Source organism: Zalophus californianus, chromosome 1 (assembly GCF_009762305.2).
Source record: "Zalophus californianus isolate mZalCal1 chromosome 1, mZalCal1.pri.v2, whole genome shotgun sequence".
Taxonomy (NCBI): Eukaryota; Metazoa; Chordata; class Mammalia; order Carnivora; family Otariidae; genus Zalophus; species Zalophus californianus.
In genome coordinates, this window is record NC_045595.1 from 119,920,546 (window position 1) to 120,497,261 (window position 576,716).

At 36.8% G+C, this 576,716-nt stretch overlaps 6 protein-coding genes and 1 pseudogene across 30 annotated transcripts; 2 read left to right on the top strand and 5 right to left on the bottom strand.

Annotated features, from left to right (window-relative positions):
• Positions 1-266: 266 nt before the first annotated feature.
• On the bottom strand, positions 267-119,579 carry ZBBX (zinc finger B-box domain containing). Of its 11 annotated transcripts, none has more exons than XM_027585046.2 (23): positions 119,522-119,534; positions 118,043-118,117; positions 111,746-111,879; positions 109,493-109,552; positions 107,224-107,337; positions 104,376-104,466; positions 97,643-97,691; positions 96,627-96,736; positions 90,175-90,270; positions 57,075-57,233; positions 56,028-56,072; positions 51,881-52,055; positions 44,322-44,442; positions 36,140-36,249; positions 35,655-35,755; positions 34,427-34,506; positions 32,419-32,558; positions 27,219-27,526; positions 23,523-23,676; positions 22,234-22,350; positions 15,321-15,578; positions 2,309-2,447; positions 267-545 (listed from the first exon to the last, which is right to left on the bottom strand). In XM_027585046.2, exons 3-23 carry the CDS (start codon positions 111,811-111,813, stop codon positions 428-430), a joined length of 2,613 nt encoding a protein of 870 aa, XP_027440847.2. In that variant the 5' UTR covers positions 111,814-111,879; positions 118,043-118,117; positions 119,522-119,534; the 3' UTR covers positions 267-427. The 11 variants fall into 11 exon arrangements, with proteins under 11 accessions (XP_027440847.2, XP_027440844.2, XP_027440845.2 ...); XM_027585043.2 differs by lacking the exon at positions 119,522-119,534 and adding an exon at positions 119,446-119,515; XM_027585044.2 differs by lacking the exon at positions 119,522-119,534 and adding an exon at positions 119,446-119,491 and having other exon boundaries at positions 117,974-118,117.
• A 41,919-nt stretch (positions 119,580-161,498) lies between these two features.
• LOC113917685 lies at positions 161,499-161,994 on the bottom strand (annotated as a pseudogene).
• Positions 161,995-167,237: 5,243 nt separating this feature from the next.
• SERPINI2 (serpin family I member 2) lies at positions 167,238-197,657 on the bottom strand. 2 transcript variants are annotated; one of them, XM_027585706.1, is made up of 8 exons: positions 197,204-197,657; positions 191,804-192,034; positions 190,209-190,403; positions 189,934-190,126; positions 178,861-178,958; positions 174,412-174,498; positions 171,219-171,308; positions 167,238-167,497 (listed from the first exon to the last, which is right to left on the bottom strand). In XM_027585706.1, the coding sequence occupies exons 1-8, from the start codon at positions 197,448-197,450 to the stop codon at positions 167,421-167,423; spliced, it is 1,218 nt and encodes a 405-aa protein (XP_027441507.1). In that variant the 5' UTR covers positions 197,451-197,657; the 3' UTR covers positions 167,238-167,420. The 2 variants fall into 2 exon arrangements, with proteins under 2 accessions (XP_027441507.1, XP_027441508.1); XM_027585707.1 differs by lacking the exon at positions 190,209-190,403 and having other exon boundaries at positions 167,288-167,497.
• A 1,253-nt stretch (positions 197,658-198,910) lies between these two features.
• On the bottom strand, positions 198,911-346,534 carry WDR49 (WD repeat domain 49). Of its 9 annotated transcripts, none has more exons than XM_027585699.2 (19): positions 337,663-337,767; positions 337,115-337,342; positions 317,581-318,021; positions 312,289-312,465; positions 311,170-311,344; positions 297,354-297,521; positions 295,539-295,687; positions 283,271-283,504; positions 268,195-268,359; positions 264,773-264,888; positions 253,930-254,060; positions 251,694-251,792; positions 249,896-250,060; positions 247,049-247,236; positions 245,524-245,721; positions 241,737-241,918; positions 226,394-226,503; positions 223,351-223,524; positions 198,911-200,095 (listed from the first exon to the last, which is right to left on the bottom strand). In XM_027585699.2, exons 2-19 carry the CDS (start codon positions 337,274-337,276, stop codon positions 200,076-200,078), a joined length of 3,054 nt encoding a protein of 1,017 aa, XP_027441500.1. In that variant the 5' UTR covers positions 337,277-337,342; positions 337,663-337,767; the 3' UTR covers positions 198,911-200,075. The 9 variants fall into 9 exon arrangements, with proteins under 9 accessions (XP_027441500.1, XP_027441498.1, XP_027441502.1 ...); XM_027585697.2 differs by lacking the exon at positions 198,911-200,095 and adding an exon at positions 204,270-205,569; XM_027585701.2 differs by lacking the exons at positions 198,911-200,095; positions 312,289-312,465 and adding an exon at positions 204,270-205,569 and having other exon boundaries at positions 317,752-318,021.
• An 11,781-nt stretch (positions 346,535-358,315) lies between these two features.
• On the bottom strand, positions 358,316-399,941 carry PDCD10 (programmed cell death 10). Of its 4 annotated transcripts, none has more exons than XM_035722930.1 (9): positions 399,796-399,878; positions 399,253-399,335; positions 382,331-382,437; positions 373,940-373,993; positions 368,694-368,811; positions 367,925-368,051; positions 362,110-362,188; positions 361,733-361,815; positions 358,316-358,940 (listed from the first exon to the last, which is right to left on the bottom strand). In XM_035722930.1, exons 3-9 carry the CDS (start codon positions 382,424-382,426, stop codon positions 358,859-358,861), a joined length of 639 nt encoding a protein of 212 aa, XP_035578823.1. In that variant the 5' UTR covers positions 382,427-382,437; positions 399,253-399,335; positions 399,796-399,878; the 3' UTR covers positions 358,316-358,858. The 4 variants fall into 4 exon arrangements, with proteins under 4 accessions (XP_035578823.1, XP_035578825.1, XP_035578821.1 ...); XM_035722932.1 differs by having other exon boundaries at positions 382,331-382,541; XM_035722928.1 differs by lacking the exon at positions 399,253-399,335 and having other exon boundaries at positions 382,331-382,541; positions 399,796-399,941.
• A 355-nt stretch (positions 399,942-400,296) lies between these two features.
• SERPINI1 (serpin family I member 1) lies at positions 400,297-469,512 on the top strand. 2 transcript variants are annotated; one of them, XM_027587670.2, is made up of 10 exons: positions 400,687-400,826; positions 414,912-415,068; positions 442,703-442,969; positions 444,000-444,230; positions 446,216-446,410; positions 448,190-448,394; positions 454,394-454,491; positions 467,157-467,243; positions 468,869-468,958; positions 469,191-469,511. In XM_027587670.2, exons 2-10 carry the CDS (start codon positions 414,981-414,983, stop codon positions 469,265-469,267), a joined length of 1,338 nt encoding a protein of 445 aa, XP_027443471.1. In that variant the 5' UTR covers positions 400,687-400,826; positions 414,912-414,980; the 3' UTR covers positions 469,268-469,511. The 2 variants fall into 2 exon arrangements, with proteins under 2 accessions (XP_027443472.1, XP_027443471.1); XM_027587671.2 differs by lacking the exon at positions 414,912-415,068 and having other exon boundaries at positions 400,297-400,826; positions 469,191-469,512.
• Positions 469,513-544,294: 74,782 nt separating this feature from the next.
• Positions 544,295-568,846, top strand: LOC113917965. 2 transcript variants are annotated; one of them, XM_027586075.2, is made up of 7 exons: positions 544,295-544,430; positions 551,522-551,663; positions 554,632-554,725; positions 559,068-559,186; positions 561,946-562,088; positions 565,027-565,224; positions 568,650-568,846. In XM_027586075.2, exons 1-7 carry the CDS (start codon positions 544,420-544,422, stop codon positions 568,759-568,761), a joined length of 819 nt encoding a protein of 272 aa, XP_027441876.1. In that variant the 5' UTR covers positions 544,295-544,419; the 3' UTR covers positions 568,762-568,846. The 2 variants fall into 2 exon arrangements, with proteins under 2 accessions (XP_027441876.1, XP_027441877.1); XM_027586076.2 differs by having other exon boundaries at positions 561,967-562,088.
• The last annotated feature ends 7,870 nt before the right edge of the window (positions 568,847-576,716 follow it).

The following is a 576,716-nucleotide window of genomic DNA, read 5'->3' on the forward strand; positions in this document are numbered from 1 at the left end:
GGCTCAATGAACGCTACTGCCAAGTATGAGTTGGCCATTGAATGTATACTCTTATGATGACATCATTATTTAAATATAATTCAACAGTTAAATATTACTTTAAATACAATCATGTTCTAACCTATATAGTAGGTTCCAGAGACACAATTTTAAATGTTATTTTCACAAATTCACAAACTTTTCCTAATATGATCTGCAATGTAGATTAGTGTTTGACATACAATAAATCATTTGGAAGAAAAAGCCCTTAAACTTATAATTTCACTAATTTTATTAGGCTGCAAACCTTGAAATATCAGAAACATTAATAATCAGAATCTCCAGCACCTGGACAGGTAATCACTTGGTCACTTTTTTCAGCTGTTTGCTTTACTTTGGGTACAAAATGGAAAAAGTAATGAACAAATGATCATTATCATGAGGAACTCTATGACCACGGTAGCATGATGACATGTTGCTTCTCAAGAAAATCCTCTTCCTCCTCATCTGTGCTGCTTTCAGAAAGTGTCAGCAAAGACTGAGTTTTAGTATCTCTTTCAGAAGAGCTGGAAATACATTAAAAGATCAATACACAATATACACAACCAAGTTTCAACTCTTCATTTATCTTCTGATCAATACTACATGCATTGAAGTCATTGGAGGCAGGCAGATGTGAGGAGGCTGTCTCAGACTGGGGCCATAATTTTCAATGTGCCCAATATACCAACCCTCCTTTTAATGAGAAATTCTCATCATTCTCCCTCTCCCAAGAAATAAAGCCACAGTGGAACCAAGGGGAGAAGATTTTATGGTCTCTGGTTGTGTCTTTCATTGATGATTCAGAAGGCACTTCAGAAACTTGCAGAGCCTCAGGGTCATCATTAGGAACATTCATCATTACACTGGCTGTTTAATAGAATCCCAATGAATAGACTGCCAGATAAATCACCTCTTTTGTGTACAGTAAATTAGGACTACGTGGATAGCCAGTCAAGATATGACAAAACCAAAATTAATGGCAGCAATTATTTAGTTATTTTATTTTGTTACATTTTATTGTGGAAAGGAACTGGTAGAAACTCTAGCAATAGGTGTCAGCTTTAGGGAAGGAGGTGGTGTGGAGGAACAGTTTGTAAAATTCAGATTTTTTTGTCCAAGTTATCTAGAATTTCAGCCCATGTATGCCACTAAATAATATAAAATACTTCATCCTGTGATGGATTTTTTTTGGATCCTTTTTTATGCCCAACAGAGGCTAAACCAGCAGTTACTAAACTCTTATCTGTGGACCAGGGCAGATCTGACTGAGATAAAAATTTTCACTGGTCTAAGAAGAGAAAATAAGAGCAAGGTAATGACTTTTTCATGACATTTTTAATTTTAAAGAACTGTGCTTTATTCTGTGTGTTCCCCTTATATTTTTAGTATGAAATGTCCTTTCTTTCATGAAATGATGCCGAGGATATGTGGTAAGTTTAGTTACTTTGTTTTAAAAGAGCTTTTTAGGGAAAAAAAATAGCAACTTTATATTGATCCCTCCTTTTAAAAATGTAAGTGGTGTCAGAAATCAAAAATCCAAGGACCACAGCTAAATGATTTTCTCCTTTAGAAAGACAGAGTAATGGACTCTTGATTCCCTTTCACTGCAATATTAGACTTCAAACCAGTCAAAGGAATTTACAATTCAAGAGACTTATATTTTACATTTATCTTAATCCTTCTAGAAAAATCCCTCCTCCTTTTCCAAGAAATTCCAGCATGTCAATAATAGACCAACGTGATAAACTACTTTCTGAAGCATTTATTAGTATAACCCGTGGTCTTTATAGACTGATCATCCCTAAATGTTTTTCATGGGCAGAAAGAATGAAATGATAGAGTTTAAAATATGCTATCACTAACAATCTTAATTTTAAGAAGGAATCTTCTCAGTACTCTATTCTAAAAACCTTATTCACATTGAGTAAGATTCTATTAGTGCAAAGTACTGAAATTTATTAAGTTAATTAACGCAGGTAAAGCCACTGTTTCTCAATATAAGAAGAAAGGCTGAAGGATTATAAAATTCCAAATATCTTTTCATTTTGCTGACACACATTGTGCAGCAGAGAATTAGCTCTTCACGTTAAAGTAACCACTTCATACGACTTTTACTAAATCCTGATAATAATAGGTCAACAAAGGACCCAAACATTTTACAAAGAATGGCCATATAAAGTACACACATGAGGACAATCTTTCTTTATATAGTAAAGGTAATTATTCAGGACTTGTCAAAAATTTCACTATGCCCTATCTTTACATATGGGCTGCAGGCTTAACTCACCTCCATTCCTCAACTGCACAGAGGCGTCTTGCACTGGAGGTCTTACGGAAATCTAGGGTAGTCTGACTTATGTTCAGCGAATGGTTGTTGAAGGCTGGTAACTCTTCTGAGGTTAGGCTGTAAAGCTTTTCTGAAGGATCTGAAACATTTTATTTCATGCACTGTCAACACATAAATTCAAGACACAAATGCACAGCATATGGTACTGAAAGTTTACCCAGTGTAAACTATAGGTGTTACAGGGAAGGTCAGTACAGATTGTTAATCACCTAGATTTTCTAGTACTTGTGGGGTGGGCAGAATACGAAGTAAGCTTGATCTGACCTTCTAAATCAGGGCATCGGTATCAAGTCACTTCAATCATACTGACTTTGTTTTTAGCAGATTCCCCAATTTTTTTCAGCGTTATGGAAATATAACGGACATGTAACATTGTGTGAGTTTAAGGTGTACAATATGTTGATTGCAACACTCATATACTGCAAAATCATTACCACCATAGTGTTAGCTAACACCTCCCTCATGCCATATATATTAGCTTTTTTTGTTTGTAGTGAGAACATTTAAGATCTACTTTCTTAGCAACTTTCAAGCATATAATATTATTAACTATAATCACCATGCTGTACATTACATCCCAGAAGTTATTCATCTTCTAACGGGAAGTTTAAACTCTTTGGCCAGTATTTCCCCATTTCCCCCACTCCCTTAGTTTATGGTAACCACTATTCTAGTCTCTGTCTCTATGTATTTGGCTTTTTTAGATTCCACATATAAGAGATATTATACAGTACTTGTCTTTCTCTGTATGACTTATTTCACCTAACCATATTGGTTTTTAAATATGTTATACTTAAAGTGTCAACTGTCCTGAAAATTTACAATATTGCAAAGAATATCATGGGATCCTCTTTAAAGCTAGAATATTATGCCATTCCTCAATTTGCCTGAATATTAAACACTTTATTGTTTATTTTTGTCTTTTGTCTAAGAAATAAAAGTTTTACCCCCACACAGTCTGAGGCAAAGGTTAGTTCTGGCAAAGCTACCCTTTGTTTTTCTGCTTCCTTGCTTTGTTTGGGTAGATAATAACTGTATGTGAAAGGGGAGAAGCCTTAAATCTCCTTTTACATGAAGCTGGAGTGATTTAGCTCAGGTAAGGAAAAATAGTGCAAGTTAAATAAGCAAATGGACAGCAAACCTATTTTATATAAAATACCAAAAAGTCAAGTACAGAAATAAATGTGATTACTATATTAGAAAGACCATAATGCTTTCTTTTCATCTTTGATAAAGTTGTAAGGGCCATCTAGCTTATACCTAAGGTTATACTGGGATGAGTTTTAAAACTGTTAAAAGTACTGGGTCTTATTCTTCCCTTCCCACTCCTATGAAAGTGTCAAGCAAATAGCCTCCTGATCAGAAGGATCACACACCAAACTACGGGTATAATACACTTCACTGAGAGAATTATTTTAGTATTATTATACTTCTTGGTAGATAGCACTTACTTGAAATTTTTGAGAAAGCAGAGATTCCCCTGCTGGAAGAAACTTCACCTATTCCTGCTGCAAGATAGACCTCAATACATTTACAACTGGAAATATCCTTAAAATTATTTAGGCCAGTGACTTTCAAATTATGATACATGGTGAAGTTCAGAAGCCTTGGGGATAAGGCTCATGTTCCCACCACCCCAAAGCAACCAAGACAGCTTTCACTGGGTCTCATTTAAATGTGGGGCTCTGTATAAGACTAATTTTGAGAAAAACAAAAGATTCCTCAGCTAGAATTTTTTGTCGTATCCCCAGCTGTTTGGAGATTAGGAAATTGTGGGTGCCCAAGGGATTGGTAACTTGGAAGTCACACAACCAGAGTAGAAAAACTGGAACTAGCCCTAAGCTCTTCTAGCTCACCAATATCACCAATCACTATGTTCCAGAGTCTAATTCTTTAGCCAAGGCTTTTATTTTCTCTCCTCTTTTTCCACAAGGAAAAAAAGACAGGTATGCAAGACACCTTTACTTGCCCCAATGATAGGGAGTGTTAGCGGTGAGAAAGCAATCAATTCAGGATTTGGAATTGGTAACACTACAGTACTGAAACCTAATAGTGACTCTTGGGTCTAAAGAACACCGGCAGGAGAGGTATTCAACCTCTGTTAGGCAATTGAGTCCCGACTGAATGAGCACAGAGCTAATTCAGATGGTGCAAACAGAATGGGCCTATTTTTGTATAATTGTACATTCTCAAAATTATTTTTTCGAATACCTGGTGAAGTTAATAGGGGCAAAGGTGACATCACTTGGTTTTCAAGGCAGAAGAAAATAAAACTGCTTATGAAAACCCTATTGTGGGTTAGTGTTAAACCTAAAAGATTAATTGTACAAAAACCTAAGTTTTTCTAATATAAGACCAGGGAAGACTGGATTGACATTTATATTGGAAATTCAGCTGTTATAAATTTACTTTATACCCATCAAGAAAGTGGACTTTTAAGGAATGGATTGAAGTTAAACCTTTCTATCCCTGGAGTAATAGTGTATGTTCTCTGATCATTGAAGAATCTCTTAAATGTAATAATCAAGAATGGCAAAGGGGGGAAATTGACTAAATAGGGACTTTTAAGGTATATTTCTGAAACTCAAGTCACTTAAAACATATACATAAAACTTTATTCTACAAGGAAATGAACATTTAGATGGGTAAAAGAAATGAAGGAAAGAAGAAAGGTAGAACCAAAGAGACGGGTTCAAACTTCAAAGAATGGACACAAAGCAGATAGGCTACTTTCCTATAAGGAACCCAAACCACCACCACCACCACCACCATCTAAAGAACTATCTAGCAGAGCTACAAAGGACATCCCTGTGTTTAGGAGGGTGTGACAACCAGAACACTTGCCCTGTAACCTGTGAGCCCCGCCCCCAACACTTCATACTTTTGTTTTCCTCTCCCTCCATCTCTTCCCTTCTGCCGTTGTGTCTTGCCTTGTTTATCCCTCCATTCCTTCTTCCCTTTACCTTCACTCTGCCCACAACCCTCTGCTTTTTAAGTGGTCACAATACTGATTAGAAGTAAGGATTTCACATTATTTAAGTGGCACTGTGGTAGGGTGGTAAGACAAAGGACTGTGGGGCAGGCTTGCATGGGTTTGTGCCTGGGCTTTTCAGAGCTCCCAGGGAAGACCCCAGGCAGTTACTACGTCACCTAGAGCCTCAGTTGCTAAATCCACAAAGGGGAGATCAAAAATCGTATCCGTTCATTTACCTCACAGAGTAGTTAGTTTTAAAGATCAAATGGAGCAACATTACATATAAAAACAAGTAGTGATTATTATTATTCATTGAATGGCTTCATATTCTTATAGCAGAATTCTTAAAAATAGGTTGATTTGCACTTATATGTGACACTCATTTTTTTTTTCTGAAATTGAAAGGTGACCTAAAGCAAAAAGATTGCCATTCCAGCCCATCTTAACCTGACTGTCTTTATAAGGGTTACTTACTTAATTTGCTAACTATATATCCTGATTAGCCCTTTTAGAGTTTAATATCTTACTTGATGGTCAACCTTTGAACAGAGGCCCCAGTTACTCACTGCCTTACTATTTTTATTTCACCAACAGTATAGCTACATCTGCTAGTATCAGGTAGATTTTTATTCTTTCTTGTTTAAGGAAAAGTACTTTCCTCTCTTTAATTACTTGGCTCAGTTAACTACCTGTGGACTTGTACAAACATAGGATTGCCACAGGAATTTAAGTCTTAAACCGTAAGTCAGAATGAGTTTGAACAAATGGATCATTTTTAACTAATGAAAATGTGAATGCTTTAATGTGCATTATTATTGATATTTTCTCATAATGCATATCTTCTGATATTTCCCCAATTTCTTCAGGTTATAACAATATTCAAAAGTTGACAAAGTGACTAGTTAAGTAAGTTATATTGCCATATTGAGCCCATTAAGGAAGTGACTGTAGCATCATTTACAGAGATATTTGTGGAGGAAATAATTATATGGCATGAACTAACTATACTCTCAAAGTGGCCCACAAGAAAACATGGCTTTAGAATGGAAACAGCTTTTAGATGTTTTTGACTAAAAATTAGACTTACCAAGAGAACCTTACCTGACTGTATGTGGAAAGTACCACTCACTGGTTCCTTACATAATTTAACAGATTTTTTCAGGACTTACTAAGTGCTAGGCAACTAACTCTTGAGAGAGAGAGAGAGTGTGTGTGTGTGTGTGTGTGGAGAGAGAGAGAGAGAGAAAAAGAAATTTTCATAAATATAATATTTAATATAAAATTTAATTCAATCACTGAATAATTTTATGATTGGGCTGATTATTACCCATCTTTCATACACAGAAACTGATGCAAAATCAGATTAAGAAAGTAATTTGCCTAAAGTCATGAAGCTAGTAAGGAGTGGTTTCAAATTTCAAAACCAGGCCCCTGGCCCCAGAGCCTGGGCTTGCAACTACCCTCTTTTGCTGCCCCCTATCTCCTGATTCAGCAGACAGTTGTGTCTGCAAACTGCAACACATCCCCCCGCCTAATCTGCTAGCCTGCCCTGCCTGCCTGCCTCTGAAAAGGCTCTAATATCAGCCACAGCAATCTGAATGAATGGGGAAAACACTTCACTTAACGTTGTTATTTTCTGTCTTTTCTTCTCCCAGCTCCTCAGCACAGTCGTTTTCCACAGAACTTAGAGGAAGTGGATATACCCTAAAGCTGACAGAAAACGAGTCAGGTTTGCTGCTCTCAAAAATTTGGCTTTCACAGGGATGTGAACACATTTACATTTGTATAAGAGTCAAATTGTGTAGCTGTGCTTCTGTGGAACCAAACCTCATGCGGAGTTTTTCCAGGCTCCACCACGAGTAGTGAAATGTGGGTGGAATTTTTCTGCCCATTGATGCTAAACGGAATACAGAAGTCTTGTACAGAAACAGTGAGTTTTCTGGAATAGTGGCTGATTACGCCACAGCATCTGTCACCTCACTGACTGTTGGGTTGATTCAGCTGATGGGCCACCCTTGTCCTTCCTCAGCTCCAGGTGAATGTCTCTAAAGCTGTGCACTCATCCTGAGCCAATCTTCTCAAATAGAAAGAGCTGTTCATGGGTCAAGTGTGTATAAGTGATTCTGTTCTGCTCCTGGACCATCAGAAAAGCCCTGGCAGTTCATAGACCACACAGTGTGTGCTTGCTTTCATATACGAAAAGTTATGCATTCTGGTGAAAATAGTGCTGCCAGCATATGAGAAAATGAGTGGCCCAGAGAAAAAGTGAAGTATGTAAGAACAAAAGTGATAAAGGAAATAGGAAAGCTAAGTGGTTAGAAATAACCACAAGAGGCTATTGCTTGTTAAATGCTGTGTTTCATTTGCAAATAATGGAATTTACCAATTTACCAAAATAAGAAACCCTTCATTTTCTGATTAAAAACTGTATGGTTATCCTTTTTAGATCCAGTTCAGACCTATCATACTTCCTTTTAGAATTGATCTTTAATGTGAGAATTACCTCCAAGGAGATTTACATTTGATTTTTAGTATTTTAGAGTAAGGCAAATGGACGATAGGTACAGATGGATCATAGACTCTCATCCCCCAACCCATAATGAAATGAATAGAAAAAGCAGAAAAAAAAAAAAAAATCAAATCACAAAAGGAGTCAAACAAAGAAAGGGATACAAGTCCACATAATAAACCTGGAAAAGGGGCAACCAAAGAAATAAACAGAAGACTCATTGAGGTATAGCTGGGTGTTACCGCTGTCCACCCACTTTCCTCCCCACCCAGTACACACACCAAACTGGTATCAGGAAAAGGAGAGTCATCTAAAGTACAGGTCTCACCAATACCACACCAATTTGGAGATAACTGGTGAAGGGGAAGTAAGAAGAAATTATTTGAAATACTTTTAAAGCCCCTAAGTACCCACTGTAAGATCTTAGCAGAGGCAAGCAAATTAAAACCTGCAGGTGTTCCCATAGGGACAGAACACACCTGAAAACAGGTGCAATGAAGTTTAATATAATCAAGAAGAAGACTAGAGAGCCCAGGTCCTCCAACAAATTAGGATAAACTCCCCATTCCTTCATCTATCCTCCCATGATTCTGAGCTGGCAAGATACAGAAAACAATGCAATAACTAACCCACACATAGTAGCTCCAAAGAGAAGACTGACACATCTCAGGTGGACAGCATGTTAGGGAAAATGTAGTCTCACTGCATCAGAAAAGACAGAGCATATGAGCAAAGCTGCCCACAGTAAGTATGAACAAGGAAGATACAAAGAAATGACAGCAACTAGCTATGCAGACAAACAAACTAGAATCTAAGAATTCATAGCATGCAAAGAATGATTAAATAAAAGATCAATCTAGTAGAAAACAAATCAAGACCATAAGAAAGGACTCCCCATTAGTCCTTTAGCTACAGAAGAAGTAACGAAAATGACATTTTAAAAAAGTGCAACACTGTGAGGAGCCAGTCCAACACAGTGGTAGAGAAGACTCTGAACTCACCTCCTTCCATGGCCACACTGAATCTACACCTACATACAGAGCAATTCCTCCTGAAGAAGAACTCAAGACTGAATGACTGGCCCTTGCACAATAAGAGAGAGAGGGACCACACAGGGAAGGGTAAGAGATGGAGACACAGTAATGAAGGGAATCCCATCCCTAGTGTGGCAACCTGAAGTGGAGAGGCATATATCACCGAGGGGCCCATGTGCAGAATCCCTCACCCCGGGACACAAAGAAAAAATAGTGATTTAAAGGGAAATTGAATGATAAGTGAAAGAAATCCACTAACCATAAGGTATCTGCCAAATGGCGGGAAACTACTGGAAATCACTCCAGGGTTGGAAGCCCTGGTAAGTGCCATTTTTTATGTTCCCCCTCCACCCTGGTAGCACAGACAAAAGCAGGATCCAGGTACTATAGTTGGCCTGCTAGGGCTAACCTGACAAGCCCCAGGCCCCTAGCTTAGAATAGCTCCAGTCATTTCCCTAAGACAACCCCAGCATGTTGCACCCTGGGCCAATCCCACTCATGGGTATAGAAGGAATACACCTCAACATAAAAAAGACCATACATGGCAAATGCAAAGCTAACATTATACTCAACCATGAAAAGCTGAAAGCTTTTCCTCTAAGATCAGGAATAAAACAAGGATGCTCACTTCCACCACTTTTATTGGACTTCCATGTTTTATTCAACATATTCAACACTAGAAGTCCTAGCCACAGCAATTAGGATAGAAAAAAAAAAAAAAAAAGGCACCCAAATTGGAAAGGAAGAAGTAAAATGGTCACTATTTACAATTGGCATGGCACTGTATACAGAAAAACCAAGACTCCACCAAAAAGCTATAAGAATAAACAAATTCAGTAAAGTCACAGGATACAAAATTAACATACAGAAATCAGTCACATTTCTATACACTGGTAATAAGGTATTAAAATGAGAAAATAATCCCATTTATAATTGCATTAAAAAGGATAAAATACCTAGAAGTAAATTTAAGGAGGTAAAGACCTGTACTCTGAAAACTATAAGACACTGATGTAAGAAATGGAAACAACATAAATAATAAAAAAGATACACAAAGATACAAATGTAGGGATCCGAAGGGGTACATGCACCCCAATATTTATAGCAGCAATGTCCACAATAGCCAAACTGTGGAAAGAGCCAAGATGTCCATCGACAGATGAATAGATAAAGAAGATATGGCATATAAACACAATGGAATATTATGCAGCCATCAAAAGGAATGGGATCTTGCCATTTGCAACGACGTGGATGGAACTGGAGGATGTTATGCTGAGTGAAATAAGTCAATCAGAGAAAGACATGTATCATATGACCTCACTGATATGAGGAATTCTTAATCTCAGGAAACAAACTGAGGGTTGCTGGAGTGGTGGGGGGTGGGAGGGAGGTGGTGGCTGGGTGATAGACATTGGGGAAGGTATGTGCTATGGTGAATGCTGTGAATTGTGCAATACTGTTGAATCACAGATCTGTACCTCTGAAACAAATAATGCAATATATGTTAAGAAAAAAAAAAAGAAGATAGCAGGAGGGGAAGAATGAAGGGGGGGAAATCGGAGGAGAAGACGAACCACGAGAGACGATGGACTCTGAAAAACAAACTGAGGGTTCTAGAGGGGAGGGGGGTGGGGGGATGGGTTAGCCTGGTGATGGGTATTAAAGAGGGCACGTTCTGCATGGAGCACTGGGTATTATGCACAAACAATGAATCATGGAACACTACATCAAAAACTAATGATGTAATGTATGGTGATTAACATAATAAAAAATTTAAAGAGAAAAAAATAAATAAAATCTTAAAAAAGATAGAATAAATATTAGGACCACTGATATTTAAATAAATAAAATAATGAAGTGCCTATACTGAAAACTCTCTATTCAAAGATTATTTTAAATCTGTTTGATAATCACTACATTAAAGAAACCTCATATTCAAAAAAAAAAAAAAGATACAATGTGCTCCTGGATTGGAAGAATAAATATTATTAAAATGTCCATTCTACCCAAAGCAATCCAATGATTCAATGCAAATTCCATCAAAATATCAATGGCATATTTTACAAATCTAGACCAAAGAATCTTAAAATTTGTATAGAGCCATTAAAGATCCCAGTCTCTTCAATAAATGGTGTTGAGAAAACTGACAGCTACATACAGAAGAATGAAACTGTACCACTATTTTATACTATATATAAAAATAAATTCAAAATGGATTAAAGACTTGAAATGTAACACCTAAAACCAGAAAACTCCTAGAAGAAACCATAGGCAGTGAACTCTACAGCATTGGTCTTAGCAATATATATTATTAAATATTCTTGGACCAGTATTCTCAGGCAAGGGTAGCAAAATCTAAAATAAACAAATGGGATTACAGCAAACTAAAAAGCAAAGGAAACCATCAACAAAATGGAAAGGTAACCTGAATGGGAGAAGAATATTTGCAAATCATACAGCCAATAATGGGTTCATATTCAAAATACAAAAAGAACTTATATAACTCAATATCAAAAAACAAACAAACAATGTAATCAAAAACTGGGCAGAGGACCTAAACAGACATTTTTCCAAAGAAGACATACAGATGGCCAATAGGCATATAAAAAAATGCTCTATATCATAATCACCTCGCACCTGTCAGATCGGCTATTATCAATAAGACAAAAAAAAAAAATAACTAGTGTTAGTGAGGATGTGAAAAAAAGGGAACCTTGTACACTGTTGGTGGGAATGTAAATTGGTACAACTACCATGGAAAACAATATATAAGTTACCCAAAAAGTTAAAAATAGAACTACCATACAATCCAGTGATTTTATTTCTAGATTACCTGAAGAAAATGAAAACACCAGTTCAAAGAGATATCTGCACCCCTATGTTCATTGCAGCATTATTTAAAATAGCCAGGATATAGAAGCAACCTGAATGTCCATCAATATATGAATGGATAAAGATGTGAGATACACACAGACACACATAGACACACTCACACACACACACACACACACACACCAGAATATTACTCAGACACAAAAAGAGAATGAAATCTTGCCATTTGTAACAACATGGATGGTCCTAGAGGGTATTATGCTGAGTGAAATAAGTCAGACTGAGAAAAACAAATACCATTTGATTTCACTTATATGTGGAATCTAAGAAAACAAAACAAAACAATTAAACACATAAAACAAAACAGAACAGTTTCATAGATCTAGGAAACAAACTCTTGGTTACCAGAGTGGTAAGGAGTAGGAGGTGAGCAAAACAGGTAAAGGGGATTAAGAGGTACAAACTTCCAGTTATAAAATAAATAAGTCACGGAAATGTAATATACTGCACAAGGGATATAGTCAGTAATACTGTATTAACTGTGTGTGGTGACAGATGGTAAGTAGACTTACCAGGGGAATTACTTCATAATGTATAAACATATTCATCACTCTTATGTACCCTGAAACTAATAGGATATTGTATGTCAATTATACTTCAATAAAAAAATTAATTAATTAAAAAGAGTAAAACTAATCTCAAAGATCAAACAATAGCATGTCAGACATCAAAAAGAAAAAAAAATCCAATGGTCCTGGATTGGATTCTGTACCAGAAAAAAAACAAGAATAATGAACACCATTGAGACAAATTTTAAAAATTAGGTATGTACTGTGGATTAGGGAATCACATTGTATCAATATTAAATTTCCTGATTTTGATTATTATGATTCTTGTTCCTGGGTAATACACATTGAAGTATTTTTTTGATCAAGGGTCATAATCTTTATAACTTTCTCTCAAATGGTTCACAAGAAAGGACAGTGTGTGTGTGTGTGTGTGTGTGTGTGTGTGTGTGTGTATGTACATATCTAAGCAGGGCAAAAGACAGATTAAATAGTGAATTGGATAAAGAGTATACAGGAGTTTGTATTTTCTTGCATTCTTGCAAATTTTCTATAAATTTGAAATTTATCAAAGTAAAAATTTACCAAAAAAAATCAAAACAAAACCTTTAGAGAGCTAATTTATTAAGTCAAATCCATTATTTATTAAATCAATCAATAAAGAATATTCTATAACTATAGCTGAAAATTAAATTTCCAACATAGAACACAAGCTTAAGATAAAGTAGTAAATGCAAAGGAAAATAAAAACTGGTTAAAATAGTTGAAGAAAATATAAGTAAATACATTGTACAAAGAAGATCCAACATAGATAAAATAGGTTTGTCAGCAAGAGAAAGCCAAATGGAACAGAAAAGCAATTCAAACATACAACAGCAGAAAATTTCTCTGAAAATAAGGAGCAATTTATTCTACAGAAAGAAAGAGAGCCCTGTGCTTTAAGAAATCCTCAATTATTGATATTGAAACACATTCCTGGTCCAGTTATTGAATTTCAAAGATTAAGAAAAAAATTCTTCAAACATCTAGTCAGGAAAGAACCCTGTCACATGCAAGAGAGAGAGTGAAGTAAAAAACCAAGGTGACCTCAGACTACTTCATAGCAGAATTCAGACCCAGAAAGCAAAGAATCAGTATGTACAAGGTTTACAAGTAAAATGACCCAAGGAACTTACCCTCAGCTGATTTGCCATTGAATATAAAGGAAGCATGCATTCTCAAACATGAGAGAACTCGAGCAGTAGAGCTACCATGAGCCCTACCTGGGGGCAAAACTATTCGACAATTAAATTTAACCAAACAGAAGTTAAAAGGATAACTTGATGCTAAACTAACTAGCATCGAAAATCATGGACAGAAGACAGTGGAGAAATGTCTGCTAAGTCTAGAGGAAAAAAAATTGTGATCCACTAAATTAATCTAGCTAACTTGCCAATTGACCATAAAGATGAAACAGGCATTCTCAAGAATTCCACAATCAAATCGTCTAGAGATGAATCAAAATAAAAGGCTCAAAAATGGAAAGTCATAATAAAAATGCCAGTACTGATCATTTAATCTAATATGAATTTTCACGTAGAAAAAGAAAATAAAAGGAAACCTTAAAAAATGAAAAATAATAATAAAATAGCAATATGTTCAATTATGTAAATATAATTTATATATAAATATATGTATATTTACATATATATAATTTTTTTATAAATCACATGTGGTTAAAAAAAAAAAAGAACCAGGGGCGCCTGGGTGGCCCAGTCAGTTGAGATTCCTACTCTTGGTTTCTGCTCAGGTCCTTATCTCAGGGTCATGGGATCAAGCCCTGCCTCGGGCTTATCAGCTTAACAGGAGTCTGCTGAAGTTTCTCTTTCCCTCTGCCCCTCCCCTGTGTGCTCTCGCGCACACTCTCTCTCTCTCTCTCAAATTAATGGATAAATCTTTAAAAAAAAAAAGAACAAATGAGTCCTTTAATTTTAGGGATTTAATCGTTATTGTCTAAAACTAAGTCATATATAGTTACAAATGGCCTTCATAACTTAATGTTTCTTTTTTCCTTTTTCCTTAATTTTTAAAAGGATATTTATAAAAAATTACAGGATAGACCATATAAAATTACCAATATCCCACTGTTTCTTGTGTACAAAATGGCAGTTTCATATATTTCAACTTAATATTTTTGTGATGAAAAAATACTTCTCTGAAATGTACAATTTCCTTTGGTTTCATTTCAATTTTTCTTTTGTTAAACTGGGTAAATACATAATTATTTAAAAATATGTAGAGCATAAATATATTTTTATAAAATTTTTACTGTCATTCCTTCAATTTTTCATCCTTCTAACTACGTATTTTTATATGTATACTCATGATGCTCATCAAATAGCATGGTTGTTTTCAGAGGAATAAGATTTTGTGGGGATTTTGGCTTCCTTCTTAGTATTTTTTTTTTTTTTGTATTTCTTTCAAGGATATGGTTATCATTTGCTTGACTGCAACCACTGAGGTTTAGGAAAGAGAATGCACAAGTATAATTTCTCCTTAAACAGGTCTGCCAACCAGCATTGACATCAACTGGGTACTTGTCAGATGTGCAGAATCCTGGGCCCCACCCCAGAATCTGCATTGTAACAAGATCCCCCAAGGCATTTGTATACACACTGAAATTGCACAAATACTGCTTTAAAAGATCTAACAGCTCAATTCTCCAACAGGGGTGTTGGGTGGTGGCTTTCATAAAGCTACAGAGATCAGCCACTCAGAGGGGTTGTAGAAAGGAGAAAAAAATTATTTTGCTGTCCACATGAAGTTCCTTATGCTATATTTTAACTGTGTATTACGTAGGCGAAGGGAGACATCTCTGGTGTGGGCATCCACACGTTTTATAACATTCTCAGGGTGACATCAGGGACATCCAAGGAAACAAATACAAAGGTTGGTGGTTAAATAAGGGAAACGGAAAGCTTGTTTTCTTGGAACATGATTATGAAGAATCAAGCAGAAGGCAGAGTTACATTGTCTATAGTGAAAAAAATAGCATTACCTGCAAAATTTCTCAGCACATTTAATTCTTTTTCCAAACTTTCTAAGGTTTGCTGATCAGCAGTGCCATCTAGGAAAGGCTCAGTGTGGTCAGTAATATCAATATATTCAATTTCTGAAATTTCAGAAGCAGCTCTAGATAATGGTCGAGCAGCCGCACTTCTTGATCGAGGATGGGAGGAGACAAGGCAGCTGGAGCTTTTTTTAACAGAGTTGGAAAGGGGTAAATTTGCTGTTGAAGGTCTCTGTGATATCTGGCCTAAAACAAAAGATAAAAAATTTTTATATCAACCTTTTCAAAAATTCTGAATGAATGCTTAAAGATATAAAATACCAGCCCCCTAAATCTAGAGCAGTTAAGGTCATGCAACAGAGTTTAAGAGAAAGTGGATTTTAAATTATCATGCATTCTGGTTTACCACAATGTTTTAATCCCAAGTTACTTCCCTTATGTCATAAAGAACACTTCTGGGTTATTTTTCCCTTTTTTTTCCTACATTCAGAAAAAGACAAGCTAATTTTAAATTAACTAAAGCAAGACATCTGTAAACCAAGTTAATTCCAGAACAATTCAGTGTCTAATCTTTTTTTTCCCCAATGTCTAATCTTATAACCTATTCCATAAACATCCCAAACTGTGTCGTGTTTCTTAAATTCTAGGATGATACCACACTGTGCCTTGTAAGAGTAAAAACACATAAAATAGACATGGTACCACTTCCTAGTGAATTTTATTTGATGGTGTGTAACATTCTTCTATTAAGACAAATATGGAGACAAAATACTAGTATATGTAAAATCTTCTAGAAAAACACAGGCTTTAAAGATATTGAGATCATATTTCTAATTTTCCTAAATATGAGTTCACTTTCTGCTGCTTTAGAGGGCACTTTAGTGGAAAAGTTCCAGAAACACAGCTCTAACTCAGGTTATTACTTTGTTCCACTAAGTCACTTTGGCAGGCAACTTTGTCTTCACCTATTTCAAAGGTTGGTTTAGTTGGTTTATTCAACATGTGTGTTTCTTTCATAGTAGGAAAAAAACTCTTCAAATCCTACACTAACACAAAATAACTATTTATCTCTCTCTCTCTCTCTCTACATATATCTATCTTATGGTACTGCTCACAAGATTCTTTAATGAAGGCCAAGGAAATATTCAAAGTACAAATTTAGATTCATAGTGTAGGTATATTTTTATATGTACTAAATCACGGTCCTGATTTAGATTAATATATTTATATTAAATATAAATAATTTATAAGATAACCTTGTAGTCCCTTAACACAAATTGGCTTTGTGTAAAATACTGGATTATTTAAAGAAGTGCTATTGTCAATATCATGAAAGTCATGATTTGAATGAACATATTCCATTATAGCATTATGCCCACTCAACTCAAAGGAAAATGTAAGATTCAAAAGAGTAACTAGAAGTAGTTGTCATGTATTAAACATTTAAAAACTACTGAGTTTGTCTTTTTTTTTAACTTAAAAATCTACTTTGAATGTAGCTAGTACCCTAAGAAGCATCTTTAATGCAGTATGTAATTATTTAAGCAATTAAAACTGACTAAGGTAAGTCCCAAAGGGCACCAATTTTAATGAATATTTCAGAAATCAATTTTGAAAACATTTTTTGTTGGAATGAAATTATGAATAAATTAAAATAAGATTCTGACCTTTTTGTCTATGTGCACGGAGACAATTATGAAGAAAAATCACTGACAAAAATGCATCTATGTTTGAAGACATATAAATGTAAATATCCCTATGGATTACTTTAATGGCTAGAATTTGGAAATAATTTCCCCTTTTACCTCTAATACACAAGAGTACATCATATATAAAATACACAAATACATAAAAATACATGATACACAAAAAAGCAACCTTGCCATTCCTACATAATAAAGCAGTAGTAGGAACAGCCATCGTGGAAGCATGTGAGTATAACAATAATTCAACGTATGAATTGAAACTTCTGCATCTGTGGGAGAAAATGAGACCCTTCCATTTGTACTGTGCTCTGTCCCAGTCAAGTAAAATTCAGAGGAATGCAGAACTCTGATTAAAATAAAGCAAGTGGAAGACGTTATGAGGACAAACTGGACTTCTGCCAACACAGACAAATATGAGTTGAGAAAAATTTAGCATAACATAGATGCCCTTCAGAAGATTCAGAAGAGCACAAACACTTGCCGAACTCTTGTGACATCTGGTTGCCACAGTATTAGAGGTTAATTGATCCCAACTGAGAAAAAAGGACCCTGGGGGTGGGGCAGACTTATGCTTAGCATGCAGCAAACAGACCATCTTTTTCATGGAAAATATGTTTAAAGGGTAATTTAAAGTCCCCAAAACATAGAAAGAGACAGAAGAAGCTTCAATCCGGTCCTTGATTTTATTTATTTATTTTGTTTATTTAGGTGAGTATATCATTCTCTCTACAAGCTTATTAATGTAGAAGCTTACTGATGTTACTGCTGGGGTTAAGATTTGAAACACTATTAAGACTGACACTAATGAAAAATGCCATAATTGAAGGGAACATTCCATAATTTTTTTAGAAGTCCCATTTGTAGATTATAAACAGAAGAAATTCCTTTTGGAGTAACTCGTGCCATTTGGCAGTGTAATCTTAGGAAATTACAGATTACCACTGACCGCAGTTATACTCTAAAAATAATGAAAGAAATTGTTCTTGGTATTAGCTAAAGTATATGCTCTATGACTACTAATGAGACCATGTCATATATTGGTAAGATAAAAGAGAAGGGCGCTCTGCACTATATTAATGGGCATAAGAATGCTGACAAGGATATGAAAGTATGAACCACTCACTGGATGGTATTTAGTACAATAACTCTTATTGCTAGTCTAAATAAAAACATTAGAATTGGATGAAACATCAGCAGAGCAACATGCTTTTTGCAGTGTTTTAGTAACAAATAACATCTGATCAAAGGAGCCACTATTGTATTCCTGAATAAAAGTTGAAAAACATCACTGCCTTTTGATATTCTTGTTCTACTGTGTAAATTACTAAGCATTTATACATAAAACATAAAAATGTATTTTCTAAGAGTTCTTAACACATATATGGACGTTTTATTTAGCAGTGTGGGTTAGTAGAAAGAAGGCTAAAGTGGGAAGCACTTGCCCAGTCTCACTGAATTAGAAATTACCTTGTGACCTGAGACATGCAAATTTGTATTTCACCCGCAAAAGTTAGGAGGAATTTAGGGGTTGGACAGAATGATGTCTTAAATCCCCTCCAACTCTGAGAGCCTATGAATTAATACCCAATCCAATTAAATTACAAAATCATTTATCAAATCCTAAAATTGCCAGGCACTCTGTCAGGATCAGGGTACTCAGAAGTAAACGAGACATTGCCTCTACCCTCAAGTTGTACTCCACACTAACACACAGTCCTGCTCTCCTGCTTCACTCCTTCAGACACGCTTGCTAAGTGCTGACAATATGCCAGGCTGTGTTCCATCACTAAGGACGCAACCAAGAAAAGGACAGACTAGGTCCTTGCTTTCTTTCCAACCAAGCGTAGGATGAGCAGAAAATAAACAAGTAAGATAATTTCATATAGTAATAGGTTCTAGGAGAAGGACAAAAGAAGGTAAATGTGTTTGGGGGGGTCTCAGGAGGCTAGCATCAGGGGCACTTGGGTGGCTCAGGCATTAAGCGTCTGCCTTCAGCTCAGGTCATGATCCCAGGGTCCTGGGATCAAGCCCCGCAGTCGGGCTCCCTGCTCGGCAGGAAGCCTGCTTCTCCCCCTCCCACTCCCCCTGCTTGTGTTCCCTCTCTCGCTGTGTCTCTCTGTCAAATAAATAAAATCTTAAAAAAAAAAAAAAAAAGAGAGGTTAGCATCAGGTAGGGTGGTTTCAGAAGGTCTCTCTAAGGAGGCATCATCTGGCTGAGATGGAAAAATGGGAAAGAATCGATCATATGAAAAAGGGTGTGAAGCGGGACAAAGAGGCTACAGACCATCCCAGGTTAGATGGAAGAGCAAATTTTAAAGCTAACAAGCGAGAGCGTGGTCTGTGTGAGGACAAAAAGAAGCCAGCCTACCTGTACTGTGGGAGAGGGTGCGGTTGGCAGTGGGGCAGGGCCAACTCAGTAGTACTGCTCTGTGATGTCTGGTAAGAAATGTTGGGGTTTTTTTCTGTCTTCTATAAGAAGCTATAAAATGCTTTTAAGCAGGAGATTGACAAGATGCAATTTATGCTTTAAGTTTACAGAAAATGTGATGAGCTCCCTATAAACTATAAACAATTTTATGACTATAAACAATTCACTCACTGACTATAAACAATAGAATTTGATGGAAATTACTTTTTGAAACTTGTTTTCAGGAAAGGCAAAAAGTGAAACAGAGACAAATGAGAGATGATGGACAACTGGCTTGGGCTCATCTTAGGCAATGAAGGTAGAAGTGGTCAGATTTGGGATCAGTATTAATGCTGAAATCAGCAGGCTCTAGGGATGACCAGGCTGTGGTGGGTAAGAGAGAGACAAGATGGCTCCTGAATTGGAGACTTACTGACGTTTATATGGTCATGCAGACAGACACGGGAAGATGCGGTGGGCAAGCAGGAGGTTTTGGCAGGGCTTGGGGAGGATCAATGGGCTTGCTGCTAAACACAGGTGTATTTCATAGCTATTGTGTTTCTACATTCACAAACTTAAAAATCTTACAGAAGAATTCCTTTATACACTAGCATCAGTTCAGAAGATAAGATTTTGATAACTTATGACATAGCCAGAAAACTTTTATTTTTATTTCAGGCTACTGAAATATTTCAGAAAGTCCTTTCCCTCTGCTCCTAACTGGTAAATCTTATTAATTCTTTAAGACTCAGCTGAAATGTCACCTGGTCTCTAATGCCTTGGTGACCTACACCTTTTAATGACAAAGCAATCACTTTACCATCTCCATTCCTAAAAAGACTGCACATGTACCTACCTCTAATATAACTGATCATACGTACTATTATTATTAATTACCTATCAGTCTCCAAAAGTATGTTACTCACAGTCCTTTTATAAAATGTGTATTCTATATGGGGTGATTTATGTGTTCATGTATCTATATAGCAGCTTTCCCTAAGTATGATTTTTGGACTGTCTACAACAGCATAACATGGAATTGTTGATAAGATAAATGCAAATTCCTAGACCTTATCTTAACTTTAATAAATCAGAATCTTAAGAGTGAGGTGGCAAAATCCACACTACAACAGGTTTCCCAGGTGGTTATACTCACGCTAACATTCGAGAACCTCTGCACTAGACTATGCTCTTGGAATACAGGGACAGGGGCTGATTTTTGTGTCACCAGTGTCTGGCAGTGCCTGGCCTACAGTAAGTGCTCCTACAAATGTTTTTTATAATAAGTTACTGATTTCAACTGATCACTCCAAATTGATACTTAAAGGCATTTGGCTACTTATTTATAAAGATTTGTCTTAGTAACAGATTTCTCATAGCACCCATGTGAATTTGTTTTCAGCAATATATGGTAACTTAAAACAGTTCCTTTGATCACCTGAGAAGGGAGCTACCAGTAGTTTTGAAGCTGCTTGAGACTTTGATGTGAGAATAGGTATCTAATCATAGAGCCAAAAAACATTTACCATAAACGGATGTTTTTTCTACTAAAAAAAAAAAAAAATTTAAATCTGACAGATTCTCAACAGAAATGCATATGAAAGGGATCTAAGCTAGCCAAGGAGTTTGAATCATAGGATTTAGGGCAAGGGAGACATAAATTTTGCATATTTGGATAAATCATATGTAATTAAATCTCTGGCTTGAAGATGGCCCTCAGACGAAGGCAAATAACCCCTCTGTCAAGTGTTCCTCCTAAACCTGTGTCCTCCCAGAGATCAGGGAACATGACTTATGCATCCCTTTTCCCTCAGGGCCCAGCATCAGGCAAATATACTCAACACATGTCTGTTGAATTGCCTTAATTCACTAGTCATCTACAGCAACTTCACATGAAATTCAGCATAAAGCAAATTTACTGCAGCAGGTATTACTGGATAATAATAATGAACTAATATAACTACTGACTTTAATGATGTCAAAATTCTCTGCATACACTCTCTAGGAAAATATCACAATGAGATTCAACATGTCAAAAGAGTTATCCTGTAGATAATCTTAAGATTATTTTGGTTAGAGAATGGAGTTAATGAATTTAAATCAAGATTCCAGGCTTAACACATTCAGAACTAGGTGTAGAACAGAGGTGTCTCAACCACGGCTACAAGCAGCAATCTTAACCTAAACCATGGCTATGTCTGGGGCGCCTGGGTGGCTCAGTTGTTAAGCGTCTGCCTTTGGCTCAGCTCATGATCCCAGGATCCTGGGATCGAGTCCCACATCGGGCTCCCTGCTCGGTGGGAAGCCTACTTCTCCCTCTCCCACTCCCCCTGCTTGTGTTCCTGCTCTCGCTATCTCTCTCTGTCAAATAAATAAATAAAATCTTAAAAAAAAAAACAAATGGCTATGTCTGATCATAATATGAACCAAATGGATGATATGCAAAATTTAGTAAAAATACACTGTTTGCTGAGAGTGTAATAAAACTGAGTATGTATTTTATAAGGATTGTTTAAAATATACACCATACCCTGAACTACATTACAAAAATATTATTCACTAATACATTGTTGCAACAATAACCAAGACTTAACTCATGTTGTTGAGAAGAACATGACTAGTCTTGCTTTTTTGATTTTGGAAGAAAAATGTAAGGCAGCCAGTTAAAATGAATAAGTTCACATTATGAAACTGCAAAAATTTTCAGGTACCTAGTAAACTGCTCAGAGACAAACTAAAAAACACAGTGAGTCACAGTATGGCACTGTGGCCTTCCAGCTGATCTTACCCATCTTTTGTTGTGTTCTACTCGTTGACGGGTTCTGGGCACTCTGCAGAACACCCAAGGCGACTGCATTATCAGGATATGCACTTATGCTACGGTCTGGGATCCACTCTCTGTCTCCTGAAATGGAAAAATGGTAAACTAATTTAAATTGTTAAAGGAGAGAAATCCATGTTATTGCTTTATTTATTGTCTTACTGGATAATACCTAGCTAAATAAGAAACATTGATAACACATTGGGTAGGGTATGTGCTATGGTGAGCGCTGTGAATTGTGCAAGACTGTTGAATCACAGATCTGTATTTCTGAAACAAATAATGCAAGATATGTTAAGAAAAAAGAAAAAGAAGAAGATAGCAGGAGGGGAAGAATGAAGGGGAGTAAGTCGGAGGGGGAGACGAACCATGAGAGACAATGGACTCTGAAAAACAAACTGAGGGTTCTAGAGGGGAGGGGGGTGGGGGGATGGGTTAGCCTGGTGATGGGTATTAAGGGGGGCACATTCCGCGTGGAGCCCTGGGTGTTATGCACAAACAATGAATCATGGAACACTACATCAAGAACTAATGATGTAATGTATGGTGATTAACATAACAATAAAAAAATTTTTAAAAAGGGGTAAAAAAAGAAACATTGATAACAGTAAGGTATATATTATAAAAGAAATCTCATAATTATACAATAAAAACCATAAAATTTGCATAGCATAATAAAAAGAAATAAACCCTAAATTGCAAAGATATTACACACACACACATTTGAATAAAAACACTTTTTCAAGAATATAACAATATAACATAAAGTATAATAGTTTGTACATGAATAAACACATCTGAATACATGGGAAACCTAAGAATATAGGTGACACCATGACCTATAACTTTAGAAGGAAATTCCTGCTATGTCTCAAAAATCTCACAGATCCTGAGATTTTGAGATTTGCTTTTAAGATGGTATTTAAGAATCATCATACAATACTTAGCAGCTAATGAACTGATTCAAAGAATTTCTATTTCACAATTTAGTAAAGGCTACGTTTCTAAATTCTAAAAATAATCTCTCCTCAGTCTCATTTTACTTATGTTCTCTCACATTCTGAGAGTAGCCTCAAAATTAAATATGTGGCAACTCACACAGGGTTAATAATTTCAGCTGGAGAAGAAGAAAATGACTTTCTTCATTGAACAGAATTGCCCAGTATTTCCTAAAATGAGGATGAGCTGTTTAAAAAAAAGTGTCAGAAAATAATTCGGTTGGTCCACAGTCTGTCTGATTTCATGTCTGAATTTACCTGCAATTGTAATCCTAGTACTGGAATAGCTGCATTCTAAGCTATGAGAAGAAAGGAAGTTGAGCCTTTCATTTTTATCAAAAACAAAGAATCTTTCAAGTCCTTGATATTGTTCAGTTATAGGCTTACTTCTGAGGGCTATTTCTTGTAACAACTAGGAAACAAAACAGTTAACAAAATTAAGTTTATTTTATCTCATCAACACAAAGCAGCACATTCATTCATTGAGCACCTACTATATTCTTGGCACAGATTCTGCCCTCATCAGATTTAGGTTCTAGTAGTGAAGACATAGACAATACCACAACAGTTATATATAGTAAGTTCTGAAAAATATATAAACCACAATTAGGATAATTATCCAAAAGTTGCCATCGATCCAAGGAGGACAGAAGTTCACAAAAGTTCTCCTTTCTCCCTTCTTTTATTTTCCTCCCTTAGTGTCTTTGCACATAAATTACTCTGGAAAACAGAATCTCCCTCATACGTTGTGCTTTTGAATTAGTATCTTCGTCTATACATAAACTAACTTCAAAGATGAAAGTAGAACACCAAGGGAAATAAATCTGGTCATAGACAGAATCCAAGTAAAAATACTCATCATGAAGCAAACATCCATATAGTAAACTGAGGCAAGAGCGAGCTAAGTAATTTGAGAAGTTCATACAATTAGAAACCAGCAGACCTAGGTCTGGCTGATGTGAAGCCTAGGCTTATTTTCCCACCCTATGAATTCATTTTGTGATATGCTTTCATCCCAGGGAAGAATATTAATGGGATTAAAACATACATGAGTCTAGTAAGAAACAGATTAGAGATTCAGACGTGAGAGCTCTAGATGGGCTTAAAATATAATCGGAGTGCTCTCAGTATTTAACAGTTCCCTAATGGATCTAATTAATGCCCAAATGCAGTCTGTTTCAGGGTAGTAAACAATACAAAAAATTATAACTCAATTCAAATTTATAAGACATATAAATGATAAAATATTACAAAACAAAGCTAGTGACTGATAAAGCACCTCCTTCAAAGACAAGTCCAAGTTGGCTCTACTCATGGCATCTTCCCTGGCTGCCCCAGACACTGATTATCAATTTACAGCACCCCTTCAGCTCTACTGCGGCTCTTATTTGTATTAGACAACTGCAAATCTGGAACGTTTTCTAAAAGCATCAGTTGAGAGATAAGAACAAAGAAAGTGCGTTGGTTTGTTTCTCAAACTCACAAAGTTAACTACTGGTGGTGTCGAACCAGAACCAAGAGCCCCTAACTAGTCCATGTTCTTCCTGGCACCCAACCCTACCCCACTGCTGATGCTCTACAACTTGGTACTGAATTCCATAGTTTCCACCTTTATGAAGGACTCAGTTTCTGAAAACTGAAGTGCAGAATGAACTATTGTGCACTCAAGTGCAAGTCAAGTAATTCTACTGCTAAAAATTTCCCCTACTGCTCACTCTTAAATTTTCTACTGTAGCAACATAGATTTTTAAGTAGTCTCTGCTCAAAGAATGGCTTCTACTAGAGCAGGACGAGAATAAACACAGTTCATGTCTAGTCATCACGGATGAAAACAAAGTAGATTCTACAGCTATACATAAAACACCATTCTCTATGACATAATCATTTACCACTTTTTTTTACGATAGTAGTATAAGTAATCAGAATATGGTTAGTAGCTTTGTAATATTTCAAATTCTAATTATGCAATACTTTAAATATGCAGATATGTATTATATATAACATGACTTGATCACACAATTTAATATCAATAATTTAAAATATCTGTTTCATGGGCACCTGGGTGGCTCAGTCAGTTGAATGTCTGACTCTTGGTTTCAGCTCAGGTCATGATCTCGCAGTAGTGGGATTGAGCCCCGTGTCAGGCTCCACACTCAGCATGGAGTCTTCTTCAGATTCTCTCTCTGCCCCTCCCCTACCCTCTTAAATAAATACATACATACATAAATAAAATCTTTAAAAAATATATTTGCTTCAGATATCCATACCAAAAAAATTAGTCTTTAGAGCTAATTGTATTATTGCACTGAAGTAGACATACTTAATTCCAATGCATGTTTTTGACTGTTACATCTGAATGAATCCATAAAAAGTTATAATTGTCTTAAATGTTTCCAAAAATACTGACTTATCGCTATATGTCCTTTTACATTTAAATTTTAATGCCATATTTTTTAAATGTATCCATATCAACAAAAATAGTCCTATGTCATTCATTTTAACTGCTCGATTGCTTTCCATTATACAAATCACCATAGATTACATATCTGCGAGCTTTGGCCAAATGCCTTTATTAGGTTACAGCAGAGAATGTCTCCCCCTAGGGCACAGAACAGGCAGGCTTGCACCCAATATAAAAGAATTGGGGTCCTTCTGCTCAGGATTCCTCTCTCATAACACAGGACACTGCATGAGTAGATTGTCACCTAGCCCTCTTCATGAGGCCACGTGGAAATTGGAAAATTAGAGTTCTGCTTGCAGAAATTCAGTCTGATTGTTTTCTTCACTGGGGGAGGAAGAAGAAAAGCTCATCTGCAATGAGGCTTTGTTTTTGAGATCTATTATCAGCTACATTGTGAGAACATCTTCTACAAGGGATTGGATTTCTTTTGGCAGACACATTAAGGTATCAATAGACATGGATTAAAATTAATGTGAATTTGTTTGCTTGGAGCTTCTGAGCAAGAAATGTATATTTATTTATACCATAACCCTATGTTAAATGAAAGCCCAAGATACCCATTTTTCACGTAAGATATTTTATTGACCTGTCCCAGATCCTCTGCAGAAATCAGTTTCTCTTCATCTTGTTGCATCTGTGAGTATGTCTCCCAGGGTATCCCTTCAGTGACTGAGAACACTTCTAGGGATCAAAAGTTTTTGCAAAGGTCTCAGTTCCAATTTTGCACTTTAGAAAGGAAGAAGACCCATCACAAAGTGGGCCCCAAAATCCAATCCCCCAAGCAGAAGTGGCAGGAGCTCAACAGTCATTCTTCTATGTTTTTGGTCCCACCTTCACTTCAGGCACCATGGAGACTCATTTCAAATGACTTTGAAGGGTTGTTAAAAATTTGACTTGCCTGATTTCCAAAAAAACGTATTAGGTAATCACGATTACCTAAGATTTTTAATATATAGAACAGAGATTCAAATATAGTTTCAAAACTTGGCATTAATGCAACAATGAGCTACTTTACTTTTTCCTCTAAGATGAAATGAAAACTCTACCCCTATTTCTTTATTAGCCATGTTTCTGAAGGAACTACTAAAACCTTATACTTACATTAAGCCACAAAAACCGGTTCTATCTACATATCTGCATTTATTTCATTTTAACCAGTGACTATACAGTAAAAAGCTAAAGATTATATTAAATTATTCATAATAATAAATTTCATTTAGAAAAGTAACAGCTCTCTTTCTATCGTACATGAAAAGTGTTATTTGTCACCTAAAGCCGTTTGTTATAATGGCATTTACCATATTTGAATTTGTCCTGTAGGTCATTAACATTCTTTCCTGTGAGAGTCATTCTTCAACTATCTCATGATAATATAAGGAAGCACATTCTAACTTCAATAGGTAGTAATATTTAAGAATATATGGTGTCAATATAAAATTTCTTATGATGCTTCATATAGAATTTTTAATATAATAAACATAATAGAGATTTACCAGTGGTGACTCTGTAGTTTTAGAATCTTCAAAGTTTGGCCTCTCATGCCGATTGTTAAATTCCAAGGATTCTTTGGTGTCCTGAGACAATTGCTCCTTAATGGAAGGTTTTTTTAAATCTATACTTGGCAAAGAATCCTTGCTCTCAAGTGATACGCAGGAATCACCAGACTTTTGATTACTTTCCATATCTATCTTTTTCTCCTTGAAATTTCTTTCAGAAAAGCTGCTTTCCCCTAATTTCTCAATGGCAGGAGAATAAACATCAGGATCCACAATGATGTCAAATTCTGCATTTGAAGTTCCTGCTGTTGAAAACAATTATTTATGAAAGTTAAATAAACTGATTAAACTGTTAATAAACCAAAACTTCTGTCATATAAACCTTTACCAATAAGCACTATTTTATCAACATTTCTTTACTGAGATCTCAATGTTAAAATACTTTTACTCTGCTTATGTTTATAAATGATAATCATAATTTACTGATGTATTCAAACCTTAATGGACCAGACTCATGGAAGGAGGAAAGATTTTATTTTGTAATAAAATCAAAATTGATGTGTATTTTTATTTCAGCCTGTGGTTCAATTCCCACTTTCCTACATCCTCTCCCACTCAAGTTTTACAACGGCAATTTATGAAAAATATTGCAGAGAGAACCGTATTTCCACATTTCTCTTCTTTTCCTTAGCATGCCTAGTGATGAGGTGAGGGCAAGGGGAAATCTGCAGATGAAAGAGCAGGACCAGTTAGGGGCACAGAAAATGTTTCAGCTGGGACACCTGCCTCTGGAAAGCTACAAAATGAGCAAGATTATATTAGTCACCTCCTCATTATGTTTGCTTTAAATAAATGAGTTGCTTTAGATCATTGGTTTTCAACCTGGGTGCACAATGGAATTATCTGCAGGTACTCTTTAAAATTGGCAGTGTATGAGCCTGACCCCAAACCAATTAAATCAGCTACTGGGAGTGGTATTCAAGCACTGTTTTTTTCCACCTCTCGCCACCAAGTTCTCCAGGTGATTATAATGTGCAGCCAAGGCTGTGAAACATTGGTCTAAATTTTAGGAAGAATAAAAGTTCTTTAACTATTTTTGCACCATACCGCATTCATTTTAAATGAAAATATGTGTATCATTATCCAGATTGAATATCACTTCATCTGATTATCCCTATGCTCTTTCCAATATAAATATCTTATCTCTATAAATAGATGGTGTAAAATAGTAAAGGCTATGACTAAAATACTCTCCAGTGATGTAAATTCTTGCCTTGCTGCCCAAAGGACTTACTCATTGCAATCAAATGTTTGTATAGCTTGGCAATTACACATAGTATTTAGAACCTCCATTTCCAGCAACTATCACCTCTTAAATCACACAAGTACTATGAGAAATACAGTAACTTGTATATCAGAGAAATACTTTTACAAGCAAAACTTTATAAAAGCTATTCAATTTAAGGAAACTTCCATAATAATGCTGTATTTTCCTCCTAAACCTGAGTAGAAATTAGTTGATTTTTTGGTACAAAGAGATGCTATTCCCTATATGTAAATGTCTACAACTAACCTCTGCAATATTTTTGCAAGATTGCAAAACTCCATTATTAGGATCAATTGCTGCTGAAGAGGTGACAAAGGAGCCTTTTAACACTCTTTAAAAATGTGATGCAGAAAGTATAGATATGATTTAGTTTAGTCTGTTCATTGGAAGTCTCATTAAGTCATAAAAATCAGATGTCTTGGTTCAACATTTGAAAATTGATTAATCTAATCTGTCACATCAACAGGCTAAAGAAGAAAATCACAAGATCATATCAATAGATGCAAGCCAGAAATAAAAGGGAACTTCCTCAACTTGATAAAGACTATCTATAAAAAGCCCTAGAGTTAACATCATACTTAAAAATGATAAACTAGATGCTTTAACCCTAAGATCAGGAATAAGTCAAGGATGTCCCCTCTTACAACTCCTTTCCAACATCGTACTACAAGTCCTAGCTAATGCAATAAAACAAGAAAAGGAAATAAGTATACAGATTGGGAAGGAAGAAATAAATCTAATTTTGTTCACAGATGACGTGATTGTTTATGTACAAAATCTGAAAGAATCAACCAAAAAACTCCTGGAACTAATAAGTAATTATTTCAAGGTTGCAGGATATGAAGTCAAGATATAAAAGTCAATCACTTTCCTATATAACAACATGAATAAGTAGAATTTGAAATCAATAACACAATGCCATTAGCATGCAAAAAAATGAAATACTTAAGAATGAACGTAACAAAATATGTATAAGATCTATTATGAGGAAAACTAGAAATCTCTGATGAAAGAAATCAAAGAACTAAGTAAGTGGAGAGATAGTCCATGTTCACAGATATGAAGACTCAATATTGCCAAAATGTCACTTCTTCCCAACTTGATCTATAGATTCAATGCAATCCCAATTAAAATCCCAGCAAGTTATTTTGTGGATATTGATAAACTGATTCTAAAGTATATATGGAGAGGCAAAAGACCCAGAAAAGCCAACACAATATGGAAGAAGAACAATGTCACAGGACTGACACTAGACAACTTCAAGAATTACTAAACAATTATAGTAACCAAGACAATGTGGTAATAGTAAAAGTACAGAAAAATAGATCATTGGAACATAACAGAGACTCTATAGATAGTTCCACATAAATATAGTCAGCTGATCTTTGTCAAACAGCAAAGACAAAATGATGGAGAAAAGACAGTCTTTCAACAAATGGTACCTAGAGCTGGACATCCACATGTCCCAGATTAATCTGGACACAGACCCTCCACCCTTCAAAAAAATTAACTCAAAAGAATGATAGACCTAAATGTGAAATGCAAAACTATAAAACCCTTAGAACATAAAAATCTAGATGATCTTGGGTATGGTGATGACATTTTAAGACACACACCAAGGGCAAGATCCATGAAATAAATAATTGATAAGCTGAATGTCATTAAAATTAAAAATCTGTTCTGTAAAAGACACTGTCAAGAGAATGAGAAGACAAGCCATAGACTTAGGGAAAATATTTGCAAAACACATATCTGATAAAGTACTGTTATCCAAAATATTAAAAGTTCTAAAACCTCAACAGTAAGAAAATGGAGAGCTCAATTAAAAAATGGGTCAACACACTTCATCAAAGAAGGTATAGATGGCAAATAAGCATATGAAAAAGTGTTCAACATCATATGTTATTAGGGACTTGCAAGTTAAAACAACAATGAAATCCACTCAACAATTTTTGGAATAACAAAAATCCGAGAAACACTGACAATACCAAATGCTGGCAAGGATGTGGTGGAACCGGAAGTCTCATTCATTGCTGGTGGGAATGCAAAATGGTACAGCTACTTTGGAAGACAGTTTGGTGATTTCTTACAAAACTAAACATATTATAACCATGTGCTCCAACAATTGCAATCCTTGGTATTTACCCAAATGAGTTGAAAAGTTATGTTCAAGTATACATGGATGTTTATAGCAGCTTTATTCATAATTGCCAAAACTCAGAATCAACCAAGTTGTCCTTTAATAAGTGAATGTATAAATAAATTGTGATACATCCAGACAATAAAATATTATTCAGTACTAAAAAAAAAAAAAAGGAGCTATCAAGCCATGAAAAGACATGGAGTCACCTTTAAGTGCATATTAGGTGAAAAAAGCCAATATGAAAAGATTCCATACTGTATCATTCCAGCTACATGACATTCTGGAAAAGGCTAAACTATTAAGTAAAAAGATCAGTGGTTGCCAGGAGTTCAGAGGGAGGGAGGTAACATAAAAAGGCAGGGCACAGAGTATTTTTAGGGCACTATAATGATTTTTTATGATACTATAATGGTGGATACATGTCATTATAAATTTGTCCAAACCCACAGAATGTACAATACCAAGTGTGAACCCTAATGTGAACTATGGACTTTGGGTGATAACAGTGTATCAACGTTATGTTTGATTGTAACAAATGTACTACTCTGGTTTGGGATGCTGATAGTGGGAGGAACTATGAGTTTGTGAAGGGAGAATGTATATGGGAACAATCTGTATTCCCTGCCCAGTTTTGCTGTGAACCTAAAACTGCTCTAAAAAATAAAGTCTATTTACATAAATCAAGTATCTTTAAAGTAACACTTAATGGGTATTTATTTATATTCAGCATTTTCCTAACGGCAAATGGAACACCATGCTCCAGGTAGGTAAGAAAATATCTTTTGGGAGCCCTGTAAAGTCCTAAAATCCTTGTGGATATAGTTCATAATTGGTCATAATAATTTAGAGCCTTATTAGTTTAAGATGTCAAGGCCAGCAGGATTACCACAAATCATGGTTCTCTACCATCTACTACCCGATCAGAAGGTAATCATCAGTTTTATAACTAGTTATTTTAAATAACGCTCTCAAGTATCTCTCATATCCTTCGTATAAGATATATTTATTAGTTTTTCTGAAAATCCTAAATAGATTAAAAATAATATTTGAAAGGCAGATTAGAAACAATCTAGTTCCTATGTTTTAGTTTAGGAAAATGCGATCTAAGAAAGCAAGTGACATGTTCAAGGTCACAATGATTTAAGGCAGAAATGGAAATGAAATTTGACTCCCAGACCAAGATAACTTATTGTGACTGTCTTTAAATGGTGCTCTTACCACCTGGAAATTGAAACCAGACATTTGCACACAGCATTCTAATCTATAAATTCTAAGAAAACTACTAGTAATAACAATGTAGATATAAACACACAATGATTTGTTTTGGTTTGGTTTTATCACTTATGTGAAACTTTACATTAAATTTGAATATTTTGGGAGAAGATTTAATGCAAGGGAGGGCCACAGGGTGCCAATTAGATTTTCTTCACTAAAAGCCCACCCATGTAACCTTTTAAATGCTAGCTCAGTCCATAATAACTTTTAGAGAGACCAACAAACATTGGCTCCTTTTCTTCTGAATACAAACACTGTTGCCCATTGACTGAAAAGGGTATTTGCTAGAAAATTATATATTTTCAACCAAGTTTTTCTAAGTACTAAATTTTCTGGGTTTAAAGTGAATAGCTTAATAGGTAAAGCTTTTACATACTGCAATACCTACTGGTTTTATTAACTTACCAATATTCATTGTTAATGATATTAATCCACAAGAAAAAAAAAGTTACCTTTTGAGTTATTTTTACAGTAAGAAGAGCTGGTGTTCAGATGAAGATGTGAGAGGTCTGTTTTTCCCTTGGTGAAAACATGATGTTGATGGATGTCAGTTTCATATAGAAATGTATTCTGATAATCATGAAATGTGTAACTTCCATGTTTCGGGATAAGCAAAAGAGAAGAGTTGAAAGAAATGATTTTGAGTTGAAAGAAAGTAGAAAGTCCCATTTTATTAAAACAAATAACAGTAAACCCTTTAGGGAATAGGGTTATTCATATTAAGTCAATATTTTTTTAACCTTACTGTGGGCACATTCTAAACCACAAGTAACTAAATAGTATTGTGAATTTTAAAGAAAGAGGCAACTGGGTCAAATCTGATTTAACTGAACAAAGTCAATTGAAAACTTCTTTTAAAAAAATATTCTGAAATAAGTTTGGTTCTTTATATTCTTTCTTCCAAAAATGGAAAGTTACCTTTAAATCTCATTGAAGTCTGATAAAATCAGGGTTTTATTACTTAAATAAACTTTTTATTTGTTTATCAATGAACTATCAGAGTCAAAAAGCCATATGTGATATTTATTTTCAATTTTTAATGATGGTTACTATATACTAGCATATGTACAATTTAAATAACATTTTCTATGAATTGAATAATACCCAATATTTATGTAAGCTTTACATAGCACCACCATAAAAACTGGATTATGCTCCTGCGTCACTTATGATTCTTTATAGTTCTTCTTAGAAAAGAAGAAACTCAGGGTGACTGGGTGGCTCAGTCCGTTAAGCATCTGCCTTCTGCTTGGGTCATGATCCCAGGGTCCTGGGATAGAGTCCCGCATCTGACTCCTTGCTCAGAGGGGAGCCTGCTTCTCCCTCTGCCTGCTGCTCCCCCTGCTTGTGTTCTCTCTTTCTCTCTCTCTCTCTGACAAATAGATAAAATCTTTAAAAAAAAAAAAAGAGAGAGAGAAAAGAAGAAACTCTACAGGCACCTCCAAACCCAAGATGCAAAACCAGTGCCAAACCATGATCAGTAACTTTCTCTGCCTTCTGTAACACCCTACATGGAGGTCAAAGCAGGACTTGTGATAAGATATATAAAAGAATCAAATTAGAGAGCAGATATGTCATTCATTTCCTTAGGAATACAGTAGTCCTTACAAATCTCTTATCTACTGACTAAAAGGTTATCTCCTGCCAAAAGCACATTTACTGCTAGGTATCTGGGTCTATGTGTCCAAACATGGGGCTTTTCAGGTCCAAGGGCATCCCTTAGGCCCACTGCTATTCCAAACTACTGATAGGACCTAAGTTGATCTAAACATATAAACAAAAAATTGGTGTAGGGGCTACCTAATAGGAACTTCACTCTGCTCTTTACCCAATTCAATACTGTGTAGTCAAAATACATGAAACCCTAGTTAAAGTTTCAACAGCAAAGCAGACCTGGAGTCCTCTTATCATTGTTAACAGATACAGCTAGATACTATTTTTCACTTGGAAATGACAAAATTCTAAGAAAAGTTACAAAGTGAACCATAATACTTCACTTATTTATCACACAGTAAAATCTACCTAGTAAGTTATCTATAGTTTGGGAGTTCTTTTTGTCTCTCAAACTAATCATTAATACATCTGTTTTTATTTAGGGTTGATAGCAAACTAAAATATGAAAAATCCAAAGAGTATCTTTGGAGAAAAGAAGAAAGCTCATATGACATATGTCATCCTTGGTAAGCCATTTCAAATAATAATGTTAAAATCAGAAGTAACTATTAAGTAATCCAGTTATTAGGTAAAAATATAAACATATCATTATAGCCACTCTTCTAATTATTGAATGTTGGCAAATATTAGCAATACTGTACACAAATTTAAACATGGCTTTAGTAAAATATATTCTAACACTGAAGTCACATGTTTTTTACACCATGAATTTCTCATTTAAAGAGATAGATGATTTTGGGGGGTAGGTTTTTAATAAGCATCAAAAGTGAATTAGAAACAGCTTACCTTCGTTGACTGTCTGCATCTGCTAACTCAACTTTGTAGGGAACTATGTCTCCTGGTTCTTCAAATTCCTCTTCATAAGTCTTATTAAATGCATGTAGTATAATATTAGTATGTCCAATAAATGTATTGTACATTAACCAACTAGCTTGTATGCAATATTTAGAGAATTTTCTTCCTACAAACAATGTCATTAGCTTTCTGGCTGTGTGCCGTAGAACATTAGTTCTAGAAGATCTAAACAAATTCAACAACTATTTGTTGAGGGCATTTGCTATGTCAGCCATTTTATCACTTCTATCACACCTAGAAATAACACTAACAGCTGTTTTATTTATGTAACTACTGAGTGCCAAGTAGGCTAGTGACTGAAATGTTTTTAGTTCTCTGGACAGTATGTTATAAGCTTACTCTGTGCATCAACAAAATAATGACAAGCACACACACACACATATGTAAGCACGTGTGCTTATTTGTTCAATATCTTAAGCTTATCCAGAGGAGAATTAAAATGTTTCTAGGCACACACACACAGAGCAGAAGCTATTACCTAAAGAAGAAAGTAGTATTTAAAGGGATACTTCTTCCATTCTAGTCTTTTTCTGTGACAACCACAGGGACAGAAATATTGAGGACAAGTAGTACATTCAGGTACTAGATGACTAGAAAGTCAGAAATGTGCTGAGTTTGTCAAAACTTAAACCTTCAGCATAAGCTCTACTCCTGATTGGCTCAAGCTCCAGTTGATTCTACTTTGCGTCTTCTAGAGGTTTGTATTCAAGTTATTATTATCCTACATTCCTTAAATCCTAGTACTATTTTTCCTTTAAATAGAAAATAATATTAGATGACATTCAAGAAACTACATGTATACAAATTATATTAAATAGATAACATATTAGGAGACTAATTTCTGTTTAAAAAGACTGATAACATAAAGACCTAAATAAAACAAACACTAACCTACATTTCTACAAGTTAAAAGTAGTACATTTCCCACACTACATGCTTCCAAAAATGGCACAATATCAGTACAGCTCACAAATTTACTGCCTACATTAAAAATAATACTGTTTTATTCCTTTCAACATATTTAATTCAAACTCTTATAAATTTCCTTCCCAACAAATTTGAATTATGAAAAAAGTCTTGTTGAAAACAATATGTAGTTGTAATTATATGTTATGAATTTCTCATTTGTTAAGTAATAGAGTAGTCATTATGCACTTACATCATCCAGTTCAACTATTTTTAGAGATGGCTCAGGTCTCTCTATGTTTAATTCTTCTACTGGCAGAAAAAGCTCTGGGTGTTGTGCTTCGGTCTCCTCAACTAGGAAATTAGATTAGCAAATAATATCAAAGAATATACCTAATATCACCTGATAATTCTCTATCTTCAAATAACATGGTCAACAATAAAAGAATAATGTTCTCTTGTGCTTCCACACTAATATGTAAATGCTACCAATTCCCCCACCTCAAGTTAAGACACAGATTTTCTTAACATTCAATGTTTAAACAAATGATTTAATTTAAGGAAAAGTAAATCTATGGAATGGGAAGAGGAGTGTGCTTGATTCTGATCTAGAGACAAAGGGTACATAGTCTAGTTGAGGATAATATAGTAAAAAAAAAAAAAAAAAGCAGATGCTGACTAATGCTTAGTGTGTAAAATTTGAAATAATAAATTAGAAAATGTCAAGTCTGAACTAACCATCACTATCTTCATCACTTTCAATCTGGAAACACTGTGCCTCACTAGCAGTTTTACATTGAGGTATGAATGTATCCGGTAGCATGTTTCGAAGTTGCTCCTGTGGAGTTCTACAAAACAAGAAAGAAGCAATTAAAAGACTAAAATATATTATCTGAAATTTTCCCATACAAGATCTTGATTTATTTCACAAATGAGTGAGTATACAAAATTAATGACAAAACCAAAACTATGCCTCTCATTCACAGAAGAAAGGTATGATTGTATAACAGAATCTTAATCTACTAAAATAATTCTGTAAATCAAATTAACATCACACAAGATTTTACTTTTTCTTAAGACTCTATTTATTTTTTTGAGAGAGAGAGGGCGAGAGAGCACAAGCAGCCAAAGGAGCATAGGGAGAGGGAGAAGCAAACTCCCTGCTGAGCAGGCAGCGGGATGCAGGACTCCATCCCAGGACCCTGGGATCAGGACCTGAGCCAAAGGCAGGCACTTAACCAACTGAGCCACCCAGGCATCCCCACACAGGATTTTTCAATTGTATGTCCTACTATTTTTCGTTTAGGATGAAAATCAAAATAGAAGTCAGCGTTCTTGCAGAAGCTGCATGGAGTCCATGAAACACGCTACACTATTTAAAAAGCTAATTTATGGGGGCCCCTGGGTGGCTCAGATGATTAAGTGGCCGACTCTTGGTTTCAGCTCAGGTCATGATCTCAGGGTCCTGGGATCGAGCCCTGCATCAGGCTCCACGCTTAGCAGGGAATCTGCTTGAGGATTCTCTTTTTTCCCTCTCCCTTTGCCCCTCCCTCCACTCATGCGTTCTCTCTCTCTCTCTCTCTCTCACTTGCTCTCTCTCTTTCTCTCTCAAATAAATCTTTTAAAAAAAGTACTAATTTGATAGGTACTAAGGGAACCAAAAGACATTGTTCTAAACTTTCACCAAGCCAGTAGGGTGATAAAATCTGCTCCCACAATATGAATGTAGCGTGTTCTGGCTGTCACATTTATCACCCAATTAACGAGGTTTGTATGGCCCATCTTGTATAGAAGGCAACAAAACACAGGAATTCTCAGAAGTCAAGATTATGCATCTGGTTCCACAGGATATTCCCAAATTATTGGGAAGGTGGCACTTTTCAATCAAGAATATAAGTAGCTACAGCCCTTCCAGACCATGCCAGCTCATGGAGTCCTCATGTAAAAGTCAGGCCTTCTTAATGATAATAGTATGTAGCATTGATACAAAGCTTAAAATGTACCAGGCTCTATTCTAACTAATCTGGGGTATTAAATATTAATAGGTAAGTTAAATAGGCACCAGTATTATCTTAATTTTACAGATGAGAAAACAGGCACAAAGAAGTAAATCAACATGTTCAAAGTTATTCAGGTAGTAAATGCAGAAAAGGAATTTGAACCTAAGGAGTCCACCTCACCAAGTCAATGTTCTTTTTTTTTTTTTTTTAAGATTTTATTTATTCATTCATGAGAGACAGAGGGAGAGAGAGGGAGAAGCAGAGGGAGAAGCAGGCTCCCAAGGAGCAGGGAGCCCGATGCGGGACTCGATCCCAGGACCCCGGGATCATGACCCGAGCCGAAGGCAGATGCTTAACCATCTGAGCCACCCAGGCGCCCCACCAAGTCAATGTTCTTAACCATTACTCTATATGGCCTCTCTCCCAATTTGCAAAGGCAATAAAATTTGATAATCTGGCCAAGCTCAAAACAAACTGGCACCTAGCCACCAGAAAACTCTTTCCAGTTTGACACAGATTTACTGTACAAAAACTCAATCATAGATGCACATGAATGTACTATTATCCAGGACTCCCTTCTGAAGTAAAAATTTACCTAATTTAATGAGCAAAGCCTTGAAACAAAGGCTTGTAGAATATGGACAACAGAGTACTGGAACTATTGATTGTTTATTCTAAACTCAGTATTTTGCAGATAAAAAAATGTACACCAAGATATTTTACGGAATTTGCCCATGAACAAACAGCTAGTTAGTCAATGAACTAGGTCTGTATTCCAGATATTGGGACCCTGGCACCAATGCTTGCTTGAAAGTTCATGCTACATAAATCAAGGGTGAAATATCTTTTAGAATAAGATCACCTTGCCAGATTTTCCTCAAAATTTAAACAAATATTTATTGAAGACTGACTCATTGACAGGTACACACTACTGAGTTTCATACCTAAAAGACTGTTATGGGCATTACACTTTACAAGAGATATAGACAGCTTGGACAGCAGTCGCATAGGTATAACCAGTATATGAATGAACTTAAAGCCCTGTCAAATAAACCACAAAGGGATACAACTATACACCTATTAAAATGACCACCACCTCTAGAACCCTCAGTTTGATTCCCAGAGCAATTAGAGGGGAGGGGAGTGGGGAGATGGGTGGGTATTAAAGAGGGCACGTATTGCATGGGGCACCGGGTATTATATGCAAACAATGAATCACAGAACACTACGTCACAAACTAATGATGTACTGTATGGTGACTAACATAATAAAAAAATTATTAAAAAAAATAAAATAAAATGACTACCACCAAACAAACAAACAACCCTGAAAATACCATGCACTGGTGAAGATGGAGAGCAACCAGAACTCATACACTGAGGGAAAGGGCATGAACTGTGCAGGTGCTTTGCAGAAATGGTCTGACAGTTTCTCATAAATATCCACTTACCATATGATCTCGCCATCCCAGTCCCGGGTGTTTACTCAGGTAATTAAAAATTATATTCAAACAAAAACCTATTTGCAAATGTTTCTAACAGATTTAGTCATAATTGCCAAAAACTAGAAATCAGCAGGATGTTCTTCAACAGATTAATGGATAAACTGTGCATCAGGATAATGGATATTAATGGATAAACTGTGCACCACAATAAAAAAGAATGGATTTTGATTCACTGAAGAACACAGATGACTCTTCAATGCATTTTCCTAAGGAAAGGACACAAAAGGCTACATATAGAGTGGTATCATTTAAGGGATATTCAGAAAAAAGGCAAATGTGTATGGATGGCAACAGATTGATGGTTGCCATGTGTTGGGGAAGAAGGGTTGAGTAAAAAGGGGAAGAAAAAGGGGGAAAAAAAGGAGCAATGGAATTGAGCTGTTTGGTACTATGGTGAACACTTGACTCCAGGCATTTGTAAAAACCCACAGAATTGTAAACAAGTTTATGCTTGTTTCACTGTAGGTGAAAGAAACTACAAATAAGCAAAGGGAGAACATGATGCTGGTTTGGAGTCAGAGGTATGAGTACACTCATGTTTACTTTAACAGATACTCAGGTAGATAGATACAGAAATAAATTTGGCTGTGTTTATAGTGGGTAAGTATACATACATATATTTCCTAGATGTTCTCTGAGAAGACCTAGGCTCTGTGGTACCTTTGTAGCCATGAGCATACTTATAATCCAGATCTTGGTTTCTGAATACCATTTTCCAAAAAAAAGAAATCAAGATTATTTGGAAAAATTATTTCTGGGCTAGGGCATGGAAATGCATCTTGGGTGCCAGAAAAATGAAGAGATGTTACAAGCAAACCAACCAACAAACAGAAAAGGATGAGACCACATTGAAAGCAGAGAGGAGTCAACCTAAATCAGCTCTCTCGGTGGTCAAGACAAGAACCATCTGAGTCACAAATTAATAACAATAGTATGGGATATTAATCCAAAAAATAAAACACATATTCTGGAGTCTATACAAATAAACAACTAAATAAATAAATGAAAGGGGGAAGGGATATTCTTCCTTGAAGGATTCTAATTAATAAGTATAGAAGAAATGAAGGAAATAGAAAATCCCCAGCTATTCTGCTTCTGGCAAAATCCACTGATACACTAAAATTAGTAGAGTAAAGTTTAAGGAAAAACAGGATTTTGTATCATCTCAAGGTATCTCCCCTAAAATCTTTATTAGTTACTATGATGTGAATATGTCCCCTCCCAAAATTCATATGTTGAGATCCTAACACCAATGTGATGGCATTAAGAGATGGGGGTCTTTGGGAGGTGATGAGGTCATGAAGGTATAGCCCCCATGTGGGACTGATGCCCTTACAGGAGAGGTCCAAAAGAGCAATGTGAGGACACAGCAAAAATACAGCCTCCTATGAACAAGGAGGCAGGCCATCACTAGACTCTGAGTCTGCCAGTATCTTTTTTTTTTTTTTTAAGATTTTATTTTATTTATTTGTCAGAGAGAGAGAGAGAGAGAGCACAAGCAGGGGGAACGGCAGGCAGAGGGAGAAGCAGGCTTCCCACTGAGCAAGGAGCCCGATGCGGGGCTCTATCCCAGGACCCTGGGATCATGACCTGAGCCGAAGGCAGACACCTAACTGACAGCCACCCAGGTGTCCCTGAGTCTGCCAGTATCTTGATCTTGGACTTTCAACCTCCAGAACTCTGAGAAATAACTGTTTGTTGTTTGCACGGCACCCAGTTTATGTTATTCGGTTACAACATCCCAAATGGACAAAGACAGAAATTAGTACTAGAAGTCTGGTGCTGCTAAAAATGTAGAAGCAGCCTTGGAACTCACTGATGGGTAGAGGCTGAAACGTTTAAAGTTCGTACTAGAAAAGAACTATACTGTTATGAAAGAACTTTTAAAGACAATTCTGGTGAGGACTCAAAAAGAGGAGAACTGAGGAAAAGCCTCAATCTTCCTACAGAATACCTAAGTAATCCTGAACAAAGTATCAGTAGAAATATGAATGATAAGCACCATTCTGCTGAGGTAGCAAATGGAAATAAGGAACATATTATTGCATACTGGAGGAAAGGCAATTTTCATTAACAAAGTGGCAAAGAACTTGGCTGAATTGTGTCTATGTCCTGGTGTTTTATTTAAGGTAGAACTTACGAGTGATGAAATTAGTTCTGTGGCTCAGGCAATTTCTAAACAAAGTGTTGAAGGAGAGGCTTGGTTTCTCTTGATTGCTCATAGTAAAATGCAAGCAGGGAGAAATGATTTAAAGACAAAATTACTAATCAAAATATAAGCATGAGAGGACCTATTCAGGAGAGAACAAGAAGTAAATGGCCAAAGGGTCATCTGATAAGGAGATTAATCAGAATCATCTAAATAGAAGTCATGACTTTTATCAGAGACAATGGAAAAATTACCTCCAAAGGCAATTCAAAAATCATCAGGGTTATCCCTCCAATTGCAGGCACAGAAAGCTCCAGGCCACACAGCAGAGAGTACCTGCTGGGGCAATGCCTGGTGAAACTATGGGGGCAAGGAAGCCCCTATAACCCCAAACTAGAAAAGCTCATGATTCCAGCCCAAGGGAGTCACAGGATGTGAGCCCATACAGAGCCATCATAGGAATAGGACCACCACCCAAAGCCATGGGAGCAGAGCCACCCAAAGTCTTGGGAGCCCAGCCCCAGCCCAGCATAGCTGTGGGGGCATCGCCTTAGCGTGTCTGGAAGGCAGGACCCCCACTCTAGTGTGTCTGGAAGGTGGGACCTCCATCCCAGTGGGCCTTGGAGTGCAGAGCATCAATGAAAAGGATAATTCTCAAGACTTAAGGTTTTATAGAATTTGCCCTGTTGGGTTTCAGACTTGCTTAGAACCTGCTACTCCTTTCTTCTTTCCTATTTCTCTCTTTTGGAATGGAAATATTTATCTCATGCCTGTCCCACCATTATATTTTAGAAGCACATAAAATGTTTGATTTCATAGGTTCACAGAGAGCAATTTGCCTCAGAATGAATCACACATTGAATCTTATCCATATCTGATTTAGATGATATTTAGATGAGACTTTGGACTTTAGACTTGAGTTGATAGCTAGAAGAAGTGAAACTTTGGGGGCTCTTAGGATGGAATGAATATATTTTGCATGTGAGAGATTCATGAACCTTACAGGGGCCAGGGAAAAAAGTTCTGTTTGGAATGGTTCATATGTTGCAATCCTAATCCCAAAGTGATAGTATGAGGTGAGCCTTTGGAAGGTGATGGGGTCATGAGGATAGAGCCCTCATGAATGGGGTTAGCGCCCTTATAAAAGAGACTTGAGAGAGCTCCCTTGTCCCTACTACCATGTTGAGGACGCAGTAATAAGATGTCTATCTGTGAACCAAGGAGCTGGCTCTCTCCAGACGCCAAATTTGCTGGCACCTTTATCTTGGACTTCCCATCCTTAAAAATTGAAACATGAATGTTTGTGCTCATAAGCTACCTGGTCTATGGTACTCTGTGTAACAGCCCAAGACATGATTTACAAAGGGAAAAGAGTGAGTGTGCAGTGGAGAAACTCGGTGAGTACCGCATTAACCACAGGCTCAAGATTAACACCCTGGTAATAAGATATACTGACAGGATGATTCTGTGATACCACACACTGAGAAGGGCATATCCATCCTCTCTGCATTATCCTTCCTCAAAATGCACAACCTCAATCTAAGATTATTATGGAAAAAAAAAAAAGACAGATCCAAGTTGAGTATGTTCTATAAAACACCTGGCAAGTACTCTTGAAAAATGTCAGGGTCTGGAAAAACAAGGAAAGACTGAGGAAGTGTTAATGGATAAGGAGCTATGATTAAAAAAAAAAAAAAAAAAAAAAGGGACGAGTGGGTGGCTCAGATGGTTAAGCATCTGCCTTCGGCTCAGGTCATGAACTCAGGGTCCTGGGATTGAACCCCACATCGGGCTCCCTGCTTGGCTGAGAGCCTGCTTCTTCCTCTCCTTCTACTGTTGCCCCTGCTTGTACTCTCTTGCTCTCTCTGTCAAATAAATAAATAAAATCTTAAAAAAAAAGCAATGTGGGATCCTGGGTTGGATCCTGAAGTGGAATAAGGACAACAGTGGAAAAACTGGTGAAATCCAAATAAAGTCCGTAGTTTAGTTAATAATATTGTACCAATGTTAACTTCTTGGTTTTGATACATGCACTATGGTTATGTAAGATGTCGCCATTATGGAAAGCTGAATGAATGATACGTGGGAAATCTTAATACTGTTTTACAACTCTTCGGGTATGCCTTATTTCAAAATTAAAAAAAAAAAAACAACTTAAATCTGCCACATGAAAAACGTTAAAGGGGCACAGGAGTAGATAGTAACCTGTGAAACAGAAGTTTCAAGGAAGATATGAGGGCTGACTTCAAAAATCTAAAGGAATGCCATGGAGAGGAAGAATTCAACTTGCTCTATATTGGCTTAATTGGTAGAGTTGAGACCATGTTTAGAAACCAGTCAGACACAAATTACAGTTCACTAGGAGATACTACGGCAGGCAAAAATTTCCAAAGATGGAATGGGCCATCTCAGGGGACAGTTTTATATGACTGAAGGTGAAGCAAGGGCTGGATGATGACAGTTCCTCAGGTACATTCTAGACAGGTCCTCCAACACATTGCTCCTCAAAATGCAGTTCAGAAACCAGAACTACCCACACTAAGTATCAGCTGGGAGCTGTTAGAAATTCAAAAATGCAGAGTGTCAGGTCCCACCCAGACCTACTGAAGAAGAATCTGTATTTTGCCAGTGATTCACAGGCCCAATAAAGTGTAAGCAGTACTGCTAGAGGGCAAAGTGAGCCTTTAAAGGTAACTCCCAATTCAGATTCTATTTGATCATAGAACTGTGAATGACACTAACATGTACTCAGTCATAATTCTGGTCTGATATTTAATAGTTTAACTGTTAAACAATTTATGAAATGGCACATCTAATGATATAGTCTTTGAATAAAATAACTGAATATTATTAATAAAACTGTAATACTGAAGGTCTAATTAACTTAAAAGTAGATTCTGAAAAGTACAGCCTCAAAAGTTTATTCTAATGTAAAAAGAATGAGAGCAATACCTTTCCAAAGTAATCTTTCATTTATCGCATTATTTTTGCTATTATTCTTAAATTCTATACCATATTTGTGCCTTTTTCTCACATACACATTTGCATTTCTCCTAGCAAACTCTAAATTAATGGTGCATCACATACATAAATAAAATTTAAATTCTTATTAGAACAGTAGAAGCTTCACAGGGATTTAATATTGCTTTAAAATTATGCAAGTGTGAAGCACACATATAAAATTGCTACAAAAAAGCATGTCACACAAGCCAGGAACATAAATAGCTTTTATATTTCTTATTAATAATGCAAAACTTCAGAAAATACCTTCTGTGTTTCTTAAGCCATAATTTTTCCATATAGGATAGACTGTCTTCTTTAAATTCAATATTGAGTGGTTCTCTCCAAATTTTCAGATTAGTTTGTACTTCACATTCTTCCAACGAGTCTATAAAAATAAATATAATGTGCAAAATTAATGTAAATTTATCTATAAATTACATCTCTCAAGATACAAAACTCACCATTTTTGAAGCAAATATGCTTTGATATTTATCTATGCAATCAATAGTTCTAGGCTTAATTAATGCAAAAGTGTTAAATATTAGTGATTTATTAAATGACTATATAGACAGTTTTCTTCAATAATCCCTTGAAATGAAAGAATCTTATGATTCATAAGGTTTTTAAAAGCAACCAATTCTTTTCAATGATAAATACAAACAGATTCATTATATATTCTATAAATGCACACACACATAAAGGTATGTATCATAGCCACTGACAGTAATACTTACACATTATGGGAAACAGAAAATAAATAACCCAGAATGGCACCTGGAGGAAACAACTGTCCTCATGAATTTATATCTACATGGCAATTCACTTCCAGATGCTTAAGATGTTTCTGAAGTACTACTAAATTAAAACCACTATTCAGAGATATTTAAAACTGATGGAGATTTCTGGGGAAAAAAGCAGTGTAAATCCAGGATTACCAGTCTCTCCACCTTGGATACTATCCCTCTCTCCAAACTGACCATCACAGGAGGAGAAAAACTGCTGAAGGAGAAGAAAGGGAAGTAGTAAAGAAGAGAAAAATTATTTTAGAAGACTGAAACTAGAGGATAGTTCCAACTTTATACCACACAGCCTTTAATGAATAGCTTCCAGAACAGCCAAATGCTGGCAATAGAAAGAAACCAAAAGAATTTCAGTCACACTACCCCTATTCTTCCCAAAAAGTAGAGCTGTGTCAAAGAAAGCAATTGGAGGAAGTTCTCAGAAACACCTCCAGAATGCACTAAACTGAAAGAACAGGAGTTAAGGATGTGAGCAAAAGGAGATCCCTCCACCATGGGCCCTCCTTGCCAGTGCAAAACAAAATATTTCTTGATAGGAAAGCTGAAACTAAAAATGAGGACTCACTTTTTTCTCTGTCTAGTCATAAAGCAGAGCTGCTCTGCTTGAGAGATAACCCCCAGATCTATCAGGTGATGAGGAGGAAGAATGTAAAGCAGCTGGCCTGCGATTCACTCTTCTCCCGTTACCAACTGTACATCCCTGGGAAATAAAGATGGCAGGTGACCTGGGTTAATTTGCTTGTGAATATGTTAATAACTGGAACTTCTGGCAAATAGATTAATGATATTAATGGAAGCAGACTCTTACCTCTTTAATGCATTTAACAGGATAGCCCTTATTTACAATTGCTTATAGAAAACAAATCTAGGACACATGGATCTATGAAACATGTCTCCCTGAAAAGTGCCACATAAGCTACATAACTTAGGTTTCGGTTTGCTCCCTTGTTTCATGGGTCTCTGGCTACCTTTTGTGAGAATTTGTGTGAGATGCCCCAATATTCATACTGATGGGATGGTGGGTGTTTTTCTCAATAAACAGTGCCAAAGTCTTAAGGTGAACATATGTTTTGATGTGTTTGAGGAGGTGTTGGAGGAACAGCCAGGTAGTCAGTGTAGCTGAAACAGAACAATCCAGGAGATGAATAACAGGAGGTGAGATCACAGAGATAATGGACTTCAAATTCCATTGAAACTTTTAGGCCATTGTAAGTACCTGCTTTTCACACTGAAGGAAATGAGCCTTTGGAGTTCACTTAAAATGAAATCAAGTTAGAAATCAATAACAAAGGGGCGCCTGGGTGGCTCAGTTGGTTAAGCATCTGCCTTCAGCTCAGGTCATGATTCCAAAGTCCTGGGGTCCAGCCCTGTGTGTCAGGCTCCTTCCTCAGTGGGGAGTCTGCTTCTCCCTCTCCCTCCCCCCTTACCCCTCCCCCTGCTCATGCTCTCTGTCAAATAAAAAAATAAAATCTTTAAAAAGAAAAAAAATAAACCAGTAACAGAAATAACTAGAAAACTTGAAAATTCAAATCATGTTACTAAGCTAAATGGCCAAGAAGCATATAAAAAGATACTCAATATCATTTGTAATGAGTTACACAAAGTAAATAGGCCATTTCATCTCTATCAGAGCAGAAAAAATTTTAAAATCTGACAAAGCATTGATGACAATGGGAGGCCACCAAACCTCTTGTCTACTGCAGGTGGGAGTATAAACTGATACAAATACTTTGGTAAATAATTCAGTTTTATCTAGTATAGTCAAAGACATACACAACCTCTGACCCAGCTAGTCCACACCCAGGAAAAGATATCCTAGAAATGTGTGCATATGCGTACCGGAGACCTATACAGAAATATTCATACCACGATTGTTTGTAATGGCAAAATGGGAATCAACCTCCAAACCCACCAACATTTAAACAGGTAAATGGTGATATTTTCATATTACAGAAGACTATTAAGCAGTTAAAAATGAATAAAATACAACTATGTACATCTTCATGGGTAAATCTCAGTATAATAGTGAGTGAAATAGGTTGCAAAAGAATACATACACTAGCTTTCCACTTACATAATGTTCAAATACAGGCAAATTTAACAACGTATTGTTTAGAGATAAACACATGCAGTAACTACAAGGAAATTTTTTAAACAATGGAAAAATACAAAATCTAGGTTAGTGACAATCTCTTAGAGAGGGGGAAAGAAGAGAGAGACCAGGTGCTTACTGCTTTGTTTTTCTCCAGAATCCACACAAATTTTGTTAATGTTCTTTTGTATCTACTTAATATGTTAGAAAAAGAAAAATATTGACAAAAATATACATATGGTACACACACAGTCATATATATGTATGTAATACTTTGGGGCAAAAAATATCATATATTATCTCAACAGAAGTCCTCATCTTAATTATTTCTCTTCAGCAACCACTGACACAACATTTCTACTTTTAAAAATTTGTTTTAAGGTAATTGTACAATTACACAAAGAGCTAAGATAGTCATTACGACTTATTTTACCATACTGAGAATCAGAAACAAAATATCCATCAATAAAATTCTGATTAAGTAAATCGTGGCATACAGAGTATTATGCAACAGCTACAAATGATGATATATACCTGTATTTATATGGAAAGTTGTCCATGACAGAATCTAAGCAAAAATGTTACAAATAGCTTGTATAGTGTCACTCCATTTATGCTTGTGTTTGTGCAACTGTGTCTATTGAAAAACATGTACCAACACATTAACATTGATTATCTCTACATGGTTGAATTAGGTTATTTTCATTTTCTTCTGGCTAACTTTTTGTTATACAAAATCATGTAAAATAATCACTATATTATTCTTATAATATAGTTATCTCCACTATGAAAAACAAATTTTTTTCTTCCCTGACCTTATCTGACTTATCAAATCAGTCCCTTTACTATTTTAAACACTCTGTCTTTTTTTTTTTTTTTTTTTTTTTTTAGCTCTTTTTTTTTTTTTTAATTTTTTATTGTTATGTTAATCACCATATATTACATCATTAGTTTTTGGTGCAGTGTTCCATGATTCATTGTTTGTTCATAACACCCAGTGCTCCATGCAGAACGTGCCCTCCTCAATACCCATCACCAGGCTAACCCATCCCCCCACCCCCCTCCCCTCTAGAACCCTCAGTTTGTTTTTCAGAGTCCATCATCTCTCATGGTTCGTTTCCCCCTCTGACATACTCCCCTTTTCTTCCTCTCCTGTTATCTTCTTTTTCTTTTTTCTGAAAATATGTTGCGTTATTTGTTTCAGAAGTACAGATCTGTGATTCAACAGTCTTGCACAATTCACAGCGCTCACCGTAGCACATATCCTCCCCAATGTCTATCACCCAGCCACCCCATCCCTCCCACCCCCAACCACTCCAGTAACACTCAGTTTCTTTCCTGAGATTAAGAATTCCTCATATCAGTGAGGTCATGTGATACATGTCTTTCTCTGATTGACTTATTTCACTCAGCATAACACCCTCCAGTTCCATCCACGTCGTTGCAAATGGCAAGATCTCATTCCTTTTGATGGCTGCATAATATTCCATTGTGTATATATACCACATCTTCTTTATCCATTCATCTGTCGATGGGCATCTTGGCTCTTTCCACAGTTTGGCTATGGTGGACATTGCTGCTATAAACATTGGGGTACACGTACCCCTTCGGGTCCCTACATTTGTATCTTTGGGGTAAATACCCAGTAGTGCAATTGCTGGATCGAACGGTAGCTCTAATTTCAACTGTTTGAGGAACCTCCATACTGTTTTCCAGAGGGGTTGCACCAGCTTGCATTCCCACCAACAGTGTAGGAGGGTTCCCCTTTCTCCACATCCCCGCCAACATCTGTCGTTCCCTGACTTGTTAATTTTAGCCATTCTGACGGGTGTGAGGTGGTATCTCATTGAGGTTTTGATTTGGATTTCCCTGATGCCAAGCGATGTTGAGCACTTTTTCATGTGCCTGTTGGCCATTTGGATGTCTTCTTTGGAGAAATGTCTGTTCATGTCTTCTGCCCATTTCTTGATTGGATTATTTGTTCTTTGGGTGTTGAGTTTGATAAGTTCTTTATAAATTTTGGATACTAGCCCTTTATCTGATATGTCATTTGCAAATATTTTCTCCCATTCTGTCGGTTGTCTTTTGGTTTTGTGGACTGTTTCTTTTGCTGTGCAGAAGCTTTTTATCTTGATGAAATCCCAATAGTTCATTTTTGCCCTGGCTTCCCGTGCCTTTGGCGATGTTTCTAGGAAGAAGTTGCTGCGGCTAAGGTCGAAAAGGTTGCTACCTGTGTTCTCCTTTAGGATTTGGATGGACTCCTGTCTCACGTTTAGGTCTTTCAACCATTTGGAGTCTATTTTTGTGTGTGGTGTAAGGAAATGGTCCAGTTTCATTCTTCTGCATGTGGCTGTCCAATTTTCCCAACACCATTTGTTGAAGAGACTGTCTTTTTGCCATTGGACATTCTTTCCTGCTTTGTCAAAAATAAGTTGACCATAGAGTTGAGGGTCCATTTCTGGGCTCTCGATTCTGTTCCATTGATCTATGTGTCTGTTTTTGTGCCAGTACCATACTGTCTTGATGATGACAGCTTTGTAATAGAGCTGGAAGTCCGGAATTGTGATGCCGCCAGCTTTGCTTTTCTTTTTCAGTATTCCTCTGGCTATTCTGGGTCTCTTCTGGTTCCATACAAATTTTAGGATTATTTGTTCCATTTCTTTGAAAAAAGTGGATGGTATTTTGATGGGGATTGCATTGAATGTGTAGATTGCTCTAGGTAGCATTGACATCTTCACAATGTTGATTCTCCCAATCCATGAGCATGGAACGTTTTTCCATTTCTTTGTGTCTTCTTCAATTTCTTTCCTGAGTATTTTATAGTTTTCTGTGTACAGATCCTTTGCCTCTTTGGTTAGATTTATTCCTAGGTATCTAATGGTTTTGGGTGCAATTGTAAATGGGATCGACTCCTTGATTTGTCTCTCTTCTGTCTTGTTGTTGGTGTATAGGAATGCCACTGATTTCTGTGCATTGATTTTATATCCTGCTACTTTACTGAATTCCTGTATGAGTTCTAGCAGTTTTGGGGTGGAGTCTTTTGGGTTTTCCACATACAGTATCATATCATCTGCAAAGAGTGAGAGTTTGACTTCCTCTTTGCCGATTTGGATGCCTTTGATTTCTTTTTGTTGTCTGATTGCTGTGGCTAGGACTTCTAATACTATGTTGAATAGCAGTGGTGAGAGTGGACATCCCTGCCGCGTTCCTGACCTTAGGGGAAAAGCTCTCAGCCTTTCCCCATTGAGAATGATATTCGCTGTAGGTTTTTCATAGATGGCTTTTATGATATTGAGGTATGTACCCTCTATCCCTATACTCTGAAGAGTTTTGATCAAGAAAGGATGTTGTACTTTGTCAAATGCTTTTTCTGCATCTATTGAGAGGATCATATGATTCTTGTTCTTTCTTTTGTTAATGTATTGTATCACGTTGATTGATTTGCGGATGTTGAACCAGCCTTGCAGCCCAGGAATAAATCCCACTTGGTCGTGGTGAATAATCCTTTTATTGTACTGTTGGATCCTATTGGCTAGTATTTTGGTGAGAATTTTTGCATCCATGTTCATCAAGGATATTGGTCTGTAATTCTCTTTTTTGATGGGGTCTTTGTCTGGTTTTGGGATCAAGGTAATGCTGGCCTCATAAAATGAGTTTGGAAGTTTCCCTTCCATTTCTATTTTTTGGAACAATTTCAGAAGAATAGGTATTAATTCTTCTTTAAATGTCTGATAGAATTCCCCTGGGAAGCCATCTGGCCCTGGGCTTTTGTTTCTTGGGAGATTTTTGATGACTGTTTCAATTTCCTTAGTGGTTATAGGTCTGTTCAGGTTTTCTATTTCTTAAACACTCTGTCTTTCAAAGTAGACAATCAAAAGGTATTTTTATAGATTTTTCCCTTTCAGAGTAGAAAAGTAAAAAATACATCAAAATTTGAAAGTTCAAATAAAAAGCACATAAAATAACATAGTGAATGAGAATTATATTAAGATACATGCTACAAAGAGAGTATATAAATAAAATCTTGGAAATATTAATGAAACTGATGTAACATGAACAAGAGTAGGGAAAAATATTTCAAAGAGAACATTATTTAGTAAAAAATCCAATTCCAATTGGAAGATGGCATGGGATACCTTGACGTTAGGAATCATACTGTTATAAAGAATGAATAATCAGGAGAGTTCCTGTGCTGGAAAAAAATGAAGTAAAATAATAAAATTGGATGCTGTCAAAAAAGATACATGATTGAAATTTATTATCTCACATTTTATTTTCAGTGAAAAGCAATTGGAAGTCTCTACAAGATTCTGAGTAATAAAATTAATAAATCAAATAGTTTTAAAGGGATGATATTCCTCAAGAGATTCTGGGAAATGTAAAACAGAGACAGTATGTGCCTCAGTCATCCAACCTTCAATGTCCAGAATATGGGTGCAAAAATCATAAAGGAAAAGTAAAAACAAGAAATATCCCTTCGGACAGGAAAAAAAAAAAATCAATTCTCCCCCTTAAGTTCATAGCAGTCCTTGAACTGTATTTTTTCAAGACACAAAAAAGTTCTTTACTTTTCTATCTCACAGATCCTCTTGTTTTATGTATAAATACAGTTCAATAAAGGAACAGTTGTCCCGATAAAAATTTTCTGCCAGGAGTGGGGGAGCTGAAAGCATCCAATTCTCCATTCATTTGACAGTCTGAATTTACATTGGAGACAAACACAAATCTCCCCAGTGCTCAAGTCAGGGTTCTATAAATATTAAACCACTTACCCCTGGTTGTACAGTGAATGCTCCTTTGAGGAGTTAAGGCAAAATGTTATCCTAATGCTAACAGTTTCTGAACACTGCATTTATATTCACAGAGAATGGAGATAAATAAAATAAATTTGGCTTCATTTTATAACATTCATTTTATAAAAATAGCTGTACCTGCTTTTGCTGCATGTAAGTTCTGTTTCTCGTTGTCATCTTGATGTCCAGTTCTCCATTGATTTAAAGCTTCCTGAAAGGACTGGGCAGAAGCTTCTTCATCAAATGACCCTTCACAGAAGAGCCTATCTTTTGGATTTGAACACTCTGCTCTTTTTGTGGTTGGAACTTCTACCTAAACCAATTAAAAGTGCATCTAAGTGTGCTTTACTAAATTTCCCATATCTTAAAATACAGGTAGCATTAATTATTAGGCATTTTGAATCATACACTACTTTTTAACTTAGAAGTGGAATGTTTTAAAGTTGTACTTATGCATATGCTTTACTGATTTCTTTAAAACCGTATCAACAATTAGAAATGGTCTCTTCAAAAATTATTAAAACTAGAGCCTGCATGACTGAGGATTTATCATCATGTCATTCACCAGTGTTCCCCAGGGGAAGTGGCAATAGTTGTGAATCTAATCCCCCTACTTCTCCAATCTGCTCAGCAGAGAGAGCAGGGTTTTTTGTTGTTTTTTTTTTAACATATGAATCTAATCATGTCACTCCTATGTTCAAAACCTTCCAATGACTCTATGAAACCCCCAGTTCCTACTAGGACCTACCAGGCCCTACAGACCTTGTACTCCCCTACCTTTTTACTTCACTTCCTTCAATTCCCCTCTTCATTCACTGGGCTCCAGCCAAATTTACATTCTTGTAGTGCTGGGAGCCCACGAAGCACATTCTCACACGAGGGCCCTGCGCTAGCCATATCCAATACCTGGAGTGACCCTCCTCCATATTTTCACATAGCTACTCCATTCATTTCAGGTGGTCTGTGTACAACCATCACCTACTCAGTAGGTCATGACCCTACAAATATAGCCCCTTTACCCCCCACCTTCCATTCCCTTACCTGCTATATTTTTCTCTGAATAACATCTCTGTAAATTTATTCTACATGTTTATTTGTGTATTGCCTGTCTCTCCCCATTAGAACGTAAGGAGATCAGGGGTTTTGTCCTTTTCCTCAGGGCCAAGAGCAGCACGTGGCACAAAGTAGGTGCTCATTAAAAGTTAGCTGAATGAATGAACAAATTAATTAATGCATATGAAGCTGCACATGCTTCTCAGCATAATGATAAAGAGGAAAGGATGAATTCAGTACAAAATATAGATCCACTGTGAACGCACAGAAGAAAATAAAGGAAGGATTTGGCAGTTATCCACTAGATCAGAGAAAACGGCCAAATTAGGAAAATAAAGCAAAATGAAGTCCACACCAATGCTGAATTAGCGATGTGGATTTACCTATGCTGATCAAACTGCTAAATCTCCATTGTGTATCTTATAGATACAAAAGTAGAATCCTCTATGTTCACCCCTTAATTGCAAAATAAACAGGCACTGTTAGAGTATAATTGAGAAAAGAGCATTAAATATGTGTCCAAAATTTTGAATATAAACAAAAGCATCTGGGAATGTGAAGTCAATGCGCCAGCTGTTGGCCACAGAAACATAGGTTTAAAAGTCCACAACAGGAACAGGGGCAAGAAACAGGTTATTTAATGCAGATAAACAAGAATTCTATGGGCAAAAAGTGGCAGGGACAGTATTACAGAGAGAGGGAATGGTATATATGCTAAAACATGGAGTCAAACAGCACAGTGGCATGGAGCCCTTAGTAGTTTGCACTGCAATCGTAAAGAGTGGGATATGAGAAAATATAAAGGGTAAAAGATAATCTGGGCCCGATCATGAAGGATACTGCCCATCATACAGAGGAAATTAGACTTACACATAATGGAAACTCAAAGCCACTGAAGGCTCCTACACAGTAGTGTGGGAGAAAGAGAAATTAAGGAATAGTGAGTTTGGATGCAAAGACACCAGTTAAAACATTACAGCTAATTGCTAATATCTAACAACATTACAAACGCATGACATGTGTGTATGTATACACACACACACACACACACACACACAAGGTATATGCATACGTGTACGCAAAACAATACTTTTCAAAATTACTCTTTATACTCTAGTTTGTACTGGCAAAAGATTGAAGTAAAGAAAATGTTGTCAGTGGAAATTTCAAATTTTAAAATTTAAATTTTTATATTTTAAAGTCTTTTCATATCTAATAAATAGGGTGTTTTATAACCACTATATAGAATGAGAAGGCTATAGAATGTACTTATATGAATATCAAAACTATTGTTAAGTATAAAAAGCATATTTGCAGAGCAGCGTTTAACATTAACATTTGTGTAAAGAAATACATACATACAAAACTGGAATTATTATTGACTTCTAGAAAGGGAGAGAATGAAACCCACGTTCTGTGTTATGAACTTTTGCACTTCAAGAAAAAGCTAATTTCCGTATTTGGAAGAGCAATAAGGATAGAAGGGACCAAATATTCAAGCTAGATTTTAGACAGTAGACTGCGTGAGACATGGTAACTAACTGGATGTGCAGAGGAAGAAGAGAGAGGACTACAGAAAATAACGATTCTTGGCTCACCTGAAAAGCAAGAAGATAGGCTGTCAACAACAGTGACATCTATAGATTTTGGAGGAGAGGTAGATTTCGTTTGAAAATACTAAGTAGGGGCACCTGGGTGGCTCAGTCAGTTAAGTGGCCAACTCTTGTTTTGCCTCAGGTCATGATCTCAAGGTCATGGAATCGAACCCCATGTTGGGCTCTGCACAGGGCATGGAGCCTGCTTAAGATTTTCTCTCCCCTTCTCCCTTTGCCCTTCTCCCCTCTACTCATGCTCTCTCAAAAGAAAGAAGAAAGAAAGAAAGAAAGAAAGAAAGAAAGAAAGAAAGAAAGAAAGAAAGAAAGAAAGAAAGAAAGAAGAAAGAAAGAAAGAAAGAAAGAAAGAAAGAAAGAAAGAAAGAAAGAAAGAAAGAAAAAGAAAGAAAGAAAGAAAAGAAAGAAAGAAAGAAAGAAAAAAGAAAGAAAGAAAAAAGAAAAGAAAAGAAAATGCTGAGTTTGTGGGAAGGTATTTATAGGTATCCAGTAATCAATATGATATGTGTATGTATGTATGCTGCACTAATGAAGAAGCACTGAAAACTCAGTGCTTAATACAAAATGGTTTAAGTATGCAGTGATTCCAGCAGGTCTCCAGAGTAGCTCCTTTCCAACCAATGAATCAGAGATATAAAACATCTGCCTTTATAGCTATGCTTTTGGAATACTTGGCTTCCTCACAGCAGTGGCAGGATAGGGAAAGTCAGAGGACTGGACACTGGCTTTTAAATGTTTGAGCCCAGAACTGTCATATGCCACTTCCACTCAGAGCCTAACATGACTCTACCCAGTTCTGAAGGGAATAGGAAATTTGAAAGAGCACATGGAATCCAGTGGATAATATTCATTATCCTTCTAAGCCACATGATATTCCTGCAAGATATGTTTCAATATCCCCATTTTCTAGAAGAAAGGATACACTTTAACAAACTCACCCAGTGCTTCTGATGCTTACTTATTACAGTTGGAGAGCCACTGCTCTTTGGCACTGAATACAGGTGCTCACCTAAGGGTTGATAGAGGTGATATCCAACCAGAATACTCACACCACAGTGACTTAGCAGTTGTTAAAACCACTGGACCTGTGGACCCACCCAAAGAGAGGCTGAATTTGGTCATGTATGTTTCTTTAACATAACAGAACCAGTTGGTTCTGATGTGCACTCCTGCATGAAACCACTGAATTAACAGTTTTTAAGTTAGGACAAGAAGTAGAGAGGGTCTATATGGCATATACAGTCACCTATGGGGACAAAAGGCAGCATTTATTGTAGGGATTAAAAGCACAGGCAAAGGTGTAAGCTTTCTAGTAGGGCTAGTTACTAAATTCCTCTCTGCCTTTGTCATCTGTTAAACAGAGTAATAATAATGTGAAACTTACATGGTTATTGTGATTATTGGATATGATAAGGCAATTAAAGGATTAAGCACAATGCCTAGTGTTAGGTGTTTAACAAGTGTTAGCTGTTGATTTATCACTATTTTCATTGATAAGATAAATAAGATAAAATGGCAGGCAGGAAGGAAGAAACCCTTAAAACCATAGCCTCTGTATAGCGGCTAAAAGCAAACAATTTGGAGTCGTAAAGTCTGGGTTCAAATCTAAGTTTCATTCATACCTTGGCCAATTTATAAAAACTGATCTTTGTCACTAATTTTCTCATCTGGAAAAAGAAGGGAAAAATTAAGAGAGGACAGAAAGAGATAATACATGTAAAATATGTAGGACCGTGTCTGGCACAGAGTCAGTTTTCAACACATTACTATTATAATAACGAGGCCATAACGCATTCAGGGATTCTTCACAATCACCCTTAACAGGTCTATTAGAAAGTGAAATCCATGTAAAAACACTGACTTTCCTGGACAACTCAAGCAGTTTCTTTGCTGCAAAGAGGTCCTACGAGCATAATGCATGTTTTCTTCTTTGCTCCATGAGCATGGGTTAGGAACTCAAGAAACTGAAGTTCAAGCTTGACCCTGTCACCAAGTAACAAGTTGTGTGACTTTGGCCAAGTTTGTTACTCTTTCTGAACTACAGTGGAAAGGTGAGTGGCATCTAAAAGAATGAGGATTAATTACATAGATCAAAATTCGAGGAAGCTTGTCTCTTGCTAAAGAATCAATACAACAAGTCTATTACAAAATATAGACATGAGCTGATGAAAGCTTATCTAGCACATCTTGGGATCAGTAGTCAATCTGAATAACGACCAGAATTTGGTGTAAATCCAATTTTAAATAACTATAAAATTGCCTGTCACCTAAAAAACAAAACAAAAAAAAACCAAAAACTTGGCAAGGTTTTGTATTTTTAGCCTCTCTGAAATTCTGACTAAAATAAAATTGTTATATTGCATTGTGTTATTTTTTTTTCTTGTTTCTCCCAAATACTCATTCATTTCCTGAAATGGTAGCAATGCCCAGAAAACAACATGGTCAAACAATCATTCATAAAAAAAAATAACAGTCTTCAGTGGAATAAAAGCAGTCTCCTTAAAAGGATTTTTACAGTCAAGATGTTTTTGAGTCATAAAAAATAAAATTCAAATATTAAACAACAATGTGATAATCTACAAAACTCTATAGCTCTAGTTAAGTCTATGAATGACAGTCTCCATGATCATGTATGACAGAAAATGTCTACTCTATTTTCCTTAGCTTACCCCAGGGTTGCTCCCCTGTATAAGAAGAGATTTGGGTTTATTCTGACTTTTACTAATCTCTTTTGTAGAATGATTATCCCCGCTGGGTTCATCTGGATTAACTTCCTTGATAAACCGATGGGCAACATCCAATACATTGGATAATATTTGAGATTTTGCCTGTTAAAAAAGAAAGAAAACAGGTCTAAAAAGACTAATATGTCAGTCTAAGTAACTTAGATACATTAAATCATATTTTTATTATTCTATGATTACTAAAATCCAATACATTTTATTTAATATTTCAAAATACAAATTGACATTTATATCAACCAACATAATAGTGATAGCTGCCAGCTATCGAGGAGCTGGTTTGGTCTCACACTACCCCAAGTATCTTAAAAACATATCATTTAATCTTCAAGTCAACTCTAAAGCATTATTATTTTTGTTTTTTTAAAGATTTTTTATTCATTTATTTGAGAGAGAAAATGAGATAGAGAGAGAGAGCATGAGAGGTGGGGAGGGTCAGAGGGAGAAGCAGACTCCCCGCTGAGCAGGGTGCCCAACGCGGGACTCAATCCCGGGACTCCAGGATCATGACCTGAGCCAAAGGCAGTCGCCTAACCAACTGAGCCACCCAGGTGCCCCAGCGTTACTATTTTTGTCTCTGTTTTAAGGATAAAGAAATGAAAGCTCTGATGGTTTAAATAACTTAGGCCTGGTCACATGGTGAGTGGGTGGCAGAGCTGGGAAATGACCCCAGGTGTGTATAATTCTAATGACTCATAGCCTTTCCACTATGTCAACCCCAAATAGACAGATGTGTTATTTTTGTACAACATAGCTAAAGAACTAAATATAGCTGATCTAGTAGGAGGCTGAATAAGCGGTAATGAGTATCCCTTGGTGATCAAACATCTTTAGAAAGCATTAACTATTCAAAAGTGCACATCAGGAAGTGCCTCTACCTGTAGGTTCCTAGTAAACTCCAAGTTGGTCCTCATTTAGTATCTTTGCTCATGAGTTTCACTTACCAGGGAAGCCTTCCCTCCTCTACCATTTTCTTTGCCTGGCAGACTCCTACTTCTCCTAGATTCATCCCAAATTACTCCCACAGGTGTAGGAACCTTTCTTTGTCCTCCTCACTCTGGCTGTGTGAGATGCCCATCCTCTGTACCCTCTTCATACCCAAAGTAGATCTCTAGTAGCCCATACAATATTCATTGTACATCACCTTTTGGTGTCTATCTAGTCCTTTTTTTTTTTTAAGTCTAGAAGGTTTATTGATACTTTGCTTTTACAGTTCACCATATAAGTTCAAAGAAGTTAAAAATCCTGTCTTCTTAAATCTTTCTATGGCTACCACAGTGCCTGGCATATAACATATGGTAAAAATAAGGTGGTGGGGAGGGAGAGGAAGAACTGAAGAATTAAAATAAATGAGAAAAAGAATTCAAAAAACCTCTCCACATGCCTTCAGGGTAGCTGAAAAGGAAAAGGCAACTCTTGGAAAGGGCCTGTTCTTTGAGGGGTCTCCTATCAGCAAATATTCTGATCTGCCCTAGGACTCTGCAGGATTCTGGGTCCCATGTGAGCTTGAACCAAACAACCTACAGGGTGAGATTCTGAAAACCTGATATTAGAAAGACAAGCAATAGGGTGTACTCCTTTAGCAAATGTCCTCAAGACAGAGAATAACTTCAGCAGGGATTAGAAATAATTATTTTGTACTTTTTCATGGAAATATTCCTATTTTTAAATTTTCATCTAGTTACCTAAATAACTAAGATTACACTGAAACTTTCCAGTTACGACCTTTTACAGATCTGTTAAGATTCACTGCAACCTCATTCTGGAATAAACCAGTGAAGATCAAATTAATTAATGTTATTTCATGCTGAATTAATGAATTATCTATGAAAAATGACTACTGTGATCTATGCACTTTTATATATACATATATGTATGCACAGATATCAGTGATATCTGCTCTAAATTTTTCCAGTGATCTATATAATCTATATATCATTATTTCTATATCTATAACCTATATAATCATTATTTTTAAGAGAAATTCAAGCCAATGGTAATGCTTTACCAAAACAAATATTTTTTTTTTTTAAACAGAGTAGTCCAATATAAGCCTGATTTTAAATTCCCTAGAGTAGTGATCTATTGGTTTCAAAGGTGGTTAGAAGGTCTAGTTTCCATTTTACACATTCTTAAAAGTAGTAAAAAACAACAGTATTAGTTTTTCATAAAATTATCAAGATAGAATTATTATTCAAATACATGTTGACTTACATAACACAAATCAAAGATTATTCCTGTCCTAAAATGAATTCTGCTATCAACGTTCCAATTAATTGTTATAACATTTTTAGGTAGTATTTTAAGAGACTCTGAAATGGCACACACACAAAAATGATTTCATTTTTAAATTTACTGCTAAAATATATGATAAACATCATGGATAATTAATAAAATGAAATGCTATAACTGAATATCTTAAAGTTCTATTAATGTGGTATAAACAAAATGCCAATAAATGGGAATTTTCTTTCCTAAAATATCTTACATTTAAATATTACTTTTCTTTTTTTTTTTTAAAGATTTTATTTATTTATTTGAGAGAGAGAGAGAATGAGAGATAGAGAGCACGAGAGGGAAGAGGGTCAGAGGGAGAAGCAGACTCCCTGCTGAGCAGGGAGCGCGATGCGGGACTCGATCCCAGGACTCCAGGATCATGACCTGAGCCGAAGGCAGTCGCTTAACCAACTGAGCCACCCAGGCACCCTAAATATTACTTTTCTTAAATTATTTTTAATTTAAAAAAATATTACTTTTCTCAGTTGTAAGAATGTTAATACATTTTTCTTATTCTTAAAATAAGCATGCAAGGAAAGGGACAGATACTGTGATCCCCATTACATAGACAAGGAAACTCAAGCTCATAAAGCTTAGGTCAAAGTCAAATGGATACAAAATATTGCAGCTTAAGTTAGAACCAAGATCTTCCGTCTCTCAGCCTAATTCCTTTTCCCTACTGAATTACACTAATATAGATAATGTGTTTTACTTTTGATTTCCTGAGACTTAAAATAAATTAAATTTTATCTCCATAGATACGAACATTTTTCCTTCCTTTACAAAAAAATTGTAATTATATATATAATTAATTCTATATATAATTGCTTATGCAGAGATTACGTTGTTTAGTTTTTGTTTCTAACTTAATTCTGCTTATTTTCATGTTTGACTAGGCACTAGCAAACTGAAGGGAGAAGCAGATTCTCCTTTTACTTGTCTCATCTACTACCTGGTGAGGAGGCAAGTGAACTTTGCAAAAACAAAATATTTTTCCTTCCTTTACAAAAAAAAATGTAATTATCTACATAACTAATTATATATATAATTGCTTATGCAGAGATTACATTGTTTAGTTTTGTTTCTAACTTAATTCTGCTTATTTTCATGTTTGACTAGGCACTAGCAAATTGAAGGGAGAAACAGATTCTCCTTTTACTTGTCTCATCTACTACCTGGTGGGGAGGGAAGTGAACTTTGCAAAAACAAAACTTCTGAACAACAAAATTAAAAGTATTCTATAAGAGTAAAATTCTAGAACACACTTAAAATATCTATCTCTTAATTAAGAGATATAAAATTTAACAAAATCATTAAGATTAGAAATTTACCACACTACTATAACTTACTATTTTAAAATACTTATAAGTTCCTAGGTATGTGAAAAATATATCATTTATGTGTTAATGATTTGCAACTTCCTGTTCTCCAGATCCAATCTCCCATGCTTATTCCAGAGAGGAATCTATAATCTGGGTGGAGCTTATGATAGTTTAACAGAATGTGAGAAGTAGTAATGAATTTTACCTCTACTGGCAAGATGGTAAGAAACTACCCCTTTTCCTGTTCAGCAAGCTTGCTAGATGGATGTACAGTGACCTTGGAAGTAACACATCTAAGATAGTGGTGCTACACATTAAAGTCCCCAAATCAAGAGGGAAGGAGATGTTTAAAATAGAGATGTCTTGGGAACATCCATGTTGAAATCTAGGTGAGTAAAAATTAAACTTTTCCTGTTTTAACTCAATGGTATTTGGGGGTTCTTCTTCTACTTCAGCAAGCATTACCCTAATAATATAGCCTCATATTTGGAACTATTCCTAACTGGGTATTCTGTTTCACCTAGGGAAAAAAAAAAATGTTTTAAGGGCATTTCCTATTAAAAACACACATAAACATATTATTCCTATGCCTTGCCAAAGTTTTCCTCTCTACTGGGAAAGGCTAGCTTTCCTGTTATAATTCTATTTATCATTTTAGGCCCAGATCAAATGTTATCCAGTTCTAATGTATCTCAATGGCATTATAAAAAATAGCTCAGAAAGGCAAATTATTTAATCTCTCTGAAACAAGTTTTCTTCTTCAACTAACTGCACCAAAATTTACATATTTTCTTTTTTTGTTGTTGTTTTGTTTTATGTGGCTTATAACTCCTTGCTTACATCAGTACTAGAGCTTTGCTCCTCAATGTGTAATCTATATATCAGCAGCAGCAGCATCAACTGGAAACTTGTTAAAAATACAAAATCTCAGGTCCCACTCAGAACCCCTGAATCAGAATCTGCAGCTTACCATGTAATTTAAATGTTTATTAAGGTTTAAGAATCCTGTGTCCTACCATTCAGTTGCATTACAATTGGTTGAATACATCTGTCTTCCCTTCATGATCATGAATTCCTTGAGAGAGGGGACCATGTCTTATTCTAACTTATCCATGCTTTTTATCACCTTTTGCCTCTCCTTCCTGCAGCCCTATCCTTCATCCTTCACACTTTGCAACTAGAACATTGCTTGACACTGGTTAAGTACTTGAGAAATGTTGGTTGACTCAAATTTCACTGACTTACTGACATAAAAATGACTAAAAATCCTATTTGAACATTCCTTCCTTATACTCAAGCTATCTAAGTCAGTGTCAACACAGACAAAATCAATGGCATTGTTAATAATAGCATAAGGGAAAATCACTTACCTTTCAAAGCCTATAAAATGAAAACCATATCTACCTTACAGAGATGTGAAAAATATACATCCTGTATGAAAATCACCTACCAAATTGATGACACAAAGTAGTGCATCCAAAGGATTGCTACCATTTTATCTAGATCACAATATACTACTTCTCTGTAAGTAAGAGAAATAGTTCAAATTTCCCGAAAATAGGATTCCTATTCAATTCAATAGACAGAGGTAGGACATCTGACTATGGTATAATGAAAAGGTCAGTAAATAATTCTATCCCCATAAAACAAATGTTAGACTGGATAAATTTTTTAAAACTATTTCAGGGCTCTGAAGTCAACCAAAAGTTAACAAGAAGTTGAGAAATATTTACTCAAGAAAAACGAGTATGACATTACTGAAGAACAGCAAAAATCTATGGCTCTTTCTTAGATCTCCCTTCCCAAGTTGGTCAATGTTATTAGGGCAAGACTGAACAAGGAGTGTACTTGATTCCTGGCAGAGGGCAGAATCTTAAAATTATAGTGGCATTAACAGTGAACTAGCAAATTTGGTTATAAATGAATGCAGAAAACGTACAGCTATGAGAGCCTGAGGCTTTGGTCCCAATTAGGGTGAGCAGCAGACTAGTCAAACATTTAATGGGATGATTCTGAAAAGGAGAGGGTGATAGAGGGGCTGCTTTAAAAATGGAAATCATAAAAATGAACCAAATGAAAAATCTTGATTATGACCAAAATAGATTACGAAATATTTGAAATGGAAAAATAATTCAGTGTGCTTGAAGAAAGAGAGAGATAAATTATCTAATTGGAAAAGTAAAAAGTAAAAGTGTAAAGAAAATGAAAACAGCCTTACAGACCTACAGAACCGCATCAAGCATCCCACATACATTTAGTGAGAGTATCACAGAGAAATGAGAAGAAAAATATATATGAAAAAAAGATGGTTCCAAACTTAAAAATTATTACTTTAGAAATCCAAGAAGCTCAACGAGCCCCAAGAAAGATAAATATACAGAGATCCATACCAAAACAACTCATAACCAAACTACTGGAAGTCAAAGATAAACAGAAAATCTTGAAAGGAATGAGAAAAATTACTCATCACATATAAGAAAGGGCACATAAATATGAATAACAAACTGATTTTGTATCTGAAAAAAATTGAGACCAAAAAGCAGTAGAATGATGCAAAGTGCCAAAAGGAAAAAACTGCCAAAAATAAGTCTATATTAGGAAAACTGTCCTTCAAAAATGAAATCAAACATAAAGATACTCCCAAATAGATAAAAGTAAGAGATAATTCATTACCAGTAGATCGGTCTTAACAAGTGCTAAAGAAAGGTTTTAAAGCTGAAAGGTATTAAATCCACCAGAAGAGGGCGCCTGGGTGGCTCAGTCTGCTAAGCATGGGCCTTCTGCTCAGGTCATGATCCCAGAATCGAGACCCACATCGGGCTCCCCGCTCCGTGAGGAACCTTGCTTCTCCCTCTCCCTCTGCCTGCTATTCCCCCTGCTTGTGCTCGCTCTCTGTTAAATAAATAAATAAAATCTTAAAAATACATACATACATACACAAATAAATAAATAAAATCCACAAGAAAGATAGATCCCCAGAAACATAAATATATGGGTAAAAATAAAAGATATTTAAATATTTTGTTTTCTCTTTTTAATTTCTTTTAAAAACATAAAGCTATATATAGCAATAACATTGACACTATATTGTGGATTTATAACATTGATATATAATATATAACCTACACAAAGGAATGGAGAGAAAATAGAGTTAAAATAAAGCCAAGTTATAATATTTTACCACAGTCAGTATTAATGTGAAGTAAAGTGTTATAAGACATATATTGTAATACCTAAAACAACCACTAAATAAACATGTGCACACACATGTGTGCGCACGCATACACACACACACCCCAAAAATTAATTTCAATTGAATGATAAAAAAAATCTTTAACACAGAAGAAAGCAGTAAGAAAGGAAAAAAGGAACAAAAACGACAAAGGCATAAGAAAAACAAATAGCAACATGGAAGATGTAAATCCAATTACATCATTAATTACATTAAATATGAATGGACTAAACCCACCAATTGAGACAGAAATTGTCAGACTTGGTTAAAAAAAAAAAAAAAGCAAAAAAACCCTGCAAGACCCAAATATATGCTGTTGATAAGAGCCTGACTTTAGATCCAAAGACAAATAGGTTAAAAGTAAAAAGATGAAAAATATATACCTTGAAATTAATAATCCTAAGAGTGTTGGAGGGGCTATATTAATAAGGCAAAAAAAAAAAAAAAAAGGAAGAAAGGGGATATTTTATAATAATGAGTCAATATAAAAGGAAGCTATAGTTATATTTATGATCAATTATACCTATAACAATTACATATGTATGTAGCAACAGAACCGCAAAATATTTCAATCCCCTCCTCAGAAATTAATGAAACAGCTAGGCAGAAAGTCAGTAAGGATTTAAAAAACTTGAAAACCACCATGAAGTAATTTAATCTAAGAGACAAATAAAGAACCCCTGACCTCACAACAACAGAATATGAATTCTTTTCAAGCTCATATGGGACATTCTTTAAGATAGACTATATGCTGAAGTGCTAGGCCAAAAACAAACAAACAAAAAAAAGATAGACTATATGCTCCACATAAAATAAGTATTAATAAATTTGTAAGAATTGAAATCACATAAAATATGTTCTCTGACCTCAATAACAACAAAAAATTAGAAATCAGCAACAAATAATTTGGGAAATCATAAAATATTTAGAAATTGAGCAACTTGCTCCTAAATAACCTTTGGATAAAAAAATATATCACAAGGGATATTAGTAAATAATCTTGAATTGATTAAGCATAACAAATCAAAATATATAAGATACAGTTAAAGCAGTGGTTGGACTGAAATTTATAGCTTCAAAAGGTTGTTTTGGAAAGGAAGAAGATCTAAAATCAATAATCTAATCTAATCCTCATTCAAGAAAGTAGGGGAAAAAAATCAAAGAAAAGAAGTCCAAAAGTAGGTAGGAATCAGAAAATAAAGATCAGAATCAATGAAATATAACAAAATTTTTAAAAAATCAATAAAACTAAAATTGGGTTTGTTAAAAAGCCTTGAAAATTTATAAATCTTTAGCTAAACTGACCCCCAAAAAGAAGAGTAAAATACAAATTAGCAAAATCAATAATGAAAGAAAGAACATCAGTATAGACCTATAGATTTTAGAGGATCATAAAGGAATCTAAAAACTTATGCCAATAAATTGGACAACTTAGATTGAATGGATAAATTCAATGAAAAACACAAATCACCTAAACTTACTCATGAACTAATAGAAAATTAGAATAGAACAATAAGGTAAAGAAACTGAACTAATAATTCAAAATCTTTCCATGAAAAAAATTCCAGACTCAGATTGTTTCACTGGTAAAGTCCACCCAATATTTAAGGAAGAAATTATACCAATCTAACACAAACATTTTCAGAAAAAAGAGAAAGAAATACTTCTAAATTCATTTTATGAGGCCAACACAACCCTGACACCAAAGTAGACAAGCACATTCCAGGAACATAAAACTACAGACTAATATCCCACATGAACTTAGATGCAAAATTCCTTCACAAAATATTAGCAAATCTGATCCCCCCAATACATAAATTATGAGTCATGACCAAGTGAAATTATATCCAGTAATGCATTCTTAACCGAACATCTAAAAATCAAGTATTATAAAAAAAGGCATATTAATAAGAGACAAAACAACATGATCATTTCAATAAAAACAGGGAAAAAGAAGCAGGGAATACAAAGGGACTTCCTCATGGTAAAAGCATCTATGAAAAACCTGTAGCAAACATCACAACTATTGGTAAAAAAGATTAAATGTTTTGCCCTTAATCGGGAACAAGGCCAGAATGTAAACACTTGCCATTTCTATTTAAATTTGACTGGTGGCTCTAGCGAACACAATAAGACAAGAAAAAAAAAAAAATTAAAAGCATCTAGATTAAAAAGGAAGAAGTAAAACTGTTTTTTACTTGTAGAGGATATGATCCTGCATGTAGAAAATCCTAAGGTATCTAAAACAAACAAACAAACAAACAAAACAGCTACTATAATAAGTGAATTTATCAAGGTCACAAGACTCAAGATCAATACTCAAAAATCAATTTTATATATATATATATATATATATATATAGCAATGAACAACCCAAAACTAAAATTAAGAAAAGAAGTACTCACAGTAACATCAAAAAGAATAAAATACTTATGAAAACATTTAACAAAAAAAGTATATGAATTTAAAACTAAAAAGTATAAAACATTGATGAGCTAAATAAGATCTAAATAAATGGAACAAAATCATGTTATAGACTGAAAGACTCAATATTGTTAAGATGGCAATTTTCCCAAATCAATCTGTATACTACACAAAATCTTTATCAAAATCCCATCAGGATATTTCTTTGTGACAACTGACAAGCTTACCCTATTATGTATATGGACACAATGAGATGTCATCTCACACCCATTAGGATGGCTACTATCAAGCAAACAAAAGATAACAAGTGTTGGTGAGCAGGGGGAGAAATTAGAACCCTTGTGCGCTATTAATGGGATTGTAAAATAGTTAAGCTGCAGTAAAAAAAAAAAAAAAAAGGAATTTCCTCAAAAATTAAAAATAGACTTAACATGATCTATCAATTCCATTTCTACATACATATTCAAAATAATTGAAAGTGAGGTCTCAAAGAAGTGTCTACGTACCCATGCTCATAGAAGAACTGTTCAGAATAGCCAAGAGATAGAAGTAACCTAAGCATCAATCAATGTATGAATACATAAACAAAGTGTTCATAAATATGATCCATAAAATAAAAAACTGATAAATTAAGGCTTTTAAGAACAAACTTAATCTGTGGATGCCATACATTCTATATCAAAATTCCATCAGGTTTTGCATTTGTTTGGGTTTTTTTATAGTAATTGACAATCTTATCCTAAAATTTACAGCCTTATTCTAAAATGTATATGGAAATGCAAAAAATCTAGAATTAGTATTTTTTAAATTTCATGTAAAAAGTCAAGCTATCTGGATTAGGAGAAAATATTTGAAAATCATGTATCTGATAAGGACCTACATCCAGAATGTATAAAGAACCCTTAAACCTCACTAACACAAAAACAAACCATGCAATTTTAAAATGGCCAAAAAATTTGAATCAACATGTCACCAAAGACATACAGATGGCTAATAAGCAAATGAAAAGATGTTCAACATCATTAGTCATTAAAGAAATGCAATTAGAACCACAATGAGATATTATGACATACATACTAGAATAGCTATAATGCAAAAGACATTTGACAATACTAAGTTTTGGCAAGGATGTGGAGAAAATGAAACCCTCATATATTATTGGTGGGAAAGGTAAAATGTTACAGATATTTTAGAAAACAGTTTGGTATCTCCTTTAAAAGCTAACAAATACTTAACTTGGGAGTCAACAATTCCATTCCCAGATATTTACCTAAAAGTGATGAAAACAGTCTACACAAATTTCTGTACACATAACAGCACTATTCTACAGCGATGCAGGAAACTACTTATCTATTATTTTTTAGTCCAAATTCCTTTTATGTTTTTGTCCAAACTTCAAAACACCAAAAGCCTAAACAATATATATATCCATCAGTTGATGACTGGATAAACAAAATATGATATACCCACACAATGGAATATTATTTAGCATTAATAAGGAATGAACTCCTACAATGAACATGCAATAATGTGGAAGAACTTTATGGTAAGCGAAAGAAGTCAGACACAAAAGATTGCACAGGAATGATTCCATTTATATGAAATTTCTAGAAAAGATAAATCTATACCAACAGAAAGCAGACCAGTAGTTGCCTGGGGCTAAAAGTGGGAGCAGGGGTTGATTGCAAAAAGTACCAGGAAGTTTTTTGTTGTGATGAAAATGTTCTAAAACTCAATTGTGGTGATTGTTGCACAGGTTTGTAAATTTACCTTAAAAAATCATTGAATTGTACACTTACAATGTGAACTTCAGAGTGTGTAAATTAAACCTCAATAAAGAGTCTGGACTAAAAAATAAATCAATAGACAATTAGCTTCCTGCATCACTAGATCTAACTGCAGCGGAGACTTGTATTAAGGTAAATACTCAGTTTCCTATAATGTCCCCTTCTATGTTATTTCTCCCTGACCCACAGTAGTGCTCCTCTCCACCAGTCCCACCATGGGAGACACAATCACTCAACATATTTCTGTCCTCTGGGCCATGGCTCATTGGACAAGAAGTAAGCACCTAGTCTTCATTGAATTCATGAGAACTCAGATTTGGAATCAAGAAAGCAACACTTGTTCTCTCTGTCACGGATGCTCTATAATCTAATTCATAATTTGTTAATTATAAGAAAAGAATAAAGTAGATACACAGAAAAAAAAATAAAGTTGAAAGTGGAGGAAGAAGTCTGCCTTGGCTGTCAACAGCTTTCCAATTTCCAGTCCTGGTTTTGAATATGACTCTGCTGCATCAACCCTACTCCCATACACCGGAAGACATCTTTGAGGCCTTTAGCAACAAGAAACAATTCTTTGTCCCAAACTAGTGCAAAGAGACCTAACTAATATAAGGATCAGTACTTCCTAACTGGGGCAAGGAAATTTGAGAATGTGGGAAGGTGTTTTGGGTTTTCACACTCATTGTAGAGCATTAGTGATATTTAATGGGTGATAACCAGGTTTAATGAGTATTCTGAAATCTGAGGAACGGTGTAGCTCAAGAAAAAAGTTCCTACCCAAAATACTCAAGAGCATCCTTACTGAGAAATAGTTAACATAGACCTAGCCTTCAATTAGCAACATTTTTTAAAAAAATTATAGAAACCCAGTAAAAAATCATAATGCCACATATTAAAAAGTAACAAACAGACATTCCTTCCAATTAATGAGTAGTACTTCACAGAGGTAACCACTATTAACCGGTTGGTATACACCCCTGCAGTCTTTTGTCTCTGCTTAGATGGACACACCTAGATTTGCAACACAAAACACATTATCTTTCACTTAATAGTATACCAACTATCATCTTTAAGTAATAAGTAACCAATGAACAAGAATGTTAAGGTTGTTACAAAACACTTAAAATAGATAACTATGCATATTAAGTACCAAACACTGTACCTTATCTATTAAGATATTATCAAATTTTAACACTCAAAGATAATTATATTTCCATGTTCTAAATATGAAAATTTAGATGTAACAGTACTAATAGGTAGCAACAGGAAAGGGGGGGGGACTGAAAATGAAGAAAGTGACCTGTGCAACTTTTCTACATGCTAAAAATGTTTAAAAATCAAACCAAAACAGCCTTCAGGGAAGATAGTAAATCATATATCTCACTGTAGGATAGAAGCTTAAACTAAAGCCAAAGAATGTGATTTACTGTCAGCATTTCCAGATTCCCCCCCAATCCTTCACTACACTATGTGATGGTAGGATTTCATCTGGTAACTGTTCTAAATTCTTACCTGAACTTTTTTCTCCCTAGAATGATATTATCTTTCAAATTACACTCTAGAAGAATTCATCACTCTGACAATGTATCATTAATCAAAAGTAAAGTGGGTTGATATTTTATAGCATTTTGGAGTGGATGGCACCTTGTAGAAGTTTAGGTCCAAGAGTAAAAGTTTTAGTTTAGTTAGAAAAACGATACACTTTATGGTAGTGTCAGTGCTTCAAAACTCTAAATTCCATCATTATCCCAAACCCTGGCTGTCCAGCAATAAATATTAATACTCATGTTGACAAAGCCATGCCTCCTTATGTGATCCAGAAGTTTCAACTCAAAGAAATTCACACATAATTTATTTATTTATTTTTTTAAAGATTTTATTTATTTATTTGACAGAGAAAGACACAGCGAGAGAGGGAACACAAGCAGGGGGAGTGGGAGAAGGAGAAGCAGGCTTCCTGCTGAGCAGGGAGCCCGATGCGGGGCTCGATCCCAGGACCCTGGGACCATGACCTGAGCCGAAGGCAGACGCTCAACGACTGAGCCACCCAGGCGCCCCTCACACATAATTTAGACCTACATTACTTCCTAAATTCAGAGAAAAAAAAATGCTGGAATGTCTCTTTTCATGGTGTTAACTTCCATTGATTTTCCAGTTGCAAAATTTTAGAAGAGATTTATTGCAACCACAGGCTTTTATTAAAACCTGTTATTTCATTTGTATTTGGTAGGCAAATAGATACAGAAATACACACATATAAACACAGAGAAAAACCGTGTTAAGCAGAACTTAAGAACCATTATGAATTCACTGATTGCAGTGACTGTTGAATATAGGTAGAACTTGGATAGCTGTCAACTATAAAATTATTTCAGAAAGACCAAATTATGCACTAAGGGGAATTAAAAAATTATATATGTTATATGTTATATTATATATATAATTTTTTTGGCCTGGCTTTTGAGAAAACACTTTCCTCCCGTTTTGGGAATATTTCTCACGTACAGCTTGTTCTGGTTTCTTTGATGTGAATTACCTCATATGCAAATGGTAAATAGGGGAATGATGTCAGTAGAACTGTGGTGTTTTATTGATTATTAAGTTTCTCTTTTCCAGCACCTTACTGTTTTGAGACAATCGTGGGCAAGCTGTCTCACAATTAAAACCCAAACCTTAGCAATATAGGAAGACCTTAGGTAAAAAGCTGAAAATCTATAATAAAGCTTCTCCTTTGTGCAGAACTATTTTAATGGATTTAACAACCATGCATTCCACTAAGTGAAGCTATCTGGAAAAAATGTGAGTACAGATGAAGAAGCTGATTTAAAACAATGGATTAATAAAGGAGGCAACAGTTTGATTCTGATTTTTCATTTTGATGAAGATTGATCTCTGTTAGAAGTGAACTGCTCCCAGGATCTACATCACAGAGAAGGAAGCACAAATCCTCAAGGTATGTATGTTAATGGTATGGCAGGATTGTTAACTGTTTTTGTTATGGCTGTGGTTGCAAAGTGCCATAGGATTTGAGTGGCCTTCCCTAAACTCCTAAAATTATCATAGGTCTAGGATAAAATGCAATAAGCCCATTGGGGCACCTGGGATGCTCAGGAGGTTATATATATATATATATATATATATATATGCGTGTGTGTGTGTGTGTGTGTATATATATATATATACATATATCTTCTATTTCTACACAAAATTGTTATTTTGCTTGTCTGATGAATACATCTTTACAGGTTGTTTTAGTTCAAATTTGTTCCCTAAAAACAGGCTTTACCATAGAGTCAACTCTGCTTTTCCTATGAAAGTTGAAGGAAATATCCATAAATGATTTTATCAAAGGTTTCATCTAGTGTTGGGATCAAAAGAAAGAGAAAAAAAAGTTAACTTTAGGGCAACTAGAAAGGCAGAGAAGCAAAGATGGGAATTTCCATATAGTAGGAACTGGAAAAGAAAAACAATTTGGGTAAAAGTTCCCATATAAATACATGAAGAAACAGGAGAAAACTAAATATTTACAGGGTGAAAGAATGTTGCAACAAGGGAACTCACAACAGAATCATGTTTAAATACAGATCTTCTCATCATCTTTCTAAAAACAGATATGGTATTTGCATGAGTGGTACAAAAATATCAATGGATAAAAAAACTGCTTATTGCAAGCTAGATAAAAATCAAATTCTGGAAGTGCAAAATTCATGTGGCTAAAATTTATTGCTTATTCTAGCATCATTTAAGTATAACTTTAAGTAGAACTTAAAGGACCCTTGGATTTACCTTACCTCTAAAAGTTTAATGAAAACCACAGATTCTATTAATCAAAGATTTATGTATTAGTATCCCCCCCTGACACATAAAAAGATAATAAAAATAAATGAGGACCTGGACACATGCTCCCGATCATAAATGCAGTTTACTGAGACAGCCGTTCAAGATGGCTATGTAGGAGGATCCTGACCTCACCTCCCACAACGGACACACCAAATCCACAGCTACATACAGATCAATTCCCTCTAAAAAAGACCTGGAGATCTGAAAACTAGCTGAACAAAGGATAAAAGCACCACATTAAGACAGGTAGGAGAAACAGAGATGCACTACTGCCCAAATCCTCATCTCTGGCATGCTGACCCACTCCTGTAGTCTCACTACAGCCTGCAGGCTGGCCCCACCCTCAGGCTTTCCCACCTACAAGCTGGTGGGCTTGTGTCCTAGACTCATGCTCCCTGTGGCCCCAGTGAAGTCAGTGAGCTTGCCCCGGTGCTAGGTTCTCCTATGGCCCTGCTGAAGCCAGTGGGTGGGTATGCACAGTCCACACAGGGGATGTCCAACACCTGGCTCTCGTGGCCTGGCTCTGTGCTATAGAGCCTCATGGGACTAAAACAATCAAAGACAAAGTTCTTGGCAGGCTATCAGCCCTATGGCACAGAGCAGACTGAAACATGGTCTTTTTGTGAAAAAGCCCTATTTACTCGTCCTGAAGCTTTAGCCTGAAAGGTAGGCTTCAGTTTACCACACATATAGAAGCAATGGAGGAGCTCTCAGGGAATGTAGGCTGGGGGATGTAGCTTTGCACTCTCCCTGGACCTTGCTACAGCTCACTAGTATCTCCCAGAAAGGAGCGTATATATCTAAAGTCTTGATTTTTACAACTGCCATGAAGGGGACAGCTCTGAACTGCCTGGTCTGGAGGCCAGCAGGATTGCAACTGTGGTTCCAAAGGACTGTATATATTTGCATACTTAAAAGCTGCTACTTGAGGGTATGGGTTCAGTAGGCCTGAAACTAGGTGCTGGCTGAGACTCCGCCCTTTGGAACATTGGCAGGGCTGGGAACAAATTCAACAACTGGGATTTATCAGGAACAAATCAGATTGCTTAGATAATCACAATGGTTCAAAAGAACCAAGAACTAAAGCAAGGTTGAACAATAAGGTTCCTCGTCTACACAAGATCACTCAAGGTAGCTGTTTCACCTAGTACACAGAAACAAACACAGAGAAAAAAGCAAGTTGAGGAAACAGAGGAATATGTTCCAAACAAAAAGAATAAGATAAAGCCACAGTAAAACACCCAATGGAACATAAATAAGTAATTTACCTGAAAAGAGTTCAAAGTAATAGTCATAAAGATGCTCACTAAATGCAGAAGAAGAATGGATGAACACATTGAAAATTCAACAAAGAAATAAAAAATAAATAAATAAGAAAGTACCAAACAGAAGTCAAGAACTGAAGAATACAATAACTGAACTGAAAAATACAATAGAGGGGTTCAATAGGAGACTAGATAAGGAAGAAGAATGGATCAGAAATCTGAAAGACAGGGCAGTGGAAACCATCCAAACAGAGCAACAAAAACAACAAATTAGAAAAGTAAAGATAACTTACAGGACACATACAACAACATCAAGCAGAATAACATCCACATTATGGGGTTTCTGAAGGAGAAGAGAAAGACAAAAAAATAGCAGAAAGCTTATTTGAAGAAAGAATATCTCAAAACTTCCCTAACCTGAGAAGGAAACAGACATGTAGGTCCAGGAAGAACAGAGAGTTCCAAAAAAAAAAAAAAATAAGTCCAAAAAAAACCTACACCAGACACACTCTAATTAAAAGGTCAAAAGCTCAAGATAAAGAGAGAATCTTAAAAGCAGCAAGTGAAAAACAACTTGTTATGTACAAGGAAACCCCCAAAAGACTATCAACTACATTTTTAGCAGAAATTTATAGGCCAGAAGATAGTGTCATGATATATTCCAAGTGCTCAAAGGAAAAAACTTCCAACCAAGAATACTCTAACCGGCAAGGCTATCATTCAGAATTGAAGGAGAGATAACAAGAGAAAGCAAATATATAATAAAGTTAGCAGACTAGTCACTTATAAAGCTAGCACAAAGGTTAAAAGATAAAAGTAGTGAATTTGGGGCGCCTGGGTGGCTCAGTTGGTTAAGCAACTGCCTTTAGCTCAGGTCATGATCTCAGGGTCCTGGGATCGAGTCCCGCATCGGGCTCCCTGCCCCACGGGAAGCCTGCTTCTCCCTCTGACCCTCCCCCTGCTTGTGTTCCCTCTCTCGCTGTCTCGCTCTCTCTGTCAATTAAATAAATAAATAAAATCTTTAAAAAAAAATGCTTTGTAAAAAAAAAAGTAGTAAAATTAACTATAACTACAATAATTAGTTAAGAGATATAGAAAATTTAAAAAAATGAAATATATAGCATCAAAAACATAAAATGTTATGGCAGGAGAGTAAAAATGTATAGTTTTTAGAATGCTTTCAAACTTAAGTTGCTATCAACTTAAAAAAGACTATGAAATATATATATGTGTGCATATATATATATAGAGAGAGATACATGCACATATACACACAGATAGACCGTTATCTGTGAACCTCATGTTAAGTACAAAGCAAAAACCTATAGTAGAGATACAAAAGATAATGAAAAAGGAATCTAAACATAACACATAATCAAAACACAAGGGAAGAGAACAAGAGAAGAAGAAAGGAACAGAGAAAAACTACAAAAACAGCCAAAGAACAACCAAATGTCAATAAGCACATACTTATCAATAATCGCTCTAATGTAAATGGACTAAATCCTTCAATCAAAAAACGCAGAATATCGATTGAATGGATTAAGAAAAGACCCATCTATATGTTGCCTACAAGAGACTCACTTCGGAACTAACAACATACACAGACTGAAAGTGAAGGGATAGAAAAAGATATTCCATGCAAACGGAAATGAAAAAAAAAAAAAGTTGGTGTAGCTATACTTATATCAGACAAAACAGATGTTAAAACAAAAACTGTAATAAAATACAAAGAAAGGCATTACATAATAATAAAGAGGAAAATCCAACAAGAAAAGATAATATTTGTACATATTTATAAACCCAACATAGGATATATATATTTATATATTTACCTAAATATACATATATATATTAACAGACCTAAAGGAAGAAATTGACAGTGATAAAATAATAGTAGGGGACTCTAATGCCCCACTTACACCAGTGGATAGGTCATCCAGATAGAAAATCAATAAGGAAATATCAGCCTTATATGAAACATTAGACTAGATATACCTAATAGATATACACAGAACATTCCATCCAAGAGCAACAGGATAAACATTTTTCTCAAGTGCACATGGAACTTTCTCTAGGATAGATCACATGTTAGGCTACAAAATAAGTCTCAATAAATTTAAGAAGACTGAAATCATAACAAGCATTTTTTTTCCCCAACCAAGTAGTATAAAACTAGAAATCAATTACAAGAAAAAGAGAGGAAAAAATCACAAATATATGGAGATTAAAAAGCATGCTACTGAACTGATGGGACAATAATAAAAATCAAAGAGAAACTAAAAAAATACCTTGAGACAAATTAAAATTGAAATAAATATTCCAAAATTTTTGAGATGTAGCTAAAGTAGTCCTACGAGGAAAGTTCATAGTGAGCATAGTGAGGTGTACCTCAAGAAAAACAAAAATTATCAAATAAACAATCTTACTTTTATATCCAAAGGAACTAGAAAAAGAACAAAAGGAGCACAAAATTAGTAGAATGGAGAAAATAATAAAGATCAGAACAGAAACAAATGAATTGAGAAACAAAATTGAAAAGATCAATGAAACTAAAAGCTGGTTCTTTGAAAAGATAAAATTGGCAAACCTTTAGCTAGAATCATCAAGAAAAAGAAAAGGACTCAAATAAACAAAATCAAAAATGAAAGAGAAGATACAACAGATCCACAGAAATAAAGGATCATAAGAGAATACTATGAACAGTTTACACTAACAAATTGGACAACCTAGAAGAAATGGATAAATTCCTAGAAACATACAATCTTCTAAGACTAATCATAAAGGAATAGAAGACCTCAATAGATTACTAGAATAAGGAGACTGAATCAGTAATCAAAAAACTCCCAACAAACAAAAGTCTATGACCAGATGGCTTCACTGATAAACACTACCAAACACTCAAAAAAAAAACAAAAACAAAAAACAAAAAACACAATTTAATACCTATCCTTCTCAAACTCTTCTAAATTACTGAAAAGGAAGGAATACTCTAGATTCATTTTATGAGGTCAGCATCACATGAGGTCATGGTTACCAAAACCATACAAGGATACCACAAAAAAAGAAAATTACAGTCTAATATCCCTAATGAACATAGATGCAAAAATTCTCAACAAAATATTAGCAAACCAAATTCAACAACACATTAAAAGGATCATACACCATGATCAAGTGAGATTTATTCCAGGGATGCAAGAATGGTTCAACATCCACAAATCAATCAACAGGATTCACTGCATTAACAAAATGAAGGATAAAAATCACAATCTTCTTAACAGATGCCAAAAAAAGCACTTGACAAAATTCAGCATCCATTTATAATAAAAACTATCAACAAGAAAGACAAGAAAACTTTATAATAAAACTATCAAGAAAGAAAGAAAGTATCTCAACACAATAAAGGTGATATATGACAAACCCAAAACTAACATCATACTCAATGGTGAAAAGCTGAAAGCTTTTCTTCTAAGATTGGGAACAAGACAAACATGCCCATTCTCACCACTTTTATTCCACAGATCACTGGAAATCCTAGCTACAGCATAGAAAAAGAAACAGTAGGCAATCCAGTTGGAAAGGAAGAAGTAAAATGGTCATTATTTGTAGATGACATAATACTATATATAGAAAACCATAAAGACTCCACCAAAAAACTATCAGAATTAATAAATGAATTTAGTAAAGTAGTAAGACACAAAATCAATATACAGAAATCTGTTTTCTATACACTAATAGCAAACTATCAGAAAGAGAAATTACAAAAGCAATCCCTTTTAGAATTGCATGAAAATGAATAGAAAACTTAGGAATAAATTTAACCAAGGAAGTGAAAGAACTGTACACTGAAAACTATACAACACTAATGAAAGAGTCTGAAGACACAAATAAATGGAAAGATATTCTGTGCTCACGGATTAAAAAAATTAACATTGTCAAAATGTCCATACAACCCAAAGAAATCTACAGATTCAGTGCAATCCCCATCTAAATACCAATGATATTTTTCACAGAATTAGAACAAATAATTCTAAACTTCATATGGAACAACAAAAGATCCTGAATAGCAAAAATTTGAGATTTATCAAAGCATTCTTAAGAGAGAAGAAGTTGGAGATATCATGCTCTCTGACTTCAAACTACACTCCAACGCTAAAATAATCAAAATGGTACAGTACTGCCATAAAAACAAAACTGTTGATCAAATAAAACAGAAGAGAGAGCGCAGAAATAAATCGACACATATATGGTCAATAATTTATAACAGAGTCAAGAATATACAATGGGGTAAGGACAATCTCTTTAATAAATGGTGCCAGGAAAACTGGACAGCCATATGAAAAGAATGAAACTAGACCATTATCTTATATCATACACAAAAATTAACTCAAAATAGATTAAAAACTTGAATGTTAGACCTGAAACCATAAAACTCCTAGTAGAAAAAATAGACAATAAACTCCCTGACATCAGTCTTGGTTTTCATTTTTTGGATATGACTCCAAAAGCAAAGGCAACAAAAGCAAAACTAAATAAGTGGGACTACATCAAACTAAAAACCTTCTGCATAGCAAAGAAGACTATCAGAAAAATGAAAAGGCAACCTTCTCAATGGGAGAAAATATTTGCAAATCATATATCCAATAAAGGATTAATATTTAAAATATATGAAGAATTCAAACAACTCAATAGCAAAAAAATAAAAACAAAAACAAAACCCCAAGGAATCTGATTAAAAAATGGGCAGAAGATCTAAATAGACACTTTTCCAAAGACATACAGATGGCTAACAGGCACATGAAAAGATATTCAACATCACTACCAGGAAAATGCAAATCAAAACCACAATGAGATATCACCTCACATCTGTTACAATGGCTATTATCAAAAGGACAAGAAACAAGCTTTGGTGAGGGTGTAGAAGAAAGGGAACCCTCCTACACTGCTGGTGGAAATTTAAATTGGCATAGCTACTATGGAAAACAGTATGGAGGTTCCTTTAAAAATTACAAAGAGAACTATCATAGGATCCAGATATTCCACTTCTTGGTATTTATCCAAAGAAAATAAAAACACTAATTTGTAAAGATAAATGCACTCTTATAGTCACTGTAACATTATATACAATAGCCACAATATGGAAATCTAAGTGTCTACTGATAGATGAATGGAAAAATAAGTGGTGTATATATATATATATATACACACACACACACACACTCACATATATATATGTATAAGTGTATGTATGTATATATGATATTATACACATACACCATGGAATACTACTCAGCCATGAAGAAGAAGGAAATCTTGCCACTTGTGAAAATATGGATGGACCTTGAGGGTTTTATGCTAAGCAAAATAAGTCAGACAGACAAATACTGCATGATTTCACTCACATGGAGAATCTAAAAAAAGAAAATGAATGAACAAACAAAACAAAACTCATCAATACAGAGAACAGACTGGTGGTTATCAGAGGGAAGGGGGTTGGGTAAAATGGATGAAGGTGGTTAATTGCATGGTGACAGATGATAACTTACTGTGGTGATCACTTTGTAGTGTATACAAAAATGGAATTATTTTGTACACCTGAAACAATATGATGTTACATACCAATTTTATCTCAATTAAAAAATTAAAGTAAATGTGGTTTGCTATTCAATAGATACTAAGTGTCAAATAAAACTAATCTGGACTCAATATTTAATAGTGTCATAAAAAGATGTGAAAATCCTGAAATAAAACACACTTAATGCAGGAAAAATATTTTAAAATAAGGCAATAAAGCATATGTATATAAAAGAAAACATATTGTCAAAAACTTCTAAATCACTTGATACCCAGAAAAATAATAAAATGGGATCTTGGTCTAAACAACTGTGCCTTTCAGGTTTTACTAATAACATATTAAAAATTCTACTTAGAGAGTAATCTTAAAAGTGAGCCAGAATAGCAACAAAAAAATAACACAGGAAATTCACACCTGCAATCTTTCTATTTGCAGTTTTGATGCCATATAATTATGTACTATATTAATTATCTTGGCAAGTACTTACTATTGTTTTCAACTAGTATTACATGTATAATGCATCCAGATGAGTTAGCTGCTTTCAGTAATTACTCATATTTGAGCTACATGAGAAAGAAATGATTTTATATGCAGTGCTCTGAATAACATATTTTTAAGCATAGCAGAATAAACTCCCTAGCAAATAACAATCAATAATTTGTCATAATATTTGGCTTTTATATACAGCAATGCTATTACATCACAATTGAACAATTTTTATCCAGTAAAGACCAATGAACATAAAATACTGTAAAACTTGTCAGATTCCATGAAAAAAACTTTAAGAACATTATTAGCACCTGCAAATTATCAAGGCTCCCCAAATACCCAATAACAATGTGATTGATTAAAGGTTCAGACACGCTGTTAGAATAATAATCTTTATGGACCCCTCCAAAATTGAGATTCTATTATTCTCTATTTGGATAATGAGAGTCTGTATTTCTCTAAAACTTTACTTCACTGGTTTTTCACAAGCCTCCCAAAATATATATTACTATAATGATTTTAAAAATAGCCCTAAAACCAAAGGTAACATTTTCATTAATTCTTTAGATTCATTATCATTAATATACTTTGTTTTCTAGGTTCTAAATTTAGAGAGTGTAGGAATTGTGTTGAATTTCTGCAGTACTATATCCTGACTAATAAAACCTAATATACGGAGCACTTGCTATAAGCAGAATATTTTATATTCGTTGTCATTTAACCTGATCCTCACAACAACCCTGCAAGTTTCTGAGCCTGCATATATGAGTTTTATCTTAAAGACTCCCTCAACATAAATATTACAGAAACACCCTTTCCCTTTGAGATTGATTTGAACCACGTCTGCATTAAACTCTTGCACTGCTTCCACCTTCTCCAGCATATCTATACTCCATCTGTCATTTGATTTTGTAACATACTCCCTAAACCACTTATGTTCTTCCAACTCCTCCCTGATAGTAATAGAAGCCCTACTCTCCCTTTTCCGTACCCCTTTCAAATATCATCTTTCCCTTTTCTTTAGCTTCTTAATACTAGCATTGAACAAGTCATCAGAGATGTGGTTTCACCGAAGTGTTGTCTATTAATTGTCCCATACCTAGGTCTTCTCAAAACTTCTTGTAGGGGCACCTGGGTGGCACAGTCAGTTAAGCCTCCAACTCTTGGTTTCGGCTCAGGGGTGATCTCAGGGTTGTGAGATCAAGCCTCACATAGGGCTCTGCACTGAACACAAAGTCTGCTTAAAACTCTCCTCCTGCCCCTCCAGCCCCACATGTGCTCGCTCTCTCTCTAAAATAAATAAATAAATCTTTAAGAAACAAAGAAAAAAACTTCCTGTCAATATTTCTCCAAAGAACAAAAGTTAAAAATAGAACTACCTTATGATCCAGCAATTACCCTGCTGGCTATTTACCCACAGAATGTAACAACACTAATTCAAAGGGATAAAGGGATAATATGCACCCCTATGTTTATAGCAGCATTATTTACAATAGCCAAGTGTCCATTGACTGATGAGTGGATAAATAAGATGTGGTATATATATACAATGGAATACTACTCGCCATAAAAAGAATGAGATCTTGCCATTTGCAACAACATGGGTGGACCTAGAGAGTAAATGCTAAGTGAAATAAGTCAGTCAGAGAAAGACAAATACCATACGATCTCACTCATATGTGGAATTTAAGAAATAAAACAAACAAACATAAGGGGAAAAAAGAGAAAGGAAAACCCAGAAACAGACTCTTACTTAACTCTAGAGAACAAACTGAAGGTTACCAGAGGGGAGGGGGGGTGGTGGGTGAAATAGGTGATGGGGATTAAGGAGGGCACTTGTCCTGATGAGCACTGGGCGATGTATGGAATTACTGAATCACTCTATTGTACACCTAAACTAATATCACACTGAATTAACTTACTGGAATTTATATAAAAACTTGAAAAAAAGAATGAAATTTTGCCATTTGCAAAGACATGGATGGAGCTAGAAAGTATAACGCTAAGTGAAATAAGTCAGAGAAAGACAAATACCATATAATTTCACTCATACGTGGAATTTAAGAAACAAAACAAACAAGCAAAGGGAAAAAATAAGAGAGAGAAAAAGAGAAAAAGCAAGAAACAGACTCTTAATTATAGAGAACAATCTGATGGTTACCAGAGAGGAGATGGGAAGGGGGATGGGGGAAATAGGTGATGGGGACTAAGGAGTGCACTTGTCATGATGAGCCCAGGGTGATGTATGGAACTGTTGAATTACTAGATTGCACACCTGCAACTAATACAACACTGTATGCCAAAAAAAAAAAAAAAAAAAAAAAGTGAGACAAAAACAAGTGTTGGCTAGGACACAGAGAAATCAGAACTTCCAAACTCTGTTGACTGGGGAGTCAAATGCAGCAGCCACTTTGGAACACCCTCTGGGAGTTGCTCAAACAATTAAAGAGAGTTACCCTATGACCTAGCAATTTCACTAGTAGAGATATAGCTAAGAGAAGTTAAAACCTATGTCCATATAAAAACCTGCACATAAATGTTCATAACAGCATTATTCATAATAGCCACCAGTTGTAAACAACCAAATGTCCATCAAACAATGAATAAACAAAATGTGGTATATCGATATGTACAGTGGAATGTTATTTAGCCATAAACATAAATGAGGTACTGATACACGCTACAACGTGGATGCAACTTGAAAACTTTTTATCTTTTTTGTGTTTCTATGATTTGTTTTTGGTTTTTTAAAATTTTATTTTGTTATGTTAATCACCATACATTACATATTAGTTTTTGATGTAGTGTTCCATGATGCATTGTTTGCGTATAACACCCAGTGCTCCATTCAATATGTGCCCTCTTTAATACCCATCACCAGGCTAACCCATCCCCCCAGCCCCCTCCCCTCTAGAACCCTCAGTTTGTTTCTCAGAGTCCATAGTCTCTCAATGTTCGTCTCCCCCTCCGATTTCCCCCCATTCATTTTTCCCTAGAGCCAAGACATCCATCAACAGATGAATAGATAAAGAAGATGTGGTATACACACACACACACACACACACACACACACACACACACACACACACACACAATGGAATATTATGCAGTCATATAAAATGAAATCTTGCCATTTGCAACAACGTGGATGGAACTGGAGGGTATTAATGCTAAGTGAAATAAGTCATTCAGAGAAAGACATGTATCATATGACCTCACTGATATGAGGAATTCTTAATCTCAGGAAACAAACTGAGGGTTGCTGGAGTGGTGGCGGGTGGGAGGGATGGGGTGGCTGGGTGATGGACATTGCGTAGGGTATGTGCTGTGTTGAGCGCTGTGAATGTTTAAGACTGTTGAATCACAGACCTGTACCTCTGAAACAAATAATACATTATACGTTAAAAAAAGAAAACTTTTTATTTTTACTGAGTAAAAGAAGCCAGTCATAAAAGACCACATATTATACGACTCAATTTATATTAAATATAGACTAATCTACAGAAACAGAAAGTAGATTAGTGGTTGCCAGGAGATTGGCAGAAGGAGAGTATCGGGAGATGGGAGTAGTAGTAAAAGGGTATGGGGTTTCTTTTTGAAGTGATGAAGATGTTCTACAATTAATTGTGCTGATGGTTACACATTATCTGTGAATATACTAAAATCCACTGAATTGAATCAATGAATTGATAGTATGTGAGTTATATATCAGGAAAGCTGTTTTTAGACAAGTACCACGTGATCTCACTGACATGAGGAATTTGAGAAACAAGGCAGAGGATCATAAGGGAAGGGAGGGAAAAGTGAAACAAGACGAAACCACAGAGGGAGACAAACCATAAGAGACTCTTAATCTCAGGAAACAAACTGAGGGTTGCTGGAGTGGTGGGGGGTGGGAGGGATGGGGTGGCTGGGTGATGGACACTGGGGAGGGGACGTGCTATGGTGAGCGCTGTGAACTGTGTAAGACTGATGAATCACAGACCTGTACCCCTGAAACAAATCATACATTATATGTTAATTTAAAAAAGCTGTTTTTAAAATATTCCTGTCAATGATGCTGCACAAGTGTTCTTCATTTATCTTTTGGGTATTGCACCATTTTGTTTTTTGAAACTATAATGCCCATCAAGGAGTCTGCCTGGGTTAACTGAACTTTCAGTCTCACAAGGCTGTCATCTAACCAGTTTTGGCATCGGTCTGCTGAGAAGGATAAGAACAGGGACAGCAGTTTGCTAACAGGACAGTGTCAGTTGTTCTCGGGTGGGAGTCTTGCAGAACTTCATGCACAAGTACAGCTGGAACAGATGAGGACAATACCTGCTTAGAAGTCTTATTTTCCCCCAGAGTGAATCCCCATCTGCATGGCTTCCAGAGCAGCCCCTCCCCCCGCCCCCAGCAGGAGTGACAAATACAAAGCTCACCACACTCAGGGAGCTGGGGCTTACTCCAGGTATTTATAGTTCTCCCATATGGATGCAATCTGCCAATCAGGAGTCATGTTTACCATAAGTATGCTATCTAGGAACACAGTTAACATTAATACCTTTATCTTTTTCCCAGGGAAAGAGTTAGATTAAAGTTCAAACTCTCGGACTTAAAAGGCTTTTGCTAGCCCTTCACCCACAGAACACATTAATATACCATAAATTCCTTTAATTACCCAACCTCTGGTTTTCAAAATTCAGAGAATAATAAAACTTTGCTACTTAAAATACAGTTTCAAATTATTTCAGGAGGTTGATCGTATCATTGGCGACTCATTCATGTTCTCATTCGTTCAAAAATTTGATTTACGTGGGCCAGGTACAATGTTAAGCACTGAGAAGAGTGATGAACAAAATAGAAATAACCCCTTTCCTCACAGGATTTGAAATTTATCAGAAGATATAAAAGAGTGAATAGTCGATAAGAATATAATTAAAAAAAATCCTTTGTAGAGGAAGTACAAAGTGATAATCGGATAGAAGGGCAATAAACGCAAACTTGTAGCATAAGGAATATTTAATACCATTTTTCATATTTAAGAAATAGGAGAAAAACATGCCACGACTCAGTTGTTTATATATATTTTAAGTATTTTGTTTTTTCTTAAGTTTAATATTAACTAATATTTATAAATAGTAAATTTATATAAGACATTTATGTTACCTAGACTCTAAAATCATGAGAATTTATGATAATTCCTTTTTAAGGGGACATTTACTCCTCATCCTTACATATCTATCTTATTGCTGAGACTTTGGGGAAGGAAGTGAGCATGCTCACCTCTGCCCCTTCCGGGTTTTCTCCCTGAGTGCTGCCTGTCCAGAGAAGGATACATTGCAATCTAGATATCCATTAAGAAGTTTTACTGGCAAGCCCTGCCCTGGCAAAGGGAAATGTCTGCCATTTGGGGGTGGGGGTAAAAAAATGTTCAATTCTAGGAAGAATCAGGAAGCTGATTGTGGCAATCAGTAGTTCTAATTGCAGCAATAATAAAATTGTATTTTGATATCTATGTTTTCACTCATATCTATTTCTCACTTGATTCAGAATCTGAAAAATGAAGAAAGAAATGTTATACATTGACCTTCAAAAATTGCAGCACACTCTAAAATTAGTCCAAAAATTATCTATAATTCCACTCTGAATTAGATATTGTCATGGGTCAGGTTCCCAGGAAACAAATTCTGAGATTTGCCTGCCTGATTTTTCGTGGGAAGTGCTCTGAAAAGAACAAGTATGATTGGAAAAAGAGGTAAATTTGGGCAAAGAGGAAAACTGAATTTGATGCAATTGCCAATTCCAGGGAGAAGCTGTGATGGCCTATCAGCTGTTCTCAACTGAGGCAAGGGTCTGCTGCTGGGAACTTGTACCCTCACACTGACCAGATATTGGACCAGAAAATAGCTGCCTCCAGGAATGGAGTGTAAGCTTGGAAGTGGCATTTCTCTTTGGGCAAAAGCAGTTCCTAAGGAGAGACCTAAATATGATCTATCTATAGGCAAACATGCCTGGCAGCTAAGGAAAGGAGTATCTCAATCCTGAAGAGGAGGATCTCGGTGGCACACCATGGCATCTGTAATATGTGTATGCACAGCATTTAAAATGGGTCCATTAAGATCATCCTAGTAACAATGATATTGTCCAAATGACTAGCTATAATCTAAAAATGCTGTATTATTCTTAACATTAACAGAATAATGATAGTATGAGCCTATAAGCTGATATTGGGCATTGTCAACTAAAAGAAAAATTATCATAAAGTCAGTAAGCTTAAATAGTATTCTGATGATAACTGAAGTTCTGCCTGGTGATTATTTTCCTACATGTATGTTCAATCAAACATATATCCCTATTTATATCTATATAGACATAACTTTCTTTGGAGATTAAAAAAAAAGAGGCTGCATATAAATGCTTTATATGAGAAACATAGAAATTCTACCTCAATTATCTCTTCTCTCATTAATAACCACCCCCCTTCCCAAGATCTCTCCTTTCCCGTTAAGAAAAATCTCCATTCCAATTAAGAAAATACACATACCAGAATCTATTAATGATTTACCTAATCCAACCTCCCTTTGTGCATGTCATGTTTCATAAGGGGATATCTTTTGCTTGCTTTCCCCCCCATCTTCTATTATCTCTGATTAATCTTGTCTCATGTTTGTTTGTATGTTGGTAAAGGAAATAGAAATGCCTGATAGATTAAGACCTTATTTTCCATCAATGTGAGGCTTACCCACTGAAGAAAACTTTTGTTTCAATCCTTAAAGTGTTGCAAATCATTCTAAATGTAGAAATAGGATTTTCATCCTTAGTAATTCCCCTCATGCATTTACACTTTATTTTGCAGATAATTAACTATTTAACAGAGATTGGAGAGGTAAAAAAAAAAAAGTGTTAGAATCACTGCCAAGTATAAATCAATCATAAATCAAAAGAAAGGCCCTTTGAAATTATAATGTCAGTCAACATGGAAATGGAATAGTTTGCCTTGAATTTTTTCAAGGATTTATCTCTTAAGTAAAACAAAATATGCAGTACAAAATGGTCCCTATTGACTGTAAACTTTCTAAAGACTCACTGGGCTGTAGGATGGGGGCTTGAACAGTTTACAGCAATCAAATTTGGCTGTGCTTTAAAATAACCAGGAACGTTAGCATAGGTTATTAGAATATAAAAGTGGAGTAGCCATTAGCCTAGAATTCTTGCTTTTTATAGAGTAATGCTTAAAAGTCAGATATCAAATGTCTGCTCTAACTTCTCAAATTTGGTATGAATTCAGCAGTCAATAAAAAAAATCTCATGGCTTTGACAGTTGCCAAAATAGTGGAAATGTAAAAATACTATATGACTGATTAACGAGAACTAAACAGAGAGAGACACCATTCACTACTGACCAGTGGTCCTCAGGCCAGGGAACAGCAGCGTCAAGAACCTTTACTGATAGGGAAAGACCAGGGAGAATGATGGAAACAAGGAGGAAAAAAAAAAAACAAGATGACTGCAAAAAAAATTAAAGGGCTAAACAGAGAACAGAAATAGGAAAAAAATGACAGATAACTAATGTGACAATTGATTAAAATCAAGAAGTGATGGCAGAGAACGAGTGAGACCATGATAAAGAAGAAAAATGAAGTACTAATCAGAAGAGCAAATCTCTTAGGAGGAAGGTGTAGCTCCACCTACTACATCAGCTAGTTGAGGCCTCTTATTAACTGTTGTAATGGCTAGTGGGCAAAACAATGAGCAGGAGTCAACAAAATATAGTGAGACTGTATTCACTGTATTCTTTACTAAGATGGGAGGGAGTATGTTATACATTTTGAAAGTTTCCTTAAAACAAAAACACATTTTTATTTTTTATTTTTTTTATTATGTTATATTAATCACCATACATTACATCATTAGTTTTTGATGCTGTGTTCCATGATTCATTGTTTGTGTATAACACCCAGTGCTCCATGCAGTATGCGCCCTCTCTAATACCCAACACCAGGCTAACCCAACCCCCCACCCCCCGCCCCTCTAGAACCTTCAGTTTGTTTCTCAGAGTCCACAGTCTCTCATGGTTCATCTCCCCCTCCAATTTCCCCCCCTTCATTCTTCCCTTCCTGCTATCTTCTTTTTTTTAATTTTTCATTGTTATGTTTATCACCATACATTACATCATTAGTCTTTGATGTAGTGTTCCATGATTCCTTGTTTGCATATAACACCCAGTGCCCCATGCAGAGCATGCTCTCCTTAATACCCATCACCAGGCTAACCCATCCCCCCACCCCCCTCCCCTCTAGAACCCTCAGTTTGTTTCTCAGAGTCCATCATCTCTCATGGTTCGTCTCCCCCTCCGATTTCCCCCCCCTTCATTCTTCCCCTCCTGCTATCTTCTTCTTTTTTTATTTGTTTCAGAGGTACAGGTCTGTGATTCAACAGTCTTACACAATTCACAGTGCTCACCATAGCAATACCCTCCCCCAAAAACACCTTTTTAAATTTAAATTTTTGTTGAATGAATAAATAGTCAAATTTACCTGATTTATTTGGAAAACATCTTCAAGGTATTTCACTACATAGCAATCCGGGTAAGTGAAATGATGTTATATAAAAAGAGTAACAATATATGTTCAGCTCCCAACATGGGCATTCTCCCCATACTTTTCTCTAAGGTTAGCCTCCTATTTTGATTTCCCCAATAGGCAATGAAATTCCCAGGACTATCTTCAAAACAGCATCAAGTAGCGACTTTTGCCTTCACAGACTGGAGGGCAACACAAGGACTAACATGAATATGGAAAATACATAGTTCTCTATCGGTATTTAACTTTAAAATATATACATAAAGGAACCCCTGTGTTTAAAGAGACCTCTCAAGGATTCCTCATCACTTGCTATGCTCTTTGATTCACACCTGTTATAAAATTCACTTCCATTAACTTTTAGAGATAAATGTGTCTTCCACAACTTGAGATTCACTAGGAACTTAAATACCATTTTACTATTTCTGGCTTACCAAACTTTCCTCCCCTGCAATCAAAGCTAGAAAATGTGATGCTGGCAGGATATAACAACAGTGTATGATACAAAGTACATATTCAAAGTATTAATTCTCTCTTCCCTATCAATTCTACACTTAGAATTACATGAGAATCCCATCTACAAAGATGACATTCTTTTTAAGATATAGAAGACACTGATTTTAATGACATTAATATGGAATAGAAAAATACAATGTTTAGAAAGCATATGCTATGTTGCATTGCTTTTAGTAAGCATGATTTGACCCATATCATATCTGTCTCTGGATAACAATAAGCCATATCACAGCACAGTCTGTCTTTTGAAATTGATTGTGTATATTTGTGTGTGTGTGTGTGCGTGTGTGTGTGTGTGTGATGTGTATGACAGAGAGAGAGGGAGAGAGACATGAAGGAGAGGAAAAGAGATGGGGAGGGAGGCAGGGAGAAGAGAGAATCAGATCTCTATAAGTCTTGAAGGAAGGATCCATGTCTCATTCTTCTCTGTATCTTCCAGACCAGCTAGGCTGTGCCTAGCTCACTGAGCGATAACTCAGAAAATATGCTGAAAAAAAATCACTGGATGGAAAATTCCTAATATGAGCTCACAGGGGGTAATTAGACTCTTTACTCTTAAAGTGGAACGCCTTTAAATTCTACATTACTTCTATATTAACAATTGCATTCACTTTTATAGACATTAATTTTCATTTCTGTAACTGTCCAGTTGTACAAACCTTCCTGAGACAGGAGAGTAACAGGTGGTTGTTTGTTTTGTTTTGTTTTCCCTCATGATTTCTGCCAGGAAGCTCTAAATATTGAGTAGCTGCTCACAAGTAAGTAACTCTGGTAAATACTGATATGAATAAGGTCTATTTTATGTTTTGTGGTTACTATGACTTGGGTCATCAGCATCCTTGAGAGTTATCAATATTTACGTTGAGGTAACATGTAAAAATTGAAATCTTCCGGTGATCTTTCTAAATATAGATCTGATCATCTCCTTCCTTTTGCCTACAAGATATTAAAATCTTTAACCCATTACACAAGGTCCTTGGTTTTCACTTTTATCCTCAGATCCTTAAGAGCAGGATCCTAGTGTATTCATCTGTGTAAGGTACTGCCTAGCACAGACCCTGCTTTCTGAAAGGCATTCAACAAATATTTGTTGAATAAAATGAATGAAATCTATGACAAATCAGTGCACTGTTAAATGTAACCAGCATAATATGTCATATCTATATTAAGCCATATTTATTGTTTAAGTATTAGAATTTTTAAACCATCTGACAGGGTTTGAGGTTGAGCATTTCACAGAACAATGACTATATGAGGAAAAATAAAAGCTTCTACCATGTAGGAGGAAAAGTAAAAACCTGAGAGATAAGCTTATTTAAATGATAATGGGTGAGAACAAATAAAAGATGAATTAAAAAGAAAACATTAGAGATTTCTATTTATAAACTATATAGAAATAATACTTAAACCATGCATTCATTTGAAACCACAATAGATTAAAAATACTGTCTAATTTTTAAATGTCAAGTTCACAGATAAAATGCATGATCTAAAAACTCTAATCAAGCTAATGTCTCAGGAACTATATTAAAACACAGTTTAAATAGCAAAATAGAACCCAGATTAACACTCAGTAAAATAATTTTAAGATATATGTAAAGACTGTACATAATAGAATTTTAGAAATTAATATAAATCATCCTAAATTCTAGATAATTAAACATGTTTTAAATGTCTTTGTGTTGAAACATTTTATAAATACACTACAAGTAAAGCATTTTTAAAAAGTCATACCTGCAAAAGAGTTGTTCTATGGAGCTTCAGTGCCCCCTTCTGGTGAATTTTAGCAAAGCAACCCAAACAATAATCTTCTCCACATTCAAGGCATACCTGAAAAGACATTAAAATATCAGTCTTTAATAATATGACTTTGAGAAAGCATTTGCATAAAGAAGTCATCGTTCTCATCTTTATTTCTCCATTTACATGCCATATGTTATCAGAATTGAGAAGCCCAAGGAAATTGGAATAATTTGACCCGAAAAACTAACCTGTAAACGCTAATTACTCTCATATCAAAATAAATTTAATAGCTTAAAGAAAGTAGCTTTTAGATATATATGTGTTAGATGCATATATGTATCTACAATTCCGAATAAATCATAAAAAACCAGCAACTTCAGACCAAACTTCTTGACCTGGTAAAAACTAAGCAGCATTATCTCTGGGTCAACTTCATTTTTATGAGTTCTTTAATTTTTCTCTATTAATTTACATGGCACAATGCGTATACTATTTGTCTCCAAAAATCCCCACTTCTTTCACTGGCACTAATTCAGTGGTGATTCTCAAAATATGGTGTGAGAATTATTCTTAGAAGATTCCTCAAAGGAAAGAAAGTATAAGATGAAGAACTGGATGGAACCACATCAACATGTGAGCAATTTTTATGACTGGTGAAATGATTATGGACAAGTTTGTATTTATCTTTCAAATTCTCTATGGTGTTAAAATGCGATTTTTTTAAAAATTTGTGGATAAATTGATGGGCTATACCTGTACCTATGATGGCGCCGAGCAAGACAAAGTAAAAAGAAAGAAAAAGTGGAATTTTTACTGCAAGTGAAATTACTACATGCAGTTGTACAGCCACTTTAACATCCTTTACAACATGAAAAAAAGCAGCCCAAATGGCTAAGACCTCTAATTTTCTTGAGTTTGGCCCAGGTTCAGAACACCAGCAGCACAAATAAGTTGCAGGGTCTGGAGAGATGACGTCAGAAAGTCTGCGTCACAGAGCCCACATTCCCTTTGATCCTTTTTCATTTCCTCTCCCTCCACTTCGCATGCCCACCACCATTCTTCCCCTCCTTCCTCTCTCCTCCTGTCAAGGAATCCTATGCAGAAAGCAGCTGGGGCAGACTGGGAAGAGGTTGACCAAGCTCTTCTACCCTACACTGGGGAGTGACTGACTGAAATGTGTGATACAGTGACGAATCCCAAAAGGCACTGTGCATATGAATCACCTGGAATTGTGTTACAATGAAGACTGATTCAGGAAGTCCAGAACGGAGACCTAGATCCTGCACTCTAACAAGCTCCCAGGTAACGTCCACGCAGCTGCTGGTGTGCAGACCACACACCAAGTAACAGGCACCAGAATGTATAGGGTATAGAAAAGTAGAGTGAACGCTTATTAAAAACCCAACAGGAGTCCATTAATTTTTAAAAATTGTATTATAAGTCTCCATGTGATGACAGTTGCCTGCAATAATGTGGCCCGGTTTATTAAATATAAGATGATTAGGACAACACCGACAACAACTACCAAAGGTAAAAAGAGTAAGACATTTTATATAACTAATGAAACTAAAAAGAAAGGCTGGAATCACATAACAGTAACAATATCCACAACATTTACCGAACACTTAATCACTGTTCTAAGGGCTTCTCATCACTGAATCCTCACAACAACCCTGTAAGATTAACATGATCATTGTATATCCATTGCAAAGAGGAAGTAACAAAGGAACATAATGATTGGGAATGTGCCCAGTCACACAGCTAATGGAGCCAGGATTTTAATCCCACAGTCTGGCTCAAAGCTCAAGCTCTAGCCCATGACCCAAATTACTAAAAATCACATTGACCATTAATTACAGCACTAATCATTTATTGAAAAACCTTGATAAAATCTGCAGTAAGATAAAACCCAATGTGTCAAATGACTGCATGGGAGCTATTTATCAAAATCCAAATGTATTTTTTTCAAATGTGATTAGCTATACAGAACTGGATTTTTTGTTTAAGTGAAAGAAAAATAAACACTGTCCCTAATATCAGAACTAGTCCTACCCTTTCAACTCATGTTTCAAGAACAGTCTCTTACAGAAATGATGATTAAAACATTATCTAGATCTATAATTTTTAAGTGCACAAATACAAAGTTATAATTTCACATATATACATGGCAGTATATTTCAAAATGTATTCTGCATAATTTTTATTTAACATAGCTGCTAATATTTTAATAAATTTCTCAGACATATTTGGCACTGTCTTTACAATGTAATGTAGAAGACTGAAAATTAGTTTGAACATTGAATTCTAAGCCAAGTATTTGTTAACAACAGATTTTTAAGGAAAGTAGCCAAACGGATGTTGTAGACTGGAAGATCAAAGCTGGAATTGCAGAGTAAGCTTATATATTTTGTTATACACGCATATTTGGATTTAAATTGGGTTAAAATGACCGCCAACTGGAAAATCTTTTTAGGCAGTTTGTATAACTGGCAGAAACGTACTAAAAATGTAGATAAGGACTCCATTCCACCACAGATGCTTCTTCAATGATGGAATACCCAAGTGCAGTTTTAGCAAATATCTTTTTCATTTGATCAAGCCTAGATCAGTTGTGCTAAGTCTTTAGAATCCCTTTGAGTTTAATTAAATTATCTACATTTGCCAAATTAATATATAATTTTTAACAATTCATTTCACTTTTGCCATGTACAAACAGCCTAAAGCTACTGGAGTTTCTTTTAAAAATAAGGAATTTGGAGATTTGGGGTTTTATTTTTACCATCAATGTATGTGAATGCATCAGGAGATATAAAAATATGCCAACAACAAAACACACAATTTACTGTCTCCTCTCCATGTGCCAGGCACAATGCTAACTATTTCATATGCATTAACCATTATTCTCAGTAACTCTGAGTATAGACTACCATTACCTATATTATCCCATTGTTAACAAATGAGAAAACAGAAATACAGAAGAATTAAACCACTTGCTAAAGGTCACATAGCTAATAAAAGGTAAAGTCAAAATTCAAACCTCCAAAATGCCAAGTACCCCCTACCTCCCATATACAGTTTACCCTGATGATGGCCCTATCATACCATATAAGAAGGTTTTCTCTCACTACATAACAAACATTACCATCTAGAATGATGGATGCTGAGAATACGAGATAACCTTAAGTTTACCATCACCATGGTCTATTTCATTAGATGTGCCTAACTTGAATTTTTAAGTAACTTACCATGGTACTTGACAAATATCATGGGACATTACTTTCATTTCAAATCAAACAACATACTTTCTTAAAATCTTAGCAAAATTCTTTAAGAATGTGTAGGGTCTAAGTCCTGGCTTCTATTTCTAACAGTTTTCAGGCAAATCAGCCTTTTAATCACTGCACACATCATCATTCTTATCTGCTTTCCAGACGAGGCATGTGCCATTTGTCTTGTCTGGGATGTCCTCTTCTTGCTTTTCCTTCTCTTTGGAAAAACAGATCCTTTATTTTCAGGTCCAGTTTATCTACCTACATATGCCATATTGTTCAAATTTCATGGCCTTTAAACAGTGCTCAACATAGAACAGGATTCACAAGAAATATTGACAGCTCCTACATAAATACTTTGTTCAGATCATGAACAGTGGACCTCAACAATTCAAGTGAGCCAGTAAGTACCTTTTAGCTTTCATACTTCCAACTTCAGGAACATTAACATTGTTTGTATTTTTTTAAAGATTTCTGGATAGGTGTAACTTGTGAAGATTTCTTAAATTACTGTCCATCATTACATCAAATAAGAAAATAGCGTGATGTAATAATAAGAGCATTGTACCAAGAGCCAGGGTTTTATATTTAATATTGCTATCAGCTCTTTATTAGACTTACAGTATTCTAACTCTCTTAGACCAGCGAAAACTGCCATGAAATAAGGACAGTTATAGAGTCTCAAATCAGAAATGATGATGGCCAAATTCTCTGAAACTAAAAAATATCATTATAGTAATCTACAAATATTAGTTATAATCATTAAATTCTTTGGGGGAAACTGCATGTCAAGGGTGTGTAATATTTTAAATTATATCAGATATTGGAGTACTTTTAATACTAACTGAAAGCAAGATATATCTGAAGTCTTTATTACAGTAAAAAAAATGCATTCATTCAATAAATATTTGATGAGTGCCTACTAAATTACAGGCATAATTCTAGGTGGTGGGCATACAACAGTGAACAAACGAAATTTACATAGGTAAGTGGAAAATAAACACATAAATACATTTTAAGGGGTAATAAATGCATTGTGGTTGCATGGAGCAGCTCCAAAAAATTCAGGGCTACTCAGCTGTTGCTTGTTTACAAAGGGCTGCAGGGGCAGGGAACATTTGAATTGACCTTTATTCTGAGGAGACTGTGCAAGGGAGAAAATATGTTGGAGAGATACTAAAGGTTCAATTTTGAACATGTTAAGTTAGTGATTATTGTTAGACATCCAAGTAGAGGTGTTGAGTAGGCAGTCTGAGTTGGAAAAGTTCAGGGGAAGGAGATGAGTAAGAGATGTAAATTTGGGAACCATCCATGTAGCTATGGTCTTTAAAGCTGAGAGAGTAGACAAAATTACCTATCAAGAGTAAGTAGATGGATGGGAAGGGGGTTAAGGACTAAGCCCTGTGACAGTCCAACATTCAGGGGTCTAGAATACAGAAAACCAACAAAGACTGAGAAGGGACAGCTAGCAAAGTAAAATGAAACAAAGAGAGGATCATGTCCTAGAGGAAGCCAAGTGAAGAGTCACAAAAGAGGAGAAGAATACTGTATCAAATATTACTGATAGACTAAGATAAGAACTGAGAATTGGCCACTGTATTTAAGAATATGAATGTCACTGGTGACCTTGATAGGAGCAGTTGCTGGACATAGACCCAATCCTGAATGGCAAGGGTTCAAAAGAGAATGGGAATTTAGCAATTCCACTTCTGGGTCTATACTCAAAAGAACTGAAAGTAGAAACCTGGACATATATTTTTATACCCACGTTCATTGCAGCATTATTCACAATAGTCAAAAGGTGGAAACAACCGAAGTATCCACTGATGGATGAACGAATGAACAAAATGTGGAATATACATGCAATGAAATATTATTTGGCCTTAAGAAGGAAGGAAATTCTGACACATGCTACCATACAGATGAACCCCGAAGACATTAAGTAAAATAATCCAGGCACAAAAGGACAAATACTGTAGCCTCCACTTATATGAGGCACCTAGAATAGTCAAATTCATAGAGACAGAAAGTAGAATGAGAAAGTAAAATGATGGTTGCCAGGGGCTGACAGGAGGGGGGGAATGCGAATTATTGTTCAATTAGTACAGTTTCAGTTCTGTAAGATGGGAAGAGTTTTGTGGACGGATGGTGGTGATGGCATCACAACAACGTGAATGTACTTAACACCACTGAACTGTACTCTCAAAATGGCTAAAATGGTAACTTTTAAATTATGGTGTATTTTGCCATATTTTTTTTTAAAGTTCATGAAATCAGCAACAAAGAAAAGTTAGAAAACTGTTGGAAACCATTTTGGGGCTCTTTTTTTTCAATTTCACTTCAAAACTTTTTTTTTAAGGTTTTATTTATTTATTTGACAGAGAGAAACACAGCTACAGAGGGAACACAAGCAGGGGGAGTGGAGAGAGAGAAGCAGGCCTCCCGCGGAGCTGGGAGCCCGATACGGGGCTCTATTCCAGGACGCTGGGATCATGACCTGAGCCGAAGGCAGACGCTTAATGACTGAGCCACCCAGGCACCCCTCACTTCATAACTTTTAAGGAAAAAAAATAAACATCATTTGAGGGAAAAAAAAAAAGACGTGCACATAAATGTCCATGGCAGCCTTAAACACAGTAGTAAAAAACTGGACAGTAGTTGGCTTTGTAGTGGAAATGAATTGGAAAAGGCACAAGAGAACCTTCAGAAGTATTCTATTATATTGATGGGGCTGTATACATTTGTCAAAAGGCATCTAATTGTACATTTAAGGTCTCTCTTTCACAGTAAGTACATTATACCTCAGTAAAAGAGAGAGAGAGAGAACAGGAAGTGAGAATACGATGAGAGCAAGTGTAGATAACTCTTTAGAAGTTTTATTAACAAGGGCCAGAGGGAGATGCAGTGGTCACAGAAGAACTTTTGGTGTAGTTTTGATTTGGAAAGTACTGCAGCATGTTTGTATGCTGACAGGCATGATCCAAGAGCAAAAGGTAGGTGATATCCTTAAACTGGAATGAGAGGGTAAGATGCAGTGCATTGAACAGGGCGGCATGCACACTTCACCTTTAGAACGGCAGCGAAGGAAAAGTATCTGGCTCCCAAAGCAGGTCAAGTTGCGAGAGTGAGGCCATGTGAACATTAAGTTCTAGTATCTTTTTATAGTGCACATACCAGCACAGCAGCTTTGTTCTCACACTGTCCACAAACCTTCCCTTTTATCTTGGATTTTTCACTTTCAGAAGGATTGGCCATCTTATAATTAAGTGGTGGTTTCACTGGCTCTAGAAGGAAAAAAATAAATGTCAGGCCAATCACATTAAAATATAAGGTTCAGTTTTCTGACTGATAAAGTAATGAACTTATGCACATTTCTAAATTCTCAAAGAGTATTTAAATATTAATTGCCCAGTAAGAATGGTGTGCAGCCAAGTCTACTCTTCCCAGTCAATTGTGGAGGCCACAGTCCCCTTCGCATCCCCTTGTGACCTCAGGGCCCATATACCTGCCCACACCCATTCTGCTTAAAACTCACTTGAATCGGACAAGTGAAATCACAGAATGTCAAAAACTACACTCTTGATAGAATCCCTATGGCTTTCTGTCCCATCTCCAGATCAAACTAAATGAAGCTCACAGAGAACCATCTTCTATAATAAATGTTATATAGATTTCTAGAATTTGTTCTACCAAATTATCTTTTCCATTCAAATTAAATGTGCTTATCCTCTATAAAAAATTTATTTCTTTTGGAATTACTGTGAATTCAAAATTGATTCTTGGGTTTTGCTATTGTGAAATAATTTATTAAAATATAAAGCCATTTTCAATATTCTTTTAGATTGCTAGAAGGAAATTTTCAGTATATAATTTTATATGGCTCAATTATCATCCTGGTTAAAAGATTATATAAATAGAATTTACAGAACAGTACTATCAAAGTCCTCACTTTTGAAAACGTTATTATTATATTCATATTTTAACATTTTTTCACATAAAATAAGGCTGCCCCCCCGAAAATAAATAAAATGAATTTGAATATCAAAAGTCTTTTCAGAGTCATCATTTGGGGGTTTAGAATCTTTATACTGCATGAACAATTCTAACACTTCAATTTTCTATGAAATTCAAATGAAAAAGTAAGCAAGTTATATCTTTAGCATCTAATAACACAGTGGTGAACTGTTTACCTTGAAGTTGCTCCTTCAGTAATTTTAATTTCACTTTTCCAGCAGAAAGCTGTATTAATAAAATAGATATTATTTGTCAGGTATACAGTCTCTTATTCAAAGAAAGTTTAAGTTACTAACAAAAATGGTAGAGAGCCATAACGTTTCAGTGCATCTTGAGCAAAACAAACATTTTGAGAGAATAATATAAAATTAATAGAAAATCATGATTAAAGCATACATAGAACTTTTAAGAGAAAATACCAAAAAAAAAAAACTTGGAGACATCTAAACCACTTTTAGAAACATGCCATAAATTATGTTTTGAACAAAAATAATTATATATCATCATGAAATTATTTTAGGAAAGCACTAGTATTCAAATACTTAAAGGCTCAGTAAGCCTTTTCTATCTCTGATCTTTCTGAGACACACAAAGTCTAATATTTGTGTAGACTAAATCTAAACTGAATTCTGACTGAGCCACTGTGCTTACATAACTGTAGAAGCCAATATTATCTTATTTGTCTAATTTGGAGAACCACATGTTTAAGCATCATAGATTTAGCCTTCAATATATTAGCTGTGATCCCTGACTTTCTGAAGTTATAGCCAAAATATTGAGTAAATAAGCTTCGCTGTTAGGTGTTTCAAATAGTCACTTAAAATCCTTGGATCTTAAGATTTTAAGACATAAAACAGATTCACCAACTGTACATACTTGCCTTGGTCTTATTAAAACCAACATTCAAAGTACACAAACGAGCATGTAGGAATGGTTCACATTTATACAGACCCTGTCAATTCATGCCTAGTTTTCAATTTGCAATCTGCATGCTCAATTGCCCAATTTGTACATGAAAATATGAGAACAACATTTGCCTCTATGTCGACGGCTGTACCAACCGCAGTCATCTTTGAAAATTTAGGCATAATTATTCTCAGTGAATCTAGTGGTTTTGCTTCAAAAGGGCATTTTTTTGTTCACATTCTTTGAGTAGCTGTTCAGATGCTATGTACCAAACACAGCAGAAAAGAAAACAGGATTGAAATAATCAATTTTTATGTGAATCACACTTTTATTTTTAAACTGAAAATGTTATACAAGTTACAGATAATTTAATCTCATTTTTTTTCATAATGAAATTATCCAATATTATTACCTTAACGATACATCTGAATTGCAACCTGATCAATGTGGTTATAGGCTAGCTGGGCAGGATGGCAATGCCAAAGCAAATTGAACCCATTATTAGGGAAATTTTATAATTTGCTTTTATTATCGTAAATATTTTTCAGCTCTATAAATATGGCCATATTTACTTCAAATGATTCAAACTGCATAAAAATATTTCAGTGAACAAACTGCTAGCTGCTATATTTAGGCAGATAGAATTTCCTCCTAAATCTGATTTTCATCTGTTTAGTAAAGAGTTGAAGGTCAGGTAGGGTTGGACCATACACACATCACACACACACATGCATGTATATATGTATATGCACATACGTATATATCCAAAACATCAGGAATTTGATATCCTGAAGCCTATGCCTTATTAACCCACTTCAGTATCAGAGGATGCTGAAGAGGTGCCATTAGGGGTCAGGGAAGCTTAGTGGCTGTACCATACAGACACATCACCTGGGCTGTCGGAGTCAGACTATGCTGTCATCAGCCTCCTTGGCATTGACAAATGCCTCCAAACTCCCACCAATGCCCTCATCTGCCATGCTGGGCCCACACTCCTCCCATTAGCCACCTTTCCAAATATTCTTATTCTTAATCCAATTAGCTACATAACCTTTGCCATTTTCTACTGCTTGTTCTTCTATCCTGGTTCCCTGCTAGTCCATAGAGTCCTTATTAAATAGTCATTTATCCCATGCCTTAAACCTTTCCTAAAAATACCTCTTGCAAAAGTTCACATTAACTGGGCCCACCTTTCCTCAGACACAACCTTTTCCAGAGAACTCTCCAGAGGAACTAGCTCCATTTCTACTCCCTTGCACTCACCAGGAGAGAAGAAAATTTTTCTCTCCGTTCGCTCCTCAGTGTTGCTTCCAGAATATTGCTCTGATCTCATCGTTCAGCAAAGATGCCTCTACTGAAGGTCCTCACCATCCACTGACCGCCTTTATCAATATCCGGGATCCTCTTCCACCTGAACTATAGCAATCTGTTCAGTATTTCTCTCCACCACAGTTCTGGGTGATGATCGTGGAGATTGCAATGTCCATGTTCACCTGACACCCTGATGCTGAAAACCCTCCAACATGCTGACTACTGTGAACATCTAAGTGCCTCTTCAGCCACCTGACCATTATGACCAAACCTTAAACCTAAGCAGCAGTCTGAATGGCCACACCTTCAAAAGCCCAGACTCAGAGCTTCTCAGTGCTAACCATGATCACCTTACCTCCTTCCTCTTAGACCTCTACTTCTACCTACCAATGTGATGAAATAATCCTGACTGGGGTCCCCTACAAACCCATGCTCCCATGGCCCTTCAGCAGTCTACTTATTCATTTCGTGCTAAACCTCAATCATGACTCCCACAGTAGCTACTTCAAACTTTCTCCATTCCAAAAGACTCACATTTACCCCATTTCGCCTCCTTATTATGAGCAGATGAGCCTGCCTTCAAATTTTCTACGAATGTTGAGGTCTTCCCATTTAAATCTTTCCACAGCTTTCTGCCTCACCTCCTGTCAAATGCAACCTCTAAAATTTTACCTTTACTGCCACTTGTTTTCTCTTCCATCTTTCTTATCAGATACAATGTGTCTTCCTTCCATTGGTCAAGCCCTTCTTAAGGATCCATCTCTTCAAAGACTACACCCCAGCAACTGGCATCTCTCTCATTGGCATCTTCTATCTTTCCTCCATTAGTGAGTCCATCCCTCAGCTACAAACTGGCTCACATGTTTCTGAGTCTAATAAACAATATACGGTTGACTCTTGAATGATATGGGGGTTGGGGCACCGATTTTGACCCCGAAAAACTTAACTACTGATAGCCTACTGTTGACTGGAAGTCTTACAAATAGCATAAACAGTTGATTAACACATATTTTGTATGTTATATGTCTTATATGCTGTATTCTTACAATAAAGTAAGCTAGGGAAAATAAAATGGTATTAAGAAAGTCATAAGAAAGAAAAAAATACATTTACAGTACATACATTTATTGAAAAAAATCTGCATATTAAGTGGACCTGAACAGTTCAAATCTGTGTTTTTCAAGGGTCAACTGTAATAAAGTCTTTCCTTGATCCTGTTAGATCCTTGAGAGGTTACCTACCGTTCTCATGCTCCCTGTGACATTAGACTTTACTCACTGCCCCCCACCTTTCTTTCTGTAACCACTTTATAATATTTTTCCATCTAACATCAAATTAAATTCAGTGTTTTTTTTTTAATTCTCATTCTCCACAAATTTTTTAATGTGATTTTCAGCCAATGTTACAATTGGTTTCACATGTAAAATCTTAACATTGCTTAAAACTCTATATAAAGTAATAAGCAAGTATTGTTTTGTATGTTTACAAATATGATAACAGAAGCTCAGAAAAGTTGACTTGCCTAAAATCACAGAGGTAATGAAATGAGTCAGAATTTTAATCAATATAGACTTAACATAAGGTTTCTTGACCTTGATACCATTGACATTTTAAGCCAAATAATTCTTTGGTGGGGACGCTGTCCAGTATGTTGTAGGATGCATAGCAGCATTCCTGGCCTGTAGCCACTATCTATCATTAACCAAAACCCAAAACCCTCTTGGTGGTGATAACTAAAAATGTCTCCAGACATTGCCAAATGTCTCTTGGGGGGGCAAAATTAACCCCTGTTGAGAAACACCGGTCTAAAATCATAGTCAAAACACCTTCGCCTTTACTTTCGTTTTCTATGAAATTACATTACTTTGATTCTACAGCTACCACTCTTCCTCTTCTCAGGCTCCCTTTACTGAAGAGCTGGCAAATCACCTGAGAACCAGCTTGAAAGCCTGCATTCCAGATCCTGGCCCTGATGCTTGACCTTGAGCAAGTGAACTTCTCTGATGTTAAATTACTTCATCTGTGGGAATTGGAAAAATAACAACTGTCTCTTAAGAGTGATATAAGCACTTAATGAGAAAAAAAACAGGAAAAGCAGCTAAACTGTTGACTGGTATAAAATAGATAGTGATTATCAATATTAAAGTTCTCTTTTACCTCCATATTCCTTGAGCTTTATCCCTCACATCTGCCCTTTCTGAGCTTTATCCTTTATACCTTTCTTCCTCTTTTTATAAATTCTTAGGAAGCACATTTACTCTCTTGGCTTCAACGAACACATAAGAAGTCAAACAAAACTCTAAATCTTCAAAATTTGCTAGGTAGAACTTAAATGTGAAAGGCAAGTCAAGTCAAGTCAAGGCAAGGCAGAAAGAAAAGAAAAGAGAGAAAGAAAGAAAGAGAGAGAGAGAGAGAAAGAAAGAAAGAAAGAAAGAAAGAAAGGAAGGAAGGAAGGAAGGAAGGAAGGAAGGAAGGAAAGAAAGAAAGAAAGAAAGAAAGAAAGAAAGAAAGAAAGAAAGAAAGAAAGAAAGAAAGAAAGAAAGAAAGAAAGAAAGAAAGAAAGAAAGAAAGAAAGAAAGAAAGAAAGAAAGAAAGAGAAAGGTAAATACGTGAGGTATGGATGTGTTAATTAACCCTATGGGTGAAATCTTTTCACAATGTATCCATACATCAAAACATCATGCTGTACATTTTAAAATATCTTAAAATTTTAACTGTCAATTACCTCAACAAAGCTGGGAAAAGGAGAGGAAGGAAGAAAGGAAAGAAGGAAAGGAGGAAGGAAAGAAGGAGGGAGGGAGGGATTTCTAAATCCCAAATTTTTTTCAGCTTCCTTCTTTATTCTACCTCCTTGTCAATCAATCCAGCCTAATATCAGTTACACATTTGACTTCTTCCTTTCCTTTCTCACTGTTTTTTTGGTTCCATAGTTTTCTTTATATTTCTTCTGCTACATTCTAGTTCAGACACTTCTCATTTGACCTCTAGATTCTTTTACGAGTCTTCTAAATAGTCTCTCTGCCTCTATACTAGTGGCCTCCAAAGTAGCATGTATGCATGCCCAAGGGAGCTCAGGAAAAGACCAGAAAGAAGAAATGAAGTTTATGTCATCCTTAAATAATGTTCACAATTTGTTTTTCAACACACATGATATATTAGTAAACTATCATGTACATAAATAAATTCTATTTATAAATAAATAAAAAATTCATGTATAGAAAAGTCCATGATTAAAATACATTTTTTATTGATGTGGGACATGATGAAACTAGTTTCAATATCATTTGTTCTCTCCTCTGTTTATAAACTCCTAATGCACTGGATATTTAAACAAGATCAGCCATCATAAATCATCACCTTAATCTTGCTATCTTCCTGCTCAAAAGCTGTCAGGGAATTCCACTGTCACAGTGAAAGAGTCAAGACTCTGAACTCTGGTATTCCCTCCTGCTCTGGCTCACTTTTTACGCCCACCTTCTAGAGCTCCCTAAACCCCATGCTTTCACATCTGACTCAATTATGAGGTTCGTGGGGCCTGGCATTATGATTTATTCATTATTTTTTCCTTACAAAGACATCTAGAATACTTTCAACTATTTGCAGAACTAAAGTGTTTTTTTCCCAAACACAGATGGTTCATACACTAAATGGTTATGACCAAAATGACATACTGACTTTTTCTATTCTCATATGTGCATCATCTTTCACATTAGATGAGGATGTCCTTGAGAACAAGGATAATGCACTATGGGACAAAGGAGGCAGTTAATAATTGCTATTGAATAAATAAGTCCATAATCACGAGTCAGCATTTTTAATATATTTCAATAACATCTGAAACATGGAACACTATCTCAGAAAGATCATGAGAAATGGGAAGTAGATTATAAAGAGTTTAATCCAAAAATTAAAGAAACATATATCAGTAAGAGAATGACACTAAAGAATAAAAGGCTTTTTTGAAGCCAAAAAGGTTAGAAGCACCAAGTAAGATGTTTATAGTCACCAACTGGCCCAAAGAAAGTTTAATGATAGGTATATAAAAGAGAAAAAGCTATATAAGTTAAAACTTATAAAGTCATGGATCTTGTACTAAACAATCCAGAAACAAAACAGCTTTCCTTACATAAAGTCACTCATCTGGTTTTAATTTTAAATATAATGTAATGTTTCATTTTATAATACACAGTAAAGATAAAGCAATTCTACAGCTGGGAAACCTGAAAGCATTTTTTCTCGGGTATCTTCACACATGGAATCAATAGCATATGAATAATAATCATTATCCAAGCAAAACATAAACACTATTAAACAAATGTGATACAATAAAAAGGCAGAAAAAAGTTTGTCCTTTGTTATATCAAATAATTTAGTTTTCACCCTAATATAAAACTACATAGTTGTATTTCACATACTTGAAACCAGAATTGAACTGTAAAAAAAAATTCAGTTTAGAAAGATTCTACTCAAGGTGAATTTTTAAAAATCATCTTGCAGATGAAAAATAAAATATATCTGAATAATGAAAGCTACAGATTAACCCATAAAAATTAATCAAAATCCAGTAATATGCAGTTGTTAAAATAAGAATAGTAGGTTCTTAAGTATAGAAGGGAATACAAGATCTGAAAAACTATAATTTATATCCCTTCATTGAGCAAATTCCCTGAGAGCCAAATGATATTTTCCTACCTTAATAATATTTCCTTTATTTTGTGACATCATGAGTGATTGATTACCCAATTTTCCCACTTGTCCAGATTTCCAGTGATATCTACTTGACCTTCAATATATATAAACGGAAGACAAAATGTAATTACTAAATACATTTCTCCTTTTAATGAAAACAAATATATTTTCCCTGTTTCAAGAAATGAAATTCAGTCATTAACATGTAACAGACCACCACCAAATGAAAATGAAATATCAATGATGCCATAATATCCTCAGCAATTCTAAAATATAGCTCTACCATATTTGGAGCTTTTGAGAAGAAACGAATAAAAATAAAATGTCCAAACACAGATGAAGAATTTCCTTTTTTAGACATTTATGATGATTAAAGATAGCTTTACTGATTTATAGTAAACTTTACAGATTGTTGTGCAGTTTTAAAAGCTAAGGGTCTACAAATGTAAAGAGGAAAAGGAAGCAAAACAATACCCAAAATATTCGGCAGATCTAAGCGATGAATTCCGTATTTAAGACTACAAATCAGCTCCCCCACTGAAAGGTAACAGAGATGACAAAGAAGGCAAACTGTTTAATTTCTAGTTTTCAAAGCACTTTTGAGTCTCACAAAATTTTCTGAAGTCAACAGGGCAGAAGTCCAATTCTCACTTAAAAAATGAGACAAAAACTTGCCCAAGGTCACACAGACAATAAATAATAAAGTCAAGGTCAGAATATTGGACTTCTTTCTTCCTGACCAGTGAGTGGCAGGTTCTCATTCCGGCTGTGACATTTACTATCTATGTGACCTTAGAAAAACACTTACCTCTTCTGAAAACTCAGTCAAGCTTTAGAACATTTTTAAAAACATCTACAAAAAGTTCCTCAGCTAATGAAAACCCACTCTTGGGGCTGATTTCAGGAACTCTGATTCACAAATATTTCATGAGCCACTGAGAAGTGCAAACTAAGTTCACTGGATCATTAAAAGAAGAGCAGCATAATATACAATATACTTTGTCACCTGGGATGACATATGACATTGAGAGCCTTGATTAAGTCAATGCTCCGATTATTAGAGAAGGTGTGTATATGTGTCATGAATATTTTTCAAAGAATCAGACTCTATAAAGAGAAATACTACTGGAGCTATAGTAAACATCTGAATCTTCTTTAATGGTTCAGAAGGTATTGCTTGGATATTTGATGATATCACTTGGATATTTGATAAGACCAAACAAAAGCAAATTTAATATACAAAAAGCCTGGCGATATTTAGTACCAGCCAAAGCACATGAGATATGCAGCTATCCTCTGTAGGAGAAAGTTATACATTTTTGAAGCCTATCTGAAAGACAATTTCTCCAATAGCCACCAAAATGTAAACTGCACATACACTTTGACCTAAAATTTCACCCTTTAATATTCTTGCATATGTAAGCAAAAATATACGTAGAAGCATGTTCACAGCAGCACTTATAACTACAATATTGAGAAAATTTAATAAAGGTCTGAAAAATACACAAAGAAATATTATGTGGCCATTAAAAGAATGACATCAATTACATGCTGATGTGGCAAGAGTGCTAAGATGTATTAAGTAAAAAAAAAAAAAAAAATAGGGTGTGAATCATTTTATAACCTCACTTGTAAAAACACATAAGACATGTGAGATTGGGGCGCCTGCCTTGGGCTCAGGTCATGATCCCGGGGTCCTGGGACGAGCCCTGCGTCGGGCTCCCTGCTCGGCGAGAAGCCTGCTTCTCCCTCTCCCACTCCCCCTGCTTGTGTTCCTTCTCTCTCTCTCTCTCTCTCTCTCTCTCTGTGTCAAATAAATAAATAAAATCTTAAAAAAAAATAAAGACATGTGAGATATACACAAACACACATTCATACACATATATATACATAGGTTTATACAAAGCTAAGATATTTGTGGAGAAAAAAAACTTAATTGTTAAAAACAGAGCTGCAAATGGGCTGGGAGTCAGCCTAGAGCTAAGAAGAAATAATTTCTGTTACATAACTATCAGTTGTTTGACTTTTATCATCTACATTTATTATTTTCATAATAAAGGAAAATGCCGGGCACCTGGGTGGCTCAGTTGGTTAAGCGACTGCCTTCGGCTCAGGTCATGATCCTGGAGTCCCGGGATCGAGTCCCACATCGGGCTCCCTGCTCAGCAGGGAGTCTGCTTCTCCCTCTGACCCTCCCCCCTCTCATGCTCTCTCTCTCTATCTCATTCTCTCTCTCAAATAAATAAAATCTTTAAAATAAATAAATAAATAAATAAATAAATAAATAAATAAATAAATAAATAAAGGAAAATGCCCCATAAAATTAGTATAGATACAAAGTACAATATTACAGAGTACTCATTAATAAAATTTCAGCTAAAACACATTTGTCTAAAAATATTTTAAACATACTTGAGGGTTTGAATGGTTCTTACATATGAACATGTAAACTCCTGCCCCCTCAAAGTCTTTTCATAAGTAAAAACGACCTTAAAAGCAATCTCCTATGGGTGGCAGCTTTATGAGAGCAAAGGCCAACTTCTGTATTGCTGTGCTAAACATCCCAGACTTTAATGGTTCAGAAGAGTCATGTAAGAAGAGAAATAAGGAAGTGTAAGACCAAATAAGGTTCAAAGGAAACAGAAGTAATGGTAATTTTAAAAAGCAACATGCCTTATATAAAGGACACAAATAGAAAAAGTAGGAGAAATTTAATACTATTTGTTCATCAGGATAAGCCAGAAATTATTCATTCAGGGCAGATCTTTTGTGGAATGATATATTAATATATGAATTAGTTCTTTACCCAATTCAGTTTATTCCTCTCAAAATCCCTAAAAATGTCACCTACTCTCTTTCTTCCTTTCCTTTGCTCCGAGCTGACTGGAATTCCTGTAGCGTCTTTTCCATCTGTTGGTTCTCCAATTCTAACTGGACCTTCTCCATCCTCAGTTCCTGAGCATTTCTGAGTAAGAGTTAAACATAGAATGTTCATTTGTGGTAAACAAACAACAACAACAAAAAAGGCAAAATAGTTTTATATCATCTTTGGCGTTTAATGAGAATTATGAATAGTGAGTAAGTGATGAAGTATTCTAACTACTTCCTTTGCATTCTGTGAAATATGGTTTCTAAAGTTAGCATTACCTTGCATTAACATTCTCCTTAACGTATGTATCTCTTCCAATCTCAGAATTTTGTTTTTCCTATTACAGTACTAAAAGTTTCAAATCATAATTCACTTTCCATATGAACTCTGCCTTTACATATGCACAAATATCTATGCTATACAAATAGAAAGCAAAAGAAAAAATATTTTCTAATTTTCATACTGTCTTTCCTCTAAAGTATTCAAATAGTTTGAAGCATACCATTTAAAATAACTATTTTTTTCTCTATAGACAGAATACACATTTTTGCTGACCTGATCATCTTAGAACTCTTCAATAAATTTCTACCTCTATGTTGTACAAGCACAATACAAAAAAAAAAAAAAACAAAAAAAAAAAACAAAAAAAAAGAGCAGAGCCTGTTTGGGGCCCATTAAGGGAAAAAGCACCTATTGAGGGTTTCAGTATAGGAGCCATCAAAAGGATTGAATGGGAACTGGGCCAACACCACCTATTGTTTCCTCTGAAGGAAGGCAATAAGAGAGTAACTTTTTTTGAGGACAGAAAGGATCCCTCTTATAGATTCTCGCACAAGAGATTTTGGTGATAATATCTGAAGCTCATCAAACTTTTGACACAAGCCATTTTCTTCATTTTGCAGTTCCGGTTTCTTATCAGTATTAGTCACTGACTCCATCTCCCATAGGTCTACACCAACCTAGTTCTCTAGCTTGTATCATCTATCATGAGTTTAAATCTCTTCCTTTATTACTACATTAGTGTTTGTCTATATACAAGTAGTGTGCGTACCCAGGGATTCAATGGCAAGGCATTGAAAAATAAAAATAATGGAGATCAGAAAAGGGAGCTAATTTATAGAAGCAGTCACCAAAGAGCAAGTGGGCCAAAGATACGTGCCCAAGTGGTCACTATCCAGGGAGCTATATGGAAAGTGAAAGGAGGCAGAGGCTGCCAGAGGGTTCGGAGAAATCGGCAGAGATACCAAGGGGGAGGCACTCTTTTCATTACATGTGCTCCACAGGGAGTATTTCAGCCCCTAGTACAAACAGGCATGGTGGGGACAGGGTATGTGATAGTCGTGATGGGGTACGAGACCCAGTAGAGCTGTCAGTACAGACAGGAACACAGGCATGCCTGAAGGTAACTGAAATACAGTATAGTGGTGCTGCCATTGGAGAAGTACATGCAGGTACCTGAACACACAGAAAGGGCACACAACCAGCCGATGGGCCTGCAAGAGCATTTCGGGGGAAAGAGAAGTCTGAGCTGAGCCCTAAGGGATGAAAGGAAAGTGGTGAAAGCAGCATTCCAGGAAGAAAGAAAAGTGTGGGCACAAGTGGACACGGGTGATGTGTGGGTCAAGGAGCAAGAGGTTCCATGTGACCAGGCATTATGTGCAGGATGGGTAAAGTGGCAAGAAATGGAACTGCTGAGGTGGAGAGTGGCCGGATCATGAAGAGCCATGTAGGCCATGACGAGGATTTGTATTCTATAAGCAATGAGACTTGCCAAAGGACTTTAAGAGAATTGATCAGACTTGCATTTTATTTAGAAAGATCACCCTGACTGCAGAATGGGAAATTAGAGAGTGCAAGGCTGAAAGGCAAGGCAAGGCAGCCGGTTGGGATATTATTTCGGTAATCCTAATAATAGAGAGATGATGCTGGTCCTACTGGATAGAGACAGTAGAGAGAAAAATGGGAGCGTTTGAAAAATATAAGAAAATAAAATTAACTGGACTTGGAGACTGACCAGAAGTAGGCAACTCACAGGGAAGGGACAAGGAAGGAATCTAAGATAATCCTAGGTTTCTTACTTGGGCAACCAGAAGGATAATGATGCCTAGATCACTTTGAGATGGGATGGGGATACAGTTCAGGACTGATACCTGAGCTGGTCTCCCTGCCCAAAGTCTCAATGGCCCACAACACTTTTCACATGGCTTCCAGAGGAAGAGTTCAAGAGTACAAATGTGATTGTGTTACTCACTTGCTCAGAAAACTTTTAATATTTCTGAAGACCCCACTGTGGTAGAGGAAAGGGATGAGACTGAAAAAAAAAAAAAAAAGACTGGCTTACTGACCAAGTGGTCAAGTTGATGGGATGCTATGGGTGTGAAACACAACAAGGGATCCCCCTGGAGACAGCCTCAGACACAGAGCCGGGGGGCAGGCAGGGCCACTGAGGAAAACTAGGGTTGATCCTGCAGAGACCAGGTCCACCCAACAAATCCAAGGGCCAGAAACAACCTCCTGAAATGAGTTGGAAGCTGAGGAAGAGGAAGACAAATGTTGGAGAACACCAATACGTCAGACAAGGTTAAGATAATCGTTAAGACAGTATCAAATGAAAATAGGGGGACAAGGGTAATAAGGAAAGGGGGACAAAGGGAACTCCAGAGCAATTACCACAGAGTGGTTGTTCCTGCCCTAGCTTTTGTAAGTTATTGATCATGGGTGGATCAGGGAGACCTGCAGGCCATAAAACAGTGATCCCCACCTTACCTCCAAAATAAATTCCGAACTCCTTAGTGTGGCATACAAGTTAATTTACTATCTATACAACCCTGCCCTTCTCTCCAACTTTGTTCTATAAATCTCTGTTCGACAAAACACTGGATATGTCTGAAAGTTCCCAAACTATGTGGTCTCTGTGCCTTTGCACAAGTTTCCCCCAGTAACTACCCAACTAACTGCATCATTCAGGTGAAGCTTGGAGACCTCCTCTTACCTGACCCAGTAGTTTGGGCCATGTTCTCATAGCCCCCTGTGCTTTCTCATCACACCATGCTTCACACTATCTCGTAAATGTGATTTTATCTATTCACGTCCTCCACAAACTACCTTAGAGCAAAGATTGTGTCTTCTTACTTTCATATCCACCATTCCCTAGCATAGTGTGTAAAACGTGTGCATTTAATAAATGTTTGGATAAAGGGTTTATAGGTATATAAACACAGACAGGAAATATATGACCAAAAATCAAATTTTGTATGCCCCTTTTTCTTTTTACACATACACACAAAAAACAAAATTGGTAATAGTAGCAATTGGATAGCTCCTCTCCCACCAAAAAATGGTAAAATAAATAAGGCTGATAGTGAACAACAGGGGTTTGAACTGCATGGGTCCACTTACAAAGTTTTTTTGATAAATACAGTACAGTATTGTTGTCTTTTCCTTATGATTTTCTTTTTCCTAGCTTAGTTTATTGAAAGAATACAGTATATAATACCTGCAACATACAAAATATGTGTTATTTGAGAGTTTATGTTATCCATAAGGCTTCGGTCAAGAGTAGGCTACTAGCAGTTAAGTTTTGGGGATGTCAAAAGTTATACATGGACTTTTGACTGTGCTAGGGGGTCAGTGCCCCTAACCCTCATGTTGGTCAAGGGTCAACTGTGCTGAGAATGCCATGTATTTGTGTAACATTTTCCAGTTTACACATGCTCTTACACACAATATCTCAAAAGTGAAGGCAGAATTAGGAAGGCTCTGAAGACACTGCAGGACTACTGATCTGATTCAGGGAACTCAAAGCTCAAATTAAAAGTTGACAGCCCGTCCCTAATCCAAACCAGCTGGAATTTATTGATACTGGAGAGAAAGGCCTTGGGAATTTCCAGTGACCCTAGATGACCTCAAAGGGAAAGAGTGTATTGACACTTCCAGTACTCCTGCCATGTCATGAAATTCCCAGGATACCCAGAATGGCTTGGTTCTAGCTGAATGCATCCACAGGGCAATCCAGGACAGAAGGTACCCCTCCTGAGAAAGGTGAACTTAACATACTGTCCCTTAGTAGGCAAAGGGCTGGGCTAGGTAGCACCTTCTATTCTCTGTTTAAAGATCTCTAGGCCCAATAGTCTCCCAAAATTTCAGTGCCTTTCAGTTTCTTCAGGGTGATTCCTTTTAATTCTGAACAAGCGTCACAAACTATTGGTAACTGTGTTAGATTGCTTTAATAGTCAATAAACCCAAATTTTACTTATAACTTTTCACCTCAAATTTGTGGCATAAGTAATTTTAGTCCTCACTTTAAAAACTATTGTGGATTTATTATATATCCAACCTACTCTCTTATAGACAAAAATACACCAAAGTAAAGAAAATGGAGATAAGAACTCACAAATTTAAGCTCAAGTCTAAACTGTCTCATATAAAAAGAATACTTTAAATTACAACATACAGAAATTTTAGCAATTATTTCTATTTAAGTAGTAAATATACATTCACTTACTTGTATTTCAGCTTTACAGAATTTCCAGGTTTTCCCCATGGAAGAACTACAAAATCTTTGGTGTTCATGATCACTGTCTGTTTTTTCCCACTGTCTTAATATTATATAAAAATCATTGTGATTTGCAAAAACTTCTGAAAAAGTAACAGACAAAAGAATTATGCCAGAGTAAAGCAGGTAAATTACAAATTCAAAACTGCATATAGTTCCGGCAAGTTTTAAAAACAGAAATCATTATGAGGGAAAAAGCTGAATGAAAGGTTAAACAATAAATATATATGTGCTAAATATAAATTTTATATTTATATACTAATAAAGTTATAAATACAGCATATCTGATGGAACTAAAATTTTACCAATAATTATATAGCAAAAGACAATGGAAATAGTCAATTGAAAGTGAAGAATGCACTCATTAAGACAGAGAACATATTACGGATCCTTCTATGGTAAAGACTATCAAAATATCTATCAGGTTTTGTTCCCATCCAAAAATAATATCCATGGCTAAATATAGGAAAAGAAAAGGACTTTCAAGATACAATCCAAACTCAAAACCTTTTTTTGTACATATATGGTAATGAAAATGAGAATTAAGGTATGTAATAATTACCCAAAGGCATTCTAATATCCTCATTCATCAAAGAAAATTTTAATGATGCTCTTTTCCTAAGATCAGAAATTAGTATATTTAGAAAGAATTTTTTAACAAGAAGTGAAACAAAAAAGCTTTTCTGCCCAACTCCTAGTTAACCAGAAAATTAAATTATTCAGAACACCCTATTTCCTGAGTATCCCAATTATTCATGGTTCTATAATAATTTACTCTGTAATGCTGAATTACTGAATCACATGCACAACTATTAGATTTTTATACCAATAAAAATTTCAAATTCTGAATGCTCTTAAAGAAATATAAGAGGCATTACCATAGAGTCCATAGTCTTTTTTTTTTAAGATTTTATTTTATTATTTATTTGAGAGAGAGAGAATGAGATAGAGAGAGAGCATGAGAGGGAAGAGGGTCAGAGGGAGAAGCAGACTCCCCGCTGAGCAGGGAGCCCGATGCGGGACTCGATCCCGGGACTCCAGGATCATGACCCAAGCCGAAGGCAGTTGCTTAACCAACTGAGCCACCCAGGCGCCCAGAGTCCATAGTCTTAAATGGCCAAACCATTTGATATTGTTGGTTTATATATGTGTTCCTATGTACTCACAACCACCATAAATATTTATTAAGTCTCTGCTATATGCAGAGCACTGTGCTGAGAGGCATGAAGGAATCAAGGCCCAGGGAGATTTGTTTTCTGGCTCAATGGCAGAGTCAAAAAGGGCATATCAAACCTATATATAAAAGCCATAAAACAGGATAGAAATTATAAAAGCCATAAAAATAGATGTAATAATATAAGCAGTGAAAGAAAGGAGAAAATTCGAGCTGGCTAGCATTTAAAGGGGGGTTTTCAGGAGAAGGGAGGCTTATATAAGAAGATACGGGGGGCGCTGGGGTGGCTCAGTTGGTTAAGCATCTGACTCTTGATTTCAGCTCAGGTCATGATCTCAGAGTTGTGAGATCGAGCCCCGCAACAGGCTCCATGCATGGAGCCTGCTTAAGATTCTCTCTCTCCCTCTTTCCCTCCCCTTTTCCCCTCACTAAAAAAAGAAAAAAAGAAGAAAGAGAAGAAAGAAAAGAAAAGAAAAGAAAAGAAATTCCCCTCACTAAAAAAAGAAAAAAAGAAGAGAAGAAAGAAAAGAAAAGAAAAGAAAGAAAGAAAGAAAGAAAGAAAGAAAGAAAGAAAGAAAGAAAGAAAAGAAAGAAAGAAAGAAAGAAAGAAAGAAAGAAAGAAAGAAAGAAAGAAAGAAAGAAAGAAAGATATGGACTAGATGAACACTCCACACTATGAGAAAGAACAGCTTTTGAATGGGGACTAATGACTGGTTCCATTTGGTTGATGTGCAGGTTACATGGAGGGGGAAAAGTAGGCATGCGCTTGGAAATACAGGCTGAGGCCCAATAATGAGTGCTTTAAATGCAAAGTCAAGGCATTTGGAATTTATTCTCTAGCTAATGAGAGTCACTGAAAGTTTTAAACAGAAGAATAGAAAATAAATCTAGAAGCTTTGCTCAAAAACTTAAGGAGGGAAGGCATCAAACGGGAGTAACCAAATGGAAGACTATTATAACGTCAAAGTCTACATAATCAAATAAGTAGTTCTTCAGTTTTGTCCTTTGGGACACTCTCTTATAATTTCAATGATGCAACTACTGATCAAAGCATTTTTAGAATGCCTCCTTTGACGGTGTCTGGGTGGCTCAGTTGGTTAAGCGTCTGCCTTCAGCTCAGGTCATGATCCCAGGGTCCTGGGATGGAGCCCCGTGTTGGGCTCTCTGCTCAGTGGGGAGCCTGCTTCTCCCTCTTTCTCTCTGCAGCTCCCCCTGCTTGTGCTCTCTCTCTCTCTCTCTCTCTCTCTCAAATAAATCAATAAAATTTAAAAAAAAGAATGCCTCTTTTGAACCCATCTGCAGAGTCCATCATATACCCAACAAACACACAGATCTACTTTGTTGTGCCCCACTTAAAACTAAAAATGATACTGTTCAGCAAGAGTGACTGCTTTGTTCACCCAAATCTGGTTTCAAGTTACTCTACCTCCAGAAAAATCAAACATAGCCTGAAAGGGTAGATTTTTACTACCTTGGAAAAAATTCTGAAGAAATTTATTCTTTGAAGATAATTCCAAAATGGAATTATACAAAATAATTTTATATTGTAAGCAGTGTAGAGAATGCACTGTAGGACTAAGTGTATTTGTGCCTTCAATAAACATTTAGCTACTCCTTTGTGACTCCTTTATGGGTACCGAAGTTACAATGGTAAGAAAGACATAGCGTCTTCCCTCAAAGAACTCAAAATGAAAGGGACAGCCACACAATGACAAAACCGTGGAACATTCCAACAGAAGGAAATACTTAGGAGGAACATTTAACTCAGACTCCTTTCTCAAGACCCAAGTCCTATCTCTCAAAGCTAAAATCAGGGTCAAAGAAAACTAAAGATACCATTGGAAAATGAAGATTTGGTTTGCTTTGGGGAAGGGAGGATGTATCTATAACCCCCTCTTTGTATGTAAAACCTCTCTCTCACTTAAAGCTACCTTGAAAAACAAAACAAAACAAAACAAAACAAAACAAAAACAAAAAAAAACCTCCAGGAATAATCCTACTCAGAAAGACTCTATATCTCTTTTTGATTATAATCTGGAAATCCAACTGCTGGACCCTAGGCTACTGTGGCTAAGTTTTTCATGAAAAGTTCCATACTGTTATCATTACCAAACAAAAAAGTCAAAAGTTATACATGGATTTTTAACTGTGCGGAGAGTTGCTGTGCCTAATCCCCCACATTGTTCAAGAGTCAACTGCATAGGTACATACGCATAAAACTCAACTAATACACGAAGATTGAAATGAAGAAAAAAAAAAGTCTGTAAATTTCATTAGGATGATATGATTCAGACTTATAGCTCAGCTGATAATGTGATTTAACCAATAAATGGTCTTATTCGGGGGCATTTCACATCACTGAATGCAATTAGTAAGGCTTCTCAGTTAAATGTTTTATCAAGTCATACACATAAGCCAATTTTCTTGTATGAAGGAAAAAGGAAGATTATAATTGTGAGTCATGCTGTTCTGCCTGTTTCCTTTCGTAAAACCAACAAAGATTTAGTCACCTTTCTTGGGACGGCAGGGATAGAACAGTGTCAGCAGGAAGAATAGCAAAGCACAAAACTTTTAGTCACTTAATGGAATCAGGGAACTGCAGATAAACTCCCTACTATGCAAACTTTGTAGCCACCTGTCCTTTGGTGACTCCATTTTTTTTTCCTGATAATTAAATACCCAAAGTTTAATCTTTATTTGGAAAATTTTCTCGTTACCTAATTTATTAGACTGCACCATTTTTTCGTCCCCAACCTTGTTCTTCCCCACACATATACACATACTATGACCCAATGTTGTCCATGATGGTTTGACTCTCCTTCTACGTAAGTTCCTATTCTGGGAATGCAACCCAAGCATCAGGGCTGGCTATCACAGAATGGAAACAAGGAAATTATGATGATTTATAATCCTAGAAACTCGGAGCATTCATCAAGAGTTGCCCTAATCTCCTAAAATTTGCCATGAGACCATTGGCAGGATGGGAGGTTTGGGAAACCACTGTTTTCAAGATGGGACAATTATCTTTAAAAGATCTAATTTATTTATTTGAGAGAGAGAGAGCACAAGCGGGGTGAGGGGCAGAGGGAAAAGCAGACTTCTCGCTGAGCAGCGAGCCCAATGTGGGGCTCGATCCCCAGACCTGGGATCATGACCTGAGCCGAAGTCAGATGCTTAACCAACTGAGCCACCCAGGCGCCCAAGAAGGGACAATTTTTGTAACTGAAAACTTATCTAAGATGAGTTGGTTATTCTAATGACCCAGATCACCTTAGACCTGAGAACTTAAAAGCCAACAAATAAGAATTTTTCCTTACTTTAACACATACTTCAAGGTCCAAAAGCAAGCTCTTTTGGATGGATTAACACATTTACCATAGTACTTAGAAATCAGAGACTCAAGAAAGAAATGTTAAACAAAAATGAATTTAAACAAAAAATAGTAGTTTTAAACTCTTTTTTTTATAAAGATTTTATTTATTTGACAGAGAGAGAGAGACACAGCGAGAGAGGGAACACAAGTAGAGAGAGTGGGAGAGGGAGAAGCAGGCCTCCCGCGGAGCAGGGAGCCCGATGTGGGGCTCGATCCCAGGACCCTGGGATCATGACCTGAGCTGAAGGCAGACGCTTAACAACTGAGCCCACCCAGGCGCCCCTAGTTTTAAACTCTTAAAAGAAGTACACTTTTTATATTTTCACTATCTGATACTATCCATATTCTAAATATATATATGTATTTTAAAATCTTTTTTAAAATCTAAGGAAAAGACTGATAATACCTGATCTCTAGCATAATATCTTGTGCTTGAGTGGCCTACTAAATAAACACATGCCATTTTCTCCTAGTACGGGCCATTAAAGTAAACCAGGTATTGACTTCTCAGCTGCATTCAGTCTTTCAGCCAACCAGCATCTCTGATAAATACTGCCTCGGGGTACTAAATAGTACCCATGTCACCCAGTTTTTACCTTGTACGTGCAGGTTCCCTTGAGAACAATTAAGAAAGTTTGCTTTCAGATATCAAGGGGTGAGGTATCTTTTTAAAATATTTGCCAACTAAAGATGATAAGTAATATTAAAAGATACCAGGTTTAAGTTCAGAGGACCTTTGTGTCAGAGTGGTCTCTGAGCCAGTTTATCGATGTATTAAATCATGAGAATTCCACCCCCCCAAGCCCCCCACCCCCACCTAATTTGCAGGATATCAAACAAAGGGACTCTAATTTGTGGCCTGTAAATCTTCCTTAAGGGCCTTCAGAGAGCTCAGGGTTCAGGGAAGGAGACACTTAGAAACTACCTTGAGAGGGGAATGAGGGAGTATCAAGGCTTTTCTTAAACCACAGCTTCTCTGATTTCATCTGTTTTACATAATGAGCCTCTGGGTCAGATTTACTATAAAGAAACTCCTCTATAGCTTAAAAATATGTTTTTAAAGGCACAACAGTACATCAATATACAACCATTATTAATTCTGTATCAACTGGAAATTTCATATGACTACAAATAGCAATGAGAGCATTAAATTTATAAATCACATCTTTCAGAAACCCAAGCCCTTTTATATGTATCTACCCCATCCATTCTCATAAAATCTACTATTAGCCTAAGTGGTCGCTTACGACTATTTTAGGAATGGGAAAATCAAGGCATCCATCTAAGATTAGTGACAAAGCCAGAAATTACAATTTTATTCCCAGTCCTGTTAGCTCCTCTTAAGTCCTGAAATCTAAATATTGTTCTACATACTTAAAATGATTAATTCATATCATTTATATTCTTCCCCCTTTCATACTCTTAACCTGTCATAAAAAGGAAATTTAGAGAAAGAACTGTTTGGCATCAGGCCATTTTCTAAATTTTACAGCAATATATTTAAACACCATGAAAACCTTTTGGGTGTCAAATTGCTCCCATGTAATACAAGGTAACAGATTTTTGTTTCTATATTTTTTTCCCCATACCCAGAAGAAAAGAAATATTTCTCAGCTGCTCTGTTTGGTACCTTAAGAGCCTCAATTATGCATTCCAGTCTTCCTAAGCATTATACTTTATTTTCCACTTCTCTGCTCACCAAGTTTTATTCTATTTGGTGCCCAGTTGGAAGGCCACCTCTACCACGAAGATTTCTTCCACCAAAAGTGAACTCCTGTAAGGACATCATGGGTAACACACTCATTTGCTATTATATGCTGTCCCGTGTTATTTCTTGCTGCTTTGCTTTTATAGATGTTGCTTCCCTAAGCATCCCAAATATGCCATTGATCTTTGAATCCCCAGCAATTAGAAGAGGGCCTACACATAATGTACTGCCAGTAATAATATGCTAAGTTTTAAATATTTAGTTTTTCCTTACGGCTTTGAATTTATTGCACAACCTTATGAAAAAAATTTAAAGAAACACACCCTCCTTCCCACTTCAACAAATCCTTTTGTTTTCTTTTTTCTACATATCCTACCAAACTTTGATGAACATTCAACAAACATAGGAACACCTCTTCTGTGCCAGGTATCAGATTAAGCACTGAAGAACAAGGTGAACCAAACAGGTATAGCACCAATCCTCAGTGAACTTACACTCCGGTGAAGAAAGTAGGAAAAAAATTAAAAAGCAAATAAAATAATTGGGGAAAGTATTAAGTGTTTTTGAAATAAATAGACAAAAGACTGAGGCACTTTCAAATACATTTGTAACACAACTGAAAATACTATGGGAAGTCAGGACAGGCCTCTGAGAAGCCTATAAAATAAGGTGCTGGAGGGAGGTGGGGGTGTTTTTGTTCTTGTTTCTATTTTCATTTTCCATAAGCATAGTGTTTGCATAGTTTTAATCTTGTGTAGCTTCAAATTTATATGACTTTTTTCCCCCTTGGGGGGGGAAAAACTTGCTAACTCTGGATTTTAAAAATCAGGCTATTAAAAAAAAATAATTACTGAACCTATATATGAGCACCTCTAATGCTAATTTGGGGACAGAAGAAAAAACTCCCACAGCTTCAAATTTCTTAGGAATCTGCCACCCCTCACCCATGACCTTTACTTGGGAGGAGTGACTTCCAGAATACAGCGGGTGCATGTGGCCATCCAGGCAGAAAGCAGCCTCCAAAAGGGGATGTAGTAATGACTTGTCAGGTCACCAAGTTTTTCATAAGGCACCAATGACTTCAAAGGATAAAAGACGGTGGCGTTTGAAAAGGTCAGGCTGTCGAGGAGTTACAATTGACAAGCCCCTGGTTTCCCTGTCTGGGGTTCACTCTCATGAACTCCATTAGCATCACGGGCTCGGAAGTTCTTTGTTTATGGGAAAAAAGAGCTTCAACTCCTGGTCGATGCCGCGTCCCGCAGTCCGTGGGCCTGGCACTGTATCGGGCGCGCGGCAGCGGCTCAGCAAACACCGACTGGGCCGGAGCCTCAGCTCCACCCTCAACCCAGTCTACTTTCCCGCCGTCCCGCCCTGCTCCCCGCACCACCGCAGACCTGACGGCCGCCCAGCCCCGCCATCTCGGAAGCCCTCCGCTGGGCACCGCCCTCCGCAGCCCGCCAGCCGACCCACCTGGAGACCCCCGCCGCCTGCGTCACGGCTGCCGGCTCTAGCCACCCAGAACTTCCGCCTCGGTCTCCTTGGTTACCGCGTTACCTCCGTACCCATAGCAACCAGAACGCTAGGTCCTGCCGCTGTTGACCAGCAGAGGGCACAAAGGAGCCTGCCTAGAGAGGGAAGAGGGGCGAGGAGCAGAAAAGAGAGGAGAGGGAGGAGAGGCGGGAGAGCAGAGACGTGGAGAGAAAGGATCTTCTCAGAAAGGAAAGGCCTGGGATACTCACTAGGCTCCGAAGGCTTTCTGCTGGAGGAGTTCCTACCACATTCACAGCAATGTTCTAAAAGTTTTTGTCTGTAATATTTAATTCATCCTCATAATGGCCCAATTCATGTCTAAGAAAATTAAGGCACAGAAAGTTTGAATAATGACTCAAAATTACAAAGCTAAGCAAATGGCAAACCCAAGAAGAATTAACCCAAGCAATTAAGAGCTCCCACAGGTATGCTCTGTTCAATCGTTTATCAAAGTCACAAGAGGTAAAATTAACACTAGAATTCAGGTCTTAAGAACCCTCTTTTCTTTGTACCAAATATATGACCCATGGATATGTGTGAGTCTAATATATATATATATATATATATATATATATATTAGAGAGAGAGAGGGAGAAATAATCCACCCATGCTTCTCAAACTTCTCAAACTTTTCTGTTTGGGTGTGTGTGAGTCTAACATATAAGAGAGCAAGAAATAATCAGTCCATGCTTCTCAAACATTTCTGTTCCAGTCAACGGTGGTGAACTTATTTTTTGCTTCCTAAATACGCTGTAGTGTGTTTTGTTTTGTTTTTTAATCTCTGTTTTTATATGCTTCAAGTAGGATGTGTGGTTGGTTCTTCAGTCAGGTGGTCTAAAAATGTCTATGCTTATCCACATTGTTATCTATCTTGTTACAAACTAATAATCTCAACTATTATGGTTAAGATACTAACCTTTGCACCATTGTTTTCCACATTAATGTACCTGTCGATACTCATTTTAGAACACAGTGTTTTCCCCTGACAGGTTCAGTTGTACAAGACTTAACTAGCATAGATAAGGAAAAACAATGATAGTCTTACGGCTATGATTGTGGACTTTGAAATGAAGGCAGACCTGAGTCTGAGTCCTGGTCCTACCACAGCTTACCTATCGCATGACCCTGAATGAGATATAAAACCCATTTAATTAGTTAAATGAGATAATAATACACTTAGTCCATACATGGTCTAGCATGGAAGCGTAAATGAAACGATGTCTATTAAGTCTTTAGCACTAAGCCAGGCCCATAGTTGGTGCTTAATAAATGGTAAAAATAAAAAATGGTGTCAGTGCTGTACAGTGATTGGTATCTAAGTGCTCATGGTATAAATTCACCAAGTCCTTCCTTTCAATCTAGTATGATGACAAGTGTCAAATGGACGTGCAATACTATGAGAATTCTCTTATGCAGGACTGTTTTCTAGACATGCTCTTCAAATTACCAGGCAAGGTATTTTCAGTGTGTATCCATTCATTCATTTATTCAATGAATATTTATTGAAAGTCCACTCTCCTACATCTTGAAAATACTGCAGTAGGAAGAAAACATAGCCCTTCCTGCTAGCAAACATATTTTAATAGGGACAGAAAGACAATAAACATATAAATATATGTTAGGTGCTTTGAAAAAAAAAGCAGAATAAAGAAATGGAAAATAATTAAGAGTTCAAATTTAGGCTAGTCAGGAAAGTCCCAGAATGCAGGGAGAGATGAAGGCATGGGCTATTAGGGCCAGGAACATTCCAGACAGAGGGAGGAATAAACAAACTTCGGTTCAGGCCCAATGAATAGGAGTATTTTGCATAAAACCTCTGATTACTTCTGTACAGCACATTTTTACTTGCAAAAGTCATTTTTAAAATGCATTTAGTGGTGCAATAGTAAAATTAAACTCATAAAAATAATGTATAAAATACTCTGGCACTTTTTAAAAGCATTAAAGGGACATTACCTTACTTATACTTAGAGAAGTAGCTTAGCTTACACACAGTTATGCAAAACAAAGCAGAGCCAAAAAATAAGCCCATGCTAAGTTACATAGTAAAATGAAAAATATGAAGAGCTTGCCTTTCAGAACCATGATTAGTGACAAAATGAAATGAAACATGTAAAACCAATGACACCTCTAGAGATAGGATTTCCTCTCTGCTGAAGCAGAGTGCATTTAACTGACACCAGCAAGTCTGCAAATAGTTTACCACGTCTATATCATGAGCACAGTATTCCTGAGGGTTTTTGAAAATTCATGCTTCATTGTGCCAGTATGAAGACAAGATTGGAACGCAAGTTTTCTGAACTAGGGATGTTCAATGTAGAGATAAAAATTACCCATATCAAAGAAACCGAGAGCACAGACTTACTGAATTCAAAGGATAGCTACAAGGTCATGCTTAAAAAGACATTTTCTCTCTCTCTCTCTCCCTCGCCCCCGCCCAGTGTGCGCGCGCGCACGCGCACACACACACACACACACATGCACGCACACACATTTGCACTAAGCAAGCCCCACTCATTAAGTAACCTTCTTTTCTACTTGGTAGGCTGCTGCCTACAGGAAAATTGCACAGGCCTCGGGACTTTCTGGTCACTCACAGGTGATAAAAGTCCTTAGATGAGTAATAAAAATGTCCAGTTCCATATAATTGTCAAAACTTTGCGTGTGGTTTAGTATTAAGTTTTCTCCCCTTCACAGTGGTTGGGGCTTCTGAATGAGGGAGGCCTGAAGTCAAGGACCTGCGAAAAGAGGCTTGTGTTACCATTTCTCATCACCCATGCTTGCTTCAGTCTTATTAATTGCCTACACTGAAATCCCGGAAAAGGAACAGGATTAAAGCAGAAAAGTCCTAACTGGACTGGTACTGAGCCTGCCAGACGTTTAGAGCAGGCCAGTCGCCAGAGACACCCCCCCACACACACACTGAGGACGTCTACCTACATTCCTCTATCTGCAGGTGATGCCTTCACCTAACACTTTTGCTTACTGGGCCGCTAGGCATCAAGTGATTATTCTTGCTTCTCTCTGTGGGGTCTCAGTGATCCTCCCGGACAGAATTTTAAGTGACCCACTTTCTCGTACCTTTTCGCACGTTCCACGTCTGACCCACAGGAAATCCTCTTGCATACGTTGTCCTGCCACCCTGTGCGCGTGCAAGACAGCCAACGTAATCACCTCTCTTCAGCTCCTACACCAGCAGCTTCCAGCTTAACAGCTGCACTTATGACTCCCCAGATGGAAGTCAAAAACCAGTCTGCTGCATCCCCAGTTGCAGGGACCCCACTGATATATGTCTCATCAGGCTTCAAATGAGTCAGGGACCGTTTATAGACATTGCCCAAAACTTGGAAATAAGGTAAAGGAATAACTACACCTCCTTTCAATGCCCCCTCTAAGAGCCCACTCAAAGGTCACCTTATTTTCTAGGAAAATATACCTCTGTGTGATTATCACTTACTATTCTGTACATTAGGCTATGTAAAGTTACATGTTATTTGGTAGGTTTTTTCATCTATAACTTTGCATCTAGATATGCAGATAATTTCTATCTTTTAGATAATATAATGCCAGAGATTGGGGCTTTACTGCCCTATAATACATCAGTCAGTTTGGTATCTAACCTAGAAATCTTATACCAATATTTTTGGTCAATGTCTGTATATAGTTAGCCTCTCAAAATTTTTTGAACCAGCTTTACCAGCCTGGTGGTTCCTTTTGTCATGAAGTAAGTACACTGTGGAACATATACCTTCTATATTTATAGACCATCATGTTCTGACCTACTGAGATTATATTTTGATATTACCAGGACTTCCTCTTTTGAAGGGAGATGGGACACAGCTTACCAGCAACTTTCCAAAAGTACTCTCTCAACCTCCACTCTCCTTAGCTCCTCAAACTCTTTTCTAGGCAGAAGTTGGTGGTCAGTTCAGGACTGAAAAACAAGTTTTCTACCATCTCCACTTTACAAGTCCTGCAATGTAACCTTACTTTGAAACGGAGCGTCTACTTCCTTCATGCCTTGGCAGACACTGAATATAACATCTTATTACATATGGATGGGATTTTTCAAACTGTCAAGGCCAGCTGAGCTTTAGAGGCAACATAAAATTACAAAAAGATTTCACAAAAACCTAAATTAGTGTGATATAAATATATTGAAGTGGCTTCTGAAGGGCTGAACTTAAAGAAGGAAAAGGAAGAAACGTGGTTAGGAGGTGACATTGTCCTTTTATAATTTTTCTCAGTCTTGTAATTTCTGGCTGTCACCAACGACACAGAATTCTTCAGCAAATAAATTTCCATAACACAAGGAAATTATTACTGATGTTTCACAAGTGGAGGAAAGTCATCAGGGCATATGATAAATTTCTGCTTCCTGCTGTGTGCGGTTCTTTCCTGGTTGAGAAATAAATGTACAGGCTTGTTGGACGGGCACAATTTCATTTAATTTGCACCTATTCAACATCTGAATTATATCCCAGGCACTGCCCTAACGGATACAGAAGGACAAAGGTTGTACCTCTGCCCTTGAGGAACCCACTGTCTTTTTTTTTTTTAAAGATTTTATTTATTTATTTGAGAGAGAGAGAGAGAATGAGAGATAGAAAGCATGAGAGGGAAAGAGGGTCAGAGGGAGAAGCAGACTCCCCGCCGAGCAGGGAGCCCGACGTGGGACTCGATCCCCGGACTCCAGGATCATGACCTGAGCCGAAGGCAGTCACTTAACCAACTGAGCCACCCAGGCGCCCCGGACCCACTGTATTTTGAGGGATGTGAGAGTTTACAAATAACTGATATGCCATGTAGCAAGTACCATATTCACCATGCCACAAACATGTCCTGTTTGTGGCATGGCCAGAATTTCTGGGTCCTTCAAACACAGTATATATGGCACAGAGATACAGATAAAAAACAGTGCTGTGGTCAAATTTAAAAGGATCTCAGATAAGACACTACCCTGTTCACAATGGAAACCCCAAAATTGTTTTTAAGACAGAAAATAACCATCTCAGTATGCATATAGCAGCATCTTTCAACGCTGGTGGCAATGTGAGGGTAGAGCAAAAGGAGAAGATGAAGACAAAGGGACAATTTTGAAATACAGTTATGTTAGTCAACGATAGAAATGGTGAGTCTGGAACAAATCAATGTGGAGGTCACAGGTCAAGTGAGATAAATTCAAGAGGATTTCTTGAACTCCAACAGCACTTGGAGACTGAAGACAGGTACTTGTTGGGGAATAAGGAACAGTTCACGGAGAGTGGGGACCAAGAAGGTGGTGAAGAAAGTAATTCACTTTTGAAGGTTTTACTTCTGAGAAAGCAAGAAGAAGGATTAAAAAGGTAACTATAGGTCTAATTATTGGGAAAGTGATGGGGGCTGGTCATATATATTAGGGTGTCATCAGCATGTAGAGAGTAACCAAAGATAAAGAAAGAGTTTACATGCAATTCATGTAAATAGGTCCAGAGGAAGTGAAGTTAGAACCTGTGATGAGGGGCTTAGACAGATACTTTATTTGAACATAACATTATTTTCTTTCATTTTCTTACTACACCTTCTAATATGAGGTTAATATTCCTTGGTTCCATCCAGGGATTGATAAACAACCATGGTGAACACAGCCAGCCTGCTACTCATCCGCCTCCATCTTCCTGGCAGCCATCTGTGAACCTTGGCAGCCATGTTTTCCCACACAACCTAACCCACTCTTATAATGGTTTATTGGACAGGAGTCCAAACTAGACCAGTTAGATTCTCTCTTGCAAGAGTGTGGAATTGAGTCTGAGAGAGAGAAAGTCTTAGGGTCACAATATTTTGTCATTTGGACCACAGGAAGAAGAAAAGGAAGATAAGACAGAAGGAAAAAAAAAAAAAAAAGGAAAGGAGGAGATAATCTGGAGGCTTTCCTGTTCCTGAAGACTAGCTACAGCCTAGTCCTTGGGTTTCAAGGTACACCCCTGTATCCTTAAAATAAATTCTCCTTTGTAACTTAAGCTAACATAGCTGAGTTTTGGTTGTTCAGAACAAAGAAATTTGACTGAAATGACTGCCAGAAGAATTGTAATATAAAGTAACTTTCTGTCAAGTCCAAAGTGTATATTCCCAGAGAATTCTTTCAAACAGCAGTAGAATATTAATCTATGTCTCTCATAATTTTAAATTAATATTCCTACATATGCAAAATGGGAAAGTCATCTGGCATTCTTCTGAAGCCATTCTCTCAAAAAATGCTAAAATCTCTTTGTTTGTTTTTTAATCAGTTTAATTTCTTAGTTTATTTGCTTTAAGTTTAGCTGTGCTAGTTTTGCTAGCAGACAATTATTTATAATTGATGTAGCTTTAGGGAAAAGCTAATCTTAAAAAGAAAAAAGCTGGCATTTCAGAGAAAAAGTCATTCATTTCTGATCCTTGCCAAGTTTTAATAAGTGTATCCTACTGTCTTCTTAAAATTTATGCACTGTTAGCTGTACTTCATTTGGAAAATTTGCATTTTTCTCTTATGCACTCAAGCTGGGAGGCACAAAACAAGAGTTACAAGGTTTGTTTGACATGAGATGTCTAACAGTAATTTTCTTTCATCAACTTTATTCTCTTACAGTTCTGATCCCCAGGGGCAGATTTTTCATCAGATTTTGTGAAACATTTTATAACAACCTTACCTTTGCAGAAGCTGCTTCCAAAACATTCCAAAGGAGCTGTCACAACTCTCCCCACTACACAACAAACTAGACTTACTATTCTTATGCCCACTTTGAGTTAACATGATCTACGCACCCATCTTCACATAAACTCAGAAAACCATATGCGTCTAATGTAGTTAGCTTCTGTGAAGTTTTGGACAATCGCCAAATACTCATGGAGGACCTAATACGTAACAGGTACTTTGATAGATAATGGCTACAAACATAAACAAGACAGAGTGGTATTCTGTCTTTGCAGGAAAAAAAAAAATAGTCTAGATGGGAGATACAGAGAAGAGTCCAGAATAACAACTTCTAAAACTGTGTGAGAACATGATATTGTGGGAGCACAGAGGAAGAACACTAGCCCAACAGTTGAGGCTCAAGAAAGGCTTCTTAGCACAAGTGATGTCCTATCTAGGTTTGGCCCAGATGGTTGAGTAGGAGCTCCAGACTGGTTTTGGTGGGGTGGGTGAAATTAGGGAATTTTCTGGGTAGAACAAAAAAGAATATGCAAAATTCCCCACAGTGAGTTAAAATATGGTATGTTTAAAGAATCTAAAAATTCCCAGCATTACTGAAACATGAAAAGGGCTTGGGAGAAGTAGGTAAGGGGGAAGAAAGAAGAGGGGGTCATGCTCTGGTAAAAAGGAGACTAAGGTTATTTCTGCAGTCTATGAGGTACTAGTGGCCTAGGCCTTGATCTTGATGTAATATTAAAGGAAAGTGAAAAAATCCAATATTTATATTGAAAACCTCATCAGTGGACTTGGAATTGATTAGAGGAGAGGCTGAGAATCAAAGGATAATCCCCGGCATTCATGGAACGGAAGATAAAATGTTTGCATTTATGCTCATGGGATAGTCTGTAGTTTCCTTACAGTGCTTTTGTCTGGTTTTGGTGTCAGGGTAATGCTGGCCTCATAGCATGAATCCGGAAGTACTTCCTCTGCGTCTGTCTTCTCAACAAGATCATACAGGAGTGGTACAATGTCTTCCTTCAGTGTTTGGTAGAATTCACCAGTGAATTCATTTGGGCCTGGTACTTTCTTTTTTGAAGGTTATTAATTCTTGATTCAATTTATTTAACATATACAGACCTATTCACATAGTCCATTTCTTCTTGTATGTTTTAGCACATTGTATCTTTCAAGGGATTAGTCTATTTCGTCTAGGTTATAAAATCTGTGGGCTTAGAGTTGTTCATAGTATTCACGGATTATTCTTTTAATGTCCAATAGATCTTAAGTGATCCTCACCTCTTTCATTTCTGATATTAGTAATCTGTATCCTCTCTCTCTTTTCCCTAGGTAGCCTGGGTAGAGAATTACCGATGTTGTTGATCATTTCAAAGAACCAGCAATTGGTTTTATTGATTTCCTGTGATCAATTTCATTGATTTCTGCTCTCTTATTATTTCTTTCTTATGCTTACTTTGGATTTTTTGATCTTATTGTTCTAGTTTCCTAAGGTGGAAACTGAGATGACTGATTTTAGATCTTTCTTTTTTCTAAGGTATACATTCAGTGTTATAAATTTCCCCCAAAGCACTGCTGCATCCCACAGTTATTGATAAGTTGTGTCTTCTTTTTCATCTAGTTCAAAATATTTTTTTTTCATTTCTCTTGGGATTTCTTTTTTGACCCATGTGCCATTTGAAAGAGTGTTGTTTAATCTCCAAGTATTTGGGGATATTTCCCCAAATATTCATTCTTCATTGATTTTTACTTCCGCTGTGGTCTGAGAGCAGACATTGTATGATTTCTATTCTTTCAAATTTGTTAATGTCTGTTTTATGGCCTAGAATGTAGCCTATCTTGGTGAAAATTCCATGTGATTTTAGAAGAATGTGCATTCTGCTGTTGTTGGATAAAGTAGTCAATAGATGTCCCTTATATCCAGTTGATTGATGGTGTTGATAAGTTCAATTATGTCCTAATTGATTTTCTGCCTGCTGGATCTGTCCATTTCTGATAGAGGGGTGTTGAAATCCCTAACTAATAGCAGATTCATGTATTTTGACTTGCAGTTCTACCAGTATTTGCCTCACATAATTTGTCACTGTTGTTAGGCACATAAATGTTAAGAGTTACATCTTCTTGGAGAATTAACCCCTTTATCATTACATAATGCCCCTCTTTAGTCCTGACTCCTTTCCTTGCTCTGAAGTCAGCTCTGTCTGAATTTAATACTACCGCTTTCCTTTGAGTAATGTTAGCATGTTTTGTATTTTTCCCTTTACTTTTAATCTGTATGTGTCTTTACATTTAAAGTGGGTTTCTTTTAGACAACATTTAGTTGGGCTTTGTTTTTCTTTTTTTCTTTTTTTGTTTTAAGTTTTTATTTTAATTCCAGTTAGTTAACATACAATGTAATGTTAGTTTCAGGTATACAATATAATGATTCAACACTTCCATACAACACCTGGTGCTCATCATAACAAGTGCCCTCTTTAATCTCCATCAACTATTTAACCCATCATCCCACCTACCTACCCTCTGGTAACCATCGGTTTGTTTTTTATCATTAAGAGTCTGTCTCTTGGTTTGCCTTCCTCTTTTTCTCCCCCCTTTGTTCATTTGCTGTGTTTCTTAAATTCTGCATATGAGTAATATCATATAGTACTTGTCTTCTCTGACTTACTTATTTCGCTTAGCATAATACTGTATAGCTCCATCCTTGTCATTGCAAATGGCAAGATTTCATTATTTTTACGGCTGAGTAATATTCCATTATATATATATATATCATATATATATATGGTACACACACACACACACACACATTTTTATGGCTGAGTAATATTCCATTTTGTGTGTGTGTGTGTGTGTGTGTGTGTGTGTATCTTCCTTATCCATTCATCAGTTGATGGACATTTGATCTGTTTCCATAATTTGGCTATTGTAGAGAATGCTGCTATAAACATTAAGATGCATGTATTCTTTTGAATTAGTATTTTTGTATTCTTTGGGTAAATACCTAGTAGTGCAATTGCTGGATCTTAGGGCAGTTCTATTTTTAACTTTTTGAGGAACCTCCATAGTGTTTTCCAGAGTGGCTACGACAATTTGCATTCCCACCAACAGAGCAAGAGAGTTAGGTCATTAATTTGTTACTCTGCTTCTTTCAGCCTGCTGTTCATTGCATTAAGCCTGTTTCCAGTATCATTTATTGCATTCTTCATCTCTGATTCTTTCTTAACTATTTTATCTCTATGGTAAGGATCTCACTGATTTCTTCTTTTCTTAAGCCCAGCGAGTATCCTTATGATTGTTGCTTTAAAATTCTCCATCAGTCATGTTACTTATACTTATTTCACTTAGATCTCTAGCAGTGGCTTATCTTGTTCTTTCATTTGTGTTAAATTACTCCATCTTCGCATTTTATCTAAGTCTCTGCCTTCTTCTGTGTATTAGAAAAGCCTCTTATGTTTCCTGCTCCTTCTTTGATGTGGTCTCTTCTCTCCCTTCAGTCGTGGAATTTGTTCTATCAGTCTCCAAGTAGATTTCTGGGGCATCTAGGATGATTTGATAATTATCTAGTTGTGTTCATGGGATGGGGCAAGCCTAGGGTCCTCCGTGTCTGCCATCATCCTCTCTCCCCAGGTTTTGTTTTTCAATCCTCTCTAACACTCTGTCTTTTAATTGGTACATTTAGGCCACTGACATTCAAAGTGATTATTAATATGGTTGGATTAATATCTATAACATTTGGTACTTCTTAGAATTTGTTACTCTTGTTCTTTACTCTTATTTTTGTTTTCCACTTTGTTTTTGCTTTTTGTAGTGTTAACTGAGCATTTTTTATGGTTCCACTTTCTCTCCTTTCTTAGCTTATCAGCTATACATTTTTTAAAAATGTTTTTTAGTAGTTGTCCTAGTGTTTATAGTACACAGTTACAACTCATCCCAGTCCACTTTCAAATAACACTGTACCATTTGATGGGTAGTATAAGTACTTCATTATAATAATCATAATTCTTCTCTCACTTTCATGGTACCATTGCTGTCATTCATTTCATTTATATATAAGCATATATATATATATATATATATATATATATATATACATACATATATTCTACATATATAAGCATGTGTATACTATAAATAAATTTGCAAAGTTAACTGCTTGCTTTTCACTGTTAAATCATTGCTTTTATCATTTTGAACAAACTGTTATCTGTTAAATCAATTAAGAATAAGAAAAATAAAAATGAAAGTTTTTCTTTTACCATCACTTATTCCTTCTCCTGTGTTCTTTTTTTATGTAAATCTGTTTCTTGCCTATACACTTTCCTCCTCTCTAAATAACTTTTTAAACATTTCTTTCAAGACAAGCCTGCTAGAAACAAATTCCCCAATTTTTGTTTGTCTGAAAAATTCTTTATTTCTCCCTCCTTCTTGAAGGATAATTCTAGGTAAACTCTTTTTTTTTTTTAAGAATATGGTTCTTTCCATAGGCTTTTTTTATTAGTTTCAAGTTTTTATTAAATTCCAGTTAGTTAACATATAGTGTCATATTAGTTTCAGGAGTAGAATTTAGTGATCTATCAGTTACATATAACACCCAGTGCTCATCACAAGTAGGTAAACTCTTAAGAATTCTAAGTTCACCAACTTAGATTTTTTTTTCTCAACACTTTAACTATTTTCTCTCTTCTAGCTTGCATAGTTTCTAAGGAGAAATCAATATAATTCTTGTCCTTGCTTGTCTCTAGGTAAGGTGTTTCTCCCTGTGCCTTGTTTTAAGTTTTTTTTTTTAATCTTTGATTTCTGTAATTTGAGAATGATACACCTAGGTATAGTTGTTGGCATATGCTCTGCTTGGTATTCTCTGAGCTTCCTAGACTTGTAGTTTGGTGTCTGACATTAATTTGGGGAAATTCTCAGTCATTGTTCCAAATATTTCTTCTGTCCCTCTCTCTTTCTTCACGTTCTGTTATTTCCATTACCTGTATCTTGCACCTCCACAGCACTTGGATATTCTGTTCTGTTTTTTTTTTCCAGTCTTTTGCCCATTTGTTTTTCAATTTTAGAGGTTTCTATTGAGATAGTCTCATGCTCAGAGATTCTTTTCTCAGCTTTATGCAGTCCACTAATAAGCCCTTCAAAGTACCCTTCACTTCTGCTACAGCATTTTTGATTCCTAGCATTTCTTTTTGGTTCTTTCTTAGAATGTCTACTGCTCTGTTTACATTGCCCATCTGTTCTTGCATGATGTCTATTTTATCCATTAAAGTCTTTAGTATTTTAATCACAGTTGTTTCAAGTTACCAATCTGCTCATTCCAAAACATGCCCGCCATATCTGAGTCTGGTTCTGATATTTGCTTTGTCTCTTAGAACTGTTTTTTGCCTGCTAGTATCTTGTAACTTTTTTCCTTGGTAGCTGGACATGAGCCACTGGGTAGAAGGAATTGCTGTAAGGCCTTTAGTAATGTGGTGGAACGTGTGGGAGGAAGGCAAACGTTCAAGTCCTATAATTAGATTTCAGTCCTTTATTGAGCCTGTGCCTCCAAACTTTGAACTTCCTATATGTTTCTCAGTTATTTTACCTCCCCTTTAAGTGGGATGAAATGACTAAAGGCAGCTGGGCTTGGGTATTTCCCTTCCCCCAAGTCAGCAGGTTAGACTCTGGTTAAATAATTTCTCCTGCAGGTAGACGTACTTAAGAAGAACAGAATGCTTTTGTGTATTTTTTTAAAAAAAATTCCCCCTCCCCCTACTGGAAGCATGAGGGAATTTTCCTCCAATATTCACTGTGAGAACCCGGTAGAATTTCAAGAGGCAAAATTCACAAAAGTGTGCCATCCTTCCAATAACTGGGGGTGGATAACCAGGGGGAGGTCCCCCTGGAGTTTTTAACTCTGAGTTAAACTCCACCTCCAACAATTCCTCAATTACAGTTCAAGTTTCCTGACCCTCATACTGGTTTCCAAGGAAGTTTCTGTTCCAGTAAGTTGTGGTTCTCTGTATTTGCCTAGAGGTGTTTACAGTTTAGAGGCAGTGGTTTCCCTGTGAGGATACTTTTCTTATAGATCTAAGAAGCATTGTTGATTTTTCAGTTTGTTCAACTTTTTACTTGTTAAAGACTGAATGGTGACTCCCAAGCTCCAGATCAGAAACCAGAATCCTCCTTGTTTTTTCAATAATTGATATGTGAAAATCATCTCTTAAATTTACATTTACTCATAGTGAGTTTGAGCATTTTTTAATGGTCATTTGTATTTCTATTTCTGAGAACTGTTTCTTTTCAACATGATTAACTTTCAATTATTACCATTTAGTTTCTAATGCAAATAAGATTATCTTTCTTTTACCCAACTTTATTGGGGTATTTACAATGTATCTACAATAAATTATACACATTTTAAGTTTATAGGCAATGAATTTTGACACATGTATGTACCTGTATAACTACCACTAAACTCAAGCTATGGAAAAGACATATCATTCCAAAAAAGTTCCTGTCGGCCTCTTTGCAGTAAACATTCCCAGATAACCACTAATCTGCTTTCTGCTACTATGGAATAATTTTTCCTGTATGGAATACTTTTTCCTGTTCTAGAATTCATTATAAATGTAAACATGCAGTTTGTACTCTTTTGTATAAGGCTTCTTTACTCAGCATAATGTTTCTGAAAATTTTCTGTTAATGTGTGCCTCAACAGTTTATTCCCTTTTATTGCTAAGAACTATTCCATTGAATAGATATACCACAATTTATTTATACATTCATCTTTTAATGGACATTTCATTGTGTCTAGTTTTTGTCTATTATGAATAAACCTGCCTTAAACATTTGTGTGCAAGTATGAGAGTCCCATTTGCCATCACTTCTTTTATGAGCATGACCTGGAAATTGCATGTATGGCTTCAGTCTTTATCGAATTAAACAGAGCTTAGTCATGTGACCACATCTGACTACAAGGGAAGCTGGAAAAATAGTCTGTAAACCAAACACCAAGTGCCTATCTAAAACTCAGGGTTTCTATTACCAGTGGAAGAAAGACAAAATGGAAATGTCAGGGATTGACTTCAGGTGAAGGGGAGAAATCAAATCTGGCTTCTGGAGTTTGGGCGGATGTTGGTGCCATTAACTGACTTGACATGCTAAATTTGAGATGTTAGGTGCCCAAGTGGGTAGATGTGTAAACTGTTCACTATACCATTCTGGTATATTTCCATCAAGGATCAAAGCTGAGAATACAAATTCGAAAATAGTCAACGTATGGTATAATTTATTTTATTTTATTTTTTTTAAAGATTTTATTTATTTATTTGACAGAGAGAGACAGCGAGAGCAGGAACACAAGCAGGGGGAGTGGAAGAGGGAGAAGCAGGCTTCCTGCCGAGCAGGGAGCCCGATGTGGGACTCGATCCCAGGATCCTGGGATCATGACCTGAGCCGAAGGCAGACGCTTAACGACTGAGCCACCCAGGCACCCCCGTGTGGTATAATTTAAAGCAATGGGATGGGATGAGATCATGAGGGAGTAAATGTAGTATATGGTTTCCTTCTGATGATGCAATGATTTCACAAGCTGTTTTCAGAAACCAAGCTAAGTATAAATATAACTAACAGAATGCTACTTTGTCTAAAATAAAACAACAAAACATAAAACCTTTTACCCCTTTTCCCTAATAATACAGTAAACCACTTAGGGATTACATTTCCAAGCCTCTCTTAAAGCTGGGCATAGCTATAAGACTAAATTCTTACCATTCAATGGAATGTTAGTGATAGTGTCCCTACCAGTCTGGATGCCCATTTCCAGACTCTTATATTTAAAAAAAAAAAAATTAACTTCTATCTTATCTAAGCCACTGTATGTGATTTTTTTTTAGCAGCTTAAGGCTTAACTGATTCATGAAGCATATCCAATTATTTTTTATGCTCAACTAAACAAATATCCATTGCCACTTATTTTATTCATTTTTATTAATTTTATCAAAATCTTGTTTATTTTTTGGCATTGCTTCTTTAGGTTTAGTTTACAAAAAAATGTTTTAGGTTGCTAGTATTTCTAAACTGCTCCAAGAAATAATGATATTATCTTGCAGAATATTAATGAATATTTTCTTCATGTACTAGCAATTCTTTCCAGTCATTGCCTTAATTAATTCTTGGTGCTAAAGTTTAAAAAAAAAAAAGCTAATATGGTTGTCCTCATTTCACTGAAGAAAACGAAGTAGAGATATTAAATTATTTGCCCATAATAGCAAACCAAGTTAATGGAAAAGGTAGAAGTAAAATGCAATTATATCACTTCTGTTTTTATTGAATTATTAGATTACAAGTCACAACCAATTAAAAACAGGATACAAGAGCTAAGCAGCATAACCTTTTTATCATGGAGACAGCCCCAGAAAACTGCCCATCGGCATTTTGTAAAATATTTCTTACTTTTTAAAAATGTATTTTGCTGAAATTTTTCGCTACTAGGTTTACATATATAAAGATATATAGATATAGACAAACAGATGAAAATGTGGAAAATATTTTAAATATAGAAAATATATTCACTTCAAGTTTTCTGCACATATCAAAAGCTGTTTGTATGTGTATGTATTTTCTTCCAGCCCTGTTTCTAACCATATCACTAGTCATTTAATCTTTACACAATTATGATCAAATAGAAATTCTGATGGCATCTCAGTGTATATATATATATATATATATATATATATATATATATATATATATGCTTTCTCAACACAAGTGAAATTCAACAGAAATCCATTGGGTGGCGTTGTACTATAATTTAACATTTCAAAGTGTTTCTCTGCTTTTTCTTTTTAACTTTTCCCCCAGGCTTGATATAGCTTATGGCTAAGCAATATTTGCTATCTGTAGACTTTAAAAATATTTTATTCCCATTGGAAATTGTTTGGAGATTGTTGGCATGAGCATTATTTTCTTTTCTGATTGTATAAATACAAGCCACATACAAATGGACACAATTTAAGATTTAATAATCCTGTCAAAGAATACAGTTGCTTACTTTCCCCAAAATATGCAGACTAATGAGATTAATTAGAAAATAACAATTGACTTGGTAAAAAAAAAATGCTGCTCTGTCCTTTCATCTCTCAAACTCATGTTGTTTTCTGCCATCAAGAAGAAAAGTAAGCATCTGATATCCCAATTCCTCTGAGACAAAATGCTATGTGCCCCAAACAAGCAACTCTTCCTTAATGTTGATCCATTCTAATAGGTGCTACAGAAAGGTGCCATAAGTTTGACATATACTTAGGGAACTAGCTCCTTGGAAAAAGATCAACACCTGTATACACAATCAAGTTAAGCTCTCTCCGGCAGTCTGGTCTAAGTATCATAAATATCCCATACATGACTCAATCCTAGAAATTCTGATTTAGTCATTCTGAGGTGGACCTCAAGAATCTGTATATTTTATAAGCACCTGCAATGGTAGTTCAATTATCCCTCTAATTTCAATTCATCCTCTGAAGGGAGACTTAAAAATTTCTTGCTGACTCATTAGAGCTCATTCCCCAACCTTCTAAAAAGTACACCAATTACTTATGTCATTTAGAAGAATGAAGGCAATATTGTGGTGGGAAAATGATGAGATACGAGGATTTACAGATTGGACTAGATGGGTGTTTACTTGAGCTCATTAGAAATTACTAAAATCAGAGTGCCTGGGTGGTTCTGTGGTTAAGCGGCTGCCTTCGGCTCAGGTCATAATCCTGGGTCCTGAAATCAAGCCCCACATTGGGCTCCCTGCTCACTGGGGAGTCTGATCCTTCCTCTCCCTCTGTCCCTCTCCCTTAGTCATTCTCTCTCTCTCTCAAATAAGTAAAACCTTTCCAAAAAAAAAAAAAGAAATTACTAAAATCCTTTCTTAAGAGGGGAAAATGTTCTTGAATATTCCACTTTTGATCTCATGTTTTGTATATGATCTTATCAATTTTGGTACTAGCTAGTTTCACTTGCAATACTGGTCTTTTTATGCAGGAATAAAGTAGTGAATTCTCTTCTGCTGGGTTTACAATAAGAACAGACAGGTAGAAAAATCAGAAAGATAAAGAATCCTGAGATCAGAATTTGAATCTTAATTCCACATGCAGTAGCTGAGGAAAAAGGGAGCAGGTTCTAAACATCCATGACTTACATTTGTAAAATATCAATAATAGTGCTTTAATGACTTTATCAGGTTGTGATGAAGTTCAAAATAGAACACATAATAAAAATACTTTGTGAGCTGTGAAATGTTTTGAAAATCACAATAACGTTTTTTCTTTCTTTTTTAAAATTGGTTTCAGAGGTAGAATTTAGTGATTCATCAGTTGCATATAATACCCAATGCTCATTCCATCAAGTATATTCCTTAATGCCCATCACCCAATTTTCCCTTCTTCCAACCCACCTTCCCTCCCCCAACCCTCAGTTTGTTTCCCAGAGTTCAGTGTCTATTATGGTTTGCCTCCCTCTCAGTTTCCATCTTATTTTATTTTTCCTTCCCTTCCCCTAGGTTCATCTCTTTTGTTTCTTAGATTCCACATATGAGTTTATTTTTCTAATGATCCATTTTCACCTCTAAGTCACCATCCAAACACCACTGGCTATAAACTGTGCACATGAACTGAAGGCTGAGAATCTGTCAGATGCTCACCAATGATCAATTTAATCAGCGCTGAACACACCCTCTCTGTTCTCAGTGCAATACTAACTCAGCCACTAGTGATATGTTCCTTGTGGTCCAGGGGATTACAATAGAATTATAGAATATTAGAATTCAAAGACACTTTATGATTGTGTTTCTTGATCATAAGACTCACGTGGGGTACTTGTTAAAAACTCCAATTTCCTGTCCCCCCGTCAGATCTACTGACTCAGCATCTCCAAGGCTCCTGAGAATCTGTATTCTATATAAGAACTTCTGAAACAAATAACGCAACATATTTTAAGAAAAAAGAAAAAGAAGAAGATAGCAGGAGGGGAAGAATGAAGGGGAGTAAGTCAGAGGGGGAGACGAACCAGGAGAGATGATGGACTCTGAAAAACAAACTGAGGGTTCTAGAGGGGAGGAGGGTAGGGGGATGGGTTAGCCTGGTGATGGGTATTAAAGAGGGCACATTCTGCATGGAGCACTGGGTGTTATGAACAAACAATGAATCATGGAATAGTACACCAAAACAAATGATGTAATATATGGTGATTAACATAACAATAAAAAATTAAAAAAAAAGAAATATAAGAAATACAACGATACTGTTATGATCAGAAGAAACCTGGAAAACTGTTCCTAAGCAAACTTTTTTCCAAACTCCTGCATGATGAAAGTATCACTCAGACAATACCCTTTACCACTGATTAAGTTCACATTTTCAAAGGGTAATATATTCCGTTATTGGTATTTCAATCAATAAAGAATTGGGAAGACAAGATTGCATACAAGAAATAGCAGCAAGCCACTATACTTGGTGAGTTTTGTAATGATACACACGGACACTTTGTGCTGGACACCTTTGCTCAAAGTAATGTTGGAAAAGATATACTTAAAATATTAAAGTATCTAATTTCAGGTTACCATTTGGTCTGGATAGCATGACACATCAATGTGCTTCCATAATAATAAACACCAAGAAGTAGGAAGATTTTTACTTTCTTCTTTGATGACACCATCAATTAACCTATGGGTGGCATTTTTAAAGCACATGCCATGCTCAGGCCAGACACTATAGACAGGAATAGGAACCATTATAGGTTGCCTTCCTTCATTCACATGTGCCCTTGAGCTTCCTCAGAACAGGTGCCATGGCTCCTTTTTCTTTGTGCCCCCTTTGCTCTGGCACAGAGAAAGAGATGCCCTTCCTTCCCCACATCCAGAGTGTAGAAGACTATGAGTCATTGTAAAAGGATCTGAGAGCTGAAAGTCAACACGTTGCTTTAGGTGGCCCCCCTTCTCCCTTCTCTCCCACTCAGCACTGGCTGGGCTGAGGAGATGCCAGGGCCTACTCCCTTACGGTGACCCTACCATCCTCTCATCTTTCCTTCACCGTGTGATTGCTAAGTCTCGGTACATGGCCTGCCTGAGTCTCACTCAGGAGGCAGCCTTAGCGAGCCATCTCATATCAGGCACACACTTTTTCTTTCTTTCTTTCTTTCTTTCTTTCTTTCTTTCTTTCTTTCTTTCTTTCTTTCTTTCTTTCTTTCTTTCTTTCTTTCTTTCTTTTTCTTTCTTTCTTTCTTTCTTTCTTTCTTTCTTTCTTTCTTTCTTTCTTTCTTTCTTTCTTTCTTTTAAGATTTATTTGTTTATGAGAGAGAGAGAACTAGGGGCGCAGAGGGAGAGAATTTTCAAGCAGACTCCCCACTGAGCACAAAGCCCAAGCACCAGGCTGATCCCACAACCTAGGAATCCCATGCTCAACCGACTGAGCCATCCAGGCACCCCGGGGCACCCAATTTCTTTATTCTTCTTTATATCTCTGATTCTGGCTCATTTTCCCCTTTTGCCCATATATATCAGAAGTTACAAATTTGGAACAACTAATGCCAAAGTATAGAATGAAGAGAGAAACCATGTGGCCCACTTTGGTTTGAGGGTTTGGCTTACTTGGTATAAAAAGAGTCTTCTGCACAGCTCACCCTCACTTACTGGAGTTCTACTTTAAGGCTTGTGTCCAGACCTCAGTTAAAATAAGGTATTCCTGGGCACCAGGGTGGCTCAGTTGGTTAAGCAACTGCCTTCGGCTCAGGTCATGATCCTGGAGTCCCGGGATCGAGTCCCGGGATGGAGTCCCATGATGGAGTCCCGCATCGGGCTCCCTGCTTCGCAGGGAGTCTGCTTCTCCCTCTGACCCTCATGCTCTCTCTATATATATCCCATTCTCTCTCTCTCAAATAAATAAATAAAATCTTTAAAAACATAAAAAAATAAAATAAAATAAGGTATTCCTTTGTTTTGCTTTACACTTTTATGTCTTACTCAGGGATTACTTGAAGAGGAAGATAGTTGCCATGGCATGATTTCAGAATTCCTTGCTCTCCTGGCAAAATTTCTGCTTAAGGGAGCCCAATCGAATCCATTAAAAAAATACAGTTCCTGAATATATGTAAACTGGTATGGTAACCCTGGGTCTGTTTGCCCTCAGGTCCATCTTTGTCCCCCATTCTACACTGTCATACAGTAGAACTGACTGCAGCAGGATGCATTTCCCTCGCTCTATGTCAGATGCTCCCAACTGCGTTTGATTGTTGAATGTATAAATGAATGACAATGTAAACTAAGTCTGTCTGCATGCTTGTAAGCCAGGGTGATTGAGAGAATCAGGACTACCATGGCACACAACTCCAGGGGACAACATTCACTTTGAAGTATACCTGAATGGCATGTCACAAAATTGTACAGAACGTAGTTTATGTGGCCATTTTCAAGGCATGAGCCAGAAGGCTGTTAGCCCTAGCTGGCAGAGATAGCAATGAAAGGAATAAGAGTTTTAAGGATGATAATCTTACAGGCAGAGTGGAATAGTAGAAAAAACACTAGATTAAAATCACAAAACTGGAATTGTTAATACACAGATGTTAGAGGGAAGTCATCACAGTGGGTAAAATCACTGAGGAAGAATGTATGTATAAAAATTTAACAATGATAAGATTGAACTTGGAGCAAGGCTAATGGCCAGAATAAACAGGAAAAAAAGATAAGTAAAAGCAATGCAGAAGTAGGAGAGATGAATCATCTGATGTAATCCTTTGAAAGCCAAGGAAGAAAAAAAGACCAAATGTGTCTAACAGACAGAGAATGGGGGTCTTCAGATGATGAAAAATGAATGCAGTGCCCAGACAGTAACTGTGAGAGACTGTGGGAAGACCATATGCTTGGCTGTGGTTACAAATTGTTTTGCTCTATAAAGTACTATAATTGACATTAGGTTGCATGGGCTTGTGATTGAGAGCAATGACAATATTTGGATTTATCCAAACGCAACAGTGCTTAAACTTCTTTAGGATACATACGTATCACCTAGGGACTTGTTAGACACGCCAATCCAATCCACCTCACAAGATTCTGATTAAGACTTTCATGAGCCTGCCAACTCAATGCTGTTCCAAGTGTGCTTTGAGGGTGACTGTGAGTTTGCAAACTATTTGTTTCCCTCCTGGAAGAAAGAAGTACAGATAATGAGATAAGGGACTAGAAACTTTCTCAACAGTCTGACACTGATGCAACATCTAAGCCCCATAATTAGTGGACCTGACTCATTGCATAGAACATAGAACAAAATTTCAGTCCTCCAGAGATTAAGAAAAAATAAAATAAAAAAGACCTTTCTCCCACATAGTTTAAGAAGCCCTGATCCAGGTAAGCCTGATGTAGATAGTCCATAAACCAAATTTTGAAAAATGGGCTACTAAGTTCCAAGAAAATCTTAATTTGATCACATTTGAAACATATTTTATGTGTATAACAAAGGAATATTACTTATATATATTTATTTTTATATTAAAATGATATCCAAATGGACTCATATAATTTCAAATAAGTAGGTAAAATTGGGGTTCATGAACCCAGAGATTTTTATTACATTTTTATACTCAGGTTTGACTTACTATTAAGAAGTAGAAGCTCATTTTGTTTTGCTTTGCTTTGTTGAAACTAGTCATGAATGCCTGGCCATGTTACAAATATTTATGATTTATGAATAAGAGTGTGCAAATGTTAAAGTTCTTTCAAAATAAACACAATGATGGTGTTACACTAAAGTCTTTAAGTTTTTGTCAATGAACATTTTAATTGGAAAATAATTACATTAACAATTTTTCTTGCCCTTTTCTTCCTAAGAGCAAAGGGTAATGAAAACTGAGATATAGCAAAATTACTTCGGAAATTTAAACTACCACCATTTGTCTCCGCTTCTCACAGGATTTAAATAAAATATCACAATAATGTCAGATCTGGTTGTTGTTATTGTGAAGACCAGGGAGAAAGGAACTATGCCCTAGCCTCATATGCTAAACATAACAGTTTAACTTTTTTTTTTCTTTCCTGATCATTAAATCCTTGAGTATCTCATTTATAAACATGAAAAACTCAGCTACTGGCTTGCAGAACTGATGAGATATTAGTTAAGCACAGAGATTTCTCAGTGGTAGAAATTTGGCTCCTTTCCATAACCGGCTTCTACTTCTCACTTGTTTTCCCTGGTTCCAATTTCCTTTGCATTTTTCAGGGGTTTTTTTTGTTTTTGTTTTTGTTTTTTCCTTCACCAATTGAATTGCCAAGTTTCATTTGCGTAAGGAAGAGACTGCCTTAGGTTTGCAAAGATGCACAAGTCACCTTACATGGGCTATATGGATGGCCCCAGAATGCTCTTTTAAAAATAAATAAGTTACTCCCTATCCCATTACAACAAATGTACACATACACACTTCTCCATGTCATAGGAAAATGATCAAATAAGTGTTATTTCCTTACTTTATCTTCCTTGAAACACCACCTAGCCTCATATATTAATATTTTATTCCCAAATGTAACATGTCAAAGTGGAGAGCTGTGTTGACCAGCAAGAAGTCGGAAGGAAAGAAATGTCCCTGCTTCCAGGAAAACTATTGTTAGTACAGCAGCCAATAAATAAAAGGGAAAGGGAGGAGGGAGCCTTTTATGCTGAGAGAAATGCAGACGATGACAAAACTTATAAGGCTAAGAAAAAACAAATCATCTTTAGGAGAACTTTCACTAGAAATGGCTTTGCCTTTCCAGAGGAAAAATGCCCTGCTGAATCAGCAGTGTTTAGTGGTGGTGTGGGGAGGGGGGCGGGGGGAGGGGGAAATCTTATGTGGTTTTCAAAATACTAAACTCAAACTCACTGGCAAAAAAAAAAAAAAAAATTGTGTTGCATGTAAAATGAGAATGAGTTTAGGCTCAGCAAACTGCAAATTGCAGATGAGGAAAATCAGGCACAGGGATTGGAGAGAAAAGAAACAAAGTACATTGGGCTGATAGCATCCTGATGTACAGGAGAAAATGTTGGTAGTGTGCCGATTTCATCCCGGCACTTTGTTTCATGAATGTGCTACAAGAAGGGGAAAAAAATGAATAAGCTCTAATTCTTGTTCAGTCATAGAGCTGTTCAGCCAAGCAAGATAGCAGATAATGAATATCTACAGTGAAAAATTGATTTGTGGACTCTCAAATTCTTCATTTTGTTTATGTTTCAGAAATGTATAGATGTGTCAGGTTGTCTTACTGTTTTTTTTTTTTTTTTTCCTTTTCAATATTTTATCACCGTGAGAAGAAATGACTATAACTGAAAAATGCAAATTAATTTTATCTTGAAATGCCAAATAGACCCTTGTCAGCCTACAACAAACATAAAAAAAATAGGTTATCTGAGGAACTGGATAACATAGTCAATAATATGCTTTTACTACGGAAAAGAAAAAATCCCCAATCCTTCAGAAAAATATTCGGTCTGGATTTTTATGAATTTTAAAACTATAGGCCATAAATTGTGATGTGTATGTTGTATTAGTTAGAACATGTTTTCTACATCTAGTGAAATTATTATGAAATATATACATATCAATTATATAAAGATTTAATGAGCATTTATTATCACGACTGGTTGGTGTTTACTACAAACTCTTCTTTTTCTGTCTAAAGAATTATGATAGCACATGAAAAAGGGTTTAATTTTAGACATCTGATATTTGCAAATTTTGAGGATGTAAGACATTATAAATACATTTTTCTTAAACAGGCAGGGTGTTATCACAGGCCAACTTGACTTGATTCAAAACCTATCTAGGAACAGTTAATTGAGAGCCATTGCTAAACTGATGAAAATGAGCAAATCTCAGATACAAGAAAGAAATAGTTTACAGAGATAATCCAAGAAAAAGCTAAAGCTGTTGAAAGTTTAATGAAATCGCTACAGCTATTGTCCATTCACTCACTCACTCAATATTTTGCAAATACTTTATAACAAATATTTTGTTAATACGACACAGTGATAATAAGTGCCATTTATAGAGTGCCAATTACGTGTCAGGCATTGTACCTGGGCAGTTTCAGAAAACTCAAGAAAATAGCTAAAGATTTCCAAACTAACAAAGTACAAACCTGGTCCATGTAAATCCCAGTTCATCTGAAACTGAAGCCAATGTCCTTTCAACCACACTAAGTTATGTCCTTCTACTATCTTCTGTAGCTTGCACTCTGGGGCTGGAGATGAGGACATAATGAAAATTACCATACATTGTGGTATGTTCTCTTAAAGAAGATCAAGACAGTCTGACTAAAAAGAGATTGAGCTGGATGTTGAAGCATAAGCTGGTGTTTCCTAGGTACAGGAAAGAAAGAGAATTTCATCTGATGGGAAAAACCACAAAAAACAAACAAACAACAAAAAAAAAACCCCAGTATATTCAAGGTCAGGGAGGCTATAGAACATATTGTATATTTGACAAACTTGTATTATGTATCTATTGTGAGGCAAAAGCTACACTATTTATTGGCATTAAATGGATAAACAAAATGTGGCCATGGACTCAAATATTTTATGATCTTATAGAGGGATAAATCCTATAAACAACTAGGTACTCTGAAGAATCACAGCTGATACTATAGGATTGAATATAGGAGTCACAATAGAAGAATTAGTTTCAAATGAGAAGTTCTGCAAAGACTTCTAAGAGGTAACACTTGAATAGAGTCTCAAAAAGTACTTAAAAGTTCTCTAGGGACTTTCTGCTTACGGGTAGGACATAGAAGACTTAGCTCCCATGGAAACACCAAAAAATATGGATGATATAAAAATCACACTTCTGTGGGACTATCAAAGAACAGTAGAAACATGAAAGTCTTGATGAACTGATTTCCAGAGACAAGAGTCCTTAATAAGAGAAGAGTGAGTCCTGGATGGTCTGGACGCAGAAAGAGCAGATGGCTTCTCAAGACCCAGAACTTAACTGGGTGGGTACAAAGCCGACTGAGCTACTGGCAATGGTGGAGGCAGATGGGACATTTTGGAGTCTGAATGGCTATCGACACAATAACCTGCTCAACACAACAAATCCTCTCTACCCCATCCTAAATTTACTGAGAAAAATGGAAGTAAAGGCAGGACTGATAAACTGAGAGAAAACATACCATCCCATCTGTCCCATCGCCCACATTTTCCCTATGCCTGAAACTGAGGAATCCAAAAGGGAGTACATGAAGTCCCACATCAAATCCTGGTAAGAACAAAGGGACTAGCCATTCCTTAGGAAACTGGAGGTTGAGGCTTGCACTAACCAGAAGGGAGCTGCAGCTCAGTCCCAGTCAAACGAACTCTTGGTAAAATGTGAATAATGACCTCCTCACCATAGCCAACAGTTGAGAGAAGAAAGTTTCTGGAGGGGAAAAAAAATAGTATTATTTTTCAATTCTCACTTTTCTGAAAAGTAAAGCAGAGAAAGAAAAGAAAAGACAAAAACTATACCAAACAGAAGCATTAGTTGACTTGTGGAACAATATCAAGTAGTCAAATATACATGTAATTGGAGTCCCAGAAGGACAGGAAAGAGAGAATGGGGCAGGACAGAAAAACCTTACAAAATAATGACTGAAATGTTTCCTCATATGTTTAAAAATACATAAACTAAAAACCCTTGAAGTTCAGTGAATCTCAAATATAATAAATTCATAGAAAGTACACCTAGGCATATCACTGTCACACCATTGAAAGCCAAATGTAAAGAGAAAAAATTGTAAAAGGAGCCAGAGTAAAATGTATAACACACACAGAGAACTAACAATCTCATTGAAAGGACGGCAAGGCTGACACAATGGACTGGTATCTTTAAGGTACTAAAATAAAACAACCAGAATATAAAATCAGCTTAGAATCCTATAGCAGGCAAAAATAGCCTTCAAAAATGAAGGTAAATCATATGCATTTTTAGATAAATAAATGCATAATAAATGAAAGCTGAGAGAATTTCTTGCCATCAGACCTGCACCGCAAGAAATGCTGAAAGAAGTTCTTCAGTCTGAAGAGAAATGATACCACTTGGAAATTCAGATCTGCAGAAAGAATTGAAGAATGTTGAAATGGGAAATAAAGAGATAAATATGCCTCTAATTATTTTTCCTCCTCCGATTTTTTTTGAAAAACATCTGACTACTTAAAGCAAAAACAACATTTATATTATGGGATTTATAAGATGTAACGATAATATACATAAGAATTGTAAGAATGATAAAATGGGGATACATGGATTATAATTTGGTGAGCTTCCTACATTATACACGAAGTGAAATAACAATTTAAGGTAGAATATGATAGGTTTGGGGCACCTGGGTGGCTCAGTCGGTTAAGCGGCTGCCTTCAGCTCAGGTCATGATCCCAGGGTCCTGGGATCGAGCTCCGCATTGGGCTCCTTGCTCAGCAGAGAGCCTGCTTCTCCCTCTCCCTCTGCCTGCCTCTCTGCTTACTTGTGCTATCTCTCTGTCAAATAAATAAATAAAATCTTAAAAAAAAAAGAATATGATGGTTAAAGGTGTAAACCTAGAGCAACTGCTTAAAAAAAATAAAATAAAAATCCAGCAAGTTAGATAAAATAGAACATTAAAATACACTGGATTTTTTTTTTTAAAGATTTTATTATTTATATGAGTGGGGGAGGAAGGGCAGAGGGAGAGGGAGAATCAGGCTCCCTGCTCAGGACCCTGGAATCATGACCTGAGCCAAAGGCAGACGCTTAACCCGACTGAGTCACCTAGGCACCCCCTAGATTAGTTTTTTTTTTTTTTAAAGCAGGAAAGTAAGATTAAAGGAAAAACAGAAAAAACAAATGGAAAATAAAAGATGTTAAACATCAAGCAAACCATATCAATAGTTTTGGCATGGAAAAAACATGCCAAAGAAAAAGTGATATTGTCAGAGGTATTAAAAAGGATTACTAATAATAATTAGTGATAGTTAAAACATAATTACTAATACCAATATATGCTCTCTACAAGAATTGCACTTTAAATGCAACATGGATAGGTTGAAAGTAAAAGAACAGAAAAGACATACCATGCACAACCCAATAGGAAGAAAGTTGGTATGACTATATTTATATCCGATAATGTACACTCCAAGACAAAGGGAATTACCAGAGATAGAGATTTTCGTAATGATAACTAGGTCAATTAACCAAAGGTACCTAATTTGTCTAAATGTGCTTGCTCCCAGGGGCTCCTGGGTGGCTTAGTTAATTAAGTGTCTGCCTTCGGCTCAGGTCATGATCCCAGGGTCCTGGGATGGAGCCCTGTATCGGGCTCCCTGCTCAGTGGTGAGTCTGTTTCTTCCTCTCTCTCTGCCCTTCTGCCCACTTGTGCTCTCTCTCTCAAATAAACAAAATCTTAGCAAAATAAACAAATAAAATAAGCGTGCGTGCTCCTAATGGTGGAACTTAAAAGTGAAGCAAAACTTTACAGAAACAAACAAAATATAGACAAATTCACAGGAGACTTCAACATTTTTGCAAAAAGAAATGGATGCATTTATAATTATGGTAGGAAATGTCAACACCCTTCTGCCAATAAATATTAAAACAACTCTTCAATATGGAACTAACAAGATCAGATTTGCATTTTTCACTCTGGTGGAATTGTCAAAGAAGTTTTGAAGGGGGGAAGATACGTAGATAGAGATAGACTATTAATTAGTAATTCTTACAGTGATTGAGTAAGAGATGATGATGGCCTGAATTAGTGAGGAAAGAAGTGGGAGTAGAGAAAAGCTAATAAACTGGAGATATATTTAGTTTCTAAAATTCATAGAAACTGGTCACTTCTTGGATGCTTGGTACAAGTGAGGGGTGGCAACGGGAAGACTCCTAGAATCTTCAAGGATCCTCGCTGGGAGACTGGATGGATGCTTTTCATCAAAATAGTGTGAAGGAGGAGAATCACAACTGAGAGGAAAGGGAATGAATTTGCTTTGGACACTTTTGTGATGTCTAAGAGACATTGTTGGAAGTGTCCAGTCAGCAACTGAACGCATGGGTCTGAGGACAGCAAAGAGGTCAGGTTAGAGATGGCCACAGTGACTGATGTCATTGAAAGGGTTGAAAGATCCCAAGAGACAAGTATAAGGCCACATACAGACCCCTGAACTCCGTCTCAGAAAGGGCAGACGGAGAAAGAGGAAACTGCCATGGGAAAAAGAAGGAAAGGATAGGGTAATAATCAGAAAAAGCTGGTCAAGAAAACCAAGAAGAGAGATGAATTCAAGAAGAGAGAGGATAGCATCCAGAGGAGGTAAATGTGACAAGAAAGTGAAGACTGAGGCACGTTCCTTGCATTCGGAGAATGGACGATTTCTCCCCACTCTAACAGAATGACTTCCATGAAGAGAAGGGATGGAAACCCGACTGCACTCAATGGAAGACTGAATGAGAAATGCAGGTGAAGAAAAAGTTAAGATAGGTTATTCTTTCTGGGATCTTGACTTTTAAGCTGAATAGGAACTCCTGACTTGAAATCAATAACTGGTGTCACCAATAATTAAAAAGTCTACTATGAGCTGTAAGAAAGATGCAGTCGGCACTTTCTTCAATTTCAGTGACCAATAAACTCTTCCCAACTGGAGAGATTATCATAGCTTCTTTTGTTATGTTGGTTTTCAGCCTAAAAGACATCTTCGGAGATAATTAACCCTTAATACTATGTTTTTGATCAACAGCGCTGTCTGTGTGAAGGGTCTAGAAAAGGCATACATTTACAAAGAAGAATGCAATAAACACTTGAAGGCAATTTGGGCAAAAGCTTACTTATATTTTTCACAAAAAGTAGAAAGGTTTAATACACCTTTCTTTGTAATTTATACAATGGAGATATTCTCCAGGGAACTCATGAGATTGAAAGAGTGTGTGGAAAAGAGGTAAATAATAGGGAAATCTAAATTACAGTCCCGTAAATAAAATGTTTCTCCTTCTAACCCCAATTTGAGCACCATGCATACATCTCGGAAAATGTCTTGCAATTCAGGTTGCATTGCAGATTAGTGAGTTCTCTCAATTCTGTACGGTGATCTCTAGAAATGAAGGTGAAGGGAGTGGAAAGGACTAAAAGGAGTGGCAATAAAGAGCCAAACCCCAACTTTATTCCTGAAAAGAAGGGGAAAATGGAAATTGTACAAAGTGGAAAAATCCTAATTTTGTCTGTAGAAATTGGCATTTAAAAAATAAGAAGCTAATTCAAAAGATCAGTTTTCTCTTCTAGTAGCTTCTGAATGGCCTGACTGCCTAGTGACCCAGGAACAGGGAGGACAGGCTGTTTTGGCAGAAGCTTGCCTCGGTCTGCCACCAGGAATGCTTTCCTGTCAGCCCTGTTGTGAGAAGGTAACAAAGTCAATGTTCACTTGGTCTGCTGGGTGGCGCCAGATCATCACATAACTACCAAATCCCAGCAACAACAAGCATTTCAAAAATCTTAAAGGACTACGTATAAATATATGCTAATGATCTTCATTATCTATTTTAAGTTTTTCTTACAAAATCCAAATAAGGATATCAAAAGGGGGGAAAAAAAGGCATGAAATCTCTCAAGTGTGAATACATTAATTTAAAATGATTTTTTCTGATATTAATGCTAAAACAATTATATATATATATATATATACACACATATATATATATATAGAGAGAGAGAGAAATGCCCAAAGGTAATGTCCATAGTTATATGATTTTTCCAGAGAGGCAAGTACAGGTATAATATGGTTTGGGGAAAGTGAATATGTGAGTATTATAATTACCAATGTGCTGGCAGACAGCTCTGGGAAGATCTTGACCTTTTTCTACTACCAGCTCCCCTATGTTCCAAGGGGATCCCTCATAATGTTTCTAAGCTTATCTTAGGCAACTATAGTCTCATCTCCACACTCAATTCACAATCAGGCCCAACTAGCCTGCAGAATCCTTATTAAAAATATTCCTGTTCTACATCCCATAACTTCAAGATTTTACTAAAGCAATAGCTACTTTATTGAGTGGACTATGCAGAACATGCTTATGCTTTGAATGAATCTGTGGTAGAGACTGCTAGTTGTCTATCGAAATCCATACTCCTATTTTTCCATGGGATAGAATCCAAACTGGGTATGGGGCTAGCCAGCTAAAACTACATTTTCTAGCCTCCTTTGCTGCTGTCTCTGGGATGTGACTTAGTTATCACCAAGAAAATATGAGAGGAAGTGGTAAGTGCAATTTCTATTTCACTGGTTTAAAAGAAAATTGCTTGCCCCAACATGTGCTCTTTTCCCTTGCCTTGAGCCAGAATTTGGACATATCGGCAATGTAGCTTGGATCATGCAGATGAAGACATTTCCCAAGAATTGACAGATCTTGTAAAGCCACTATGTTTGGGGCCTACTTTTTAGCCTTTACCTAACTAATATAGATATTAATAAACCAGTGAGTTTTATCCTCCATGTTTGCATTTTTTAACACAGGCAGCAAAGAGACCTAGTTACTCAATGACAAGGAGCACCTTCCCTACAAGAATTCTGCACACCTTGGCAAGTCGACAGTGTCTGCTACTTTTATAGCACTAATGACCTGGAAAGTAAGGACTATGTCTTTCTAGCTCTAGCATTTAGCAAGTGTTTTTAATACAAGGGTAGGTGCAGAGGATGTTTAAAAATATCAGGAATAGGGAGGGTTTGCAGCCTCCAAAATCATGCCTCAGAAGCAGCCAACTAACCCACTTACACACAGGATGAACCCTGCAAAGGTTAGGCTTTATGAGCACTTACATTGCCGCATAGCTGGATATAACATCAAGCTTGAAGACGGACCATATGGCTAATGCTCCCACATTTCGACCTGCCAGAAAACATGGCAGCTGATCGGAAGATCGCTGGCGAATGATATTGACATTGTAAACTGTACTGACAGCTGATCTGTACTCTCAGATTAGGTGTCATAAAATTCCATGAATAGTGAGATACCTAGAGGTTTAACAATAATAAGAAAAAATACTGCAGGATTAATTTACCAGATGAAGGATAATAAGTAATTTGCATTTTTATCATTCATGCTGCTACTTGAACTCCGTGAAAGAGCAATCATGGCTTTGCTGGTGCGTCGTTGAAGGCTGTGTTTGCGTAAGTTAGGGCGCACCTGGGTACACACTGACCTCATCGAAGCATGATTCTCTAAAGGGCACTGCTTGAGAGCATTTCTCAGTCTGTTCTCTGCACAATAATCTTAACTTCAGTTGTATATTTGACCTGCCAAGTCTAGGTGCCAATGTATAACAAGTGATTGAAAGTGATGTTTGTCCTGGACTTAATTATAACAGCAAAAGGAGTCATGGAAGAAAGTATTCAACCTTAGTTTTTTACCCTAATAAGTGCCCAAGAAATACACGTAATATCTGGATGGTAATTTTCAGTCCCTCTTCGCTAAGAAATTGAAGCCCGTGTAGATGGAGGAAATGTCTTATCAGGGCCCATGGTCAGTCTCAGATACAGGAATCCTAGAATAGACTGTGTTAGTCTGATGTTCTCTGAGTCTTAAAGTGAACCCTTTCTCTTCCATTCCCCTTTGTCAGGCATTTCTTTAGATTTACCTTCTCTAGCTTTTGAAGATTGAATATGAAGAGACGAAATGTAGCTCTGAGCTTGAGAGAGACATAAACAAGCTGCTCTGCCTAATCTGATTCCAGTTTAAGTTGCCAGAGGATTTTGCTTTTATCTCTTCCTGTCCAGCTCAGCCTATCAAACAAATATGTTAGAGTTAAGGCAAAAAGTCATATATTAATAAAGCGTTTGCATTTTTCTAGAAACTTCTAAGGATCTGGGCATGCTGATCTCTAGCATTTGTTAGTCCCTGGGAAGAATACAAATGGAGGCCCACATACCATATGTCTAAGTATTTAGAAGTTATAAATCAAGCCAAGAATTTAAAGGAAATGTCTATTCTCTTATTTCGTTAAATAAACCCTCATAATAACCTGAAAGGCCAGGTTTGAATTTAAGATTCTTGAATTCATTGGGCTTCTGTAATAATACCTGGCAGCAAGAGAGCCAGTCCCTTGTGCCTAAAAGGAGGTAACCCATTCCTTTCTCTTCCATTCCTGCTTCTATCCCACTCTAGGAGGGGCCTGGTTGCATGCCCATCCCAACCTGTAAGTCCAAGCTCCATCTGTGTCCCTGAAAACACCAGACCTTTGGTCCTTTCTTGAGTCCTGGAGTGGGCCCTTCAGCTGTGCAATATTTCCTAGAGAGAACACACCTTAGGAATGCCTCACACAAATGTTGAACATAGACTTGGGCTCTTTGGGAAGTGAACTCTGGGATTTCAGGTATCCAAAGCTTGGTCTGGAAGAGAGTCCCAAGCTTTGGATGGACACACCCCTTGGTTTTGCAGACTTTTGGCCCTTTGGAGAGAAAGTATGGTCAGAGGAAGTTTATAACAGGGGACCCAAACCCTTTTGTCTGGTTCTAGGGGTGACATTGAATCTAGGGCAGCAGTAGGTAGCTAGGAGAAGATTTGGGAGTTGGGTTTTAGTCCTGTTTCCTAATACCGCCACCCAATTTCAACACTTGGGAAAGTATTCTTTTGAGGACATCAGTTGTTAGCTATGTTAGATGATGGAAGGAAGTTTGATAACATCAAATCAGGTCCCTAGGATCTGCTAAAGACTAGAAGAAATGATTTCTGGGTACAACCATGATAAGCATTGAGAATGCGGATTTCAAATGAATTGTTTATTAAAAGAATTATAACTGCAGCACATGTCATATTGCCCTAGTTACTAAATTAGCCTAATTGAGGTCTAACTTTCTAGTCTCAAGAGTGGACCTATAGAAGTTATTTTTTTCCCCTTTAATTAGGTGGGTACTTACATAGTGACACACGTAAGACAGTACTTTCAAGACACAGTTGAGCTTGAATTCTAGCGCCAATGTCTCCCATTAAGTAGAGGAATAAAATACATTGTACATAGCCAAAGGGTTAGGTGTTACATTTTCTCAGCATCTTCTAGGTAGGATTCAAAGGGAGTGGGTCTCAGTACTAAGAAAACAGTTCTATTTTTTGGCTGTTCCAGGAGCAGTCCATCACTGCATGTCAGACCATATGGTGAGTGTCCCACTGACTCAGGCTGTAGGGGAGGGGTGGCATTTAGGCCTTCCATTTTATGCATGTGATTGGGCGTCATTCTAACATTACCAACAGTGATAGGGCATTCCAACAAAGAGCATTCTGGACAGAATGCTACTCTAAAAATTGATCGTGGTGCTAAAAGTCAACTCTGTGCTTCCATTGCAGACTTGCATACATCCATAGTTATTTTCTCCCATTTATATATAGGTTTTGATTAATTTAAGTCAGAGTCTTGTGCCCAAAGAAAGAATTTCATTACAGTGTAGCTGTTGCTTAGGGAGCCTCAAGTGTCATAAGGAGAACGGTCCAGGAGATTTCTACCAAAGCAGTCACCTACAAGGATATGTAAAAAAAAAAAGTTTTTACACCAATTACTAAAACTGTGATGATTATGTACTGAATCATGAGGCACTGTGATTACCCAAGTAATTGGCTGGGACACGGGGTAGAGTAACTAAGTTACCTAGAGATAAATAGAAGTATGTTAGATATATTTACATATCACATTTCCAGTGAAAGGCAGGGTTTGTCCAGTTTACAAGGCACTTCTCTGAGAGCTAACATAATTGGGCCAATCAGATTATTCTAAGCATTTGGAATTGGGATAAAATGATGGTAGCTTGGCTTGTAAACATGGGAAATTATGTGAGTCCTATTTAACCACATGCATGATACAGCAAAACCACTGATCTACAGGGACAAATGAGTTCATCAGGATCCCAGAGAGAAGCAAAGATGAGAAACCATAGTGTCTAAAAGGAAGGAAAATAATTTAATAATGTCCTGATGACTTGATGTTGGTCACTTCTAGGTTCTGGTCTCTCCTAAAAATTGTTTGCAGTTTTTCCCTTGCTAACCACAATATCCCTGTATTCTCAAATAAATCCTCTTTCCTGTTTCAGCATAGTGGGTTTCTATAGCAAAAGAACCTTGACTAAACATTACTTGAATTTCTCATTTACCCTGCAAAGAGCTCTGCAAACTGGGAAAATAGAAATGAGTTTCGCTTTTCTATTAATGCATGTTCTCTTCAAAACCATTTTCTATTTTATATTCTCTCAGGAGGGTGATATACACCTCCCCATACACATACCCACATAAACACACACACACACACACACACACACACACACACACACACACACACACACACACACACACACATTATCCATACACATGTATATATTTTTTTAAAATTTGCCTTGATTCTCTATGGCTATATTCTATGGCTAATTCTGCTCTATAGTCCATCTGTCCTGTTGTCATATAGAGGATTTTATAGCTATCCTGTTTCCTTTTCTGGTGTGAGAAAGATATTGGGGAGGTGCTGTTGCACTTGCAATAGTTCTCCACATTGCGCACATATCTCTGACTGTGATGTGTCTATTTCACAATGTCATATCCTCCTGCTTTACCAGACTCATGCTGCCACATCTCCCTCCCATTCATCATCTAGCGTTTTGTTTTGTTTTGTTTTTGCTTTCGTTTTTGGTAATGTTTAACTGTCTTATGCCATTATGGTCTATATGAATATATACTAAGGGTTCTCAAACTTTCTGGTCTGAAGCAATCATTCCACACTTAATCGTTTAGCAGACCAAAGAGCTAGATATTTGCCATATTAGGAAATAAAACTGAGCAATTAGAAATATTTATATTAATTCACTTTAAAATGGCAATAATACAATTATTACATGTTCACATAAATAATGTATTTTTATTTTAAAAACTATGTTTTCCAATTTGAAAAATAAATTGCAGACAAGAGTAGTATCTTTTTATATTTTTCATATTAATTTTATGTCTTGATTAATAGAAGATGAAAGAATCTTCTGTCTCTGCATTTGGTCTGTTGCAATGTCATACATGTTACAGCCTTGGGAAGCTCTGCTGTACACTCACGAGAGACTTAGCGTGAAATGGGCAAATAACTTTATGATATTATTATGAAAATAGTTTGACTTCATAGAGTCTCAGCCACTTGGTGAAGTACTGCCATGCACTACATAATTCCAACATTAACCTAACAATCAAGAAGTAAAAAAGTAAATATTTTAACAAAAAAAGATCTCTTTCCATTGTAGTGTTTAACTGAACCAACCAAAATTATATATTTAGGGCATCCTACACCAATAACTTCTGAAGGGGAAATCACATTCCTATTTTAACTTTGCTGATACATAAAATACTTCAGGGAAATTTAAATTGAATCTGAAAAAGTTTAAATATCAATCCCTATGGTGGATAGCTTTGTTAACTTTTCATTGTCATATGGGTAGAATGAATAAATTAGTAACTGAATTTACTTAAATGTCTTAGATGAATAGCATTATTTTTTCTTTTGAATGCCTACATATAGAAATGGACTATTTCATCATTTTTCAGTTTTGATATAGTTTTCTCTTAACCTACTGGCATAATAAGCATATAAATAAATACACTAGTCAAACTGAAATCCCAGAATTCTACAAATCTCTAAAAGGAAGAGAATGTATGATGAGAATGTATGCTGTTATTTGGTATATCTGAGAAAGCTCAAACACCCAACTTTTAAATTCTTTCTTCAATAATCTCTAGGTACTTTGATCAAATAAAATGTTCTCTCTTACAACCTTTTGAAAATGCACCAGAGCAGAACTCACTTAATCATATTCTGCCTATTCTTAAATGATTATTTCAATGTCACATTCAATATTTACAAAGATATCTAAAGTTTTCTCCTTGTTCTCCTCTCTAGGATGCACATGTATAACCCTTCAAGGTAATATAAAGGAAATCAAATTAAGAAGGAGGCTGCCTGGATTGCAGCAAATCATTGCACAAGGCCATAGGGCAAGGTATCTACACTTTCACTATTGAATTCTAGGTTTTTGCTTCTTTCTTCCAAGAAGTGATGGCAAGGTAGAGACAAGGTGAGAAAATGATATAAAACTAAATAAGTAAGTATTTATACTGACTTTAACAATCATCAGAAAAAGCAATTGGTCAGCAATTTCCAGAAGTTCTTTCAAAACTGAACTCTTTTATATACAAATCATATTCTTCACTTTCATGTTACCATTTTTTTGTATATAGCTGAATTTTCTGTCTTTAACTTCAAAAAGATCAATCTGACCTGCAAGTAATTTTATGGCTGCTAAAAATCTCAACTCTATTTTTTTAAAAAAGGGAAACAGATTTTTTTATAAAGATTTATTTATTTATTTTAGAGAGAGAGAGAATGAGCAGGGGAGGGGCAGAGGGAGAGGGAGGTAACAAGACTCCCAGCTGAGTGGGGACCCCCATCCAAGGCTCAATCCTGGGACCGCTAGATCATGACCTGAGCTGAAACCAAGAGTCAGAAGCTTAACTGACTGAGCCACCCAGGCACACCTCAACTCTCTTTAAAGGCAGATGACAAAATCCAGAATCACAGCAACATACTAACAACAACAACGCCCAGCACCCAATCACAATGCTACACATTTTAAAAAGCAGAAATGTGATCCATAAATAAAAGGAAAATCAATCAATTGAAAAACAGACTCCAAAATAACAGTGATTATAGATTTAGCTGACAAGGACTTAAAATAGCTATTATAAATATATTCAAGAATTTAAATTAATATATTAAGAATTAAACCTAAATAAAATTTGGAGAAAAATGGAAGACTTTTTAAAAATGAATCTTCTACTGCTAAAAAATATAATAACTAAAATGAAAATTTTACTGGATGGAATGCAATGAATTAGACCCTGCAGAAGAAACGATTAAAGAACTCAAAGACATTACAATGGAAACAATGCAAACCAATGCATACAGAAAAACATGAACAATGCTGTGGTGTCCTGTGGAATGATGTGATGCAGTCTACCATACCCTTAATTCAAGTCCAGAGGAAGTGGGGAGAGGAAAGAAAAATGTTCTGAAGAATAATGGCCAAAAATGTCCAAATCCGATATTAACTCTTAGCCCATTGGTCCAATAAGGACAACAACCCCCAGCAGGATAAACACAGTGAAAATAACATCACAGCACATTATAATCAAATTGCTGAAAAGCAGGTAGAGAACAGGGTCACATTACCTAGAGAAGACACCTTGACTGCAGATTTCCCAGCTTCCAGAACTGCGAGAATTAAGTGTGTTTCACTCACCCAATCTCTGATATTGTGTTGTAGCAGCCCAAGCTAAGACACAACACTATAGGCATAGAGCCATGGAACCCTTATTTCAGCCATGGATTGACAACCTCCAAACTTCTTTTACTTGACAGAGAAATAAACTTTTGTCATTTCTTAAGCCACTTTTTCTTCGTCACTGTTATAGTTAAAACATGCCCTACTTTATTCAATTATCTACAACTCTGGGACCTCATATAGACTGATAAGGCAAACATATATCTGAATTGGTGGTTCTAACAAAGTTCTTTATTTATTTCAATTCGATGACTCCTCATTGAGTAACTGCCAGGATGCAGCTGAGTCCTAGTTCCTATGGGAAACATAAAGATGAATAAGACTTCATTATGGTGCAATTAAAAATACACAACTCTTCCTGGGCCCACTGTTACATGAGTAGCTCAAACAAAGAATTATTATGATATAGGGGGAGAGTGTTGGTGGAAGGAAGTAGCAATTGAGAGAAACTTGGATGACATTTTTAGAAAGGAAATATTTGAACTAGGTCTTGAAGCAAAATCAGAGCTTTGACATCCTTGTGTTGTCCCTAATCTTAAGAGAAAAAGGTTTCAGGTTTTCACCATTGAGTATGATGTTAGCTGTGGGCTCATCATATATGGCCTTTATAATGTTAAGGTACATTCCTTCTACTTATAATTTGCCAAGAATTTTTATCATGAAAGGATGTTGAAATCTGTTAGATGCTTTTTCTGCATCTATTGAGATCATATGATTTTTTCTTAAGGTAGACTCCATACCCAGCATGGATCCCAACACAGGGCTTGAACTCACGACCCTGAGATCAAGACCTGAGCTAAGATCAAGAGTTGGATGCTTAACCAACTGAGCCACCCAGGCACACTGAGATCATATGATTTTTATCCTTCATTCTGTAATATCATATATCATGTTTGCTGATTTGTATATATTGTATATATCGAACCATATATTGATAAATCCCACTTGATTATGGTGTATGATCCTTTTAATGTGTTACTGAATTTGGTTTGCTAATACTTGGCAAAGCATTTTTGTGTTTTTATTCATCAAGGTTATTGGCCTGTAATTTCCTTTTCTTGCAGGTCCCTGTCTGGCTTTGGTCTGAGGGTAATACTGCTTCAAAAAATGAGTTTGGAAGTGTTTTCTCCTTTTCAATTTTTTGTAAGAATTAGAGAAGGACTGGCATTAATTCTTATTTAAATGTTTAGATAGAATTCATTTGTGAAGCTATCTGGTCATGGGTTTTTCTTTGTTGGGAGTTTTTGATTCATGTCTCAATTTCCTTACTCACTATGGGTCTGTTCAGATTTTCTATTTCTTCATGGTTCCGTCTCAGTCAGTTGTATGTTTCTAGGTATTTATTAATTTTTCTGGATTATCAATATGATGGCTTATAACCGTTCATAGTAGTCTCTTATGGCCCTTTGTGTTTTTATAATATCAGATGTAATGTTTCCTCTGTCATCTATAATTTTATTTGAGTTCTTGCTCTTCTTTTCTTGTTTAGTCTAGCTAAAGGTTTATCATTTTGTTTATATTCAAAAACCCAATTCTTAGCTTACTGATCTTTTCTATTGTCTCTCTTATTCAACATAGTGCTGGAAGTCTTAGCCAGAGCAATTAGGCAAGAAAAAGAAATAAACCACCTGATAGGCTAGCAGAACCTTGGCTCAGGGCCTGATGGTCACTTTTTGATAATCAGACATCATTAGTCTTCTATCTCAGAATATATCTATAACTGTACTATTTCATATTAGTTGAAGGTCAGCTAGAGAGAAAAAATACTAATAAATTCTCTAATTCCTAAGCAGAATAGTAAAATTTATAAGCCTTAAGAAATTGAAGTAAAGTTGTATAATATGAAATCGAGAAATATTCACTACCTTCAGTTTGTATTTATCCTAGAGATACACGGTAGGGGTTGAACATGATGCTAAGTTATAACAAATATGTTTTGGTCATTTGACTAAGCAAAAATAAATAAAATCACTTTCTCGATCTTGTTTGATAAATTCATGCCACTTCTATTATTGAAACACATTTTAATTTTGTATAACCAGACAATAAACTATAAACCTTAGAACTCTGCAGACTTATTTAGATATTCTTATCTGACCATAATGCTAGTAAGAGGATTCATTTTCCAACAACCAAGGCCATTTCAGGTGTTTATGAATTTCTCTTGGGGGTTACAGGTACTGATAAATATAACCATTTTAAGGTACATATTGTAAATGATAGTATTTTTCCTGTTGGCATAAGACAACCACATTTTAGCGAATTCATATGTTAGTAAACCTAAGTTAAATAATGCCATATAAGATTTTCATTCTGTGGGCTGATAATGAATGTGTTTTACTGAAAGATGACAGAGCATTTTTATAATCCCTGCCATTGGCCCCATAATAAGGAGAGTGTTTTTCTCTTCATAATAAATTCCTCTCTCAGCACAAAAAAAAAAAAAAAAAAAAAAATTAGGGCTTTGACAGACATTTTGCAGGAGGGGAGAAAAGAACATTTCCAGGCAGAGGAAGCAGATTTAACAGTCACTCACCCAAAGTGAGAGATTAGAGATGTGCTATATAACCAAGCACCAATGAGTAAAGATTAATCTAGAAATGTGGGGTTAAATTATGGAAGACCCTGAATACTGGCTGCAGAGTTTTGCTTTTATTCTTCAGGCAATAAGGAGAAATCATCTTTATAATTCACTTACCTTTTTTATTTGGATTTTTAAAATTTATTTATTTATTTGAGAGAGAGAGGGTGGGAGCACAAAAGGAGAGGGAGCGAGAGAATCTCAAGCAGACTCCCTGCTAAGGGTGGAGCCCAACATGGAGCTTGATCCCAGGACCCTGAGATCTTGACCTGAGCTGAAATCAAGAGTCAGCTGCTTAACTGACTGAGCCACTCAGGTGGATTTTTTAAAGCCACGCTTTATTTGGATTTTTAATGTAATCTTTTCTCATTGGCTTCTTTCCTCATTGAATCTTGTATTTTGGTAGCTTCTTTATTATTTTATTGATTATCAGGTCATTCTGAGCATAGCAAAGGAACCTTCACAGAACAGAAGCAGTATGCCTTATTTCAGGGGTTCTTAGAGTAGAGTTCCCTGACTGGTATCATCATCACCTGGAAACTAAACTTGTTAGTATGCAAATACTCAGGACCCAACCAAGATCTACCAAAGCAGAAACTTTGGAGGTGGAACCCAGCAATCCTTTTTAACAAGCTTTCCAAGTGATTCTGATGCATGTCAAAGATGAGAATTATTGGCTTAGTGATTAAGAGGTGGGGTTGGAGTCAGAGAATCAGAGTTCAAATACCAGTTCTACCATTTATACCCTATGGGTGCCTTTGAGCAAAGTCCCTTCACCCTCTGGTTCCAGATTTCTTGTTTCATAAAGTGTGTGATAGAGATAGGGGGATAACATAAGATACTGTATATGCACTACATGGTGATAGTAAGATCTCTATAAATATAAATTGTTAATACAAAATAGGAACTTAATTGCCCCCAATTTTTCTCTGTATACTTTCATGGATACAAGAATATGAATAATGTGATACAAGTTATGACAAACCAAATAATTCAAAGTTAAAATGCATACATAACCCAAAAGAAAAATCTGTTGAGAAAAAAAATGCCTGTTGAGAACTGCACAGACCAGTTTTTCTTCTGTCATTTTCTGTGAAGCATTGAGCACATGCTTTTAAATATCATTAGCAATCGTATGCCCTCATCCCTTACACGTAGGTATAATTTTTATATCAGTCAGTAGTCTGTTTAGGACAAATCTTTAAAGATGATACCTTCAATCTTTACTCCTCCACCCCCCCCACCCCACACACAGAGTAACTAGAAGTTAAAGGCTGCTTTTTTTTATTATTGAAAGAAAGATTCTCAATCAAGACAGCCAACAAGACAGCTGTCTGGCAGCCAACAAAGCAATCCATTAGTGGGCTTTCTGAATTTTACATCCTTTACTCTCTTTTGGTGAAGATAGATTTTTCCCATGAAGCTGAGCAATTTGCATGGTAAAATGCACTGGAACATCAATCCTCAAGTTCTTTCACAGAATTAGGAAAACTGAAATAGCATACCAGCACTTTGCCTTACCAGGTGTCAGGCACTAGGATGAGAAAACATACACCACAGGTTAATACATGGAAAACATGCATAAAGAACATAGTTGTATTATTTTGCTGAGCACTCGCTCCCTAGTTCCTATGACCTAACACTATATGGTATATCTCTTGCTCCTAGTAGAGTCCATCATGGGAATCCCTGGTCAGTATTGGCAGCAGAGAATAAGATGGATGTGATCCACACAATCATTTGGAAACCCAGGCTGATGGGGCCTCTGCCATCTTCCAGATGCCTTATAAGGTTTCCGTGGTCACCCTTAATGTTGGTGTACAGCAACAGAGTGAACAAAAGAGAAAGAAAAGTAGACAAACGTGCCTCATAACCACTGCAGCCAGAAGTAACACATGGCATTTCTGCTCATATTCTATGTGGTGAGAACAGGCCAAGGAGTCCACCAAGTTCACGAGAGATGTGGATGTAGTCTCTGGCTGGGTGTTGGGTTGGTACGCACATGGTCTACTTTTGAAGTTATCGCAGGCAATGACTGTACCAACTATTTCCACAGCTTAACAAACTCTCCTGTCTTCCAGCCTGCTACATCTGTGTTGCTGTTGCTACTGCTCCCAGCTTCAAATTACACCACATATTTTGGGTTTTGCTATAGAAGCACCCCATTAAAAATATCAAGTTAACCTACTATTGTCACTAATGCCCCCTTAAATTTCAATGAAACTGTAACTCTTGCTCATGTCACAGTGCAATGCCAGTGGGTGTTCCTGGTGGCTTTGGCAGCAGAGAGGATCTGCGACACACGGGGACAGAGGCACCCAGGCTAACAGGGGCTCTGTCACTTTCTTTTCCTTTTTTTTTTTTTTTGTGGAACAAAAACCAAGTTTATTTGTTCATTTCTTGCACTTGAAGTATTCCTCAATGACATCCTTCGCCTGAGACTCTTTGCCATAGTCCTTAACCACCACACAACTGCAACCAATCATTTTATGGGGTTTTTCCCTCTCTGTCAATTTTACAGAGGCCTACCCATTCCCCTAGTTTCTTGTCGTCATCAACCTTGATTAGGTTGATTTGGTGTTCGGCACAAAGGGCCTCCACCAACTTGACATACATAGGCTTATCACAGTTGGATGCAAGCACACAAAGATGGGCCTGGCGCTTGTCTAAGGCTTTGGCAGCTTCGCGAATTCCACGTGCTAGGCCATCGTGGATGAGGGCAGTCTTCAGCACCTCTTGTAAAGCAGTATTAACATCCATTACACCTCCAGCAGCAATGCCTTCCTCGGCCATGGCGGTGGATTACGAGTGTAGCCGAATCTTGACTGCACGCGACCTTCCGCCTCCGTGCGACTCAGGGGCGGCAGGGAAAGAGCTCTGTCACTTTCTAAAGAGAGCTTCCAAGGTCAGTGCTTGACCTCTTCAGCATCGATGGCTCTGTGGTATGGGAGAGAGAGCAGTTCAAGAGGGACACTTGTTTCTTCATCATGTGGGCTCACAAGTGGCGCACTCACCTCCACTCCAACTCCGTGGATGAGAACTAATTGCCAGGCTCCACTCAGATAAATACAATGACAGATGAAATGACATCCCTAGCTAGGTCACCACTGCCCAGCAGCAGCTCTATCCTGAGGAAGCAATCGTCAAAAATCTTCATGACATAGAGGTATCTGCCACAAGAGTAAAATTATATATGTGTGTGTGTGTGTGTGTGTGTGTGTGTGTGTGTGTGTGTGTGTATATATATATATTCTGTTTTTAAAATTGAATCTCAGGGGCACCTGGGTGGCTCAGTCGGTTAAGCATCTGCCTTCGTCATGATTCCAGGGTCGTGGGATCGAGGCCCACATCGGGCTCCTTGCTCAGTGGGGGCCTGCTTCTCCCTCTCCCTCTGCCTGCCATTCTTCTTGCTTTCTCTCTGTCAAATAAATAAAATCTTTAAAAAAATATAATAGAAAAATTGAATCTCAAACCTATAAAAAGACAACTGTAAATACATTAAGGATAATGTAATAGACCAAGATCCAAGTGAGAGGCACATCCTGGAATTTTTGTTGGTTTTATGAAAACATACTGTTTATGGATAATGGTGACTCAAAAAACATTATTCCAGAAATGTGTCTTTGATGAGAAGTCCAAGATTTACAAACATAGGACTTTGGAATGGAGACTTAAAATAAGATTTGTTCAACCCTTCAGTGTACTAGTAAGGGCACTGAAGCCCCAGAGAATTGAGGTGACAAGCCAAATATATAATTTTAGACCGTGAAAAATGTCTCATCTTTCACTTTCTTTATACCATCAGGGTGGTCACTCGAGGCATCAAAAAGAGATAGAAAAGAAAAAAACAGATTTTGGCCTCTAGAACTTCAAGCTTGGTTTAGAGTTGATCACATAAGGAGCCAGGAAACACACACACACACACACACACACACACACACACACACACACACACACGAGAAATACAGGGGAAAAACAGATTATAGTATGCTAACTTTTCCACCCTATGCAGAGTCAGTCTCAGTATCCACACAGCTCAGAGGGCAGCCCCTCACTGGATGTGTCTCAATGGTGCAAGGCCTTCCTGTGAGAAAATATCTTACTTCCAGAAGTCCAAACCACTGACTTCTAAAGAAATCTGCCTAATTTTTCTGTGTCTTTCAAGATTTCCAAATCATTATTACCCAATTCAGGAAATTCTATAATCTCACCCCAAAAAAGAAATCTTAGGTCTTTGACCCTCTAGGTCCCACTGCCTGATGTAGCAGACTCTCTGCTCTAGAGTATGCCATGAATTATAATTGTGTGAAGTCAATAAACCCAATTCCAAAGTTTCCAAAAAATACTACTCCTTTGATGGCCATTTTATCTCAAGGAAGAAAAAAAATGTATATGTGATATGTATATGATGGATTAGATTTTTTCAAAGGATATTCATGTGACAATATTTTTATCCCACATAGATTATGTACTGTTGTGATCTTAAAGATTTCATATAGCCTAGCAAAGAAAATTATTTCATATTTATTTTATTTCATATCTTATTTTATATATGTTATAAATATATTCCAGAAATTTTTTTTTAAAGATTTTATTTATTTATTCATGAGAGACTGAGAGATAGAGGCAGAGGGAGAAGCAGGCTCCCATGGAGCAGGAAGCCTGATGCGGGACTCGATCCCAGGACCCTGGGATCATGACCTGAGCCGAAGGCAGATGCTTAACTATCTGAGCCACCCAGGTGCCCCATATTCCAGAAATTTTTAAACTTTGTGATATGGAGCTCTAGTAACTACTGAGTTAATTTCACTGAAGGTGAAGATTAAAGGTTTTAATCTTGAAAGTGCTTTGGCAGCTATGTTTCTTGAACAGGGGGAGGGGGATTTTCAGCTTGAACCCATACCAGAAAGCTACATTTTCTTCTTTTTTTTAAAAGGATTTTATTTATTTATTTGAGAGAGAGAAAGAGCATGAGCAGAGGGGGAGGGTTAGAGGGAGAGGGAGAATTAGATCCCTGCTGAGCAGGGAACCTGACACTGGGCTCCAACGGCTCCAGGATCATGACCAGAGCCACAGCAGATACTAAACCGACTGAGCCACCGGGGTTCCCCTGCCCTCTCTTCTATGAGGAGCTTAAACACTCTCCTTTTGCAAGGCAAGTAACACCTACCAGGTGCAGAGCATGACATCAGAGAAGAAAAACATGTGACAGTGAGAAGTCAGGCTCCATAGCAGGGAAACTGAAGCAGATGTTTAGCAGATCTTAGTGAAGAAAAGCAAATATATAAGGAACATATTATGAAAAAAACTACTTAAAGTGAAACTTGGGCAGTCTCCTTATTACACTGTCTCATTTATACAACCCTTCTTGGGATGCTTGGGTGGCTCAGGTGGTTAAGCATCTGCCTTCCGCTCAGGTCATGATCCCAGGGTCCTGGGATCGAGTCCCAAGTCAGGCTCCTTGCTCAGTGGGGAGTTTGCTTCTCCCTCTGCCTCTCCCCCCTGTGTGGGCTCTCTCTGTCTCTCTTGAATGAATGAATGAATAAATTAAATATTTTAAAAAAATATATAAAGCCCTTCTTAATTCCTTATCCTGTTTTATTTGTTCACTGGTTATTGTTCTTCTGCCACCAGTAAAATGACAGCTCCATGAAGGCAGAGACCCTGTCATATTTGTTCACTGCTATATCCCTGATCTCTACAGCAGTGCCTGGATCATGGTGGAAGCTCAATATTTGTGGAAAGAATAAATAAATCTCCAGAGCAAACTCACATGTTACACATGGAAGAGGATCCTAAGACTCAAGCAATCCAACGGAAACAGGAATTCGGAGAGACCTGAATAAAACTACTATCCTCTTAACAGCCTATTATTCCTCTTCTTCCTGAATTGAGGAAGCATATTTTTAAACCCGTTCCATGATGAGCAACAAACTTGTGGTATATCATTAACATATAGATTAGCATTTGCTGTGCTATAGCTAAGTAAGCTCAAGTTGACCGTCTAGAAAAATGAATATTGCTTTCAATTACGTTATGGTTTTAAGCAATCATAATTAATTATAAAGTTGTTTTCATAATGTCTTGGGTATTGTTCTAGGTTTTTCTGTAGACAGAAATCTAGACTTTGGAGACTAGACAGCACAATGTCTCAGGGGAAGACCTGCACTACTTTAAATGATTTACACAGGGGGGCGCCTGGGTGGCTCAGTCGGCTAAGCAGCCAACTCTTGATTTTGGCTCAGGTCATGATCTCAGGGTCCTAGGATCAAGCCTCGCATCAGGCTCCATGCTCAGTGGGAGTCTGCCTGAGGATTCTCTCTCTCCTTCTCCCTCTGCCCCTCCCCCGCTCTCTCTCTTTCTCTCTCTCTCAAAATAAATAAATAAATCCTAAAAAAAAAAATAAAGGATTTAAGTAGAAGGGATTATAACTCAGAGATTATGGTCACAGACTTCTCACTCAGATAGTCTTGGCTTCAAACTTGGAAATACTGTGAAGATCGCCATATTTACTTGCTATGTGTCCTTAACTAATTTATATGACATCTTTGAGCCTCCATTTTTTCATCTGGAAGGTGGGTAATATTATCCCACAGAGTTTTTAGTATGTTTAACATAATGTAGATAAAGTGCTTACTTCAGTGTGTGACACATAATTAGAGCTCAACAATGGGTAGCCATTATCATGAAATTCTCTGCGAAGACTTGCCAGACAAACCAACCAAAGGATACTCTACATCATTAACATGAAAACAGAAAAACTGTGAAACGTATTGTATCAAGTCATTGGAATGTAGTATTCTTTTGAATATTTGGATCTGACATTTCCGAGTATTCAGAGAAAGGGTTCTGCATTTAATCTTTACAGATTACAGTCTTGGCTCTAACACTTTCTTAGTCCAGTGTTATAAAATCTTGGAAGGTCAGCTTCCTAAATCACACTAATTGAGCTGTCACTTTCATGCATGGGAAAATGTTTAATAAACATATTATAAACATGTTATACATGTTTAAAGCATAAATCAGAAAATAGATATGTCCCAAAAGGTATTAAAACAATGGCAAATATTAAATGTTAATATATGGAGTTAAGATTAGGTTAAGATTTTTCCCTTTGCTCATTTGTTTTGTTTCTTAAATTCCACATATGAGTGAAATCATATGGTATTTCTTTTTCTCTGACTCATTTCACTTGGCATGATACTCTAGCTCTATTCATGTTGTAGCAAATGGCAAGACTTCATTCTCTTTATGGTTGAATAATATTTCACTGTATATATATATATTTCTCACATATATATGTGTATATTTATACAGTGAAATATTATATAATATATATCTTATATAATATATATTATATAAGATATATATAAGATATATATTATATATATATATCTCACATATATATGTGTATATATATACAGTGAAATATTATTATATAATATATATATTATATATATATCTCACATATATATATGTGAGATAGATATATATATCTATCTCACATCTTCTTTATCCATTCATCAAAAGAGAGAGAGAGAGACAAACCAAGAAGCAGACTCCTAACTATAGAAAACAAGCTGATGGTTACCAGAAGGGAAGTGGGTGGGGGGATGGGTGAAATAGGTGATGGGGATGAAGGAGGGCACGTGTCATGATGAGCACCAGGTGATGTATGGAAGTGCTGAATCACTATATTGTACACCTGAAATGAATATAACACTGTATGTTAACTAATAGGAATTAAAATAAAAACAAAACAAAAGATTAAGTTAAGATTAGTAAAATACTCAAAGCTCATCTACTGTCATGGATACTAGATCTCTCTATCTTAAGTGGCCCCCAGAGAGACACATACCACGCCCACTCTGTCTCTTGACCTTACTTCTGCGTGGTCTGGATAATGCTGCTATGCCTGGGGGTCAGATGGCCCAGTTTTTTAGGAATACAGACACTTTGATATCTAAGATAGAAATTTGGTGTCAAAATATCTTAGACAAGATTGTTCTAACATATTAATAGTAATATTTTATGTAAGTTCACTGCTTTTGATTCATATAGACTATATAAAATATAAGGACCAGAAACAATAATGAATAAATTCATTTATTAATAATTTCACTTATTCATTAATACAGGTCTATATCAGTACAGATTAATACAGGTACAGTTAAAACAGAAAAAGATGTGTAGAAAATACTTGCACGATGATGCTATTTTGCCCATCAACTATTTTTCAGGAATCATCTTATATTCTGAGGCTGTTCTTTTCAATCACAGTGAATCTAAATCTCTTCCCTTCATCTTTTGGGTGTCAGGATTTGTCACCCTTCCCATAAACAAAATTGATTCTAGGAAAAGAAAAAAAACACAACTAGGAATTTCTGGAGAAAAAAGTTGACAATAATTAGTCTTTCTGAATATTTTAAGAGCTCATTTAGTCTTTTTCTCCGTATAAGATAAACAGGCAACGTCTAACAGCAAAACCCTCTCCTTTGTCTAAAATACATAATTATATCATTATTAATCATTTTCTGGTAATTTATGAGGTAAATTAACACCGACAACAGCTTGTCATGGAAAATGCATTAGTCCTGTTTTTCATATAGGAAGGCAAAAATAAAGTGGCAGGGAGGTGTTCTTCTAAATATAGAGACTCGGGCAAACACAGCATAATGAAATGGTGATGAACTTGGTGGAGTTATAAATTTAAGGTATCAGCAGTCATTGTTTTATGCCTGTAACATAAGCCCTTAGGGTTAAAGTAGCAGCTTCTCAGATGTCCTCTCTGAGCTCTGAAGCAAAGCTTACAGCAAAAGACAATATTTTCTATTGCTAGTGCTTTCCAAATCCTCACTGAGGTGATATTGTATACAGCAGAAATATAAACACCTGAATCCAGCCATTCTGTGTTTGCGAGTGAAAAGGAACTAACAACTAGAGGACAAAACAGAAATAAAGGATGTGTCAAAATCCATTCACCTTTCTTTTCAACTAGAGTAAGAGAAGTGGCTTGAATGGATCAATGCCAAGGGTTGCCTTGACTTTTACGTTCCTTACAGATATATGTAATAAATGTGAATTTCAAAAGTGATAAAATAAATTTTACATCGTTTTAAAGCTAATGAAAATTATACTGAAATGTACTTGTAATAATTATTAGAGTCCTTTTTCATTAACTCTTTACTGTTCGGCCCAGAGACAGATCGTCCTAGAAGAGCCAGTAACATGGAAATAGACATAATCTCCAGCAGATTTTTGCTTTTAATGATTATAATCAATAATATTTTGCCTCAAAAATCTCAGAATAACTTCAAGAAAAAGAAACCATATTCTCCTGTTTTTCAGGTAGATGGGGACCCACAAATAACTTTCCCAAGATGTATATTGCCTTTTGTCACAATAGGAATCAGTAATGACTGTTGTCTATTTATTATTCTATGGCATTAAAATGCTTATTGGAATTGTTTGGGAAAGTCTTTAAGTGACTTTTATGGAAACTGAACTCATAATTGAAGACAAGAGTTTAAAATTTTAAACACTCAGAAGTGTAAGACATCACACAAAAGCCATTTGTCCCCGTCTTTTCAATCTGTTTCTTTGACCAAGGAGTAGCACGTTTTGAATGGAGTCCTTATGCAGTCACCAATCTACTCTCCATTAAATTGGATGGATTAGTGAACTCTCCCTGGACATAACAGCAATGGATAGAGAGGTAGGCTGAAGCAGAAATCACTATTGTTTCCATTTTTCTCTACATTCCCCCTTCTCAAAGAGGTGTCCTCCATATTTAACCAATATATGTCTACAACTTTTACTTCCTAATATTAAAATACACTAGCATAACCAAAGCCAATAGCCTAGAAGAAAGATTTCTTAATGTATATCCTGCAGTCTGCTTCTTCTTTCAACCCAAAACCATAAAGAGTTTTAAACGCTGTTTGTTTTATTGTGTGTGCAGTACTGTCAGTTTCAGAATCATGATTCATTTTCTGAGAAATTGCACATTTCATATAGCATCTTTCACAATTTTGTTTGGAAGTCTCCAACACTGGCCTACCCCCTCAGCCTGAAAGTAGAAAAAAATGTTCTTCATTTCCTTAGAAGTTCAGCTTAGTAAGAGGTTTGGGTAAATATACTGAAATATAAAACTAACATGGTAGAAAAATACAAATAATGTTTGGATTTTGCCCAAGAGACTGTTTGACGAAAAGAAAATTTTAAATCTGATAAAAATTGATTATACTAAATCTAAAATCATTCACCCTCTTACTTCAGTAATGGTCAAATGAATATATTTTACGTAAAGCATTAAGCCACTTAGTTGTTTACTATGCTATGCTAAGGCACCATTTTCGTCAATCACAGTGATTTCCTCAGTTCATTTGTGAGAGAAAAATAAATAAACCACCCAATGTGTATCGTCTTAAGATAATGGCCCATTCTACATTTTATATGGCAACAACATACAGCCCCCGATAAATGAGTAGCCATTTGTTTTAAACAATACTTTAAGGGAGTAACCCTAGTTTAGAAAGTCTCATTACAATAAAGATCATGAGACAGTAGAAATTGTCATTAAGGTCTGATAGTTAAGCATTATCACAGATAAATAAATAAATGGATTATTTGGGGATTAGAATTTTCACTGCTGTTTAACTGGTAGCAATTACATGGCCTTGGTCATCAACTTGGTAAACAGAGTCAAACAACATTATTCTAAATGCCATTATTTCCTTGTGCATTGATGTCCAATGCAGCTTCATTTCTTTCAATTCTCCATACTTGATAATTACATACTAATTGTAAGAAATTAGAGTTATCCAAAGGTTAAGGATGCATAGATCAAATGACACACTCAGAATATCCTTTAACACTGGCACGTCCACCGTTGGAATTGAAGTTGTGTTAATGCAATCTCAGCATATCTAAAACTATCTCATTGTTTCCAAGATGTAACTTTCAGTAGGGTCACTCAGCACTGGTTTCATGGAGCCTTAAAACAGAGAGTGGTATATCCTTCAGGAGGCCAATAATATCAGCACCATTAGCTAATCTAACAGATTCAGATCTAAAATTAACTATGTCTCTTTTCCATGTAACCCAACTTATACAAACTTCTCCATTTTCCTTCCTTCCTTCATGTATTTAATCATTCCCTCATTCATAATTATTGATTTATTCATAATGATCAGTACGTGCCAGGCATGGTTTTACAGCCTTCATATATTCTTTTAACTCTGAGAGATTAGTACTAATACTATGTTTAAATAGGAGGTGGAGAAAATAGGGCTTAGAAAATATCATTGACTTGTCTTACAACCATTAGTTAACAGAGCTGGGACTTGAGCCAAGTCTAACACCCAAGTTCACACTGTCAGTCTCTAGGGATGCTGATATTGTGTGCAGAGCACATGGCCAAATACTCCACATGTTGCCTTTGTGTCAGATGCAGTCCAATCCACACCCACCTTTTGTAGCTAACTGCATCATCTTTCATCAACTGCCCACACTGGAGATTTGTAATTATATTTGACCTCTCCCTCCCACTCAGAGAATATAGCTAGTCACTTGTTCTTTTGGAATCTACCTCTGAAACCTTCACAACTGTGCAACTCCCCATTTCTATTCCTCTTGCAGCACCATGGAGAGTTGACTTCTGAAACAAACAGGTGCTATTTCCACTCCGCCACTCTCCAACCATATGACTTTAGACAAATTATATAACCTCTCTCTGAGCTTCTATGTTGTCATTGGTCAAATAGCTAACCTGTTGGAATGGTGTTAGCTTTAGAGATAGGTATTTAAAATCGCTAGCATATAATAATAACTGTGTTGGCAGCTATTACTACCACTGCCCTATTTTAGGCCCCTGTCACCTCTTAAAATACAATGCCTGGAATAAAAAGAGGCATACACTAAATAGCCCACTGAAAGAATAAATTGAAAAATGGAAACAGATTCAATACATTGAAAGGATAAATGGTCTCAGATATGTAGATTACAAATAGCAACTAGAACTAGGTCTGTTTGACTCAAGCAGTTCCCCCCAGAGAATACTAGAAAAGATACCTGTTGGGTTATTCTTCACAATAAACAGAAATGGATGATTTGCTATAAATTTGTTTTGAGCCAGACTCATGATCACAGGAATGTGCATGCCTATGAAATAGAGACAATACTTATTTAGATGTGCACATTAAAGGATGAAAAAAGAAAATATATCCACAATACTTTTTGTAGACAGGAAAAGTCATTTCATTTGATGAGTTAACATGGAGAAAAATAATCATTTTCCAAAATACAGAGATATCTGGAATAAATTTAAAATCAAAGAGCAGAAGAATAAATAGTGGATTGTTCAAGGAATAATTCTAACTTCACATTTACGTTCAATGAAGAAGAAAGTCAGATACTAGATTCAATTTAGTGAAAGCAGTCGAAAAAGTTCTTCTTTTAAACAGTAATTTTCTGCTTACTTTTTATTTACTTTATATGATTTATTCCTATAATATTTCAACTCTTAATTCCATCCAGATATGTTTGCATTTCATTTCTATTCTCTGGGCTTGTGGTAATCACATCTGAGTTCAAATTTATTTTTTTTAACTTTTCCAAAATTATGCTGTGGGCTCAGAACTTTTAGGATTTGTGCTGTGAATGATTATGGGATTTTTATTATGTGGTTAGAAGAAGAGATTTGTTGCCTTAATAATTATTTACTATAATAATTTATATCATGTGGCTCCATTGTAGAACTTGCCAACATTTAAGAGTGGATAAACTTAAATGGCTGAGTTTTTTTTTTCTTTTTAAATTAAATATTTCTACACTCAATTCAGATGTTTCCTTTACCAATAATGCAATGATTTTGTACAATTTTTTTCAGACTCATGAAAAATCATTTTAAAAAATGCAACAGGAGTGATCAAAACTGAAGAATAATGGTAGAGAAGGAAAAATATTCTCTACACTCTTTGTTTGTGACTGGGGTATGCAAATTAAACTGACAAAAGCTAGATTAACAGAAGAAATGGTTTATTCTATATCCCCAAAGGAACTTCACAGAAAAGAAGTAAATATCCCCCCGCCCCCGCCTCCCGGCAAAATGTTAGGCTTGAGAGCTTATCTACCTTTTTAACAAAGGGTAGTAAATTGTGGAGAAGTGACTAGACCAAAAAAGGGGCAATAAATTGTGGGAAGGTAAATATATGGGAAAAATTAATAGTATAAGAGGGTTATTTAGTAAGGTTTGTTATGTAGACTCATTTCAGTGCCAACTTTCATCTCTTGTGATAAAGGTTATTCTCTTTCTGATACGCAAGAGAGGAGGAGAGACACCTTCACAAGGGAAATTTATGCCCTGCTTTTAGGCAGATTGTGGGAGAGTAGAGAGCTCTTATTTTTTTCCTGTGCTGTTTCTCCATCTTTTTCAGCTCACAACAACGCTTCGGACAAAGTGGCTTATCTGGGGGTGACATATTCTGATCGCTTTCAGAATCAAGCATAACCTTAGTAATATAAAATGCATGGCACTCTCCTACCTGCAATATCAGGGCTATGATGCCCAAATTACCAGTGAATAGAGACTTATATCTGAATTGGTGAGAGAATACAAAAAACCATAGTCAGTGTCATTCCCATTCTCACTTGGGTGAACACTTGAGATTTTTTTTATTCTTGAGCATCCACTGAGCAGATGCTGAAAGTCAAAATACTCACACTGAAAACTATTCTGATGTGTAACACATCAGGGTCACTGCTGTTCCCTTAATGATTATTAGCCCCTCTTAGAGAACTCTAGACTTAAATTAGAGGCAGTGGGTGATAGTCAAAAGAGCTCTGAACCTGAAGTCAGAGAACCTGATTAGAGTACAAACTCAGCTGTCAATTAATAGTATGACCGTAGGCAAACCACTTCATGTCGTGGGCCTCTTTCTTCACCAATATAATGAGAGAATCAGACGATGATCTGTAAAGACTCTTATGTAAAAGCAGCTGGAAAACTTGTCTACATAGACCAACAACTTCATCCAATGCAACTTTTTTGTTTCTCCAAGATTGAAATAGCCCATGCTCTCCAATCTAAGGTCCTTGAGCACAGTAACGCCAAGTCCTTTGGGAGATGACAGAACAGTAGCGGGAGTCCAGTGTGACCCACCCACGTGTCAAAATCCATTGACACTACATAGTATTACAAATTAACCGAGAAATTAACAACACGGATATACATTTATAGAAATTTATCAATAAGACCATTTAAAGGTGCATATCTTTTACATATTGGCTAAAATCACAAGAGTCTAAAGAATTAAAATAGACTTATGAGACATTCATTAAAGTTGCTTTTACATTTCTAATTAAATTTCCTCCAATTATTTTTTGAGGATTACTTGTATGCAGCATAGATACTATTCAAAATGCCATTTATTCAAGGAAATCTATCATAAAGGAGTGGATCGCTAACTGTGAAATTGTGCACAAATCACCTAGGAACCTTGGAAAAAACAGATTCTGATTAAGTAGGTCCGGTGTTGGGTCTGAGGGTTGGCATTTCTAAGAAGCTTCCAAGTGATGTTGCTGCCACGTCTACACACTATATTTGACTTGCAGTAGTGAGGACGGGCCGCAAGCCACCGCAGAGCCCTAGTTCTCGACCTTGGACGTACATGGAAATCACTTAGGGAAATGTAAGAAAATGCTAGAGTCTGGATTTCACCTCCAGAGATACTAATTTAATTAATTTACTAATTTAATTTTGGGGGATAGACTGTGCATAGGATTTTAAAAAGCTTTCCAGGTGATTCTAATGGGCAGCTAACTTTGAGAGCCACTGGTGTATAGATAATGACAAAAACCGTATTAGAAAAGTAGGGGCCTACCTGGTGTAATAAAAGAAGGAAATTAATACAATTACCTAAGAGTAAGCATTCCTGAATAATAATGATTTCATGTTTGAACAGGAAGTTTCCTCCACAGGTCCTATCTCCTGATTGGCAGGTAAAATGCAATTTACAAATAAGGCAATATTAGTAGGTAAGCCTCAAGTCCTAATCAAATCCCTTCCCTGGCTTTTTTTATTAAGCAGCACCTGCAGAGATGCAAAAATAGCTTATACAATCAATTTCTCTTTTCTTCCTACAGTGTAGTGGACAGTAGGAAGGAAACAGGAGGTCAGAGTCATGCAGAAATGCCGATGCCCTAACGCTGCACATTTCCACCCCCAGTCTTTCCTCTTGGCTGGTTGTGAAACCATTTGTCCTACCAGTCGATGTTGCGGCTTCACTGCCGTCTTCATTTATCTCAAAAAAAACATGTTGCATGACTTGGGAAACAAACACTTCAGCTGAATCTGTTGGAAAATAGGAAAGTGTATTTAAGGATTAGAACTCAGAGCCATTACTTATTAGGTCCCAGGTTAATTACATTTTCAAGTGAACAAAGAAATTTCTAGGAAAAAAACAGTAACAAATTCTTCCCAAGTTAGTTAATTTGCTAGAGATGGAAGGTAGTTTAGCTCTTGCAGAAATGATACAGAGACCCAGAGAGAGAGATCAAGTTTAGCCCAGATACAAAAGCAAAGATAGAAGGGGATAAGCCTCAAATCAGGTATCCCACTAAGTGAAATATTTGTATGAACAGAAGGTTTTGCCCCGCTTCGCCATGGTCTACAGACAAGATGAAAAAGGCTTTACAGATTTGAATTAATCCCACCCTATGTATTCAACCTCAAAGCCAACTTGCCTTTTGAATTCTGTATTAAGTTTTGATCTGACTTTAAAACAAAATTTACTTTTTTTCAAGACTGGTGAGGCTATGAAAGTCTAAAGAGCTTTTGTGTCATCTGTTACCAAATCACTTCAGAGCTATGCTTTAAAATGTGTCAAATTCCTCATGTCAGATAGTGTCTTACAACATTCTGTTCCAGTGTGGATACAAGCTGAGAGAACATGCTCCTCTTCTCCCCTTGGTGGAACTGCTGTATGTGTGAAGCGTTTCTGATCTTGTGACCTGCGGGGATAGTCTCCTTGAGAAGGGGAAAGTGAAGCCAGGAGTTCAGAAGCCATCAGCCACTCCCGCTGTGTCAGGACCACTCAGATCTGACAGTGTGCCTCAAAGAGACAATAAAGACATGCTCACGGGTTCAGTGGTGGCCAGAAAGTGGAGGAAGGACGATGGGCCTGGAAACTTGAAGAGAAAGAATAAAAAAGAGCTTTGTTTCTCTTGGGAGAGAAAGCTGATGGGACCAGGCAGACTCCACCAAAACCACCAGATTTACAAGGATTCGGGAAGAAATTCCTTACAATAGAGGGGAACCAGCTCTGGCACCTCACAGAGAAGTAAAGCCCCTCAGGCAAGAGAAAGAGAACTCTCCAAAGGGATATTTGCATAAAAAACGGCTTCCTGGGGCGCCTGGGTGGCTCAGTCGTTAAGCGTCGGCCTGTCTGCCTTCCGCTCAGGCCTGGGATCAAGCTCCACATCGGGCTCTCTGCTCAGCAGGAAGCCTGCTTCTCCTCTCACTCCCCCTGCTTGTGTTCCCTCTCTCGCTGTGTCTCTCTCTGCCAGATAAATAAATAAAATCTTTAAAAAAAATGGCTTCCTAAAAATAAACTCCAAATTGCTTGTGATCACTTTATCTGGGCCCCCGAATACCTCTTATCGTCATCTGCTACCTTCCTCTCCTCATCCAGTAGCTCCAGCTTAAGGTCAAGTATCAAGGCCTTAGCCCTAACTCTCCTTCTGCTTAAAACCCTCTTCCCCAGAACTTTCCCTGACTGGCTCCATTGTTCTTTAGGTCCCAACAAAAATGTTAACTTCCCAACCCAGTCTTCAAATTCTGCCTGTATCTGACCTAATCACCATTTATTCCATGATGCTGTTTTAGTTCACTTACAGCATCCATCACCTCTGCATTTAATTAACTAATTGCTTATTAATTATTCATCAGCAGATGTAAACTTCACTAGAAGCAGAACTTTTGTCCATTTTATGCATCCCTACAAAACTGCCTGGCATGTAGTTGGCTTCCAATAAATATTTGTCAAACAAATAAATCATGGATATGAATATGTCCAGCGACAGAAACAAATAAGATGGAGAAAAGGGAGAAGAGGTATGTGTGTGGAGAAGATGCCCCCTCTTCTCCACACACATACAAGAGAATGGTGTGCTACAGGATCAGGCAAGTAAGCATGTTCTTTCCCGAGGACTGCGCGAATAAGACAGGATTCACATATGGAGCCCAGAGTAGCTGACCTAGAGACCCATACCAAGCCAAGAGTGAAGAATAAAAAGCATGTTGGGGTGCAGTGGAAAATTTCACCCAGTTTAGCACTGATACCAGGTCAAGGGACTCCATGGCTATCAGACTGAGCCTCTGGTCTCAAGTATCTGGTCTTACCACGAAGAGGACCTGATCTTGGGAAAAGAATGGGACCTGACAGCTAATAGACTGGAACAAGGAATCTGGACTCCATAAAGCCACCGATTTCTTCAGGTTTGTAATAATTTTTCTCCTTTTCTATGAAAATTCCAAGTATGTCTCTGTCAAATTAAGAGGACAAAAACCTTCTACAGCTTTGCTAGAAGATGTTCAAGTAAATATTAATGTGCCATAGACCCACTTGTTTTTTTTTAAATATATTTACCATTTAGTTAGTATATATTATGTGCCAGATATGGAACAAGGTGACCTACATACATTCTTTCATTTATTTTCATCACAATTTATCTCATTTAACAAATTAGAAAGCTGAGGCTCAGAAAGCTTAAATATTTTACTAAAGGTAACCACAAGAAGTAATAGCAGTGTGAAGCCAAATATTCATCTCCAAGTTTCCAAAAGTAACTGTCTGAAAACATTTCATTCAAAGCTTGTGAATTATAGGAGTATAGGATAGTAGCTCCTGTGTAAATATCCCACAGCACTAGTGTTAGCCTGGTTCACAGTAGCTTTTAGAGAATGTTTACTGCATGAGTGATAAATAGGGATAGCAGGGAATTTACTGTTCTCCTAATGACCAGATGTAGTACCAGTGATGGCCCTGGCTATTTTATTTCTGGCAGGAAGATAGAACCAAAGTAGTTAAAGCAACTCAAATAGGCAACTCAGGAGAGAAAGAGCAGAAAATGTTGGACGTTTGTTTTTTGCTGTTTGAAGATATTCTCTTGCACAAATTCTCTTATAAAGAATTTTGGAGGGGGGCACCTGGGTGGTTCAGATGGTTAAGCCTCTGCCTTCGGCTCAGGTCATGATCCCAGGGTCCTGGGATCAAGCCCCACATCGGGTTCCTGGCTCAGCGAGGAGCTTGCTTCTCCCTCTGCCTCTCTCCCTGCTCATGCTTTTTCTCTCTCTCTCTCTGTGTATCTCTGTGTCTCAAATGAATAAATAAAATCTTAAAAAAAAAAACCCAACCTTTAAAAAAAAAGAATTTTGGAGGTATTTTTGTGATAAATCTGCCTATAAAAGGAGATTTTATAGAAGTCACCAGTTGCTGGAGATTTGTAGAGCGAGTGGCTGCTTGAAATGCCTGCTGTATAGTGAGTGAGCATCTGAAGGCCAGAAAGAAGGCTAACAGGAAGAAGTACTTGAAAAATGGGTTGGTTGATTTTAGGTTGGCGAGATGGCTGTGTTCCAGAGTACAATTAGATAGTGTGCTGTTGCAGTATTTAATGTTGACTGCCTCATTCCTGATGCCGATGAAATTGTCAGAGAAGTCAGATATCTCTGTCAGCGTGCAAACAAGTAGCTAAATCATGTGTGAAGGTAATAATGAACATCTGTCACCAGTGTACCCCACCCACCTCCTCCATCAGGAAAGCTCATTCTATTCGTTTACCCACATAATTGATGAGTGAATAAATTAATGAATACTTCTCCAAAGCCCAGATACTTATATAGGAATACACAATATTTCTATGTTATGATACAAAACCCCATCAGACAGACAGGCTTGCATTGTCAGGCCCGTTTTTGTTTTTGTTTTTTTTTTAATAAAACAGAAGACTGCATTTAAAAGAGGGTAAGGAACTTGGGGACAAATTGGCCCTCTTTGTCTATCATTTTTTTTTCTCCTTAGTTAGATATTTTTCAACAAGTGGGTACTGCCAAGACAAGAAAAAATAAAACACTGTCTTGGGCTTTGTTGTGTGAGTGAGCATCTTAGCCATGTGGTGTTTCCCAGGTGTGAGTTAGCATAAAAGCTCCATCTCCTCAGATGTGTTGTTAGTCTCAAGCTAAATCTTCAAGCTGTGGCATTACAATTTCTGGATTGTGTTCATCATCCAGCAGCTTGTTGATGCCTATTTCATGGGCTCCAATATTACCAAATTAACATTTGCAAATTGGTTTATAAGAGTTTTATTAGCTCTGCATAGATGAGAGCCTCAAAGTTGTAATTCCCATTATTCAGATAAAGAAATCCAAACAGGGCTGAAATAAAAGCCCGTATACTACTTAACCTACATAGTTTTATTACAAGAATGTTTAGAAGGCTTATCTAACATTCTAAAATGCTTTCTGACTTTCTTTAAGGAAAGTGACTTAAATACAAAATGAAGTGCTTGTTTACAGAGAGCTCAACATGACTCTGACATTTAGTCACTGGGTGTGTATATATTTTCTGGGGCCGAATGCTCTTTCAGATCAGTCAGTTGACAGAGTTACTAAGAAAACATATTAACATAATAATATAAGAATTATTTATCACACTACCTGTTATTCCAGAAAGGTCACAGCCACCACTAAATATCTCAGTTATATTCAAAGAATACAAAGCTTCTTTGAAGTCTAATTTTTGTTCTACTTTAAATCTGTTAAAAAAAAACAAATGAAGAGGAAAATTCTTGAAAAACTGTATACATTTGCTACCAAAATGTTTGCTACAAAATGGATGACTTGGAAGAAATTATAATGTGAAATCTTTTGTTTTTATTATCCAATTACATTTCCTCATATATATAATACCATTTTCCCCCAGCTCCACTGAGAAGTTCTGAAGTTGCTAATAACTTGCTTCCCAGTTAAATGGTTGGTGGGAGGAGGGAAGAAAATACTATATTTTCTGAAGTTATAATTATCTAACAAAACAGGGTGAGAGTTCTTAGTTTTCAATTGCTTGGCTCCTTCCCTAGAAAAGTAGTTTCCCTCCAGCAACTGTATATACTCTGGTTTTTCACACCATCAAAGATGGTTCCTGGCGTACATCCAAAATACTATGGAAGGGGAAAAGAAGTCAACAGCCCTTGGAGAAGATTGTTGGCTACTGAAGCACAGGGAGACGTTAATAATCTGCTATCCTTCCATTGTCACAGCTGATGTGACTTCTTTCAATTTATGGACATACCTACTATCTTCCCAATAGGTCCTGTAAAAAGGGTAAAAGAAAGGGAATTAAATTTCTTAAAACAAAATAAAAGATAAAAACTTATAGGAGGAAAAAAAAGGTGCTGGCCACTACTTCTTATGCAGGGCCCGAAGTTAGGACTCTAGCTTCCACTCAAATCTTCAAACCTCAATTTACCTGACTTGAAGACCCTAACCAGAGAATCTCAAAGACTCTCACAGGCTGATCTATGATTCCAAGTTAACAGAATACTGAATCTATTTATCATTTCACTAAAAAGGAAGAAAAAAGAAAAGCTAGTACTTACTGACTTTATAGATGCCAGAAGCATCAATGTGCTTTTTAAAACCAGATTGGAAACTTTATGAAAGAAAAGAACAGGGAGTTCTGTATATTTCCTCCATCAGTGAAATTCCAGGACAAGCCCTGCCTAAGGAGCTCAGTCTGTGAACTGATGGGCATTTGCCCCTGTGCTCTCCAGACAAGGCTGGTCAAGGACAGGATCCTTGCTTAGCTCAGAGCTAGGCCCATACCCAGGGCTGGAAATTAGCTCGAGCAATCAGTCCAATTAGATCACTGTTTTCGTTGCCAAATATTGAACAAGCTTTTTTTTTTAATGTTATGTTAGTCAATATACGTTACATCATTAGTTTTTGTTGTAGTGTTCCATGATTCATTGTTTGCATATAACACCCAGTGCTCCATGCAATGTATGCCCTCTTTAATACCCATCACCAGGCTAACCCATCCCCCCCGCCCCTCCCCTCTAGAACCCTCAGTTTGTTAATTATAATTCTTCAAAAAAAAATGAACATGCTATGGCAGAGATTTACCGGGCCTGAATTATATCTTGGTAAAATACTATGTACTTTTGGAAAATATTAACTTATTCAGAGCCCTGAGGATGGACACAACATGGGCATTAAAATCTACTGGTAGTGAAAATAGTTTGCTTTATTCCACTGTTTTCAACTTCTTTCTTTTCACTTCCAGCTAAGAAAGATAATGCAGCCTGATGGTTTTGACATCTTTCCACTTTTTTCCCTGTTTTTATTACTACACTCTTTTTTAACAACTAAATGGAGTGTAGGCATGTAAAAGGTGGAAAATAAATGTTCTAGTTCACCTAAAAATTGGCTATTTTTGGCAGAATAGTTTTAGGATAATGAGAAGAATACTGCAAGACTTATTACAACTTTTAATAATGCCTAATTATCAGTGGAGAGTCATTTAAGCTACAGTCCTGCTCATAATGTAGTCCAGCGAAACCTATAGCAACAGAAACTCATTCAACCATTTAATGAAAGTATAATATACAGCCAATTTCTAATTATCTGCAATTACTGGAGTCATGAATTGCCAGGTGTGTGAAGTAGTACTTCCATGTGTTAGACACTTAATACAGATTGTAGTTTTTAATCTTCACAAAAACCCAGGGAAGTTAGCATTATTCCCATTAATTAAGAAAGTAGAAGATTGAGGAGGTTGATTTCCAGGCTCAAGTTCAAGATAGGAGACAAAGCTGGGATTCAAATTCAGGACCATTCCAAGTCAAAGTTAACGTGCTAACCCACATTGCCTTCTACTCAAAATATAATTTGAAATCATAATCTCAATCAATATATACACAATGTTAATTATGTGCCTCTTTCAAATTTTGTGAGACTTAATATTTACTTTAGATGTGGTTCATTTCCCCTTTTCCTTGACCCTCATCTAAAATTGTCTAAAGAATACATCTAAAGATAAAAGAATAATCAGCAAAGAGACTGAATAGACAATTAACAAGTAATCATAAAATGAATGTTTTAGCATATGTATACAGTATCTATTATCAGTTTACGGCCATATGGAACCACTGCGCTTAAAGGGGTTTAACACAGGTAACAGGTGCAGAAAATGAAGACAACAATTTAGAATTTCCATTTTAAGATGGAGCCACTCCTGGTCTGTAGGCCCTATTGCGGATTGGTGTTGCCTGTTCCTTCCCCTTTATACCCAGGACTCTTACTTATTGACAGAAAGTCTTGGGTGGGTCTCCCTCGGGGTCCCTATCCTTAATACTTGGAATCCTGGTTTTGATTCAGTGGGCTTGAGTCATCCTTGGAACGTTCAGGTTTAGAGCCAACAAAACCAAATCTTAGGTCTGCCCATGAGGATAAAAATGTAACACAATCCCTGACAGTGGTGGACCTAGACTATTACATGAGTACATAGTAGTTTTTGGTCACTTTCTGACAAATTACCTGGAGTGTGTTTGTATATATGTATCTATATGTGTGTGTGTGCGTGTGTGTGTGTGTGTGTGTGTATGTAGGAAAAACTCTGTTAGCCTCAATGGCTGAGCTAAAAAATGCTTTCTGTCCCATACGAAACATATCTGGACACTGTTTAATGTAAACTCGATTCCAGTTTGTATCAGTGACCAATAGGTTGAAGTAAGTGAACATTTTCTAATCACTACTGCAGCTGGTCATGACATTTCTATTCTCATATTCAGCTTCATTTACCCTGAGATCACTTTTCTCCCCACCCATACACAGTTCACATTCAGTTGTTTAGAGAACCAAAGCTGGCCAAACCTGGGATTGATTTCTAGCCCAGTAAGAACATACTTCAGATCCTCAGGAAGGTGTTCTCTCTTTTCCAAAGTCTCTTTGGCACTGCTGCTTCACATCTCTTGCTGCTCATGTGTCACTGACACTTGCTCTGTTCTGTGCTCTCCCTCATGCCTGCCTACATTGCATCTGTTTTCTGACTCTTGCAATGTTGGCTCTGCCATGTGTTAGCTGTGTAAGCACGGGCAAGGTATTTACCGGTCTCTACCTCATCCATAATGTGTGTATAGAAGTTGATCTCTATCAAATTTATTTGGCAAATTAAAGGCTCTGTGGTAAAGAGAAGCAGCATCTAGAACACTGTTGGCACTCTAATGGATGCTTAATACATGTTAGAACTGAGTGAGAATAATAACAAAAATAATAAGAGATACTATTGAGTACTAAAAATGTTATAAACAGTACTTCATATAACCTTCACAATAACTCCATGAGGCACATATTATCATTGTCCCATTTAACAGTTTTAAAAAATCTTAGGTAAGTTGTTTAAAGTTATACAGCTTGGTCTTCAATATCATGCTCTATTTTCCATGATCTTGTTCAACAGTTGTTAAAGATACTGTGAGACGCCATATCAGTCAATATTTTTAAAAAATGATATCTCTCAGAAAGGCTATGGCTGTTGTTTAGTTATTACTATACCTTTGAATAGAACTGTAGCATTTAACAAATGTAAAGACCAGACCACTGAGAATTCATTGGCCACTATGAAGCCTCTCCGAAGGAAAATAAATATAAGACCTTACATATATAAACTTGCTAATAGTTTCAAGGGCTTCAAGGACTCTCTGAAGTCTACCACAGAACTTTCTAGAAGTCCAAAGTGCCCAGCTAAGGACTGCCACAAAAGAATAAGAAATCACAGTCTTCTCATTTTCCTAGTAAGTCAAATTTAGAACCTCCAAACAATCTATTTCTTTGTAACCCATATCTCGTTAGTCAATACTCCAATAAATGTCTTCCTATTTCACCAGTTCCTTACTATTCCCAGGGAACTTGTTCCCTTTAAACACTCCCTACTTCGTGCCAAATTACTGCAGGGGTTTCTTAACTGATCTTTTGGGCTTCATTCTTTCCCTCTTTAACACATCTTGGACATCACAACTCTTCAGATTAGAGCAACAATTGTTCAGTGAACAACCACTATTTTTCAGATTCATGCTTTGTGCTGGGGTCACGGAAAGGAAATATGCATAACTCTGACTGCAAGAAGTTTATTGTCCACTGAGGAAGATGAAATAATAATGTTAATATAACTGCTGTGCAGAAATAAACACAAGGTGCAAGGAGAAGTTTTCCCAGCAGGGAAAAGGGAAGATGTTATGTTATCTTCTTTTTTTAAAAGATTTTTTATTTATTCATTTGAGAGAGAGAGAGAGTGCGTGCATGAGAGTGAGAGCACAAGCAGGGGGCAGGGTCAGAGGGAGAGGGAGTAGCAGACTTCCCGCTGAGCAGGGAACCCAACTCAGAGCTTGATCCCAGGACCCCAGGATCATGACCTGAGCCAAAGACAGATGCTTAACCCACTGAGCCACCCAGGCGCCCCAGATACTGTGTTATCTTGAATGAAAAGACCAGAAAAGCTTTCTGAAACCCAAACTTGGTTTTAAGGACCAAAAGAAGTTATACAGAAATATGGGGATGGTGGTGGGAAGTGGGGAGAGTATTCAGACAAGTTATCCATCATGAACAAAGGCATTGTGACTACCAAATATATCTCTCTAAAACACTGCCTTAATCATTCCACTATCTTACTTGGAAATTTTCAACAATTCCCCTTTCCATATGGGACTTAACCCTCTTGATTCTTTTAAAGCCCTGTTCAAGTTCTTCCTCTTCCATAAAGCCCTTGTTTACAACTCCAGTTTCTAGTGTTCCCTGTCCCCTCTCTTTTTTTTCATGAATCTCCTAGTACTTACTGATTGTAACTTTCTTTTAATATTTACTGTCTACTGCTGGATATTGTTAGTAAATTTCTTGTGCAAATCTTGCACCACTCCATCTAGGTGGTAACCATCTTATCAGTAGGGAGCATGTATGTCGTTTTACATCTGTTTCAGTTCCTTGTCCATAGTGGGATCCCAATCAATCTGTGCTTTTCAACAGGCGATAACATTTCTAGGAAGTAGCAAACCAATAAAAGCATAAAGCTGTAAGACAGTAGACATGAGAGCTAATTCTGTTTCCCAACACTTAGTTGAATGTTGATCAATTCACTTTTTGAGTGACTCAGTTTCCTTCTCTGTGAAATGCAAGATGTAACCAAGTCAGACTGTAGAACCACAACATTAGTATTAAAATACTTTAAATTAAATGCTTTACAAAGTTAAACTGCTATATAAATGAAAGTTACTTCTTTATCTTCTTTGCATGTATTAAATAATCACTTTTGCCCATACACATAATCATAAAACATGTTCTCAGAGTGTTTCTTATATAGAGAAGATATGATATACAGAAAGTATGTGTCGGACTCTTCCACCTGAAGAATTTTGACTACTATGTTTCCAGGATCCCATATTACATTGAGACAAAGTAACATGATTATTTTAGCTGCTATCCAACATGGGTAATGTCCAAATTAGATATCTGGTATGTTATAAATAATAAACTCTAGAAAGCACTCTAGTATTTTTAGACTATATATACTCTATCTTATGGGCCTGATTCTAAACTAGGCCTACATCAAAGGGAGAGAAGAAATGTTTCTTAAACAGTAACAAAAATCTAAATAGGCACTCACATGTTCCTTCCTAGTGTTACTAATATAGAAGCATTCTTATGATTAATTTTTCTCTCTTTGGCATGCACTAAATTTTGCTACCAAAGAGGCTTTTATTTTGTTTTACATTAACAGAATTTAGAATAGTGGGGGTTACAAATTGAATTGTGCCCCCCACTACCCAAATTCATATGCTAAAGCCCTATCTCTCAGTACCTCATGATGTGACCTTATTTGGAAATAGGTCATTGCAGGTGTAATTAGTTAGGCCAAGGTCATAATGGAATACAGGGGGCCCTTAATCCAATATCATTGGTGTCCTTATAAGAAAAGAGAATGCCATGTGAAGAGAGATGGCCACATGACAACAGAGGCAAAGACTGGAGTGGTGCGTCTAAAAGCAGAGGAACACCAAAGATGATTGATTGCCACCAGAGGCTGAGTAGAGGCAAGGAAGGATTCCACACAGTCTGGGAGAGAATGGCCCTGCTGACACCTTGAGTTTGGACTTCTAGCCTCCAGAATTATGAGAATGAATTCTGTTGTTTTAAGCCCTAGGAAACTAACACAGCTGATTAAACTGTTTGGTTTTACTAAAATCTTTAGTTATCATTTTGAAAGCCTAATGCATTCATCCAGATATGAAAGAAACACAGCATTGAGTAATAAAACTGAAAACTGTCAGTCCACTCTAAAGTATTTACTCAGCCTATATAGCTTTCCCTCTCTGTACCAAACACAGATTTTAAATGGGTATTTTTCCGTTGTAAGGAAATTATTCATTTAGGGGAAAAGGTACTTCAGAACTTTCAATCCATGATCTTACTGCTCAGGAAACTAAATTCAATAAATGTGTCCTGATGGACTAAAATTGCCTGTGAACTTAACACATAAGCAAATCATTCCTTTAATAAATTAGAAAGCTCATCCTCTTGTGAGAAGTGAATACATTTTAAATATAATATTGTGTTAATGTGATTGAATAATTGATAACAAAATTTTCAGTCTTGTGAATTTAAAAATCTCATGTTTATTTCTCTAGAGAGGTTTCCAAGAAAATGGTTGATGTCCTGTCTTTCATTATGCTGCATGTATGGGAAAGTTTCATCAGGATCCTCACAGGGAATGAATTAAAATGTGACTGGAAGGTTGAACTCTGATTTTGGGGGTATTTAAAATTAATAAGGGGAAACAACATAGAATTGTTTTCTTTGAAAATATTTATATAATGTAATTCAACAGTATTTGTTTGGCACTTACGATGTGCCACGAAATGTTGTAGGGACTGTGGAAACCAAAATAAAGGCGACATAACCCCCTGTTCCAGAGCTCACATCTTAATAGGATACACAAGAACGTGAGCAAGAGATGGAAATGTAATGTAACAAGTGCCATATGTAAATTTGTATGAAATGCTCTAGAAATAAAGATAAGGGATAGTTGATTCTAACTGAGCATGTTGGGGAAAAGTATACCGAAGAGTTAATTGTGAGGAGACATTGAAGGATGAATGAGAATTTACTGATTAGACACCGAGAAGAAGGAAGGGCCTTCCAGACAGGGGATAGGCAAGAGAGAGGAAGTCAGAGAATACTTTCTACTTTGGGATTGGCTGGGCAGTGATCTTAAAGATTTGTATGTATGTGTGTATGTATGTATGTATGTATGTATGTATGTATGTATGTATGTATTTAGAGAGAAAGAGAGTGAGAGAGAGAGCATGAGTGGAAGGGAGGGGCAGAAGGAGAGGGAGAAGCAGGCTCTCCGCTGAGCAGGGAGCCCGATGCGGGACTCGATCCCAGCACCGTGGGATCATGACTTGAGCAGAAGTCAGACACTTAACTGACTGAGTCACCAAGGCTCCCTGGGCAGTGATCTTAACAGAGAAAGAAAATAGCCATTACTTTTGAAAGAAAAATAGATATCACTTTTTTAGCACCTTCTATTTGCTACATTTTGTGCTATGAATGGAAGTATGTAATGAGGTACAGTAATTGAAACTGCCATCAAATTTTTAAAATATCTTTGGTGCCTGGAATTTGTTTGAGAAAAGGAAGTACAACTGCCAATTAATATTTCTGTTTTCATAACACTGAAGATTCAAATTCATCTTAGGACAAAGTGCTCATTTGTTGGGAAAAGCAACACAATGAACTTTTCATTATGCAAATAGAACCAGTGGGACAGAGATAGTGAAGTTTGAAATGATGAGGGTATAATCTATTCTGGATGAAATGAAAACGTTTCTACGGAGGGTCAGAATCTGCCACTATAGATTCTTATCATGACCAGGAATCTGGCCTTAAAGGGCATGGGGAAAAAAATGTGTGTTACCTTCTTTCTGTGCTGGGAAAATTTGGAGACCTCAGGATGCTGGGTAGGAGGGAGATAAAAAAGACTTGGGGTGAGGGTGGGTTCTGGCACCAGGACAGCAACGGACCAGACAAGACTCCCTGGTTACAAGAAATGGCCTAAACTCCAGGAACACTCATCCCTGGCACCTGGTTTTTAAATTACTTTCCACCTTATAAACCCCTTTTATTAACATAAAGTTTTCAGTAAAATGTGGTTAAACATTGAAATTGTTCTTACTCCTATTAGTTTGCCAAGGGCTACCTCAAAAAATTACCACAAACTAGGTGGCTTAAATAACAGAAATTTATTGTCTCACGATTGTAGCAGCTAGAGGTCTAAAATTAAGGTGTGGGTAACATTGGTTCCTTCTGAGGACTCTGAGGTGTGTTCCAGGCCTCTCTCCTTGGCCTGTAGATGGCCATCTTCTCCCTCTGTCTCCACTTAGTCTTCCTGCTACCTATACCAGCCATGGTGGACGAGGGCTCACCCTAATGACTTCACTTGAACTTGATTACCTCTATAAAGACTCCGTCTCCAGAAAAGGTCACATTTTGGGGTAATGGGTTAGGACTTCAACATATGAATTGGGAGGGACATAAATCAACCCATAATCATTTTTCTAGGAGGAATTAAAAGAGAAGTCTGTGTCCATACTGTGAGAGAAGTTGTATGAGAAATGTGGCCACAGTTTGGAGAAGCTGATAATAAGACCAAACAGTTAGGAAAAGCTGTCCAGACTGCAGTAGCCCGGAAGGATTTGTGGGCCATGCAGCATTCTTGAGGAGATTCCTAAAATGTTGGAGACGGGAATTCTGGCAAAAGGCTGTATTTACTGTTGCCAATTGAGTTTAGGACTTATGTATTATTATCTAGGCATTGGTTAACTGGGCTGATGATGCCAGAGCTACCTTGACCACAAGTATCACTATTCCACACTCAAGTGACTCTCCTAAGACCCCACTGCTAGTTTATGGCATGAACAGTTTTCAAACTCAGTGTTTTTGACCCCAAATAGTGACCTTTCCAAAGGAGAGAGAGAGAGAGAGAGAATGAAATTTGAAAATAAACAAGTTAATCCCCCAAATTGTTATTTCTGTTATTAGAAGATAAACTGTCACATCATTCGATCTCCAATGTTTCACATGTAGTAGTATTCAGTCTCATTGAAAGACTGAATAACATCCAGGTAGAGATATACAGATGCTGAGAAATTGGAAGAGAGGTTGGGGGGAAAGATTCAGATTTTAGAGACATGAAGAATAAGGGACAAAAGAGAGTAAGAAGAAGAAAATTTTGAAGACGAAATTCTAGTAAACATTAGTTGGGAGCAGAAAGAAAAAAAAAAGTAAGTCAGGGAGCAGGAAAATTTTACAGAGGAGAGAACAATAAACAGAAGCGAATAGTGCTCCAGGAGTTAAAAAATTCTAGATTTTCAAGAAAAGGGGGAGGGTCAATAGTATTAGGATCAAGAACCTAGAGTTAGGGTGAGAAAACATAGGATACCTCATTCTCCAGGATGTCAAGGAAGGTAAAAGATCTTCAAAGATGTACATAAATTTTGAGGTGAAGGGTAGAGAGGCAGGTTCGCTTAATGATAGGTTTTCTTTAAGGAACAGGAAGTTGAGGCACAAGTTGAGAGTAAGAGAAATCATCATAAAGTAGCACCTGGGGAATAGAAGTCAAGTTTTCGTGTGGTGTGTGTGAGTTTTAAAGAAGAAAGTTGAAGAAAAGTAAGGAGCCCCCCAGCTTAGCCTCAATGAGGCTAGAAGGGACTGCTTTCTGGGTTTTTGCTTAAGAAAATCAATAGTTGGGGAGCAGGAGTGGCTTTATGAGTAGACTGGGGGTTGAGGATGATTAGGGAGAAATTAGAGCAGGTTGAAGACCAAGTAACAAAAAACATTAAAAATATTTGGTGAGAATATGATTGAAATGACTGACTGGATCCCAGCTAAGTGGAAAAGGAAAGAAAAGCCAAGAGGTTTAAGTGACAAAAGCCCTGGAAGAGGGGTGTACAAACCACACAGGCTTTGATGAGTTTGCAGGAAAATTTAGAAATGAAAAGGACAGAATTATCATCTATTAAACATCTGTTTCTTTAAAAAGTTGAAGCAGAGTGTGAATTGAGTTATGTGGGCACAACTTACTCTGAAGTTTCTCCTGTCGGCCAGAAGCATGATACCAAGAAATTAGCGTCGATAATTATTGTTTCCTGAGATAAACTTTGCAATTTCCACTTTGTATTAACTATCTAAACTTGACTGTAGGATTCCCTATTTGTCATTCAATGACCATTGGAGCACCAGCTGTCAAAGTTGATTTAACATATCTTTTAATTGTCTGGTAGCATAAGTGGTTTTTTTTTTTGGGGGGGGCGGTTATTTTCTTGAAACGGAACAGAAGATAGATATTTAAAATTCCAATTAGGAAAAAGAATTAGAAAAAGATAAGATTATATAATAAAACGAACAAAAATTCTTTTTCATCTCAACATTCTAGCTTGCAGACTTACATTTCTTCATCTATTTCAGAGAATAGTGAGCCCTGAAATTCAGTTCTCCTCCTGGCAAATCATTGCTGGCAATGTTCAGACTTGCTTTTGTATCCATAAAGTGGAGTTACACTTCCAAATGCATTTTTTCTTCCCGTCGATAGCCTTTTCAAGTATCTGCTATCTTTCAACCAGCTATTCAAATGTCTCCATAAGTGAAAACATAAGAACCAAATAATAAAATGACATTACCAACCTAGGGAGGCCTACTTCAACTTCATCTTCTTGCATCTCGGAGAACCATTTCAGGATTTGATGAGCAGTAATTTGCTTTTCCATTTCTTCTATGTTCACATCTTCTGCAGGAAGTATGATGATTAAACTAAACTCATCACTTTTATAAGGTAATTCCAAAACCTGGTAGTTCATGGAGGATTCCGAAAAATAACCTGGAACAGAGAAAGAAAATATTAAATAAATATCCCTGTCAATTCCCAAAATCAGGCTTCAGAGGGTGATTTTTCATATTACCATATTTTGTTCTCACAAGAGCCTTCATCATTGGGATTTTGACTGCCACACCATCTTTCTTAGTAAAATTCATTAACTGTGTCTTCTCTTTTGTGAATTTCTGCTTCCAGTCGCCCTTGAAATAAACAGCATTCACCAGGACAAGCCGAGTCAGAGGGCCAAAGTCTTCCCCTGAAAACATGTCTTTAATTTTCCCTGTGATGCCGATGGAGGACAAAGCCGGAAGAGATACACAATAGTGGTTCAGAGGGACTGCTTTCTATAGCATTGAAACAAAAATTTCTTTTGCAGATCCGTTATAAACAAGGTGCTTTATCCTCTAACCTTGGCAATTCTGAGAGTAAAGAGGAGCACTATTAAACATTTCACTTAGAAACAGGTACAAACAGATATCACTAGGAAACAGAGATACAAGACTGTCTGAAGCCAATTTGGACAGACCTACTAATGGACTCTCTTCAGCAAGATTATTTGTGTAAATTGTTTTTCAGCCAGAAAGAACAAAAACTGAATGTCTCTTCCTGCATACTTACTGATGTTTTTCAAACTTCCTTTCAAGTTTCTCCACCAGGTCATGAGTTAACGGTACACTCAAACCTTCTACTCCCGTGGCTGGTGCCACTGACCACTGGGGAAGGGTCAAGAACGGAGCTGCTAGCACGATTTTCTTCTTCTAAACAACGAGCCTGCTATTCCTGTCTGCTGGCCATTCCAGTTAAGAGATAAAAGCATGACTGGGTGCCATGGAGCTGTCTAGGGATGTGCATTATGTGTCCCATTAATGATACTTTCCAGTGAAACTGCTCAAAACACCCATCTCACATTCTCAACTATGCCTCCATGTATGAGGCTTCCTATAAAGAATATGGTAACCACTTATGCCATCATAATTTTTTGTAGCAGAATGAATGAACAAAGAAACAAACTACTGTTAAACAAGGACCTGATACATGTTGGTTATTTCACATACATTATTATCAAACCTTCTAATAATCCTGAAATGTTTTAATAGTATCCTCATTTTAGGTAGGTCATAGCTTAGAACTGGGTGGCATTTGAACTCGGATCTGAATGACCTGAAGCTTGTGTTCTTTCTACAGTGTCACTCCATAGCCCCTGAAGGATTTTGGCTAGCTTGTACTGAAATTAAAGTTTAGATTATCATGCTTATGATAGGACTATCAACATTTCTTATTAAACATTAACCCATCCAATGAAGATGTGTTAATTATTTACAGTAATATGTGGGAAAGAAGGCACTTGAGGTTGACAGATCTAATTTTTACCTGGCCAAAGATATTATTTCTGTTGCCATAGATTAAAAACCTATGCTTAAACAAAAATTATTATTAAAGGTTTTCCATTAAAAATTCTATGAATAGATGTCTCTCATAAAATCTGTATGCTTTTCAAAGCAGCTTACAGTCTGTCTCAATTTTACAACTTAGTATTAATTTGAATAACAGGGAAGCAAAATGGGAGACTCCTCTGAGCCACAGTTTAGTAGGAAAAGATTCAACCATTCTTTACTTTAGGATATTAAAAACCGTGACTACAATGGCAAATAATGAGTTTATGAAAATGGGAAACTTTACCATCTGTTTTGCTTTCTACCCAGGTACTTATTGTCTCTGCAGAAGTCTTTGCATCCTGAAAATCCACCAGTTTTATGGCACTCTGAAGAAAGGCCTTGTTGCTATGGAGATACTGTTCTTTCACAGTGAATCCTTCTTGAAGGTAGAGGGCATTGGCAAGATTAAATGTAAATTCTTGCTTTTTCTCTGAGATGGCAGAGAAAAATGACTTCAGCACAGAAAATTCTTCTCCTAAAAAATAATTATAATGTAGACTGACATATTGAACAACATAAAAACAACAGCTTTTCAGCTTTGCTTCTAAGCGCTGATTCATATCACCATTTTTTACACACTTAGGTATAACTAACCGTCCTTTCTGAGGTAGTATAAATATTTTAAGCATTTATCTTCATAGAATATGCATTTTGTAAAGAACTTAGTTCATATATAGGAAGAAAGAATGTCCGTGTAAATTTGAAATTTGTCAAAAACAAGAATGTCCATTTAAACAGGCTGAAGGAAATTCCCTCTTTTTAGTCAAATTTAGCTCATTCTTACTTGTTGGAAATTTATCTTTAGAAACTCATTCTTTGTATAACATGCTATATTGATGGAAGGAGACTACTAATGAATACTGATGGGGGGACGACAGTGACGAGCAATCCTTTTCCATATTGCTTTTATTTCAGCTTAAGAATTGCTCTCTTGTGAGTGATGGCAACTGTCCAAGTTTTGAAATTTATGAAGTAACCCCTATGATCAGCTCTAGAGATGCACAAGAATCAGAATTACCTATTTCTTCAGGTTTGTGAATGTATATACTTTGGCTGTTACATGAACAATAAAGATCTTTAACCATTCCAACTATTGTCACTAGCCAAATGAGGCCACCAGAGTCAGCTAAGAATCACTGCTGGCCTATTATTTATTGTTGGCTCATTCTGACCAACTGTTGTTGGGAAGGTATATGTGCCTAGGAGAGAATTCAGCTTTGATCCTTGTTGAGGAGCTTCCTATTCATGACCAAAGGTATCGATGCTTTTCATTCCCTTCTGGCGTAATCCTGGGACTCACTGTATCTCAAATCAAAGCTTCTTTCAGGGCCTTTGTTATATTTTGAGTTAAATACTTAAAAAGGCCACTTTTATAACCTAAAAGTTGAGTATATACAATTAATCCTTATTGATGAAAACATAAATGGTTCATCATTAGAAGATGCCCACTGAATAAAGAGAGAAGTTTTAATGAGAACTTGCCTTGAGTTGTCCATTGGAAATAAGGCATCTGTGTGTGTGCGTGCGTGTATATGTGTGTGTGTACATTTTATCGGAGAGCTAGCAGCTATAGGCATCTTTGTGCAAATAAGAATATGTTCCCTTCCTGGCGGGGGAGGGGGAGGGCTTCAGCCCCATGACCTCTCATCTTGTCCAGCTGAGGGGAGCCCTCATTTCAGTCCCCACTTGTCTCCTTGTCCTCCCTCCCCTGTTCTCATGCAGGTACAACCCACATAACAATAACAGAGGCTCTGGGAAGTATATTTCATTATATTTCACACTCCATGGGGATTCTCCATTCTTGGGAATATAGATATGGACATAAATAATCTCAGCCATAAGAACTTACTGCCCTATGGTTGGATTTGAAGAATTTCAGTAAGTCTTTACAATCCTAGAATTCTTACATAAGGAAGGGAAGAAGGTTAATCTATTTTACTTGTTTCTGCAATGATTTTAGAGGCAATCATTTGCTCTTTGAAGCTGAGGGAACTATCTCAATTAATGGGAGGCCATAAGAAGACTTTCTGAGTGAAGACATGTAAGTGTTTTCAGAAGAATTAAATAAGGTCAGAAATGAAGTGGCAGAATTTGAAACTAATCTTCAGAAATGTGTAATTTATGAGCATCTTTAAAGGAATGGGGGAAAAAGGAGAGGGGGAGAAAAATAGTTCCAACTCATTTGTCAGAGCAAATAGATTTATGTCAAGTACTTAAGGTCTAAGACTGTGTGACAGTCAGTTGCCCTTTGATAAATCACTGGACTCAGAAGTCAATGAAAAATGTCATCAAGTAGCACAAGTTTGGAGGAGAATATAAAGTTATCTGCCTTATAAATTTGATTTAATTTACAGATTAATAACCTCTTTTAGTACAGATCAAAAAGAATATGTATACATGACTCCTAGTAAGTAATGAGAATAAATTTATTTCATTTCCTAAAACAGAGCCATAGGAAACCTATAGGTCATGGGGTGAATGTAACTTTTGGTTTGACTGTACTGGACCTCCAGAAAATGTTCCAAAATTCAGTACATGTTTACTTCTCCTGCATTTAAGACCCAAAGGCCAATTGTGTGTGAAATGTTAGAGATCCAAAGATGAAAACAAAGGCAGTCATAGGATTATAGATTATTTTCGCCGAAAGATCCATATAAATCACTTATTCAAACTTTTCTTTTTATAATGAGGAATCTAAAGTCCAGACAGATACAGTAACTTGAGAGGTGCCAGATCATAAGGTTATTTGGTTGCAGAGCTCGGACTGGAATTCATGGCCGGTTCTCTTTCCATTATGCTCTTGGAATAAGGAAGCACCTCCGTTAGTCTTTGATTAGTAAGCAACATATTAAAGGCAAAGCAAAAATGGAGCATTATCAGATGCTCAGTGGATTGGAGAAGGTAAATTCTGAGCAGATGTTTCGACAGTGGGGGAAAGAAGAACTGAGGACACCGAGAGCCCTGTGGGGATAGGATCCCAGGAGGTGTATGCCCATCTGTGGAACAAGGCAGGGGTTCACATAAAACAACCTGATGGCAGGAAACGTAAAATATAGACTACTTGAACAGATAGCACCTTTGATAATCATTGGGAATGGAAGGCAGGGTCAGGATGAAGATGAGTCAATGGGGGGACACTTATGTTGGGCATAAAATTTAAGGAGATGCCAACAGATTCCATAATCAAGAAAATATTTTGCTGTGATACTTTTTTAAATCAGTTTTAACACAAAGAAATCCATGAGGAACAAAATATAAAAATGTTAAATAAAGACAGAATAATTACTAGTGATTTTCCTTTGCATCGTGAGTTCCAATATGGCCCTACCAGGCACCACCTTCTGATCTGTCATACCCTTTGTCCCCCCTTAACACCATTTTGCTCTTCTTTCTCCAGACCCCCTGGGCCGTGTCTCCATTTCCTTGCCCTCTTCCACTCTGTTCCCTACCTTAACTGTCTCCTTGTTCCTTAATTCCCTCCTCTTTTTTATTTTCCAGAGTTTATTTTTCATATTTTCTCTCTCTGGCTCATCTTTCTTTTCCTTTTACAATTATCTTCCATCTGTGTCCCTCTCTCTCTCCCTTAACGAAGCATAATAGAAAGCAGCTTTAGTAGATTTCTGTTACACGTGTTAACATACTAATATTTCCTTGTCCATGTATATATTCTCCCAAGGAAAATGTAATATATTGCCCTTATGATCTATAATCCTCACTGAATCATTTTTGGAATTCATTCGAGACAGTTTGCTGAACTTTTCTTTGCCTCATCTAAGTAGCAGGGTTATGTCTACCTCACAGAATAACTGTGAAGATTGAGATAGTGGATACCAAGCACAGAAACAGTGACTGCTATACCATATATAGGATTGATACTGTCATCTTCATTATTACTATGATTAGCATTACATTCACAATCCAGAGTTCTTAAGATTTCTGTGTTTCTCTACAAGATATATCCATGTAGAGTAATTTAGATTTCAGAGGCTCTAATTTTGCTAATTTATCATAGAATCAACTTTACATATCTTTATAAATGCTTTATTACTTTTCAAAGCAGTATTGTGTGATTTAAATGTTTCTGAGATTGTGTAGTGGGATTTGCTGAAATTAATATAAACAGTCAAGACTAAATTTAGAACATAGTGGCTTCATTTTACATTATTCACCAAGGAAAATTCTTGCAATTAACTTCACCATCACCAACTTCTTTTCTACATAAAATTGCCTTTATTTAAAACAAAGCAAACAAGACCTTCTAAAAAAAAAAAATCCCTAAAATATTCTGTTCCGAGACAAACATACTGAAGTTAGTTATAGTAATTAAATTTCCATATCAAAAATCTGGAAATTTCCTCTGATGGTTAGGACATATTACCTGACTGTGATGTAAAAGTTTAAAATTAAGGGCACCTGGGTGGCTCAGTCGTTAAGCCTCTGCCTTCGGCTCATGTCGTGATCCCAGGGTCCTGGGATCGAGCCCCGCATCGGGCTCCCTGCTCAGCGGGAAGCCTGCTTCTCCCTCTCCCACTCCCCCTGCTTCCGTTCCCTCTTGCGCTGTGTCTCTCTCTGTCAAATAAATAAATAAATAAATCTTAAAAAAAGAGTTTAAAATTAAAATCATTATGGAAATTGAGAACACAGGTTAGCCAGAGAGGTGGACAACTACCCTTTTTCTTTTTAAAGATTTTATTTATTTACTTGAGAGAGAGGGCTGAGGAGGGGAAAGGCAGAGGGACAAGCAGACTCCCCCCTGAATGCTAAGCCCGACATGGGGGCCAACGCAGGGCCTATCCCAGGACCCCAAGATCATGACCTGAACCAAAGGCAAGCACTTAACCACCTGAGCCACCCAGGCACCCCAACAGGATGACAGCACTAAGGCTGGGTGACTCCAAAACAACCACCCTTCACACGCAAAAAGGCCTCAGATAGGTTATAGAAGTGCTTTTTAAAAAAGATTTTCTTTAAAAACTACTAACCAAACAAGCTTTGAAAATGTATGTGTACATTACTGCTTTTTCTTGGTCTCCATTAGGTGAAAAAGTTAAATTTTAATTAGAAAACGAATTTTAAAAAGCTAATAAAATAACAAACGAACAAAATAATGAGAGATGCACACAAAGGTTTCTGGGTGAGGATGCTCACTGCGTTTTTTATAAGAGAAATACTGGAAACCACCTAATAAAGAGAGGTTAAGTAAGTAACGGTATTTCCATAAGAGGCAATAAAATGCAACAATTAAAAACTATATTCTGAGGCTGATATGAGAAAATGATCACAACATAGTGAGAGTGGAAGAATAAACAAACAAGCAAACATACATACATACACATGCTCATGCACACACAACATAATCTCAATTAAAACTGGCTGAAACAGGCCAGGGGAAAATCTACTGGCATATTCACAGTTTTATATCTCTTTAAAAACATCTGTATTAAAAATAATACATTCTTTCTAATTTTCATTAGAAAACAATGAAAATGAATATTGTTTAAAATTTTCCATTTTATTACAAGTTTACACTTTTGATAACATCTTCCATGTATTTAAATTCTGGGACCCTGAGCTTCTCTCTAATTTGCAAAATAAACTTGGCCAGATCTTACCCAGTATAAATAATTATATGTAAGAATCTCACCAGCTGTGGTTTCCTGCAGTTTTAAAGTTTGTCTTATCTGCTCTTGTGCTTTTCCTTTCGCTCCCAGTTGTACCATCCCAAGACCCAACGTTGTTCCAAGGGGGGAGAATATGATGTTGTTCTTATGAGATAAACAAATGGCTTGATAAAGATCCACTGCAAATTCCATATTTCTTTGAGCCAACGGTCTTGAGGCTTGACTTCCAGAAAAAATCAACAGGAGACTCCACAACAAGATCTTATCCATTTTGACCTCTGTGCATTAATTCAAAATTCATTAGTTTTCAAAATAATCAGAGTTGACCAATAGTAAGTTTCCACAGAAAACTTCCTGCCTGGGGCACCTGGGTGGCTCAGTCGTTAAGCGTCTGCCTTCGGCTCAGGTCATGATCCCAGAGTCCTGGGATCGAGCCCCATATCGGGCTCCCTGCTCAGCAGGAAGCCTGCTTCTCCCTCTCCCACTCTGCCTGCTTGTGTTCCCTCTCTCGCTGTCTCTCTCTGTCAAATAAATAATTCTAAAAAAAAAAAAAAGAAAACTTCCTGCCTATTAGAACAGACTATTGTAAGAAGACTCTCATGCCAGTTTTCAGACAAAGCACCATCTATTAGGAGAAATAAGCCCTGTGCTCATGGCATTTTTATATTCCTTCAAGAACTAGACCAAAATATAAAGCAGTCGTCTAAAATCAAAGGAGAAATTGTAATTCTGGAACACTATCAGTAAGCAATACTGTCTCTAAATAGCTGCATGATACTTTTTCCTATTTTTCCCATGATTTTAAAGGGATTACCTCTAACTCTTTATCAAGGGAATCCTCTGTCCACTCTACTCTAAAACGGTTTGTAGATCAAAAGAGAAATGGAATAAAAAATGGAGACACTCTAATGTGGTTTTGAACCTATAATATTAGGAAGTTAATGTATTCTAAATCAGTGTGAGTAATCTGGCAAAGTCTTTGCAGTAGGAACTTTCACACTTTATGGAATCTCACTTCTGGAGGGTGAAATACCCCTAAATCTGCCTTGTATTTTTTTTCAAAGTGAGGAAAAACAAACTCGGAAAAATCATAAAGAAACACAATTACAATCAAATATACCTGGTGCAATAATAACAGAGGAAGAAAGCAATTTAAAAAAGAAAAAAAGAAAATTTTGACAAATTAACACATATAAGAAAGCTGTAATTGAAAAGTTTGGACAATTCACAACACTAATGACACCCTATTGAAGTGTTCTCCGCTAAAAGCGCAGGAAATTCAGCCATCTGACTACATCTTGACAATGAGTTTCTCAATATTACCACAGACTTCACGAAATACTGATTCTGAAATCCTTACAAATTTTAGTGACACTAATTTTACCTTACAAAAACTACATCTTAGTAACCCTTAATAACTCCTAGTTTAATAGGCTACTAAGAAATAACCATTCATGGGGGGTAAAGATGAAAGCCTCCAGAACAATGTATTGTTAGCTTTAAAAAATGAAGAACTATATTTCTGAAGTGTTTTACAGACCATTAGGAGGGTCATCACAACCCATAAGTGGGCTAAGAGTCACTATTACATATAAAGATTACTAATAGTCAGATATTCTCAAAAACTAAGATATGGAGTCATTAGCCAGCTATTTCAAATTGCTTTCTAATATTTGTAGTTAAACTCTGCTGAGATAGTCAATTTGCAAAGGAAAAAGACCTCAAAATGCAATAAAAAATGATTGTTAAAGAAAAACACAATTGTTTTGTTGTATACTATCAAACAAATGTTTTATTGAGGATTAAATTAGTACATAAGGTGGTGAGTGACAGTGCAACAATAGGAAAAGCCAGTAAGAGAAGTTTTATGTGCAAAATATATTTCCATGTATCATTTTCTAACATATTCAAAATCTCAGAAGATTTCTGATTAGAAACATCAGTTCGTAGACATATAAGTAGTCAAAATGTTATTAGTACTTTTAAGTCATCAAGTGGCAATTCATTAGGCACATCTTTATGTATTTGGTTTGTATCAGAATAATAATAAATAATATTGTGAAGGATACAATTTTTCCCTTATAGTAGATCTGAGGGGTATCCTCTCATTATTATTAATAATCTTAATAACTAAAATTTACATTATTTGAGCATCCAATTCTCCCAGAAAATTTCTAGGCACTTAATAAATTGTAAGTTCACACCAAAAAAAAAGGTCCTAAAGATTCACTTACCTCATTGGGTTTTGTATCCTATTTCATTAGAAAGCATGAAGTACTGGTGAACTTAACAACATGATGAATAGTCCTATAAGAATTTGACTTTCAAATTTATAATGACATCATGTAAGGAGAATAAAAGTAATGTGTTAATTTGATAAAAGTAAATAATATCTGTATCAAAGTGAATTGAAATGCCATTCCCCTACTCCATTAAACACTCATGATCAATATTATTGCATATGTACTTCATTCAAAAGCTATTTAATTTTAAGGTACTTACTCCAAATTGGCTTCTATATTCACTGTAATGTTCTAACTGAAATGTGCCTGCTGGGAAACCCTAGTACACAAAAGACCTGATCAGTCAAGGCCAACTTTATTTATCTTGAACACTGTATGATTAATTCCTCTAAACCCAAAGCAGGTGTGTTCACTATATTTGTATAAAAGGACTAACACAATCAGGTTAATGATCAATGATGCAACTGGCAAGAATTGAGAGAGAAAACCATAACAGTTTTTTAAAAAATCATTAAGCTTATAATATTTCATCCATTATTCCACTTCTTTTATAGTAGAATCTAGAAGAATGTACCAGGGTTTGTAAATTTGCTAGTAATTAGTTCTCTTTGTTTCTCACAGGACTCGAACATCAGATTACCAGTGTATGCCATCATAAATACTGCAGAATGCCTATGAGAAAAAGAATAAAGCTAAATCGAGTCCAGAATGCAGAGACAAATTGCTGCATTTACAGAGTTCTCAACAATTCATCAAATTATACAATTGTCACAGGAATTTCCTGTGGTTACATTTTAATCCTTAGGAAAAAGAGCGGATACTGAGAAATACACTTTGTTGAACAAAAAGGCTGTATTAGGATTATTGATTTACCAAATTATATGAATACTATTAAACATAGGTAATTTGATAATAAACATCGATATTACTTTTATATGCCTTAAACTTCTACATGGTTTTCTCTACCAACAGTTCATTAATAAAAAATGAATGCATAATTGAATGGAGTTTTGATCACATTCTCCTAGTTCAAATCAGTCACCTCAATGGCAATCAGATATTAAACACACTTTATTATTCATCAGTGCCTCTGAGAAGAGAAATGGAAAATCTGTTCCAGTTACTCTTAAATAAATATTCCCTATTGATAATTAAATGTAGTTATTTCTGATAAATTTATGAAAAAGAAATAATATGAATATAGATACCTTTTAAAGGAATTCATTAGAAAAACTTTTTCAAGAACCCTGTTAACCTCTTTCAATGTCCTAATGGGGCTAGAGCTCACTGACAGCCCTGTTGGTCGCTATAGGCCATAATCTCCTAATTCACTGAAATTCTTAATTGCCCATCTAAGCATCTCTAAATGTTTTCTAATTCTTGGGTTATAATAATATTCTAGCTCTAACATATGCAAATTCATTTCCAGCTTTTAACTTAACATTATGAGAGATCATTTTCCAAAAAGAGTTATGCAGCACAAGAGTACAATCTTTCTTCTTATTCTACTGTGCAATTCATAAATAAGTCTGAATGTCCAGTACTATCATTCAATCAAGGCTTTTCTACCCCTGTAGTGACACCAGCAAACATCCATCACAAGTACCCTTGCCTACCAAATTATTATTTCTCCAGATCATAATGTGATTTACCCAGGAACAGGCCATTACTTTTCTTTCCAATGACAGAGATAGACACTCTGTCTTAGTAAGATCATTTAATGAAGTTGTTCTGTAAGGACCTTATGTTAGAGCAGTTCAAGCAGAATATACATTTTCCTGTCTCTTAGGGAGTAAAAAAAGAATAGCTATGAATTTCTCCTCCCTGGTTGAAGCTCTTTTAATAGACAATAAAGATACCACAATTGTCCATAAAATACTCCTGCAGACCTTTTATATATTTTCACAAATCTGTTCCTTCTACAACTCTATTTTATCCCTAGGACATTAGCTATATACATACATATATATATGTATTCATTAGTGAGAGCCAAAGTATCTTGGTATAGATTTGAGCACCATCACTTCCCTACTGTAAAAAATAAACCTGGGAATATGTATAAAAATAATAGCAAGAGGTTATGGGTTCAATATCATCATCTTTCTTAGCATTTTGTAGTTTAAGTAAAAATGTATTTAATTCCAAACTTTAAAAACATACAAACAAATGTTCCCATTAATAAAGGACTGAAAAACTAATTCTTCTATTTAAGCATGGATTAATTTCAGGCATTTTTTTCCTCTGTCAGTTTGCTTCATTTATTTTGTGTGGTTAAGAGGAAAATGTTCTGAAAAGGTAACAGGTTAAATTATATTTAATGTAAATCTACATACTACAAAGTAGTCTACTGAAAATTCTGGCACATTCTATTTTAATGTGACAAGTTCCTCTCAATGTAGAAAAATGGATCTTAGATAATTAAACCTAAGTGTTAATTTCGGAAATAACTTATAAAGTCTTCAATTCTCTTAGCATTTGATAGGTGAGAACTACTACTTGCCTAGCACAATTAGATGCTATAAGATAGTAGAGTAAGACATAATAACTAAATGTCTTTTTAGTTTTTCCTTTTGTGTGCATTTTTGTTCTAGACTATTAGAAACAATAACATTAAAAGAGACTTTCATACCTTAAAAGCTCTATTCTCATCAAATATACTTGTGAGACAGCTCCTCTTAATTCCTTTCCCAGAAGAGGCCCTGAAGTTAATTAAAGATGGGATTAGGGTTACACCCAGCGCAGTGCCTTGCACAGGAGGTAGGCTATAGAGAGAAGCCTGTCTATATAAATGAGACTATTTCACACTCATCATTTCAAAGTCATTTCCAAGGGTAAAAAGAGTAAAATATATCTAGCAAAAGAGTTTCTCATTTATACCAGAAAAACTAGTGGGCTCATTCAACTTTGCTTAGTAAACCACTGCATTTTATGTGCCTTCACTCCAGAAAGCTGATGGCAGGAGAAGTGTATTCTATTGATATGCATATACCTGGTGTCTTTAACAGTCCCTTACACATGTCTTAAATAATTGGTTGGGTGGATGGATGAATGGATGAATGGATGAATGGATGAATAGATGGATGGGTGGGTATATGGGAGGGGAGCAGAGCCTACGCAAAGTATTTGGTACCCATATTACATCTCTTTAACATCTTAATATTCCTCTAAATTTCTGGAAATGTGACTCAAATTTCACTCCACTGTACTGTCATCCATCTATGATTCATAAATCATATGCTCTAAGTTTGAAATGATGGATTACCTAATCAAACCTCCCAACCAGTGCAAGAATTCTCTGCAATATCCCTGTGAGAGAGTTACTCGGCTTCTGCTAGAGCATCTCAAGAAATCCTTTGTCCCAAGGCAACCTTTTTCATTTTTAAAAAATAATTTACTTTGAAATACTTTCAGACTTACAGGAAAGTTGCTGGTATAATATAAAGAACTACCATCTCCCTCTCCTTCTGTGTTTCCCCGATTGTTAACATTCTGCCACATATGTGTGCTCAATCTAATACCTAATCTTTTTCTCCCTATTCCTCTCATATAGATACAAAAAATATAAAAACTCAAATACATTATATACATGTATTAGATACATATATATGTTATATGTGTATACACACATACATTATAATTAGTATTTTCTGAATCATTTGAGGGCAAGCTCTTTTTTAATCCCTCTTAAACATTTCTTCCTTCCTTCCTCATTTTTATCTCTTTTTTCTTTCTTCTTCTTCCTCCCTCCCTCCCTACCTCCTTCCCTCCTTCTTCTCTTTCTCTGTCTCCGTCTCTCTATTTACAACCATAAATTTACACTGGTGTCTCTAAACCCAATCTAAGATCTCTGGGTTCTTTCTAGTTTTCCTTTGAAATTTTATAAATACCTTCTATACAAATGAGATACTTGCCTCTCATCTTCAATATACCCACTGATTTATTCATTTACTTACTCAGTGTTGATTTGCTCAATGTAACCAACCTCTCTTCTATGCTGGCCATCTCCTCCACTTACCATCTCTGCCTTTCTACCACCTAAATCCCTCTCCCACTGTCCAGTCTCAGGCTCTTGGATCCAGTGAGTATATCTCTGCTAGGTCTTCTCTCAGTTCCTCCTCCTTTTTTTCATAGCCAGGCACAGGCCTGCCACCAGCTCCTCTGCACCAAGATGGGAGGGAGAGGGAAGATGAGACATCTCTTCCTGTTTTAGTTGGTATTACGAAGAAGTTCTAGAATCCACCTTCTGAAAACTGTGTCCACTGGTTCAACTGCTACTCTTTTTCTTCATGGCAGCTTTGAAATATTTGAGAATAGGTTATAGCTCCCATGAAGCCTCTTTCTTATGCCAGACTTCCCCATTTCTTTTCCTGTTCCTCTGCAACATGGTTTCCAGAGCCTTTATCAGTCTGATAACATTCTCCAACATTTGTTGATTGATGCATGCAAATATAGATTTCTTTTATATCTTTCCCATATGTGATTGCCATTCAAGAGGAGAGAAAAACAGTATACATAGAAGTCACGGTGCCTGACCAGGATGCACCTACCTGTAGCTGGAATAGGCAGTGCCTTCTGAAAACCTTTCCTCCACTACCCTCTCCACCAACTAAAATATTTGCTTCACTGCTGCTGGAAATTCTATTACTGGAGCTCATTCCATTGACTCTATACTAGTAAAAAGAAGTGAAGAGAAAGTTGAAGCGCAGAACCATGGTCTTTGGAGTAAAGCAGACCTGGGCTCCAATCTCAATTCTGCCATAGACACTTGGGCATTCTTCTAACAGATCCAAATCTCAGATTTTAACCCTATCATAGATATATGATTCTTGGGAGGCTTAAACACAATGAAGTTTTGAAGTTACTGAACAGAGTAGGTTCCTATATATTGTTATTTCCTTTACTTGTGTGTGTTATGGCAAAATTCTTCTTAAAATACCAATATTTTTGCGAGAACTCTTTAAAATGCAAATGTGTAGTAGATAATTAAAGTTATATGAACGAATTTATTAATTACTCTTACAGAACACAACAAATAAAGCACCATAAGAATACTGGTTACCTGGTAGATAATGATATTTATAAAGAAAAATGGATCAAAAAAGTGAGGCATTGTGTTTCAGAACCAAACATTTCCTACTTGAGCTTCTACATAGAACGTGTCCTATATATAGTCTCAGTCTCTTTGATTTTTTTTTTTTTATTTCCAAGCATATTACCTCTTTGGTTGTGCTATGCCACTCAAGAATATGGTAAAACAAAACATAGGAGTAGAACATATGCAGTAATTTCTCAGTAAGTACATGTAAGAATAGATGTTAAGTCTGCGAAAATAAATAGGAACAGCTGCTGCTGACAAGGTCTAACTGCATTATCAGAATCATTTAAAAGAAACTAGAGGGGCACCTGGGTGGCTCAGTCGGTTACGCATCTGCCTTCGGCTCAGGTCATGATCCCAGGGTCCTGGGATCAAGTCCCGCGTTGGGCTCCCTGCTCAGTGGGGAATCTGCTTCTTCCTCTGCCTCTGCCTCTCCCCCATCCCATGCTCATGCTCTAATAAATAAAATCTTTAAAAAAAATTACAAGAAACTAGAAAATGTGTAAATATATGGAAATGGCTCTCTCAGTTAAGTCTGTAGATAGTCACCGTGTTAGTGTTTTTCATATTTAACTTCAAGGCAGCTTTTACAATAAAAATTGATCAAAAATATTTGTCTATCAAAGCAACCAGAAGTGCAACTGGTTAGAATACATTGTTCTGAAAATGTACATTTTTACATAAAACCTCTTGGGAATAAACGATGCCAGTTGTTATTGCCCCCTCTTTAGTCCAATCTATTTTTTATTAAGAATACACAGAAAGTGAAAGGTGATGGATAAAAGCAACACTAAGACATTGTCTGAAAACAAAACTTCCTGAAGTTTAAATATAAAGTAAAAGGTGCAGAATTCTTGATTTCTTATCTGCCTTCTATATTCATACTTCATGCGACAATGAAATATTTATTTCTCTTTCAATTATAATTGCTTCTTATTTCTTTTTATCTTCACTTCACTACTTGTTTCTTGACATAATTGCTTGGCTCTTCGTTCCCGATCCAGAATTTCTTTGGGGAACAGGTTTTTCTCATCAAATACAGCTTTCAAAGCTACAAAATGATGAAGAAAATGACATGGAAATTATACTTGGTAGGAGACCCAATTAAATGAAATAGTGGGGAGAAAATTCTCGTTTCAATTCATCCAAAAATTCGTACGTTTCTAAAACCAAGGATGTATTTGGGGGAATTTTCTCTGAGGCTCCTGCTATTCCTTTTACATCATTTTAAATTAAAAAGCTAAATTTCAACATAGTTTGTTCTATTAATGTATTTATATCCTGATAGAGATCCACCATTTCACAGTAGAAGACTAAAGAAGCTTGTGTTTTCCATTTTTGCTTTTTAATCTACTTAACAGCTATCAAAGACTCATAAAAAGCCAAGAACAAATTATTCTGTATTGAAATAAGACAATTAAAATAATCAAAACACAGTTTGGCTGTCTGCATGACTAAAAAGTGCATCTTCAATCACGTCCTTGTAAGAGACTTTGATCTGCAGGGATCTGTGGCTTCAGAAAAAAAGAGCCAAATTATCCCCATGAATGGCTATATTATGCATCAGTGAGAAGTAGGAGGAAATTGTGCCATGCATTCAAGAAAATAATTTTGGCCTTTTGCTTAATTTTATCATTTCAACAAATGTTTACTGAATGTATATTATGCACAATGTTCTATGCTCAGGCGTAAGTAGGGCACAAATATGACTAAGTTGCAGGCTTTCTTCCAACCGGTAGAGAGTAGGAATAGTGCCCAAATAAACCAAAATATCAAGGACAATAAGATACAGTTCTAAGAAAACATGAGCAACAGAAATTGTGGCGAAACATATCAAGAGACTATGAGAATAGGCAGAGATCAGAGAAAAAGCTTTGAGAACTAGACACTATTTGAGGTAGATGTTGAAGTGGGTAGGATTTGAAATTGATAATAAGGACCATGGACGTGAGGAAGAGTTGGCAAGGGGGAAAGGAAATGTCAACTAGAGGGAACAAAGTAAATACAAGTGTAGAGAAACAAGAGCTACTAGTCGGGTAATTCTGAATAATTCAGTACAATGTGACCAAAGTTCAAAATATAGAGAGAACGAGGTTAGAGCAGGAAAAAGGAACACATTTTATGCCAAGCCCAAGGAATATGACATAAACTACATAAACGTTGAACAACTTCACAGTATCATGCCATCTTTATATATTTGGATTAAAAAAAGAAAACCCTCTTCACTTCCCATACAAACATGATTGTATAAGTCAATATCTTTCCCCTTTGTCTCTTGGATATTATACAAGAACAACTGGGAAAATGAGAAGAGTATAATTTGGCACACAGACTCCACGTGACTAAAGCCCAAAGATAGAGGTAACCTAAAGCCTGCAAAATATGAAGACAGGCAGCCAAAGACCTGACACTGGAGAGAAGTTACACAGGATAAAGTGATGAGTATGGAAAGTGTAAGAAAGCCAGCAGCAACAGCATCTCAGAAAGTTCTAGCAAAAAAAAAAAATAAAATACTCACTAAAGGTGAGGGGCTCACCCTGCAGTACAAATGCTTTATGTTTCATTCATATCCATGGATGTAAACAGAGGTGAACAAGGCTGGAAGCAAAAGCCCTCTACAACACCTCGTTGTGTTCAGAGAAACAGATGAGGCAGGACTACATAAATAATCATGCACATGAGCCATTTTTTGCTAACAACAGTCTGCCCCTGCAGGTTGTAAAAATTGAAGGCCATTCCAATCCTACATCACAAGCTCTCACCTAGGGACCTACTACAAATTTCAAGTCTAAAAAACCCAACTCATTAAGACTAAATAATTAAGAGAGGAAATAAAAATTAAAAAAAAAAAACACTGGCATAGCAGGGACACAGAGGAATATAAGCAATATTATAAACAAAACAAAACAAATTTTAAAAAGAACAGAACTAATCAATACACAGACCACCGCCAGAAAAATGTTGCCACTGGCCAGATATATATTGTTACTGAGCACTTTGTCACAAATTAAATTTTCAAACTTGAAAGAGCTCTTACCTCTGTAAAGAAAGATCACAGAGCAGAAGTGAAAAAAGTCAGGAAATGGCACAACAAGTGAGGAAAGTGAGCTGGCAGAACTCAGGAAAAATCCCTCAAGCGAGAATAGACTGTGGGGTAACAACGGGGAGCAGAGTTCACAAATGAGAAAAACAAATATAACCAGATGAAACGTAAGAGAAGAGAGAGGAAAGTGATACTGGAAAAGAAACAGATCCAACAAACACAACAATCAGATGAGTCCTTCTTTAAGAAAGAACACCAGAGCAGAACAGTTGAAGGCACCATGTATGAAGTTTTCCTTAGAGACAATCTGACATATATAGGAAGGACATACTGTGGCACCAGGAGGAAGAGTCAGAATAGTCCAACAAAGCATATCTTAGTAAAATAATTAGACTTAAAAGAGAATCATTTGGCAGCCAGACAAAACGATCGAGTCACTCAAAAGGAGAGAAATGGATATCTTACATTAGCTATCTTCATAGGAATGATCGGTACCAGAAAACAGTAAAGCAACACCAACAAGGAAGTCAAGGAAAGAACGTGTGAGGTGTGGGTGTGATACACGCCCAAGCTGTGCCGCCAATTTAAAAGTTACAAAGAGTTTCAGCATGCGGGGAATTCGGGGACTAGTGTTTCTAAGAGAACTTTTTGAGAAAATCACTACAAAATAAACTGATAAATGACTGAGGAAAATTCAGAAAAAGATGTAGTGGTGAGCCCTGAATGTTTTTAAATATAGAAGTGAGATTAAAATAACACAAAGTTTAAGATAACAAAACAGAAGGTAGAAGCCACATGCCTGACAACGTAGAAATGATACAATTAACAAAAACTGGAGGGGTAAGGGAGAAGAAGCTTCATTCATGATAAATCAGTGACAGTTAAGAGGCAAAGAACTTAAACCAACAAGTCAAGTAATAGCTACAGAAGTAAATGTAACAAAATAAAATAAGCTCAAAGAAAGATCGAATTATTGAATAAAATTAGGAAGTAGAAGAGGAGGAGAGGAATGAAGAAACATGCTCATTTTATCATCAGTCTGCATGAATGTAACAGTTACTGTTCTAGAAAACTGAAGGGCTAGAAGAATTATATAAACCTATGAGTATCAAGGTACCACTGGAACAAATATATAACACCCTTCTGAAATAAAAGCAACAAAAAATTACAGATCCAGTGAAAATTTTAAAAAATATATAAACAATATATGGCATAAAAGAGTGTGAGAAATACAAAACCAAAATATCTAATATATTGATAAATTTAAATGTGCCCAATTTCATGATGAAAAAAAAACATTTTTTTAGTTGGATCAAAAGCAAAACTCAACACACATCTAAAATGGAGCAATTCCAAAAATTTGGAATAGAACAACTGGATAAGCATAGCAAACAGATCCAAACCCAAAGAAAGCAGAGGTCAAAATAAAAAATCATCAACGCATACAGAAACACTCAGAAGATACAGATACACAGAAACTGGAAGAAGTGGGTGCCAGAAATAGATACTGGGAACTGGACAAGCCCATATCGTGGAACGGAGGGAGACTTCTCACCGGATAATTTTTTATATGTTCTAATATTTGATTAGTGTGTATTTTGTTTTCTAGCAATAGGACATAAATGAATAAACCTGGAACTACCTCTTAAGCAAAGCTACAAATGAAAATACTATGCATTTGCCTAAAAATTTGCCTAAAAATACTATGTACCTGCAGTACAAGGTCTATGGATTTCCCTACTTTAGCAGTTAATTCTGTCCCATATGACTTCAGATTAGCATTTGAGAATCACAAGGCATTCTGAATGCCTTAGAGCTCTCCTGAGATCCACTGTGAAAGGGAGACTGTTCCTTTTGAAACAAACTCTGTTTTACTGAGCTATGTCTCTCAAACTAGATGAGGAATTTTCATCATAACTGACTGGTTTCAGGGCAGTGAAACCAATAACTAACTGTTAGGCCCTTGTAGATCTAAAGAGAGGCAGTCTTACCTGAATAATTAATTTTTTGAGTTAAAAAAACAGATGATAAAAAATTCATATACAGGGGCAGATCCCTGTTTCCTGGGCCCAAAGCTTACAATTTGGGGACCTCTCTAAAAATATATATATAAAATAAAAAATACATAATTATTCATAAAACATAGCTATTTATTCAGGATGAGAAAATCAATCTCAGCAAACTACTGGAGTTTTGTAGCATTGGATCCTTTTCTTCTGAGATCTCTTTTTGGAAAGGCACCTGAAATGCTTACCCAGAAATGCTTCCCGCTTGCAGTCTGGCTTCCACTTTTCCCCTGGAACACTAAAACACCCAGAAACTACTAATACTCGCAAGGATCTTTGTAGATGAGGCCCATTAAGCAAACTTTTTGGCTTCATTGGCAAACTCTTTTATGTCACAAAAATGATGTCATTAACCTAACACCTTCTAAATGGATAATGGTAATCAATTCATCTGACTATTCAGAGTAACAACATCTGCTAGTTTAATGGCATAACGTTGTCATACGATAATGTGAGTGAGTCTGCAGTGTGATACATCTGAGAGATCATTAACCGTTTATTGAGCTTGTTTCAGGTTATAAAGGAATGTCTTTAACCTTGCTGTGATAACTTGCTTTCTTGAAGTATTAACTGGCAAGGCTAAAGTTCCCAGTTATTCAATCAAACATTAATCTAGGTGTTGCTCTGGAGGGATTTTGCAGATGTAATTAAAGTCCCTAATCAATGGACTTCAAGTAAAAGAGATTATCCCAGATAATCTGGGTGAGCCAGACTTAATCAGTTGGAAGGCCTTAAAAGCAGGGCTGAGGCTTCCCGAAAAGAGGGAAAAAATTCCACCATTGGACAATAGGTTCCGCTTGTGCCCATGGAGATTCATTCTGTCCTTTCCTGACTGTCTGTGGATGATAGCTTTAGTCTGTGCTCAGTCTGCCCATGATCTTCCCCTCCTGACTCAGCCCTATTCATTTTGGACTTGCTCAGCCAGCCCTCACAATCCCATAAGCAAATTCCTTGTCATAAATTTCAATATATGGCCCTGCTGGTTGTGCTTCCCTGAACCCTGACTGATACACTTGCCATAAAGTACATTGTTTACCTCAAGACAATTGTGAAGGGCAAAGTGTTCTCACTGAGACAAACTGGTGTGTCAAGGTTCTGGTGGTTTGTGACTAGAGTCTGTTGGATATTCCTTGTAAAAAAAAATTATGTTTATTCAAATGTATAATTTATCTTAAAGCCCTCTCAATTCCTGCAGAGGTGTTATGTGGGACCTCAAGTCTCAAACTTCTCGTTTTCTGGGCCAACAACTTATAATCTTGGAGAGTAGTTCACTTAGAAGGGCTAGTAACAGCTAATGTATATGGCCTCTGAAGGCTTCCCTTCACTTAAACTCAAATTCTTTGTCCAGGCTACATGGCCCCACATGAACTGATCCCTATCCCCCCACCAACCGCATCTTGTACTAGTTTCCATCTCTCTCATACTACCCCAGCAACAGTGACTTTCTTTCTGGCCCCAGAACACATCAACCCTGTTCTCAACTCAGTAGCTTTTACACTTCTGGACCCTGTCCTTGGAAAATTCTGCCCCTAATACTTTATGAGACTGCTTTCTTATCTTTCAGGATTCAGATAAAAAATCAGAGGGACCTTCACTGATGCTCCCCTAGTCATGTCTTACCACATTATTGTGCTTTACTTTCTTCATACCTCTTATTAGTATCACCATCCAAACTTATCTTCTTCTACTTATTTATTATCTGTCTCTCCCTTAGGTGATAAATTCAACAAAAGGAGAGACCTTGTCTGCCATATACCTCATATCCCCATAGCACCCAGCATTGCATCTGGTACATGAGAGGTATTCAAAAAATATATTTGTTGAACAAATGAACAAATGAATGAAGATACCTCCAGGAATATGAAGGGGTGGGCTTCTCAAAGTTTGGAATTCTTGCATTCCAGAGACCTAAGGGCTCCATAATGGTGAAAGAAAGGTGGTTCTCCATGTCATATATCCATCCACTTACCACAGTCCTTAAAAATCAACATCTAGCATTATTGGTAACCATTTACACTTACTATTTCCAACCTGGGAAAATACAACATTTATATATTTAAGTGATATCCATCACTTCGTTCTATAGCTGGCTTCCCAACAAGGTTTGTTATAATGATACCCAAAAGGTGTTTTAAAAGTAATGAAAATGAAAGACCTGGTGGTCATGAAGCCATTAAAACATTTTCACTGAAATAAAATGATTCAGTGAACTTAATAAATTTAATTTTCTGTCATCTGATGTGTCCCTTGTCCCCTGATTAGCAACCAACTGTATCATACAAACAATAGTGGCAAAAACCTCACGAAGCACCCCAGCAAGAAAGGACTTGATGGTCATCTAAATATAGCACTACAATGACCAACTGTTGTTCATCAATGAATATACAGTATTCTGAAAACTTTCTAATTCACATCCTCTATCCTACTTTATTCTAAGCCTTCTAGATAATTGCTTTTCAAAATTTTATGTGCGTAAGAATCACCCAGAAATCTTGTTAAAATGTAGATTCTGATTCAATAGATCTGAGTTGGGGCCTGTGATGCTACATTTCTAACATGATCCCAGGTGGTGCCCATGCTATTATTCACTGTCCACTACCCACATCCTGACACCAAGTTTGTAAGTCCTGAATCTAGACTCTAGAACAGTATTACCAAGTTGTCATTCAATTTCAGCCATCACTGAGTAACAATCAAGTAGCAAAACAACAGGCTGTTGGCAAGGTGGTGAGGACTGGTCAAAATGCTTTAACAGTCTTCCTATAATTCTTAAATAATTGTGGTCCAGGACTTGTTGAAACTTTTTTTTAAAAGGCTCAATTTTTTTCTAAATTTCACATTTTAATTTATTTGGGTTTTACACAAGGATAAAGACTCAATTTTTTAAGAACGGTTTTAGTTTTAAAACAAAATTGAAAAGAAGGTACAAAAATTTCCCATATATCCCCTGCCTCCACACATGCATAGCCTCTCCCTTTATCAATATCACCCATCCGAATGGCATATTTTTTCCCAAGGATGAATCTACATTGATTCATCATAATTGCCCAAAGTACATAGTTTACCTACAGGTTCACTACCAGTGGTATACATTTTATAGGTTTGCCATATACTACATTACTACAAAAGAGTAATGGCATATACCCCTCATTGTAATGTCATACCGAGTATTTCCACTGTCCCCAGAAAATCCTCTTTGCTCTTCCTATTCATCTCTTCTCTGGCAACCAGTGACACTTTTACCATAGTTTTGCCTTTTCCAGAATGTCATATAGTTGGTATCATCAGTATGTCCTTTTTCAGATTGGCTTCTTTTACCTAATAATATTTATTTAAGATTCCTCCACATGTCTTTTCATGGCTTAACAGCTCATTTCTTTTTAGTGTTGAATAATATTCCATTATCTGGATGTACCACAATTTATGTATACATTCACTTATTGAAGGACATCTTAGCTGCTTCCAAGTTTGGGTGATTATGAAAAAAGTCGCTTTAAACATCCATGCACAGGCTTTTGTTTGAACATAAGTTTTCAATTCCTTTGGTTAAATACCAAGAAGCATGATTGTTGGATTATATGGTAAGAATATGCTTCCTTTTGTAAGAAACTGCCAACTGTCTTCCAAAGTGGCTGTACCATTTTGCATTCCCACCAGCAATGAATGAGGTTTCCTGTTGTTCCATATCGTCATTAGCATTTAGTGTTGTCAGTGTTCTGGATTTTGGCCATTCTAATAGGTGAGCAGTGATATCTCATTGTTTTTTACTTTGCATTTCCCTGATGATATATGTGGAACATCTGTTGAACATTTTAAAAAAATGTTTTTCACATATTAATGATGTCTGTCTTGTAGGATCCAAATTTTGGTGTGTGTGTGTGTGTGTGTGTGTGTGACTTTCAAGATGATTTATGCTATCATATAAAGATAAAAATAATAGGAAGGAATTCCACTTCTAAGATGTTTCTGTTTTATGCTCATTCTTTAGTTATCTAAAATTTCCTGGAGTGCATCACATGACACAATTTCTCATTTCTTACTTAAAATGAATATATCTATATTGCTTTCTTTTTGTATTTAAATGATTTATTCCAGTAAGAACTTTTCAATATCAGTGATTTTCTTTCTTTATTAGTACTAGATTTTAAGATTATATTCTAAAGTAAAGATACAGTAAGTTAGATTTTACTAAAAGTCTATGTGCATATTTTCACCTGTAGTTTAAGAACTACATGGAGAATTTTGTGTTGCAGTGAAAACCATGAATTGTCAGATCCACCATTTTTTAATTCTTTTGCCCCTCATTGTAAATTGCAGGTTACCAATGGATACACAAACTCTGTCTCATCTGGTAGAGTTTTAATTGATTTCCTCTCCTTTTTGGAAACACCAGTTTTGGAACCTACCTGCAGACTGGACTAGAGATTATTAACATGAACAACTCACCAATTCTTACAGATTCTTTCAGTTCCCTTCAGTATCTGACTACAATACTCCAAAGTAAGTTTCCCTAAAACTGAGAACCAAAACTTGACAGCTCAAATCCCTATCTAGACCCTACACTGCCTGCAGCTGTTCTTTTCTCTCAAGATCTCCAGGACCCAGAACAACTGACCTTTCTCAACAACTCACAATGCATGGTTCAACTGGTTTTACAGAAGCAACACCAACAAGAACCCTTGAGAGCCCACTTCTGAGACCCTGCTTTGTCCCCCCAGGAGGTTTATGATCACCTCTGGTTTGTTCCATGATGAGCAATATTCCTTCCTCTTGAACAAAAGTGGGGGGACTATGTTGAACTTTACCTGAGCCCTGTACTCCTGGAAAGCAGAGACAGTTAAGAAATCCCTCTACTCTTTTGTGTTTTGGAGACAGAAAACAGCAAAGGATGACTCTGCTCTCAGACTCTGAGATAAGACCCTCTGTACCCTTCCCCAGAAGTCTACTAAGATTCATGGATTCACGAACCTGCCTCTGTATTGGCTCAAGCCCACTTCCTTTTCTTTGAGAGTTCCTCTTTAACAAATACTCTCCCTGTGCAATAGCCTTCAATAAAATCATCTCTTTAATTGTCCCACTCATTTTGTCTCTGGCGGAACAACAACAACAAGAATCAAACAATTCACCCGAGGTACCACTAATGCAGCATTTTCTCTACACTGGAAATTTTAAAGATTTTACAGATAGAGTGGGAATGGGTTCTACGGAATTTGTTGGCGAAACCTGACCCAGAGACACTTCTAAGCCCTCGCCAGGTTTTTGAATAAGGCATATCAAAGAGGGGTTTCAAGCTGTTTGGGAACCCACAGGGAACAACTTGGAAGCTAAAGAGAGAGTATGAAAGATGTTTCAACTTTAAAGGAAAAGAGAGAGAATACAAAAGGACATTAAAAACCCAGTAGGTAAGACTAAAAAGTCACCAGGGGATTACGGAGTGTTTGAAAACTGTCCTGAGTTCCAAAGTGATAGTTTAGAATATTGAACGTAAGTCTGGCAGAATGCCCCTCATCATACGATTGCCAGATAACCTCCTGCATACTGTAATTAAGGGGATTGCAGAAGTGTGTGTAAAATGCAGCACAAAGATTTAAGGTAGACTATTGTGATGAAAATGTGGAGGGGGGAATATGTTGGTAATTGAGTTTTTTTTTTAAGTGCTTTTTACAATAACATTTTTTTTTTAAATCCAGCAGCATCCTCCTGAAAAGGAGATGAACAATTTTCTTTCTTTTTTTTTTTAAAGATTTTATTTATTTATTTATTTGAGAAAGAGAGAATGAGAGATAGAGAGCACGAGAGGGAAGAGGGTCAGAGGGAGAAGCAGACTTCCTGCTGAGCAGGGAGCCCGATGTGGGACTCGATCCCGGGACTCCAGGATCATGACCCGAGCCGAAGGCAGTCGTTCAACTGACTGCGCCAATGAAAGTGATAAAAATGGGTAATACTATAGTAAAATGGCTGATTTCAGAAATAAGCATAAGAATAAGCTGCCTAGGTGATTCCTTCCCATTCAGTTTTCCCTCCTTTCCCCTCTGATCCTCTGTGCTGTTTTATTCCACATATGAGTGAAACAATATAATTGTCTTTCTCTGATTGACTTATTTCACTCAGCATAAGACAAACCATGAGAGACTCTCAACTATAGGGAACTAACTGAGGGTTGCTGGAGAGGAGGTGGCAGGGAAGGTTGGGAAAATGGGGAGACGTGATGAGCTTTGGGTGTCATATGCAACTGAACTCTACATCTGAAATTAATGATATGCAATATGTTGGCTAATTGAATTTTTAAAAAGGCTGCCTAGGGAATATGATTTGAATGCTATTTGAACAAGGGCGATGGCACCTAGAAATATTAACAACACGGACAACTGAATAACATGGACACTTCTCATGGAGGGCCCACCTCTTACTAGCTACGTGAGACTAAGTTATTTAAACTCTTTATGTCTGTGCCACAGATCCTTTATGTCTATGCTAGAGTTTATGCCACAGACTCCTCTTGTAGAAAATAAGGACAATAATAATTTCTATATCATAGAGCTGTTTAGTGGAATAATAATGGAATAATAAGAATAAAATATTATCAATAAAGAAAAATGTATCAAATTCTTATTAGGTGTTAGGTTCTATGCTAAGGGCTTCACCTAAATTATTTCATTTAATGTTCACAGCAACATTATGAGGATGGTAACTAATAATTGCCCATTTTTAGTTGAAGAAACTAAGGCACAGGGAGTTTAATTGACCTGTTCAAAATCATATTGCTAGCAAGTGGTAGAGTCTTGATTTGAAGCCAAGTGTATGCTTGAAATTTTGCCTTTATACCATTATTGCTTTGAGTCTCCCAAGTTTTATTCCCTTTATAAGTAGAAATTCTCCCAAAAGACAACCATAGCCATTGACACCTTATAACTTAATGGGAATACTGACTTCAAGTTCAAAAAATACAAAATAATGTAAAGGGCCAGGAGTGGGGTGGGGGGGAAGCATGAAAATACAGGTAAGATGATACTATGCCAGTTATCAATATATTGCCCCTCAGCTCCAAATCCATTCTTCACTGCTTGCTTTGGGATAATAGGCTAGAACCCTGTAAATATCTCTTTTGCTAGCTGGTTGATGTTGATCCCTGACACGAGAGGACACTAGAGGGACACTGGAGAGGTGGATTTCTCTTCCAAGCAGGTGCCCCTCTCACCATGCTCCTGCAGTGCAGTTTCTCTAGCACTAGACTCCTATAGCATGATTCCCTGAGTACCAAGTCCCCACAGAGGCTTTTCTGGCTCCAGACTCCCATGATGCAAGCATGGCTACTCCAGAGCCCAGAACTAGCAGCTTTCCTTGTCACCTGTCTGGCACCACCTGGTGAATGGCTTTCCTGCTTACCCCAAGAGGTAAGTGGAGGTCTGCCAGTGTGACTCCTCTCTGTGAACAGCCTCCCCTGTACTCTTTTGGTGTCTTTGTAGTGAGTCCAGAGATGCAGCACCTCCCTGTGAATGGCTTCCCATGTCACCCATGTTCCATCTGCGGCAGCTCTGCCCACCTCACCATCCAGTGAGACACGGATAAGCCCTCTCCCGTGAGGTCTGGGTATCAGCCCTAGCTGGGATGGGCATGTTCCTTGGTCTCTCTCGGGTCTGAGGGTGTAGTGGCTGTTCTTTAAATCTGATATTCCTGTGTTCTTTAGAGTTCTCTTTACTTCCTACTAGCCAATTTTCTATAATACCCATATATTACATCTAAAATCAGAACAAGAAAATGAACTTAACAATAACATAAACTCTGAAACATGCCTATACTTGCTCTTCAGTTACCACTCTTTCTTTGCTACTATAGTCAGTTTCTTGGAAAAGTGTGAGCTTTTCTTGGTTAATGTGCCACAAGCACCTCTATCTCAACATATTTCGAAAACCAACTCTAAACCATCTCCTCCTCCTGTAGTTCCTCTCTTAATAATAGTCTCCTTTTTTGGACATAGTTTTCCAAGCTAGAAACCTGAGAGTTATACATGTGTTCACATCTCATCAGGGCACATAACCCTTTAAATTCGATCTCCCTAACATTTCTCAAATTAGTTACTTCCTTTCAATGAACTCCTTATCAATTTTTTTTAAAAAAAATATTTATTTATTTGACAGAGAGAGACACAGCGAGAGAGGGAACACAAGCAGGGGGAGTGGGAGAGGGAGAAGCAGGCTCCCAAGGAGCAGGGAGCCCGATGTGGGACTCGATCCCAGGACCCTGGGATCATGACCCGAGCCGAAGGCAGACACTTAATGACTGAGCCACCCAGGCACCCCTAGGGTCTCCTTGTCTTCAAAATAATAAAAGATACCATTTAATGAATGTTTAGTTATGTACTATTCACTGTGCTAAAGTTAACCCACACAACTTCAAAATCAGGCATGGTAAGCCCCATTTTATACATGAGAAAGCTGAGACTTAGTAGCTTATGTAATTTGTCCAAATATAAACAACTAGTGGAAGGCAAAGTAAGGATTCAAAAGCAGATAGCCAGCTGCAAACAACAAGCTCCCACTACTATAATATGCGGCCTTCCATCCAGCCCCATTATAATGCATCTACTACACAGTTTCCAGAAAGTTTTCTAAAATGCAAAATTAGTCATGTCACTTTCCTGTTTTAAACATTTCAATAGAAATGTTTTTCTGAATAGGATTTAATAGGTAGTGGTAGGTCATCTTTCTCATTGTACTAGACAGAAAAACAAAAACAAGTAAATTACAGAAATAATATTTTAAAACCTATCAGAGGGTGGTGGAAGCAAAAATTATCAAATTAAAATTCTGGAGATGGTAGAACCCTTCTTAGATAGGCTAAGATTGCCAAATATTTTCTTCCCTCTGTGGATTTATCATGCCTGGGCATTGCTAAGAAACAGGATTGCCATAGACAAAGAGGCCTTTCTAGGCGCGCCTGGGTGGCTCTGTCATTGGGCGTCTGCCTTCGGCTCAGGTCATGATCCCAGGGTCCTGGGATCGGGTCCCACATCGGGCTCTTTGCTCCGCAGGAAGCCTGCTTCTCCCTCTCCCACTCCCCCCAGCTTGTCTTCCCTCTCTCGCTGTGTCTCTCTCTGTCAAATAAATAAATAAAATCTTTAAAAAAAAAAGAGGCCTTTCTAAGGGAAAGTGAAATCAGAAGAGTTTTGATGACTATGTAGGTTGGTGTAATATACTGGAATCTAGAGAAATTCCATAACTATGGCCAGTATTCCCCACAGGATGTTTTCTGAATACTAGGGTGATGGGGACTGTGGATTGGACTGGAGAGGCAAAGTAATGTTTCCTGTAATCTTGCAGTACTTAGGAGACAATATACCAATAAAAGAAGAAGCTTAAAACAGAATTTGAAATCAGAAGTAGACTAAATCTAACTAAAGCTGTGACCAAGCACTGGCCAAGCTCAATTCCTAACTGAATTCTTGTGATCTGCCCTTCTTTTCTCTGCCCAATTAAGTAAAGGGTAAGCTATCTCTGGGAGAAAATAACATTAATTTTAGTATCTATAGATCTTATATACATAATTTCTGTCATACAATTAAAAAATGTACAAAAATTACAAGACTTGTAAAGAAGAAAGAAAATGTGACCAGTAACCATGAGGAAAAAATAGACAGTAGAAGCAGACTCCAAGATCATTCAGATATTGATGTTAGCAGGCCAGAGCTTTAAAATTACTATTATAAATATATTAAAGAAAACAGAAAATTTGGACAAAATGGATGAAAACATGAATAATTTCAACTGAGAATTGGAATCTATATACAAAGAGATTCAAATGGCACTCTAGAACTAAAAAAATATATATGCGAAATCTGAAATTGGGAACTGATCACGAGTTTAAGAACAGACTGGCAAAGACAGGATTAGTGAATGCAACGACAAGTCAATATAAAGTATCCAAAAGAAAACCCAGAGAGTAAAATAAAATGGAAAGAAGAGAAGACTAAGAAACATTTACAATGTAAAGAATGTCTAACATATGCAGATTTGCAATCCCAAAAGGACAGGAGAGTGGAAATTGGAAAGAAACAATATTCAAAAAGATAATGGCTGAAAATTGTCCAAAATTGAAAAAAGATTTAGTTGAGAATTCCTATCAACCCCAAGCAATATAAATACAGAGAAACGTGTATTTATATCCATCATGATAAAACTGCTCAAAACTCAGGATAAAGAGAAAAATCTTTAAAGGAGCCAGATTAAAAAAAAAAAAAAAAGATACTACATTCAAAGAAGTCACAACAATATATTAAGAGCTGAATTTTAAACAGGAATTATGGGAGCAAGGAAACAATGGGACACTATCTTTAAAAAGCTGAAAGGAAAAAAAACAACAACAACAAAAAACCAACACTACTATTTAGATTTTTAAACCCAGTGACAATATCTTTCCAAAGCCAAATGAAATAAGTGCATTTTTCAGACACATAAAAGCTAGCGTAATTACTCACCAGCCAATCCACATTATAAGAAATCCTGCAGGACATTCTTCAGACTGAAGAAAAATAATCTTGGTAGAAGCCTACTATTACAAGAAGGAATAAAGGGCACAGAAAAAAGTATTGAAACCTCTGGAGCAATCACTAAAAGAATAATACAAAGAGATATAAAAACAGAATTAATAGAAGAGATGAAATGGAATAATTCAAAGTACTTGACTTAAACATTCCAATGGGTCCTCATTTCTGATAAAATAAATGCCAAGAGCTTTAGCATAGCATGATCTGGCCCCCATTTACCTCTCTAGCCTTGATTCTCATTGTGCCCCTTCTAGAACCTAGCCACTTGGAACTATGCGTAGCTCCCTTAGCACTCGTTACTCATACCACCTTACGTTTGCATAAGCTACTCCTTTGCCAGAAATATCACCCCCCTTCTTTTCTTAACTGACTAATAGCAACTTGACTTTTAGTGTCTAGCTTGACCTAATAAGGGTCTCCCAAAAAACCATCTATGAATCTCCATGTGGTCACACGGTAGCCAGTGCATATCTCTATCACAGAGCTTGGTGTAAAACATGATTATTCATTTCCTTACCTATTTTGCCCACTAGTCTTCAAGATTTTTGAAGGCTGGGCCTCCACATGTTAACTCTTTGTCTTCAGCCTCCAGCACAGAGGCCAGCCTGTGCACAGAGGCATTCAGTATCTACCTCAGAAAAGGCTAAACACATAAGTAAGTGAACATTATTGCAGTATCTTCAAGTTGAAGACTCTAGGATATTATACAAAGGCCATTACAGTCCTCTGCCTTCCTCAAGACCTTTATTTCTTAAAAGCACACCAGTACCTCAAACTCAACACATCGTAAATCCAACTCTACTCATGTCTGTCAGACTCACTTCCCTAACGTCTCCCACGGCAGCCAACTCGGAATCACGTGGACTTCTGCCCTACTTCATCCCTGATGTGCCTTTCCTTACACTATTTCCTTGATCTTGACTTCCCTTCCACCCCCTTCACCCTGCAGACTCCTGCCCTTCCTAAGTGTGTGACCACCACTCTGCATTGCTTCCTATGCCCCAGTCACAATTCATCTGGCTTCTCCCTTGGTGCATCCACAGAACACAGTGTCACGTGTCATGCATTCCGTTGTCCTCAAAGTCTGCATCTGTCTCTCCCTTACATTGGTGGAACGTAAAAAAAATAATAATAATAATAACTATTTTCCCTTGCAGAGAAGGCAGGTAAGTGGAGATACTGAAAAGAGAGCAAAGGATGAAAAGCTGAAGAAGAAAATTTAAAAAAAAACTGTGGAAATTACAGGAAAAAATTATATTGCAAAATCCAGGAGAAAAAAAATTTCTTTGAAAATGTGTTAGAGTATTTCAGTATGTCCATCCAGCCATCTACCCCCTCCAACCACCACCACCTCTCCACACACACATCTACCTTCCTGTAAGGAAGAATTCTCCAGCTGCGGACTGTACAAGGCTCCTCACAGGAGCTCAGGAGTTTACACCGCTGAGGAGAGGTGTTTGCTGCCCTCACTGTTGACCTCTCCCACTTTCTTGCTCCCCAGCGTTTGCATATTTGCATACTCCCTGTCTTCTATTTCTCTTCCTCAGTTCTGATTGCTTCATCTTGGTTTCCTCCCCTGGGCATGTTCTATGTCCCTACTTTTTTTTTATTTTAAGATTTTATTTATTTATTTGAGACAGAGAGAGAAAGGGATGGGGAGGGGCAGAGGGAGAGGCAGGCTTCCCGCCTAGCAGGAAACCTGATGGGGGGCTCGATCCCACGACTCTGGGATCATGACCTGAGCCAAAGGCAGACGCTTAACAACTGAGCCACCCAGGCGCCCCTATGTCTCTACTGTTTTTACATTTTGTCCTGGCTCTGTGGATCTTTTCTTACTGTCTGTTCCCCAGATTTTCTTCTGTCTGTGACTCAAGAGGATAAGATAAGTACTTCCCATATTTATTCTTAAAAGACGAATCATCATGGCGTGGGGGAAAAATTAGGATGACAGACTGAAAGCCCTGTCAGATGCATAAATGGTTACGTAGAGCCCCGAAATGTTCATGGTTTAAAATTCATGGTTTTAAAAGAAGCGAGCAGAAACCATTAGATGACCCTCATGAGACCAAATAAATGATTATAAGTTTAGAAAAGAAAAACTCTTGAGTAAAGGCAAAAGGAAGCTGAAAATAATTAACTGGAAACAATGGCAATGAGGAATGACAGCTGTACCTTGCTCCCAAGTGGAATTTCAAAAAAAAAAAAAGTTGACCAACTGTTCTCCTTTCCTGGAGGGAACCAAGTGAAGACAAGAGGCTGAAACTTCCTCCAGTGTGGACCTACAGAAACGCCTTCCTCCTGCAAGGGTTATTTCTCTCAAGGATGATGTTGAACCCTCATCTCTGAGGATTTGAAAAGTTCAGAAACCACAGATCTCAGATGGTTCAAGTGTAGTTCTGATCTTTTGACTGTGACAAGTTGGAAATATGCACTTTTCATTTATTATTTTAAATGAGTTCCCTGCAGTGTCCATATGCTCTCTGAGTGCCTCACTGAGATTCAGGTTGTGCTTCATGCACTCCCGTAGGGCCCCTCCATGCGGGTAGGATTTCTGTACAGACCCTGTTCTTCAAACTCTTAACAACTTGGAAGCCTATAACCATCTGAAAAAGAGAACATTCTTCTGCACACCTTGTTTCTGAATCTTCAGAGATCATTCACTTCTATTTTTCTAAGCTAAGCTTTCTTGTCCTTTCATTATCTAAGCCTAGCACTGCAGCTGGGAGTCTCTAATACAATGCACATTAAGTAGCCTCTATTTATAATGTTCCATCTGAAAAGAACAAAGACCAGATTGTCAGAGACTCTGTTCTCAAGCAGTCTTAGGATAGCTCTGTCTCCGGTATCAGTTTTGAAAATGAAGATTATTTGGGGGAAGGGGTTTTCATCCATGGCAGGCTCAGGCTATATATTCATGGCATTCTAACTTCAGAAAAGTGACAAAATGAAAATATCCTTTTAATGTATTCCAGACTGTTGGCTGCCCTTTTTGAGAGCACAGATCAACAGCTGAGCTATAAATCTTAACAGTCAAACCACGCTTTCTTCCACGGCAACCTACAAGGCAAACGTGTTACTCCCATGCTCTCTGGCACTGGTGTTTGTTTTTTTTTTTTTTTTTTTAAGTGGTTGAGTTTAATGGGGAGAGAGGACTGAAGGGGATGACGGCTGAGGACTCACTTTCAGAGAGCAATGGAAGCTCTGGAATTTGGGAACACTCCTCCTCTGGCTTTTCCCTAAAGTATGTCTCTGGGTCCAGAAGAAAAGCTGGTTTCTTCACTTCAGGCAACTCTTTCAGGGCTCCGATGCTTAATGACCTAAATGTACCTTCGTAACAGTAGGTTTTAGGGGAGGCTAGGAAAAAAGCACAGTGTCATTAATTCCTCAGAAGGAGCTAGCACATTTCCAAGTTAACTTTTGAAAATTTAACCTTCCTGTCCCTTGCTGCTACAGCTGCAGCGTTCAGCAAACCCTATAAACACAGCTGTTCATTACACATCCACGGCCCTTTGATTCAAAGGGACCAAAAGGAACTCAAGGCTCCCCTTTCATTTATTTTTTATTTTGTATTCTTTTGCTATTTTCCCTTGAAAATGTGTATTCTACAGTTTTGGAAAAGCTCCAGTTTCTCTTTTACCTACCAGGAAACTGCATCTTTTGTAAGATGGAATCTTGTTTTTAGCATTTCACAACATATCTGAAATTTTGAATTTGCAGGTACTTTTTAATTTCGCTAGCATGTAAACCATTGTACTGAAGATGCACACAACGAGATGATGAAAAGGAAAGCTCGTTTGTTCCTGCACTTGAAAGCAAAGTCTTGGACCATGGGAAAAGTTTTCTTTTTGCTTCATGGCATAAAATGGAAAAAGCTTCACTCAAGATGTGATTCTAGGTTTGTTTGTTAGCCCTGCAAAGGTAGGGACTGTGCTTTTGTCATCGTGGTGGCTCAGTATCTAAGGAAAGTGAACCAATACATATTCAGCACTCGCTATGGGACAAATCATGTGCTGTCAGTGGTTCTCAAATGTAACCAGGCGTCGCAATCCCCTGGAGTGTTTGTTAAATCATACCCTGCTATACATCCCTCCCATTTCCAATTTAGTAGGGTAGGGATGGGGCCCCAAAATGTACGTTTCTAGGTTCCAGGTGATGCTCATGCTGCTGGCCATGGAACATACTTTAAGAATCAATGTGTTATGAACTGAGGGTTGCTGGAGTGGGGGGGGTGGGAGGGATGGGGTGGCTGGGTGATAGACGTTGGGGAGGGTATGTGCTATGGCGAGTGCTGTGAATTGTGCAAGACTGTTGAATCACAGATCTGTACCTCTGAAACAAATAATGCGATATTAAGAAAAAAAAAGAAGATAGCAGGAGGGGAAGAATGAAGGGGGGGAAATTGGAGGGGGAGACCAACCATGAGAGACGATGGACTCTGAAAAACAAACTGAGGGTTCTAGAGGGGAGGGGGGTTGGGGGGATGGGTTAGCCTGGTGATGGGTATTAAAGAGGGCACATTCTGCGTGGAGCACTGGGTGTTATGCACAAACAATGAATCATGGAACACTACATCCAAAACTAATGATGTAATGTATGGCGATTAACATAACAATACAAAAATTAAAACAAACAAACAAAAAGGAATCAACATGTTATGTCAAACCAAAGGAGAAATCTTCACAACCTGTAAAAGTATCATTATTCCCTTCTGACAGATGAGGAAATTGAGGCTCAAGATACTTTAATAACTTGCCTGAATTTGGTTATCTAGCACATAGCAGCTTGGACTTAAGCTCAAGTATGTTTCACTCCAAAGATCATGCTCCAAGGTATAATAGTAATAACAATAACATTAGTAATTAGTAAGTGTATCAAGTTTCCATAATATGCTAGGCACTGTTGTAAGCACTTTACACATATTATCTCATGTAATCTGACAAAACCCTATGGAGTAGATTAGTTTATAAATGTGCATTGTGGGGTGCCTGGGTGGCTCATGGTTAAGCATCCGCCTTCGGCTCAGGTCATGATCTCCAGGTCCTGGGATCGGGTCCCACATCAGCCTCCCAGCTCAGTGGGGAGTCTGCTTCTCCCTCTGCCTCTCCCCTTGCTCGTGCTTTCTCTGTCTCTTTCAAATGAATAAATAAAATCTTTTAAAAAAATAAATTAGGGCACCTGGGTGGCTCAGTCATTAAGCGTCTGCCTTCGGCTCAAGTCATGATCCCAGGGACCTGAGATTGAGCCCTGCGTCAGGCTCCCTGCTCGGCAAGAAGCCTGCTACTCTCTCTCCCACTCCCCCTGCTTGTGTTCCCTCTCTTGCTGCCTCTCTCTCTCTGTCAAATAAATAAGTAAATAAATCTTTAAAAATAAATAAAAATTAAAAATTAAAAAATGCATTGAATATTAAATAATGATGTACATTTTGGCAGCAAAATTTCAGTAGAAATTCTAAAATTAACATATCTACCCTACAAAACTACAGCTACCCCTTGGACATAAGTTTAAACAAGATTGGCAATGAGTGAAATATTTTCATATGATGGAGTTTGGGGAATTATTCTCACCACACTTCTGTTTTATAAGATTTGCTTATTTGTTTGAGAGAGAGTATGAGCGTGTGTGGAGTGGCAGAGGGAGAGAATCCTCAAGCAGATCCCCCCTCCCCCTCGCCCTGAGCATCACTCAGCGCTGGATCTCATGACCCTGAGATCATGACCTGAGCTGAAACCAAGAGTCAAATGCTTAACTGACCGAGCCCCCCAGGAACCCCCCTCAGTACACCTCTGAACAATACCTTTCAGTATGATAACAACTCTTTTCAGTTACTTTTGTTTTATAATTCTTTTTCTGGTTAGCCCAAACTAAACTCATATTGGGCTTCCTTAGAGCAAAAATAGTTTTTATTCATCTTCATCTCTTAAATGCTTATGGGAGAGAATTGACGTTCTATGCTAACCCTATTTTGGAAGCTATAATGGGCACTTTACGTGTGTTTTCTGGCTTAGACCTTATACTTCTGCTGTTTATATGCTGTGCAGTCTTGGACAAATCACTGATGTCTCTGAGCCTCACTTTCCTTCTTTGTTAAACAGAGATCACAGGCTCTTACCTTCACATTTATTAAGGAATACCAGCATTCCTGGCACACAGAGTAGCTATTTGTCATATTCATGCCAATCTATAAAATAATACTATAAAACATATGTCAAGAGTGATTACTTACCTGGTGATTTTTGCATAACTTTACCATTGTAAAGGTTATGTGTTTTTTTCCTAAAGATATTTCTTTCCTTATATTTTATACCTAAATTTATGACTTCTGATGGTCTGACACTGGAAGAAAATAATATATGATAAAATAAAATATCAACCACAAATAGGCACTTTCAAGCTTTAAAGACATATCTTACTTTGACAAAAGAAAATAAACAAACAAACAAAAAAACAAAAAAACCCAACCAGACAAACAAAAAGCCCTCTATACTGTGGACCTAATTGATGACATTTGTTTATACTAATGAGGCCATATCTTTGAAGAAATGGCTGCTAGCCAGGTGATGATATATAAAGGTAAGAGCCAGAGAGGCCAAGAGGCTAGTTAAGCAAAGATTCCCATAGCAACTGGAAGGTCAGAGAAAAAATTATGCAGAAGAAAATTTCACAGAAGCACACACTATTTTTGCCCTGGGTATAAATTAAATGGGTTAACTAGTGGTATGTGTCAAAAACTTATCCAGTGTGAGGCCTGGATCTTCACTTATGTTATCCAAAATGCAAAAAAATGTTCAGTTTTTTTGAGGCTTATCATATGAATCTATAGGAAAACTTCAGACTAGCTTGAATCCATGGAAAAAAGTGTTATTAAAACAGAGGGAGTGAAATCATTATATAGTTGTACATAATTCCTGTCAGAAAACAGGAAATGGTCTCAACTATATTTAACGTTCACTGTACAGAACTCTACCTCAACAACGACAAGTTGTGTTGTCCAAAATCATTATTATTCTCTTGGAGGCATCAGGTCAGAAAACACACCCATTTTTCACACAATTACTGGGAGCCCTGGGGCCTGCCCTCTCCCTGCTGCCTCCCTTTCTTGCATCTGTTAGCCCTCCTGCCGATTGCTCTCCCACCCCCTAACTTTTATTCACAGTTCTGCTGCCTCCAGAGTAGCTGGAGAACCTCTAGAGGTTTCCTATACTCTCAGCCCCAATTTCCTGCTCTACACAATGAGATTCTCATTGTGGTTTTAAAGGAGAGGAGATGGATGGTTGTTTGGCTATGTGCCTAACAAAAAACACTATTCAATAAATGTTCATTTCCCTCCTTCCTTTCCCTCTGCTCTATTTGGACTGTATTTCCCAAACTCAAGAGTTTAAAATATCAATACAAGTGAAATTCAGTCAATGTATCTCAAAGTTAATATTGTGTGCTATTTGTATAGCTTTAAATAGCAATTTGTTGATTGCTTTTTTATACATAAATAAACTTTTCATTTTAGAGTTATTTTAGATTGTCAGAAAACTTGTGAAGATAACATAGCACAGAGTTCTGGTATATGCCCTCACCCAGCTGTCCCTATTGTTAACATCTTATATTATTATTTATCACAACTAAGAAGCTAATATTGGTACATGACTATTAACTAAACTCAATATTTTATTAGGATTTCCCTAATTTTTTCCTAATGTCTTTTTTTCTGTCCCAAGAAATCACATTATATTTAGCTTTCTGACTCCTTAGCTTCCTCTGGTCTATGACAGTTTCTCAGACTTTCCTTGTTTTTTATGACTTTGACAGTTTTGAGGAATACTTGTCAGATATTTTTGTAAAATGCCCTTCAATTTGTGTTTATCTGATGTTTTTCTTAGGGTTAGATGGGAGGAAGTCAACGGAGATGAAGTCCTATTCTCATTACATCTTATCAAGGGTACATACTATCAACCTGTCTTATCACTGTTGATGCTAAACTTACCATTGGCCAAGGTTGTGTTTGCCAAGCTTCTGCCCTGTAAAGTTACTTTTCCCTTCCTTTCCATACACTACTGTCTGGAAGCAAATTTCTAAGCACAGCCTATACTTAACGGGGGGATGACAATGGGAGATAAGCTCTATTTCCTCGATTGGGTGAAGTATCTACATAAATTATTTGGAATTACAGATTTTTTTTAAAGTGAATCTTCAGCATCCAAAGACTAAAGCAGGTGGCATTTTTTTCCCCAAAGCACACTGGAATGTCTCTCTCACAATGTGCAATCCCTCATGAATCAGAACATATTATTTAGTCACTATCTGGGCTTGGAAAACCACTGCGATGGCATCCTTAGTCATTTTAAGATAATCTGTAACAATAAGAAGTTGGTGGTGGGTACAGGAAGGGTAAAATGTAGTACAGTTATGCCTTATAGTCGTTAGGTTAATACTGTTTTCCCCCCAGAAAAGTACTATTGTTATAAACTGACATACAAACTGTTGAGGGAGGCCTAGAAATAGGGAGGTCTACCTTTGGACTAGATAACACTAGACCTTTATTTTTCCAAGACACTCTGAACTCTTTCCTGCTTTTAGGCCATTTGCTTCCTGGCTCTCTCAACCAGTGATACTAAAATCACTTTGCTTATCTCCACTTAAGAGTTAAATCCACAAAGGGAAAGGGGTAAGCATAAGATAGGAGAGACTCTCCTGGGAATCACACTAAACTACACTACTGAGATGACTACCAAGGAAGGACAGCCATAGTGACAAAGCTCTCAACTCAGGGCAGTTCTATGAACCACTAGACAGCAGGATCAACTTCATATTCAAAGCCCAACTAATTGCTTCCTTTCCTGTAGCTATTTGACATTTCGGGGAATGGTTACTATGAAAATGCGCACACAACTAGAAAGAGGTGAATACTCTCAAAATTCCAATACTCTTAATGGGCAAAGATAAAAATGCAGAATAATATAATAAAGGGCTTAGAGCCAGAAGAGGGCCTACTATGGGCTCTGGCAAACTTGCCATCAATTCTATGAGAAAGAGAGGCTCTAAATGATCTCTCACCTCTTGGTTCAGGATATAGAAGGGAAGAATGACATGTGACAAGTCTCCAAGTGCCCTACTAGGCATTAAAGGAAAGCAAAGGTGCCTAGAGTAGTGGCTTATACATAGCAGGTACTTGACAAAATGTTTGATCACCTGATCAGAAACCAGTAACTTTTCCATATTGTCACACGATGCTTGTTGGGCAGGCAGTATGGAGTGGTGGCAAAGTGCACTGGCTCTGGAGCCAGAAGGACTGCTTTGGGATCTCTGGTTCACCTCGTGCTGGTGGGTTGACACTGGGCAAATCACTTAACTTTTTTCGGCCTTGCTCTCCTAGTTGTGAGATGGGGATGAAATTGTAACCATTGCCAAAGATTACAGGGACAATTAAATGAGTTAAACACCTAAGGACCTTAGCACAGTGCCTGGAATATGGTAGGAGCTCAGTAAGTATTGCTTACTATCACTTTAAGCAAGAATAAGAAAATATTTTCCACTCAAAGTAGGGAGTTCCATCACCCCCTATGGCCAGCCCTACTACTCTTGGGAACTCTCAGAAGGATGAGACAAAAAATAAGGAGATGTGGTACTTTCAAAAATAATAATTTGCTGTACTAGTATTTTTAAGATTTAAACTTTAAAAATTGAGTAGACTTTCATTTGCTTTCATTTGTTATACATGGGCAAAGGATGATTATTGCCACAGATTGTTGGTAAAAGTAGACTGTCAATCCTTCACGTGTTTTATGTCATATAAGGCCTAATTTAAAATGCGATTTTAATGTTAGTGTATTATTTCTTATAGCTGTCCATAAATTCCTAATTTAATTTCTAACAGATCTCCTGACAGGATAATTAGGTAATCAACAGCATATAAATAATATTAAATATCTATTCCCTCCTAACCATAATAAGGATTTAGAACATTATAATTTCTCATCTCTAAGAAACATCAATTTTAAGTGTGCCTTCTGTCTTATACAACTTACTGAGAAATTAATGGAAATTTCTGTTTCATTTCCCATCTGATTCTTTTATCCTGGTTTCTGATAATTAACCCTTTCCCCACTTTTGAAATGGCAGCCAAAGTGAAAAGTGTCAGATAACAGAAGGTTGAGTAGACTTGCTCTTTGTTGCCCTAGAATAAGAATGAAGATCAGGGCGCCTGGGTGGCTCAGTTGGTTAAGCGACTGCCTTCGGCCCAGGTCATGATCCTGGAGTCCCGGGATCGAGTCCCGCATCGGGCTCCCTGCTCGGCGGGGAGTCTGCTTCTCCCTCTGACTCTCTTCCCTCACATGTGCTCTCTCTCTCTCTCTCTCTCTCTCATTCTCGCTCTCTCAAATAAATAAATAAAATCTTAAAAAAAAAAAGAATGAAGATCAATGAGAGAGAGTTCTACACATGAATAGATCTGACTTAACATTAGAGTCATTCTATAATAAAGACTGGTTCAATAACAAAGAAGACCATATTTAAGATGGTGAGCATCCAATAGGAATTATGGGATGTGGTTCTCTGAAGGATGTGACAGCAATCGGTCAAGTCTAATACCTCTAATACCTCTTTCAAGTTCATTATTAAATTGTTAAAGATTAATAAACATGTGGGGAAAAAAGTTCACTCTCGCAAATAATCAAAATAATCAACTGAAAACAATGATGAAATACCACGGCAACAGTTTTAGGACAATGACAACATCTGTTGTTGGTTCCAAGGCAACCGTTTCTATGCACTGCTGGTAGGGGCACCCACAGGTCTGGGGACAGCAACTTAGCAAGATAAAGGCCTTTGAAACTTTGGAATTGGCAACTCCATTTTGAAGAATTTATGCTGATGATGAATGTGGTTGGGTCTTCTAACATATATGCATGAAGGTGTTCTAAGAAATGTTTTCCCAAATAACATTTGTAAACAGTCTAAATGCTCAAAAAAAGGAAATGGTTACAAAACTCCTAAGTTCCTAGGATGTCATTGCAGATGTGGATGTCTGCGGCCACCCCTGTTAATTCGCACAGAAATGGACTCCCTGTGTATTTTTTGAATGATAAAACAGGTTATAAACTATGTATGCTAGTCTTCATTTTCATAAGATGTACTTTTGTTTATTTGCTTATTTGCCTGGAACTGGAAATGCCTAAGGGTCAGCAACAGTTTTGCAAAAGGTGATTTTTCATCTTTTTCCTTTTTGCTTATTTGTACATCCAAAATTTCTCCTAAAGAACATGTATTTTTTTCACAGTAGAGAAATACTCTAGGAGTAGGAGGAGCAAGATGGCGGAGGAGTAGGAGACCTAAATTTCGTCTGGTCCCAGGAATTCAGCTAGTTAGAGATCAAACCATTCTGAACACCTATGAACTCAACAGGAGATGGAAGAAAAGAAGAGCAGCAACTCTCTGAACAGAAAAGCGACCACTTTCTGGAGGGTAGGACATGCAGAGAAGTGAATCCGAGGCAATATTCAGGAAGATAGATGGCGGGGGTGGGAGCCTCCATCAGCCGCTACTGGCAAGTGATAAAGCAGCAGAGCACAAAATCGGAAATTTATAAGTCGGCTCTGCTGAGGGACGTCACTCCAGTGGCTAAGCGGAGGGTGGAACACTCGCAGAACAGTGTGGTCTAAGCACCCTCAGGGTCACAGAAAGACCGGGGGTGCCTGCATGCAGCAGAGCTCCCAGGTATCAGAGTGCGGAAGCCGGCTGCAGAGACAGAGCTGAGGAGCGGGCTCTCAGCTCCGGGTTGCCATAAACCATGATCCACAGCACAGTCAGGCCACTGCTCCTCCAGCAGGGACCCAAAAAGCGGCAGATCAGGGAGACTCCCCTTCCTTTCCTGAGAGGAGCGGCACGGGAGTGCACCGCAGGGATCTGCTGGGTTTGGAGACTCCATGCACGGTCGTGCACCAGAGAGAGAAATGCTCCGTCACAGGCCGGGTGAGCACAGAGTGCGGCCAGAGACCAGGGAGACGGGAGTGACTGACTGCTTTTCTCTGGGGGCGCACTGAGGAGCGGGGCCCAGAGTTCTCGGCAGTTCCGGGGCGGAGATTGGGAGGCCACCATTTTCACTCTCGTCCTCAAAAGCTGTATGGAAAGCTTGCAGGGAACAAAAGCTCCCGAAAGCAAACCCGAGTGGATTCCTTAGCCCAGACCACGGCAAGGGCAGGGCAATTCCGCCTCCGGCAAAGACATTTGGGAACCACGGCAACAGGCCCCTCCCCCAGAAGATCAGCAAGAACGGCCAGCCAAGACAAAGTTTACTGATCAATGAGAACGGCAGAACTCCAGAGCTAGGGGAATACTGCACATAGAATTCATGGCTTTTTCCCCATGATTCTTTAGTCTTTCAAAGTTAATTTTTTTAACTTTTTTTTTTAATTTTCTTTTTCCCTTTTCAACCAACATGTTATCAATCCCTTTTTTAAAAAATCTTTTTTATTTTTCATTTTTAGAGTCATATTCTATCCCTTCATAGTAGTTAACCTTATTTTTGGTATATATATATAAGTTGTTCTCTCTTTAAAATTTTGGGATACAGCCTCTTCTAACAGACCAAAATATACCCTAAATCTCTAGCATATGGCTTTGTTCTAGTCTCCTGCCTGATCACATTCTCTCCCTTTTCTTTTCCTTTTTTTTTTAAATTCCTCTTCTTTCTTATTTCAACCAACATCTTACCTTATCAATTTCTTTTATAAAATCTTTTATAATTTTCATCTTTATAGTCATATTCCATCCCTTCATTGTATTTACCCTTATTTTTGTACATATATAAGTTTGTCTTTCTTTAAAATTTTGGGAGGCACTTTCTTCTAACAGACCAAAATACGCCCAAAATCTAGTGTGTGGCACTGATATATGCACCAGCCTGATCATATTTGATCATATTCTGTTTTTTTGTTTGTTTGTTTGTTTTTATCTTTTTCTTTTCCTTTTTTCTTTCTTTCCCTTTCTTTTCCCCTGGTTTCAGGTCTCTTCTGATTTGTTTAGTGTATATTTTTCTGGGGTCGTTGTTACTCTGTTAGCATTTTGTTCTCTCATTCATCTATTCTCCTCTGGTCAAAATGACAAGATGGAAAAACTCACCTCAAAAAAAAGAACAAGAGGCAGTACCAACTGCCAGGGACCTAATCAATACGGACATTAGTAAGATGCTGGAAATAGAGTTCAGAATGATGATTTTAAAGATACTCGCTGGGCTTGAAAAAAGCATGGAAGAAATAGAGAAATTCTTTCTGGAGAAATAAAAGAACTAAAATCCAACCAAGTCAAAATCAAAAAGGCTATTAATGAGGTGCAATCAAAAATGGAGGCTCTAACTGCTAGGAAAAATGAGACAGAAGAGAGAATTAGTGATATAGAAGACCAAATGATAGAAAATAAAGAAGCTGAGAAAAAGAGAGATAAACAACTACTGGATCACGAGGGCAGAATTCAAGAGATAACTAATAGCATAAGGCGAAAAAATCTTAGAATAATTGGGATCCCAAAGAAGAAGAAAGAGAGAGAAGGGCAGAAGGTATATTGGAGCAAATTATAGCAGAGAACTTCCCTAATTTGGGGAAGGAAACAGGCATCAAAATCCGGGAGACACAGAAAATCCCCTGCAAAATCAATAAAAATAGGTCAACACCCCGACAGCTAATAGTAAGACTTACGAGTCTCAGAGACAGAGAGAAAATCCTGAAAGCAGTTCAAGAGAAGAGATCTGTAACCTACAATGGTAGAAACATTAGATTGACAACAGACCTATCCAGAGACCTGGCAGGCCAGAAAGAATTGGCATGATATCTTCAGAGCACTAAATGAGAAAAATATGCAACCCAGAATACTATATCCAGCTAGGCTGTCATTGAAAATAGAAGGAGAGATAAAAAGCTTCCAGGACAAACAAAAACTAAAGGAATTTGCAAACATGAAACCAATCCTACAAGAAATACTGAAAGGGGTCCTCTAAGCAAAGAGAGAGCCTAAAAGTAATATAGACCAGAAAGTAACACGGACAATATACAGTAACAGTCACCTTACAGGCAATACAATGGCACTAAATTCATATCTTTCAGTAGTTACTCTGAATGTAAATGAGCTAAATGCCCCAATCAAAAGACACAGTGTATCAGATTGGATAAAAAAACAAGACCCATCGATATGCTATCTGCAAGAGACTCATTTTAGACCCAAAGACACCCCCAGATTGAAAGTGAGGGGGTGGAAAACTATTTACCATGCCAATGGACACCAAAAGAAAGCTGCAGTGGCAATCCTTATATCAGACAAATTAGATTTTAAACCAAAGACTATAATAAGAGATGAGGAAGGATACATATCCTACTTAAAGGGTCTATCCAACAAGAAGATCTAACAGTTGTAAATATCTATGCCCCTAACATGGGAGCAGCCAGTTATATCAGGCAACTAATAACAAAAGCAAAGAAACACATTGACAACAATACAATAATAGGTGGACTTTAACACCCCCCTCACTGAAATGGAGAGATCATCTAAGCAAAAGATCAACAAGGAAATAAAGACCTTAAATGGCACACTGGACCAAATGGACTTCACAGATAGATTCAGAACATTCCATCCCAAAGCAACAAAATACACATTCTTCTCGAGTGCCTATGGAACATTCTCCAGAATAGATCACATCCTAGGTCACAAATCAGGTCTCAACCAGTACCAAAAGATTGGGATCATTCCCTGCATATTTTCAGACCACAATGCTTTGAAACTAGAACTCAATCACAAGAGGAAAGTCAGAAAGAAGAACTCAAATACATGGAGGCTAAAGAGCATCCTACTAAAGAATGAATGGGCCAACCAGAAAATTAAAGAAGAATTTTAAAAATTCATGGAAACAAATAAAAACACAACTGTTCAAAATCTTTGGGATGCAGCAAAGGTGGTCCTAAGGGAAAGTATATAGCAATACAAGACTTTCTCAAGAAACAAGAAAGGTCTCAAATACACAACCTAACCCTACACCTAACAGAGCTGGAGAAAGAACAGCAATTAAAGCCTAAATGCAGCAGGAGAAGAGAAATAATAAAGATCAGAGCAGAGGGCGCCTGGGTGGCTCAGTCGTTAAGCGTCTGCCTTCGGCTCAGGTCATGATCCCAGGGTCCTGGAATCAAGTCCCACATCGGGTTCCCTGCTCGGTGGGAAGCCTGCTTCTCCCTCTGACCCTCTCCCCTGCTTGTGTTCCTGCTCTCGCTGTCTCTCTCTCTTTGTCAAATAAATAAATAAAATCTTTAAAAAAAAAAAAGATCAGAGCAGAAATCAATGAAATAGAAACCAAAAGAACATTAGAACAGATCAACAAAACTAGGAGCTGGTTCTTTGAAAGAATTAACAAGATTGATAACCCCCTGGCCAGGCTTATCAAAAAGAAAAGAGAAATGACCCAAATAAATAAAATCATGAATGAAAGAGGAGAGATTCACAACCAACATCAAAGAAATACAAACAATTATAAGAACATATTATGAGCAACTCTATGCCAGCAAATTAGACAATCTGGAAGAAATGGATGCATTCCTAGAGATGTATCAACTACCAAAACTGAACCAGGAAGAAATAGAAAACCTGAACAGACCTATAACCACTAAGGAAATTGAAGCAGTCATCAAAAATCTCCCAACAAAAGCCCAGGGCCAGATGGCTTCCCAGGGGAATTCTACCAAACATTTAAAGAAGAATTAATACCTGTTCTTCTGAAACTGTTCCAAAAAAATAAAAATGGAAGGAAAACTTCCAAACTCATTTTATGAGGCCACCATTACCTTGATCCCCAAACCAGAAAAAGACCCCATCAAAAAGGAGAATTACAGACCAATATTCTTGATGAACATGGATGCAAAAATTCTCACCAAAATACTAACCAATAGGATACAACAGTATATTAAAAGGATTATTTACCATGACCAAGTGGGATTTATCCCTGGGCTGCAAGGTTGGTTCAACATCCACAAATCAATCAATGTGATACAATACATTAATAAAAGAAAGAACAAGAACCATATGATCCTCTCAATAGATGCAGAAAAAGCATTTGACAAAGTACAGCATCCTTTCTTCATCAAAACTCTTCAGAGGGTAGGCATAGAGGGTACATACCTTAATATCATAAAAGCCATCTATGAAAAGCCCACAGCGAGTATCATTCTCAAAGGGGAAAAACTGAGAGCTTTCCCCCTAAGGTCAGGAACACGGCAGGGATGTCCACTATCACCACTGCTATTCAACACAGTATTAGAAGTCCTAGCCACAGCAATCAGAAAACAAAAAGAAATAAAAGGCATCCAAATTGGCAAAGAAGAAGTCAAACTCTCACTCTTTGCAGATGATATGATACTTTATGTGGAAAACCCAAAAGACTCCACCCCAAAACTGCTAGAACTCATACAGGAATTCAGTAAAGTGGCAGGATATAAAATCAATGTACAGAAATCAGTGGCATTCCTATACACCACCAAGACAGAAGAAAGAAATTAAGGAGTCAATCCCATTTACAAGTGCACCCAAAACCATAAGATACCTAGGAATAAGTCTAACCAAAGAGGCAAAGAATCTGTACTCAGAAAACTATAGAATACTCATGAAAGAAATTGAGGAAGACACAAAGAAATGGAAAAATGTTCCATGCTCATGGATTAGAAGATCTAATATCGTGAAGATATCAATGCTACCTAGAGCAACCTACACATTCAATGCAATCCCTATCAAAATAACACCGACTTTTTTCAATGAAATGGAGCAAATAATCCTAAAATTTGTATGGAACCAGAAAAGACCCTGAATAGCCAGAGGAATGTTGAAAAAGAAAAGCAAAGCTGGCGGCATCACAATTCCGGACTTCAAGCTCTATTACAAAGCTGTCATCATCAAGACAGTATGGTACTGGCACAAAAACAGACACATAGATCAGTGGAACAGAATAGAGAGCCCAGAAATGGACCCTCAACTCTATGGTCAACTAATCTTTGACAAAGCAGGAAAGAATGTCCAATGGAAAAAAGTCTCTTCAATGAATGGTGTTGGGAAAATTGGACAGCCACATGCAGAAGAATGAAACTGGACCATTTCCTTACACCACACACAAAAATAGATTCAAAATGGTTGAAAGACCTAAATGTGAGACAGGAGTCCATCAAAATCCTAAAGGAGAACACAGGCAGCAACCTCTTTGACCTCAGCCGCAGCAACTTCTTCCTAGAAACATTGCCAAAGGCAAGGGAAGCAAGGGCAAAAATGAACTATTGGGACTTCATCAAGATAAAAAGCTTTTGCACAGCAAAAGAAACAGTCAACAAAACCAAAAGACAACTGACAGAATGGGAGAAGATATTTGCAAATGACATATCAGATAAAGGGCTAGTACCCAAAATCTATAAAGAACTTATCAAACTCAACACCCAAAGAACAAATAATCCAATCAAGAGATGGGCAGAAGACATGAACAGACATTTTTCTAAAGAAGACATCCAAATGGCCAACAGACACATGAAAAAGTGCTCAACATCGCTCGGCATCAGGGAAATCCAAATCAAAACCTCAATGAGATACCACCTCACACCAGTCAGAATGGCTAAAATTAACAAGTCAGGAAACGACAGATGTTGGTGGGGATGTGGAGAAAGGGGAACCCTCCTACACTGTTGGTGGGAATGGAAGCTGGTGCAACCACTCTGGAAAACAGTGTGGAGGTTCCTCAAAAAGTTGAAAATAGAGCTACCCTATGACCCAGCAATTGCACTACTGGGTATTTACCCGAAAGATACAAAGGTAGGGATCCGAAGGGGTATGTGCACCCCAATGTTTATAGCAGCAATGTCCACAATAGCCAAACTATGGAAAGAGCCAAGATGTCCATCGACAGATGAATGGATAAAGAAGATGTGGTATACACACACACACACACACACACACACACACACACACACACACACACACACACACACTAGAATATTATGCAGCCATCAAAAGGAATGAAATCTTGCCATTTGCAATGACGTGGATAGAAATGGAGGGTATTATGCTGAGCAAAATAAGTCAATCAGAGAAAGACATGTATCGTATGATCTCACTGATACGGGGAATTCTTAATCTCAGGAATCAAACTGAGTGTTGCTGGAGTGGTGGGGGGTGGGAGGGATGGTTTGGCTGGGTGATAGACATTGGGGAGGGTATGTGCTATGGTGAGTGCTGTGAATTGTGTAAGACTGTTGAATCACAGACCTGTACCTCTGAAACAATAATACATTATATATTAAAAAAAATACTCAAGTTATATTGTCTGAGTTACTCATTTTATCTATTTTCTAGATAGAATAATTTCGTGTGAGTCCAGAAATCAAACATTGCTATAAATGAAGAAAAATGCATGTCCACTGTTTTTTTACCTGTTTTTACCTATTTTACCTACCTATTTTACTCTTTCATTTATTTCTCACTTTTTTTTCACTTTTGCTGAATATAAGGAAGGAAAAAATCCATTTCTCTGTATCAATTGTTAACGTAGCATTAGGACTTTCTATTACCCTCGTAAATTCTATATTCGTCTTCATCTCCCCAAGACTTAAATTGAAAATGACATTTTACCACCTACCCACTTCTCACACGTAATATTACAATACCTTAAGCACTACGGAAACCTGTTATTTATGTATAAGCCACAAGATAATATATGCCAAGATTTTTATCCTGGAGAGAGGATCTTAGGAGTTAAGATGAGAATGTAGCTTTAAAGCATCTGATTTTTCCCTTTATTTTTCCTGCATCTTCCACTTTGTTGGCTTTTCCTTTTTGCATCTCCATCTTCCTTACTGTTTTGCCTCCGTCTGAACATACCCCCACCTGCACACAGACTCACCAGCTGTGCTTTTCTCTCTTTAGTTCCCTTAAATTCTTTCATGTATTTTTAAAAATACTTTTGCAAATGGACCAGAACTGGCATGATTCCCTCCTTGTATTTACTAATCTGATTAGGAATAGAGCATGTCCTTGAGAATAATATTCTCTTAAGGAGAAAATCATCAGTAGCCTCCTCAGTATTGGATGGAGGCCACAGAGGACATTTTTCAGCTAACAATTACATTGCACTGGTATGTTTTCCACAGAGGATCTCTGGTCGTGTTCCTGAGAAAAGTGAAGGATGTACCTACCAAGCCAATTCTGAGGATATATTTTTCGTCTTTTTCTTTCAATTAGTTCAATAATTCCAAAGTGGCATTATTCTGTACTATCTGCTTACCATAAAGTCCTAAAATTATTTCAATCCAGTCATCTGAATTAGATAAAACAGAAATTTTAAAGATCACAGGCATTTTTTGATGTATTGTTGTTTGAAAAGATGCAGTGTAATAGAGGAAACTTTGCTTCTTACTGCTGGAAATTTCACAGGAAAACTGATTTAAAAAAAAGAATAATTGAGTGTGTCATTAAGGAACAGGAAATTAGTATAGAAGCTGAAATACTTTTAAACAAGAATGTGTGATGATACTTGCCTTCACTCTGCTAGGAGTACGACAGGAAGAGAAACAATGCTTTCTCTGTGTTACCCTGGGTAACTGTAGTTCCTCATCTATAAAATTGAGTGGGGTGGCTGGGTGGGAGCCTTTTATCATGTCTAAAATCTTTCCATTCCCAGCATTCTATTATTGTACAGGATTGGTCATGCTATATTTCTAAATTGAAAAGATCCTTCTGTCTGAAAGTAAAATGCCACTTGACATTTCAGCAAGCTATAATTCAAGGAAATGGAAGAACAAATACCAAAGTGTAATTTAGTGTAACAGGATGTTTAAAGGGGGATTTTTTTCTTCTATCTCCCTGTCAGCAAAGGTCCAAAAAGTCTGAAAGCAAAATAATTCATTAATTAAGAGGCAAAATGTATTCTGAAAATTCTGAGTAAGGTGCTAGATTCCATGTAAAGGACAAGGAGATAGCTCTACAACCAACCTGCTGACACCCAGGTCGACCAGCACTCTAGGATATAAACAGACCGAAGATGGGATAAGAGAGGAGAGAGTTGTAGGTACGCATTGAGTCCCACTGCCCTGGGAGAGGAAGGAAGCTTCCCCTTCAGTTCTAGCTTCCGCTCACATGGAAGAGTCAGAATTTAGTTTATGGCCTCATTAGAGGGACAGAATGGAGCAACCATTAGGGGGACAGAATGGATCCATGAGTCATCAATACCTGCAAAAGTCAATAGGCAAAAAGCTGTGACTGGAGCTACCATGTGAGTAGGGAAAGAAGGGGCAACTAGGCAACAGTTGGTGTGGTAAGAATGTGTGAGCCTCCTATGGGCCAAGCCGAAGTGGACTCAGGAGGGGAGGCCTGCCATTGTGAGGGACTGTAACAGAAAAACACTGGATGTGTATTACCAAAGGTAATCCCAGTTAGCAGGGTTGAGCCACAAGAGATTGGCCAAAGCGTGCCTTAATTTGGAAATGGGCAACTCAGAGGTCCCTGAGTGTAGTCATCAAAGGACCTTCCACCAAACCTCCTTAATGTAAACCATGCACTTTAGCTAATAATAAAGTATCAATATTGGTGCATAAACTGTAACAGATACACCAAACTAATGTGAGACACTGTGTGGGATGGGAATAGGGTGTGTACTTTCCGTGTTCTTCCTGTGCAATTTTTCTATAAAGCCCAAAAGTAACATTATGCACATGGTAAATTTTTTTCACTTGTATAGAAGAAAATACAATGAATAAAATCATCCTCTCAAAAAAATATGTGTTGAGTATGAAAGATGAAATTATGTGAGGGGTGCCTGGGCAGCCCAATCAGGTAAATGTAGGACTCTTGATTTCAGCCTGGTTCATGATCTCAGGGTCCTGGGACTGAGCCAGGTGGGGCTCTGTGCTCAGTGCAGAGTCAGCTTGTCCCTCCCCTATACCCCACCCCCAACTTGTGCACTCTCTCTCAAATAAATAAATAAATAAATAAATAAATAAGATCTTTTAAAAAATTATGAGAGCATGTGTTAACGAAAAGAAATAACTAAAACTGTCTGGCATTAGAGAGTAAGAGGAATAGAAGAATGGGATCTAGCAGAGTGGGGTAAAGAGAAGAAAGGGCTTCATTTACAGTGAAGAAAAGGTGAGAAGAGTTCAAAGGAGAGTCATGTCTATTATTCAAACTTAAGTCTTTGAACTTTTGTCATATAAACCCCTGTGCACCTTACCAAAACCAGGAGTAAATCTGACATACATTTTGAGGTAGATACATACATACATACATATATACATATAGTATATTGTTTTTGAGGAAAGGGGATAATTTGCACAATTAGGTTGATGATGGAGCAGAAACAGAAGACTAGAAGATCCTGAATAGAAATCAAGAATTCAATGGAGGCAAGAAATTGAACTAGATACAATGACCCTGGGAATATAAATTCTCCCTCCACCACACACACCCTTGAAATAGTCCCTGCGTGTTCAATGGAGCACATGAGGAAGTATGGGCCAATCTTGTTAGGTCTTATCTTGACTCCAGTTGGCATCCAGGTAACACTTAAAATTACTTACTTGAATGTGGTATCATCTTTGTTTTTCTTATCAAGTAGAGAATGTTCTGGTAGGTCTAACCATGATTCCTTCTTAGAAAGTAAAGGAATTTCCCTTATGCTTTCTTCTTGAATGTCACTTTTCATTAAGTTAGTATCTCTTTTAGGAAGGGAAAACCAGTTTTCAGTTTGCCAATGCTTTGCCTGAAAAGAGAGACTTATTTTATTTTTATGACATTTATTTTCTTTGAACATTTATGTGCTACACTACTAACTGAAGTCCTGGGTACACACACAGAAATAAATGAAACATGGTTCTTCAAAGACCTTATAGTTTTATGAGGGAGATGAGACATATATATGTAACTTTAATAAAGGTAGAAAGTAGTAAATGTCATAAGAAACACAGATTCTCTGAAAAGATAATAAACTACAAAAAATTGATATTCCCACTTTAAAATCTGGAATAGTAAGATATATATTTACTAAAAACAAAGCTTTTGCTTAAAAATTAGCAGTTAATTTTTCATACAACTACTTTCTTTGCCTATAACTTCCTAGGAAAGTCTCAAAAAACAATCAACTCATTGAGCATTTTTCACTGAAAATATGTGTGGTACATAATAGTTTTCACAAAACTTGGCTACAACTCTTAATATCTAGCAGAAATTCTCATTGACATTTTATTTTATATTTGAAATACAGAACCAATGTCTTTGTCTTATGTCAATTCCCATCATGTACACAGGAATGGAGGAGGAAATACAGCCTGTGTGATATGAGGGAGTTAGGCATCCCTAGGACATCTGACTGGCCTACAAACTGTTAATCTTGTCAGAAGGGACTACAGAGGAAAATGCCTACAGGAGCTGGGAAGATCGAGTCAATGAATGAATCGAGCCTCCTATAAGGTGATAAATAGCAAATGAAGTTCAGCCCCAGCGTTCACTGGCAATAGGGAAAGGTGGGGACTGCGGTGAATTAGAAAGAACCCATTTTACAGTTACTCTCAGGGACTGATGTGTTATTTTTCAAGAGAAGCAGGAAATCTGGATCTTATGTGAAATCATTAATGTTTAAATATAGGCAACTAAGTCAAATTTTAAACACTGGGTGAATAAGCACAACCCACAACACAGGCCCCCACAGGACCAGGAGGAGAGGTGCCAGTGTCCACTCTGCCCAATGCGACAGTGGTTAGTGTATAAAGAGGGGCACTGAACATATGCATGCGTCACTAATTTCCTTTGATAGCACAATCATCTGATAGTTTCCTGGGACAAGGCTATCTCCATGGATAAATCATCTCCACCCCCATTTTTCCAACTCCAGAAATAGACATACCACACTCTAACTTTTAAAAAATCTAACTTGGAAACCAACCTCAGATCCATAGCTATGTTATAAAAATTATTTATACTTATTTAAAAAATAACTTCCTTCATGAAATATATTGAATCACATGGCACTACAGTATTTTAAATACTTTCATCAGACTGCATGTGGTTAGAAAATTAAGTCTTAATGTAGGAAATTAAAATACATTATTGCTTTTCCTCCTGTTTTTATAACTGCCAGACGAGAATTAATTCAACTAAAGAACAAATACAACATTCAAATGTAAGGCAAAACTCATGACACTGTACACATCAAGTTTGTTCAGCAAAAATTGTTCTGATCTGAATTATGTTTACTAATTGGGTCTCTTCTCCTTCTTACCTATGTATTACCATCTGCCTTCCATAACCTTCTGTTCTTTCTCTAAATGAGTGTCTCTTCTTACACACCATGAGAAGGACATTCACTGCTGCTATTTTCCAGTATCTACTAACTTATTCTCGTCCCTTCCCCCTCCTCTCTCTTCCCCTAAGCCCAACCCCACCCCCTGGGACCAGCAGCACCTATATTCAAGACAGCTTGATCAAAGTGAGTCCTCGAGGGGAAAAAAGAAAAAAAAAAAAAACTCAAGCAGAAAAAACTAGAAAACCCAGCTGTCCCCAGTTGCCCAGCCTTTGCTTTCTAAGACTTCCCCAGCTATGGGGGCCCTTTCTCCTGTCTTGAACATAAGGGGAAAAACCAAACTATTTTCACACAGGCTTTTTGAGGCTAAAATCTTTCAAAATACAAAGACTTTACAAAATAGCTAGGGACAAATATCAAAGGCATAAAAATGAACAGTTTTACTAGCACATGCTGCTTAATTAAAATTTAGTTGCAGCTACTGTGTGGTGGGCACCCACACCTAGAATGGTGCTATTTCTTGCTTCAGCCGCCTCTAAGGAACTTAGCGTCCAGATGTCACCCAATTGATGATGCTCTGTTTCTTTACCTGTCGCTCTAACCTCCACTTCAACTCCTCAAAGCCCATGAGGCATGACCATACGGCAATTCAGCATTACATTAACTCCTTCACTTACAGAAGCATCTTTCCAGCTCAGCTTGTGCTCAGAACACCAGTTGTGGCCCTCCACCTCATTCTTCACACACTTACCCCCCCACACACACACACCCATGTGACTTACCACTCAGAGGCTCTTGTTCCCGACTGAGAAAAGTCGAGCACTTGCCTTATTTACAGAGCAGAAGAGACTGTACAGCCCTTGAGCGCTACCTTGAGACTCCCATACTACCTGGCCAAACATGGGCCCACCACCCCAGATTATTTTCTGATTTACCATTGCCCTTTGTGTCCATAGGGTTGTATAAAAGTCTTTCAGGACAGGCTGACATCAACAAAACAATTCAAAAATAGAGCAACAACAGACTTTGTCTTCCAACACAAAGTTAGTTGCTGTGTTCTCAGGGCATGAGTGGCAACAGAGTCTGCCGAATAGAACCAAGTCAACCAGCCAGACCGAAATTGAGGTTTCAGCGCAACCTCTTGCCACCAGCCTGACCTCATGCCCCCATGCCTCCACAGTAGTGGCTGAAACTGATCAAACTGATATTTTGTCCCTCAAATCATAAAGGGAGCAAGAACCGAGGTCCCATGAAAACAAATGGAAAAAATAAAATAAATGTGAGATATTGAATATTTCCTTTCTATCATGCCTCCTACTTCCATTTCCTTTAATAGACAGGTATAAATGGGAACTTAATTTCGTGGGAGGAAGGGTTAAAAGCATGAGCTCTGACATGAGCCAGCTTGAGTTAAAAGCCAAACTCTACTACTTATTAGCCTCTGGGAGCTCAGGAGATTGATTCAAACTTTCTGTGCCTCTGTTTTCCCATTTGTAAAATGGGAATAATGAAGAGCTCCTTCCTCATGGGATGAGGAATTGTGATTATATGAGATAATTCATGTGGAGACTGTAGAACAGGGCCCTAGCCATACAGGAAAAACTCAGCAAATGTTAGCTATTGTTATTTGGGCAGGAGTAAATCAGACAATGAACAGGGAGGTTTTTTTTTTTTTTTTCTTTTCTAAAATTTTCTATATTTGATTACTTGAAAGTCATTGTCCTCTACTTGTTTAAGAATAACATGGTAATTTTATCCACACTGTGTTTTTACTAGACATTGAAATTGAAGGAGTTTTAAAGGAGAAAATTTTCTCAGAAATCCTGAAACATTTTGAGGTGCATAGAGCCGCCATCTTTCCATGTATCTAGAGTCTTCCACTTGATGGAACTGTCATGGTTAACAGTAAACAGGACAAGAGATACCTGGAGCTACAGCTCCAGGAAGTGGAAGTCAGTTCTTTCATGACTGATGAACATTAACAGCTGATGAGATTCAAATAGAAATCAGTCCAAGTTCATACTAAATGTCAAGTAAAGACTAGAATAATGAAGAAGCAATATTTCTACCTGACCGAAGATCCAGACAGAAGCACCACAGACATCAGTCACACAAATGCTGCAGTCTGCCGATGAGGAGATAATCAGTAAGTGGCCACCCAGCTTACACATCTCTAAGGAACTTATCTGGTCTTCATGAGGTCGGAACGATCGTATCAGAGTTGGGGCCTGTGTGATTTTGCTCTTACTGGAATTAAGACAGTACTCCTGAATGAAAAGAAATGCTAGAATTCTAAAAAAGTCCAAATATTAAATTAAAGTATGGTGACATAACACTTTTTCTTAAAATGTCTGATACGTAAATGAAAAAAGGTACATTTGGGAACAATACTCTGTTCTCCAAATGCAAAAGAATAGTTCATGATAACAGAGTTTAGAAAAATCATATTAATGTCAAAAAAAGTTTTCTAACTGCTTTGCCTAACCCAAGAAGTGGAATGAAAGGAAGAGGGGAGGGGAAGAATAAAAAACAGAAAGAGTGAACAGTAAAGTCAGTATTTGAAAGAGATTAACTTTATCATGTGTAGATAGTTGCATATTATAAAATTTTATAATATTATTAGAAAACCGAGCAGGTAATCACTGACACAAAAATCCCAAACTAATTCAGGATGATAGTAATGTTGGAGGAAGGGCCAGTACTCTGGTTAAAATTAGGTTTACAGTCTCATTTCTTTTTTCTTTTTTTTTTTTTTTTATTTTTAAATTTTTTATTCTTATGTTAATCACCATATATTACATCATTAGTTTTTGGTGCAGTGTTCCATGATTCATTGTTTGTTCATAACACCCAGTGCTCCATGCAGAACGTGCCCTCCTCAATACCCATCACCAGGCTAACCCATCCCCCTACCCCCCTCCCCTCTAGAACCCTCAGTTTGTTTTTCAGGGTCCATCATCTCTCATGGTCTCATTTCAAATAAGCATATCCTAATTATTTATGCTCAAACAATGCTGCAGAACCTTACTGACAATACTGTATTCCTAAATTGGGTGACTGACTTGACTACATACACATATACATATATGTATATACATATGTATGTGTGTATATATATGTATGTATACCTATGTATGTATACCTATGTATGTATGTGTGTATATATAAATATATATATATATAAAATTTATTTATTTGAAAGGGAGAGAGAGCACAAGTGCCCATAGAGAGAAGGGCAGAGGGAGAGAGAGAATCTCAAACAGACTCCCCACTGAGTGCAGAGCCTGATAATGTGGGGCTGGATCTCACAACCCATGAGATCATGACATGAGCTGAAACAAAGAGTTGGCTGCTCAACTGACTAAGCCACCCAGGTGCCCCTGACTTGAGAAGATTTTCATACTGAGAACAATCTGGTTTTCTCCATAAATTATTTAAGAGATGTCCCTGCCCAATACATGTAAATATTTCCTTTACAATACTCAGACTGATCATGTCTTCCCTTATCCAGGAGATAGATAAGAGCAGATTCATAGTTATCTGCAACACAAGGCAATCAAAATTAATAAAGATATGAGTATACTTTCAATTTACTTCTATATCCCAGATTTTCAATCGTCCATCCAGATCTCCTGTGGCAAGGTATTGGTTTGACTTATCAGTAGACATAATAATGGATCCAACTCCACCATGAGCCAAAAACTCAGCCAGAAGTTGCTTCTTACGTGTATCCCAAAATCTGACATACCCAGATCCTCCACATGACACCAGGTTAGCTCCTCCTAATGTGTAAGACAACACTTAATTAGGAAAAATGTGACAACAAGGAGCCGAAAAAATTGTCTTCGGTGGCTTGCCATGTGGAAAGCATATGAATATCAAAGAGGCAGGTAGCCCTGATATCAATTTCCAGCACTTTGACTCTCTCCAATATAAAATGGAGATGATGCTATGATAACCTTACTGGTTTGTGTTGAGTATTAAATGAGATTGGAAATGCGAGATGTTCTACTACATTGAATTCCCTTTCCTTATTTCAATATAATTGGGTTTTGAAAGTTAGATAGAATTAATTTGTTCCTCCAAATAAACTTATGAAGTATTAATTTCAATATTATGATGATATTCTAATTACATAAACCCATCTTTCTTAATAACCCATTGGACACATATACCAAAGAAGTAAAATTCCTCCTGCATACAACTGGGTGCATATATGCAGTTATAGCAGCATAGCTATTAATTTCTCTATGTAGCATCATGCTTAGGATTCTATTTATGAGCTTGTTTTTAGTTTTTCATCAAGAATTCATTGGGAGCCCTTATGGAACGCTTTTTTGGTTCATAGGCCTAGAACACACCTTTTCATTTTCTATTTTTATATGCTTTGTAGAAGCATTCTACCTAAATTATTCTTCTGTGGCCAAGTTCCTATTATTACTTGATAAATCTGTAGAAGACTTTCAATTTACTTCACAAATGTACTGCCGATTAACAATCATATCTGTTTAAGGTAGAAATAATGGCTTGTAGTCGCTTCAGTGGAAACAATTTAGGAATACTGATAACATTAAGAAGAATTAGTGTTGAGGAAATGGGAGCAATTTCAGGATAATAGTTCATTTTGTGAATAGAAGGGAGTTCTGGAAAATAGAAAATTTTAGAATCTAACCATTTCAAAGTCTATTCTAAATACTCCACAAGGTTTCTAAAACTCTATAAGGGTATACCTTTATTGATTTTTAATGTGGAAAGTTTTTATATAAAAATTATGCAGATCTTCTATCTGCAAACTGAATGTGGGAAAGCAAATATGAAAAATGCGGTTCGGATATGTTTTTTTTTTCACACTTATAACACCTATATGTCTAGATTGCTCATACTAAGAAAAAATACTTTTAAAACACAATTTTTTAGATGAAAGGTAAAACACTATGCATTATTCTCAAAAGCAGGTTTTTATTTGGGGAAGATGCTGGCAACGTCAACACCATGTTAACATAGCCATTGAAAACAAGGCAGAAATTAAGCTAATGGTTATTTCATCTACATAATATCAAATGGCTACAGAAGTGCTCTGGTGGCAGCAGTCTTAGCATACATCTCAGCAGAAGCACTAACCAGGACTCTGACGTATTCTGGAAAGTATGCATAACTGGTAATAATACTCAAACCATAGAAAGAAAGAAAGAGAGAAAGAGAGAGAGAGAGAGAGAGAGAGAGAGAAAGAGAAAGAGAAAGAAAGAAAGAAAAAAAGAAAGAAAGAAAGAAAGAAAGAAAGAAAGAAAGAAAGAAAGAAGAAAAGAAAGAAAGAAAGAAAGAAAGAAAAAGAAAAGAAAGAAAGAAAGAAAGAAAAAGATAGAAAGAAAGAAAGAAAGAAAGAAAGAAAGAAAGAAAGAAAGAAAGAAAGAAAGAAAGAAAAAGGAAGGAAGGAAGGAAGGAAGGAAGGAAGGAAGGAAGGAAGGAAGGAAGGAAGGAAGAAAGAAAGAAAGAAAGAAAGAAAGAAAGAAAGAAAGAAAGAAAGAAAGAAAGAAAGAAAGAAAGAAAAAGGAAGGAAGGAAGGAAGGAAGGAAGGAAGGAAGGAAGGAAGGAAGGAAGGAAGGAAGGAAGGAAGAAAGGAAGGAAGGAAGGAAGAAGAAAGAAAGAAGAAAGAAAGAAAGAAAGAAAGAAAGAAAGAAAAAGGAAGGAAGAAAGGAAGGAAGGAAGGAAGGAAGGAAGGAAGGAAGGAAGGAAGGAAGGAGGAAGAAAGAAAGAAAGAAAGAAAGAAAGAAAGAAAGAAAGAAAGAAAGAAAGAAAGAAAGAAAAAGAAAGAAAGAAAGAAAGAAAGAAAAAGGAAGGAAGGAAGGAAGGAAGGAAGAAAGAAAGAAAGAAAAAGAAAAAGGAGGGAAATGAAATTTAAAAAAAAAGCAAGCAGCTCTCTTGATCTGGAATCAGTAGTTATTTTAAATTTTGCTATTGGCCCAATCTCTAAGTTTGTCACTATTTTCTCCTAGCCCATTTTGAGACTCGGTGCCAGCACAGTCAGACTCCACCCTTCTGGCACATGTAGTCCTAAGCCTTGGCACATATATTTGGAGCCTATTTCTTGCTGTGCCCTCTACCCTACCAAACCTCTTTATACCACAGCTGGTACACCAATTCTGATTGTCACCCACAGCAAATAGTTTGCCAGAGTTTTTTCCACTCAGATCCTGACCTGTGCGGCACTGTGTAAGTCACTGCTGGGGTCGAGTCTGGCACCTGCTCCTGGACCTCCCACCTGATCCCCGACCTCACTTGCTGTGGCCCGTGGCCTCCCGTGACCCAGCACTGACTGTTAGCTACACCGGGTCAAGCTGTACAAGATCTACAAAGAAACAGATTAAACTGTCTTCCTTGCTCCCTTTCCCAACGTTTTACAAATATATCAATCTACAGTCAAAATGGAAATGTATATTGTACCTGTCTTTGCGGTGGTTTTTCTTGCCTCCAGGAAGTGGAGCCCCACAACAGCATCATTGCCCTCAGTGTGGGTCTCCAAGGAGTGGGCTCCCAGGGCAGCCTGGTTTGGGCCGGGGCGGGGGGAGCGGCTCCTCCCAGCGCCCAAAAGCTTTTGAGGCTCTGTATCTGTGATGGACACAAAACTAGGTATCTTAATGATGAGAAACATCTGCTTTTCAATTGAGTGCTTATGAAAAACAACCGGCCCGCCTCCATCACCGTTTCCGGTGACTCCATCAAGTCTGACATCAGGCTTCCAGTCAACATCCATTGGACCTTCTGCTATTCACTGCTTCAACGCCAACTTGAAGGATCGTTTGATTCCATTTTTGCTTTGCACATTACATACACACTATGTTTTACCTTGATATGCATTAGTAGGGACTTCATTTTGTTGTCAGTGTTAATGTCTTAGAAATCCTGCTATGTTTAAGACAAATGTGATTCTTATACCATGACATTTTCAGCTTATTAATCATTAATATTAATCTTGCAAATAATATAAGGAACATGAGCTATAATGGCTGTTTAAATATATTTCAATGATCATTTTTAGCAGCAATATTATTTGCTAGCGAGTTACCCTGGAGAGGACATTCCTGGGGGCACTTCAGTTATCTCATGACATCAACCCTCAACCACACTAAGAAGAACTGGGGATACTCAGAATCTATGAATAGTCTGCACATAGTTATGAAAAATCTACACTGGCAGGACCTTCAAAATCTCAAAGCAAGACATATCTAGCAATGCCTCTCCTGTCTTTCAGAAGTTTGCTATTATCCATTTTTCTACCTCTCTGTGGTTTTAATCGTAGCCACAATTGGGCTTGCTGTAAGAGCAAGATGTCACTCTCCTGCAGGCCAATATAAAGGAAGAGGCAGGATCCCACCCTCTCCTTGGAGGGTTCAAATGAACCCTAATGGCCAGCTCTTCATATATATAGCAGGTCAGACCTTTGTGCCTGCAGACAAGTAAGCCCTAAATCTCTAAGGGCTTACTCTTAACAAATTACTCCCTTAACTTTCACACAAAAAAGCTGTATCGGATGACCTGTCCTTTGCTATGGTCCAATTCAGCTCTGTGAGTTTATCCAATTGAAACAACAGAACCTCACTGGGCCATGAAGAATGATATTCATTACCTAAATAAATAATCCTAAGGAAAAATCTTCAGTATCTAAGGAAACTGAAATAAAATGTGAAAGGCAATTGTCAAGACATTTTGCTTAAGTATAAAATATTCATGTGCTCGGCTAGACTCTCATAAAATACAATATACTCCTATCTCATGCTCCTCACAGGTTTCTAAAGCAAGAAATAATTTAAGATTTCCAGGTGGCGTAATATTTAATACAAGCTCTAGACGGAGCCTGAGCAGCCTATCAAGTGACCACGAGCTCCTATCTTCCTACCAAGGGGTACCAAGGTTCATTCAAAGGCAATTTGGTGAGGTTTATCGGCAAAAACTAAACTAGATGGAAATGATAGGCCTGCTCCCTGCTGTCGGTAATTCAGAAAGCTGATGTGGCATAAAGACAAGCAACAACACTCCATGGAGAATTTGCTAAGCCAAGTAAATCTCAAGGTTCTTTTTAGTCACTTTGACAAGACAACGGTCTCACTAATCCCTGGTGCTTATAGCCAATCATCTATAATTTAGAAGCAAGCTGCTAACATGAATAAACAACATGAATAAACAACAAAGCCTACTGTGGTTTGACTCAGCCACATTATTTTAGTTTCAAACTTGCACTCACCCGATTTTGATTTTAGCAGCCTCTGATAATCAGGGTGGAGGACGTAGTGAGCCTTTTCTGTGCTGTTATTCCACAGAACGATTTCTCCATCGTAACTCCCTACATGAGCCAGGATGGAGAATATAAATTGCCAGAAAGTTGGAAAACATGAGCAACAACAATGGGAGAAGGAGTCACTATTCGTGAATACCTTACACGGAATCTGGCACATAATAGGTACTCTCTGCATTTTTGGAAACATGAATAATAATAACTAGTATTTTTATCAAGCTTCAGAACTTACAATCTTCATCGCGTACCTGTGTATTCAGTGTGATAGAAATAACTGTCATATCTTTTTCTTTTATAGTAATAAGGCATTCAGAATAAGGGCTTTGCTACTGAACAACTTGAGTTTGATTCCCAGCTCTGCCACCTACTGGCTGTGTAAACGTAATTATTTAACTACCTGAGGCCAGAGTTTCCTCATCTATAAAACTGGATTAAAATTTTATTTCTTTCATAACGTTGTTGTGAAGAATGAAAAGTACTTAGAGTAGTGCCTAGCATATTGTAAGAACTAAAAAAATGTTCATTATAATTATACTTTTTTTATTATTGAGGGCAAGTAAATCAAATCCTTCTATTTGTGCTTCCCATGTCTAGTCTTGTGTGTGTGTGTGTGTGTGTGTGTGCGCGCGCGTGTGCGTGTGTTCTTTTCATTCCCTCCCTCCTGTATTCTTTATTGTATAATGCTTTCTCCAATTCTAAAATTTTCCCTATAGAAAGTCCTTCCCTACTGCTCATCACAGAGACTACAGAAAAGCCCAAATAGTGAGACTCAGCCTGACCAAGCCTGTCCTGGGGAGGAGCAATGCATGCCCAGACTGCTGCTCTCTCCAGTGAGGTGAGGAGAGCTCCCCATTGAGCAGAGTGTCAGCGTCGAGTGAAGAGCAGAAGGGAAGAACTGAGTTTGAGTGCAATGTACAGATGGAAATTTTCTTGAGATTTTGAGAAAGAAGAGAGGAATCCATACTAAACTCCATATTGTTCTGGAAAGAGCAACCTGTGTTAACTCAAAAATTGGCCAAGAATGATGGATTTGCATGGATTAGCTGTACATGGGAGTAGCCATCTGCCCCTGTGATTTTGAAATGCTTAAGTTATAAAGTGCCTGATCAAACATTTTCACATAGGACTGGTAGGAGGAGAGTCAATGAAGAAATCATCTATCTACCTGTTAACAAAGGTAACTTATGACACTTTTGCAATAACAAAGATGCAGCCTTATAGTTTGTCTCCAACACATTTCAGTATGTGATACTCCCTGCAGGGGTAGACTTTCAGCAGCTATAAAGTAAATTCAACTGCAGAGCTGGCCCTACTGGAAAGTAATCAGGTAATTCCTGAAGACAGTGGAAATGTAAGTATACACAGAGCTGTAAACTGCTTATTGTAATGCTTCACGGATACCCTGGCTCTTTTCCTGTAAGTTTTCATTCCTCTTAATTGATGACATTTTGAGTTCTATTAAAAAAAAACACAAAAAACTTCAGTTGTCAAAATATGGACTCTCTAATTTCATGGTGCAATCTATCTTTATAAATTGTTTTCTTTGGCCAGAAATAATATAACAATATCTGATCCTCTTTCATATGTCACATCAAAGTATACCCATGCATCCTTTAAGGGCTTGAATTGGTAGGCATTTGGTGAGGCCAGTCTTTAACCAAAATTACTTAGACTAAATTGTGCCAAAGGGTTAGTATGTTCCCATTATGAAACATCTGAATGCCACAGAAGTATGATTTGTTCCCATCATCCCTAACGCTGTTTCTGGGATAAAAAGACAATAAAAATGAAAGCTAACATTTACTGATGAGCTTAATGGGTGTCAAGCGCTGTATTAAACCGTTACAGGGATTATCTTACTCAATCTTCACTATAAGCCAAGATATTGATATATTCTTATTAGCCAGAGAAAGCCATGATGGACAGTTTCAATAACTTGTTCGCTATAATGCACTGGACAATGGTGGCACCAGGATCTGAAGTCAGGTGGCCTTGCTCCAGGGCTGACAGCCCTAACCACTAATGTGCTACCCTGGGAAGTAAAGACCAAGAGTAGCTCTCAGTGCAAAGCCTGATTCTTCAGGAAATCTGTTCCTTCTGCAGCTCAGAAAAGGCTTTTTAAAAGTTACTATGCCAAAAGAAACCAAACGTTCACCACTGATTGTCCAGCGAAGGTTCAATTAACCTGTAACAAGAGTTTGTGGAGGTAAAAATGCAGCGCACAAGATATCACCGCGGTGCTCTATTCCTCCTTTCCATTTTTCAGGCTGGATGAAGAAGTGATTGAAGTTTTGTAGTCGAAACACCGTAATAGCCCTAGTAAAAAGGAAGTCAAATTTAGCTGTGGATCTAAACATAATATAGATCTTGAGTCGCCAGCATCCACTTGGCATCCATAATCCTGAAACTCCCACACTAAACTTTTTATTATTATTATTATTTCCTCTCTGAATTCCCTGGCACATTGTGAATATTTAATATTAGAAAGTTAATCATCCTTTCACAGCCATCAACACCAAACACATATGCACTTATCAGATTAATTATCCATCACCAAGACTCCAAAGCAAAGTTTTCCCATATAGGTACCATAGATCCACGAAGACTTTTTGAGAGTAACAGTAAAAAAGGAGATGGGTCTGTGAAGAAATAATATTTGGTAGTTTAAACAAAATTAGTAAGGTTTCTTTTCATGAGAGGTTCCAGAACCGTTCACATGTCAACATTCCCTCTGGCATCTTCCAGACTTACCTGACCACAGTGTCCCAGGTCAGATAGCATCTCGAAGAGCTATCATTTGTGAAACACACTTGGAAAATGCCACTCCAAAGGAACAGGACTCTGGACAGACACATTTTGAGCAGAAATAATAGTTTTAAAAAGACCGATATCTCGGGGCACTGCTGTGAATTTGATAGGGCCAGGATAGGCAGGAAATGAAATGCCTGGGGCCTGGTAAGGAAGGGAGGAGCATGATTGTGGGGCACCAAGAATACCACCTTGTTTCTACTTGATGATTTAAGTTCTGGCCACCAGACTATACTAGACCTCTCTCTCCTGCTAGAGGCATACACATCTCAAATGAGCATTAGAAACCACAGCCGTGGTGTCTTCACCCTCACCCTCACTTCACTGACCCGAAATCTTGCTTCTATTCCCACCACACCACGGGTCTCCAAATTGCTCCAACACTGTAACTCCTCACTCTCTGAAGGATGTGGCTTTCTGCTCCTGAAATCTTTTCTTTCTAGTACATACTTCTTCTTTTCCTGCCTCCCTGATCTTTCATCCCCTATTTTCTATTTTCTCTTCCCTTTTTTCTTCCCTTCTTTCAATATAGACATTCCTTACTGTCATTCCTCTATTCCTCTCTCTCTACTCAAGTGGGCTCATTCAGGGATTCTATCTACAACCACAAATTGCAATCTTGCTTCTATGAAAATGGTTCTTAAATTTATCTACATTCATAACTTTCCCCAGTGTTGAGAAGTTCCCACTTGCCAGGTGACAATTTTATATAAGGTTCCCATCACCAACATATCAAGAAATCTGAAGTTTTCATCTTCCGTCCACACCAGGCCTCAGTTCTCAATTCCCTAATTTGGTTACCAGACCAGCAGTCCAGCTTCCTGTGTGTTTCTCTTCCTCGGTCACATCAAATACTTAGATTCCCCCTCTGCTATGTGTTGCCATATTCCTTCCTTCCTTTATATTTTAAACAGCCAATGACATCTTCCTACTTCGGTGCTCACTACCTCATCATTGAACAATTATAACAGCCTCTTAACCAATGTCATTGCCTTTAGTCTACCCATCTCTAGTACATTTTTTATTCTGCCACTAAATTAATCATTCCATTTGGGGGTTTTTCATCTATATTCATTTTACAAGCATTTTTTTGTTTCCACATGGAAGTCCATATTCAGGTGCTGCAGGGGATAAAGCCATGAGCATAAAATGACTAAAATAAAAAGTGAAATGTGGTAAAAGTCAAGTAAATACTGATCAATTGCCAAGGAAGCTCAGCTATAGAAATCAAGAAGGCTGAATAAGGGGTCATATTTGAATGGACCATAGCAGATGAGTAGGATTTGGAAGAAGAAGGCACTTTAGGCAGAGGAAACAGCCTGGGCAAATATAAGGCTAATGCCTCACTAAAAAACATTTATTAGGGGTGCCTGGGTGGCTCAGTCATTAAGCGTCTGCCTTTGGCTCAGGTCATGATCCCAGGGTCCTGGGATCGAGCCCTGCATCAGGCTCCCTGTTCTGCGGGAAGCCTGCTTCTCCCTCTCCCACTCCCCCTGCTTGTGTTCCCTCTCTGGCTGCCTCTCTCTCTCTCAAATAAATAAAATCTTTAAAAAATTAAAATAAAATAAAATAAACGTTTATAGTTTTCTATTCTCTACATGGCACATTTTAAATGTGTGGGCCTATTATTCAAGACCCAGTACTATTTGGGTTCAATCTACTTTTTTAAAATTAGTTCTTTTTATTCTTCTACCCTTGATATTCAAAGTAAAATATGAATTCCCAGCTAAATATTTGACAGAGCAACTGGAAGCCATAGGGTAAATATGGTTCACTTTCCTAAGTGTTAATTTTATTTAAAGAGTTTGGGGACAATATTTATATTTTAAAATAGGATAGATGAATTTATGTAATAGAATGCAAAATTCACCTGGACTTAAAAGGTAGACTCCAAGGCTTCAAATAAGCTTCTTGCTTGTAGGAGCTGGTTTTGAACTGCTAGAGGTATTCAGAGGCTGAGTTTCCAAAGTACCCTTTCTTGTTCAACACAATGATACCTTTATTGTTCCCTAAGCACCCTTCACATTTCTAGCTGCTTTGTTTTCACTCATGATGTGCTCATCCATCCCTCTCTGGATTTCCTTTCACATACAGTCCCACGTTTATCTATCCATACACCCATTCTCTAAGGTCCATCTTATTCTGGTAGACTTCCCTAATAACTAGAATTGAAAGAAATATTTCCTTCTTCTCATCTATCACACTGTTTTCATTTTATTATAACATTTAATAAATATATATAGCCACACTCCTCTGCTAGATTATAAATTCTTAGAAACCGGGGATCTTGTCTTATTCTGTAATCTCCTAATAACAATAACATAACAACAATAACCCGCTATAAGCATTGTGACCTGCTTATAGTGGGTATTCAATAAATATTTGTCAAATAAATGAAAAATTCTCTGTCCAAATGTCACCTCCTTAACTGAGCCTTCTGTGACTACCCTATATAAAGGCTCTCCCTTGAGGGTTAATATCCAAAATGCATAAAGAATTTATAAAACTCAACACCAAAAAAAAAACCCACAAATAGTTCAATTAAAAAATGAACAGAGGATATTAATAGACATTTGTCCAAAGAAGACAACAGGCACCTAGAAAGATGTCTAATATCACTAATCATCAAGGAAATGTAAATCCAAACCACTGGATGGCTCAGCTGGTTGAGAGTCTAACTCTTGATCTCAGCTCAGGTCTTGATCTCAGTGTTATAAGTTTAAGCCCCGTGTTGGGCTCCACGCTGGGTGTGGAGCCTAGTTTAAAAAAAAAAAAACAACCACAGTCATATAACACCTCAGACTTGTCAGAATGGCTAAAAACACAAGAAATAACAAGTATTGGAGAGGACGTAAAGAAAAAAGAGTACCCATGCACTGTTGGTAAGAATGTAAACTGGTGCAGCCACTGTGGAAAACAGTATGGAGGTTCTTCAAAAAATTAAAAATAGAATTGCCATATGATCTAGTAATTCCACTACTGGATATTTATCCAAGAAAATGAAAACACTAACTCAAAAAGATATATGCACCCCTACGTTTATTGAAGGATTATTTACAATAGCCAAAATATGGGAGCATCACAAGTGTCTATCCATGAGTGAATGGATAAAGAAGATGTAGATAAAAAAGATACATACACACAGGTATAAGATATATAAGATGCATAAGATATGTGTATATATGTATATATACACATGAATAAAAAGAGAATGAATAAAGAATGAAAAAAGAATAAAATCTTGTCATTTGCAACAACATGGATGGATCTGAAGGGTATAATGCTAAGTGAAATAAGTCAGTGGGAGAAAAACAAATACCATATGACTTCACTCCTATGTGGAAGTTAAGAAACAAAATAAATGAACAAAGAAAAAAAAGACACAAACCCCAAAAAGGCTCTTAAACATAGAAAACAAACTAGTAGTTGCTAAAAGGGAAATCGGTGAGGGGATGGTCAAAATAGGTGAAGGGGATTAAGAGAAACAAATAATACATTATATGTTACAAAAAAAAAAAAAAGAAGATACTAGGAAGGGAAAAATGAAGAATGAAGGGGGGTAATTGGAAGGGGAGATGAACCATGAGAGACTATGGACTCTGAGAAACAAACTGAGGGTTCTAGAGGGGAGGGGGGTGGGGGGATGGGTTAGCCTGGTGATGGGTATTAAAGAGGGCACGTACTGAATGGAGCACTGGGTGTTATACGCAAACAATGAATCATGGAACACTACATCAAAAACTAATGATGTAATGTATGGTGATTAACATAACATAATAAAATTTTAAAAATGTAAAAAAAAAAAGAGTACATTTATTGCGAGGAGCCCTGAGTAATGTTAAATATACTTGAATAAATAAAAGAAAAGAAAATTTGAGGTGGGGAGCACTATTACTTACTTGGATATTTCAATCAGAATAAAACTTGATTTAAATTAAAAGATAAAGTAAAAACACTCCCCCTTGAGACTCTCATCCCTCACCCTAGATCATTTCTCTTTATTATACTTACCACTAGGTGATATTGTGGTCTATATTTACTTGTCTGTTTATTTACTGTCTCCCCTACCAAAATAAGATCTAGGAGAGCAGGGACTTTGTTCATTTCCTTTATGTATCAGCAGTGCATAGAATAGTACCTAGCACATAATAGTCATTTAATAAATATTTGTGGAATATTTTAATATATTTATGTATGAGGTATTCTTTCTTTAAAAAATCAATAATTTTAATACTAATATTCTTTTAATAATATTAATATGAGGCTTAGTAAGTTACTATAAATAAGGTACTTTGCAGTTCTGAATTTGCCATGAATCTCATAAGAGCTTTACATGTATTTATTTTTAATTTTTTCTTTACTGAATAGTAAGTTTGGTTGAGATTACCCTCTGGGGATGGAGAGAGTAGGGCGGGAGTGAGAGGGAAGAGGTGAATCCTATATCTCTTTTATTATCTCTCAGTCAAAATTCAATGTCAAATGTCTTTTTGCCAAGATACCCATATTAACTAGATATATTTAGGTAATACAAGTCAAAGGCACAAAATGCTTTTCCTAAGATGGTATAAAAACTATCCCTTCTGATACCTGACCTTGTGTGTCAAAATGTTGAGAAACTAATTAGCTGTCACCTTTCCCTTAAAACCTAACCTGAAACTTTCAACTGAAATGACAGTTATCCTTAAAATACCTTAAGAATCCACACTGTATTTCTCACTTTGTCCATTTCAAAGATAACTTTAAGTTTGTACTCTTGCCAAGAGTTAAATTGAAGTGCAGATTGAGCCAATTTTCAGGCATTTTAGGAGTCTGAGAGATTTGTTCTTTTGACATTGAAGGAGTTTACTAGTTCCATTCCACACCTCCCATCAGAGATCCTGAGTCACTGTGTCATCTGTGAAGATGATCAGATCTCTCATTCAGAATGTAGATATAATGACCAATACTGTGAGAACAAAATTAGTTCACCTGTCAAGTACAAAAAAAAAAAAAAACAAAAACAAAAAAATGTTTAAAAAACAACCTTTTTTAGGATGAATGAGCTGGGAAAATAACTTTCACCAAAACTTATCACGTAGTAATTGTCATGGAGAGAACAAAAGAGCACAATCAACTATTTGTTCCCTCAGAGGCTAATTGTTCATGTGTTGTTAGTCCAGTTATCATAAGAATCTATCCTTGTTCAGTCCATTGTGCTTTTCAGGCTTAAAAGAGGTATCTCAAAGGCAGAGAATGAGTTCAATATAAATCAGTTCATTTTTATTCTTTTTCCTAAAATTCTTGGGAGTCAAATTTTGGACACCAAAGCCATCACGAAATTAGGTTTGAGGGTTATTTGTGAATTTCCAAAATACCTGCCCCCTCCTGAATCCCAACATGGTTATTCAGAATAAGTTACACTTTGGAAATGTTCATTCTGCGTCTCATCCTAATAACAGAAACCAATTGAGTCACATACAATTATAGTACCTTAGTAAAGCAATTATTAAGAATTTAGTATCTTGTGATAGATAAGTTTTTTTGTTGAGGAACTTCAAATTCCTAATCTAATATCACTTAAAAAATACTTTTAGAAATCAAGTTATATCAACATCTATTTATTGAGCACCTACTTTACAGAGCTTTGTGAAAGATGCAATCAATAATATTTTCAGAATTACTTGAATTGATACAAGTGATTCTCTTTTTTATATTTGTATAAGCCTAGCTATTTTACAGAGATAAAATCTTCATAAATAGAGGTTTTTCTTTTAACAGAAAGGAAAGAAATACAGTGGGAGAAACTAAAAGCCTGAGTCTATTTTTACAAAGTATAGAATCATAGAATTTTAGGGCAGGATAAAATCTTAAACTATTATGATTATTTATTTGATTTTACCAGAACTATACATATTACATGCAAATGCAAAGTTAACTGATAATCTATTCATTTAATTTTACCATTGTAAATATGACCAGGCATTTAACCAGGCATTACTTAGTTGGCCCTAAGTTAATGTTAATTCACAATTTTGTCTCTAAATATATTTTGCTTAAAATGGTAAGAAGCATGTTTCTAGAAGTTCTGAATTTGGGGCTTCTTCTTTTTAACAGATTTGACATATTCTCTAGATATTAATGAATGCATTTCTAGAAAACCAACATGGGCTTTCCAATTCAGGTTTTGCTTAGCACCATTTCATAGTGGCATTTATCATATCCTGCCTTGTGTGAGTTGACTCCCCAATTAGAATATGATGCCCACGAGAGCAAGAATCATGCTTCTTCACATTCAGTCCAACATAGTTCCTAACTCAGTGCTTTCTACCTAGGTGCAGTTTAAAAATATTGGTGGGAAGGAAAAAGGAAAAATAATAGTAAGCTAAAACTTTGAGGTATTAGTTTTTTTTTAATTTAATTTTAATTTAAAACATGTTTTTTAAAATTTATTTAAATTCAATTTAGTTAACATACAGTGTATTATTAGTTTCAGAGGTAGAATTTAGTGTTTCATCAGTTGCATATAACACCCAGTACTCATTGATAAAACATGTTTTTTATGTGTTTCTTCAAACACACAAAACTGATTTCCTAGCTTTGATTGACATAACCAACCTATTCAATCAGATTACTTGTTTAAGAGAATATAGTTGCTCTCCCATGACTTAATGATTACATTTGTAACTCAGGAATGGTGGAAAGAGCGTGGACTTTGGCAAGGGAATTCTAAATCAGCTGCCTACTAGCTTTGTAATGTTGTCCAGGCTACCCATTTTCTCAAGCCGCATCTTCTCCCTTGTGAAAGAGGACTGGTAATACTTAGATTCCTGGTTTATTGTGAAAAGAGAATAGTTTTGAATAACTATCCTGCTTGCTCCCTATTCAGAGTGTGATCATGAGTAATTAATCTAATTTTCAGATTTCCTGTAATTTAATAAACATTAATTAAATCATTCAACAAATATCATTGAGCATCCACTAAGAAACAGACACTACACACACACACACACACACATACACACACACACATGCACACACACACACACACATTAAATGCTAAAATCTGGTTCTACATTAAATAAAGTACAGGAAGCTAGACAGCACAAAGACAAATAGGGGGCTTATTTCCACCCTGGGAGTAAAGAGAGATGTTCTGGTGGAGAAGATGAATGAACAAGACCTGAAACAGGAATAAATGTTGCCACATGAACAATGTTTAGAGAGGAATTTCTAGAGAAGGGGAGAAAATAAAAGCAAGGGGGTATGGTTTACATGGGAACGCCCCAACAGCAGGTTCCTATATTTGAGTTTGGAAAGTACCCAAGTGGGCACCAGGCTCAGTCAGAAGAGTGTGCAACTCTGCATCTTGGGATCATGGGTTCAAGCCCCACATTAGGTGTAGAGATTACTAGAACATACCCAAGAATGGGTAAGAATGATACTAAGAATAGGTCCAGGCCAGGGCAAGCTTCAGAGTATTTTATAGACACTCTGAAAGGTGTTAAACAAGGAAGTGACATAGATAGAATGTATTGTAGAAAGAAATTATTATAGCTAAAATGTGTAGAATCTACTCAAGAAGTAAAATGGGGGCATTACTACAGAAAAGGACCAATTAGAAGGCTGTGACATTCATCCAGGTAGAAATGATGCCCTGAATGATATAGTTGTAGTAGTAATAGGAACACGTTTGAGAAATATTTAGAACATAAAATAGGTAACACTACTTGGTTGTGACGTTGAGCGAGAAGGAAGAACCAGGGTGGATATTCAGGTCTCTGACTGTTGACCAAAGCTCTGAAGCTAAGAGGAAAAAAATGGGTTTTGAGGAGGGAAAAAATAATAAATTCAGTTTAAAATATGTTGGATTTGAGATTGCAGGCAGATGTGTCCAGAAAGCAAATGGATAAGTGAGCTTAGAAAGATAAGAGCTGATGATAAAGACTGAGATATCTACAAAATATTGCCTACCTTTCAAATGAAGCTAAGGATTAAGTTAGATAATGTATGTAAAGGGCCTAATGTTACAAAGCACTATAAATAAAATAAATCAGATGCATATTTAGGTACCTCACCCAATAAATGTACTACCTCTCTTATCCTGGGCAAAATTACTAAACCAATCTCTTTATTTAGGTAGAGCCTGAAGTTAAAGTGACAGCTTAACTTAAACAACCTCCCTCTAGGTTTTAAAAAAAGCTTAATAAGCTGTCAATCTTCCAGTTATTTCTTCTCTAATCACTAAACTCTTAAGGAATTGGCTTAATGGACCATCCCTCCCCCGCTATAACCAAACAGTCAACCAGTCCTCTTGCTACTTTGTTAAATGCCTCCTGGTATAAAGGACCCTGCCAAATTCTGGTAAAATCTGTCCTAACATAAGGGCTTTGACTTAGGAAATATAATTTTTTAAAGACTTAATTAATTTATTTGAGAGAGAGAGTATGCGCACAAGCGGGGGGAGGGGCAGAGGGAGAGGGACAAGCAGACTCCCAGATGCCGGGGCTGGATCCCAGGACCCTGAGATCATGACCTGAGCCAAAGTCAGAGGCTTAACCAACTGAACCACCCAGGCACCCCAAAAATAAACTTTTTAAATCTACCAATATAAAAGTGAAATAATACAATTGAGAATGCATTCCTTCAACTTTCAGTTCCAACTAGGGATCCAAATCCTGACAACCTCTGTGGAAGATGGAAAAGATGGGGAAAGATGGAAGGAATGGTAACTGTTCCTTCTCTCATTTCAGTCTCCACAAAGCTCCCTCTCCAAGATTACAGAAAGTTACCACCCATCCAGAGAGAGCAGAACATCAGGCATTTCCTTCCTTCCACCCTCCCACCCTCCCTTCCTTCCTTCCACTCTATGCCTAATGTGGGGCTTGAACTCACTACCCAGATATCAAGAGCCACACACTCTATGGACTGAGCCAGCCACGTGCCCCAGGTGTCCCTCTAAACCACTTCTAAAGGAGTCTACTCATTTAATCTTTTAAAACTGACCTGCGTAATCAAAAAACCTTACTTTTAATGCTAATTTCTAACTATGGATATCTTAAAAATATAATTAAGAAAACAGTATCTCCAAACTTTTGACTTACACTGATAAATTCTTAAAATTCTTTTTTTGTTATGTTCAAAATTTAAGTTGGATCAGCTCTATACTTCACATCTACCATGCCATAATATTTGAGAATTAAACTGACTTATTGCCACAACCCGATTATAGAAATACTTAGTCCATAGTCTGTTGAGTCATGATTGTTCCTAGGATGTGAAGAAGCCTTGTCTTTCAAAGGTGAGGCTTATTCAATTCATTCTTTATATCAAGTAGAATAATCTGGATTATACTTTCTTTCCTTATAGTCAAACTACCCCTGAAAACTAAGCTGTAAGTAGCACTATGTTTTCTAGTCTGCATATGCACATTTGCATTAGAAGAAAAAGCCTTTCATGTGATCAATAAAAGTCCCCAAATATATACCACTAATTTTCTAGGTATAAAATCTGATTTGGATCCTAGCTTCAAATCATTAAGATCAAAATTCCGTAGTGAATAATGTTGGGCAAATTACCTATTAGAGCCATATTTTGTGAACTGTTGAATTTATGGACACTTTAATTTTCCTAGTGCTTATACAATGCCATAGAAAAGGTCCTGTTTATGATCCCTTGGTTCTCTCAGGAGAAAAAGAAAGAGAAATAATTTTCTTTATGATAAAATGGAAGAATTCCTCCTTGAGAACAGTAAGCAGGCCGTGAAAGACCCCTGTCTGCACAGATATGAAGGAAGTGCTAATACAGAATTCCATGACCTATTTCCCTCTTTGCTGCAATTTAAAATAAGCAACAAGGGAGGAAGAAATGAGAGTTCCCATTATAGTTGAAAGAATATAATTTATACATTAGGAATTTATTGACTATAAAATTTAGGAAACTTTTGGAGTTAATACTCAGGAAGTGGTATTATGATCCTGTCTGGAAAGATTAAGAAAAAGATTCCAAAATCCAGAAGAAAGCCTTCTAACACCTCTCTCAAAGCCGCTTGAGCTACGTGATCTTACCATGCTTTAGTCACTAAGCATTCAGTCAATCCGACCAGTTTCACTCACCTAGCTTACCCGCAAGTTAATGACTCAGAATCAGTCAAGATTTCTATGTTCTTTTATCTTTTAGATTCTGATTCAAATACAAACATTCTCTTTTTGCCTTTCTACAGTTTTGCATGAAGCACATCATACCTCTCCCAGCCTGTAACCAGTATCGTCTTCTTAAGAACCAGGATCTGTGAAATATCCACAGCGCCTTCTCTCCCAACATTTAGTGTGTGGTGACAGTATCCACTGAAGTCCCATACCTTTAAGAGAAAAACTTACGTCACCTTTGAGACAAGAACAGAAAATGTCTTCTTCATTGAGTAAAGTAACACAGTGTAATAGGATTATTTTAAACTTTTGTTCTGGACAAGCGCGGATTCACTTAGGGTGTGTCATAATTAAGAAAATCCTCTCACCATTTAAATTTACCCATTGTTTTTTGTTTGTAATAATCCTATTACACTGTGTTATTTTACTCAATGAAGAAGACATTCATATGACTCAATAGCCTAAATCAGCTATTATTAGAATAGATCGGGTTACAAGTAGAATAACAAAACATAATGGGTAAATTTAAAAGGTGAGAGGATTTTCTTAATTATGACATAGCCGAATTATATATACTCAGATAAAGGTTTTAAATGAGTATGCATTTTTAAGGGGAAGACTATAAAATCATGCAGAGCCACATTTTGGAGTCTGTTGAAACCCTGGTTCTTTCTCTAAGTGTTTATCTCTAAATTTCAGTTTCCTCATTTATGACACGGGACACTTACTCCTCTGGGACATTTGGAGGATTAAACATCTAATACAGAGCCTGAAACATAGTCCTTATGGATAGGTTTCCCATCTTCTCCCAGTAAAATGTCCTGTTGATAGTGGATGCCAGACCCCGTCCTACAGAGACACAAGCACTTTGAGTTTACTTCCTCAGGCAGGTGGTGAGGACCCAGGCCCAATGGGTGAACTTTACAATAGAACATCATCCGGTCACTAAAACTAAGCCCTGCCATGAAACATCATTGGTGTATCATACACAAAGAGCAAGTGGGCACTATCAAAATTAAATTGCATACACCCTTTGACTAGACTCCCTTGACTTTCAACTTCTATAAAAATCATCTCACAGAGGCACTTACATGTGTGAAAAGACATATTTTGAATATTTTTATATTCTTCAAGCAGTTTATAAAAGCTAAATGCCTGAATCAACCCAGCTGCTCATTAATAAGGGACTCAACAGTCAGAATATGGAATATCTATACAGTAGCATACAGTGGAGCCATTAAGAAGAATATGTCATTTCTGTATTTCTAAGCTCAGTCAAAACTGAACCAGCTATGGAACCTTAATAAGCAATTTGCTTTATTTCCTTGGGTGTTAGTTTCCTCCTCTGTAAAATCGCCATATAGATATATATGTGGGGGGATGTGGTGGGGGTGTGCATTTGTGTGTTTGTATGTGTGAAGTGCTTAAAACAGTACCAGGTTCTTAGTAAGCATGCAATAAAAGTTAGCTAACATTATTATTATTGTATGCATTCATATGACTCAATGTCCACGATAGAAAAATGCAAAATGCAGAACAACATATATATCAGGCTGCCCTTAAGAAACAGATGCTGCCCTTTGGCTAGAAGGATGTACAAGAAACCAGTAACAGTGGTGGTGCTACAAGGGAGGAACTGTGAACAGAGGTGAGAAAGAAACTCTTCTCACTGTGTAACTCTTTGATATTTCAAATTTTATTGAATGATTACATTAATTATTCAAAATGCTAATTAATTAAAAATCAGATACCTCAAAACCATGATAAACAGGGCAATACTTTTAAATCTTAGATGACATAGGTACTGGTTTTGGATCCTAAATTATAAATGACTGGAAAATGTCATTCATTCTTGTCTCTTCATAGAACATGAACAGCTCAACCCAGATTTGTGCATCTTACACAGAGGTTGCCAAATTTAAGAATTCTGTTGTGCTATTATGATAAAGACAAATATACCTTCAAAAACTTGTGATTATACTACTAAATTCACATTAACTTCGACAATGCAAAGCTTGAGATGTTGAAGGGTGCACATGCTCTTTACCCATATCATTTCGTTTTCCTCTAAATGTGGCCCTTAGCAAACCCACCTAAAATAATACCCACAAATAGGTACTGTAAAGATCTGATTGTCCCCAGGTCCAACTAAGTCCCTTAGCTGGGACTATCTGCAAGCTTTTAGCAACCATCTGCAAGTCTACTCTCCTCTGGATTCTATAACGTTACTGTCCAAGAAAGAGGTAAAAGGAACCTAGTCTACTCATCTCATTTCTCAGTTCAGTCTCATGCCCCAGGACCCGTAAGTGGGATACTCACTTGCTCCTTTTGCCTAAGTCTGTCTAAAACTCCAGTTCCAGTTATTCCCGTTTTATTCCACCTTGACTACTGGGGTTGGAATTGTCCCGTAAGTTCTGTAAACTAGATTACCTAAACCCAAGCTCCCAGTTCTTAACTCATGCCATTTAACCTTCCCAGAGGCCCAGCTCTGTTGATTTCCAGAGATTTTCACTGCAACCTGCCATAGCACCTCCTTCACACTGACAGTGGCCAGCTTGGCATCCCCCTAAATTCTTGCCTCCAACTTCCATCATGTTCTACCCACATATCCAGAGAACTTTCCATTACCCTCCCTTGCAGTCTATCGGCATGCATCATACACCCCACCATGGAAGGCATACCTCATTAATACCCTCTGATTCTAGTTATAACAGAAGTTTGAGAATCATTCAAAGCTTATTCCGGGAAACTGCCTTCTGTTGCCCTAAAGTGTCACAAGCCATCTCCAATCAAAGACTGTCATTAGTCTCAGAGCTGAGGGGAGCAGAGAGGATTCACTGGTAGGCACAATTTCAGATAGCAAGTATCTAAGCTTTGCATGAAAATTTGATCATTTTTGCAAAGCATAATAGCACTTTTCTCCCAGAATAAATTAGTAATAGTTACAAAATAAGAAAAGTGGAAATATTAAATACTATCAGTTTAGGATAATAAATATGATGATTGTTCTGCCTATGATCCTTCTTTGCTGTCTCACTTTCCTTCACATAAAAGTGCAAATTATAACATGGGTTGACTTTAAAATATTCATTTGCCCCCAAATTTGAACCTATGCCATCTTAAAAAGTTTTCTTGGTTGCCCTGATTTCTCCTTTTATAGACTAAGAAGAAAACTAGAGATATTAGCTGAAGCTTAGGAAAATCATTCGGACTTCTTATTCCCCAAAGCAGTCCTCGATCCAGAATACTGGAAAAGGCTTTCTGAAATAAGTAAGCTAAATTGTGTTTTTAGTCTAAATAATTTATTCAGAAAAATCATTTATTCATTTTTCCACAAAAGCTTTTTTTTTTTCTCTTGACAGCTTTGTTATTAGATGGTGTGAGTTATTTAACTCTTCCGATCTCATCTTTCCTCTTGCATGGCCAAAAAGGCAAAAACAAATATAGCTATGGCTGTCTCCTCGCATAGTATTTCAGCCTCCTCGTGTCTGGGTAGAAAAGCATCACTGCGTCCTCACCTTTATGGTCCCATCTGTGCTGCCAGTCAAAAGCCGTGTCTCATTTGCATCAAGGGCCATAGTGCTGATTTCTGCGTTGCCATGGCAACCAGTAAACTGTTTGATTTTCTGCCCAGTGTCTATCCTCCAGAAGGAAACAGTAGACCCCACGTCTGAGCTGATTACCTAAGAGAAAATAACCTTGTAAAGAAATTAAATATAGCCCCAGAATCCATTTTTATTTCAATAAAAAATATCTAACCTGTGAATTTCCATGACTGAGATCCCTCCCCACCCCACAATAGTTAGAGACATGTTAGTGATGTATGTTCTTTCTTTTTCTTAAGCTGATAACATTTCAATTCCTAAGCCAGAACGGAAGTAATGAAGTCATGATTCTCTTTACCAGCAAAGATAGGAGTCTACTTCCCTTACCCACCATTCAGCTGGCTGTCTAGAGGTCATCCTGAAATCGAATCCTACTGAAAAGAAACTTAAAAATCTACTGCATTTAGATGAGAAAGTTGATTTTATTAGTCATGGTGCTCTGACACTATTTCCTATATGAAAAGAAGCATTTTACTGTATTTCACCTTCTGTTTAGCATTCAGAAGAGAAAGCACTACCAGACATTACGGGAAAAAAAGTTACTTTTAACAAACTGATAGAGCTATCACTTTCAATGTCATTAGTCCCTTTCTTCCTCCTCTCTCAAGGTGCTGTATATATTTTTACAGCTAAACACAATTATTGATGGGCCACTAAAAACAAAGAACACAGGAAGGTTAAATATAAATCTGCATATATACTCCAAGAGTAAGGCAACAAAACAAACGCTAGAAGGGACAGGATTATATATAGTAGCCCGACAGTGAGAAATTTTATGGTGGCAAGTAAACTGCTAATTTCAGCTCTAAGTATTTAGGCACCCTTTGGGAAGTTAAAATCACCTCATCCATTTGACTTCGGGACCCAAAAGAATGAAAAACAAACAAACAAAAACACTGAACCCACAAATAAGTAGATAGGAAATTGCCTGAAGCAACATCTAGACTTTGAGAAAACTTAAATCATGACTTTATCTGCATAGGTACAGATTACCATTGTATAAATGTAAATTTATCAATAATACTCTAATTTGTGCATCGCATTTTTGTAATTAAATGGGTTCAGGTTTACTGAATGCACATTCAGAAGGCCCAGAGAGTCGGCCAATGCATGCGTGCATGCATTCATTTGGTTTTGGGGCACTCACTGAATGTCCACTCCATACCCAGCTCCGTGATGGCAGCAAAGATTCACTAATGAATCCCTGCTCTGAAGGCATCTATAGTACAGGCTTGAATATTAAAATCACCTGGGGAACTTTATAAACCATGACTGTATACCAGATCAGAGACTCTCATTTAACTGAACTAAGAAGGAGCATTTTTTAATGAGCTGTCCAGATTACTTAAGTCTGCAGCCTGGGTTGAGAACTATTGGTCTAGGTAAGGAAACAGATAAGAAATAGGTAAGTGCCAAACAATACTACAAATTTAGAGGCCTCAGCCCTAGTTGCAGCAGGGGCACAGAGAGTAATATCCAAAATTTCTCACTGGGATGAGGGATGGGAAATGAAAGGTAAGGAGGGCCAATCTGCGATTGAAGATAGGAACATGTATTTATTGGATGCCAAGGCCTTTATACTATCTCACTTGATCTTTATAAAAAAAACCCTGTAAAATAAATAATGTTATCTCCCTCATTCTACCAGTGATGAAATTGAGATTCTAATCAGCTAAGCACTGTTCCCAAGCTTATATAATGAGGTTTGAATCATGGACTGTCTGTGACAGACACATCATACAGCCTTCTATATTCCAGCATAGTCTTCCCAGATAATTAAGAGTGTGCTTAGAAGAGAGAACTAAGCAAGAGAAACAATGTGAAGTGTAATGGAACCAGAGTGCGGATGATGAGGTAAACAGTGGAATGCCAGGTGAGGCAGCAAGCTGGTGACAGATAGTGGAATCCCTGAAGAGCAATACTAGAGATCTTAACTATAGAGAACAGACTGATGGTTACCAGAGGGGAGGTGGTTGGAGGGATGGGTGAAATAGCTGATAGGGATTAAGGAGTGCACTTGTTGTGATGAGCACTGGGTGTCGTATGAAAGTGCTGAAGCACCATATTGTACGCCTGAAACTAATACCACGCTGTATGTGAAGTAACTGGAATTAAAATGTAAAAAAAGAGCAATGTTAGAGAATAATGAGTCATGTGTATAAGGTTCTTACTGGGACAGGGAGCTTAGCTTTCATTGGATAGGCAACAGAGTGTATGACTCAAAGTTCACAGCAATCATTGTTCTTGACGAGGAGGAGAGCAATACAGCATTTTTTGTTCATGGGTTAGTGAAAGTACTCCTGGCAGTGGTGTGGAGAACAAACTGGGGTGGTAGGAAGACCATTTGGGGGCAGCTGTGATAGTCCAGGTAAGAGATGTTCACCTGAAACAGCAGTACAGCAGTAAAAAGGAGAGGAGAGACTGGGAAATAAAAGAGCCATGATTTTGCCACATTTATGCTTAGCAAAGAACTGATTGTGAGCACATGATCTCTTGTAGCCTTTTTTTCCCTGAAATTACAACTCTGAATCAAACAACTTCTTAAATGATGTAAACCTCTGTGTACATTACACATTTTCTCTCCTGAAATCAAAAGTAGCTTAAATATATTTAATTACCATTGTTCAACAATAGTATAATTTCCAGGACAAAATGGCCTGAATCTTCAAATAATATGCCCTATCTCTTCAATTATCACCTCAGGTAACTGACTGTGTTTCTATTTGCTTTGATTTCTGCAACATGCCTGATAGTTAAGAGCACTGAGTTTGAAGCCGGGATGCCTGAGTTTGAAGGTCAGTTGTCTGACCTTGGGCTCATTGCTTAATGTCTCTAAGCTTCAGTTTCCTCCACTACGAATGAGAGAGAATCACAATAACTACTTCAAACCATTTTTAAGAGGTTTAAATAAGCTAATATTTGTAAAGCACAGTGCATGGTATACAATAAATAAGCCATAAAAGTTAACTAGTGTTACTCTTCTATTTAAGCTTTATTTGTCTGACTCTCTATTTTGGGTGATATCACTTTTCATAGCCAAACCAATTTAAGAAAAATATTTAATATTTTCCACCATGACAGCGAATGTAGACAATTATAATTTTAGAAAGCAGATTGTAGATGTACATTGAAATTTCAAATTATATCAGACTCGTGAATTTCTCACATAATTACTTAGGAATTTGCATTGTATTCATTAAAAACAAAACCGTGGAAACATAATTTTCCAAGCATGAGTGAAAATTTTGATGGTGTTTTTTTTTAAGAAAAGGTTAAAGTTTGTGAAGAGTTTTACTATTTCTATTCAAAAAATATTCATTGAGAACTTATGTTAGGCATTTCAGTACTAAAAGATGGGCATTCCCTGATAAAAACAAACAACAACAAAAGGCAAAGTACAATGAGACCAATGTTCAAGGAAAAGACTTGTTTACTTGTCCGAGCCTGGATTGCCCACATTACAAAGCATCTAATCATCGACTACCCCACTTTTATCTACTGCAGACATTCAATCAGGAATTAGTAACTTTCATATTTTGCTGCTTTGCAGCAAAATTCTCCCTCTTTTGATCACTTGGCTGAGCCCCAACATGCTATTCATCAGTTTTTAGCACCTTTCTCTGTTCATTTCACAATTTCTCATGAAATCTGAATCAATAATGACAACAGTATAGAGCTAGTCGGATTTCATTTTGTGGCAATCTACCTTAAGGTGCAGTCTTCGGGAAAACAGTGTGTTGAAAAACAAGGACTGACCATGTCACAAACATACCACCAGTATGAACCAGACTTCTGTCATTATGACAATATCAGAACACAGGAATAGCAAGGCAGGTGAAAAGACTTTCAAAGTTTGGTGAGAAAGGAGTGCATTTAACATCACTTGGCAGGTGAGGGAAATGGTTTGTCTACAGGATGGTGGGGACTTTATTTTTAGCAAACTGTGATTTTTCTCTGGAATAGAGCCCAGGAATGAGTATTGGCACCATATTTATGTGCCAGATTTTGATGAGACCAAATCTCTAAGTTTTTGGTTCATTCCTGGCTGCTTCTTACCAGGTGAGAACTCAGCTGAGGATGAGGACAGGGCCCTGGCGGGCTGCAGAGCAGAAGTGACACTACCCTAATCATTCCAGTGCAAGTGGGCCGTGGGAGCAAACCACTGTTCTCCACCTTATGTACCCAAGTTAATAACCATTTAGGAACATACAGGTCTTCTTGTCTCTCTCATCTGAAGGTGTCACAGTCAATGAGACAATTCTAAGAGATGTGAGGCTATATCCACATCCCCTAGTTGTCTTCTTGTATTCCAACAACAGTAGGTATTTTAGTTGTCTTGATATGCATTCTAAGTCCTAGATCTAAGCAAGAAGGGAAATTAAAAATTATAGCAGCGGATGTCACTGGCTACCGAGGAATGAGGACATTTGATTTAATTGCTGTTTATAGTTCTATTTTCTGGTCAACACTCTTTGTGGCCTCCTAATATAAAGCAGGTTACCTATTTTATTTCTATTGTACATACATCAAATCTCCAGAAGTTACATTTCAGTAAGTAGTGAGATGAGGGGAATGATAATATCTAAGTACTGGTGCAGAAAAAGGATTCAAATATTTTAAGGCAGCCATTCTCCATTTATGAATCTTATTTATTACCTCTGTTAGGTTAATTTGTAGTTTGCTCTTTCAAATTCATCCCTTGAGTTTACTGAACACCTATGATACTCAAGACATAGGATCTGGGTGTTGGGGATTCAGCAGTGAAAAATTCCTGCCCTTATTATTTAGTGGGGGCAGAGATGCAGCCAGATGAGAAAATAAAAAGAAAAAAAAGCTATATAGCTATGTAGATAGATATAGTCTAGTGGTGATAGGATTATGGAGAAAAATATAACTGAGATGGAGGTAGAGATTATTGTGAGTGAATGCAAAGCTGGGCGCCCTGACAAAGCCTCCTTGAGGAATCATTTGAGGAAGATGTGACTGAGGTAAAGGAGGGAGCCATGCAGATACCTAAGTGAAGATACAAAAGAAACAGCGATGCAAAGGTCCGAAGGTAAATTTCCCTTGGACATTCAGGGACTAGCTAGATCAGCAATCCTAGGCAGTGTGAGTGACAGGAGGGGCTGCCTGCTGTGACCACCTGTGGTTGTCATACAGGCATTCAAAACACTCCCCACCTCCCAGAACTAGGGGTCAAAGTCAGAAAAATATCACTTCCTCTTTTTCGGCTAATATTTATTTAGGTTTTACTCCTGCTTTGTTCCATAGCATGTTTCTATACAATATCCTCTGTCCTTTACAGAAAACCTACAAGGGAGGTATTATAATCCCTTTTCTATAGATAAGAAAACTCTTTGTTTAGAGAAGTTAAAATCACTTGCTCAATGCAAAGTATTGGGAACTCTGACATTGAAACCTCACCGCTTCCCTCATTCTAAACAAATAACTGAGAAAACACGCCTTCAAAAAGTAGTTGAGACTGCACTGGACCTCCAGGTTCTGGTTCTTCGTGCTTAGAAGTCACCCATCATAACCATAAGTAAAAAGCTAAACAAACTAAAAAAATTAACATCTCTTCTTTGATCAATAATAGAAATGAGGTCGCAGGGCAAATTGCTACCCCTAGAATTGAAGAGATCAACAGGCAAATAGAGAAAATTACAATTTACCAGAGCAGGAACTCAGGAACTGGAAACTCCATGGGAAACAGAGCCAAGAGAGGAAAACCACCACTATGATTGATGAATTGCTGGGGGCTCCAAGTGGACAAGTCCAAGAGTCAAAGATGCCCAGGGGGAGCCAGTCATAGGGGGCCCCCACCATTTTTTGAGTTTTATTTTGAGATTATCGACCAGGTTTTTTACTGTAATATTGGAGGAAAATCTCTTCCTGCTTCTGGCAGAGGCAGAAGGAAAGAAACTATTTCAAAATACATTAGAGTAATTCTGTTTTTCTTAACAAGGTCCACCCTCAAGAGAAACTACTTACCCAGGGCCTCACCTGCTGGGGTTTTATCAGTGCTTACCTGATCTGAGGAAGGAAAATACCAAATTCTAGCCAGCTTTAGTCTTCCTATTGGACGTGAGTGTGGGAGACAACTGAGAAGCATATGTAAAAAAATAATTAATTAATTTTAAAAAGCACATGTGAGGTCCACAGTCCAGAGGCACAGGCTCACAAAAGACTGAGACCTAATGCTAGGACTACAGAAGGCTTCTCCGTCCACACACCTCATCACCACATTTCTAATGGCCTATTTACAGCAGTTCCTTTTACCTGGCTCCTTATGTCCCACTATCAAGAAAAAATTACAAAACATACTCAAAGTCAAAAACACATTTTGAAGAAAGGCAGCAAGCATCAGACTCAGATATGGCAGGGATATTGGAATTATCAAATCAGAAATTTAAAATAACTATGATTAATATGCAAAAGGCTCTAATGGGTAAAGATAGCATCTGAGAACAGATGGGTAACATAAGCAGAGAGAAGAAATTCTTAGAAAGAACCAAAAAGAAACGCTAGAGATCAAAAATGAAGCATGCCTTTGATGGGCTTACTACTAGACTGAACATGGCTGGGGAAAGAATCTTTGAGCTGGAGGATGTATCAGTAGAAACCTCAAAAACTGAAAAGCAAAGAGGACAAAGACTGAAAAAAGCAAAACAAAACAGTATCCAGGAACTGTGGGACAGCTACAAAAGGTATAACATTCACACAATGAGAATACTAGTAGGAGAAGAAAAAAAGGAACAGAAGAAATACTTGAAACAATAATGACTGAGAATTTTCCCAAATTAGTAACAGGTACCAAACCACAGATCCAGGAAGCTCACATGACACGAAGAAGAATAAATGCCAAAAATAACGATACGTAGTCACCTCAGAGTCAAAGACGACATCTTGAGAGAAACCAGAGGAGAAAGATAACTTCCTTCAAAGGAACAAAGATAATAATATTTGAGCAGGATAACAACAGATGTTGCCGAGGATGCAGAGAAAGGCAAACCCTCTTGCACTGTTGGTGGGAATGCAAACTGGTGCAGTCACTCTGGAAAACAGTATGGTGATTCCTCAGAGTTAAAAATAGAACTACCCTAGGATCCACAAATTGCACTACTAGGTATTTACTCAAAGGATACAAAAATACTGATTCAAAGGTGTACATGCACCCCAATATTCATAGCAGCATTATCAACAACAGTCAAACTATGGAAAAAACCATCGACTGATGAATGGACAAAGAAGACGTGGTGTGTGTGTGTGTGTGTGTATACACACACACACTTTTATGTGTATACAAAAGTCAATCAGTTTCCTATATAGCAGCAATGAAAAGTAGAATTTAAAAATAAAACTGTAATACAATTTATATTAGCATCCACAGAAACTAAATACTTAGGTTAGGTATAATCTAAAAAAAAATGAATAAGGTCTATATGACATAAACTACAAAATTCTGGTAAATTAAATCAAAGAACTAAATAAATGGAGATATTCCATGTTCTGTGGATAGGAAGACTCAATATTGTCATGATCTCAGTTCTCCCCAACTTAATCAATATATTCCATGCAAAGCAAATAAAAATTCCAGCAAGTTATTTTGTGGATATTGACAAGCCAATTCTAAAGTTCATATGAAGAAGCCAAAGACCCAGATAAGCTAACACAATATTACAGGAAAAGTACAAAACTGGAAGACTGACACTACCAACTTTATGATTTACCATAAAGCTGCAATAAAGACAGTGTGATATTGGCATAAGAATAGACAACTGGATCAATAGAACAGAATAGAGAGGCCCAAAAACAGATACACATAAATAGAGTCTAATGATCTTTGACAAAGAAGCAAAAGCAATACAATAGAAGAAGAATATCTTTGCAACAAATGGTGCTGGAACAACTGGACATCAACATGTAAAAAGATGACTCTAGACACAGAACTTACACCCTTCACAAAAATTAACAAAATGGATCACAGACCTAAAAATATAGGAGGAAATTTAAATGACCTTGGGTTTGGCAGGGACTTTTTAGATAAAACACTGAAGGTATGGTCCATGAAAGAAATCATTGATAAGCTGGACTTCATTAAATTTAAAAATTTCTGCTCTGCAAAAGACATTGTCAAGAGAATGAAAAGATAAGCCACAGATTGGAAGAAATTATTTTCAAGACAGATATGATGAAGCACTGTTATCTAAAATATACAAAAACTCTCAAAATTCAACAATAAAACAACCCAATTTAAAAAATGAACCAAAGAACTTAACAGATACCTCATCAAAGAACATAAACAAATGGCAAATAAACATATGAAGAGATGCTCCACATAATATGTCATTGGGGAAATAGTAAAATAATAACACGATATGATGCATCTATTAGAACGACTTAAATCTGGAACACTGACAACATCAAATGCTGATGAGGATGTAAAGCAGTAGGAACATTCATTCACTGCTTGTGTGAAAGCAGACTGGTACAGTCACTTTAGAAGGCAAGCGGCATTTTTTCTTTTTTTTACAAAACTAAACGTATTTTTACCATTCAATCCAGCAATCATGCTTCTTGATATTTACCCAAAGGAACAGAAAACTTATGTCCACACAAAAGCCTATGCACGGATGTTTATAGCAGCTTTATTCATAAGGGCCAATAACTGGAAGCAACCAAGATGTCCTTTAGTAGATGAATGGATAAATAAATGGTGGCACATCTATCCAATGCAATACCATTCAACATTTTAAAAATGAGCTCTCAAGCCATTAAAATACATACAGGAGACATAAATGCATATTACTGAGTGATAGAAGCCAATCTGAAGAGGCTGTATGCTATAATGGTGGATGCGTGTGATTACACATTTGTCTAAACTCATAGAATGTATCACACCAAGATTGACCCAAATGTAAACTGTGGTTACATTTGGTGATAATGATGTGTCAATAGAGGTTCATCAGTTGCAACAAATGTACCACTCTGGTGGGGGATGTGGATAATGGAGGAGGGGATGCTAATGGGAGGACAGGGGGTATATGTGGTATTTCTGTACTTTCTACTCAATTCTGCTGTGAACCTAAAAGTGCTCTTAAAAAAAAATTCTTAAAAAAAAAGGCCAAGACTGTGGCGATGAGAGAGGCTGAGGAAGGGGTCCTCACCTACTCTTCTGTTGGATTTCATGCAGCTTTTATAGAGAATATTTGACAATATCCATCAAGGTTACAGACATAAATACTCTCTGACCCGATCACCTCAGTTCTAGGAATTTATTCCACAGATGTTTCCACACTTGTGCTAAAGTTGTGTGTTCAAGGTTAAAAACTAATACATTATTTGTAATAGAAAATACTGAAATCAATCTAACTAATAAAACTGGTATGCCCATGCAATGGAGTACTGTGCAGCTATAAAAAAAAAGAGGAATCTCCTTAGGTAATGAGATAAGATGATCTCTAGGCTGGTTGTGAGGTGAAAAATCAATATACAGAACAGTGTTTCTATGCATAATATGCTATCATTTGTGTAAAAACATTTAAAATAATATCAATTCTTAAATATTAAGAATTACACATTTCCATATTTAAAAGTGAGTCTACATCTGTACCTCTGTATGAATAGAACAGCCCTGAAAGGGTGCTCCTGAAAGTCATAAAAACTGGGTGCCTCCAGGGAAGGAAGCTGAGTAGGTAGAGGAAATTTTCACCGTATACCCTTTTGTCCTTTTGAGTTTTGTAACATTGAAATGTGTTATTCTTTCCAAGCTAATCACACTTAAATATGCACGTGCATATGTGTGTGCATGTGCATGTGTGTGTGCATGTATATATTTTGGAGTAACCCTAAGACTTACAGTACTTCCTGGGTCTCCAACAAGTGACCAGATCTCATGGCCTCAGGATTGACATGTAACTAAGTTCAGCCTTAACCTGATGCTGAAGAAGAGCCATGTTAATAAAAGGAAGTTCACCTGGAGCCCAGCAAATAAGGCAGGCAAAGAGAAAGTCTTCATTAGTGTTCATCCAGTTCTGTTCAAAAGAGAAACTCATTGATTTTGCCTTAAATACAAGCACTAAGAGGTATAATGTCTTGTAAGGTGGAGATAAATTTCCTTCAAGCTTGTCCACTTCCCTTCGCTCAGATTTACAATTACCAAGGGAACTACCAATTGAATTGGTTAGAGTCTCAAATATCTCAATTCCCAAAAAATGGTGTGCAGAAGAGAGGACAGAAGATGCACTGTCACTAGAAAATTAGAGCCCAACCCCATTTTTAATGAATGAACTGGCTTGATGTTTGTTGTGATAGTGTGAGAGTTAGTCCTCAAGAAACAGCACCACTCTGGCTAAAGTGAAGAGCTAGTCTTCAAATTTTTGAAGTCAACATCCCATGCCAGATAATGGGAACTTCACCAGTGACCTCAGGGGTCCTTCTAGAGGCAGCCAGACAATCGCTGATATGTCTCTTTACGTAACCATGCATGTGATTAATATGTTTACTCTTAGAGATTGGGTAAAATGGTAAGATTCCGGGAGGCAATTTGTGTACCAAATAATCTAATATGCATATATTTTAACCTAGGATTGCATTCCTAAGATTTTACCCTAGAGAGATAAAGTCATGAGTGTGAATATATTTATGCACAAAAAAATTCATAATAGCAAAATTCTCATCAAGGCAAATGGATCAGTAAATTATAATACACATACAATGGGATACTGTGCTGCTTTTTTAATTTTTTTTTAAATTTTACTTATTGTTCTGCTTCTTAAAAATGAAGTAGTAGGTACAAGGAAATATATTCATATATACATATAATTCCAATATATCATAGAATAAGTTTACAGAACCATATTTATATAAAATACTCTATGCACAGAGAGATATTTAGAACATGATATTTCCTCAATACTTAGTTCATTTTTTGAGCTTACTGCATGGTTTTATTTTATTTTATTTTATTTACTGCATGGTTTTAATTTCTTATAATAAGCACATAGCGTTTTACAAAAATAAGTTATTTAAATAATACAAATGGCTAATATCATTATCTGCCAAAATGCGATGATGCCTAAATATCTAGTCTGACTATAAATATGTCCTAGATGCAAGACAAACTGAAACGTTGCCTATTTTACAGAAACACATAAACCCACATCGTTAGGATGATAGCCATAGTGATAACTCAGAAATTTTATCTATTCCCGTTTATAGGATACCTACAAATACGTTTTTTAAAGCTTCCTAACCTTCATGGGTTTTTAATAAAAGCTTCCTTTAAGAACTCAGTGCAAAGACAGTTCATTATAACTGGCCCCAGGATATTGAGTTACTTTGATTCTTTTAAAATTAAGCATTCCAAGGACTTCTTCATCCTGTCCCAACTTGTCCTGCTGCTAGCTGCAAGGGCAGGCTTTGCTGGGTGAAGAAAAGCATGTGGTTTCTTTTAAAAGATTTTGTGGGGCTTAATATCACTTTCTCAGATGAGGGTGCAAGGATATACCAAGAGGCAGGAAGATAAAGGAAAGTCACAGACTGCACCAAGTTGCTTTTATATAGAGATTATGTGGAGGCTCCGCCGAAGTCCAAACAGAATGAATTCACAATAAAGTGTTGGCATCATGTTAAAATGACAACAGAAAGGAAAGTTTTCATTAAACTCAGACAAAAACAAAGTCTACCAAAAAGACACCAAACCAGATAACCACAGAGCAAGTGCCAGTGGATGGAATAAGCATGGATTCCCTTTGAACTTGGAATGAGAAGTGGTGATAATTCACCAAACCTCACAATTGAGCAGATATTTGATATTCAGGAGAGTCTAAGGAGTTGCAAGAAAATGCAGAAGTGGGAAACAAGGATCTTTTCCTTACACCAAAAACATAGGAGGAGAGAAAAATGGGAGTTAAGTGTTCGACTGGAAAAGAACTAGAAATTCGAGCAATACTCTAAGAGGGGAGAGGTAAGTGTGGTGTGTCCCTGGAGACTTCAGGAGCTGAGAGGACCAAAGATGGGCTCTGAGACTGAATATTTCTGAGCAGGAACTGCAAGGGCTGAGGAGAGAAGGTGCAGGATAAACAACTTCCTTTCCTGAAGGGGCATTCCTGGATGAAGCCCAATCCAGGGTCCCGTCCCCTATCCAACATTTAACCTGAGAGGTATGGGGGTTTGCTGGGGGAGCCTTGCTAAGGCTGGCCATGTGGGAGGAGGGAGGGCTGCTTCCTAGAGGCAAGCCACAGCAAGGCAATGCTGGAGGGATCCATGCTGTTACCATTCTCATGTCTAGGCTCCCCACCGCCCTGCCCCAATCCCCAGCCATCACACACACACACATATTTAAGAGTCAATAAACTAAAACTTAGACATGAGAAGCTAGCTGCCCAACATCTGAATTCTGATCTAACTCAGCGGTTCTCAAAACCTTTGATCTTGGGATTCTTTTACACTCTTAAAAATTATTGAAGAATCCAAAGAGCTTCCATTTATGTGGATGGGAGGGAGAGAGAGAGAGAGAGAGAGACTATGTATCTACCATATTAGAAATTTAAACAGAACAACTGTTACAACACAAGAATACAAAATCATATATTCCTTTAGCCGTTAGAGCAATGATGTCATCACTCATCCTGTAGCTTCTAGAAAACTCCACTTACACTCATGAGATAGTAAGAGTGACAAAAACAAACAACAAATGAATAATATGATGAAAATAGTTTTGATCTTACAGATTCCCTGAAAGAATCTGAGTCCCCCCAGGGGTCTGAGATCACACTGTGAAAATTGCTATTTTAACCTTAAGTCCATGCTTTATTTTTGCAAGACCAGGCAGTGGTATACTCAGTGAATGACGTTACCAATCTGGTTCTCAGCTCCCTTTACTGCCTCAACTCCCACATTTGCCACGTACTTCCAAACACCAGAATAAACCCTCTCCCTGTTTAAAAAAAAAAAAATGTACTGTGAGTGCTCAAGCCTCTTTGAAGGTGCTGATGGAAGCAGCTGTCTGGAACTGCTTCCTTCTCCTTCTAGAGAATCCCACTATGAGACTTCTGGGATCTAGTCTGTCACTCACCCCAGCCCCAGGCAGAACTGATCACCTGCCATGGACAGCACTTTGCTCTTCTCTCTACTTCATTTTACTGGATTCCGTTTTTCCTTTGTAAGTTAGTAATGTGTCTGCCTTCCCTTCTTTCATCCATCAGCCCCATAATGAGCACCTGTCAGCAATGAGCGCCAAGAAGACCACCAGGACCTGAGTCTCCTGAGCTACTGGAACGAAGAAACTATAGTGGATGAATCTGCTTCCTCATTGCTGGCACCTGGACTTGCTCAAACTGTTTTATTTGCTTTGTCTAATTACTCTGAAATGATAAATTATCACTGGTGGATGGCACTCTGGGTGATATTGTTGTCTTTGTTCTTAACTGCAATACATTTTTATAGTTATGAATGTAATACAATGTTAAAATGTTTCTCTATAGCTTAGCCACTAATAATCAGGAAACATGTATGAAATGAACAGCTCTATGTACTTTATATACATATTAATGCTTTTAATTATTTATACTCTTAACAGCAAAAATAAGTAGAGGTACAAATACCCAACCCAATTGCACAGGGATTCTTCCTACAGCCTATACCATATGTGCATATTCCACTGTTCCTGGTAACTTGCATATATTTGCACTATCTTAGCTTATCTTCATATCCCAAATGGAAGGTTCCACATCTTTGTGTCCCATTTCCTGAATTCTTCATGGGATATTGTTCATCTAATGGCCAGATGACATAGGATCTTAACATCTACATACAAACCTAGCTTCTTAACTCCGCAGCTCTCAATTAGCAAAATGTTCTCCTGGAAATAAATACATCTCTCGCTTGGCCACCAGGGAGCTGAATTAACTGGCTGCCTTGGTGAAGTTCAGTAAGACATTGACGGAGGGAATGTTCCCTGCAGATGGAATTCAAAATGGATTGTTTCGTAAAGGATTTTTATCTCCCAGAATAACCAAAAAACAGTGTTTGAAGTGGTGACATGACACACTACTCATTACTAACAAAGGGCTTTCCGCCCCTCACGCAAAAACCCAACTACTCATTTCTACATGAATGCAGAAGCTTCTGCAGAAGGGAAGGGAAGGATGGGCCGAGATATTGTTTAATTGGCCTCACGCTGGATATGGGCTCTCTGCTCAGCTCCTGCTGTGCGGGTTACAATCAGTCCTGCCGTGATCACGGCAGCAGACTAACCTCCACTGGTCCCTCTCCCTCCGTGACACTGCGCACCTGCCCACCCTGTCCTCTGAGAAGGCCTGTGGTCCAGCGGCATCTTCCCTCCAGAGGAGCCACGGCTTCTTCATTGACATTCAGGTAGCGCTCCCATAAGCAAAGGCTGCAAAGTGTCATTAAAGTGGTGGGGAGACAAACAACACTTGTGCTGCATACCAAGTGGCACCACATTTAACTGAATCATTTTATTATGAATACATTCCAGGCTGCCACTGTGAGGCACCGGTGTAAAATAGGCTGGCAAAATGGATCTCTGCTAATTACATTTCATGCATATTTCAGAACTTTCCACGGGGATACGGGAGGCTGGCATTCATAAAATAGAATTTTACAACCAGGTTCACTTGCATTTGGCATCAAGACCCAAATGAGCAAGTAACAAACAGAAGTTCAATTATGTCGCATGTTTTGTTTGTTTTCACTGGAATATTGTAATTCCTTATAACTCTATCTGCGCCGCCGTAGTCACTGGCTGAAAATGAAATCCCTCTTCAAATCCACCTGAACACACATCCTTGCAGAAAAGTACAAGGCTATTAAATTGTTTCTTTCCCACAGTTTTTTTTGTTGTTGTTGTTTTTTGTTTTTGTTTTTTTGTCTATATTTGTCCTCAGTTACCTTAGGTTGAATTAAAGGAATGAACCTCTGGACATGGGGACTTGTCAGGAAAGGGACAGAAAAGCATCATTACCTGCTTCAAGACCGAATTGTAAAGAACACAAGTGACTGCTGTCTTGTGGCTCTTCACCCTTGTGCTGGCCTCACTTTTCATTGCCAATAATGCGAGCTGGTTATTAAATGAGATGAAAAGTCGTCCATGGGCTTCATCAAAGTGGAAGAGACATCTGAGGTCCTGACTTTTGGGAAAAGAACAAGCTATCCTCTGGATGGACAGCTGGTGCTGAATATCCCAGAGTCTCAAAACCTGGATAAAAAGTGATCAAGTCATATGAACATGTCAAGAACAATTGTCATTTTTAGCCAAAATTGTTTCTAGTTCACGCTCAACCCCAGGCAGATTTCGTCCATGGTGCTGTAATTGTTCCTACTTCTGTCATGGCACAGAGTTTTCTTGCATTTCCTTATCCATTTAAATGTCTTCTCACCTGTAATCTTCCCCAGGGAAGGACTGTGTTTTTGTCTCAGTCCCCCGAAGAGAGCTGTATTTAGCAAGTACTTGTGGCAGGCAGAGTAATAGTCCCCCCAAATGTCCATGCCCTCCTCCCTGCAGTGTGTATGTCCTTTTGCATGAGCACAAGGGATTTTCCAGATGTGATAAATTAAGGACTTTGAGATGGAGAGATTACGGGTGAGTCCGCTGTCATCGTAAGGGAGATTAGAGTGATGGGATGTGAGAAGGACTCTATCCAGTATTGCTGGCTTTGAAGATGGAGGAAGTGGGCCATGTGTCAAAGAGAAGGCAAGGAAAGGGACTCTCCCCCAGAGCTTCCAAAAGAGGAGCCCCTCCCAACACCTTGATTTCAGCTAAGCGAGACCCATGCTGGAATTCTAACCTGCAGAACACAAATACATTTGTGTTGTTCTAAACCACTGAGTTTGTGGTTGTTTGTCACATTAGCAACTGAAAAGTAACATGGTCTCTCTCTAATATATTTAATATATATTATACTCTCTATATAGTTATACATACACATGAATATATTATATTATTATATAGTATATAATACATATATACATATATATTGTATGTGTGTGTGAAATAAAAGACTTGGTATTAAGTGAAATCAAGTTCACATAAACCTCAGACATTAGATTCTTATTCAAACACAGACAATCAAGACACAAAAAAGACATGCAGATGGCATGAGACAAGCACTGAAGAAAACAGGAAGAACTGCTTTGCAGGTGCACGTGTGGCTGCTATCAGCCATGGTACGAAATTAACATGGGCAGTGAGGGAGCATCGGAAGGAAGATTGTGAAAAATCCCTCCAAAAGATGCTAACAGGCAAGTTCTAGGGCTAGACTTCTTGTGTTCTAATCTCGGTTCTCTCCTTTACTTTAGGGCGACCTCTAGCAACTTTCTTTGCCTCTCTGAGGTTTTGATGTAGTACCTACCTCACCCAATGCTAGAAGATAGGAACCAGGCCCCATGTCAAGCATTTAGCATGGTGACCAGCATGTAATAGTGTTCAATAAATACTTTTATTATTAAATGCATTGTATTATGTTTTCATTGTGTAAATATTAGAACCAAAGAGGTTCTTCCAACTAAATCAGTCTATCTTATCCAATGTAAGAATTATTTCTCAATTATCTATAAAAAATGGTCTGTTTAAGTGTTTGTAACTCCAGAAGGCAGGCAACCCTGCAGGTCTTAATGTACTTTAAATCATATACTCTTTTGGGAAAATAAAATATGTCCAAAATGATGGTCTATCCCCTCCTCCTAAATGCATGTACCCATATATGTACACAATTTCGCATATAATTTTCTGGGTACATAGACATGCACAGCCTTCGTCCATATGTACAGATCTTAGGAATCCACAGGATAGAAATCCCTACAGTAATTATTAAGAACGTTCAGCCAAAGATATGCTCTTCTACCTCTTGATTCTACCCTCTCCTCCTACATCCACATAAGCCTCTTGTTCTACCTCTTGTCCACAGTAAATGATCCCAGTTCCTTCAAGCATCCTACCCTCAGAACTCACTCCACCATGGCAGGCTCCTGATTCTCTCACTCTGTTTGCACTTTCTCTCCAGGGAGGGGATCATCATTCAAATGTTGTTTACCTTTAACACCATCGTTGCATCGGTCCATGGTCTAAAATCCAATAGTACCGGAGGGCTTTATTCTCAAGCCGCCTCTCTCAACCCCAGGTCCTACTCCTCAGAGACAGTCTTTTTTAATTATTTTTTAATTTTTATTTATTTGAAGACAGCCTTCTTTAACCTTCCTGAGTTATAGATTTCTCCATAACACCAAATAATAGCAGTGTATGTATGTGTGTGTAGTTTATATTGATCAAATGTGTGTATGTGTGTAACATATCATATATTGATCAAATGACTCTTTCCTTTGAAAAAGAGGTTACTTACATTTTTTTTCTCCCTTTTCATTCCTCCCAATCTAAACTTTTTTTTCTGGTCCTATTGGCTGTGATACTTTAAAATAATATACTTATACATTAAGTACTGCATTATCAATTTAAGACAGTATCTTTCTACTCATCAAAATGTAAGAATAACACTTGAGCCTCAAGGACCTATGTTAAGCATGGTGCTCAGAATGGAATCAATATTTTAGGGGTGTTCTAATCACTGTTAGAGGTTCTATGACTTCTTTAAACCATTTATTTTTGCATTATGATTAAGTCACTCCATTATGAAGTTTGCTTACCTTGAATTTCTGACTATGAAAAGCTCTTAATATGAATCCCATGAGCAAATAATCAAGCCAGACATCTACAATCTTACCTTCAAAAATCTGATGTATTAAGCCAAGACTAGGATTTTTCCTACTTTTGATTCAAAGTATGACAATGTAATTTTGAATCCTAATTCAATTATATTGACAATTCCTCCCTGATTTGTCTACATATCCCATGAGACATAGTAGGTGTTCAATAGGTAACTTTCAAATTTGTTGAAGATTGTGGTTCGTGTAATAATATGTCTTTATCCAGCTCGTTGATGGAGATCATTAGCTAGGATAAAGTCCAAGAATACAGAACCCCATAAAATCTTGCCTCACTTCTACATGGTTATTGCAGATTGCAGATCTTATATATTCCACAGATCTCATATAATCTACAATGACATTTTATGAAACATTTTTGCAGATCCATATAACCCAATTTGCAGATTTCATATAATTGCAGCTCTCATCTAATCCACTTGGCAGATCTCATATAATTGCAGATCTCATATTGCAGATCTCATATAATCCACAGTGATATTTTATGAAACTTTTTCAAACATCTTGTAGAAATAATTATGCTTGATGGATAGGGTAACCTCTCCATTTACCAACGATTATAACAAACTTAAAATGACCTAGTTAACCCCTGCCAGATAAACAGCATTACCAATCCTTCTAACTCCAAGAATATATATTTATGAAGTAAATTTTTTGGTTTTTTGGGGGAAAGAATTTTTCATTAAAGAATTCATTCTGGTTCTTAAACATTACTAAATATTTTTATTTAAAACATTCTGGCAACTCTCCTGAACGTGTTTTTCCTCAAGAATATAAATTCTACAAGAACTAAGACTTGCAAATATTTTTCAGTGTGTTCTAAATGTAAATAGAATTGATAAACTGTTATTTTGAATGTGAAAGCCACAAGATTAGACACATCTAGATTATTTTCAAGCACTCATATTGCTTATAATAGTCATACCCTCATTGTTCAGATTCCTGTCTTGTTTAGTATGGATTCCCTTCTAAAAGTAGAAATTAATTTCATGCCAGAACAATAATCTGGGGCATAGGTGAATATAGATTAATAATAACTCAACAGTATTAATGGACTATAATTCCCACAGAATCATTTTCCACCATGTTGTTCAAATAATTTATATTGCCTTTAATATTTTGTTGACATATAGTCATATAAATTAAATGAAAAATAAAAATAGATGAGCAATAACCTCTAGTCTATGATAGGTTTGTTCTTGCTATTAGCAATTAAAACTAGAAGTATGTTTTTTTTTATCAAAATGTGCATGTTCATCACTTTTTCTTAAAATTATGGGGTTTTTTTGTTCTACTTTCCCTTCTTCCTTCAAAGAACCCTAACTCTCTTAATTAGTGATCCATGATCCCAATAAGCCCCTTCCATCTTTAATTCTCTAATTTTTCTCTCTGCTGAGGATGAAAGCAACATTGATATATTAACATCAATGCACAAAACAGTGTTCCGGTGCTCACCTAGAAATCATGTCACGGTATGTGACCTCCCACATGTTTTTCAGTTTTTTTCTACACTACCACATTCTTTATGAATGGTTCTTAACCTTGACATTAGAAACACCTACATTACTTTAGAAATCACCTGTTTGGGCCCTTTTGCCAGGTCGATTAAATCAGAAACTCTAAGGATGGGGCTCAGGCATTAGTGTGTGTGTGTGTGTGTATATATATATATATATATATATATTTTAATTTCCCAAGCATTTCCTTTGCATTGTACCTTGACTTCTCTACATGGTTTTAAGGCCAATGCTAATATCCTCAAACAAGAAATCTTTCTCTCAGCTTAATCAGTAATATCATGTGGCTTGGCTTTAAACCAGATAATTGTATTCCCCTTCTTTCCTAATGTCTTTATCCTTTTAATCATGAAAAATATCTCACATTAATTCAGTTTTATTAATCAAGCCCTTTGACAAAATGTAACTTAAATAACTAATTAATATTTGAGAAGGATGGGTTCTTCTCTTTGATATTCAAGTTGACTTCTGGGATAGAATTAGGCCACAGTTCAGAAAGAAGTATATTTAATATCAATTTTCATTCCAGATTCCTAGCGAGATTTTTATTCTTCATAGGAAAAATAAGTAAACTGACAAACACCTAAGCTTAAAAATGACAATAGAACAATTGATACTTTTTAATTTATATTTTCCACAAATTTTGATCTAAACTGTACACTCTGTTTTCATCATAACACCTCAGAACTTGTGATGTCTGTCCAAGCTCAGCCTTCCTAAGTCTAGTTCTTGAAATGGCATGTTTGGGGGCTTTCTATTTCATCATCATTTTTATATTAGGAGAAATAAGTACCTAAGCTTATCATTTTGTCACATTATCAATATCAAGACAAAATTTAGCTATTCACATAATGATGAGGGCATATTTTTTCCCTTAATCTTTACCTTGATTCAACTGTTAGCTATTTAATAATGCAGGATTATTCATATACATTAGAACTAAAAATCAGTAGACTGAGATCAGAAACCTGGATCCTCATTTTAATATTACTTAGATCTGTCAGCTTAGTTATGTGATTTTACCTGTCCATTTCCTCACCTTTCTCCTAAAGTGGCCCCTGCCAGCTCTGAAATTCTGCCAATCTGCCTAGAATGTACTAAAGTTGCTCAACCTATTATCTATAGATTCCAAATCAACAATTCAAACAAATTTACAAAGGGGCATTGTGAAGACTGGACTAGAGAAATGTAGGATGCCACCATGTTTTCAGTCTAATTTTGCTGAAGAATTTTTTCTGCTCCCATGGTGCTCCTGGGTGGCTCAGTCGGTTAAGCATCTGCCTTTGGCTCAGGTCATGATCCCAGGGTGCTGGGATCGAGTCCCACATTGGGCTCTCTGCTCAGCGGGGAGCCTGCTCCTCCCCCACCACCCTGCTTGTGCTCTTGCTTTCTCTCTCAAATAAATAAATAAAATATCTAAAAAGAAAAAGAAATTTTTCCTGTTCCCTGCAAGAGACAGAATCATTTCACATAGACATAATAAAACTGCACTAAACAATAGGAAAATATGTAAATACGACTGTTATTTTGTCCTGTAACTGTTATAAACAGGCAACTTTATGGATGGGTGGGTACATGGAGAGATGTATGGATAGATAGGGAATCTGTTTTCAGTGCCCTTTGTAAAACCAAATCAGCATTATTTACATTTTGGTAACACGTCCAAGTTTAACTCAGAGTAGGAGGGAAAAAAAAATTCATAGTGTCCTAATAATGACATAAAAGTAAGTGAAAAGTAGAAAACAGACTCAGATGACTCTATCAAAGTGAGACTTGTTTGGTTTCATCAAACATTTACTACCAACTCCTGCCATCCTGTAGGGGATAGATATAAAATGAAATAAGAAAAAGAGAGAGAGAGAGTATATATCACTAGGGGATTTTGAGGACAGCAGTGCAGCATCTCAGCTCTCTGGGGTAATCCACAAAAATGGATAGCCTATTTCAGATGATAGGATAAAAGGAACTGATGGAACTGGGTCTCCTGAATACTCCTTTATGTATTAACAAGTCTATTTCTTCAGAATTTAAGCCTTTGGATAATCCATAAAAGCCTCATCAGTGAACGCTTAAAGGCAATTTTGTTTGACATGATATATGCATGTTCTACCGTATAGCTCAGATAACGTTTTTTTTAACATAAAGTCATAGAACAGAGCTTCCTTTAAGAAGTATTTTTACCATTTTTTTTCCAGAACTGAAGTCAAACCTAAAATATTGGCTGCAAATTAAAATCTTCTCTGTGCTAACCATCTTTAAATTATTACCATAACCATTATCTTCTGTTTTGTTTTTTGTTTTTTTTTACATTCTTTTCAACAAGAATGAGAGAAGATAAACAGCTCTAAGACTCAGATTTCTGTTAAGTGTCTGTTTGTGTATTCGATCACCCAGCTTGAAAAATTCAAAACATTTTTTCAGGCACTATGAATTGTTCTACAAAAATCTCATTGATGCCCCAGTTCAAGTATAACAAATTTAAGCTTAATAAACTCAACTTTAATAGACTTAACTAATACCAACATATTATTTCAGGTGCTCTCCTTTCTCAGAACAAAAGTTTACTTGGGAAATCAAAACAATTTCAATTAAACTGATTTTTTGCCACTATCATTACTCACCTAACACTAAAAAAACTCAACAGAATTTGTCTTAGTCTTCAAAAAAAAAAGTTTTCTAATTTTGCTTTTCAAAGATCACCATTCCTATTTTATTTTACAAAGTAAACTTAAACACTTTAAATTTCCTTCCTTCTTTCTTCTCACTTAAGATTTATACTAACAACAGCTTTGAAGGAAATAGTGAAAACCAGCTAGAACAAGGGAATTCTGATTTAAGTAAAATTGCAGACCTAACTAGGTTTTCATAGGGGTCCTTCTGCTTCAAAGAAACACAGCTCTGAATAAAACATAATTTCTCCTCCCTTGCTGGGTCTTCAGGGAGTGGGGACCATCTCTACAGGTCCTTAAGAAAAAAGAGGGAAAAAGAAACAAACTTAAAATGAAAATAGTGAAGAGTAGGCATAAATGAAGAGACTGCAACTAGGAGCCTAAGCCTTGGACCATCAGCAAGGTGGAGGCACCAAGGCAAGACTGTTCAGTGAAACTGGACAACAGAAAAGGAGAATAGTCGTGTCAGGACAGCACTTTTCTTCATTTCCACCTTCAGAAACACACAGAAATCTCTGGAGGAAAGCATCTTCAGTTTAGTTCCTCAGAATGGCTATAGTTTAGCAACAGTGAAAAACAAGGTAACAATAAAAGATAGCCAAACATAAAAAGGAAACAAGTCATCATGAGGGAGAACTGCCAGAAGAGCAAATATCAGACTTAGATCTCTAAGGACTTCAGATACTGAAATTATTAGATAAGAACAGCTAATAATGAAATTGAAATTAAAGATCTAGAAATCAAATATCCCCAAATAAGCAAGCACCAAAAGACTATCCAAAATTACCAGTTAAAAAACATGTTTAGGGCATGATCAGATAATGCACAAAAAACAATAAATGAATATAAATAAATCTGAAAAAGAAACTCATCTTAATTTTTTTTATCCATCAGGTTCACACACAAAAGAGTGAACACATTAATAGTATCCATTATTGACAAGACTGTGGAGAACAGGCACCTTTACACACCTCTGGTGAGTATACTATTGGGTACAATATTTCTAGATCTAAATCAGCAATATCTTAAAAATTTCTTTAAGAAGTACATTTCCCAGCAATTGCACTACTGGATATTTACTCCAAAGATACAAATGTAGTGACCCAAAGGGGCACCTGCACCCCAATATTTATAGCAGCAATGTCCACAATAGCCAAACTACGGAAAGAGCCGAGATGTCCATCAGCAGATGAATGGAGAAAGATGTGGTGTATATATAGCAGAATATTACTCAGCCATCAGAAAGGATGAAACCTTACCATTTACATCAATGCAGATGGAACATAGGCCTATGTAAAGTCACACAGAAAGATCTCCAGGAGCTATTATTTAGGGAAAATCAAGTTGCAGAAAAATATGTCTTATGTGATATCATTTACATAAAAACTAGTAATAAATACTACCTTGTATGTGTACACATACATAGGATGGTATATATAATAATATATTGTAACACAATACAATACATTATTATATACATACAATATATAATACAGTTGACCCTTGAACAACATGGGCTTGAGCTGTGCTGGTTCACTTACTTATACGTGATTTTTTTTTTTAATAAATACAGTACTATATATATTTTTTCTCTTCCTTGTGATTTTCCTAGCAATGTCTTTTCCCCACCTTACTTTACTGTAAGAATAACACACAAAACATACAAAATATGTGTTAATCAAATATTTATGTTATCTGTAAGGCTTCTAGTCAACAGGAGGCTATTGGTAGTTAAGTTCTTGAGGGGTGAAAAGTTAAACATGATTTTCCAACCGTGTGCCCCTCTCCCCCATGTTGTTCACAGGTCAACTGTATATTAATTATGAGAAGATATACACAAGTGTTAATAATGGCTATTTCTTGGGAGAGGAACCGATCTGAAGGGGAAGTGAACAAAAGGAATATTCATTTTTTTGCACTACATGCTTCCTCATTTTCAATTTTCATGAAAGTGCATTAATCCATTTACTTGTGTAGTTTAAACAAGATGAAAATGGCTTTGTTTCTGGATGAATAGAGGGAAGCCGAGGAGGAAGAGTATGCAGAAGGAAAGGGAAGACAAACAGGTAAGATGTAGTCATCACACAAAAGTCTCACTTTGTATTTTCCTTGCCAACTTTGGGACCACAGTGTAGAAATTGGGCTCTGGAAAAAATCAGAACCTTAAATGAAGGATTAAGTTACAAAGCCATCTCACTCTGGTGGCCAAATCAAGGTGAACAGCACAGAAGAGAATAGTTAGGAGCAGTAGAAGAGCCTAATCAGGCTCACTGGCTACAATGTCCCCCAGGCTTTGAAAATCCTTTCACTCCCCATGGTAATTCCTCCTCCAGATCCCCAAGTTACTGACTCCCAGCAGGGCTTTGTCATCAGTGAAAGCTAGGAGTCCAAAGCAAAGTGCAACTGGACTATTAATTAGTATGATACAAAATTCTATAAGGAGAAATTTATTTAACCATCACGGCAAAATGGTAACAGAGCAGTCTTCCACAAAACAACTTAAGTCTCAGATCATTTTTGGAAAAAATTATTTAGATCTAGATCACTTTGGTCTGAAATTCTCTAATACAGCAACTCATTGACCAAAATATGATTCATTCAAAGGCTCTTTGAAAAAAATGTGCTCTTTCATTTTCTCTGTTCCTTAACTCCAATTCCATAAAATATCCAAAAGAATTGTACAGCAATAAAGCAAAGGCTTAACCTGATAGTAGAAAGCCCTGTTGTTTGCTGTAAAGACATAAAGACTAAGATTATTATGCCTTTATCAAAGTGAAATGGATTTAGACTAATGTAAAAGACAGCATGACAAGCTTTAATATAATGCAATTGTTTACATGTCAAAGCAAAAATAGAATGATAAAACAGCTTTGGAAGAGGCTAGGTAGTCTAAATACTGAGGATACCTATACACAATCCATTCTGACTCTAAGGACATTTTTTTTTCACTTGCTTTTAAAGTGATAAAACATTTTGTGCACTAAAACATCAGTGGGTAACTGATGTCAGCCTTCTCTGACCATCTCAAGTGATCTCAAGGAGAAACCCAAAACAGGAAGAACCAGAAAACCAGGTAAGCAGAAGCATGCTGGCAATATTTTTGAACAATCAGATATGATAGAAACATAATGTATTAAGATGACCTAAGCAGTCTTTCACAAGTATATGTGGAAATCCGTAAACCTTAGTTTTTACACCCAAACAAATTATACCTTGTGACACAAAATTATACCTTGAAGAACTGCTTGTAAGTACATATACCCCTTCCCCTTTTCACATATAATCCCTGTAAACTCACAAACTTTGGAGCAGTTCTTCAGAACAATGTGAAATACTGTCTCCCAGGCTATAGTCTTCAGTAAGATGAATAAGGTATTTACTAATCTACTTTAAGATCAGCTTTTTTTTTCAGTCAACACTTTCATGGAATTCTGTTATAATAAAATCCCTGTTATTTCTTTCATATTTATGTTTGCTAAAGATTCATTCATTTAAGATTTACTGAGAACCTACAAACAGGTACAACTGGAGGGCAGGAAACACCCTCTGTGTGAAAGACTCCGAAAACTCTGGAACTTTGAGGATAAACAGGCATTTGCCAAGTGATCATCAGGAGAGGGAACCAAAGGCAGAAGGAAGAGCACGCTGCAGAGCCATGAAGCAGCATAGCGGGAACAGCCCAAGGTGCGATATGGCTGGAGCATTAAGGGAACAAAAGAGAAAAGCAGGAAATAAAATAGGGTAGCATGCTGGGGGAGGGCTTTGTACAAAAGCTTAAGAATTCTGGAGTTGGTATTTAGACTCAGAATTCCATGAAGTGCTAAACAAGTTTTTTACAAACCACTTCATTAGCAGGATAAGGGGCAGATTAGAGTCAGACCAGTCTGAAAGTAGGGAGACAGGTTAGAAAACCTTTGCAAAATCTTGGGCAAAAGAAGATGAGATTTTGAATTAGAGCAGTGGCAACTGAGAGGGAGAGGTGAGGCTGATAAATAAATTGGGAGAAGATTACCTACACCCTAGGTAATACAGTAAAATAAGCAAGTTTGGCAGAACTTGTGGATGGGGTGTGGCTAAGGAGCTGAAGATAAGTTTCTATTTAATTTTTACATATACACGTATTGCTTTAGAATAAAATAAAAATTCAGATTCACTGAAAGGCCCAGAGGCTGTACTCAGTAAGCCTATTGCCCAACCTCTTCTCTTCACAACCAAACATCTTGAAGTAATTACCTGGATCTATAAAATCAGGCATTATGGAAAATGAAAGTTTTACAGAGAAACAAGTGACATGATTATTAGAGATTAAGAAATTTTCCTAAGGAGATACGGGTAGTAAATAATGTGGTCAGGATTTGACCTGGACTGCCTGGTTCTGGTACCATGTTGTTTTTTTTCCCACCATATTTTTTTAATTTTTTTTAAGATTTTATTTATTTATTTGACAGAGAGAGACACAGCGAGAGAGGGAACACAAGCAGGGGGAGTGGGAGAGGGAGAAGCAGGTTCCCCGCTGAGCACGGAGACTGATGCGGGACCTGATCCCAGGACCCCAGGATCATGACCTGAGCCGAAGGCAGACACTTAACGACTGAGCCACCCAGGCGCCCCCAACCATATTTAAAATATCCCATAAATATCTCCAAAGAAAAATGGATTGATATACATAATTGAAATGTTTTTTTTTAAAGATTTTTTTAAATTAATTTATTTGACAGAGAGAGAGCAAGCACAAGCAGGGGGAGCAGGAGAGGGAGAAGCAGGCTCCCCACTGAGCAGGGAGCCCGATGTGGGACTTGATCCCAGGACCCTGGGATCACAACCTGAGCCAAAGGCAGACACTTAACTGACTAAGCCACCCAGGAGCCCCTGAAATGTCTTTAATATACTTGATAGTCTTCAGATTAACTTTGATGTCTAATTTACTGAGTTTCCTCAATATCAAAACAACAATAGCTAATTAGCTGTGCCTCTTCCATATCTTACCATTACCAAGCAACATTTCCTCATCTCCATTTGTTTTTTCTATTGAATTAGTGAGAACTTTGGAAACTCAAGATGTAACCTTTTAAGAATGCAGTTATAAGGATTAAATCCGTGAGTATATGGTTTAAAAGTTTTTTTGATGAAATACTTTGTTCAGTTGCCCAGGACTATGCTTAAATTACCATAAGTATCTTTTCCAAATTTAGATTTCCAAAGCCATAGTAGTTAGCCAGTGTATTTTAAAAATCCACACCAGCCCTCAGAGGAATTCAGGACCACAGACAGATTTAGGTAGGAACTGAGGAGGCAGAACTAAACAAATTAAATGTACAATGTTACTTACTTTATCTTTGGAGAAGCTGAAAAGCTGTTTTCTTGCAGCAAAGAATTGGACAGCTATTACACTGGCTGAGTGACCCCAAAGGACACCAACTGGCTTGGAGACAACATAAGGGTTCCAAAGGCAAACTTTATTGTTGATGCCAGCAGTTGCTAATCAGAATTAGAAGGGGAAAAAAGTGGTTTTAGTAATGTGAACAACCCATACAATTTCCTTTTTGAAATGAATATATATCCCGTATCTGGGGTTGCTAAATGCCTCTGAGCACTAATGCACCCTGCCTTGAAGGAAGGAAGATCGTGTTGTCAGGCTAATGGGGCACGAGTTCTATCACTGAAAATGGTTGACATGGAGGGAAAGTGGGGAAGGAGAGAGCATGAGGTGACAGAACAATACAGTCCCACTTAGGAGGCAACCAGCGGCCCAACCAGGAGGGCACGACATCCCACTTCCCAGTCCTGATGTTTTCCCCCTCCGGCTAGCACAACCTAGGAGTGGAGACCACATTACAGTTATCCCAGGAGGGAGCAAAAACTAAAACAGTATTTAAAGTTCCCAAATTAATGAGAAAGTATATGGAAACAAATTATTTCCACTGCCCTATAAATAATTGAGTATTTACAAGCACACCAACAGCAGAATTATACTTTTGACCTGCTCTATGAGAGAATAAGATATTTTTAAGCATGAATTGGTTTTATTGAGGGAGCGCATCAAGAGCGGGGGTTACAGTGGGTCTTCAGGTCTGGGGAAACTCAGCAGAGTGCTCTTTGGTTTTCTCTTGTTGAGGGCCGACTGTAGAACTGAGAGCTTGGTCACTCTTATTTTTCTAGCACTATGCCAAGTACAAAGAAGTGATCAGTGTAAAGGGGCTGAAATAATTACTAATGGGTCAATGAAATGGTTGATATTGAAGTCCTTTCAAACTCGCTTGGCTAACCCAGCCTTCTCTAATAGGTCTCCAATTCTCTTCGAAAGGTAGTTGCTGGCATTTTCCTGAGTTCATATTCAAGGTGTCTGTTACCATGACTGTCAAACATGATCATTAGTGATTTCAGAGACTCAGCCTCCTAGCTGATACCAGTACTTTTCTATGAATGATAATTATCGAATGAGGCTTATATTAACATGACTCATTCCAAAGGCCATGTATGTTCATTCTCTGTCACTACCCTATTAATTTTAAGACCTCACTTTTTTTACAATGTTTTAATATATATACATATATAGAGATATATCAAATTATCAGCTTTCAAAATGTCATATATTTTATTTAAATAGTTAACGCCTGAAAACTTTCAGCTTATTTCTCCAGCTAACATATCCTCTTTTATGTCCAAAAAAGGAACTCTCATTTTAAAGTAAAATTCAGATAATCTGAAAATGTTCAAAAAGCACTGGAGGTTGAATTCTGACAGAGGAAAAACGTGCAGCATTTTGCCGCTGTCCCGCGTGCATGCATGCTGTAGCCACGCCAGCAGCAGGTGGAGCATTTGGTGGTGTCGGAAAGATGGCAGAAGCGCAGACATGGCACAAAAACTGTCTTCTTCCTCTGTATCATCTTATGCCTCCACAGATTCTAATAAAAACACTAATGAAAGCATCGGGGTGCTTCCTCATATTTTCACCCCAATGTAGTTCCTACATGCCTCATGTCACAATGCATCATTATCAGACATTCTCAGGCAATAAAATGTGAGCTGTTCAAGTCGGTCTCCCTGGCACTAAAGCAACAAGGTGGAGAGGCTCCCTGCATACCAATATGCATCCTGGACTATTTATGAGGCCCTCGTAGTTATCATGATTTATTTTACATACCAATTAAATTGAGCTGAGAGTGGTAATCAAAAGCATGAATGCCCTCAGCAACGTTGAAGGATGTCATTTTAAGATGCTTTCTTGATTTCTCTCTCCAAGCCAGCACCACAGTGTTTGTATTGCTGGTTGTACTGGAAATGATAGCATCTAAAGATGCATTGTAAGTAACTGATTAAAAAAAAAGAAGAAGAAGAAGAAAAGGATCTTTATTGGTTTCTCACAAAACATGAGCAAAATAGAACTGCTTTAATACCTAAAGTCAAAAGTGAAGCCCAGATTATGATCACACAGCCTGACGTGTGGGGAATACCTCACTTATGAATGCCTCCCCCACCCATGAAAGAATTTTTTTCTTTTTTTTATTTTTTATTGTTATGTTAATCACCATACATTACATCATTAGTTTTGGATGTAGTGTTCCATGATTCATTGTTTGTGCATAACACCCAGTGCTCCACACAGAACGTGCCCTCTTTAATACCCATCACCAGGCTAACCCATCCCCCCACCTCCACCCATGAAAGAATTTACAATGAGAAGTTGCAGCTAAGTCAGCATTCAGACATTTTACCCAATCTCAGGATACCTTGAACTTTTTTTCAGTTGGAACACATGGCAGGAAACAACATGAGTCACAATAATCATATGGGATTCTGGAGATTTAAGATGAGTAATTGGCCAGGTTCCTGGGTTCTTCCTCCTGGGTCTGAAGCAGGCAAACAGGAGCTTACCAGCCATCTGCTGCTTCCTGAGGTCCAGCTCATGCCCAAACCATGGTTTATTTAAGCCATGACTGGTCTAGAATGTTAGAGTGGGATTGCCAGACGTCAATGCCTGGCACAAACACAGCCAGACTCAGGCAAAATGGCTCTTCCTACATCCTGGATGACCCAACACCACACACTGGGGAGCAAAATTCCAATACCCAAGCTAGGAAAGTGATCTTGCTGTCTTTTGTCAGAAGGATCTTTCCATTTCTATCAGACTCACTGGCTCCAAAAGGCAAATAGCTCCTACCCTCTAGGAAGGATATTCTTATCTCCTCCTTGTTTTCTCGCCTTCTTTTCTCTCGTCTGTCTTTCTTTCAAAAGAGAAAGAGAGAGAGGAAGGAAGGGAGAAAAAAAAACCTAAGAAGTGATCCGATCCTATAAAGGTGAGTTCTCTGAGTCTCACTAGGGAGCAATCAATTTCCGGGCCATAAAGGTCCCTGAGCACCTGCTACTTCCCTCCTGCTACCTTACAGGAAGTACCAATGCTCTAAAATCTGATGAAAACTGTTCTCATAGGAAGCAACTTCACTGAAAATATTCCCTTTGTTTACAGAAAATGCTGAGGATATTGTAACTTGACTCAGTGAAGCAATATTACAAGATCTAAAGTGTATAACACTATAATTATATCTTCAAATCCATGGAAATTTCATAATATCATTACAGTACAATCAAAATAAAGTATTTCCACCCAGAAAATTACTTTGCCATGTGTTCCCCACATTATATCCAACTATCATCTTCAGTTTCGAGGCTATAAAAAAAACATATAAAGAAGTACATTCTGCTCTGGTATTCAAAGTATTGCTTTTAGATTTGAATCTGCAGGCTACCAAGTGACATTTATGGGCCTGTAGTGTTACATATCGGAAGCTCAACAATTCACACTTTATTTCTAGACCAAGATATAACTTGTATCTGATCAGACTGTGGAATGCCAGAGCTCCTGAGAATGCCTGAGTAAGAAGAGGTGAGGGTAAAGCCATTTCCTTAAAATCAAATTATCTGATAAATAAAAATGTGTTCCTCACTTCTGGAAGACAGCGAAGGAAATGATAGGTTATGATGAAAAAGTTTTTAAAATATCAAGCAAGGGAATGGGCTGAACTGATAAAATAAATGATTTGTTTTTAATACGCTCAGTGAGTTTGAAGATTGGTAGAGGGAAAATATTTTTTTAAATTACTTTTAGATAATATTCTAAGGGGAAAAAAAGACAACCTGATCACGTCTGTCCATTACGATGCTCACTTTCCATGCTTCCGCTCTTTGCTACTTAGTCATAAAAAAGGACATTAAAGGAACTGCCATCGATCCCTGTACTCATTTATGCTGTCAAAATGACCCCGTGTAATGGCAGTTAGTTAATGTGGGAAAGTGATTTGAAAATGAAAAGTGATACCTGAAAACCGAGTAAGTAATGCTATTAGGTGAAGTTGGAGTAAGCTAGAATGAGGCTACTTTGTATAATCTGCCAACAGGTAGAAGCTGGAGCAGAGTAGAAAATTGGGCCATTTCTAACTAGGAATTCTTATGATCATTTCCCAAGCTTTTTTGTTTTATGAGTCGTATGACTTAGGAAAACATCCTACCTTGAACTTTCTTGATGTTCTTTTGCTTGAGGGAGTTTGTTTGCAGTTGCATTTCTTATTGTGAAGTTGGAGTCCCATTCTCTTAGACCACCACAGGGCCCTCTATATTCTGAGCAACTACCATTTCAAGAAGGAAAGATAGAAAGAATAACCCTATCTATTTCATTTTTAGAAATCACAATGCATCTAATTCAGCACTGCTAAGCACATTAAAAATAATAATGCAATTAATTTAATGACTTCTCAAAATACTGATTTGACCCATGTTCATGATACAAACGAATCTTCACCTTCCACCATGCTATTAAACAAGCTGCAGGAAGAGACTTCTTTTCTTCAAACCTAGGCCACCAGCTCTGCCAGGAATGGCCAGCAATCTCTGTACGATGGATGAAAGATTACTCCAAACTTAGCCATGAAAGAAAGGAGAAGGCAAGGGGGTCAATGCTCACAGACGAAGACCCTTTGCTCTTCTTTGCTCCCACTTTTATTGGTCCTTCAGGATAACCACAAATCCTTATCACTGTTTCTCAAGCACGTGATGTGTGACAAGGGGGTTCTTACTGAAACTAGGAGGATCTGTTTACGGGAAAGATAGATACGCTAATCTGCGTGTTCTATGAGTTCGACTAAACATAGCCTAGGGGACAATGCACACATCTCTTAGATTACAGCGTGGCTGTTTGGACTAAGAAGACTTCGGGAAGGCAACTCCCCATGGCATTCCAACGACAGAGTGGTCACGAGCGCCTTGGCATTCCAAAGGCCTATGCCCTTCTCCGAAAGCTTCCCTGCCCTCAGTGGCCTCCGTGTTACATTTTAGCAAGCCAGGTATTATGGCTGATTTCATGCTCTGCATTAACCCCAACACAGCTCAAAGCTGATTTCAACTGCCTTAAACACAGCAAGAGAACTGGTAGGAAGGACACGGTGTTCCAGTGAACTCAGGGATGCACCATCTCTTTGTCTGGACTAATTTAAATGCAGGGAAGTGGAGCAAGGCACAACAAGATGCTAATGTAGCTTCTCTTCCAAACTTGGTCTCCATCAGTTGCGAAGGCTTCCCAAGGAAATGCGCGATCTGGGATCTGTATGCTAAATTCTCTGGCACATCTCCATTAATTAGTGCAGAAATTATTGATTTGGGTATCAGTCTAAACTGTTTTGTACCTTCTCTTAGCCATGGTCAAACAAAGGGGACAAAACACCTTTCAATTTAATAAAAAAAAAATCAATGGTTTTTATTATTGGCAATTTAGTGCTCACTTTTCAGAAGCTACACTTTCAGTCTATGGTGCCCAAGATTTCCAATGACATTGTCTATATGAGGAGGCAATTATCTGGGACCAAAAAAAGGGAAAACTTCTCTGAGATTCAAGACACTTATGTCCCACCACAATTGCATAAAAACTTGGTCCTTACTTTACAAGCTTTTCAGAATGTAATTATTTTTCTATTAAAATATGACACAGAACCACTCAGACAAGATGAAAACATTTCTCCTTCAAAGTTTTAAATAAGAAATCTGAATCTTATCTTAAAGCAGTAAGCCAATCCTCTTATGTTTGAAACTAAGTTTTTCCTTTGACATTTCAGCTTTATAAATATTTTATCCTTAGCTTCTATGAAACATTATTATCATACTTGCTCATGTATTTCTTTCTTTCCTCAATTGTATATTCTTTCCTCACACTAAGAATAAAATCAGCCAAATTATTTCTTGATGAGTTCTAGGAATATCAATTCGTGTTGCTGGGATAAAATATATATATATATATATATATATATATTTGATATATATATCAAATGAAACCAAACATTGGTTGCTTGCTCCCAGTATGGTCAGTCTTGTGGACCAGAGAGCATACTCTGTACTAAGCCCACTGTTCTATTTTTGACTCCAGCCTGCCCTCCTCTTTCTCCCTGCTTCTTCACTTCAGCATTTCTTTCCCTCTCCTCATATTGAAATAACTGAGCTGCAAACAAACAAAAAAGTTGTATTTAAGCTTCTAATCTCTATTGCTAAATCTGGAAACGGGCATTCATTTACTGGTTAGGACTAAAGTGGGTCCTCCTTTCAGAGATACTAAGAAAAATCTAAAAATTTAAAATTTGAAATAAGAGAAAATCTTATAGACCCTTCACCTTTCTATACTCTGCTTTCTCCTTTTTAAATTATCTTCTCTATTCATTTTCCTCAATATTCAGTCATATAGTATTATTAAACTATACATTATTTATAGTTTTTTTACCCCAATCACTTTTTAACCATAAATAACCCCCTATTTTAAAAAATTCGTATCTACTAATACTTAGCAAGATTTCTTTTGGTATCTCTCTTTCCTTTTGCAATATTTTTCAGTAGTATTTGTTCAAGGTCTTAGTCTGTTCAGGCTGTTATAATAAAACAGACTGGGTGGCTTAAACAACAGACATTTATTTTTTACAGTTTCAGAGACTGCAAAGTCCAAGATGAAGGTGCTGACAGATTCAGTGTCTGGTAAGAGCCCACTTCCTGGTTCATAGGTGGCCTAATTTTTGCTGAGTCCTCACATGGGGAAGAAGTGAGAGATTCTCTGGGGCCTCTTATAAGACATGAGTCCTATTCATGAGAGCTAAACTCTCCAGACCTAACCACCTCCCAAAGGTACTATCTTCTAATACCATCATATTGGGGTTAGAATTTCAACATACAAGTTTGGGAGGGGATGCAAACATTTAGTCCCTAACATTCTGCCCTCCCCCCATCCATGCCCTTCTCAAATGCAAATTACATCCCAATAGTCTCAAAAGTCTTACTTAATTCATTCCAGCATCAATTCTAAAGTCTAAGTTCAAAGTCTCATCTAAATCAGGTGTGGGTAAGACTTGGGATACAATTCATCCTGAGGAAAATTCCTTTCCAAGCTGCAAACTTAGGAAATCAAACAAGTTGTGTGCTTCCTGAAGAAGTGGTGGAACAGCCATGAGATAGGCATTCCCATTCCAAAAAGGAGAAATAGGAAAGAAGGAAAGGGTAATAGATACCAAGGAAATACAAAGTCTAACAGGGAGAACTCCATTAAACCTTAACAGCCAAGAATAATCCTCTCTGGCTTGATGCTCTGCATTTCAAATCCACCACAGTGGCAGTGTTACCCCCATGGCTTGGTGGGTGCTGTCCACACTGGGACAGTGACCCCAGCCATGCTGCGGCTCTCTGGGGTGACCCACTGCTGTCCTGGCTCCTCTGAGTGTGGCCACACCATGACTCTCTGCAGAGCCCTCATCCTTAGGAGCTAGGTTGAGGCAGTCTGCCCCACAGGAACCAGAGAGGCAGCCTCATCCTTTGAAAACACTGCAACATCTCAGAAGAAAAGAAACAGGAACTTGTAGACATAGAAATAAAATCTAGCTAATCTAAAACACTGTGATTTAAAATAAATTTTTAAAAGACTGAATAAAAATGTATAAAGCCTCCTTAACTTTAGGATAATATGAAACATCATATATATATATATATATATATATATATATATATATATATATATATAAAATGGGAGTCCCAGAAAAAAGGGGGGGGACAGAAAATTTTGGAAAAAATAACAATAGAAAAATTTCCAAATGTAATGAAAACCACAGAGCCATATATCAAAGAATCTCAATGAATTCCAAGCAGCATAAACACACACACACACACACACACACACACACACACACACACACACACACACACACACCAAGAACAATGAAGCACATCACACATAAGTTGCTTAAAATCAGTGAGAAAGGGAAAATTTGACAAAACAATGTATCACGTGTTAGAGTAGACACTAAGGAGAATAAAGGACATAATGTATGCCCTAAAAAGATTGTTTTAGTTTTCAGTTTATGTATAAATGTGGTTTACATGTGAGGCATCCAAATTTCCTCTGGGTCTGAAAGAGTTATGATAGGCAGGACAAAAGTTCTGATGTAGGTACAGAAATTTTTAGGATTGTTTCACAGATTGAGTGGCATCTGAAAGCAAGATTCTTAAGAAGCCAGGAGCAAAGCCCAAATTGAGAATCCTGCAAATCACGTAAAGAAAAGTCCATCTGAATTAGATAGAAGAAGCAGAGTAAGGAGTTTGGTAAAGGTAAAGGCAGTTTCAGGAACAATACTGGCACAAAAGACTCTTCTTTGGTGGCAGGATCTGGACTATCCCAGAATAAGGGATCCTTCAGATATAGTCCGCATTGAAAAGGTGAGTGGAGAAGAATCTGAGCATTGGGCCCAAGAGAGCATCTGTGATCTGCAAATAGAACATTCTCCTCCTGGAAATTGATGTCTTTGTGGGACATTCTAAAATGATTCATCATCCCACATTTTCAGACTTCAAGTCCTTAAAGATTCCTGTTTCAGAAGGTTCCTTATTTCCTTCCTTGCTTTATCATTTCTACTTTCTTATAATCAAAAGCCTTATAACTAACCAGTCTGATTGCAGTTTCATTCTTTGTCCTCCAACCTACACCAGACAGAACTACCAAACAAATCTTTCCTAAATGCTGTGTGCATCAGGGCTTTCCAAGTGTCCTCAAAAACCTTCAGTACTTCACTGTTTCACTTTCTAGCAAGTGTAAACTGGGCAAGCTGCCAAGATTTCCAACATATGTCCCTCCTAGACCTATTTGCATTTATTTCCTCACTACTCAGCCACTGATCTATTCATGTCCATCTCTCCCCTCCTCATTAGGTCTGCTTGTCTCCCTTTACTCATGTTCACCATGCCCTCCCTTTTTCCTTCCATCTACCCATCCGTCAAGTAGCACCCCCCACCCTTGAAGCTCTTCCTCATAAATTTGCTGCTTAAGCATTACTATGGGAGTTAATACCTTGTTTATATGGTTTAGCAGTTAATTTTCAATACCATTGTACAATGTTCTTTTTTTAAACCAACATATTATTTCTTTTTTTAATTTTATTTTATTCTGTTATGTTAGTCACCAAACATTACATCATTAGTTTTTGATGTGGTGATCCACGATCCATTGTTTTCGTATAACACCCAGTGCTCCATGCAGTACGTGCCCTCCTTAATACCCATCACCGGGCTAACCCATCCCCCCACCCCCTTCCCCTCTAGAACCCTCAGTTTGTTTCTCAGAGTCCATAGTCTCTCATAGTTCGTCTATCCCTCCAAATCCCCCCCTTCTCCTAATGTCCTCCGTGCTATTCCTTACGTTCCACAAATAAGTGAAACCATATGATAATTGACTTTCTCTGCTTGACTTATTTCACTTAGCATAATCTCCTCCAGTCCCATCCATGTTGATGTAAAAGTTGGGTATTCATCCTTTCTGATGGCTGAGTAATATTCCATTGTATATATGGACCACATCTTCTTTATCCATTCATCTGTCAAAGGGCATCTTGGCTCTTTCCATAGTTTCGCTATTGTGGACATCGCTGCTATGAACACCGGGGTGCATATGGCCCTTCTTTTCACTACATCTGTGTCTTTGGGGTAAATGCCCAGTAGTGCAGTTGCTGGATCATAGGGTAGCTCTATTTTTAACTTTTTGAGGAACCTCCACAGTGTTTTCCAAAGTGGCTGTACCAACTTGCATTCCCACCAACAGTGTAAGAGGGTTCCCCTTTCTCCACAACCTCTCCAACATTTTATGTTTCTTTCTCTGTCAATTTTTGCCATTCTAACTGGTGTAAGGTGGTATCTCAATGTGGTTTTGATTTGAATTTCCCTGATGGCTAAAGCAACAAACGATGCCTAATCCACACATCAGAAGAGAAATAATTAAGATTAGAGCAGAGATCAATGAATTAGAAACCAGAAACACAGTAGATCAGATCAACGAAACTAGAAGCTGGTTCTTTGAAAGAATTAATAAGATCGATAAACCACTGGTCAGACTTATCCAAAAGAAAAGAGAAAGGACCCCCAAAAAATAAAATTATGAATGAAAGGGGAGAGATCACGACTAACAACAAGGAAATAGAAACAATTATTAGAAAGTATTATCAACAACTATATGCCAACAAACTGAGCAATCTGGATGGAATAGATGCCTTCCTGGAAACCTATAAGCTGCCAAGACTGAAAGAGGAAGAAATTGACAACCCGAATAGGCCAATAACCAGTGATGAGATTGAAGCAGTGATCAAAAACCTCCCAAAAAAACAAGAGTCCAGGGCCTGATGGATTCCCTGGGGAATTCTACCAAACAGTCAAAGAAGAAATAATACCTATTCTACTGAAGCTGCTTCAAAAAATAGAAACAGAAAGAAAGCTTCCAGACTCATTCTGTGAGGCCAGCATTACCTTAATCCCCAAACCAGGCAAAGAGCCCATCAAAAAGGAGAATTGCAGACTGATATCCCTGATGAATATGGATTCCAAAATCCTCAACAAAATCCTAGCTAATAGGATCCAACAATACATTAAAAGGATCATCCACCACGACCAAGTGGGATTTACCCCTGGGATGCAAGGGTGGTTCAACTTTCACAAATCAATCAATGTGATAGAACACATTAATAAGAGGAAGGAGAAGAACAATACGGTCCTCTCAATTGATGCAGAAAAAGCATTTGACAAAATACAGCAACCTTTCCTGATTAAAACTCTTCAGAGTATAGGAATAGAGGGAACAGGGCGCCTGGGTGGCTCAGTTGGTTAAGCGACTGCCTTCGGCTCAGGTCATGATCCTGGGGTCCCGGGATCGAGTCCTACATCGGGCTCCCTGCTCAGCAGGGAGTCTGCTTCTCCCTCTGACCCTCTTCCCTCTCGTGCTTTCTATCTCTCATTCTCTCTCTCTCTCTCAAATAAATAAATAAAATCTTTAAAAAAAAAAAAGGAATAGAGGGAACATTCCTCAAGTTCATAAAATCCATCTATGAAAAACCCACAGCAAATATCATCCTCAATTGGGGAAAAGCTGAGAGCCTTTCCCTTAAGATCAGGAACACGTCAAGGATGCCCACTCTCACCACTATTGTTCAACATAGTACTTGAAGTCCTAGCAACAGCAATCAGACAACAGAAAGAAATAAAAGGTATTCAAATTGGCAAAGAAGAAGTCAAACTCTCTCTTTTCACAGACGACATGATCCTTTATGTGGAAAACCCAAAAGACTCCACCCCCAAATTACTAGAACTCATACAGCAATTTAGTGATGTGGCAGGATACGAAATCAATGCACAGAAATCAGTTGCTTTCTTATACACTAACAATGCAACTGTAGGAAGAGAAATTAGAGAAACTATTCCATTTACAATAGCACCAAAAACCATAAGATACCTCGGAATAAACCTAACCAAAGAGGTAAAGGATCTATACTCTAGAAACTGTGGAACACTGATGAAAGAAATTGAAGAAGACACAAAAAGATGGAAAAACATTCCATGCTCATGGATCGGAAGAATAAACATTGTTAAAATGTCTATGCTACCCAGAGCAATCTATACCTTCAGTGCCATCCCGATCAAAATTCCAATGACATTTTTCAAAGTGCTGGAACAAACAATCCTAAAATTTGTATGGAATCAAAAAAGACCCCGAATCGCCAAGGAAATGTTGAAAAAGAAAAACAAAGCTGGGGGCATCACGTTGCCCAATTTCAAGCTATATTACAAAGCAGTGATCACGAAGACAGCATGGTACTGGCACAAAAACAAACATATAGACCAATGGAACAGAACAGAGAACCCAGATATGGACCCTCAACTCTATGGTCAAATAATCTTCGACAAAGCAGGAACAAATATGCAATGGAAAAAAGACAGTCTCTTCAATAAATGGTGCTGGGAAAATTGGACAGCCACATACAGAAGAATGAAACTCGACCATTCTCTAACACCTTACAGAAAGATAAACTCAAAATGGATGAAAGACCTCAATATGAGACAGGAATCCATCAAAACCCTAGAGGAGAACATAGGCAGTTACCTCTTTGACATTGGCCACAGCAACTTCTTTCAAGATACATCTCCAAAAGCTAGTGAAACAAAAGCAAAAATGAACTTTTGGGACTTCATCAAGATAAAAAGCTTCTGCACAGCAAAGGAAACAGTCAGCAAAACAAAGAGGTAACCCACAGAATGGGAGAAGATATTTGCAAATGACACTACATATAAAGGGCTGGTATCCAAGATCTATAAAGAACTTCTTAAACTCAACATCCAAAAAACAAGTAATCAAGTCAAAAAATGGGCAGAAGACGTGAAAAACACTTCTCTGAAGACATACAAATGGCTAACAGACACATGTACAATGTTCTAATAAATTATTTTATATTAGTCTTTAATTCTTGTTCATATACTATTTCTTGAGAGTTATAATTAATATTTCTTCTACAGTCTCCAATGCCTAAGACAGTTTTAAATCACATAAAAGTTAAATAATTGTTGATTGATTGACACATTGAGTCTGCAATTCAAACAAACTGACTAAAGTAAATATATTTTTCACCTATGTTCCCAAAAATTATTCACTTAATTACAATGACTTTTGATTCACAGAGCTAAGAAATGTGTAATCCAAATTAGATAGCAAAGATCCCTGATATTTCTTTTACATGTAAAACTTTTTTGTAGCCAATTACTAATTGCAGTGATTTAGAAGCTAGACTCCAAAGTTGGATTTCTTTGGTCATAAACATGAGTTATAGTGCTGATACTAAACTAAGTTCCCCATGTTCTTTAGTCAGTAGATGAGGGAACAAAAGATCAGAATTGTATTTTGGAAACATGATGAGCAATGACTTCACATGGACATATAGAAAAATCCTTGTCCTGCAACTTTACAGACTTAACAGACTTATAAGTGGTTACAGCAGAGTTGGTTTTGGAGAGGTTCAAATGAAACTATGACAAGGTCTAGAGTGGAACTTTTCATTCTCTCTCTGAGAGAGTATTTTGTATTTCATATTCAGAGAAAATAATATCAATTTAAACTGTACTTGGTTATATCCCCAACATTTTCAATAACAGAATTTTGTTAGCTACTTCTATGTATCCATATTAATTTAAGGTCATGGAACTCAAACGATACACCAAACTTCAGGAAGCCTACTACAAGTAGATTTTAGGAACTATTACTTTATTACTATAGTCAATCTAGTCTTTGTTTTATATATTAAAATATGATGCTTGCAAAAATAAACTAATGGACCTATACCAAAATAAAAAGATTTTTCACAGCAAAGGAAACCATCAACAAAAGGAAAAGGCAACCTATTGAATGGAAGAAGATATTTGCAAATGATATATCCAATAAGGAATTAGTATCTAAAATATATAAAGAACTTATATAACTCAATACAAAAAATAATAATCCAATTAAAAAATGGGCAGAGGACATGAATAGTTATTTTTCCAAAGACACACAGATGGCCAGCAGACACATGGAAAGATGCTCAACATCACTAATCATCAAGGAAATGCAAATTAAAACCAGAATGAGATATCACCTCATACTGTCAGAATGGCTAGAATCAAAAAGAGAAGAAATAATAAGTGTTGGTGAGAATGTGGAGAAAAAGGAACCCTAGTGCACTGTTAGTGGGAATATAAATTGGTGCAGCCACTGTGGAAAACAGTATGGAGTTTCCTCAGAAAGGTAAAATAGAAACACCATGATCCAGTAATTCTACTACTAAGTATTTACCCCAAAAAAGCCCCCAAAACACTCATTCAAAAATATACATGCACTTCTATGTTTATTGCATTACTTGCAATAAAAAGAAGATTTGGAACACTACATCAAAAACTAATGATGTATGGTGATTAACATAATAAAAAAATATTTTTTTATTTAAAAAAAAGATTTGGTACACACACACACACACACACACACACACACACACACACACACACACACACACCTACTCAGCCATAAAAAAGAATGAGAGCTTCCAATTTGTAACAACATGGATAGACCTAGAGGATATTATGCTAAGTGAAATAAATCAGACAGGGAAAGACAAATACCATATGATTTCACTTATATGTGTAATCTAAAAAAGCAAATGAATAAACAAACAAACAAAAAGAAAAACAGACCCATAAGAATAGAGAACAAACTGATGCTTGCTGGCCATGGAGGATGGGCAAAATGCGTGAAAGGGAGTGGGAAATACAGACTTCCACTTACGGAATGAATAAATCATGGAAATAAAAGGTACAGCATAGGGAATAAAGTCAAAGATACGGTAATAGCGCTGTATGGTAGCAGATGGTAGCTACACTTGTGGTGAACACAGTGTAACATATAGACTTATGGAACTGCTGTGTTGTACACCTGAAACTAATGCAATACTGTGTGTCAACTATACTTCAATTACCATGCTCATTTGGAAGCAGCTACAATAGCTCTGTACAGTTTCTCATACTGTGATTCTTGTTTCCATGTTATGCAAACATAACACATAATTTTGTGCCTGTGACACATAGTAGATAACCAAAAAATATCATCTTTTGTTTTCCCCACATTCAATATCATGCCAGAATTAAAGGATAGGCAGAAGGTATCAAAGAAAAAAAATACAGAAACTATAGTTCATCAGGTGGGATATTACTATGTGGGTCATGAATTAAAGAATTAGTTGCAACCTACTAGACCCCAAAGAGGGTAAAACTACTATAACGGCCAACAGCTGGGTCCATTTGATTGTCTCCCCTTCAAAGTATATTAGGAATAGACTACAACATAACAAAGAGATTGTTAGTTTCCATTCCTTTCAATGGGCATAATTTAATGCAGCAATTTAGAAGTGAAAAAATGACCATAGTCTTTAGCATCTGGACCAAAAGAGATATTAGAGCAGATATTGCACATGTGGATCTTGAAACATCACATGCAAATTTTGTAAAAAAAAAAAATAGACATATTGTGAAACTAGCAAACTCACTGGTGACAAGGTTTTAAGAAAGTTCTGGCTTTCCATAGAGGCTGTTTTATAACATAATCCTATTACACAGAGAGCTACTGCTCAAGTACTATAGATTATAGGAACTCAGTCATTATATCAGCAAAGAGAAAAAAAGAAAATTAAGATGATCCATTTTGAAGACAATCAAACTAACATACTTTCATGAAAACATGAAGAAAACAAAGGAGTGGTTTTGAGAGAACTTGTTATGTTCTCTCACTGAGCAGCCTAGATATGACCAGAGGAGATTTTTAGGATCAGAGCTGGGTTGAAGTTAAATGGATTCTGTGACCATTTTCTCTCTTCTCTTGAGATGTCTTGAGTGCACAGTTCGCCTGAATTAATTACATTACATTTTAGAAGGAAAGAAAAGAGAGAAAGAAATTCCTGCTAGTGTACAGGAACTATAGACAGTCCAGGCCAAAACCTCCAGAGAACCAATTACTGATTTTGAGACTAACATTTTGTGGGAAACATTTTCGTCAAAGAATATAAATGTGGAAGTTGAAGGTGACCATTTCTTTCATTACTGTTCAAATTCAGTACCTTGCCTGACCCAGTCTCCATGATGAAGATTATGCTCTAATGTGTAGCAACATTTGTGATATCCAGAGAGCAGTTCTGCCCAGCTGATGGTCACTGTGGCTTCTTCATCTTCATGTGCACCAGCAGGACGCTCAAACAGGGATATCAAGGCCGCCGTGAAAGCAATTGCTTGAACCTTAACAGGGATGTTGAAAGGAAAACAAACATGGACAGTGTCATTGTTGCAAAAGATTCGATGTTCCTTAAGATTAATAAGGAATAGATACTGAATTAATGGGAATTTCCTCAATATTATTTAAGGGATGCAGGCAGTTATAGTAAAAGACAGAACAACGACCATGTTGGTAAAGCAATTACCAAGGGCAGTTCATTATTTGCTTTTATGATACACCTGTTATTGAACACACAAAGAATGCAAAGCTTTCACAATTAGGAAAGGAAATTGTTCAAATTAGACTACTTCAGAGCTCATGGGCATATACTCGTGTCATTCAGCAAGTAATAATCTTGTAGCAGTTGGGTGGGATGTGATAGGAAGATGAATCATTGTATCCAATGTCTGGGTTTCTTTTTTCTTTTTTTAAAGATTTTATTTATTTGACAGAGAGAGACACAGCAAGAGAGGAAACACAAGCAGGGGGAATGGGAGAGGGAGAAGCAGGCCTCCCACCCAGCAGGGAGCCCAACGCGGGGCTCAATCCCAGACCCTGGGATCATGACCTGAGCCAAAGGCAGACACTTAACGACCGAGCCACCCAGGCGTCCCTAATGTCTAGGTTTCTGTGTTGCCCTCTCCAATGCATCTATCCCGATGTTACATGATATGGTAAATAAGCACTGCCCAGGAGGCTGGTAGAGAGGAGCCTTGTGAATGAAAATCAGAATAATTAACTTGAAAGAGTTATAAGAGATAACTTTTAATAACTGGCAAGAAAACCACATGAAGCTTGTCCTTGTAAACAAGAAAAGGAACTGTGACCTAATCTATCTTTTCCATGCCCAGCATGTGTGGCCTTATAATCTGTAAGTTCAGAGGTCACCCCCTTTGTATTCTATTTCTATACTGGGCTACAGTTTGATGATTAAATCCATAGTTCAATCTTTCCTTCCCTCACTTACCTTTCCAGTTATGTCCCCAAAAGAAAGAACTGATTCGTTGGCATCAAGGGGGTCATACCAATATTCCATACAAATTGGCGTTCCTTTCAGGCCTTGGAGTTTATATTGACAAGGAAATTCTCCTTTGGACAACAGATCATAGAAACAAATCTCTTTGCTCGTAAAAGCCACTGCTATCTAAAGTAGTAAATAGAAAATCAAAAAGTATTTCTGATGAATTTAATGAAATGGGTATACAAAGGAGATATGCAAATCTTAGCACCAAAGCAGACACTGTTCCCTGAGGGTCACTAACAGTATTACAGAAACATAGCATGGTGGCACAAGTATACTTTATTCTAACTTTGGGTGCTAGCCAAGAAAAAAATTCTTCCCATTAAAGGCATTTGAACATATTTTCTTCCGTATCCCCACTTCACACACCTGCCAACCTCTTCCATCCATGGGAGATGAGATGATTAATCACATAGAAAAAGCAAAGACAGAGGGCAACAGCATCACACAGGCATACCAGAAGCTTTACAAACCATGCTTTACAAAGCAAGCAGAGGCTGTCATAAAAAGCAGTTAATAAAAACTTGTAAGTAGCGTTCACAAGTCAGATAAAATCCCAAAACCATTTTTAAAAGGGTAAATAACTTTGGTGATAAAATTGACAAAACTTTAGCTGAACCAATCCAAGATTTAAAAAAAAAAGAATGAAAATACATACTACTAAAATAAGAAATAGAAGAGTATGCTACTAATGACCTGATAGAAATAAAAGAGGATTATAAGAGAATATCACAAACAATGGAAGGCCAACAAAGTAGATAACCAAGATGAGATTCCTAGACAAATTCCTGAGACAAAAATATTACCTAACTCAAAACCAAACAGAAAAATCTCAGCAGACATATAATAAGTAAAATAATTGAATTTGTAATAAAAAAAATTCTCACAAAGAAAATCCTAGGCCCAGATGGTTTCACTAATAAATGCGACCAAACATTTGAAGAATTGATACCAATGCTTCTCAAACTCTTCCAAAAAAAAAAAAGAAAAAGTGGAGGGGATACTTTCCAAATCATTTTATGAAACCAGTACTGTATTATGACCAAACCCACATAGGGACATCATAAGAAAACTGCAGCTCCATATCCCTAATGAATATACATATAAAAATCTTCAATTAAACATTAGCAGAGAATCCAACATGTAAAAAAATTACATACCATGACCAAGTTATATTTATACCAGAATACAAGGCTACTTTAACATACAAATATCATCAATATAATATTCTATATTAATAAAATCAATGACAAAAACTGTATGATTATCTCAATAGACACCAAAAAAGCATTAGACAAAATCCAACACATTTTCATGGGAAAAAAAAAAAAAAAAACTCAATAAACCAGTAACAGAAGGAAACTTCTTCAACCTTATATATACAAAAAACCCATAGCTGCTATCATACTTAGTGGTGGAAAACTGAATGTATTCTCCCTAAGATCAGGAACATGATGAGGATGTTCACTCACACCACTACTATTCAACACCACACTGGAATTTCCGGAAGGGAAATTAGGCAAGAAAAAGAATAAAAGCATCCAGATTGGAAAGGAAGAAGTTAGACTATCTTTATTAGATGACATAATCTTAAACATAGAAAATCCTAAATAATAATAACAACAAAAAATGCTCAAAACCAATAAATGAGTTCAGTGAAGTTGCAGGATATAAGATCATTTTTTAAAAATCTATTGTATTTCTATACACTAGTAGTGAACAATCTGAAAATGATATCACCAAAAGTAGTCTTAGGAAAACACAAAGACAAAACACATGCTATGATACAGTATTTGTAAATTATCCATCTGATAAATGTATATATCCAGAATATATAAAGAATTCTCAAGGGGCACCTGGGTGGCTCAGTCGTTAAGTGTCTGCCTTCGGCTCAGGTCATGATCCCAGGGTCCTGGGATCAAGCCCCACATCGGGTTCCTTGCTCAGGGGGGGCCTGCTTCTCCCTCTCCCATACCCCTGCTTGTGTTCCCTCTCTAGCTGTCTCTCTGTGTCAAATAAATAAATAAAATCTTAAAAAAAAGAACTTTCAAAACTCAACTAAATAAACCCAACAATAAAATAGGCAAAATGATTTTAACAGATACTTCACCAAAGAGGATATATAGATAGCACATCAGCATATGAAAATATGCTCAATATTATTAGTCATTAGGGAAATGTGAATTCAAACCACAATAAGATAAAAAAAAAATACAAACCTATTAAAATGGCTAAAATTAAGAGGGGTAAAAAATACCCTGATTATACCAAATGTTGGTAAGGATGTGCTATATCCACATGATGAAATATTACACAATAAAAAGATAAACTACTGATGTATCTCAAAATAACCAAGCCAAGTTAAAGAAGTAAGACCAAACAGAGTACACACTGTATGATGTCAATTATATAAAACTCTAGAAAATGCTAACTATTGTATGGTGACAGAGAGCATATCAGTCACTATCTGACAAGGAGAGATGGGAGGGGTTAGACAGGAGATTACAAAAGGGCACAAGGAAACTTTTGAGGATGAATATGTTCATTATCTTCATTGTACTGTTGATTTTTCACAGTATCTAAATGCATTAAAATCTATCCACTTGGGTATTAATATGTGCAGTGCATTTTGTGTAATTGTACTTCAATAAAGCTGTTTGAGAAAAGAAGAAAAAAGCAACATTCTTTAAACTTCCATGTTGACTAAGTGCAAAGGAAAGGCTAAGAGTTAGTCATCAGTCCTGGAAAGAAGACACAATGCAACATAATCATTACACAATATAACAACACAAATATTACATGATAATAATAGACTGCTACAGATATAAAGAAAATGTGGGCTTGAACTATGTTGTAATACATACAGTTAACATTAACACCAGATCCTTAGCAAGAACGAACTGGACCACTCTAGAGGCAGCAAAGACCTTGAAACATTCTGAAATCAAGCTGCCTCTGTTTACAAATCTTGCAACACTGATTATATCCTGTGTGACCTGAGGCAAATTCCACAACCTCCCCTTGCATAGTCTCTCATTCTTAAAGTGGGAATAATATCTACCTTATGGTGATCTTGAGAAGATTAATAGGGCAGGGCATGTCACATAGGAAGCAAATGATGATGATGATGATGATGGTGATGATGTTCAAGGCATTAGAGCATACCATTTCCCAGTAAAAAGAACCCGGGCTTTGGAGAAATGGCTGATTCTGGGTCTGGCATAATAAATACGGAAGACGATCCTGGAACATTTTGTCATACCAGAGAGCAAAGAAGCTTTCAAAGACTAAAACGGTTATATCAGAAAAGACTCAGAAGCTGACTTGTGTTCATCCCAGTGTCCAAAGATGATACAATTTTAAGGATGGGTTAATAACTCAGTGGGCTGAAACAAATCAAACTGTTTAAGCTCATGAGTTTATAATGATACTGATAACAACAATGATAGTAGTACTCATTTTTCATCTTTAGAGGATTTTGAATGCTGGTCAATAAAATAAAGAATTAGTCATTTATCTTGCCTTTGGTCTATGATTTGTACATTATAGCTGAATAATTGACAAGGAGAATTTCTTTTTATAAGAGGCATTTCAGCTTATAAAGAGGAAATGATGAAACTAGAATGTCATCATCTTGCAAGCCCTAAACAAATTGATAGATCAAGGAATAATTGTGTTAATTGACAATGTCCCAAGAAGAGAGAGAACAGGCATTTTGTGCCTCCCAACTGAGGAACGCCTATTCCAGAACAGACCATTCTAAAACTGATCAAGTTTTTAGATTTGACGACCAATATACCGGAAATGTGGGGAACAAGTGGACATGTTCAACAATCCTATCTAAATACAGTCCACAAAATACAGACTGTGGGAAACTCTAAAGGACAAACGCCTCGTTTCTTTAACAAAAATAGCAACAGCAAGGGGCGCCTTCGTGGCTCAGTCGTTAAGCGTCTGCCCTCGGCTCAGGTCACGATCCCGGGGTCCTGGGATCGAGCCCCGCATTGGGCTCCCTGCTCAGCGGGAAGCCTGCTTCTCCCTCTCCCTCTCCCCCTGCATGTGTTCCCTCTCTCGCTGTCTCTCTCTCTGTCAAATAAAAAAAAAAAAAAAAAAAAGTAACAACAAGAACAAAACAATGCAACAATAAAGAAGAGATGAAGAAAAACAGGTAGATCAAAACAGACCCATCAACAATTCACAATGATTTGGACCTTATTCAGATTTGAATTCAAACAAACTAGCAAACAAGGAATTCACAGACTATTAAAAATTATCAGACGAGAAAATATGTACATGACTGAATATTTGGTGATTTACAGACTAAATAATTGCATGTCTTGGGTTTCAAAAGTAGGGAGATATAGATGAAACTAGATTGGCTGGGAATTGGAAATGGTTAAGGGTAAATACTGGTTCTTAATACTATTATCTCCGCTTGTGTGTATATTTAAAAATTTTCATAGAAAGTTTGCCATGTGCTTAATATAAAATACTAAGAACATGGATTCTTTAAGCTTCATCCTCCCCTCACAAACTGATTTTCCTTTCAACATGTTATCTTACTTATAGGTAGAGTCATATAAGGATATCTGTACTTAGTGGGCCTTCTCCATCACAATTAAGAACTGACTAGGACAGTGGTTAAAATCAGATAAGCAATTCCCTGTAATTGCATTGAGTTGTGCCACACATTGTTACAGCCTCTCAGCTCTACATATAGACCCATGATTCTACTATAAACTATAGAGTCCAGAAACGTCTGATGAGCCAGCAGTGCAGCATGGACACATTTGGGACAGAGCCAAGAATCTGAGTCACTATCAGCTGTGTCCTTTAAAGGTGCCCGAGAAACCAGTTTGGGAAATCTAGTAGCCCACTTGGCTCTACTTGCATTCCCTCCAGGTGAGAGGAGAGGCACAGAGGGGTACTACAGCTCTTTGTCACTGCCAATGTTATACTTGATATTGGTCAGGAGCCCTGTCCCATCAATGTTTTCCCCCATTTAAAGCAGTAAATTTAAGGCGCCTGGTGGCTCAGTCAGTTAAGTGTCTGCCTTTGGCTCAGATCATGATCCCAGGGTCCTGGGATTGAGTTCCACATCAGGCTCCCTGCTCAGCAGGGAGTCTGCTTCTCCCTCTACCCACCACCCCCACTCGTGATCTCTCTCTCTCTCAAATAAACAAATAAAAAAATCTTTAAAGAAATAAAGTAGTAAATTTATTTATTAAGACTTGATACCTTGTTTACATTTTCCAGAGAAACCAGACTTGTCACCCACAGGTGTTTAAGCTTGGTGGTATCTGAAGTGATGGGAAATGTTTCTTGCAGCTTTAAATTCTCTCCCCAGATTCCTAATAAGCCTTCCTTACTGATGGTAAGATAACGACTTGAACTTTTTAAGAAAATTACTTTTTGAATGGTGTCCTTGTGCTTCACTGGGAGGAATTCAAGGTCTTTCCATTGGGGAACCACAGTTGCCTTTGCTCGTTCGTCTTTCTCATAAAGTGCTAACAGCATAAATGAAGTCAGCTTGTCCCAATTAATGAAGCCATCTTGGGCTACATCCACTTTGTCAAAGAGCTCCCCATATTCTTCCTTTGTGCCCCAACCAACAATCTCTGTCATCCTTTGCATAAACTCTTCTCTGGACATGCAAATGGTTTGACATGGCTCTGAGGGCTAGAAACAGGAATAAAAACAAGACAACAGTGAAAGCATCCATAAATACCAGAGCACTACCTCATCCCCAGATGTGGACCTAATCAGCAATTCTTCCAAGATGCAAAAACAAATGTCTTTTACTCTGTAATAAGACTATATTTAAGTTAATTGGGACCGGGGAGCACATAATTGACAGGGCTCCAAGCTGACATGTTCGATAACAAATATCCTTATAACTGGAAAAGGGAAGCAGGAGAGTCAGAGATTTGATATGATGATAGAAGCAGCAGTCAGAGTAAAATGTGGGGCTATATTCCAAGGAATGCAAGCACCTCCGGAAGCAGGAAAAGGCAAGGAAACAGAGTCTCCACTAGAGCCTCCAGATGGAAGGCAATCCTGACAACACCCTGATTTTAGCCCTGTAAAACCCATTTTGGACTTGTGACCTCCAAATTAAGATAATAAATCTGTGTGTTTGAAGCTACTAAGCTTGTGGTAATTTGTTATAGCATCAGTAGGAAACTAGCATAGTGGTTTACAGAAGACGGATAAACAGAGTTGAACACAGCCAATAAAATTATACCACACTGAAACCTTAATCCAAAAGCAAGAAATTCACTTCCATAAATACATCATTACAAATACACCATGACAGTGAAATCATAAATGGTTGATTTTGTTATTAGTAGTATTTATGCTCTATAAAGTGTTTGCAAATACTAAATTAGCAGATACTGAACCATAGTTCTGAGAGGAAATACAGAGTTATGTTTCTATGAGCCCCTGGTCACAGTATTTTCATCACTTGAACAATTCATAATTTATTTTGTGTGTTTCCATTGAAAGACACTTAATTTAATATATATATAGTCAATTCACTAATATTGAATTCATGACCAACTGAATAAAGCTTATCTAACATATGTATTTTCTCCATAAGGCACATGATAGCCTTCTTGCACTTAGGAACACTAAACAGAACTTTACCACCACACTTGGGGGCCATTTTTAAACAGCGAAATCACCAACAAAAACACAAAATGCAAAAAGAACTTGGCACTAAGTCGACCACAAATAGGATACTTGTTTGCAGTATGAGAGCTAGAATAAAAAGGCAGAGTGTCATGTTGTCTGCCCTCAGCCTGGAATATGTACATGGGAGGCTGAAATCTTTTGCCACTCTGTGCATGTCTGCAAATGACCATGAAAACACCTCCAGTATTAATTTTGGGGTTACAAATAAGTTTTAGGAAGTAGGCAAACTCACAAATACAAAATCTGTGCATGAGAATATTGTTAATATTATTATTTCAGGGATGCCTGGATGGCTAAGTGTCTGCCTTCAGCTCAGGTCATGATCCCAGGGTCCTGGGATCAAGTCCCACATTGGGCTCCATGCTCAGCGGGGAGTCTGCTTCTCCCTCTGCCTGCCGCTCCCCCTGCTTGTGTGCGCTCTCTCTCTCTTTCTCTGACAAATAAATAAAATCTTTAAAAAATTTTTTAATTATTATTTGAAATAATATTTCAAATAAGTTTATATTTTACTACTTAATAAGCTGTTAGTTTGGTGATATTCATGATGAGAGAATCTACTTCTCCTACTACCTTGGAGCCAATGAGTCAGGATTGATAGTAAGCACTGGGAGAAAGCATATTGTAGAGCAAGTCAGATAATTGTAGGTTTAACCCTGATACCACCAGTAATTGTGAGAGCTACTGGCAAGTTACTTCACTGCTGAGCCTTAATTTCTCCATCTGTAAAGTGGATATAGCAATACCAGCCACAAGAAAATTGTTTTTAAAATTAACTGATGTATCAATAGATGTAGAAAAAGCATTTGACAAAATTCAATGCCCATTCATAAATTTTGAAACTCTCAGTAAACTAATAGAGGAGAACTTCCTCAACTTGATAAAGAATATCTACCCAAAAAATGTACATCTAACATCATACTCAATGGTGAGAAACTGGAGGCTTTCCTACTAAGATCTGGTACAAGGCAAGGATGCTCCTCTCACAGTTGCTTTTTAACATCATAATGAAAGTTCTAGCTAATGCAGCAAGATAAGGAAATAAAAGATATAAATATCGGAAAAGAAGAAATAAAACTCTCTTTGTTACAGGTGGCATGATCATCTATGTAGAAAACCTGAAAGAATCAATAAATAAACTCCTGTAACTATTAAAACTGCAGGATACAAGGTTAATATGCAAAGGTCAATTGCTTTGCTATATACCAGCAACCAATAAGTGGAATTTGAAATTAAAATCACAATATCATTTATTTCAGTATCCAGAAAAATGAAATGCATATAAATCTAACAAAATACGTAAAAGATCTATATAAGGTAAACTACAAAACTCCAATCAATGAAATCAAGGAGAACTAAATAAATGAAAACATCTCATGCTTATAGATAGGAAGACTCAATACTGTCAAGATCTCAGTTCTTCCCAAGATAATCTATAGATTCCTTAAAATTCCAATCAAAATCCCACCAAGTTATTTTGCAAATATCAACAAACTGACTCTAAACTTTATGTGGAGAAGCCAAAGACCGAGATGAACTAACACAATATTGAAGGGCAAGAACAAAGTTGGAGAACCAACTCTACATGACTTCCAGACATACTATAAAACTACAATAAGTACCAAAACGGTGTGGGATTGTCATAAAAATAGACAAAGAGATCAATGGAACAGAGAGCCCAGAAACAGACCCACATAAATCTAGTCAAAAGAACTTTGACAAAGGTCCAAGGCAATACAATAGAGAAAAAATAGTATTTTTGACAAGTGGTGCTGGAATACCTGGACATCCACATCATAACAAATGAATCTAGACACAAACCTTATACCCTTCACAAAAATTAACTCAAAATGGATCGCAGACTTAAAAGTAAAACACAAAACTATAAAACTCCTAGAAGATTACATAGAGGCAAACCTAGATGACCTTCAGTTTGGTGATGACTCTTTAGATGCAATACCAAAAGACACAATCCCTGAGAGAAAGAATTCATAATCTGGACTTCACTAAAATTAAAAACTCCTGCTCTATGAAATATAATGTCAAAGAATGAGAAGAAAAACCATAGATTGGGAGAAAATATTTTCAAAAGATATATCTGATAAAGAACTCATCCAGAACATATTTTTAAAATTCTTAAAATCTAATCATAAGAAAACAAACAATCCAATTTAAAAATGGACCAATGGCCTTAATTCATACCTCACAAAAGATATACAGATATGCAAAAGGCATATGAAAAGAAGCTCCACATCATATGCCATCAGGGAAATGACAGCTGTCATTACACACCCTATTAGAATGGCCAGAAATCTGGAACACTGACAAGACCAAATGCTGACAAGGATCCAGAACAGGAACTCTCAGGCATTGCTGATGGGAATGTAACATCATATAGCCTCTTTGGAAGACAGTTTTGGTTTCTTAGAAAACTGAACATATTCTTATTATATGATACAACAATCATGCTCCTTCAGATTAACCCAAGTGAACTGAAGACTCAGATTTTCACACAAAAACCTGCACACGGATGTTTAGAGCAGCTTTATTCATAATTGCCAATACTTGGAAGCACCCAAGTTGATGTCCTCCAATAAGTGATGGATAAACTGTAGTATATCCAGAGAATAGAATATTATTCAGTGCTAAAAAGAAATGAGCTTTCAAGCAATGAAAAGACCTGGAGGAGCATTAAATGCATACTACTAAGTGAAAAAGGCCAGTCTGAAAAGGTTGCATGGTATGATTCCAACTACATGAAATTCTAGAAAAGGCAAAACCATAGAAATAGTAAAAGGTTCAGTGGTTGCCAGGGGTTAGAGTGGGGGAGGATGAATAGGCAGAGCATACAGGATTTTCAGGGCAGTGAAACTACTCTGTATGATACCATAGTGGTGGATATATGTCATTATGCATTTGTCCCAACCCCACAGAATGTACAAGACTAAGAGTGAGTCCTAATGTAAAGTGTGGCCTTTGGGTGATTATGATGTGTCAATGTAGGTTCATCAGCAGTAACAAACGTACCCCTCTAGTGGGGGATGTGGATAAAGGGGGAGGTTGTGCATGTTTCAGGGTAGGGGAAATATAGGTAATCTCTGTATCTTCCCCTTAATTCTGTTGTGAGTCTAAAACTACTCTAAAAATATAAAGTCTTAATTGAAAAAAGAAAAGATGAGCTGAGGTATTATGTGTGCAAAAACTAAGTAATCAAGCATTTAATAGAGTTTGGTCTAGGCTTTTGATTAATTAAATTACCTTTCTGATAAATAATTGGTATCCAGCCCTTTGAACTACTCAGAAGTCCATCATTCTTTTCTTTGTTAAATTATTTTTAGTCCAAAAAGTTTAGAGAGATGGAAATTTTTCAGTGACCCAGATTTTAAGTGTGGAGAAAGAAACCTGATTCTAAAAACACTCCATTTGAGCCAAACTACAAACTGTTTCTGAACGCTATGTCAATGTTGATCTTTTATTTTAAAACTGTTACATAATGACATCAATCAGCCTCTTATATTTATGTTATTATCTTATATTATGTTTAAAACATTTTAAAGCTGAATCTCATTTTCTTATGAGTTAGTGATTTTTTTTTTCTAAGAAGAGGAAACCATTTTGTCTGATAATACCAAAATAAGTCTTTTTATATCCTAGAATATGGAATCGCAAATGGACCATAAACAAAGACAACAAACTTTCTTCTCCAAAGTAATATACACAATCAACTTTATAATTTTCTGCATATTGATAATGCCAATATGCACCAGAAGATTTGAGGAATACTCCCAATTTATGAAGTTTGACAGAAAAGAGCAACTATATAATATACCGGACAGTTCTATTATTGAATGTTCACTGATTTAAGTTTGAAAATAAAACAAATTTTTGCCATTCCTTTGGTTAAAATTTAGGAATTTGTTATTACTAAAAATTTCTAATGTGCTTCAAGAATCATTATGCCTTGATCAATATGTGTTTTGTGTTTATTAATTCTATTCTATGCCAGCTTTAATAAATTAGTTCAATGTACAATAAAAGTATGTGATCTTTTACACAAACTTAAAAGCACAAATGCATTAACTTTTACCACACAGTTAATGCTCATTTTATCAGTGGCTCCCACTTATGTTCTGAGATGAGAATTAATTGAGTCATCCCATTATATTATAAACATCACACACTGTGGCAGGAGGACTGTGTGGTTGTGCAGTTGGAGTTCTAAGCCTCAGCCTCAGTTATTATGCCTCTAAATAGGGATAATGATAACTACCCGTTAGGGCTGTTATCAGGATTAGCTGATAATTTATGTGAACCACACGGGATAATTTAAGGTGAGTATAACACATTTATACGCAATAAATGTTAATTCCCTGCTAACTAGTTTAAAGAATAGAAGGACTCTCTATACAAAGTCATCATGTTAGCAATGATTCTTCTCTAAGGATTTAGCTAAATTCATTTGTTGATATGAGTGTGTGTGTGTGTGTGTGTGTATGTAAGGATTTGGAAGTGTACATAATTACTAATTTTAGTAAATTGATCCTATCTATCAGGGGTGGCTAGTTGCTAACTAGACGCTTATAAGAGACTTCTCAGTGGGTCCAAAGAATATGTGAAGGAGACCCTACTGGCAGGATTACATGAAGCTCTCAGTTTCTTTGACCACTGCCTTCATGGCAGCAGATGCTGGTTTTGAGCTTCAGATGAACTAGCAACTGTACGCACAGTTTCAGCAGCTCTTCCTCAGATATAAAATGGTTCTAAGTGAGCTCAGCAAAAGTAAAGTTTACCTACGTGTTTCCAGAGACCAAGACTCTTTCATACAGACAAGACCAACATTTTGTCATTGTGAGCCACTTCTGCTACTTTATGAATTGTAGGTGAGCCAGAGGTTTCTAGCCTGAACTTCTTGGCAGAGGGTAATGCCGCAGGAAGAAAGATAAAACAGTCCCTCAGTCTAAAAATGAGCTTGCATATACCATGATTTAGTTGAGATAAACTCTCAATCTGTATTAGATTCAGTACTGAGTGGCAAAATAACTCATCTTTGAGCCATCTTTGGAAAAAAATACATATATATATATATATGTAAACATATATATCTAAATTAATACCAACTTAGTTAACAACTGGGTATTATGCCTGAATTCACTACATAATATTTGTGTGACCCTAAGTCAGTAATAAAAATCCTCAGGATTTATATTAGGGTCCAATAAGATAATCTGCATATAAGGCCATCTTTACATTAAACAATTTTATTCTAACTTTATTATTGTTGAAGTCACATCCACAGCAAGCTAGATTCACAAGCATATATTTAGTATAGCTAGGGAAATATTAAGAATTTAGGAAATTTGATTTCACTATAAAACATAAGCATAAAATAATTAATTCTTGGTCCCTTCAATTGAAAACAATGTGACTTTAATAAGAAGTATGGCTTCAATATAACCTTCTTCCCATAGACAATTTGTTCCAATTTGAATGTAGACTTTCCAAACAAAAACTCCTAACAGTGTTTGAAAGTATACCCTTCATTTCTATTAGTCAAGATTCTCTGGTCTTTTGGAGGTAAAAATTTGTACCCCAGCATCTCTTAGAATTTATAATAAAAGTGAACAGTGTTTTATCTAATAGAAAACATATTCTCATTCAGCCCTTCTAAGATAATGCTTCTACATTTATTTTACTATATCTATTTAACTATTGAGCAATACAAATAACCCAGTATTGCTTCCAAGTGTTCCTACAAAAAAGCTAATACACTCGGAAAGTCTGGTTGATTATTTCAGTGGGCATAACTTTAGACATTCAGAAAATCTTCCTGTCTTCCTGAAAGCCTTTCAAAGAATATTCTAAAAATCCTTTCCTTTCGCCTAGAAAGCATTTTCTGCAGATATAGTCAGTTCTCATGAGCTATCTTTTTTTTTTTAAAGCATGGACCCTGTACAACTCCCTTCAGCCTTTGAGATTTGTAAGATTTGGATTTCACTGTACCTTCTGTGAAAACTAAGCACTAAACCTAAGTGCAAACCTCCAAAAATATACCCTTTGTAAGAAAGTTGACAGCCTTTTTTAAAATTGAGATCACGTACTTTCAATTAGCAATGTGTAAAGTGTGCCAACACATTTTTAAAATTATGTAGTTTTTTGCACAGAATTCATAGAAATTTATTATAGAAAATACAAAATATAAATAAGCCAAAATTTAAAATCCTCCATAATGCCATCAACATGTCAGATTTTGTTTTTCTGGGCAGAAAGAGAAATACTGGTGTATTATTTTTCAAATGGTGTCATGATATACATATCTTTGTATGCTGCATTTTCCACTTTACATCAAACTGTGAAGGTGTGCCTTGTACAATATATACTGGCCTTTACCATCATTTTTAATGGCTGCACAATATTCTGTGGAGAAGACATATAATTTATGGCCCCCATTATTAAAAATTTCAGTTGTTCCCAATGCTTTGCTGTTTTATATAAACAGCCCTGTCTGCAACAAACATCCCAATACATACATCTTTGCTCCCTTGTCAAATTATTTCCTGAGGGAAATTCCCTAGAAACAGAATTGCTGAGTCAGAATTTAACCATTCTTAAAGTTTTTGATATATCTTACCAATCTTCCTCCAAAAGGTTGAACAAATTGACATTTCCATCAACAAAGTCTGAGATTGCCTATACCCAAAACCCTCACTGAGCTCACTCCTCTTAAGACTCACCAATTGCTTACTAAAAAATAGTTCTAGTAAGCCTAAACATTTACATACTTGCTGGCAAAACAAAGCAATACATTCTCAAAGCGGACACTTAATTTTTTTTTAATTCTGCCAACTTTTAGGAATGCTGTTTATGTTTGTTTTTTCCTTAATTTTTTCCTAACATTAAGGGAATGAGGAAAGAAAGTTTTTCTCCTTTTTTCCCTACTCTGTAAATAAGGACTTGCCGAAGATAAGACTACAAGTCCCAGTTAAAAACTATGGAGAGACAACAATCCAATTTACTCAGAAATCTAGGGATTTTCTTCCATGCCAAAGCAAGCAGCGGGTTAACATGTGACTGACCCAGAGTTCACTGCCCTCATTCACTGGTGAAGATGTGCTTCCAGATCCTGAAAATTAATGACAAATTGTGAGTTGTAAGCCACTCGGAGGGATACTTTCACTCATCCATGAATCCATTAATCCATCCTTCCATTGATCTATTCATTAATAAGTATATATTGAGCTTATACACCACACAAGGTGGAATGGGGTAGGTTTATATATTCATTCACTCAACAAATATTAAGTGACAGCTCCATGCCGAACACTATTTTAAGCACTCAGCATCAAGGTCTGTGCTCTTCAAATACACTTCAATAGAAAGCCTTAGTGCGCCGGTCACAGTGAATGACACGTGGTTTTGGGTTACCAAAAGTAACAGGAACACTAGAATCACACTAATTATTCTCTTCCCTAATTTCAAACTGAATTTAGCATATACCCATGTCAAAAACATTCCATAAACAGAAATCTTTCTTGGACCAGAAATCTTTCTTTAGTTTGAAAGCTTTTTATTTTTTTTCTTTCATATCATTAGAATTCTGCAATGCTTTTTTTCTGTGCATGAAAAATAGTTTCTAATAGAATTTCAGAATCTTGTTTTCCCCAGGACCTGCTAGTTTTATCAAGCATTTCACCCAAAATAATATTTCTTCTGTCAAATATTTGGCATGATTTTTGGGTAATGTTCCATGACAGCTGAATGAGTATACACTGTCAAAATGCATCCTTTCCCCCTATCTCTATAATTAAATTTAAAATTAACATGCTGCTTTCTCATGCTTCGTTCTGTTACACTTGCCTCAATTTCCCTTGGTTCTGAAGCCTATTGGTTATGAATATGTATTAGCATTTGCTGTCAAACCCTGTGAACATCTTCTGGAGCAGAAGATTAGATATGTTATTTTAAAACAGATGCATCAGTTTAAATCATCCCCTGCAATGTTGACCTACCAGTGAACTTTCATGAGAGACTGAACAACAGAATAGGAGACACTAGTCTGCCAGCCAGGGTTCATATAGCTTTTTTTTTTTTCTTGCTTCAATGAATTTTAGTCAGTATTAATTTCATTTACAGTATAATAGCAATGATTCAAGAGCTCACCAGTCTGAATGGAGTTAAAATTTCATGACTAACAAAGACACAGGCAAATGGATGCCTGAAAGCACCATCCTACTTCTGCCCAACCAAACTTTGCTCTTCATATCCTCTTTCTAGAAAACTGATCTCCCTTGGGGCACTTGGGTGGCTCAGGTGGTTGAGCATCTACCTTTAGCTCAGGTCATGATCCCAGGGTCCTCAGATGGAGCCCCATGTCAGGATCCCTGCTCAGCGGGGAGTCTGCTTCTCCCTCTCCCTCTGCCCCTCCCCCTGCTCATTCTCTCTCTCTCTCTCCCTCTCTCTCTCAAATAAATAAAGTCTTAAAAAAAAAAAAAGAAAACTATCTCCCCACCCACATTTACCTGCCAGAGTGATGCCCTTCCCTCAGATGGCAGCTTGGATGTTACTTTGTCCAGGAAGCCTTCCAGGAGGCCCCTCCCCAAATCAAGGAATGTGTTCTCCCAACACCGATCTTTTCCTCAGAGCACTGGGCAGTTAACAGAGTAACTGCGAGTTCACTTGTTGGCGTACCCTTTTGTGAGGGAAGGTCCGAGTCTAAGTGGTTTTCAACTCCCACAGGATAGACATCACTAAGTGTCTGTTGCTACAATGAGGAAATGAACGAATATATTTTTAGTATGCTCTTCCATGTTGCAGAAGAGATGCTCATCTGTTTTACTAATAACTTCAAGTTTGAGAAGGAGGCCAGAGTAATGAACAATGGCCAAGTTATAGAATAATACTGTATAAAATGTGGGAAAATGAGAAAGAATTCTAAGTAAAGTTTAGGGATGCTCATGATGAGAAAAGGGACAAAAATGGATATCAGACCACTCTGAGCAATGTTCTGGCCCTGCCCAAAAACTCAAATGGAACTGGACAAATCCCTTCATTTAGATTTTTGTATCTTTGCCTGTAAAATGAAGGCAATAAATTAGGTCTCTATAGTCTCTCTCTTAACACTAAAACTCAGTGAAAGGAAGTTGATGGAGAAGCACTACTTAGTAGACGATCCAAGTATTTATAAAAAGCATTGCTTTTAAATTCAGCATTGTTAAATACACATTTAGAGCAGGACCACAGAATTTGTACGTTATTAAGATATACTGACATTTTAATGACATTTATCTTTGCACTGAATTATGGTATAGATAAGGTGCCCACAAAGCCATTTGTTCTGCCTTATCCAGCTACAAGCACAGTTCTATTTTTCCATAATTGAGACCTCGATACACACAAATACACACATTTTTCATTTTAGAATATGATTATACACTGTTCTGCAATTTCCTTTTTTTTTCACTGAACAGTAAGTCTTGACAATTTTATATGCCTGCCTTATTCTTTTTAATAACTGAGTAGTAGGCACATACCATAATTTATCCATTCATTTATTGACAAATATTTGGGCTGTTTTAAATAGTCCATATTACTGACAATTTTACAATGAACATTCTTATACATATATTTTTTTCTGGACATGTCATTATTTAGGATAGCATATCAAATTGGAATTGCTCCTTCAAAAAGGACACATTTGATACATTTTACACTTGATACGTTCTGGAAAATGGCCTACCAAAAAAAGCTTTGACAAGTCACAGTCTCAGTAATAGTACCATACCCCGGATTCTTTGCCAACAATATAGATTAGTAAACTTTTTAATCTTTGCCAAGCTGATGAATGAAAGAGGAGGTCTTCTTTTTTTTTAATTAGAGTTTCAAATCAAATTCCTAATAAGTTTGAGTATCTTTTCACACGATCAGTGGCCACTTGTGTGGCATTCTTCCTTGAATATATAAAATATGATAAAGTATGTAAACACAGTCTACGTAGAATAGAACTTGATGTGATATGTATATGTGCATTTAAGGGTAGAAATGAATAAAAAATACACTGGAAAGATGCAACATGAGAGCAATTACCTGGGCCAGAGCAGTGCAACATGAAAGCAGTTACCAGAACAATGGTAAAGGGGACTTTGATGTGTGACTTGACTTTTTACAATTCCTTCTAACTTTGCTTTAATAACAAAGGGACTTTAAATAGGAATCATAAAGGTGAGTGAAACTGTATTTCACTGGCTATAATCTCTTTTTCTCTCCCTTCTGTTTCTAAGAAATAACCCTGCTTCTTTATTTATTGTATCCACTCCAGTTGTTTCTCTACCACCTTGAAAAATTTCCCTCAGCTCGGTCTTAGACACTCTGCTCTCTCCTCCAGACAGTTCAGCTGCACCTATGGTCTCCACCCTCCAGGATCTATGGATCTCAACTGACTTCTCTCTGCCTGCCTGACCCTTCTACTTGGCTTTGAACAAATAACAGTCTTGTATTTAGTCAGGACATCTGCAATGAGAGCAACAAAAAGAATATGCAAGAAGCTACAATAAGAGTGAACAGAAACCTGGTAAGGTGCTAATTTAGCCTGGGTGGTGAGAGAAGACTTTCTTGAGAGAATGGTATTGAAATATGAAGTAGGAGTTTGCTGGAAAATTGTGGGGGAGGGGGCAGGAATATTCCATGCTGAGCCCAGCACTCGGTAAGTCCTAAAACAGAAATACTGTTAAATCATTCAAATAACTAAAATGTGACCATCATGACTTAAATAATTTGGGTAAAGTTCCAGTGCTGGATAATCTTGTGACTGATTGGTTGGAACCATAAATCCAGACTAAACACCTGTAGGGAGGTGGGACTAGATTGGATGAGGAGGTAAGAATTCCCTTGGAAAGGAATAGATGTTACATATTCTTTACAGTACTAGGGAAGAATGTAGAAAAATAAGTTTCAAACGAAAGTGAAGGAAAATATTTTCCAGTATCTCTAGGGCCAAGAATCAATTTGGTCTCTAAGGTCTGGCATGTGTGCAGAGTGACCCCTAGACCATATAAATGTGGTCAGAAATGACGAAATGGAACAAGTTAGTAGGATACCATGAAAAAGGTCCAAACAAAACAGCATTGTCCAATAGGACTTTCTGCAGTGATGAAAACGTTCTATAATCTTAACGATCCAATATGATAACTACTAACCACATGTGGCTACTGAGTACTTTAAATGTGGCTGATGCCTGTGAGCACCTGAATTTTTCCTTTCATTAAATTCTTATTTTATTTCACTTTAATTTAAATAACCACAAGTGATGGGATGCCTTCACCAAATGTCTCATTTGGTGAAGCATCCAACTTGATTTCGGCTCATGTCATGATCTCAGGGTCGTGAGATTGAGTCCTGCGTTAGCTTCCACACTCAGTGCAGAATCTACTTGAGATTCTTTCCTCCTCTTTTCCTCCCTCTGCTCTCTCTCTAATAAATAAATTAAATATTTTTTTTAAAAATTAAATAAATAAATAACCACCTACGGCTCATGGTCACCACCATATTGGACTATGCAGGTCTGGTCTCAGAAGTGTTGAGAGAATTAGGAAAGGTGTGCACACATAGGAGGTGAAGGAGTAGAGGAAAAGGGTGTCCTTGGTAGTCCTCAGGAGAGAATGTTGGTGTCCAGAAAGTCAAGATTTAATAAAGGTCATATCCATGAAACGGTGGGAAGACATGATGAGGGAGGAAAAGACCCTGAGGGACTTGTGGAGGTGTGAAGTCAGAGCCTTGGGGAAAAGTTGGAAATCACCCAGGGACAATCCAGAGGCTTCTTATTGCTAGCAATGGAGCTGGTGGGGTCTTGTGTCATCATTGAGTGTGCTATACTTGGTAACAAATGACAAATGTGCTGTCAAATGGCACAAATTACAGTTCTTTAGTTGTCTGTTTTCTTCATGTTTCTTTTTTTAATTCTCAAGAAATTTGAAAAAGTAGGCCGTGCCCTTCTACAGGTCTGGTGAAGCTGATACACTACAAATGAATAGCAACACATATTCTGCTGTCTTTCCCTCACCTTTATAACAAGTTTTTGGTTGCTTTCTCTGCTCCAGTCCCAGCCAAAGCTCAAGGTTAAAATATTTGTTCACCTAAAGCACTCTTCATCACCCTCTCTGATCCAGATCAATTTTTATAAGCACCTGCTCCAAAAAACACACAGAGAAATTGGAAAGGGCATGAAGCTGTTAGAACTTGTCACAAAATTCAGCACAAAGTCAACAGTGTTCAAGAAGAGCAATTTTTCATGTGTGTTGACACATAACTTCCCTCATCTGTGTTTTGGTGATGACATTGCTTGCTAACCTCAACCATGAATGCTAGCAAGTCAGACAAAACCTCCAAAGAATCTCTTCATTTCCAATTGTGCCAGCAGCAGTGGTATTGGATTTGCTTCGTGCCATCACCTTAATGCTAGGAGAGGGGAGAGGGGGACCCACGGAGCTTTGCTGATTTCTGCTGCCATCAAAAGTGGGTTTTTGATTCCACTAAAAGAGTTGGGATGAGACATGCTCTGACCTGCTGCCTTTGTTTAGCAGGCCATGAATTGACTGAGGCTGCTGAATGCACAAGGTACTATATAATAGTTATAGATTAAGCTTTACCTGTTTACTTTCTCATAAGCCTCCATTGAGATGGCTTTAGAACAGAAAAGATAATTAGAAAAAAAAATAGATTATTCTTATCTTTTCCTTTTTTTCTTCCACCTTTTCTCTGCATTGATTTTATTGTAGGAGCTGTTGATTATTTGCTGATTGCACGTTAATTCCAAGTTACCAGGGCAGAGCGCCTGTGTGCTATCAACTTAACATGCTTGCTTTGTTAATGAAGTCCTTACCCTACTGGATCCCTGTTCCTTAAAGCAACATCTCAAAGAGAGGTTGCCTTGTGGCCAGTGGCAGCCCTGCCATACAATGCGCTGGAAAGTTGACAATCTGTCCCTGGGCCCTCGCGCTGCCCCAAGGGGTAATTCAATTAAGTATTTTTGAGTTTTGTTTTCCTTGTGTGTAAATGGAAAATAAAAATGTCTACCCCACCTACATTCCAGGCTGGTGAGAGGATCAAATAACCTGATACCTACAGAAGTGCTTTGTGAAATCTTACCATACTTGAAAGATAATAAATTTTTATTCATCATTTTTACCTCCACTGATTTCTAGGAAGAGTTTTAGTTCAGCTACAGCGAAGGTACAGAGGCAGCTGAACCACTAAAGCAAAGATAAAAGAACAGGAGTCATATAATGAAAATAGCAGATAATTGTTCCAGAAAAATCTACGTTAAGAATAGTGGTATCAATTGAACACTAAATTTAAACCTCCTGGCAGTTAAGGCAAAACACAAAACATTGTTAGGCACATGACTCACCTTCATCTATAAAATGAAGCATGTTGGTTTATTAGGCAAGACAGAACTTTTTTCTGTTTTCTGGGCACACACCTGTGTACACTTTCAGCTGTCCTTGCAGTCGGAATGTGAGCCCAGCTCACGAAAACCTTCCCTACGTGCTCCTTCATACTCTCCCTCCTGCTACTAGCTTGATGCATTGCAATCAGGGAAGGTGGGAGAGGGAAGGAGCCTGGGCACCTGAACCCTCACTTGGAGCTGCCAACCAATTAGAAATATCTACTTTCTACTCTATATGAGCAAGAAATAAACCTCTATTATGTATGAGCTATTATATTTTTTTACACAGTTTGCACACCCTATAAAAATAAAGATTTTCTAATGTGGGACTTTACTGGATAACAATGTATAGAGTTTTTACTATCAGTTTTACCTAAAAAAAAAAAAATGTTTAAATGATCTTCATGGACTATCTCATATTTTCTCAGAGGCAAGCAAAATCTAATGGTTCTGAGGAAGGGGCATAAAACAAAGATGGGGGATATTATTTGCATTAGGATGGTAATGCCTGGAAGAGAAAAGAAAGAAGCAAGAGATGAGAATACTTCTGGAACACGAGACATGTCCAGGAAGGCCTGTCCGTTTGGGGACCTTACTAGTGAAGATACAGTGAGCACTGAGAAGGCTGAGAGAAGACTGGAGCCTTAATGAACTGGGGAAGGCAATTTAGAAAGAAGGACAAATAAATAAGGGAAGGTAGAAAAGAACTTAACCCAACTTTTTGTGTTCCCTTAGAGCCTAGGCTGCCTGGCAGGGTCTCAGAATCCTCAGCTTTGTCCTGTGGGAGCAAGGAAGAGTCATTCATTGTCTCTGCTGTAGAATTTGTCTATAGGCAGATTCTTGGGAATTTTATAAAAACAATCAAGCATGAGGGTATCATAAATTTTGCGGATTTAATCATTTTATTACATCTCGAGCACAATTTTCAGAACTACAGAATTGCCTCCTGAACTTCTCTAGGCTTTCAGACTAAGTTAGCATAAGTGCATTATGTAGATTCTATTTGCTCCCAAGATAGGTTTGTTCTGAGAACCTCCCTGAACTTCTCTGGGGACTGCCTCCTAGGATTTTTGCTCTGCCTTTCTCAATGTTTTGGCCCTTCCTACTTTGAGCATAAATATCTCCCCTTTTGCATATGGTTTAAATTTCATTTCTAGCTATTCAAGCTAAAGATTTAGTAGGGCTTGGGCAAATGGCAGCATGGAGCAGACAGGGTAGGGCCAGCCCCTGGTTCTGGGCCCAACCTTGGCCAGAACAGACATTTCAGGAGATGATATACAGACATAGTTGCTGTTGGAAGTGGGTCAGGACGTGACCCAGTGAGTCCAGCAGTGTAGGCATCTACAGTCCCAGGCCAAACAGGCAGCAAGTCATCTAGGACCAAAGAACAGAGTCCTAGCATGCAGAGGTCAACAATGGAGAGTTCAAGGAAAGAAATGCTCAGAAACGTACATAGCCAGACTCTCAGAAGAAACTCAATATATAACAGGTCCCAGGGGGTGCTTTTCCAAAACTCAATTTCCCTTGGGCCAGAATTTTCACCTTAGGCATTCCTATAACATCATCAAACCACAGCCATCTTTCTTTACATAGTAGCTAGCTTTTGAAGTATCTAAGAAAATGTAAAATATGGTTGACATCAAAATAATATGAATGTCCAGAGACCATATCATTTCTCTAAGCATTGCAAGTGCGAAAGTTTGAGTAACAACCATTTTACAATTCTATGAATAATACAAGTTTCATTGCCTTCAAGTTGATATATGGCTTTTTGGACACCATCACTTGAAAGAAAATGAATTCCACAAGTTACTTTTCTAGTACGTCTATCTAGGTAATTTCTTTGTTCCAAAGATAAGGATTAATTTAAAACAAAATAAAGTAAGATGTAAAAAAGTAAAAAATAAAAAAATAAAGATGAGGATCAAGACATCAATTAAAAGCTTTTGAGTGCTAATAAAATAGGAAGTAGGAGATGGAAAAATGAACCTTTGTACTCTTCTAAGTGAATCTGTCTTTGCAACTCATAGCTTCCACTTCCTAGCACACCTAAAAGGAATGCAGAAGCACAGTTGTGTTATTCAAAGTTTAACTTCCTTTAGGAAATGTATGAGTTAGAATCAAGAGAATGTTAATGGCCATGTGGTACAAACTCTCACTGAATATATAATATCTATGTTAATAACTGAGCACTACTCTGTGTCAAGCATTCTTCCAAGGATTTTCCAGATACGATCTTATTGAATCTTCACCACAACCTTATTATCCCCACATTAGAAATAAAGGAAACTGAGGCCCAAAAGGCTTGAGTGATTTGCACATAGACTCATTGTAAGAGGTAAAACTTGGATTTAAATCCAAGAAATCAGATTCCTAGAGCTCAAACAGTGATTCTAAGTCATTTATACCGTCCTATGATAAATGTAAGCACTCCTTCCTTTGTTCCTAAATGCTACTACTAAGATTTATATGGTATGTGTATTTCCTTTGGAAACATATGTGAAACATTCAGTACACAATTCAAAGACCCAACTTCCCTTTTTTCAATTAAGGATAAGGACTTTATCTATATCTGACAACTTTTCAGCCCCAAATAGGCAATCTGGGTACCCAAAAGAAGATAAAAGATGAAGGGACCTAGTGCCAGAATCTTGGCATTGCCAAGAGCATGTCTTTAGTGATTGGAGTACAAACCACTGACTTTAAGGTCCCGTGTTGCTGGACAGCAGCTGACGGCAATTTTTCCTTTTACAGCAATCTACACCTGTGGCCTGTGGGCCTAACGGTCATGACAGATGGACTGAATGCCACTGAAACCACCTCGTGTATCATTGTCCTCTAGGTCTCCATTCTGGGCTTGGAAATCATATTGTCTCAAGGGCCTAACTCTTAGTCCTGGTGGCACATTTGCCATTAAATTATTCCATTCTGTGTCTGTTGAGTCTGTTAAACATGGACAGACTTCTTTTTCTCTGGAAAGTATGTCTGCAAAGCTCAATTCCTTTTTTAAAAACTGTCATTAGATTTTCTAGGTCCATGTAAGCTCCGAATTGCAATCTATTCACCCTCCGTAATACCTGCTTTTCCAACTGGTAATTTCAAAATAAGTGATCCAGTCTTCGAAACATTTAAAGTAAAACAAAACAAAACCAAAAAACCAACAACTCTTGAGATTGATTATCCCATATCATTGGGTTCACTCTAGGCTGATTAGTGGTTTGAAGAGAACACCCACTCCCACCCTCTGCAGCAGTTTCACTCTCTAACATATCGACTTTATAATGTCGACTCTCCTAACCGGCCCTAGAATTCAGATTCTTTGTGTTCTTAGCAGAACAAACCACCACATTTCTGTTCATTCCAGAGTCAAAGCTGCCATAGTCTGCTGTTACGTTTCTCTGTCCTCAAGCTGTCAAAATGTTTGCTGTGTCTATCAAAATATGCCAAATTCATTTGGGGCATTGGACATGAGCAACACTGAAATTTTGCAGACAAATGGGGTTGGATGAATAGCAGATATATGACAAAATGAGAAAAGTGTAGGGCAGAGCATGTCTTTGCTACTAAATATGATAGATTATATTATAAAGAAATGATGGCTATAAGTAGAATGTTAGTTTATCATTGCAGGTAGAATTGAACTTGTTATGCAAAATAGGACATGGCAGACTTTTTCAGTAGTTAGCAACATTTTGGGGGAGAGATAAAAATTAAAATTTATGCCAATTACAGACCAACATAATTGTCCCATTTCATCATGCTTTATTAATTTCAAGGTGGTATTCCAAAATATTGTATGTCTGTTTCAAATTAATATGGATACTCCCAAGCACCCTCAGAGGATCTTCTGAAGTCCTGAGAACATATTTTAGCAAACATAATGAAGTAGAAATGATGGAGGCTCATGTCCACGTAAATTCCACAGCATGAAAGAGCACTTCTTCCTATTCATGTGAGAAACTAAAAATCATTTTGATGTATGCTGTTTACTATGCATAGCTGCCAAATTCAAATTAATTAAGATAGAGAGAAGGAAGTTATTTATTTATAGTTAAAATTCCTAAGGCCTGTTTTACATATAGAATTAAAAGGATAACTTTAAGTTTCATTTTGATGAGCACTGCCCCAATATTTACCCAAAAGAGTGGGAGACTGGTCTCTCACACGGGATCTTGGGACAATAAATTGCCAAAATTAGCTTTGAAAAGGAGTTGAGTCACTTAGAGTGAAGCAGGGGAGAATGTTTGCAAACTGCCTATTTGCATTTCCAGAGTTCTCCTTGAATGTTCCATGCAAGGACAGTTGTACTGGGAGTCACCTTAGAGATCTGGTATTCCCCACTCACAACCACAGCTTCCAGGTTTCCAAAACTGTGGTGATCACTAAGAAAAATTTTGTCAGAGAATTAATCCTTCCTTGATGACAATGATATTCAACAGCAGCAATTGCAAACTAAATAATATTATTTGGCACAAAGAACTGAGGGATAAAGTTACTCTGGTGTTAAATTCAAGCCTGACTGATTCTTTTCAATTCCCTGTTTTAACCATCGAATATATCAGCAATTTTAAGAGAAAAACCTGTTTCACCCCAGTCTTCATGAACAATTCAAATTCTCCAGGAAAGAAGATTAAGGCTTACCTCAAAGGCATTCTGTATTTTGCAAAAGTCGCCCACACTGAGTTGGTTTTCAAGCAGGGCTGGACAGTGTTCTTTATCTGTGGTGGTACCTCCTGCCCTCCCAGGGCTCTTTGACCCAGGCTGTGGCCCCTTGTTCAACTCAAGCGCATTCTGGTAACTCATAATGGCTTCACCCCTTTTCAGCTGCCTTCAACTACTTCGACACTTTTTTTTCCCCTTCAACAGGTGCTTTTGAAAAGAAACCCAATTTAGCAGAATTCCAAAATGAAAGCACATTTCAAGGCAAACAATGAGGAGGCAAAATGTTCAAGGCCAAGAGGTAAGGAATAAAAGCCCTCAACCCCCACCCTTCTTTAATTCCACAGTTTACTTTCAAAATCTACTGTGGAATCCTTTTAAAAACCCCCTCCTTATATTCTGTTTAATCTGGCTTGATTAAAAATGCATAAAACTTCCCCCATGTTTATGCCAACTGACACAGAAAGCATCTTCTAAATCTCATTTTAAATGCATTAGAAGAGCAACTTCTCAAAATCTCTTTGGCTAACCTTGCTTCTATTAACATATTGGGGTTTTAAACTCCATTTTCTTGTATGACACAGCTGCAAGGCTTCTGTCCCAGTGAAGGGCTTGTCTCTGAAGGCCACCTTCCCAGCAATGTGGAATTCTTTGTTTTCATCTGTTCCTGCTGCCTTTGTATGTTTCCTGGCAACCAAAGTCAAGCCAACTAAAACTTTTCCTTCACCACACCCCCCCCACAACTAATTACTGACCTGACAGTCTGCATATGTGATGTGAATGTTGTTATTTTTTTAAAGGACAATTCAGCTCACTCACTTTTAATTAAACTTCATTGCTATATTATTAAAAGGCAAGTTTTATAAATATATTTTCTATGAAGCATGTAATATATTATGAGATAATAGGATTAGCCAAAAGAAAAGAGAAATGACATTCTGGAATTGTATGTTTTCCATGTAGGAAACATTTTATTTTTAATTAATAAGTATCTGTTCCTTTACCTTCTCTTTTCTTAGTTTCTTTGTATCTAAAATGGGGATGTTGTTCAATTCATTGACTATAAGGGGAAAAACCACAGCATAACATGATAAACTTTGTAATAAAACCACTTGGTACTTACAGTACCATCACTGGCTCAGCTAATACTAATGAAAGGGAAGAAAAAAAAGAGAAAAGTTAACTTTTTTTTTCAGTATTTACCATGTGCTAGGCACTACACTAAGCACTTTGCATTCTTTTTCTTGTTAAGCTTTACAATAACCCTGAAAAGCAAACAAGATCACTGTCCCCACTTTACAGATGAAGAGGCAAAGAAAATGCCAGAAGCCACAGAGTTAATAAGGTATGGACTATGGCAGGGTGGCTCCTGAGCTTCAGAGACTGCTCTAGGGGTAGATGTTCTCTCTGCACCTTAGGTTCATCTTTGTAAAACTGAAAAGTTGTCACTCAGTATTTTCTAAGGTCTCTTCCAGCTCTATCATTCTATGGGCTGGTGTTCACAAGACCCTTGATGATGCACAGTACATTCCCTAGAACACAGAGAAGGAAGCATCCTACAGGCATTCCTGTACCAGTTGGAAGGAAGGAAGGAAGGAAGGAAGGAAGGAAGGAAGGAAGGAAGGAAGGAAGGAAGGAAGGAAGGAAGGAAGGAAAGAAGGAAGGAAAAAAGAGAGAAAGAAAGAAATGTCATTCACACATCCATTTAATTTATTCATCTCTCTGCCCACGGTTCATTCCAGAAACCATTTATTAAGAACCTACTGTATGTCACATCCTGAATTGGACCTTGTGCCTGCACCTGAGGGGTTTATAGACTTGTGGGAGCAATTACCTGGTTAGATCATCTTTCATGCCAATCCCAACCTCTTGCTGTTTACAGTGCTGTGTTGAGAAAGATTCTGAAGTCATAGGAAAAGAGGGGCATTATAGATTACAGATACGTATCACAGGCACAGAAGGGCAAAGGGGGGGGCATGCTTACCACAAATTTGCCTTTCCTGTTAGACCTTCATGTAAGTTAGGAGAATGTTTTGAAGCCCTAATATAAATTCCCCTAAGTTATCTCACATAGGAACAAAATAGGTCTTTTTACCATCCTAATTAGAAAATTAATAATAGTTAAAAGCAGCTGGATCAGTCCCACAAATGTTTGTAAAATATTTTATAATGATATTCTGGAGAGTTGGGCTTTGTTCAGGAAGAGACACTAATGAGGGAAGGCTGAGAAAATAGAAAAACCATTTTCTGAAGTTGTACCAGGAGAGGTAGGTATCCCACGGGCTAACGATGCACAATTCTCTAATTATTCTAAGACAGTCAAAACGCCTGGCCTACTTAGCTTCCATAAAGATGCAGCTCTAAACATTTCCATTAGTCAAAACGGGAAAGCATAATGAGCAGCTAATAAATTACTGCAGAAGTTAATCAGTTGACACAGTTTTCTTTATGTAAGATTATGGCGTTAGAAAGAATTCTTGATTGTAAAGTCTTAAAGGGCTTTAACCTTCTTTGTAACTGTGTGGTTAATTTTCAGGTTAAACTTCCAAGGCACTGTAAAATCCATAAGTAGTCTCTTGACTCTGCTGAAATCTACCTGCTTGTCTGCCATGAATCAATTATGATTGTGTAAAAGCCTGCCACGTGGTCAGTCCAATATTGGGCTCTATGGGGCAATGTGCAAGGATGAAGACAGTGTGTGCTCTGGAGGAGTGGTCAGGAGAGAAGGCTTGCAAACTGGGGCACCCTTGCCCCTTTCCCTGTAGGGACCCACCGACACTCACCAGCACAACAGAGCGTTCCCTCACTAAAGAGGGCAGAGCAAGCTGAGGCACCCACTGACCTGTGCTTTCTTTGGAACCTTGGCACTGAATCATTCTCCCCGCTGAGCACACCTCCCTTAGGGTCCTTATCAGAATTCCCGGCTCCACCCCATACTTTATACCCACCCATGTAAATGTGGGCCTCATCTTTCCTCCAATTCCCCTTCCTTTGTTTGCCCTCCCCTCACACTGAAGCCAATTCTTCCTGACATTCTTCATCTCTGTCTAGAATTCTCCCTCTAACCCTTCACTGTAACAGAAAGCAGCTTTCCCTTTCCAACCCAGTTTTCCACCCAACCCTTCCAAGTCAAGGCTGTCCCCAGTCCCTGTTCCTCAGGGAATCACAGAAGGGCATCCCGTGGTATCCTGGCTTCTTGAACCCATGCCTTCCCCACATGGCCCGAGTGGCCAAACACCCCACAACTTGGGTTAAACACAACCCCCTGCCGGAGACTGAGGGCAAGCACTAGGCTTGCCTTTGGCAACTTTTAGGCCCTCAATAAATATTAGCTTCTTTCCTTCCTTGTTCCTGATCCTCCCAGATAGAATTAATTACTCCTTCCACTCTGCAATCACAGCATTTTGTTTATACTTTAAGCACAGCATTTTTTCTTTCCGCTTTGCAGTATAATTAGTTGCCTGTGTATCTCTGTCTCCTACTACATTAATTCCCTTAAGAACAAGGATGATACCTCACTAATGCTCTAGACTTACACTGCCAACACCGAGCTGTGCATAAACTACACGACAGTACGGTACATAAAATGGGCTGGATGGAAAGTGAGTGTCACCCATAGCTTTTGAGTTTTCAGGGAAGGGTCCTGGGAGTAGGTGGCATTGAATCAGAAACACAGGCAGAATTCCATGAAAAATAAAATGAATGAGGGAAACAAAATTTAAGATTGGATCCTCAAAGCGCTTAGAAAAACCATTTAAGTGCTTTTGAAACACAGCATTTTTTATACATACAATTTCTATGTAAGATGGAAATGTCTGGAGACCCTATTCTGTCCCAGACACTGCTCTAGGCACCAGAAAACAATAATGAATGAGACCCACCCACCATTTGCTCAGAGACACAAGAAACAGGAAATGTTGGTTTTAAATTAGTCCTACCTTTTGAGAAAGCAGATCCTCAGTTAAGTCTTGGGCAACATAATGTTTGCCTTTTTTGATCTACCAAACAATGTCCAAAGTAACAAAACTGTATTTTCATAACAGCCCTTCTCAGACTGTCCAAGTGTTTGAACACTGAGCATTCACAAAATAATGATATCCTAAAATAACTAAATATATAACTCTGCAATACATTGCATATCATAAATTTAAGTTCTGGTCAAAGCAAGCAGTGGCAGCCAATGTAAAAATATGTGGAAGTGGAACGTAAAATTAAGAAAATTCTAATTATTGACAAATATTTCTACCATTTGAAAACGTGCCTTCTACCACTGCGATTTTCTTGTATCAGTAGACACATAGGAGCCACTGAACTGGATATTGAAAATCACTGCTTAAATATATTCTCAAGTTCAAAGGGCGCCTGGGTGGCTCAGTCTGTTAAGCATCTGCCTTTGGCTCAGGTCATGATCCCAGGGTCCTGGGATGGAGCCCCACATCGGGCTCCCTGCTCTCCTTCTCCCTCTGCCCACCTCCCCACCCATTAGTGCTCTCGCTCTCTCTCTCTCTCTCTCTCGTCTCTCCCTATCTCAAATAAAGTCTTAAAAATATATATTCTCAAGTTCAATCTTTTTATGCAAATTCTGATAGGTGTTCCCAACAGTTAATCACTTTTGAACACTTCTTTGCTTTAACAAATCCTTCTTGAAATTCCTTGTCCATGCCCAAAGTACCTATGGGCTGGTTGTCAGCTGGGCTTTCACTGGGGAGCCACTTTCTGGGCGATTACTCTGAACTACTCTGAAATTCCTTTCTGTTACCTCTCTGAGAGGACACTGCTATTTATTCTACTGGGAGCTTTAGAACAGTTTGTCAAAGTCACCTTGATGTTGAACACTTGCATCCATGTATAGAACCACTAAAACATAGTCATAAAATCATTGCATGAAAGGAGTGACTGGAAATCCAGTAAACATTTATTGATTTTCTCTGTGAAGAAAAAGAGAAAGCAAGTAGGTTGAAAATGAAAAATTATTGTGTTCCAAAGACTGTTAGGCACTTTTACAAACGTTATTTTATTTAAACCTCATGATATCTGTGCAAGATACTTAATATTTTCCCATTTTTTAATAATGATGGAACCAGACAAGATTAAGTATCTTGCCTAACCTTACACAACTTGTAAATTGCATAATCTAATAATACCATGATATGGTGTCTGCTAAGACTTTACACCAACGATTTCATTTACTCTGATATCCCATGATGTGGGAACTATTATGGTCACCATCTTATAGATGAAGAAGCTGAGACTTCATCTTTAGATGATTAAATAACTTATCTAAGATCACCCAGCAAAGAAGTAGCAAAGCTGTAATTGAAAACCCAGATCCTTTTATGTGTAAAACCCTGTGCAGCGCAATCTGCTAAACACCAGGGTAAATTCAATTCCAGTTTGGGAGCTGAGATGTGTAAAAAGTGAGGAAAGAGAAAACACGCACTAGGGGCACCTGAGGGGCTCAGTTGTTAAGCTTCTGCCTTCGGCTCAGGTCACGATCCCAGGGTCCTGGGATGGAGCCCTGCATCGGGCTCCCTCCTGGGTGGGAAGCCTGCTTCTCCCTCTCCCACTCCCCCTGCTTGTGTTCCCTCTCTCGCTGTGTTTCTCTCTGTCAAATAAATAAATAAAATCTTAAAAAAAAAAAAAAGAAAAGATGCAGTAGGTAATGAAGTCAAAGGAGTTTAGAATTTGGAGTCAGAATATCAGGGTCAAGTCTTGGTTCTCTCATTTTCAGACCCTATGATGCTGGGCCAGATCGAATAATGACTCAAAATAAAGATAGCAATATTATTTATCACAGAATTGTTTTAAGGTTAAAATGAGATAATATAGTCAAAGATGTGTATAAATTATAAAAACATTATACACATGAATTAGCATTAATATTAGTACACAGTCAGAGGAAGGCAAATTCCCTGCAAACTCCAGGTAGGAGTCATGGAGGGATTGGAATATTGTAACTGTAAAACAGAATGAAGCAAGATTATCCACATTATGATATTTTGTATTGAAAGTGAGATTCTATAATCCTTTTCATTGCTTCTAAGAAGTTCTTACATCTAAATTCATCCCATAGAGAACAATGACCTATCAAATTTTTTCAAGATTAGTTATTAAATGCAGTTTGTGTGTATGTGTGTGTGTGTGTGTGTGTGTGTGTGTGTGTGTGTGTGTGTTTTATCACTTTGAAAAAATATTTTCTGCTTTAGGATTGCTAATGGCAACTATCAAAGTTTTCTCTAAGAAGAGCTGGTCTGTTTGGCACTGTCTGAATCTATTCTTAATAATAACAGAAATAACTTTTTCCCATAACCAAAGCAGTGTAACAATTGTGTGTCATAACGTGATCTTCTTAGACAATTTGAGTGCCCAAATCCCCAGAATTAGATGTTTTATTTATAAAGCATTAAGAACGTTTTTTCTAGAAGGTAAGTGATTTTAATTCAATATGAATTCTCTGAATAGCTTAGCCTCAGGGAAGATACTACATATACATATACATGTACATATACAAGGGAGACAGAAACAGAGATTGAGAGAGGAGACACGTAAGAGTGTGAGACTGGGAGCTTCTCATACAAGTTGCCTCACAAGGGAGGACCATGGGCAGCCATAGTGCTTTGGGTGAGCACTGATCACACACTGGGGTGGTAGAGGTGAAATCTGGAGAAGGGATACAATACAATAGGACAAGAGTTCCAAGGTCAGGGTCAGAAAACCTGAATTTTCATGCAGTCCCTGCCCAGATCCATGTAACTCTGGACATTTCTCTTTTTGGGGCTTCAGTTTCTACAGTCATAAGTGGAGACAACAATTCCTACATGCCCATTTCAAACACTTGCTTTGAGGTTCAGATGAAATATGGAAATGCAAGAAAGACAGTTTATGTATAGAAATGTATGCTGCTTATTAAACTAATATAAAATGTAAATATAATCATTATAATAATATACTTATTGAGCACCTAGCACAGCTAGCTTGCTTGGCACATAGTAAGCACCAAATAAATATTTATTGAATAAATGTTTTAATAAAAAGGAGCTCAAAGAAAAAGGAATGAATTGGCATTTATATATATATATATTTATCTGTTTCATACATTTCTTTTTTCCTGGGCCAATCCTCCACTGATCACAACAACAACCAAAAAAACCCTAAAAAATCCATACTACTATGAAAAATGCTGCCACTTCACCTTGTTTACTCAGAGAAATTCTGTCTAGGAAAGCAAAGGAAAAAAGGCAATAAAAAGGATTTCAAAACTTATAAAAAGCAAGGTTCTTTTTTTTAATTTTTTATTTATTTGACAGAGAGAGAGACAGCGAGAGAGGGAACACAAGCAGGGAGAGTGGGAGAGGGAGAAGCAGGCTTCCCACTGAGCAGGGAGCCCGATGCAGGGCTCGATCCCAGGATCCCGGGATCATGACCTGAGCCGAAGGCAGACACTTAATGCCTGAGCCACTCAGGCGCCCCAAAAGGCAAAGTTCTGAGACAAACTGTACTTTAAAAATTGAAAGCTGGGATCCCGAGAGAGAACACTGCCTCCGTAAATATTTCCCACAGAACACAGTGCTCCCAAACATGGTGCTCTGATGAAGGGCCCTAAAGACCAGGGGCTCTATTTCTCCATGGCAGGAGCAGCTATAGTCAAATTAATATCGGAAGTACACTCCTAAATCAAGTTGTTGCAAGTGTACTCACAGAGAAGTCATCTTACAAAATGCAGATGGAGTTTTGCAATCATTGCCTAGACCAAATGCTGTCAGAGAAAATGGGTCTTAATTTACTCAACATATTTTGATTTTGTAATTTTCAAGATTAATTTTTGCCAATGCCTGAAAAACATGAGGTCCTTTAAAGAAAAGCGTTAAAAATACACTCTCGAATGAGGCAGGGAGTTACACATATGTTGAGCAGATGGTAGGAATGCTGATTTTGTGTGTTCGTGGCCACCTCAGGTGTGTGTGTGTGTGTGTGTGTGGTGGAGGGCACTTAATTCAGAGAAGAGTTCATCCCTCTATTGAGAAAATGCAACAGTGGTAATGGTCTAGTACATAAATTTACCTAGCAGGATGCTGCATTTAGGGAAGTGAGTCAGGTCTCAAGGGAAAAACGATGCAAATTTATGACAATAACCAGCTTGAGGAAGTTACTCAACTCCTCTGGTTTCAGAATCTTCATCAGTAAAATTAAAAGATTAAATCACATGATCTGTAAAAGTCCCTTCCAGTACTCAGTTTTAAAAAGGGGGGAGGGGGAAGTATAAGAATGCTATGGGCTTCCCAGGAAAAGAAAAGATGCTATATTCTAGGTAATATTGCTGCATTCACACTAGCAGTAAGTCCTTTTTTTTTTTTTTTCCAATGATGACCATGAAATCATCACATGGATCAGCTAATGGATCCATCAGCCAAGCATCTCTGCACCTGCCAGACCCTAAACCCTGCACTACCAGCTTCTCTTGCTGGGTTACCAGTGGAGATTTTCCCACTTGATAATGGCAAATGGATTCTCTGAAAAGAATACAATTTAAATGTAGTTGTTTATTCACCTCCTCATTCACTTTCACACATTGATACTATGTGCCAAGTATAGTGTTCAACACTGCTGATATAAAGAAACAAAGACAGACCTACTCTCCTGAAGCTTATAGTCCCGTGGGATGAAATAGACAAATCGGTAAAGGATTATTATACAGTGTTATACTCAACAATAGTGATCAAATATATACGATCAAATATATAACAACTATAAGTACACACACATACGTAGATACTATTGCACTATTCTTGCAGTTAGTATAGCTTTAAAATTTTTTCAAGCTAAAAGTTAAGAATGAAAATTTCAGGATTGGAGCTCAAGCAGGTGAAGCACCACTGCTGCCTGGCTGAGTTTGTGAGGACAGCCTTACTCAGGGAAGCCATTGGCTCTGGGGTCAGTTCAGCAGGCTCTTTGGGTTATAAAACATAAACTTACTTAGGTAGCCAAGTGATGGGAGTTTGTTATATAGTAGAAGGGGTGGGGAGAGAGAGAGATTGGGCGCTCAGAAGTAAGGAATTACAGCACAGCTAAGTTTGATGGAAGGTCATTCTGGATCCAAACAATGGCTGGAGAGAATTGGATTATTGTATCCAGATAGCAATCAGTTGAATTTTCATCTAAATGTAACTTGAGCAACTCATCAGCAGTTTCTTTTTCTATTTCTACACTTTACTTTTTCAACGTAAATTGACAACTTACCCTCTGATCAGTTTTCTTCACCTCATCTTTACCCATGGTTTCTGCTTCCTCCTAATGTTGGCTCATGTATGCCGCTTCTGCTTTATAGTCTCCTTATATACCCTCAGCTTCCTTTCCCACTGCCAACCAATTTTTAGAATTATTCAGTCTAGAATTTGGAGCAAAAATCTGAAGTGACCCAGCTCATCACGACTGAACACAGCCACACTATAGATTGACTATCTTAAAGGCCATCATCAGAAATTTAGTCCTTGGACAAGATTGCTGCCTTGTTCCAATTGGCATAGCTGGGAAGGATAACCGAAATAGCCAAGATCGTTTTCCTGCAGCAGTGACCATGGTGGGGCAGTTTCCTTCAGAAGAGGAGTCTGGAGGACACCAAGAAAACTCATCTAGCACTTGTGAGGACCATCAAAAAAAGGGAAAGATAAGAAATATGTGAGTAGAGTGATATGCAGAGAATGACTTCCTATTCCTATTCATACTTGCAAAACCAGACACTGTAGGATAATTATAGAATACAATGAGGTATTAAATAAGCTCATGAATAGCTCATTTGATTTAGAAAGATGACGGCTATTTCCCTGCAGTGGTATCAAATGACTGGGTTTATTTTCTCAAAGACCTTAGTATACATGCTTGAAAAAGCTTAGCATTTTTGCCTGGAATATAAATGTCAAGCTGTCAAAATCATAAAAACTCTCTAAAACAATTTTTGGAAAAAGCTTAATAGAAAAGAGAAATGCACAAACATAAAAAGGTCAGATACAAATGCCAATCAAGAAAGTAGGAGAAATAGACCAGTTTTCAGCCATTTTCACCACCATAGAAATCTTAATTCCATTTAATCTATATAATTTCTTCTTTTTTAAATTTCCTTTGGAATCATGTCCTACTGATAATTTGTAGCTACCCAGGCAAGGTGCCCAGGTGAAGGGATACCTTTCCTGAAGCACTGTTTGCTTTCTTATTTAACATCTTTACAAAACAGTAACAAATAAATTAGTTCATACTGAGTGAAAGATTTTGATACATTTTTAAGGCAATGTTTGGATTCCTCCTCTAGGATGTTTTCCCCTAATTTCTATTTTTATGGAGTCTTGTAGCTGAAATTCATTATATTCTTGTGGTTTTGCTGCCCCCCACCCCCCGGACTTGTACCCTCCTTGCAGACTGTGATGGTTATATTTGTGTGTGAGCTTGAGTGGACCAGGGATTGCCGAGCTATTGGCCAAATACTACTTTGGGTGCTTTGGGTATTTTTGGATGAGTTTAACTTTTTTTTTTTTTTTTTTTTTAGGATTAATATTTAAGTCATAGACTACCTAAAGCAGATTGCTTCTGTAGTGTGGGTGGGTGTCATCTAATCTAATCAGTTGAAGGCCTGACCAGAACAAAAAATCTGATCCTCTCTGAGAGAGAATGCTCTTCTGATGGCCTTCCCCTTAGCTTTTTTTCTTGTTCTCAGACCGGAACTGCACCAAAGTTCTGGTTCTCAGGCCTTCCAACTCAAAATGGAACTAAACCATTGACTCTCCTGGGTCTCTAGCCTGCCCAACTCATCCTGCAGATCTTGGATTTGCCAGCCTCCATAATCAAATGAAGCAATTCCTTATAATAAATCACACACACACACACACACACACACACACACACACTAAAACCTATTGGTTCCATTTCTCTGAGGAACTGTAATACAAAGTCCTACTGCCCATCTTCCATCCCATCATCTCCTGGAGAGGAGAAAGCAGAAAGGGAGCCAAAACTTAAAAGAGAGTAAAAGAAATGAGGAGGGGGCTGATATTTTGGGGGATCTCTTATGTGTCCCCAAATTTTACAGAAGAGGAAACTGAAGCTCAGAAGTCGTGATTTATATAAGGTCATAGAGCTAGTATGAAGAAGAGTTATTCGACCCATAAATTTTATGAAAATAAAATTTACAGGGCACCTGGGTGGCTCAGTCAGTTAAGCATCTGCCTTCGGCTCAGGTCATGATGCCAGGGTGCTGGGATCAAGCCCCACATCAGGCTCCCTGCTCAGCAGGAGCTTGCTTCTCCCTCTCCTCCCTGCTGGTGATCTCTCTCGCTATCTCTGTCACTATCTCTAAAATAAAATCTTAAAAAAATGTAAAAAAGAAAATTTATAATGTAACTTCCACTTACAAATATTCTTCTAATAAAGTATAACACATTGGAAATAAGGACTCTATATTCTTATGTCTGAATCAGTTTTGTTTTTTCCCTCTTTGTGGGACCTTTTCTGGAATAACTAGTATACTAGTAGTGACCTTCATCTTTCACTGTTTTCTTTTGTGGTGTTACCCTGCTTTTATAGCAATTCATTAATGAGCACTCACCATTTCTTCTGGCTGGTATCTAATGTGCTCTCCTGTTCAATTCTTTGTGGTCTATATTTTGTCACATGATAATATCAACAACTTAGTGTTGTTGTTTTCAAGAATACTCTTCTACTCTGGGGCGCCTGGGTGGCTGTCAGTTAAGCCGGCTGCCTTTGGCTCAGGTCATGATCCCAGCATCCTGGGATCGAGCCCCGCCTGTGGCTCCCTGCTCAGTGGAGAGTCTGCTTCTCCCTCTCCCTCTGCCTTCCTCTCTGCCTACTTGTGCTGTCAAATAAATAAATAAAATCTTTAAAAAAGAAAAAAAGAATACTCTTCTACTCAACCATAGGTACCAGACTTTGCTTGCCCCACAAATCTTGAATCCCATACTCCAGGCAGGCAGGTAGGCAGTATCTCCAATGGAGCTATAGACTGAATTGTGTCATCCACATTTCCTATGTTGCAGCCCTAATGTGATGGTATTTGGAGATGGGACCTTTAGGAGATAATTAGGTTTAGATGAGGTCATGAGGGTAGGGCCTTCATGGTGAGATTAGTGTCCTTATAAAAGCTACCAGACCGTACTTGCTCTCCCTCTCCCCCCCAACTCCCCTCTCTGCCAGGTGAGAACACAGTGAGAAAGCAGCCAGGAAGAGACAAGCCAGGATAAATATTCTCACCGGAACCTGACCATGCTGGCACCATGATCTCGGACTTCCAGGCCTCCAGACCTGTGAGAAAATACATTTTTGTTGTGTAAACCATGCAGTTTATGGTATTGTGTTATGGCAGCCAGGGGGTTTAAACATCATTAATAACACTAAATTTTACTCAAAAATGTATACATCTTTTATCACAATTGGTATTATGCATAGTTCACTGGATGACTAGAAAACTTAGTCACGTTATTTCATAGTTTAAAGCCCACAAATATCCCATTTTAGCAACATGAGTATGCCACTTAGAACTTTCTCAGAACAGAAATTTGTATCCCAAGTTAACCTGCAAGTTAACAGCAAGAATACCAACACTAGGGAAAAGAGGAAAACAGAGCTTCTTTCCTACTGGTTCTGCTTATGGGCAAAGGGGACAGAAAAAACTAAGAACCAACAGCCTTCTGTTCAATCTGTCCCAATGGAAAACACAGAGTGAATGATTTACCGCTAAGACCCAATCTTTGAATCGACACGTCTTGGGAATTTTGGATTTCACAAACTATCAAAATTATTTTTAAAACTGGAAAAGGACAAACTCCAGGTTTGGAGAACAATGGTGCTGTCTGATTCTAAATATCCCCACAGCCTCCAAATGAAATGATAAATTCAACAAGGAGAGTAATTTAGACCTGAAGTGACTTCAACCTTCAGCATTACTAGGAGACAGAGAACACTGCAACCTTCAAATGACCTGTAAGTAGAGAACAATTCTAACAGACTCCTACTTTTGTCCTGCTGATGGCAAGCCTGTGAGTGAAGACAGCAATTAAGGGGAAGTTTAAGAGATTCTGTGGAATGGAGTAGAAAGAAATAGAGGAATTAGGAACAGCAAAGGTAAAATCATCCCTAGAAAGAGACAGTACATTTAATGACAAAATTCTGAACACAGGTGTGTGCTTGATAGATGGTTCACAACACTAGATGCACAGAAGAGACAGGATTAGAAGTGGTAGCTTTGGTAAAGCATTGCATCCGGAGAAGAATGAGGTAGGAGAAGGAAACAAAATATTTTAAAGAAAATGAAGTATCTGATGGTGATAAAAAAAGAAACAAGGCACACTAGCTTTCTCTTTCCCCAACATCAACACAATTCATTTCTGCTACTGAAAATTCTACTCCCTCCAAAGAGGAAACCCAGAAGCTTAAGAAAACTATACCAGCACACCCCAACTAAATAAAATGTCAAGTGTATGGTATATGAAAAAACTAGATTGAATTAGAAGTACAAGTACTATGAACAGAAATGTACAAAAATAGGGAGAAAGAGATAAAATGAGAGTTGGTTGAATACAGAAACAGAAAAAAGCAAAATTATACCAGATTAAATTATAAGGTGCTCAAGGGAGAACAGCCTTGGATAAAAATTTAATAAAGTTATCTTGTAGAAAAACTGAGAAAAAATGTAAATAAAAATTAAATAAGAAAGTAACAAAAAATCACAGAGAAAGCAGTTGAAATAGAAGTTAGGCAAAGAGCGTCCACCATATCTTTAACTGATGTCCCAGAAGGACAAAAACAATGCAATAGAATTAATGTTTAAAACTGTAATCCATGGAAAACTTCCCAGAAATAAAAGACTTCAATCTGTACATAGAAAGGGCACAACAGGAAAAGTGACTTGGAATGATCAACTCTGATATATACCCTAATAAAACTATCAGACTCTAAAAATAATTCTCAGAGCTTCCAGACCAAAAAAAAAAAAAGGTGAAATAAAGACAAGAGAATTAGACTGGTATCAGACTTCTCAAAACAAACAAACAAACAAAAAACCCTAAAAAAACAAAACCCCAAACAACATACAAGGCGAGACAACAGTGAAGCGACATTTTCAAGAAACTTAAGAAAATATTAACTAAGGATATTATATACAACCAAGATATCCTTTAAGTACCAATAAAAGGAAAAGGTTGAACACAGAAAAAAATTCAGAGAATACTAGATAAGTGTGTAATATAAAAGCACCTACAGGATGAGCTTCATCCAACCAATAGATGGTTGAGAAAACCTAGGCAAAAGGACTCATCGGAAGCATTTCATATATTTAATTGTAGAATTTAGACCATTTTCTATGTTTTGATAAAGTAGAAAAATACTATTAAAAATGGGAAAGGGATGGGTTGCCTGAGTGGCTGTCAGTTAAGCGTCCGACTCTTGATGTCTTCATCTCAGGGTTGTGAGTTCAAACCCCACATTGGGCTCCACGCTGGACATGGAGCCTACTTAGGAAAAGAAAAAGGGAAATGTAGAAAAAGAACAATGACTCTCATTTAGTAATAGGTCAAAGTTAAAGGATAGGATAAAGAACCGATACCCAAAGAGTAAAAGTTTAAGTGAGAAAAAAGGGGATTAAAAATCCTACAAAATATTAATATAAAGCCATAACTAGAATAAAAATACAAACTTTCCTAAATACCAAAAGGATTTTTTTTTCAAAAGCAAAGAGGGCATACCAAGTACAAAAAGATACACAGTAATTATACCATAATACCTGCAAAAACTGTAACAAATAACAGAATTAAGTCTAAACATTAACAGTCATATCAATAAATGTGAATGGGTTTAACTCAAGGTCAAAAGACAATTTCAAAAAGGATTACACTAAACAAAAAGAAAACTCTGTTAAAATCCACACTTCACACTTAGGATGTAACAGGTATGAATATCTACACAACACATAACATAGCAATCACCTATATGAAACAAACACTACAAGGGATGCAAGGAGAAACAGAAACACTACTAAAAGAAACTTTTAATACACAGGACAAGACAGGTCAAGTGAACAAAAAAAATGTAGGGATATGTAAGAACTAAACAACGTAAGGTGAATTTTTGGATATATATTGAATACTACAACCTAATAATAGAGAACATGCAATCTTCTCATGTATACATGAAACATTCATATGGATATGCAAAAATCTGATCATATATTAGGGCACAAAGAAAATATCAGTAGGCACTATAAAATTATTACAAATAATACTTGCCAATCACACTGCAATAAAAATAGAAATTAAAAATGCAACCAAAAAAGGTTCTTCCACTTAAAAATTAAAGATATTGCCATAAACAACTCCGGCAAAATAGGGAATAGAAACAAAAATCACAGATTTTCTAGGGCGCCTGGGTGGCTCAGTCATTAAGCGTCTGCCTTCGGCTCAGGTCATGGTCCCAGGGTCCTGGGATCAAGCCCTATATCAGGCTCCCTGCTCCACGGGAAGCCTTCTTCTCCCTCTCCCATTCCCTCTGCTTGTGTTCCCTCTCTCGCTGTGTCTCTGTCAAATAAATAAATAAAATCTTTAAAAAAAAATACAGAATTTCTGAAAAATAATGATAATAAGTACATCTGTAGGATTACATTCAAAGCAGTGATCAGAGAAAATTTCATAGCACTAAATACCTATATCAATAAAAAATAAAAATTAGTTACATTCCCAACTGAAAGAGCTAGGGAAATAACAAGGTAAAACAAAACCCAAGGAAAAAATTAATAAATACAAGAGCAGAAATTAAAAAATCTTTAAAATCAACACTAAAGAGGTAGAGAACAGAAAAACAGTTGGTCAAATAAATGCATAGAGTCCTGGAAAAATGAAAACAACATAGACAAAATATTTGCTAGTTTAATAAAGAAAATAAAGGGGAGAAAGTGCATATATACAGAACAAGAAATAACAACAAATAGCTATTGATACAGAGAAAAAAAATTTTAAACATGAAGGATGCCACTTCAAATGAAATATATCTGAAAACCTAGAGAATACTTTCTTAGAAAAATATGGTTTAATAAACTGATTCCTGTAAAGATAGAAAGCTTACAAAAACAATCTACATATGAGAAATACAGTTACCAAAGAATTACTCCACAAAAAAGCACCAAGCCCAGATGGTTTCATGGAGGAATTGTTAAATTTGTCTACATAAAAAAAAAAAAAAATTCGCATGATTAAAAAAAAGCATGAGCAAATTCAAAATCATGAAAAAAAGATATAAAAATGGTCCTTAAACATGAAAGATATTTAACTTCACTCATTGTGAGAGGAATGCAAATTAAAGCTATAATGAGATACCATTTCTCACCCATCAGATTAGCAAAAACTCAAAAGCTTGACAACATACTGAAGTTTTGGGGAAACAGAAAGTCTCATACATTCCTGGTGGAATATGAATTACCACAACCTTTATGGAAAAGTATTTGGCAATATGTAATAAAAGTACATATGCATATGTCTTTTCACTTAGTAATCCCACTTCTGGGAATCTACCCTGAAGGTATACTTCAAAACAGAAATATGTAAGATCATTTGTTGTAACATTATCTCTAATTTTACAAAACACTGAACTACTTGAATGCCCAAGCATAGCAGATTGATTGTATAAACTATGTACGTCCACACAGTGGGATGCTAGGCCACAAGAGAGAGAGACGGAAGGAGGGAGAGAAGGAGAGAGAGAAAGAGAACGAGAAATCTCTATGAAAAATACAAGTGACTTCTGGAGATGCTAAGTGAAAAAAGCAAAATCCGTAAGAGCATTATGTGAAATAGCTAATAAGCACATTAAAAGATGCTCAACTTTGTCATTAGGGAAATGCAAATTTAAATCATGAAATACCACTTTGTATCTAAAAGAACGTCTATAATAAAAAAAAGTCATTAACAAATGCTAGAGAGGATGTGGAGAAACAGGAACCCTCATATATTGCTGGTGGCAATGTAAAGTTGGAAAACAGTATGACAGTTTCTTAAAAAGTTAAAATACAAATTAATCACACAACCCAACAATTCCACTCTTAGGTATTTACCCAAAAGAAATGAAAACCCATGGCAACAGAAAGACTTGCACATGAATGATCTTAGCAGCATTATGCACCAGGGCCAAAAAGGAAGCAACTCAATTGTCCATTGACTATTAAATGAATAAAAAAAACAGGAATTCATATAATGGAATACTATTTAGCAGTAAGAATACTGATAGAAATGCTGACATACGCAATGACATGGATGAACACAAAAACATACTAAGTAAAAGAAGCCAGACTCAAAAGATAATATTGTATGATTCTATTTATATGAAATAACCAGAAAAGGAAAATCTATAGAGACAGAAAGTAACTAGTGGTGGCCTGGAACGGGGGAGGGGGCAGGGAGTGGTGGGAACACACATTAACTGTAATCAGGCATGAGAAAGTTTACTGGAATGATGAACATGTTCTAAAACTGGATTTTGGTCAGGTTGCACAATTTTTATAAAATGAGTGAATTTTGTGAAATTATACCTCAATGAAGTTAAGGATATATATGTGAATTTTATAATATGTACAATATGCACCAATGAGTTATTTTTTTAGAAAGCAAGTTTATGGAGTGGCCAGCCCTCCCAGTTTGCCCGACTCTCCCAGTTTTAGCACTTGAAAGTCCCATACCCCGAGAAACTTCAGTCCTGGGCAAAAAGGCTATCTCCCTGTATGTATGCTACCTTTACTGTAAGAAAAGGCAGGGAGCAGGGGAGATAAGAAAACACCTTCATTACATTTCTTCATAAAAAGAAACATGGGGTGCGGGAACAGTGAGGTTGGATACCCAAGAAGGGGCTGGGGAATGGGACAGAAGGGATATGAGAGAGTAACACCTGTCAGTAAACCTTTGGTATAGTTATGACTTTTAGAAACACGTTAGCATTCCATGTATTTTTTAAAAATTAAATCAACAAGGATGTGAAGTATGTGTGTAGGGGGGACCTTAAACTTGGAAAAAAACTGAAACAAATGAATCCAATTTATTTCAAATAAATAACATAATCACAGTGAGAGAAAAAAGAACCCAAGTAATTTATGAACACAGAATGTAATTATATATCCTTATTATTGGGCAGAGTACAGGTAGGGAGAGAACTGCAAACAAGCTTTTAAAAGTGTTTTTTTTTACAGTGACATGGGCAAAAGCAATTCTAAGAACTACTTCAGATGTACTACAGGATTGACCAAGTGAATAAACTTGACTTGTGCCAGAATTCTGAAAAAACAGAGACATAGGAATATGGAATGGGGAAGTCAAGACAAGACCCCTGAGGATGGATAGAAATTGGAGGTATTAGTGTGAACTCATGATTTCTGAAATCAAACACAATGTGTATATAAGCACATGTAAAATGTACATGGCACATGCATATTTATGTGTTTACAGATGTACAATGCACATTTCCTAATTCTGTCTGCTGAATAGGCCTAGAAGATAACACCCAGCAACCAGAGCTATGTGTCTAATATCATTCCCCAGGGTTTCTTGGAGAAATTGCTGATTCCAGATCCTGGAACATCTTTTATTTAAGAGAATGTCCTAAAATAAATAAATAAATAAATAAAACTAAAACGATGCCACAAGGACATAGGAGCCAGACTGAAGGAGCTCCTACTGAGCAAACTTAAGACAATTTAAGCACCAAAGTAATGAATTATAAGCCACTGAAAAAATAGACAACCAAGAGTCCAAAACAATAGTAAATATAAAACCGTACACACATAGGTATAGATGAACAAATGGATGGCTGGGGGAGAAAGGGTTCCTGCTAACAGTAGAATGCTGAGTGCCAAATGGTAGATGAGGACGGAACGCTGGAGTTAGAAAAATCAGCATTTTGCAACTAGCAAAGACTGATAAGCAAAAATCACCAAAGCTACTAAATCCTGGTTATAGCATGGACTTAAAAGAGTCTTCTTCAGATTATTAGATACAAGCTAAAAAACAGTAACTATATATTGGAGAAACTGAAAAACACCTTGACCAGGTGACCAAAATAAACATCACCAATGAGGAGCAGATGGACACTCTTGTGGTCCCAGATGTGATGCTCTGATGACATAGTATCACTGATGGAATATTCTGAGAATGCATAACCTGAATGTAATGCAGAAACCCCAAATGAGGAACATTCTTTTGGGGAGGGGGAGGGGGACAAAAAGACTGCATTCTCCAAAAACATGTCATATCAATGCCATAAAAGACAAAGGGGGACATGGAAATGATCCCAGAGTAGAGGGGATTTGAGGGCAAACCACCAAATGATAAAAACAAAAATGGTAAGGTTTAAACAATAGGAGAATCTGGGTAAAAGATGTACTGATGTCCTTTGTATTATTCTTAATTCTTGCCAATTTTTGGTAAATTTTAAATCATTTCCATATAGAAAGTTAAAAAAAAAATTAGGAACTGATACTGGGTTGTGAACCTCATGTTTTGCTAACAAGGCTATTAAACGCCAATCATTTAAAAAAAAAAAACTACCACTGACCATTATGTCATTTTGTTTAAAAAAAGAAAAGTGTGAGGAGGGGCATTTTAAATATCCAAAACATAGCAGTCATACCCAAAAAAAGAATGGTCCTTTAAAATGCCTAAATTTATATTTAAGAAAAAACACATTATCCTAATTTTTCTCATTTCCCTGTGGACAAGGGGAGCTTTGTCCGTTTGGTATTAGGGAATTAGTATTCTAGACAAGGTGTGTTTTCAGCAGTGGATGAAGTACAGATCAGTGGAAAGAGCATGGAGGCAAACACTGAATTCAAATCCTGGTGCCAGAAGTTACCAGCTTTGTAGCCAGTTTCCTCACTTGCAAGACAGACAGTTTAATCATGGGACTGTTAAGAGAATTAAATTAACATATCTAGAATAGCACTTGACACAGAGAAGGGTGCTCAACAAATGTCTCCTACTCTTCCTTTTCTTTCTGTTCTCTGGAGATGAATCTGGGGCCATGTTCGCCTTTTCCTCATTGATCGAAACATGCACCCATTAGAATTAAACAGCATTATCCTGAGAACAAACCTGCCTTCTGAGTAAACTTTCTGATAAACTTCATGAAAACAGAAGCCAGAGATACTGGACAGTGAAATGGAAAGATAGATGGCTTATAAAAACAGATGACTTGGGGAATGGCTGGTTAGCCGGTGAGTTCTGTTAAAGAGGTCAAGACAATTGGAGGGAAGATAGTATTAGTCTGTATTAGAAAAGTTTGCTGCTCAGAAAAAGATAAAACAGTATATTTTTTCTTCATATATTCACAAGTCTATTTTGCAAACAACCATCTGTCTATTTCCAGGAATGAATAATTTATATAAAAAATAAACTGTATTAAAATCACCAATTCCATTTGTTTTACCAGCTATGTATTTTGAAAAAAAAAAAATCAACTCAGTAAAATGTCCATAAATTATGAGATTTCATCCAATTGTCTATTTTTTTTTTTTGCTTCTTTCCATATATTTCCTATTCACATCTAATAGGACAATTTCCTTTTATACTGCCATTGACAGTAATTCTTTAAAAATCTATTTTTAAAAATAAAGAAAAAAGTTTAAAAATAACTAAATTGCATTATAGCAAAGAAATTTATATTGCCAAACAGAAATTTAGTTTAACATTTAAAATCTTTATAAAAGATAAACAAATCCTGATTTCCCCTTTATTTTATCATAATTGAAAAATGAAATCACTCAACATGATCACTTGAAACATAATTTCCTTAAAACTTCTCTATGGTGAAACAAAGCTCTATATATTTAAAGAGTGTGTATAACATTTATAACACTCATGACAATTTCAAACCAACTAGCACTGGTATAGCTTCAAATTACTATTAGTTGCGGCTATTTTTGGAAAAAAGGTACAAAGCTTATTAGGGTCCAGCATACCAGAAAACCTTAATTTTACATTGTCATAGAGTTGAAAAAGGGACATTATAGTGTGAAGACACTATAAATTGCCATTTCTTTCTCATAAGTCTTTTAAAACAGGCTGCAAAAATATTCAGTACCTCATATATATTAACTAACAAAAATATTTCCATTGACTACCTTTTGCCCAGAGTGATTAAGGACCAAAAAATAGAATTCTTGTTGCTTTATTATCTGATAAACTGCTAGTAAGCTCCCGTTAGAAGTTCTTTAGACATTACACCAAGTCATCTTGGTCTTCTGATCATATATATATATTCATATATATATATGTATTTTTTCAAGTAAAGAAATGTTTAACAGATGTAAACTATTTATTGAATATTTGCCACCAAATATTGTTAAATACATTATCTTGCAGCATATCGCTTTCAAGTTAAAATGTCAAACAAACACCAATATTTACAATTCTTTTAAGGAATGTTATATAATGACACATTAAGGCGTAAATTCTTTTGGCTTATAATTCTTAAAAGAATGATAATAGCAAAAGTGATGCAAAATCTTCAGTGTGAGATTATGATTAAGCTACATTTTACAAAAATATGGTGTAAGATGGCAATAATCCCATTCAACATCCTGGATTAGATCCCTTCAGGAGGGACTGATAATTTATACAGTCAAACTTTAAAATTTACAGATAAAGGCAGTCCAATACTGCCACTGAGAAGTACATCTCTTAACATATACAACTTTCAGGCCACAGTTTTGAAGGTCTGAAGTATCAAGTTGGTTTGATGAATTAGTCGGTTGGCACTTATGAACACATTTATTGCCCTGTAAAAAAAAAAAAGCATTAATTTTATCAAAAAAAAAATTCATCCTTTAAAAATATTTATACTTGATGCCATCCACTAACAGTAGCAATGAAATCAATTTAGGGGAAAAAAAAAAAAGAGGCAAGTTAGCACTAAGGATCGTATGTTTTATACCAGCTTGGAATTGAATGGTCCTGCATCATTTGAAACTATCTAGGAATTACTGCCCCCTAGTGGCTCCAGCTGGCAATAAGCTGTTGGTGGGCTGCTAATGATAGGTGGCGCCTCAACAACCGGATTTCCTGAGGTTGAACACGTAACTGGCCAAAGAGGATTCAAAAGTAGTCTCCAGCTCTGGTTTCGTGTAAGTTACCAAAATAATATCTGCGCCAGTATTATACTCAGCCTCAAAATCTCTACTTCAATGGACATATCTCTCCTACCTTCTTTCAAAAACAAACAAAAGCAAAACAAAAACTATGAGAATTCTAAACTACTTTTAGAATAAATCTATTAAAACAAAATAATCATGTGGTTTCAGTATTTAAGAGCTGACAATATATAAAAATTCTTAAAAATTACTTTGTGCTGCACACATTTCTCCTATCAGCCCATCTTCATGTGACAGGAACAAAGAACTGATGCCCTAGTCCCATTGTGTGGTCTTATCAGTTTCTCAGTATCATAGCTAAAACTTTTATCTTCATCCTAGACATTTCTCAAAAAAGAAGGACCAGAAATAATGAGTTGCATCAATGCAAATTCATCCCCTTACTGGAAGATGGCTCAAAGAACAGGCTCTAAGTTTTCAGTTTCAAGAAAACAGATATAAAACTAAAACCAAAAATAATGGCACATTATTCATATACAAATAATTATAAAGAAGCTACTGAATGGAGAAAAAGTAGCAGGGAGCCTGAATAATCCATATGCAGCATACATAACTTCAGATTAATGAAAATTAGGCTCTAAAGGAATTTCTACCTTTCGATGTGCTTATTTCACAACAGTTCTTAATTAGAATCAGAAATAATGATCCCATCATGTAAAATTCTTTTGATGTGTTTTGGTTATTTTGGCTTAGCAGTGGAGACCAAGAAAAAAACAGATATAAGTTTATTTTCAGAACACACCTGCAAGCTTATTAAACTAAGTCATCAAGGAGCATTTCCCCTAGACTATCTAGGGGATAGTCTAAATAGACAAAAACCATTAATAAAATGTACCTCAGTATCTTTAATTCGTAATATAAATGTAAAGAAATGTAAAGATTTCAACCTATTTGAACTGTTAAAAATAAATGAAAATTAACAAACCATTCTAATGTATTTTTATAATTTTTAAATATTATTATAATAATATTGTAATGTTTGACACGGATATAGGGATCTTTAAACTTCAATGGTAGGATAAATGTTAGAGGTTCCAATGATACATGAAATAATCACTATTTAGATTGTTTTTCTGACCCTAAGCACTGTCAGAAAATGGTCTTGTCCACAAAATTTCTAGTATTCTACTTGAGATACAAAGAGCTCTCTATAAGGTACAATGTTACAGAAGACACGGCCCCTCCATCAGCTTATACAGGATATGTACATGTGTAAAATGTATATGTAAAAACACATAAATTTGTTGGTTTTCTGGAGTGTTCTATAGGTAATTGTATGCCTAAACTTAAAAACAACATCCAATTTACCTTTTTAGTATACTATTTATCTTACAGAGCAACAGTGAAAGCCTCCCTCCTTCTGAAGAGTGGGTCACAACCTTTGTAGTACTTTTAAATCACCTGGAACACTTTTTATAAAAGACTTATTAAATCCTGGTCCCACTCCAAGCTACCTGAATCAGAACCTCTGAAGTTGGGACCAAAGCACTGGAATTTTAAAAAACTGAACCAAAGTGATTCTAATGTGCAAATGGGATTGAGAACCATTGCTTTAACTTTTAATTCTCAACAGACCGGCAGTATCAGTATTATCTGAAAACTTCTTAGAAATGCAAATTCTTTGGGCACCTGGGTGGCTCTGTGGTTGAGTATCCCCGACTCTTGATTTTGGCAAAGGTCATGATCTCAGGGTCGTGAGATCCAGCCCCGAATTGGGTTCCACAGGCAGTCTGCGTGAGATTCCTTCCCTCTGCCCCTCCCCCAGTTCGCATGCTCTCTCTCCCTCTCTCAAATTAAAAAAAAGAGAAATGCAAATACTTGGGTCCACCCTAGACCTATAGAATGGAGGGAGGGGAACTCCAAAAGCAATTACATGTACATGTATAAAATGTGTATTTTGTTCTTTAGTAAGCCCTCCAGGTGATTCTGATGCTCCTAAAATTTGAGAACCACAGCGTCAGGGGGTGGTGAAGTAGGCCAGTAAGCCAAATCTCACATCCCATGTTTCTGTACAGCCTGCAGGCTAAGAACACTTTTATATTTTTAAATGACCAAAAAAAAAAAGAGTATTATGTAGAAGGTGAAAATCAAATAAAATTCAAATTTCAGTGTCTATAAATCAAGTTTTATTAGAACATGGCCATAATGTCACTTGTTTCCATACTATGACTGCTTTTGCACCACAACACCACAGCAGAGGTGAAGTAGGTAGTTCTAACAAGCCCACCTATAGGTGGACCCGGAATATTTGCCATGAGGCCTAGTTATGGCTAGATTATCAACCAACAGTCTATTCTTAGTTACTAGTTACCTTGAGTATGAACAATATAGTAAAAGGGCTTAATTTATACAGTTTTAGTATTATATAAAACCACATAATTTAATTTCTTTTAAAAAGGATAATAAATGACACTACTTACTTGCCATCCTTAAAATAGGTTTTCAGAGTATCACTGAAGCTTTTGGAGTACTTTACAAATTCTTTCTTTTGGTGTTCAAGTGCCTACAGACATCAAACAGAGTAAGAAAAAAAATATTAAATAGGAAAAGAGAAATAACACAAAAGCCAAAATCAAAGATAAGAGATTATACAGAATACAGGATGGACTATATATTATGAATTGGAATTTTCAGAAGTATTTACTTAAACATATTTTAATTCAAGGACAAAACCAGTGGTTAATGATACAAAACTATTTTCAATAATCAAACCATCTTAGTATTTAATTCAATAAAACAACTAAGTGTAAATCAACATCTAGGGTGGCAGCTTATACAAGGCTTCTACTAAACTTACCCTGCGGTTCTGGTATTGATACTTCTTGAAGACATTATTCACTGTATCAAGAAGTTCTTTTATTGCACTAGCTATATCCCTGTTGGATAAGGAAAAAAGAAACTTCTTAAAATCAGTTATATTTGGAAGAGGGGTGTGTATTATATATATATATATATATATGGATACGGATACACACACACACACACACACACACACATATATATATCTATATTTTTTTTTAAGGATTCCTAATCACACTGTAATTACCACATTAACAATGCATCAAGCCCAAACATCTGACTTGATGATTGGATGGATTTTAGCCTGTACCCTTTTGTGATCCTGACTTCCCTTGCATTGCTGACCAAATGTTCTATAACTAATTTCAATCTTCCCAAATCAGTAACATTTCATTCAGCACTACTTACTCAAATTTTTAAGAATTACCTCCGCTTTTCATCTTTTCCAGTTATGATTTTTCCTTTCTTTGATGAATTCAAGCTACTATATTCTCTACGTTTGCTATCTCATGAACAATTACATAAAATTTTACTATTACGTGTACCACACTTCTGTATTTATCAGCACTTCAAGTTACATACCTAATAGTTTTGATGTTTAAAATGAAATATATTTCCTTCTCAGACATAGCTCTTCTCTCTAAGACACATCTACCTTCTAACAACTGCCTATACCCCTCTTCCAAAAACTTTGCTGTCATTATTTCCTTTGGAAAATATATTTAAATTCCTGAGAGAGACAATATCAGAATATTTTGCTACCTTAACCTTTCAGCAATCATCCTTGGACTATATATGCATCAACACCTTCCTCCCCTTTTAAGCAGATAAAGAGAAGAAATCAATAATTCTCATGAGTTGACTGTTCTTCCTACCCATTAACCATTTTTTTCCCTAAACTTTTCTTGTCTTTTCTATCTATGCTTTTTTCAATTTTCATCTTCTAACTGCGTAACTTTTTTGCCAAACTGAACTTAAACTTCTGCTGTGCAAATGCAATTCAAGTGTAAAGATATGAATTATTACGACATAACTCTAGACCATCCCAAACATCTTTCATTACTTTTTAATCACAAATGTCAGATTTCAGTTATTTCATACCTAAAACATTTCAGCTTTACTAAAGAAAAAAAACCCAAAAAGCTCTGTATCCAGATTTCTGTGGTGTATGTATGTGTATCACAGCATTTTTCTAGTAAATAAGCATGTAGGATGTCTAAGAATTACAAATATACAGTATTTGGGTACAAAAAAAGTACGTTAGCCTATTCTGAAATAGTAGTGACATTTGTATTAAATATTTTGATAAATAATCACTTATTACCTCCTGTATGTCAAACACTGGTATCGGTCTGAACATTAAAATACTAGATTCAAATAGGACAATGAATATTACATGGAAATGGTATCTGTCCACTCATTTTTTTTTCTTTTTGCCTCTAGTTTAGGAACAGCAGTTTTAACTTACATAACTATTCCTTTCATTTATGGTTTCAAGTAAGTTGACTCCTGTATTGCTCTGGTGTGCGTAAACCACTGCTTAATAAAATGATGTCATATGACCATGACATGAGAAAAATTACAAATTTCAACAAATAAATATTTGGAAGGTACTTCAAATCCACAATGAGCCCATTTAAAGCAGAACATAATGAAGCAAACTACAGTGATCAAACACTGAGGTGTTTATACACAACTATTTTGTAAAATAATATTCTGCTTTAAAAAGGGGGATTATAAAAATGTGCTTTCAGGGCTAATCGACAAGATGAACATATGCCCCATATACAATGATAATGGCTAGATTCCATAGGTCAAACGAGCAGTGAGTTCTCACTCACCTGTAAGGAAAAAAAAAAAGGGTTTTCTGAAAGGTACCACAGACTTACTAATGAATACTGGGAATCTGTACTTTAAAAGAAAACTTAAAAAATAAGCCCCCCAGGTGATTCTGCTGATGAACCAAATTTGGAAACCCGTGTTTGGAAACCTAGAGCCTAGAACTAAGGTTTGATCTATCACTGGCCACAGAACTTTAGAAAGAACTTATAGAATAATGACCCAGGCTGTTTATCCCTAGGCCTGGCCTTCTCTAAAAACAATTTGTGGCAATTTATATCAAATATTACATCATCTGTATGTACACAGAACGGTATTTTCATTTAAGGTGCTAGGGTTTGCACCAGGGAAGCTAAATTATATTAGTAACTAAGGGTTTGTTTCCTACAAGAGAAAATAATCAGCACTAAAAAAATACTTCAGACAATTAAACAGATCAAGAATTGAAGAAAATAACTACAGTGTAATTACAAACAGTCTGGAGTTAAGTGATTCTGTGACAAGGGACATATAGTAGGACAGAATTTTAGCAATTTGCAGCTTTTAGTGAGGCAACTTTGGGGAAACATATACTCAAAAGAGAAGAGGACAGGCATCAGAGGAAATATAACATACATCTTATAAGAAAATTGCAATAGTAGACTTTCTAATCATGTAACTCAAATTTATATAACATATTTATGTGAACATTCTAAAGGAAGAAAACTCCTATGCTGTGTGTTTAGTTAGACTGGACATCTCTGGAAAAGCTACTCTGAAGCCATGAGGAAAACCAAACTCTGGTGAATTTTAGCGCATGAATACGCAAATACACAGTAAATAAATAAATGCACAGCTTTCTGGTTTATCAAGTCACAAATCTCTACTAGTCATCCATTAGAATGTATCAGACCTAAAAAAGCCCTATGAATTAAATTTACTAAATATTTGCATAAGCTTAAATGTAGTCAAACAGAAACATTCATTAATCAAAAGAACTTTTAAGATATTTATTTGCTGGATCATTTTTCCTAATCAACCCCACAGAGAAAAGCAGGGGAAAAAAAACCCTTATTTCACAAAGCTAGTATGTGCTGTGAGCACATACCGGGTTCTGTGTGAGGCACTTTATGTATGTTTATGTATGTTCTTTCTCTCAATTCTTAAAACTGTTGTCCTCATCTTTATAGGCAGAAACTAGAAGGAAGCTAAGCTACTTATCCAAGGTCACACAGCTAAATGTGGGAATGGAAATTCAAACCTAGGTCTGCTAACATACACACAAATACCTGGATATTTGTTAACTGATGGGAATCTTCTTTCTACTTAATATAACCTATGAAATCACAGAGAGTACTTGGATAGTAAGTATCTGATACATGTTTCTTCAAAATACTGCTAAAATAAATGAAGATAACTACCTTAAGTATGAAAAAGTAAAATATTTTAAAGAAAAAACAGTAACTGCACAGTACACTGCGCCTGAAGGATAAGCCACTTTTTATTTTGGTGCAGTTTTATCCACTAATTTGTTAAACAATTAACCATGGAGACAATATGTATCAAAATGTGTCAGTATATATCTGTGATACAAATAATCACATCTTACCTATCTATGTTAATTTATACATGGTCTCATAAATATATATTATCAACAAACTTTCCAGGGCCAATTATACCTCATAAAATGGTTAAGAAATAAATTTTAATTGCCAATACTCTTAATTCAGTTGTGCGGAGTACACTCCAGAAAACAGAACTAAAATATTACTGCTGCCCCATAAATGAGAGACAAGCCCTTAATTCAGCCTCTGTCAATGACTATGGACAGTGACTCTTAGGCTCCTGACCTCAACTTCCTTATGATTAAAATGTGGCTGTTTATACAGTGTTTTTCAAACCTCTCTCTAAAGCCACAATGGGTTTAGCAGAGATGCCTTGCAGACTCCCTCAGAGGGGTAAGATGGTGTCAAAGTAGCAGGACGAGGACTCTGGGCCTACCATACCTACCCCAGCTTCAACCACAACATTCTTCTCTCTCTTACCTACTGGCATTCTATATTAAGATATCCTTTATCACACCTCTTCCAGATAGCTAAAACTTTTTTCAATGACCAAGTTAGACCAGCATTATTCATCTCAGATTGGGAAGCAGCAGAGAAGACAATGGAGTGCATCTGCCTGGGTTCGAACCCAGATCTACCAATTTACCAGCTCTGTGACCTTGGAAAAGTTACTTAATTTCTTCACCTGTTATAGCAGTGTTATAATAATATATGTAAAATGCTTAAAAAAGCACCGAGAACATAATTCTAACTTATTAGACTACTATTATTAAGATGGCACTGATTCAATAAACCTCTCCTTCAATGACCCAAGGCAAAATTTGCTGAAAATATTATTTTTAAAATGTCAGATCTTCAAAGAAATGCAGCATAGATCATAAACAAATATATGATTATCAAAACAAATTAGAATTTTATTAAAGTATTTGAAAATTCTAAAACTAAGGGCGCCTGGGTGGCTCAGTTGGTTAAGCGACTGCCTTCGGCTCAGGTCATGATCCTGGAGTCCCTGGATGGAGTCCCACATCGGGCTTCCTGCTCAGCAGGGAGTCTGCTTCTCCCTCTGACCCTCTTCCCTCTTGTACGTTCTATCTCTCATTCTCTCTCTCTCTCAAATAAATAAATAAAATCTTTAAAAAAAAAATTCTAAAAATAAGCTGCTTAAACAACTGTGCTTCACGTAACTGGCAATTTATCCTTTTATGAGCTAAACAAGTTTACTTTATATTAGATTAAAAATAAAAAGCCATAAAACAGTTGACTATCTTCCTTTTTCACACATTAAAAATACTTAAAGGAAGTTGAGGCTTTCCTATAAAGGTAAAATATTTACCTCAGGATTTGTTCCCTGTGACATGAATTTTAGCTAGGCAATGAAAAATCTTTTTCGTACTTTCAGGTTCTCAATTAGAAGACCTAAAAGAGGGTCACTCCTTAATAGCTGGGTTGCGTACCCATCATAAACCAGTACTTTCTAAAATGGGATACCGTGCCCTCTATACTACTCAAAATAGGTGCCCAAACTAGCTAAAATAACATTTTGCAATGGGAATTACAAAAAATACTGTTTCCAAGAGATGAATGTTAATATTTACAAGTGAACCTCTTTCCATTCTTTAAAGATATGAAGTATGATGATGCAGCCTCTTTCAGAAAACAACAAAACCTGTGCTAAATCTTTCCTTTTCAGCAATTTCTACTTGTGGTCTCACCAAAAGGTTTCACTGATAGTGCAGCTCTAATTATTCCCAATTTTCTTCATAGTATATCCAGTGAGGCTAAAGAAAATTGAGACTCTTTATTCATCCAGAAATTGTTTGGATTTTCCCCTGATTCTCCCACCCTCTTAACCCCTGAGGACAGTGCCCCTGGTTTGAGACCCACTGCTCACGGATGACCCGTCTTGCTGCTGCTCACCAGTCAGCCTTCTGGCCCCTTGCATAATATCGGACTTATTTAACCTGTATCCCAAAGGTAAGGATTTGGAGGTTTACAATTTGGCCAATATTTAAAAATGCTATTCAAGCCTAAGAGTACATTACTTATTCTAATAACTTCTGTCCTTTCTGCAACAAAAACAATACTGGTATCCTTTGTTACCAATACTATAATTTATCCAACTTCCCTATTTACTTTAATCTGACATTTACATTTTTGCATTATTTTTTGTAGTTCTAACTACATTTCAATTTATGTACATTTCATTCACTGTTTTTATATGAACATTCTAAAAAATTTTATCATACTCTAAAGCCAAATACCACAGCTTAGGAGTTAATAATCAAAATGCAGCATTTAAAAATTTTAAGTCTGATTTCAAATTAATATTTCAATTTAATATTAATGTCATACCAAAATCAAACACCTAGAATGAGTGGTTCCTTTGAAGTACTTTCAAGAAAAGAAGAACCAAAGCCAAAAGTTGCTTACTTGATTGTCTGCAGAAACCTCACTCTGTCATTGATCTCATCTGGGATCTTACTGAGAATTTGCTTAAGTGCTCGTGCCTTTTCATTTAGGTCCTGGAATTCTGGCTCTGGTCGTTCAATCATATACTCTGATAAAATAAATACATAATAAAAACCATCATGCAACTCTCTGCCAAATTCAAGTCTACGAATTCCCAATGTTGGTTAAAGAAGTGGAGGGAGAAGAGAAAGGGAAAGGAAAGGAAAGACAAGGTTGCAAGGCAGAATTCATTAAAGTTCAACTTAGTTCAGAAATAATATATGGCTCTCCCCAAGTAAAGGATCAAAAGATGAAAGACTAAACATTTTCAATTTGGGATAAATGGAAATTTGGTGAAATCTTAAAACAAACAAACAACTAAAAGATAGGCTCAATCAAATTTACCAGGCCTCTGAAGCTTTATTTCATAAGGAAACCTTAAGGTAATGACATTCGTAACAAATATAATGACAATATATATCTGTTAAGGAGGAAGAGGAGCTTAATAACGAACCTCTATATTGAATATGTAATGAGCTCATGATATCAAAACCCAACCTACTAATATCTTCAGCACATTCTTGAAATCTCACTTAAAAACACACAATAATTTATATAGATGTTTGCCCCATTATCATCACAATAACAATAACAGTAAGAAAGGAGAGGGGCAGAAGACCCATTTGTCAAATAAGACTTGGAGGAAGTACTTTTCAACAACTGTAAGAAAATTAAATAAGACTCTGACTACCTTCTACATCATCAGCTGCCATTCGAAGAAGGGACTCTGTGAAGTTAACTTCTACACTTTTTTTCTCTAAAATTTTCATAATGATGTCTTGTGTAAGTCCTGGATTTTCTTTTTCAGCCTATAAAAAAGAGAAAGCTCTTTTTAAAATACAGAAGCTCAATCAGCATTTGAAAGTCAAAAATTAATTGTTTAGAACCTGCCTGGAACCTCTTAATCAAATTATGACAGCAGAAATCTTTGTAAAGTAGGTGTGGTGACGGCATTCAGTTATGTTTTGTCAGAGCTTATGCATCAGTGACTTCTTATTACAGCCATGGTCCCATTTGCCATTTGAACATAAGGTACTTAACATTTCCTATTTCTCCTCTACATTCACTTGCAATCAAACCAGTAACAAAAATAGAAATAAAGATTCTATATATTTTGGTAATCCATCAATTACTCTGTTCAGTAGTTTAAATACACTAAGGACTTTTAGCTTTTTTTCATTAGCTAAGATTTCAACTTGAGGATCAGGCTATAACTCATCTTACCAGTACTTTGAAGATTCTTTGCATTTAAATGAACAGAATGTCAAGAAAAACAAAAATGAAACAAAAAGACAGGATTTCTTTTGCAGGTTTTATTTAAGCTATATAATCCTTTACTTTTCCACCTCACAATTTTCATTTCCTATTTTCTGTAGCAAGAATATTTCCTTTTGTAGCAAGAATATTTGTAGCTAAAATAGAACATCATTTAATCCTTTTGCTACCTCCTGGGCTTGTTTCACTGATGAGTTTGCATTACTTCTACGTTACTTCACTCACTAGGACACTAAAATCTTCTAGCCATCTCAACACTGAGAACACAGAAAGTTATGAGTTTATCATAGTTAATTTTCAGATTTCGGTTTTCCCCAGTAATTCTGTCCCATTTTATTATTTTTAAAAATTTTGTATTGACACTCTAAGTCTGTTTCTTTTAGGATGCCTGCCAATTTTAATCATTATGCTGATGATTCCCTATCTTTTTTGCCCAATATTAAACAGCAAATAGAAACATAATTTATGATCCTAATCAGACAGCGATCTATTTGCTTCCATATGTGTCAAGCACATTTAACCTCTGCCTTTTCAATTCCATTCTGGTATCACTGCAGATCCAGTTTCTTCCTGTTCCTACTGCTCTTTCCATTATAACATCTTGTTTCTCATTAGGCTTCAAGTATCAGAAACTGAAAGGTTTTGAAATGGAATGGGAAAAGAAAATATTCACATTTATCTCAACGCTGGGATCATTTTAACTGCTCTCATATGCTATTCAAGAAAATCATTTTGATAGATGATTAATAACAATAAAGTGTATCCTACTGAATTCCATTTCCTTTATAACCTGTTTTGATTTTTCTTTCCATGAATATATTTAAGATAGAATCTATTTTTTAAAAACAAGGGTTACCTTTAAAGGAAAAGTTGTACAAGACGGTATCAACATTATTAATTTGGTGACCTGCCACAAAACTATATGCATTATTTCGATAAGCCAGCATTTGATAAAGTGGTTTATCTTCTTTCTCTAAGTAGCATTAAATTACCTATATAATGCATCATCTTACGAGGCAGGGGAGTACTCTCCATGTGCTTACAGAATATGCCAGCAGAACAATAATCTCTCTCTGATTAAGTTATCATAAACTGCCAAAATCATTAAATGCTGAAAGCCTGAGAATAAAGTTTTCAACACCAAGTTGTGTGGAGCCCCAAACTGCCAAAACCGGAGCATTATAGAAATCTTACAGAGGCCTCTAACTTTCTCAGTTCACAAGTGTTCTTAGGGCAAAGAAAATAGTGGCTATGTAGTAGTTAGGTTCAAATAACTTCGTAAGTACTCGTGTCCTAACAACTGTCCTTAAAAAATACACAAATTGAAAGAAAAACATTTCATTTCATTCTTAAATAACCATGATTACTTACTGAGATGCATTCACCTGTTGGGCACTACACAATTTCTCAAATGTTGGAATTAGACTGGATCCTACAATCCCCATTTCCTATTGGGACACTGATTTTCTCGTGGTACTTACCTTTTATCACAGAAATGGCCAAAATTCCAACTTCACAAAAATATGACATCACTGCATGGAATGTAGCCCAATCTAATATGTTGAAATTGCAAACTGGGGCGCCTGGGTGGCTCAGTTGGTTAAGCAACTGCCTTTGGCTCAGGTCATGATCCCAGGGTCCTGGGATCGAGTCCCACATCAGGCTCCCTGCTCGGCGGGAAGCCTGCTTCTCCCTCTCCCACTCCCCCTGCTTGTGTTCCCTCTCTCTCTGTCTCTCTCTCTCTCTGTCAATTAAATAATAAATAAAATCTTTAAAAAAAAAAAAAAATTGCAAACTACCTCAAGCTAGCATAGTTCACAGTGTCAGATGTTTAGTATCACTGTGTTTCTTTAAAGTTTTAAAATAACTCATAGCACTCTTCTAAGTTTGCTGTGGGGCCCCAGGGTGCCTCAGCACCTAGCTCGGGAACAATCATCTTAGTATCTTCTGGCTGAAATCCTTAAGCTACTTACTTTTCATTTTAAAAGCCTTAAATTTACCCAATTTCTCTGACTGACAAAATAAATAGATCTGTGCTTAAATCGGAGACTTTTAACTATCTGTACCTTCAGGTTTTCTCCCAGAATTACAACCTTGAATTCTGTGGGAATCCAATTTTTATGAAGAATCCCACTGTGAGTAAAAACTATCCCCAAAGGCAGTAACATCCACCCTCATGAGTCAGTGATTCTCAACAGCACAACCTATCAGAACTTTCCATAGGGGAAAAGAATCAAAGAGAAGAGACATCTTAAAAGATAATATTCATTAGTATTTTATCTTGGGGAAAACAATTTTAATCCCTTTTCTCGTGATAATAAAAATATTAGGGGCACCTGGGTGGCTCAGTTGGTTAAGCGACTGCCTTCGGCTCAGGTCATGATCCTGGAGTCCCGGGATCGAGTCCCGCATCGGGCTCCCTGCTCAGCGGGGAGTCTGCCTCTCCCTCTGACCCTCTTCCCTCTCGTGCTCTCTATCTCTCATTCTCTCTCTCTCAAATAAATAAAATAAAAAATCTTTAAAAAAAAAAAAAATATTAAACCTTGATAAATCACACTTGTGGTCAAAGAACTGGAAATATGGACATATATTTTAGGAATATTAATAGGGATATATGGGTGGGTGAGGCATTTATTTTTTGAGAACGAGAGAAAGTACGGGGGGGGGGGGGGGGAGAAGCAGAGGGAGAGGCAGAAGCAGACTCCCCGCTGAGCAGGGAGCCCCATGCAAGGCTCGATCCCAGGACCCCTGGATCATGACCTGAGCCAAAGGCAGATGCTTAACCGAATGAGCCACCCAGGCACCCCTGGGTGAGACTTAAATTTTTCAAATAAGTTGTAGCTTTAAAAACACAAAAATCTTCCTCTTCTTAATGCATACCCTTTTAATTCCATTTGAAATTTAACAAATTAAATATAATAAAAATCAATCAATGCAAAACTAATTTATTTTCCTCTCAAAATAACTTCCACTTTCCCCAATTAACAATCAGTGCCGTGGATAATAAAATTTATCCATATGTTAAACCAGATCTATCAAAAAGCACATACTTTAAACATACTATTTGCTTTTAAAATGTACTTTAGTATTAAAACATCAGATTATATGTAAGGATATTTGTAAGAAAAAGCTTAATGAAATTTGTTATTTTATCTCTTTTAGAAATGACACTGAGGATATCATCTACTACTTCAGACAGAGTCCTCCTTATGATGATCCACAGGAGAAATTTCTCTCTGTTCTTGCTAACAGAAAAGCTAAAAAACTGACTTTTCCTTATCAATACTATATTGTGCAATAGGTCGCCTTTCCTTCCTTTCTTTGGCCACAAAAATAGCAAGTTAGTTTAAAACAGTTTCCATCATGCCTCCCTGATAACCAAATATGCCATTCCAAAGCCACACTGAAGCTCAAAGAAAAAAGAAAAAAAAAATTGATGATATTGCTTCATTCCTTCTTTTCATTAACCCATTGATTTGCCAGAATATATTTTAATTAAGCTACTACGTATGAATACACAGGCACTGCATTTTAGAGTATTAATCACATCAAAATAGCTCTAATATAATATATACAATGTAAATTCTTGTGGGGAAGAGAGATGTTAAGTGACAGTATCTATCCCAGCAGTTAAGAGTGGTATCAATAAACAATCTTTGCCATAAAAAAGAACTCAACCTTTATGGATTTATAGTTCTAATCCAATAAAACTTAACTATAAATTTATTCTAGATTTAAACATTAAAATACTTTACCTGAAATAGAAGTTATTTTGGATATTAATGGGAACAAACACACAATAAGTAAATAAAAATTGAAGTTTTGGGTACCCTGATACGTACTGGGAAAGGAAGGGGGATGGATAAAGTTTTACATGAAAGAATGCACCTAATATGTAGAGTAGGACTGTCCAACAGAAATATAACATAAGCAACAAATATCATTCATTGTAATTTTAAATTTTCTAGTGGCCATGTTACAAAATAAGAAATATGTGAAATCATTTTAAGAGTACATCCAAAATATTATCATTTCAACATATAATTAATATAAAATACTTATTACTGAGTTATTTTACATTCTTTTTCTTATACTAAGTATTCAAAATCTGGTGTGTATTTTATACTTGGAGTACAACTCAATTTGAACTAGCAACGTGTGGCTAGTATTTATCAAACAGTGCAGGTCTAGAGACAACAAAAAACTTCACTCTGACAGAGTGACTTGGATGTATGTTTGCAATACCCTTAATCTGACCCCCACACACGTCTTGTTTTCCCATCAAAAATACTATTTTATACTTATGTTCTATAATTAAGCAATATGAAGAACATCTTTTTGAGTTATAATTTTACAAAAATTTTTATCAAGTCATATAACAGAAAAAGAAATTCAAAAATATACTCTAAAGCTAAAGAGAAAAGACTCCAAAGAAGTCAGTTTCCAAAGCAAAAAATGACGAAAAGATGAATGCTAAGGAAAAAGCATTTGTTTCAATTCACTTTTGGGAAGTGTTTTAAGCTTTACAGCGTACGCTAAAACAGACGTGAGACAGCTGAACAGGTTTTCACTAAAAGGAAATAAAGTGGCAATTATCATATGGTGTTCAGATTTATATACAACATACATTTTAATCATCACAATAAATTATTTGCATCTCACCTTAATGAAAGCTGCTCTCAGTGTCTGAGCTGCTGACAGGTTTACTCGTTCTAGCTGCAATATAAATTTTAAATCACTATTAATATCAATTTCCTCAGAAAAAGCACATTTCTGATATTCCATTCTACAGTAATAACACTGATACATCCATCATTTGATCAACAAAAATCCTTGCTATTATTCTAAATCACCTTAATTCTTCAAATACACAGGTCATCTCAAATTTTCATTAGAAGAAATTAAAGGATGTATGAGTTCTTCATTCTTTTTATTTTTAAAAACAAAACACTCTACCTTAAAAGTAGACTTAAGATAAGCACAGAATGCAAAATAATATCAAGTCCCTATAGAAAGAATAAACATATTTACTTCAATTACTGAAAATAGGGTTCGAGATCAACTCTCAATGCTCCGTTGCAAGTATATGGCAAATGGGGTTTGCACTGAATAGAAAACGACCAACACCAAGAAAACATTTATTATTTAAGATTTTTTGTATTTATTACCTTACTCCTTTTTAATTATTTTACAATCCCTCAGCCAGGGATTTAAGTTGAGGTTAGTCTATTTTATTAATTAGCAAACAGCACTGACAAAAGGTCTGATACTAAATAAAGACTGTGGATCATCTGTCCTCTATGTTATCTGGATTAAAAAAAGGTTACCTAAATACTGGACCAAAAGTTCAATCCCAAAGCTTTTAATTTTAATATCAAATATGTGAGGTTTACAATTCTGAAAGATACATGTCCTTATTATACACTTCAGAGAATTCATTTTTCAGTGAGAAAAAAATTTGATAAAAATAATGCCATTTGTTGAAAAGTTAACTGCTAGGCTTAAAACAACTACCTTCAGTTAAATTCCTATTTTTTTAGTCCCTAAAGATTGCACCAATTAACTCAATAAAGCTCAATGTATATATTTTTTATTGGGGACAATATTAAATGTTCAAAAACAATGTTAACTTTTATAGGATTCTTATGCAAGTGGAATTTTTTTACAAAAATCGTAGGAACATATCATATCTTGCAATAAATATTCCTTTCAATCCCTTGAGGAAATAAATGTAAGTTTTCCTTTATAAACAACATGTATACATATATACATTATCTAAGGAATGGCCTACACTTTATTAAATCAATTTATTTTCTAAACAAGACAGAAATGCCAAGAACCTTATCTCCCTACAAGTTATGCATCTTCAGCAAAAAAGCAACAAAATGTGCCAAGATAAACACTTTATCTCCAAAAATAAATAATAGGCCATTTAACTCAGTTTTTAACTTGGCTTCTACAAATCCAGTAAAATCTAACATTGTCTTAGTAGATAAAAGGGAAGACACAAGAGGACAAGGTAGGCAAATAGAGAAAAAAGCAACTATGTAAGTTTATAAAATTAATGAAAATATGCTGCCACAAATAAAAAATTTTCTTCTTCCATGGAATTCATTTAATTGTAATGAGTCCTATTTAAGATTAAAATAATAATACAGCTCTTCTGATCTCAAGTTCTTGTTGTGTAAGGGAAGGAGAGGCAGACAAACAGGATGAATGTTTCCAGTCTGATAGGAACCATTTCCTTATTTGGGTTTACACCACACTCCGACCTCTTTCAAGAAGTCAAAGGTCTGAGTCAGATGTGTACCTCCAAGTATCTGCATCATTAACTCATTCTGTACTACCCTGGCTGGTGTGTGAAAGGGTCAAGGCAAATAAAAGAGGCCCAGAATAGTCTGTGAAGAACTAATAAAATTAGCCAAGATAGACATCAGATTTCTATATTAAGTTTACATACATGTGTCTTAGAAAAGAAAGGGAAAGGTCAGGCATATACTAAATCAAATCTGTGAGCTGTGAGGCACCTCAACCAGAACTCTGCAGGGAGTCATTTTGGGATACATTATATACCCACATATCTTGCAGTAAACCCACTAGGCTTCATTACTCATATGATATCCCCACTACCCAGGGAAGGACCAGGCATACAGGCACATATCTACTTTTTGAATTGAACTTAATCTCTCAACCATAAATTTATCTAAATTGTTCTTCAATCTACTTATAATTTGCAGCCTGTAATACTTAGCAAGGTATGTTTTTATCTTCCCTAATAAAAAGTGCTTCCCTTTTAGATCTTTCACTTGTGATAGATGATTTGATGATAAAATCAAGTTCACCTTACCTTTCATGACAGTATAAGGTCCTGGCAGTATCCTAATAACAGTTTTCATTTACTTAGCACCTATAATGAATTTTGTTATGTATTTTCATAGAGAGTATCTCATCCTCACAATCTGTAACTAGCTATCATCATCTCTATTTTACAGAGGCAGAAATTCATTTTGCATAAATTTACCCCATATTCAAGAGCTAGTGCATAGAGAGGCAGGATTCATAACAAATCTGTCTGGCTCTAAAACCTGTGCACAAGCCACTTAATGCTACCCTGCTCCCTGAATTCACCCTTCCCACACTGGCATCCACTCTCTCACTGAATCTCTTCAACTACTGAAGAACTAACAAATTCCCGAGTTTCTCCCATGTGTAAGAAAGTCAGTGTGAGAGATAAAAGAAATAGATTATAGTCCTGGAACCCCAGATCAATTTAAATAAGCAGCTACATGGAAACTAATGGGATCACTGTCAGTTGAAGTAGGAAAAAAAAAGTCTTTATGGAGGTGAAAGCTAAACTGGTCCCTGAAGAACACAGCCTCTTAAAATCACCTTCCTGGGCCATTTGCAAACTTACAGCTTTCTTCAGGGGTTAGTAACACATGTGGGAGTAAAGTTTTTATGTAAGTTTAGAACAGACAAGAATTTCCATTTTGTTTCCAATACTTCCACTAATGAGTCCAGTAATTTTTTTCAGCTTTTGAGATAACAGTTGTTGGCTAGGTTATCTTTAAAGAGCCAATGCAATCATTTCTTAGTAGTAATTGATTCTGAATTCAGAGGAGGAGGAGGGAACATATAATTACACCTTGCCATTAATGGATATCTGGACAAGGAGAGGCTTTCCTCGGGCCTCAGCCATCTAGGAATTCCATGTCACCAGTAAAAGAGTAAAGAAAAAAAAAGAGAATAAGCACAAGAGAACAGGGCACCTAATCTCATTTCACGAAAAAGGTAAAGAAAGTACCTCCTGAAGTCCCAGCTAGAGGGAAATGATAGGCTGGGGTGAACTTAACAGCGGGGCTCTCACCCCAACCTCACGTCTGCCTACTGTTTTGTGAGGTCCTCCTGTAATTTACTCTTGATAGCTTCTGAGAGCACTATTAACTGCAAACTTGTCAAATTTAACTCTCTAGAATGTTTATAAAAATATTTCAAAAGCTTACACATAATTGTGATTCCACAGAGAGTGCATTTATTGCATTGGCCCCTCCATTTATTGCACTGGTCCCTCCCTCCAAAGGTATCAGCTCATTCCTATACTTTATTTTCTAGTTAGCAAGCCTGTCTCTTACACCCATAACTATAAAAAAAAAAAAAATCCATTTAACTCTTTGGTTATTCAAGTTTTATAGGTCTTCCATAAAATCTTTTGAAAGTATTCTTTCTTATTTTAAGGTCAAAATAATTAGGTTAGTTGGTTCTGAATTATCTACTAATTTGGCTTCCTCAAAATCAGGCATGATTTCTCCATGCTGACAACCTTCTCCCCTCCCCACAAACTCTATTAATCCTATTCTTTAAAAGGAATCAAACAGGGCCAAGACACAAGAAAAAGGGGTGCCTGGGTGGCTCAGCTGGTTAAGCATCCAACTTGATTTTGGCTCAGGTCATGATCTCAGGGTCCTGGGATGGAGCCCCTAGCAGAGCTGGGCTCCCCACTCAGCAGGGAGTCTGCTTGTCCCTCTATCTCTGCCCTTTCCCCGCTCATGTGCGCACTCTATTCCACTCTTTTAAATAGATAAATCTTAAAAAAAAGACACAAGAATAAAGGTACATCCCTTATGACTCAAATAAAAATGAGGTAAGTCAGATCAAAAAAAAAAAAACAGAAAAGAAAAAAAGCTAGAACATAAGTAGATAAGACTCAAGAGGCCACCTATCAACTTTTGTGCTGTCACAAAGAAGAGAGATGCAGTCATGTGTTTTATACATAGTAAATGTTTCTAAAATAATCCGTTTCTGGGGTTGCCAAGTTTTCCAGCAAAAAAGGTAAGCAGAGCCACCTATCACAAAAATGTTTCATTAAAAATTGTCTACTAGAATGTAAAACTCTAGGGAATGCTCACAATTTTATCAGAAAATTGCACAAAGACTTCTGAATAACAGCTCTAACACTTAACTACATGACTGGTACTATTCTCAGTACTACAATATATTAAGTCATTTATTTCAGAGTTATGAGAAATAAGTATATTACTGTTTATCATCAGTTTATAAACAAGGTAAGAAAGATAAGACTACACAGCCTAGAGTAAGGGGCAGAGCAGTAATTCTTATGCAAGATACTAACTACGATCACCTCTGGATGGTGGGACTGCAGGTAAAACCCATGCCTTCACTATGGAGAAGTATGTTTACTATGCTCCAATTTTGGGGTTTGATTTTTTCAATTAAAAAAAAAGGGATAGTTAGGTATGTGAAGTTGGGGAAGTATTCACAGATTTCATTTGCTTATTGGAAAAAATTAAGAGTTGCATATTCTGCTAAGCTGGCAGAAATAACTGTGTTGGATGCTTCTGAATAAAATATTAATTACTTATTCAGAAGTACCATTTTTTTGTGATTTATAAACAAGCATATAAACCCTTGGTGATCTAAAATTCTTATTTGTTTGCAAAACTGTTTATTCCTATCTCAAAACACAATACATATTTCTTCAGAAATTATACTTCACCTTAAAATAATTCCTCTAAAAAGTCACAGGAAACGATGATTCATGGTGTATCTTTTCCTGAAATGAAGAACTGAACTACACCTCTCTCCTCCACCATACACAAAGATCAGTAGAAAGTAATACAGTACATGAGAACCTGATCTAAGACTTGTCATGACGCTTCTATAAACTCACTATTCCATAAGGTAACCAGGAGACCTATTTCACAGTACATTTACAACACATGCAATATACTTGGACTCTGAACTCTGCAGCAGCTGATTAAATAAGAAGCCTACTCCTTTCTCAGCTGTCTTGGCATAGCTTCATTAAGTTTAGCAAACATCAAACTCCCAGAATGCCATAAATAACTTTGCTTTGTGAGCTGGAGTAACAGTACTAAAATTTCCCAGATATAAGGATGCCCTACTATCTAAAAATCTGTTCTACAAGATGACTTACAGACTACCATTGTTACTACTACAAATGTTATGTTAAGGTGAGAATGGGTAAGTTTTTTTTAACTCTTCCAATACACTGTGGACAAAATTAAGTGTATCATTTAGCTCCAGAGTTAAACATTCATCCCTACTCTGGTACTATTTTCTGTAAGATTAATTTGACAACCATTTTATCTTTAAATCCGCATAGCACAGAAAAAGAGAGCCAAACTAAATTCTAACTTCCCCATTAGTAGATCTGTAGAAAAATCTATGTTTGAACTATAGTTAAATATTAATGTTTAACTGACTAGGTATCTTATTTTAGATGTTACATTAATACACTGGAAGTCAGACAACAATGCTAGTATTTTATTCTTCTCAACCACACACTTCACATTTGAAGGCACAATTATTTTATTCCATTCCTAAATCATGCCCCAGATTTCATATCTCTATCAAAAAGGAGACCTACTACCACTATTCCTAAAAGCCTGTTATTTCTGAACACTTGTTTTTGTAACATGACAAAAATAATTTTTATAAAAAGCTAGATACCATGATGTTAGATCATAAATTTGAGAGCTAGACCCTGACAATTTGACACAGTATCTCTCAGTCTGCTGCTACATCTAGCCATTTCATTTTCAAATTCAGTTCTAACAATTCTTGAACCAACTATGAAACATTTGGCAACACGTTCTAATTCCGGGCCCATTAACCCACATATTTTTTAGATGTCATCTGGCAAGAATCATTGTCTTTATTTCTGGAAGAGATTTACCAGTCCATTCACAGCCTGTTTTCTTTCAAATTAATTTTTCTTACACATGAATAAATTAGAAAAGTTATCTTAGTATTAATCCCAACAGTTCATTGTATCAGAATCTCATATCCTATATAACTATTTTCCAAAGTTAAGATTCAAATAAAATCCATTTTCCTTATGTAGGAAAAGATCACTCTGGTTGTTAGAAAAAAAAACTTCTCTCACTCCTCTTCACTAACTAGAGGCTCAAACAGCTCTGCAATGTAAACTGCCCTTCCTTCAAGTGAAGACTCAAAATACTAGATAAATACAGAAATGCCCCATACAACTTGGCCCAAAAGCCCACAGGGGTGGCTAGCTATACAGACCCAAGAAGAAGGAGCACTTCTGGGTAGAACTGCCATAATGGTTCCTGAAGTACCTGAGAAGTTAAAACACTAAACATCAACATACATTACTTAATAGTTTCAGTGACTGTCTTCTTACCTCATACCTGGTACAAGGATAATTAAATAATGTATTTGCTTAAACATCTGTTTAAGATGTTTAAGAAAATAGTTCCCTGTGGTTCTTAAGAAGAGGTATAAAGCCTTTTTCTTTTCCACATCCTCGGACCCTAGCAGACTACTCAGCAAATAAATGGCTGACATTTAGTAAATACTTACTAAACAGAACTGAAGCACTTGCTTCTAACAGTAACTGTAGTCTTGTAATGAATGGGTACATATTAGAACAAAATGGTGGAATTAATTACTGCCAGAGTGTTGGCGTTATACCTGCCAGAGATGGGTATTACCAGCCCTAAAAGAGTGCCTCCAATGCTACCATAGTATTAGTATAACAGGGACAGGTTTTTCAAAAGATACCTCCTATTGCTTCCTCTTTAGTAACAAAACTTATAAATTTCCCAACCTCCTTTGCAGCTAGGTGCAGTCATAAGACTAAGTTCTCGCCAATGAGATATAAATGGAAGTCTTGTATAGGACTTTCAAAAAGGTTACTTGAAGGAAGCTTAATTGGCTGGAAGTAACACCCCCAACTCTATTCCATTTTTTTGTGCCTTCCATACAACAACTTAGGACATGATGAATGGAGATTCAGCAGCTACCCCACATACTGAGGTGACCTTGATAACGCAAAGTAAGCACTAGGATACCGAGTCATAATAACACTAGCACTGGACCACTTAACACTACAATTTTTATGCAAGAGAAATAACTTTTATCCAAGCCAGTTTTTTTCTTTTATGGTCACTGAACCTAATAACACTATTTGACAGATAGCATTTAGAATTTCAAAATAATATGTCTGAAATGGCAACTAGGTCTGTGATTTCCAAGTTGAAGAGGATGAATCACTCTCTATTGTCCCCAAGACTTAAGACCACAAATGCATCAAATACATTATTATTAAACCTAATAATGTGGGAGAAAGGGTTTTGAAATCCAGAATCTTACTCTAATATAAATACTTTACAAAAAGGAATAAGAAGTCATTGGAAATGGTGAGGGTTTCCAAGTTACAGCAGCAACAATAAGGTCAATGGTGTTGACAGCTTTATAATTAGCAAAACAAAAACAAAAAGACCCTAATTAAATATACAGAAAGGCTAAGGCTGAAGCCACTGAATTTGGAATCCTAGATTTTAGTTCTAGGTAATTTTAGGAACACCATTTCACATATTTGGAACTCAATTCATCATTAAAAGGAGGGGCATGATTAAATTATTTCTAAGGAATTTCCAGCTCTAATTCTCTAAATTAAAAGAAAAACCAAAAATGTATTAAGTCCTAGAAAATTCCTCAAATAAAAAAGCAACTACATCTTCTCTAGACACTAAAGCAATGGTAGCTTCCATTTATCAGTAAAAATATGTTTTGTCTCTACTGACTACAAGTCAGCAGGATATTTTTGTGCCTGCTCTTCTGGCTACCTAAAACGTGCTTATCCTGAACTCAACTGTCAAATCCTTACTTACCTCTTTTCGATCTTAGCATATAAGTCTCATCTTGAATGAGGCTGGTCCTGACCCCTAAAGCAGGTCCCACCTGCTATTTTATTGAACATATGATTCTTCGTGACTTCACAGCACTTACCACAACTTTCCATTTATATAATTACTTGTATTCTTTTATTCAATGTCCGTCTCTCCCCCTATAATGAAACCTCCAGATGGGAAGCAATAAATCCAGGTTCCCCCCTCCCTACTGTTTTATGTCCAACCTGGTACAATGCCTAACACACAGATGAAATTCATCTATGTATTTGTTATATGAAGGAAAAAACAAATGAATAAATGAGGCAGGCATCAAGAATTGAAGAGATCATGTAAAAAATGTTTACCTACTTACCTCATTAAAAACAGGATACATGACTGCATAGAGGGGCATAGAAACCATGGAAGTGGTCTCAGCTTCATTCTTCATCTCTTCCATTGTCATCCTCATTCAAAAGCCAACTACAGTAGAAAAAGCAGTGCTAAAATGCAGAGGAATCTTCATTCACTGCAGTATTTCTTTTCTTTTTTGTGATAAAAGAACAGGGCACAAAATATGTACTGACCTGGTTAAAAGGAAAGGAAGAAAGAACAGAGATTTACTCTATTAAGGGAAAATGACAAACACCAATAACTTTCTTTTCCAGTGTCTCTATCTTATGAACAGCTGATTTGTTAATGTATCTTACTTGTGAAGTTACCCCTGATCAGTAAGACATCTCTTTTCCTCCTCAGACTCAGGAATTTGCCCTTTCTTACAACTAATTTTCCCTCATTAACAAAGCTGTGATTCATGAACCCACTCATCTTTAACTGAGAGAGAGTGCTCCCTGAAGCACCATGGAATAATGATGCATCTAATTCCATCATATATACAATCAAAAAAGTTAATACAAGAAATTATCAACAAAGTGTATAATCATAGCACTTATACATAACATAAAACTATAACTGTGAAATACATAAAGCATAAATGTTAATGGAAAACTGCATTAACAATTAAGAAAAAAGGGGCGCCTGGGTGGCTCAGTCGTTAAGCGTCTTCCTTCGGCTCAGGTCATGATCCGAGGGTCCTGAGATCCAGCCCCTGCTCGGCGGGAAGCCTGTTTCTCCCTCTCCCACTCCCCCTCTGCTTGTGTTCCCGCTCTTGCCGTGTCTGTCTCTGTCAAATAAATAAAATCTTAAAAAAAAAAAAATTAAGAAAAAAGGTGTTTAGATTAAAATCTTTTTGCTAATAGTTCATTGATTTTGCCACCAAAAAATAACAACAAAAGCATAGCCAAGCACCAAAGATTTAAGACAAATCTTAAAACTGGGAAAATTCTATCAAATGTGGTCTATTTGGGGGAAAAAATGTTATTTAATTTCGCCAGTGGTATTTCTGAATCTTTGTCCAAACCTGGCACAAAACCTAAGTAGAGAGATCCAGAGACACTGATAGTTTGACAAAATACTGAGAATTCAACAATATAAGAGAAATTTTGCCTTGAATAGTTGAGGAAGTATGTTGGTTTTTAAGAGAAAGCAACTGTATTTATTTCCTTTGCTAGGCTAAAAAATGAGCCTAATTATAAAGTGAGAGAGTAGTATTAGTGACATATCTATATTTTAAACAATGTATATTAGTATACATATTTCAAAACCATCAATTTTGAATAATTTCTATCATTTATAAAGCATTTTCAGATTATAAAACATTTTTCACACACTTTTAGTCCTCACAATTACTTTACATTAACTGTCATTCTAATCTTATTTCAGGTTCTGAGATGATAAATGATTTGACCAAGAACACATATGCAGAGGTCCAAGACTTGATCCTAATACTCTCAATCCAGATCTGATAATTCCACATTAAAAAAAACAAACAAACAAACAAACAACTAAGTTTGAAGTAGAGACAATCTCAGCTCATCTACCCAAGAAAATACCCAGAAGTTATTCATTCACTGAATAAATGTAGGCTTAGCACCTACTCTGTAAAAGATGCAGTGGGGGGGTGATTAAGATGTGGTCCTAATCATTAAAACTTATCTGGGCCAGACTGTGGAAGACCTAAGCAGTTTGAAAGATACAATCAAAGGTCTGAGTATGCAGAGCTTCAAAAAGCTCTAATAACTTGTCCCATTTGAGAACTGCTTACTATCCTTCCATAATCCCTACCAGTGAAAGGGAACTTGACACCTACAGAAACCCGCTAGTCCCATTTCTGGTAGTTCTAAATATGGAAAGTTTTTCGTTTTGGGGCTACAAGCTGCCCACTGACCTCACAGAACCAAATCAATAAATAAAAATAAGAAGGCCAATTCCTAGGTCTTATTCTATAGGGTAACAGAAAGCCATTACCTGATCAGATCATTTATTTAAGCGGATTGCTTTGGTCATACTGTTAAGGACAGAATGGAGGAACATAAACTGATGGCAGGGGAAACTTAAGAGACCTAGTATAGTTATATAAAAGACCAACCAGACCTGAGCAAGTAGGAAGAGGAAGAAGGTAAATAATCAATTGTGACCCTGCTGTTTCTATTTAACTACTTAACTGGCCATTTGGTAATCTACTTTTCCACTTTAGAAATAAATTGTGAATACTTTTTCATATTAAACTTGGAACAAAAAAGAGGGGCTGAAATGCAGGGACAGTAGTCAAAATGAAAATGATAGCTATTGGAAGCACAGTATAGACAGTAATTGAAGGCATCAGTATCAATGGAAAACAAAACAAAACAAAACAAAACAAAACAAAAAAACAAGCGAGAAATAGCAGAACAGGGCCAATACCAGAACTTGAAGAGCCATCTCATGGGGTAACAGAAAAAAAATCATTCGTTTATTTAACAAATATTTATCCATTACCTATACAGAATTAGGCCTAGGACTAGCTACAGAGCAGTGAACAAGACAAGACAGTCTCTGCCCTCGTGGAGCTTATACTATGAAAGGAAAGCCAGAAAGTGAACAAGTCAGTATCAACAAGGGAGAAGTGCAGATGCTATACTGCTATTGGAGAACTGGGTGACAGAACCAGCATCACAGAAACCAGGTGTTTCAAAGAGAAGGTGGTCCAAAGTTTTAAATGCTCCCTAGCATGGACAGTAACTTTTAAAAAATGATTGGATTTCTTGATGCGGTCATGAATAATGCTGAAAGAGTAATGTCACTTGTATACCGGGAACAAGAACTACTGTAGGAACTGAGGCAGTGAGCTGGTGAGAGAGGTGATCTCAGTAAAAAGGAGGTGAATTCCTACAGTAGGCTCAATTGGATTATTTTTGTCTTTTACTCTTTTGAACATGTATGTATCCCTGCATATATAAAGGCAGACAGAAGTGAAGGGATCAGTAAAAGTAGCTAGAGTCACTCAGAATTCCTGCTGGCACCTACCTATTTACCCCACTAAACCTGTTCAAATACTTAATTTTTACCTTTGTAAATGGTGACATTGAAATTTTTTTTTAATTGTGTTGAATCAATAGTATTGTCCCATGTCAGGAGTTTCACTTAAGATATTTATGATCTAAGTTTAAGAAAAACCAAACATATACATGTATTTCTTGCCTCTAAGACTAACTTAAAGTACTATCAGCTACTATTTGTCATCAAAAAGAAAGTATTATAGGGGCGCCTGAGTGGCTTAGTTGGTTAAGCATCTGCCTTGGGCTCAGGTCATGATCTCGGAGTCCTGGGATCAGCCCCGCATCTCTCTCTCTCTCCCTCTGCCCCTTCCCACTGCTCATTCTCTCTCTCAAATAAATAAAGTCTTAAAAAAAAAAAAAAAGAAAGAATTACAGCAATATTATGAGCTAAATAGGTGTCTGTCTTACATCATACTTATCTACCTTTTAATACTGTCCTACGGAAAATGTTCCAAAGAACCAAGTTGCAACTGAACTTCTCAGAACACACATTCACAAACTGGGGCCACTCACAGTTTCATTAGTGTTTATATGAGATTAAAAATCAACAATTTCAATAAGGCTTTTTAAATATGCCAATTTTAGTTCAAGTTAAAATATGCTGTCATTCCTTCTACATGGTTCTTTATTTGAAATGGTTCAGTGGACAACCTGCAATTACTCCAAGCAACAAAGAGCCTGTTAACCTGAAGAGCAAGGGTCAACTGAGCTGAGCAAGAGCTTGAGGCCCTGCCCCTTTGAGAAGGTTTCTTCCTTTCACCACAGGTAACGTCAGGCCCAGGGCAGCTGGGCAGCACATTACCAAAGTTCCAGCTCTCTAAGGGATACTGGTTTCTGAGGCGAGTGCTGATCGTGCATGAAGAGCCAACTAACAATTAGTAACTCCAAATCCCAAATCTGGAAAGGCCTTAAAAAGTGACCTCATCTACCATGTAGTACAATAGAAACCACAGTCCAAAAAATGACTTGCCATGATTATAATTGCTAAGTAATAATAAATAATAAAAATTTAATGTGGGTATAGTGGCAACACAGCAAGAGCTACTTAGTTTCCTATTTCCAATGTGTTGCAGTGGGGGAAAAGTTTTCATTTCAAAGTAAGCTTTGTTTCCTGGGGAGTTAGCATCACAACCTTTTTAAAAAACAGAACTATAGATGTCAATAACTTAAGACAAAATGTATACTTTTAAGCAAATTTTTCTTCAAAAACACCCTCTGTGATATGGTAATACCTATACAAATAGAATATAAGCAATCGATTCATTTATACTTTCCCCTTTATTTCCTTCAATGTTCAAAATGGCACTAATTTCTGACACAAGATGCGTAAGTATTAAATAACTTCCTGAGCTTAAGACCATTATTATTTGTTTAAAGTGAGGGGAAAACAAAAATAGGTTCTTGGCCATCCCACTGCCAAAGTCTTAGTCTTTGGAGTTTCTAGCCTGACCTGCCCAAAGAACCAACAGGAGTCTGTTCATTCCTGGGTGGCTCAGTCGGTTAAGCATCTGCCTTCGGCTCAGGTCATGATTTCAGGGTCCTGGGATCCAGCCCCGCACTGGGCTCCCTGCTCAGCGGGGAGCCTGCTTCTCCATCACCCTCTGCCCGCCACTTCCCCTGCTTGTGTGTGCACGTTCTCTCTGTCAAATAAATAAAGAAAATCTAAAAAAAATTAAAAAATAAAAAAAAAGAAGGAAAGAACTATACTCAGATATATCTCCAGGGTCAGAATCAGCATTTTCTGAGAGAGCCTCATTTTAATCCATCTGGGCAGGAGATAATTCTAGAGCTAAAGTTATTTACTCACAAATATAAGGAATGGACAAATGAAGTCCCTGGTACTGAAATATGCAGTTCTTGGGGAGAAAAAGGCTCCTAAATAAATTCTACACTTAAAACATTTGTAGGCAGGTATATTTGTCTTGTTTTTCTTTATAGTCAAATCCAAAACTTAGCCCTCTCACCTGGTCTTAAATTCTTATAATTCCTTTAGTTTCCCTCCTTGAAGAGGGAAAGACTGATTGATTTGATTTCATTGGACCCCCAACCTATTCATGAACATTTAGCTAAAAGAAGTTTATTCATTCTGGCAGTAAGCAGAATCCATGTTTATGCCACCAAATCTGTATTTCTTTTTCCCAGTAGAGACATTAGTCAGTATAGAAGGTACATAGTAGACAATGTTTGTTGAATGAAATTAATGAGGTAAGAGATGGGCAATTTGTAAGTTGAATCAGTCTTGCTAATACTTTTCAAATATCAAGTCTAGCAAAACAAAACAAACATAGAAATCTAATTAATTCTATTAACAAAGTCTAATTTACCAGTCACATTTAGCAGATTTTACTACTTATTGCTATCCCAAGCTCTTCCTAGTATGATAAGCTAAGAGAATATTAGCATCAGATGATTGCAACTAAAATCAGAATTCTAACAGAAATTTACATGAAAACCAAATAAAACTAAAGAAAAATAAATCACAGATTATAAATTATTTTATTAGGGTTGCTAGGGTATCTTTTAGATCATGGAATAAAACTGGCATATAATTTAATAGTTCACAAAATTCTCAAAGTGCAAGAATTTCCAACATAGCTTAGCCTTGCTTTATACACAAGCAAGATCCAAAAAGTTATCCAGCTTTCAGCACATAGCAAAACTTTCTCTATGGGAAAGGGTGCAGGAGTGGTGTAGTTTCCAAATGTTGGACGACCTAAGCCATCACAATCACTTCAGTCCTCATTAAAAACATTCCCAAGCTGACTCAATCAGAATCTCCAAGATAGGGTCCAGGAAGCTGTATTTTTAGCAGACAACCCCAATGATTCTCATGAACAGGAGAAGCTGGAAACCACTGGTATGGAAAGAACAGTACCTAGAGAGTCAGAAAAACTAGCTGCCGAGGCCAGGCGCGGGGATTTGGGTAAAACTGACTAAGTACCTGAGACAGGGGTTCTTTTTGGTTCTGACTTTGTGGAAGTTTCACTTAATCACTGGCCTTGTTTTCCCAAGAGAAAAAAGAGGGAATAAAATTGTATCATTTTAAAGGCTCTGGTATTCTAAATTTCAGTGATAATAAAATGTTATTATGGTGATCTACCACAGCTTCAAAAGTAATCTCATGGGAAACTAAAAAAAATTTTTTATCAGATCACAAAAATGATTTACATTTTCTAGTAGAGAGGGCCTGCCCAGTAGTTGGTTGATTCAAGGTCTCAAATACCTGACCACTCTTTGCATTCTCTCAAGCACCTGGGAGCTTTGAATCATACCCATCAGGCTCCTAGAAAACTAAATTTATTCTAAGGCTGTGTAGCTCAGTCTGGCCATTTAGCATAGCTGAAAAGGTGAGCCTTTGATAATCACAACCTACTTTTTAGGGCCTTCTCACCTCAAAATGTTGTAGCCACTTTTAAACAAGAGACAAAATATTTAGAAGAGAAAGCTAAGAAAAAGGGAGGCAGAGGACTAGGGTTAAGCAGATCCTACTTAAACCAAAATAAGCTTAAAACCTTCACGATATACCTACATCTCTCTCCTTCCTCTGCAAATTATATTTTCTATATTTCAAGGTCTCCCATATGTAGTTTTCTTTTTTAATAAGGTTATGTGGAATTCAACCTTCCTGAGCATGCACTACAATCAGTTCAGTTTTTAGTGAATTTTGCATTTAGGGACATCTAGAAACAATCCCTTGTTAATGGTTAAGTGTAACATATGACACTTTGCCACCATATTTGTTTACATATATCAAAATTTTTCTAGACATCTTCAAGGTATCAGTGGAGAATCTGTGCACAGCTATGAAAAAAAGGCCTAAGTATTAAGGTCTGAAAACAAGGGCTCAAATTCTGCATACTGTCATTACAAACCATCTTATCTCTGAGCAAAGCACTTCACCTCTCCATGTTTTAGTTCCTTTTTTAAAATAGACAAAAACCAAGCTGCATACTTAAAAAGAGATGTAGTTAGAATAAAAGATGAGGTGATTTCTAAATCAAACCACAAAACTTCTATATTAAATACCTGTAATTTACTGAGCACTGTGTTTTTGTACTTTTAAATAACTATTCAAAGAAAGTACACATTCCACTATGAATTATCACTTCATCGGAAGGTCTAACCTCTCGATCAAATTTTTAAAGGCACCCTCTCTGTTATAACACAATTTCCAGGTATCTGATACCACTAACAGTTGAAGAACTCCAGCTATGGTTTGTTAAGTAACAGGATAAAAAAGATGAAGTCTTCAATATCTCTGTTAACATGATTGACCAAACAAGCATTTGCTAAGCTGTTAATTGAGAAGTAACAGAGGTTCTAACTAAAACATCATCTGAAAGCTAAGATGTCTTTGAAAACAGGTAACATTGGCAAATTAGAACACAATGACCCATAAAGGAAAGAATGCAAAATATAAAAGTGCTCTAAATTTAACTCCATTCCTTTATCATTCTTTGTTAATTCCCATATGTCTGTCACATACAGGTGTTCCTTTACTAATAAGCAATGATTCTACACATACACTTACAAATGAGTCACTTAAAACTCACGATTTATTTTTTTCTGTGGAGAAATAAGATTCTAAAAAACACTTCAAAATCCACAATGCTACCTCCAGGAAAACAGGAACAGGACTGCTTCCAGTATACTTGGCTAACATTAACAACACTGTCATAGGAGAGGTGAGTAGTAAGCATAGTGATTCTAGAACCAGATTGCCCAGATCCAATCCTGGATCCACCACTCACTATATGGTGTGACCTGGGGCAAGTTAGCTAATAACTTCTCCGTGCTGCAGTCTTCTCATCTATGAAATGGGAATTACAGTCTCTCTCTCTTAAGGCTGATGTGACGATTCAACAAGTTATTACAGATAAAGTGTTGAGAACAGTGCATGGCACATAGTAACTATTCAATATTAGCTATTATAACTACATTTTAATATAAGATGAAATACCAGATCTCCTAGAAATCAGGTCTCCTGAACAATCATCTAGCCAGGCAAATCAAGGATGCTTGAAAGCCAGATAAAGAAAGGTAAGTGATTTTAAGCCTCTTTAAAACAACAGAACTGTTGTTTTTCAAATAAAATCTTTGATCAAGAGAGATAAAACACACTAAACTGTTCATTCATCCAATAAATGGAGGAAGTAACTAGTTTCCAGCCCCTAGCCCCTCCTTCTCATAGGAGCTCTTTAGCAACTCTCTCTCCACAGTTAGAAAACTATTGCTCTAGGACAATCAGGACACAAGCTTTATAAACAAAGCATTATGAAGAACAAAGGGGAACGAATGGTCCCAAAAGTAAGGTTGAGTGCTGGCAAAAGCCCTTCTGGCCCCAGATTTTTCCATAACTCAGTTAAGAAACTTAAATGTTAAGACCCTAAAATTTTAACGTGAAAACAGCCATTATATATTATTTCATCCAATCTCCAAATTTTACAACTTAGAAATGTCCACAAAAATTCACATTTAAGAAACCAAACAGAATGGTGACAGACATTTTAAACAAATATGCTACCGAGTTACTATAGCCTATTGTATAGGACATGTGAAATGAACTGCCAAATGAACTACTTCTAGACTAACCTGCCCTGATCTTTAATCTGCTTACAGCCAACCCCCAAATTCCACGTACAGTGTTTGAAGACTGAAACCAGCAGGAATGGGGCTCTGATTTAAGGTGTTACTAAGCAGCACAAATTTGTGGATCCTCAATTTGGTGCTGCTGAGACCTCTGACTCACTCACCTTAAAAGTTAACTGCATCATGTCAGTGTATGCACTTGCACATTTTGGAGAGCAGTTTCTTGTGAGGAAGGGGGAGTATTGTTTCTTAATACAGAAATCTATAAAACGGACAAGAATTAAATTTTTCTACACACAGATGGACAGTATAGAGCACTAGGTATGCTCTCAAATTTGAAACAAGGACCTGAGTTTCAATTTTTGCTCAGCTGGGTGTTATCATTTAAGTTATTCAATTCATCTCTCTTTCTATACTGAGAAATTAACAAAAACATTGAAGTACTCAACTTACATGGTTATTAAGAGTTCTAAACACATATGAAGCAGTTAATAAAGTGGCTGACATACAATAAGCATTTAATTCATAGTTACATTTTATTTATTCATGTTACATTTTATTTATTTTTAAAGATTTTATTTATCTATTTGACAGAGAGAGTGCACACACACGCAAGCAGTGGGAGCAGGAGAGGGAGAAGCAGGTCCCAGATGAGCAGGGAGTCCAACGCAAGGCTGGATCCCAGGACCCTGAAATCATGACCTGAGCTGAAAGCAGACACTTACTGACTGAGCCACCCAGGCACCCCCACTTACTGACATTTGTAGACAGAGTTCTATGGACCTGACATAGCAAAAGGATTGGAACTAGGGTGAGGCAAACCAGACCACTCAGAGCACAAAACTTAGCTCTGACTTGCTTAACACAGAGTAATTGCCTCCTTAAATTTTGTACCCTAGGCCCCTCATTTACCTCACACTAGTCCACACCTGTATAGCACACACAATGACAACCTTTTATTGGTTATCACAATGTCATAAAGGCCACATCACACAGCATATTTAAAAAAATTTGTTCTCCATTTGGCCAAAGTGAAGGCATAAAATACTTGGACCACCAGAAAAAAAAGTTACATATCATCCAAAGCAAGCTACATAGTTTTAGAATACTTAAAAAGAATCTGGTCAATAAGTGAATTTTAAAATTGTCAAGCTTATGTTAAAATTACTTTTTATTTTCTTCATGTAAAGAAATCAACTTTAATAGAGAAAACCGGCCCAGAAGCAGACTGAGTAGCAGACTGAAATAAAGAGGCAACCAAAGACCTCAAGATGATTCAAGATAATTCATAAAAGGGCATAGGATAATAAATAGCTGACAACAAAATCAAAGGGCTTGTTACCTCCGAATTACCTGATAGGAAATAGGAACAATAAAAGTAGCAACAACCGGCTTCTAAGATATTTCTGCACAAGTAATTCAGGAGAAAATAGTACATCTTTTTAGTTGTGACAATCTTCAATTTTCCTATTCCAATGCCTAAATTTTCGTTAAATCCTAGTCTGAACAAAATTTAAATGACAACATTTGTTGTAGGGCAGGAAACAAATTCAACCTTTGAATATGTTCATCTTTTATAAGTTCTTAACCTAGTGGCTCATTAAATGTCTGACGTACATCTTTCTATTTTCCTTTTTATTGGTATTTGTGATCTCCCGTTTTAATTTTTCCAATATAATGCTAAAGCTTTCCTTTAAAATCCCTTAGAAATTCAACTAAACTTAAATCTTCATACTGTTCCTATGTTCCCTATGCTTGAAGGTACAATTTAAGGAGACTATACTACATGGGTTAGGCCTACCTGCCCTGTATCACTTATAATACCTACCATTTATCTTAATGACTCTTAATTGCCTAAGGTCCTCTACCAAATGCAATGTGTATTTTCTTTACCTTACTTACAAAATTTCTTTGCACCAACACTGCCACAAGGCATTCAAATGTTGATAAAATTGTTAGCTCCAGATAACAAATTCACTGGGTCATTTGTTTAAAACTAGGTGCTAATAAGGACAAGGTTTTATCTTGATGATAGCATTTAACTTCACTTTTAGCTCCTGATCTCAAAATACAAATGCTATTAGACACATTCACACACAAAAAAATGAGAATATCTGCTTGTATATATAGTTCCTCTTGTAGCCTTCCTTCCAAAACTGTACTTTTTTAAGGAGGCAAACCAAAATTAAGATAGGACCCCAGAAATCTAGAGTTTTGACAACAGAATGCCATTTTTTTATGGATAAAGACATCCAGAAGGCATATATATTTCTGAATAAGAGATCACAGCAAAATTCAAAGTTCTTTGCAATTTAATTAAACCTTGCAACATTGTGAAACTTGGTATAGGGAGCAGCTGCAGCCTAGAGGCCAGGTCTGACTCCCCTACCATTCCCAACTGGCTTTTGTGGTAGTAACCTTACCTAAGTCTAAGATGGGAGCAGGGGTGTAACATCTTAGGGTTTTGTCATTCCTTAACTCCAGTCTCCACTAGAGTTCCAGTTCATCCTGAAGACAGGATGGTTGAATGAGGTAGGAAGGCGTGTTTCAGTACCGGAAACCAGATGGTAAGTTAGAGAAACTATAATTTTTTTCCCTTTCTATTAGCTCTGACCCAAAATTATCAAATGAATTGGTGCATGCAAAAGTACATTAATATGTAAGGAAGGGGGTAAAAGAGGTCCAAAGATAAAAAGAAAAAAAAAAAAAAAACTAGGAAAAAACTGCCCGTGTAACAGTCTTCCCATCCCCTTCCCCTTCTACCCACTAAATGATAAACGCATTAAAGAGAAGTTTTATTCCTTTTTCTATTTCCTAGTAGCTAGTGCAGTACTCTGCATAGTCGGTCTAAGTCAGCAAGTGTTAGGTGGTGATGAAAAGTCAGAGTCCATGCCCTTGAGGGTGGTGCGGTCTTGCAGGGAAGAGGAACAATAAAGAAATACAACACATCAAGCTGCCACTTTGCATAACTCCTCAAGCACACCTGCCTCATGTTACACATATACTTATCGTACACAAGGTCAACACGCATGCCTAACATTTTTTCAAGAAAACAAAAAAGAGAACTACTGAAATCCGAAGGTGATCATAAATCCATTCCATGCACATAAGCCCCAGAATGAAAGACAGGACAGACATGGATCTGCTATTCCCCCTGCCAGACTTAGAGACATAGTACCTCTCACTATGAGCACCTCACCACACTATGATTCCTGTGTTATACATATTTCTTTTCCAACATGGCTCTGAATAACAAATCAAATGCTTCACCTACTACTCAAAGGAAAAGTAATTCTATCCCAGTGCTAAAGAAAAACTGGCTGGGTGAAAGTTATGTTAGTCTCCAATGTGCTAACTCCCTACAAGATTTTTTTGAGGAAGTTTGAATGTAAGAAATTTTTGCCTGCAATACTGACCTTAGCATCTAATATAAAAATTCTCTCTAACTGCAACTCTAAATCTAACCGCCCTCCAATAGAGCTCAATCATTACATCATTTTTATGGCAATGACTTAAAATATGGTCTCTTGAGTGAGACAGCCTGGATTCAAATCCTAATTCCAAGCAATTACTGGTTGTATAACCTTGGGCAAGCTGCTTAAACTCTCTGTACTTTAATTTCTCCCGTTTAAGTTGGGGATAATAGTGCCTCTACCTCATAGGACTGTTGCAAGGATTATATGACATCATGTGGCATGCTTAGTGTGATGCCCGGCACTGAGTTACTGCTCAATAAATGCAGCTATCAGATTATATCCCAGCTCATTCTAAATATTTAAGGTAATTTCACACGTAATATATACTCAATAAATATTTGGCAAATGAATAAAACAAAATATCATTAAGCAATCTATACTTACTTCTGGTAAACTTATTTCCAAGGGATTGGCCTGAGTAAACAGTAGTGACTACCATTTAATATGTTGCACTGCTGTTACCCAATAATTCATAAGCTTGCTGATAAAATCCTCTTTTTTCTTTCTTTTAAATAGCAACAATTAATTAATTCTAAGCAACCATAGAAAAGTAATCTATTACATATTACATTAATATGTAAGGAAGGGGGTAAAAGAGGTCCAAATCTATTCAGATTTGGATTCAACTCACTTTTTGAATAGAGTTCAACTCTATTCAACTCACTTTTTGAGTAGTTAAAAAAAAAAAAAGGCTATTCAAACCAAAAATATAAGGGTGATTTTGAAAATAAGATTGTAATACTACACTACATCAAAGATGCAATTAATTTTGTAGCTAAAATTTAAAAACTGAATTTTTCATTTTCCTACAAAAATGGACCACCAAATTACATTGTTTATCTTTCTGCAAATAAATTATTTCTAAATGCTGCAATAAAGGTGTTTTCATTGGTTACACCGTGTGTGTGCCCCCCAAAAATCAATATTTAAGACTGCAACTTTCTATAACATTTCAAATGCAGTAATATATGCAAAAAAAAAAAACCCTCACACTACTTAACTTCTCATTTACCATGAAATTAGCTTAAAACTCTTAGTAACATTACCTATTATAATAACCCTAATAATCCAAAAACATGTAAGAAGCAGTACTTTAGATTTGTTCTCCATATACTAGTTATACTAGGTAAATATGAATTTCTTGGGTAAAAAAGATCATAAAAAAATAAAAACACAAAAACTGACTTTTTTAAAAAAAGTAAGTTTAGGACTTATCAAAGACTTACAATTATTAATAAAAACTGGGAGTATTATCAAATTTTAAAACCAAATGCCAGCAATCATTTTTTGACAATCTCTCGTGAGAGAGGGAATTGGTAAATTCATGAAAGCATATAAGGTTATAGCAACTCAGAGCTGTTCAATTTATTCTATGCGATTATTATAGTACTGCAAAGGATTAATGAATTTGTTTTCACGACCAAACTCTAACACATATTTATCCCTGAAATTTGGTTTGCATGTTTTTAAAATAATGATCATTTTAGTCTCATAAGTATCTAAGTTTAAAGCAAATAAGGTATTACCTTAAGACCCAGTGAAACAGGAAAATTTTCAAGAAGCCCAAAATATAAGCTTTGAAACAAGCATGACTCCATTTTACAAAGTCACCTTGTCTAAAGCAGATGATATTAAAAGTAAAATTCAAAAGAAGATACCATGGTTAAAAAACAAAATGAAACAACAAAGAAAAAAGAAAAAAAGCATGAATTCTGTTCAGGACAAAATGAGATCACATTAGGGAAGTATAGAATCCATTAAAAGTTTGTTTCCTCCACATCTGTATTTTGTTATAATGAATGTTGCTTGCAAAAAGCAGGACAGTGATAAGGTCTCCAAAATGCTGTGTTACATACAAAGCCTGCTGTAACAGAAAATGACTCCTTTTTCATTTCCCTATAGAAAACAATCTATCCTGATCTTAGAGACCTCCAAAAAGAACAAACATCTTTCTACAATTTATATTATAAAACTTCTGTCATAAGTCCTTTCATCTAAGGGTGGAAAGCAAGTCTGTTTTACTTATTTCTGTACTTCTGTCCCTAGCAGTGCTGGAGACACTGTGCATGAATGCACTCATTCATTCAATCATTTACTCACTTTCAGCAAGTATTTACTGAAAACTTCCTTTGTGCCAGATACTGTGTAAGTAATGAGGTAAAGCACATGACAAATGAGAGGGTCCTACCTAGGTAGCTTATAGTCTAGTGAGAGAGACAGACATTTATCAAATAAGAAATAATTAAGTTCCTATTGTGATGATGATACAAAGATGTACAAAGCTGGTGAAGATACACTAGGAACGTACTATAGTAAGTTCTAGTTTTAGGAAGGAAGAGTCAAAGAAGGTCAGGAAAGGTTCCCCTGAGGAATGACATTTAAACTGAGATCTGCAAATAACTAGGAGTTCATCAGATTTAGGAAGGAGACAAGCAGCCCGCAGGGAGATGGAACATGATGTACAAAGCTTCCCAAGTCAGGAAGAAACTTATGTATGTAGTAATGAAAGGTGCAGTAAGTAAGAAAGGTTGGTAATAAGTGTGGAGAGCTGGAAAGGAGGCAAAGAATAAACTGTCAGCATTAAAAAGTGTATGAGGGTACAAGAATTTGAATACTTAAGTCATTTTAAGTCCTTTTCTCATGTAAAATAAATAATTTGGGGAACTGAGTCTTTATTCTATAATAGGAAGATCTACAGTCAGAAGACCTGGCTTATGCCTTAATCCCACCAGTCACTAGTTTCATGACCTTACACTTGACCAATTTGAACTTTTTCATTCTCTGTGTAAACCGGTACTCAATTATTTTACCTACTAGGAATGCAATGATAATTCAGAATCCTGTTCTCATGACCTTCTACCCTCAAAGATAGATGCATGTGGGAGACATCCTAAGTCCTGTAAGAGATGATGTCCAAAAGCTGACACAAGGCTTCTGCAAAACCAAAAATGAGAACAAATGTGGATACTGGTGAACTGCTAACTATTATAAAAATACAAGTATTCACATAACTCTGGGAACCCTAAATTCTTCAATGTGCAGAGATCCAAAGTGACCACACTGTAACTTAAAGACTGTAAATACAGTAACAACCTTGCTCCATCATTTTACAATACAGATGAAATACCAAAACTATAATGGGCCTCAGAGATGAAGAGTAATGATAGAACTGAACCCAGGACAAAAACTAACACACACTGAACAAATGCATTAAATTAATTTTACTTATTTCCAAATTTTCCTCACTCTTAATTCAAAAGTTCATTCCACAACCTCATAGCTGCATGCCAAAGTTAGAGAACTCATCTCACACTTCCAACAAAAAGGAAATGCCTACACTGCCATCTAGAAAACACATTAACATTCTTGCTTTACTATCACTAACTCATGTTCAGTTTACACTCTATGTAAACTACCACTTCCTCCTATAATATAGCATGGAGCCAGTTATCCCCACATAATTTTGTTTAACCCCACATAATTTTGTTTAACTCGTCTTCCTTCCTTGTGTACTGCATTACTCATGGTGCTACGTTACTCCTATACTTCCTACTTCATTCTATAATATCATACCTCTATTTTAAAGGTTATATTAATCTCCAGACCATCTTAACTTCAATCATAGGGGACCAATATACAATATATGATCCTAGAAAGCGTTTTTGCATTCAAAAGTTAAACACTGTTAACATTTGCAGAGTACATTCAAAAAGCAGCATATTTCAATGGTCAACTTATACAACAGTAGACCAGGATTAACTACTAGCTATCAGCAGATACTGAATTATTGTATATAAACTTATCACAAAAGAAATCCTGATGTCAAAAAACACACCTAAAATTCTGTTAAAGATCCAGTAATATTCATGAGCTATAAATGGTCACACTAACAATTATAAAAGATAAGACCGTTAAGTTACAAGAATACTGCTTTCTGCTCAATATAAAATATAAATATCCAATTTTCCCATTCTTTAGTAAAAATAGGATGAATTAAAAGTCATTTATAATCCTAAGAAAAATAAAGTAGGCGCTTGATGACTTTACACATAAATACACACACACACTGGAGTCAAGAAAATAAGGGGAAAAGCAAATAGAAATCAACAAAATGTGATGTTACGTCCAAGAAATGCAACGTAACTTCTTTTCTAGTCATGAGCACACCAAACTCTCTTGATACTATTATTACTTGAAAAACGTGTAAAATAAGTTTTGTGAAAGAATTCTGATACTACTGTTGTCAGTTTTACAAAACCATAGGAAAAACCGTCAGTCCTAAGGTAGGGAGGAAAAGGAACACCTTTTAAATGTAAGGATGGGATATATTTTTTTTACATTCTCCTAGCTCATTATCTACCGTTTGAAATGGGGGTACAAGTCCGTCACTTAGTATACCCGTAATAGGTAGGCTGAAACTCACTTATTGTTCCAAAAAGTTAGTGTGTGTCCTTGTTTTATTGAGGAATTTCTCCAACTCAAAAAACTCTTTACCTCACAAACGGCTTCTTAGAAATACATAAAATGCATTACTTTGCAATTTCCCCCACTCACTTCAAAAAACCACCAACCTCCCTATTCTTTATTTCTGGTGCGACAGCCCTGATTCAGAAACTGGATTACAATTAGATTAGATTCAAATCAGTCCCTACGTGTGTGACCTTGGGCACGTCACTTATCCCCTCAGTTTCTCACAGGCATCCGAAAACAGTGTCTTTAAAAACAGAACGGATATAAAGATATCTCTGGAATTACACCTAAGAAGGTTAAGGTTTTCTGCTTAGAGGCAAAATTACCTCCTCAGAAGGGCCACATCATGAAACTGGAACTGAATCCGCAGATCTCTGTCAACATTTGACTCTTCCTTTACAGTTCTCTTCTTTCAAAGGGCATAACCTGAGTCACCCCAAGAGCAGACTCCCAAGCGCCCCTTCCCTCCTCCACTCCTTCCCTATCCTACTTCTAAAGCAGGGGGAAAACAGCAGCCACATCCCCCCGCCCCAAGCCACACCTTCGGAGGACCCCACCCCAGACACATCCGCCCTCTCCCTTCTCCAGGGGCACCAGAGGCCAACCTCGCCCTTCCCCTCCCGCCCCCACCCAGAGCAGACTTCCTGGAGGCGTTCAGGCCCGAGCAGGGCAAGCAGCACTTACAAACCCGCTTTACGCCACTCGCGTAGGGTAACCTCGCTTACGCCCATAGGGCCCCGTTCCCAGCCCCGTCCGCTCCGCCTGCCAGAACCAAGCCCGAGTGCCTCAGCCACGGCCCCTGTGTGACCCCACACCTCTTCTGCTCCGCTCGGGACTACAGAGACTGGGACAGTACAGCCACACCTTACCGGCAACTGAGGCACTGACTTCACTTCCCACCTCTGGAGCCCTCTTCAACTCCCGGATCAATTCACTCCGGCGACGCCGGAAGGACCCGAGAGGAACCAGGCGTTGTCCGGAATCCTGCCCAGCCGGAGTCGCGCAGGGGCCTATGGGGACTCGTAGTCCCACTCGCAGCCGTCGTCGGCAATCTCTGCACATGTAAGACTACAATTCCCGGCAGGCCGTGCGGTAGAGCCTAAGGCGATGGGTGGGGACACTTCTAGCCAATAGTAAGAGAGTTCCCTGCCTTTGCGGGAGGAGGTGAGACCGAGAGAGAGGGTGTTCGAAAGGAGGAGGAAGGGAGGGGTCAGCTCTCACCTGCACCAATCAGGGTGCTGGGTCGGCCCTGTCGGCGACTCACCCATTGTGGGGGCGGGCTAGCAGAGCAGAGGAAGGAAGGGCGTTGGGGGGAGAGCTTGAGGCGGGTAACGTGGGGAGGCTGAGCTGTGGACGCTGCACCAGGGGGAGGAAGCATCGGGGGGAATCGCTGGCGTAGAGAGAGCGAGCGGTGTGGGGATGTGTCCCGGCCGGAGGAGCAGCTTCCCTGAAAGCGGACAAGCCCCAGGCACACCAGGCGGCCAGACCTGAGGGTCGTCGGGAAGGGATAGTGTGAGCCTGGGTTTCTGTTGGAGGCGCCCGGGTGGAGCAGGAGGCAGCTCCAGGTGTGAGGCTACCGACTGAGGAGAGAGGAGTCCCCAGGGGAAGAGAAGCGGCAGAACAGCTGCAGAAGTGCAGGGAGCGGGAAGGTACTAGGGCAGCAGCTTCCCGCCGCCACCAGCCGGGGCAGCAGCAGGAACAGCAGGGGGAGGAGCAACAGCTGCCGAATTCGCCAACTAGAGGAGGGGGAGGCGGAGCTTGGGTCCCTGTAAGCAGCCGGAGGCGCAGTCTGGACTCTAGTTTCCCGAGAGAGGCGAGAGGCAGGAGCACGAGCCGAGCGGAGCGCAGTCCTCCGAGCATCAGCTCCAGCATCCCGCCAGGGGTTGCAGGTCTGTGGGAGGTAAGCGTGGGTGCCTCTTCTGGGCGTCCTCACACTGCCCGGGAGAAAGCGTCTTCTAATAGGAATTCTGTCAGGGCACAGCTAGAGTCTCTGACTCGGGTTAGGGAACTGGTGCGAACCCTTTTAGATGAATGATGTACATTTGGGACTTTGTAGGGGGAGAAAAAGCAAAAGGTGGCTTGATTCTGGGTTTAAAGGGCGTGGTTAGTGTTTTTGGTGTGAGTTATACTATTAAAACTGTTCTGGGAGATCTTAAGATTGAGGGAAACTCTGCTAATTTAGGATAAGGTGGATGATATCTGGATAGGTGCGTAGCTGGTTAAAAAAAATTGTCATTGATATAGAATTACTTCAGAACACTTTCACTAGGAAAATAACTTTGCATTCTTCTTCAGTGTCTACCCTGTACGTTGTTTTATCAGATTGTCCTGCTACCGACCTGTTTTCCAGGGTGGTTTACTGCAGGTTCCTAAAATTGAAAGAGATTTGTATTAAGGAAGCAAATGCAGACAGGAATCATCAAGATGACTAGACCTGTCAGAAGTGTAACTTTGCCAGCAATAATGTAAAAACGTTTTAATGGATGGATACTTAGCTTTCCTTCCAGTAGCTCTAGAATATTGGAACAAAGACCAGGACTCAGCCTACAATGGGAACATACGGTGTACTTCATTGCTGCTCCTTATTCTCTCATTTGGGTCTGGTAGTATTTGTATAATTTAAAAAACTAAAGTACAAGAAAAACTGCGAGGATCTTTTCTGTTTAGGGAGTGTGTACCAAATGATTACCCTTAGTATGTGTTGTGATGGGTTTAGGCTTAAAACACATGTAATAGTATCATAAAATCATAGTTTATTCTTGGTATTAAACCTTGTGCAATTTCTTTGAATGTTATTAAATACCTGTGGATGAAAATATGTTTTAATACTAGGTAAATGTGAAAGTCACACCTCCCTTTGTGTAACTATCACAAAATTGCAGCCTTTCTTTTTAGAGAAGTGTGTAAATAGCTGTTTTCCTAGTCATTTTATTTTTGTTACAGAGGTCTTTCAGATTGCATGGCTTTTAATCACAGTAGCATATTGCAGCACATTTTGCTCTGAAATGCTTTCTTGTGACAATTGTGTATTCCAGGGTTTGCAAATAATGTGTATTTTTTTTTAAACTAGGATCAATACAGTGGAGTAATTACCTTCTATTTCCTTGTTTTCATGCTTTTCTCATTTACTTAGGATTTTTGGATTTTATTTTTGTAACACACACACAATTCCTTTTTTTAAAAAAGAAATGGCCAGAAGGAATTCTCTGCATAGATTAAAGTTCTGTCCTACTGAGTGCTACTACTGGTAAGCCTAAAAGACTTATCAGTGTATTTACTCCTCCCCTCCAGCACCCCCTGCCACATTCTTACACACCAGAGAATTATATAGATGGACAGATCTTAGAAAAACAGCTGCTTTTAGATTGTCCCCAAGCAGATCAGGTATTAGGAGCAGCAGAGAGCTTAGAATAGAGAAAAGCAACAGTAACCAGTAAACTTAGCCACGGTAAGGATCCGAGTTTATCTTTGCTATATCACGGGAGAGTCTATTAATCCACATAGCTGATGAGACCCTATGTAAATGATATTAGGAGGAAAAAAATGGGTACTAGAGTATAGTGAGGCTTGGAAAAGATTGTGTTTACCCTTGTTATTTGTGATTAAGCAGATTGTTCTGAGTCAGAGTCTTAGAATCTTTCTTAGTCTCTGCCACTGATTGATTTTGTGAAATTGAACACTTGCTGTCACTAATTTATTTACCCCATGTAATAATAATTAATAATAATATTGGCAATGAAGTTCTTTCAGAGAGCCTTTATTAAAAGAGTTTGGTTGGGAATCAGTTAATAATCAAGTAAATGGGATAGAAAAAAATATCAAAACAGTTCAAATTCAGATATACTTTGAATCCCAACTATTTTTAGGTCTTCTGCTGTGAGGTATCATAAAGGATAGAATCTCATTAGGAGTGGATGAGTTTGTGGTATTAAAGCACTGGATGTTTTGCCTGCTTCCAAGATTTGGATCCTCTTTAATTTATCAATGAAAGAGATTGGGTTCCTATATCATTTGGGAGTAAGAGCATGTTTTTATAAAGGAGAAAATCATTAGCAATATATAGTACTTTGTTACCTGGAACTTATCTCAAGAGATTTTAAATTGGTGTTCATATTAAATCTCAGATAATCTGAAGACTTCTTGACTGTATGTTATGGTGTTGAGGTGATTCTTTATGTGACAGTTTATAATTTTATGTAAAGCACTACTTAGGCTAAAAACATCTTATTTATTCTGCCCTTGATTTTTACTGTTTGTGTATGGCTATTAGTGAGCATATGATATAATGAGAAAGAAAACCAACAGAGTGCAGAATGTCTCTCTGGAATGGACAATACTCTGGGGATCACTGTTCTTTAGCCAAAAGACTTGGTTAATTTCAAATTACAGTATATTTTGAACTTTTTTTATACAAAATTCTGACTCTTAAGCTTATTGAGTGAAAATAATTGAGTAGCGTGGGATTTCTCGTCCTAACAGGAGGATTCACGGATGCATGCAGCGCAAAAGAGTGAGACTTAAAAGTTCAAGATCGAATGTTTTTGGTGTGTCGGGAGGGTGATTTATAGAAGGCGATAGATACGGAAAGTACTATGTGATAAACAGTTTGAGAAAATGTTTTAGCAAGAGAGAAAAGAGATTTGATCTGTTTTGTTAAACGTCTGTAAGTTGTTCCATGGCCTTTTTTCCCCAATCATTTCTAGAAGCCTAATACCTATAGTGGGAGACAGTACTTTCCTATATTGTCATTTTAAACTGGAGTCAGACTGACATTAATTCATTAGATTTTGAGTAATCATGGGTTATTAAAGCAAAGCAGAAAAGATCCTCTGTGTATACATTCACTTCTAATTGAATGAATTATTTGGACATAATATTAAAAAGAAGTAAAAACCTAAAAGGTGTTTCCCCCCTTCATAACAGAGATCCTTGAACCAGACACTAAAAATGAGCAAGAACACCCCCCACCCCCTTTTTACAGCAAACTTCTAAGGTTAAATTGTGCTTTGGGGGATCAGGATTATTTATTATACAAAGGTAAGGATTTGTTTTTGTTTTGTTTTCAGTCTTCTAATGTTTTAAAAATTTAGTCAAAGTTCGGTAAGTATGTTTTAAGTAACTAGATTATTAGCTCCTGGAGACTATATACTTCTTTCCTATCTCCTGCTTGTTCTGAGCATCCTGTGTCACGCTCAGGATAAAGAAGTGGCCCTATAACCACTTACTGAATTAGAACTACTGACTAAGACTTTTTTAATGTACACATTGAGACATTTTGCATTTTGATAGACAAGAGTTAAGTTGACCTCAGAATAATTACTATGCATTAGGCTTTCTGAGAATGTCTTTGTGCTGGTTGGCCTTTGCAAAAGTGTCCATTGGGCCCAATTTCATTTAGATTGTGTGGGCTGCGAAGACTGATCTACAGTTTTGTGTGCCAACATTTCTAAATTCATGCCAGAGATAGGGAATATGGATGAGAGGAAAGGGCTCTCCCATTGGTGGCAAAAAAGGTCTGCATTTTCTAGCCAGAGAAGCCTATGGCTCAACGCCATTTTACCTAAGTAAGATACCTTTGTTGAAGCTTACTCATGAAACACATATTTCATTCCATAAAAACTAAATTTGTTCTTCCATTTCTCTAATCATTTCTTAAAAAAAAAACAAAAACGAAGAAAAGAAATTGGACTGTGTTTAAGCACAGGTGGAGTTGGGCATTTACTGTCTTTGGCATTCAATCTTCCAGAAACAAATTAATCTGATTAGTGTTAGAATGAAGAATTCAAATGTGATTTTCCTTTCATTATTATAAGACCTGGAGAATTTGAGTTAATTGTAGATAGTTTTTTAGTAGTAAATTTAATAACAGCAGATATTTAACTACCTTTTTTTTTGTTGTTTTTTAACATCTTTCCAGCATACAAATAGATACAAATTGGCTTAGAATTGATGATTGATTAACCTTCCTTCTTCATGTTCCTTTGGCATTACTCTTCATGGTTAGTATTGTGCCTTGTATAGGGTTAGCTGAGTTCATAACTGTCTTCCTCACCAGATGCTTAGTAGCTTCAGAACTGAGTTTCATTTGCGTTTCTATTTAAGAGCGTTATATAAAGTCTATACTTGGTAACAATTTGTTTAAATATTTGACAACCTATAATGAAACATCATTTTACATTGTTCACAAACAAGTACAACTAGAAAAGTGAATTTTCCTTGGACATCTGTTTTAGCACCAAATGCAGCCCTCTGCCCACAACAGTTGCTTATATAGAGCTAAATATAAATATTGGTGTCTACTGTTGACTTTGTGAATGAATAGAGCAAACATTGCTATTAATTGCAACATTGCATATGAGTGTACTTTAGATATAAATTTATTAATTGCATGCTTTTTGGAATTTGGTCTGTCTTTGCCTCTAAAATTTTGCTGACTTTATTAAAGATATACTTTTAAGTAACATTCCCCACACATTCATATGCACATTTTCTATGACTTGTTTTTTCCTTGACACAGAAATACTTAAGAGAAAAACAGATAAATGTAATATAAAGCTTTATCTTAACTAAAATTTAACTGGTCTTAGGTGTTCAATTTTTAGTGAAATGGTTACCTCGGGAGGCCTGATTCAGGCTTTTTAATCCTCAATTATACAGGTATTTGTCATCTTTGAGCAAGCATGGGGAAGGGATGAATTCTGAGATTTGGCATTAACAGTGCTCAGTGCTAGCCTTCTGTACATCAGAACTGCTGAATGGTACCTCTAGCTCCAGCCACTGCTTCAAGACCTTCTGATTCTGCCTAGGAAAGGAGCCTTCTGAGCTCCTCACAGAAACTAATTTAGTGTGGGAAGGAAAGCAGATGGAATTTATTTTGATTTAATAATCTCATTTTCCTAAGTGTACTGTATTTCTCAGATATATCTCATACCAGGGTTCTCAATAACAGTAACTCAAGTGTCACAAAGTGATACCTATTGCACAATATAGCAATTTAATGAGTACCTAACAACTTGAAGCCCATTTCCCTCCTAGCATCTTGTCTTTTGAATGGGCGCAAAACAGCTCACTGGAGTATTTTTGATATGTTGCCCACATCGGATTGCTTCTGTCATTTTCTTGATGACCTAAATTTTCCTTTGAAAAACTAACTAGTTTTATTTGAGGTCTTTAACCCTATGTCACTTGAAGAGTTAATAAACTTTATTTTTTTCCACCTTTTAGTAGTGTGCTATAAACACTGTATTATGATGTATAATTTTGCCATTCATTTAATGGTTGTGTACTTCACAAAGCAATCTAAAATCATTGAAGCAATTAATGTTTTTTAGATACAGTCAGCCTTCTAGTTAAGAAACCTGTACAAAGTATCCTAAATTGCTTACAAATGTTAAATTACTTGTTCTATGTTCAAAGTAGGTTAAATTATATCTTATAAGTCATTTGACATACTGGATAAAATTTTGGTAATACCAGTATCCTTATAGCCACATAACAATGGTATAATTTTTGCTTTTGCTAAGTCAGGGTACTTTTAAAAATTATATTAAAAATAAAATGCTAATAACCTAAAATCATAAAGGCCTAATAACTATTCATTTTTTTACTATAACAGCAGATTTAGCTAATAGTTACTAATATAAAGTTAAACATTTTGAATCAGAAGAAATCTTACTTTCAAGATTATCTGAGAAAGCAAATTCTTACTCATATGGCCCAAAAGTAATTGACAATTTAAAAAAACAGTTTTATAGTATGTATGAATTAGAAATGCTTTCAGTTTCAAGTTTTATGTACAATAACATAAAACAATAGGGATTTATTATTCCAAAATAAGTCCTAGAAGTAGTGGTTTACTTTTTGTTTAGAGGCTCCATATTGTAAGGATTTTGTCCTCATGCTTTTTCTCGTGCTTGCTGCAAGTTGGATATTCCTGCTGATCCAGATATCATATTCTAGTTCAGGGCAGGAAGAATAGGAATGGCTGTACGTCTTGAATGTTTCTCTTTTAATCAGGAAATAATAGCTTTCCCAACACCCTCCTCCTGCAAATGTCTACTGTGGACCTGCTGGCCCCTAGCACGTGGACAGCCCTAGCTTATTTAAGAGAAGCTGAGGTATCAAGAACTTTTGGCCTTTGTGATGGATAAAGCAGGGAAACAGTGGTTTGAGAATGATTTGGGGGTAACCGGTTCATAGTTTCAGCTGTTGTCTGATAATTAAAACCATGTTAACTTTAAATTGTATTTCTTCTCATTCTAACTGACTCTGCCTCATGTTTAGTTGTTGTTTTCCCCCAGGTTAGAAAATGCTAACCTTCTTACACCCAGATTTTCACTTCTATGACTACCAAACTTCAAGTCTGAGCAAAGGCATTCATCAGAGACTGATGGTTTCTCTGGTTAAAGGCCATCTGGCCCATACCACATTTAATACTTGTCCTATACTTTTTATTACAGACATAATAACACCTGAAAGGATGATTCTCTCTACTTTAAACTACTTTAAACCTCAGGGTGTCAAAGAATCTCCATGTAGCCTGCATTTGAGAACAAATGAAAGAACAATTGAATATTAAGATTCTTTGTAAAGAAGAGTTGTTTAGCTGCCTGAAAAAGCAAAATAAACCATTGTTTCTTAGAGAGGAGCTCACTCTAAAAGATTTTAATCCTGGAAAATGGTGTTATTACTCATTCCTAAAAAGTGAAAAATATTATCAACATCCATACAGTAATTAATACCTAAATTTTGACTAATTCTTACAACGAAACATCTTTGACTTACAGTTTTGATAAACCGATTTTTTGATAAAACTGATTCCTTGAGGTTAGGAAAGTCTGAGGAAAAAGTGGAAATTAAGAAAATGGAAACAAATACATAGTTTTTCTACATAAAAAACCCTCATAATCCAAGATGTTGACCATAGAATCTTGGTTATATTACAGTTGTCTACTTTTCCATATCAACATCTTATTTTTTCATTTTTTACATTCTGTCGTGTGATTTCAGGTGAGTGGCTTTATCAAAATTCTACAGATAGAGTGATACATAAATTATTAAACTACTTTTACAATCTGTAGTATGGGATTGGGGGCCTTAGAGAGATACAACAAAATGTATAAAGTCACTTATTCCTTGGCATAATCTTTTGTCAATTCAGTTAACAAAAGAAGACATTGTGAGACACATTTATATAAAAACAAGGATATGTGACTTAGGACTGGTATTACAATGGCTACTATAGTAGCAGTCCAGAAGCAGAAGAAAATTGATCTAGTGTGGGAATTGGGACAGCTTTGAGGAGGAGGTAGGCAGTGTGGTGTGTTGGTTAAGAGCACAGCGTGGCACACTGTGGCCTTCGGGCACACTACTTTTTTGGTAATTGAAACACAGCTATGCCCATCATTTACATACTATGAAGATTGCTTTCTTGATACAACAGCAGAGTTGAGTCATTGTGACAAAGACCATATGGCCTGGAGCCTAAACTATTTCCTATCTGGCCCTTTTAAAAAAATTGTCAACTACTAGTTAAAAATGTGGGCTCTGCAGTCAAACAAAACTGGGTTCAAATTTGGTTTTGTAATCTGTAACTTGACTCAAAGGCTATGTTGATAAAATGAGATCTCACACAAAGTGCATTGCAGAATACCTGGCCTATTCATAAATGTTATTTTATTAAATGTTAGATTTTATTTTGTTATGATTTATTATTTTAAGTGAATTATAACTTTTAATTCAAATGAAAACTAAAAACTCTTTAAGTACTCCCTACTGCTCAAATAAATGTTCAGGAAACCGGGAAGGGTGTCATCTAATTGTAAACCATTTTCAAGTGTTGAAAAAAATATTGTATGGGTACAGTGTCATCAGTGTAAAAGTGAAACAACTTCAGTGTATGGAAAAGTAAAGCCCAATCTTCAAAATACACTTAAGAGTGAACAGCATATTGAATATTGTAGGAAGCCATGCCAGTCAATTAAGAAAGAAGTTAAGATACTTTATTAGAATTTAGAAGAAAATGATATTTAGAAGTGAATATACTAAAGAAGAGACATCATTACCAGTCTTATAGAAATAAAAGATTATTAGGGAACACTATGAACAATTAGATGGTATAAATTATATAACCTAGATGAAATGGGCAAATTGCTACTAAAACACAAACTACCAAAACAGAAAAAGAAATAGAAATATGAACATATACTTAGAAATCCTCAACAAAATACTAGTAAATCAAATCTGGCAACAAATAAAAATTATATTCCATGATCAAGTGGGATTTATTCCAGGAATGCAAGGTTGGTTTAACATGAAAATCCATCAGTGTAATATACCATATCAGTAGAATAAAAGGCACATGATAGTCTCAATAGACACAAAACATTTGACAAAATTCAACTCATTGTCATGATGAAAACATTCAACAAATTGGGCATAAAAAAGAATCTCCTCACCTGATAAAGAACGTATGCAAAAACCCAACAGCTAACAGCATTCTTAATGGTGGAAGACTGAATATTTTACTTTAAGATCAGGAATAAGAAGGATGTTTGCTCCTACCTTCTATTCAACATTGTACTAGAGGTTCTAGCCAGCATATTCAGGCAAGAAAAAGAAATAAAAAACATCCAGATTGGAAAGGAAGAAGTAAATCTATCTTTATTCACAGATTAAATGATCTTGTATATAGATAACCCTAAAAAATCCATACACACACACACACAAACACAAAACTATTAGAACTAATAAGTTCAGCAAGGTTGCAGGATATAAGATAAAAACATCAACTGTATTTTTATATACTGGCAGTGAACATCCAAAAAATTAAGAACATCCAAAACCAAAATATTTGAATCCAAGTAAAATAGCATCAAAAAAATTAAATACTTAGGAAGTACAAGACTTGTACACCAAAAACATAAAATGATGTACAAAACATCACTAAAAGAGATTAAAGAAGACCTAAAAAAATTGAAAGATCTTGTGTTTATGGATTGAAACACTCAATATTGTTGCTATTTCCCAAATTAATCTGCAGATCCAATGAATTGAAATAGATCTTTTTTGAAAAAACTGACAAGATGATCTTAAAACTTACATGAAAATGCAGTGTACCCAAACATATATTTATTATTGGAGTAGCATTGAGAGTCCAGAAACAAACTCTTAAATTTATGGTCAATTGATTTTTGACAAGAGAAAGGATAGTCTTCAACAAATAATACTGAAACAACTGGACATCCACCTGCAAAAGAATGAAATTGGACCCTACCTCGCACAATGTACAGAAATTGTAACTCAAAACAGATCACAGACCTAAACATAAGAGCTAAAATTGTAAAATGCTTGGAAGAAAACATAGGAGTAAATTTCATCACCTTGCGGTTTCTTAGATATGACACCAAAAGCATAGTGACAAAAGAAAATATAAATTTGATTTCATCAAATTTAAAACTTTCGTGATTCAAAAGACACAAGAAAGTGAGAAACCATAGGAAGGGATTAAATGTTTGTAAATCAAATATTTGGGAAGAAACTTATAGCCAAAGGACCATAAAGAACTTTTTTATAATTCAAAAATAAAAGACAACCCAATTAAAATTAAGCAAAGGACTTGAATAGACATTTCTTTCTCCAAAGAAGCAAACGAAAAGATACATAATGTTGGTCACTAGGGAAAGGCAAATCAAAACCACAATGAGATACTACTTCACATCCATTAGATGGCTAAAATAAAAAAGACATACAATAACAAGTATTAGGATGTAAAGAAAATTGAAACTTTATAAATTCTTGGAGAGATTACAAAGTGGAGCAGCCACACTGAAAAACAATTTGGCTAGTACTCAAAGTGTTAACCATACAGTTAGCGTGTGACCTAGCAATTCCACTCTAGGCTTATGCCTAATAGGATTGAAAAAATATGTCCACACAAAAACTTGTACACAAATGTTACATAAAAGCATTATTAATAGTCAAAAGGCAGTGTAAACAGGGGCACCTGGGTGGCTTAGGGCACCTCAGCAAAGCATCCAACTCAATTTCTGCTTAGGTCATGATCTCATGGTTGTGAGATCGAGCCCCATGTCAGGCTCCCTGCTGGGCATGGATCCTGCTTAAAGATTCTCTCTCCCTCTCCCTCTTCCCCTTTGAAAAAATAAAAGACAGAGAAACAGTCCACTGCCCCTCAATGAATTTGTATAGCCATCAATGGAATATTATTTGACCATAAAAAGTAATGAAGAACTGATAGATGCTACTGCATGAATGTCTCTTGAATACAATAGTCTAAACAAAAAAAGCAAGACACAACAGGCTATGTTTTATATAAAGTATTCAGAATAGGCAAATCCATACAGATAGTGCCAAGGGACATGGGAAATATAGAGTCACTTTTTTTTTAATTTTATTTTATGGTTATAGCGTTTCTGGGATGATGAAATGTTCTAAAATAGTGGTGATGGTACAGCTTAATGAATACATTAAAACCCACTAAACTGTATACCTTAAAAATGTGCATGTAAAAATGTGAATACAGTTGACCTTTGAACAGCACAGGTTTGAACTGCACAGGTCCACTTATATGTCAATTTTTTTGATAAATACAGTACTATAAATGTATTTGCCTTATGATTTTCTTAATGTTTTCTCTAGCTTTATTGAAAGAATGCAGGGTTTAAATATATAAAGTATGTATTAATCAGCTGTTTTAAGTTGTCAGTAAGGCTTTTGACCAACAGTAGACTATTAGTAGTTAAGTTTTGGGGGAGTCATACACAGATTTTTCTACTGTACAGAGGTCAGAGCCCCTAACTCCCACACTGTTCACAGGCCAACTATATATTATAAAATTGGAAAAAAATATATAGGGAAGAGTTATGAAAGATTGAATTATAAGGAACCCAGACTAGCAGACAAAATAGAGAGAAATAGTCTCATTTTATACAATTTAATCTCAGAACACCAGGCAAAATTAATGAACAGAGACAAAGATCTAGCCACACTTTGTTAAAGTTGTTTTTTCATTTGTTAGTTTTTATTTTAAAATGAAGGGGAGGGTGAACCTTAAAGAACTGCAAATAAAAATAAAGGGAGTGGAAATCAGCTTGTCATCAGACTTTCCTTCTGCAGCATTTAGTAATGGAAGGTAATAGACCAATATGTACAGAATTGCAATGGAGGAAGTTTATAATTCAAAACAGCTTATCCAGCTGGGCTATGATTCAGTGTTCATAAGAACAAAAGAACAATATGCCTCAGTTATACAAAGGCAGACACATACCGCCACCATCAACAAAAAATGCATACTTACTTACCAAATAATGAGAATCAAGAATTCAAGATTGGAACTATGAAATAATGAAACAAATGACATTTATATAGTTGCTGCTATTGTTTTAAAACAAGATGTTAAAATTAATTCTTATAAAATAAGATTCCTATGGTAGGAAAAGTTAATATTCTGGATCAAATACCTAAGATCACTTCAAAAACAGGAGGCTATATAAGAAAGCGAATTAAATGCCTTACTGTGTAAATCATGGATTCAGGAGACATTTTTTTCTTCACATTCATAGAAAATATATATTTCAGAACATTGGAAAGAAATGTGATCAATGCAAAAAGAAAAAGCATGACAAAATGCTAAACACATATATCATAATTACCAATAGATTTAGTCTTTTATTGAAAGGTAGAAATTACCATGCTGGATGAAAAACAAAATCAAACTATTAGTTTTTAGCGACACCTGGGTGGCTCAGTCGGTTAAGAGGCTACCTTCGGCTCAGGTCATGATCCCAGGCTCCTTGCTCAGCGGGGAACCTGCTTCTCCCTCTGCCTGCCACTCCCCCTGTTTGTGCTCTCTCTCTGACAAATAAATAAAATCTTAAAAAAAAAAAAACTAGTTTTTAAAAGAAACAAAGCTAGGCAAAATGATACCAGTTTAAATTCAAAAGGTGGTAAAGCACTAATAGACAAAAATTAGTTTAAAAATATAAGGTGGCCATATTTTTAAAACAAGACAGAGTTCAAGGCAAGGGCTTTAATTTGGTGGAGAAAAAAGGTATTTTATATTGGTAAAGACGTAATCCATACTGAACATTTAATAGCCATGAGCCTATTTGTCCTGATTGTGTAGAATTAAAATACGGAAAAGAAAATATGGCCTTGGTATCAGATCTGGATTCAAGGGAAACAAGTAAATAAACATACAATGTAAAGAATAAAGAGAGGACAGAAATGGATTTGGGAAGAAGTAGAGGCGAGATGCTGACCCAGAAATGGCAGTAATGACGATGGAGATTCAGGGAAAATTTGGGATACACAACAGTTTTTGTCCCTGTGTTAGCTACTGTGCAGAGATTACAAAACAAGTCAGAAGTCAGCCCACAGGTAAGTTGTGTGTGTGTTTGTGTGTGTCTGTGTCCGCCTACTGTATTTCAATACCAGTTTTCCACAATCACCACCATTCCCTTTTGTCTTATATGGGGCTACTTAGGGTCATTTACCTTACGTCTCTGGCTTCTGTACGCATTTCAGTTTGTGACCCCTGGAATAAGATAAGGGGAATGGCTAAGGAAGAATGACTAAGAAAGTCATGAGGCTGAGCAATAAGAGAATAATTGTTCAAAAAATAAGAATTGCATACACTTAAAAATGGTTAAGATGGAAGAATTTTAATATTTTTATCACGTTAAAGTGTAAGTTTAGAAACCTAAAGAGATAGCAACAATTATGAATCTACTGAAGCATTTAAATCTGTTTGTCTTAAGGGGATTGTATTTATTCATCTGCATTCAGTTTGGTTCATATTATAAAAAGTAATGGCTTATTGAGACATTGATACATGACTATGTAAAAATATCCCTTTGCCTTCAGAGCAAAGAAGTCAACTTTAATTAAAATTCTGTCTCATTTCCTCTTTTTTCAGTCTTAAAATTTTTGTTGTTGCTCTAGTTTATGTTCATATCACCTTCCTTTTATGTCACCCTGTTTGGAAAATTTTAGTTTTTGGTTTGATACCTGCTTTCTGAGTGCCACAAAATATTACTTCTGTATTTTACCCTTATAGGAACATAATGTTCAGTTAGCTAACTAGCATGAGTAATCAATCCATCCCTGAGAATCAGTAACCATATATAACAAACCAGAGTAATTGCTATCTTTATACAAGACAAGCATTTGGTTGTAAGGCTGACAACACCACAAGTTTCTCTTTTTGTATTTGTTTAATAGTACACCAGCTGATATTTTAAGAAATGTTTTCTTTTTCCCCATCAAAATAAGTTGTAAATGAAAACCTTTAAGATTTCATTTATCAAATGGATCCAGAATTCCTACCAAAACACCAAACCTTAGAACCCAGGAAGTAAGCTTCACAACCCAGCCAAATTTGTTGCTGTGAAAGTTACATTTATTTGTTAGGCCCTTAAGTCCTATTCAGAGCCTGTTTACTTCCAATAAACTGTTTAATTGACTGTTTACTATTTAATTTGTATGTGTAGACAGATTAACAATGATTCAGTGTAAACCCTCTCAATGATATAAATGAGAGGGGGGAAAAACTGCAAAACTAAAAAAGTGTGGTTGTCAGAAAGGCACATGTCCTGACAACTTGGTGAAGAGATTTTTCTTAAGCCAGACGGAAAATTGGAGATGTGTGAAATCGCAAGTGCTTACCCTGCTGAATGTGCTTACCAGGGAATAGGATTCCTGGGGTTCTCAACAGTCAGAATATGGTGATAGGTTGTCAATGGCATTTTCAGGCTGTCAGCCTGATTGTCAGGGTAGAACTAATGGGTAAGTGGTATATAGCATTAGTGTGTATGATTTGTTTTAATGTCTCTTGCAATATCTCAGGTAATAGAGGAGCCTCTAATGTAAGCAAAAGATTACTTTTCATATGTGAAAGGGCAACATTTTAGAACTGTAAACTATCCCATGATTTAAATGGGTTTTTTCCAAATTGTGTTTGCATTAGGTCGAACTTCATGAAGTTGCCAAGATTTGACTGGTTTTGACCTACCAAAAAAAAAAAAAGGCAATTCACATGGTTCAACCTAATACATCAGCTATTCTAAACCTACATAGTATTGTTCCAAACCGGGAATGTGTTTTTCAAGGGAAACTGTTTCCAGGTGAGTAATAAACATGCCTTGTGTCCCTTTTGCCAGGCCCTGTTCTCACATGGATGATAATTTTCTCTCTTTATCCTCCCAAGTCTTACACATAATGGAATTTCCTAGAGCTTCACCATAGGCCATCTCCCGCACACCTTGCAGGAAATCTCATCCATCCTGATAGCCTGAAATGTGCTGACAACTCCCAAATATATCTCTGTCCCAGACCTGTGCTCTGAACACTAACCTTGTTTATCTAACAGCTTCCTTAACTCCCAAAGTGGATGTCATGTAGGCATCTCAGATTTATCTAACCAGAGCACAATTCCTGATGACCTTCTCTCAACCCTCTCTGTTTTTGGTCCAACCTCCTCCATCTAGAGAAGGACACCCTCACCCAACCAAGTGGTCTAGGAGAACCCTGGAAGTCATCTTTCCTTTCTGTTACCTATGGTCGGTCCAGTCTCTCTCTTAGTAAGAATGTCCAGAATGTGTCTGCTCCTTTTCTACCTACATCAGTACAGCTGTGATCTCCTTTCACGTAGATTGTTGTAATAACCATTCAATTTGTCCTTAGGCTTATACTCTGGACTCCCTATAATCCATTTTGTAAATATCAGCTTCTTAAATTGTTCTACATTTTAGGAAAATGCAGCCTCCTTGCTACCTACAAGGCCCTATATGATTTGGTCCCTACCTACTTAAGCTGGACAGCTCTTTCCCTTTTGTTTACTGATTTCTTTCAGTTCCTCGCAGTCACAAAGCTCTTCCCTGCCCTTGAGCCTTCATGTTATTCCCTCTGTTTGGAATACTGCTTCCCTCTTTAACTCTTATTTATCCTTCAGCCCTCAGTCTACGTGATCCTCACTCAGAGAGGCCTTGCCTGATCCCCTCTCCAATAGGAAGTAGGCCCCCATGAATCTTTCATATAGCACAATATGTTTTATTCATTGCACTTAACACAATTTGCAATGAGATATTTGCATGTATATTTATTTGGTTGGTGTAAACTCCATGAGGCAGGGCCCTTGTCTACTGTGCTCACCACTGTGAGGGCCCAGAACATAGTAGATGGTACCTGCTTAAAGTGAAAAACAGTCTATCTTGGATGTTTGTACTTGAAGAAGACTAGATTGTTCAGAAGAGGTTGTGATATGACAGTCCTCTAAAAGTATGGTACATAGTACATGGAATATGGGCTGCTCCCAAATCTCATCTTTACTTCATGTGAGTTAACACAACTATTTGAGGCCCTAAATTATAAGCTTTGAAAGCAGATACTTTGTCTCTTTTGTTCACTACTGTATCCCCAACACCTAGAAAAGTGCTTGGTAAATAGTAGATGCTTAATAAATATTTGTTGAATGAATGAACTTCTGTTTCCTCCTTTGCAAAGTTCTTGTCTCATGACAAGGGGTACAATTAAAAAACAAACATAGTTAAGTGCCTAGTACATAGCAGGTACTCCATAAAAGCCAGAAATCCTAACATCTTCAAAATATAATTCTGATTTTTTTTTTTTTTACACCACTGATTCTCTAAAGCTCTGGGCTCCCACAAAGATTGAGAATGAGGGGCAGTGAGATGGGTGCATTAACCTTTGAGGTTCTTTTCAAACTACCTAAACTTCACTCGCCTCACCTCCACTGCCTACTGCAGAGTGGCTATTCTTGAACATATTCTCTTCCTCGGGTGTGCAAAAGCAAAGGTTAAGAAACACCCGGTTCTAGGCAGAACTAGGCAGAACCAGTGTCACTGAAATATCTGATAAATGACGGCTGTATGTCAGAAAGCTGTTAATGTTGTTAGTCAAAAGTGTGTGTGTGTATGTGTGTGTGTGTGTGTGTGTGTAAATGGAACTGCAATGATTCTATGGCAGTGCTACTGTCTTTCTCTTGGTGAGAAATACCAGAATGTGTGCTTGGTAGAGTGTTCCTCTGGATCTATTACCTTGGATTAAATTCTAAAGACAGTTGCTAGTCCATAATTTTTTCTTAGAAAGGGGGAAAAGGAGGGAAGAGAGTAGATTTCTTCCTTTCTGAAATCATGTATGAACCTTACTTCAAGCTCCTTTTTCAAGGGACCTATTTATACTTCCAATGACCGATCGGAAGAGACTCAGGTATGCCACATTTACCTTTGTTTTATCACAGTTTAAGCATTTGTGAGCTCTGCAATCATTTTTATGTCAGTTAATTAGGCATGAAATCCAGGCAAGAGAGAGGGATGAGGGTTAGAATCACCCCAGGATGTCCACAAATCCCAGAAATTGGAGCAGTGGGAATTCATCAACCAATAGAGCCACACATCCCAGCCAGACCCCTAGCTACAGAGATGCAACTAAGACAATCAGGATAGATGAAAGTGCCTCTTAAAGCCCTGTACTGGTCTATAATTGTAAAATGTTTACAAGCATTTGGATTATTTATGCAATTGAAATATTTAGGCAATTCAAAGTGCCCTACTTCTGTGGAGCATATATTTTCATAAGTTGCTGTTTCTAGCATAAAGCTGTTCTTTCTATAGTCTATGGAGGCTGTTCAAATTTGAATATTTTAAATGTCAACATAGAATAACATTAAGGTTTATGGCCTGGCTTTAAGAAGATCCACAGTGCAAAATCTGAATTTACACATCTTTGGGACACCCTGGGAATGTCACTAATCAGATGAATCCATTAGAAGTAAAACTACTTCTGGTAGAGCTATATCAAGAGAAGTTAATTGAACACACCCTTACGATTCCCTGGAGTTGTAACAAGTTGTAGCATTTGTCATTTTCTTGCTGCCGCTCTACAGTGCTCCCGGATTTGAACAACTAAATCCTTTCATTTCCTTCCACTTTAGGATTTCTCAGTCTTTCCTTGCTGGTCTGCACACCTGCCCACCCATGGGTTTCAAGGTTAAACTGACCTTGTCCTGTCCCCAGCCCCCACCCCCAGGTTCCAGTAGTTGGGTGCCTCCTGGATTCCCTCTAGCACTTTCTCTTTCCCTGTGACTGACCACCTAACCTCATTGGCCTTCCTGAGTTACTTCTTTTCTTCCTTTCCTGCTGTTCACAAACATCTTTGATAACTTTCCTGCAGCCTCAGGCAGCACAATGAGCCATTCTGTTGTCGGAACTAATATTTTCAAGATATATTCATTCAGCAAATCTACTCCTCCACTTGTGCTTTAATCTTTCAAGTCTAACAGGTTACTAGGTCATACCTCTCACAATAAGCATTACACATATAACCCCCATCTTCGTTTCATAAGTGTATCTGTAAAGGGAAAAATGATAAATTTTAATCTATAATGTTTTTCAGGACAGTAGTTTGGAAGCACTTCCTAATTAAGAAACTAAAAGAAAGCACATGGTATTGTAATCCCTCTAAACTGACCTCGTTTTAGAGTAAGTTAAGATTTTTTTTTTTATCTGCAACACACCTTCACCTCTGATTTGGAGTTGGCAAGTAACCAATCATGCTGATAGATTCAATATTTTAAAATCAATTTACATGTGAAAATAAGTTCTTGTTTTAAAGAAATTAAATGACAGCATTAGACTCCTTCAAATGAGCTCATTGTTATTTTACGTTAAGATGTTAGGGAGACAGGGAACTGTAAGAAGCCTGTGGTTAGGAATGGAACCTTGTATAATGCAGACCAATATCACTGTTCATACTTGGAGTTGTAGCAAATATAAAATGTGAATTTGATGTGACATAAATTGTCTTTTTAAAAATATCTTGGTTTTCATCTGTTATTTTTCTCTGTAACCTCTGAGATTATCGTACTAGCTATTACTTGCTATTAAAATGAGTAGGTGATACTGTTTTTCTAATTTTTTAAAAAATTAAACTTCCAAGTGAGTATATCTGGCCATCAGTCATAGGATAAGTCATCTTTCTGATTTTGGAAGAGGTAGATAAGCAAATGCCCCTTGTAATTAATATGGCAGCTATAGCCATGAAAGCAATTTCTAGTCCACCACTATAATTATTTAGATTAGCTATTTGATTTCCATTAATCAAAAGAAGAAAACTAAGTAACTGCAATATGCAACCAACTCTCTGCCTCTGACTTTAAAAATGTGTATTCTGAGTCTCCACTGACTTTTCTCATGTCACAAGTCTGAGCCTCTGTGTGAAAAACAGAGTCCAGGGCTGTATGTAAATGAGATTTTCCACCCATAGGGGATCAGCTCTGTAAGATTAAGTATTTAAACAGCTACAAAGGATTTATTAAAGAGAAAAGTGCATCTATTACTGATTAGGATATTTTGAGAGAAAGGCACATTAAACAGCAATTTTTAAATAATCAAATTAGTGAATCACAGTATCAAATGACTTTACTGCTGAAAAGAATCTTAAAGATCAAGACTAACCCTCCTTTTTTACCAATAAAGCCAAGAGCTTTTCCTGGGACCACCTGGAACATCTCAGCTTTTTGAAAGGACTTCAGTTCCACTGAACTTCAAGGTCACTAAAGACAGTATGTAATTGTTTATGGTGTTTGCACAGTGCCAGGAACATATTAAACATTCAAAGTATAAGTGTGTGATGAATTAATAAGTAACTTTATGAACAAACACGATCACCTCTCTGTTGCACAGGGATTTATGTTACACAAATCATACTCAAGACTGGCTTTATCTATTTTCAGAAAGTTTGCATTAAAGTAGCCAAAACTGGTAATAATCTCTCTCTCTTTCTGTCTCTCTCTGTCTCTCTCTCTCTCTCACCCACACATACGTACATACACACCATAAGATATAGTTATTGATCTTTAAATACTTCTTGCCAGCCTCCATATATTCAGATGAACCAGGGATATAAATGTCCATACACACCCTTCTTGCCAATGGCCAGATGGGTAAATCACCAGCTAGAGTACAAACGTCTAGGAAATTCGGTACCCTGAACCTCTGTATCCCTATAGGTCTTTTGTCTTCATTTTTGGAGCTGGTGGTATCTGGATCCCTGTGTCCTTGATACCCCAGACATTTTTTTTCAGCTATACATTTTAATTTTTTATCATCTGCCACATCTCCAAACAAGCATGTCTTGGGGTAGATTGATTTTTAGCAAGGCATTGATTCGTGTGAGTTGAGCCATCTAAAAAGGCCATAGCAAATCTAGGACAACCTGAGAAGTAAAATAAATGATAGTGATGGACTATATAACCCATGGAATAAAATAAATACCTATGAATCCATACTGCTACAAATAAATAATTTGCATATATAAGTAAATGAGAGAAAAGGGATAGCTCTTTCTTACAGTAGAATTCCAATTAATGAATGTACAAAGAATAATGGAAGTAGAAAAATCACCATTTGACAAAAACCCTGTTAACTGTTGCAGATAAGAATAATCAATGGATGTGAAAATTAGTGGCCAAAAACATGTTGAGAAATAGGATATTTGCAGTCTTAGTATATCTACCCACAAGATACTTTTTAAAAAAATTGGAGGAGACTGGCGTGCCTGGGTGGCTCAGTTGGTTAAGTGTCCAGCTCTTGATTTTGGCTCAGTTCATGATCTCAGGGTCATGAGATTGAGCCCTGCATCAGGCTCTGCACTGGAAGTGGATCCTACATGGGATTCTCTCTTTCCCTCTCCCCCTGTCCTCACCGCCCCCCACTCATGTGCATGCACATGCTCTCTCTCTCTCTCTCTCAAAAGTAAATAAATAAATAAATAAATAAATAAATAAATAAACAAACAAACAAACAAACAAATAAAGGAGGAGACTAAGCAGACATGACAGCTAAATGCAGTGTGAGACCCTGGATAGAATTCAGGACCAGAAAAAGGAAATGGAATAATTGGAAAAAATTTGAATAAGGACTATACATCAGTTAATAGTAACATATCAAAGTTAATCTCCTGGTTTTGATGATTGTGCATCAGTTGTAAGTAAGATGTTAACATTTGGGGAAACTAGGTAAACTAGGTAAAGGGTATATGGGAACTCTGCTTTTTTTCAATGTCTTTATAAGTCTAAAATTATTTCAAATTAAAATTTAAAAATATTTTTTAAAATAAATAAAAAGGCCATAACCCTTTCTGACATTTGAATGGCCCTTTATAAAAGAAGCCTAAGGAATAGAGAAGTTTTTTGATCTACACTTGACATAGGAAATACATGCCAGCCATTTCAGTGATTTGCCTAAGGCTGCCCATTATGGAGCCAGGTTTCTGTTAGATCTCGTTTTTCTCGCTATAGCCCCTCTGTTCTCATAACCGCTTCACAAAGAAGATGGAGAAGGCATTATTATTCCCACTTAATAGACTTGGAAACAGCAAGAGGAAAAGATTTGCTGCTTAGTGAGTGGTAGAGTTATAACTCAAGTTCAAGTCTTCCTACTCTTAATCCAGTTTCTTTTCATTCATATTCCATAAATATAGCTATTTCTCTCTTACTCTCATTCGACAAACATTTGTTTAGAATCTTCTAGTCAAAACCCTGTACTGAGCACTATGCATACAAAAGTGGAAATGACTTTTGGGGGACCGACTTCAATGAGGTGGTTATGAAGAAGCAATAGAAGTTAACCAGGGGGAAAGGGCTAGAAATATCATTCTAAGCAGGAACTGTAGTAACTCAGCCTCTAAAGATGGCAGCAAGTACAACAAAATTGGCCTTGAACCCCAGCATCCTCGAGGTCCCATTTATTACTTTTCTGTAAACTTTTAGTGCCCGTGCACCAGTGAAAGGCCACTTACAGACTATTGAAAAGTATACTTCAGTTTCTTCATATTGACTTTGCTCTGGGGATTGTTTTAGAATCTACTTACATCCTACTTCACTGGCAAGCCTAAATTTATCTTGCTGCCTGAATATCCCTGTAGTCCAGCTGGTTATCCTCATCAATTCCTCTGTGTGGTGGCATCAATCAGATCTTACTAAAGTTATAATGGTTCTGGTAGGAGAAGAACCAGCCATCAGCTAGACAACTGAAGTCAAGAGAAGATGCACCTACCTGGCTTTGGAACTCATCATAAGCTGTCCTGACACCAGGGCAGAGGAAGGCAACTGACCAGAGAATAAGTCAGGCTTCCAATCCTCCCACACTATTCCTGGGTTGAAAATGCATAGGCTGGCAGCAGGAGAGTCTTCAGTTCTGGTAGCCTTGCTCTAAATTGTGTGTGTTGGGTGGGGCGGGGGGAGGGGGAGTGCACATGTGCGTGCACATGTGTGGTCTTAACTGCTTTAAAATCCTTAATCTGCTTAAACTGTATGGATTATTTAAGTGGAACATCTCTCCTGTATTTATCTGATCTGACCAAAGATTATACAGTTCAAAGGACCTGATTTTGCCTTCCTTCATTGGTTTCACACATATGTTCTCATTAGCCTCTGCAGGGGATGAGTTCAACATCATGATGATTTAAGGTGTTAACATTTATGTTTTATTCACCACAATTCTGCAAATAACAGTGGCCAAGGTCAGGGAGAATAAGACCAGAGGATTAATCTCTGAATGGTGGATAGTCTTGAATCTTTGGCTTTGGAGTGCCATTGTTTTGATAGCATACAGGATATTTGCATCTGTATTTCAGCAAGATTTAATAGTAGTACAGTTCCTGATACACAATTAGTGCCAATGAACTCTTTGCTTGTACAAGAGCCCTCTTCAGCCTAACCCAGAGCGGAGGGAAAACAGTACTGCTTATATGGTTTACTTAGGTATGATTTTTGTTGTTGTTGTTCTGAGCCTGCCTTCAGGTATGTGAGTAATAGACTTTTGGGATCACAGTTTTGTTATAAGTTTATTCATTGCAAGATTAGCCACTGAGTTGCAACACATTTAAGTCTTGAAGAGTCCAAAGAACAAAGTAGAAGTACAGGGGTGGCAATTTCAGCATGTTAAACTATTCATTGGCCCAGATTAAAAATTTTGTGGGCCTCTACTTAATGACTGAGGAATTTGCCCAGATATTCTGTTTAATAAACTTAAAGTCCCAACTGTCTCAGCTTCCAAGTGTATCATTAACTGTATTAGTATAAAAACTTTAAGCCATGTTAGCCTTACAAATTTGATTGATGTGTTAGGGTGGAGGAGGGGTGAGTAATACCTGTATTATCTGACTAATGTTTGTCTTTAAATAGTGTGTTATCTTTCAACCAAAATTACTTGATCTACATTAACCCTCTAACACATATTCTACTGATGTCCTAATTTCATAAGACATTAGAGTGATTTCTGTTGCATAAATGATAGCTTTCATTGCTTATAAAATGTGCTTAGACACACTCAATAATGTCTTCTTCAAACTTATATTGCATTGATTACATCTGGCAGTCCCATATGGTGAAACTTAGTTACAACCCTTCCAATTAAATTATGGTTGGAAGCCCACTTCTGGGGTGCAGCTCAGTGATCTACTAAATTCCTCAATGACATTCAGAACATGAAATAACTTTGAGAGAATAAATTTAACAGTACAAGTGGGAGCAGACAAGAAAGTTTTCAATCTGTATTAATTTATTTTTCAAAATTCATTACTTGCACAGTTTACTTTCCAAGCTAATTCTAACCAAAGATGAGTAACGCTGCTTTGGCAAGAGTATGTGCATAAGATATTTCCATATGTTTAAGCAGAAATACCAAGTTCAGTGCTTATATACAAGTAAGCGCAGTGAAAAATGCTCTGAAGGCAGGTTCTCTAGCACCTGCTCCCTGGCTTGTTCTCAGCTAATGACCCTGCATCCTATTTCATGGAGAAAAGGGAACCCATTAAAAATCTTCCACAGTCTCCTGCTACCACAGCTCCCCACCCAAAAGCATTGGTACGCACATACTTTGCCTTTTGCCTTGTGTCTGTAGATGAATTATCTGTGCTTCTATGCAAGGCCACCCCCTACCTCGACACAGGTGCTCATCCTCTCTCCCCTTCCACAGTGCCCTCTCCTGAATCATCAATCCCCCCTCTCTTGGAGCATTGCTACTAGGAGACGAGCATCCTGTTTTCTTTAGTACCTCAAACAAACAAGCAAACAAAGTAGACCCTCTTCTGACTAGTGTCCATCCGGTTACTGGTAGATTTCTCTGTTCTTCAAAGGGGCTGTCTTTGCTCAGGTCCTAGATCCTCTCTTCCCATTCCTCCATAGCCACCCACTCTCCTCCTTGCCCTCTCCATTCCACCTGGGTTGGCTTCTTGCTGATCTTGGGACCAAACAGACACACTCCTTCCTCAGGCATATGCTCTTGCTAAACCCTGGCCTCTGGCTCTAGTTATCAGGACCTTGAAGGGGCCCTTCACCTATTCAGTGAAGACTTCCTCATCTTTTTATTACGAAATAAAATAAGATGAAAATAGGGAGGCAAACCATAAGAGATGCTGAACTCTAGGAAACAAACTGAGGGTTGCTGGAGGGGAGATGGGGGGAGGGATAATTAATTCTGTGATGGGCATTAAGGAGGAACTTGATGTAATGAGCACTGGGTATTATATGCAACTGATGAATCACTAAATTCTACCTCTGAAACTAAAAAAAAAAAAAAAAAATCTGCAATAGGCCTCATCACCCTCTCACTCCCTTATCCTGTTTTGCTGAGTTGTCCCCACCCCTCCACCCCAGGATATTTATCACATTCTAAAATATTATATAACTTATTATATTTTCTAAATAAACTCCACTACAGGGATTTTTGAGGATTTGAGTGTTAACAGACTAAGTTGGCATAGGTCTCCTTTACAAACAAATCCAATGACCCACGACAAGGTAGGGCTGTTGAGGGAAAGCCGCCTAGGCTTTGATACCAGCCCCGAGTCTCTACTCACTATAAACAGAGTGTCTTAGGCTACCTACCCTCTCCAAGTTTCAGTTTGCTCTTCTGTGAGTGAAGATATTATACATAAGTCATTCATTCAGCAAATATTGAGGGCAGACAGACCAAGCAATGTGCTAAATAAACATAGGAGCCCAACACACATTGTAAAGGAGTAAAGGAGCTGGCTTGTGAAGTGCCTCATTTTAATTAGCTCACCGCATATCCTCGTTGGTATCTTACCAACTTGGTTTTCACACTTGGGTATGTCAAACAGTCCCCTGAAATACCTTTTAAACACACTGGGGCCCATGTCTAGAATTTCTGATCCAAGAGGTTGGTGATGTGGCCCCTACCCTGCATCTTCCTCCTCTCCTGGGAAATTCTGATGGGGAAGTCCCCAGACCACACACTGGGAAGTGCTGATTTAGAGAAATAGTTTTATTAGCTCCCTTTTTAATATTAGGTTATAAAAACATTTTAGAGTCGTGTCATTCTGAATAAATTATGCTTCCCCAGAAGCCATTTAGTCTGGGACTTTTGCCTCACATTAATGATATTAATGATCCTTAGAGGCTACACACAGGCTATCTAATCCTACGAGATTCTCAGTAACTCGCCCCTCTGAGGACATCTTTTGTTGCCTAGTAGAGTAGCTTCATTGCAAAAAAATACTTGAGGAGTTTTAAAATGCCATCCATGTTCATTACTAAAAAGTGAGGAACATCAAAGAGAAGCACAACCCAAAAAAGAAAATTGAAAAGGGAGCCTTCCTACCATAAACACTGCAGAGAGCCATCAACAGACAATGCTAACTACTGCCATTATTAAGCCATGCAGATTCAAATATGAATATAATTTCATTTCATTAACATCATTACGTTAAGGCAAGTAATTTTGAAATATGACATGTTCTGTGATAAGGTCATAAACCCACAGAACTATTCCTTAGTAAGTAATCACAAGGTAAGTTAGGTTTTATTCAATTCAGAATTATTGAAGCCTGGAAAATCTGACCTGTGGGTTAAAAAACAAAAGCACACCAATAACAATTTATTGTTTGTCTTTTAAACTACAGTCATATCACCGGTTAGTTGTGTCCCAGGAGAAATTTGTTTTACTGTACAATTGAGTTTTCCAGACAAATGAAATGTATCTTGGTAAATATCCCAATATTTTATTTCTGATGGCTTATGGTAGTTTATCAGACATATATCAGACATCCCATATGAAGGGATGTACTGAACAGGGTAAGAATTATTTTTGAGATGGCTGAAAGGCATCCTCATGAATATCTTACACTGGGTGCTGCAGTAATACCATGATTCTCATAGGTAATGTGCCTGTAGTAAATCGTCCTTGGCCTTCAGTCTTTATGTCAGACCTGCATAGTTTTTCTTTGACTGTAGAACAATATTTTTTTGCGGCTTCTTCCTAAAGTCATTGTGCCTGTCTCCAGCAGCCTTTCTCTCTATTTTTTCTTCTTTTTTAATTTTATTTATTTATTCATGAGAGACAGAGAGAGGGGCAGAGGGAGAAGCAGGCCCCACCCCCCGAGGAGCAGGGAGCCCAATGCAGGACTAGATCCCAGGACCCTGGGATTATGACCTGAGCCGAAGGCAGATGCTTAACCGACTGAGCTACCCAGATGCCCTCTATTTTTTTTTTATTTTAATTGCTAAAGATGGGGAACCAAACCAAAACAAACATTTATGTTAGGATTGCATATAGAATAAAAGTAAGCTTTCAAGAGTAGGGACCAAAGTATACCCTTCTGAGTCAAGTATACAAGCTTCAAAAAAAATGTGTCTTTTTATGGATTTTTATTTTTGACTATTTTTGAAAACTTAAAGATTTTGTTTGTTCTAGTTTTCCGTTGCATTCTGGATTAGAGAGATCATCTGATGTTGTGAGCTTTGTGTGAGATAGAACCATAACACTAATCCTAGAGATTACTGGAGTGTTCTAGGATTTCTAAGAGGTTACTGCTTTTTTGCCCCATCCATTTTTTCTCCAAGTCAGATGGCCTTAGGGTCATTCTTAAATATTAAGAGTTAAGGCCTTAATATTACTTTTATCAATGTGGTATGTAACTAATGGTACCTCAGTGTAGTTTTACTTTTAAGTGATAATTATCAAAAAGTTTGACCACATTTTTATGTGTTTAAGAGCTTTTTGGTGAAAGATCTATTCATGTCCTTTGCTTAATTTCCATAGGACTTTTGTTAGTTTTATTGACTTATAGTGGTCTTGTATAAAGTAGGAAAATTATCGTTTTATCTGTAATTTAAGATTTTTTAGTTTGCCACTTGCCTTTGACTTTGCTCATGTTCTTGCCGTAAAGATTTTTAATTTTTGCCTATAGTCATATTAATCTTTTCTTTAATGGCTCCCAGTCTTTGTCACACTTAGGCCTTTTCTAATTCAACACTGTGTGTGTGTAATACTTCTTTAAATATTTAAACAGTACATATACATATATACATTACATATGTAGATGTAACATATACACACATAGGTATGTATATATACATGTTTTATGTATGGAAAATATATGTGTATGTGTGTATACTTATATATAAATATATTTGTAAGTTCCCAGGATTTCTCCTTGGAATTCCAAAGCTTCGATTTTTACTTTTAAAGTTTGACCCATCTGGTATTTATTTCGATTTAAAGTACAAAGCACTTATCTTCTTTATTTTTTAATATGTAGATATTCTGTTCTTCCAACACCAGTTAGCACTTACTGGATGATCTCCTACTCCAATGATTGGACATGCCAAGTTTTATTATATACTAAATTATATTTCTCACCACCCTCTTCTAAATATTATAGTTTTTAAATGCATTTTAGTATCTCAGCACTGTTATTTTTTCCCCAGAATTTTTTTTTTTTGCTATTCTTGCTTAATTTTTTTCTGTGTGAACTTTAGAATGGCTTGTCTAATTTTTAAAGGTTGCTATTTTTATTGAAATTGCACTAAATGTATAGAGTAATATCTTTATGATCTTGAATATTCCTATCTAAGAATAAAGTGTCCATTTCCATTTATCCTAGTCATTTCCCCTTTGTCTCATTATACCATATATGATTTTTAAAGTTTGTTTGTTTCAACCAGCATCAAATAAAGGCCAGGCATTGAAATCTATTGATATGTCTCTCAAGTCTCTTTGAAGCCACTGGCTTCCTGCTTCCCCAGCTCTCACTGCCCTTTATTCCTGCATTTTATTTGTTGAAACTGAATCAGTTGTACTGTGGAGTTTCCCATGGCCTGGATCTTGCTCACTATAACACTATGGTGTTGTTTAACTTGTTCATCTGTCCTTATTTTAGAAAGAGTGTTCCATAAAAGATGAAGCATTCTAGTCTTTTTTTGTGTCTATTTTTTAACAGCATTTCAATTTTTCTTTTGTATACTTCTTCCTTATTTCTTTCTAAGTATATTCCTAGGGTTTTTAATGCGGCAACTTCAATGGAGGGCAGTTAGGCAATATTTATCAAAATTACAAGTAAGTACTTGTGCCTTTTGACCTAGCAATTTAACTTCGAGGAAATTATCCTGCAGAGATAATTGCACATCTGTGAAATGATATATTTCTGAAATTAGTCATTACCTCATTATTTGTAATAGCAAAAGATTGCAATAATCTAAATTCCCATTGGTAGGAGACTAATTGCGTAAATTACAGTGTATCCATACAGTAAAATGCTGTGAAGCTGCTAAAAATATAAATAAATAAAATAAAATGAGGAAGCTCTTTGTGTGTGATAGCAAATAGTTTTTAAGATATGTTGCTACATGAAAAAAATGAGGCTGCAAAACAGCGTGTATAGGATGTATATTATGTTATTATTTCTAGAAGAAAGAAAAGGGGAACTATATATACTGTATATACATAAGATATCTCTGGATGATAACATTGGTTGGCTCCACCAAGAGAAATTGGCTAACTAGGGGATAGGAGATAGAGGTCTTCACTATAGGCCTTTTCATAACTTTTGAATTTTGTTGTCTGTGAATGTTTTACCAATTTAGCTTTTTTTTTTATTAAAAAAGTTGAAGTATTGTAATGTACTATATAGCAAGTTAAGATCCTAATTAATATATTTTATTTAAAGCCTGTTGTAGTATTATTTGGCAAATGTAAGGTCAATACGTTAAAGGGAGTGAGACTTCATCTAAACATTATGAGCTCTCTTGCCAGCATGGGAGCCAGTCAAATACTGAGATGTCCCACATACACATACACACACAAACACAAAACTGACATACACACAAGGAATTTGAGCAGAGTCAGCCTGGTGAAGGGAATTCCTGCATTCAGTATGAGAAGCGTATCAAGTGACCTCTAAATCCCATCCAACTAGGACAGCAAGTCATAGTAAAAATAGCATGGGGGGGCGGTACCTGGGTGGCTCAGTTGTATAAGCAATGGACTTTTGATTTCCACCCAGGCCATGATCTCAGGATCCCAAGATCAAGACCCACATTTAGCTCTGACTCAGGGCAGAGTCTGCTTGTCCTTCTCCCTCCCCCTCTGCCCCTCCCTCCCACTGCTCTCTCTCTCTCTCTCTCTCTCTCAAATAAATAAATAAAATCTTTAAAAAAAGTCGCATGGGATTTGAAGCCCTCAGATAAAAGCTCAGATCCCCTTTTTACTCCTTAGTAAGCTGTGTGAACATGGTAACATTTCTTAAACTCACTAAGTTTCAGTTTCTTAATCTGCAAAATGGGGTTACCTTTCAGCTTGTTATGAGGATTAACAATAACTTGTTATTATGTATAAATGATTAGTTCATTATATGATTTTAGCTCTAGAAGTCCCTGAATTAATTGGTCTCTGGAGAGAAAACTGAGGTAAGAGGAGCTATTTTATAGGAAGAATTTCTCTTTTCATTTTGAAATTTAGATATTCCTAGCATATTCTTGAATTTTATTAACAATTCCCTAGTCTTCAAGCTCCCAGACTCTCACATGTAGACTCTCAAGCAGTACCAGAAATGAGAAAATAATAACAGCATATCCTGTCCTATTTGGGTAGCCTCTCTTGAGCTTAACTCAAGTTGAGCTTTGACTCTCATTGCTTTTTTTACTGGAAACTATACCTGTATATTTAAAAGACAGATCTATAGATGTGTTTCAATGTAAAATCTATGAGGCTCGTATCAACCTGATGCCCATCATTCAGTCATTCTCTGCAGGGCCAATTATCTGTATGTATTTTTAAAAAAGCCAACTTGAGAGAACTATTTCATTTTATTCTAATTTACTTATAGACAAGTCATTTGCAAGAAAGACCCTGACACATATCTTGGAGTCCTAAAAATATTCTCTGAAATTTCTCTGACACACCTAGCTTTGACTTTCAATAATGCTTAAGACATGTAAGAAGCGGCCCCCCAAGTGAAAAGCCCACATCCTTGCCTGCATTTTACCATGAGGCTTCTGCGATCTTTCAGTGGTTAACTAAGGAGAGCAACACACTCTCACGGGGTGCCAGGGTAGAGAGCGCTAGTGCTCAACATAAGATCCATAAAATATCCCTCCCATTTTACCCACCCAATGACGGGAAAAGCCTCCCGCTGCTGTGTAAGGAGCTTGATAAGGGACAATTTCCTGTCAGTGAGGATTGTTAAACTTAGAAGAGGTTCAGAAGAAAATAATTATACCCAGGTCTCTCCAGATCTCTGAAAATGAGAGGGGTTGATTATTAGTTAGATTGCTTGAAACTGCTTTTTGGAGAAGTACACCATCTCCCCAAGTTTCCTTTTCTTTCTCTCTTTTTTTTTTTCCTATCTGACGTTAATACTGACTTGTTTCCTTAATTCATCTTTCTACACACTTTCTAACGCTGTTACTATATTGTAAATGTGGTTCTGAAAATTACAGAGAAATGTAACCAGAATATTTTCATGGAGCCTTTTTATATCCACTTAATGTTTTACCTGTTTGCCCACACTCTGCAATAAAAATTACAAGTTGCCTTTTCAGACACTGACAGTGATGAACAGGAAGAGGAAACCAAATTTTTTTTTAGAAATTCCCCTATTACAATGTGTGTGGCAGGTTTATAAATAGACTTAACAGGTGGATATTTTCAGGTAACATTAATACATTAGTCAATATCAAGGTAATTTTGTATTTTTTGTTTATAGGAGTATTAAAAAACAAAGCAGTAAAATTATTTTTTGACACATTCTTTCTCACTTTCATTTTCTCCATAGTAGTCCTGCAAAAGACTGTCTAAAAAATAATGTAGGTAACTTAATTTCCCCAGGGTACAGTAAGTAAGCCACAAGTATTTTTTTGTTTTTTTCTTTTAAAGAAAGAGCCACCGAAATTAGGTTGGTGTTTTGTGTCAGAGAGTTCTCTCCATCAGTTTCTAGCATTTCTAGCACAAAGTGAAAAGAATTCTAAGAAAATCATAATAAATTTTTCCAGATTTCTAAACTAGTACGCATTTTAAAAATGTGAGATATGATGCCTTTTCAAAACACTGAAATAACTGTATTAAATAAAAGGTAGCAAAACAGCATACAAAAATTCTAATCTTCAGCCTGATGCACAGTAAATTCTCACTAAATGGTTGAAGCATATGAACATGCCAATATTTGACCACTTTGAATTATAAAAATGGCAATTTCACAAAATTCAGCCTAATGTTAATATATATAATAATTATATAATCATCTTGGTGTCAGAAACCTGAGTCTAGGGGCACCTGGGTGGGTCGGCCGGTTAAGCATCTGCCTTTGGCTCAGGTCATGATCCCAGGGACCTGGCTTGGAGCCCCATGCTGGGCTCTGCTCTCAGGGGCGAGTCTGCTTCTCCCTCTACCCCTTCCACTGCTCATGCTCTCTCACTCTCTCTCTGTCTCAAAGAAATAAAATCTTTTAAAAAAAAAAGAAGAAGAGAAAAAGAAAAAGAAACCCATGAGCCTACACCATTTTACTAAAAGAACACTTGGGTCTTGGGAATATTAGAGTTATTAGCCAAGATAAGAAAATAGCTTTTTGTGGTCTCAACAGACACTGAGGCAAAGTGAAACTACACATTTCACCTCAGGAGAGTTTAGGGATGTCCTCAAACCCTCACACAGAATCTTATAAAATAAAGCAAGAGGTTAAAGCTAAAAGAGAAAAATAACAACAGCTGTGAGCGCTCTTAAAGCTAAGACAGTGCAGAGGGACGGAGCATTCAAAAAAGAAAGACAAGAAAAACTATAAATATAACCCAAATATAATTTAATACAAAAATAAATGCCTTGTATCTGGGCTATTTTGGTGCATATGGCCAACAGCCCTAACTACTACTGTCCTTTGTTAGGGTGTCATCACATTACCATACTGTATTTACAGTTCTGACTGTGCATTATCAGGACAGGTTAAAACTGGCTTTGAACGCTCTGAAAGTCTTTCTGTGAGAGTTTTTTAAAATAATTTCTCTGGATATTTTACCTCCTTTCCCAGCCCTTCAGGATATACTCAAGCATTAGCGAATGATTGGAGGGTAAGTTAGGCTAATACTCCCTCCATTAACAAAGTAATTGAGAAGCAACCTTATATCCAAGTACTTTCAGATTTTCAGGGACATAGCCAGCTTTTAAAAACTTTATTACACAAGCAATATTTTAATATTGAGAAATTAGAAATTCCAATACTTTTAAAGCTCTGAATAAAAAGCTGGAGATCTCTTTAAAGAATATATATACCTAATACATGAAGGAAAATAGCACAAAAGCATATCTCTTGCATCATCCTGTTATCCTCTGCATCCCTAGCACCTAGTACAGGACCTGGTATGTAGTTAGTTGTCAAGAATAAGTAGTTATTGGGCGCCTGGATGGCTCAGTTGGTTAAGCAACTGCCTTCGGCTCAGGTCATGATCCCGGAGTCCCAGGATCGAGTCCTGCATCGGGCTCCCTGCTCAGCAGGGAGTCTGCATCTCCCTCTGACCCTCCCCCCTCTCATGTGCTCTCTCTCTCTCTCTCTCATTCTCTCTCTCAAATAAAATAAATAAAATCTTTAAAAAAAAAAGAAGTAGTTATTGAATGAATGAATGAGTGAGTGAATTAATCTAGGTATTGTGTTCACATTTAAAGTTTATATATTTTTTAGCATCTATAGTAGCTCATTAAACATCTTTTGTGTACAAAGAGTTGTTCAGTACAGATGACTCAGTTTCCTCACCTATAAAATGAGGGTCTGGTCAAGGTGTTTCCAGCAGAAACATTCTGCAGCCTCTTAAACAGCTAGGGTAAGAGCAATCAGCAGGGATTTCTTAAAGCATTAATGGGTAAGCTAAGACCATTAATGCCTGGCTTCTTCCAAAATGGCCTTGAGCCACACATGACCTTGACTGATGATGACTTTTTAACCCATCTCTCTGAAACTACTCCCAGAATCTTGCCTTGAGGCTTGTGTATCACTTGTTTAGCTCTCCTGACAGTACTCCAAAGGAAGTCATTCATTGGCAAGGACAAAGGCTCTCTGCTTGTGCCAAACCGAATTATTCATTACCACTTTATGGAAAAGCCCAAGTCACGTTTCCAGGAGGGCTGGGATCTGCCAGCTCACTGATGCTTGTTGGCATCGCCTTTATTTTCCCCGTAGTCACCTGCTTTAATCAAAAGCCTTCGGAATTCCAAATGGAGCCTCTTTATCAATTGAGATCTCTTGAAGAAAAGGAGTATGTTTATAAATAAAACATCTTATGTAAGGAGACATGTTTTATAGAGTTCATGCTACTAATTTTTCTGTTTTCATTTTAAACACTTGTATTAGGTCAAGAACCTATGGTTTTTTCTGTTTTTGTTTTGAACACTTGTATTTGGTCAAGAACCAATGTTATGAAGAGTAGATCTATTTGGCCTACTTCTAACTCTGCATGGTCAAATATGGTAACCACGAGCCATATATGGCTATTGAAATTAATTAAAATTAAATAAAATTAAAATACTTGTTTTTCAGTTGTATTGGCCACACTACAAATACCCAATAGCCACAAGTGGCAAATGGCTACCTTATTGGACAAGTACACATATGTAATATTTATGTCATTGCAGAAAGTTCTGTTGGACTGCATTTTTCTAACTTTTTAAAGGACACAGAATAATTGAGTATTTTGGTTTTTGATTTTAGAAATTTGTTACAGCCTAACATGGGAAAATGTTTGACTAGAGACTTACTTATTCATCATCTATTTATTAAGTCAAACAATTTCCCAAGAGTTTATCTTTGTTGTGAAATGTTCTTGAAAGTTTATAACCCTTATCTCCTACTAGTTAGAGGATGTTTGGTGCCAAAAAATCACCAAAGCTCCTTGGAAGCCTTGGGTATCAGCAAAGAAAGGAACTGTTGTGAGTCACGGTCCATCTTCATTCCAATTAGCCTCCCTCTTGTTGCTGAGGAATTCAGACTTAATATATTTATATTTACCAAAGCACTTTAAAAATTCTGGGACATTTTAGCACATCTTCCCTTGGTTGTTTCTCAACATTTCCAGGACTGTTTAGTCCCTAAACGAGCAGACCACCATAGTCTCTTCCAGGCCTAATCTTCCTCTTGGATGCATGCAAAATACCCAAGAATTTTAGACCTCTAGCACCGCCAGCTCGGTGCTAGCTGCTATGTGATCAGTAGTTCCAAGCCACAGAGTTCTACTAAATCATTGTGGGACACCAGTGGTATAGTACTAATTCAACCAACAATTAAGGAAAGTTCAGTGATTAAGAAAAGACTAATATTCCAAAAGACTGGAATATTAAGAAACCTTCCTTTTTTACAGTTGCATCACTTACAGATAATTATCGGATTATCCCATGAAAATAAACATTTTTTGAAAGAAAACATTTTGAAAGAAAAATTTCTAACTCTAAGGATTTTTAAAATTAGTTAAAGGATAATTATTTTTAAAAGGTTATAATCTTGACTCTCAAACAAATGTAAAATGAACAGATATCAAAGATTTTATTTAGCTCATTAACTAATGATAGAATCAGTAAGCTGTTACAACCAATTCATTAAAGAATCCAAAAAGCAGATGAATATATAAACTCATGAGGAATACTGAAACACATATGCTTAACAGATGCAGAACTGGGCAATATCCACAGGGCAATAATCAATTGCATTCAATCATACATGTACACTGTGCATTTATACAGAAGAATCATTTGCATCACTATCAATTATCTTCAACTTAGAGAACTATGAAGTTGTTCAAAGACAACGAAGGGCCCAAAACTCATAGTCAGATACTCCGGAAGGTTATGTTCTAGGTTATGTTTCATTGAAGACACCCAGTAATCATCTTGGGGCATTTTCAAGTCTTTCGTAATTCTTTCTGGTAAATTATATATCTGTAACTTATTCTCTCCATAGTTCTGTCCCTTTGATTTACCTGGCCATTTACTCCTTGTTTAAGAGATACCTGATAAACTTTCCTTTTTGCTTGATTCAACAGAACAGGAAAAAGAACATAAAGATGTGTTTTTTTGCAAAGTGTAAGAGAGTATGGAAAGAATCACAGTGAGCTAGATAGCTGGGGGGAGAAGCAAAAGAAAGAGGAAAAGATGGACGAATCATAATTTCATAGATATCGTGATTACAGAATTAAACCTCCTTCACTCCTTTATCTCCTTGATTCTGGTCTCTTGGTTTTAAAATACATCTCAATTTACGTAGCATCTTCTTTTTAGGGAGAAAGAACATTTTAAGGAGAAAAATGTACAGTTCTTTTTAAAATATAGCACAATGGAGTATCTTTATTTATATGCTAGCTTATTATGCCCTTAATAACTAAGATTTTAAGTCTGAGCCTTCTTTTCATCCTTCTGAATCACTTCTGGCCATTGTTTATTAGCACATGACATGATACTTTTCATAATGCATTTTCTGATCAAAACTTTTAGCACCTTTGTGATTGAAAATATAATCTTAAGGCATTTCAAAGACTACTGGTGTATTCTCTCCATTTCCATTTGATTATTTGACTACGCCACCTGCACACCCCTCCACACATTTATACAGCTAATTTGAAAGTTATCAGGAAGCTATTGACAGCCTAGCACCTGAGCAATAGTTCTTCACAAAATATGCATTGATCATTCACCTTTCCTCACTTTGAAAGCACTATGATTCATATTGAGAGATTTGGCAAATTCATCTGCCTCTAATTGTGTTGCTTGGCATCCAACAGACAGTTGTTTTGTATATATCCCAAGGACAAGAGATATATCTCCTTGCACAAATTCATATACATACATGGATCTTATATTCGGGGATCCTTTGTAAAATACTCAGTTGTTGTGTTACAAGAAAATCAGTTGGTTCATTTCTCAAGTGATAAATGTTGCATCACTTACAGTAAACTTACATCCTCCCCTCTGTTCACTGGGTCCATAGCCCTTTTTCTTTTCAGTGCTGCCATACAATACAGTGCTATCGAGGACAATTCTGGGTCCAAGTTTAAGCAAAAATTTGACTGTGGGAGGCAGCACCAATGAAAATAAGTCGACTGAGGAAACAAGGATAAACAAGTAGCCTAAAGTTTACACTTATCCAGGCTATGACGCTTACACAGGAAATGATCACAGTGGCACAGCTGCATCTCTGAGGACTGACTGGTTTCTTTGGACTTTGATCATAAGATTTATTCTAATTTCTGAAAAGTTAAAATTGGGGGTGGGGAGGTACACTACACATGTTGCAGTTGAGGAACTATGCTAAATTACAGCTTGCTAAAATACAGGTTGTTTCACAAGGTCATGACTCCTTTTTTTTTTTCTTTAAAGATTTTATTTATTTATTTGAGAGAGTGAGAGAGCATGAGCAGGGGGAGGGGCAGAGGGAGAAGCAGGCTCCCCACTGAGCAAAAAGCCTGATGTGGGGCTCCATCCCAGGACCCTGGGATCATGACCTGAGCCAAAAGCAGACACTTAACTGACTGAGCCACCCGGGCATCCTGGTCATGACTCCTTTTTTGTGTGTGACAAATTCTTTGACAAATTTTCCAGCTTCACTGCTGCTGATCTAGATCAACCCTTTCTCTTAGTAAATCAGAGAACAAACATCTGGAGACCAGCTTGTTCCAAATTTCACCAAGTGAACTGGTACTAACCAAACTTAGAGAAGTGGCTTGTAAACACTCAGTGCCAACCCATGGGGGGGTGGGGCGGGGGGGAGAAAAAAGAAAAAGTAGTGAAACCATGAATTCAAACATATCCACTTTGAAGAACTGTCTTCTTTTCATGATGAAATGTTCATTTTTTATGTGAATGTAAGAGGCATTCTTTTTGTTAAACTTGCCCCCATTCCAATGTATTTACTTAATAAAATAAAAATTTAGCAACCTTATATTGGTTCCCTCAATTAAAAAAATAACTACATGCAAAAATCTGAGAATTAATACACCAGAGTGATTCAAGATAGTGTTCTTTGCTTTAGGCATTTTTTTCCTTATTTTGTATGGCTGTTTTGTTGTTGTTGTTGTTTGAGAAAGGATCTTCCTCAGCCACTTTTTTTTCACCTTCTAAAGAATACCTTCCTTTTTTACTTAGCTCACAATTATGAAACCATCTTTTTTACATTTCAAATAATTGGACTATCCAAAAAAAAGCAACAAGTTGCATTTATGAATATCAATCTTTCTATAAATAAGATTAACTACTAAGAAAGCTTTTTTTAAAAATCTTCCTTATTGTGCCAGCTTTCCACTCTGTGATCACTCACACCTCAATTATAAGATTTAGTTCCCTGGCCTGTTTGAATGAAGTGTTTGCCAAAGCAGGATACGCACATACACATGCCCAAAACCTATCCTACCATGTAAAGGAGAGATGCAAGAGTTAATGGCAATTTATTCATAGCTCAACTACTTCTGCCTTTTCTAGCACAACAGCACAATCTACTACTATTCTGGTCCTGTAGCCCCTTGTTTTTCTGTAAAGGCATTTTATTCAGTAGCTTGAAAATAATGAATCCACAAAGTAATGCTCCATGTGAGAGTAATTCATTTTAGAATGTGTTGATTATTATGATTAATGGTGGGGCCCTGGCATTTTGTTGACTAATGTTAATACAGTAACATTTGGGTAGCACCTTTTGTGATTTTTCGAGGTGGTGCACTTGTTTGTTAATGCATCCCATGTCCAGGCATTGCCATTAGGCCAGCATTGGTGACAGTACCACTTTGTCAGACTGGAAAGATGGTCTCAGACTCAATAAGGAAACACTTTATCAAAGGGAATAAAAAATGGAAATGAGCCACTACTTGTGGACTAAGATTAAATTAGCTTCGAGAATTGAGGAGCAGCAGCTACTCTTGCTATTCCTTCCAATGCATGAGCCTGTACATCTTGAGCTACATTCATTCAACAAATATTTGGTAACTACGATATGTAATGTATTAAGTGCTTATTCTGATTATTTTAAGATAGACAAAGAGGAATGCACTTCTGTGTCTTCAAAAGCCGAGGAAACCAGCTGACTCGTGTACAGAATTATCCGTAATAGAAGGAAGCAGTGGTATGTGCTGTTGGAGAGGTAGAGATAAAATGTGCCAACATTTCAGAGGAGGGGGAAATTGCTGTTGTAACTGAAGAACCAGGAGGGTATTCGTGAAGGAAATGGAAGTGGAGCAGAACCTTGAGGCGTGGTTAGGATTTGAACATATGGAACCAGGTTGAAGTAGTTCCAGAAAGAGAACTACACAAGCCAGCAACAGGAGACAGAAATTCTGGGATATGTATTGCAAAAAGGAGTCTGGCTTGAATTGGAGGATCCCTGAAGGGGAGTAGTGGGTAGAAACATGTTGGATCACAGTAAAGTGAGACTAAAGATTTGGGGCTTTACTCTATAGGCATGAGGAAGATCGTGAGGTTTTGTAAATATAGGAATACCTGTTCATAACAGTAATACAAAACAATTCATCCAGAAACTATGCATCCATTGAGGAGGGCAATACCCTGGGCTTCAGAGAATGGATGGAAGTCATTGGTGGAGCCCTTGAGAATGCATTAAGAAGAACTGCCACAATGTCTATGGGAATGGTTATCGGATAATGGATAGAAGAAGTGTCCAGAACACAGTATGGAATAAGTGTTGACAGCACATCGAACACAAGGGAAAGGGACATGGACAGGAGTCAAAGGACTCTGATATTTAAAAAAAAAAAAAGAATGGGCTTGATTGATAAGACAAGGAGCCCAGTTTGAGTCACCTTGAATTTGAAGTGCTGACAAGAGTCAAAGACTAAAACACTCCCAAAACAATTTGCAATGCACATCAGGAATTAAGATGAAAAGAAAGCCAGAGCTAGAATTTTACTTCCCGGGGAATACTATGCACAGGGATAATAGTTGAAGTATCTATGTTTTGAGAGAAGTTCACCAGCAGGCACGAGAAGAACAGTTCACGGAAGAGAAGAGGGCCAGGAATAGATCCCCGGAGAACACTCCCCACTTAGAAGGTAGAAGAAGGGGAAGCTTCCCTTCTCCCCAGAAAAAGTCCTCAGAAGGGGTAATCAGAGGCAGCAGAGGTGAAGGAGCTAGGGGCTAGGGGTGGGATAGGTAGATCAGAAAGGCAGGGCCAGTCTGGCAGAAGCCATGTTTTTTTCTTGCACACTGGACATTTTGCCTTTAAAAGAAGGAAAGATCACTTAACTATAGATAAAATGTGTGCTTCCAGAACAGAGTTCTTTAAATCTTGACTAAAGAGTTTCCTGATATAACTCGCTCCCCCATTCAGAGCCATACTGCTTCTAATTCCCCAGCAGAGCATGTAGATCGTGGCCTGCTGCCCACTACCCTGGGAAGAGCCCTTTCTCACAGACATACGGATGTTTTTTCCGGGAGTCTGCCAGAAGCCTGAAGATACATTAGTGGTTTTGAAATTGCTTTCCCCCAATAAGCTGCAGGTCCACCAAACACTGCTTCTTTCTGCATCTGGACCATCTGCTACAGACCAGGGGGTTCTTAACCTGAGGCCAGTAAATATCCTGGCCAATGAAAGTAATGTTCTGTTAGCCACATGCATGCATTTTCTGAAGAGACTGTTTACCCTTCTCCTGATTCTTAAAAGAATCTCTTTTCTTAAAAAAGAGAAGAACCACTATAATAGATTACATGTTCTTGTACAATGCTGTGAGTTTCTTGAGGACAAGATCCCGTGCTTATACATTTGGGTATCTTCCTGGTACCTCTTTCAATCTTGGCTGAATGAATGGCATTTAATAGTGCTACATTAGATGAGCCAACAGGAAAAATAAAATACTCATTTTGGCTCTAGAGCCTCTTCCTTGACTTAGCAAATATATAAACCTAGGAAACATATTCTCTAATGATAATGTTTTTTATTAGTACACTTGTAGCTTAAAACAAGTGCTTCAAACACACACTATTTCATTTACATCTTCAATAACTGTGTGGAGTTGGGCTCCCTGCTCAGCGGGGAGCCTGCTTCTCCCTCTCCCTCTGATGCTCCCCTATTTGTGCTCTCTCGCTCTCTCAAATAAATAAATAAAATCTTTCAAAAAATTGTGTGGCGTAGAAATTGGCATCTTCATCTCATGAATGAGGAAGCTAAGACTGAGAGAAGGCATGTGATTTGCCAAAGGTCATACATTATGTGTTAGCTTATTTATATCATGGCACATTCATTTGTAAATAAAAATGCTGATGAATACGATGGACTTGGCCTTGTTTTTCTAGAATGCTTGTTGGTTGGCAATAGGTTGGTTTTTGTTTTATATGAATGAAATCTTTTTGTTCACCTAAAATTTGATACTCATGTTGAAAGCAATGGTTTCCAAATAGCCATGTTACTGAATGACAGATACCACTACCATATAGTGACTTTAACTTCATGGTCTTCTACTAGATAACATTAAACGAAAGTAATGAGGCCCAGCTTTGGGTCTTTGTAGGTTATGTCAGATAGCAGTATAGTGTCATGATTAAGAGCATGGGCCTTTGAGTCTGACTTGGATTTCTGAGTTCTAGTAACCAGTGTTATATCCTAAGTATTAAATACTGGATATATCTTAAGGTCTCTTTCAAATTAGAAGGGTACCTGCTAAATTTCCATCTGAATCTAGAGATTGAGAAAGTTCCCCTATTTTGCTTCCACCTTTTCCTGGAGTCCTGTGGAGTACAGAAGTGGGGGCGGGAGGGGGGTGAATTCCAGGGCAGCCTTGCATTGATGGCCCAAGTCCGCCCAGCTGGCAGGGCAGCTGTGTTCTCTGCCCCGGGCTTCAGTCCCACCACAGACACTGCTCTGCAGCGGTGCACTTGATCTCCCACAGGCAGCCAACCCCCCCCCCCCCACCATCTCCCACAGCGGGGTTTCCCACAGCAGGGTCTCCCACAGCAGGGGTTGTGAGAGTCCGTATTTACATACAGGCTGAGCCTTACCTTCCTAAACAAAGGAGAATGATCTAAACTTTAATACAAAAGCAGAGGGATGACAGCAGTGCTTGGGGTTTCTCAGACAAAACAAAACAAAACTGATCCCTAAAACTGAACCCTAAAATGTGAAGGGCTTGCAAACTAATAGGCAGCTCTCCCGAAGTTGGAATGAAAAATGCTACAGGAAGGAGAAGGACATTCTGACTCAAACCCCTGTCAGAAACACCTTGCTCTTAAGTAAAATGTGTATGCCTTCTGTTAACTGAGGAAAGGGGATTGTTAATGCTCCATGCTAGTTGAAATACAATTTTCCAAATGTGTTTGCTCAGTATCACTTTACATGTTGTTTTCATGATGGTTTTTTTTTTTCTTGAAGGTCATGAACAAGTAAGCTACTTAATTGTCTGACTAGGCAGTTCAGCTTTTAGATGCCTGCAGTGACAAAGAGGGAGAATACAAGGAAAAAGGAAATTCTGTCCCAGCTGTGTGCTGGTCAGTGTGTGCTGTTTGTGGGGAGACAGGGCTTCTGGAACACCGGTGTGCCAGGAGGAAGAAATATTAACCAGAGATGTCTGGCACTGACACTTTCTCTCCCAAAGAGAAAATGGTTCAAGAACAAGATAAGCCTGGTATTTAGAAATATTCATTGAAATAGAAGCATCGTGTTCTGGTATAAGCTGAAATGGTAGTATCAGCCTGAATATAAAAGGACAGGGTGGTAGAAGGCCCCACCCTGCCCAGAGATCACCACTGGGAATAACAGCCTCATAGGTAGCCACTGTGGAAGGGAAAAGAGCACAAGGAAGTGCTGAACCTGCTTCTTCTCTAGGTTACCACTTCCTGTGGGTTCTGCAGCCTGGGCTGAATAATCTAGGGCCAGTGGCAGGTGTGTGTCTGATCTTTTCCTGCCAGTTGGCAACCCAGTTGCATGTTGCATTAATTTTATAAATTATAGTGAATGAGTAGAATGACATTTTCAAATGCCTGACTTCACCAGTTCATCTTAAACCCTGTAAATATCTTTTGTGTTCCATTATAGTTTTCCTGGACCCATGTAGTTTAGTGTAAGCTAGAGTAAATTGTTTTAAAATCATGACCAAAATACACATGGTGAAGATATGAAAAATTGATACATTCGCCTCACCAAACATGGTCTAAATTTTCCATTATATATGTAGCTATACATACTCTTAACCCCCATGAAGGTGGGGACCAGGGCTACCTTGTTCCTGGAAATACCCTAACAATTTAGCAATGTTATTTGTTCACTTGACTATTAACTGCCTTTTTAAAAATAGTATCTCCCAACATATCCTTTAAAGGGGCTTTTGTTAGGAGATATTAACACTGTAAATGTTTAGAAACTTGGTTTGCTTTACAACTTTGCAAGAAATAATTCTTGTTTTTATTTTATTTTTTGCCTTTCACTCCATTCTCAGAGATAATTAATAATTAATATGGGGAAATTATTGTTTTTCAGGCTTGAGCTCTCCCAACATGGCTTTCCTTGTACTCTTCTCTTTGCTGGTTCTGCAAAGTCTGGCTTTAGGGGCCACTTTCCCTGATGAGACCATTGCTGAGTTGTCAGTGAATATGTATAACCATCTTCGAGCCACTGGAGAAGATGAAAATATTCTTTTCTCTCCATTGAGTGTTACCTTTGCTATGGGAATGATGGAACTTGGGGCCCAGGGGTCTACCCTAAAAGAAATCCGTCATTCAATGGGATATGACAGCCTGAAAAATGGTGAGTGTGCTTAGGTTTAATTTTTCAAGGTGGTTTGTCTTTAACTTTTCAACTCAGTTATGTTGTCTTAGGCCACAGGTAGCAATATTCACACAACATGAGAAAGTGATCTCATTGAGATGGTATGGTTAGGAGAAACATCAGGAAACCCAAGGAAGGTATTAACTCCTTGCTGTATCCTTAGCTGAATTAATCTAAGGAAATTGTAGATTTTGTTATTATTATTTAAATAAACCTCACTGTGACAAATAAATCAAACATGGTTCTTACTGAGTTTCCAGTCTAGAGGGAGATGCATGTATCAATTAATTATCACATAAATGAAAATTTACAACTGTGATAACTGCTGTGAAGAAAAGCAACATGATTCTCCAGGAATATCAGAAATTTTTGCTTAAAACCAATTGTATCTTCATTTTTTAAGTAGCATCCAAGAATTTTTTTTGAAATGTTTTATTATTATGAAAATGTTATGTATTGGGGAAAGTTTTTAGCCAAAAGGTTTTTGTAATCATTTTGACATGGTGTATGATTTCTATTTTAATGTTTTCAATATACATGAGAATCAACTCATTAAAAAGTTAAGAACTCGATGATTTCTAAGGCATATATCTAGTTATAAGGCAAAAAAGTCCAGTGAAAGTAAAATTTCAAGGAATATTTTGATTTTTAAATTAGGTAATTAAGCTTAATTCTTATTCCTATTAATTATAAAATGAAGACCAATTTAATAAGAATAACCTAAGTACTTTGAAAGGAGACAACCAAAAAAATCTCTATAGATTCTACCAGGACATCAATTAAAATGAAAAATAATACCAGTTCATAATACTCAAAGTTAATTTGAAGATCTAGAAATGGCACAAATATTGGAACCTGTTAGTCATGTCGATATGGGGAATAAACTAGTGCTCTTCCCTTGGGCCCCTGTCTCATCAATCTTCCTTGCTGTTTTTTAGTGCTTTTCCAATCCCCGTGATCATTCACTGTGTTTGTTCCATTAATAAACTTATTGTTTGTCATTTTTCAGGTGACGAATTTTCCTTCTTGAAGGATTTTTCTAACATGGTAACTGCTAAAGAGAGCCAGTATGTGATGAAAATTGCCAATTCCCTCTTTGTGCAAAATGGATTTCATGTCAATGAGGAATTTTTGCAAATGCTGAAAAAATACTTTAAAGCAGAAGTAAATCATGTGGACTTCAGTCAAAATATAGCTGTGGCCAACCATATCAATAAGTGGGTGGAGAATAACACAAATAGTATGTCATTTGGTTCCTTTCTTTCTCTAGTAGCTTAGTTTTAACTCTCTTCTACTTCTGAAATTATTTTCTCTTCAATCCAGTTGAATTTTTGAATGTTAGCATTTAGTTGAGTATCTAATAATTATTTTGTATAGATTACAGTCTTTTTAGAGGCATTGCTTATGAATAAATATTTTTGAAAGGACTTAAATCTTTTGGCATGTGAAGAATTTAGGCACTATGATAAATCAGTCTGAAATCTGTCTCTCCAATCATGGTTTTCCTCTGCATTGTAATCTTAACTACTGTATGGAATTTTGCTTGAGATGACTTGTTTAAGAAGTTAGATACCAATTAGGATGGCAGTTGGTGGGCCTCTTAAAAATATACTTAAAATAGAATATAAGAGAGAGTTAAAAATCAGAGTTGGGCTTTTATTTTTTTTAAAGATTTTATTTATTCATTTGAGAGACAGAGAGAGCACAAGTAGGGGGAGTGGCAGAGGGAAAGGGAGACACAGACTCCCCGCTGAGCGGGGAGCCTGACGTGGGCTCAATTCCAGGACCTGGAGATCATGACATGAGCTGAAGGCAGATGCTTAGCCATCTTAACCATCTGAACTACCCAGGCAGGCACCCTCAAAGTTGGGATTCTAAACGACAGAACTTGATTGGTAACCATTTTAAGCCCAAATAAGTGGAGAATTAGAAAGAGATACGTTTATTTTAAATTTTATTTCTAATCTAATTTAAAATTTATTTCTAATCTGAACATTTATTTTAAAATTTATTTCTAAACTTGACTGGCTTGGTTGGTGGAGCATGTGATGCTTGATCTCAGGGTAATGAGTTTGAGCCCCACATTGGGTGTAAAAAAATAAAAAAATAAAATCTTTAAAAAATAAATAAAATTTGTTTCATCTATTCTTTAAAAATGTATTTAAACTTTCCAAATGTTTCATATTTTACCATTTTACTGTCTAACTTTACCATCAAAATATTGAAATTAGAGTTTAAAAAATGAAGCCAAATTGAAAGTAGATTGCAGATGTTCATTAAATTAATTCATATTGTCAAAACTCCCCAAATAATGTCAATCTAATATATTTTATTTTGGAACAATAACAAAAAAACCTCACCACATGCCCTATGTCTTATAATCCCAAAAATTCTGAGGCACCTTTGTAAGCACCTAAATAAAATGAGAGAATACAAATTTTGGTCCTATCTTTTTCAACTACAAATTCTCTCATTAATAGAATGAGAGAATACAAATTTTGGTCCTATCTTTTTCAACTATGACATTAAAACGTAGGATAAAATAAACTTATGTTTGTATTTTAACATTCAAAGAATAAGTCAAGAATAACAATCCACTTTGAATAGACTGAATGATTACAAGCTATTTTGAAAATCTTTTTAAACATTTTTAGCTATCAACAAAGACCCAATATCTTTGAGAATAGATTTGTAAAGGAATATTTCAAATGATAGATAATAAGGCATCACTAGTTCAATTGGCTTTCACTCATCTGTTTTCACCTAGTTGAATGCAGTTGTTACATTTAGTGGAAAGATATCCAATATATATGGGGAAATTTCTGAATTGGTTGACATTTTAATCATGTACATTGTTCAAGAATAAACTCAGTAATGATTATTGAATGCTTACTCTGTGTTAAGAGTTGTACATACATCGTTACAACTAGAAAGTAGTAAAGCCTGAGATTCTGTTGTACTTGGTTCTATAGTTTCTGCAAGTATCAAGATCCTACCAGTGTTATTGCAGGTAGGTGTGTTTACAATCTGTAATTGTGTGTGTGTGTGTGTGTGTGTATAACATTTTTCCTTTGAAAGCAAGATACTTTTAATTTTTATTGTAAATTTGGTAGTGGTATACAGTTTTCTGGATTACTCTATCAGATGGTAGTTCGATAATTTTTTGGTCCCCATTCACCTTCAAATTTAATATAAATTTTCATCTATTCATTTTTTCCTGAATAGGTCTGTTGAAGGATCTGGTATCCCCAAGGGATTTTGATGCTAGCACTCATTTGGCCCTCATCAATGCTATCTATTTCAAGGGGAACTGGAAGTCACAATTTAGACCTGAAAATACTAGAACCTTTTCCTTCACTAAAGATGATGAAAGTGAAGTCCAAATTCCAATGATGTATCAACAAGGGGAATTTTATTATGGTAAGACATTCTGGCTTTTATTTCTCTCTTCTTGCAGTATAATAAATTTTTAAGAAAGAACATGAAGTATTTATTACTCAAATATCTTGTCAATCTTGTTTGGGCTACAATTCAATTTCCTTGGCTCCATTTTCAAAGGCCTCTAATTAGATCTTGAGTGAACATTATATGCATTGACAGTTTTCTAATATACTTCTTAAAATTATAAAGTTGATTACACCTGCAGAGTGGCTTTATTCATGGGCAAACACCTGACCTTGTATAAGAATATTCTGAGTTACTCCAAAAAGCCATTGGCTTTGGGGTGGTTGTCAGTGACCTATATGTTCCACTTTGCTCTTGCTTGGATTCCTTACCACTTTTTAAATTACAAGCATTTCTTTAGAATTTTGCTTTCAGGGATGCCTGGGTGGCTCAGTCAGTTAAGTGTCTGCCTTTGGCTCAGGTCATGATCCCAGGGTCCTGGGACTGAGTCCCGCATTGGGCTCCTTGCTCAGCTGGGAGCCTGCTTCTCCTTCTGCCTGTAGCTCCCTCTGCTTGTGCTCTCTCTCCCTCTCTCTGACTCTCTCTCTATCTCAAATAAATAAAATCTTTAAATAAATAAATAAATAAATAAAATTTTGCTTTCAAACTGTGTATGTATGGTTAGACATAATCATTCATAGTTTCATTTATTGAAAGTCTATGATTTGTGATACAACTCGATATCTTTGGCATTATTTTCAAAGATATTTCACTGGACTTTTCAGAAGTTTAGAGTGTTAATCCTTCTTACACACTACAATGGACTGTATTCTTACACGCTATATTTGAGAACCAAAATGTTTAATGGTCTAAAGGACCTAGATCAGTTATAGGAAAATACTCACAACAAAAGCATTACATTTTCTTTTTGAAAATGGGGAAATTTTGAGGTAGCAGCAGGATCATTTTTTTAAAGACTTCTTTATTTTTTTTATGGAAGGCTGGTGAATTTAGCTAAATTATTAGAACACAAAGCCCATTACCTTACTAACCTCATTACCTAATTTGGAGGTCTTAAGCACCACAGTTACTGTGGATAACTGCTGTAGAATGTAATAGATTTCATTTTGACTATGCTATCTTGGCCTAAATCTTTCATCTGTGGTAATGATAAAGTCCCAGGTATTACATAGTCAATTTTCCCCTTCTTAGAAATCAGGTGGGTATTGGCAAATATGAATTACATCTACTTGGATCTAGGGCTTTATTTTTCTAACCAGGACTTACCATTGTTTCTAAAGATATTCTTTAACGATATATTCATTTGAAGTCTCTCATTTAAAAATAAAAAGTAAGTCTAGAGAACATATTATAACAATTGTGATATAATTCTGGGGATTCTAAAATAAAATAAATTCTTTAGGACTGAAGATTCACTTGATTTCAGGACCTTTAAAAAACAACAACAACAACAAAAAAAAAACCTTTTTCCTCAGATTCCTGAATTTCTTATATTCTTTTTTTATTAAAGATTTTATTTATTTATTTGAGAGAGAGAGAATGAGAGATAGAGAGCATGAGAGGGAAGAAGGTCAGAGGGAGAAGCAGACTCCCTGCTGAGCAGGAATCTCGATGTGGGACTCGATCCTGGGACTCCAGGATCATGACCTGAGCCGAAGGCAGTCACTTAACCAACTGAGCCACCTAGGCGCCCTGAATTTCTTATATTCTATATACTATTTTGGAAGAGAGTTATAACAAACCTTTTATTTGAGCTTGAATTTGGGCCTTTTATCATCTTTCTTTTTGTTTTAGGAGAATTTAGTGATGGCTCCAATGAAGCTGGTGGTATCTACCAAGTCCTAGAAATACCCTATGAGGGAGAGGAGATAAGTATGATGCTGGCATTGTCCAGACAGGAAGTTCCACTGGCCACTCTGGAGCCATTGGTCAAAGCACAGCTGATTGAAGAATGGGCAAACTCTGTGAAGAAACAAAAAGTGGAAGTGTACCTGCCCAGGTAAGAGGTTCCTGTGGGACTCCTTCTGATAGCATGGAGGGAGAGATTTCAATGTAGGTTCCGACTCAGGAAAACTCTGGCCACTTCCTTTGAATTTTAAGTCTTAGCTACTCTCTTCCCCGTACTCCCCTTCCTGTTTCCTCCCCTTCCCTCCTCTCCTTCTCTACCTTCTCCTTTTTTAAAGTAGTCTTTTGTACTCATGAGGTCCTGCCCAGAGACACAAGCTCACTTATCGATTCACTCAGTACTATTTACCAAGACCTAGTTTCAGATCCTAGTCAATATTCTTAGCTTCATTTTAGAAGATTTCTCAATAGATCGTCTCTGAATGTCATTTGCATTGGCAGTCTTCTGTATTTCATTAATATTTAAAGTTGATTATAGCTGGAGAGGAAATAATCTCCCACATTGTTGGAAGAAGCGTAAGCAAGTTACTGTACTCGGTGCCAAGATGCAACCATAAATAAGCAGGAAAAAGCTTACAATTCTCCCTGTGTATTAAATAATAAAATCTATGCAGGGCGATGTTCTTCTCAACCCTGCCTCTGGCCACTCACCACAACAAACACTTTGCAGCATGTACTATCCATGTGCTTGTTGCTAGGCTACACACAGATAGCATGGTTTTGCCTGCCTCTGGGTCTCTATGCATGTTTTTGCCTTGGCCTAAAATGCTCTTCTCATGTTTCTTTGCCTGATATTGATACTGTGTACTTCTCTGTATATTTTTAAAGAAATTCTTTTTGATAAAATGAGAAATTCAGTACAGTGTTAATGCTTCCCTTATTAAATTCCATGAATTAAGTGCAGCATGTCCAAATGCTTCAATTTTGTGAGGATGCAAAGTTATTTAGGGGTATTTTAACAGAATCCTAAATGAATGCTTAACAAGTAGCACATATTCTAATTCAACCACATTCACTAGAAAATGTGGCCTCCAGGTCCTGTCCACTGAGAAATTGAACGTGGCAGCAGAAGAAAATTAAATTTTCATTTTCTAAGAGATCCTCTTCAATTATGAAATAGTTTATCTTGCTTGCTCATATTAATGCCTGATACTAAACTAGGCACAGTTAATTACCACATATCCATTTCTCCAGAAGTTCTATGAACTCTCCCTCTGCCTGGTTAATGCAGAGAGCAAGGCCAAGTAGCTAGATACCACAAATCTGGTTTCCCTTTTTAAGAAATTGACTGTTTTCAAATACTTATGTGTAGGTAATGATCAATAGGAAATGATCTACCCCTTCCATTTTACAGTATTAGGATCCCCTAAATGTCCAATGAGGGTTAATGATGTTTGTGACCTCATTTTAGCAAGGGTAAAAATGTTTTAATAGCCATTTCCTAGGTTTACTCAAGTGTCTGTCTTAAAATGTTTGTATAGATTTATTCGCATGGAGCTATTACTCTGAAACAGCAACTTTGCATTTCTGTAATTTGACCACATTCTTGTCCTGCTCCACAGGTACTTTTACTTTCTATTATATTAGATTTTATGCATATAGGTTTTAAATGCCTTTCTTAAAAGGTATAGGATATGTTGACGGGGGGAGAAGGGGCAACTACTTTTGTATTTTTATTAGTGTTCACCCTGAACAATAAGTCCTACGTGAATTGAAATTGTATTTTTATCCAAAATACAAAACTCTATTCAGGAGAGGGTAAAATTGCTATACCTATATGATATCATAAATCCAGTGAAATACTAAAAGGTTAATGCACAGTCATACATTTCTAAGATTTAAATGAGATTACCAGATGTTCTTCCAATTTATTCATGGTAGCAAAAACAGTTTGGCTAATATAGATAAAAAATATATGTAAGATATCTAAAAAACACTTTAGAATAATGCCTAGCACAGAGTAAGCATCATATAGTTATTATCTATTATCACTATTATTATTTATTTTCAGTGTACATTTTAAGTCCTAGTATTCACCTTATGTTAATCTATGGGTAGCTTTGTATACACTTTTCTTCCAGTAAGGTTTTTTAAAAACCTTGTTCTGATGAACATTACCCTCTTCGTTGTATAAGTTGCAAGAAGATTGTTTTAAAATGAAAATCAAATTTTTTTCTTTCAATTTTTTATTGTCATGTTAATCACCATATATTACATCATTAGTTTTTGATGTAGTGTTCCATGATTCATTGTTTGTGCATAACACCCAGTGCTCCACGCAGAATGTGCCCTCTTTAACACCCATCACCAGGCTAACCCATCCCCCACCTCCCTCCCCTCTAGAACCCTCAGTTTGTTTTTCAGAGTCCATCGTCTCTCATGGTTCGTCTCCCCCTCCGATTTACTCCCCTTCATTCTTCCCCTCCTGCTATCTTCTTCTTCTTTTTTTTTCTTAACATATGAGCGCTGTGAATTGTGCAAAACTGTTGAATCACAGATCTGTACCTCTGAAAGTCAAATATCTTAAGAGTTGGAATGCGGAGGTACCTGGCTGCCGTATCTTTCCACTCTGACTTTTGTAGTCTCAGATTTGTCATTTGTGATCAGAGTGCTAGAAATCAACGGATATAAAGTGGTTTTCTGTTTTGTAAGCAGAGACCATCCTGTTATTTTGAAATGATTGTCTTAGAAATAAAGCACTTTAGTTTCATGTTTATAAAAGAAAACTAATACATAAGCCATCTGATTTTGTTCTTTAACATGAGTGCTTTTTATTAGGTTTTTCTACAGAAGGTGTCTTGATTAGTTTCTTAATTGCTTACAAGTTGAATAAATCTCCTTATATATAAAATATATTTATACTTTTCTAACACTTGCTCTCCACACCTGAGTCTCTGATGCTTCTGCCTTCAACATACCTCTTCAACTTACTCAGACAGAAAGTTGCAAATGCACGATTACATTGTTAAAATAGGCTTGCCTTTTGGGTTTAAAAAAGCAGTGTTGTGGCTTTTTATTTTTAAATTCAGTGGGCGAAATGTAAAATCTACCTATAGTTTGTTTGATTGTTTTTAAATAGCCATTGTTAGAATTGTAGTTAGTGGTGGGGCACTTTGCGGTCAGACAGACCTTAGCTCATATCCTCATTCTACCACTCGCTAGCTGTGTGACTAGGGCAAGTTGCTTAGCTTGTCTGAACTTCAGTTTGTTCTTCTGTAGAATAGAGGTAACAATACATAATCTCACAGGATTCTGTGACATTATCATAGGGATGATTAAATGAAATACCATATGTAAAAAGATTTGTATACTGTCTGGGATATAGTGAGCCCTCAGATATGGGAGATGATAATGATTATTTATATGCATATTCGTTTATATTAAGAGGAAAAAGTAAATGGATAATAGCTATTTCCCATAATTTGATAAGGAAACAAAGACGGGAAATGGATAAGTGGAAATTGCTCACATCCTATCTTCAACTTTGAACAAACACTCTCTCTCTTTCCTTTTTCTTTTTCTTTTTTTTTTTTTTTTTTGGTTTGGTCACCTAGATTTTTTTCACTTCAACCTATGTGTATTGTCCTATGCCAGATACTACAGATATTGAAATAAAAAAAGATACTGTATTTGACTAATTTACAGCTAAAGCAGCAGAGATGAACAGCTATTTAATCAAATTACTCCACCACTACTAAAACGCAAATATAAAACACCTTAACATCTATAATAACGTGAATGTTATACATAACTGCAATATTGTGAGTGTTATCAATACAATCTGCCCTTTATTACATGCCTCCTACATAGTGGCACCATCCTAAGACTTCTAGGAACCTTTGGGGCACCTGGATGGTTCAGTTAATGGAGCTTGCAACTCTTGATCTCATGGTTGTGAGTTTGAACCCCATGTTGGATGTAGAGATTACTTAAAAATAAAATCTTTTTTTTTAAAGACTTCTAGAGGGGTCCCTGGGTGGCTCAGTGGGTTAAGTGTCTGCCTTCTGCTCAGGTCATGATCCCAGGGTCCTTAGATCAAGACCCACATCAGGCTCTCTGCTCAGCAGGGAGCCTGTTTCCAGCCTGTTCCTCCCTTTCCTGCCACTCTCTCTCTCTCAGTCAAATAAATAAATAAAATCTTAAAAAAAAAAAGACTTCTAGAAACCTTATTTAATCCCCTCAACAATACCATGTGGCAGGTATTATTAATGTCACGTTCTACACGCCATCCAGAACTTGCCCAAATTCAATCTGGCTAAATTACCATCCTCACCTGAAACAGCAAACCTCAGAAATGTGAAACAAACCAGGTTGCTCTTAAGAAATACAAAGAATCTTCTACTGATCTCTCCCTTCACTTTCCTATTTTAGGTGGATCAGGACATACAGAATACGACCTGGATCCATGCCCCTGCTCTGCCATTTATTAGCCATATGACTTCGGTCAAGTTATCTCATCTTTCTCTTCCTTGGTTTCTTCTTCTATTAACTGAGGATAATAATAATACTGACCTCCAAGGATTTTAGGGATATTTAAATTAATCTGTTATAGTCTTGGAATAGTTTTTGTTAGGTCAATCAATCAATCAATCAATAATAAATGTAAAGCACACACGCAAAACACCTTAATCAAGACATTGAATGTATTCTTTGAGACATTCCATACTTCCCTACTCATCCCCCTTGTCTACTTTCACAAACGACATCTGCTTTTTGTAGAAAACAAAAGAAACTGCTAAGTCCAAGTAAAAGTGTAGGATACAGATAAAATTCAGGACTTGGTTTAATATGTTTGCTATACATTTAGTTTTCTATTTGTCATATTTTCCATAAACATGAACCTGCTAAAACTATTTTCCCCTGACTATTCCTCTTGATGTCTGAGTCTTGTTTATAGCAACCATTCCCTTGCCGTTCTTCTTAAAACCAGACATCAGAAATGATGCTAATGGAATGTTTTGTGACTGTCACAAACTTAGCTTTTTTAAGAATACAGCCCATTGCCTAAAAACTTACACTTATGATCTTTATTGATCAAGAAGCAACATCAGAGGAAAAAAAGGAAACATGGAAACATTTACTTCTAGTTGTTCTCACTTTTTATAAAAAAGTAATAACCTTTGCTTTAAAAAAACTGCATTTGTGTGTTAATGCAGCCATGTTTACTCCATATTTTTTCGCTAGAAAGATGGGGTGATACAATTCACTGGTTTGGGAAAGACTCTATATTAGGACCAATGAGCCTCTCTGCGGAAACCATTTTTTAAGATTAATATTCTGCTCATGACCACTGTACTTATTTTCATTTCAGTTTTAAGTAAAGCTTTATTTCTTCTTGCAAATGTGATGCACATTTATGTATAATTCATAAAGCCCATTAGAACAAAAATACAAATTTGTTATTCTTTTGCTTAAAAAAGAATCTCTAATATAATTGTAAAAGTGTACAGCATTTAAGATGCAATCTTTAATTCACTTTTGTTGATGAACATCTTTTTTGTGATGGTACCAAGGAAACAGGCTTAGGTTCTGCAGGTTACAATAACCAGGAAGATATATATTGTTAACACAATAGCTTTTATGTTTCCTTTCTCTGAGTGTATGGAGTTGAAATGTAAGATGTATCCATTATACAGCAATTGGATACAGCATTGGCTCTCCCTTTCCACAGGGAGTTGAGTAAGGACACTAAGAAAAGAATGAAATGCCTTGGATAAATGTTTGATTAGACATTGACAGCTTAAAAAATCCAATCTATTACTAGGTCACACGATTTTGAAGGCAACTCATTTACAGGTTTGACATCCTTGACCTCAAAACACTTATTTCACCCTATATATTACAGTTTTGCATCCACATCAAATAGTTTTCCTACTTAATAATTTAATATTATTCTGATACATTATTCTTTTTGCTATCTCCTCTTTTTATAAGCACATCGAATACCACTTGCAGTCAAAAGCCAGTTTTAGTATAATTTACCATTAAAATCAACATAGCCAACACTTTATTCTTGTCCCAGGTAACGGGATGCTGTAACTAAAAACTTTTAAAATGCCGTAACTAAATGCTTTTCCCCCGTGTGTTCTCCAGGTTCACAGTGGAACAGGAAATTGATTTAAAAGATGTTTTGAAGGCTCTTGGAATAACTGAAGTTTTCATCAAAAATGCAAATTTGACAGCTTTGTCTGGTAGGAAATAAACATCAATTTTTAAAAAATGTTATATTTCATGAAAGATTTTAAAAATGATGATGTTCTCAAGCAACTTAAAGATTTAAGAGTCGAAATTGTGCGGGGTGGGGGGGGGATATAGAGGCCGCTTTCAGGCAACAGGCTTGACTAATAAAAACTTGATCAAGGCAAAAGGGCCCACAGTGACCACCTGGCTGAATGTGGACAGGCGCATCAGGTGGCCCACCTCAAAGTATCCATAGGCCCTACCTAACCAATGGGCTACTTGCAACCAGGCACAGTTACCAAAAAAGGGAAAATGCCATACATCTTCATACCTCCTCCCCTTCCTCCTTCAGAAGCAGCCCCTGCCCACTGCCTCCTGGCAAGCAGCCTCCCCTCTGCTGTCCTTCCTGCTGCCCCCTTATGGAACAGTCACTAAACTTCTAGCTCCTTTTAAGATAATAAATAAATAAAAATTAAAAAAAAAAATGATGTCGAACCCTCTATCTGCTATGGAGTTCTGAGGTAAAATAATGTTATCATTTGCCAGATAAATATAACAAATAGATTTACCTTCTATACACAAAGCTATAAATAACAGTGAGAACAGCAAGTTTATATTATTCTGGTCCATGTCTTATCTTCAACAATAGATATTCTCCAGAAGACCTCTCTTACACATCTTTAGATTCCCCATCCTATCTGACACAATGCCTTAAGATAATCAATAAACATGTTGATTTAATACCTCAATATGTCCAGTTACAGTAAATTATATGGGAAAGAAAGAAGGAAGAGAGGATAAATGCATGCCTGCTGTGAGAACCACTTTTTAAAAGAATATCTAGTGAGATGATATAGATTATCTCAAGTCCTCAATAAGAAAAGAGTGGTTTTGAAGAAGTAGCTTCAAAATATACCGGGCACAATGAATCATGGAACACTACATCAAAAACTAATGATGTAATGTATGGTGATTAACATAACAATAAAAAATTAACAAAACAAAACAAAATATACCTGGCATATTGGGTGTTGAGTAATTTATTTTTAAAATCCTGGAGGGGGGGTACCCAGTTGAATTATTGGATTCAGATGCCCTAATTTGTTCAGGGTAAAAATCATTAACATATTAGCAACATTAAGTACTTAGAACATGTAAAATCCTTTTGGAAATATTTTAAGCATCTAACCCCAAGACATTTATCATTGAAATAAGGTACCTGTGAGTTTAAGACTTAGCTTATATAATGATGTTCTATCATTTCTATAGAATATGGAAAACAAAACAATCTATTTTCTGATGAGATCAAGATAAAAAAGAACTCAGTGTGTAAGTCCTCTATATATGCAATTTATTGGACCCAACTCTCCAACCAGAGAGAGCTGAGGCATAGAAGTTTCTTTAGCAGTTCACATGCTATGGGAGAGAATTTAGTTTTCCTCTCCTGAAGTAAGAGCCTATAGAAAATCAAGCCGACCGAATAATAGCTTCTAAACCTGGAATATGAGGACCCACAGATTGAGTTCAGTGAAGTGGGCGCTCTACCCTTGAAATTGCATATAGGTGTGCACTCACGTGCATGTGTGTGCGTGTGCACGCCTTCACATGCACACATGAAAGAAAAGAGAGTGGAGATAGGTTCATAGCTTTCAGGAAATTCTCAAGGAGTTTATAATCAAAAAATGCCTTGCCCTCTCAGATTTAGAATTGGACAGATTGTTTTCCAAGAAGAACTCAGCAATGAGATGATGTTCATGTATTTGATACCACAACTTTTACCCCTTAATTAGAGAACTTACATCTCAAAACACTAGTAGAATTTTTCCGTCTACTATATAAATGTTCCTGTCCACTAGAGAAATGCAAATTTTGCCTGAGTAAAGGTTTTCAGGGCTCACATCCAAAATCCTAGGGCTCTGAACTTTTCAGTGGGGTTGTCAAGGAGGTAGGACCGGTGGATATTCAAAAGCTAATGGGTACTTTTGTGCTTGAGTCAGAAATATATTCATGGCTCAAGCATAGTGTAATTTAAAGTTCTTATGTTCCCTTCCTCAGGAATTGAGAGAATCTGTCTACCATACTGGCCAAATTCCAGCTGGATAATTACATTCCACTTTCTTACCATGGCTCTATTTTCTGTTTTATTAGAGATTCCTCACCGTCTCACCCAAACATCTAGACAGTTATTTCCCCTGCATAGAGTATCTGCAGCTTCTCAGTCCTGAGGAAGTCGTGCCGTGGTGGTAAATCAATTAATGTGGTCAGTGTAGCTTAAAATTTTTGACATATGTGGGAGGTTTATGACGTAATATTTAATTGCCTTTAGTATGTCCAGAGACAATAAAGAATAAATACGTGTTATGAATGCAGATGGTTTGGAAATTTGAAATACCACTCGGATCGTTCAGATTTCATATAGTCCATGTGTGAAGGCTCTGTTTGTTTGACCAGACCTCAGTCAGAATTGAATCCTTCTCAGAGTGATTACAGCTGCATTCCTGGGGCCTGGCACCTGGCTGACACCTAGTTGGCACACAGTCAATGTCCACTGAGGGAGCAAAACGAGAGAGGGAAGGAGACAAGCGGTTTCTTCATGGCCACCTTCTACATTACATTTCTTGAAACATTGAACTCCTTAAAACATCAGTAAGAAATCTAGGATTGGCCATCCTCAACCACCACCCAATTCAAGTCTTCAGGATAACTTGATGAAAGGTCTAAAGTCAACTTCTCAAGCTTTCAGTGGGAACTCTTTCATTCTCAACTCCCTAGTTTTGCCAAGACCTTGGTAGCCTTGGGATGTCAGCCCACCCCAAACAATACTTCCTTTTTCTCCCTCTCCCTCCCTCCCTCTCTCTCTCCCTTACTCTTTCAATCACTCTCTCTCTCTCTCTCTCACACACACACACACACACATATGCACATACACATTAATTTATGAATCATTCATTCAAAAACTAGTGACACAACAATAAAACTTGCCTCTCTGCTTTCGCTAGATTTGAAAGTATTTATTCCCTGCATCGTTTATTTGGGCACCATATGCTCTGCCCCACATGGTTGGTGTCCTTTTCACGTGTCTAGGTTTTTGCCTCTCCAAATGATGTGAAAACCCCACTGATTAAAGTGTCTATGATGCTTGGTAACCCCTACGAGTACCCAGGAAGGTTATTAGCATGTATTTGATTATTACTTTCTACCTTAATGAATTTCATGGGGAGAATTTCATGGTGTCTCAGATATACATTAATTACATTCAATGCCCTGTCTCTTCCTTTCATTTAATAACTCTTCATGAGTCAGTTGGTGTGAGCACAGGACTAGGTCATAAAAATGAAGAAATGACTAAGATGTCATACTTGCTCTAAAGGAGGATACAGACTTGTGGGGAGAAAGACATAAACAGTTGGATTTAATAAAAAGAAGCAGGATAGAAATGCCTTATTGGAGCAGTGTGTTCAGGACACACCAGGACAATTGTGTCCTCCAGGGAACATTTGGCAATAGTTGGAGACCTTTTGGGTTGTCACAACTGCGGAGGGCTCCTGGCACGTATCCGATAAAGGCTGGGGATGCTTCTACATTCCTGTGACCTACACTGCACAGGACACACCCCACAACAAAAAATAATCCAGCCCCAAATGTCAATAGTGATGAACCAAGAAACCCCATACTAGAGAAAACATTGTGGAGGCAGAGAGGGAAAAGAAAGTCAAGGGGCAGAATGAGAGCGTATTGGTTCAAAAGATGGAGGGGGAGAATATAGGTATGCATTTAAGCTTTCAAATGCATTGAACATTTTTGAATAATGTCTTAGAAAATGATAGCAATGGTTACCTCTAGAACACAGAACAGAGGCCCCCAGATGAGAGAGGAGATTTTGTTTCATCTATCACTGTGCACTGTTTGGGATTTTGCCTTGTGCAAGTACTACTTCTTCAATTAAAACTCTTACTTAAAAACTGGGAAAATTTTTTAAAAAATCACATAGTAGAATTCGTAAATTCAAAAGCACCCAGGAAACAATTCAGTACTCTTGTGACAGTACTCATTCTTAAATTATGCAATGAAATTTTATCTTTCTTTAAAAATAGGAAATATGAGTTAGCAGTGGAAAAACAACCCTGCTCCACATTTTTTTGCTTCTGGAAAAATTGAGTGACTTGAGAGTCCTTTGCTAAGACCTCTTGAATCCACTGTTTCATTCTCTATCCCATGGCATCCACCTTTATTTCAGATTCTCACTACTGCTGCCCCAGACGATTTCAATAGCCTCCTAAACGGTTTCCAATCTCTTTTCTGTCTAATCTGTCTTCGCTACCACTGCCAGGATTAATCACCTTAAAACCTGCTCTCAGATCATCCCAGTTCCCGTTCAAAGCCTCCCTTCAATCTGTGTGCACTGTCCGCTACTCCACAGGGCGTTCAGACCTCAGCTCGCCCCAGCCTTAACTCTGGCTGATTCCTTGCACACAGCTTTTGCTGCACCTCACGTCTCCCTAGGGCCCCAGCTTTATAAAATCTCTCCCACCCGAAATATCTCCTGAATGGATCTTCAGTGCAGATATCCCCAGTTTCATCAAGCCACAGGATTACACCAATCAGAATTAATAACTCCTTCATAGGAGTTATCTGACCTCATATTATCATTATTTATGCATCGGATATCTTCTGCCAGAATTTAAACCTCTCCAAGATTGATCCTTATGTGTGTTCAGGAAGCACACGTTTCTGTGCTTTCTGCCTAGTACTCACTGAATGAAGAAATGAATAAGATGAGATGCTCTGTATTTATTGTGCTTATTTTTGGTCATCTCAATTTGATGTCCATAACTTTTTATGCTAAATTCCATTAACATAAAACACAGCAAAGACTTACACAATAAACATGGAATCTAGAGAGTGCTGAGAATCATTTTCTTCTCAGGCTCGATTTAAAATGCTCATCTAGTTGCAGCGAGGATCCTGTTATAGAGTAGGGCTATTTTTGTAATGGAAATGAATGACTGTCAGCATTTGGATTAATAGATAATCCTCTTGGAAGGTGGAAGGGGAAGGAGAAAGAGAGTACTAAATCCTTCAGCACAAGGTATGAGCTTTAATAAAGGAGCCAATAAAGTAAAGGAATTAAGAGGACACAGCAAAAGCCACGTTCAGGTCAGGCTCAAGTGTTAGATTTATGCCGGAATGACTCTTCCATCCTGCCTTTGTTCTGCTTCTCCTTGCACCTGTAAGCCAGAGGACTGTATTTCTCTTCCAGAGCCGTACCTCCATTTCCCCTCTCCTTTCTCGCCTGGACTATTGTAACAGCTAGCAAACTTGATGTTCCTGCCCCTAGCTGTTTGCTCATCTGATTCACTCTTTATAGCCCCTGGCACAGGTATCTTCTAAAATCAAAGCAGAGGTGCCCTGTTACTTCTGGAGGAAGCCCAGGCTCTCCAGCCTCAGAGTCCAAGCTTTTAAAATTGAGTGCATTCCCTACAACTCCCCACCTCCTTATGATGTAACCAGGCTCCAGATGGACCTTCAAGTCATTGCTGCTTGCTTGTCTCACTTCGCAAGTACAATCCTCTGCTTGGAATGCCCTCCCCTGACTCTCTGACTTTCCCTTTTCTACTTATCCTTCAAGAACCAGCCCACATGGCACCGCCTCCGAGAAGCTCTCCCTGATACCTCTCCCTTCCAAATGGTTTACTTTCCCACCTCCGGACTGTCATAGTGCAAAGTGCTATCACAGGTTCTACCTTTTCCTTATATTGTTTGTTCACATACCTGTCTCTGATCTCAGAGCTCCTCAGAAGCCAGGGCTGTGTCATTGGTGTGGAGAGTGGGACAGGTGCTGGGTGGGTGCGTGTGGTAGGAAGGGCTGCTGGGCCCGCCTCGCTCCAAGTGTGGAGTCTTCTCTCAAACCTCTGGCCCTCCTCACTATCCTCGCTCCAGCCACACAGGCCTTCTTTTGGGTCCTTGAACACACCTGGCTTGTATCTGCCTCTATACTAGCTTTTCCCTCTGCTGGAAACTACCTTCAGGTATTCCTGTGGCAGGCTCCTTTGTATTCCTTAGGTCTCAGCCAAGTTGACCTTCTCAGATACGCCTTTCCCAACACCTCGAGTCAAGTAGCTCCTCTTGCCTGCCCTTGTCACCAGCCAACACATCACCTCGTCTTGCTTCTTCATAACACTTCACCAGACCCTGAAATTGTGGCCATTTCTCCATTTGCTTTTTTATTGCCATTGTTACTTAATGTTTGCTTTCCTCCTCTTAGGAAGGAACTGTTTAGTTCACCATAGTAAATCCAGTGTATCAGTAATGTCTGGCACACAGGAGGTGCTTAGTACCCAAATGAATGAATGAATGAATGAATGAATGAATCACTAGTCTATCACAACATTTCTCCAGAGAAACAAACAAACCCACATGATTCCTACCTTGAAGGAGCTCAAATTCTACAACCTTTCTAAAGTTCACGGGTGGGGCTGATGCTAAAAATATTTTAGCAACTCAAGTACAGAGCCTCTTTTGGTATTCTTGGGTTCTGTTATGGAACTCTCTTCATTTTGTTATTTTAAGCATGGCCTTGGTGACGCAGAAATCTATTTCAATTGGCTGTGTTTAGGAACAGTGCCGCAGAGGAAGCGGGGGCCACGCACTTGTGTGGTGGCTGCCCTGCCAGCCACGTTATATGAATCACAGATACTTGGAGCCTTTGGTGCCCCGCACAATATCTCATATGAACAGAGGGCTTGATAAATATTTGCTCAGTGACTGAATGAATGCCTTCGTATTTTGCCCTGCTTTCTTCAGAAGAGCTTGAATTATTGCCCAGCTCTTCTCTGGGAAACCTAGGGTTTACTGGCCCCGTTCCGATCTTATTCTTTGTGAAAAGCCCAGCTCCTCACTGCCCAGAGGAAAGTAGGACCCATTATTTGGCAGCAATGTCTGCTGTGGCCAGAAGGGGAAGACTGCTTGGGGCCAGTGCATGGATTTTTTTTTTTTTTTTTGAATGTAGCTTTGTCTTTGATTTATTTTCTTTTTTAGAGAACAATGAACTTTCTCTAATCGATAAGATGGGCTCATCAGTGTAAATCTCCTTAATTCCCCTCCCATTCTGGTTCATCAAATATCTGAGTGCCTACTTGGTGCCTGACAGTGTGCACAGAATTGCAGGGAGGAGATAAATTGGACCGACAGGGTCCAGGCCCTTAAGGAGTAGGTGAACGGCCCAGCAGGAAAGATGGCCTTGATTGGCACATAATTACATCAGGATGAGTAATATTGTGGGACAAGCATAGGAAGCTCTGTATGACATGATCGGGTGGCAGAAGACCCATTCTTGTTTAAACCACTTTCAGCTTATATTTGAATGTGACTGCTTGAAGTTTGTCCCAAGAGAAAAAATTTCATTTTCTTTTTTTCCCCTCAGGATTTGTGATGTGATTTATTTGTCACATTTTCTCCTACTGGTATATCTAAAGGGGTGGTGGTTTTCTACATCTTAAGAGTCCTGAGGTCTCACTTCATCTGCAGATATTTGCTGTCCATTGTGTAGCAGTTAATCACCCCTGGGTGTTGGAATGTTGGATTCAATCTTTATTTCGCTGTCTTTGAAATACAGATGATGACCGGTCTGTTGGGTCCCATTCCCTTAGCTCTTCTACTCGATTGGATTTTTAAGTTTTTAGCCTGTGTGGCCTTTGTATTCTTTCCCTCCTTAGTGCTGTTGTCCATCCATTTCCTAGAGTATCTACTTTGGATTAGTGTCATATGTTTTATTTATTACAAGAGTAAACTTTATAGCCACACTTGTGAACAGAATTGTGGTCATGGTGCCCATAGAGGGACAACCTCCAGAGTCTTACACTAGGAAATAGCTAGTCCCTTTCATTCAACAATTCCTAAATTCCTGTTTATGCTAGGTTAAATACTGGAAACTTATATTACCAGGAAACTCTCTTTTCTTAGGTTAGTTCTGTCATGAGGCCCACCAAGTGCCAGAAACCAGGGACATGAAGGGCAATGGCACAATCCTTGCCTTCAGGAATTTGACAGTCCAGGAAGAGAGAGATATAGATGCAAATATGATATAGCATAAGGCTGTATGAGAATCAGAGCCTGGGTTCAGTAGGAGAGAATGGTATGTTCTACCTTGGTGGAGAACAGCAATCAGAAGAGAGCAGAAAAGGCCTGCTAGGGCTTGAAGCTGAGCTTCAGAAGTAGATTAGGTTGACTGTAGTGTTGAGGGAGTTTGTGGGGAAGCAAAGACACAGAAGTGAGTGAGGGTGGTATGCTTAGGGATTGCAGTTCAAATCACCTAGAGCATAGGGGGTGGGATGAAGCATGCTAAATGAGTGACGCAGAGACAACCTCACAGAGACCCTCACGTTGCACCCTAGGTCTGCAGGTACACAGTATATGGAAGGCATGGTGGGAGGCAGAGCCAGCACGAGAGGGAAGAAAGGGTTTTAAGAAGGGTTGGAGTGGCATAAACTGGCTTGTGTCTGATGAGATCATCCCAGAGGAAAGCTTGATGTGAAATGGAGGCAGTTAGAGCCATTCTCAACTGCTATGCCATTATACACTCTGACGTCTCTTGGAAACTCATTTTAAAAAAGTATTTGCATACGTTGCTGGGTTTAACGTCCTGATTTAAAAAAAAAAAGAAAAAAAAAAACCTTTTATCTCCATATTAATAGGTGAGCTTGGCCTATGATTTTCTTTTCTTAGACTGCCCTGGTTCGATTTTAATATCAAGGTAAGACTATCCATAGATGACTTAGATTGCTTTTATTCTCTTTCTAGAGTTGAAAATGGATTTGTAATAGAAAATCCTATCTTTTCCTTGAAGGATTGGTTAAATCACCTAGAAAACCATCTAGGCTTGGATTTTTTTTTTTTTTTTTTAAGACAGGGGCCCAGGGGGAGGGCCAGAGGGGGAGAGAGAGAGAAAGAGAGAGAGAATCCCAAGCAGGCCTGGTGCAGAGCCCAACGCGGGGCTCGATCTCACAACCATGAGATCATGACCTGAGCTGAAATCCAGAGTCAGACACTTAAACCACTGAGCCACCCAGGTGCCCCTAGGCTCACATTCTTTAATTTTGAGGAGGGAGGAAATTTTCGTCTACTCATTCAACTACTTTAATGGTTACTGGATTATTCAGATATTCTATTTTTTTCTTCATTCAATTTTATAATTTATACATTTCTATAAAATTGTCCGGTTGATGACATATCTCTTTATTTTCAAAATTATCTGCATAAAGAAGCACAAGAACCTTTTGGGGAGATGGAAATATTCTGTATCTTATTTGTGGAGGTGGGTTCACAGATTGTCAAAAGTTACCAAGGACACCTGGTGGCTCAGTCAGTTAAATGTCTGCCTTCGGCTCAGGTCATGATCCAAGGGTCCTGGGATCAAGTCCCCGTTGGGCTCCCTGCTCAGCTCTCCTTGCTGCTCCCCCTGCTTGTGTTCCCTCTCTCTGTCAAGTAAATAAATACAATCTTAAAAAAAAAAATTGTGGTGTGGCCTGTAAAATATATTTTTGTTTTCCTGTATTGTAATTTTTGTATTGTAAATACATGCATCTCATAGTAAATAGGTTATACCTCATAAGTTGTTTCACATTTATCTGCAGGAAATTATACAAAGTATTTTTTGTGATTTTTAAAAATTCTCTCTGTATCTTTAGACATGTTCTCTTTTGCCTTAATATCATTTATTTGGGTAATCTCTCTTCTTCGTGAATCTTGTTGAAGTTTTGTCCATTTCATAATCTTTTAAAGAACTAGCTCTGTGGGAAGAATGCTCAGCATCCTTGCTTTCTTGATCTATCTGCCATGGTGCCTTGGCACCTCCTCCTCAGCCTCTCACCATTTTGTGGGGGCCAATGAGGGCACATAGGAGGTTAGATGACTAGAGGAAGAGGGTACATTTGTGGCAGAAACCAGCGTTGAAGGGATGAGATTCCTTCTTTCAAGGTGTCTAGTGCAGTCAACAGATCAGGCTCAGAGCTGGGAGGCGGTTTTCCTGTGCAAATTGACATGGCCAAAAATATCATTCTATCTTTGAAAACTCCCCTCAGATATTTAAAGAGGGCTTAGCTGGCAAAGTGGACACTCATTACCCTTTAAGCACTACATTCTGTCACTTTTGCATTCAGGGCCATAATACTGGCTCTTGGTGCATGACCCCACCTTCCCTGGCAGATTGAACAAAATGGGTAGCTGAATCTGAAAATAACATAGCATCAGTTAACTACTAAATAGCTAAAATATATTTTACTGTCTTGGAATTCATGTATTTGTTTTGCCAGCTAAATATATCTTACTAGTTACTTAAGGCAATTTATATTGTTCTTTTTATTTGTTGAAAAAAAAACTAGTCTTCTGGATTTGAGGGAGCTAATTATACTTAATTGTTTAATATGAAAGCTCTATTGCTTTTTATTTTTCTTCTAGTCATCAAATGCATTCTAGAAGAAAATATCATAATATGCGAGACAGACTATTTCAAAATGCAATGCTTATATCTTAATAGTAAATATAAGCTGAGGAAGTAATATCCCTATTAGAAGTATATTCAGAGTTGCCACTCAGTTGTCTTGGGGCTTTATTCAAAATAAGCAGGTGCTGTGCAACAGATGTACCTAAAACGTTGTTGAACATTATTCCCTATCAGTATAAGATAATTACGTGTTTTTGTAAACTTGAAAGGAAAATGTATGTTGTGGATAGGACTTGGTTACTGACAAAGTCTTACTAAGTAGCCTAATGAGAAATGCACTGTGCTTTTACTGAATGGTGCATCAGCAACAAGGTTATCTTAAGTTTGAATTTGACCTCCTGGAATGGAAAATGGGGGCTGGGGGTGGTGGCAGAAACTTGAGTAATCTTGTATCTTGCTTCCTTATGCTATTTTTATTTTTATGTAGTTGAACTATCTTTTCTTCATTTTGTTTCAATCTTGAGGACAAAAGTTGGAAACTCAACACTGAAAGTTATTGCATAGTTTGCTTGGGCTGCCATAACAAAGTCCCCCCCAGAATGGGGGGCTTGGAAACAGATGTTTGTTTTCTCACGATTCTGGGGGCTGGACATCTGAGATCAAGATGTCTTCAGGCTTGGTATCTTCCCAGGCCTCTCTCCCTTGGCTTGTAGATGTCTGTATTAACGTTCTCCAGATAAATAGGACCAACAGGATGTGTGTGTGTGTGTGTGTGTGTGTGTGTGTGTGTGTGTGTGTAGAGAGAGAGAGAGAGAGATATCTATACAGAGAAAGAGACGGAAAGGCTGAGAGATTTACTTTAAGGAGGTGGCTGGCACACTTGTGACTTTAGAAATTTAAAATCTGCAGGGTGGGCTGCCAAGCTGGAGATTGAGGAAGAGTCCAAAGGCAGTCAAATAGCACAATTCCTTTTTGCTTAGAGGTCAGTCTTTGTTCTAAAGCCTTCAGCTGGGGGCACCTGGGTGGCTCAGTTGGTTAAGCAGCTGCCTTCGGCTCAAGTCATGATCCCAGGGTTTTGGGATTGAGCCCCACATGGGGCTCCCTGCTCAGCGGGGAGTCTGCTTCTCACTCTCCTTGCTGCTCCCCCTGCTTGTGTTCTCTCTCCGTCTGTCAAACAAATAAATAAAATCTTGAAAAGAAAAAAAAAAGCCTTCAACTCATTGGATAAGGCCCTCATCTGTTCTACTCAAAGTCCACCAATTTAAATGTTAGTCTCATCCAAAAAAAGAATTTTGCAAAAAACATCCAGAATAATAGTTTCACCAAATATCTGGGTACAGATAGCCTGGCCCAGCCAGGTTGACACATAAAATTAGCCATCAGGTATGATCTTCCCTCTCTCTCTGTGTCAAATTTCCTCTTCTTATAAGGACATCAGTCATATTGGATTAGGGCCCGTCCTAATGACCTCATTTTAACCTAAGACTCTATCTCTAAATACAGTCATATTCTGAAGTCTTAGGGGCTAGAACTTCAACACATGAATTTTGAGAGAACACAATTCAGCCCATAATAGCCATTCATTTAAAAGTAAGCATACATAGAAAGACAACTCTAAGGGAAAAGAGCCTTCCTAACACTGAAAATGTGTTCTTTCCTCTGACTTTAGGATAAAGCATGTTTGTGAATCCTCAGATAAGCCAATTAACTGGAATGGAAAGTAACTCTTTTATACTTACATTTCTACAATCTAGAAGTCAATTTTTTCTTTGCCAAGAATATTTCTATTATCACAGTAATTAGAGATTAGATTTTTAAAATGTCTTATTCTGATTATATGTGGATTTCTACCTTGTTTTAATTTTGTGCTTTAAAATTTCAGATTAGAGTGCAGTGTGTGAAATGTTTTTATCTTGAGTTATGAACTAATTTGAAGTTGCTATTAAAAACAGAGCCACATTTCTGCTTTCTCTGGCAATATAAGAAATAAACAATGGGAAAATTACCAATAAAAATGAAGGGAAACATTAACAAGAGAATATAAAATAAGGACAAATCAGAAAACACATCTTCAAGGCTTCTCTGAAATCATAATATAATCTGACAACATTATCGCTTTTTATATCAGTACCTTAAGTCACTTATATTTTCCAAAGCTGTTTAAATAAAGGGTAAAATGCTCCTCTATTTCTGATACTGAAAAAATGCTTCTTTTCTCTTTTTTTTCTTTTGCAGATAACAAGGAGATTTTCCTTTCCAAAGCAATTCACAAGTCCTTCATCGAGGTTAATGAAGAAGGCTCAGAAGCTGCTGTGACCTCAGGTGCCAAATTATAATTTTCTACAATCTTCTCACATTTTTTTTGATTTGTATTTTTAAAACAATCTTGGATGGGGAGTAGGGGTCATTTTTAGAACCAAGCTTAAAAAAAAAAAAAAAAAAACTGACTCTGCTCTAACTTAGAAATCAAGCTAATGCTGAACCAGCTAGAATTTTCTAAATAGAATATGAAGCATGCACTTAACTGCAGTGCCCTGATACAGAGTAACTCCCACATCTAATGAGAGGCAGGAGGACATTGGTGGCTCTGTAGAATAGATTTCTCTACTGTGCTGCCTGTTTAAATATTTTAAATATTTTCTTGTCGCCCATTTAAACATTCTTCTTCTTACCTAATTACTTGTGGAAACTAGTTCTTTTTTTTAAGATTTTATTTATTTAAGATAGAGAGAGAGAGAACACAAGGGGGGAGAGAGGCAAACAGAAAGGAAGAAGCAGACTCCCTCCCTGAGCAGGGAGCCCAACGGGGCTCGATCCCAGGACCCTGAGATCATGATCTGAGCCGAAAGCAAACACTTCACTGACTGAGCCACCCAGGCACCCCTGGAAACTAATTCTTAATTTGGTCAAAAGTTTTGATTTTTTAAAAGCATGTACATAAACAAGATGTAATAAATAATTTTAACTGAATAATGCTGATAAAATAATTTTAAATAAATAATTCTAAAATTTTGACTAAATCATGTGTTCAAAGCAAAATGTTAAATGTCCTTGATTATTTTGAATGTTTTGATTTACCCAGTTAAATGAGAATGATTTTTTCCAATGATTTTTTTCCCTTTTTTTTTTTTTTTTGGATTTGTTTCAATCTCATGTTCAACTGCTATGTTCAAATTTTAGTCGGATTTTTCCTTCCTCTGGTAAAATGTAAACTATCATTTTTTTAACTTCTGCATAAATTTGTCCACTAAAAGGATATCACCAGTTAAAATAGTGTTTTCAGGAGGAAATAGAAACACAGTGGTCTTGGGGCATCATGAAAGCTTAAAATCTTACGTAATTTAATCTTGACCTTTTCCTGACAATGAATCACCCTGCAGCAAGTATAAAATGATTATCCCATAATAAGGATCTCAGGGAAATGCAGTTTTCCAGCTGTAGGAAACATCATGCTTCTCTTACTGCTGAATTTGCCCTTTCATCACAGCCATTCTGGTCACTTACTCGAAGTCTGGTGACCTGCTATGTAAAAATCCCCATTTTACGCAAAAGGAAATAATGATTTGGGAATATAAGGAAACTTGGTTTTTTGTTTGGGGTGTTTGTTAATTCTCTCCCTTTCCTTAGCTCAAAGGTCATTTTAGTAAAAACATATGTATTTATCTGAAACTGAGAATAAAAATTTTGGAGGAGGCGGAATAAATTTTTCTAGTATTTTTGGTGGAATGGAGGTAGGATACCGTGTGTGTGTGTGTGTGTGTGTGTGTGTGTGTGTTTAAAGATCAAGTAGAAGTGTTACCACCTTTATAATTTTTTCTCTTAAAGTCTTTAAAATTTTGTTTCCTGTAAATTGTTCCCTTTGCATTAAATGTAGATGGTTTTGGAGATATTACTCATTAGTCTCTGCACATCCACAGACATGTAATTACTTTCTCCCTGCACTATAGGAATGATTGCAATTAGTAGGATGGCTGTGCTGTACCCTCAAGTTATTGTCGACCATCCATTTTTCTTTCTTATCAGGAACAGGAGAACAGGTAAGTCTGTTATGAGAACAGAACTTTATTTATAGGCCAAAAAGAGATAACTTTTTAAAATTGAGAGCATTTTTTCCACATTACTTATCAATTTCTAATGTTTAAATGATTTTTTAAAAAGAGAATTATTTATATTTTTATTTTTAGAATACTGCTAAATGTAAGCAAGAAGGAAAGTAAATATCCCATTTTTTTTGTTCACACCCTGTTTTGTTCACTTCCATCAATGCAGGTACAGTCCTATTCATGGGACGAGTCATGCATCCTGAAACAATGAACACAAGTGGACATGATTTTGAGGAACTTTAAATCATTTCATATGCAAAATAGTAACCTAACACATTATGTTTGCAACTGGTATATTTAAGATTTGTGTTTTACAGTATATCTTATGATAATATTTAAAAATAGTTCCAGATAAAACAATGTATGTGAATCATAAGCCAACTTGTCAAGGAATGTTCTCAGTATTATTGAGGTGATAGTCCCGTGGTGTCATGGTGTCTGCTGTGCCGGTATTTAAAATAAAAGTGCATATTGTTAACGTGAACAACTCTGTTTTCATTTTACAAATTGTAGTATAAGGATAATTCTAGGTAAAATTTGGAAATGGTGATGTTTTGGACATCTGAAGTCTTTCATAATCAGGCAGCAGCAAAGCAGTGAAGTCAATTTAGCACCATTACGCTTACCGTGATAAAGCAGTAACAGGTCAGATGAAAAGCACTCCCCCAGATTTCTAATTGTTATTTCTCCGAAGATGGTATATAGTGTAGCATGCAAGAATGTAAACTGATCATCTTCTGTGGGCTCTGTGATAAAACTTGACAAAAAAAATAGGACTGTGCAAACCCCTAGATTATGGCTATAACCTATTTACTGTCTTTCAAAACTCCCTGGGCTTCAGCGGCCTGATATAGATTAGAAACCTGCTATATCACCATGTTTGGGTGCTGCTAGTAAAATCCAAATTACAACAAAGTTCCCCAAAGTCCCCAAATAAGCCATATGAGCAAATTAATAATAAAAATATGCCCTTCAATAGGTCACCAGAAAATTAATGAGAAAAACCATACTAGTGCAGATACTGGAAAGTGGCAGGTCAGGGGCTGAATGCTGCCCTCAGAGAGGTTCTTGTTTGTCCTTGTGGAAGCTTTTTGTGTTTTGAACTTGAATGTCTGCAATTAGGGTATCACAGTCCTGGTTTCTCCCCTTGGTCCCCTGATGGCTCTTGGATGCATTTGTGTTGGGGATCCCTAGAGAGTATAGTAAATACTTTGCAGAATTTATTCGTCTTTTTTCCTAATACAAGAAGTAGTCAATTCCAGTGGGGTCCCACTTCTTAAGGTCTCCAGTAAATGACTTATCCTTTGGCTGAGATAATGATATTCCTTGGGCCTAGGAGATGGGTGGGGGAAGTTGCTGAGGGAGAATGATTTCATCAGGTTCCGTGAACAGAACCAGGCCCATTTGACACCACATTTTTGATTCTATGATTAATGGTTGCAGAAAAAGTTTGAAACATTTTCAGAACTTAACAGAGACAATTTTCATGTGACTCTCTTGTGTGTTAGGTATTTTGCTATGATTTGGAGCTGTCAACAAGAACTGATACTATCACTAACTTTAATTCTGTTCAGGGGAGTAATTGTTTGGGGAAACCAGGCTTGACCCCAGACCTACTGAATCCTAAACTCTAGGGAAAAACTTGAAAATCTATGTTTTTAACAAGTTCCCTTGGTGATTTTGTTACACACTAAATCTTAAATATCACAAAAATAAAGGATACAAAAAAATAAAAAAAATAAAGGATACACATGGAATGCTTACTTACATAGTAGTTGTTTAGATGTGGCTAATTTATAGAAAATTAGACCAATCAATAAAGTATTGTAAAGTATCAGAGCTTCCTAAACTTTATGTGTAAGAGAGTAACCTGGGGGATCTTATTAAAAATGCAGATCCTCATTTAGTAGGTCTGGGGTGGGACCTGAAATTCTGTATTTCTCACAAGCTCCCAGGTGATGTGATTGCTATTGGCACATGGACTCAGGTTGGTATCAAAACTCCACATAACATAAGGTTTGCATGTTTGATACTTTTATATGTAGAAATAGAAAAGCTGTATAATATTCATGCAACTTGGAGAGATTTGAGGGTGGGGTAGTAGTCTACATGAAAAATGCAATGCACTTACACAAAAAGAGAAAAAAATGGTTTTATTCTAAAGCTTCTTTTTTCATGTACGTACTATGGAAAAATGCAGACTTCCTCTGCATATTAGAACACTTGAGATATATTCTTTAAAAATATAGAGACATTTATAGGCAATGGGCACAAAAAATTTTATGAATACCCAAGGACACAATACTTAACATTGAATCTTTTACAGCTTATGTTTTCAGAAGACTTATAGTTTATTCATAAAGCTGAGGTTATTGTAGAACAGTGCTCTTGTTTTCATTTATAATGTACACATATTGGGCTAACTGTTGTTGATTCAGTATTGATATTCAGAGTTTGTGATATTCTTCATTACCATATCACTACTTGTTAAGCATTACATACATTGCTATATCTGTATGTCCATCAGCCAACTAAATGAGTTACCTATAAGGAAGAGTAAACATCATTAGATGAGCATATGAATTTTAAAATGCCCCAAATGCGATTTTTATTAGCAGATATAAGATTAAACTCTATCATCCAGAATGTTTACCTTAACATATTTCAATACAATTTAGATCTCCCTTAAATTAGAATGGATTCTGCCTTGTTATTAGCATGTCTGTGGAATGCATAAAAATAGAATACTTGATAGTACCAGGTTTTTCCTATTGTTTGACTTTGTTTATATATTTTTTAATATCTTCTGTTCTATTAAAAAGGTAACATCTCATAGTTCAGTTCCACTTCCTTTAAAAAGTGTAGTTGATCACACACATGCACACACACATTGTACACAGCTTATGGAAATCTCTTTCTCTCTGAATATATATTTTGGGAAGAAATCAAGAACAATTATAAATCTTTTGCTTTTATTTTAAATCTTTCCACCTTTATTGAGGTATAATTGACAAAATTGTGTATCTTTCAAGTGTACAGTGAGATTTCATGTACATATACAGTGTGAAATAATTACCACAAATTGATAAACACATCACATTTACTCTCTTAGCAAATTTCAAGCAAACAATATAGTATTCTTAACTACCATCACCATGCTGTACCTTAGAATCCCAGAACTTTTTCATCTTGTAATTTGTTCATCTTTGGCCAATGTCTTTCCATTTCCCCCACCCCTCAGCCCCTGGCAATATCCAGTCTATGAGTTCTACTATTTTTTTCTTTTTAAGATTCCACATTATGAATGAGATCATACAATCTTTGTCTTTCTTTATTTGGCTTATTTCACTCAGCCATAGCGTCCTGCAGATTCATCCATGTTGTTGCAAATGGCAGGATTTCCTTCCTTTTTATGGCTGAATAATATTTTGTTTATTTGTATATATATATGTATATGTACATATATTACAAAGGAATATATATGTTACATTTTCTTTATTCATACATCAATGGGCACTTAGGTTGTTTCCATATCGTGGCTATTATGAATAATGCTGCAATAAACATGGGAAGACAGGTATTTCTTCAAGATACTGATTCTCTTTCCTTTGGAGATATTTTAGATATTAACCCTTTATCATATATGTGATTTGCATGTATTTTCTCCCATTCTGTAGGTTGCCTTTTCATTTTGTTGATGATTTCCTTTGCTATGCTAAAGCTTTTTAATTTGATGGAGTCCCACATGTCATTTTTGCTTTTGCTGCCTGTGTTTTTGGTGTCACAACCAAAAAATTATTGCCAATATCAAGGAGCTCTTTCACTATGCTTTCTTCTAAGAGTGCAAACATGGAGAATATGATACTTAGCCCAGCCCGCTTTGTTTCAAGTCTGCCAACAAAGTTATTCTTGAAGGAATGTTGAAGCCTCGACATGCACATAAAAATAGCTTATGGAAAAAAAAATCTGTCTCCTGAAGACAAAGAGAGAGTTTTCCACAGAAGAATCAGTTTGTTTTTTATTAATTACTTTGGTTCAAAGTATAGAAGATAGTTTAACATTAATAAGCTAAGTGCTAACAGTGCATCCTGTTCATACTGGTTTCTGATTTTGGTGAGACAAAGATTCAGATATTTGTGAAAAGGATGTTTAATTAATGAAAATAAAACCAGTGCAAATAAAACATGTACTTTCCTTTGTCCAAATACACCCTTTATTATACATTAAGTATAGATGAACCTTTCCTCTATTTGAAAATTGCAGAGTTTTTTGTTTAACTGGGGAGAAATAAAGTGGGTATGTGTGACATATGCCATGTTCCAGAAAATGTTTCTTGAGCAGTCATCACAGCTTCCAGCTGATGTAGCAGTTTTTTTTCTTCCTCAAATAGGAGACAATGTTTCATCTCTCTCCTTTTCTGAAAGTTTTGTGATAATTCATGGATACATAAATCTGACATTTGTTCACACAATTGCTCTTTGCTCTGTTATTCAAAGAAAATTGCTGATGGAGAGATTATCTTTTTCTTTATGATTGAGCGACCCCCCCTCTTCGGGTGTTTTCTGCTTAAATATTTGTAACCAGATAGCTACGGAAGAAACACAGACTGTGATATGGGAGAGAACCAAGTTTAAACACCAGATCTGCCACTTACTAGATATCTGTCCTTGGAACAAGTTGTATAAGCTATACTTTCAAATAATAACATCTACTTCATAGAATTGTACTAAGGATTAAATGCTATAATATGCATGAGGAATATAGTATTTGACACATATTAGTCACTCAAGGAATGCTATTAGCATTAACAGTCTCGTATTGCAGATCTCGTAAGGCACATAACTTCTCACATTTTAACACTTAAGAAAATGGAGCAATTGATAGTGTCTCACAATGGCCGGTAAAGGTGGCAGCCATGACATAGATGGCATTGCTTATGCATGTAGTAATCTTGTTGCATGACGATCATCTAACAGTAATCCCTTGGCTTTTCAGTTAGCAAACTATTTGAGAACAAATCATAATGACTATTTGACAGAGCATCGTAAATCCTGGTTATTGTCTAAAAACCTTTCATTGATTTTTTTCTGTAAGATAAAGTGCCAGTTTCAAAATTGGTAGAATAGTTGTCGAAAGCTTAGAAGAAAGTCTAGAGACAGAAATTGCAGTCTGGGCACGATTGTGTCACCAATGCTTTTAGGGGCATAGAGGACAACAGTGTGGGCAAACACGGACATCAAGGACTGCACGGAAAGTGACTTGGATCCTTGGATCTGTACTCTGTGTTTTAGAAACATTGTATTTTGCTTTACTTTGCATTGATTTTGCATATTTTCATTTAAAAATGTACATAACTATGACACATAATAAAATTTATTTAAATAAGTCTAAAAGATACTTAATGTTTTGAATGAGTTTAAAATAAACGTTTATTCTCCTCAATGTGCCACAGTTTGAATGATTTTTTTTTTCTTTCTTAGTAGTACATAAAACAAAGGAGTGTCTTACAAGACAAACAAGACAGTTTGTCTTCTAAAAAAACTACATTTCTTAATGTAGCTTAATAACATTCTCACTTTACATACTGTACATGCTCATTAGAGGCAGTCCACGAGGAGGCTGATAACGATCAGATTTAAATTGCAGAGGTTTCATTTTGCCCTGCAAAAATTTTTTCTCTTTCAATACAAGTCTTTTCTCCAATGAGATTGTTTTAATTAGCTGGTCTAACAATTTGCAAAAGCTATGATCACACCACACTTCCTTGGAAGCAGACTTTTAATTTTTAATTTCATTGTCTTTACATGGATTACACTGAAGCCAATTTCTGGGTGTTTCCTATCTCCTAATGATGCCAATAAAAGAAAGTTTAAAATAAATACTAGATGTTGATCTTTGAAATAAAATATCATTCCAATTGAAATTATTCAAAAATATTTACTTGAAGCAAATGAAGTGAAATGTATTTTGTTCATTTGGCTTCTACTTCAAGTAGTGGTTTCTGAATTTTTTCACCAGTATAAATGACATTCATGGCGCCAAAATTCTTTGGCAAGAACTAAAGTGTTACTTACTTACCTGAGCAAGTTTAAAAAGGGAAAATGATATGCCACAAGATGTCACTGTAATCCTAATAAATGGATAAGGGTAATAATCGTTTTTATTTCAATGTTTAAATAAGTTAGGTGAAAAACCCTCACAATTGACACAACACAGTTGCTTACATTACAGTCTATCTTTGCAGATCTACACATAACTGTAAAAAGTGCACCCTGGGGTGAACCCTTGACATTAAATGGCAAGTCTCATAGAACAGAATAAGAAACTTCCTCTCTTTTGAAAAAGAAAATCATCTTCATTTCATGACACAATTTCGTCTAGCCAATTTCTGATCCAGATTTGAAGTGGAATGATACTTTGGACTTTTTGGAAATAAAAACTCCAGGTTAAAGATCCAGCAGAAGCTCATTAGACCCATTCTGTGATGTCTTTAATGTCTATGAAAGTTTCCATTGCCAGCCAGAATGGAGATAAAATTGTGAGAAAAACACAGCTTGGGCCATTAAAAAAAAAAAAAAAAAAGGAAAAGAAAAATCCTGCTTGGTAATGGGTAATGTTCTTGAGACACAAATAGTAAATGAACTACCCATTCTTGTTAATTTCCTCATTGAAAGTCTTCTTCTGATTCCTGTCCTATAGTCAAAGCACACAGATGAAAGGGGCATCTATTAACCTACTTCAACTATAGTGACAAAATCATGGGGAAAAGTGCTTTTTAGTTGGTTCTTTCAAGATTGCTTTTACCATTACTGGTAGAGAATAACATATCATTTACGAAAGGAAGCTCTTCCATGTCTCTGAATATGTAAAATAATGTCATATTCAGAGTTCTTAGGTGATAGTTACAATTGCCTGGCATACATGGATTTGGAGGCAATTTTTTTTTAAGTTGTCCCTTAATTTTTTAAAAAAAGAATGTCTCCGTGAAAACGTTTCAAAAAGGATATCGTTATAACTAGGTATGTAAAAGCCTTTGCTATCTGTAACTTTGGTGATCAGTTTTCCTGTTACTAAAGTTTTTCCATACGTATTCACTTAAGAATTGTTAATTTAACATACACTAAAGATACAAAGATGAATTAGACATAAAGCCAACAGACTCTCAAAGACATAGAGCCAACAGAGTCTTAAAGCCTTGAAACCTAGCTGAAGAAAGTAACTGCATTAACAGATGACATGGATAGAAGCTCGTATTGGGTGCAGCTGGAGCATACATGACGTGATGAGTTCTTCAGAACATGGGCTAAAGAGGTCTAGTTCTATATAAATCCCAAAGAGGAGGCAACAAAGATCTTCAGGTGGTTATTTTTTCACTTGATATGCTGATTCATTTTCTCTGTGCTGAAAGAAAACCTGAGAAAATACATGGCTTCAGTTTTCTTTTCAGCTTGATAAATTTACTTAACTAATCAAACCAATCATTTTCTAATTTGCATGCCATTGCTAACATGAAAGAAATGTAAGAAATTATTCACTTGAAGATAGAAAACATTTCTAAAGAGGTGTTTTCTGAAGTAATGCTGCTGTGGCTGCATATTCATATTGAATTCTATATTTGTTTGCTTTTGCACATACCTTACTGTAAAAAAAGGTGCTTACCCAGTGCTTATTCACTTGTCTGTGAGAAAGGAAAAGATTTAATGAATCACTTTGATGGCTAATAAAGATACAGTAAAGCCTATGAACTTATCTGGTCAGCTAGAAGTTCTCTCCCCATTAGTAAAGCATTTTTAGGTTCTCCCCCCCATGTAGTCTCTAGAGTTAGCAAAATGACTTCTCACCTGCGATAGGGCACAGTTAGAACTATCTGTGGGGAACCTCAGTACAGGTATCAATGGCCCTGATGTTCACTCCCAGGTAAGGGAGATTATTCTAGTGCTGGCACAGAAAGAATTTTTATGGCCAGAACTTGGACATCTAAGCTTTTACTGGGCACTGACCTGGCTGGGAATGGACAGAAACAAGTTTACATCCTAATGCTCTTCCAGCCTTGAGTAGATCTCCATCTATGAATGTCACTAGGACCACCACCTCTTGGACAACTTCTACAAGGGACGTATGGAATACTGTGCCCAACCACCCCCATCTGGTGTTGTTCATATCCTTTGCACAGCTTCTTTGTTATTTGGAGCACAAACTCACACACTGGCAACCCAAACGAGTCCAAGTCTTTCTTATCCACCCTGAAACCCCAGAACCTAGATAGACATTTTTCCAAAGAAGACATACAAATGGCCAACAGGTCAAAAAAATTACTCAACATCACTAATCATCAGGGAAATACAAATCAAATCCACAGTGAAATATCATCTTATACCTATCAGAAGGGCTTTCAGAAAAAATACAAGAAATAGCAAGTATTAGCAAGGCTGTAGAGGAAAGGGAACACATGTACACTGTTGGTGGGAATTTAAATTGGTGCAGCCATTATGGAAAACAGTATGGAGATTCCTCAAAAAATTAAAAATAGATTACCACATGATCCAGCAATCCCACTTCTGAATATATATCCAAAAGAAATAAAATCACTATCTCAATGAGCCATCTGCACCTGCATGTCCACTGCAGCATTATTTACAATGGCCAAGACATGGAAACAAACTAAGGGTCCACAATGGATGAATGGATAAGGAAGATGCGGTATATATACACAATGGAATGTTATTTAGCCACAAAAAAGGAAAGTTTGCCATTTGCAATAACATGGATGGACCTTGAAGGCATCATGCTAAGTGAGATAAGTCAGAGAAAGACTAATACTGTATGATCTCATATGTAGAATCTAGAAAAAGTGAACTTACAAAAGCAGAGAATGGACTGGTGGTTGCCAGAGGCCAGGTGTGGAGAGTGGGGGAAATGGGGGAAGGTGGTCCAAATGTACAAACAAGCAAATAAAACAAACAACAGTTGATAGGAAGGGAAAAGACAGACCCAGCCCTGTGGCAAAAAAAAAAAAAAAAAAGCCTTTTACCACTAGTTCCTTTTTCTCCTGGGCACACAGCATATCCTAGCTTACCCTGCAGTTGTGTGCAGCCAAGTAACTAAATTCTGGCCAAAGGTATGTGAGTGGACATACGTATGTCATTATATTATCCTCTACCTCTTTCTCTCCCCTGACCTGTTGGCTAGATGTAGAATATCTGGAGAGGGGCTCAGGCCCTAAGAGCTAGAAGAACTCGAAGAGGGAAGGAGCCTGGTTTCCTGAGTTACCACTTGCAGAAAAGGTATCCAAAAGAGCCATGAGACCAAGAATACTCATTTAACCAGTGCATGAGCAAACACTGCAACTTGTATAGCGAAGTAGCTCAAGTCGAGTCTGTTTATTATGGCAGTTAGCCTACTGTGGCTTCTCTGAGCATGTATATGACCAATTTCTTCTCGTAAGTATGCTGTATGCCTTTTCACTTTTTTCCACCTTTTTCCCTTGACATTTTACTAAAATAATACACTGTAATACACTTTTCCTAGGTAACAGTGTGGTCCCCAATAGCAGACACATTTATTCTAAATTAATGCTTGATCTCTATAAGGTTGCACTCACCAAACATGGCTAAATAATGCAGGACCTTACTTTCAGGAGGGATTTTCAAATGCTGGCCCCTTAATCAGCCCCCTTGCACAGGCCCAGTGGGTCAACTACCAGGTATTGATTAGATTTTTGCCACTACTCCACTTCTGACTGTAAGAACCAAATACTTGTAGCAGCCTTTTGTTTCCTGGACCAGTCTGCCCCAGGACATTGCATTTTTTTTTTCCTGATTGTCTCTTTCTGAGCAGCTCAGAACTACACTGAAAAAGAGACCTCACTGCTGGATCACCTCCCACCCCCTCAGGCTGTGGCCGCAAGGGCTACTGACTATCTTGAACCTCATCATCTCTTAGGAGGTCTGATCCGCTAAGAAAAGCAGCCAGGCAGTGTAATGGGCTATCCTATTAATGAATGCTTACTGATTTATTAATTCTTAACAAATCACTTCCTACTCACTATCAGGCTCTACAGGGGCACAGAGACGCAAGTGAGCTTGGCTCAGCCCCAAGCCTCAAGAGAGCTTACACTGTTGTAGAAAGAGCCGGGAGAGAGGACATGTACACAGGCAGTTATGATTGTGTGCAGGGTGTGTGATATTTGTCAGAATTAATTGAGCTGTGCAAATGTGAGACTTGTGCATTTTGTTGTAAGTAACATAATACATTCAAAAAAGTACTGTTTAAAAGGAGCCTATTAGACTCCTTTTAAAAAAAAAATTTTTTTTTAAATAACATTTGCGATTAGCCTCCCCCTCCCTCTGCTGCAAGGAACACTTCCTTTAGATTTGTTTTCATACTGCATTTATTTAAATATTTACCTGTTATTTCTGATGTGTAGTTTGGGCCTTTATTTTCCCTTGAAAATCAAGATGTTTACCAATCCTTCATAAACTAACCTACTTCGGGGGTATTTATGGCATTCTCCCTTCACAGGCATCACACAAATTAAAACAGTGCTAAAATACTGGGAAAATATAACAGGCTATGGAAGCTCTAAATGATAACAGAGCAGATGAGCGAAAACTTGCAAGCAATTTAGCAGTTTTGTGTGCACTTTCCCCCAGAGAGATAAACTGAGTTCAAGCTATCAATATATAAAATCAGCTCTGAGAATAAATTTCAAAATCAGAACCCCTAAAGCCCTGAAACCCAAAATGTCAAGCAAAAACAAACAAATACAAGCAATAGTCTAAAACAAAACTATGTGCCCCAAATACTATAAGAGAAGGACATAAACAGAATAATTTTTCATGAGAGTATAGGAAAATAACAGGTCATCAAATATGATCTTTGAGCCATATATTTAAAAATAGTTTTCAAAAATAAATTTTTCTATTTTTTAGGTGCTAAAATTGTGATACACTCAGTAAATACTATGAGTAACATATCAAGTAGTAATGTATTTCGTGTTATGAATGTGTATGTTTCCAAGGCAGACCTTAAATTTTTGAAAGTGGGGAGAAATATAATCAGCCATTCCTTCAGTGGTGACCTTGCAGTTTCAACTCTAACCAAGACCACTTTTTATTTCACTATGTTAAATTAAAGAAAACATTGCTACAATTTGACATAAGTCATAGATGGGCACTGCAAACACAATGGAAAATTAACCTGTGTACATCTCAGGAACAGAATGGTTCCTTTTGTGTATTTGCACTTAAAGACTTTCCAGGATGCATAGTTTACTCTAAGGCAATGGAGGTACCAATGTTTTCTGCTAGGAGCGACCCTTAGGCACCCAACCATGATTTATTTGCTCTTAACCTTTCATTTTACAGTCGAGGAAGCAGAAACCCAAAGAAATTGTAGCTCTTGCCCAACATAACCATCATTATCAACTTCGTCATCATCCTGAATTTACCGTGCCCTCTCTATGTACTGGCCACTGAGCTGTACACACGTTGTACCATGTCATCCTCTTAACAATCCTAGATGTTAGGGGTGCCTAGGTGGCTCAGTCGGTTAAGCATCTGCCTTCGGCTCAGATCATAATCCCAAAGTCCTGAGATCGAGCCCCCCGCTCAGCGGGGAGTCTGCTTCTCCCTCTCCCTCTGCTGCTCCCCCTGCTTGTGCTCTCTCTGTATCTGTCTCTCTCTCTGTCAAATAATAAATAAATATCTTTAAAAAAAAACAATCCTAGATGTTATTTTCACCCTATTTATGAATGAGCAAACGAATGTTCGAAGCAGTTGCATACCATGCTCAGGGGCACACAGCTAAAATATAAGTACTGGAGGCTCCTTCTTCAGAGCCCACATTCTTAACCAGTGCACCAAACCGCTTATTGGTTGTGGTGTCATGGTTAGAACCCAGGGCTCAGGACTATCAAGCAATCAGTACAGTTACGACACAATGTGTCCCATTTTAGGCACTCAGAGATATTATGGAGCAAATGAATAAATGAAAATTAAATGCACAAAACATAATGCTATGTCTTCACAAATTTGCCTGTAGCAAATTTTCTTCAATATATTTGAAAGAGTGGCTCCATCCATACAGTTAGTTAGACATGCTTTTTTCCTTTCAAAATTACCTCTCCATTTTAATCACTATTTTAACGGAAGATAAAAGATACTTCAGAGAGGGTAAGTGTGCATTAACTGCCAAGAATTGTGACCTGAGATATGGCTAAGATATATGAGTGTATACTGAAGAAAATAAGAATGTAAACAACAAAGAAATAATTAATGATAAAATTGAAACTATTCGTTTTGTAAGGAATTAACATACCATCAACTTTTTGAAATTTCCAATAAAAGGATGGCCTATATAGTATATAGTGGTATGTATATATACATACCTATATTCCCTAAGGGAGGGTTGATGTTTATGTCAATATACTGTCATCGGATACTTCTTTACTAGAGCTTTAATGTCATCTAGCAGGTATTGAATAAAAAGGCCAGCAAGGCAGACACGAATCCATTTTAATCTATCATAATCTTATGTTTCAGATTTCTAGGAAAATACAAATTTAAAATATATATTCTGCCCACACCCCTTATTACAAAACACACTGCTTATTTCCACATTTTGACACCAACATGCCCTGTTCTGGAATTTTTTTTCAAGCCAAAAATCAATATATTCAATATCAATTCATTCAATAAATATTTCCTGGCTGTCCGTTATGTACCAGGCCCCTAGGATAGAGGAGTGAGCATTAGTCCTATTTTTGCATTCAGAAAAATAAGTAGCTCTATGTCAACTTGGTGGGGAATTGTACATTAAAATTCAGTTGACCTTTAAAAAAGGCTTAAACTATCTCTTTTTTGCCAGATGTGTGATTGCCTAGGAAACTTCTATAACAGAGTCTAAAATGGGTTTTTGTTTTTTCTTTTAAATTCTGCTTAGTATTTCAGATAGTAAAGGGTTTTTTAAAATTAAAGATGAAAAAATTTTAAGTTATTATGAATTTAAATAGAGTTCATCTCTATAGGAGAATTCATCCATAGGTATTTGCATTTTCATGGAAAAATCAGGTAATTCCTATAAGATATTGCAGCCAAATGTATTTTTTGAATCCATCATACAATGTTTTTCACCACTGCTCAATAATCTTTTTTTAAAGATTTTTATTTTTTAATTTTTGACAGAGAGAGACACAGTGAGAGAGGGAACACAAGCAGGGGGAGTGGGAGAGGGAGAAGCAGGCTTCCCGCGGAGCAGGGAGCCCGATGCAGGACTCCATCCCAGGACCCTGGGATCATGATCTGAGCCCAAGGCAGATGCTTAACGACTGAGCCAATCAGGCACCCCCACTGCTGAATAATTTTAATAATTTCTGTGATTTTTTAAAAGTAATATCCACTTATTGTATAAAACATGAACTAAGTGTTCATCAAAACAGGAATAGATGAGTCAATTATCACAGATTCATACAATAGAACAATATGTATTAGCTAAAGAAAATAAGCCAGAGTTTCAGGGATTAATGTGAAAAAAAAATTAAACACACAGTATTGAGCAAAATATATGTATATAGTATGATACCATTTCTTTCTTTTTTTCTTTCTTGTCCTAGTCTTTCAGTTGTTAAACAGTAATCTTTAACAATAAATGCAGAAGGAAAGCAACAAACAAAAGCAGGGGATTTGCATAGTGGGTGGGAAATGATTGTAAGCCTTGGCAAACCGGAAAAGTTCCTGTTTTGTTCTGTGGGGCCAGAAGTCTACAATGTGGTGTGCTCATCTTTCTTCTCCCCCACAAAGGTCTCAAACAGCTTAGAGGGGAGGCTGAATTCGATGACTGGTCCTAATTTTTGCTCTTCAACCATTTTTCTTGATCTTGTTCTCTGTACATTCTAGACTGTTCAATGGATTTGTAATAAACTTCCAAGATGAAGGGACATTCTTGCTTATGTTTGCCTGAAATCTTGGTTTGTGTTCATCTTACTAAACAAATAATGTGCTCCAAAAACGCTCACAAGTGCAACTACTAAAACTCCTTTAAACATCTTTGCCAGTGGTTCCATAGTGTGGGCTATCAGGTAACCAACAGGCAGGTGAGTGGGTGGGAAGGGAGAAATGTTACACTGTTTACAATCCTGTACCTGAGGCGCTTACATCTGATACCATTTCTATAAAATTTTAAGCCATTTCTAACAATACCATATAGTACTAAATGGATGTACATAGGAAAAATATGAAAACCTGTGTGGATTGATAACAAATTTAGGATAGTGGAGATGGAGAGAAAAGACTAGAAATGAGATCAAAGGCATCCAAGGGAGGAAGATAGCAAATCTATCTGTACTACAGACCAATAATTACCCTCTAGGATGAACTTAGAGGTGATACTAGGGTCCCAGTGCTGAAAGCCTTTTGTCCAGTGTCAGAAAGTGCTTGTTCCCTATCATTTAATTTTTTCAAGTTGTTTAAGGTAGGAAAGTAACTCCCGACCTTATTTTCTTGTGGTTTGAAGTGCAAATCTTATTTAATTCTCAAAAATAACAAAAAGGTGGGCGGGGGGAGAAAGGGAAGAGAAGTGGAGAGGAGAGGAGAGGAGAGAAGAATAACCTTTGAAATTGGCAGAGTAGGGGCGCCTGGGTGGCTCAGTTGGTTAAGCAACTGCCTTTGGCTCAGGTCATGATCCTGGAGTCCCGGGATCGAGTCCCACATCGGGCTCCCTGCTCAGCAGGGAGTCTGCTTCTCCCTCTGACCCTCTTCCCTCTCGTGCTTTCTATCTCTCATTCTCTCTCTCAAATAAATAAATAAAATCTTTAAAAAAAAAAAAAGAAATTGGCAGAGTAAAATGTTATTAAGACCTGGCACGTTGACTTTCCAGTTCTGAAATGTTTATTATATTATCCTTTATACTCTTCTATATATTTGAACTATGTCACAATTTAAAAAAGTAAATTATTGAAAATAGAAATAAGAGATCACTTAAAAAAAATTCTGACAAGCCAAAAGGAGAGAAGAAATTTTCATTATTCTGGGCGCCTGGGTGGCTCAGTTGGTTAAGCGACTGCCTTCGGCTCAGGTCATGATCCTGGAGTCCCGGGACCGAGTCCCACATCGGGCTCCCTGCTCAGCAGGGAGTCTGCTTCTCCCTCTGACCCTCTTCCCTCTTGTGCTCTCTATCTCTCAGTCTCTCTCAAATAAATAAATAAAATCTTAAAAAAAAAAAAAAAGAAATTTTCATTATTCTATCACCATAATTTTACCATCCAGAAATAGCCACTTCTACGTTTTGGTGTGTATTCTATAGCCCTCTGTGTGGGAAATGGGACAATACTTTTTGTTACCATTTAAAACAATTATATTGTAAATATATTTTCAGAATATTAAATATTCATTCTTACATCTTTCCTGAATGACATTTCATTGTATTTCTATAAAATGTTTTATTTAATCAATCCTTCCTTCCAGGAAATACAGGCCATTTCAGTTTTAATAATTTTAAATAATGTTTTAGTGAATGTTCTTCTACATGTATTTTCTATACCTAGCCATGATAATTTCCTTAAAATATAGTTTATAAGTAGTTTCTGGGCCAAAACTATACACAGTTTTTTTAGATTTAAAGCATATTTTGAAATTGCTCTCCCAAAAGATACTATGTTATATCGACATATGAGAGAGCCCATGTTCTCAGAGTAGCATTTATTTTAAAAATCTTTAATAGTTACATAAAATTGAATTTTTTTATTATTAGAAATTTCCTTTTCACACCTTTGCCTATATCTTAGCCAGATATTTATCTTTTTTCTTATACTTCAATAAGATTTTTATATTAAATGTATTCACCTTTTCTTATACATTGTGAATATTTTCCCTATGTTGTGTTTGCCTTTTCTTTCAGTTCAGAGTATTTTTACTGTCTTGAAATGTATAAGTTAAATCTATCAATATTTCCCTTTATGTTTTCTGCTTATATGTATAGTCATTTATGTAATCTTTAGCATTTCTGTTTCACTTTCTATTTGGATATTCAACACATATGGATATATGAATCTTATTCTATTTTATTATAGATTATTACAAATAGTTGATCAGCTGTCTCAAAGACATTCATTGACTAGTCAGACTTAACCTGCTAGCTTGAATTTTTTTCAATACTTAATTCTCATATATCCTGTCGGTGAATTTTCTATTTTCTTGCTATAGGCAAATAAAATGTTATTTTTTCACAAAAAGATATATTTCCAGTACATTTTTTTCTGGTAATTTTCTATTTAATAAAGTTTTATTGGTGCAGGACACAAAGTTGACACATAGAACAATATCGTACAGTACAATACAGTGATTCAACAATTCCACACATGACTGTACTCATCAAGGTGAGTGTGTTCTTAAGGGTTTTGAAAGAACTTTAAGTTTTCCTACAGTTAACATTCTGTTAAAATTTTTAATGCAATTGATATAACTTGCTTTTTCTTATTTTCACTGCTCTTGGAATTCTAGTCTACTCGTGCCTAGAGAAGACAAAAAATATTGAGGCATGATCTATTGATTCCTGACATTTAGAATCATTATAATCAAAATGAAAATCCCAGGAAACTGAATTTATAATCACAACAGTTACAATATATCAGGCAAAAACTTAGACAATACTGACTCTTCATTGGCTAAAATGTTAATAACAGGAAACTGCAAAGCTAGGACATATTTTCCTTGATTTAAGCTACTGTGTGTTATCATCCAACTGATTGAAATCTCAGTTTTATACCTCTATATATTGTTCCTTCTTTGGGTCAGTGGAAAGGATGAAAATTCAAAGTATATGATCCAAACTTTTTTGTTTAAAGATTTTATTTATTTATTTGACAGAGAGAGACAGCGAGAGAGGGAACAAACACAAGCAGGGGGAGTGGGAGAGGGAGAAGCAGGCTTCCCGCCCAGCAGGGAGCCCGATGCGGGGCTCGATCCCAGGACCCCGGGATCATGACCTGAGCTGAAGGCGGACGCTTAACGACTGAGCCACCCAGGCGCCCTGATCCAAACTTTCTTATTCTTATCCTCATTCTCACCTGCGGACAATAAGTACTTGGATTTTTTGATATTCTCCCTTCTCAAATTACATGAAATTCTACAGTTATCACCATGGAAGAGGGGAGGTACGTAGGGTATTCCTTCACTGGACAAGCCTCCCTGAGCTTTAAGATCTACATCTGTTGTATTTTTTAATTAATTGAGCTATAAATGTGTACAACTTAATTGTGATATAAATGTGTACAACTTAATTGTGATAGAAATTTATGGATGACTTGGCTGAATCATCATGTTTCAAAGAAGATGGTTCAGCCCTTTTCTTTCTAGGTCTCCAGAAAACTCAACAATATTTTTGCATTATAGGAATTTTAAATACTCATAAATATAGAGAGAATAGGAACAATGGACAACCATACGTCCATCACTGAATTTTAGTAATCATCGACATTTTGATAACACACTATCCTGGTTTGCCTCTTATCCCTCTGGCAGCTCCTTCTCAGTCTCTTCCTCTTTTCTTTAAACTACCAGTTTCCCTGTGAACCCAACCACTCCCATTGCTCCATTTACCACATAGGAGCAACTCCTACCTTCGTATGTCCTGCTCAGATTTCTTTTCCAGGGAACATTAAACTCAACGCCACCAAATGTGAACACATTGTCTTTCATATTCTCCTTAGCACATCTCCTCTTTGGTATCTCAAGAAGTGATGTCTCCATCCAATTATTCATACCAGAAAGAGAGATGTGATCCTTGATAATTTTCTCTTCTACAGTAAATTGCCAAATTAGTCAATTTAGTCTCAGAAACTCTTTTCAAATATGTTTACTTCTTTCCATCTGCACTGTCATCATGATGATCAGCACTGTCTGATGAAATACAATGTAATCCACACATACAAGTCACACATATACTTTTAAATTTCCTGGTAGCCAAATTAAAAAAGTAAAAGGAAACAGGTGAAGTTAAATTTAATAAGACATGTTATTTGGCTCAATTTATATCCCAAATATTGTCATTTAACAGGTAATCAATATAAAATATTGCTAATAAGATATTAATATTCCTTTTTTCTTACTGTGTCTTTGAAATCTGTTGTGTATTTTATACTTCTCAGCACATTATAATTTGGACAAACCACATTTTAGGCCCTCAGTAGCCACATGTGGCTAGTGCTGACCACACTGGATAGAGTGGCTTTAGTCCAAGCTGTGACCATCTCTTTTTGTGGTGTTTGTTAATGGGCTTCACACATGCCCACTTGGTTTCCTTTCAGTTCATTCTTCATGGGCAGACAGTGTACTTTTTTTTCAATGCAAATCTGTCTTATGATTGCAAGCTAAAATCCTTCAGTGACTTCCCATTTATTCTTTTTAGCTAAAGTCTGAAATGCCCAACATAACCTCTAACTCCCTCTTTGATCTGAACACATTTGATATCTCCAATCCGTGTAATGTACAAAGCTTCTTCCCATTCACAGACTTTATACAAGCTTGAAATATTTTTGCTCCTATCATCCTTAATTCTTAGCCGAAGTGCCACTTATTTACAGAAATCTTCCTTGACACCCCTTTTCTCTTGCTTCTCCCAGAATAAGCTAGGATTCCAATTACATAGTCTTACTATGAACAGTAATTTTACTTCATGACAGAAATTATTTGTGTTATTATTTGTTCAACAAAGGCCTCCCATTTGGGACTAATAGTTACTCTTGTACATTTATCTCCCCACCAAGAATAGTGCTTAGTACTGAATAAATATAAGTTGAATGTAAAATTTGTAAATATAAATGTAAATTTGACCCTCTTAGCATTATTCATGTGAGAAAAAGCTGAGGTTACCAAGATGGGCTTAGACCAACCATTATTCACAACCCTGGCTAGGGGAAGGACTCTTATTCCTTGAGCACAAAGCTACCTCATCCTTGAACAAAATTAATGTTCTGTGAACAAGAAAAAGAGGAAGAGGTGGCTACTGGGTAAGCTATCAGTGCTGTCTACCAGAATTTCTAATTTATCGTTGTGATAGACTGCTCACCTACTTTGGCTTACATCAGCCTGGGAAAAGCAAGGCAGAACCATCTGGAGATAAATTTGTGGATGGAGGAGTTTTGTTTTGTTTTTAACGATAAAAATAAAGAGGAAGAAACACACTGTATTAGTCAGGGTTCTGCAGAGAAACAGAACCAATAGGATATATATATAGATATATACCTAGATACAGCTATATATATGAGGATATTTATTATAGGAATTGGCTTATGAGATTATGGAGGCCGAGAAGTCCCACAGTCTGCTGTCTGCAAGCTGGAGAACCAAGAAAGCTGATATAATTCAGTTCAAGTCCAAAGGCCTGAGAATGAGGAGCTGCTATGTCCAAGGACAAGAGAAGGTGGACATCCCAGCTCAAGAACAGAGAGTATTTCCCCTTTCTCTGCTTTTTTTGTTGTTGTTGTTCTGTTAGAGCCCTCAACACTGGTGAAGGGAGATTTCTTTACTCCGTCTACTGATTCAGATACTAATCCTTTTGGAAATACCTTCACAGACATGCCCCAAAACAATGTCTTACCAGCTATCTGGGCATCCCTTTGTCCACTCAGGTTGACACATAAAATTGACCATCACACGCATTATTAACCAACATTCACATTTTCCTGCGTCATCACACTTGGTCCTCCCAATCATTCTGGAAACCTCATTAAGTTGCTGTTATTACCATCATGTATAACTTACAAAGGAGAAATCTCAGATCAGAAAGGTTAAGTGACTTGTCCAAGGGTACTCAGAAATCACATGTAATGACTTGGAGAGGGACACAGGTGTTCTTATTCCCAAATCCAAACTCTTTTTCCTACACCAGGGTTTCTCAGTATGAACCTCACCTGGGAACATGTTAGGAAAGCAAATTCTTGGGCCCCACTCCAGACGTAATGAATCAGAAACTCTGGGAGTCCAGCCTAGGAACCTGTGTTTAAGAAGATTTCCAGGTAACTCTGATGCTCCTAAAGTATGAGAACCACACATTACATGCTATACCCACTTTCCCCTAAGTTGGTCAGTTTTTTTATAGTTGTTTTATGATTTGGCAGAAAAGGAAAAATCCTGCCTTTGCACTCAGGTATATCATAAGAAGTCAAAGTTGTCTTTACCCTACTTCCTGACTCAAAGGGTTCTTGAATTTATGGATCCATCAGTTGAACCCCATTTTCAAGGTTACATTCTTGAATCAAATGAGTGGTAGCCAGTTACTCCCTTTATACAGCCTGAGTTGTATTTCTATGTGAGCAAGCAAAGCGAGGGAAAGTCTGCATCTCATAGAACTTATTTCCTTTTATTTAACAATAAATTACAGTGAACTGCCTCCTCTGCCAAAATGAAAGCACTTTGTCCTCTATTTCCCATATACTTCTGTAACCCACCTTTTTACCATGGAACTTGCAGTATTTCTCCTTCTTAAGAAAACAAAAACCTACAAACATTTCAGTGACTAATAATGATCTCTGACAAAGATGCCCTAATTCTAGCACAAGATGAATTTGTCTTCTTCCAACTTTGCCCCTGTCTTTTGCTACATTATCAGCACTACAATGATTCTAACCCATAAATCAGGGGCTTATGCCCTACATACTGACTATTCTCCACATTTCTGGCATATTTGTGAGAATAAAAGAAATTGCCAACCCAAGGTCAATTTCAGTCCCAACTGATATATTGGCAAAGTCTGTCTCTCTCTCCCAGTTTTGGAGCCCTGGTATTCTCTGTCTCATTATGGTCTGCCTGACCATAATGGTTATATACAGGCTTTTCCTGCTGCTTAGCTTTCTCAAAGTTCTACACTATCACACTTTGCCATATTATCTCCCCAATAGCACATCTTACATTTGTAATCTATTAAAATGTACCTCCACACACACAAAAAGCATTGTGCTGACTTTGAAGTCAGGTCAACCTTATATAGCTGAGTAACCTTGAGAAATGTGTTTACTTCTTCAGTTCAGTTTCTCATCTATGAGATGAGTATATGCAGTGGTTCTCAAGTTCTAGGGTATGTTAGAATTACCTGGAGAGTTTGTAAAAAGAAAAAACAGAGTTCTGGGCTTTCCACAGAGTTTCTGATTCAGTAGGTCTAGTGAAGGACCTGAGAATTTGCATTTCTGAAAAAGGTCCCAGATTATGATGCTGCTGCTTCTCTAGAGACCACACTTTGAGAACCACTGAAATAATGTTATTAGGATGAGAAATACTAATTGTAAAGTGCCCAATTTGAAGTAACCACTTAATGAATGTTAGTCTCTTGTCCTCCACTTCTATTCTACATGTCCTCAAAGCAAAGGAAACAGATGATAAAAATGAATTAATGACATTGGATTTGAATGGAATTGAGTTAAATGCAATTATCTCTAGGCATAGCCTTCTGGAAACAAACCAAAAGAGATATTTCTGTGAGAATAAACTAAAAGAGGTATTTTAGGTAAATGAATCTTTAGAAGCTATTGATAAATATTGGCAAAGGCATCAGACAAAGGACACTTCTACACATCGTCATTAGAAAAATAACAAAACATATAATGTTAGAGGACAATTTGGTAGTACCTACCAAAATGTGAAAGACAGATGAATTTTGGACCAGCATTTCACTTCTATAAATATGTCCTTCAGAAATACATACAGATGCACAGTAATATAGTACAACATATTTGCATAGCAGCTCCTAAACTCAAATATATAAGAAATGTAATTTCTTTTTGCTGTAATGCAGCTTGATTTGTACTTCAAGCCCATTGTACCAGGTGGTAAAAATAAATCTCATTTATTTCGGGATTTGTTTCCTGACATTTTTCTGGAGTTTCTGCTGAGAAGCAGGGGGCATGAACAGAGCAGAGGCATCGGGGTATGTGCAGATAGCTGGTCTTATGTCATTATCCATCCACCAGTCATCTCCTGGCTTGGCCATCATTCTGTTGGTACTAAACAGATTACTGCTACCTTATTGCATGATTTCCTCCTTGTAGTCCCATCTTGCCCACTGCTTCTACTACCCACATACCATGCCAGGTGCTGTGGAGGTTGAGACCCTCACTTTTTTGATGCCACTTTCAGATGCTTGGGATCATTCTGATGTTTCTGTGTCTTATAAATTCTGAGGTTGTCTAGGGCTCCAATCAACCAGTATCTTCTTATTCTAGTCCTACATATTGAGTAAATCAATAAAATTTAATGGCCAATTTTGAAAGTGTCACAGATTGCCATTTGAAACCTTGTATTACTTTAGTTTTTATCAAATACTGAAGAAAGGGGTGATGGTGAAAAATCTTGTTTTCAAGACAAGTCCCAGATGTAAGCCACTCCTTAATCAGTGACTCAGTGATTATAACTTAGCAAGATGCAAGTCTGTGTTAGCTATATATAGCTCTATTTTTGTATGCATTGAAATGAGCCTCTGATGGTCAAAATAGTTTTGTATTTTCAAAACGATAGCAGCTGTTTATCCTTAATTTTGAGAATAATTTGGGGAGTTATGTACTTTACTTTTTACCCAAAAGACAGGAATGACTTCACTGTTTAGATACAGAAAGAAATATGTTAAATCGTTCAACCAATGCTACTTGGAATAGACTTCTTTAAAGCATATTTTGATTGTGTAACTGTTCTGAACTAAACTTGGCTTGCGAAGTCTCTGGATGTTACATAACTTCTGAAAAATACAAAAGTAAGAAAGAAAGAATTAAATAAAAGACAATAAGTTTGAGGCATTTCAGCATACATTTTTTTCTAAGTAGCCATAAAGTGCCAGATGTTGTAATACAAAGATAGAACACAGCTCCTTTCAATGACTCGGGCTAGGTGGGGAGAAAATCAAGTAATAGAAACAGAATTCCATCAAACAGTAAATACAAAGTACAAAGCCAGATAGCATAAATTCTATCTTAAGAAAGGCTTCACAGTGAAGGTAATATTTAATCTGTGGTGGAAGAGGGAAAGAAGCATATTCAAAAAGAAGGGACAGAATTTGCCAAGACAAAAAAATACCCTGTTCATTAGCTCTGTGTTAGGAGGAAGAACGTCTGATTTACCTACTGTATCCTTAATGCCTAGAAGAGTGACTGATGCATAAGAGGTAATCAATATATATTTGTTGAATGAGTGAAAACATGATTTCAAGTAAAGGTAAGTAGTTCCAGCTTGTTCTATCTGATTAAACCACAGAAAGATTGAGGTTAACAGATAAGAGAGGCGAGAAAGATAGGTAAAGACCAAATGCCACAACTTTGATCTTTTAAGGAATTAGGATTTTGTCTTGAAGGTAATGAGAAACCATTAATAGCATTTGAATAGGACAGTGACATGGGTGAGTATGCAATAGCATGTTGGGACCAGGGTTAAGTGCTTGGGAACAGGACTCATAGGTGAAGACCAGTGTAAAGTACTGTCTCATATTATAAAACGACAGTCAACAGGCTTTACGCCTGACCTCCCTTGACTATCACCCTACTTCCCCCAAACACATACAAGCAGCACTGGGAAAAATGAAAAGAGGGAGTGTAACCTTTCTTGGTGATGAGGAATGCCCCTCTGTTGGCCAGGATGCCTGGACAACCCTATAGCTTCTACTCCCTCCTCTAACCTCCATGCCCCTTTGCAGGAAGCCATGAGAATCAAAGTGGTCCTCTTATTCTTTCTAAGGGCCACACGACTTGGGGATGATGATCCTCCTCCCTCCCTTTGGCTTTTCTTCACAGGCAAATTATAGAACAGTCCTTTTGGCTAAGCAAACTTTCAAGGCAAGCTTCTTGCTTTCATACATTTCTAGACTCGAAGGAGAGACCAGCCTCCATGTTCCAGTTCAACAGTCACCTTCAGGGTATACCCATCAAACTTTCCCAATGATTCATCATGCTCTCCACTGTACTCTGATGCTCCACCAGAGTGCTCCCCAGATCCCATAACTGATCAAGCATCCAACCAGGGATAAAAGTAAAATGCATTGTTCCATCTCTTTCAAGGACCCTCAAGCTCTTATTCCCAATCCTGAACCACTAAACTTCACCCCTTGACTTGTGGGGGTGGATGGACTGTGAACACAAGGAGGTGGGGAAAGCTTCTGTCTATAAACATTGTTCTTGGGAGTCATTGTTTGGTTGAATCTGGGATTGTACGAGGAATAGTTCTCCCACCTTTTAGAGGGTAATTTAGCCCAATTTCTGACTGCTCTCTTTGGAATGTGAGGCCAATTAGCACTTCTTGTCCTTATCTATAGGTCCTAGAAATCAATTTCGGGGCAACAGGAAAAGTTGCATTCAACACTGGTTCCCAATAGGAATATAATGTAAGCCACATATGCAATTCTAAATTTTCCTAGTAGCCATATTAAAAAAGATAAAATGAAATAATTGAAGTTAATTTTATAATATACTTCAAACCAATGTATTTGAAAATATATCTCAACATGTGATCAATACAAAAAATTATTAATGAGGTCATTTTCATTCCTTTCTTCATACTGTCTTCAAAATCTAGTATTTATTTTATAATTACAGAATATCTCAATTTGATCTAGACTCATGCCAAGTGCCTAGAAGCCATTTTAGACAAAGTGATTTATGTTATTATAGATTATCTTGTGACAAAAGCTAACAAGGGTTCTTTACAACATGAATAGAATAAATCCAACTTCCTATTATACATATATTTGTGGCTTAGACAATTGAGTGAAAAGGAAGATGCCTAACGCAAGTCTCCTTCTTTCTCTACAGGCTTGGAAATACCACCTCCTAATATGTCCTTACTTACTAAACAATTATTTAGAAACTCAGTTGTTTTAAAATATCTGGGGTGCCTGAGTGGCTCAGTCAGTTAAGCATCTGCCTTCAGCTCAGGTCATTATCCAGGGGTCCTGGGATCAAGCCCTGTATCGGGCTCTCTGCTCAGTGGGAAGCCTGTTTCTCCCTCTCTTTCTGCCTGCTGCTCTCCCTGCTTTTTTTCTCTCTCTCACTCTCTCTCTCTCTCTCTCTCTCTCAAAAAAAAAAAAATTCTGAAAGGACTATTTTTTCTAACTCAGGTTACTGCCTAATTAGAGGCAAATTTTCAGAATAACTTCTCTTTAAACTTCGTATCACAACTTTTACAAAAATCGATGAAATTTGTTATCTCTTAAAACACAAATCAAGCTTTTCTTCCACAAAGACAGCTCAGTGTCATCCTTCACAGATGGACGGGTCTACTTCCAATGGCCTGGTATCTGAACACAGGCTAGATATGCCCCATCTGCTCTGTTTCCGATTTATTTCTTCAGACTGAGCAAGAAAAGAGTCAAGAATCAAGAGTAAAACTGCAGTCATTACCTTTTAAACTTTTTTATTTATTTTTGTTGTTGTTGGTTTGGCAAGTTGCCTCATTCTACAGAGACTTTACGAGGTGCTTATGTCTAACTTTTGAAGGTGAGAACTGTGATCTAATCTGTATTCCGTGTGTTGCTTAGTACATTGGGGGGGGTACAATAAATATTAAACAGGACGACTTTATTGAATCACTCTACACCATACACTTCCCAGTTCATCCATTGTACCAGCCTCCAGTACAGAAACATTATGGATAGATGGGTGGCTGGATAGGTTCATAAGTAAATTTATTTGATAATTTGCTGCCAAAATTTTGCTACCTATAATGAAATCATATTTCTTGGTCTTCTCCCATGAATCACAAAAACAGTCTCACATTAATACAAAGCCTAAATTTGAACAAATATATAGTAAGCTCTCTGTCTCTGAAAAATTTAAAGCAGAGGTTAAAGCCCAATAAAATCCATTTCCATCAACTCATAAAACCAGAACCTCCAAAATGACCTTCTGGCACCTCAAAATCAAAACATTTTAATGATATCAGGATATATGGAAGTCATAATATTGACGCCAAATTATTCAAAATTGAATTATATTCAGCACAGTTTTAATGCAAAAAATATTTTATTTCTTCAGAGCAACTAATTTTTTAAACTCATTGATTTTAAAGCATTTTATAGAACACCTATTATGCTCCAGGCATTGTTTCCAGGCTCTGAAAAACATAAAAAAATCCTGCTTTACTGGAGTGTGTATTCTATTGAGATATTTAACTCAATAGGTGCTCAATCAAAATACTTAAAACATTTAATCTAATCCAATAGTTTTATTTAATTCATGTAATTAACGATTTTAATTCATTCCCACTTAACAGAAAATCCACAAGGTAGGTGGTAGGACAACAGTCAAGATTATTTGATACAAAATTTTATGTTCTTTTCACAAAACTGTGACAAGTACTTGTCTTTCTATTCAACTTGTCCAGGATTAGGTTAGGAATGCTGCAAGGTCTCTTACAACTCTAAGACATTTCCCCCACTAGGTTCTGTAATAGAATATTGTAATCCAAATAAATCTCAAGAAAATCAGGTTTCAATTTGAAAATGAAGATAATAAGGCTAAAAATAATACTGAAAATACAACCCATTCCTAAAGAATTCTTCCAAGGAAAGCTTATGAAAAACTTGAGCATAAAAATGCAGTATAATCATGTCCTTATAGATCTGATTAAGGTGATAGAAATTATATTGTACACTGGAACCATTCCATTTTATATTCAAATATATTAGCCTCTACTCTTCCAGGATTGTTCTGAAATGTGTTTCTCGGGCTAAGATTTGATTATCTGCCTATGAATCATATATGTGCATATTATGAATTCCTTTTGACCTCCTCAAATAATATGACTTTCTCTCTTCCCCCGAAAGCCTCCCACAGTCAAACTGCTTTACACTGCTCTTGAATGCTTATTACAAATATATTTGTGTCTTAAAAGTTTAGCTTAAAAGGTGGTAGAGAGGGAAGGCGATGTAGGAGACAAAAAAGAGTTTTGGGAGAGGCAATCTCTTAAATAATTAGAGACCATTCAATTATTTAGAAAATCACTTGTTTTAAAAATTCTAAGAGAAATGTTGTTGCAGATTGACTGTCTTATTTAAATAAAGGCTAGTTTCTAAAATTTTTCTTTGAATGTTGTATCACAGTTTTAAGAAAATTAAATAAATCTGTTATCTCTTAAACCACCAATCAAGTTTTGCTGACTGAGGAAAATCAAGGCATCCCACTTGCAAATGAAAGGGCCCCTGGATTTTCTTAATTCTACTCCATATAATAACCGATTTCTGAATTTTTTATTTCTTAAAAAATTTGTTGGTATCTCAAAATCAAAATGATGCCTTCCAGTTGCCTTTCTGAATTTTTGATTTCATACATTCCAATAGCATTTATTAAATTGTTTTCTCTGCCAGGTACTATTTCACAGGGATGCAAAAATGAATGTCATATTATCTGCTCTCAATTTATTCATAGTCTAGAAAAGAGAAATACGAGAAAAAATGGAGTTAAGTGAAGTGATAGAGATATGCATACTTTAATGAAAGTATCATGAAAGGATCTCTAGCCTAGACTAAGGACTCAGTGGGAAGGTTTCCTGGTGAACACGATGCTCGAGAGAATCTGAAAGTGATTGGGATTCCTTAGTGAAACATGTAGGCAAGTTGCCTCTGCTCTTTCCTGAAATTTATACTCATCATGAAACTCATTCGTATATTCCATATGCTTCATATCTCCCACTCTATATAGTGAGTTCTATAAATCAAGACCCATATCTGGCACAAATTTCTCTCTCACACAGGGTCTAGAATAATGTGAGACATAAACTCTCAGTCAAGCAGTCCTATTCTGCAATACATAGGTGATTTGGGATTAAGAGAGGTATAAGCCCCGGGAAAAGGTTTATATTAATTACATCAGAAATACATCTTGCAGGACCTAACATTTTTCTCATATTGAAGCAGATATAGATATTTGAAGCCTTTTAAGAAATAACTGAGTAACTCCCAATTTTCATTTGCTTACTGCATCAAAGAGCATGAGGTAACCCTAAGGGAGTCATTTCCATTTTGTTCAGGATGCACTTTTGTCAAACCTCACATCAGAACAGGGTAGACAATATAAGTGAATACTTAAGGGTGCTAAAGAGGGTAACTTTTCATACCATATATCAAAATGATAGCACTGAAAATTGATGCAAGACAAAGCAATTTCAACCCAAAGAGACTGATTAAACTGTATCTTCCTTATCCCTCTGCTCTCACCTCCTCGGTAAGTCCCAAAATTCACAGAAGGATGCCAACACATGTATTTGTATTTGAGTACAAATGCACGCACATGCGCGCACATACACACAATTCTGGTAAATTATGGCTATAGCAATGATTTCTGATTAATATAGTAGAATCAAAAAGCTTCTTTATTACTTGTCTATATTTTCTTTTTCTTTCTTTTTTTTAATGGATGTGGATGACATCGATCATCAGATCTACTGTGCTATCAAAATCCTCACCTCAGCTTTCCTCATTCTCTGTGTGTGTGATGTGTGTCCTGGTATGGCCTACAGGTTCTCTCTATTCCCAGCCCCATGACTTGGACCCTGGTCTCTAACCAGTGTATTTGTCATGAGTAGGATATCCTCATGACAAATTTAAGCTAGAATAGGAAAAGGATACATGAAATCAGAAATGCTGGGAAAGGCATTATGTAGTTTATTTGCACACAAGCGCTGGCTGATATCGTCTTTATGTCAGGGTTCATACACACTGAAAAGCTTGGCTTTGTCTATGTGGAATGTCCAAGTCACATATGCTGTGTGTAGTGTTCTCAGACTCCTAAAGCAAGCACATTTTTTTCTTCTTGGACCTTCAAGCTACCTAGTACAGCCATTATACAATATTTAGTTTCCTCTATTTTGTGGATGTTATTCTAGACTGTAACATCCTTGGAGAGAAGCCATGTTTTTCCCTTTTGTAATTCTCCAGAGATGAGACCACAGCTGGTTAAACAGAACACCCTATTCATTTCTTCAGTATCTTGGTAAGAAAGCTGAGTGCCCTGGGGAATTAAAAAATGCCACATTTAAAAAGACACTTTTCAAATTCTTTTTAAAAATTGCCTCAGGAAACATGCATATATAATAGGTATTTAGAAACATTGCTTATGATGAATATACTATTTATCAATCTATACTTCATTACAAACAAAATGATGAAAGTATATGCTATTATTGTTGAAATCATTCATAGAAATGTGATAGACTGTGTCTCAATCGAACATAGGAACGTAAGAAAACAAACAAAATTGCCTCTTCTTGATCAGTTAATTTCTTAATCAAGAAACCCATAAATCCTGGCTTGCTTACAAAGGATTATTTCCTTTGGAAGAAGAGAGAGGGACACATCGCATATCTGACAGGTCATCGTCTTGTAGCAAACACGAGTATGGAGTGGAAGGTGGTACTTCCTAATGAATTTAAAATATGATGCCAAAACACTTTCTAAGGTGAGCACTAACTAGTTCAGGGCTCTGAAAAGGATACACTCACCAGGAGCAAGCCCTTTGCTGTCCAATTGAGTAGCATTCACATTACATTCTTTAAACAGCAGAGCCCCAGAGAACCTTGAGGACTATGAAGTGAGAGTCAGACTCCAGGCTCCAGGGGGGTGGGGGGGAGAAACAAGCCATGTGTGCCAACAGTGATTCTCACTCATGCATACAGAGCCAGCATTAAAGAGTTTTTCAGGAAGTAAACCAGCAAAAAAGATCTGGCAACCACACACCACTCAAAGATCTCAGCTTTAAAACAATTTCATAGTTTTCCTTGGCCTGATTCTAACTTTGGCAGAAAGGAGATGGTCTGGTAGGGCGTTGCTTCTCAAATCTGCATGCCCCCCCTCCGCAAGTCCCCTGGGGGGTCTTGTCTCCCAGGGCATGTTAATACTGCAGGACTTGAAACCAAGTAGCAGGTTCCTGGATTAACGCAGAGCCCTGAATGATACACTGAATCTGTTGAGTTTCAAAGGGTTGGGAAACCTCTGTCCCACCTCAGAGTTGGTTGTTTAAACTAGTGGAAGGTGGCACCAGGTGGGGTATGCACAGCCTCTGAGGAGACGGTAAGCTCCAGACCTGACCTAGGGCTCTGCCCTGTTGGTAGATACCTGGCATTTGCTCAGGCCCCATTTGATGCATGTGATGCGCAAAGACGGGGTAGCCCTATTCCTTCTGTGGCCGGAGGCTCAGAGCTTTCAGGACCACAGCTCAGAGAGTGGAGGCCAATGTCATACCTGCCCACATGGCACTGTGACCCTAAAAGACTTTGTCTTCATTCAGGGAGAGCAAGGGAGAAAGCAGGAGGAAATGCTACCCCTTGTTTTATGGCTTCCCAGACATTCCTGAAAACATTGTGTTCTTTCCTCCTGTCCCCATCTCTGTCAGCCTGCTGAGAACCATCCAGACCCCTAAGGGTGCATCCAGCTGTCAGTGAGTAGATGATCCCCAAGAATGAAAGTGCTTGGAGCTCTTCCTAAATGACCTGATAGCCAAATCCCTGTAGCATCTGGCCCTTCTTGACTCACCTGAGGCTCCACCTTCAGGTGAGCCTTCTCTCAGATTCTTGTCGACCAACCTGCAAGGCTGACAGGACAGAAATTCTCGAGGAGAACTGGGAAGGAGGCTGAGGCTGCCAGTTGTTCAGGAGTAGCCAACGTGGGGTGTTGTCCTAAGAGTTCCCACACTTGACTGAGATGCCTCCTCCCTATTCCTGGCTAGGACCCACCCCCCCCCCGACCCAAACAGGACCAGAGTGGCCTTGACTCATGCTCCTGCCTGGGACAGGGAAATTGTCAAAAACAGCCTGAATTCTTACCAGGGCTCCTCATGAATTCTGTGTAGTATGACCTTAAATATACTAGGCAAGCCAGAAGCCTAAAATAGTTCATCTCTTAGAATTTGGTCTTCTCTTTGAGTTGAATTCTTAACTGGTAAGTTTCAGGTTTTCTTTGTTGATAAAAAAAAAAGATCAAGGCCAAAATTCCATAGATTTTGAAGTGAAATGCTCATAGAATTAATTTGCTATTAATAGCCATCTGAGTACTACTCTGGTGTAATAGTTATTTCAAAGAGTCCTTTTGGTTATTTATTCATGATTTTGCTGTTGACTCCTATTTTATTGGATTGCCTGGAGACTATGGCCCCAGTGGCTCTCTATGAGATGAAATATATATTTCACAGTTGTACACGCTCTGATAACATAAGACAATAATGCACATTCTCAAATACAAATGCTTCAAATATGTATATATGTGTGTGTGTGTGTGTGTAAATATTTAAAAAGGAGTCTGCTGAACTTATTTTTAATGCATTGCATCTTTACTTGATTAAATTATCTTTATTTTTCCAGAGGATTTTGTTTTACATATTTTGATGCTGTGTGTCTGATGAATAAAGATATTGACCTTATTTTGGACTGCAGCTTTTATCATGATATAATAACCCCTTTGTCTCATTTAATGCATTTGTTGCATACTTCGCTTTATCTGATATATCAATATTGTCAGTCCTTCTTACTTCTTTATTTGCATTTGCATTATGATTCTGGCACATCCTTTTCAACCTTCATCTTCATTTTATTTCAGGTGGGTTTCTTATAGACAATACACATTGTAAGTATTTTGTAATCCAATTTGATATTCATTGTTCCACGATAGGGAGATGTAGTTCATTTGAATTTATTGTGAAGATTAATATTTAGGTTTTGTTCTCATCGTATGTAATATTTACTATTTATTAGTTTTTCTTTTTTTAAAAAAAATATTTTATTTATTTATTTGACAGAGAGAGATAGCAAAAGAGAGAGCACAAGCAGGGGGAGCAGCAGAGGGTGAGGGAGAAGCAGGCTCCCCGCTGAGCAATGGGCTCCATCCCAAGACCCCGGGATCATGACCTGAGCCAAAGGCTGGCGCTTAACCAACTGAGCCACCCAGGTACCCGTAGTTTTTTATTTTTACCTCTCCCTATGTTCTTGCTCATCATAGTAAGCTTTTTACTAGTCCTGTTAAGTTTCTCTTCTATTGTCTCACCTTTAAATTATTATTTTATGATGCCCCTAAACATTTACTTACTATTCTAATAAAATTATAATCTCTGTGTCTTTATTAATACATAAAAATAAGTAGCTGCAGCCACCAAGATATTTAATTTGCCATCACCTCCTGTCCCCTCCCATCCCCTCCCACCCCTTTGGAGAGGAGACATTTTCACTTGCTCCTGTCCCTTCATCCTGAGCAAACTCCCCATCCTTGCCAACAGCCATTCTTGGGTTTTGCGGCAATAGTTTTATATTTTTAATGTTTCATATCCTGGCTAACTTTTCTGAGACAGGATTTTCTTCTGTTTAGGAATAAGTACTTAAAATTTAAATATATTCTAGTCATATCATCTTATTCATTTATTTTATCTCTGTATTTTAAAATCCATGGCATCTCACGGTTCAACATTAGGATATCCATCATTATGATTCATTAAGTAAATAAATTAAAGATGGAACATCATATTGCCTTTTTATGCTTTTGGTTTTAGTAATATCCTTCCACATTCATAATCCAGATACCGAGATAAACAGGATTTTATGCACCAAGGCCTTCCCCTCATTGCTCTTCCAAACTGAAAAAAACATTGTTGCCATTTAAGCCAACAGTTAAACTTTACTACAAAATATTTTGATACCCTTTCCTGCTAAGGTAACCTGCGAGTCACATGGTGATGCTCAAATCCCATTCGGGAATTCAACAAGCGAGCAGATTCTACAACATGAAATCCTATGAGATTTGGGAAGTGCATTTGTCCAAGCCCTCCATCGGGGTTGACATTAAATACTTCACAAACACTATACCTTCCAGGAATTCATTTTCTTTATTGAATGTAGAACTGTGAAATCTTTAAGAAATAGCTGACTCATTATTTCTTGACTATCTCCTGCTAGTTAAAGCAGGACTATAAAATAGCTCAAGGGAAGCCCTGAGAAAGTTGCTTTCATTAGCCTGCATCTGTCCAAATCACATATGAAAGAATGTGGACAAATATAAATGAAAATTGAATTTTGCAGAAGAGGTTGAAGAATTTCCCCAGGATAAATTAAATATAAAAACTGAAATTTGATGTAAGTCGTGAGCTCAGTCCTACTTAGACAGATGGACTGCAGCAATTTTGTGGACATTTTCCCTTTCTTCTCTTTTTACTTTCCCAGACTTCTACAGATTTGCTAGGAAGAATAAAAAGATGAATAGATTTTAGCGATGCTAAAGGTGTACAAATAAATTTCTTCATTAATGGTAAGGATGTAGATTGGTACAGATTTTCAGGAAGACATTTTGAATGTATATGCTTGTTTTTTTTAAGTACATATACTTTTTATAACCTAATTTCTTTAAAATTTATCTTAAAACATTTAAGCAATTGTGCAAACCTATATGAGTAAAAGTGGCTTCATTCATTTTTCTCATAGAAAAAGACTGAAAAAAATCCCATAAACATCTATTAAAGGCCTCATTAAATAATTTACTGTACACCCATACATTCAGCAATTAGAAATGGTCACTTATATATTGACATTGAATAATGCCCATGATATATTAATCGAAAAGTATAGACATATAGAGAAATATGCCTATGTCTAAATAAAGAATATTTGCATATCTGCTTATGAAGACTACTTGGAAAAATACCTGGAAAGCAATGGTCTAAAACTTTATTGGTGGTGTTTATTTGCAGTAGTGGAAAATATGTTGATCATATCAGCTATTCTGTGGATATTTCCATATGAATGGCTGCCAGTATTTCTTCCTCCTGCTGCTTTTCTTCTTCATTACTTCCATCTTCTCATTTTTCCCCTTTGACTGAGGTTGGTCAATGAACTCATTTGAAATGAATAAGACATTCATATTCCAATGAAAGAGAGAAGGGATAAAAACAAACAGGAAAAGATGGGAAAGGCATCTTATAGTTTATAAAAATGTGGATACCATCAACTTATTCTTTTAGAAATAAAAGAGAAAGAAAAGAAAATAGTCACTGACTGTATTGAATGCTAAAGTTTTAAATTAATTTCTATTTGAAGTAGCAAAAAGACAGGCATGTCTGCTATCTCTACCAATTATGCAACACTTTCTGGTGATATTATGTATTTTTTTGTATTGAAAAATAAAATCCAAGGGATGACTAGGTGGCTCAAGTCAGTTAAGCATCTGCCTTCAGCTCAAGGTTCTGGGATCGAGCCCCACATGGGGCTCCTTGGTTAGCAGAGAGCCTGCTTCTCCCTCTCCCTCTGCTGCTCCCCCAGTTTGTACTCTCTCTCTCTCTCTCTCTGACAAATAAATAAATAATCAATAATCCAGTAAGATTTTAAGCCAACATATTATATTCAAAACTAGATTTTATATTGATGTGGTTCACATTTTAAATACATTTCATTTCTAAAATCCTCAAAAAATAAAATGATATAAATGACAAATTATTAAACAGTGCTATATTTAGTAGGAACATTTAACTCTAGTAATGGTGGGGCAGGGGTGGGGTGGGGGGGAGCTCCTAGAAGCAGAAAGCTGCATTAAACTTACTGTAAATATTTTTACACATTTTAAGTGTAATCTCTCTTCCTTCACTTTTCTAGCTGCACATATGATTTAGGCACACACAAAGTAAAATGTGGTGCTCAGAGTAAAACTTCTGGCACTTTCCCAAATCTCTGTCTGCATTTGTTCTTATCCATTTATATGTAAATTCTTCATTTTACTTGTATCTTCCTTTCTACTAAACTAACATTCAGGAGGTAAGATCAAGTGCTGCTTTTTTTGGTTTGTGTTTTTTTGTTTTGTTTTGTTTTTTTTAAAGAGAAAAGAGAGGGAAACTTTCAAATTTTGTTTTTTTGTTTTTTTTGTTTTTTTAAAGATTTTATTTATTTATTCATGAGACACACACACACAGAGAGAGAGAGAGAGAGAGAGAGAGGCAGAGGGAGAAGCAGGCTCCCAAGGAGCAGGGAGCCCGATGCAGGACTCGATCCCAGGACTCTGGGATCATGACCTGAGCCGAAGGCAGACGCTTAACCATCTGAGCCACCCAGGCGCCCTGGAAACTTTCAAATTTATTCTATAAGGCCAACATTACCCTGATACCAAAACCAGAGAAAGACTCCACTAAAAAAAAGGCAACTACAGGCTAGTATCCCTAATGAACATGGATGCAAAAATTCTCAATAAAATACTAGCAAACTGAATCCAATAGTACATTAAAAGAATCATTCACCAGGAACACGTGGGATTTATTCCTGGGCTGCAGGGGTGGTTCAATATTTGCAAATCAATCAACATGATATAGCACATTAATAAAAGAAAGGATAAGAGCCATGTGATCCTCTCAATAGATGCAGAAAAAGTACAGCATCCATTCTTGATAAGGACACTCACCAAAGTAGGGAGAGAGAATATACCCCAAAATCATAAAGGCCATATATAAAAACTCCACAGCTAATATCATCCTCAGTGGGAAAAACTGAGCATTTCCTCTACAGTCAGGAACACGACAGGGATGTCCACTCTCACCACTGTTATTTAACATAGTACTGGAAGTCTTAGCCTCAGCAATCAGACAACAAAAAGAAATAAAAGGCATCCAAATCAGCAAGGAAGAAGTCAAACTTTCATCATCTGCAGATTACATGATACTCTACGTAGAAAACCCAAAAGACTTCCCCCCAAAATCGCTAGAACTGACACATGAATTCAGTAAATTTGTAGGATACAAAATCAACATACAGAAATCCGTTGCAGTTCTATACACTAATAATGAAGCAGCAGGAAGAGAAATCAAGGAATCAATCCCATTTACAATGGCACCAAAAACCATAAGATAACCTAGGAATGAATCTATTACTAAAGAGGTAAAAGACCTGTATTCTGGGGATTCCTGGGTGGCTCAGTCAGTTAGGTATTTCTCTTTGGTTTGGGTTGTGATCCCGGGGTGCAGGGATTGAGTCCTGCATCGGGCTCCATGCTCAGCGGGGAGCCTGCTTCTCCCTCTGCCTGGTGCTCCCCCTGCTTGTGCTCTCTCTCTCTCTTCCCCTCTCTCTCTGACAAAGAAATAAATAAAAATCTTAAAAAAAAAAGATCTGTACTCTGAAAACTATAAAACACTAATGAAAGGAATTGAAGATGACACAAAGAAATGGAAAAACATTCCATGCTCATGGAATGAAAGAACAAACATTGTTAAAATGTCTATACTACCCAAAGCAATGTACACATTTAATGCAATCCCTATCAAAATAACACCAGCATTTTTCAAAGAGCTAGAACAAACAATCCTAAATTTTGTATGGAACCACAAAAGGCCCTGAATAGCCAAAGCAATCTTGAAAAAGAAAAGCAAAGCTGGAGGTATCACAATTCCAGACTTCAAGTTATATTACAAAGCTGTAGAACTCAAGAAATTTGTACTAGCACAAAAATATACACATAGATCAATAGAACAGAATAGAAAACCCAGAAAGGAACCCATAACTATATGGTCGATTAATCTTTGACAAAACAGGAAAGACTATCCAATGGGAAAAATACCATCTCTTCAACAAATGGTGTTGGGAAAACTGATCAGCAACATGCAGCAGAATGAAACTGGATCATTTTCTTACATCATATACAAAAATAAATTCAAAATGGATGAAAGACATGTAATATCTAAATGTGAGGCAGGAAACCATCAAAATCCTAGAGAACACAGGCAGTAACCCCTTTGACATCAGCCATAGCAACTTTTTACTAGATGTGTCTCCTGAGGCAAGGGAAACAAATGCAAAAATGAACTAGTGGGACTTAATCAAAATAAAAAGCTTCTGCACAGCGAATGAAACAACAAAACTAAAAGGCAACCTACGGAATGGGAGAAGATATTTGCAAATGACATATCTGGTAAAGGGTTAGTATCCAAAATCTATAAACAACTTATAAAACTCAACACCCAAAAAACAAATAAAGCAATTTTTAAAAATGGGCAGAAGACATGAATAGACATTTTTCCAAAGAAGACAACCAGATGGCTAACAGACACATGAAAAGATGCTCAACATCACTCATTGTGAGGGAACTACAAATCAAAACTACAATGAGATATCACCTCACAACTCACAAGGTGTTGGTGAGAATGTGGAGTAAGGGGAATCCCCTTGTACTGTTGGTGGGAAAGCAAACTGATGTAGCCACTCTAAGAAACAGTATGGAGATTTCTCAAAAGTTAAAAATAGAACCACCCTAGGATCCAGCAATTGCACTACTAGGTGTTTGCCCAAAGAATACAAAAATACTAATTCGAAGGGATACATGTTCCCCGATGTTTATAGCAACATTATCTACAGTAGCCAAATTATGGAAAGAGCCCAAATGTCCATCAACTGATGAAGGGATAAAGAAGATGATATATATCACACACACACACACACACGCACACACACACACACAGTGGAATATTAGCCATAAGAATGAAATTTTGGGGCACCTGGGTGGCTCAGTCGGTTGAGTGTCCAACTCTTGATTTTGGCTCAGGTCATTATCTCAAGGTCATGAGATCAAGCCCTCCCTCAGGCTCCATGCTGGTGTGGATCCTACTTAAGATTCTCTCTCTCTCTTTCTTTCCCTCTGCCTGTCCCCCCCACTTCTAAAAAAAAATGAATGAAATTTTGCCATTTGCAACAACATGGATGGAGCTAGAGAGTATTATGCTAAGCAAAATAAGTAAGTCAGAGAAAGAGAATACCGCATGATTTCACTCATCTTTGAAATTTAAGAAACAGAACAAATGAGCATAGGGGAAAAAAAGAGAGAGGCAAACCAAAAAACAGACTCTTAACTATAGAGAACAAGCTGATGGTTACTAGAGGGGAAGTGGGTGGGCAGATGGGTGAAATAGGTGATGGGGATCAAGGAGCTGGGCACTGGGCGCTGTATGGAAGTGTTGGATCACTAAATCGTACACCTGAAACTAATATTACACTGTATCTTAACTAACTGGAATTTAAACAGAAACTTAAAAAAAATCAAATTTGGCTAAGGAAATGTAAAAAAAAAAAGTTTTATTTTTGAGATTAATAAATTAAAATATTAGTTAAAAAACAAACTTTTTTTTAGCTTCATTGATTAAACACAGTCTCTTCAGCCATAGAACAGGTTAATGATGAGGACACCAAATATTAAATGGAAAAAAAAATGCTTCATATAACCAGCTAGTTTGAGAAAAAGTGCTAGGCTCTCAATAATATGATAGATCCTTAAAAAATTCATGGGGCTGGGCGCCTGGGTGGCTCGGATGGTTAGGTGTCTGCCTTCAGCTCAGGTCATGATCCCAGGGTCCTGGGATCGAGTCCCACATCAGGCTCCCTGCTCCTTGGGAGCCTGCTTCTCCCTCTGCCTCTCTCTCTCTCTCTCTCTCTCTGTCTCTCATGAATAAATAAATAAATAAATAAATAAATAAATAAATAAATAAATAAAAAATTCATGGGGCCAAAAAAATGGAACCTCTTTCAAATGTATTCTCTCAGCATATATTTCAACCAGCATTTTGGAAGTTTGCTGTTTTATGGATATAAGGTCCTCCTCCCCCTTCCTGCTTCATAGCAGAGAGTCTCCTCTCCCCAACCAGAGTCTCACGAGCCCCCGCAGAATCTCACAAAGTCCACCTCTTCCCTGAGGTCAGGAGACAGTTGTTGGTCATTTGGCCATTTGAAGGAACTGAACAAGGTGGTAGCCAAGCTCTAGATCTCACCCTCACTGTGTTCTTAAAAGCAAATATTTAGTAAATGACAAAGCTGTGTTTTGAGTTCTGGTCTGTGGTGATTGTACAGCATAGAATTACTCAAACACATTATTTTAGCAATCAAGACAAGGCAATTTGATATAGGATTTCTTGTCACGAGAGGACAGAAATATTTCTGGTGCCTGTAGCAACGCGATATTGAATGTATCCACCCATATTAAACTTGAACAAATTTTCTGAATCATGCATGCTTTCCTAAATTATTTTTCAATATAGTCAGGGTAAAACAGATGATGCTCAATTATGGTAAACTTTAAAAATTTGGAATTTAAGAGATTTTGAATTCATAAACACAAAAAATATTGTAATAAAGGCAATTAAAAGTAACTGTTAATTAGTTATTCTAGGTTAAAAAGACTTATTTAAATTTTTAAGTACCTTTTTCCCTAAGCCTACATTTTATTATTATTTTCTTTGGAAAACTATAGTAATGACGGACTCGTCTCAAGCATCTTTGCCTTTCTGACATGGATTCTACCATTCCTTTGCCATTATTTCAGTAAGGATGAATACAATGAGCCAATGGGGGCGGGGAGAGCAACAAATCTAACTTAAGAGTTGAATCCCTAATGCAAAATAAAGATATTCTTGAGACTTGGTTCAAAACAAATGTTTTTTAAAGTTTCAACTGTGTTTTTTGCCTCAGTCTTGTTGGTCCTGTCAGCCAGTGGTTTCTCACTTACCAGTCAGAGCTGAAAACCTCCTTGTCAGTGCAGGCAGGACCTACAATACATCATCTGTCTTTGAAGTAGAACAAACATCCTTTACTAACACAACCAGGCCAAAATGAAAAAGAATACATTATAGTAGACAGAGGGTTGTCAATAAAGATGTTTTTATAACAACTATTCATTCAAACCCAAAAAGGAGCTGCAGTATTCTCTTATCCAAATGACAAATACCTTTCCCACTAAATCATGTCCTTCCAAAATTAGGAGACTATTTTAGAGACTTTGAATTGCTTGACATTGAAGAGAAAGCAAATTACAATGAAACCTCTTATTTATATAATTGTTCGTTCAATCTGCATTTTTTCCTGAATTTCACACTTTTAGACATCCATATGATGCTAGTGGTGAACATAATGATTAAGAATTCTGTTGGTGATGGCTTTCCATGCTCCACTTTAACCATCACAAGAACTCATAGGATGCTAATACTTAGTTCACAGGGATTGTGGGAATAAAATCATACAGCTAACATGCTTACAACAGAGAGTGGCAAAATAAATCTTAGCTAAGTTTTTAATCATAATTTGAAGGTGTGATTTGTGTTACTTTGTTATAAATAATTGGAAAATATTTTATTTGCTGGGAAACACACCTTGAGTACTCAAAGTTTTCTGCATAGACAGTTAGGTACTTGGGACTGCTTTTTGAGATAGAGCTCGCATGCTTCAGTCTCATAGACAGCGGTCTTTATACAAATGTGTTAAAATTGGGAAAACAAACTTCAAGCAATACTCCCTCTGAAGATCCAGTTTACACTGATGAGGAAGCAGTGATCATCTGTCCTGTTGAGAGGGGATGCCCAGAGAGAGCACATTCCTGAATGTCTGCTGCTAATACTTCAATAGTGTTGACGTGAAAATAGGACTATCAAATTGACTTCCATTTTCATTAACCCAGTCTTTACAATTCACCACAGATTCTAGACATGTACTTCGAAATTGTTTTAGCAGACAGTTCTTCTTATAAGTGCTACATACACAACAATACTTCGATATCAGAGACTTCTACTACATGAGAAAATATTTTCAACCCGAAATCCAGTGTAAATGGTCTAACAAAGAATTACTTTTTCAATAATAGACACTATGGTATGATCCTTTGCCCCCACTTTTGCACTAGCAACTGCACTATATTTTATTGTTGTCTATATCATCTGGGGGCACAAAAAGGTTGAACAGTAAAGTCCTGAGACATGCCAGCCAAGGAGAGGCTAATGATGTTACATGTGAAGGGTCATGGCATTCTCTTTTCTGTTCAATGAGGGAAATCTGCTTTTGAAGTGGGAGAGCAAGGATCTTGTCTCATGGAATGGAAGAATGAATCTCGCGGACAAAGGAGAGTAAATCAATTAAGAGTTTTTTTTTTTTTTTTTTTTTTTTTTTTTTAAGCAAGGATACAGGAAAAGCTCTCAGGAGTGAGAGGGGTCCCGAAGGGGTTGCCAATGTGGGCCTCCACTGACAGTTTTTATTTAGAGTTGACCAGGGAATTTGTGGTCTTATCATTCTTGTGATGTCTTGGTTTGAGCAAGGACTACTGGATAACACCTTCAATGGCTTACTTCTTCTTTGGGGTCTGGTTACAATGCAACTGCCATTAAAAGACCCCACCTTGGATGCCCAGGGCAAGGGGGGTCTGGTTTGTTCCCTTGTCTCTGGTTTCCTTACACCCCTGCATCTTTGAGATTTCTGTGAGCCTGATGACGTAGCCCGTACTCCCTACCTAGCTCCACCTGTCCCTTACTCAATGAGACCCTTCAGATATGTATCGGTGGGTCATAGGCTTGGGGGATGATTGCCAACATGTATCTTGGCGGGGGTAGAGATAAAGGAAGTTTCCAAGGGAATTTGTATAAGTTAAAGTAGACTTAGGATCCTGGGGGTCAGGCCAAGATTGCCTTTTGCCCTTAGCACAGTGTCAACACTTAGGTAGCTGAGTCCCTAGGGGAATGTCACTCCACCTGTTTCAAAGACCTGCTAGTGGGCTGTAAGTAGTAAGGAAATTTAATAATTTTTCTTCTGCCTTTGTTTCCCATATCACTTTCAATTCAAACCCCAGTAAAAAAGCTATTCTTCCGGACCAACTAAGCTAAATAACCCATCACAGCCGCACAGAAGACAATGGGCAAAGACCAAGAGGAAGCTGGCAAGAGAAAGGCAATATGACCTGCAGGGAGAGACTGTCAGAGTGGCAGCGTCAGGCATGCACAGAGAAAAGACTTGTCCTGTTAGCCAAAGCTCTTACCCCGAGGCCTGTTTTGCAAAAACAGATCGGGAGTAAAGCAGAACTTCCTTAGCAGTACTCTGCTGCCTTCTTGGCAGTTACTGTGTGGCAACTCACTGTGCAGACAAAGATGGCAGGAAGGTCATGGCCCTGAAAATAAATAGAGTGTCTATAGAGAAAAGGTGTCATGGGATTTGGAGAACATATGAAGGAAGAGGAGCCCAGACTGTGTTGAACAGAGGTCAATGTATTAATTGGATATATCTAGAAAAATATTTTCACTAGTTCTTTTGTGAAGGGGCACCAAAACCCAACTGTCAGTCGCATATACTTGTATGGATGCAGGCTATTACTTACAGTAAAACAAAAGTATCATTCTCAAGCTATGTTGTGAGTTCAATCATTTAAAAAAAATTGTTTTCTTAGCACTTGATTATAATCTTCAATTATCTGATTTATTTATAATATATGCTTCCCGGTTGTCTCTCTCCTGCACTGGAATGTAATTATAGACTGGGACAGGGGCCTTCTCTGTTTTGTTCACCTTGATATCCCTAGAACGAAGAACAGTGCCTGGAAGAGGCACTCAATCAGTATTTGTACTACTAAATGTACCAGGTGCTATTTTAAGTCCTTTAATCCCCACATCAACGATATGATCTAGGATTGATTATCTTTCCCATTTTACAGAGGAGTAAATTAAGGAATAGAAAAGTGGAGTGAGTTGCCCAGCTTTAGATGCTAGTAAGTGGCAGAACCAGGATTGGAACCCAGGCAGTCAGTCTCTACCACTCACACTCCAACTCCTCTAGGAGTTAGGTATCTATTCATATGTATATATATTCATTGCACAAATAAGGGAAAAATGCTTTCTGCCTGGGCACATAATATATGAAATTTTAACTACATCCCTTCCAATATAATCCAGACTTCTTCTGACCATAGACAAAGTAATTGCCCATAATGGACATAATGATTATCCCATCATACAACTTGTACTGCCTCAGTTTTCTTTGCAACCTCAATTATATTGCTTTTTTATTATCATGGTTTTACAAAACTTTATGACTGGAAATGTACCACATTCATAATGAGTTGTGCCTCATATATGCTAGACATTCAGGCATTCTCATGAATAATCATGATTTTTTTATGCAGCCAGATAGCCCCTGGTTTGTGATTCTCCATCTTTTACATGGTATCACCTTTTGTGACGAGTTCATTTCATAATGTTTGCTGAATTAATTCAGTCAGTTATTATTTTTTCTATAAACTAGAATGTGGGAGACATTTCAACAGACCTTGAAAAAAAAAAACAAAACAGAATATTTGAAATTGGGAGTACCGGAGAAAATCCACGGTATCTGTACCTCCTGGACATAAATCTCATCAACAGTGACATATTTTCCTTCCTTGAGCAAGTCATACAGCCAAAGTTATGCTACCATTAAAACTGTTTGAAAATTTAAGCACTCAGACAGTTTGGTGGATGCTTCAACAAATTTGCTGAACTGTTACCAACCAGTTACAGAACAGTCACAGTTTAAAATAATCTCAACATTATTATCGCATGGAAGATCAAGTAATTATGCAGTCAGACAATGCCAGGCGTGCCAGCTAACTCCACCCCTTCCTCAAAGATAGTTTCTGGTGGACTAGCCCATCTCAGGCATTGTTGGAAAAACACTGAAGTAGACAGATTCTAAATTCTTTTCAGTGCTAAGATGCTATAGTGATCTGAGAAGATCACAAACTCGGAATGGTAGATAACAGAGATTATGCTTAAAGAATATCATACTTTAGTTCATTAATAATCCACTTACATAAATAAGTTGCTCATTTAATACAAATAGATTTTAGGGACAAATTCATGCTTTTGTGAAGGGACTTCAGTACACACTGGAAATATTTAATTCAGTGGTTTCATTCCTGTCTGATGTGAGTAAATTATAAAATCTGTTTAGCCTCACAATTTAATTAGTATGTTCCAGACTCCATCACTCTCTAGGTGGGTGGCCTTGGTCCAAGTAGTCACCACTCTAAGCCATAGTGTCCTCAAGTACAAAATGGGAAATAAAATCATACCAATTCATAGGCTATTAATAAATGATGCCTGTACCCTGCCTGATACATAGCAAGTGTTCACCAAATGTTCATTAATAGAAGTACTAGTAGTGGTAGCTACCAATACTTTAGAAGACCAGCAACTCGGTTTTCCAAGAATTCTGTTAATGAAAATTGTTCTGTTATCTTTTTCAGTTACATTTCTATACAAGGATACGAGGATGTATATCCAAGGAGGTAACATCCATCTTTAAAACTTTAAAATTAGTGAGTCAGAAGAAACACTTAAGTCAAGAGTTTGTCTGAACAGAGAACCTCTGAGGTAGATGAAACTAAATGTATTTTTGTTGTTGTTTAAATAGATTTTAGTCAAGTGAAAGAAATGAAGCTCTCAAAAGACAGCCCATTTTGGCAGTAAGCAAACTTTGGGGACAGCTGAGTAGAAGGAGAGTCAGCAACTAACTTCCTCATTATGTGGAAGAAACACTAAAAGCCCATCCAGAGCTGGTGGGCAAGAGTAGGGGGTGGAGGAAAGAACAGAGAAGAGTCTAATAAGAGGCTGTCACTATTCACCACTTTTGCCCCAAATACCTTTGAAATACAGAGTTGTAGGAACGTGGAGAAAGAGAAAGGTCACATTTATTCCCCTCTTGAGATTCAGTTAGAGGAAAACGTGCAGACTGCCCTAATCCCAAGGTTGGGCTCACAAGATGGTGAGTTTCCCTCAGTTCTAAGGCTTTCATGAAACAGGGCAGAAGTTCTAGCCAGTTCCTGTTGTTAGAAAGAAACATGAGGCAATAGCAGCCTAAACCCCAGAGACTCTGACAGTGAACCTGAGCGTAGCTTCTGAGAGTGTTCAGTGTTAAATTGGAAGAGGAAGAGTTTAGGGAATTCATAATTAAGTAAATATTGAGAAAGAATAAACTGGGTTAGGTACATTTTGTCCCTAGATTTTATGTTTGCCCAACCCTCAAATAAGATTTTCTTTATTAATAACAAAAATGAACGTAATCTGTTTTGTGCACCTTCTATATTCCAGGCATAGTGTTAACCACTTTATTACATTTTACCTTATGTGATACTCTCAACCTGATTGGATAGGTAAAATTATTAGCTCCATTTTCCTGGCCAAGAAACCAAAGTTTAGAGAGTTTAATCAACTTGCCCAAATTCACACAGCTGGTGACTGGCACAAATGGGATTTGTATCTATTTGATGCCAAGTGAACAGAACCCTCCTACATTTTGCAATAACTTTTCATTTCATTTTGTTTTATTATCCTTGAAATGTATGTTCATTGTGAGAGACAAAGCAGAAAATACAGATAAGCAAAATAAATATACCTCTAAAGAATTTAATTTGCTTAAGAAATGTTTATTTTGAAATCCTCCTTAGCAGTTTTGCACACTTCTCTTCCTACAGAGGGCTAACTTCCTGAGGACTTTCTCTTGTCCATCCATGGTTCCTGGGACAGTTCTTTGCACGTAATGAGCACTCAAATGTATGCAGACCACATATGACCAAGAGAAAGCTGTTTGTTCGGGCTACCATGCCAGCAGGAAACATCTCACGGTGATGCTTCCTAATTGCAGTTCCCAGAGTTATTCCCAGTTTAGTGGTAATCTTGCCCAGCCAGCCCAATTATCTAATATTGCACGTTGTGATGTTATAATAGCATCCCAGTTGCTAGTGAAAATTCGGTTAAGAGTGAATATCAAGGAATTGCTCACTCCATTTTTTTTTTTTTACTCTGAAAACATCTTTCAGCAGTAACTTACCCATGCATAAGAAAATTTTTTTTCTCTTCCATTTCTTTCCCCTTTTTTTGGAATACTATACTTGGTTTTAGGGGAAATAGGCTCAGTGAAAGAGAAAACAAAGAGAATATGGTTGATAAAGAGTAAAATGTATCAAACTTAGAAAGTTTAGGTTAGAGAATTTGACTCTTTAGATGTATCCTTATTCTAAAAAATAATTAGAAAGGAGAAAAAAGAAAAAATGAAAGTGTCCAAATAAGATTCATGATCAGCTGCTGCTTTTGATCAATATATATGTTTTAAGATTTTATTTATTTATTTGAGAGAGAGAGAGAGAGAGAGCATGAGCAGGGGGAGGGGCAGAAGGAAATGGAGAGGGAGAAGCAGACCCCCTGCTGAGTGCAGAGACCAACTCAGGGCTGGATCCCAGGACCCTGAGATCATAACTTGAGTTGTCCTCAGATGCTTAATGAACTGAGCCATCCCAGTGCCCCTCGATATTTTTTATCATGCATTTGAGTTACACTATTTATTTATCCAGCATAAGAAGGTCTTAATCATAAAAATTATACAACATTCCTTCCAATATTTGATCTTGTTTTTTTTCTTCACACGTATGGCATAGAATTATTCCTTTGAATGCCCAGACAAGATCTTTGTCCTGGGGAGCTGCTCCTCTCACATTCCAAATACTGTCCTGATGAGGTCTGACAATCACACTGTATTACCCCCAGGATCGGGCACAGTGCCAGATCACATCCTCTGCGTTTTTAGTCACAGAAATTAGTCTAGGGATACATGTGGGACTCAGGCCAATTGGACTACTTTCATGGAATTTTTCTAACTAGAGGCAGGAAATAGCTCTGTTCTTTGCTAGTTACAAGGCTATATGAGTATAAGCCCAGAGCCAACTGCTACTAATTCCCACCTCATGGATATCACAGGCTTAAGGTGGTGATGGCAAAAATCAGAGTTAGGCAGAAGTATGTACGTGTGCATATGTGTGTTCGTGTCGTGTTTGAGAAAGTCAGACAGAGAGATGGAGAGAAATCCACAGTCTCTGAAGCCAAATTTACTTTCTAAAGTTTTTTATTAGGAGCAAATAACTTGCCCATATGCAGCGCTAGTTCAAATTGAATCTTTGTCACTTAACTAAAAGAGTCCTAATAGCCAAAACTCAGGGTGCTAAGTAAACAAGATCTATAAGACATTTATTTCCCTGCTTCTATTCCTTGATATCTGTCCTGAAAGAAGATTTATATAGGAAATGTTGACGTCTCTTTGACAAGTGCATAAAAATTATATTATAATTATATTATTCAACAAGGTATTGCATGCCTTTTGGGGCCAGGCATTGTGCTAAGCACAGGGCAACTGGGGCAAGAAAGTGCCTTATCTTCACAGCAGAGTCGCACAGAAGGGTCAATACTGCAGAAGTGCTTCAAGAGACACCTACAGAAAATAGTGGGAACTCAAAGGAGTAAGCAAAGTGCTCCAAAGGAAAGTTCACCGAACTTTCCGTGTGTCTTGAAGAATGGCCAGATTTTGCCAAGCAGAGAACAGAAAAGGGCACTATGGACAAAGGAAATAGGATGTTGCAGGGACATGGACATGAACAAATACATGGCTGGTTTGGGGAATAATAAAACTGTTGGTCTGATCACAGCTTAGTGTTGTGGAGCTAGGTAGTAGTGAGGGACTAGGCTCTACAACTAGGCAGAACTTGGATTGTAAAAAACATCTTAAATGGCATGCTAAGAAGTTAGGACCTCATCCTATAGGCCATGGGAAACCATCTGAAGTGCTCAACCAGATTAGTGACACGATCAGATTTTTATACACATGTATGCAATGAGCACCCATGTACCCATCACCCAGTCAACAATTACCATTTTGTTGTGCGGTGAGATTGGGCAACAGGCAGGGAGCCTGATGCGGGGCTCAATCCCACCTGAGCCGAAGGCAGACACTGAACTGACTGAGCCACCCCCGTGCCCCTGCATTTCTTTCTCTGTGAATTTTCTGCTGATCAGTTTCATGGCCCTTTTTATCTTAATTTTTAGAAGTACTCTTTATGCCTTAGGAAGACCTTTGTATTATGCACTGGTATACCTTTTATGGTATACTTTGCAAAAATTTTTTCTTAGGCCATCATTTGCATTTTTAAAATTTTCCTGATAGTATATTTTTACTGTGAAAAAAATTTTTAATTTTTATATAATGCAATTTATCAATCTTTTCTCTCATTGCTTCTAGACTTTGAGTCATATTTATGAATTCACAAGTGCTTTTTCAAATACACGCATCTTTCTTTTTCCTACTCTTGATTTAAATATCTGATCTGTTGGGAATTTATCCTGGCTTATGGTGTAAGAAATGGATCCAATTTAATTTTTCTCCATATGGCTATCCAGTAATCACAACAACAACATATTTAAAAGTTTGTCTTTTACCCAGCGATTTGAGATGCTACCCATATTGTATACTAAATGTCCCTATGCAATTGCCTCTATTTCTGGATTTTCTATTTTTTCCATTAGTCCATCTTCCTTTTCATGTGCTAATATCAAACTGTTTGAATTATACAGGCTGTATAGTACTTTAAAAAAATCTGATATGGCTTTTCTCCTGGCCCTTAAGTTAAGAAGAAATGACAACTTTATGATGTTGGCCTCTCTCTCTCTCTCTCTCACAGAATTGATATGTCTATCTATTCATTAGGATCTAGTTCTTTCAAAAGCAATTTACAGTTTTGCTTCTATAAGTACTGAACATTTTTTGTTAAGTTTATGTCCAAGTGTTTTCTTATCTTTTCTCCATTTTCTGTAATAAATGGTCCTATCTTCAAGTCTACATTCTGTTTCTGTTTATACATATATGTATATGTGTGTATGTCTATACACATACACACGTATAAGTATGTATCTATATACATACATATGAATACTATTGATATTTATATCCTCATTTTATAATTCATTGCTTTACTAAATTCTCTTATTGATTGCTGTATTTTTCCATGAATTCTTTTGAATTTTCAGATTATAATGACATCTTCTCTTAATAAATACAGTTTTACCTCTTCATTTCCTATTCATATTCCAGTAATTGCTTTCTCATGTCTAATTGCATTTGTTAGTATCTGCAACATAATACTAAATGCTATGGATATACTAGGTACCTTTGTTCTTGACTTCAGAGGAAAAACACTATAACACTAAATATTAAACCTTAAACACTGAATTACACTTTCCCCAGGTTTTGGGATGAGACAAATGCACCATAACATGCTAAGAAAGTTTACTGAGTATTTTTAATATGAATGGGTGTTACATTTTCTCCTGCGTATCTACTGCATATATGGAGACAATCACATGATTTTTCTTCTCAGTTCATAATATAATGAATTACAATAATGGATTTAATAATATTGGACCACCCTTACAATATTTAAACAAAACCAATGGGGTCATATCCATTTTTTAAAAACTGTGCTGTTGGATTATCTTGGCTATTATTTTAAGATTTAGATTTGTGCTTTAAAGAGAAACATCCAGCAAATTTTGACACCAGTTGCAGAATGTGGAGAGATTGGAGGATATTAGTGAAAATCTAGGTGAGGAATTACTGATGAGACAAACTCAGAAAGGAGTTACTTGTAATTTCTGTTTCATGTCAGCCTTCCCTATTCTGTACTATCTGTCTTGTTCATGGGCATGTCTTTAAATCCCATTACAGTTGACAATATATTTCTTCAATGAATGAAAGAATTTAAAAACATATACGAATAGAAATTAACCAGAGGGGGGCACCTGGGAGCCTCAGTTGGTTGGGCGTCTGTCTTCGGCTCAGGTCATGATCCCAGGGTTCTAGGATCAAGCCCCATGTCGCTCCCAGCTCAGCAGGGAGCCTGCTTCTCCCTCTCCTCTCTGTTCATGCTCTCTCTTTTGCAATCTCTCTCAAATAAATAAATAAATAAGAAATTAACTACAGGGAGTAAACCCAGGTAATATTTACAAATAGTCAACAGGATATAGGGACTGAATAAATGTGAGAGATTAGGTAAAAATTAGGTAATATTGTTGCCATTAAGTTAGATAAGGAATTTAAGAAAGAGAACTGATTTAGGGGATGGGTAAGATATTGATTTTTAAGATTTGGATAAATCATCTAAGGTTTCTGTAAGATATCTGAGTGGAGACATCCAGTGGCTCTATTTTCTAAGAAAAAGCCCTAGATAAAATGTTTATTAGGTCCTTATTTTTGCCAGATACTGTGCTAAGTGCATTACACAAATTGCTTCATTCTTTTTTTTTCTTTAAGATTTTATTTATTTATCTCAGAGAGAGAGAGAGGGAGAGCATGAGCGGGGGGAGAGGCAAAGGGAGAGGGAGAAGCAGACTCCACTCCGCACTGGGCATGGAGTTCCTGATGTGGGGCCCATTTCAGGACCCTGAGATTGTGACCTGCACCAAAGTCAGACACCTAACTGATGGAGTCACCCAGGCACCCCACAAATTGCTTCATTTTAACCTAACAACAAGATATTAGGATTATTATCATCCTCAAATTCCAGGATAGAAAACAAAGACAGTGAGCATAGGGAATTTATCAAGATCACCTATACATTAAATGGTCAAACCAGCATTTCAACTTAGGTAGCCTAATTCCAGAGCCTAAATATAACTCCTACATGATGCTGACTCCTAGGATTTGGACAGAACCCTATTTTCATTGTGGTTGAAATAGGGGGAATAATTAAAAGTTCAAGAGTATATAGAACAACAGTGAGGAGTGATAAGAAAAAGCTGAGAGCAAAAGAATTAGAGAAATAGGCAGAAGAGGAACCCAGGGAAGAGACAAAGAAGGGGCAGGCAGAGAGAGGAGGGAAAACAAGGAGAGAGCAGGTCAAGGAAGCAGTGGGGGAGAGAGTCTCAGGAGTCTTGGAGAATTCCAGTAGGGAATTTGGTTTATTTTCTGACCTTGATTCTTTATTTTTAAATTCCAAAATTTTCCATCATGTTAATCAATTCCTGTTCTTTTAATGCTTACCAAAAAAACCCTGCAAAAGCAACAAAAAAATGTATCTGGTGTGAAAAATTACAGGATATCCACCACTATCTTAATGAAATGAAATATTCACAATATTATCAAATGGAAAAGAAATCTCTTTATCGTAAGGAAAGATCAGATTGTTAACTTAGGAAAATAAAAAACTTACAAAAATTAAATATATTTCAAGTCCTCAGTCAAAATACAAGTAACATGTAACTCCACAAAAGGAATTTGTTTAATTAGAATTACAATTGCTAGCAGATTCTGAAATTCAATTTTTATATTTGGGGGATAACATTAAACACTTTGATGTAACATTATTCTACCAGCTCATGTTTCTTCCTTCTTACCATACTTTTCGATTCGAATTGCCAAATATAGAATCTAACTAACATAATGATCAAATGAACAAACACTATATCAAAGTTTTTTTAATGTGATACAATTAGTTTAACATAACAGTAAATATATTAGCTTTGTTTTGTGATCTTTACATCATGTCCTTCTTTGTAAGACACAAGTTATAAGATCAATGAGGTTATCCATTTGGCCTTGCTTGAAAACATTCCAGTGCATTGCCATTCATCTTCATAGTCATCTAAATGCAATTTGTTACCCAGTTTTGTGATTCTACTTTATATTTTATGTAGTTGATAAGATTCCAAAATTGCTTTCAAAATCATCCATCTTGTACACATTTCCCCTGTTATCCGAAAGTAGCGCATTCCTAAGAAAACTTTCATAAGCTGAAATGGTGTAAAATGAAGAGTAGGGTAACATGCTTTTTTTCCCTTAAAAGTGAAAATCTTTGGGTTTCTTTTAGTTAGCAAAAACAGGTGCTAATGGAGGTGTTTTTATAAAAGCAAAGCAGCATAACATGAACTTTCAGAAAGCAGGGAATACCTATATAGGGAAAAGCTTTAGTCCTTACATCTCTATGCAAGGAAAACTGTCATACAAATCAGGTCCCCATAATGAATTCTTTAAAAACAGGGTGGATGGAGAGGATGGATCAATAGAATTTTATTTTTCTGCAAACCATAATTCTGCATAATCTTATAACCAGTTTCATTTCGTGAAAGGATTTGTTGCCCATGGTAACATCTGCCATCTAGTGGCTGACTTACGCTATTATATCATGAACTAGAAAATTTATTTTTATGGAAATAATATTGAGATGGCAAAGTTCTGGTCATTGTATACAGTCTACTTTTTTATGATTATAACAAAGTAGGAGATGTAGATATTTATTTAAAAGACTATTTTTTAGTACCAAATTTGATCTAATAATAGTTCACACCCTTTAAACATAGGCATCTTCAAAGTAAAGGGGAAAAATAAAAACAGAAAAAAAAGATACAAAAATCTTCAACAGAAGATATGAAAAGTATGTAATTTAATTATATTTCTAAAATTATTTCTGTTCTAGGGCGATTCCATTTTATCATTGAGCAAATGCTAATTTGTTTTTAACATACGATTAGAATAAATAAAACTAATATATTTAAATGGAAACATCACAGATAAGAATGTATAAACCGCTCTGCTTATTTTTCCTATTATTAAACCATTATATACATATATGTCACCATCTGAACTGACAGAATTCACTTTAATTAGGTAGTCTCCATGACAAAGACAATGATCAATTTTCTGTCCCTACCTTACTTAGTTCTCAGCAGCATTAGACACAATTGACAGACCCCTCCCTCCTTCTGGAAGCACTTTCTTCACTTGGCTTCCAGGACATCATATTCTCCTGACAGCCAGCTACATAATTTGTGGGTCCAAAGCGAGATGAAATTGAGGGTTCCCCGTTCCAAAAAAAATGTCCAAAAGATACTAAATTATAAAGCTTTTTCCTTTCCTTCACTGTCTCTGAACTTGTCGTGGAGTTTTTTATTTGCTTTCAATGTTGTTCATGACTATAGAGAAATTTAACAATTAGAATTATCAGCATGAATTTTGCCATTCATCTTAATATTCTGCAATGCCAGATTTAAATGAAAATATAAGAACATTTAAGTCGTAATAATTACACATGAGCTCATACATGTGTATATATTTCATTCTTCCCAGAACAGTGGAAATGTTGCACAAAACTAATGCAACTGTTTTTATTTTGATTCTTGATCCTCACATAGCCTACCAATATTCTCTACCTCCGGCTTAGAGATAGGTAAAGAAGGACTGAAAGGAAAAACATCTATGGGTTGCTCTACCTTTCCCTTTACTTCTGTGTCATTGTTTCAGTGTAAGTGGTTGGCTAATACAGGGAAGTAATGGAAGTAAAAAAGGATATGATAGGGTTCTTTGGTTATTCATGGTTCTTAGATCACTATGCCTTTTTTCTGCTCTAAAAGCATATGCTGGTTTGAAAGAAACCATGGCATCTTGAGTCTGTTGGCACCAACACCATCACTAGCTCTGTTGTCAGTATAATATGCTTACTTGTACTTGAGTCTTACTGAACACCCAAGCATTGCGGGTCCACTGGACTTCTGTGCTCATGCGGCATCATCAACATGAATGGGGCGTTAAGAAATTATGAATATACATATTGCACTATCTTCCCTCCGCAGCTTGCATGCTCCATTGTCTCATCAGACTTCACTTTACAAAACATAAGTTCACAGATAAAATTATGAAGAATTGGTGGCAGGTGAGCAGCCAAGTATGGGCCCTTCTGGGCACAAGGCCCTGTGTGGCCACACAGGTTACATGCCCATGAAGCCTGATCTGCTTTCTGGGTTTCCTGCTACATCATTGGCTGCATGTTCTCAATCTTCCTCATTGGATCTAGATGGTGTATGACCTGGGTCACCCTTAAGCCTTCATCTCTTATTTATTTCTTCCTTAGATGACGTCATCCAGTCCCTGGGCTTTAAATATCATCTATATGTGGATTACTCCCAACTTTGTACTTCCAGCCCTGACTTGTTCTCTGAGCTCCAGTCATACATATGACATGGCTCGCTGGGGCTTTCCACTTTGATATATAAGGGGTATCTTATAGCTAATCTCACTTTTCCTCACAAACTTCTGTCTCCTCTAGCTGTCTTCCCTCACTATTCACTTCACCATGTGAGCACAGAAGTCTGCTGTGATGATTCTTCTTCAATTCCCCCAAAACTAAAGTAAACACAAACCCTGTCAGCTTTGCCTTTACAATACATCTCCAACTCAACCACTTCTCTCTACCTATGTGGGGAGAAATCTAAGACACTACTACTTATTTCCTGTAAAGACCTCAGAGCCTAACTCCTTTCTTCCATCTGTTTCTACATGCTTCTTTCTCTACACAGCAGTTGGAGAATCATTTCACAAATTTTCACTGTCTAAATCTCTGTAATGGCTTCCTAGCACATTTTGAATAAACTCCAACTCATCAAATTATCTGAGATGCCTATCTTCCTGACCTATTATCCTACCACACTCAACCTGGTACTCTGCATTCCAACCAGTTTTGCCTTTTCTTTGATGAAAACTTGCCAATCTCAGTCATATCTTAGTCTCTATAGTTGGTGTTTCCCCAGCCTGGAATACCTCTCCCCACTACTCAAACTTTTTAATTGCTCACTTTTTCAGACCTTTCCATTCTCTATTCAAATATTGTCTTCTCAGAGAGGACTTCCCTGGCTACTCTACCTAAAATAGCATCTTTTACATGCTCCCCAAGCTAGTATACTCTACCATTACCCTGCTTTATGTTTCTCAGAGCACCTGTCTCTATATGTACTCCTTACCCATTCGTTTACTTGCTGTCTGACTCACCACCAGAATATAAACTCTATAAGCACAGGAGCTTTGTCCATTAACTGCTGTATCTCCAAGGCTTAAAACAGTGCCTAGCACATAGAAGATGCTGAATATCTGTGGAATGAGTAAAGGGATGATTTATCTTCATATCCTTGGAAACGTATATATATAAATAAATATATATATAATTTATTTATTTACAATTTGGGGATGTAGTTTGTTCTAAAAAACAGACCAAAATATACCCAGAATCTATTGTATTGCTCTGTTCTTTTCACCTATCTGAATATATTCTCTTTTTAAAAAAATCTTTTTTAATTTTCATCTTTACCATTACATTCTATCCTTTCATTGTATTTAATTTTGTTTTTGTATATATATGTTTTACTTTCTTTACAATTTGAGGACGTAGTTTCTTCTAACAAACAGACCAAAATACACCCAGGATATAATGTATTGCTCTATTCTATTCACCGTCTGGTCTGTTTACATTTTTTTTGTTTGTTTTTTGTTTTTTAATTTTCATTTTTACAGTTACATTCTATCCTTTCATTGTATTTAATTTTATTTTCATACATAAATAAATTTTTCTTCCTTTGCAATTTTGGGATCTAGTTTTCTAACAAACAGACCAAAATACACCCAGGATCCAGTGTATTGCTCTGTTCTGTTAACCTGTCAGATTATATTCTCTCTTTTTTAATTATTTTTATTTTTTTTGGTTTTGGGTCTCTTCTGATCTGATTAGCATATATTTCTCTGGGGTCGTTTTTGCTATTTTAGTATTTTGTTCTCTGGACAGAATGACAAGATGGAAAAATTCACCTCAAAAAAAGAGAACAAGAGGCAGTACTGACTGCCAGGGACCTAATCAGTATGGATATAAGTAAGATGTCGAACTAGAGTTCAGAATAACAATTATAAAGATACTAGCTGGACTTGAAAAAAGCATAGAAGACTCTAGAGAATCCCTTTATGGAGAAATAAAAGAACTAAAATCTATAATCAAGTTGAAATAAAAAAACCTATTAATGAGGTAAAATCAAAAATGGAGGCTCTAACTGCTAGGATAAATGAGGCAGAAGAGAGAATTAGTGATATAGAAGACAAAATGATGGACAATAAAGAAGCTGAGAAAAAGAGAAATAAACAACTGCTGGATGACCAGGGGAGAATCTGAGAGATAAATGGTACCATAAAGTGAAATAATATTAGAATAAGTGGGATCCCACAATAAGAGGAGAGAGAAGGGCAGAAGGTATATTGAAGCAAATTATAACTGAGAACTTCCCTAATCAGGGTAAGGAAACAGTCATTTAAGCCCAGGAGACATAGAGAACCCCCCTCAAAATCAATAAAAATAGGTCAACACCTTGACATGTAATAGTGAAGTATGCAAATCTCAGAGACAAAGAGAAAATCCTGAAAGCAGCTCAGGACAAGAGGTCCATAAACTATAAAGGTAGAAACATTAGATTGGCAGCAGACCTATCCACAGATACTGGCAGGCCAGAAAGGACTGGCATGATATAGTTAACGTGCTAAATGAGAAAAATACGCAGCCAAGAATACGTTATCCAGCAAGGTTGTTATTCAAAATAGAAGGAGGGATAAAAAGCTTCTAGGACAAACAGAAACTAAAAGAATTTGTGATCACTAAACCAGCCCTGCAAGAAATATTAAGGGGGGATCCTTTAAGCAAAGAGAGAGCCCAAAAATAACATGTACCAAAAAGGAACAGAGACAATCTATAGAAATAGGGACTTTATAGGATATACAATGGCACTAAATTATATCTTTCAATAGTTACTCTGAATGTAAATGGACTAACTGCACTAATTAAAAGACAGAGGGTATCAGATTGGATAAAGAAGCAAGACCCATTGATATGCTGTCTGCAAGAGACTCATTTTAGACCCAAAGACACCTCCAGTTTGAAAGTGAGGGAGTGGAAAACCACTTATCATGCTAATGGACATCAAAAGAAAGCTGGGGTAGCAATACTTTTATCAGACAAATTTTATTTTATTTTTTTTAAAGATTTTATTTATTTATTTGACAGAGACAGAGATAGCAAGAGCAGGAACACAAGCAGTGGGAGTGGGAGAGCAGGCTTCCCGCCGAGGAGTGAGCCTGATGTGGAACTCAATCCCAGGACCCTGGGATCATGACCTGAGGCGAAGGCAAACGCTTAACGACTGAGCCACCCAGGCGCCCCAGACAAATTAGATTTTAAACCAAAGGCTATAATAAGAGATGAGGAAGGACACTATATTATGATTAAAGGGTCGATCTGACAAGAAGATCTAACAACTGGAAATATTTATGCCCCTAACATGGGAACAGCCAATTATATAAACCAATTAATAACAAAATTAAAGAAACATATCGATAATAATATGATAAGAGTAGGGGACATTAACACCCCACTCACTGCAATGGACATATCATCTAAGCAAAAGATCAACAAGGAAACAAGGGCTTTGAATGACACACTGCACCAGATGGACTTCACAGATATATTCGTGTATTCCATCCTAAAGCAACAGAATACACATTCTTCTTGAGTGCACATGGAACATTCTCCAGCATAGATCACATACTGGGCCACAAATCATGTCTCAACCAGTACCAAAGACTGGGATCATTTCCTGCATATTTTCAGACCACAGTGCTTTGAAACTGGAACTCAATCACAAGAGGAAATTTGGAAAGAACTCAAATACGTGGAAATTAAAGAGAATCCTACTAAAGAACGAATGAGTCAACCAGGAAATTAAAGAATAATTTTAAAAATTCATGGAAACAAATGAAAATGAAAACACAACTGTTCAAAACCTTTGGGATGCAGCAAAGGTGGTCCTAAGAGGGAAGTAGATAGCAATACAAACCTTTCTCAAGAAACAAGAAAGGTCTCAAATATACAACCTAACCCTACACCTAAAGAAGCTGGAAAAAGAACAGCAAATAAAGCCTAAACCCAGGAAGAGAAGAGAATTAATAAAGATTAGAGCAGAAATCAATGAAATAGAAACCAAAGAACAGTAGAACAGATCAACAAAACTAGGAGCTGATTCATTGAAAGAATTAATAAGATTGATAAACCTCTGGCCAGACTTATCAAAAAGAAAAGAGAAATGACCCAAATAAATAAAATCATGAATGAAAGAGGAGAGATCACAACCAACACTGAAGAAATACAAACAAATATAAGAACATATTATAAGCAACTATATGCCAACAAATTAGGCAATCTGGAAGAAATGGATGCATTCCTAGAAATGCATAAACTACCAAAACTGAAACAGGAAGAAATAGAAAATCTGAACAGACCCATAACCAGCAAGGAAATTGAAGCAGTAATCAAAAATCTCCCAACAAATAAGAGTCCAGCACCAGATGGCCTTCCAGGGGAATTCTACCAAACATTTAAAGAAGAATTAATACCTATTCTTCTGAAGCTGTTTCAAAAAATAGAAATGGAAGGAAAACTTCCAAACTCTTTCTATGAGGTCAGCATTACTTTGATCCCCAAACCAGACAAAGACCCCACCAATAAGGAGAATTACAGACCTATATCCCTGATGAACATGAATTCAAAAATTTTTACCAAGATACTAGCCAGTAGAATCCAACAGTACATTGAAAGGATTATTCACCACGACCAAGTGGGATTTATTCCTGGGCTGCAAGGTTGGTTCAACTTGCAAATCAATCATTGTGATACATCACATTAATAAAAGAAAGGATAAGAACCATATAATCCTCTCAATAGATGCAGAAAAAGCATTTGACAAAGTACAGCATCCTCTCTTGATTAAAATTCTCCACAGTGCAGGGATAGAGGGAACATACCTCAGTATCATAAAAGCCATATTCAAAAAGCCCACAGCAAATATCATTCTCAATGCGGAAAAACTGAGAGCTTTTCCCCTAAGGTCAGGAATACAACAGGGATGCTCACTCTTACCACTGTTGTTCAACATCATACTAGAAGCCCTAGCTTCAGCAATCAGACAACAAAAAGAAATAAAAGGCATTCAAATTGGCAAAGAGAAGTCAAACTCTCACTCTTCACAGATAGCATGATACTTTATGTGGAAAACCCAAAAGGCTCCAACCCAAAATTGCTAGAACTCATAAAGGAATTCAGCAACATGGCAGGATATAAAATCAATGCACAGAAATCAGTTGCATTTCTATACACTAACAAGACAAAAACAAAAAAAAAGAGAGAAATTAAGGAATCGATCCCATTTTACAATTGGACCAAAAACCATAAGATACCTAGGAATAAAGCTAACCAAAGAGGTAAAGGATCTGTACTCTAAAAATTACAGAACACTTACATAAGAAATTGAGAAAGACACAAAGAAATGGACAAATGTTCCATGCTCATGGATTGGAAGAATAAATATTGTTAAAATATCTATGCTACCCAGAGAAATCTACAGAGCAATGCAATCCCTATCAAAATACCATCAACATTCTTCACAGAGCCACACTTCAAGATCTATTACAAAACTGTAATCATCAAGACAGTATGGTACTGGCACAAAAACCAACACATAGGTCAATGGCAGAATAGTGAACCCAGAAATGGACCCTTTACTCAATGGTCAACTAATCTTCATCAAAGCAGGAAAGAATATCCAATGGAAAAAGGACAGTCTCCTCAATAAATGGTGTTGGGAAAACTGAATAACCACGTGCAGAAGAATGAAACTGGACCATTTCCTTACACCATACACAATAGACTCAAAATGGATGAACCTAAAGGTGAGACAGGATTCCATCAAAATTCTAGAGGAGAACACAGGCAGCAACATCTGTGACCTCGGCCACAGCAACTTCTTGCTAGACAAGTCTCCAAAGGCAAGGGAAACAAAAGCAAAAAATGAACTATTGGGACTTCATCAGGATAAAAAGCTTTTCCACAACAAAGTAAAGTCAACAAAACTAAAAGGCAACTGACAGAATGGGAGAAGATATTTGCAAATGTCTTATCAGATAAAGGTCTAGTATCCAAAATCTATAAAGAACTTACCTAACTCAACACCCAAAAAAACAAATAATCCAGTCAAAAAATGGGCAAAAGACATGAACAGACATTTCTTCAAAGAAGACATACAAATGGCCAACAGACACATGAAAAAATGCTCCCCATCACTAGGCATCAGGGAAATACAAATCAACCACAATTGACATACCATTTTATACCAGTCAGAATGGCTAAAATGAACAAGTCAGGAAATGACATGTTGGCAAGGATGCAGAGAAAGGGGAACCCTCTTACACTGTTGGTGGGAATGCAAGCTGGTGCAACCACTCTGGAAAACAGTATGGAGGGTCCTCAAGAAGTTGAAATTAGAGCTACCTATGACTCAGCAATTGCACTATTAGATATTTACCACAAAGATACAAATGTAGTGATATGAATGGGCACCTGCACCCCAACGTTTACAGCAGCAATGTCCACAATAGACAAACTATGGAAGGAGCCCAGTTGTCCATCGACAGATGAATGGATAAAGAAGATGTGGTGTATATATACAATGGAATATTATGCAGCCATCAAAAAAATGAAATCTTGCCTTTTGCAATGACATGGATGGAACTAGAATAAGTTAATCAGAGAAAGACAATTATCATATGATCTCACTTACATGTGGAATCTAAGAAACAAAACAGAGGATCATAAGGGAAGGGAGGGAAAAAACAAGATGAAATCAGAAAGGGAGACAAACCATAAGAGGCTCTTAATCATAGGGAAAAAACTGAGGGTTGCTGGAGGGGAAGGTGGATAGGGTAACTGGGTGATAGGCATTAATGAGGGCACGTGATGTAATGAGCACTGGGTGTTACATACAATTGATGAGTCACTGAACTCTACCACTGAAACTAGTAATATACTATATGTTAATTAATTGAATTTAAATAAAATTAAAAAATAAAATACTATCTTGTTATTTAACTAATATGGCTAAAAACTTTTTATTGGGTAGTGAATGAGATCAAGGCTTAAACTGCAAGAATTTTTTATCTTTTGGCTCTGTTGCTTTCACCTCTGATTTACCCTAACTAAAAATGTACATAAACAAAATATTTAATTTTCTTTAATTGTAATAATCTCACAGGCAAAAATCAAAATTCAATTATGCTTTGTTGACAGATGACTGATTGCTGATGAACATCTAAATGACATTTCATTACCTTTGTGATAAATATGACATTGTACTTTCATCCATCACACATGAAAAGTTATAAAATATAATTGTTATAACTTTTGGAAAACAAGTGCCTAGATCTCTTTAAATGCAACAAAGGCAGTGTTACATCTCAGTAAGACTAGCCCTGTTCTAATAGCTGCTTGGTAAACATATATGCTCAGGAAATTTCTATGTCTTTTATATTTGTAATTCAGAATACACACAATTAATGAAGTAGCTGTTTTATTATGAATACATTCAGAGAGCTGGAAGGTAGACTTAAGACCTCAAGGTAGGTAAATTGGCAGATACAGCTAAATGAATATAGTTATAGCAATATTCATTTTAATTGTTTGCTCATCTTATAGCAATGTCTTTCTGAACCACCAATCCTTATTGAATTAGACACTTTCAGCAATGGTCACTTCTTTTTGGGTTAGGTTTAATAAATACTCATTAAATAGTTGACTTCTGTAGCAAGAATTATGCTAAGAGGGGCACCTGGGTGGCTCAGTGGTTAAGCGTCTGCCTTCGGCTCAGGTCATGATCCCGGGGTCCTGGGATCAAGCCCCATGGCAGGCTCCCTGCTGGGTGGGGAGGCTTCTTCTCCCTCTCCTACTCCCCCTGCTTGTGTTCCTGCTCTCACTGTCTCTCTCTCTCTCTGTCAAATAAATAAATAAAATCTTAAAGAAAAAATTATGCCAAGACTTGAGAATATAATCATGAATAAGTTGTATTGCCTGCTTTCTGAGGCTCCGAGCCTAGTGGGAAAACTAACCAATATATTCTTATTTCAAAAAAAATTACAATACAGGAATATAACAAAGATGGACACAGAATATTAAGGGAGCAACGTGGACTAACTTATCTTGAAAGGCATAAGGATATAATTAGGCAAAGCTTTAAGGCCTGGGGAGTGTTACAGAAAGGGGAAACAGAACAAGACAAGACATACGTGCCTTGGAAATATTCAAAATGTTCAAAATAGGCAAGCATGATAGTTAGGTATATCATGGAGGGTGGAAGAAGAATAGGGGTAGCAGTAAGAGATGATGCTTTTGAGGTAGACATTAGCCAAGCCACAGAGACCTTTGGGTACCATGCTAAAAGATCTTAGACATAACCCTATAAGGAATGGAGAGCCGCAAAAGGGTTTGAGGCAAAGGAATAATATAGGATAGAGACGCCATATAGAGCTGTGCTCCTCATATGTAAAAGTTCATATAAATTAGTGGGGGATCTTCTTATCTTTGAATTCTGGTTCAGTATGTCTGGTGAGGGCTTACATTTCCAAGTTGCCAGGTGATATGCTAGCTGCTTACAGGTCTATGGATCACACTTTGAGTAGCAATGTTTTAGGAAACTTTTCTTTTGGAGTATCTAACAGGGACAAACATCATGTCAAGAATAGCAAAGGGACTACTACCACAGTTTAGATGAGAGATGATGAGGCCTAGGCCAAAGCATTGGCAGTCACTGAAGATATTTTGAGGGCAAATTGAAGGAATTTCTTTTCTAACACTTTTAATAAAAAAAATGAAACATACAAGAAGTTTAGTTTTTTTTTTACAGTGAACTCCCATAGCTCCATCACCTAACTCTACGATTAACATTTTATTATACTTGCTTTATCATATATGTATGCCTCTATTCATCCCTCAATTCATTCATCTATCCATTTTTTTATACATTTCAATGTGAGTTGCAAATATCAGTATACTTCTTGGCAACAACAACAAAAAATGTAAGTTTGGTTGAAAATGGGGGTAAAGGAGTGTGGGTTGTTTCTCAAGTTTATGCTTAATAATGAAGAATGTAGAAATAAAAGTATATGGGGTGGACTGGGAGATGCTATGCTGGGTTTGACCCAACAACACTGCTTCTAGATAGCAATTTAATATGAGTTATGCATGTATAGCGTTAGTTATATTTCAGTTAGAGATACAGACTGGGAACCATCAGCTGGTAGTTATAATAAAAGGAGTCTCTGCTCAGGCAGAGACTATAGAAAGGAAAGAGAGGGGCGCCTGGTTGGCTCAGTCGTTAAGCATCTGCTTTCGGCTCAGGTCATGATCCCAGGGTCCTGGGATCGAGCCCCACATTGGGCTCCCTGCTTGGCGGGAAGCCTACTTCTCCCTCTCCCACTGCCCCCTGCTTGTGTCTCCTCTCTCACTGTCTCTCTCTCTCTGTCAAATAAATAAATAAAATCTTTAATATATTTAAAAACAAAAAAGGGAAAGAGAAGAGGAGAGAATAAAGGACTGTATCCTGAGAAAAATGACACTGAAGACATGTACAGTAAGAAGAAATTAGGGAAGCAAAAGAGAATCAGCCGAGTGAAGAGTGTCAGAAAACAGCCTTGCAAAACTCTTCACTGCCTGGGAATTTGTGGTTTTCAGAATGCTGACACTTTATATTTATGATGCACTATACATGAGATTACATTTAAACATTTATGTTTAAAAGTGCTGATGTTACACATTGAGTAGCAATTCCCAACTTCACCCTTTGCTTTATCGCCATACCAGTGGGAGTAAACAGCTATTCAAAGAAGATTATACTAAGTCACTCTCTCAGAGCTCACTGACTGAAATGTAAACAAATATTCCTTCTTTTGCCCTCAAGGGACAGTGACTCACTGCCCGCTGAACCACAGGCACATATTTACAACACAGTGAAAAGGCATTTCCAAGGAACTTAGACCCTTAGGGCACTGGAGGTTGTGAGACTAAAGATAGTTTTCCTAAAGATTCAAGAAGGAACCTAAAAATTCCTTCAATAAATTATTTTTAAATATTGTAGTTTAATGTCACAATATGGCTATTTAAAGAAGAAAGAAAGACTTAAGGAGGGGAAACATATGGGAAAGAATCATGGATGACAGGAAGGAAAAAGTGAGATAAATCCAGCAAAAGAACCAGAGGGAAAACATGGAAACAGGAAAAAATGATCTTCACATGAGGAATAAATCTGTGTTTCACTGAAGAACCACATATTATGTAGAGAGGTATAGTCAAACTTTTCCTATCAAGGGCCATATAGTCAAGATTTTTGTTTTTCCTCTATCACAACTACTTAATTCTGTCATTGTAGCACAAAAAAGACAGCATGTAGAACAATGCACATGGCTTTGTTTTAGTGAAACCTTGTAAAGATCGGGCAGTCACCTGATTGGCCCACTGGCATCTTTTGTTGACAAGGGTCAACAAATGAGAACAGCAAACTTCTCTGATAAGGGCCACATATATCTCTGCTCTTTCTTCTTTGTTGCTGTTGTTTTTTTTTTTTTCTTAACAACCCTTTGAAAACATAAAAGCCATTCTTAGCTACAGGCTCTATAAAAAGTAACTGTGGGCCAGATTTGGCCAGTGGGCAGTAGTTTGCCTGGCCTGTGTATACCTTTCTGTGTTATCTGATTCTAATACAATGCAAAAGTATTTTGCAACTCCGTAAACTATAAATAACTCATAGAAAGCAGAATCATTGTTGTCTATAAAATGGCATGTGAATTCTGTTCCATGGAGATCCAGTTGACTTCCCTTAATCACTGTGGAAGAAACTAGTTGTGCCTCTATTTGCACGTTCATGTTAATATCCCCAATTTATAAATATATCTTTTTTTTAGATTTCCCTTTGATCTGATTATAGCCTCTTACCAATTTCATCATTAATGAGTTAAAAATACTTGACATATGATCCTTTTAAAATCTGTATGAGATCAAAAACTAATGATGTAATGTATGGTGATTAATATAATAAAAAAAAATCTGTATGAGAATCATGATTTTGCCTTTTTTTTTTTTTTAAATCATTCTTTGAATGCTGTCATGATCCTTATTTTCCACAATACCTACCAGGTTTCCCCTGGAGACCTTGATAATGGAGTGGACTCTCCCAGCTACCTAAAAGGTCGGACTTGACCTTTTACAGTCCCATCCATTCCCTGACACCTTCTTCCCTGACTACTGCCTGGCCACTGTCCACAACCCTCCTTGATCCAAATTATTTGTCTGAAAAACCATCTCCCTCTAACCTTCAATTTAATGTGGGCTTTTGTTTCATTTACATACATAATCTTATTCATAAATTTTAACTTTGGGAAGAATTGGAAAAGATTATTGAGCCAATTTTCAAAAATCATGGCAAGGAAATAAAATGAACTTAAAAGCCCACTTTGACCTAAAAAGTGAATAATCCCAATCCTGGGTCTATGTAATGACTTAAATGTCCATTTGCTTATGGACTATTATTCAGAAATGAAAAGGAACAAGTGCTGCTACATGCAGTAATATCAGGAAACCCCAAATGCATTTTAACAAAAGAAAGAATTCAGATTCAAAAGGCTACATACTGTATGGTTATATTTTCATGGTGTTCTGGAAAATGGAAAACGCTAGGGACAGAAAACAAATTAATAGTTGCCAGCAATGGAGGTGAGGGAAGGGACACACTAGAATGGGACACAAGGGGAATTTGGGGAATAATGGAACTGCTTTCCCCTTGAGTATAGTAGTGATTATATGATTATACGTGTTTTTCAAATTCATAGAACCAAACAGCCAAACAATATGAAGTTATTGTGTATAAATTATGCCTCAGTAAACCTGACTAAAAAAAATCTACCTAATCATTGCTTATATATTTGTTTTGCTGAAAAATCTGAAGATCTACTGTCTTAAACTGAAAAACAATAACTAAGTATGTAACTTGCCATAAAAGTATAATACCAAACTTGCCATAAAAGTATACTACTATTTAAAGTGATTTTAAAATTTAAATTACAGCCAGAAGAAATGCTTCACAGTCCTTTTTTTAGTTTACTGAGCATTTTTTAAATCATGAATGATGTTGGATATTGTCAAATGCTTTCTCTGTATCTATTGATTTGATTATGTGATTTTTATCCTTTATCTTGTAGATGTGATGGATTACTTTAATTGATTTTTGAATATTGAACTAGCTTTGCCTACCTGGGATAAATTTCACTTAGTTGTGGTGTATAATTCTTTTTATACATTTCATTGTTGGATTAGATTTGCTAATACAGTTGACCCCTGAACAACATGGATTTGAACTACATGGATCTACTTATACATGCATTTTTTTTCAATAAATATAGTACTTTACTGTAAATGTTTTTTATCTTATGATTTTTTTCTCTAGCTTACTTTATTGTAAGAATACAGTATATAATACATATATAAGATATGTGTTAACTGTTTATATTATCAGTAAGGCTTCTGGTTGATAGTAAGCTATTAATGGTTAAGTTTCTGGGGAGTCAAAAGTTATACATGGATATTCAACTATGCAGGGCATGTGGGGTAGTCAGCACCCCGTTCCTACATTCCCCCAGGGTCAACTATATTTTGTTGAGACTTTCTGGATCTATGTTTGTGAGAGATATTGGTCTGTAGTTTTCTTTTCAGATAATTTATGTCTCATGTGGCATTAGGGTAATGCTGGCTTCACAGAATAAATTAGGAAGCATTCCCCCTGCTTCTAGATTCTGAAAGAGATTGTAGTGAATTAGCATAACTTTTTCCTAAAATATTTGGTAGAATTCACCAGAAGCCACCTGGATCTGGTACTTTCTGTCTTGGAAGATTATTAATTACTGATTAAATTTCTTGAATAATAGATTTTGGCCTAGGCAAATGGTCTTCTCTTTTTTTCACTTTCTTTTTTTGGGTCTATTTCTTCTTGTTTGACTTTTGGCAGATTGTGTCTTTCAAAGAATTGGTCCATTTCATCTAGCTTATCAAATTTGAGGGCATAGGGTTGTTCATAGTACTTATTATTTTAATTATCCTTTTAATGTCTGTGGGATCTGTAGTGATGTCCCTTCTTTAATTTCTGATATTAGTAAATTGTTTCCTCTCTTTTTTTCTCAGTTAGCTTGGATAGAGATTTTTTATTTTGTTGATTTTTCAAAGAACAAGTTTTTACAGAAGAATGAAACTCAACCATTCTCTTACACCATACACAAAGATAAACTCAAAATGGATGAAAGACCTCAGTGTGAGACAGGAATCCATCAAAATCCTATAGGAGATCATACACAGTAACCTTTCAACATCGGCCACAGCAACTTCTTTCAAGACACATCTCCAAAGGCAAGGGAAACAAAAGCGAACATGAACTTCTGGGACTTCATCAAGATAAAAAGCTTCTGCACAGCAAAGGAAACAGTCAACAAAACAAAGAGGCAACCCACGGAATGGGAGAAGATATTTGCAAATGACACTACAGATAAAGGGCTGGTATCCAAGATCTATAAAGAACTTCTTAAACTCAACACCCAGAAAACAAATAAGTCAAAAAATGGGCAGAAGACATGAACAGACACTTCTCTAAAGAAGACATACAAATGGCTAAGAGACACATGAAAAAATATTCATCATCATTAGCCATCAGGGAAATTCAAATCAAAACCACATTGAGATACCACCTTACACCAGTTAGAATGGCAAAAATTGACAAGGCAAGAAACAACAAATGTTGGAGAGGTTGTGGAGAAAGGGGAACCCTCTTACACTGTTGGTGGGAATGCAAGTTGGTACAGCCACTTTGGAAAACAGTGTGGAGGTTCCTCAAAAAGTTAAAAATAGAGCTACCCTATGACCCAGCAATTGCACTCCTGGGTATTTACCCCAAAGACACAGATGTAGTGAAAAGAAGGGCCACATGCACCCCAATGTTCATAGCAGCAATGTCCACAATAGCCAAATGGAAAGAGCCGAGATGCCCTTCAACAGACGAATGGATAAAGAAGATGTGGTCCATATATACAATGGAATATTACTCAGCCATCAGAAAGGATGAATACCCAACTTTAGCGTCAATATGGATGGGACTGGAGGAGATTATGCTAAGTGAAATAAGTCAAGCAGAAAGAGTCAATTATCATATGGTTTCACTTATTTGTAGAACATAAGGAAGAGCATGGAGGACATTAGGAAAAGGAAGGGAAAAATGAAGGGGGGGACATCAGAGGGGGAGACAAACCATGAGAGACTATGGACTCCAAGAAACAAACTGAGAGTTTTAGAGGGGAGAGGTGTGGGGGGATGGGTTCACCCCGTGATGGGTATTAAGGCAGGCACATATTGCATGGAATACTGGTTTTTATATGCAAAGAATGAATCATGGAACACTACATCAAAAACTAATGATGTACTGTATGGTGACTAATATAATAAAAAAAAAACACAAAGAAGAAATTTTTGGCTTTATTGACTTTCTTGATTTCCTGTTTTCAATTTCAGTGATTTCTGCTCTAATTTTTATTGTTTCTTTTCTTCTACTTACTTTGGATTATTTTTCTCTTCTTTTTCTACTTCCTTAAGGTGGAAGCTTAGGTGATTGATTTTAGATCTTTCTTCTTTTTTAATATGACTCAATGCTATACATTTCCCCATAAGCATTGCTTTTGTTGTATCCTACAAATCTCAATAAGTTGTGTTTTCGTTTTTCATTTAGTTCAAAACATTTTAAAATTTCTTTTGATATTTCCCTTTTGAGCCACATACAATTTAAAAGTATGTTGTTTAATCTCCAAGTATTTTAATTTTTCAGCTACCTTTCTGTTATTGATTTCTAGTTTAATTCTACTGTGGTCTGAGCACAGACATTGTATGACTTCTATTCTTTTAAATTTTTAAGGTGTGTCTTATGGTCCAGAATATGGTCTATCTTTGGTGAATGTTCCATGTGAGCTCAAGAAGAATGTCATTCTATTGTTAGATGAAGTAGTTCATAGATGTCCATTACATCCAGTTGATTGATGGTGTTAAGTTCAACTATGTTTTTACTGATTTTCTGCTTGCTGATTCTGTTCATTTCTGATAGAGCCTTCAGTTCATCGTGTCACTTGTTAATCTTTTCTTCCCATTTAAATCTTAGCCACATTAAACTATCAGTGATGCCCAAACCACAACACTCTTTCACCTCCAGCCTTCTGCTCATGCTGTCCCTTCTTCAGAAACATTCCTCTCCTTTTCTTTGCCTACCTGACTCTTGTTTAAACTCCAAGTGTCAGCCTAGATGCCAATCCAGAAGGCCTTCTCTAACACTCCTTCACCCTAAAGCATAAAGTGTCCCTTCTAAGTGATTCCACAGTATTCTACAGTTACTTTTATTGCAGTACTTTTCTTGCTAATAATTTCCTACTACTTCTTTTACCTTCACAATCTAAGTTTCTTCCTGAAAGAAATCTGACTTGTTTACTTTGTATTTCTGTCAACTAGCATAGTGCCTAGCATACACAGTAGGGGCTAAAATGCCTTTTAATGAACTAGGATGGAATTTGTAACCAATCCAAAAAATAGTTTAAGTTTAGATGAAAGCTCTTCATAAAAATTGATTTAGCCTATGATTCAATAAGCAAGGACCATTCAGCATTTTTGCCTTGTTCACCATATTTATGTTATCAAATTTTGCCATTGGAAAATAGAGTGAACAATGAATCCTGTTCCTTAATGAAAACAAGAATAGATGATCTAAAATATAAATATAATTTGATTTTTATTTGGTATTTGTCATAATAATTCTTTTTAATCACTTCTCTCAGAGCTGTCAAGCTACGTGGTAGTTTCGGTTAATTAAGATGATTTCAGATTCAGTGAAATTCCTCCGTGCTTTTAGAGTTATTTCTAGAACCAGAGTAGATATCTCACATTAAAACATAAAGCAAGGTAGCAGTCTAAAAGGTATCCAACACAATAAAATCAGAATTGAGTCTTATTATTAAGGATTGTCAATAAGCACTTAACAATGATTTCATTGATAATTAATTGACTTCAAACAGGAAAGTAACAAAAACAGGTTAATTGACTTCAAACAGGAATGTAACATAAACATTAAAACTTTCTAGGAATAAGCTATTTTTGAAAGTTGATGTGATATATGCCAACATGAGTATACTAACCAAAATTTGGAGATAAAAACTAGAGTGCAATAAAAGAAGTACAGAGTATACAGTGGCTTCATTAAATGTTGAATATTTCTTAATCTCCTTTCACCAAAAGAAGCAACTTATTATGACTAGGAAACACTGATAATTTTAACAGGCTCCGGCAAAATGAAGCAGAACTCTTGACACATATATTTTTTTGCAAATGAAAATTCAAAAATGTGAATTTTCATCGGCATCTGGCTAGCTGCCATTTACACTGTAGAAAGAAAAATCTTTAGAACTCACGAGTTAACTTGTGTTAGGCTAAAAAGATAATATCTATACGAGAAAAATTTTAATATGCCAAGAATCAGTAGCACTGTAACATCAGATTTGGGGCAACCCCAAATATCATTTAGTTTGATCTCTTGCACCTTTTAGCAGAACGACTCTATACTCGTATTTTTCTCCAGAGTTGAGCTGTTAACTCATCCCATTATTTATCTGAAAGCAAGAAATCCTTCTTCATACTTCATATAAATCCCCATGTACACATGATGTTATCATACCATAACACATGAGTTATATTAGTATGACATGCCCTATGGCCCACTGTGAGTTTCAGGATGATAAATCTGCTAAATAAATAGGATGTTTATACTCTGTTGTGCACACTCAAGCAGCTTGTTTCCTTCTCTAAAATGGATTTCAGAGATTGACTCCCAAAGATCCACAGACTGGTCCACAAATTAGTGTCAGCTAAGCCAAGGGCAAATGAGGAAACAAAACAAAACAAAACAAAAAACATAGTAGAGTTTTATAAAGAGATATTTTGTTAATTTAAAGGAATATTCTTTATTTTAAAATACTGTTTTTCCTATTCGGGTTACCTAATATATATTTTCATTTTAGAAATAATGACAAAAGTATATAATATTCTTGTTGTTTTTAGTTACTTTATTTGAAAAATAAAAAATTGTCAATTCAATGTCAGTTAATTAATTTCAAATTTGCTTGCATATTTATAAAATGTGCAAATTGGAAACTACTATTTTACAATATGACTTTGTAAAGGAGCTACTCAAATAAGTTAAATTTTACATGAAAAAAATCTAAATTTTATATATATATATATACATACACATGCAAATATATATGTTTATATAATTATGTGAGGAGATTCCATGTTAAGCAAGGATTTTTAAAAAAAAGATCTAAAATTACAGGAACTTGACCCATCTCATATTTTCTATCAGTTGTTCTAAAACAATTTCTATCAGTTGCCTAAAAACAATTTCTTCCAGTTTAAGTTTATAACTCTCTTTGTCTCCTTTTTAGTGCATGCTGCTAAAGTCTTTGGTTTGTCTAATTTTCTTTGACTTTTCTAGGCGAGAACAAGTTCTCACCTCTAATCTCTCAAAGTACTTCTAATTCATTGATTCCATTCTGCTGCTGAGTATCTATTAATAATGTCAGATCTGGGCCAGGTATTCAAAACTCTGTTAGACCAAGCATATAACTGCTCACCCCACAGCAAAAAGAAAGGACAAAACTTTAATTTGTCTTCAATTTAATCCTACAGAAAGAAAACAAAATTTTATTTTAAGATTTTATGTATTTGAGAGAGAGAGAGAGAAGGGGGGGAGCATAATACCCTCAAGAGGGTATTATGCAAAGTGAAATAAGTCAATCAGAGAAAGACATGTATCATATGATCTCACTGATATGAGGAATTCTTAATCTCAGGAAACAAACTGAGGGTTGCTGGAGTGGTGGGGGGTGGGAGGGATGGGGTGGCTGAGTGATAGACATTGGGGAGGGTATGTGCTATGGTGAGCGCTGTGAATTGTGTAAGACTGTTGAATCACAGACCTGTACCTCTGAAACAAATAATACATTATATGTTTAAAAAAAAGAGAGAGAGAGAGAAAGAAGATAGGAAGGGAAAAATGAAGGGGGGGAAATCAGAGTGGGAGACGAACCATGAGAGATTATAGACTCTGAGAAACAAACTGAGGGTTATAGAGGGGAGGGGGGTGGGGGGATGGGTTAGCCTGGTGATGGGTATTAAAGAGGGCACGTATTGAATGGAGCACTGGGTGTTATATGCAAACAATGAATCATAGAACACTACATCAAAAACTAATGATGTAATGTATGGTGATTAACATAACATAATAAAATTAAATTAAAAAAAAAGAAGTGGGGGGGAGGAGCAGAGGGAGAAGCAGACGCCCCCCCCCCCCCCCCCCCCCCCCGCCGCTGCTAAGCACAGAGGACCACGCGGGGCTCGATTCCAGCACCCTGAGATCATGACCTGAGCCAAAGGCAGACACTTAACCTACTGAGCCACCCAGGCACCCCAACGAAAGTGTTTTATATGATTATTTTTTCCCCAAACAATGGAATTTGAGGCAAGACCCATACATCTACATTATAAACATGGCCATGGAATTTTTTTTTTTTCAGATTTTGCCTGGTTTCCCCATCAGCTATTCTTCATACTATTATTGGAAAATACATACTTCTTTTTTTTAAAAGCTGCCAGGTCAATTTGTTGGGAATGAAAGTGATTTTCTACTGAAAGAAGCCTCTTGAAATGTTTTCCAGAAGCAATGTATATGTAAACACACACACATTTCCCCATAATTACTGTGAAGTACTCTCCAGCTTAATGACCACTTCTCAGCTGTGAACTGTCTCCATCTTCCGTGTCATCAGGATGGCTTTAGACCTTGTACTTGCCCTTGTTGATTTAGCAAATACTTATTTCATGCCTATGATATTCTGTCACTGTGTTTGGCATGAGAAAAATCAAGTAGTGTACAGGGAAACTACTGTGCTGTTAGTTTTCTAACAGCATGTACCAACTGCTTAGCTGTCCTTAACTGACATAAACCACTCGGAGTTGCCAAAGAACTTTAGTTTAAACCTTGATTGTTTAGGGGACATATCAAAGCTACTTTCAATTTTGAAATATTACTTTTTTTCTTTTTTAAAATCAGATACATCAGAGCCATGTAACTCATTGTGAGGATGCTAATCTTGTCTTTGTGAAATGGGCAACCACTGAAGTATTTTGATGAAAAGAATGACTTGTACACTAACAGAGTGACTCTGGGTGCTGTGTTTGAGAATAGAATGCAGGGAGGTATTGCCTGAAGCAGAAGACCTATAGAGGGTCTGTTGTAATGATACTGTTAAGAAATATGGGGTCTCACATGAGGGTAGTGGTTGTGAAATAGGTGAGAGGTGGTCCGATTCTAGATACATTTTAAAGGTAGAGCTTGTAGGATTTCATCTGGGATTGGATGTGACATTGAAGGAAAAGAGAGTAGTTGAGGATGATTCCATAATTTTTGGTTTGAATAAGTGGAGGATATGAAAAGGGCTGATTAAAATAGGAGATTTAGAAGTTTGTTTTTGAAATGCTAAGATTGAGAGGACTATAAAATATCCAAGAGGAACTTAAAGTAAACAGGTGAATATATGAGCTTGGGATGCAGGACAGAGAGAGGGGTTTAGGATAGAGTTATAAATTTTGCAGTCATTAGCATATAGATGGTTTTCAAAGCCATGAGCCTGGATAAGATCATTAATGGAGTGAGTAGTCTAAGGACTGAGGTCTGGGCATGCTGATGTCAAGAGACTGGTGGGGGGAGGATTAGGGAATAGCAAAGGAGATTATAAAGTAGAAAGAAAACTGGTGGAGGGTGGAGTCCTAGAAGCCAAGTGAAGAGAAAGCTTCAGAGAAGAGAGAGAAATTCATTGTTTCAAATGCAGTGACTGGATCAAGGGAATGAGGACTAGGAGCTGGCCATTGAATTTAGCTACTTGAAGTCATTAGTGACCTTGCCAAATGTAGTTTCAGTGCAGTAGTGGAGTGAAAAGATTACTTGAATGAGCTCAGGAGAGACCAGGAGGAGAACTGGATACAGCAGGCATAGTACTTTCAACACTTTTCCCACATACTGTGATGGATGTAAAGCAATGGGATGGAAGCTGAAGGGAGAAGTGGGCCAAAGAATGTTTTTCGTTTTGTTTTGTTTCTGTTTTAAATGGGAAAAAATTACAGCATGTTTGTATCTTTGTGGGAATTATTCAGTAGAGAGGACAAATTAGTGATGTAGAAGAATGTCTGGATCAATGGCCTTGAGGAAAGATGAAGGGATAGGATCTAGTCCATGAAGGGAGACAGAAGCATTAATAAGTCATAACTGTTAATGCGGGAAAAGCAGTGCAAATGGGCAGGTAAATGAGAACTGGTGGATGAATGGATGATGGTGCCAGTGGAAATTCTTTTCTGATTGTTCTGGTGAGAATAAGGATGAGTTGGAGATCATGAGGTAGAAGAGAGAGAGGAGACGGTATGAGAATCATCTGGGAGACTAGAGGAGAGAAAGGATCCAGGGATTCTGACAAAGTCAGAAATGAACCCCTAGGGTACTACAGAGCTTTTGCTTGAGGCAGTGGAAGAACAGAGTAGTTACTATGGGCTAAAAAGCTAAAAAGATAAATCAAGACAGGTTGTGATTTACTTACCTTAATTAATTCATTTCGGGATAATATTGGTCTACATTGTTGACTTGGGGAAATTCCAAGGATGCTTAGAAAAGTCAAGGGTAAAAGAGATGCCTGATATTTGGCATCTCTGCCCCTCTCATGGAAAAAAAAAAAAAGAGAGCTATACTATTTTAGATATTTGATAGTTCCTTAAAAACTATACTAACCTGGATAGAAATAAATCAATTTCTGGATCTTTATCAAATATGTTAAATTACATATATATTTTTTAACTTGGAAGGTTCTTATGCTAGCTTTGAGCCTAAAGCATTTGGAATGTAAAATTGAAGTTCTAACAGAAACTTAATGCGGAGGAGAATATGTTTTCACTCTTTTGATATGAAACACATTCATAAGATTACTGAAACGTTTTCAGTCTATGGATGGATTACTGCCCATGAGAAAAGGGAATGAAAAGATAAACATGATGCTTTTTCCAAGACATGCCAAATATCTTCTTTTGAAACAAGGTTTTGAATAAAATCGTTCCCTAAATGTCTTGTTCTCTGAAGCAGGAAAGACTATGGAAGTGTTTACCGTGCTTTTGGCAAACAACAAATTCTCAGTCTTCAAAAACACAGCTAACATTTTTCTATTTTGGGGAAAGGTTTAGAAAACTTTTATTTTATCAGCCCATGAAGTTAAAAATTCACGGTGTTCTCTACTACACACATAGTAGGCACTCTAAACAAACTGGTTGGACCAATCAATGAATATACAATATAATGTAATATTCTTTTTTTCTATGAAAAGTTGCAAATATTTGCTTTGAAATAAAAATCTATTATTAATCTATTATTCTTTTTTGTGCACAACTTTGTGTCTTCGATTCAAAGGCGTTTTATCTGAGCAAGTTTCAAGCAGGAGTTAGGTAATTTCCCTTTTGCTCCTTCTGCTAGTTCTGAAACTACGGAAGAGAAGCAAAAAACCAAATACTGAGGGGTATAGTGCACAAGTGCCACTTCGGCTAAACCCAAGCTGGATGCAAACAATTCATGAAATACTGGAACTGAAGACGGCAAAGTTTTCAGGGATCCATAGAGGTTTGTTCCCTCTGCTTTCATTTATGCTTCTATAGTCAAGGTTCAGTTATACCACAATGTAGACAACTCCCTGGAAACAATGCTCACTGCTATGCTGCTCCAGTAACACAAGAATTCCTTTGATGAGCTCTAAGAGATTGGTAACAATACCTTCTGAAAGGCCAGGTTGCTAGGTAACAGCTTGTTTCCTCGGTCACAGTGAATACATGGAAGACCCTCAAAAGAGGCAGCAGATTCTTGGTGGACAGCTCTCATATCCCCTCCTGGGAACATGATGAAAAATGTCTTTGGAAAAATAGCTTTATGAGGGCCAGAGCAAGACATGTCCGAAAGGTAAGAAAAATAAAACGTTAAAAGGAACATTACTTGAGAGAAAACAAACCTAGAAAGGGTTTTAAATTTCATTTAAAAATATAAAGTCATGCACCATGTATTACTGATGAGGACTGCTTTGAGCCAGAGGCAAACCCTACTGCCACCCTCTCTCCTAACACCATGCAACTATTTACAAATGCAATCCAGTTGGTCATTGAGGCAGAGAGAGGCAGCCGTAACTGTTTTAGCCAATGGTATGTCTATAAATACACAGGGCTCTTTGGGAGAGCATGCAAGAACTGCAGGAGAAAGATAGGCAAGAAAATCAAAAGTAAACAGTTGTTAGTTAACATCTATTAGTTATTAGTTAATATTAGTTAATGTCTACTAACTAATCAAATTTAAATAAAGTTATTACCACAAAAACCGGACTTTTACTAGCTCAATAAAGCCAAAAATCAGATTAAGAGACCAAAACCCAATCCTTGTTTCCTCACTTTTAAATTGCATAGCTGTTTCATAAATGTTTCTCAAAACATGCCAATTATTAGACAATATACAATTAAAGGGTTTGCAAGTTTCTTGAAATTTTTTTGTCTTTATGTTGGTGTGTAACTTGGCTCTCATCTTTCAAAAAATGACATTTGCCATTGAATTTTCAGGATTAGGTACACTGTGGTTTCATATGAGTACATGGAACTTAATGATAGCAGCCACTTACTGTCTACAGCTAAGAGAGGAATCATGCTCAGGTGTGGGGTTTAGAGACCGAAGCAGTTCCCTTACCAAAGTTCTTTTTTGTTAACAAGCTGCGTATATCTCAAACAGTGCCTCGATGTTGTTGACTTTAATATTGAAACTGTGTCATAATTTGGAGAAATGTACATGTGAAATAATAGTTTTTAAATGGGTAAGAAGTTCTGCGAAACCTCATATACTTTATTTTCCCCCACTTGCTAATACCATTTAATACACAATACCAGAGGAGACTTATTTGTGAGCTCTGTATAAAATGGTATTTATGATCAATATTATTACTTTTAAATGAGTAAATATCCATAGAATTATTTTAAATACAGTGTAAAAAGTGATGTCCACTTTAAACTTTAATCTTTAAATTTTGAAGGAAGGAAGGAAGGAGGGAGGGAAGGTAGGTTGGAAGAGAAGGAAAAAAGAAAGCAAAAGAAAAAAACATTTATCAGTGCTATTATTTGTTCAATCACATTTCTGCACATCATGAAACAAGAGTCTTGTTCATACTACCGTCCTCATATACAGTCGGTTTCATCTGGGATTTTATTGTTTTATCCCTGTTCACAAGATCCACCTCAATCCCTTATTATCCCGTAGTGGGTCCATTCTTCTCTCTTGTAGTGTGTAGTGGTTGAATTTTCTATTATAACAGCATATAGCACAGTAAAACATTCTTCAAGCATTGAAAACCTTCTAAGTAGCAGCTACATATGTTTACAATAAAGTTCTCAAAATTTCTAAATATTATCTTGCAGAGGGAACACTGAGGTACCTCAATCTCTTTCTCTTCATTGCTTCTGGCATTTAAATATATCTATGCTTCTGTAAATGTCAGTGAACCCACTACTGGTTATTGAAGTTTACAAGCTTTCCCCCTGGTGAAGTTTGTTCTTTTACTTTTGTTGTACCTTAATTTGGGGGGCCTATTTGTGTTTATAAGAATGTTCACGGAGCTGAAGAACAGGATGAAAATGTATCCTGTATCAAACTGCAAAATTTAAAGATTTTAAGTTCACATAAAATTTAAATCTGACTCATTCAGACAGAAGACAAGAAATGACAATTCTAGTTGTGCTTTTTCCAAATATATTGTTATATGGTTTTACAATCTAAATTTAAGATATACCTGTTAAAATTCCAGGTTGAGGGTACTGAGATACTTTTGGAATATCTGTAAAACACGTAGTTTTTTGGAGCAACACTGAAGGGGAGAAGAATATGCCACCCAAAATATGCTATTTTGGCATAATGATTATTTTAAATAAAGTTAGTTAAGAAATAGCTGGTGCAAGAAGGACACTCTGATCCTCTTTTGTCTTCCTGAAAGCAGGAAATAAATCTCCCATGCGAGGGTATCCTCCCTGGATCAGGAGGGTGGAAGGCATTGTTATCACCAGAGACAGAGAATTTAAGGCCAAGAAGGGTGTACAAACAAATATTTACTACACCAAGCTCAAACTTGACTTGTCAATTCTTCAAAAATTTATTATTTCTTAGTCTAGAAGGTATAAAGTTGCCTAATTTGGTCATTTCTTTGAGTCTCATATTTTCATTGGGCTCCCGCACATGTGAAATTAAATTTGCTTTCTCCTGTTAATTTCTGTTATGTCAACTTAACTATAAGACCAGACAAAGAACCTAGAAAAGAAGAAGGGGAAAGTTTCCCACCCCTACATTTTATTGGTATATTATTATTTACCCAATTATGGGTTTAGTCAGGAACTTCATTTCAACCCATCAGAAATTTAAAAACCTGGTATACCCGATTTTCCATTTTAGAAATGAACTCATATCAGATTTCCTCTGACTTTATGAGAATTCCATTCAGAGTATTTTTTTTTAAGATTTTATTTATTCATTTGAGAGAGAGAGATAGAGCGAGCAGAAGCAAGGGGAGAGGCAGAGGGAGAGGGAGAAGCAGGCTCCCGTCTGAGCTCGATCCCAGGATGCTGGGATCATGACCTGAGCCGAAGGCAGACGCTTAATGACTGAGCCACGCAGGTGCCCCTCTGTCTTCAATTTCAAATAAAAATTTTCTTTGGTCTGCTTTTTTGGGAGAAATCTCAGCAAAATAAGATAATTTCTGAGTCTTTAAAAAAAATGGGGCATCTTACAGGTTATGTAACTAACTCAGACTTCCACTTCATCCGAGACTGTCTTAATGTGCACATCACTGAAGTCACCCCTGCAAGAGCTGTAAGTGCTGGGAATCCAAGTACCTTGGGCAAGGCACTTCACATCTCTAATGGACAGTTCCTTACCTTTAATATTCAGAAAATGATGGAGACTCTGACTAATAGGGTTGTTTTGTAACATTACTGCTGTCATGACGACTATCACTACTACAAATATAATGATTTTGTAGTTCACATTTATTAAACACTTGCTAAGGATGCCTGGGTGGCTCAGTCAGTTGAGCGCCCGACTCTTGGTTTTGGCTCAGGTCATGGTCTCAGGGTCGTGAGATAGAGCCCTGTGTCAAGCTCTGGGCTCAGCAGGAGTCTGCTTGGGATTCTGTCTCTCCCTCTGCCCCTCCTCCTGTTCTGTCTCTGTCTCTCCTTCTCAAATAAATAAATAAAGTCTTTAAATAAAAGCACTTACTATGTTCTAGGCACTGTACCAATGGCTTTATTACGCATCACAGTCACCAAATGAAGTGGTGATGATTTTGATAAACATTATTATTTTGCTTATATTATTATAACATAACAAACATTCTTATTTTATAGATGAAGAAGCTGAGGCACAGAAAGGTGGCATAACTTGCTCAAGGCACATGAGTAAATGACCAAGAGCTCTTAACCACTAGGATTCAAATTAGATTCATATAAGCTATTATAATTCTTTAAATAACGGCAAAGCTCTGTCATTATTAGGGTGCAGTTGTTATGAAGGGAAATCATTAATACCGATTTTCTTATTCTGATTGCTCCGCTTAACCACATATAAATAATTGCACTAGTTAATAGAACATGTAAATCTGAGCAGCTATTATTTACTGAAAACAAAAGTTAAGCCTCGCGTAGTAGAACCTATGAGAATAGCGTTTCAGGTAACATCAAGCTGTTTTTAAAACCCTCTCTTATCTCCCCTCCACAAAAGAAAATAAAACCAGACACATGTGGTTTAGTTGGTATATTGGTTTACTCACTTTTAATCTTTCTGCCTGCAGCAAACAGCTTATCATAAATTACAAATCTAAACCCTTATGAAAGAGAAATTAATTTTATTAATGCTCCAATATAAAGCTGCCACAGAGGAGGTGCCATGGCTAAAACTGTACAGCATTTGTCAACCGTGATTTATAGTGTCTTTAAAATAGATGGCATTATCTGAATTGGCCATCTATTCTTGGTTTTAAAAAATGTAGAATGACCAACGAGAAGGAATCAGGTGAGCTGAGACTGTTGGATAAAAAGCAACAATAATGTAATTTATCAATTCATGAGCACCTTCCATCAGAAGACTGTAACGTCCTTTACAGTCACGAATTTATATGCCTCATAAATTGTCAGCCACAATGGGTGCTGTCTAATTAAAGTGTCAAGTTGGTGATTATGTAACTTTGTAAGGAGAGTGAAGGAGGAAGTGGCAGATGGTCTAATTTCTGAGGAGAAGCTGAGCTCCTGAGTTGAAAGATTGTTGGGCACCCACATACAAAAGGCCAGGGGACTCCTTTCAGACACCTAGGGATGTCCGAATTGTATTTGTATGACTCAGCTTCTAAGCATTCCATTTATATTCATTGCTGCATCACGAAAAGTTTGTGTTTAGGAAGGAAGGAAAGAAGCTCAGTGTTATTTTTCAGTTAGCCAAGGTCACTTCTCCCAAATCCCACCCAGGTGCCCCCAGAATATTTCTATTATCTCATTAACATCTCTAATTAACATCTCTACTATGTAGAGATGTACAATTATTCCCATAATACAAATGGGTAAAATATAGACAGAACACAAGGATTCTGGATTTAAACCAATTAAAAAATGAAAATAAAGAATGGTCAAAGAAATAAGAAAGGCTAGAATAATATCTCCTTTCATCCAGAATTAATGCTCTAGAGTCCATGGCAATTTTCTTCTAGCATTTACTTCTGAAGAAACAGAACAAACAAGATTTAGAGAATGCCCCTATGGTTTCCACCACAAGATTCCAGCACACTGCCCTTCAGACACTGCACCCTGGTGTGGTGCCCAGAGCAATATGAGGATGTGAGGGATAGCAACTAGACTTTGGAGCCTAAGGAAAGATTTCACACTGAAAGACACTCAGGCTAGTCATCTATTGGTTAGAATCTTCTCAGATAACCTGCCCATGGATGAAACTCTGGACCATACTTCAGCTCATTCTGGGGAAGAAAACACACACACACACACACACACATACACACTGTGGATGTTATCAGCCTATTTACTTGTGTTACCAAGGTTTAATTGCCTTCTATTATTAATAAATGTCTAGTAGTCATCAGGATAATGGCATGAAGAGGTCTTCTAGTTTAAATCCCAAAATCATCTAATGTAAACTAAGATGATATAATTTTCAGTTATTTTTAAACTGAATTTCACCTTGAAATGGTTGTACTTAGCCTGTAGCACTGCACAAGAAAAGGACAGTAAAAACCCAATCAACTGGATCTCTCTTGTCAGATTCTTTAATTATATGACTTTATTGTGTTTCCTCTGTGCTTTCTTTGGAGAGACTGTATAAGCAAACTATGACCATTTCTCATACTTCAAATTAAAAAAAAAAAACAAGAGAGAAGGAAACGTCTAGATTATTTTATTACCACTGTGTAACCGTCACTGGAGTTTGGAGTAACAAGACGATAGTCACTGATGAAAGATTCAGCCATGTCCACTATCTAGTTTCCTGATTTCATTTTGGCAGAAAATCACCCAGCATATTTTAATGAAGACAAATGAACCAAAAACTCAACTAAACTTTCACCCTCTGTTTATCCCGATATATTATTCCATTTTCTCCCAATTTTTTCTCCCTGATTGTTGGCCAAAACTCCAGTTATCGATCATGGGATATACCTGCCTCAGGGAATAATAAATTTCGCATAATTTGCTGTTGTTCTTCTAATGTTTGTTAATTTGTTTAAGTGGCAAGACACACATTGGGAATTTCAAGAAACAATATCCAAACTATTAATGAATTGCTCAAGTGGGAAAAATATGAGAAACATACATTTTTTTGGCTTTTGCACATTATTAAGACCAAATTCTTGATTTGCTCTTTAGTTGCAGATGGAGGAATAATTTTCTCTTTGATAATAGGGCACAGTTGTTTTATTTTTTTAATGCCACAGTAGTGTTATTTTTGGAATATGATGTAGTGGCTATGCTTTTCTACTGTATCAGCTTAGTTAATACATGAAAAATAAAAGATATTTCTATGTTGTACTTTATGAAGACAACCTCATATACAAGAGACATGTGGTTTCTTACAAGCAAAATTGCTATGGAGGCATAATAATTGTGCAATAAAATATAGAAGGTCATCTCTTAAGATTCTTGGAGCCTGAAAAATGATGTACCAAGAGTAAAAAGAGGCCAGAAATAAAAACAGATATGATTTCTAGTTTTACTTAACATGAAAAAGCAATATTTAGAAATTATTTTAAAATTGGCTTAAAATAATGTACAGCACCAATTACAGAAAGAGAAACTTGTAACTATTACTGAAGAGATATGGAAAACTGTAAGAAAAACAATGAATAATAAACCAGAGAATTACTAGGAGAGCAGAAAAGACATTTTATGTCTCAGGGGCATAAAAATGGGGATACAGAGAGCGCTGGACTGTTGTTAAGCAAAATGCTTGAATAGTCTTCCAAAGTGAGTAAAATTGATTAGAGAACCTGACTTTTTAATTTGTTTCCCACCAATCTGTAGAAATGTAAGAGGTTTGGGGAAAATTTGTAAGGGCCAGATTAATGAGGAAACCAATCGAGAGTTGAAGGGTGCTGTACCAGATCAGCTGCTGGAGCTCCACTAAGAAAGATGTCTTCCTATGAGGGCTGACTTCCTCATTCATATCTTAGAAGCATGCATGTGCATTTGTGTGTACCATTAGATTTGCTTTTCTAGCACAGGCAGTCCACTAGGCCCTCTTGCCTTTTGGGGGAGAATCTGCCTTAAATGATTATTAGCCATAAAAATGTGCTTAGGGCTGAGACAAGATGTCAAAGTCCTTCTGAGATCTAGGTAAATTTCTAGGACATCAATTATCCTCTAGGTGGAAAAGTTGCTGCTTATTATGTGTTGCTACTGCTGTTATAGACAAAGGTATTTACAGTTAAAGATTTTAAAAGAGATGCACAAACGCTCTGAACATTTTCTTTCGCTCAGCTCCTCAGGTCGAAACACAAGCAGTCAGATTTGCCTGTCTAGTTCATCGTCCTGCTCTGATCCGAGTGAGTCACACACCTGGTCAGCTCTGACAAGGAACAGAACATTTCATCCACATTCGGATTCTGGAATATCATCCCTGGTAAATATGCTTAATTAGCTCTTTACATAGGGCTATGTTTATAAAATGTACTTTATCTTATATTGAACATTTTTTATTAAGTGTATAAGCTTCTTAAATCTACCCTTGTAACTGGGGAGGAATGAAAGTTTGATACTCTCAGTCCCAACTCTGAGAGGAGATGGAAAGAAGCTGGAATGGAGGAAGGAAGACAAAGGTGGAGATGAATAGAAAAGGTAATGACCACAAAAACAGAAATGGCATGCCTTCCTCTCCCCACCTCTGCATTCAAATTCTGTCTCTAGTCTAAGATTTATCTCCTTTCCTTCTGGAATGTCCTTTGTCCACAAAATACATTTTTTTCCTTCCAAACTCACCACTTCCAAGACTTTTTCCTAACCCATCTCAGTGGAACCATGTGTGATTTTCCCTCCTTTCCTTTATTTATCATTGTTCCATCTATCCAACATTGGATCCAGATGAGTCACTCAAATATCTGCCTCCCAAATTATAGAAAATGAGTTTTTCAAGCACAAATGCCAAATTTTATTTAACTTTAAATCCCTGGTGCCTGATACACAGCAGGGCACAGTATATATTTTTGAATAAATGAATGAAATAAAATGAAGCATACCAACTTTGAAAATATTTATTGAACCAATGGATTAATCACTTGGTCCATCAGAATTAAAAAAGGAAAAACAGGGGCGCCTGGGTGGCTCAGATGGTTAAGCGTCTGCCTTCAGCTCAGGTCATGATCCCAGGATCCTGGGATTGAGCCCCACATTGGGCTCCTGGCTCAGCAGGGAGCCTGCTTCTCCCTCTCCCTCTGTCTCTCCCCCTGCTCATGCTCTGTCTCTCTCTGTATCTCTGTGTCTCAAATGAATAAATAAAATCTTAAAAAAAAGGAAAAACAAAAAGACACAAATATTCACTATTCCTTTAGGAAGAAGCAACAGTCACTCAACTGCAGCACATTGACAACCTTACAGAAATATAAACAAAAAAATGCAATGGCTCATTTTCCTACAAGGTCAGAAATTGTGAAATCAACCACATACCTCCTTTAAAAAGCAAACAGTTTTGTACAAAATTGGATGACAGTTGAAAAATGGAAACTTTCTTCTCAAACACAGCTTTAGGTTAGGTTCTTTTTTTTCCCAGTAAGATCATCATGAAATAGTACAAAAAGGCAATGGGGTGTGGCAACTCCAGGGAGTTTAACTTCTAAGAAATTTTTATTCTATGATAGAAGGAAAAAAAAAATCCAAAAGCACATTGGAAGCTGGGGAAAAAGCTTCCATAAACTTGTGAACTGAATGACCAAGAATAGTCCAGGGACCACATTCCTCTATAACCTTAAATTTGTGCTTCTTGGTTTTTTAAAGACTATTTCTAAAGAATGAGTGAATTCCTTGAAAGCATGTTAGCAAATCCTCAGATTTTCTCAAAGAATTGCTCAAGCATTAATTAGCTTTTTCATGTTGCTATAAATAAGGTAGAGAGCTTTTGTTATTAGTTTTATTCTTTAAATGAAGACATTGAAATACTTACTGGCACCACCATGGTCATTCAGTGAGTAAGCAATAAAGATCAAAAATCAAAAATAAATGCTTATTAGAAAGCCACCTCCTTTCAATTTATTTTGAGTCAGCATGTTCCAAATTCTGCTTCACAAAATGCATGAGACCCGTGTGCGGCTCCAAGAATAAAAGGTTCTATGATTTAAAAGTCCAGGGGAACACTTTGTGAATATAGACTCACAATGTATATTAGCATAGAAAGGCTCTGTGGAGTCCTGTAACAAAGAGAAACGCTTAACTCAGTTTAATCCAGAGCCTCATAAGCTTATTCAGTGGTGGAAATATTTTTTGTTGGTATTAGACACACAAATTTACAGCTCAAGCAAAATATAAGCTATGTGAAATGCTGCTCTGTGAGATGAAAGGAGTTGTTCCAAATACCCTAATGACCTTTCTTTATGTCAAAAATTCTGGGGCTGTTTGTCTATGTGTACAAAACTGGCTAACTGGAGATCGAATCTGTGGTGTATTTAACACAATGCTCTTTTCTGAGTAATATGCCTTTTGTTTGTGTTAAATTTGAAACTATCATAAGCTATATAAGATACAGGGAATTGTGATTGACTACAACTTCAATAATAGTAAACAATATAAAATTGCCCCAAATATGGTCTTGGCACATATTCTGGTCAGTAATATACTGTCCGGAATGAGGAAGATGACTAGACCTGAAATATTTCATTCACTACTGGCTACACATTTTAAGAGGAATGTCAATAAATTGGAACTCTTCCCAAGGAGAATCATATGTTCTTGTTGGATAGTTAATAATCTATAAACCATGATCTGTAAGAATTGTATGACTTAGGAAGAAGATGACGACTGTTACAAACACTTAATATAGTAGACATGTGTGGCTTCTGTGTAGCCTCAAAAGGCAGAACTTTCACAACTGGAGCAAGTTAAAGAGGCTATGGGCCCCATACAATAAAGTAACTTCAACAATTAGAACTGTTATAAAGTGGGAAATGGAATGAGATTTCTCAATCTAAATAAACCAGGTAATTTTATAAATTTTATAATTTTATTAAGCATTTTAAATTTGGTAGAATAAACCAATGTTGTATTACTCCTTTATATTCTATCAGATTTTATAAATGTACTAGTGTTACCAGTATGAGGCATTGTTATCTGTAGCCCCTAATATACATTCAATAAATATTAAAGGATGATTTATCAGAGGTGGTATAAAGTGGATCCATGAATGGGTACACATATGTATTTCTGTTGTCATTTACCATTAAATATAATTTAGAATGAACTAAAGTGACTTCTATAAGGACACTGTTAGGTACTTGGAGTTCAATTTGGCTGAATGTTTGGCAATGATTTGTGTTACTTTTACACATAAAAGTAAATGAATCACATATTGCCAGATGCTATTTCTCTTCTTTCGTATTTTAAAGCTTCCATCAGACTCTTTTAAGTACCTCACTTGGCACAAGGTAGAACAACATGACATTCAAGGAAGTCAACTGCGTTGCCCAAGAGTAAGAGAAGGTAAAGAACAAATATGTGTATCTTTGTGTGTGTGCTCTAAGTAGATTTTATTTGTGGATGAAAAACATTGCTTGGGGGAAAAAGATATTACTTAGAGAGAAAAATTTCCTTTTTCAAGACCATAGAATTACTAATATAGCTAGTGAAGCCACTTTAAAGCACATTCATATATCTGATTATATAAATAATAAATGTTCAGTATTAAATCCTGGAAAAATAGAAAGATAAAAAAGAATCTGTAATTCCACTATCCAGAAATAACCACTGTGACTTTTATTTCCATTTAATCTTTTTTGAAAAATATATACACATACTTCCTTACAAAATTATACAATTTTGTTTCTTGAGTTTTTCCACTTATGTTGTTATTGTGAGCATTTCTTCTATGTTATTAAACATTACCCAAAATGTGGTTTTTAAAGGTTGCATATTTCTCCATCATATGGATATTATTAAATATATTTAACCAATGATCTTTGTTGGAATTTTCATTTATTTACAATATTTCATGATCATGAATGACACTGTCACTTCAATGAATAACTTTAACCTGATTTAATTCTACCCATTGGTTTTTAAAACACCAAGTGGGAATCTAAATAAACCGGATAGTTTCATTTTATATTTTCACTAAGCATTTTAAGTTTGGTAGAACAAACCAATATTTTACTCTTCCTTTTCATTCTATCAGATTTTATAAGTGTACTAGTGTGACAGTATGAAGAATTGTTATCTGTAGACCCTAATACATAATGTTTGATTTTTTTATAATTAGCTTTCAATAGATTCTATATTATGTAAGAACAGGCACTATGCATTTCTCATGTCTCTTTTGCATATCCTATAAGCTGATGAGATAATATTAGACATAATTCGGCTCCAGTATTTAGTCTTTATAAAACATCAAATATCTTGGCTATCTTCCATCCATATTTGCAGATTTGCCATTATATTGTATATTGTACAATTGTAGTATTGATTTAGAACAAGTTGCTTTAAATATTCACCTGCTCATTTCCCTCTCTCAATGGCATTACTTTACCATACAATGCCTTTCTTCTTTCACTCAAACTCAGTTGACAAAGGCAGGTTACAAGAGCATCATTTTCTGAAACATTGAATAAAATATGTTCTTATGTTTCAACTCTGTCAGCTCAGTTTCCAGCTAAGTATTGACTCCTATTTTTAAAATATTAGTAGATAGTACTACTAGAGGTAAACTCAAGTTGTCCTGTGGGGACCTGAGAGAGAATATTTTTCAAAGAGCCAGAAATTACGGGGAATTAGGAAGAAAGGAGACCAAAAAAGTGGAGACCATGTGTGTCACATGAGTAAGAAGTCTACAGGCAAAAAGGAAGAGATGGCTATACCAGGGACCACGGTGGGCAGGGTTCAGCTGGTTCTTAAACTCTAGTGTCAGGACAGATCACCCAGAGGCTTGTAGAAAATGCAGTTTTCCAAAACCTTCTCTCAAAGAATCTGATGTAATTAGTATGAAGGGGGCCCAGAAATTTGATAATTGTAAAATTATCAAGAAATTCTGTTACAGATGATCTGAGGGCCACAGTATGAGAAACGCTAGTTTAGGAAGTTTGAAGGGAAGAAATTGGAACTGAAAGTGAAAAGATTGATACAATAAGGGTTTTGGCATTTCTGTGTGTGTGTACGCGCGCATGTGTGGTGGTGGTGGTGGTGGTGGTATGGTGGTTGATGGTTGATGGTTGTGCTCTAATGAGGCAAAAAGAAATTGTATTCTGAGCATGGGTGGAGAGTTGAAGTTTAGAGGGAACTGCCAAACTGAAGACATTGGGAATAAAATATAGGAGTAAACTGAAAATGAGTATGTGTAAAGAGAATCCAATGGCCTCCCCGCTTCCCTGATTTAAGTGCCAGGTCATGTGCTGAGGCCATCAGTCAACAAAGCCAATCCCACATGAGGACCACGGTGGCCAGTCATGCAGAGGACACCATTGCTCTGCAGATAAGGCACATTTTCCTTCCATAGACCATTAATAAAACCCAATCTCTCGCAAGTGACTAGTTGTAAAAGGAATGGAGCATGATCTAGGGGATGGAAAACATTGGAACATCCCACCACCTTGAACTGTGAAGAACATAGATGTCCCTTGTTCATTGCCTTTCATTTTGTTTAAGTTTTGTTTGTGCATGTGTGAGATGGAGAACAAGTGTTCTCAAAAGCATTCTAATAACAATTACCCTCCTCCTAGATTAGATCCTGAAACACCCATCAAAACTACTTCAGTTCATCTCAGTTGTACATCTGGGAAGAGTTCTTAAGAGAAGAAAGTTATCTGGTGTGTGAGAAACAGCAATTTCCCAAGGCTTTGATGGCCAGATCAAGACTGACTTAACTCCTCCCAATTAAATGAAGCAAACGAGCCAACTGTTGGCAGAATTCTTTTAAACTATAGATGCTTTCTACTTGAAAATCCCTCAGCAAGTTAATTCAGTCATTTCTGCTGAGTTACAAATCCAGTGAGGGGACAAAGAACAAATTCAGAGATAGCAGGAGAAAGCCAACATTCCAGGGCTGTCAGAGATTCCAGACTATAGTTCTAAACTGCTAAGATATATCTTCAATTATCAACCATGTCTGAGTTTTAAAAAGAAAGAATCCAATTTAATATAACTCCTCACAGTGGAAGTGACCTTTGGCTTCCAACTTCAAAGAAATCTTTGAAAGCTGCTTTAAAAAAATAACTGAAAGAACAGAAGATCGATAGAACTCAAACAAACAATATAGGGCAGAGTTTAATAACTCTGGGGGTATCTGTTGCACAAAGTAAGCTACCAAATTTGGGGGCAGTCGTATTGCAGACAGTAGAGCCTGAGGTCTACCCAGTCAATCAGATAATCGTCCAGTTTTCCAATTCTATGACTTTTAATTCCAATCAGCCTAATCAACCTAGAAGAACATTTCTTAACACAAGGATGTTTTATTGTTAGGATACTTCAGGGTTATGTGATTTCCTAGGTGGCAACAGTACAGTTCATTATGAGAGAAATGCCTGAAAGGTCAGGTTGCACCTCGGCTTCCACCTGCGTCTGAGGAAAGAACTGATATTTGTGTCAAAATAACAAAACATTGGACTCTTTTATTGCCTTCCATAAATCCTTCACAAATGGACTCATTATCTCCCATCAGAGCCCAGACAAGACTGTCACAAAAGCAAAGTTTGTTCCTGATGCCTGTAGTAACCTCTTTAGTATAACTCTTTCTTTTCACCTCTGAACTGAGAATCACACATTCCAGAAAAATGTAGACGGGGAAGGGTGCACAAATGGTACCAGGTAGGACTCATGGAAACACAGATGCTGGAACTGGGAGGCAATTGAAATCACTGAGCTTAGGATTGCTGTCAGGGGTCCAGTTAATATCACAACAGACCGAAGTTTGCCTGGGTAACACAATAGAGCTGTAATTTCTCAGAGAGAAATACATCTTATCAGTATTTTTATAAAGCATTATGAACTTCAAACAAACATAATTTCTCATCGTACTCAGCTGATGTTGGGCTCTTGATGCTAGTCTTCCCTGTATTTTGGCAGCTATGGAAAACTAAAGTGCAGAAAATTAAAATTAGTCATCTGGAGTCACACAATCACCTAGCACCCAACCTCAGACGGTAGACAGGATCTCCTTTCTCTAACCATGGAAATCTTGTGCAAGCCTGATTTGGAGGACAGCAGAATTAGGAAATAGTGGGAAATGAATTTGGAAATGGAGACTGAGATAAGATCGTGGAAAACCTTGCTTGGCAAGCTGGAATTTTCCATCTCTAACTGGTAGGCAGTGAAAAATTCTGAAATGTTTTAAACACATGAGTGTGGCAAAAGCTCTGTTTTAGGAAAGCTGGGTGGCCATGTGTGTCATTTATATTGAAGGAGAGATGATTGCCAACAAGGTGTTCCAGGAGAAAGGAGCTATAGTTCAGGTAGGGAGATACGAGGGTCTAGACACTGAAGAGAAGCAGGGCGGATTCTCAAGGGGGAAGTGACGGAACCAAGTGGCTAATTGAGTCGAGAGACAAGAGAGGGAAAGTCATGAGTCACATCCCCAAAGAGAAAATTATATGAAGACTAAAATCATTCTACTGGTGATTTTCTTACCTACCTGCGTTCGAAATACTTTCCGTAGGGGTAAAAGTTAACTTATTTTGTTACTGCTCACACTCTTGGGGCACAATGTGGGCCAACTCATGTTTTCCTCAATCCTGATATCGAGTAGAAGTTTAAAACAACTGGCCAAATATCAAGCAAAGGTATCAGTCCTGCCACCATTAACCTACTTCCAAGATCTCACCTTGTGATTTTTGCCCAGGACCCTCCACAGAAGAGTTGCTCTTCAGACAGGAGGAGTGTACTTTGCCTGCTCGGAAAAGAGTCCTTGAAAAAAACAAATGGGAAACATGGCTACAAGAAAACTGGGAAGACTGCACGGTGAGAACTTAAAAGACAGGAAAAAAGTCTCTTTTCAGCATTGATTCAGTTATGACCCCCCCCCCCAAGGGCAGTATCAAAACTCTAAGCATTCGTTCGCCATTTTCTCTAAAACTAGTGGTGTTTGGGCTTCTTCACCTCTTCTTCATCATAACATGTTTCTTATTTTCTAACCTGTATCTTATCCTAATATTGCTGAACTTCGGAAAAGTTTAAAATACTTGAGAATGAAATTGTTCCTTTTGATAATAATAAGTGTCAAATGTTGGACAATATTCCTCATCAAAGAGTTTATGATGCAATCTGGAATCCCTTGAACAATGCAGTAAGCCAAAAAGTTTGAACAGCTGGAGCAGCCAGCCTGGTCTGAACAGAACTATCCAGGAACAAATAAAGCTTTTTACCAGTGAAAAACAGGAGCTGTGATTTGTTGGTGCTGAAATGGACCCAGCTGGCAGAGCTGCTAACATTGAAACAGCCCCTGCCCTACGTCAGCCGGGGTGCTACAAAGCTATGGGACTGAGGTTCCTCAAGCCTCTAATTCCGGCTGGCTCCAGTCATGGTAGGCAGAGAACTGGGGGTGTAACTGGGAAGGATGTGTTGCGAGCAATAAAAGAGTAAATCAACTTCTTGGCAACAGAGTGGGATGCCAATATTTTTGTCTTTTGGAGTGATCAAAGTGTACGTGAAGAATTTAGGAAGTCTTCCAGAAATAAGACTCAGTTTAAAACCTGCTCACTGGGGCCTCTTGATGCCTCTTTTGCTTCACAGTTTGACCTTAGATGTTGTAGCATTATGGCATTACAGGGCGGGAAGGAGCTTCAGAGAGGGTCTGTTCTAAATCCCTTCCTTTCAAAAAGGAAAGGGAAGTCCAGAAAGGCATGATTTGCCCAAGGTTGTACATCTTGGTAGTGGAAGATATAAAAGTAGAATATTGTTTCCCCTGCATGGTGCTTCCTTTTCCTTTTAGAATTTAAAATTTTCATATGGGTAGATATATTCTACTCTTAAAAATTAAACCGTACACCTATTTATTTGTTTAAAAAATTTAAACGATATACCTGAAACTTTGACCTCCATTCCCAGAACTACCATTAGAGGTAATCATTTCAGTATATATATGCATTCATTCTTTATAGCTGCCATTTAAACTATGGATATATTGTAAAGGCCAGTGGAGCCTTCCTAATAAATTATCATAGAAAATTTAATTGGCCTTCAGATAACTGTACTCTAAGAGAAGGGCTAAATAAATTCTAACTACCATAGAAAACTTAATTGGAACATAGTGGTCCAAAAAAAGCCTTTCTGAGGAGGTGACATTCAATATAGAGATAGATATAATCACTTATCATTTCTTAAGTTTTATTTCAAAATTAAGACCTTTTATACTTTTGGAAAATGGAACTTAAAGTATCAAAGTTTATGTTTAATGTGTAAAAATTTTAAGACCTTAATGATCTTTTTAAAGATAGAGATATCTATATTTCTTTAAAATAGTAAATTATTGGGGCACCTGGGTGGCTCAGTCGGTTAAGCGTCTGCCTTCGTGATCCCAGAGTCCTGGGATTGAGCCCAGCATTGGGCTCCCTGCTCAGCGAGAGCCTGCTTCTCCCTCTCCCGCTCCCCCTGCTTGTGTTCTCTCTCTCTCTCTCTGTCAAATAAATAAATAAAATCTTTAAAAAAATAGTAAATTATTTTGATTCAAATTTTTTTAAAAGGGGATTGCCATTTTATTCAATAATTTTATTGAAAGAAGTAGGAAGGTGAAAATGAAGGGCGGGGAATCGGAGGGGGAGACGAACCATGAGAGACTACGGACTCTGAGAAACAAACTGAGGGTTCTAGAGGGGAGGGGGTGGGGCATTGGGTTAGCCTGGTGATGGGTATTAAAGAGGGCACGTTCTGCATGGAGCACTGGGTGTTATACACAAACAATGAGTCATGGAACACTACATCAAAAACTAATGATGTAATGTATGATGACTAACATAATAAAACAAAATTTTAAAAAATGTAAAAAAGAAAGAAATTGATGGCAAAAATGTGGAAATAAAATAAGTTGACTTTTAGGAATAAAGTTTACAAGGGCAATGCTGCCACCAAAAGTGGCTTTAATTTTCTTTATATCAAAGCTGACTGATGTTAAAAGCAAAAATAAAATATCTAGTATCTGTTAAATGTGGTAAAGTCATTTTTACGTATGTATCCCTAGCTACTTTAAAACAAAATAATAGCTCCATCTTTTGAATGATGGTATCTTTTTGAAATCTTTTAATTATTATTTTTAGGTGTCATTTTTTCTTTAAGAAGAAAAGGGGGGACAACACTAATTTTCATAATACACGGAAGACAAGTTAGCACAGGGGTAGGATGGGATGAAATATTTTCAAATGTGATTTTTGAGTATTTCCAAGGAGGCTAAGAATAACTAATCATTTAAATCAGTAATTCCAAAACAGAATTTTATCCCTTCCACTCTTTACCCTTAGAAAATTTCAGAATCAGTTTCAAGATCCTGCCCTCCCCACCTCCAACCTTGTATGTAATTCTAATCAGGATCAGGTCAGGATCTTCACCTCCCCTACCTTAACAATGAATTTCTGCCACATAATTGTGAGTGTTTGGATGTGTGTTTTAGTGTGCACACCAAAAAACTACTGGTTTAAATAACATATACAACACATTTTTAAGTAATAACTATTTTTAAAAGTTGATAAAAGAACTTGCTTTTACTTTTTATTTATTTTTCCCTTCAGAATTTGAACCTTTCATTTCAGGATTTGGGGGACCCTTATCAAGTTGCAAATTTTAACAGGATTCTTAGAAGACTAATTCGAGTTGAAACCCTCTGGTTAGTGGATAATTCACTGGTGGACTTAAGTACCGTAAGATTGCCAAGGTACCTGCTCTTTAGCCTGTCTAGTTACTAAGTTAAAGTCAAATATTTGCTATTTGGGCATATGGGATCACTGTCTGTACCTACTGTGGCCATATGGTCAGGTCTTAAAGGTAATAGTGCTAAATGATACCTGGGCAAGGCAAAAAGGGAAATTTATACATCATAATGTCACACTTTAGAGGGAAAAAAAATCTATTCCTTTCCAAATTAATATTATCATCAATTTTTAGAGGAGTAATTTGTAATCAGAGAATCATACTGGCAGAAAAACTTGCCGTATCCCTTGTATTGTACACTGGAAATGCAATTACATTATATAAATACTACTGTTGTAACGTAGACATTTTTAATATTTGTTGAGCACCTATGAGGACAGGCTCTACAGGTAGTTAACAAGAGTCTTGGTTTCAAGGTCACATTCTAATGGAAGGGTGAGGGTAGCCAATCAGAATAACAACAGAAACAAACTAAAAGTTTTTTAAAAATATATGGACTCTTCGGTTTTCCAAAGATCCCAAACTCCTGACATTAAAGATAATCTGCCTTTTTGCTCAGGATCGCTTGAGAACTCCTTTTGTAGAGAGCTGCTGTCTGCCTCACCAGGCCCACTGGGTAGGTGGAGTGACGAGAAGTGGGAGATAAAGGAAACCAAGCAGCCACAAGAAGGAAGGGTAAATCCTAGAGCTGGTTAAGGTACATCTCTGAGCATGGATTAAAAAAAAAGACCATCCCAATCACACAGGAGAGGGAAGCAGTCAGGAAATGGAGGAATATGCAATGCGCCTGGGTATCTTCAGTCCTTTCCAAAGCCCCTTCAAAACTCTAGACTTGCATTGCATTTGATTTTACTTATGTTCTTTTTAAGTAATTGCTACACCCAATATGGGGCTTAAGATTAAGAGTCGCATGATCTAGCAACTGAGCGACCCAGGCGCCCCTACTTATGTTCTTTTTAAATAACAAAATTTTAAATACCTAAATAAAAATTCTCAAAAGAAGCTTAATATCACTACTATAAATCAAAATCACTGGCAGTTGATATTGGTTTATTCAGGTTTTTGTTACTGTTTTTGTTTTACCAGACTCCCTTCTAGGAATATAATAGTGATAACATCAGTTATATTTTTAATACATATTTAAATACATATGCAACGAAAACATGTTTAATAATCACATGGCATACTTTAAATACTGAACTAGAAGATCATGTACTTGAAATACCTGAACTTGACCTGATCCAGATCAATAAGCCTCCAAATCTTTGCTATCTTACATAAAAGAGAGAGAGAAACCATAATCATTAAAGAAAAGACTTGCCGGGCGCCTGGGTGGCTCAGTTGGTTAAGTGACTGCCTTCGGCCCAGGTCATGATCCTGGAGTCCCTGGATCGAGTCCCTGGATCGAGTCCTGCATCGGGCTCCCTGCTCAGCGGGGAGTCTGCTTCTCCCTCTGACCCTCCCCCCATCTCATGTGCTTTCTCTCTCATTCTCTCTGTCTCTCAAATAAATAAAAAATCTTTAAAAAAAAAAAAAAAGAAAAGAAAAGAAAAGACTTGCCCCAGATTTAGAGTTCTCTCTTTTGGCTTTTCTTTCTTTAGAAATATAATATATAATATTAAATTATGTAATTGCAATTCAAATTTTACAACTGCCAAATCAATGTGTCAAAGGAGAAAAAAGTTGATGTATGTAATTCATCGTCTCCTTCCTTCTGCCCCAAGGAAAAACACCACACTTGGTTTGCTGCTTTTCACCCCTAACATCTTGCTGACTGGGGATGTGTGATGGGGTGAATCTTAGAGCCTGAGATGGATGTACCATTGAAAATGAGAGAGTGACTGGCAGGCAATAAAAGAATAGATTTCATAGGAGGACAGAGAGAGAAGCAGAGACACAGGAACTGCTTAGGCTGGGTTTTCAATTAGAAATCGTCATAGCACCAAAGTGCTTCTAAAATATTATGTGTAACCTAGAAAAGAGTAAAAACCCAAAGTTATCAAATGTATGATTAGGACTGTGTAAAATGTCCATACGGAGAGAGAGTGGAAGAAAACAAGGAAATGATAAGAACAGATGTGAAAAAATTACAATTCAATTGGGGTCAGGGAGTTCAAACTGGATTTTTCCAATATGGTTGTGTGGAAACTCTCTCTCTGTTTAGCAACATTTTTACCATTAGCAATAATTATTTACTAAGTGGGGTACAAGTTCATAAATAAGTTCCGTGTGTTTCTTTCATGGTATTTAATCCCAACTTATACATAAAGGAATTTTTCCTTAAGGCAAGGTGTCAGTGATAGATTTGAATTATTTCCTCTATTTGCATGGTTTTAAACAATTACAGCTTTAAGGCAAAAATATTGAGAAGCATGATATGTCAGGAAAATGTATTCAACCTAAGTGCCCAACACACATTTCTTCTCCTAAGGATACCTTTTAGTTTTCTTTTATATATGAAAGATTTTTTTTCTAATTCAAAATGCTATTTTTTCAATATAGAATTTAAGTATGGAAAAATAGAAAAAAAAAACTGATCTCACTACTTGGAGGCAATACTCTTCACAAGTTGTTATGCATCTGTGTGAACAACGAGATTGCTGAGATTCACTCATTCATTGCAGCCATTCACACTTTCATTTGAGACATATTACGAATACACCATGGACCAACTATTATGCCAAGTACTGAGTGTATACATTGGAAAAGAAAACAGATTTCTGTATTCAGCAAGCTTATAGTCACATATATTTAGCTTATTTTCTCTTCATATTTTGATATAAATATTTCTCTTCTTTTACAAACCACAGTTTTGGAAAATATCACTGTCACTCCTTTGAGGGGCTATGGTCTAGATGAAGCATGCTAGTCCTATGCAAGATTTGGTAGTTAACCATCTTCTTCAGGAGACAAATGACAGGGTGTTTATTTTTTTTATCCAGATGCAGAGTTTTAAATATGAACAAAAACCATCTCACATCTTTCAAACAATTGCCAAAGATACCTCAGATACAGCATTTATCTGTGGCTGAAAACCACATTGAATCTCTGACCGGGCTCTCCAGTTTATGGTGCACTCCACTAGAATCCCTTACTCTCAAGAGGAACCCTTGTGAGTTTCACACAAATTACCGGAGACGGTAAGGCCCCAAACACCTTTGTCATCTGTGTTCTTCTTTGAATGTTATACTTTGACTAGCTGTTCCCCTGGAGCTTAAATTCACTTGGCAAATATTTATCCTAAATATTACATGTTGAACGTTGCATGCTTCTGATCTCACCTAAAGAACTTTGAAGTAATTTTTTTTAAAGATTTTATTTATTTATTTGACAGAGAGAGACAGTGAGAGAGGAAACATGAGCAGGGAGAGTGGGAGAGGGAGAAGCAGGCTTCCAGCCGAGCAGGGAGCCCAATGCGGGGCTCGATCCCAGGACCCTGGGATCATGACCCAAGCCGAAGGCAGACGCTTAACGACTGAGCCACCCAGGCGCCCCTTTGAAGTGATCTTTTTTTAAAAAATCTATAATTCACTCTTCTCCGAGTTAACTTATGATTGCTTTAAAATTTTAGGCTTCTCTTATAATGTGACTTTACATATACAAAGGTGCTTCATTTTGGACTTTCAAATCCTATGCGTTTTCTCTCATAATGTTTAATAGATACTATGTCTTTTTAAAGATTTCTATGTACAGATTTCTATCAATGTCCATGTGATAGTTTTATAAATTGTTTATTCTGTTTTTTGTTTGTTTTGTTTTTTGGTAGAGAGAGAGCAAGAGTGAGCAGGGGAGGGGAAGAGAAAAAGGGAGAGAGAGAATCCCAAGTAGGTTCCATACCCAGCACAGAGCCCGATGCAGGGCTTGATCTCATGACCCTGAGATCATGATCTGAGCTGAAATCAAGAGTTGGACACTCAGCCAGCTAAGCCACCCACGCACCCCTATTCTCTGGTTTTATTTTCACTCCTTTGGGTCACAAGGGTACCATTAAATAGATACAAAGAAGTAACTGATTCAATCTAACCCAGTGGTTGAAAGTCCTTGAAAACCTGTGAAGAATAAATTTTATTCTTTTGTCACTACTGGAACATTCCTAATGGTAATAATGCAATGTGTACCTTGGGGTATGCAGAAAATTCTCTCTCTCCCTAGCTAATTCCCAGCACAGCTTGTGGGAATTTAAAGGGTAAAAACAAGCCACTGAGTTCTAGAACTTGTATTTGCCCCCAGATAACAAGTAAACTCATGTCTCAGTTTGAATCTATCATACAAAGGATTAGATCATTTCTAGGTTCATACCTGATCTATGATTATGTCTTTCATCTACATTCAACTTCAATAAAAGACATAGCTCTCACTGCCTTCCTTTTTCACACTGCCATTTGCCCATGACAACAACCATATTCCAAGGCCTAGATAATATGACTCTTCAAACTCTGATGTACAACAAAAAATTATCAAAATAAGAATTCTAGTCTGTTATTCCTACATAAATCTTATTACTGCCATTGTCACCCCCATGACTATAGACTGAAGGCAAAATTCATGTTCTGTGATCATAAATTCTCAAATTGCTTTTACATAAGTGAAAACTAGCAACATAGTTGCTTTAAAATTGAACTAATATTTAACCATAATAACATTTTGAAGTTTAAAATTATATTTCCTACAGTCAGAGAAGGTTCAGCTGGACATTTCAACATCATTCATAAAAAGGCACATTTCTAGTCATAAAGGCAATTTATTAGTATTACATTTTAGTTTTGTTAATTTATATGTGGGATTTTATTTTGATCCCAATTCAGTTACTTGCCTCCCTTCAGAGAATGCCTTACAACAATAGAATTAAGATTAAACTGTCTGAAATCTGATATGCCCTGAGGTCTCACTATAAATCTGTCTTCAAAATTTATGATGTGGTATAGAATTATGTGAGAATGAAGGATATAATGAGGTTCTTCTATTTTCTAACGTTAACTCTGTTGGATTGAGTCCAAGGTGGATACAGACGGGCATTCAAGCTATAAAAAGCCAGGTTATATTGACTTGGGTAGTACAGGGTGACTTTAAACAGAAAGATCTGGTCATTTCAAAGTATGAGGAAAGGATTTAAGTATCCACTTCTGCTGAGGAACTAAACTGAAGTCCCAAGTTCATCCAAATTTGGGTTCGGTCACCTAGCCAAAATCCACATTTTGAGGATTATAACAGCATTCATTCTGTCCCTGGGTATCCCTGTGTCCAGGATCTGTGCCAGACCTTCAGTATCCCTTTAGAACATAATCAGAATTATTTAAGTATAAGACTTTCTTGGTCATTGTCACCTACAATTGTGACTGTCTTTCCCTTCCTCCTTTGTTTCAGATCCTCCAATAAGAAGAAAGCACAGTTCAAAAGAGAAAAAAACTTACTGATAAAGCTCATAGTATAAGTCCCAGTAGGTAGAAGTCAGCCCCATGTCCGGGGACACCCAGAGGCAAACCCTTTTACTCTTCTTCAGAAGTCAGTGTGATCTGAGTTCACCATAGTTTTACTTTTTGAAAAGAAGTAGTAGCTAGGGTTTCCTGTCAGTTAAGTCTGAACATTAGGGCCGGAAGACTTAGATTTTAATCTTTGCACGGTCTCCCACAGGCTTTATGATCTTGGATAAGTAACTTAAAATGGGGGATAAAAAGCTGACGGAATTGGTGTGAGGATTAAATAAGATGATATACAGGAAATATTTAGTGCTAAGAAAATTATGTGGCCAAAGAGAGCACCCAACGAGGTTAATACCAACCATTAGTTGTCATGGCATGTCTACTGACAGGTTTCAGTATCTTTCATCCTGGGCAAATCCCAGGACCATTCATTTCCTCTGGTATGAGCCCACAGAACTCCCAGATCTAGAAAAGCTCTCCACTTGAAAGAAAACATTGCTTTATAACACTGCTAGGCATTTGACTACTTTCACCTGGGTTGATGAGCAGGACCCCTTCCTGAACCTGAAGTGACTGTGTAAATCTGAAATGTGATCTTCAGAAATTCTCTCTGTCAAGAGAAAATAACTCAGCACAAGAATATTTCCCACTCCTTCTCTTATACTTCACAGCCAGAATTCTTCCTTAACTATCATTAAACAACATGTGTTTTCTTTACTTCTTCCTTTTTAAAAAAACTTTTTACTTTCTAATGTGCACTTATATCATTATCTCATTCTTTCTCTCATGGTTATTTGGCTAAATTCCTTCATTTTTTCCCTTTATAGAGCTTTGTAAAAACTGCACTGAAATTCTCTTATAAAAACAGACTGTACACAGTCCCACTTCTCTGACCTATACTTATGATCTGTAGAACTATATAGTAGCTCCTGGAGAGGGCAAGCTACAGCAAGGTGATCAGCTCAATGAACATAAATAGTATTTTATTATAACCCTATTGTAAAGATTAAAAAAAAGAATAAAATGATAGCCATTCATCTTTCTTGTAATAATAGGCAAACTCCACTCATTCATAAGGAGAGTAAGTGAAAGACAATGCTTTTGTTCTGTACAGTTACTTTTTTTATTTTTAACTTTTGTTCTAGAGTGTTCTCCTGTTTGCCAAACTTAAAAATGCTGGATGGAATCCTGAAGCTACCAGAAGATTCTTCACCACCAGAAACCAATATTTTTTCAAAAATGTGTATTATATCATAATGCAATTTGTATAGAAAGAAAGCAATCACCAGTCTCTAAAAGCTAATAAATACAGGAGATGCATGACTAAATATTGTTGCTTACCATATATATATAATATATGTTTATATAGTTTTCCTTTAAATTAGTGATCTCCAGTTTTTTAATTCTATACCCCAACAGTAAATAAATTTTGAGCATACACATATAATTTTTATTAAGAAATCTTATACATAAAACACTGGAGAAATATATAATGTCTATTTTAAACTTAAAAAAGAGAGATCTTTAAGTAATGGCATAAAAATTTAACATGAATAAAGGCTCTAAGTCTTCCTCCATACTCCAGGGACTCATCTTTCCAGCCTCAAGGCTATGAGTCTTTTACTTTGACAGTACTGCTTCAAATATCTGAAGAACCTATTAAAGGGAAGGGGGAAAACTGTGTGATTTTAAGCCACATGCATTGGATTCTCCATTTTGAACATTCTGTCAGTCACTAGTGACTTTGATACAACAGAAATTTAGGAAGGTCCCATGCCATTCATTAAACATTTAGAAAATAATAACGGTAAAGCTTCTTTATGTTCAGAGAATTTTAAAATGCAATTTTAAAGCTGCTTTCCCTATAAAGAATACAATTCAATTTAAATGCTTTCAAAATTTAGAGAAAGGTCAACAATTAGATCAACTTCTGATCTTATATTTTTCCTTATTTATAGAGATCAACTTAGTTGCAGAACTAAGACTTTCCCAAGATGATTCGTCAATTAGATACTTCCTAGCATGAAATAAAATATTTTCTGGATCATCCTGCCATGAATGAAAACTGCTTATAAAATTATATAACAAAGATTCTAACAAGACCAAGATATAGTTCCTTCCCTCAAGAATCTTATGAATGACTAAAGTAGACAGCACCCACATAAGACCTAAAATATAATAAAATATGTTATAAATATTATGGGAGGAAGTGAGAAGATTTAAGTTATGGGAAGCACCTTTGAGGACTTTATAGAAAGAAGATAATTTGAGGTGTATGTTAAATAGTAACAGACTTCCACAGATAGCAGATAGTAGTGGGTTGTATCAGTCAGAAAACATGACATGAAAAGGGGCACAAAAGGGCACCTTAGTGGCTCAGTCAGTTAAGTGTCTAACTCTTGATTTCAGCTCAGGTCATGATCTCGTGGGCTGTGGGATCCAGTCCTGCATCAGCCTGTGGGCTCAGCGAGAAGTCTGCAATAGATTCTCTCCCTCTGTCCTTCCCCCCACCCATGTGCATGTGTTCTCTCCCTCTCTCTCTCAACCTCTGTATATATAAAGAGAGAGAGAGCTAGAGAAAGAGAGAGAAAAGGGGCACAAAGACCAGAAAGTGTATGTCAGTTAGGAATAGGCAGGCTGCAAAAGTCAAAGCAGATTGACAGTGGCTTAAAAAGACTAATAGTAATAATAACAGCTATAATTTTTGAGCATCTACAATGTATCAGGCACAGGACAGACACTGTACATTCATTATTTATATCCTCAAAAATCTATGAGGGTCCAATTGTTCTCATTTCATTAGTAGGGATAGCTGAGGCTCAGAGAGGTGAAATAGTTTGGTTAAGGTGACACAGGTAGGTCACACAACTATTATATGGCAAAGGCAAGATTCAAAGCCTGAACACTTTTCAACACCCTTGCTGCATCTTCTAATAATATAGTTCTAATTTAGAAATTCAAGATGATATTTTTTGTTTCCGGGAACAGTACCATCTCTCATAATCCATCATAAATACCAGCATTTAACCATAATCATGTATTCTCCGTTCCTTGAACATACCCTAAACCTTCCTTGTTCAAGTCTTTCCTTCCTTCTGCAATACTTTGCCCTGGAGGGTACCCCTAAGAAAATCCTTCCTCCTTTCAATGCCTATTCCAAATACTATTTCCTCCAAAAAATCTTCCCTCATCCTTTCAATCAGATGTTTCCTCTGCAGTTCCAAAGTACTTTAAAAAAATCTTGGTCTTAGGGCACATTTTCTTAATAATGCCTCCACTTGATTTTTATTTACATGTATACTTTGCCTCCTTCCCCCTAAAGGGCTGTAATCATGAAATAAGAACGTGGATACATTGCATTTTAGAGGTTTATGCATGTATCCTTCTGCTTCTCTAAATCAAGGTAGGAAAACACCTTCTGTAAAGAACTAGAGAATAAATATTTTAGGCTTTGTTGGTCATACGGTCTCTGTCATATCCCCTCAACTCTGCCATTATAGTGCAAAAGCAGCCATTGATCATATGTAATGACTGGGTGTGGTTGTGTCCTAATAAAGCTTTATTTACAAAAGTGTGTGGCGGGCTGTAGTTTGCTGACTCCTGCTCTAAATGTTAAGGTCATGTGATTGATTGCTTTACTCTTAAACAATATCCATTGTCCTCTAGGCCTAGATGAGGTGTATATTTCCCTACTCTTTGAATTCAGATGTGTCAAGCAACCTGATTTGACCAGTGAAATATAAGTACAATATAGGTCACTTGTAGGCAGAAATTTTGAGAACCAGATTGTGTTTTGTGACACTTTCTTTTTTTGTGCCATGCCAGCCGACCAATTTCCAGATAAAGACTGCTCCATTAGCCTAGGTTCTGTGGTGAATATGATATGGGGCAGAACAACAGTCATCTTATAGGATGTATAGCAAGAAAAAGTAGACCTATGCTATCAACCCCTGTAATTCCATTTGATCCTGTACCACAACCTAGACTTTCCCAACAAATAGATTGCCTTAAATTTAAGGACTGAAATTTATTCAATCATGTGCCTGCCCCCCCTCCCCAAATAGCATAGTAGGTACTCAAAATGTTGAATGAATGAAGTCTATTGTAGGAAACCATGAATGGGGTGGCAGAATGACCAGGTAGGACACAACTACAGTAGTTTAGGTGAAATGTATTAAAAACTTTAGTGAGGGTAATAGTAGTGAGAATAGAGACAAAAAATGAGGGCATGACACATTGAGGATGGCAGCCAACAAATTGTTTTATTGTTTAAGCTGATTTGAGTTGACGTGTTTATTTCAGCAAAAACATTCTAACTGACAAAGAAAATCATGGGTTTCATATGTGGAAGTTAAGAGGTCCTAGGTGCTGGGTAGTTATGAGGAAGAATGACTAGACTCACTCGTAAGTAAGAGTATCAAGATGTATATCACATTACTCCCAAGGGATAGCCTGTGTAGGGTTGCAATCTCATGTTCTGGTCATAAGAGCTATACATATTTTATGGGCAGGGTGACTAGAGGGAGTTGACTTCAGTTGGTGATGCCTACCTATGCCAGAGGGGAATTGATTGGAGGGAGGTCAATGAACTGAATAACATTCCACCTAAAATTGAGTTTATCATTCATTGTAGTGACAGCAGCTTTGCCCAACAATGGTATTGCTATTATTTCAAATAAATCTGCTCATTTGACCTGTGTAATACTTCCTTGCACCTTCTATAATATCTAGAGATCCGAGTTACTTTCTCCCAAGGCCTAAACAGACTGGCAGACATACTATCTTGGGAAATACTATGTTGGGAAATATACAGGGATTATTATCAGCAATAGAGTGTATTTGTGGGAATTTTGTGCATAGGCACAAAAGATGGCTGACTTCTAGCCATAACCTATTTAACTGAACAGAACCACAACAAATTCCCATTCTAAAACTTCTCGATACATCCATCCTTCCAAAATAGTTCTTCTCTAATACACTGGAGGCAAAAGACATAAAAGGAATGACCTAATGCCACTTAGCATCTCACATCTAATTTTGTGCCTCAACTTCATTCTTTTCCTAAATGGCATGTGTATGCAGGTTCATGATTATCTGTATGGCTCAGTTCAAAACAGTGGCAGGGATTAAAGTGTGTAGCCAGGACAACTTTCTGACAGAGAGCACAATGCAGATAACTCCTCTGTTAAGAAAATAATCTCAATGAGAGAAGCTCATTCAGTGCATGAAGAAACCTTACACATCAACTAATCCACCTCCTCACCAGACCCCAGCGAATGCTCATATCACCTCTACAACATCCAGTAAAGGATATTCCAGTTCACATTTGGTAAAATTGAGGAATTATAAACATTTGAGAAAATTATGTTTCATCCATCCTAATCTGTAGGAAGTTCTACCTTATATTGAACTGATGATATCTGCCTTCTGCAGCTTCTAATCGATTAAATCTCAGATTAGTATTATTAATTCCATCTTGTAGGGAATTTTTCTCAACTTCCACATTCTTGAAAGTACCCTATTTTCTCTTTTTTTAATTTAAATTCAATTAGCCAATATATAGTACATCATTAGTTTTTGATATGAGTTTCAATGATTCATTAGTTGTGTGTAACACCCAGTGCTCATCACATCACCTGCCCTCCTTAAAGCCCATCACCCGGTTACCTCTCCCCTATCCTTCTTTTCTATTTTTATTTACGGAGGAAATGTAGGGTTTGTGGGATGAGGAGGATGGAGGAAGGAGGAAGGATAGGGAAAAGGTAACTAGAAAGAGCAAAAGTAAGAAAAAGGACTTTATTTTCTTCAAGTTCTACACACACCAAGAGAGGAAGATTCCTAAACTGCATTCTTTGTACCAAATTTAAAAAATTAAGTTAGCAAGTTAAAAAAAATAAGTTATGTTTTAATTCCTTTAGAAATCATCCACTCTCAAGTATTACTTCCTTCCAGAATAGAACAATTTATCACTAATTGCTGGTCATTATACTACCAAACTGTGTTAATGGATGCCCATCTTCTTAAAGGCTAACTGCAGATAGGAAACAAATTTCTAATTAGTTTTAGAGCTTGGGAGCAGACGCATCAATATTGGAATCATGCAGGTGTGTATTTGCTTATTTGAATTTCTTTTCCTCTTCAAAAGAATAAGTATTCTGAGTTCTGTTTGGAGTTTGTAAAAGGTCGCTCCAAAACTTATATTACTTTATAAAATTCAGAGTGAAATCTGTTAAAATATATATATATAATATATATTTCCTACAAACTTGCAGCATCCTTGAACTATAAGCATTTTAAGGTACTTTTCACTTTAGAGTTTATATTCTAGTTATTTTTGACAAGGTCTAAAATACAAGTTCCTTCAAGGGCAGGAGTCATCTTAATTCCTCTTTATACTCCTCAAAAACTAAACATCAATGAGTATTGAGAGAATGAGTGAAATCTGAGTATATCCTCCTTGAGGTTAAATCTCTAATGCTGGAAAAAAAATTTAAAATTGTGTCTCAGGAGTCTAAAGAAATAAGATTATAGGACTGAAAAAATATTTTGTGGAAACCAAAAATCTGAGACTTGAACTTCCCTCTGAGGTGGAGGTTAGCTTTGGGGTTGCTCTGGGCTTTTTTCTTACCTATCGCCTCACTCCTTCCCCTGACCAGTTAGACCACAGGCCAGCAGGTCTACTCTCCCCGTGCCTCCACCCAAGGAGGGAGGGCTGAACTGCTTCCATCTAGAGTACGGACGATGATGAGTTTTCTGTGGGTGGAACTTTCAAGGAGGCTTTGATTTTCTTGTTCTTCATTCTCCTCCTTCCACACTTGACAGCTTTCTCTCCACCTCTTCCCTTCCCATTCCCTTTTCCTTCCCCCACCTCTCCAAGTCTCCTCCATCCTCTCCCATCCTTCCTCCCTCTCCCCTACACATGCGCACGCACGCGCGCGCGCGCACACACACACACACACACACACACATACACACAAATTTTGCCTCCCCCACTCTCTCACTCAGCAAAAGACTTCACCCAGGTCTGGGAGGTATGCATGTCAAGTGGTACAGGCCAACTTAGTGCTAGACCAGGGAAGCTAAGCCTCTTTTCTGCTTGCTTGTTTCCATGTTTTCCTGAGCTGCCAGGTGTAGCTGTTTGCTTTATAGGAGTAGTCATTTCTAAATGTCAAATCTGAGCTCAGTAGGATGGTGCCTATACATATATCTAGCTTGGGTGTAAGGTCTACTAGATCCCAGTACAATTTACTAGACTTTGTCAGTGGCTTTGGGGGCAGAGACCTAACTTGTAATAAAATGTTATTTTGTTTAACTAGTCATTGCTCTCTTCACTAATCTCCTTCCAGAAAATTATACGAAAAAATTTTTTTTCTGAGGGAGGATTCTGGTATTCTTGAGTCCAAAAGTGCCCTTTACAAAGCATGTGGGTCTCACTTTATTCTCAACATTAGAGTATGTGTTTGCATACACACCTACAAATATACTGATAGATTTCATGTTAAACATTAAGCTGAATTTCACCTAAATAAAAATCTGCTATAAACAATTAAAACAATATCTTGATTAAATTCTATAGATCCCACTCGTACAGTTTCTCAATCTATTCCCAATATGGTCAGAGTTAGTTAATGATATTCCCTCTATTACATAGCACAGAAAGCTAATTATACAGCAAACCTTTGCTGTAAAAAGGATTAAAATAAGGAACAAATATTAAACAAAGTAAGGAACAGATATGAACGTATACTTATTCTCACACAGAGCTGTGAAATTCAAGCAAATAGCTGAATATTGGTCTATATTATACAGAAGAATTATGGCCTCTCTCTTTGGCTTTCTAAAATAAAAATAAAGACAAAGCAATTGATCACTGGGTAACAAGATCTAGGATGCCTTTCAAATGAATTTATATTAAGTATCCACAGGGTGTATTGCCATCATTTTTTAAAAGTAAAGCTCATTTTGATGAAAAATTGTGTTTTAAAAGGTTCATTTACTTCCCTTTTGCAAGCCCATACCTGTTCAATGACTAGATATATTTTTCCTGCTTTTAAAACCATTATCTGTCTAAAACACATTTTAAAAAAGCTTGGTGTCTTTTTTTCCCTCCGTAAATTATTATGGGTTAACATAGAAAATGGCCCACTGATGAAAGGAAATAAATTTATAAAAAGCAAATGAGTTTTATCATGGATTGTTGTTCCAATACTTTAAACTTTAGGGTAAGGTTTATACCCAACCCTACCCCTGCTCTTAACACTTAATATACATACTTCACACTCCTCAGCTCCTTCATCTATACAAAAGAGCACCTGCGATCTAGTTCTGATTTAAGAGTTGTTAACAGCAAGCTAGTCACTGGATATGAATCCGATACTTTATAATATTTCTAGGGCAACTAACATTTATTTAGTAGCCACAACATTCAAGACCCTGTGCTACCATTTTTAGATTCCATGCTATCAAATATGTAACCTCTATACCATCCTTTTTAAAAAATGTGATTCTAGCAGTAAGTAAGGCTTTGGGATATGAGGACCCTCATCCGGGCCCTCCAGTCTACTGAATGGTCTCCTGGATTCCTTTTCCATTTGGGCCCTCAAATCCATCAGGCAGCAGATATTCTTCTCTCTTGAGTTTTGAATGGGACAGAGCAGAAAGGAGACAGAAGGAGGGAGGTATAATATATGCACAATTGGGTGTATATAGGTGTGCTGGTTAATTTTATGACCACGATGCCCAGATAGTTGGTCAAACATTATTCTGGAGGTTTCTGCGAAGGTTTTTGTTTTGGATGAAATTAACATTTAAATCAGTAGACTTTGAGAGGGTTACTGGAGCGGTGGGGGGTGGGAGGGAAGGGGTGGCTGGGTGATAGACATTGGGGAGGGTATGTGCTACGGTGAGCGCTGTGAATTGTGTAAGACTGTTGAATCACAGACCTGTACCTCTGAAACAAATAATACATTATATGTTCAAAAAAATAAAAGAAGAAGAAGATAGCAGGAAGGGAAGAATGAAGGGGGGAAATAGAAGGGGGAGACGAACGCTGAGAGACTATGGACTCTGAGAAACAAACTGAGGGTTCTAGAGGGGAGGGGGTGGGGGGATGGGTTAGCCTGGTGATGGGTATTAAAGAGGGCACGTTCTGCATGGAGCACTGGGTGTTATACGCAAACAATGAATCATGGAACACTACATCAAAAACTAAT

Bases quoted from the DNA above. Each gene is read 5' to 3' on its own strand.
- SERPINI2 (XM_027585706.1), bottom strand. From the start codon at position 197,450: ATGGATAAGATCTTGTTGTGGAGTCTCCTGTTGATTTTTTCTGGAAGT. The intron at 192,035-197,203 runs GTGAGATTCTTA...ATTATTTTTTAG, and splicing joins ACTGCAGGAAACCACAGCTG to GAGAAGAATTTTCTGTGCTG. The intron at 171,309-174,411 runs GTAGGACAAATG...TCTATTTCATAG, and splicing joins TGAAGCCGCAACATCGACTG to GCATGCACATTCCTGTGATC.
- SERPINI1 (XM_027587670.2), top strand. From the start codon at position 414,981: ATGGTTCAACCTAATACATCAGCTATTCTAAACCTACATAGTATTGTT. The intron at 446,411-448,189 runs GTAAGACATTCT...TTTTTGTTTTAG, and splicing joins ACAAGGGGAATTTTATTATG to GAGAATTTAGTGATGGCTCC. The intron at 454,492-467,156 runs GTAGGAAATAAA...TTTCTTTTGCAG, and splicing joins AAATTTGACAGCTTTGTCTG to ATAACAAGGAGATTTTCCTT.
- PDCD10 (XM_035722928.1), bottom strand. From the start codon at position 382,426: ATGAGGATGACAATGGAAGAGATGAAGAATGAAGCTGAGACCACTTCC. The intron at 373,994-382,330 runs GTAAGTAGGTAA...TTTATATTGCAG, and splicing joins TGTATCCTGTTTTTAATGAG to CTAGAACGAGTAAACCTGTC. The intron at 361,816-362,109 runs GTAAGTTTAGTA...TGATGTCTGTAG, and splicing joins ATCAATACCAGAACCGCAGG to GCACTTGAACACCAAAAGAA.
- ZBBX (XM_027585042.2), bottom strand. From the start codon at position 111,813: ATGAACACCAAAGATTTTGTAGTTCTTCCATGGGGAAAACCTGGAAAT. The intron at 96,737-97,642 runs GTAAACAGTTCA...TTTTCCTTCTAG, and splicing joins ACTGAAGGAGCAACTTCAAG to AGCCAGTGAAACCACCACTT. The intron at 546-2,308 runs GTGAGTTAAGCC...ATGTATTTCCAG, and splicing joins TGTGCAGTTGAGGAATGGAG to CTCTTCTGAAAGAGATACTA.
- LOC113917965 (XM_027586075.2), top strand. The intron at 554,726-559,067 runs GTAAAGAACAAA...ATTTTTGCCCAG, and splicing joins TTGCCCAAGAGTAAGAGAAG to GACCCTCCACAGAAGAGTTG. The intron at 562,089-565,026 runs GTACCTGCTCTT...TTTTTTATCCAG, and splicing joins AGTACCGTAAGATTGCCAAG to ATGCAGAGTTTTAAATATGA.
- WDR49 (XM_027585697.2), bottom strand. From the start codon at position 337,276: ATGAGTTACCAGAATGCGCTTGAGTTGAACAAGGGGCCACAGCCTGGG. The intron at 295,688-297,353 runs GTATGTAAAATA...AATTCTGATTAG, and splicing joins CTCTCAGCTCAATTTAATTG to CAACTGCTGGCATCAACAAT. The intron at 264,889-268,194 runs GTGAGGACGCAG...TTTCTCTTAAAG, and splicing joins GCACAGATGGGACCATAAAG to GTATGGGACTTCAGTGGATA.